The sequence below is a fragment of the Phocoena sinus genome, chromosome 8, assembly GCF_008692025.1.
Source record: "Phocoena sinus isolate mPhoSin1 chromosome 8, mPhoSin1.pri, whole genome shotgun sequence".
Lineage (NCBI taxonomy): Eukaryota > Metazoa > Chordata > Mammalia > Artiodactyla > Phocoenidae > Phocoena > Phocoena sinus.
Window position 1 is genome coordinate 11,817,515 of NC_045770.1, and position 484,067 is coordinate 12,301,581.

The window sequence follows — 484,067 nt, forward strand, 5'->3', positions numbered from 1 at the left end:
GGCTTCCCTAGTGGCGCAGTGGTTGAGAGTCCGCCTGCCGATGCAGGGGACACGGGTTCGTGCCCCGGTCCGGGAGGATCCCACATGCTGTGGAGTGGCTGGGCCCGTGGGCCATGGCCACTGAGCCTGCGCATGCGGAGCCTGTGCTCCGCAACAGGAGGGGCCACAACGGTGACAAGCCCGCGTACCACAAAAAAAAAGAAACTGCTCTGAGGATCATGGGGAGGGTGAGCCAAGCAGTGGGGCTTAGGTTGCTGAGGTGGGGGCCTCCCTCCTCCTTCTTCAGAGAACAGAGCATCTTTCTGGCACCTTAGGATGGATGGCTTTGGAAGCATCAGGATTGTTGGCATAACCAACATCTAAAATCGCCTCAGTGGCAAGGATCATGAGAAGAGCTGAGTAGACTATGCACAGAGGAAGAAGAGTGAGGCGGATGCTGCGTGGATACTTCACTGATAGACTTACTTGTGAGCTCAGGTACCCTTGGGGACACCCAGAAATACGCAGGAAGTTAGATGTCCTGTGAGCAACTAGGAAGAAAGGCAAGAACCGTGGGTCATTACTGTTAACAAATTCTGTGTACAATGTATATAACTACATATATGAGTAATGTATATGATTGGGTGTGATTAGTTACAGTCAGCCCTCCGTACCCCTGGGGTTCCACATCCACGGGTTCAACCAATCGCAGGTAGAGAATATTCAGAAAAAAGAAAATTCCAGAAAGTTCCAAAAAGCAAAACTTGCATTTGTTGTGCACAGGCAACTATTTACATGGCACTATTTACATAGCGCTTATACTATATTAGGTAATATAAGTAATCTAGAGATGATTTAAAGTATACTGGAGGATGTGTGTGGGTTATTTGCAAATACTACACCATTTTATATAAGGGACTCCAGCATCTGCGGAGTTTAGTGTCTGCAAAGGTCCTGGAACAATCCCCCACAGATATCGAGAGATGACTGTGTATGCTTCCATGTTTCTTTGAGATATCCTTGACTTAATTTTCTTTCATTCCCTTCTCTCCCCTTATAGTGAAAACTCCTAAAGACAAGATCAATGTCTCTACCTATCCCTGGTCTATCTCCACAAGATAGGCAGAATTATCTTTCTAAAACTCATGTGTGATCGTGTTCTTCCCTGTCTGCTCTTATTCTATACCGCCCTGTTCAATCTGGTAGGCACTAGCCGTATGTGGTTATTTAAATTTAAATGAATTAAAATTGCATTTCCTGAGTCACATAACACTAGCCACATTTCAGGTGCTCAGTAGCTATATGTGACTAGGACTATCATATTGGACACTGACAATATAGACTATTTTCATCATCACAGAAAGTTCTCTTGGGCAGTGCTGCTCTAGACTCTCAAGCCCTCATGTGTAAGTTCTTTGGGAATTTGCTTCGCTGAACCCTTTGCTTGAAACATTATTTTTCCACCTCCTTGAGACGGAAAATTATATATAATTGCTTATTTTCTTGTCTCCTTGACTAGCACATAAGCCTTAATGAAGGCAGGAGCTAGATCCATCTTGTTCACAGTTGATTCCCTATTATCCCTAAAGGACCGTTATAGACAAGGAGACAGTTGATAGGGAAGTAAAATGAGAGAAAGTAACAGAAAGGCAAATTTCTGGTCATTTTAATAGAAATTGTTGGTAATTTAATTGTTTTGACCTACAAACAGCAATTTCATATAGTTCAAGCTAATAATAAGGAAGGACTTCTGAAGAATTGGAGTGCTTTAGTCGGTTCTAATGAGTTCACCGTTACTGGGATAGGCTAAGCAAAGACTGGGATAGGTTAAGCAAAGGGGAAATCTGTTAGAATGTTGTATAAATAATTCCTGGATCAGTTGGACTAGTTAACTAGTCAACTAGTCCAATTCTAAGATTCTAAGTCTATGGTCCTCCATCCAGCTCTTTAATTCAGGGCTGAGTATGCTATAACAATAATCATAGCTACTTTCTGAGTTTTTATTATGTGCCAAACATGCCCCAGATATTTCACATAGATTATTTCCTTTAATCCTCACAAAGATTTTTTTTAATTAATTAATTTATTTTTGGCTGCATTGGGTCTTCGTTGCTGCGCATGGGCTTTCTCTCTAGTTGTGGCGAGCGGGGGCTACTCTTCGTTGCAGTGCACAGGCTTCTCATTGCGTTGGCTTCTCTTGTTGTGGAGCATGAGCTCTAAGCGCGCGGGCTTCAGCAGTTGTGGCACACAGGCTCAGTAGTTGTGGCTCACGGGCTCTAGAGCTCAAGCTCAGTAGTTGTGGCGCACGGGCTTAGTTGCTCCGTGGCATGTGGGATCTTCCCGGACCAGGGCTTGAACCTGTGTCCCCTGCGTTGGCAGGCAGATTCATAACCAGTGCGCCACCCGGGAAGTCCCTTACAATGATTTTTGTGAAGTACATTTGGTGCCATCAGATTTGCCAGGTAAGACTCAGGTTAAGTGATATACCCAGCAACATACAGTTAGTAAATGGCAGAGGCTGAATTCATATTTAGGTAGTCTGACACCAGAATCTGAGTTCATAATAATGGGATATAGTAATGATGGGCTATAGTTCAACAGGAAGTTTCAGTCAGATTTTTGCATGTTCTTCTAATTCAACAAATGGTTATTTTATAATGGATGTATGTCTTTCACCTAGCTAGGTGGTTTGGGGAAAACAAAGACCGATAAGGCATCGTCCCTAAAATGTAGTTGGAAAGATAATGCATATGCCCAAATAGCAGTGATACAGGACAGTTAAATGTCTATTATTTTAAAAGGGGATTTAGGGAGTCATCTTCTTAGCTGAAGACCTCTCCCAAGTAGGCAAAAGGATAAGGACAGAATTATATGAGAATTCAGTATGAACAGTATCAGTACACAAATGGGAACACAGGGGAAGAGAAAAACAACTGCTTCACTTGAAAGAATAATGGCTGGTTTCGAAATTGAGAGTCTGCAATGCTAGTCCTGGTTTTCCCACTAGCCAGCCATGTCACTTGATCTCTTTCTGCCTTAGAGCTTTATCTGTCTGATAACCTGAATTAGATAAACAACCATGGTGAATACATATAATATTTTACATGTATATATTTTCAAGAGGAAGTACCATAGTTTCCATGAGATTCCCAGAGAAATCACTACTCAAAAAACTTTTAGGCTACATTATAGCTTTAAATTCTGCAGTTCTGAGATTCTGTACTTTATTTTGGTCAACATTATTGACGTATCTGTCAGGAAATGGACTGTCATGCCAAGCTTAATGACCAAGCAAAAGGCAGAAATATTTTTAGTTTAACCTGGAGACTCATACCTAGAACTAATTAGAAAGCATCAGGATTTTCTTACTGGGCAGAATATGGTCTTAAAAAAAACAATTTGTTCTGCTATGTGCATAAATGGATCAGTCGTAAGAAGCTTAATTATCAAGGAGGCTTTACATTTATTAAGATCATTTGTAACAAATTGCTGGAAACGTCACTAAACCCTCTTAGTTTTTATATTTCTGTGTGTATAATATACACAGAGAAAACTGTACATACATGAACAGTTCAATGAATTATCACAAAGCAAAAACCCATGTAACCACCAGCCTGTCAAGTCATAGAACAAGGCCAGTTTCCCACAGTCTCCCCCCAGTAACTACACCACCGTTCTCCCCAAAGTTAACTACTATTCTTCTAATATTGTCGCGTATTTTTCCATTTTTAAACTATATAAATGAAATCAAATGAGAAGACTTCCTTCACTTAACATGGTGAATCTTCCACGTTGTTGCCTATAGCTGAAGTTTATTCATTTTTGTTGTTAAATAGTATTTCATACTATAATCCACCACAATTTATTTATCTGTTCCACTATTGAAGGATGTTTGGGTTGTTTCAGGCTTTTGACTCTTATGCATAATGCTGCTATGAACATTCTTGTACTTAATTTTCAGTGCACGTATATACACGCTTCTGTTGGGAATATACTCAGGAGTAAAATTGATGGGTCACAGCTTCAGATCAGCACTGTCTAGCAGAAATATAGTGCAAATCAAGTCACATAGGTAATTTAAAATTTTCTAGTAGCCACATTAAAAACTTAAAACATGAATAGTAGTCATGTACTTTACTACTCCAGTATATCCAAAATGTCATTTTAATGTCATCAATATGAAAATTATTAATTAGGTATTTTACATTCTTTCATATATTGAATCTTCAAAATTCAGTGTGTATTTTACCCTATTACAATTTGTACTATCCACAGCTTAAGTGTTCAGTAACCAAATGTGGTACTATTACTACTACCTCTTAAGTGTTCAATAAGCAAATGTGGTACTAACTATTACTACTACTTCTTAAGTGCTCAGTAACCAAATGTGGTACTAACTATTACTACTACCTCTTAAGTGTTCCATAACCAAATGTGGTACTAACTATTACTACTACCTCTTAAGCGTTCAGTAACCAAATGTGGTACTATTACTACTACCTCTTAAGTGCTCAGTAACCAAATGTGGTACTAACTATTACTACTACCTCTTAAGTGTTCCATAACCAAATGTGGTACTAACTATTACTACTACCTCTTAAGCGTTCAGTAACCAAATGTGGTACTATTACTACTACCTCTTAAGTGCTCAGTAACCAAATGTGGTACTAACTATTACTACTACCTCTTAAGCGTTCAGTAACCAAATGTGGTACTAACTATTACTACTACCTCTTATGCGTTCAGTAACCAAATGTGGTACTAACTATTACTACTACCTCTTAAGTGCTCAGTAACCAAATGTGGTACTAACTATTACTACTACCTCTTAAGCGTTCAGTAACCAAATGTGGTACTAACTATTACTACTACCTCTTAAGCGTTCAGTAACCAAATGTGGTACTAACTATTACTACTACCTCTTAAGTGTTCCATAACCAAATGTGGTACTAACTATTACTACTACCTCTTAAGCGTTCAGTAACCAAATGTGGTACTATTACTACTACCTCTTAAGTGCTCAGTAACCAAATGTGGTACTAACTATTACTACTACCTCTTAAGTGTTCCATAACCAAATGTGGTACTAACTATTACTACTACCTCTTAAGCGTTCAGTAACCAAATGTGGTACTAACTATTACTACTACCTCTTAAGTGCTCAGTAACCAAATGTGGTACTATTACTACTACCTCTTAAGCGTTCAGTAACCAAATGTGGTACTAACTATTACTACTACCTCTTAAGTGTTCCGTAACCAAATGTGGTACTAACTATTACTACTACCTCTTAAGCGTTCAGTAACCAAATGTGGTACTAACTATTACTACTACCTCTTAAGCGTTCAGTAACCAAATGTGGTACTATTACTACTACCTCTTAAGTGTTCCGTAACCAAATGTGGTACTAACTATTACTACTACCTCTTAAGCGTTCAGTAACCAAATGTGGTACTATTACTACTACCTCTTAAGTGCTCAGTAACCAAATGTGGTACTAACTATTACTACTACCTCTTAAGTGTTCCATAACCAAATGTGGTACTAACTATTACTACTACCTCTTAAGCGTTCAGTAACCAAATGTGGTACTATTACTACTACCTCTTAAGTGCTCAGTAACCAAATGTGGTACTAACTATTACTACTACCTCTTAAGCGTTCAGTAACCAAATGTGGTACTAACTATTACTACTACCTCTTAAGTGTTCCATAACCAAATGTGGTACTAACTATTACTACTACCTCTTAAGCGTTCAGTAACCAAATGTGGTACTATTACTACTACCTCTTAAGTGTTCCGTAACCAAATGTGGTGCTAACTATTACTACTACCTCTTAAGCGTTCAGTAACCAAATGTGGTACTATTACTACTACCTCTTAAGTGCTCAGTAACCAAATGTGGTACTAACTATTACTACTACCTCTTAAGTGTTCCATAACCAAATGTGGTACTAACTATTACTACTACCTCTTAAGCGTTCAGTAACCAAATGTGGTACTATTACTACTACTATATTGGACAGTGCAACTTTGGATTATACTGTCAAACAGTTTTCCAAAGTGCCTGTGCCAATTTACACTTCTTTTTTTTTTTTTTTTTTTTGCGGTACGGGGGCCTCTCACTGCTCTGGCCTCTCCCACTGCGGAGCACAGGCTCCGGACGCACAGGCTCAGCGGCCATGGCTCACGAGCCCAGCCACTCCGCGGCATGTGGGACCCTCCCGGACCGGGGCACGAACCCGCGTCCCCTGCATCGGCAGGCGGACTCTCAACCACTGCACCACCAGGGAAGCCCCCAATTTACACTTCTGACAGCAGTGTACGAGTTACAATTTTTCCACGTCTTCATCAATACTTGGTATGGTGCGTCTTTTTAATTTTAGTCATTTTGATGGTTGTGTAGTAGTATCTTATTCCATTTTAATTTGCATTTCCTTAATGATAAGGTGGTTGAGTATCTCTTCCTATGCTTATTGGCCAATTGATATTCTCTTTCATGAAGAGTATGTGTCCTTTTATTCTACTGAGTTTGTTTTTTTCTTATTGGTCTGATAAAATTAGTTGAAAAATATTCTCTCTTTTTCAGTGAAGTAAGTCAGAAAGAGAAAAACAAATATCGTATATTAACGCATATATGTGGAACCTAGAAAAATGGTACAGATGAACCAGTGTGCAGGGCAGAAATAGAGACACAGATGTAGAGAACAAATGTATGGACACCAAGGGGGGAAGTGCCAGGGGGGGCGGTGGTGATGGTGGGATGAATTGGGAGATTGGGATTGACATATACACACTAATATGTATAAAATAGATAACTAATAAGAACCTGCTGTATAAAAATAAAATTACATTTAAAGTTAAAAAAAAGTATTCTCTCTTTTTCTATTCCCTGCAAAAATTTGTGTATTATTGGCATCATTTGTTCCTTAGATGATTGTTTGAGTTCTCTGGTAAAGCCATTTTGACCTAGAGTTCTTTATATGAAAAGTTTTCAATTACAGATTCACTTTATTTCATAGTTAGGCATTATTCAAATTTTCCTACTCTTCCTTACACCCATTTTAGTAAGTTGTAGTTTTCCAGGAATTTGTTCACTCTGCTTAAGTTTTCAAATATATTAGCATAAAGTTGTCCATGATATCCTATTATCTTTGTCAGAGCTACAGGACCTATAGTGACATCTCATTTTTATTCTAGGTAATGGTTACTTATGCCATGTCTTTTTCCTTGATTAATCTCACCAGTTTTATTGGTCTTCTGAGAAAATCAATTACTGGTTTTGTTGAATTTCTCTGTTATATTTTTCCCTATTTTATTATTTTCTACTTATTTCTTTATTATTTTCTTCCTTCTGCTCTTATTGGGTATAATTTACTGTTCTTTTTCTAACTTTCTTCTTTTCTCTGATGCATTTAGAACTACATATTTGCCTCTACATACAGCTTTAGTTGATTGCCATAGTTTTGATATGCAGCATTATCATTCAGTTTTAAATATTTTCTAATTTCTTTAGTCCATTGATATGACAGATTACATTAATTGATTTTTTAATTGAGATATAATAACATACAACATTGTGTAAGTGTTAATTTGATACATTTATATATTGTAATATGTTTACCACCATGGCGTTAGCTAACACCGCCATCATCTCACATAATTATCACTTCTTTTTTGTGGTGAGGACAGTTAAGATTTAGTCTCTTTGCAACTTTAAAGTTTAGAATACAGTATTGTTGACTATAATCACTTTTCTGAGCACTAGATCTCCAGAACATATTCATCTTCTAGTTGCAAGTTTAAGTACCCTTAAATAACATCTCCTTAATTCCCCCACTCCCTAGCCCCTGGTAACCAACATTATACTCTGTTTCTACTACAAGTTTGGCTTTTTCAAACTCCACATATAAGTGATATCATACATTATTTGTCTTTCACTGTCTGGCTTATCTCATTTAGCATAACACCCTCAAGTTTCATCCATGCTGTTGCAAATGCAGGACTTCCTTCTTTGTCATGGCTGAATAATATTGCATTGTGTATATGTACACCACATCTTCTGTATCCATTGACAGACACTTAGGTTGTTTACATATCTTTGCTTCTGTGAATAATGCTGCAATGAACATGGGAGTGCAGGTATCTTTTGGATATCCTGTTTTCATTTCCTTTGGCTAAATACCCAGAAATGAGATTGCTGGATCATATGGTAGTTTGATTTTTAATTTTTTGAGGAATTTCCATACTGTTTTCCATAGTGGCTGAACCAATTTACATTCCCACCAACAGTACACAAGGGTTCCCTTTTCTTCACATCCTCACCAACACTTGTTATCTCTTATCTTCTTGATAATAGTCATTCTAACAAATGTTAGGTGATATCTCATTGTGACTTTGATTTGCATTTTCCTGATGATTAGTGGTGTTGAGTATCTTTCCAGGTACCCGTTGTTCATTTGGATGTCTTCTTTGGAAAAATAGATGTCCGTTGGGAAAAATGCCTATTCAAGTTTTCTGCCAATTTTTAAATAAGATTGTTTGATTTTTGTTTATTGATTTGTATGAGTTATTTTAAATTTTGAATATTAAGCCCTTATTTGATATGTGGTTTGCAAATGTCTTGTCTTAGTCTGTAGGTTGCCTTTTCATTTTGTTCATTGTTTCTTTTGCTGTATAGAAGCTTTTAGTTAATTGTAGTCCCACTTGTTGATTTTTTTATTTTGTTGCTTGTGCTATAACATATAAAAAAATCATTGCCAAGACCAATGTCAAAGACCCTCTTTCCTATGTTTTCGTCTAGGGGTTTTACAATATCAGGTCTTATGTTTAAATCTTTAATCCAGTTTGAGTTGATTTTTGTGTATGGTGTAAGATAGGGGCCCAACTTCATTTTTCTGTATATCCAGATTTCCCAACACCATTTGTTGAAGAGACTATCCTTTCCCCATTGTATATTTTTGATTATCTTGTCAAATATTAGTTGGCCGTAAGTGCAGGGGTTTATTTCTGGGCTCTTTATTCTGTCCTGTTGGTCTGTGTGTCTATTTTTATGCCAGTACCATATTGTTGTAATTATTATAGCTTTGTAATATAGTTTGAAATCAGGACCTGTGGTGCCTCCAGCTTTGTTCTTCTTTTTCAGTATTGCTTTGACTATTTGGAGTCTATAGATGGCTTGGGTAGTAGGACATTATAACAATATTGTCTCTTTTGATCCATGAACACAGGATATTTTTACATTTTTGTGTGTGTCTTCCTCAGTTTTTTTCATCAAGTCTTGTAGATTTCATTGCCTCAAAACAAGTCTTAGCAAATTTAAGATCGAAATCATACCAAGTATCTTTTCTAACCACAGTTATGTGAAACTAGAAATCAACAACAAGAGGAAAACTGAAAATTTACAAGCATGTGTAAACTAAACAACACACTCCTAAACATCTAACTAATGGGTCAAAGAAAAAATCAAAAGGAAATTTTAAAATGTCTCAAAATAAATGAAAATCAAAACACAATATACTAAAACCTATAGGATGCTGCAAAAGCAGTTCTTACAGGTAAGTTTGTAGTGACAAATTCATATATTAAGAAAATAGAAAGATCTCAAATAAGCATCCTAACCTTATACCTCAAGGAATTAGCAAAAGAATAACAACTAAGCCCAAGGTTAGCACAAGGAAGGAACTGACAAGGATCAGAGCAGAAATAAGTGAAATAGAGACCAGAAAAACAATAGAAAAGATCAAGAAAACTAAGAACTGATTTTTTTTTTTAAAGATAAACAAAATTGACAAACCTTTAGCTGGTTTGACTAAGAAAAAATGAGTGAAGACACAAACTTCTAAAATCAGAAATGAAAGTGGAGTTATTACAACTGATACCACAGAAATATATAGGATCATAAAAGACTACTATGAACAATTATGTGCCAACAAATTGGATAAATTTATCTCCCCAAGTGGATAAATTTCTGGAAATATACAACTACCAAGACCGAATTGTGAATAAACAGGAAATTTGAACAGACCAAAAAGGAAATTGAATCAGAAATCAAAAACTTCTCAAAAAAAAAAAAAAAAAAAGAAATCAAAAACTTCTCAACACAAAAAGCCCAGGACCACATGGTTTCACTGTTGAATTTTATCAAACATTTAAAGAATAATTAAGGCCAATTCTTCTCAAATGCTTCCAAAAAATTGAAGAGGAGGGAACACTCCCAAACTCATTTTACAAGAATAGAATTATCCTGATATGAAAGCCAGTTAAGGATACTACAAGAAAAGAAAACTATAGACCAATATCCATGCTGAATATAGATGCAAAAATTCTTAACAAAATATTAACAATCTGAATTCAACAACACATTAAAAGGATCATACACCATGATCAAGTGGAATTTATCACTGGGTTTCAAGGATGGTTCAACTTAGGCAAATCAATAAATGTGATACATCACATTAATAGAATGAAAGATAAAAATCACATGATCATCTCAATAGATGCAAAAAAAAGCATTTAACAAAATATGACATCCTGCATTATAAAAACCCTCAATAAGTGGGGTATAGAAGGAACATACCTCAATATAATAAATAAATGTAATAAAATAAATAATATGACATACCCACAGCTAACATCATACTCAACAGTGAAAGGCTGAAAGCTTTTCCTCTGAGATCAGGAATAAGACAAGAGTGTACATTCTCTTATTCAACATAATACTAGAAGTCCTAGCTAGAGCAATCACTCAAAATAAAGGCAACAAAATTGGAAAGGAAGAAGTTAAATTGTCATTATTTGCAGGTGACGTGATCTTATATATAGAAAGTCCTAAGACTCAACCAAAAAACTGTTAGAACTAATCAACAAATTCAGTAATGTTGCAAGATATAAAATTGTACAAAAATCAGTTGTGTTTCTATACAGTAACAATAAAATATCTGAAAAAGAAATAAAGAAAACTATCCCATTCACAATAGCACTAAAACTAATAAAATGCTTAGAAATAAATTTAACCAAGGAAGTGAAACATCCATACAATGGAAACTACATTAATTGATTTTTAAACGTTAAACCAGCCTTGCACTGCACTTGATTGTGGTGTTTAATTCTTTTTATATATTGTCAGATATGATTTGCTGATATCTTGTTGAAGGTTTTTGCATCTATGTTCATGAGAGATATTGGGATTTTTACTAATCTTTGACTTATGCAAGAAATATAGTGTCAATAGATACGGGAACGTGAGAGAATTTTAGTGAGCATTTTAAGCTTAATAACAGAGCTAAACATGCAGTGAGCTCTTGCTAGAGCCAGATATTATTCTTAGCTTTTCATGCACTTACTCATTTAGCTTCTAAAGATAAAATTTTATGCAAACTCAAGTCATTTTTCTCCAGCAAGGATTAATCATTTAAAAGGAGAATCTCTCTAAAATTGACATACTTCTACATCTATAGTTTGCTGATAACACTCAGTAACTAGCTCAAGAGTTGGCCATGGTAGTTCGTCAACAAAATTGGTGGAATAAATGAATTAATGAATAATATTAGAACATAATTCAACTACTAATTGTACTATTAAGTTACTCTCTAAAGAACCACTTGTAGACTCAAATGAGGGTGCAGAAAACATTTAATCAAGTGTTCTGAGGCATGTTTTAAATGCGGGTTCACAATAAAGAAGCTGCTTGGCTACCCTGTCGTTCTCTACTGTCTGTAAACATTTAACTCAGCAAAGTTGTATCACAGTAAGCATTGCCTCCAAGCCAGGAACTTGTCATAGGTAAACCTGGCTTTCCATTAAGATGAAATATTGCTCAAATGTATCCATCTGTTTTGGAGGGTTTAGTTGCTCACTTACCTCTGGAGGCTCCATTGAACTCTGTGAATATGTCATTTAAAAACATTATACCAAATTTGAAATAACACTGAATGCAATTAAACAGATTGTACATGATGTTTATCCAAAAGATTCAGCCAACTATTAAGGCACTAGGAAAGTAATCCTCTTCAATATAAAATTTTCTTGTTATGTTATTATTTATTTGTTAGAATTTTACAGCTAGTTGTGTCTAAAAATCTTCAAGTTTCCCCTATGTGACTCATTTAAACCTGGCTCGTCTCATGTAAAACTGTAAATGAGGGAAGTAAGGTAGACTACAGAAAAGTCAATGAGAAAAAGAAAGGTTCAGGGAGAACTTTGGAAGAGCAGGTAGCATAATTCCATACATTTTACATGTAAAATTTGTATAGCAGTAGACATCACCTCAGTGCTAGTAGACTGGCTTTCCATGAAATGAAAGGTCTCTCCTATTTAATGATCTGATTCACTGACTCTGTGGTAGTTTTAAAATAGGCCACAAATTCTTTGACCCTCCTTCCATTGACTGGCGGGGTCTTCATCCTCTCTCCTTGGACCTGGAGAGCCTTTGTGACTGCCTCAATCAGTGCAGTAAAACGCCATGTACTGCTCTCATGTTCTCCTGAGACACGTGTGCTGACAACTTAGCTACCAGGCTGTGAGGAAGCCAGTGGAGGCACATAGAGAGGTCATATGAGGGTATCCCAACAGCCCTGCTAAGGTCTCAGATAATTACATCAGCTGCCAGACATGTGAGTGAACGAGGCTTCACATGTTTCCAGCCCCCAGCATTGAGTCACCCCCAGGATTTGAGTATTTCTGGCTGTGGCCCCAGGCATTATGGAGCAGAGACAAGTCATCCCACTGTGTCTTCTCTGAATTCCTGACCTGCCAAATCTGTAAGCATGATAAAATGGTTGTTTTATGTCACTAAGTTTGGGGTAGTTTGTTGTACAGAAATAGATAACTGGAACTCACCCCTAGTTGAGGACTAGAATCTGGGCACAGCCTGGTTTTCCTGGCTCTCCTTCTGTTCCTCTACTCCCACCCCTGCCATACTCCTCTCCTCTTCCCCCACCCTTGCCCAGTCTGCTCTCTTTCACGGGCACCTGATGTACTTTCACGTTTCCTGGGCCTTAGCTAGTGCTAATCCCGCCTCACGGGCTTGAGCATCAGCGAGACCCGGACTTGAGTCCTACTTGGGCCTCTCAGTAAGCAGAGTAATCAACCTCCCTAATCCTCACCAGAAAAATAGGAATAAAAACAGACCCTATTAATAGATTAAATGGCTAAAGTGTGTAATGTGCTTAGAGCCTCGTAGATAGTAAACACTCAATAAATGTTAGTTCTTAGTATAAGTTCTTTCTATTCTCTTAAGTGAGTTTCTTTAGAACAAAGGTTAAATGAAACCTTTTGTCTCTTAATTTTGAGCTCATATGTCAATTCCTCTGTGAAGACATCCCCACCCACCAGACAGATTTAAATTGCTCCTTCCATTATGCTCCCAAGAACTTTTCATATTCTTTTATTACAGCTTTTAACAAGTAACTTATTATATATGTGACCCCCATTAGACCCCAAATTCCTCAAGGAAAACATTTAAGGCAGAGGCCTCACAGACGTAAAGAATGTCTTTGTCTCTTATATGAATATATGCATATGTATGTATGTATGTATATATATATATATGCATATATACTTAGTATATATGTACATCAAATACCATAATGGGGAAAGGGAAGTGAACAGTTGGTTAGATGGGTAGAGCAGGATAAGACTCAAGAATTTACAGAACCTCAGTTCCTGCCAAAATATTCTCTCCACTCATAAACTTAAACTTTTCAATTATGTTGAGGACGTATAAATGAATTGTGGAAGTCATGTAAGGGGAGATATATGTTTTTTATTTGTTCATTATTGTGTACCCACCACTGTGTACCAGCCATTATGGTTAGTGCTATACAATTTAGACTCCATGGTCCAATTTCAATTTTCTTAAATTTACCAAGGCTTGATTTGTGACCCAAGATATGATCTATCCTGGAGAATGTTCCATGAGCACTTGAGAAAAATGTGTATTCTGTTGTTTTTGGATGGAATGTCCTATAAATATCAATTAAGTCCATCTTGTTTAATGTGTCATTTAAAGCTTGTGTTTCCTTATTTATTTTCATTTTGGATGATGTGTCCATTGGTGAAAGTGGGGTGTTAAAGTCCCCTACTATTATTGTGTTACTGTGGATTTCCCCTTTTATGGCTGTTAGCATTTGCCTTATGTATTGACGTGCTCCTATGTTGGGTGCATAAACATTTACAATTGTTATATCTTCTTCTTGGATTGATCCCTTGATCATTATGTAGTGTCCTTCTTTGTCTCTTGTAGTAGTCTTTATTTTTAAAGTCAATTTTCTGTTATGAGAATTGCTACTCCAGCTTTCTTTTGATTTCCATTTGTATGGAATATCTTTTTCCATCCCCTCACTTTCAGTCTGTATGTGTCCCTAGGTCTGAAGTTGGTCCCTTGTGGACAACATATATACGGGTCTTGTTTTTGCATCCACTCAGCCAGTCTAGGTCTTTTCTTGGAGCACTTAATCCATTTACATTTAAGGTGATTATTGATATGTATGTTCCTATTACCATTTTCTTAATTGCTTTGGGTTTGTTTTTGTAGGGCTTTTCCTCCTCTTGTGTTTCCTGCCTAGAGAAGTTCCTTCAGCATTTTTTGTAAAGCTGGTTTGGTGGTGTTGAATTCTCTTAGTTTTTGCTTGTTTGTAAAGGTTTTAATTTTTCTGTCGAATCTGAATGAGCTCCTTGCTGGGTAGTGTAATCTTGGTTGTGGATTTTTCCCTTTCATCACTTTAAATATGTCCTGCCACTCCCTTCTGGCTTGAAGAGTTTCTGCTGAAAGATCAGCTGTTAACCTTATGGGGAATTCCCTTGTATGTTATTTGTTGCTTTTCCCTTGCTGCTTTTAATAGTTTTTCTTTGTATTTAATTTCTGATAGTTTGATTAATATGTGTCTTGGCGTATTTCTCCTTGGATTTATCCTGTATGCGACTCTCTGTGCTTTCTGGACTTAATTGACTATTTCCTTTCCCATATTAGGGAAGTTTTGAACTATAATCTCTTCAAATATTTTCTCAGACCCTTTCTTTTTCTCTTCTTCTGGGACCCCTATAATTCGAATATTGGTGCATTTAATGTTGTCCCAGAGGTCACTGAGACTGTCCTCAATTCTTATCATTCTTTTTTCTTTATTCTGCTCTGTGGTAGTTATTTCCACTATTTTATCTTCCAGGTCACTTATCCGTTCTTCTGCCTCAGTTATTCTGCTATTGATTCCTTCTAGAGAATTTTTAATTTCTTTTTTTGTTTTGTTCATCATTGTTTTTTTCCTCTTTAGTTCTTCTAGGTCCTTGTTAAACGTTTCTTGTATTTTCTCCCTTCTATTTCCAAGATTTTAGATCATCTTTACTATCAGTACTCTGAATTCTTTTTCAGGTAGACTGCCGATTTCCTCTTCGTTTGTTTGGTCTGATGGGCTTTTACCTTGCTTCTTCATCTGCTGTTTGTTTCTCTGTCTTCTCATTTTGCTTAACTTACTGTGTTTGGGGTCTCCTTTTCACAGGCTGCAGGTTCATAGTTCCTGTCGTTTTTGCTGTCTGCCCCAATTGGGTAAGGTTTTTTCAGTGCGTTGTGTAAGCTTCCTGGTGGAGGGGACTGGTGCCTGTGTTCCAGTGGATGAGGCTGGATTTTGTCTTTCTGGTGGGCAGGACTGCATCTAATGATGTGTTTTGGGGTGTCTGTGAACTTAATATGATTTTAGGCAGCCTCTCTGCGAATGGGTGGGGTTGTGTTCCTGTCTTGCTAGTTGTTTGGCATGGCGTGTCCACCCCTGGAACTAGCTGGTCGTTGAGTGGAGGTAGGTCTTAGCGTTGAGAGGGAGATCTCTGGGAGAGCTCTTGCCGATTGATATTACATGAGGCCGGGAGGTCTCTGGTGGTCCAATGTCTTGAACTTGGCTCTCCCACCTCAAAGGCTCAGGCCTGACACCTGGCCGGAGGATCAAGACCCTGACAGCCACACGGCTCCTGCCCCAGCAACCATCACCTCCTGGAAATCAGGGGCTGGGTTACTGGCCGCCATCCTTCCCTCCAGAGTCCTGCCTGGGTCTGACACAGAACAAGCACTGCATTTATAGAATTCCACTCTGCCTCTATCACTCCACAGCTGATGCTTGGCCAGGACCCGAACCATACGCCACCCAATGGCCTAGGTGCAACTGGTTGGGATGACGCCTCGTACTGCCTCTTCCACCAAGATTCTCTAACTTCCTTGAGACACCTTATAAAATCAGTTTGCTATAGCCGTGTACACACGTACGTACGCCTCTGCTTCTTTCAATATTCACTCTTTGGTTTACTCCATTCTGAATTCTTTTTCCACTGCCCTCCACTGAAACCATTCTCGTGAAGGCCACCAATGGATACTTCTGTTTTCATTTTAAATTCATAGTAGCATTTGCTTCCCTTAACCTCTCCCTCCTTTTTGGCCTCTGGGGCATCATTTAGTTTTCCTCTTTCACGCTGACTGCTCCTTCTTAGTCTCCTTGACTAGTTTATCCTCCTCTACTCTACCTCCAAATGTTAGAGTTTCTTAGGGTTTATTTCCAAGGCCTCTTCTTTCCTTTCCCCCTCTAGTCTCTCCCTAGGTCATGTCATCTATTGTCCTTATTTAAATAACATCTTCACGCTGATGAATTACCAGCCCAGACATCTCTGAGCCCCTAGACCTGCATATTCAAGTGCCTTTTTAATATTTCCATGTAAGTTGTCCTTAGATGTCTCAAATTTAACGTGCCCAAAGGAAACTCAGTCTCTGTCCTCCAACCCCTCCTAATCTAGCCTTCCCTATCTTAGTAAACAGCACCACTTTCTACACCAATTGCCAAAGCCAGTAACATGGAATTTATTCTGGACTCTACCAAATGTTATCTATCAATACCTCCAAAATACACTTATCTCTGTCTCCACAGATGCCCAGCTCAGAAAGGCACCCTATAAATATTTGTTTAACAAACAACAAATGGGGAAAAGGTTTATATTTGCTCACTTAGAAACTCTGGAACAGGTTGCTGGGAGTCTTATGGTATGAGAAATTGGTGCTCTTATAGGGTAAGAAGACGCTGGAATTAAAGCATGCCAGAAAGAAGTGGAGAAAAGATTTCCCCAGCTTCTGGGATAGGAGGCAAACTTGCCTGGAGGTGGATAAGAGTTAAGGTGCATAGATCATCTGAGTCACTATGTTGTGGTGCGGGAAAGGATGTTCACACAGGATAGGTATCAGACCCTTCTAGTTCACACCATGGGAACTTTCCCCAACTTTCTTCATAGAAGAACTTATAAACTCAGAGAGCGAGGCAGCACTTTGGGGAGCCTATTTAAGGGACTGTAGCATCTTAAGGAAAAAAGCAGTTCTGAAGCATGTAACATGGAGGTTAGTGACAGTAGGAAAGCAGCAGGGAAATTTTATAAGCCACTAAGCATATGTGAGCTGAGGACCCTGCCAGTGAAAGAAGGTCTAGTAAAGGTGAGTTTGGAAGCCCTCAAGTACCCAAATTGCTGCAGGTGCTTTTACACACACATGCACACACACAGCCTTTGTCAAAAATGTCTGGGGAAAACAGCATCCTCTATTACCCTCTTGGAGAGTCGCTGTACTATTCTCCTTATAAATGGTCCAAAACGTTGTGCAGTAGAGAAAATAGTTTAACTTTATTTCATGCAGCGTGTTCCAAACATGTTTGGCCTCAGAGACCTCTGTCATGAAATACATGTCACTGAACACTACTGTTCCCCAAAACAGACAATGACAGGGAAACAAGGTTTCCTTAGCCACAGACTGAGACTCTGTGGGTCCTGGAGAATAATTTACCAGGGGTCTGCAAATCCCTGTGTGCTCCAAACCCTGAATAAACAACACTTCTCAAATACACATGTGCTACTTTTAAAAAATGTGTCAAGATTTGCAATTTAAAAAATACTGATTCTTAATTAATACTAAATGTCTAACTGTGATCCTATTATGTGGGAGCATGAAGAATATGTTCTCATTAAAAAAGAATTTGTATAAGTAAAAGTTTGCGAGTCTACCAAACTTAAAATGATTTTAATCCTATAAATAATAACGGCTAATATCTTTTGGTGCTTCATATTCGGGTACTATACTCAGCGCTTCATAAAATTATCTCACTTAATCCGACAGCGGTCCTATGAGGTAGGTACTCTTATTATCATTTTCATTGTATAGTTGAGAAAAATGAGGCTTAGTGAAATTAAGGGCAGGGATTCGTTGAGCATCACAAAATAAAACGTGGTCGAGTTGGAATTTCAACCCAGGAGCCTGACTCCAGAGCCTATATTTTAACCATTTGGCGGTCACCCCTTATCAAGACAATGTGTCCTGAAGGGACTAAGGCCCAAGCCACGTGTCTGAGCTTCGTCAGGGAAGAATGGAGGTTTCTGTGTTTTATGGCAGCTGATTCTGTTCCCGAGAAACTTGTCTGTGGACTTTTCTTCCACCAGACCACTCTTCCCTTCTCCTCATTAATTCTGCAATTTAAAAAGAAAGAAATGCAATTCAGCATTTCGAGGAAAATGAAGGCATGAGAGAAGTGACCTTTCCTCAACTTTCTTTCAGGTAAAAAAATTAATGCTTTTCCCTCGTGAAATTACACCCATCTCCACAGCACCTCACCAGGATTTGGCCTAGAAAGAATTGAAAAAAGCACATTTTGACAGAATTACCAAGAGAGTTACGAAGCAAAAACAGTCCTGGGGGAGAGAAGCCTCAACGTGCTTTTCCTAAAAGAGGGGACTCTGCATGGTTCGATCGAGGCCTGTCGTCTCACTTTTGGTAATAATGCTGAATTATGTGCACTCTTCTCAGTCAGAGACAAGACAAGTGATTTGAGTGAGTTAAGATGTACCTTTGAACCTATGGCAAGGCTTAATATATATAATTTTTAAAAAAACTGACACACCAGAGAGCAAAAGGAAGGCAGAAAATGTACTGGTGGTCCTTCATGCATAAAGATGACAATGATTGCAAAGTAAGGGTCCTCGACTCTGTGCTGCATACATTATCTGCTGAGTGCCACTGCCTAACGGCTCCGATTGGCACTGATTTTGTCTTTCTTTCAGCATATGGAACAGATTTTTGCCTACACATAACCAGTATCACCCCACCCCAGATAGTATCCCACCAGCAAAATGGAACATCAAATTGCTTTCCTGAACTGTTTTTCTTTTAGCAAGTTATTTTCCAGAGTTTTCCCAGCATGTCTCAAGCAGCTCTTTAATACCTCAACTCCTGAGGTGCAACAGTATATTATAAATGGTGTACTGGGGAGAACACTTAGTTAGGATCTAGATGGGAGTTAATAATTTAACTGCCTTTTTAAGAGCTGCATTTCGACATTTGTCGATGAAGGCTCCATGGGAGAAACAAAACACTAGAATAGTCTCCCTTAAGCCGATCAGTACTTAGACCACTCAGGGTGACAACACTTGGCATAATTTCTTTTATAGATTAGTATGAGCACGCTGTATTGTATAGATGTAATATATATATATATATACTTATATATAATTATATATGATATATAATTCATATATACATGAATGCTCTTCCAACTAAAAGCAGGGTGAAAGAAGAAAAAACAAGGGCAAGAACAAAGAGGACTCCAAAGTGAGGCTTATAAAAGGCACACAGCGATGACATACAGTTGGGCCTCAAATCGAGCTTTCCAGATGTTCATTCAACAAAGGGAAGTAACCTTGTCAGTTCACAGCATTGAAAGGATAAAACCAAGTACCCAAGGGATTTTTTAAGCTGTTTTTGGCACCAAGATCAGATATGGCTCTATCCCTAGAGGCCTGGTAAAATGGACGCTGTGTGATGCAGTGATCATCAGACTCAAAAACATTCTGTTTTTTGCTGTTGGTTTTTTTCTTTTTTTTTGCGGTTCGCGGGCCTCTCACTGATGCGGCCTCTCCCGTTGCGGAGCGCGGGCTCCGGACGCGCAGGCTCAGCGGCCGTGGCTCACGGGCCCAGCCGCTCCGCGGCACGTGGGATCTTCCCGGACCGGGGCACGCACCCGCGTCCCCTGCATCGGCAGGCGGACTCTCAACCACTGCGCCCCCAGGGAAGCCCTCAAAAACATTCTTTACAATAGAGTTAGTGACGTTTATTGGTTGTTTCTCATAAAGCCCTTCCATCTCAGCTAATAGCATCTCACCAAAGGGTAACTGTAAGAATAATTCTTCAGGGGCCCCGTATAGTCTGTATAATCAGCTTTCTGCTGATCAACAATGTGCAGCTAGAAATTGAAACCAGAAAACCTTAATTAATCAAATATACTGGCGGGTTATCACCTAACGTGCAAGAAGTTAGACTTTGGGCTTCCCTGGTGGCGCAGCGGTTGAGAGTCCGCCTGCCGATGCAGGGGACGCGGGTTCGTGCCCCGACGCTGGAAGATCCCACGTGCCGCCGAGCGGCGGCTGGGCCCGTGAGCCAGGGAAGCTGAGCCTGCGCGTCTGGAGCCTGTGCTCTGCAACGGGAGAGGCCACGACAGTGAGAGGCCCGCGTACCGCAAAAAAACAAACAAACAAAAAAGTTAGATTTTGCCCGTAAATGCTTTACTGAATTAAATTTTGATCAGCTTGAAAAGTCCGAAAAGCCTTTCCACCAGCATAATAAATACCAGAAAAAGGATGCAGCTAATGGCAGTGCATAGTAGCAGCCTGGGAAAGGGTCGTTGTCGTCATCATTATCACCATCATCACAATCGGTTCCATTTCTTGGGCTCTTCTTCTGTACTAAGCTCTGTCTATATGCACTTTACATGTGTCATCTCTGTAATCCTCTGTAATCCAATACTGCAAGAGATTTTATTTTACCAGAAAAAGACATTGGCGATTATAATCATTAAATGAATTGCTCAAAGCACCACCAGCTCCTAAGTGGTACAGCCAGAATCTGACTCCAGTTCTGACTTTCTGTCGTCCCATACCACCTTTATATTTCTACCGTTAATTAGGACACCCCCCACCCCAACCAGCACCACCAATTTCTTGTAAACCCTTTCTATTTCGTATGACTTCTTTCCAGATGGCACATAGGACTAAAAATCATTTGAAAACAGAAATCACTCTGTTGATCTGTTGAGTAGAATTAATATTCTAGTAGAGAGAGAGAGAACAGCACTTCTCAATCCTTTTACTTTGTTGGTAGCAGTAGTGCAATCTGAGTCTTGGACGGTCTTGATTTCTACTGACTAACACACTCTCATTAAAAACCACCTACCTGCATTCCCTTAACGAGGTTACTGACCCTTTAACGCGTTTGTGGTAGGGCGTTGTTCTCTGGTTTTGTTTTCCTGCTTCTGCATCTGTTTCGTTCTGTCAGTACACACCAAGACAATGACAGTGCCGCTACAAGCAGCCCTCCATATGTTACAGATGCACTCAAACCATGAGACCTTAGGAAAAAGCATCCCTGTTGGCCTTAGATCGATAGTTCAGTGTCCCCAAATATCTAACCAAGGCTACGTCCATATAATTAAGCATATTGCTTTGAAAGAGTGACTGAGTGAGTGTTTTTGTGGTCAATGATTAAACTTGAAAGACAGCATAGTTCACCTGAGATATGGGGCTTTTCACTCAATATTATACGGTAAAGAGTTATCCATATGTAGAGTTGTTTTTTTTCACCTTTACAACTGTGGATGGTTCCATTTCCGATTAAATCATAACTTTAAAAAATCTGTCCATTTACTGGCGGACACTTAAATTTTTTCCAGGTTTTTTTTTAAACAGTCTGTTTGTTTTGCTGTTACAAGCTGCTGCAGTGTATATCCTTGTTCACGTCTACTTGTGAACACCTGCAAGAATTTTTCTAGAGTATATGCCGAGATCTGGAATTGATGATTCATAGAGTATTCCTTCTCTTCACCTTTACTAGATACTGCCAATTTTTCTTTCCAGATTACACTCTGACCAACAGTGCAGGTATGAGACTTCTTTTAAGCCAAAATCCTCACCAGCCCTTGGTATTATCAGACTTCTATTTATTTATTTAGTCTCCTTGATAGGTATGAAATAGTATTGTATTATTGTTTTGAAGATCTTCAGGTGTTTGAAAAATAGCTGACTTGGTAGCTCTGTGAAAACGTAGCCTTGTTCTAAATGTAGTGGACGATACATGAGAATCCATTCAGTGTGTTCGATGACTGTGGTCAAGGAGACCGGTTGCAGCCAGTGCTTTCAGCGGCTGTATTTAAAATAAAAATGTCACTGGCATTCATATTTTGACAAATTGTTAAAATATGTCTTCTCCTTTTCCTATGCTACTTGCCTTTTCACCTTTTTCTGTTCAGATTGGGTTATGAATTTGGTGCTGCCAATAAATAAGTCAGGATTGGTGCTTATCTGCATGGGGCAAATAGTTGCTTAGAAATTTGAAGGCTTAATTTAGACTGTGGCCTGGACTTCCTTAGACATGCTTTAAGATGTTCCAGATGGCTGAGGTGGGGCAGAGTGGGGTGGGAGGGGGTGGGGTGGGGGATTCGGCCTCTGCCACCGAGACGCAGGCTGGAAGCTGAGTAGGGAGGTGACTGCAAAGGCACCTGTGAGGATGCTTATTTCATCCTTTTAGCCTTGTTGTAGCTCTGCTACAGGGAATTAAGAAAGAGTCCTATGTCCACTTGAGTCCTTTTGTGAAAGAGCGAAAGTGGCCCCAGAGACAAAGGTAGCAGCAAGAGTGATTTGTGATGAGATTCCAAGGTGAAGGTGAATCTTGAGGGGACAGAGATCTGGTCCAGACTCTTGCGTTCTCGCAAAGAGATTCTACCTGCATTTCAATCTTGGAAGGTTTTATTAAGGGAGCCTGTGGGGTTTTTTACATTTAGAATTTCCCACAAAGGCTGCTGGGGCAGGTGACCCCTGGCTGACCCAGTTGTGAAACAAACCTCCTAGTCCTTAATTTCCATGATGATGCAGACAGAGCATGATCTTTGAAGCTGGCAAGCTCAAGTTCACATCCACGCTAGGAGAGGTTTGTGAACCTGGCAAATTATTTCAACTCCCTGAGTCTCCAACTCTTCAGTCCTAAAATCAGAGGGAAAAAGAACTACCTGAGAGGGTTGCTGCGGGGATTAAATGGAATTTATGTAAAAGCACCTAGTATCCTACCTGGGACACAATCGAAACGAGAGAAACATTAGTTTCCTTCCTTCCCTGCCCCACCCCATCCTCACCCCTCTGTCTCTGGGACCAGCTTTCCCACAGACCCAGTGCGCCCCGGAAACCCCAGGATCCTTGGAGGCAGGAACCTCTATCACCTTCATAAAAGTTGACCTCTCCCAGACCTTGCCTCTGCTATTGTGTAACTGACTTACAATGATTAGCTCAGTGTTATACCTGCTGAACCCAAAGAAACCGCTCTATCGACAATGTCAGACATCAGAGCAGGTTTATGGGGGACATGCAGTCTTTGGGAACAGTTGGAATCTCGCTCAGTGTTATACCTGCTGAACCCAAAGAAACCGCTCTATCGACAATGTCAGACATCAGAGCAGGTTTATGGGGGACATGCAGTCTTTGGGAACAGTTGGAATCTCGCTCAGTGTTATACCTGCTGAACCCAAAGAAACCGCTCTATCGACAATGTCAGACATCAGAGCAGGTTTATGGGGGACATGCAGTCTTTGGGAACAGTTGGAATCTCGCAGTAATTAACACTAATGTCCAGGTCATGCCACTTACCTTCAGGGCAAGCCTTGGTGTCCAATTTTGAAGTGAATGGATTTTTCTCCCGAAGTCCCCAGGGAACAATCATTGTCCTTGCTGCCCTTAAAGTAACTGCCTCTCCTCACTGCTGGAAGAGGTTGAGGACCAATAGATAGGATTACGATTATCCGTGACACTCTTTGGTATGAAATTAAAATGCTTTCAATAGTCGGTGGCTGGCTTAGGTGGCTGCCTATGGAACCTTTCGTCTCTCTCATCACCTTTCAAGGTTGCCCCTGCAATGGCAGTCTCCAGGAAGAAAGCAGCCTCTGATAGGGAATTCGAATGGGGTCTCAGCCCCGTGCTTACCCATGGGACACTCAGCTGGCTGGAAACACCCTTCCCTTTGGTACAACAGCTCCTTACGTCGCAGTGGAGAAACGGAAGATCAAACAAGTGTGATCTCTGACCCCCACGCTGGCCGCCTAGCAGGGTTCTGTCTTCAGGGCAAGGGGGATCTGAAATAATTCACGTTGTTCTCCTCACAGTGTTTTGCCTCCACAGGAGGCTGTCAGCTGCTTGGGGTCATCAATCTGACACACCTTTTTAGTTCTACAGGGAGACTAAAATACCACTTAAATCTTATTCCAACATTTCTCAAATCAGGTGGGTATTACCAAGCATGAAGACATCATCCAAAAACTCAATTTTAAAGGGTTAGTTCTTTGGGAAAAATAAGAAAGAACATTTCCTCCTGTTTACTCTGAGATTTGCTTTTTTCCAATAGTGTGGTCATGGTACCTTTCTTAATCTTTGGAGATTAGGCTTCAATTTTTCACCTAGACTCCAATTTGCTCATAAATCTCTTCATTTTGCTTAACTTAAATGTTTTGGCCAACTTCATGGTTTAATAATGAGAGGTAAAATTGGAGCCTTAATGACGACTAAGGAGGGAATTTTCATTTCGTCTGGAATTAAAAGAGCTGTGGAAGGGGCAGCCATCCTGTCAGACCAGCCGTCACAACCTTAGCCGAAGCATGCCAAATTACACATTTGATATTACACAGTTCTTTATACCCAGGTACGATGACGTGAAAATCCTTCAAATCCAGCCCTACTTACATCCACCTGATTGCTATGCCCCTATTGATTAGCTGCAAACTGTTCATTGAATTCAGGCCACCTGAGAAGCTGCCAGGTCCCCAGAGTGTCCCCCTCACATGCTGCACATTGAAGCCAGGCAAGTTACCCAGCTCCAATAGGCCTCAGCACAAGTTGTATAATGGGGGCCCTGAGACCACAATTATCAGATAACCAGGCAGGAGAGAGTACTGTTTCAGCACTTCCACTTGAGCAGACTTTAACTTAAAAGAAAGAAAGAACTCTAAAAAGTTTTAAAACACTTTCCTCGTAAGTTTACCACTCGAGAAAGGTATCCACCCCATGGCCATGTAGCCTAGAATTCCCTCCTTATTCCAGAGTGAGAGAAAACAGTAGCTGGGTAATTCCCCTTGTGCAGAGAGAGGGGCTCTGGTTTCTTTTGCTTGTATAGAATATACTGGGTCCTTTGAGACCGTCGGTGGAGAGGCCACTTGGCACTGAGGAGAATAAAGGGAACCGGCTGGAGATAGACCAGCCCATTTCTACTGGGGGCCTCTTGGATGGTTAGAAAAGAATAAGCTCAGATTCTTCCACCATAGTTACGGCCCTTCAGGTATGTCCCAGGCCATCTTTCGTCACCACCTATCACTTCTTTCTAAGAAGTATCCTGCAATGACTCAATGTGCATTTAACCATATATTGGCTTACGTTAGAATGCTTTGCGCAATTAGATTTCTAATACAGACTGTAAATTCCTCAAGGTTGAAGAACCTTGCTTTATATTTCTTGTTCATTCATTTATTGATTGATAAATGAGTCAGCAATTAATCTACTCATTATTCTAGCACCTACTACGCTGAGAGCACGGTGCAAGGCTGACTTCTTAGAGACTCCAGGGACTCCAGAAAAGTGTGGTACCTAATTCCTGCCTTCTACTAGTTCAGAATCTTGTTGGATAAGCTCAGTGTATATGGAGATGAAGTTAGGTAATAATGCAATGGCGTACAGTAAGATAACAATGATTCAAAAGCACAGTAAAACGACTAGAAGACAAATTTAATAATGAGTGTCTTTTGGTATTGACATTTGGGGTGGTTTATTCTTCTGCTTTTTGGATTTTCCAAATTTTCTATAACGTACGTGTATTACTTTATTAATCGTAAAACACCAAACCTTAAGGTATGAAGTAAGTAGCAAAACAATAACAGAAGTGTTGCCAAATCAAATTAAGATTCAGGGTCAAATGAGTGGCTCAGAAAGTGAGTTCCTTCTGTGTTAAATGACTTGTTTCTGTATCCTTCAGTATCTAGACAGAAATGTGCACTAAATAGATGTTGAAAGTACTTTTTTGACTATATAATAATAAATTCTTGCTGAATATAAAGTTTGTTGATTATATAATGCCTTACTATGTCTTTTGTAATCATACCTTTCATTATTAAATAAATCTCTCCTATTATTTTGAAACTATGCGTTTCCTATCTCTTCAACAAGATAATAATGTTTTGTGTTCTATATTATCCTCTGCTCCCGGATTACAGTTATGTACATTTGTCTCCTCTTTTAAATGGCACTTTGAAGTCAGACCCCCTGCTGACAATCATAGGATCTCAAGGTTGAAATGAAAAGGACTTTGCTAAAAATAGTGAGATTCTAGAGCAGGGCGCTGTGTTCAGATCCTAGTTCCACCACTGACTTCTAAATCGCTGCTGGTCAAGTAAAATAAATGGTTTCCTTTTCTGTAACAGGAGGAAAATAATATCTTCCTGTTGTGAATATAAAAATAGCATATACAAAACACAGAGCATATTATCTGGTCATTATTAAGTACTCAATAGAAGATAGATATTACTATTATTATCATCTTACTCTTCTATAAGGGATCATAGCACATCATCTAATCTGACTTACCACAAAATATAAGAATCCTCCCTGACATCCTTAACTTATTAAGGTATTTCTGATACCATCAACTTGCATGCTCACAGTGTTTTGTTTAAAAGTTCTTCTTTCATTGATCTATATCCTGTATCTCAGCAATATGCACGATTAGTTCTAGGGGCTACATAGGATAAAAAGTCCATGGCCTTTTCCACATGACATTATCCATCCTCATATCCTTCAGTGGCACCCACAAATCTCCTTCCCTCCCCACCAGTACAAACATAGCACTTAATAAAGTTTTATTGGTTTGAATGGGTAGAATTAACTCTTTGCTCACAATGGCTTGGGTATCATTGTAATGGTAGGGAATGAACTAAAATGGAGTAAACAGCTACTGGAGGATCCTTCCAGATTTACAAGTCTAGATGGTAAGCTTCTAGGTCTACGGGGCTTTATGTATAATCTTCCTCATTTACATTGTTATCTCTGATCACTGAACGGGACTCTGTCTCTCTGGAATCAAAAACAGGGCAGCTGGATGTTTACATCAACTAAATGACCATTCTGGTTCATTGAGGTGTGCTGTATTAAAACCATCAACCATCATTGCTGTTAATAATAAGAAACATCAGGGCTTCCTTGGTGGCGCAGTGGTTGAGAGTCCGCCTGCCGATGGAGGGGACTCGGGTTCGTGCCCCGGTCCGGGAAGATCCCACATGCTGCGGAGCGGTTGGGCCCGTGAGCCATGGCCGCTGAGCCTGCGCGTCCGGGGCAAAAAATAATAATAAGAAGAAGAAGAAGAAGAAGAAGAAACATCATCGGAGAACCTAATAAAAACTCTTCTTCTAGTAAAATTCCATCTCTAAAGTAATATATTTTAGCATCTCTGGTGATTTCTCAGCATTTGTGGAAGCAGGTTGTTTCAAAAAGTAATACAAAACATTAGGAGTGAACAAAGTTATAGAAATAAAGTGATTTGTTTGCTTCAACAATAAAAAAGCAAGAATCCTAGCTAATAAAAATCGAGCATATGCAGAACCCTGCCTGTGTTCTATTCTTTCTGGAGGAAAAGCCCCCAGATGGATTGGGATGCAATGGAAGATACCCTGGTAAAGGAGACAGACAGGACTGAGTTTGAATATTTGCCTTTCATTATGAGGTTTTGTCTTTTACTAGCTGTGGAAATTTGGACATGTTATTTAACTTCCAGAAGACTTCTCTCCTGAAATAGTAATATTTAATTCAGAGGGCTATCAGGAGGATTAAATAAACGAACGTTTGTAGTGTGTTCAGTATGTAGCCGATATTGGAGAAAAGCTGGTTCTTTCCCTCAACTCCTTTCCTTCTTCTTTGATCTAAATGCTAACACTTAGGAAAATAGCAGCATTTTTCTCAACTCGTCAAAACTGGCCAGATTTCCCAGAATGGTAATCAGTCTACATGCTAGAGCTATAATTTGTTAACTTTTCAACCATTACTATGTTTTCACATTTTAAAAGCAAATCACCAAGGGGAATTTCTTTCGGTTTTCCTGGTGAGTAAGGAAGAAACAGATTTTGATTATTTTGGTAAAGATGATCATATTTTTTCCGAGCAAGTACCACCTTAAAGGACTTATACTGAAATGGATAGCCCATGAACCAAGTTTGGGTAGTTTTAGTTTGGACCAGAAATCACTTTTTGAGGATAATGAGCAGAGAAGGGAGGAGGCTAATTGATTTTTTCCAAAGCTGGCATGGGAGTCAGGAGGCTGAATTCTTATAACCTTTATGACCTGTATAGAAGGCATGTAGACAGCTGGAAGAAAACGTTCCCTTGTACCTACCAATTGGAAACAACTCTCCACCAGCTTATGAATATTATCAACCTGCTGTCCCCACCAGGTTGGTGCCCAGCAAAATAAACGAAATAATATTTTTGCCTTGCATAAATTATTAAGTTGTTCTATGCACGGTTGCTTTAAATCGGAGATGTATTAGCATATTTCTGCCACTTAGTTTCAAACATGCAACATTTTTATGTATATTTGCTCTCAGTTGAATTTGCCTCATTCATTCGTGGGAACCAAATATGTACAAAGAACCCTATACGCTGTGAACAAATAAAAGATGGAAAGGGCATTTTCTCTGCACTTACAGGGCCTTACACTGGTAGGTGAGAGTAAACACATATGATTCAATGTAGGAAGTGATAAGGGACAGAGAGAAAGGTTGGGAATGTTCAGGACAGGGAGAGGCCATTACTGCCTTGGGATGGGGATCATGAAGCCATCATGGGGAGATGACATTTGAGCTGGACCTTAAATATGCGTAGGCGGGGCTTCCCTGGTGGCGCAGTGGTTGAGAGTCCGCCTGCCGATGCAGGGGACACGGGTTCGTGTCCCGGTCCGGGAAGATGCCACATGCCTCGGAGCGGCTGGACCCGTGAGCCATGGCCGCTAAGCCTGCGCGTCTGGAGCCTGTGCTCGGCAACGGGAGAGGCCACAACAGTGAGAGGCCCGCGTATAGCAAAAAAAAAAATGCGTAGGCGGCCATTTGCAGCAACATGGATGGACCAAGACATTATCATACTAAGCAAACTAGTCAGAAAGAGAAAGACAAACACCATATGATATCACTTATATGTGAAATCTAAAATACGATACAAATCAATATATCTATGAAAAAAAAAGACTCACAGATATAGAGAGCACACTTGTGGTTGCCAAGGGGTAGGGGAGATGTGGGAGGGAAGGATTGGGAGTTTGGGATTAGCAGAGGCAAACTATTACACATAGGATGGACAAACAACGATATGGAACATGGAACTATATTCAATATCCTGTGACAAACCTTAATGGAAAAGAATATGAAAAAGAATATATGTATGCATATATATATATATATATATATATATATATATATATATATATAACTGAGTCACTTTGCTGTACAGAAGAAATTAACACAATATTGTAAATCAACTATTCTTCAATAAAATTTTAAAAAATACTAGAAGGGTAGACTTTGTCAATGGAGAGTTGAATGGGAAGAGTATTCCAGGAGCTGGGAACTGCCAAAGCATAGGCAGAGGAGAAGAAAAGCATGGGATACACAGGATAAATGCAGAATAGGAAGCGGTATGGTTAGACTGCAGGGTAGGATGGAAGGTAGGTGGGAGAACTGTTAGGAGAAGGTTGAAAGATCAGCGAGGGCTGACTCAAGGAGGGTCTTACATCCTCTGGAAATAATGGCAGGCTCAGCAAATCTGTTGTTTTATTTGCAACAAAAAATAGGCTAGCTGAATAAAAATGTAGTTTCTGAATTCTGTACCTCACTGGCCAACCTAACCACTTTCGTTTTAACAATTTCATTGTCTGACCTTTCTGAAAATTATTTTCTGCCTACAATGGGCAAGGCTATTGATAAGTGTTGAGTACAGAGGAATGTCAACCTGCATTGTTCTTGTTCTCACTGACTGTGTTCTGCTACACCATCGGCAGAACATTTTACTTGGTCACTTATTCATGCTAGAGGAACTCTGTTTTGCAGCTGATGGGGGTGAAGGGGGAGAGGTTTTAAGAAGTCATCTCAGGCATCTTATCATTCAACTGGGAATGGTTGTAAGTAAAACACCTTTTAATTCATGCATCTACATATAGGTTGGCTTAGAAATAAATTGCATCCAAGACCGCTCAGTGAGAACCAATCCACTAAAAGCCAGAAGACTAAACCCAGCAATGTTATCTAGAAGCACGGACACAGGCTGAAGTGATCATGGAAAGTGTCTTCTCTCTTTTGAAATGGACATAAGGAGCCCTGATGGGAATCTGCAGGTCTGTGCTAAACTCACATACACACACATGCCAGCTTAGCTTATATAAAGGGGAGCAAAAGCAGTGCAGAGAAATAAATTTAAGTCTCTCTGTACAGAAGCAGTTTTTCATTGGATCCTCTTTAAGCTAGTTTTTAAGTCCCGTTACCACATTTGAGTGTGTGGGTATATACTGTCTCCGGTAATGCTGTCCTGTACTGTTTACCTCTCCTTTGACCATCACATGTCACCAGGTTTTGGTGATTTAGTGTGCTTTTCTATGCCCACTTGGTGCTCCAGGATTACAGATGATGTAGAAATGGAAGTTACATTCTGTTACTTTTAATGGAAAAGATACAAAAATCTAATCAGAACAATCCAAGGAGAATAATTTTCCAGGCGGACTCCATGTGCTTCAGATAACTGGATGGTTTAATGGACCGAAAAGCAAAATCATTCTGAATGTTCCTGTACATCAGAAATTTGGGGATTTTGTTCTGCATTAATTTTTCACGTTGGTTCCACACCTTCAGTTCTGTATTCACCATCCTTACCCCCAGTTTAAAAAGTATTTGATCTTTTTCTTTTTTAAAGAGCTCATAATCCACTTCAGATCATTTCATTGATTATTTCTCAGTTAGTCTTTCTGTATTCTGTAGAGCTAGGCTGTTCGTCTCTACAGCTAATCCCACTAATACAACTTAAAGAAGCCCAGGAATGAGATAGCGGTGAAAATCTCTAACCAGTATTGGCAGCAAACAGGAAGAAGCATGACAGGCGAGCTGGAATCCTGCAAAAAGGAACGTTGTGGGTGAAACAAAACAACAGCAACAACAAGCTGTCTCTTACCAGAAGGGCACTGATTTCATCTGCATGAATTAACCATATTTCATTCCCAGGGAGATGAAGGGAAATCTTATTTTTCTAGACGTCAAAAAAATTTTTTTAACAAACCCAAGACACAAACAGTCCTGCTTCTTCCCCTAAGCCAATCTCAACTACTGGGAATCTTTAGCTTCTCTGAATGTCTATATGGTTTGTATTCCAAATCACACACTCCAGCACTTGGATATTTTGTGCTTTACTTTCATTGTTTCTTACAAGTAAGTTTTGTCTTCCCAGACAGAGGACAGATAGTTTCTTCCACTTCTTCATTATATCCCACAGAATCTAATGTGGGGCTGTGTGCTAAAGAAGTACCTCTCAAGGTCACTCACCAATGTATGAAAAGGCCCCACAGGGTGAGAGGTCCCTTGGTCCCTGTTCCCCTCTGACTTCTCTGCCATAGTCAAGAGAGAACATTGGATTGCGCGCAAGGGTTACTGAGGAGTGGGCAGGATTCTTTAGCGAATTTTCCAGCAGGAGGATCATTGTACTTATGGGTCTGACCTCCATCCTCTATAATATAGACTCTGCATATTCTAACCTTTGTAAACAGGGTCAATTCCCCAGACACAGCACCGTCACAACGCACTGGTTCTCTGACATGCTTTGTTCAGTCCGACCAGTGAAATATTTAGATGCATGCTCTTACCTAATGTACGGGGAGATTGTATACTCAATTTCTTTACGCCCCTTCTTTGCCCTCAAATATTCTGCCGTTTCTGATCAGAGAGGTTGTTTTTCACTTTATTCGCTTTGTACCCTTTTTTCTTTCTTGATCTCAGTGCTATTTCTACCATTTGTTTAATGGCAATATTCATATTTTTTTCATTCATTCTTCAGATTTGGAAATTGGTATGAAATTAACAAAATTTGAATGATAACGTTCTGTTGATAGTGACAGAACTTCTCTTGCCCAGTTGCCCTTAAATTATAAATGGGGTTGTTGACCTCTTCAGTTCTAAAACTTGGCAACCTTTTTCTTTGCAAGCCACACCAGTTGTGAGAGATGATAGATAGGTAGGTAGGTAGATAGACAGATGATAGATAGCGTGAGTCTATATTTTTTCTGTGAGAAGACTTTTCTGAAGTCACATCGTCACCACTCTTTGAGTCATACTGTAGGTTTCCCAGGTTGTCAGCCATGGAGGACACTCCGTTGGGCTAATGGCGAGGGATTTGCCTGTGGGGGGCAGGGAGCCACCTTTCACAGAAAGGCACTGGAATAACTCAAGGCAACTAAAAGCTTACTTTTCTCTTTGAGAGGCCCCATAGGAAGCACCAGCTTTAAGTGAAATCTTTATGAAAGGATTCCTTCTCTGAATTTTCCCAACAGGTCTCTTTGTTATTACCCCAAGAGAGCTGCCTACCAGTCAGGGAATCAAATCTCCCTTATCGTGTCCAGACTGCTTTACTGCTGCACACACCCCCTTGGCGGGAGGGCTACAAATGGTTCTCTCAAGCTCCACTCAAACCACCAACCTGCCGTGTCTGAAATGCCCCAGCCCTTTCTGGCCTCGTGTATTTGACTCCTACACCATAGGGAAGTCCCCCTTGGATTCCAAAAGAAAATTAAACTCCTTGGAATTCCAAACTAATAAACTTTCACAGAGTGGCCCCAGGTGGATTGGTTATCATGATATTTTGGTCTCACCTAACCAATAAGAGGGCCGGTTGGCAAGTTCCCAGGATGAATATTCTCATATAAGCTTTGGATTAGAGGAAGCCAAAAGATTTTCGGCCATCTACATGCTCAACTTACACCCCACCTGGGTTCTGAGGTAGAGATCTGGTGACGATTGGGGCCCTGCAAGGCAATTAAAAGAAATAAAGCGAAGTATTATATTTTAATTGATGTAATCTTCAAGCTCCCAGTGGAATCTGGGGTGATATCTGACTAGAGTTACCCCAGGTATCAATAGATGACTATTCTGTGAAAGTGCATTTAGGAAGACAAAACCCTATGAATCCTGAACTTCATTAACATGTGTATCCGTTTGGGGAGGGGCGGGGGATTGGCTCTGCCTCCAGGACTACAAATTGAAAGAAGCCACCTAGATTTTTCTGGGGTCTGAACAAAGAGCGGAAGAGGATAGGGAATGGAGAGGGAGCGAGAAAAGGGCAGGTGGAGGGGAAGACAAAATGTGGATTTCTACTTTTATTTGCTTTCAGAGTACCTGGATTTTAGACACACCAAACCATTCTTTCCAAACCCAAACAGCTTTCATCCATCACTAACATTTCAGGGTTTGTTTCTGTTTTATTGTAAATATTGCAGTCGAAGAAAGATAAACAGACAAGAAAAACGGCTTTATACAGTATACAGAATCAGATAGAAAATACAGAATGAAAAAGAAAGCCGACAACCAACAGATAAAAAGTGGAGACAAACCAAGGAAGAGAACTAGCTGGTTGCACATTCACTCACCAGCTTGAGTGAGGTGCAGCAATGGTCCCAGCAGCTGACAGAAACTGCCTAGCGCTGTCAGTCTTATCTTTACTCCGTGAAAGAAACAGACTTTATAAATGATTCATGTGGACATTTATTTCACCAATCCATTTTATAAAAGTTTGCTATTGATCAAGATATCCTGCTCATAAAAACGAGTTTTTTTGTGTGTGTTTTTTGTTTTTGTTTTTTTTTTAAAAAAAACAACCCTTCCTGCCCCACATGACAGTAGGGACCACATTGTCAGAAGCGCAGAATGGAGCTGTGGGTTGGGGCAGCATGGCACCATTGCAGTCTGCGGTCCATCTGCCTTCAGGTGCCCTTCCCACCAAATCCACGTTTCTCCAGGAGGCTCTAAGCAAGGTTTAAAAAAAGACTCATGTCCTGCAGAGCTTGCCGACATTTGATGGTTTAAGAGGGAAAAGTAAAAAGATTCAAATTCATAAGAGAGAAGAGGTCAGCCTAGGACAAAACTGGCATCCTTTATAGGAACCATCGGGGCACCCCCAGGATGACAGTTCTCACTAATAGTCCTGGCACAAAGAAGATGTCGACCCAATGTCGACGGCAAAAGCATGGAATTAAGCTCGTTGTCTTGCAAAGGTGTCTTTATTTTAGTACGTTCAGAACAGAAACAACGTGAGGACAATTTGATTCAAGGTGGTGACAGCGGGGGAGATGGCCCTAGTGGCTGTTTAGTTCTCTCTCCTCTGAATTTTCTAAGTTGACAAACAGAAATTGCATAGAATTTGTTTTCAATCAGAAAATGAAAACTCTCTGTGTGAAACTCCCAACTGGCGAAGCCAACCAAAGGTCAAACAGCTGCTGAGAAGCTTCACCCCTCCCGCTGAGTGCTCCGGACACAGTAAACATCTCACAAGTAGAGAAGTACTTAGCAGGCATCTGACAGCCTGGAAAGCATCAGTAACTCTGATTGTGTAGATGAAAGAGAAGTGAGATGCTTCATGTAAAGTCATACAAGGGGGGGCTACTGCCCATGCTTAGGTGAGGACTCAAGAGTCCCTAGTTCCCAGGCCTGTGTATTGACTACAAGACCCTACCTCTCTCCCAGGAACCTGGCAAATTCTTGATTACTTAAGATCTTCCCATATAATAAACACACACACACACACACGCACACACACACACATTTGCACCGAGGTCTCACATCTAGTAGCAAGAAATCACCCAATCCATGATAGCCTTGGGGGGGGTCTGGCTTCATAGGCAGCTACCGAGTTTGATTAAAAAGAGGTGCAGTTGACAAAGTATGCACCAGACCAGCAGGGCAGCCCCATCCTTCCCCACCTGAAGACAGCACGTTCCTGCTGAAGCCAAGGCCACTGTTGGGGAAATTTGTATTTACCCTCTCTGCTCCTTAAACGAGGGCCTGGGATACTTTGTGCCTTCCACTCTCCTCCGTTATCTCTCTTCTTCAGAGATCACATTCACCAAAGACCAAATCAAACCCAATCATAGGGAAAGTCGAAAAGAGAGAGAAAGAAAGGACAAATTAACCTCTGAAATCCCAGGCATTTCAAGGTCTCTCAGTAAACTATGAGTTAATTGGGTTTTGGCATTTAAAAAATTACTGGACCTTTCTTTGATATTCTCCACCTGATTCACCACCTCCTACATGCCCTGCGGCCCCAGTCACCACACAGAAAGGAGAGTTCAACATCTGGAGTCTGATGCACTGGCCGCTTCATATCCTAAAATTTAGGAAAATGGTAACAGGGATTATTGTGACTTCAATTCCCTAACCCAGCCTCCCCCTCCAAGAAAACGAAACAAAGGAATAGAATTGAGACAACAAAGAAGAAAAGGAAGGAAGGAGAGAAACAGAGAAAACAAAAGAAAAGAACATTAACAAAAATATACAAATCCAGAAAAGAAAAACTTCCCTGTTGAGTTTAATTTTTTTTTTTTTTTCCTGTAAGAACTAGACCCAGGGTACAATGGCCCCTTCCTAGGGGGAAATTCCTCTGATGATGCCACCAATCCATCAGACGGTCTGGGCAGGGACCCCTCCCACCCCGACTCTTTAGTTTTGTTGAGAGGGAAAGGCCCACTGCGGGAAGAGGGGGCTTGTGGCCAGGTGGAAGAGCGTCCCCTGCCACTCGGGCTCAACGTCTCTGGGTGGCCCCAGCTCCCCGGACCAGGGCGCCGTCTCCGGCTGGGGCGTCAGGCTCTTTGATCGTTTTGTAAAGTTACTGGATCCAAAATCTGGAGAGAAGGGTGGACGCTGTACAAGTCCGAGGGCCCCGCCGGCAGTATGGCGGGCTCAGCGCAGCCCGCCTCCGCACCGGGTCGGGGAGCCGGGCATCCTCGGCGGCGGGGCTACTCGGGCTCGCTGCTGTTGGTGGTCTTCTCCCACTCCAGGCTCTCCTCGCTGCGCGCCGGCGACGGCCGCGCCCGCAGGCCCTGGAAGCGGCGGCACTCGGGGCACACGCGTATGTGCGTGCAGCCGCGGGCCACCAGGGCGGCCTCCTGGGCCAGTCTCTGCGCCAGCTGGTCAGGCTCCCCGGCCCCGCACAGCTTGCCGTTGCTGAGGGTCACGGTGCCCCGGGGCCGGCGCTGCTCCTCGGGGATGGGGGGCTGCGGCGGCGGTAGCCCGGCGCGCCGCCGGCGCGGGTGGACACTGTCCTGACACAGGATGATGCTGCGCAGCTCGCTCACCATCTCCTGGCAGACGGACACCTGGAGGACACGAGGAGGTCACAGCCCGACCTCTCGGGACCAGCCCCCGAGGGTCCCCTGCGGGCTCATTCGGGCGCGCGATTAGGGTGCAGTGTTTCACAATTATATCATCTTACATGTTTGAAGGTCTTTCAATCCACCTCCTCACTTCCACCCGCTATTTAATATTCCAACATCCTCCATACCATCCCGCCAGCTGGTCGTCTCGTCTTTGAACAGCTTCAAAGACACTGATCTCACCATGTTGGGAAGGTGCCCCTACCATTTTTGCAGATTACCCTTAAACGCTGCTTCCTTCTACTGACTTAATTCCTCTCCCTGAACTTTTCATCCATCCATCCCAGTTAAATTTGGACCTTGAAGCCGACTAAGTAAATAATCCCTTTACCGCATGTCAGTCTTTCAAGCCTGTGAAAAAACAACCATGTCTCCATGAACTTTCTGTTCTCAGGCCAAAGAGTCTCATTTCTTTTAATCAGCTGGTTATGGCTGGAAAGGCTGCGTTCTAACAATAACTATAATAACAAAAACAAGGCAATCTACTCCTGCAGCTCTGCCATCTCCTGATAAGAAACTCTTGGGTCCAGCTGTGTTTCAAAATATTTTGAATTTTGACAAGGTAATACAATGCACATAAAATATGTATCACTTCCAGTGGGCTCTGGGGAAGACCCTGTATTCAAACACATTAATGTTTCTGTAGCAAAATGAATATACGTTCACACCAAGTGAGTTAAAGACCATAAACATTAGCCTCATACAAGTCCAAGTCAAGGTTTGTCACCAAAAGCATTGGCATCAAACTTACAAAAAGCTTGGAACTTTTTGAGCTTTTGAGGTTTCAGAATTGTGGATGAAGAATCTTGAACCTGTACCACGACTACTACTGTTATACCCATTTCACAGATGTGGAAATAGAGGCTCCGAGAAGTTAGATACCTTGCCAGAAATTACTCGACTAACAAACAGCTGACCCAGAATTTGAACCTAAACCTACATACTGCAGAGCACATGCATGCTCTGCTTTCTTCTCTGCTCTGTGCTGGAAAGGACACTTTCTCCCATTAGGATGGGAGAGGCAGCTTTCTGTTCTTTCATGTTCCTTCCTCCAGTCTTCCCGTTCTATCAACAGGATAGTTGTTCTACCATAGTCAAATAGTTAACTTAGCCTTTACTGTTCTTTCTAGATGTTGGGAGAGCTTGAACTCCTCACTGAATTTTTCAAGGTACATCCAGACCACTGGCGAGCTCTTGGGAGAATAACCCAGGGCGCACAGATCCTCTACCTGAAGCAGCTACAGAGAAGTAGACTCCCCTAATGGAACACGGCCTGAGTTAGGACTTGAGACCTGGATTCTGGACCCAAGGTTGTTGGTGAATAGCAGAAACTGTAGTCAAGTCACTTAACTTCTCTGTGCTTCTAATAATAATTACAACAAAAACACCTCCACCTGCCTAATCTATTATATGTGACAAGAACATAAAGACATATATTGATATTTATTGACTGTCAACTAAGTATCAAACACTGTGCTTTGCAGTGGAAATACAGACACAAAGGACTCAGTCCTTACTTTCAGGCAGTGCAATGTCTCGTAGCCAGGCTGATACGAAAATAATTGACACACAGTTTGTAAGTGCTCTACGTGCTGGTTACAGGGGTGGTGGAAAGGAGGAGGAATGAGCAACTTTCTGGTCCAGGGAAGAAGGCAGGAGAACTCTGGAAGGTTTCACAGGGACAGGAACACCTGAAGGAGGTCTTAGGAAGAGGTAAGAGCACCGCCGTTTAAGGGGTGGACAGAAGGAGAAAGCCAGTAACGCTGGAGAGGGAAGGAGGAGGGAAACCAAGAGAGCTTGGAGCAGGCAAGGCAAGGGAGGAGAGAGTTCTGGAAGGAGCGGTCCACTTCATCGAGGGCCACACTGAGGTCCAATAAGGCCCAGTGGGTTCTCTTTTGGTTTTGTTCATTGGGAGGGGTCAGACCTCTCAGCCATGACCTTTCGGGGAGGGGGTGGGGAGAAGCCAGCTGCCGTGGAGTGAGGCCCGAGTGGGAGGCGAGCACATGGAGAGAGAGGCAGTCGGATCACCTGGGCTTGCGAGAGGAGAGGGGTAGGGCAAGAGCTACAGCATCATGGCTATTATTTGAAAATGTGGATAAACATGAGCATAGTTTTGGACTTGGGGGAGAGAGCAGGCAAAAAAAAAATAAAGGGGAGAAAAAGGATAATCCTAGAGGAGCTGAGGAAAGGTGGGAACAAGGCAGAGATGGAGGGATGACCAGAACACCTGCGGAAGCCCTGGGGGTGGCTCCAGTTGTGGGTAAATTTTCAGGTGGGTGTTTTAATTTGGGGCTGGTCACTCCCGAGTTCCAGGTGAGGCAGGAGGTAAAATTAGTCATGGAGGAGCAAAGGGATGTGAGGAGTGGGTGATGGCCTGGAAGTCCTACTGGGAAGTGGGAAGGAGGCTGAGCACAGAAAAGGAAAAGACCGGTCAGCAGTGTTGAATGGAGGCCCTACATGAGGCTGGACCGCCTCGGTTTATAGGGGTGCTGTACTCTTCTGTACTGTTATCTGCTGTTAGGAGCTGTCAATTAGGGAAGGAGATGTTAGGATGATCAGGAGTTGGGAGATTGAGATAGAGGCCAATATATTTCAAAAACCGAACAATGCAAGTAGCGTGTAATGATTTGTGCCCTGGAATGGAGATAGAATGGGGTAAAGTCATCTTCCTTCTCTCAGACTCTTCCATCTGTGTGAAGTTTATATTAACCCAGTTTCTAAGCCACAGGTTTGGGAACTAAACTTATTCAAAATGCCTGAGAAGGAAGATGTCATTAGGAGCTCTCGTGAATTGGGATACCTCTAAACAGCTTTACCTGCAAGGCCAAAACATACGTAAGATGGAAGAACCAAAGCCATCGTTTCCATTAGTAACCTGGTACTTTCGCCTGTTTTCCCTTATAACACTACATCTTAAATCATAGTTGTGTAAGTCTTTGTTGTTCATAAAACATTTTTCACAGATTTATTTACTGGGCTGTTTCAAAGAAGAATCTGAAGCCCAGAGAGGTTATGTGCCCTTTCTGTGGCTGCATAATTAGTAAGTGATGAAGCCTGAACCCTGAGCTCCTGTCCTCGGAACTGGGATTCTTTCCGCTGTGCTGCTGTTCCATGGGTGCCCCACCCTCTTGTGGGATTTCACAAGTTCTGTCTGAAATGACCTTTGTCCCTGTGTGAGCCTGTGAACTTGGCCCTGCTTGCCAATACTATAGGTCATACCCCTTAGAAGGTTTACCTCGGTCGCTTCTGAGTGTCGGAGAGTCCATAAAAACTCCAACATAGCCATAAAAATGGCCACGATTAAGCCACAAATAAGAACCACAAAGATTCCACCAATATTCTCCATTCCCAGTCCTGTAAGAAAGTGAGAACGAACAAAAAATAGTGTAAAAGAGCTGGGAGACATAATCATTCTACCAAAAATGCTGAATGACCAGAACTTGAGTCTTGTAGACATTTTACACACATGTTCCTTGAGATATAATTATTCTTTGGAACCAAAAATGCAGCATAGCTGGAGTAGAAGAGGGGAAAGGGCTCTAGATGCAAGTGGAGGAGATTGGTGAGAAGCTTTCTGGGGTGGGAGGGTCAGTCAGTTTTAGAAAAGGGCTAAGGAAAATTTTGATTTAGCATATAGAGACATGATAGCAAAATACCAGTAAATTCTAGCACTTTCATAAAAATTTCATCAATCTTCCTAATATTGTGTTTGCTTCATATAAAGCAACTGTCGTAACCAAACTATGGATAGAAAAAATTACACTGACTTAATTGTGTCAACGTGTTACTAACAGACTTACTTGGAAAGCAAAACGTTTTATCCCAGGTGGTTCCCGCACCTGGCTGCCATCAGAACCACCTGGGAAGCTCATTAAAGGTATGGATTCCTAACCCTCACCCCAGACATACTGAATCCCTATCTCTGGAGATGCGGCCCAGGAATCTATACTTTAAAATGCATTTCACAAGTGATTCTTTTCCAGCCAGGCCTAAAATTTGTTGGCAAATTGGTATTTTGGGAAGCATGTGTATGGCTAAGTTCCTTGAAGGTAGGCAGTTTCTGGTTGTAACCTCATTGCCAAGCATGACACCTGGCATATCATATATACTCAATAGATATTTCTGGAATTATATGGTTGTGTCCAACACTGAGTTAGCTATGTAATTGGATGCTTTTTTTTGTACTAGAGAAACCCAAACGTCAGGGGAGTGTCAGAAACACATGAAACCCTGATTCAAGAGGAGCCGCAATCATAAATCAAAAAGCATCTTTTATCCTGAAAAATGCCAAGAGGGTAGCTTATGTCCTGTGCTGTTGGAATGCCTGCACACTTGAGTGTTTGTTCAACCAGCAGTGGCTTCATGGGACACAGAGCTATGTCGGTGTCAGGGAAAGCCAGCTTCATACAACACTGAGATGAGCCATGGATCAGAAGCAGAAATCTGACACTGCTTCCTACACTTTGGAAAGCTGGGAAAATGGTCCTACCGAGCCATTTTACGATTCCTTGGGTTTTCTTTCACAAAGACTCAAATGGCTGTCTGTTGGTTTTTTGTTTTGTTTTGTTTTGAAAATAACACAGCTCGGCACAGTGCCTGCCTACACCAATAATCTGCTACAATGGCTCCAAGGGCTTACAGCATGAATGTACCTAGTGGATTGTATACTCTGGTCTGCAGGTCCACACAGCCAACTCTTGGGTACCTGTGTGAGTAAACATCCTCTATTGTGAATAATCAGAAAGAGGAGATGACTTAAAAACTCAGTTCTAAGGGAAGGCACACAGCGTTTGGAGTAGATTTCTACCCTCCAAGAGGAAGGTGCTTGGGCTTCATTTGTTCACCTGCCCCCCTAACCTGGGACCATTTGGGAAGAAGGCTTTTAACCATAGGAACATCCGGGGACAGAAGGGACACTTAAGGGGGAATGCACCAAGGACATAGCTGCGGTGTCCAGCCAGATTTAGGGGTGGTGAGAACCGGGTATTGGGACGTGCATCTGAGCATCATGGACAAACTAGTTTCTCCAGCCAGCCCATGTAGAGAAAGGGCTCCCCAGTGAAGGGGAAGTGATGACTGTGATACCAAAGATGCCCACCTGTTCAGGTAAACAGAGCTCCAAGTGACTGGTGAGGTACCACAAGACTTTCCTGTCACCTTGGGATAGCTCTGCCTGATGTAGAAAAAGACAAGGATCCCCTTGAAGGGCTTCAACCTCCCCTTGTGTTTCTGCAGAGGTGTTCTCCCCTCCTCGAGTCCAATTCGGCCATCTGGACTCTAGTGTTTCCCTGTCACCCTCAGTCACCATCCCAGCCCTCCCCAACCTTTTTCCCCTACTGACTCTTTCCCTCAGTGCACACACACACTCACATCTTTCCCTTCTTAAAGAAAAATACAAAATCCTTCTCCCTCCAGCTCTGTCTAGTGAATACCCTTCTCTTTCCTTCCTTCCCTAGGCAAGATTTTTGAAACTGTCTATATCAGAACTATGTTAAGACAGTCCTTAAAAGGCTTACAAAAAAAAAAAAAAAAAAAAAAAAAGGCTTACATTTGGAGACCCATCCCACATGAAAGCAAGTAGGAGAAAATGCACCCACATCTTATGTTAAATGCATTTTAAAAATTTTGCTTCTGATGTGACAGAGTGGCAAGCAACAGTTAATGTATAATTGGCTGTGATTTCTCAGCAGTCGTTGTTCATACAAGAGAATGTTTGCAAAAGGAGAAAAATCAAACCAAAAAAAATTGTTTCTAGGGCTTCCCTGGTGGCGCAGTGGTTGAGAGTCCGCCTGCCGATGCAGGGGACACGGGTTCGTGCCCCGGTCCGGGAGGATCCCACATGCCGCGGAGCATCTGGGCCCGCGAGCCATGGCCGCTGAGCCTGCGCGTCCGGAGCCCGTGCTCCGCAACGGGAGAGGCCACAACAGTGAGAGGCTCGCGTACCGCAAAAAAAAAAAAAAAAAAGTTTCTAAATGTAATAACGTTTTTATGAATATTAAATTTAAAAATTAATGAAGTCGAAACAATGTTACATTTTGGAGATAGTTAATTACATGTCTTAATTTGATTTAGCAGTTTTCTTTTTGCATTTTGAAGCTAATAATTTTTTTCAGATCTCAAACATAATTTTGAACACTTGAAAATCTTTTAGGCGCTAGGTGGTCTGTCTATGGTATCTAAAGGAGAAAATGATTGCGTCTAAATTCACTTTTATTCTCCCGATATTCACTTGTCATCCCATGAAATTTTGTCTTGTACCACTAAAACCAAGCTCACTGAGGTTACCAACGAACATTTTGTTTCTAACCTATCGGAAAATTTCCAGTCCCAATCTTAAGTGACCTCTGGTAACACCTGACATTGTCAACCACACCCCCTTCTTGGCATTTTTTTTTTTTTTTTGTCCATGCTGCGAGGCTTGTGGGATCTCAGTTCCCCCACCAGGGATTGAATCCAGGCCATGGCTGTGAAAGCACCGAATCCTAACCACTGAACCACCAGGGAACTCCCCCTTCTTGGCGTTTTATGAAGCCATTGCTCTCTGCTCTCCACCAATCTTCTCAATTGCCTTTGCCTGCTCTGAGGCATATTCTCCCATTTCCCTGCATTTGGCCTCTTATCCCTCCTCCATGCACTGTCCTGCTGATTTTACCTCCTAAATACTTTTCAATTTCTTACCCTCTCTCTCTCTCTCTCTCTCTCTCTCTCTCTCTCTCTGCTACCACTTCCCTAGCTCAAGGCCACACCATCTCTTGCTTGGACTTTGGCAGCATCTCCAAAGTGATTTCCCTGCTCGTAGCTGTGTCCTCCTCAACTTTACCGTCCACCTAGTTGCCTGAGTGATCCTTCTGATCAGAGATGCTTTCTGATACAACATATGCCACTCTAATATTGCATAAAATAATAATTAGTTTCATGTTATATACCTGGATTTCGCACTAGACTGTGATTCCCTTGAGAGGAAGAGCCATGTCTTGTTCAACTCTATAACCCCTGGCACATCATAAGAGCCCAATAAATGTTTGTTGAAAAAATGAGCTGACAGAAAGAGGATAAGGACATCCCAGGTGTAGAACCATGAATTCTCAAAAGCTTTGGATGCATACTGTGATATGTATTCATTCCTAATTAAATGTTGTTTAAAATAATCATAAAGTGGGCCAGCCCTCGTTCAGTGCTCCCAGCCTGGCGGCCTAGACTGCACTCTGTGGCTGGCCAGAGTGGGACTGAACACGATGTGGACCATCCACAGCATGGACTTGACCACACGCGGTCGCGGGCAGGCGTGGGGGGATGGGCTAGGGTTATAAATGGACAGGTGATCTGTGCTGGGATAATCTTGATCAGATCAGGGAAAGCTTCTTTGAGGAGCTCAGGTTTGAACAGGATGCTGGTAGAAACCATGAGTCACTGAAACACCCCACAGCCTCTCTTTCCCAGCTTCTCGCGTTTCAGGGCCAGCATGTTAATCACGGGTGTTGGCTCCAGCGTGCTGACTCCTCGCTGAGTGGCCCCCTCCTCTTAGGAGCGGGGCTTGTATACCATTGGTGCCTTTAGGAACTTATTGGAAAGTGAAAGCAAGAATAGATTGCTGGCAGAGTTGGAGTTGAGAAACAGATGGAGTGGGGAGCGGGAAGTGGAGTTAGGAGACAGCAGCAGTTCCGTTAACGCTGTCGTTAGTCATTCTCCTAGAAGTCAAATGCCTTCCCCAGCTCAGAGCCCTTACTCAGAGGAGCCTGTCATGTGGACTCCCTCCAGGCTGACCCCAAGGCCCTCCACACCGGCAGGGGAGTCATCTCATCACTCCCCCTTCCCTTCTTCAGACGGGACCTCACAGAAGCCATCCAGACAGATGGCGTTGAAACTGAGATTTTCTCCTGACACTTGAGTCTCTGAGCCTCAGCTAGGCCTCAGCCATAAGACTGTATTAACTGAAATGGAATCAAACTCTCCCCACAAACTCCTGGTTGATTGAAGACCAGCTGTGGTGTGTCACTCACAGATTGCCCACAAATACAAATGATAGTTGACAAATGCAAATGAAGAACATTGTCTCTAGAACTAGAATGGCCACCTGGAAGGGAGAATCTCTGAGTAGATTTGAATCTCCACCCACCCACCCACCTGCTCTGTCTTCCGTTCTGACTGGCAAATAATTGCTTCTTGGATTCAGGTGCACGTATGTCCCAGCCCTTAAAACCCATTCATATCTCCAGATGGCACTGTGGAAGTTTGTAACTGCGATGCAGGAAAGCTCATTCTGAATGGGAGCCTGGGAAGCAAAGAGGCAGGATCACAGGAGCCACAGAGCAGGTGCAGAGGGAGGAGAGACCATTATACCACAATCCCGTCAAGGGACAGTGTATTTAGTCTTTGACTTTGGTCAACGCATCTTTCTCAAGAAAGCTCCCGTGAGCTGAGCACTACGCTAGGTGCTGAAGCTAGGTGCAATCTTCCACATTGAACATATTTGACAAAAACATGGATTCTTTGACCATTTTGACTTTCCAGCACTTCCTAATTCAGAGCTACATTCACCTACATCCATGCAAATACATTAAGTGGGCCCATCTCCATGGACGTATTTGTTGTCAACAGCAACTTCACGTGCCCATACGTGAGCCGACCCGTATCACCTTCCCAGAAAATATAAAGCGAATCGTCATGTTCGCACTGCTGAGGACTGTGAAATACTAAGTTTGCCATTTCTTCTTGCATTGACCATGACATCTGTTGACTAGCCCTAGCAGATTCTGGAGACGGTGATGGCAGAAGGGTAGAGAAAGGAACGCAGACTAGAAGAGGGATGGTAGAGGCATCTGATAAATATTGCAATTTAGCAAAACACAAGTCATGGGAGAGGTACTTTACAATTTATCAAAATATAGCTCAAGCACCTCATTAAAAAAAAAAACATTATCTCATTCAATTATCATTAAAAATACTATAAAGAAAGTCCACGGTTGGCATTTTACAATTAAAGAAATGGAAATTCAGAGAACTTCAAGAATTTGCCCAAAGTCTTCAGAGCTCAGATGTGAAATCTAGATAAATCTGACTCTGCCCAGCTAATATTTATAAAAATAAAGCTGACCTTTATGACTATTTACTATGAGCCAGGTTACCAGGCTAAACATTTTAATTCAATCCTAACAGTTGCCCTGTGAAATTGGCACTACCCTTACCTCCATGTTCCTGACCAGGAAACCAAGGTACTGGAGTCAGGGAACTTGCCCAGGGCTCCACGGCTGGCGAGGGGAAGTGCCAGGTCCAGATGGAAGCCAGAGCCTGAGCCCGTATCCCTACCCCCATATCACTTCTCCCCAGAACTCAGGGCCCCCATGGTCCCTCATGCTGCAAGGGGCGTGCTAACAGACCTCCACCTGGCTCCCTGTGACTGAGTTCATTCCTAGGACCACGCCACCCTCACCCACAGTGACTGGGGAAGTGAGACCTATGTACGGGCTATTAGTTCCACTTATAAAATCCCCTTCTCTCCTTGGGAACATTACAGCAAATGTCTGAATCGATGATCCATTGACTTAATCTTGGCTCACTTTCCAGACACAGTGGGGCTGTGGTCTTTGTAACTGCTGACCTCCTTTGACGCAGACACACTGGGCCATGGTTCACCTCTGTTCCCGATCGCGCTTTCTGGCACCCCCTCCCCCGGAGTTTCCCCGTCTCTTAGCAGAGTCAAATCTGATTTGATTAGGAAGAGGCTTCCTCGGCAAGCATCACTTCGAGACACTATCTAAACTCCCATATTCAGGTTTCCAGTCTTGGCCCTCTCCAGAGAAACCAGAGAACCAGGATAATAGAGCTGAGCCCCCAGGGAAGAAAGAGAAAGGAAAACCTTCCCGCGATTCCCCCAACCCCCCTCATCACTCGCCCCCGCTCTTGCTAAGATGTCTTACACTTTCATTCCCGCCGTGCCAGACAGCAAACTTCCTGCTCTCTAAGGATTTTGTGAGTCAATGCCACCGGCCTCTTTTCCATCCTTGAAAGGGGACCCTGATTTTCACAGCCTGGTGGTGTATTTATGTTCCTTTGAAGCCTGATTGTGAGCTTGTGTTTTTCAAGATAAAAGTATTTAATTTCCTTGGAATTCACCGACTACCTTTTTGTCTGGCAATTGTTCTGCAAAGCCTTCGGTAATCCAATCCCCTTGAATTGGGATGCTGGCCTCTGTGAGTGGCTAGCGATATTTCTTTTTATAGGAGTTGAGTGAGAAAATAAATAAAATAAGTGTTTTTGAAAAGACAAGGCAGAAGAAAATGAAACAGCTTGGAATGAAGCCTGCTTCTTTTTGTAATTCTCCAGTCTTCCACATGGTCTGCCATTGCGTTTTTCAGCTGTGTATGCAGGTAGCTGGTCACTGAGCTATAGGCAGGGAAAGAAACGGGGAGATGAAGCCAAGGGGTAATGTTGAGGTTCTCACCAGAGCCAAGTAAGACCCGACCAAAAGACTCAGGTGGTGGCGTCATCCCAATGTGAGGATTCTTCTCTGGAATTTGGCAGTGATACCGGAGCTGGTTAGAAGTGGAGTAGCAGCAGATCCTTTTCTTTGAAATTTCTCACATTTTAATAGGATAATGAAGTAGAAAAGGATTATGTGAGGCACTGCACGTTGTCTGGTACATTGCAATTGATGTCACTCTCAGTTTCAGAGATCTCTTGAGAACAGGACCGCCCTCACATTTCCCTTCACCTCCATCCTTCTCTGTCTTCTCCATCTCCTCCTCCTTTCTTTAGGCACACGTGGAAGCCAACTGATCCCAACCACGAAAAGAAAGATCCCCTGGAAGCTGCGTTGGAAAGCAAATGAAAAGGACTGCCCTTTGTTCAATTTGAGACACAAGAAAAAACATGGTCCTGCGGCTCCATTCCTGGCCACCATGAAAGACTTAAAGGAAGAGATCTTTCAGGCCAGACTGGTCCCTGTTCTTCTGCCACAGGACGGGGGGTGTCTCTCGAGCAGTGAGTTTTATTCCGGAAGTTTGGTGGCTAATTTGTCACAGGGAGACCAAGCAGTGGCTCTGTTCCTTCCAGGCTAGTGCTTCTGGCCTGGCTTGGGGGAGGTCACGTGGACTTTCATTCAGCCAGGAAGCCTTTTAGTCTCTCTGAGTAATGTCTGTTTGGGTTTCAGCCATGGCAGAAATGGGGCCACTGCATTAAACTGGCACTAGCTGCTGCGGCTGGGCTGGGAGCCGAAGCCCTGGTTCTTACGGTGATTTGCACAGCATCTCCCAGACAGACCCCTCTTGGACATCACCACTTATTAATACAGCTCCCCCTCTCGTTCCCAAGGACGACCGCATGAAGGCAAGTTAACATCGGCTGGTTGGTAGAACCCTCGCATTTTCCGAAGCATGTGGGACCTGGGCAGGATGTCTTCCACTGTTTATCTTCCCTCTTCATCTGCTCAGTTCCCTTCTCCGTGCCAGGGAACATTCAGTCCCCCAGTGCAGAGTGGAACGAAGCCTCCTGATCAGTCCTTTCCATCTTCGCTGGGAGCCTGCTTTCCCTGTGTCTCCTCTCCATCCATCCTGAGCTCTGCTGTCAGACCAGGCTTCCTAAAATTCTGTAGAATGGGGAAGAATATCCCAAGCCAACCACTCTGCAAAAACAACAGCTTAATTTTTCTATAAAGGTACCTAACATCTACCTCAAACCCCCATTTCCACCTGATTGCCAAAAATGTAGCGATTTCTTTATGTTTAAATTTCAGGGGCTTCCCTGGTGGCGCAGTGGTTGAGAGTCCGCCTGCTGATGCAGGGGACGTGGGTTCGTGCCCCAGTCTGGGAAGATCCCACGTGCCGCGGAGCCGCTGGGCCTGTGAGCCATGGCCGCTGAGCCTGCGCGTCCGGAGCCTGTGCTCCGCAGCGGGAGAGGCCACAACAGTGAGAGGCCCGCGTACCGCAAAAAAAAAAAAAAAATCTTTAAATTTCAGATTTACATTCAGTTAAATATGGTGTTTTCTCTGTTCCCCCTTCACTCCTGGATGTATTTCAGGTCTGGGGCTGGGAAGGAGATTATGTGTCATGGGGGTGGGGTTAGATGTCCCATCCTAATGCCAGATTCCTCTTAGAATTCCAATATCCTTGTCTGGGGCCCCAGAAAATGTAGATCTATCCCTGGGACCTCTCTGCCCTGGGTCCCCATGTGCTATCTCTCACGCACCCACTCCACCATGGCGTGACACGTATTTATGGGGCATGCCAAACTCCAGAAGTAAGCAAAAATCTCTTTACCTCTTGGTATCCCCAACGAATCTAGGAGCTCTCTCTGGCACTCTCCCCCTCCCAGCAGGGCACAAGGCTCCTTCTCAGGGACCTGCCACATTCTAACATATCCTTTCTTGGTCTGCATCTTTTTATCTGGTTCACAGACTGGGTGGCCTGGCTCTTTGAACTTCTAGTGTTAGCTTTATGCAAAGCTTCCTTCAGGTACTGGCCTCCTGTATTCCAAAATAGTGATACTTTGTTAGCAAATCAAAAACCGTGAATTCTAAGAACATTGTCTCTGCTGAGTTGGAACAACTTCTTTTGGAACTTAAAGCCAATAACTGGACTCCGTTCTTCCCGAGGCAATGACTGTGCCCTGGGACCATGAATGCCACCGACAGCTCAGAATTCCATCCACAGCACCTGCTTTCCTGAGGCCACATCTCACTCCAGAACCTTTGAGGTCTTCCACCAATGTCTCCAACTCGGTCCACTGTGCCGTCAGTGTGCCAAGGCATATGCAAAGCTCTGGGGTGTTTATAGGGCATCTTCCTGGTACACTGATTTTACTTAGAGTCTAGGAGTGAAAAGCATTTTTCTACTACATAAACATGCCCCTATTACATTGTCAGATGCAAAATTCACATGTGTTTTTAGGACAAAACAGAAGAGGAAATTCCAAACATGCTGGGCTGCTTTAGACTCTGTCCCCAGATCCCCAAACATGCATACTCAGGGTCCTCTGCTATTAATTCTTTCCCTGGGAAAGTTTGGGACGTACTGGTTTGCTGTCCACACGCCTTGACCTTGTTTTCAATGCCCTCTTAACTCCAACCTCATCCTACTTATCCAAACCAATCTCTGAGTGTGACAACTCTGTTCCACAACCTTCCTAAAGCTGTGACTCGTAATGAAAGCATCAGGGCCCAATGTCTCTGTAAACCTTCCCCGACTATTGTGCAGAATTAATCACTTTATTCTCTGGGCTTCCTAACACTTTCCGTCCAGCTCTATGAAAGCATTCCTACATTGCGACCATTATAGTGATGCTCTGTGCCTCTCTTTAAACCTCTTGAGGGCGGGGCCATGTCTCATTGTTTTTCATATTCTCAGAGCCCAGCACAATGCCTGATACACAGTGGTCTACATGGGGTGTCAGGGCTCCTGTTTGGGGGGAAAAAGACTTAAAAAGTAGGACCAGTCTGGACGTTCTTGAGATGATTGCCCATTCATTCATTACTTGTTCATCCTTTCATCAAATACGGATGAAATGTCAGATGATATGCTGGTCAGTGGGATAGAAAAATAAATAAGACACAGACCCTGCACTTGAGATTTTCATAGTCCATGGGGGACAACTATCAACAGACAAACCAATGCCCTGAGTGTTCATCTTAGAAAAGCTACGGAGCCTTGAGGAACATCGAGTGGATGGGCGTACTCGTGGCGTTGGATACTATTCAGACCTCAATTTCTTCTTTAGGCCTAGATTTTAGAATAAAATCGGTTCTCATTTCCTTTGCGCCAGTGCTTTGCTGAGTGTTTAACATGGTTTATCTGGTTCAGTCTTCACAATAGCCCGGGGAGGTGGCATTATTATTTCTAGTTCTATTCTCCAGAGGAGGAAACAGAGGCTTAAAGATGCTTCACAGTGTATATAACAAGGCCATTTATGGAGCGGAGTCCATTTGACCCAGTGCCTGTGACCTTGAACCCTGTCTACACTGCCTCAGGGGAGAGAACCAACCTAGCGGCTGTCAGCAGAACAAATAGGTGGGCAGGAGGGAAATATGTGAGCCCCATTCTTAGAGTGGGGCGCGGGGGGAGCCCATTGGACTTCGGGTGAAATCTCTGATGGGAGAGAGAGACAATCTAAATTGAGGTGCCAGAGTGAAAACTGTAAGGTCCCAGCTCCTGTGTCGTCATCCTCATCCTTGTCAATCTGCTGCCCTCCAACTGTTTCTCTATAGATTAGCAGTGAAAATAAACACAGAGAAATAAGGGCACAAAGGGGAAGGGCCTGTGGCTGGGCTTAGGAGTCAAGGATGAAAGGGGAAACTGGAGAGCTGGGATCAACTCAGTAGTGAGTCTCGAGGGGAAACAGGCTCAAAGAGATCAAATAGGGTCAGGTTTATAAAAGAAAGGAAAGCCAGGAGATCCACAACTAGTGGTAAGGAAAAGAGGCGGGAGGCCCGGAGCAGACAGAGCTGGCAGCAGGGGGCCGGTGGGGAGCCTGTGGGTTCCCTGCACCCCTCTGAGCCCTTGCTCTTGCCCACCCCCTGTTTTGCTCCGGCCTCCCGCATCTACAGCATCCCTGCATCCCCGCATACGTTCAGTCAGCTGTTCAGAGGCAGGAACAGCTCAAAGGAGTAGAGAGCTGTGAGCGTGAAGGTTACTCGGGAAAGCATCATAGCACAGTTTCATTTGCCACCTTAGCGTGGCCCAGGAGGACAGTAATTGGTGGCTTTTGACAGCTACCAGTCAGTGGCTTTAATCACACATCCCACAGAGCCCCTACTACGTGCCAGGCTCTGTAGGGAGGCCAGGGACACAGAAGTGGGTGAGACGGGTCCACATCTAAGGTGCCATCACCCGGGCAGAGGAAACCAAGAGTTGTAACATAGTGTGTTGAGGGCTCCATCCAAAATCACGGAAGGCACCCGACCCACTGTGGGGAGGGGCAGCTGGAGGGCGACCAGGGGCTTCTAGGGCAACAGAAACCTGGACATTTCTCTTGTTTCACTCTGGGTCCCAGGTCCACCTCTCTGTTTCTATTGAGTTTGTTCAGGTTTTTCCGTAAGAGGTTATGGAACAACCCAAACGAACTTTTCGGCCAACCCTAAATTTTAAATTACTCCAGATCAAAAGCCACTACTGTTTCCCTCCATCTCCTTGGTAAGATGGCGCTCCTTCCCGCCACTCTGAAGTTCATTGTTCCCACAGAAAAACATGGACATATATTATCTTACCAATAATCTCACTTTACTTTGACTTTTCTGGGCCCAGTCAGATTTAGACTGCTTTCAATCCATGAGTCTTTTTCTGGGGAGGGGGCGGTGGAGGCACATCCTGCCATCCACACCTTCCCGGGTTCGAACCGTCTAGGCAGCCCAGATCGCCCCACGGGAATGTTTCTTCTCACACCCACACCACCTGCGGTCCCCACTCACAGCCCTGCCCGCTGCACCGATCTCTGCCTCTGCATCCTCCCTCAAGGTGCTTCTTGCCTGCAATGTCCCGCTCCCCGCTTCCTTTCCTATACTGGTCCTGGGCGTCTTCAACATCTAGTGCATTCTTTCAAATCCATGAAAGTTTTCTGATACTTTTCTCTGTACCTCCCCCATTTCTTTTTTTCTCTGAACAAACAGAGTCAGTCTCCTCCACCTTTGACCTTTGGGGAGTGGAGAGCCAAGAATGGTGTGGCCTCCCACCGTTCCTGCAAAGGAAGGGGCAGCATTTCCTCCAAACGACAAAGGGCTTGTCCCTGTAGGTCCACATTCCTGAGCCCTCTCCTCAAAGGATCAAGAGGCACAGGGAGACCCTTAGAAACACAAAGTCATTCCCTTACTGTCTCATCCCGGATAATCACTCACGCTGAGCAGAGAGGGAAGCACAGAGCATCATTCATTTTACTCCCCAGCTGCCTCCCCAGGGGCGAGTGTGCATAGGTAAATTTGCTGCATATTTTAGCAAGGCTGCAGTAGATTACTGGGGTGACCATATGATTCATTGCCCAAGCCAGGACACTTTGAAAATGAAAGGGCATTCTAAAAATAACTAACAGGCATTCATGGATCTACAACAGATGTAACCCGAGACTATCCTGGATATGTTCCCCCTATAGAAAATGCTGGGTGTTCAGGGACCCTCGACACTCTTCAACTACACGTCAGTCAGGGACTGCTTTCTATCCAGTCGTATTTATGATTCATTCAATAAAATATCCATGTGCCAGGCCCTGTGGACAGCCCTGTAAGGAAGACAAACCCTGCCCTCATGGAACTTACATTCTAGTCGAAAAGGCAGAAAGTAAACAAATGAATAGAAACTATACTATCAGGTAGTGATAAGCTCTGAAAAGCAGAGCCCGAGGGAAGGGGAGAGATGTGTGGCGTGGGGAGGGAAGGCCTCTCTGAGGGACCTTCTGAGGGAACAGTGTGCAGACCCCGAGGTGGGAGGCGGCTGGGAGGCTTGGGGAACAGGAAGAAAAGGGGGAAACAGATCAGGAAGGGTCGGGAGGCCATAGAAAGCTCGGATTTGATTCTGAGTGAGATGGGAAGCCGTTGGAAGGTTTGCGCAGGCCAAGGCTGCAACCTTACGTGCGTCTTACAAAGAATCACCCTGGCTTCTGGTGGAAAGAACAGTGCAGAGGCGCCAACACGGGAAAAGGAGCCCAGGCTGTTGTAATCGTATGACCGTGGGGTGCTGGTGGCCTGGGCCATGGCGGAAGAGGTGGTGCTGGCGCAGAAGTGGCTGGACTCAGGAAGCATGGCGGGGGTGGCATCTCTAGGACTCGGGAGCGGGCGGGAGTGGATGCCGTACAGTAAGCCCAAGACCCTGGGACAGGGGTGAGCCCAGCCAGTCCCAGCCCGGCCTTCAGCTCCTTCCGAGGCTTGCTCTCAACCTGGTGTGACTTGGAATTTGGACGCCTCACGAGCAGCAGCTCTGGTCCTCCAGGCAGGCGGGGGAGGCCCTGGCCACCCTTACCTTTGGCTCTGTGGTCTTCCTCCTTGGGGCACTTGCCCCCTTCCCACCACTTGCGCTTCAGAATTTCCAGACGGTTGTTCTCCTGCAACTGGAGAATGGCCAGGTCAAACTCGTCCCGGAAGACGGAGCCTGTGGGTCACAGGAGAGCCCGGAACACAGGACGTGAGCGCCCCCGTCTGCATCTCTCTGCTCCCTCCCAGGCAAACCTCCCTGCCACCCTGCCCACGTAACATAGGAGGGGAGGGACAGGGGTCCCCCCGCAGGAGCACGGCTCTCTACTGGCTCAGACTGAGGACTCTCCGCGCCATGCAGGGCACCAGGCGTTTCTACTTTCCTTCTCTCCACGCTGACTGGCACGCCCAGCCCACGGCCAAGACCCCAGCATGGGTCAAGTGACAGCCTTCCGGGCAGCTGTGCTGCCCACCTCCCCACCCAGGCGCCAACACTTTCTACCTGGGTGAACCCACCTCCCCACCAGCACGCGGGAAGCTGGTTGCCAAGCTCCCGGTCCGCCTGCCCCTGGGAGGCCGAGGAGGGAAATCTTCTGTGACACAAACCTCGCAATCAGTTGCCTATTTTCTACTTTATTGAAATTAGTTTCTCTGCCATTTGTAACTCTCACTACATTACACCCGACAACTGTTTACCCGGAGCGGCCACCAATAAGAAAAGGGCCACCCAGAGCGAGGTGGAAGCTTCCTCTCCTCCATCTGTGTGGAGAATCGGTCTGGGGCACCCCCTTTCCCGCACAGCTGCCTGCTGGGTGCCCCAGAACCCCTGACCCCGTCCACTACTCCGTTTACATCGCTCCTCTCTCCCTCCTCAGACAGAAGGCTCTGTTGAGTGCAATTCTTTTTAAATTTTTCGTATGGGGTATGGTCAAGGAGCTTTGGTTCTGGAATGTAGGTTTAATCACAAAAACAGGCTTAAATGAAACCGTGGAAAGCTCGATGCCCCAGCACAGGCTAAGGCCTGAAATTATTAAGAAAAATCATTAAGAAAAAGCTGCCAGGAGGCTGGAAGTGAACTAAGCTGCCCAGTTTTCTTGTCCAAGCTCTGTAAAGGCCTGATGTGGACAGACGCCCCAGGGAAAGGGGCTTTGTTGCAGGATACAGGCAAAAGCTGGAACAAATAGATTCCTGCTCTCAAACTTTCACGCACACAGGAATCCCCCGGGGATCTTGTCGACCTGCAGACTCTAATTCAGTGGGTCTGCGGGTGGGGGCTGAGATTTTGCTTTTCTCACAAGTTCCAAGGCAGTGCCCTGCCGCTGGGCCATGGGCTGCACTTTGACAGGTAAGGAACTAGATCAGCTCCCAGATCTCTTAGCACTCTAACAGCCCATGACTCCATAGATAGAACCTTCCCTGCTCCAGATGCAACTACCCTTGGGCATTCAAACCCCAGGCCTGCAGCGCTGAATGTGATCTGGGTGAATGCCAGCAGCACCTCATATATTATATAGCAGGTGCTTACCACACATTTGAAGTGAATGGCTACTGGACCTAACAGATGGTGTTAGGTGGTGAGACTAATGACTATTCCAGGTTTAGAGACAAGTATCCAGCCAACAAGGCATTTCAAGCAGTTTTCGAGGCATTTTCAACCCAATCTCAATAGCACACCAAGGGCCCCATGAAAGGATTATTCTGCTTACTCCGTGTTTGCCCACTTAGCTCCTAAGCTACCCGACTAATTTTCCATCTCATTCCTTGTCCTGTTTCTCGTCATCTTCCTGGGTCTAACCACACTGCTTATTCCATAGTTACACCCTTACTTTCCACTTAAGAAGGACACACATGCTCGTCTTTCCTGGACCTAAATTCTGTCCCATCGATCGACTATGCAATGCTCTTCCCAGGCTGATCTAAGAACCTGGGCTAACCCATAGCTCACCTTCCCCATCTATCCTGTCCTGTCGAGCTGGTGGACCCGTTTGGCAACACGGTCTGAGAGGTGAAATGCTGGATTTGGAGATAGGCCCCCTAGGCTCAAGCACAGCTTTTCTCTCCACTTATTCTGTGACCTTGGACAAGTAACTTATCAGCTCTGAACCTCAGTTCTCTCCTCTAGAATGGGAAGAACCACATCTCCCCTGCAGGTGGGAGAAGACTAAGATAACACATATGGAAACAGCATCACCTCAGACACAGAACCAATGCATTTGCCTCCCCTTTTCCTTGGTTACTGATGAGAATTAGAGTCAGTCTGCTTTACGCCAACTCTACAGGTCTGTGCCATGAAAACTTTTGAAGCACTTGACAGTTCAGTTAACTTGATTAAATTGCTAGAGTATTTCCAGGTGCACCTTAGGTTCATTTTGTGCTTCCCTCCACCATCTTGAAACACAACGTCAACCAGTAAATTTCTCAAACGGGGCCCATAATCTATATTATTAATGAAATCAATGAAATATGATGCTAAGTGGAGAGGGTATGCAGGTGCCCTGAGTGAGGCTTCCGGTTTACAGAACTACTAGGGTCAGAAATGACAGAGTTCAAGAGTGAACCATATTATTGCCTATATTCAGTGGCTTGGTTTCTGATCAGTCTTGAAGAAGTCATCTGCTTTTATCAAATAACAGAGGGAACATTGGAAAATGTGGGGAGGGCACTAATGTTGCCCCTAACAGGCTAAGTGTGAGGAAACACTGTGGTGAGGCCAGATTATTCATTTAACCTTTGTAACGACCCTCTGAGGTACATATTAGAAACCTGAATTTAAAAATGCGATAATTGAGACTCTGAGAGGTTAACTAACCTATCCAAGGCCCCACAGCCAGGAAGCAGGGTGCATTCCCAGATCTACCTGACTCCATCCCATGCCCTTCACATGACACAGGTATAAGTGAGGCCTATAATTTATAGAGCTCTGAGTTAGGTACCAATCAAGAGAAGGGGTGTGACACTACTATATATACAATAGATAACCAACAAGGACCTACTGTATAGCACAGGGGACTATACTCAATATTTTGTAATAACCTGTAAGGGAAAAGAATCTGAAAAAGAATAGATATACACCTGAAACACTTTCCTGAAACTAACTTACACCTGAAACTAACACAACATCGTAAATTAACTACACTTCCAAAAACAAAAAGGGAGAGAAGTGGTGTGTAACATACCAACAAAGATGCACATCCTGTGTATCAGTTTCCCCACATGAGATGATTTCCTCCATTCCTGCTTCTTCCCCCGCTGCTTGGTTTCAGGACAACCTTGCATGAGGACAGACTTGGACAAGGACAGCCCTATACAATGTGGCTCTCCATGGTGTGTGTGGGAAGGGTACATGTCTGAAACACTGGGGGACATTTTCAGACCTCCTCCACAGTCACAGAGTCACAAACATGCTCCCCCCCACCTTCTGATAGAGGAACCATCAGCAGGGGAAGGCCTAAAGCAGGGATATTCTTTACAAGGCACAGCTGGGATACCTTTCTGGAAGCCAAGCATCTCTACCTTCCTATAACAAACCGACGGCGCAGTCAGCAAGGTGAATGCCAGAGCTTTCCTGCCCACTCTCAGCTCCCTGCTCTGACCCAGAGCAGATGGACCAGTGAGATCCACAGATGATGTGAAAGCCACCTCCTCCGATCACATCAGTCCCCTTTCGTAGTAAACCTGTCACCAGGGACACTAATAGCAAAATTAATTCACTTGAGTCCTACCATCTCTTCCATCTCCTTTCCACTGCTAGTAGAGATGGCGGACATCAGAGAAATGGCCAAAGGGCAGGACTCGATGCTTTCACTGCCCAGGGCCTGGGTTCAATCCCTGGTTGGGGAACTCAGATCTCACAAGCTAGCTGTGTGGTGTGGTAAAAAAAAAAAAAAAGAATACACCAAGGGCATCCATGTGCCCTTTAATAATTAATCTATTAATAACTAATCAATTAGCCCTTCTATAATTAAGGGCCTGGGTTCAATCCCTGGTTGGGGAACTCAGATCTCACAAGCTAGCTGTGTGGTGTGGCAAAAAAAAAAAAAAATACACCAAGGGCATCCATGTGCCCTTTAATAATTAATCTATTAATAACTAATCAATTAGCTCTTCCATAATTAAGGGCCTGGGTTCAATCCCTGGTTGGGGAACTCAGATCTCACAAGCTAGCTGTGTGGTGTGGCAAAAAAAAAAAAAAAAAAAAATACACCAAGGGCACCCATGTGTCCTTTAATAATTCATCTATCAATAACTAATCAGTTAGCCCTTCCATAATTAAGGACTGGGTACTAATCTCTGAGGACTTGGAAGGATGTGGATTGGCTTTTTTTTAAAACCTTAAGAATGCCCATCTCAAGTCCCTGTGAACCTGGTTCTAGAAACAGGGGCTGTCGACTTCAAGGCTGCATTCGACCGCTTGCACTACCCGGAGCCTGCCTGGGCGGAGCTACCCGAAGAGGCTGTTCCTCTCCTGCATACCGACTGGCATGCCAATCCCATAGCCCTTGGTGTCCAGCAGGCCCCCAATCTGAGTGAGGTTGCAGTTGCGCTGCCGATAGTACTCGTTCATGGTGGATTCCAGAAGGAAGGCGTAGTTGGAATTCAACACCCTGGCGATCCCCTCCTCCGTGCTCTTCACGAACACACTCGGCTGCTTGGAGTACATGTAATTCCACATGCGCTGGTAGGTCTGATAGCGGGAATTCTGGGAAAAGAACGCAGGGAAGCAGGTTGAGGAAAGAGAAAGGAGATGGTGGCCTGGAGAGGGAGGGCATCCAAGCGGCCTCTAAAATTCTGGCCCTTCTGCTACCCAGTCCCCTCCTTATACTCAAGAACCCGTTCCCTTTCACCTCACAACGTCACTGCTGAAAGGCAGGTGGAGAGGGTTGTGCCTCTGATACCTTTTACAAAGACAAAGAAGGAACAGGGTCTGAAGGTGTGTAAACTCCGCCTACTGCTTCGATCATTGGTTCTGCTTCATCCACCCATCTTCCGTTGCCAACCTCCATGTCCTGACCAAAGTGAGAATGGAAATTCTGGCTGTGTCCTCTACTGTCCTTCAGTGCAGAGGCAGCAAACTCAGGTTCATTCTGGACTTTTAAGAGACGTCATCTGAAGGAGCAGTGCCGGCTCTTCTCTATCAACCCTAAACTAATCTGTCAATCACATATCCAATGTTGGCTTCTAGTTTACAAATGATAACAAGACTGAGAGAATTCTGGGGGTCTAGCCAAACCCTGTGTCTGCATGATGTCTTCACTGGTCCCTGTGCCAGTACCCCTGAGACTTGCATGGGAAACAGAAAACGGAAGGCCTTGGACTTGTTTAGTGTGATAATGAACTTCTTGGGTCACAGGTTGGATAGACACTCACTGACTCCAGGGGAATCTGCTTCCCTAGAGAGCCTGAAGCAAATGCAAACTACTCCTATGCCTGGCCCGGCTCTGCCTGCCTTGGTAGCCTGCCAGCTGACACACCATTGTGGCAGGGCCGGCTCCTGAGCCTTGCAAGGGAACCTCGGAGAAGCCAAAAGGGTCCTGATCTGAGATCTATCTAGTCTGGGATCAATGAAACCAGCTCGGCTTAATCTAAATTTCCTTACACGTTAGTCATTTGTGTATTACTCCAATCTTGCTTTGTCTAGGCACTACTTATAAAATGTAGCCTACTTAAAAAATTTAAATGCATATGTTAGCCTCATCTTGTGCAGAAATATAAATAAAAGTACAGGTTAGAGTCACTGCATATTTTTTTCTAATACTCATTACAATAAATATGAAACCACTGCAATTAAAAAATAGCTCTACCACTAAAATCATCTCAAGTAGCACTAACCATTCATGTATAACACTTTGGGACAAGGCTGATATTAACCCAAGTGCTTTGGGGACCTGGTTCCATGGGTATTTGGGGGAGCAGGGGAAAAATGAGCCCCATGAGAACCTCCAAACTAGGTGTTCAAAAGGGATGATGGGATGAGGCAAGATGTTTTTATCTCCAGTGGACAAACATCTCAACTTTATTCTGCCCGATTCCTGATGTTGGTGAGCAACCATATGGATTTACTTGGAAGAAGGTCATGCTGGAGCCTCCGTGAATCGTGCCATACTCAATGGCGGTCTGGTCAGCCAGGTCATCCACCGACTCAATGGGCACATCCATGCGCTGCACGGTCAGGAAGGCTGCCAGGTTGGCCGTGTAGGATGAGATGATGATCAGCGTGAATGCCCACCTATGTAGGAAAAGACCAAGACGTCATCATTGCCGGGGCAGCCCAGGAGTCTTAAGCCCCCTCCCCAGTCCTGCTGCGACACGGGAGAGACCAGGTGGCCCTCTTCTGAGGGGCTTAGTGGGGGAAGAGAGAGGAGGCAGGGCATTTGATGGCAACAGAAACGAACAGCTTGGGAGGGTGGCCTAGAAGAAGACAGTGGTTTTCTTTCTCTTATTTCCTAAAGGAGGTGATTACTGGGTTTCTACTCAAAAGAAGGGTGTCCATGAACATGAGACAGCTTGAGAGATGGTGAGTAATTAGCTAGTGAATGAGCTAAGGGTGCCAGCCCTGGAGGCTCTGTTCAGAGCTAGACCTGGGATGCCTCCCGCAGCCCCGTCATGACGCAGCCGACATTCAGAGCAGCATCGCCATGTACTGAGCACCTACTGTGAGCCACACCCACTATCTCCTGTACTCCCTACAACTCAGGGAGGTGAAAATCTTATCCTGATTTTACAGAAGAGAAAACCGAGGCTCAGAGAAGCAAAGTCATGTGGCCAAGTGCCTGAGAAATTTGTATTCTAGAACCAGTTCTACAAATTGTAACAGCAGAAACTCTTCAAGATGAACTGGTGAAAAGCACCTTCAGACTGCTGAGAAGTTGGAATTAGAAAATGCTTTTAGGGCTTCCCTGGTGGCGCAGTGGTTGGGAGTCCGCCTGCCGATGTGGGGGACACGGGTTCGTGCCCTGGTCCGGGAAGATCCCACATGCCGCGGAGCGGCTGGGCCCGTGAGCCATGGCCACTGGGCCTGCGCATCCGGAGCCTGTGCTCCGCGGCGGGAGGGGCCACAACAGTGAGAGGCCCACGTACCGGAAAAAAAAAAAAAAAAATGCTTTTACAATGGTCATGCTATTTCAGAATGGAAGGTTGTTTTATTGGGCAGATCGGACTTATTTAAAATTAGAGTAGTTTTGCAACTCAGGCAGCATACATGCTAAAGTCATTAAAACCAGTTTGCTCACTTAAGTAGGTTAAACAAGACTTCTACCATCTGGTCAGCAGTATGGATCTGCTTCCTAATTCATTTGTTTATAGGGGTTCAAAGATATATGTAAGCACAACTGAGGTTGGATAATCGCCAAATTCTGAATCAGTGGAGTCTGAATTAATGAGGCTTCACTCATTATGAAGACATTGCCAACCAAGGCATAGTGTTTGCCAGGGGCTGCAGCAGCCGGCAGCTTCCAGGTGGATTTCCAAGAACCTGTTCTCCTTGCTCCTGCCTGGGTTCTTACACTCTCTTGGAAGTTGTTTCTCATGAGTTTCCCCCAGAGGAGGCTGGGGTGGTGGTGGTGAGTGGTCCCCAGGTGGAGGCGTGCATTCGGAAGCTGCTCTACCACACTGTCACGGGTTAATGAGCTCTGGGTGTGGACAGGACCTCAGAGCTGGCTGGGGAGCTTCCCCCAGCCCCATGGCTACACTCCGGCCTCCGTTCATCCCTGGGCAGCCACGTGGCTGCTTTTGCCACTGGTCACAAAGGACGGGTCAGAGAGAGTAAGGAGCTCATTGCAAGCCCGTCACCTTTGCTCACAAAGCAAATCATGCCCACTCTCCCTCCAGAGGGGCCAGTGGAGGCTTGCTCCTGGGTGAAAGGGGCATTATCATTGTGAAGCTGGCATTCTCGGCAACGTGGCATTTTCCGTTGCTTGCTCTGGGTGAGGGTGCCACGGTAGGCCACGATGGCCCTGTTTTCTGACCTCCCGCCCCCCAGGGAGCCAACCTAACTGAGGCCCTGATTTTATAACCAAGAATTCCAAGAGGCAGAGGGGTGCACCAACACCCCTGGGTCGGGCTGGGAAGGGCGGAGCCTCGCTTCCACAGACGCTCTGGAGCAGCGTAACCGAGCCACCTGGGGCCAGCTATTTACAGCCTGCAGGACAGGTGGTTCCCCTCAGCACCCGGGTGGACTTTCGCTGGAGCAGGGAATTCCTGGGGGTGGGAGCTGACAGGTGGAGGCAGCAGGCAATGGAGCCCTACGTGCAGCACATGGGAACAAGCACCTCTGGAAGGAAAAGCCCAAGCAGAATGGGATCAGAATCTGCCTCTGACCTCTCATCTGTGGGTTTCTGCCCAGATTTCCTGGATTTTGAGGGAGCTCTGTGGCTGTGCCTGACAAGACCATCCTTTCTGCCAGGGAACGCGAGACCCAGCTCTCCACAGTGATCCGCTCAGTGACTCCTGGGCACAACCTGATAATGGGTGAGCACCTTGCCCCAAGGGTTTAAATCCTACTGTATCAGTCCCAGCTGTGTTCCCACCTGCCGATGAGCCCCAGTCCAGTGGCTCCTAGGTAACTGTCCAGGTCCCGCACTGTCCCCAGCACCCATGCCCCTTTCCTTTTCCTCTGGCTTACACGGGCTGAGAAGGAGAGGAGCGAATGAAGGTTGTAAGTCCTATAAGCTGTGACGCCAAACCTGACAGTGGGTTTTTAAGTGAGGATGGGAAACTTGCCTTTCAACACTACATCGGTATTTCATTTCCCCCCATAATGGCCTAATAGCAATGATTAGTCCAAACATTTATGTAGCACTTCCAAATTTTCAGAGAACTTTCCCACACATTAAATCATTCCACCATGTTCCTTTTGCCCTGCCAAGAGGAGAAGAGAGCTCCAGGAAGAGGCTGGCTGACTGTCCGTGTAGACCATGATGGCAACTTGCTCCCTGAGGTCCTGTCCAACTCCGAGCTACTAACAGCTTGCGTTTTCCCACACCTGCTAAGGTGGACAGGTCCGGCAGGCCCCCAGAGCCAGGTGCAGAGGGGCAAAGCTCCAGAAAGCTGCTGGAGGGGGCGTGGGCTTGGATTTCTCCCGCAGGGACGTCCTGCTACATGCTTACATTTGCATAAATCTGCATATGTGTTCACAGGCCCTGCCTCTCAACCTCTGGTCGTTTTCAGGTCAGGAAGTTATAACTGCTTTGCTGTGGGCCGTCAAGGCATTTTCTCACTCGGTCTCCTTTCCTGCCTTGGCTCCCCTCTGCATCTAGACCTCCAAGGCAGAGAACAGAGAAGGAGGAAAGATGGCACAAAGCGCACCCAGCCACTGCCCCCAAACCCTCTGAGCTGGCAGAGGCTGTCCTAGGGCAGAGCTGAGGTTCCTGCCTACCGGAAGCTGGATCAGGGCTCATCGGAGGACCCAGGATCTTACCAGACGCCACTGACGCAGCGGGTGGATAAGGCGCGAGGCGCGATGGTGGAGCCCTGCTGCATGAAGCCCCCGACCGGAAACCAGAGGCTGTTGCCGAGGGAGTACTGATTCACCAGGAGGTTGCACCGGCCCTGGGCACACGGGTGGGGTGTGTACCACTCGTAGGGCGTCAACCTGTGAAAGAAAGGGACACATACCAGTGCTGCGGAGGGTGGGCGTGAAGGAAGGGGTGCTGAGGGTGTGAGGGCGCTCCCCTGCCTGGCCTTGCCCCGAGACCTTGGTAGCTGGCCTGTGGCCTTGGCTAAGCCCCTCCCCTCTAAGGGACTTGGGTGTTTCCCCTGAAAAATGAGAAAGCTGGACTATGTTGGCAGTTTTGGAACTGTTTTTCTTTAATCAAAGAAACGTTTTAATTTTTTCAAAATAAATCAAGTCACAGAATAGACGGCTGGGAATTGCTTGTTCTGCCTCCTTCAGTTCCCCAAAGTGACCAAAGAGAGACCCTACAGCCCCACGGAGCCATGGCTTGAAAGCCGTCGGCCTAGAGTAGTAATTCTCAAACTTTAACTGACAACAGAAACACCAAGAGGGCTTGGGAGAGCACAGATCGCGGCAAAAGCGTCTGATTCGGTACATCGGGTTGAGGTCTAGAATCTGCAAGTGCCTAGCTGATGTGGATGCCACTAGTCCAGGGACCACACTTTGTGAACCACTGGCCCAGATGGTCCCTCAGGCACAGGCCCTGGTTCTCAACACTCTCTGTGTTTCAGACTCACCTGGGAGCTTTTTTTTTTTTTTTTTTTTTTTTTTTGCGGTACGCGGGCCTCTCACTGTTGTGGCCTCTCCCGTTGCGGAGCACAGACTCCGGACGCGCAGGCTCAGCGGCCATGGCTCACGGGCCCACATGGATCTTCCCAGACCAGGGCACGAACCTGTGTCCCCTGCAGCGGCAGGCGGACTCTCAACCACTGCGCCACCAGGGAAGCCCTGGGAACTTTTGAAATAATGCCAATACCTGGATTCCACACCCAGAGGTTCTGATTTAATTTGTTCAGGTAAGGCCTGGATATCAGCATTTTTAGGGCTCCCCAGCAGAGCATGATGGGCACACGGGGCTGAGAAGGGTGGCGCTCCCTCCCGCTGTCGCTCGCAGCCTCAGGCTGGCCTCTCTCTCCCAGCGGTACCTCTAATGCCCTTTCTTCCTGCCCACCAGACACATGCTCTCCCTCTTCCGCCCCAGCCTGTCTCCCACACAAAGCCTTCCAGCTCTGATGTGAGAGACGCGTCTGGGCGTGTGCTGAGCAGAGCAGGGCAGGTCTGCCTCTTCACAGGGTGTTACCATCATCCCCGGCCTTCCCTTCAGCCTAGAGCGCATGTGCCATGCTGCAGGGCTGGCCCACATTCCCATCGCTGCCGCCTGTTCCCGAATACGAGGCCAATGTGCCATCGCTGGCCCCTGCCCCAAGATGTGCCCCTCCTCTTCGTGGCCTGCGGGGCCGGCTTGTACCCGTGGTGCCTCACCTCGGTGGTTCCCAAGCCTACGGGCCATTGGAAGTGAGCTTCAAAAATACAGATTTCCAGGCCTCATCCCTAGAGATTTGGAGACGATCAGACATAGAAATTCAGGTTTTTTAAAGCTCCTTGTGTGACTGTGGTATCAGCTGGCTTGGGAACGGCTGCCTTAGAGCAGTGGTTTTCAAATATCTTTTCACCTCTAAAATCTTACCCGGAAGTACAATATATAAGAGAAAAGTGGAGCTGGTCTGAATGAAGAGCTGTCTGTCCAGCCTCTGGCTGTCCAGCCTCTTCACACCGCCCCTCCACGTCTCTGTAAACTTCCAGGAGCCTCCACGCTCGGGGAACCCTGTCTGAAAGCCACTACCTTGGGCCAGATTACCCTACGCTCAGATATTATGTATATAGGATATTATAGATATCTGTATATATAGGATGTATGATCAGACCTTTTGTACAGTTTCTTCTTGGTTAATCCTTTTGTTAATTCTGGATCCTAGGGGGCAGTGTGTGCATGTGTGTGTGTGTTTGTGTGTGTGTGTGTTTGTGTGTATGTGTAGGGCAGAGAAGAGGGGCTGTTTAAGCCCCCAGGGCTGATTGAAAAGCTTCAGGCTGTGGCAGGGGTGGTGAAGCAGCCGTGTGTGTGTGTGTGTGTGTGTGTGTGTGTGTGTGTGCGCGCGTGTGTGTGTGTCTGGTAAGCAAGCCCTAAGACCATTTGCAGGCCTCCGAGGTCACCTGAGAGCCATGGCTTACTACACACAGGGGCTCAATCAAAGGGAGCAAGAGCGAACTGCAGGGCAGCGGAGACAGGACTCAGGCAGACAGTTCCGTTTGAGCAGCCGCAGGCAGTGCGGCCAAGTGCAGAGGGGAAGCCTCGCCAGTCGACACGGACGACAGATACTTGACAGTGGCAATGCCTACAGGCCCGGGGTGGGGGGCGGTGGTGCCCGAGTGCCAAAGCATCAGCAGCCTTTGAAGACGACCAGGTTGTAAGCAAGGCCTTTCCCTGTTTGGTTGGATCTCATGGGCCAGGGAGGACTTCCTGAACTTGGCTTTGATCTCCACTGGAAGAGGCTCAGACTGAGTGATTCAATGCCTCTCGGGCAGGCTGGGAACTGCCCCGGGGTTTGGAACCCCGCAGTTCCTTGAGGCTCCATCTTCTAACCGGAGGGAGCACAGTCTCCCCTCAAGCACTGAATAGACATGCTCTTGGGGAAGACCCCACCCCAGAGAGGTGGAATGTTCACTACAGAATCATCGGGCCCTGCTACTGTGGCCCCGAGGCAAAGGAGACCGCTGGACCAGAGCCACTGTCAGCCCTTTAGAAGCTCCTCCAGGGTGGTGAGCTGAGCGCTGGGTGGGAATCGGGGATCTGAGTGAATGACCCTGAGCCACAAGAGCTTGTTCTGCTTCTGGAGAGTCAGCTGGCTCTCCTGAAGCCCAGGCTGGTCCAACCGAGCCTCAGAGAGAAACAACCCTCTCTGTGCCTCTTGCTGGGATGCTCCTCGGCTTCTTCCGTAGGCCCAGGGACAGTCTCTGGTTTCCAGGGGTGGGGGCAGGGGTGCTGGTTCTCTCCCCAGCCCCTGATCTGGACCATTTGTCTCAACTCAGCACTGCTTGCCAATGCTTCTGTCCTGCCCCCCTGCTGTCAGCCGCCCTCCACAGTCCCCATTCAACAAGGCAGCTGTGTTTTCACGGACAGACTCGGGCTGGGGAAGGGCCAGGCCCTCTGCAGAGGAGGCCTCCGTCGCCTGTGCCACCGAGGCCTCCAGTCCCCCACCCCAGATTCGCAGGCTCTGCTTCTTGTCATTCAGCACTTTGTAGCAGATCCTGGCAAGGACGGATGCCAGGGCTGCCAAAGGCTCGGAGCTTAATCAGAGTGATCTTCCTGCCACCTTCCTCCCCTCCTCTCTCTCCCAAAGCTCCTACACAAGCAGGCGGGCTGGAGACTGGGGAACTAGAGGGGTAAGAGGCAGGGGCGCAGAAGCAAATTCGGACAAGCTCGCCTGTCTTCTTTGCGCATAGTAGGGGATGTGGGCAAAGACGGATGGATGGGCAGTGCCAGGTCAACAGCTGGGCAGAGTGGTTCAGGTCCTGAGTCCCTCTCCCGTCCCTCTGGTTTGGCACCAAGGGCTTCTCAACCCACCGTTCTGCGGCTCCCCACCCCCTCCCATGCAGTTCCCAGAGGTGGACACGAGGTGGCGGTGTGAGGACAGGGAAGGGGAGAGGAGAGTACCGAGCCACTAGGAAGAGGACGCAGCTGACGGCCAGATAGGCTAGAAGCATGAAGAGCCAGACACCAGGAGAAAAAGGGTCCAGGAAGGAGAAATAGCCGGGTCTGCGGCCCTGGAAATGGAAATAAAAACAAGATTCACCGTCTACATTCAGTCTGCATGGCCCTTGGGAAGGGCAGCGCAGGGCAGAGGGGATGGTGACCTGGGTCTGGCCCCAGATTGCATTGCCTTGGGTTATGGGTGATTGGTTTAAATGACACAGGGCTGAAGGTGTAGAGGGGGCTGCTCTGAAACACTTACCCAGCCCTGATCTCAGAAGATGAAACAAAAGAACAGCCGGGGGCCCTCGTTACTTCCTAGGATGAAGGAGGCTCTGTGCTGGGCAAGCAGAACAGCCCTCAGTGCCCCTTATGTGCTGTCCCCACATCCTCCAGGGGCAGTGTGTTTGGGCTCTGAAGCATTTTTGAACTGTTGATGTCTGCGGTGGTGGATGGAACGCTAGCCCCCCACTCAGACACTCACCTCTTTCTCGTGAGGATGCTAATATGACAGGCATCCTTGGTTTATTTGTTTGCAGTGTGATCTCACGCGCAGTGAGACCTTCTCAAACCGGTGCTGTGAGGCCCAGATTCTTATTTTCATTGTATTAGGGAAGAAATCAAAGCCCAGGGCACTCGAGAGATGTGTCCAAGGTTATAGGGCTAATCAGTAGAAGAGCTGGGACTCAAATGCATGCTTCCTGACACAAAGCCCAGGGCTGGTACCATGATGCTGTGGGAAAAATGTTTGTCCCCAGCACAGGGATGTGCTTGACTAGAGTCATGGGAGCCAAAGGATGGAGCCAGGAACAGAGAGCTGAGGACCAAGCTCCAGGGCATTTTCTGTAGGAAAGTGAGATAGAATGAGAAGGAAGGAGCTCCAGAACCTGGTCCCAGTCTTCAGCTGTGTGGTCTCCGGCAAGTGCACACCCCCCTTCAGCCTCCGTTGGAGCTGGACTAGATCAAAGGTGACACTCTGGTGACCTGCAGCCCACAGACAACTTGTTTGTTTACCTGCAGTGCTTACCCATTTTGATTAACTGCCAACATTAAATGATTGGGAGATTTCACATAAAAATCCAGATTTCTGGCTTAAAAAATGGGCGATCTGGCAACACTGGGCCTAATTCTCAACCAGCTGGAGCTGAGTGGCGGCTGCCCAGTCAAGACAGGGCCCCTTTCTGCAGCTCCCCACGGCTGCCTTGGTCTTGCATCAGGCTTACTTCTCCCATTTACTATGAAACCGCTGGACTAGATGCTCCCTAAAGACCATTCTAAATTGAAAATGATATGATTTTATGATTCCAGGAATCTAGGAAGTCCATGGATAGGGCAGAAAATCAGTATTAAGCTCAGGGGTTCTACAAACATGTAAACTTTCAAGCTCAAGTGTATATGAGTCACAGCACAGCCTACCGTCACTAACAAGGTATATGTCACTTTTATACTGGGGTCCCCAGAAACACAAAGGGCAGCTGCCTATGCCAGTACTGATCTCAACCAGCTTTCTGGGCTTTCGTTATCCAAGGACAGCCAGACCATGGAGCCCATGCTGAGAAACTCTGGGTAACAATAGCTCTCCCAATGCAGCATCTAAGGTGCGGGGGAGACAACGCTGCATGGTCCCCTTGTATTCGAACAGCTCCAGTCGTGGGTGATTTTCCACTTCTCTTCTGGTGGGCTTTCCATCCCTTCCCAGAAAGCCAGTAGGCAAATTCCCAAAGCACTTGGGAGTACAGTTTTTACACTCCCATCTGGGGACACAGTCCGGAGGGTACAGAGTGAAGAAGTCAAAGCTTATCCTCTGCCAATGGGGCACCTGTTCTTGGGCCCTTCATCAGTGTGACAGTGACCCCTTGGGTGGTCTGTCTGAAACTGGTTTTCTCTCCCAATAAGGCTGAGACCAGGGAACTGCTCTCTGATGCCAATTGCAAGTACTCTGCCTTATGTGCATTCATGCTTGAGTTGCACAGAACACCCAGGTGATTGACTGGGAAAATAAAACAACTTGAGGGACAAAGCCCAGTAAGCAAGGGAACAGGAGAGAAATGGGGAGTGGGCCCTTTAAGTATGTCTGGTCCTATCACTATGTAAATTCTCTAACAGGAAGGACTCAAGAGCAGCAGAGTTAGTCATTCTTGTGTCCATCACGGGCTAACCATGTCTTTGTCTTCATCCTAAGAGCCAATGGCAGACAAAGGAAGACAAAGAGTGAGTCCAGAAGGGGGAAGAAGGCCCTCATGGTGCATATACACCTTCTGCGCATGGGCCACTCCTGGGGTCCTTCTATCCCCCAGAGCTTCTCTGGGCAGACGGACATGAATTCTACGCCCATCGCTCATGACTATTTCACTCTGTGTCTCCCAGTTGAGAGATATCCAAGAGAAAAAAATCTTTCATTGTAGCTTTCTGAATCTGAAACCCCATTAGATGCTCGATGTCAGAAATCTATACCTGATTATATCACAACAAGTGAAATTGAGGAAAATGACAGCACTATTTAAAGCTGCCATATTTGGTTATGGGTGATAAGAAATGATGCACAGCCATGGGAAAAATTCCTGGAGACTCAAGTTATAAAACATAGAACATCACACAAACAAGGATCAAGACATAAACAGAGCTCCATTGGAAACGTATCAGTCACGTTGGCAAGGCAACATCTGATTCCACTTGTGATTGACTGACGCCAACCAGAAGAGCAAGGAATGGGCAGTCATTTGAGATTTGGGTCTGAGCTCGCACAGCCTAGGCTTGGGCTGAGCCCAAGCTGTTTTTCTGATGCCAAAGAGAAGTATGTTACTTGTAAGGCTCTGACCGCCTATCTTTTTTTTTTTTTTTTCTATGCAGTTGCTTTTGACTGCTTCCTTCCCCAAAGACATCTGAGTACTGGTGCTTGGGGCAAATCAGGTGTCACATGCCACAGGCATTTCTTCCTAGTAATAGATTTTCCTTAACCCAAAGGATGTATGACGGTGATGCTCTTCTTCTGAAGAACTCAAAATGCTTCACTATGTTCTCTTGATTTCAGTACCCAGTTCTCCATATTGACAGATGGAAGAACTGCGACCCATGGAGATTAAGCGCCTTGCTCAAGTCACTGGTGATGGCTTCAATTTCTCTGGTGCTCATTTGTCAAGCTGTGCCATAGGGATGCCATGCTCTCCTTCTTTCAAATGGCAGCTGTACCGCGTCTCCCTGTCCTTTTTATCTTTGCAATTTGCTCCAATAAACTCCTTAATTAATCCCATGCCTTCTTCCCAATACCAACAGAATCCCAACCTACTCAATCTCACCCCCTTAAAGTACTCTAAACATCATTTATTTATACCCATCATCATTTATGATGATTCTGTTGCATTTATAGGCATTTGTATTGATTTATACATGTCTCTGTTGACTACAGGTTGGGCTGGTTCCTTCTGGCGAATACAACCACTTTGAAGGTAGATAACTTGTTATATATAGTCTCTGCCCCAAATGTCTATGACAGATCAAGTCCTGCAGATGGGGTGGAAAATTAGATGGCACCGAAATGAAAACTGGTTCCTTGACTTTTGTACTGTCCACCTCAGAGACAATGATGCTTCAGACTGACCACATCAGAGCCAGCATCATTGATGCCATCTGATGGTGAAAGAGACTGGGCTGGTCACCAAATGATCACAATCCCTGCATGGTGAGGCCCTTTGAATGTTAGCAGTGGAGCTGTCCATGGAGCTATGAAGTGGTACTAATCTCCCCTTGCCTGTTGAAAATTCCTCTTATCCATAAAGAAAATCTGTGAACTCACTGATACTTCCTTCTCTAGGTACTAGAAGAAATGACATTATAGTAAGGAAGTAATTGCTTTCCCAGAGTCTGAAGCCAAATGCATAAGGACACCAGAGCCAGGTAATGCAGGGCAGGTAGTGAATTAAAACACAGACTCTGGAGTCAGCCCGCCCAGGATTGAATCCTGGCTGTGCCACGTACAATTATGTGTTGCTGTGCAAGTTGCTTCACCTCTCTGGGTCTCCATTTCCTCTTTTGTAACATGGGGGTAGTAATAAAACCTACCTCATGGGTTGTTTTAACACACAGTAAGTGCTATAGAAGTGTTTGCTCCCCCTCTGTCTAATGGTAGCCACGAGTGAAGGGGGTGCAGGGAGATGGTATATGACAAAAGAGGGAACTTCCTTTTATATTGACTCTCCCTCAGTGGACAAGAAATACTCTTTTCTGTCCTATAGGAGCACATGCTAAAGATGCTTGGAGGGAGAATGCCGTCTGGCCACAGTTGCTTTCCATAGCTCCTAGAGTTTCCACGGGTAATAACACATAAATCATGAGGGTTCCCCCAGGGCTCTCCAGGGAAGCGATTAGGGTAATACCAGGCTCTCTTCTGGAAGGCTGGCCCTTAGAAGCTGGTGATTGCAATCTTTGGAACTCAGTTCCACCTCAGCCTTCCCCAAAAAGTCAAGACAGAGTGGCTCAGATGTGCAGCAGGTTCTGCTGTGTCTATGTAAGGGCTGTGCACCCTCATCCCCATTTCCTACACACAAACCAGTGATAACAACTCTCTTCCTTCCCTGAATCCGCTCCTTCTCCAGCACAGCCAATGACAAAGGCGCATCCTGTCGCCCATGTAGTTTTGCCAGTCTTTAGAACTAAATGGCCATTCATAGAGAGGTTTCTTTCCACTCCTACTTGTCATCAATGGCCAATAAAATACTCTTTAGGGCTAAAGAAAGTGCCAGGAGCCCATGGATAACCTCCCTCAGTGTGTCTGCAGTGGATTTTCTTGATGATACTTTGGTTTAGCACGCACTTCTCACATCCGACTCCAAGAGTAAAAAAGAAGTAAGTAATTAATTCCTTTTCACTTAAAACACCCAGATGGGTTTGTTGCCTAAATAACCCAGATGCTGGCATATCTATTTTCACTTTGCTGATTGGAAATCTGGCAGGAGAAGACCTAAGTTCTAAACCTGGCCCTACCTTGCCTTGCTGAGTGATTCTACGTGAGCCACTCAGCTTCTCTGGTGCTGTTTTCTTCTTCCAGAAAGTGGGACACCACAATCAACGTGAAGGGGGCGATGTGAGAACTACTAAAGTAATGTTGATAAAATCCTTGAACTTCTTGAGAGTGGAGAACTCAATAAATAACGAATATTAACATGATTATACATTCAGGGAACCATATTTCCATTATATGGGCTACCATGTTACTTAGCTTTAAGGAACAGAACTTTATTCATTTTCTGTTTTCTTATAACAGAGTATTAAGCAGTATTAGAAATGATTCACTGGTTTACTTAGCTTTGTTCTCCATTTTCCTAGACAGTCTTTCTGAGATGAAACAGACCTTCTTGAAAAACAACTGATACATCCAGCAAAAATGCCAGGCATTCATTTAATGTTGACATTTATTTCTTGCTCACTTTTTAATCACTGTCTGCTTTGTTTTTTTCTTTTCTTTCTGTTTTTTTTCTTTTTTTTACTTTTGTTTAGAGATAAGACTCTAGCCAAGAGTTAAGAAGAGAAAAAGAACAGAGTGTGAAACTTTCACATTTGCTATTCAAAGGTGGAGCAGGACGTCGGAGGGGAAAATAGTAAACTCACATTTTCAAGGGAGCCTTAGATGTTCTGGCTGGCTTAGGACATTATATGGGATCATAGATAGTATCTTCTGATTGGAAGGGATCTTGAAAGATCACCTAACACATGACCTTGACACAGAGAAATATACCTACTGTACCATAAAGATAGATACTTGGAAATGTATGGACTTGGAGATCGAAAACCTGGGTTCCATGCCACCCCACCATTGCACTCTCTTTCCTCTTTCCACTGCACCACTCGCCACGACTGGCCTCAGAATCCTTCTGTGCAAAATGGGAATCCTACTGCCTGCCTCGGGGGATGGCTGTACTAAACCAGAGACTATGTGAAAGTGCTTCATGAATAAAGAGGTGTTAGTCAACATACAAATATAGTGGACATACACCCAACCTCCTTGAATATATTGACACTGAATTGTTTAAACTTGATTATCCATTTGGGGGCTGTACGTGCCAATGTCAAATCCCAGGTTGGTTTCTGGCACGCTCCGATGAGGCTTTGCTTCAGTAGTCAGTGTGTGCTTGAGGCACACAAACTTTAATATTAATCTGAGCAAAACAGCATTAGGGAAATTGCTGCCGCAGAAAAAAAGACAGAGAGAAAACGACATGATATACTCTAACATCAAATGGGAATGGTTTTGTTTTTCTATGATCTTTTCTCTCCCATTCACAGATATTTGGGAGCTTACAGTATGCATCAATTCTATAGAACTCTGGACTGCAAAATGCATCAATTCGATAAAACCCTGAACTGCAAAATGCCCTTGGGATTACACTGCTATGCTAAATACTGAACTTCTCAATAAGAAGAAATGAGCTAATATGCCAAAAATCAAGAGAGTCTTGAACTTCAGATGTCCAGTCGTTTGACTCCTATCTTTGCAGTACCAGGGGACACCCCAGATTCTAAAGGCTGAATCCTCCATGTATGGCCTGGAAGCTCATCTGGCCCCAGCCGGGGGTTCCCATGCCTTCTCAGGTCGGTGCTATGCTGTCTGTGGTATGTGCAGGCATCAGGGAGGGAGGGAGCAATGGGTTCAGGTGGCCGCCACGACCAGGCCTGAGCACAGGATGGGTCTGAGCTGCCCCAACATCTGTCTCCCCACACTTTTTGTTCTCAAGGCCAATAGGGTAAAGGCCAGAAAGTAAAAAGAAATCTATTTAGGTCACTCATCCTGCTGCCTGGAATACTGGGCCTCCTGGCAGAAGCCAGGCTCCTGGGGGTCAGTGCTGCTCGACCGTGAGCCACCAAGGGAAGTGGTGGTCACTGCCTGCAGAATCAGAGGTCCCTCCCTCCCTCCCCCTTCCTTTCTTCCCTCTGTACTTATCAAGTAAATATCACATGTTTAGGATGAGACATTTTCCATACCAAAAATCATATCATAAAAATTTATGGTCTAATACCATACAATACCACTTATATGTGGAATCTAAAATGTGACACAAATGGACTTATCGACAAAACAGAAACAGACTCACAGACATAGAGAACAGACTTCTGGTTGCCAAGGGGAGGGGGGGCGGGGGAGGGTTGGATCGGGAGTTTGGGATTAGCAGATGCAAACTATTATATATAGAATCGATCAACAACAAAGTCCTATTGTATAGCACAGGGAACTATATTCAGTATCCTGTAATAAACCATAATGGGAAAGAATATGAAAAAGAATATATAGGTACATATGCATAACGGAATCACTTTGCTGTATACCAGAAACTAACACAACATTGTAAATCAACTATACTTCAGTTTTAAAAAATGTATGGTCTGGCAAAAGGGTACCTTCTCCCCAGTGTATCTCCCACTAGGATCTACTTAGGGAGAGAGAGATAAACAAAGAGTAATATAACGCAGCATATAAATGTTATAGAGGTACAGGCAGAGGGCAGCAGCTCAGAGAAAGAAGCAATCAGCTCCATCTAGGGGAGTCACATTTGACAAGCGCCATTTGAGCTGGGTATTAAAGGCTAGGGAAGACCTTGTTAGACAGTTGAGCTGGGTATTAAAGGCTAGGGAAGACCTTGTTAGACAGTTGAGGGACAGGAAGATGAGCGTGAATCCAGATAAGAAGACAGGAAGAGGCTGACATGATGGGAAAAGGAGTGAGCAGTACAGGATGAAGGTGCCTGCAGCAAAGAGATGGAAGTGGAGCAGGAGAGATCGGCTTTTATTCTCCATGCTAAGAAGGTCGGACTTTTTCTCGTAAGTGATGTGTAGCCAGTGAATGATTTTAAGTCGGAAGCTGATATGATGACATTTGTGAAAATAATATAAATAAATAAATAAAATAAAACAACTCTCAGGCTGCAGGATGGATTGAGGATAGATGGTAGTGGGGAGAAGTTCACATACATTTATGAAATGTAATAGCTGGGGGAAGGGATAAATTGGGAATTTGGGATTAATAGATACACACTACTATATAAAAAATAGATAAATAACAAGGACCTACTGTATAGCACAAGGAACTATATTCAACATCTCAACTATACTCAATTACATATATAATTGAATCACTTCGCTGTACACCTGAAACATTATAAACCGACTATACTTCAATAAAAAGTGTAATAACTCACACTTTATTGTACACATGTCAGGCGCTGTTATAAGTGCATTACATATGTATCCTCATTAAGTGTGCATGGCAACCCATTTTTACAGATGAATAAGCTGAGACACAGGTGCCCTGCGACCAGTGAGTGTCAGATCTGGGAATAAACCAGGCAGTCTGGCTCCAGAGTCCATGATTTTCACTCTACTGCTTCCTGGTGAATGCTTACAATAACAGTGGCCCTTTGATGGGGACACAGTAATGGATAAGAAACACCTGCCCTCAAGGAGGATACAGGCCACTGGAATGGCAACAGTTGAGGTTAGAGATGAGGAGAGCCTGAACCAAGGCAGATTAAGCGGAGACAGAGAGGATATCTGAGGACTATTTAGGACGTGAGCGGACCAACTGATCATGTGAGGAAAGATAAGCGATGGACAGCTCAGGTGGCTGGATAGAGATGGCGTTACCTGAGATGGGGCGGAGGAGGGGAGGGAGGAATATACCGAATGAAGTTTGTTTCACTGTTTTTGAGGTGCCTCTGAGATATCCAGGTGGGGATGCCTTAGTAATGTGTTTAAAATATGCTTCTGGAATTTAGGGGAGCAGTCAGGGTTAGATTTATAGATTTGGGAAAGGGTGAGATTATCTAGGCAGAGAATTGGGAGAGTGAGAATAGAAAAGGGCCACGGACATTTAAGAGGCAAACAGAGGGAGAGAGAGAGAGAGAGAGAGAGAGAGAGAGAGGAAGCAACAGAAATGGTGGAAGAGGCAATAATCAGAGAGGCAGGAGGAACAGCGGGAGAAAATGGTGACTTGGATGCTAGGAACAGAGAGAGTTTTAATAAGCGAGAGGGATCTACAGTAACAAATGCCAAAGCCAGGATCCTTAGTCAGCCTCTGAGTGGCAGGGAGTAGAGGTCAAAAGAGCAAAACATCTTTCTGATTTTGGTCCTGGAGATGCCTGGGCAAAAACATTATGCCCCAAGGTTGGGAGGAAGGGAAATATCCCATAATCAACTTGTGGTGATCCACATTCATGAAAGAACCTAGGTAATCTGAGATTGCTGGAAATTCACAAATTATTTCCGGTTATCTTCAGGCTTCAGAGACATACCTGCCACCACTTGTTATCTTGGAAGGTTTTGAAGAATTTCTAACTAGTCATTTATACTTTGTGTTAATTATTTTTACTTTTGCACACAGGTTTGACTATCACCAGACGCTCACTTTTCAGTAACAATCACTCCTGACTCAGGTGACCTCAGACATAGAGCTAAGAGATTCTAGGTCATTATAGATTATAAATGAAATTAAATGAACCATATTTTTGCTCACAGAGAACTATCAATCAGAAAAAATTCACAAAATAATAAACACCCAGCATTCAATTTCATCGACTTAACACTATTGTATCAGAGAGAGCTTCTCTGTGTAGTTTTAGATTTTGGCGCTCATGGTGAACTCTGCCGGGCTACCCTTCGGTATTAGCTGTTCCTGCTGATGCCTCTTTTCTTTCAGATTCTGTGAAGTTCATCTCAGACTTGTTCTCATTGGATCTCCCCTGACTTAATCGATTCAGGATCGTTCTCTCCCCAGCTCACCCTTTGGTACTTTCTAAGCATTCTGCCTCATACTCAGAATGCACTCAATAAATATTTGTTGAATAAATGCATAAACTGTCAGTTCTGCTTAGTGTGAGCTGTTCACGCCAGCACCCAATTTTTACTCAGCTTGGCCCCCTGTTAGAAATCAGATCTGAGCAGCTGTGTGGTACACTAGTGTCTCAGTAAGGAGGTGGGGAGAGGGGAGGAATGCTGACCAGAGAGGGGAGCTGTGTGGGTTAGGTTCTCCAGAGAGACAGAGAGAACCAGGAGGGGGTCTGTGTGCGTGCATGCGTGTGTGTGTGTGTAAAGAGAGGTATTTCAAGGAATTGGCTCATGTGATTGTAGGAGCTGGTAGGTCCCAAATCTGTAGGGCAGGAAACTCAGACAAGATTTCTATGTGATAGTCTTGATACAGAATCTCTTTTGTTTTGGGAAACCCATTTTTGTTCTCAAGGCCTTTTAAATGATTGGATGAGGACCACCCATATTATCAAGGGTCATCTCCTTTCCTTAACATCAGCTGATTGTAGATGCTAATTGCATCTACAGAATACCCTCACAGTATCATCTAGACTAGGGGTTGACCAAACATCTGGGCATTAGAGCCTCGCTGAGCTGGCACATAAAACTTCACATCCCAGAACTAATGCAGGGGAGCTCATACAGTTATAGGTTTGCACGTGGTAGGAAACATCTGGCCAATGATCCAATTGAGATTGTCCAGAGGATCGGAGAATTGGAGTTTGGTTCTGGCCAGAGTTGATATTCAGGACAATTGTGTCCTGGTGGTGACGGTAGCCTAGCAACAGATGTTCCCAGGCGGTGGAAACACTTGGGGTGATGCGTCTTCACCCATGTGGTTCCTCTTTGCCCATCGGGTCACGAGTGGAGCTCTAGTGCCCTTGGCCTTAATCAAGAAATCAAGGCCAGAGCCTTGTCATGTGGTCTGGCCACAGCAGAAAGGCTGTGTGTCTCCATTTCTTTTGGATCCTCTTCAAGGCTCAGTTGGGTTGGGGGTGGGGGGCACAGTGGGGCAGGCTCAAGAAACAGCACTGGCTGGAAAGCTGCCTCGGGGGTACCAATAGATGTAATGATGACAGAAACGTTGTCCCAAGAGTCAGGAGACCTGGATTCCAGGCCCAGCTCCAGAGGTGACCTTGGTCTCCTCATGTGTAAGATGGGAAATATAACATCTTCCTTCTTTCCTCAAAGAACAGCCCTGAGGACCAACTGAGAACAGGGGCACAGAGAGCCTCACTTACAAGTTACGCACAGGTCACACAAGGCAGGTGGCAGCCTGGTGTCACAGAGAGAGCACAGGCTCTCACCACACCATCCTGGGTTTGAACTCTGCTCTTACATTAAGTGGTGCATGGGCTTGGCCACGTTTTTAGAACTGATGGCCACTGTTTCCTCATTTCTAAAATAAGAACAAGTCGACTGTATTCACTCACTAGGGCTTCCATAACAAGGTACCGCCGACTGGGGGGCTTAACACAACGGAAATGTATTGTCTCACAGCTCTGGAGCCTAGAAGTTCCAAATCAAGGTGTCAAGGACCATGCTGTCTCTGAAGGCTTTACAGGAGGGTCTTCTTCGTCTTCTTCGAGCTTCTGGTGGCAGCTGGCAATCCGTGGCGTCTCTTGGCTTGTAGATGCGTCACTCCAGTCTGCCTCCAAATTCACAAGGTCTTCTCCCCTGTAGGCCTATGGCCAAATTTCCCATTTTTTATAACGACATCAGTCATTGGATTAGCCCTGCCCCATTCCAGTATGACCTCATCTTAACTTGATTCTATCTGCAAGGACGCTATTTCCAAGTAAGGTCACATTCAAAGGGCTGGGGGGTGGTTAACGCTTCAATACAGCTTTGGAGGGGACACAATTCAATCCATAACAACAGCCCACATCACAGGGCCTGAAGAGTATCTGGCACATAAGAGGCGCTCAGTGAATGGGAGTTATCCTCATGGAAAAGAGAGGAGGAGGGATCAAAATCCCCCTTCACTCACAAGACAGACACACCCGTCACAGCACTGACTGTGACCAAAACCTCCCATTTCTTTCTGTGTTAGCCTAGAGAGCTTGGGATTTTGAGGCTGTCTCTTCTTCCAGATGATTTGGCCTCTTTTTCCAAGTCAGGCAGGGGTCACGATGGACGCTGAGGTCCAGCCCAGAACCGGGCTCTTCGGAGCTGCCTGAGTGGGCTCTACAAGAAGACCTTCCTCCTACAGAAACGGGCCACAGCTCCTGATGCCATGGCAGCTGGCAGGCTGAGGCTGCACATACAGATAATCCCCTTTCTACAAGGCTGAGATCAGAAGCTGGAGGGTCACTTCCTCAGCAGGCATGTGAGGTGAGCTCTTGGGTCCCTCCCTGTTGGGCAGCCTTGTGGTGCCAGGTGCTGGAATACACCATGTTGGCATGACCTTGGACGCCTAAAGTGACTGGACCATTGGGGAAATCCATGTAGTAGCTGTGCACTTAGAGCCAGTTTGGATGAGGGTATACTCTGCTCCCACCAGCCAGTAACTTTGACATCACGTCCATCCTCTGGTGCCCATGGGGGAGCTTTCTCAAACTCATTTTTATACTGACTTTAGCCACCTAACCAGAGAAGTCTTTTTTTGTAAGGAATGCAGAAGAGGGGACAGGCCAGGTATAAGTGACATTATATTATCCGCTCTTTATTCCCCAGTACAGATAACCAAGAGAGGGAGTCTGCATTGCCTCACCAGATGCAATGCGCAAAGTGAACAGAGGTGGGCCTGAAAGTCGCTGAAGGCCTTGAGAAGCCCGGGGTGACTTATCTGGGCTGGGGACCCACCCCCTAGGAGGAAGCAGAGTGACTCATGGGGCCGATGACCAACACACTACGAACCAAGGGTTGAATGATTATTCTCGGCCTTCCCTATTCAGTGCGGCAGAAGCAGTTTTTACTGGAAAGCCCTCAAGTGTGACTCTTCCATTCCTCCTGTTTGCAAGTCCTTGCAGCTGATGGGGGAAAAAATAGCCCAGCACATTTGCATTTAAGTCTTGAAATCTAAATATTTCTGTGAGTCATTCATTATTATCATATAACTCAGTGTTTGCATGCAAATAACTTTAAGGCCATAAATGCTTATAAAATAAATCTCTTACCATATGAACTCGGTAAAGAATGCTAATTCCCAGAGTCATGAATGGCTTTGAGAAATCAATCACCTTCTCCCGTTCAGCAGTAATGGTGAGGCCCGCCACGGCCAGATCTGCTTTCTGAAAGGAACAGACAGAGATCATCAGAGGGGTGGCCATAGGAGATGGGGGCACAGGGACTTGTGATCAGAGGCCGTCACTAATGGGGAGATGTTTCTCTGGTCTGGCTTCTCTGCTTGGGGACTGACCCTGAGTAGCCAGAGGTCTGAACGATCACTCATGAAAAGACATGGATATTGAAGCTGTAACTCATGTTCATTCGAGGTTAGACCCCTTTAAATATATAAATTAGTATTAAAAGGGGGGATCACTACTGACTGTTCAGACAGACTCAAAATGCCCTAGGCGAGGGAGAACTGGCAGATACAACTTCTGGATACTCAATATTGAGTAGTTTTTTATTCAGCTGATTAACTTGTTGAACAACGAAACTTCACTGAGTCCCTCTGCTGTGTGCACTTTGGTGAGGGAGTTACAATGAAAGATAAAAATGATGGCCCCCTGGAAATTGGAGGCAATCTAATGCAACCCCAGGAAATAAAGGCCAAGAAATTGAGCAAGGGGCCCAACATCACAAACCTTGTCCTTGTCAGCGGTAGGACCTCACCTCAGGCTTCCCGGACCACTGGCCTTATGTTTCAGTCAAGGTTAAAATCCAGGTGCCACAGGGCTTCCCTGGTGGCGCAGTGGTTGAGAGTCCTCCTGCCGACGCAGGGGACACGGGTTCGTGCCCCGGTCCGGGAATATCCTACATGCCGCGGAGCGGCTGGGCCCGTGAGCCGTGACCTCTGAGCCTGTGCGTCCGGAGCCTGTGCTCCGTGATGGAAGAGGCCACAGCAGTGAGAGGCCCGCATACCGCAAAAAAAACAAAAGAACACATTGAGGTCAGGGGCTTCCCTGGTGGCGCAGTGGTTAGGAGTCCGCCTGCCGATACAAGGGACACGGGTTCGTGCCCCGGTCCGGGAAGATCCCACGTGCACTGAGCGGCTGGGCCCGTGAGCCATGGCCACTGAGCCTGAGCTCCTGGAGCCTGTGCTCCACAACGGGAGAGGCCACAGCAGTGAGAGGCCTGCGTACTGCAAAAAAAAAAAAAAAAAAAAAAAAAATCCAGGTGCCACAGCAGAACTCAGTGAAGGGTCTCTGGTCCCTTTCATGCAAAATCACCAGGTGTTTCCTTCTTTTCTCTTTGCCCCCACCGTGTACCTCAAGTGCCCACACCTGATGGAAGTCTGGCCTGAATTAAGGTCTCCTAGGAAAGGAGAGGCTGTCAGCTTCCTCAGTACACCTCTCTGTCCGGAAGTTCTTCCTTGTGTTTAATTTCAATCCACCCTGTTGCAAAGCAAGCTTACTACCTATTGGCGTGCTCCCCTATACATGGAGCGGCGGGAAAGGCCCAGAGCTGGCGTTCAGTTCTGGCCATACTCTGCCCTAACTAGCTAACTCGCGTAGGCTAGTCATTTCACATCTCTTGGCTTCCTTAATCTCATCTGTAAACCAAGGATGTGGGGTTGAGACAGTGCCAGAATCCTTCCCAGCAATTCTCTGCAAGTGATTCTCAGAATGTGGTCTAGGACCACCAGCATCAGAATCACCTTATTCTTATTAAAGAATAAGAATATTAAAGAATAAAGGGCTTATTAAAATGTGAATTCCTGAGTCTCATCCCAGACCCCCTGGATCAGACTCTGGTCGTGGGGCCTGGGAATCTGCATTTGTGACCAGTTGCCCAGATGATTCTGACTTATACTGATATTTAAGAACGATGTTTTATAACCTAGGCATGTATCTCAGACTGGTCTCCACTGAGGTTTACATTTCAGCTTCCTTAACTCCTAATTCTGGTGGATCAGTTGATATAAAAGATGGAGAAAGAAATGAGGGAAAGTGAGGTATCCAACAACCTACAAACAGGCCAATCAGTTCCGAATAAGTACACACACACACACAAACACACACACACACACACACACACAGGCACACAGGCACATACACACACGTGCACGATTCTTCCTAAATCATTGCAAAGGAAGTAAGGAGAGAGACGTGCCACCCTCATTTTTACGCACAGGGGATTTATAAGCTGTGAACAAGAAGAATACATCCATTGGCAAAGATCAGTTTCTTCTCATCTCAGCCCCAATCCTCCACCCCAATTCATGCTAAAACAGTCACACGATCCGGCATCGGTTAACAACTTAGGGCCTTACAAAGTGAGGCCAGGCTTAAAAGAGACTAGAGCGCAGATGTAAGAGATTTTTAATAAAAAATGAAAAATATGAATGACTCATTGGGTTCATTCTGTATTTCTCTGAGAGAGTGTTGATGACTGCTATCAAGTGAATCAACCCTGGAGGAGAGAGTGAAGTTTGATTAGAAGATTGTTAGTGCCTTCATTTGGGGGACCCTTCAGAGAGTTGTTTGGGCCTTTCAGAACCTCAGCCCCTCCCTCAACGATGGTGGCCCCAACCTGAGGTCCTCTCGCGAGCACACGTGTAAAGCAACGGAAATCAACCACAAAGGCGCAGCAGGTGCAGTGCTGGTCCCCTGTGTGCAGCCAAGCCCCGCAAGGACCTTGGGAGGAGGAGACAAGAGTTAAATGGGCTGGAGTGAATGAACTGAAGAAAAGGGTAGAAAAATGCAAACTGATAAGATGGTCAAGAGGTAACCACAGCATCCCGTCCTTTCTCTGGTTATTAAAAAAAAAATAGATCTATCCAAACCAAGTAACCAAAATCAACAACTCTATCCTCAAATTTCTTCCCCCGAAACCCCCCACCACAGCCTTCTTCCCAAAAGGGCAAACTTTGGATTGCAATTTGGAAATCATTTCACAAGTTTATAAAAGTTGGCCAGCGATGACATTATGGTGAAACAATTCCATATGGAGAGAAAGATGGAAATGGACAGTGTCCCGGGAGGGCGCTTTCCTGGATAGGAGCAGGACCACACACCCCGGGAGAGAGTCTGCCCCAGGCTCGGACAGGGCGCTTCTGTCGATTCACAAACGGACAGCTCCCCAAACTGGGCCAAACAGGAAAACTGTCTCCTGTGGAAACTGCTGCCTCCTTGCCCCGCAGCCCATCTCTCTCTCCTTTGTCCCCCGCTCAAGAGTAAGCTGGGGGCAGGGGAGGCAGGGAAGGAGGGATGAGAAGCTAGGAGAAACCGCAGAGGTTATGTACTGGTTGTTTTTTATTTTTCATCGACTCAGTATAGAACAGTAATCAGGTACCTTGGCTTCAACGCACCCTGGGGTACCAGCAACAACCTGGTGGGAGCAGGTTATTCCAAAAGGCGTGCATGCCTTTTCTTTCACCTTAGTTAAAAAGACATTGTGCTATAAAGCAGACTTAGATGCGGAGATCATGTGCCACAAAATCAAACTAATGATCAAAGCGGCGTGGCTGCAAAAAATGCTAGCAATTGTGGGCGTGACAGGCCAAGGGAAGAGCGGGCACCATGACAGTTCACCCCAGCCCTTCTGCATCTCTGGTCACTCGTTGGGGAGGGCTGCGCTCTCCCGTTGAAAGAGCCACAGACAGGGCGTCAGAAGACCTGGCTCTCGTCACAGCTGGGCCACAAACTCACCGTGACCTTGGGCAAGTTATTCCGCTCTCCAGGCCTTAGTTTCCTCCACTCAAATGAGAGTTCAGTCAGATGCTCTCCAAGCTCTTTTCCGGCCCTAAAATCCCAGGCTTTCATTTTGCAGGGCTCGGAGGGAAGGAGCTTGGTTTAACTGGCCCCTATTTGCTCTAGAAGATGATAGCGGTCTCCAGAATTGAATGCCTCAGACAGGTGGAGGAGGAAACTGTTTATCAGACTAGTCAGCAAAGAGTAGCACCCAAGGCAGGGAAGGCCAGAAAGGTCCGGAAGATACAACACCATCTGGAGAGAGCAGATCCGGAAGTGTAACCCCGGGGGCTGGGAATGCAGAAGAGGGTAGGACACCTGGAGCCAGAGAAGGAAGACTGGGAAAAGGGAGCATGCAAAGAGTTCTATCAGCATCACGATGCTCCTGGTTGCTGGTGTGCGTGTGTGTGCGTGTGTGTGTGCGTGTGCGCGTGTGCGTGCGTGTGTGTGTGTGCGTGCGCGCGCACACACACAGGTTTATAAATACATTCTCTCTGAGAGAAAGACCTCTCTCCTCTTCCCATTTTTGATCAAAAGTGTTCTTTGAAGAGCTTTGTGTTCTGCCTCTGAGAGACCCCCTCTTTTATCTCCTGGATGTTAGTGGCATTTCCCAGGGGAGGGCAGGCTGCAGGCAGCCTGGAGGTGACTTCCAAAACATACTACTCTTCGCCTCCTGGGTTTAAATAGGGGTCATGCGACTGCTACCCTCGCCATCAGAACCTGAAGGCTTGGGGTGGCCGCTGCTCTTCTCCTGGACGTGGGGCCTGGCTGGGAGGAAGACAGTGAATTCACAGCAGGGCTCAGGTCTGCGCCTGTCTCAGCCTGCTGCTCCCACCCTGTGCTTCCCCCGAGATGCCACCAGGGAGGCCTCTGCCCGCAGTGCCAGATCCTGAAAGACCTGAAGGAACAAAGCTTTCCTCTGTACCCCCTTCCTCCTCTTTTAGACACCTGCTGCCCCCTGTTGGGCCCAATTCTCTCCCTTCCCCTCAGCAGTGCTAAAGCACCCTGGGCAGACTTCCATAGCTTCAGCCCTGCCCCATCCTCCCAGAGCCCCTCCCTTATATGGGGCCCAGTTAATGAGAGGATGGGGCGGGTCAGAAGACCTGGCTGTGCCTTTTGCTGACCAAATGCCCATAGCAACTCACTTACCCTCTCTGGGACTCAGTTTACCCGGCTATACAATGGGGCAATGCCTGCCTATCAGTATTATGTGAGAGTCAGGAAGAGATGATGGGTATGGAAGAGCCCTATAAACTCTGCACACTGTAGAGTCCGGCCACACCTATCTGGGACCATGAAGGCAGTAGAGAGGGTGGCTGAGACCTAGACTCCAGCATGGGACAGACCTGTCTGGACTCTGTTACCTACTTACTTGTTGTGTGACCTTGGGAAAAAGTCATGTAACCTCTCTGAGCCTCAGTTTGCTCATCTGTAAAGTGGGGATAATAACAGTACCAATTTCCCAGAATGACTAAGAAAGTGAATGAGATGATGCTTGTAAACGCTGCGCATGGAGCCTGGTTCAACGTAAGTACCTGATAAATGTCTGCTGTTAAGACGATAATGATAGCGATGATGATGATGAACTTGATGACGCTGAGAATCTCAACAGGGACCTCTGGAGACGATATCTTTTTTAAAAAAATATTTATTTGGCTGCGCCGGGTCTGAGTTGCGGCATGCGTACAGGACCTAGTTCCCCAACCAGGGCTCGATCCCGGTCCCCCCGCACCGGGAGCGCAGAGTCTTACCCACTGGACCACCAGGGAAGTCCCTGGAGACAATATTTTAACGCATGATGTAGGCGTGGCTGGGGAGCAGTCAGGCCTGTTCTACCTCCATGTAGGCAGAGACCTCTGGACATTTGGCCCCTGGTAGCCTTTCCTAGGTGACCCGAGACATCCACACAGCTGTACTGACACACTGTGTTTCCCTGGTGTGACTGCCCATCACTGAAGATCCACGTAAGGACCCTTTTAGGCCTGGTACTGTCCCATCACTTAGAAAACTCAAGGAAAAACTGCCATACAGCTTGGAAACCAAATCGGGTCATTCTCCACAGCCTCTTCCTCGTTATATGATTCTCCTCTGGGGATGGCAGATTAAATGACGTCCCCAGCTCCCTTTGAATTCTTGGATCCACCATGCTATCTCTGATCAGCTTCCAGATATTTTTTCTCTGGCTTTTTTACACGGCCCTCCTGCCTCCCAGTCGCCCAGGGTCCTGCCCCCTGGGGAGGCAGCCGTCCTCTACACCAACAGCTTTCCACTCTTTTGCCGGTCACATCTGCACAGATCTTGTTTCACCTGCTGCTCAGGCCCCATAGTGCCTCACATTCTTTGCTGGTATTTATTTAACTCTGTAATTGTGTTACTTAATGCTGGAAAGCTTTGGGAGGCTACAGTTGGAATGAGAAAACACCACACAGAATAAGGCTGTACTGAGCATTGCTGGAAGCCTTCATTCCAAGGTAATTGTCTCTGGAGATCCCCTGTACATTGAAAAGGCTTACAGAATTCCAAGCAAGGCCAGGCCTGAGGCAGTGAGAGCGGCGAGGACATTATCCATAAATACCCAGAAAGGAAAGACCCCCAAGTCCACCAAACCTGGCTTCCCAGGGAGGGACAACTCACATTAGACTCTGGTGGAGGATCTGCGGGCTGAGGGTGACATGGGGCCACGGAGCTCATCCGGCCCACAGTAAACGCTGTGTCCTGGGCTCTGCCCTTGAGTGTGGAGTCTCAGGGCAGGCAGAAGCCACTGCCCCCTCCCCAGCAATCCCTTCCTCTTTAACACTCAGCATCCCCTCAACACTCTTTATTGACCGCCTGCCCTGCTCCCGGCAGTGTGCAAGGTTCTGGGATACACGGGGTGGGCAAACACAGGCATGGCCCCTGATGGCCAAGAGCTTGCAGCCCGGTGCGAGAGGCAGTTGTCAGATTGTTGAAGAAAAGATCTGTAAAACTACAGCTGTAATAAATGTTATAAAGGAGTCATTTGTGGCCCCATGAGCAGGTAGAACAGGGGTTGGCAGCGTCTTCATGGGAGCTTTCTCAAGATGAGACTCAGTTACCTGAACAGGAATTACCAGTGAGAAGGCCTGGGGTGAGCACTCCCAGTGGGAGGGTCAGCACGTGCAAAGGCCCTGGGGCAGGAGGGAGCTTGGTGCATTCCAGGGGCTAGAAGAAGGCCAGAGTGTCTGGAGTACAGAGGGCTGGGGAGTGTGCTGTAAGATGAGGCTGGAGAGGCAGGCAGAAGATGCAATGCCTTGAAGAGCAACTGAAAGGCCCTGAAGTATTTTAAGCAGGATGAGACTTGTAATCTTAACACGTCTAACGCCTATAGCCCTTCCTGTGTGTGAATTTACGAACTAAGCAATTTACATGTGTTACTTCATTCAGTGCTCACAATACCCTTATGAGGTAGGTTACTATTATTACCCTCATTTTACAGATCAGAAAACAGGCACAGAGAGGTTAAGGAACTTGCCCAAGCTTGCACAGCAAGTAAGTGGCAGAGCCAGGATTCAAACCTGGGTCATTTGGCTTCAGAAGCTGCATCCTGAACCTGCAATAGATACAATTGGCTCTAGTGAATTCAAAAGATGGAAGAGAGACAAGAAAGTACCATCCTCCTTTTTATCCTCACTTCCTTGCCATTTATACCACTACACTAAGGGCAATCTGGTGTCTATGGCATTACTTCACCAATGTCACTCCAGCCGGTCAGCAGTGACCTCCATGCTACAATGCCTACGGGGTGCTATCCAGCTCTTATCTTGCTGAATCTCCTAGGTGGTCACTCTCTCCAGCCCCTGCCTGGCCCTCCTGAATGAGCCCAACATCAAGGACATAGCTCTCCCTCCCTCCACCTGCTCTGTCTTGTGACTACATTGTCCTGCTTCTCTGCCACCAGACCAAACTGGGCTCAAATCCCAGCCCTCCAGGTACTGTGTGACCATGAGTAGGTTTCACATCCTCTCCAAGCTCACTTTTCTCATCTGTAAAATGGGGATTATAATTACCAGCTGAGGGTTGTTATGAGGATAAATGAGATAATACATATAATGCACAAAGCACAGTGCCTGGCATATTGTAGGTGCACAATAAATGGTGGTTATTAATATTCTTTTTCTAACAAAATTCACTTTTATGCCATGACAGCTATACCTGTCCTCCCTCTTGATGTGTCTGTGGGAGGAGGTGAGCTCCACATCCATCATCTTGATCTCCACCCCTACCTGTCCTCCCTCTTAAACAAGTATCTATGATCCACACTCCTTTAAAGCCCAGCCTGGGAGTCAGGTCCTCATGGCCCGCCCATCCCTCTGAGTTCAGTTTCATTTTCTGGCACTCCTCCGGAAGCCCCCCAACCCTGGGAGTCTGGTTCAGCCAACTTTCAAACACACCTTGTACTTTCTTACAGGCGGAACTCAAATGATGCCACTCCTTCTACCTGGAATGTCCAACAGTAACTCTACTCTTCAAGGTCCATTCAAAGTTTACCTCCTCTGTAAAACCTTCTCTATCATCTTCCCAGGAATAAGCCTTCCCTCCTCACAATCAATAAAGGAGCTAAGACACGGCTTATACCATTCAGGTGGCATTTGCCATAAATTGCCTTGTATTAGAACAGGGGGCCTGGGCTCATACTCCAACTCTGCACTTATTAGCTGTGTGACGTTGGGAAAGGACTTACCTTCTCTGTGTCTCAGTTTCTTCATCCATAAAGTGGGCACAACAACAGTTCCCACCCTCATGCAGCCTCTATAGGAATTAAATGAGCAACCATGCAAGGTCTCTGCCTGTTGCAGAATAATTCTCAATAAATGTTAGCTCTTACTATTATTATTATTGTCACTGTGGACATTCATGCACATAACTTAGCTCCCCATTAGATTATAAGAAGCAGGGACCATGTCTTCAAAAAACTTAACTTATATAGTATTTCAAAGTTGCCATTTAGCTCCATTTTACAGACGAAGAAACTGAGGCCCAGAGAGGTTATTAATTTGCTCAAGTACACACAGCTAGGATACGGAGACAGCTATCTTCAGACGTACAGATTCTCAGGTCTGCTTTCTTGTGACTGCACTGTTCACAGTGACGTTCCCAAAGTGGACACACAGTAAATCTCTAATTAACAACCAGTGCAGCTAACAGTACAGGGTACAGGGGGACAACACCCCGAACATGGCCTATCCTCCAGCCCCTCCTTGCTGACAGCAGAATCAGGCTGATTTCGGACATGTGCCTGTATGTAGGAGGGATTTTGTCAGGAAGCTGGGTCATTATAACCGGACTGAAGTCATGGTCTGGACACTGTGAGATACAATTCCTTATCCTCCAGCCTAAGGAAGACTTGAAGCCCTAAGTTCCCACTAGAGGGCTCCCTTCTCCCCTTGCCCCCTCCCCAGGCTCAGTTCCCTGCAACTCCTCGGGCTACACAGGGAGCCCAAGCAGAAGGGGAAGGGCCTCACACCCCGCCATTAAGGCAGCAGTCAGCGGTGCTGGAGATGGGGGCTGGTTAATTACCCGCCGGAAAGAACGGGGACGCTGAGGACAGGCCCTGGCTTTCGTGCTGCTCAGTGGAGCAGATTAACATCTGCAGTTCAGCCCATTTCAAATTAGATTATCTGCTCACTTCCTGTCTTTGATCCATTCACCTGCTGGGCGCCTTCCTCCCGTCCTCCCCTGCCCTCACCTCGTGAGATGCCCAGGGAACCTGCCGTGATTCACCGGGGTCTCCATGTTGAGCCGCAAAGGGATCTGAAGGCGCCGGGGAGCTCGCTCTCACTCCTGGCTCCCCTGGCACTGGCAGGAACCCTCAGACTCCCTAGTAACAGGCCTCAGCAACGTGCACAGCTGCTCTCCTGACGCAAGAGGAAGGCGGCCTTCCCACTCCACCTGCCGTGTGCTGGGGGGCCGAGGAGAAACTTGTAGGGTCCCATGGCACCTGCAAAATGTCTGATGCCCTGTTCACTGGGGAGGCTGGGGGTCAACCCCACCCTTCCTCCCTTCTTTCAGGCCAGGATATGGGAACAAGGAGTAGGACCAGTTAGTCACCTGTCACACACACACACACACACACACACACACACACACACAATCAAACCAGCCTGCTTGCTATTCAGAGGGAGGCCTTGATCAGAGCCTTTTCAGATCCATCTGAGCCCAAGTCTGTGGGATTTACTCGTGTTCCCTGGACTCAGCCTACAGTGCTCGGAGTCAGGCCCAGAGGGGCATCAACATTCCTGGGGAAGCAGCAAAATCATTTGCAGGCCCAAGGGCTCCCCAGTGCTACTACTCGAGCTGACAGCATACTCTCAGGGCTGGATGAATTTCTTTAGAGTTAAATTAAATTCCCCATGAAATATTTAGTTAGTTCAGCTCAGGGCTGCGTAATTGGCCTACGTGGGCAGATTTGAGGAAAGAACCAGGCTTGAGGAAAGAAGGGTTGGCAATTCATTCACGGGTGAAGTTGTGTAGCACAGGGGTCCAAGCTGGGTCAGGAGGCCAACTAGATATTGCTGACCTTTGACCTCTTATCACATGCTCCCATCTCTGGCCATAGACCCTCTCGCCCTGCGGGGTCAGAGAGATGTATGTCTGAATCCCAGCTCTGCAATTCTCAGCTGAGCAAATTACCTGAAATCTGGGCTTCGGTTTCCTTACCTCTAAAATGGGCAAAAGCAGGCCTATTTCTCGTGATTGTTCTGAGGATTAAATCCGGTAACCTGTGTAGATGGAGCTCAGGGGTAGTCCCGCCCCTTACAATCCCCTCTTCCAACTGTAGCCAGTGGGGTGTTTGAAAGCTAAAGCAGATCATGCCATTCTCTGTATTGCCTTTTTACTCTTTTTTATGCCATGGACCCTGTTAGCGGTCTGGTGAGGTCTGTTAACCCCTTCTTTAAAAATATTTTAGGGCTTCCCTGGTGGCGCAGTGGTTGAGAGTCCTCCTGCTGATGCAGGGGACGCGGGTTCGTGCCCCGGTCCGGGAAGATCCCACATGCCGTGGAGCGGCTGGGCCCGTGAGCCATGGCTGCTGAGCCTGCGCGTCCGGAGCCTGTGCTCTGCAGCGAGCGGGGCCGCAACAGTGAGAAGCCCGCGTACCACAAAAAAAAAAAAAAAAAAAAATTAAAATGTTTATTATATTTGCTGTATCAGGTGACTGTATTACACAATACAGAATTACATAATTGTGATACACTGACCACGAGAGCCAGAGGTAGCTCTCATAGCAACATTCGAATGGTACCTTTGGCAACAAAGTCACAGGTATGGCTAATACCACTATGATTTGTTGCCCACATTTGTAATCGAAGGAAATTTTACATTTCAGTTTGAATTTAGAAAAAACATAGATGTAAAATTTTCCTTTCTAAGCTTATGGTCTCTCTTGATGCTCTCCTCAGACGCTTGGGTGTGTGTGGACCCCAAGAAAGGAACCCAGAGAGACCCCCCAGTTTACTGACTGTGATTCCTTACTACAGCCCACCAGGCATTGTGTGATAGGGCCGCGCCCTGCTTCTCAAATATGACCAGTTCATTTGCGCCTTGGAATCCTGGCATTTACTCTTTCCTCTCCCTGCTCCACTCTGCCCTGGCCTTGGCGAGGCTGGCTTCTGCACACTCTGTTTGGATCTCAGAGTGGCCTTCCCAGAGTGTCCATCCAAAGACACCCTCTCCCTGACACTCTCTGTGTAATTTCCTGGGTTTCTTCCTTCACAGCAATAATCACAATCAAAAATTTTCTTGTTCATTTATTCATCTACTTGTTTATTATCTTTAAAGCAAGTTCCAGGAGGCAGGAACCTGTTGTTTGCTGGGTCCACATGTGTCTCCAGAGCCTGGAACAGTGCCTGGCACGTGATAAGCACCAAACATTTGGTAAAGGAAGGCACAACCAAATGAATGAATAGATGAATCAAAGCAAGTAGGAGCTCAGTTCATGTTATTTTCTCACCTTGAGTCTTGACTCATTGTGTCATAATGACTTGGCTAAGAGCGCCCATGCTATGGCCTCCCTTGCCACTCACCAGCCACGTAATCTTAGGCAAGTGACCTACCCTTTCTGTACCTCAGTTTCCTCATCTGGCGAATGGGACTGTAATAATACATACCTCATAGGTGTGTTGTGAAGACTAAACGAATAAATATATGAAAAGCACTTAGATCAGTGCCCGGAACAGAAAATGTTACAGAAGTGTAAGCTATTATTTTTTGCTGCAAGTTAAAGGATCAACTTCAATGTTATTTAAAACAGTAATTGTTTCAAAAAATCAATGCAGGTTTTGAAGAGAGAACAAAGAAATCCCATGATTGGAAAAGCAATATATACGATAGATGTTACACTGTGTTTAAGTAGTTGGGACATGAAAAAGAAATAGCACTGAGAGGTTGGGTCTAGGCAGCTTCCACGGATGCAGTGATGCCCAGGGAAGCTTGAACTCTGCTTCCTCGCCTGGCAGCACCATTACCATCCCCGTCATCATCCCCCTGATTTTCTGAAGGTAGACCACTGATTTACACATCAAAGAAAATGATAGAATCCTGTCTAATTTTTCAGGAGGATATGCTCATTCCTAATCCAAATGCTCCTTATTTCCCAATCAAACTCATAAAACCTCCAGCCCACATGAAACTGTGGCCATCAGTAGGCCCTGTGATAAGAGGCAGGGGATTTCCACTGACGAGTTCACACACTTCTGCCAGTTTCCCACCCCGCTGGCTGCCAGAAAAGCTGATTAATAATGGTCTGGGACACAGCGTGAGGCCCTGACATTGAGCAAGGCTAACTGGCCCACACGGGGATCAAACCTGCAGCCCTGACCTTTCAGATAGAGAGCCTGCCTGCACTGACCAAGCCAGTTCTACACCTACTAGGGGCCTCTGGTTTTCAGGCCTGTGCGTGTAAAGCAAACTCAAGGAGGCTCAGACAGCAGTGTCGGCTGCTGGAGAAATCTGACAGTAGCTCTAGCTCACAGGGCTTTCTTTTATTTCCCTTCCCACTTGTCAGCCCTGTATTTAGGAATGGCGTGATTCACAGGCCTGTTATTAGGACTGTTTTTTGTTTTTTGTTTTTTTTTTGTGGTATGTGGGCCTCTCACTGTTGTGGCCTCTCCCGTTGCGAAGCACAGGCCCCGGACGCGCAGGCCCAGCGGCCATGGCTCACGGGCCCAGCCGCTCTGCAGCATGTGGGATCTTCCCGGACCGGGGCATGAACCCGTGTCCCCTGCATCGGCGGGCGGACTCTCAACCACTGTGCCACCAGGGAAGCCCCCAGGACTGTTTTTGTTGGGTGAGATAAAGTACCACCAGTAGCTGAGAGCTCTGTTGACAGCCACAGAGAACTTATGGAGGCCTCCTCTTCACCCCCTCTCTACTCCAAGCCAATGAGCCTCCTCCACTGGTTCCCCCACCCCTTACTGTCCTGCTACACAGAAGGGAGGCCTGAGCTCGGCCTCAGGCTGGCCCCTGAGGTGCGCCAGGGCGCCAGGAAGGGTGAGCAAAGATCTTTTTCTCATTTCTTATCAGCATATGCACAAGCCAAAACCATTGCCAAGGGCAGAGGGCATTTTCTCAGGGATCCCTGCAGTTTTTCCGAAGAGGACAGCTAGAGATGCTGTCATAAACCTCTGGCCACTCCTCCTAGGTGATGAAGTGTGTCTGGTCTACTTCAAAGAGGTGCTGACAGGGCTCAGGTGTCCACCCATAATAACATCCCCAAAGTTCTTTTCCACAGACTGCATTTGAGCCCCATGGCGATCTCAAGGCCAGCAGTAGCCAATTGAGAGACAGGAGAATAAGACTCAGCAAACATGGCGTTCGGTTCGGGACGATAGTTACCTTTCGGGAGGAAGGAGGGTTTAGAGTGAAAGGAGGCATTTTGGGGGGCAGGGAAAGGAGGCATTTGGGGGGGCAGGGACAAGGGTCTACAAGGGTCTGCAGGGTGCTGGTGTATTTCTTGACCTGGATTGTGACTACGTGGGTATGTCCCCTTTGTGACAAGTCATCAAGTCGACACTTATGATTTGTGTACTTTTCTATATGTATATTTCAATTAAAAGGTTTTTTAAAAAGGTAAGTGACTTGCCCAAGTAAAAGAGAGAGTGGCTACCGTCAAGCCTGACACTCAGCGTCCTGCTGACTCTTTGGAATAAAAAAGCCTGGAACATACATAGCGGGCTGCAATGGCTGCATTATTTGTGCCAGGGGCTGGTAATTCCACATAGGAGAGAGGGAAGCTCAGGCATGGTGAATCTACTGTGTATCTCTGTTTAAACACCTGTGTGGCTTCTAATTCAAGAAGGGCTAAAAGGAACATCTGGACGTTTTAACTGGATTTGTGTTTTGCATCTGGATGAAGAAAAGTCCAGATCCCTTGTCTGGTCCAAACAACTGAACAGGTTGTGAAACTCCCAGAGAAGCCGACTCTCTCTCTGCTCTGAACACTGGGCAAAGCCCTGGGGGGGACTTGGCGGAGCTGCAAACACCCTCCAGCACTTGCCAGACCCCACTCTAGATGGGTCTTGAAACCCAGAGGAGGGGGACAGCGCTCTGCCCCACGTTGGACAGTGTTCTCGCAGTGTTTTGTGACAGCTGTCAGAGGGTCCTGGTTGAAGTCTGTGTCCTGATAGCTGTGGGCCCTTGGGCAAGTTTCTTAGCCTTTCTGAACTTGTTTTCTCAGGAGTCTAGTTTACAGAGTTGCTGTGAGGATTACATGAGTTAGCATACAAGGCCTGACACACAGAAAATGTTCACCACTCAATAAATGTTTACTGCTATTATTACTATGCTGTTGCTGGTTCTGGCATCCTGCCTCCATTCTCTGCCCATTTGTCTGAAGCTGCTGAGACCTGGCCTCTGCTTTGGGTTGCACCATCCTGCCTGGTGGGGTTTTTGAAGGCTGAGCTCTTCTACCTAATTTGCTCCTAGGGACTCCCCTTCACTTTTGATCAGACTGACACCAGCTGACACATTTGCTGTACTTACTGACCACACCTACTCTCTGTTTTGATCTCCTGCCTGTATTCCACTGTTCATCACCCCCTGGCAGCCAGCCAGGCCCCCAGTCGGCCACCATCCAGGAACCCAGCAGGTCGGCTCAGGGAGTGTCCTGGATTTGGATAAGGGATCCATTTAGCAAGAGCTGACAGTCCTTCTGAGCAGTTCAAAGTCACTGAATGGACCACCTGCTGCCAGTTTTAGAGATCTACGCCTTCATTCTGTTGCCTAAATTGCAAACGTAGACACAGCAAGAGCAGAAGTTTGTCATCAAGCAAGGGAGCACATCTGAGGGCTGCAGAAGATAAGAAATAATGCCGTAGTTTCTGCACAGGGTGGGGCAGAACGGGGCTCTCAGAGGGCTATCTCCAGAGCTGCCAACACCGCCATTGGCACGATTGAGCCAGGCCTGGTTCTCACGCTGACAAATGGTGGGATGTTAGTTGCTGCTGACAAGCTACAGCATGGCAAGAAAAATAGGCTGTGAATAAGCCCCCCGAAGCATATAAGGATTCTGGCCAGGAACCGAGATGGTGAGGCCAAGCCATGGCAACAAGCAAGTGGAAACCGCAAGACCTTCTGGTGCAAATTCATCTCCGTGAGTGAGGGATGGCCAGAGAACAGAGGGAAATGTCACATTTGGATGCTTTGAAGCAGGCGTGTTTATTCCTAAGAAGGCAAGGGATAAGCAGTGCCCGCCTGCCGGGGGTAGGGAGCTGGGGTGGGCAGGGAGCCACAGTTGCAGGATCTGATGACCAAGAGATTGCTAGGTGAGCAAAGCATGGCATGTGTTCAGGGCAGCTCCCCACAGTACTTAAGGGGACATATTACGGACGCATTTGATTTTGGAGTCTGATTCTGTCACTTCTCAGCCCCATGACCTTGGACAAGTGAACCTCAGAGCCTGTTTCCTGATCTATAAAATGGCGATAAGAATACTTTACCTTGTAAGGTTCTTTGACCATTAAATGAGGTAATATTTGTAAAGCAATCAGTAGCACTGCATCTGGCACGTAGTAAGTGCTCAATAAACAGTGCTCATGACTATCTTTAGTGCAAAATCAGTCAAGGGACAGGCACAAGGTCAGCCTAGAGAGTCACAGGGGGTTGAGCACAGCACACAAGAGTCTCAGGGGAGGTGACTCAGACGTCCAGATAGGCGATCCGGGCTCCCGCTGCATGGCGTTCATGGTGTCACCCCTCCACCAACACACATACTCGAGGAAATAAAGCTGGCAAGCACAAGGGGGAAGCTTTATTCCAAAGGCAGATGGAGGATAAACGTGTGTGTGATGCAGGCTGAGCAGACACCCAGTTAGGCCGACTAACTTAAAGAGTGAAGAAAGGGGGATGTGACTTGGGGGGCAAGATAGAAGACAGGGTCAACTTTAGAGTCAGACAGCTCACCCCGGGAATTCCCACCCCATGGGGAGAGGAACGAGGGGTGAGGTGGCTTAAGCTCTTCTTTCTCAAGGCAATGTAGGTCTGGGAAGTGGGGCAGGATTGAGCATACAGGGGTGAGCTGAGGGCCCAGCTGTGGGGACACGGGGAAGGCAGAGCCAGGAAGGGAAGCAGGGATGTCCAGGAAGCGTGTTCAGGCCCCGTGGCTGCCCTGGGAGGACAGGCCCAGGGGAAATGTCATCTCCTGCTGCCCCAGCCTGCTGAATGCACCAGCACTTGTGGGCCACTGGTGTGTTTTCCCTGTTACCAGTCAAAGGGATCATCTGAAAACCTACAACTGATTCTGGCATTGAGATGTTCTGTCCAGGCTCTGAGGTCCTTGGACTCAAGGGCTATAGTGGTTAATTCTTTTACACATGTCTTCAAAGCATCCCATCCATCTACCCATCCATCCATCCATCCAACCAACCACCAATTCATCTATCCATCCACCCATTCATCTATCCATCCATCTATCCCATAATTTCTGAGTGCTGTGTATGCTGGGGCCTGTTCCAGGTGCCACCGGCATACAGATGAACAAGACAAATGTAGTTCCTGATCTCAGAGAACTTACATTCTAGTCTCATAATAAGAAAGGTGATTTCCGTTGGTGATAGCTTCTTTGAAGGTCATACAACAAGGTAATGTGGTAGAGAGAGATTCAGAGAGAGAACGGAGGTCCCTTAGGGTGGCAGAGAAAGAATGCTTCTTGGAGGAGGTGATATCTGGATTAGACCTAGATAACAAGGTAAAAAGAGTAGACTGGAGACTTGGGGAAAGAAGTTTTTGCTAGAAGGAAGAGCAAGTGTACACACCGTATGCTGGAACTAGGCATACTATGTACAAGGAACAAAGAAAAGGCTAGAGAGTGAGGGGCCAGCGATGGGAGATGCAGGCCCTTGTGAGCTCTTAGTCATTTCTCCGGATTGTAGGGATGTTGGTGAAATAGTGGCTGGTGAAGGCAGAGCGTGTTGCTCACTGAGCAGGTGAGCAAATGGTAGCCCAGGGAGATTCAGCCACCAGCGTAAAGCCAGGGATAGACCCAGATTTCCAACTCAAGGTATTTTTTTTCTAAGATCAAGAGGACACTTGGGGCTTCCGTGGTGGCGCAGTGGTTGGGAGTCCGCCTGCCGATGCAGGGGACACGGGTTCGTGCCCCGGTCCGGGAGGATCCCACATGCTAAGGAGCGGCTGGGCCCATGAGCCATGGCCGCTGAGCCTGCGCATCCGGAGGCTGTGCTCTGCAACGTGAGAGGCCACGGCAGTGAGAGGTCTGTGTACCGCAAAAAAAAAAAAAAAAAAGGACACTTGCCATCAATGCCACCACCTTGTTACCTAACAGAGGTGACTTCTCCCCCAAGAGATGACCCAGAGACCATCCCTCTGGAGGGAATTCCTGCACCTTGTGCCCCCTTTTCCTGCAGAGTGTAAGGACAGGGGGTCAGAGAAGCCCGGCAAGCCGCCACCGCTGCAGACAACCTTTAGAAGGCAGCTGGAGCTCGCTCCGCAGGAACACAACCAGACACGTGGTGCTTCAGTTTTGTATTGATCGATTACACTTTTGTAGTGTCTAGACAGGTGTGGCAAGGAGGGATTAACCCAGGCCAGCCTGGGAGAGGAAGGACCTGGCCCTGGAAGAGTACGTCTCATGGAAGCAGGTGGACAGGCAGGCCTGTGTATGTGTGTGCCTGGGGAATGGATGGAGGGGGAGCTGAGGAACTGGGCTTTAGGCCTGGAGAGGAAGTGCAAGCAAAGCCTTAGGTGGAAAGCTGGGTAACAGATGGCAGGGAAGGAGAGGACAGGGCTGCCTCTCTCTGAGAGTCACTACATGCCAGGGACAACAAGGAGACTATAGTTCATTGATTTCTCATAATAACCCGGGGGTGGATGCTTGTGTCCATTTTGAGGATGAAGACGTGGAGTGGGGTGGGTCAGAAACACTGAGTGGCTTGTCCAAGCCCACACAGAGGGCAGGGATCTGCACGTGGGGGGCCGGCAGGGGGTATGGGGTGAAGGATAGGTGAGAACGCTCAGCGCCCCCCCCATTTCACTACCATCTGCACCCTGACGACCCCCAAACGGAACTCAGGCCCAGCTCTGCCCTCTCGCTGGCCTTCCTCACCCACCTTTCCCCACATACTGTATTCCTCTACCTCCAAGTCCCGCCGGCACTTCAGACCCACGTCATCAACTGCGTCTTTGCCGTCTAAAGCTTCTCTTTTTCCAGGGACTGTTTCTCAGTCCATGACTCTACCAGGCGCCTGTCCTCCAAAACCGAGACCAGGAGTCAGCCAGAGTCTCCCCTCTGCCCCCGCCATACCACCTCCCTGCTCTCTCTCCATTCCATAAGCAAGCCCCACCCATTTTACCTCTGAAATTCCTGTGTAATCCATCACTGCCACTCGGACCTGACTGCTGCTGGCATCACTCAAGTCTTCCCTGGAATTACTCAGTAGTTTCTGCACTGGCCTCACTGCTCCTAGCTCCTCCCCAGTGCATCCATCCAGTTTAGCGGATGCCAAGGGCACCTGTGGTCCTCGAGCTTGCTTGGACATGCAACACAGCCACCTGGAGGGCCTGTGAAAATGCACATTGCTGGGCCCCACTCCAGAGTGTCTGATTCAGTAGGTCTGGATGGGACCCCAGAATTGGGGTTTCTGACAAGTCCTAGGTGATCCCGATGCTGCTGGTTCAAGAACCACACTTTGAGAGCCACTGTTCTAGAATCGATTTCCAAACCAAAGATCTAATCATACCACTGCCCCACTGAAAGAGACTCCAGCCACTCCCTACTAGCTTTAAAATATGGTCCCATCTCCCTGCAATGATCTTCACAATCTGTCCCAGACTCTCTCTCCAGCATCACCTCAAGCAACCGGCCTCACTTCACCCTAAGATGCAGAGAGGTCGCACTATTCGTATTCCTTACACCTGTCATATATTTCAAACTCCGTGTCTTTGCCCACACAGTTCCCTCTGCCTGCAGCTCTTTCCATCTTGAGGCTTGTCAAATTCCTACTTATCCGTCAAGGTCCAACTTGACTGTAACTTCCCTTAGAGGCACCACAGTATGTTAGAATGACCGTGGACTTTGATGACAGGCTTGGCTTTGAATTCCAGTTCAGTCACTTGTTAGCTGTGTGACCCTGAGTTCGTCTCTCTGTTAACATGGAGTTAACCTCAGCATCCTCATTGTAAACGGAGAATGATGACATTTATTTGTAAGAGAGGAAATGATGCGTGAGAAATGCCTGGCAGGTAGTAGGTACTCAGTAAACAGTAGCTATCATTATTGTTAACTCTGTTCTAAAGCCTTGCCTAGCTCTGGAGCTGAATTATTTCTTTTTTCCTCTGTCCCCATAAAATTTTGTGTATGATTCCATTTTGCTTATATCACATGCTGTGGTCTCATAATTTTTATACACTAGGGCTCATTCCTAGTAGAGTAGAAGCCATTGTACAAATTATAGGAATTGATCCTCCTAGCAGACTTAGTGGGCACACAACTTGGCGAACTAAAGGTATCTTTGAAGGAAGAAAATTGACAGGTGGATAGAGCCCCAAACCAGAGCACATGCTTGGTAAGCAGCGTGAGGCAGGTTTCAGGCCCCACTCACCCCTTGTACTGTATACAACCTGCACAACCAGCCTTGGAGTCTCTATGTAGGTAGAATATGAGCCCAGTGAAAGTAAAACCTGGGTCCTGTTCAACCTGAAGTCACAACCAATGTTGAATCAATGCATGTAGGGCCAAGGAATATTGCCCGAGGATGGGAAGCACATAAGTAGTATTAATAGGGCCTGGCCCCAGGTTCGGGAACAGGATCCTTACCCCTGGGGCAGGGGACAGTGCAAGAACCAGGGTTAGCAACATTAGAGACTCAGGCTTTGGAGAATAACCAGCAGCTGAATTACTGGGTGCTTTGGGGAACAAGACAGAGGTTAAGTGTCCACGTGCTGAACTGGACCTCTTGAAACGACCCCTGACCTCAGACCACAGCCTGGTGCATGGCTGAGCTTGCAGGTGACACCTCACCTCTCCATGTGAGGTGAGCAATCAGGACCAGAGGATTCTTAGGAGATATTAAGGTACCACTTTCCATAGCTTCCTTCCCTACCCTGGCCCCAAATCAATTCCCTACTGCCTGTCTCTTCCGTGTCACAGCAAGCCAATCTCTCAGAAGGCTTTCAGATGCCTTAATTAATCCATTTTCATTTCCCTAGCAGACCCTCACTCCCCTCAACAGCTGGTACTCGGCAGGGAAGGCGGAAATAATTCCCAAGAAGCGAACCTTTTGACAAATTTCCCAGGCTGCTTCTAGACACCCATGGCGTTTGGAGGAGTTCCCAGTCTGGAGCTGCTGGGGTAGCTCTGAACATAAATGAACTCCAAAGCCCCCTGGGATTCCCATCCATATCAACTTCTTTAGCGGAAAAGAACACTCACGGGGGTCTAAGGACAGCCAGGCAAAGGCTCTGCTCTCTTTTCCTGAGTCTGTGGCTCACCTTCTCTGAGCCTCATGCGCTATGATCCTGGGGAGGGAAGCGGCTTGACACTGCTTCCTGGGAGATGAGGATTTAAGCTGTGCACCCTCACAGGCGATGTACAATGTCTTTCCTTGGTCCTGCCCTGCTTAGGGCTCCCCCGGCAACCTGCTCACCTCTCTCATGCCCACACTAGAGCACACGTTTCTTTTACGTGTCTATCCTCTGCCTACCTCCATACCACCTCATCTGTAAGCTCTCAAAGACAGCAGCAAGTCTCATCTGTCCTTTGACCCCACACCTCCAGCACAGTCGCTGGCTCACTGTGTTAAATTGCTACCTGCTGATGGATTAATCCGTTGACGGCCCTGTTTTCTACGCCTCGGGTTGACAGTTGGGTTGATGGAAACCTGCTGAGGAATGAACTCCCTAAGTGTATTCAAGGCATGCTTATCAGCTGGTGCCTTGCTCTGTACGATCCGAGGGAACTCGCTGTTAACACCTGCCCGTGTCCCAGGCACTGTGTTAGGTGCACATGGATATCAGGATGAATAAGATACTGTGCTTGCCTGCAAGGAGCTGGTGGCCTCACTGCCACTAAGAACCCGTCCCGGAGGTCCCCGTTCAGAAGTAATTTCTGCCTCCTACTCTGCTCTTTATATATGATGAAGTTTGTATTTGTAACAGAGCACTTATCCTGTACAACCCTGGGTTAAAATAATTTCCGTCCGTCTGTCTGCCCTTCTTGCTGGACAGCTCCTAGAGGAAAGGGACCTGGCTTCAAATCCTGGCACTTCCAGGTGCCGGCCTCTCTGGGGCTGTGCATTCTTGGTCTATAAAAAGGAAGTAGTGGGCTTCCCTGGTGGCGCAGTTGTTGAGAGTCCGCCTGCTGATGCAGGGGACATGGGTTTGTGCCCCGGTCCGGGAAGATCCCACATGCCACAGAGTGGCTGGGCCCGTGAGCCATGGCCACTAGGCCTGTGCACCCGGAGCCTGTGTTCCGCAACAGGAGAGGCCACAGCAGTGAGAGGCCCACGTACAGCAAAAAAAAAAAAAAAAAAAAAAAAAAAAAAAAAAAAAAAAAAGGAAGTAGTTATAACACCCACTTCCTGGATAACAGGGTTGAGGATGTAAGTGTAATCCATGTGACCCTCTCACACTGGCCACCCAGAACCTCCTCTCTTTTTGCCATTCTCCTGGTCCAGCCTATTCCTTCCTCTCTATTCTCCTAGCAAGTAGACGCAGAGGACAGGAAGGCTGAACCAAAATCACTCTCCGCTCCAGCCACCAGTTCTCACACGCCCCTGGTGATGCAGTAAGACGAGCACAAGACAGGGGTCTGAATAGGGTATGAGTCTGGGCTCTGGCCGCTTGCTGTGAGTCTGAGCTTGGGTTAATTGCTGACTCTCTGAGCCTCCATTTCATCTGGAAAATGGAGTCACAATCCCCGCCATGCACAGATAAATGAAATAGTATGTCTAGAGCTCCTGCCTAGTGCCTGGCCCTTGGTCAGTAGCCATCACCGGCCCCCTCTCCTTCCTGGGGGCTCAGCTTTGAACAAGGAAGAGGTGCCTTCAGCAGAGGACACCCCCATTCTAATTCTCTACAAAGCCATGGGAATGGAGAGGAAAAAGAAAATCTGAAGGCCCATGGCGGAGCCCTTCACTGAAAGCTGGTGATAGACAGGTAGGGAGGTTCACAATCATCGCAGGCTGAGGCTCCAGAGGCCCAGCCACAGTCTTCTGGGGGCTGTGCACCTCACCCCTGAATGCAGAGAGAGGGGAGCAGTCACAGAGGCAGACAGCAGAGCCCAGCTGCATGGGCGGCAGCAGACACAGTCATCTCAGAAGAAAGGCTGTGCGGCTGCAGTCTCCAAACTGCCTTTATTGGCTTTTGATCAGGTGGGTGAAAGGACTCAAGTGACAGAAAAGAACCTCTGAGAACTCAAAATGAGGCAAAGAGTTGTAAAGGGAGGGTCTGATGAGAGATGGACAGCAAAGGCGGTTGTGGTCCAAGATGCAGCCCAGGGCTCTGGCCCTTTTATTCTCAAGGACGACAGCCTGTGGATAATGAACCAGACAAGATGGATTTCCTCCCTTCCCAGGTCTTGGGGGGTGGTATGCAGGGACCACTGCTTGACATGCATCCCTCGAGAAGCCATTCCAGGAAGGACCTTGCTCGGAGTCAAACAGCCCTCCCTCTTCTCCCGAGAGGCAGGATGAGCTGAACCCATGCTTAAAAGTCTCCGGGAAAGGGGGGCTCCCTCACGCAGTAGGTCCTAGAATTAAACGCTGAGACCCCACACCGTCGCCATTTTCTCCCGCGCATCCTCACCGCCATTGCCTTCCTTCGGGCCCCATCCCGTCCCCCTGCATCACTGGACCATCCTCTGATGAGTATACCTGCATCTGGTGTTCCCACCTCCAATCCATCCCCCTCTCCCTGTCGGACTAACCTTCCGGAATCAACGCCAATTACGCCACTCTTCCCCTCCTGGAATAAAACAAACAGACCACCTCACTCTTCAACAGCTCCCCATTAGCTCTCTGGACATAGTTTAAGTATCCAACCATTTAAATCCTGTCACGATTGGCCCCTGCCTACAGCACTCCTCTCCTCCACTCCCTGCAGCACCTGACACCAGCTGCAGAGAACCACTCACACTGCCTGGCATGATCTCAGCCTTTGCTGCACCTAGAATATTCTTTTCTACTGAGATGATGCTTCTCCATCCTCAGTACTCTGTTCAGTGGTCCTTTCCTGGGTGAGCCCTTCCCTGTCCATATCTGTACATACCTTGACAGTGCTTCCACCAGACCTACCGCTGCCACTCACTACCCACGTGACCGTGAACGGGTTCCTTATCTGCTTTGCGACTCAGTTTCCTCACCTGCAACATTTGGTTATTGTGAGGACTAGATGAGTTAGTATAGTCAAGCACTGAAAACAGTGCCTGGCCCACAGGAAACACTTAGTAAATGTCAGCCATCGTTATTCTCATCATTATTAATATTACTAATAGAGCATGTATCACACTGTACGGGAGTTCTTGGTTTGCCTCTTTGAGTAGATCCTGAATTCCTTACCAGCAACCCCTCACATCCACATGGTGCTTGTCAGAAAGGGAGCACTTTGATGACTGAATGAAGGAATGAATGAATTGTTGAATTAAAATTGGAGTTCACCTCTTCCTATTTGAGTAAATGCAGAGACCAGGCTTTAAGGAGGAGAAGAAAGCCGTCCCTGAGTCTGGCCGTCACATGCGGAAAGAGTCGAGCTTGCAGTTTTAGTCCCTGGATCTGTACCTTGATTTTAAAGAATAGAATTCTATGACCTATTTGCAGTTAAAATAGTCTCTGGCTTCAAGGTGAAAAGGAATCCCAGGGGACTAGTTGTATTTTTATTTTTTTTTTCGTTCAGGAAGATGGCTCTGGACAACTTTCCCAGTGGATTAAGGCCACAGACAGCCCACCCTACCAAGTCTCTGGCAAACTCTCTCCACAATCCTTTCTCCCAGGGAACCAGGAGGGGAAATGGAATGAGGTATTTCAGCTTCATTTATACTTAATTCATCAAAATGTCATTGGTAAGAGCTATTCGATGTCCAAAGCTTATGAGCCTTGAATCTAAGCCTTCTAAAGCCCTTTTCTCTTTGAACCTAAACGGGCCGTTCTGCCAGCGTGGCGTTGAAAGCCAGCAGGGTACTTGGTTCTGAGCTTGGAAGCTGGAGGGGGGTCTCTCTCTTCCTGAATGTGCTTTGCTCTCTCCCAAGCTGGGCCCCAAGGATGTGAAATGTAGTCTCTCGCCTTCCAGGATACCAGTGCTCAGGGCTGAACTGACAAGGATGCCTCACACACACCGGGCGAGAGGAGAAGGGGTCAGAGAGCTCATCCGTCCAGCTCTTCCGCTTTAAAGATAACGTGCAATTCCTTTATGGGCCAGAATCAGACATGGGTACCAAATTCTGGGCATCCTCCAAATGTTCTGCCTAGAAGGACCTCTCAGGAGGGGATGCCATTTGTGACTGGAGGCAGATGAGGCTGTAATTCCAGCAGGAGAGGCCATATGCTGTGGCTGAGGACTCAGGTGCCCATTCGCTGGCTGTGGGACCTTGGGTGAATCATTTGTATTTCTAAGCCTCAGGTGCTCACCCATAGGACGGGGATAAGGATATTCACTTCGCAGAGCCATTGTGGATGATAAAGAGGCAATGCTGTGAAAGCAGTTTCAAACATGAAATCAGTGCACAAGGGCTTCCCTGGTGGCGCAGTGGTTGAGAGTCCGCCTGCCACGGCAGGGGACGCAGGTTTGTGCCCCGGTCCGGGAAGATCCCACATGCCGCGGAGCGGCTGGGCCCGTGAGCCATGGCCGCTGAGCCTGCGCGTCCGGAGCCTGTGCTCCGCAACGGGAGCGGCCACAACAGTGAGAGGCCCACGTACCGCAAAAAAAAAAAAAAAAAAAAAAAAAAAAAATCAGTGCACAAATGTGGGGGGCGACTAGGACAACACCCAGGACAGACACACCCCTGACTGCAGTGCTTCCCAGTTATCCACTGAGGGAAGAAGTGCTCGTGTCTTGGCAAGGATTCCAGATCCCTTCATGAATGTGCCATTCCCCGACCCTCTCTGTCCTGCCCACCTTGACTGTCATTACCCCCCACCCCCCGCCACGATGCTCCAGCCACGTGACCGTCCCTGCCTCTCCTCAATCCCTGAGAGATGCATTCTCAACTCCCAGCAGCCACTTCCATAAACGATTTCATTCTAAACAATAGCCAACATCCCAGCTCCACAGCTCCTTCTAGCTACAACCCTTTATCTTGCTTTCCCATAAGAGCGAAGCTTCTTTGAGGAGTATTACACAATGATTCAACCATTGCAGTCTGATTTCAATCCAGCCACCCACTGAAACCGCTCTTGCCCGTGGCTTCTGCACTGCTAAATCTGATGAAGGCTCTTCTGTACTTCCTTTCAAGAGGTGGGAAACTTCTTTACCCACTCTCTCTCAGCAGCCTTCACAGGCTCTCCTCCCTCACCTCCCTCTTGAACGTATGATTTTCCCCCTGGGGATTCCTTCTCTCCTCACAGCTTCAGTAACCATCTACATCCACTCCCGCACCTAGAGCTTCGATCCGCTGAGCCCATTCTAGCCAACTCTTGCTGAATGTCCCTACCTGCGTGTCCAAAAGGCTTTTCAAAGTTACCATTTTCAAAGCTGAAATCATCCCTCTCCTTCCTCCCAGACCTATTTTTCTCCTGAACTTTCCACCTCAATGACTGGCACCACCATCCACCCAGATGTCCACGTCAGAAACCTGGGTGTCATCCTACTCTTGTCCCTCTCCCCTTGGCCACATCCATTTGGTCCCCAAGTCCTGATGATTTATCTGTTAAATAGTTTCAACAGGTTACAAAACAGCATAAGCATTATGATCCAGTTTAAGGAAAAACTTGTGTAAAGTATATACTCATTAAGAAATCAGAAGGGCCCATATGGAAATGTTAACCATGGGTATTACTAGATGGTGGAATTACAAGTAAATTTTTGTCTTTTAAAACATACATATTTTGTAAAGACTGCATACCTCTATATAAAAGAAAAACTGTTATCTTTAAAGATAGCCTCTGAATAGGTACCTTCCTCTAACTCCTAAGTTACTTTTGGTTCTCATCAACTGTTGGAGCAACATGACCTTCTACCCGGTTCCCCTACCTCCAGGCTTGTCCCGCCCCTCCACATTCCATGCTGTAGAAGATCATATAGGACCTTCGTCAGTGAGCACTGCCCACTTCCTAGCCTCGCTTTCTACCATGCTCTGTTCCAGGTATAGTGACCTGAAAGAGAAACTACCATACGCACCTTCCTGTCTCCACGCCTTGGACCCTGGCTCCTTCCCACCTGGCATGTTCTTCTCTCTCCATGTCCCTCCTCTCCCTGGCCAACTTCTCCTGGTCCTTAAAGATTCAAGTCAAGCATCACCTCCTGCAGGCGTTTTCCCTACACATCACAAGCAGAGTCAGGAGGCTGTCCTCCAGTCCTCTCACCATCCCCTATCCCTCCCCATCCTATAGCCTTTCTTCCTCTGCTTTTACCCAACTGGTCCCCCATCAAATAGTGACCTAGGGACTACCTCATTCAACTTTGTTTCTGAATACCTTGAACAATTTCAATTAAAAGCTCACTTTAAATAAATTTAGTGGGGTGATACAGGAGGAGGCTGAGGCTGTTCTGAGGGCATCTTCTTCTTCAAGCTGCTCTAGTCCATCTCCTCCTCTCTGCCAAGTATACCTCCACCAAGACACACCATCACTTCTGTGCAGTCCTGCTGTGGGCTCAGCTGTGAAGGATGTGACTGGAGTAACATAAATGCAAACCCAAGAGGCTCCCAAACAGACATGGTTCTCATCTCCCCTGCCCAGACACAGCCCTGGGGGTGAGAGGCCAGCCACCTGGCCCATTTTATGTGAATCCACTTGTTTTCACTCCAACCACACTCCTACTTTTAATGGGATTTACACCAAAAGACAGGCTCTGATGATTTCTAAACATAAGCAGAAAATATGCTTGAATGCTCTTCCACAACCAACACGCCACATGTCCAAACCGCAACGGTCTTGGGTAAGCAGGTGACAATGGAGGGGATATGGGGATATATGTGTCCGTATAGCTCATTCACTTTGTTATACAGCAGAAACTAACACACCACTGTAAAGCAATTATACTCCAATAAAGATGTTAAAAAAAAAAAAAGCAGGTGACAATGGATGTGAAAGACTGAGGCTCTAGAATGCCCAGTGGAGATGACCCAGGCCTCTACTCCTTACTGCACATCACTCCAACATCCAGGAAGCTACTGCCTTCCTCACACTCTCTAAAGAGAAGAAATTCCTGTATGTCAAACTTTCTATGCGTGTGTACATACTCAGGTGTGTGTGATTTTAAATCCTTCCAGAGATTCTTTCTAGATAAACACTGAAGCCTTGGGGGATGGAGCGGAAAAGATAAAATAAGTTACGTAAGAACACCCAGCTAGTAAGGGCGTGAATTGATGTTAGGTCTAACCAAGATTCACGCTCTCAGACCACGAGCACTGAAGTCAGACAAGGGCTTAAATGCTGGCTCCGAACTCACCAGCTGTGCGATCTTTGGCAGGTTACTTAAGCTCTCTGAGCCTGTATTTCCTCATCTGTGTAAGTGACAGATTTAGGTGCCGTGACCTCTGTGGTCTCTTCCACTTGGGACATCAAGTAGCCCCAAGGCTCTACTGTTACAACCTCTGACTCGTTCCTGTGCAGCTTGGGGAGGGGGTCGTACAGGAAGGATGCAGGCTCTAGGACTGCTGTGATCCTCGGAGAACGCTGGGGCAGACACATCAAAGCGTTGAACCCCGGGGCAGAGCAGGGCCGGGGTCACGCACTCCTGCCCAGAATAAGCCCCCACTCTGTGGCATTCAGATGACCTTCTGGCAGACATGCTCTTCTCATTCTTCACACATCAGCTCAAATATCATTTCCCAAGGGAAGCCTTCCCTCCCCTGTCCCCTTGCCTCTCAAGGCTGGACCCCTCCCCCGCAGGTACCCTCTCATAGCTCCTTCTACTTCCCCTTTCTTTGTACTGAACACAGTGTGTTAGTGATATCCTGCTGCGATCATTCATTAATATCTGTCTCTCACTAGTAAGATTCATGAGGGTAGTGAGTATGTTTATTTTGTCCCCCATTGTATCTCCATTGTCTAGGAAAGAGGAAAGTGTTCGATGGATCTGTATTGAACGAATGGGTTAATTAGTTAAGTAATTAATACTACACAGTCAAGTCTTGATGAGACCAAAGCAGCAGTGTTTTGACTTGCAAGCCGACCTGGAGTGAATTTTAAGATCCTGTCTGATTGCCCAAGTCGTTCAGTACGAAGCTGCATGTCCTTGAGCCTTGGATTCCTCTCCTCTTCCTGCAAGTCCATGTCACAGCTCATTTGGGAGTTGATGAGGGTACGGCTGTGCACTGACTCTGACATCCCTGAAGTCACCCCACCAATCACCAGGAAGGCCAAGGGGGCTGAAGAGACAGGCTCAAGGTGACAGAGTACATCGGTAAGAAGGGAAGGAAAAGGCCTAGCATTTCAGCTTTCTGGGGTTTAACCACTGGACTGCATCTCTACCAGGGGATCCCAACAAGAGGACTGCTTCGGGAGGGGCTCTGGGACTTCGAGAAAAGCCGCACATCCTTTGCTGTGGAAGGAAGTGTGGGCATCGTCAGCTGGGGACTTGAGTCTCAAAGACAGCAGACAGCTCCCTGAAGAAGTCTTCACTCTGCCCCTGTGAGAGGCTCCCAGGGCTCCCTGGGCCTTCTGCCACCTTCTGTTGATTGTTTGCAAGCCTCTCCCTGACAGCAAAGCCTCCCTCTGGACTCTAGGAACTGGACAGTTCACCGTCTCGCTGAACAAGTCTTGCCGCTGACCCCGCTGGGTCACTGCAAATGCTGTCAGGCAAACTCCTCACCACTGTCCCACCTTGGCTCTCAATTACCTTCTCCATGCTCTTGTCTATACAGAACTTTTCATCATGCATTGCCAAGGATCACTTATTTAATACCCGGACTAACACTTTTATCCTTCAAGACTAGGATTTAAAAAATGTATATTTTACCCCAAGTTTGGTACATATAAAGGGTTAAGATCATATTAATTCAATGCATAAAGAGGAGGGAGAAAAGAAGGAAAGAAAAAAGCAAGCAAGAGTGAAAGGGAGGGAGGATAAAAAGGAAGGAGAGAAGGAAGGGCCTAGACTTATGCAGACCTTTCTTGGTGACATCCCACTCCAGCTGAGGTCATGTTCTTAGGTGGGAAGAATGTGGGTTCTGGAGTTAGACAAATCTGGGTTCAAATCCCAGCCCCGTCTCACCCTAACTGTGGCTTCAGACAAGTCATTTAAGCTCTCTGAGTTCAGCTGGCGCCTTTGTAAAATGAGGATAACAGCTAACTAAAAGGTATATTCCCAGAGGAATATACTGGCTGGGAGGCTGCAGGGGCTCCTTCTGCACTCGGAAAGCACAGAGAGGTAGGGACTGGTTCAAGAACCAACCCATAAGAACCTAGGTCTGTGCTCTCCACATTGGATGCCCATCACCTTTCCTGAGCAGAAAAACTCAGTTATGGAAATATGGACAGTGAACGAGTAACAACCAAATTAATTTTTACAGACGTTAACAGTATATACCAAGAAAACAAGAGCTCTGCCCCCGCAAGAACTTTCTATAGCCTTGCTCTAACCTAACGACGACTGGCGCTCTATGACGCTCACCTGCGTTTTAATTGAGTCTCTGCATTCACCCTGAAAATCTACAGTCTGCCCAAGTGCACCTTGGTCCTGGGTCTGTAAAAGCACATTAAGGAGAGCGGAACATAATACAAGAAGTAACGAAATAGCCATAACTGTGACCAACTCCTCTGCCAGGTGATCCCTTTTCCCCTGTTATTTAACCATGTCTCCTCGAGAGTGCTTCTCGAGTGTCAAAGTCAACGGACGTGAGTGTGTTCTACTCTCCCAGGGCCTGTCCAAGCTCTGCCAAAGGCGCTGATGACCAAAAAAATATTCAGAACAAACAAAAAGCACCTGGATTATCCAAGAACAGAGCCCCAATTCTCTAAGCCGCGTTCAGCGATCAAGGCCTCCGTTACCTGTTACAGGTGCTGGACTGGGACCAGGAGAGCCACAGGGCAGGGATCAAGGTGGTCTTATTCTTCAATGTATATTACCAGTGCCTGGCTCGTTGCCAGCTCAGGAAAGATTTGTGCAATAAATGGACAAATAAATGAAAACTGCATGACCGATTGACTAATAAATGGGGGATTCATGAGGATACAGCACAACCTCCTGTCCTTCCAGCTGCCTCCCCAGCCCACCCCCAAATCCAAATCACCTGTTCTTTCCTTACCCGAGCGATCAGCTCCCCGACCATTCCCGTCCAGGTGCCATTGGCCTCAGGCACGCCGTACACGCCGTCCCCGACCAGGCGGATCTTGTAGTTGAACCGGAGGATCTCTGCCAGCTCCTTGAGCATGTCCACGCAGAAGCCCTCGTAGCGGTCATTGCCTTCCATCTCCTGGTGGTTTCCCTTCAGCATTAAATACGGGTTTTCCTGCAGCAAAACTGGGCAGCTGTCATTCTCATCTTAGCCCTGGTGTCTCAGCCACATATGACGAGGGGGTCGGGAACACGGGAGGTTGGGACGAAGATGGGGTGGAAGGAGGGAAGTGGCTTGGGTAATGGAGTACTTCGGAGGTGGCAGTGAGCTCCCCTCCCTGACTTCAAGGCACTTCTCTTACCTGGAACGCATAAGGGTCCCACTGCACAGAGGGTCCAGTGGAAGCCCCTCCACCTTGTTTGAGGTCATCATCTGACCCCACCCTGCACTTCATTCCTTCCTTTTTTTCCCCTTCCTTTGTTTATTCCACATAGATGGATCACGGCGGATTATGAGATACAAGGATGCTGACAACAGAGCAAGCGAGATTCTTACATGCACAGAACAACCACAAACCCGAGGCAGGACGCGTCCAGCTGTGAGCGTTGGGAGGAGGGTCTTTGTGGTGAAACGTCCAGGGAAGGTTCTATGGAGAAGGTGGGATGCAAGCTGGGCTCCGGAGGAAGACAGAACACGGACAGATGGAAGTGGTGTGAATGGAGGGCTGTTCGTGGGCAGGGGAAAGGCAGGATCAAGGGCAAAATCCCGAGTGAGAAGGAGTGTAGCCCATTCGGTGGACAATGCGGCTGCCCTTGAGTGGGAGCCTGGGCTGTGTGGAGGGGAGGGGTGGTGGTAAATTTAGAAAGATGAATTAGGGTCAGCATGGGCCTTGGGTGCCAGGACGAGGTGACTGTGCATATATAGTAGGGAAGCACTAAGGGTTTTAAAGACTTAAGGATGTGAGTAAAGAATATTATATAGCAAGAGAGAGGTCTGGGAGTGAGGACGGACCCTCTCCTGATACGGGATGCTGAGTCCTGAGCCGTGCTTGGGGTCAGATTGGATTGCAAGGCTGAAGAATCACAGAGAGGGTCAGGCTTGATGCCAGGTTGGGTGTGAGGCCCAGAGGGTAGGTCCTCAGACCCTTGGAGCCTGAGCAGATGACCAAGGATGATGTCATCACGGCCATGGATGGTTTGAAAAGGAAGAGGTTTTGGAACGTGTTGAATCTGAGGTGCTGGTCATCGATCCAGGAGGGCACATCTGACTGAATGTTGGAATATGGGGTGAGGGCAGGATCGGGGGCAGAGATGGGGCAGCCTCCGGACAGAGGTGGGGCTGAAGCTGCAGCATATGAGAGACCATCGGGGGGAAGGACAGCAGAGGGACAGACGTGATCTTAGGGAGGGGGAAAGTGAAGAGCAGCCGTAGAGGAAGACAAAGCAGAAGCGGCCAGAAAAGCCGACGATCGGGAAAATGTGGTCATGAAGGTCAAGGAGGAAAGGGTTTCATGCAGGAGAAGGCAGACATTCCCACAAAGAGAGGAAGCAGGGCTGTGAAAGGGCATCTGGGTCACATGTCCCTGGAGACCTTCGAAGGCAGATTGGGGTGGGGAGGGGGGAGGGGATGGCAGAACCCCGCAAGGACGGGTGTGCACGAGAGGTGCACGGGTGAGAGCCGACCAGGATGTTGAGAAGTTCAGAGACAAATGCTGGCAGAGCTTCTCCACCCAACTACTACCGGCCATGTCTCGCTCCAAACCTCAGTTCCCCCTCTGCCTGCAACAGGCTTGGAGGATGCCCAGTATCCACCAATCCCTTGATGGATGATTCCCTAAATAGGAGGGTAGCCCAAGGACAGCAGGGTGTAGGTAAGGTGGTAGTGATGGCGTCTTAGGATGGGAGGGACCAGAGTACATGTATAGGTACGAAGGGAGGAATCCTTAGAAAAGGGCAGATTAGAAAAGGAAGAAAGAGAAGGCTAGTCAGTGCAGCAAAGTCCCGGGAGAGCCAGGGTCTAGGTGAACATGGGAAGTGGGCCTGGGGGTGAGGTGGAGAGCGTAGATGTGGGTACAGAGGGGGCGCGGAGGAGGCCCAAGGTACAGAGCCATGCCAGCCCCCAGAGCTGGGGGCAGGTGGGAGGGAAGGCTTGGTGCCTGGAAAGGTTTCCTCGGGGAACACGATGTGGGGTGAGCAGAGAGGAGCGCAGGGTTACCCAGGCCCAGCTGAGTCAGGAGGCTGAATGCAGATGGGCAGCTGGGAGCAGGGCTTGCAAGGACAGTTGGACTCGGGGACGGGCAGGAGGGGAGAATGGCTGAGCATCACGGTGGAGTCAATTCTAGAAGCCAACAGAGGGAAGTGCTGAACTGCTGGTTTGCTGAGCTCGAGCTGGAAGGGGCTTCTGGGCTGGGGAAGATGGGCAGCCAGAGAGGCCAGAGGTCGCAAAGGGAGGAAGAGGGAGAGCGGTCTTGTGGGTGTGATGAAGCGGAAGAGGGGAAGGTCGGAGGTTCCGTGCCAGGGAGAGGGAGCTCCAAGTTGAAGGTGATGTGCTTCTGGTTCATGGTCAAGTGCGCTGTCATGTCCGTGAAACGGGCCCAAGCTCCTTGACTTCCACACATGCTGTCCTCAGCTCACGGGCCTCTCTCTGTCCTGCTTTTGCTTAACCTAACTCATCTCTGTCCCTGGGGTCCCATCCCACCTCTGACCCCAACCCACTTCTCAGAACCCCTACCGCACTCACAGCCAGGCCTCCGCACACTCATTATTCGTCCTCCTACACGTGCCAGCTCGCAGGTAGAACGTACGTGGAGCCTGGGACGGACTCCTCCCTGTCTCTGGGGCCCCCACCTGGCCCCAGCATCCAGCACTTGTGGATTGTGTGGGTGAAAAGTGCTGAAATGGCCTCACCGACAGGGCCTGGCTGGGCATTTCCACGCCTGGGTTGGAAGGCAGCCTCCCAGGGTATCTTTAACGATCCCAAGGAGTGTCACAAAACTCTTCTCCCCGAGAACTCTCCGCACTTAAGTTAATTTAAAATTCACTGACATATTTAGAGTAAATAAACAGGAGGCCAGTGCTGGAGGGAGGAACCGTGTGGGAGGGCCCAGTGCTCACTGGCACTTTGGAGGGTCTGGGGGCCGTGTGCTGGCCTGGAGCCCTGTCCTGGCGGGCAGTGATGAGGGCAAAGTGCTTAACCCGGGTTCTGATGCAGGGGTGTGCTCTAGGGGCGGGAGCCGCGGCTAATTCTGTGTATTTGCCGGTGTTAACCAATAAATCACCCACAAGTCCCAGCCGCACCCTGACAGTAGCAGGATGCAACAGGCCTGTGTGCTGAGTTTTAAGGGATAAGTCATTCAGATGGCCATTTGCCAAGGAGGTCCCCCAAAGGCCAGCAGGGACTAAATTAAGGTAATCATTCCTGGTAAGAGTTACTGACTTCCACACACATGCACAAGAGAAGGTTCTCATTTGAATCGTACTGGCCATGTTTTGAAATGTTCCCTTTCACAAAAGTGTCCTTCCCCACCCTCATGAGCACACGTGTGCATATGTGAACAAACGTGTGCGTGCATGTACTCGCACACACACAGGGTCAGACTGACTTTCCCAGTCTAGAAACATGACCCTGCGGTCTCAGTGTCCCCGTGGGTCTGTGCCAGAGCTCTGAGCCCCGTCCAATTCCAGTTCCGGAAAGGCAGGAAGTAAAACCCGGCAATGTCCCCATTTCTCTCTCAAACTCTTAACTGGCTTTTGAGGGACATCTCTGACCCTGTAGGAAGGAATTCCTTCATTCAAATTCTAATCATCAGGAACTTCCCTGGTGGCGCAGTGGTTAAGAATCCGCCTGCCAATGCAGGGGACACGGGTTTGAGCCCTGGTCCGGGAAGATCCCACATGCCGTGGAGCAGCTAAGCCCGTGCGCCACAACTACTGAGCCTGTGCTCTAGAGCCCGCGAGCCACAACTACTGAGCCCATGTGCCACAACTACTGAACCCACGTGCCACAACTACTGAGCCCGTGTGCCACAACTACTGAAGCCCGCATGCCTAGAGCCCGTGCTCCGCAACAAGAGAAGCCACCGCAATGAGAAGCCCGCGCACCGCAACGAAGAGTAGCCCCCGCTCACCGCAACTAGAGAAAGCCCGCACACAACAACGAAGACCCAACACAGCCAAAAAAAAAAAAAAAGGAAAAGAAAATTGTAATTATCAGGCTCCTACTTTGTGTCAGGCCCCCCAGTCTTTCAGGAGCCCTCATTCTGGAAGGGGAGGTAGAGCTGTAAACGCCAACTCTAATAGGAGAAAGGTGTGTACAAAATGTGAGAGGCAGGGAGCAGGCAGGAGGCAGATGAGGGAAGACCTCACGGAAGAGGGGACATCAGAGCCAAGCTGTGAAGGCTGTACAAGTATTTCCAGGTGGAAACAGGAATTCACAGAGAGGGTATTCCAGGCAGAGGGAACAGCATGTACAGAGGCAGGGAACAGCATGACGCAGTGAGGAAGTGTCAGGCAGTCCAGTGCTGCCAGACCCCACGTGGCATGGAGAGGAAGCAGGTACAGCAGGCTGGGCTTCATGACGAGAGGTTTATATTCCAAGCTCAGGGCCGGTCGCTCCTGGGTAGCACTGAAGTGAGGAAATGACAGGACGGTTCTGATTTTAGAATGACCGTGCAGCCAGAAGGGCGGGGCTAGGGAGAGACAGACTGAACAAGTGAGAAGGGGGCCTTTGAGGAGGCCACACGCAGCTCCAGTGAAGAGGTGGCTACACCTATGTTAGGGCATGTGCTTGAGGATGGACAGCAGGTGACAGACTCAGGAAGTCCTTCAGAGGCAGAGCAGGTCCCAGCAATCGAGTGCATGTTGCCCCCACTCGGCCAGGACTGCCGGTCAGCGTCACTGCAGCTCAGCCAGGCGCTCCCAGGTCTCAGGGGCTTGGTGACACCACCCCCACCCCCAAGTCCTGCTGACATTTCCACGTTGGTTCAGATGAGCTCAGGTTGGGCTGAGATGGGGAGTGGCTAAAACCCTGCGAGCTGGAACTGCCTTCTCCATCCTTTGCTTTGTTCCCTCTGCCTGGAATGTTCCTTCCCGGACGGCCATGTGGTTGTCACCTCACCTCATCAGGTCTCTACTCGGATCTGCCCTTCTCAGTGAAGCCGGCAATCCCTCTCCCCTTCCTCGGCTCTGTCTACACCCGAGCACCTAGAACAGCGCCCAGCACACAGGAGTGCCCCCCAAATATTCACTGAATGAATGACTGAAAGTATTCAGTGAGCCCCTGTCTCGTACCAAATGAAGGGAAAACTCACAAGCTGGACATTCAAGTCCCTAAGCATTATGGGCCCAGCCCACTTCTCCAGCCTCAGGCCTTTCCCTCTCTACCAATGCCCATTTCCTAGAAACCTGCACTTTTTGGCATTTCCTGAGTGCCCGACAACACTCTCCTTAGTCCACTTCTCCCTCCTCATCAGCCCTGTCTTCGGGGGCCCATCCTCAATGTCCCTCTCCTCGGATGGCTTTGCTGACCTCCCCGATGGCACGGGACCTCTCTCTCGTTCACCCCCCATGGCGCTAGGCGTGCGCCTCTTTCCTGGCTTTTATCCTGCTCTGCTCACGGGGGATCAGTTATTTCAGTGCAGGGCTCCTGAGCTCCAGGAGCTCATGAATGTAGTGATGGAGGTCCCTGAGCTCTTTTTTTTTTTTTTTTGCCATACGCGGGCCTCTCACTGTTGTGGCCTCTCCCGTTGCGGAGCACAGGCTCAGTGGCCATGGCTCACAGGCCCAGCCGCTCCGCGGCATGTGGGATCTTCCCGGACCAGGGCACGAACCCATGTCCCCTGCATCGGCAGGCGGACTCTCAACCACTGCACCACCAGGGAAGCCCCCTGAGCTCTTTTTATCATCTCGAAAGCCTGAAAGAAACGGACACGTTTCCAAACCTTGCACAGTTAGCAACAGCACAATAAGCTGAACAGGCTAACAGTCGAGCCTGTTCGGGGCTGGGATTCCATCAGTGCGGCCACACTGATTATCTCCTGTGGATAAGATGCTGGGCCCGGCAGGGAAATAGGTTTTTGATTGGTTAAAAGGAGGTGGGGGAAGGGGGCAAACTCATAATTACTTAATACATGCAGTTGGTTAATGGACAAATCTTTTAAAACCTGGAGTCTTCAGGGATGGGGGGCGGGGAGAAGAAGATGACTTTGGCCGTGAACGCACTTGATTCGTGCCATCTAATAAATTACAGCCTGTTTGAGGACAGAGACTGAGTCTTACTCAGCTTCGCGTCTCCAAGAATGAGCACAGTGCCTGGCACGTGGGGGAAGGGCTTGGTAATTGTCGAAGAGAGCTGAATCAAATAAAAAAGGCAGATGGTCCCTTGCTCTATAGATTGAGAACTTTCTTCCGATCAACTGGAAGTGAAGAAATAGGCCATGAAAACCCATTGAGATTCAGGTGTCCACCGCCAGGGATGCAACTTGTACAAGTAGGCGCCAAGGAAAGCAGGCTGTCGTGAAAGAGTAGGAGCCACCCTGGGGGACTTCTCCCGCGTGTCCTAGGTGCCCTGCCCTTGGCTGTGCACAGCTGCCCTGGCTGTCAGGGTGCCCCTGGAAGAGGCGTCCACAAACTGTGCTGTCTTGCCACCCCATCCTGCTTCCCCAGCTGCTTTGGAACTCATCAGATATCATTTCCATATGAAACAACAACTTGAGTTTAATTACACTGTCATAAATTGGCCTCCGTGCTGTGATTAGAGCTCCCATCTTCTGTTCACGGGGAGGCTGGGAACGCCTGGAGATGGAGGAGGCACCCCGGAGAGTGGCAGCTGGGAGGCCCAGGGGGCACCCGCTTACCAGGATGGTGGTGACGACCAGGGTGGTATTGAAGAGACTGTCGGAGACGTTGGAGGCGTAGAGGCGGCTGTCCATGCTGAGGCCGTCTGCCACGTGCCACTGGCCAATCTGAGGAGACCAAGGAGACAGGCTGGGAAGGGGTGGGGGGAGGAGAAGGCTGGGGAGCTGGGGTGCTGAGGTCCTTCGGGCCTCCAGGGCTGGGGGAGCTGAAAGGCCGGTCCCCTGCCTCTGGTGGGGGTACATGTACATCACAGAAGGAGGGAGGGATGCAGAGTGCAGAGCAGAGGGGCGGGACCGGGGCAGAGCTACCAGGGCTGGGGGGTCAGGGGTGGGTGGGGAGACTGCGAGGGGAGGGGAAGACTTAAGAGAGAGGGGGAAGAGGAAAATGGAAAAAGAAATCAGGAATGCAACGCAGTTCAGGGATGCTGTCTCACCCAGAAGGGAAGGGAGCCCCTGGAACTGCATCATCTGGAGGCAGGACAGAGCCTTCCCTTTCGCTACAGTCTGCCTTCAATAAACCTCATTATCTAAATAAGAACCAGAATGGCTACTGGAGAGAACTGGCCTTTACGAGGCTCTTCAATAAATGTTTGCTGAATGGTTCAATGGATGGATGAACCAGAAGAGGGAAGGAAGACCAGGCTCTAGTCCTGGTGGATTCACTTTGCTGGCTGCGAGAACCTAGGCAAGTTACTTCGATCTTTGCGAGTCTCAGTTTCCCCAGCTATAGATGGAGGCAGTAACGTTTGCTCTGCCTTCTTCTCAGAGCCAGCTGAGATCGTGCATGTGCCAGTTCGAGGTTACATGGTTCAGCCAGACCCAGGAGCGTGGATCTCCACTGAGTAAACCCAGAAATGACTGCACCTCTCTGAAGGTTTTTCCTCATCTGTAAAACGGGAATAATAGAAACGTTATGTGGTCATTGTGAGAATGTATTTAAGCTGAAACTCAATAAATGCTAGTTTCCTTCCTTTTCCCCATTGTCTTGACTCCTGGGGGGGACATATCCACAACTTACTCAGTTCCCCCATTTTAGAAAGTCACCTAAATCGAAATTCATTGGGTTTTTAGGGAGTTTGTTTGTTTTCCCAGTGGAACCCTTTCTATAACTACACATACGTGTGTGTGCTACCAATACGTTTCTACTGGCTGGAGCCCCTGACAACTCATTTCTGCTGCTGGGTGCTGGAGGTGGGCCACCAGGAGAGACGGGCTGATAGCTGGCTAGAAAACCAATGAAATGCACACGTACACCTCTGCCAGGCCCCAGCGGCAGCTTCCCTGGAAAACCCTCACAAGTTCCATGGATGCCACATGGCTCTACCCACCAGAGCTGGGCTCTGGGTTCCTCTTGTGGAAGCTCCAACCACAATAAAGACACATCTCGCTCTTGGTCCCCGCCCCCCCTCCCCCGGGGCCGGAGCGTTGGGGGTCACAAGGGGCAGTAACCATCTCCCTGACGTCATGGTCTGGGCTTTGAAGAGGAGAGGGCCAGCCTGGATGCCTCCAGGTCCAGGCAGGAGCCCGATGGTCTCCCCAGGTGAGTCTTTCACCTGCCAAAGGAGAGATGACCAAAAAACCCCTCTCCAAGCCTCAGCGAGGACGCCACCGGAGGGGGCTGGGCAGCTTTCCCCACCTCCGTGTGGGCAGAAAAGTGAGGCGCGTGTCCCTGCTCATTTTTGTTTACAAGTCGTGTGCTCTGCACATCCACGCCGGAAGCCCCCTCTAGATAAAGAAACTGGTGCCAAGATAGGAGCCCACCCAACTTGCCCAAGGTCAACTCCTCATCAGCTGAGACACCTGAGCTTTACCCCCTGGGCTCTTAACCCTGGATGAGTCTCCCCAAGGAAGGCTTCGTGGCTCTTCTGCCCGGCTCTTCCAGCGTCCTACTGCACGTCTTGTTTACTCGTCCACCTGCCTGGCTAGCCTGCGAGGGGCTGGCACGCTTGCGCTCACAGCCCGGCACCCCGCCCAGGACCAGTACTCGGAGGCGGGCGAAACCATCACTTGGGCTGAGTGCTGCTGTCGGTAGGGCATGAACAGGAGGTAGGCAAGCGTCCTCTGGCCTCTGGAGGGCCCACAGGGGGGACCAGCCAGGTCAGGGTACGGCCTGGGCTTCCCCTCCTCCCCTCTCTCTGCAGGGGAGAGAGATGGGGAAGATGAGGGATAAGCAGCTAGATTTTCAAGTGAAGGGCAAAGGAGAGCAATAGTTACCGGACCCCTCTTGTGCTGGATGTGTTCTATCATCTCTTTGAATTCTCCCACCAGCCTTGTGAAGTAGTGATGATGTTTTTATGTACGAGGAAACTGGGGCTCAGAGGTTTAATGGCTTGCCTAAGGTCACCTGGCTAGCAGGTGATGCACGGGCTTGAACACAGAGCTGTCTGACTCCTAAATCCAGGACTTTTCCGTGTCCACTGCTGTCTCTTGGGCGGGGATGCCAAGGGCTCCTCCACATAAGGAGGAGGAGAAAGGCTCAAAGGAGTCTCGGCCACACAGCAAGAACCCTGGACATGGCTTTTTCCCTCCTGGGTTTTTACATCCACAAAGTCAGGTGAAATGAGGCTACTTCCCTCTCTTTAAAATGGCTAGAATTGGCTTCTGACAGTCTCCTAGGATAGGAAGGGCCAGATTTGGACAGAAGGACAGAAGGACATAGAGAACAATTAGGCCGGATGTCAGCACCTGGGTGTTTGGGACAGGACTGAGCTTCTCCGAGTCCTGTCATCTAAACATGCACGTCACACCGACAGGGCCAGCAAGACCTCACCCCCCCACTCCCCCCCAATTTCCCACCCGCATTGTTCTCAGGGGACCCAGTCCTCACTGATTGCCCGCCCCAGCTCCACACTCCCTGTCTGACCCAAGCCACGAGGTAGGTAGGTTGCAAAAGCCAGAGATAGAAATGATTTACCCAGACCCAGATCCGACAGCCCGAGCCATGTCGCCTCCCACACCCACCTCTGTGGACGTGGCAAAAAGACAAATCAGCCCCCAAGCTCCAGTCAGGAAATGAATGTCCCACCAACGCTCCCATTAGCCCCCAAGAAATTAATAAACTCATCAGATCCAACAAAACGGCTTTGGCAGCTACTACCCGGAGCAATCTAACTGAGGAAAGGCAGTGGGAAGGAGAGCAGGAGGCAGAGCCAGGCGCCCTGGGGTACAGGCTAATCGTCCCACCCACTGGGCATCTTCCATGCCACACACATGCCAGGAGATACGGCGCTCATCACCGACAATCTGCGGCTCTGTCTCCAGCCAAATTCCCTTGCTCCACCCCGCTGACACCTGCCCCCAAACCTCCTGCAGGAACAGCGGCTTTGTAAACCTCTTCCACATGCCCACAGCGTGCCAGCTTGATTATGCTTCAAATAATGTCTTTCCGTGGCCCTCTCTCTGTGCTTCTGTCTCTCCCACTTGCTCTGCCTTCCCACCAGTTTAGAGACTCCAGGGGTTTGCAGTGAAGGGAGGAGAGGGGTATGGATTTGGACACCACCACTGCAAGCCCATATAGCACCTTAAGGCAGGTAAGAAAAAGGCACCCCCTGGGCTGATGTGGCCCTGCGGGTGCGCAGCTGGGCATGCTGACTCCAGCCTCTACTCACCACTGAGCTTTTCACAGTCTGTACCACGAATGCAACGGCCCCAGAGTGGGAGGACCTGAGTTTAACTTGGCTTCTCTGCTTATGAGCTGTGTGACCCTGGGTGAGTTACTTAATCCCTCTGAACCTCAGTTTCCCCATCTATAAAATGGGGGTTAAAATAGTAATGATTACTTCCTAGGGTTCTTAAGGAGATTAAATCTGATGGTATATGTGCCAAGAACTAGGTGAGTATTCATAGAGTTTGTCATGCCATCGTCTGAGACAGAAGATGGGAATCTCTTCTGTGCCCTACACTTTGCCCTGCAGACTCCAGTCTAGTAGATTAGACCAGTGTCTCATACTTTGGTTCCCACACCGGCGACGTCAGCGTTAGAAATGCAAATTCTTGGGCTCCATTTCTGACTGACTAAAGCAGACAGTCTAGGAGCAGGACCCAGCGGTACGTGTTGTAGCCAGCTCCCCAGTGACTCTGATGCAAGCTGGATTTGAGCAAAGCTCATAGAGCAACTCAGACGACACACATGATGTCAGGGGAAGGCAAGGGTGCGGGAAATGAAGAGAGGCCGAGGGGGCAACCTGTGGCAAGCGAGGAAACGTTTAAAAACTGGCTCTCCAGGAAAAAAGGCCTTGTCTGATCTGCCCACGTCTGTGGTGTAAACACGCCCACCATGGCTGACTTCAAGCTACCCACATGCAGTCACGGGACACCGAGTTGGGAAAAGTGTGTAACGGGCTCTGGCTGGCCGGGCAAGCTGGTGCCACCACGCTCACGGGCCCTGTGCTGGGCGCTCGTTTATGCTTACGAATCTCACTGCCACCCTACTTATGAGTAAGGAAAGTGATGTCCACCTAGGTAATAATTTACCTGAATCAGAGAGCTGAGGTGTGGAAAAAATCAACGTGCTGCTTCATTGCGATCACAATATTTAAAACAAACGTGTATTGCTTCTCCCTGCTGATTCTGTGTTCTCAGAAGAAACTAGAATGCTTTGTCAAATATAAAAATCGAGGTAAATATAACTGATATGACACGTGTTTGCACGTGCACAGAAAGTATCATTTCTCCAACTTCCTCAAAGGACACAGAATCCATATAAATTAATAATCATCATCTTGCTCCCTGGCTGTATAAAAATTAAATAAAATAAAAATTCAAATTAAAAAATAATAACGTTGCTCCTTTAAGCACTAAAATTGGGGGGGGAGGGTCTTAATTATTTATTTGCAAGTATTATTTCCCAAAATTCTTTCAAAGGGAATCATACTTTCTGCCGTCCTCTTAAACAGAGGAGACATCTTTACCTTCATAGCATTGTCATCATTTTTGAAGCCAGTTATTATCCTGTCCTGTGATATAGTGCTGGTCATTGGTTACTGAAATGTGATGGCCTCTCACCCTCATTTCCGTGCTTTCCTACGTTAATTTGTCTACTTTTCATAGTGTCTCTTTTCTGATCGTGAACCGTCATTTCCTTCTGCTATTTGGATAGCTGTCTCGAATTGGTCCTTTCCCTCCAGCAGTTGTGTTTAAGATTCCTGGCTGAGCAACCAAGTGACCAAGCCTGAAAGAACTGCTGTAAGGAAAGTACAGACAAGGCCTGATGGGGCCTAGGGCTTTTAGTGAACAGACCCCTGTGTCATTGATATGGGGCAACCCACGGTCCCCTGGAGAGGTGAGCGCTGTACAGTTGAACGAGTGTGGTCTGCCGTGTGACCCTGGGTCAGCGTAAGCAAGCTGGTCACTCCCTCAGCAATGCACCATGGGAAAAACGCTTGTCCAGGGGCCCTGACCGCAGGCATCGCCTGCTGAAAGAGCTGGTTGTGTGTCACCCAGAGACCGCATTAGCATCCAGCACTGTGACCTCGGGGCTGGGTGACCCTGAGCAAGTCACTTAATTTCCCCGAGTCTCACCTTTCCCTGCCCCCCACCCTAATCCAAGCTCCCACTGAACTTGCCCTGGACTAGGGTCCCCCGGGGCCTCTCTTTGTTCTGTTCTCCACTCAGAAGCAGCCAGCCGTCTCTATCAAGTCTCAACTATGATCACACCGGCCCCTGCTGAAACCCTTCAATTCTTCTCCCACTTTCGTTTAAGGATAGAAACCAAAATCCTTAACATGGTCCACCAAGTCCCGTGAGGCCTGGCCTCTGCCCACCCTCCACGCTCATCTCACACCATCTCTCCCGGCTTTATCTGTGCTCCTGGCACACCTATGGGTTCACAGCGCACAAGCGCCTTCCTGCCAGGGTCTCTGTGCGTGCCGTTCCCCGTCTGGACTCTCCTTGCTGCCTGACCCTTGGCCCCCAGCCCCATTTCAGCTAGTTCAGGGGTTGGCAGACCACGGACTACAGGCCCAATCCAGCCCACTGCCTGTTTCAGGAAATAAAGTTTTATTGGAACATAGTCACGCCGATTCACTGATGTATTGTCTGTGACTGCACTCACCTACAGCAGTAAAGCTGCAAAGTCTAAATTTTTACTATGTGGGCCTATTTTATAAAAAGAAGTTTTCCAAACCTTGATCTAGTTTATACCTGTTAAAGCCTCAGGCCTCAGCTGAGAAATCACTACCCTCGGGAAGCCTTTCCTTCAACTCCCAAAGTCAAACTTCTCCCCGAACCACATTCTTTCCTTTAGAGCAGCTGGCCCGGGCTGTCATCATACATTTATTAATGAGACCATTGCTCACCACCTGTCTTTCTCCCTGTGCCGCAGGGGAAGAGCCCTCCGCTGTCGCCTGAGCTGGGTGGGTCCTGCCCAGAGCAGCTACACGCTTCTCGCTCCCGCCTAGAATCACTCGAGGTTGTCATTTTGCCGCTTTGTTCTCTACCAAATAGGTAAAAGGGTTCGTGTGTAAAACCCTGAGGGATTTCCTGACATCCGTACCTGCCTCTGTGAGTACGCACACGGCTCTGTAACATTTAATATTTTATGTACGTGTAGGTGATCGTTCTTTGCATCAGCGCTGCCAGGATGCAGCTTCTAGACAGGCTGACGTAACTCCGCGGCCTGGCAAGTCCTTCTGCTCCAAGAGTCAGAGTTCGCAAAACACTTACCGATCACCTTTGCATGCTGGGCCACTCAGCCACGTGATCTGCTTATGTACATTTCTCTGATTCCGCATAACAACCCGGTTATCATTCCCACCTGAGAAATGTAGGTGCTTCAGACAACGGTCATAACACTTAAAGGCTTAAAGTAGGCATTTCATACAAGTTTTTGTTGAATGAATGAATGATCGAAATTGAGACTCAGAGATGTCAAACAACTTGCTGAGGATCACAGTTCATAGAGGATGCAACTGGGATTTGAACTCAGGTCCTATTTACTGCTATACTATCTGGTCGGGGTAGGGCAAGTGCAGGCTACCCCGACCTTAAGATCTGGGCCTTCCCACACACCTCTCTGATCACCGTGAACTTGTTCTTTGGAGAATACAGACCTGAAGGTATTCAGCTACAAGAGTCCACGAGAGTGATCCTGACCAAGCCACAGGGTAGTTTCTTAGGGGCGTAGCACAGGGAGATGCAGAGGGAGGGCACCAGGAGACCTACATTTTCTTAACTCTTCTGCTATGCATAAGCTCTGTGACCTTGAGCAAGTCACTTAACCTCTCTGAATCTTCCTCATCTGCAAAGTGGAAATAAACGAATCTGCCTACCCACAGTACAGCAATGCTGTTGCTAATCAACTGAGTTAGTGTGTACCATGGCTTTCGATGAGCCCTAATAAGCCATGGGAACTTAAGATAAAAGCACTACTGTCCGTGTGGTGGAAATGCAGCTGACCAGAAGTCAAGTCCTACCCTGCCACGTGCTGTGTAGCCCTGGGAAGTCAATTTTGCTGCCTATAAGACAAGGGTAGTTAGTCTTTCTCCCCTTCTCCTCTTATTGGGATGATATGAGGTGATCACAGATGTGACAAAAGTTTAAAGCCCTATGCAAACGCAAGCTCTTTCTTCCAGATCCTTGTTCTCTAGGGCCATCCCAAAGGTGCACGAGCCATAACCAACGACTCCGTTTTTTTAACCTCCGTTTCAGGGTTCAAAGTTGAAGTCCTCACTAGGAAGAATACATAAAATAATGTATTAGTGTCTCCTTGAGTTCACGGAACTAATTTCAACATACAGGCAGGAAGAATGACAGTCAGATGTGAACTACTACGGCTAGAGGCCCCAGGAATTGAGACTGAGTTATAGTTTGGAGTGTCTATAGTATAGGTCTGTGCCTTGATATATGACCAGCCAAAAAGGTCTGTAATGTAAGCCTCCGTGGTGAACTCCTGGCATGAAGGAACAACATGTTTATTGACTTTAAATCTAATATCTCCAATCATAAAACTTTACTTCACATGGGAGACTGGATCATGAGTGAGGGCCCCGGCCTCAGGGGTTGACCTGGGGAACAAAGGGAGTTATCCATGTTGGTGGAAGAGCTCATTCTCTCAGCCAAAATATTCTTTTAGCGGAAAATATGTGCTTACATGCACAGTACTGTAAAAACCCAGGATCAAAGGACAACAGTGGCAAATGCCACAGGTAAGAGATCAAAAACAATCCCGGGGAAAGCTGGGAAGACTTCCTATCAAATGAGCCCTTCCTGGGCTGATTAAGCCTTCAGCTGAGTTGGTCTAAGGCAGTGTTTTTTTCAACTGCGCCTGCTACCCGTTAGTGGGTTAGGAAATCAATTTAGTGGGTCCAGACCTGCATTTTAAAAATGAAATATATATCCAGAATAGATCAGAGTGCAACCCACACACCAGGGGCAACTACTGTTTCATAAGCTTTGGTTTCAATTATGTGTAGGTGGGTGTCAATGTGCACCCTGGATTGGCAAGCAGAATGCAAGTCAGGTTCAAAAAGGATGAAAATGCCTGGCCCAGGGGATTCGGACACCTTACCTGTTCACTACTCTATACGCAGCCCCCTAGCCGAGTACCTGCAACACAACTGATGCTCCATAAATACATTTGGGGCATCAGTGAACTCCTTTCCTAGTCACTTATAACTAAAGGACTAACTATAAGGAAATTATACAAGCTGATACTTTTGAGCATTTATCACATGTCAAATACTGGACTAAGTGCTTTACATTTGTTATTTAATCTTCCCAACCACACTAATAAGGGAGGTACTATTGATACTATCATCCCCATTTTACAGATTAGAAAACTGAGGCTCGGAGAGGTTAGCTTTCTTGCCCAAAGTTCCATAGGTAATGCGGATTCAACCCAGGCAGGTCCACTCTGCTGCACTGGCCCCAAGATATTAATTTTCCTGGGCTGTGGATGTGTAGTTAAATGTTTGGAAAACATTTTAATTGTTATTCCTTATCCATTGGTATTTGCCATAAGCTTTCCTGCTTGAAAGTCCACATCCCTGAGGTCAGACTTTGCTTTTCCTTGCCTTTGATTCTGACTTACGTATTTATGAGAGGATATTTATTTATTTTAACATCTTTATTGGAGTATAATTGCTTTACAATGGTGTGTTAGTTTCTGCTGTATAACAAAGTGAATCAGCTATACATATACATACATCCCATATCTCCTCCCTCTTGTGTCTCCCTGCCACCCTCCCTAGCCCACCCCTCTAGGTGGTCACAAAGCACCGAGCTGATCTCCCTGTGCTATGCGGCTGCTTCCCACTAGCTATCTATTTTACATTTGGTAGTGTATATATGTCCATGCCACTCTCTCACTTCATCCCAGCTTACCTTTACCCTTCCATGTGTCCTCAAGTCCATTCTCTATGTCTGCGTCTTTATTCCTGTCCTACCCCTAGGTTCTTCAGAACCATTTTTTGTTTTTAGATTCCATATATATGTGTTAGCATATGGTATTTGTTTTTCTCTTTCTGACTTACTTCACTCTGTATGACAGTCTCTAGGTCCATCCACCTCACTACAAATAACTCAATTTTGTTTATGGCTGAGTAATATTCCATTGTATATATGTGCCATATCTTCTTTATCCATTCATCTGTCGATGGACACCTAGGTTGCTTCCATGTCCTGGCTACTGTAAATAGAGCTGCAATGAACATTGTGGTACATGACTCTTTTTGAATTATGGTTTTCTCAGGGTATATGCCCAGTAGTGGGATTGCTGGGTCGTATGGTAGTTCTATTTTTAGTTTTTTAAGGAACCTCCATACTGTTCTCCATAGTAGCTGTATCAATTTACATTCCCACCAACAGTGCAAGAGTGTTCCCTTTTCTCCACACCCTCTCCAGCATTTACGGTTTGTAGATTTTTTGATGATGGCCGTACTGACTGGTGTGAGGTGACATATGAGAGGATATTTAAATAAAGTTTGAGGAAGAGGACAGTGGGGGACAGTGGAGCAAGTGAAGCATCAGGGGTTCTGGCTTCCTGATGTGGCCCTGTCTTCAGCTGGCCCTGGTCTCTGAACTGAACACGTGACCACTAGCTCTGGCAGCCCTTGTTCGGGCTCATCACAGTCCCCTCCACCTGGGGATGCCCAGCTATCCATCACCCCTCGGCCTGAATGTCCCCGCCTTGGGGAGGCCCTTCCCAACCTCTCACTCCCCATCACAGAGACTCAGGCATAATGCCCTGAACTTCTTCTTTGTAGCACTCATCATATAATTATTTATTTCATATACTTATTTAGATAATTATTTGTTTCAAGTCCATCTCCTGCACTACAAAATACATTCCATGACTGGTGAGGCTCTGTCTTATTCCCCACATATGCCCAATGCCTAGTGAGGAATCAGTGCTTAGTAAATATCTGACAATTGCATTAATAATTTCCCCTTTGGAGCTCCAGCTCCCAGGAGAGTTGCCTGGCCTAGAATGGGTGCTCAAGAAATATCTGTTGAATTGAATTATGAAATTCCTTTGGGCAAGTCCCTTCGTTTTAGTCTTCAGTCATCTAACCTATAAAAGAAGGATCTAGCCTAGCCCCTTCCAACTCATACATGAATTCCTGAAAGTGCCAGGTAGATTTATAATGTGGTATAGCTTTTCAAAGGGCTTTGGGGCAAAGCCGGGGAGAGACAGGCCTGAGAGGGACAACACAAAGAGGCCTCGGAAGGTGACCGTAGGAGGGCACTGGAAGCTCGGCTGCCTGGACATGAAGATGAAGCAGGTTGGACTTCCCTGGTCGTGCAGTGGTTAAGAATCTGCCTGCCAGTGGAGGAGACATAGGTCCGATCCCTGGTCTGGAAAGATCGCACGTGCCACGGAGCAACTAAGCCCGTGCACCACAACTACTGAGCCTGTGCTCTAGAGCCCGCGAGCCACAACCACTGAGCCTGCGTGCCTAGCGCCCATGCTCCACAACAAGAGAAGCCACCTCAATGAGAAGCCCGTGCACCACAACGAAGAGTAGCCCCGGCTCACCGCAACTAGAGAAAGCCTGCGCGCAGCAAAGACCCAGCACGGCCAAAGATAAAATTAAAAAATTAAAAAAAAAAGTTCTACTGAAAAAGAAATAGATGAAGCAGGTGGCCACCTACGAGAAGGATGCCAGGAAGGGCACTGTCCCACCTGCCAGGAAACAGCTCTCTCTGAGCCCGGGGGCTGATTGATGCCTGGTATTCCTCCATTAGAGAGCCTGGTGTGAGAGCTGGTCAATGTGGAAATAAATATCAAAGTGTTAACACATTATTATTCAATTCACCAGATATTTATTGAGCACCCAGTCAGCGGCACACACTACTTACAAAGGGATGGCAGGTTTGATGCAAGGGAAGAGAGCGCTCTTCTACTCAGAACACACCTGAATATTGTTCCACACACCACTCTTTCAGGGAAGCATAGACTAACTGGAGTGTATTGCAAGCATATTGACCAGGAAAGAGATTGAAATCACATTCTAGAAGGAACAAGTACAGGCAGTTCTGGGAAGGATGGACTAGACGTGTGGACCCAAGAAATGGAACTAAGGACAAAAGGAAGAGGGCTTCAGAAAGAAAGAATTCCACCCAATAGATGGAGAAACTTTCTAACAATGAGAGCTTCCCAAGATGGAATTTGCTGTCCCTATAGGTATTGAGTTCCCCAACACTGGAGGCATTCAAGCACAGACTCTACTTCATGAGAACACATTTGCAAGAATTCAAGCATTTGATTTGAGTAGTGATCTAGAGGGCCTTTATTAATCCTTTCGGCCCAAGAATGTGGGATCTAGATTCTACTTCTATATCAGGGGAATCAGAAGCAAGGCCAGAGTATCAAGGGGCAGATGAGGTCCTTGGACACTGTGAGAAAACAAGAGAGCAGGAGGATGGGGTCATGAATGCAGAAGGAAAAGGCCACTGTAGGAAAAGTTCAGCCATTCTTGTTTGCTCCTTCCTGGTCTTCTCTCTTGGCTCAACCCATTACAGTTCGTTCTCTAAGGTTGCGTTCTATAAGGTTGCCACAAGCACTGAATTAGGGAGACTGAACCATTTCTCCTAAGGAAAAAGCAGGGTTAGGTTCCTGCGAACCTCTGGCCACAACATTTTCATCAACCAATTAGCACATAACCTCGACTTATCTGCGTTTCCGCTGATAGACATCTTATTTAATACGTACTGTTGATTCAATAACATTGGACAACAGCACTAGATGTCATGCCTGAACAACACCTTTCTAGCGCCTGTATTTTCTCTGTAAGGCACATTGCAGATTTCTTGCCCTTAGGAACACTAGACAGCACTTCAGCATTAAGTGCGGGGGTCATTTTAAACAGCAAAATCTCCAAGAAAAAGTACGAAAATGTGAAAGACATGACACTGCAGAGACTGTGAAAAGCACACTTGTTTACAGTACGAGCCGGAAGAAGGCAGAGCATCACCTTGCTGGACCCCAGCTGGGAACATGCCTGGCGACCCACTCAAATTTTTCACTGCTCTGTGCGTGTCTGTGAAAGCACCATGACTACTGCATTGGGGTTACAAATACATTTTAGTGAGCAGATCAATTTGCAGATACGGAATCTGCAAAGAATGGGGATCAACTGTGCTCGTCTGCGCCTGAATTTTCGACTCTTGCCAAGATGTGCCCAGACTTCTATCCCGAATCCCCAACCTCTGGGATGTGACGTGGAATTTAGTCTCGCCCTCACCACTCCTCCTGCCCGAGAGAACAAACCAACAGTGGCTCTGGTGACAGATAAATACTACGTAGGGCAGGAATGGAGCCCAGCTCACCCCACTGGACTCGCTAAATATGCCAATCCCCAGTGAGGCTCTTAGGAATCTAACAGACTCTCCAACTAGCTGAGGGTTTCAGAAGTTAAATTTCCCTGAGCAGGGCAGCGAGGACGCACACATCACCTTTCTTTTTGGACAGATGTACTGATTTTGATGACTTCTTTTGCCTACATCTCAACTCCCTCTTTTGTTCTCATATGGTCCAAAATCTCACAGACTCTCCTCTAAACATTTTGGAAGATAATCAAACTAGCACGGGGTGAGTGCACGGCGGAGTCTGTAAATATGAAGACAGCTGCACAGCCCTCTCTCACCTCCCAGAAGACGGAAGACATTTCAAATTAGCTGCCGAGGAGAGAACTTATCAGAGAGCTCAGGCATGCTCGAGATTTTTCATCTTACAAGAAAATTATTGCCCACGAACATGACACAGTCAGGGCATGGAGAGTGCCCGGCTTCATTTGTTAAGCTCGCCGGGTACAGAAGTATCTTGGAGAAGCAATTGTATTCATAACACACAACTCTGAGCTCTGAACGGCAGATGCCAATTGAACTAATGGTTCTAACGAAGCATCTGGGCTGAAGGATGAAGCTGATCACCCCCATCTGCCGTCCTCCAGGAGTCAGGAGAATGCTGGAGGGTGGGGAAAGATGCATCGCTGAGCTTTCAGGATGGACTGAGGATTGCCCATTGCTGCCCCTAGATGGATGCAGGCTGCAGGTGGGAGATGGTGTGTGGCTGGGCCTCACCGTGCTCTGGGAAGATGGGGAGCTTTTAGCTGGGGGTGGGGGTGGTGGGTGGGTGTCAGCAGCTCTTGTTTGGGCAGTGCCATGTCAGGCGGGCCCTAGATGTGCTGGGGATTCACACCCACCCAGAGCCACTGCAAAGTGGAACTGGTGATACCGCCACGTTAGGGAGTGGAGGACAGAGGTTAGGGACGGAGGAAGGAGAGGGAGGGGTGGAGGAGGGCCATGGGGAACCCTTCCTGAAGCAGGGAATTTATTTCTACCAGCCTGGTTGGCATGGGCTGGCCCTTGCAGCCTTCTTGCAGGGCTCTGGAGTTGCAGCAGGAGTGACGTGAGCATATGGCTCAGCCCTGCTCTGTCTTTCTGTCTTCCCCAAACCAGGCGAGAAGCGAGATCCCGGGAATACTGCATGCAGAGAAAGGGAGATATATTGACAGCCAACCCCCGAGAGACAGCAGGACTAAAATTTGCACAGCAGAGTGGAATCCTCAAAGCACATCTATAAAAAATATTTCATTTTGTTCTCTCAAAAAATTGATGACGCACACAAAGCAGATCCTATGATGACCGTCGTTCCTGTTTTACTGAGGATGCGATCAAGGGACGGAACGTGGGGAGCTATGAGAGCTGGCACTGGCCTGAGCCCTTCCATGTCCCCACGGCGCCCGCCCTGCATACAGCTCCCTCTCACCTCCCCGGATTTCCCCTTCCCTCCGCCCGCCTGTCTGCGCTCCCCACACCTCTGGCCTGGAGCCTGCCCCGTGTCTCATCAGAGCGAACTGATGCGGGCTGCTTCCTGAGACTAAATTAGCAGCTCTCCCAGGCATGAGCCGGCTGAAGAGACGCGGGAAGCAGTCGCTCAGAGCTGGCAAACTTCCCCAGGCTGAGCTCAGGCGGGCTGCGTAATCGGGCATATTACAAGAAATAGATTGCAAACGCAGTCCTTTAAAACCCTGCTCCTCTGTCCCAAAGCAGCTCCCCCCCCCCCCCCGTTGAAATTTTAAGTAGCTCTAATTTGTTTGCCGGCTGATGTGTGAATAAGCTTCTATAGTCAGTGACTTTTCCATCAGAGCTGATAAGCAGGAAGTCCCTGTGCTTTGGGAGAAAGAACCAGAAATCTGTGGGCCAGGGAGGCAGGAGGAGAGAAGGCCGTCAGGCAACACCCTTCGGAAGCCAGCTCTTCGGCCCCTCGGCTGTCAGTCATCCTGGGGGGTGGCCAGGAGAACCAGATGCCCTCACGGGATGAGGCACTTGATAGACTTTTAATTGACGAGAGGACTATTGCTGTTAGAGAACGGAAAGCAAATGGAAAGGGAGAAACGCATCAGTGATCGGAGGGGCCTTCCACTCCAATTTTCAAATTCCAGTTGCCAATGGGGAGGCTTGTCGTGTGGAATCTCTCTTGGACAAATGGGGAGCAGTGGCTTTGGAACATTCTCGTGACAAAATCCTCGGGCCCCACGCTCTCCGCACACTCCCCAGGTCCTAGCACCCCAGTCCCTCGTTCACTGGTGCATCTTTTCTCCCAGCCCAAGCTGAGCCCCACTCCCAGCTGGGCGGTCTGTACTCACGGGGTCCCCAAGCCTGGAGCAACAGCAGTGTAAGCATGCTACAGTAGAGGCAGGCCCAGGGGGCAGGCTCCCTGAGTTCTGGAGACATGAGCGGGTGGAGGGGGGATGGCACAGGACGAGGCTCGAAGGTGGGCAGGGACCAGCACGTGACCGCCTTGCTCTGGAGCTGCCATTTACCCTGAAAGCCAATGGGGGCCACGGTGAGGTTTTCAGCCCAGGAATGACATTCCCATCTGCGTTCTCTGCTGGAGAGAACTGGACTTGATAACCTCTCAGGTCTCCTCCAACCCTAAGAATGTAGGATATTCTGTGAGATATTGTCAACTATTTTAAACCTCACGCCAACCCCCGTTCTCCCGGTGCCTTAGTTAAAAGGAATAAGTGACTTCTCAGTAACCTTCAAAGCAGCCCCCAGACCACCGATCTCTTTCTCCCCTCCCTCTGGAGAAACTGCTGCTTCAGAATTTCCTCATCAAAGGCCAAGTCTCTGGGAATGGCCCACCAAGCAACACCCCTAGCCGGCCCTCTCTCGTCAGGTCCGTCCCCCAGCCGGGGAGCTGGCACGTTTGATTCCTGATTTCCAGCAATCAAACCTCACTCCTGTGCTCTGAGCCAGGACCCACAAAGGCAGCTTCAAAGGATCTGCATATTTATGGTAAACCCCCTCCTCGGATTGAAAATGTATTCCACGGCAGCAATCACGGGCGCCCTCCTAGCAGCTAGCCCACTGGCAACTTGTCTGAGCCTTAATGACTTCTCATGAGCGCAGGTGGGATCTGAGCTGTCCCAGAGGCTCACACTAACAGGGGTGGGGGACCGGGCACAGATGCCGGGGGTGGGTGATGTGTCCATGGAGAGGGTGTCTCCATCCTCACTGTTCCCCCAATGCCGTGTACGGGCAACGGCAACACAGACCATCACCTGACAGTGTGTTTTTAGGATTTTCTATTGTTCTTTGCTTTTCAAGTAGGAGAAGAGGTCTGGAGCGGGGAGAGACCCCAGCAGGTCTGCCACACTTCCTGGTGTTCTGGCTGAGAGGGCCATGATGAGAAGTGTAGCTGTCTTTATATTACTCAGGGGTGCCGCCGAAACACGTTCCATGGCCACAAATGCTGGAGCATCCCACCCAGACCTCCCCGGAAAGGGGGCAGACATGCCTGTGTGTGGGCTGCTGTCAGGGAAGGGGGCAGCACAGGAGATCAAAGAGAGGCATCCTGTCCTCCCAGCAATGGGTGGGACCTGCCGGAACTCCAGGAAGCTGGAGATGGATTCCCCAAACCTTCTGGAAGACACCGCATCCCTGAATTCTTGGTTTGCAAGGGTGACTCACAAAAGCCACTTGTCCACCCTCCTGCGTCTGGTTAGAGCCACACTCAAGTCATTCCAGGAAATCAGGCCCTTGGAAAGCTGAGTTTGTATCAGCTTTGGAAAACAAAATATGGCTGTCGGTTCACAACGTTTTTTATTCGCCCACTCCTGGCCAGCTCTGCCAGTCTCCATGGGAACAGAGTTAAATAGATCCATGGTCCAGGAAAAGGTGGCTCAGGGCTGGTTTCTATGAAAAGTTCACGTGACAATAACCCTGTGTATTTTGGAAGTGGGGATTAGGGGGAGGGGCAAGAGGAGTAATTAATTGACTCCAAGGCCCAGAGTTCAGAATGAATCAAACATTTGAAGACTAATTCCAGTAAGCGACTTAATGTGGTGAATAGAAACTGAGTGTTTTGAGTGAGGAAGGTGAAAGTCCCACAGGACTCTCAGCTCTGTGCCAGTTTGCCCCATCTGGAAACTGGTACCCACTTTGGGCCTTATGTTTTTTTTTTTTTTTTTTTTTTATGCGTTACGCGGGCCTCTCACTGCTGTGGCCCCTCCCGTTGCGGAGGACAGGCTCCGGACGCGCAGGCCCAGCGGCCATGGCTCACGGGCCCAGCCGCTCCGCGGCATGTGGGATCCTCCCAGACCGGGGCACGAACCCGTGTCCCCTGCATCGGCAGGCAGACTCTCAACCACTGCGCCACCAGGGAAGCCCCATGGGCCTTATGTTTTAATAGAGCCCCAGACAAACGAAAAAGCATTCGTGGTGAAAGATTTGTCACCTGTGTCGCATTGGGAACAGCTATGGGCCACTGTTTGGGGGAGGAAAAAAATCAGAAGGGCAGAAGAACTCAAGCACTAGACAGTGATCACCGACTGCAGTTTTTGCCTTTCCCAAAAGACTAGGAGCTCTGGAAGGAACCATGACTTATTTATCTCACATTTCTAGCCCTTGACACGAAGTAGGTGCTCAAAAAGTTTTTATGCTGAGTTTCAGAAGAGGATGAATAAATGTAAGGGAAGTCAAGCTATTTTTAAATATTTGAAGAGCTGGTAAAAAGAGAGAAAGCTGATTATCCTGGGTTGCTTAATGGGGCAGGACTAGGAGGCAGGTTTTGACTCAGTGCCTGGAAGATTCTGGAATGTGTCCCGGCAGGCGGTGGGGGGGTGGGGTGGGAGTGGGGGTGGTGAATCTCCCAGCCCAGGACGTGTGCAAGGAGAGGCTGTGTGGCTGTTTCCCTCAGGGATGCTGTGGAGAACATTCTTGCACTGGGTTGGAAGATTAGACCAGAGGCCTCAGAGTTTCCTCCAGCATGTTCTGGGCAATTCTGCAGAGTGGAAAGACCAGGGACTTTGAAAACAGCTAGACCGAGACTCAGTTCTCAAGCCTGGAACTAACCAGCTGAATGGATGAGGAACATGCCTTTCTCAGTTTCTTTACTTGTAAGATGGACAGAATAGCTTTTATGCATGGTTGATAAAAAGATGAGAAATTTTAAGTACGCCCAGCACAGTGTGTCTTGTAGGAGACGCCCAATAAATGAGAGCCATTCTTACTATGTCAGCAGAGCACGAAGAGAGGGCTATGCAAATCTAGTTTTCAATAATCCTTGAGCTTAGCCGGACCAAATGTTGAGGGGTTACCATCCTCATTGCACAGAGGAAGAAAGCTGAGGTGCCCTGTTGTGATATACAGTGAGCCAATGGGAAAGTTTCAATTTTCATCTTTAGCTAGAGATAACTCCCTCAACAGACACTACCCGGCCTCATCCCTCCCTCTCCCGAAGGCTTAATTAGAGCCTGTTAAGCCATTTCTGATCCTCAGATGAAAGGTGTGCTCATCTTATTACAGCCCTAACAAAGTCGCTGGGGGCCTGCTTGGAACCTCTGATCTTTAAACCAAGTTAAAATGAAGGAGATTAAGGGCCCTCTAAGACTGTGCTTTTTTTCCCTTGCCTCTTTCAAATATGATTTCTCGCAAATTAGGAAAGGAGATTATACTATTCCAATACCACCCAGGACATCCTTTGTGGGATGGGGAAGGAGAATATGGGATGGAGATGAGATAACTCACACTGGGGGCAAAAACTGGGGGCTGGAGCTAGTGAACCTGGTCCAGGTTTGGAAGTGTCACTTACAGGACACTATAGAGGACATTTTCCCCCAAACAGACTCCAGTGGAAGCTCCACAGAGTTCCAAGATGGAAAACCTCTCCAAACAGAATCAAAACAGTAATTTTTTTGAATAGTAAAAAAAAACAAAGCCCTAAGTTCTAAAAAACTATTTTTAAAATGGTAATAATCCCTTAATCAGCCACTGGCAGGGAATATGGTATTTGGTTCAGACATTTTATCATTACAACCCACTGGGTCCCTGCATGCTTTCTAAATAGTCCGACCCAGCTCTTAATAGTCACTCGCCCAGATAGGAAGAGAAAGAAAAAAACCAGATCCAAATGAGAAGATACCATGACTAAAGAAAGCCCAGCCCAGCAGGTCACCAGGAGCCAGGCTCTGTCCTGGTTTGCAGCGGGTGGCAGCAAGGTAAAGTGTTTTGATTTGGGGGCTTAGGGATTCCAGGAAAGAGAAAAGCCAGGAAGGGGAGACCCATGAGCATGGGCTTGGGAGTTGGACAAGCCTGAGTGTGAATTCCAGCTCTGCCCGGAGTCCTTGCTACTTGTGGGCTTGGGCCAAGTTATCCACCATCCTTGAGCTTCTGTTTCCTCACTTGTGAAATGGGAGTTCATCTACTTTGAAGGGCTGTCCTCCAGATCAGAAGTGACCTGTGCAAAGTACCCATGTAGCTTCTGCTACACAACAGGTCCTCGAGAGATGTTCCTTGTCACTCTCCCCTCCCCTGCCAGCATCACCTTGGATGGAATTGGGAGAATATTAGAGAGTGATACTGACATTCCTCCTACCCTGGAACAGAAGCCCAATTAATTATCAGTCCCCAAACCATTTCTTCATCCTGTGATAAGCAGGGGAAGGACAGCTGTCAAGAGGCAAAGATTGGGTCGGTGATTGGGATGGGACCTGGGGACCAGAGCTGCAAAGCTATATCTGTGCCCATGATACATCTTGCAGGGTTCTCACTGCTACTCACGGCACGTGAGCCAGACAGGAAAGCAGTGGTATGGTCACCAGATTTGTTGAAGAACAATGGGTAGTAAAGAGGATTATGGTGATTCACTTTATAAGTCCAATCAAGGAGGTGTGCCCCTTAGGGTAGTTGAAGGTCAAAAACATCATCCTCTTTAATGGTCACTTCTGTAGCAGATTCCATTCAACATTCGCTCAAAAAGATGGGGGTGGGATGCAGGAAGGTCAAGAAAAAATTCTATGCATAGAGGCTGCAGTACGTCTTTGTCAAAGGGCAGCCTGTGGACCACCGGCATGATGACCATCTATCTGAGTGCTAGTTAAGAAGACGCAGATTCCTGGAATGCACCTAGTTTTCTAACTCAATTAGGAAATAACTTAGGAAATAACTCATTTCCTAAGCTGTAGGGCTTAGGAAAGTACATTTTAAGACAAGCACCATTGGTCATTCTTGTGCACACCTGGGTCTGAGAAGCCCTACCCTCCATAGGTGCCGCGGAAGAAGGGGCAGCAGCTGTTGTGTAGGATGCCTCCGAGCAGAACCCCTTGCTGCACTGGGGTGGGGCTGAGGGATGGGTGCTGGTGGCTGGCGATGCTATTTCCTAATGACTCAGGCGGTCTTGCAGCCTGGCAGCTGGGAAAACCAGCCTGAGTGGCGGCTGGTGGAGAAGCACAGGTAAGGTGAAGAGGTACTCCGAGCTTAATGAGCTGTTCTTCAAGTAGAGGGTGGGATCGGAGCGGCCAGCCAACTCTGTCACCGCAGGTGTTGCCTGATGGAAGTGGGCTCTTTCCAGGGAGCATCTCAAAGCAGGGCTGAAGGCCAAGGGGCGTTTTTCAAAGCCTGAGCTTGGGCTTTCTATGCAGGTGGTCTGGGCTTGGCATTGCTCCCCTAACTACTGCTTCTCCCCATTATTTTCTCATTCCTTCCTTTTCCTGACCCTGTTTCACCTTTCCTGTAGCACTTACCTCTACTGATGTATTATATAGTATTTGTTTGCCTGCTGTCTGTTCCCTATTAGAATACAGGCTCCACCGAAGCAGACACTAAGCCCATTTTTCACCTCTGTCTTAGAAGACAGCCTGGCACATTACAGGCACTCAGAATATATATATTGAAAGAATGAATAAATGTTCTTTACTTCACATCCCCCACTGGGACTCAGGAAGTCTGCCTGACAATTTTCCTACAGGCAGGCAGCTTCCTTTGTTCCGAGAATTATGAGCCCGAGGGCATGATTTGAGTTTAATAACCTAAAGTGCACTTATTTTTTCCGTCAGTCTCTCTCTCCAGAGTGTGGGCTGCCTCGGTGCAGGGACTGTGCCTTTTCGGTTTTGTTTCCTGAATGCCCAGCACAGTGCCTGACTCATAGGAAGGGGTCAGTACATGATTTGTTACATAGATTAAATGACCATTTTGTGATCCTCCATCCCATAGTTTCTGGCCGCCTACCTAACTCCCACCCCATTTGGGAAGTTATGAAAAAAGGTTGCTGATGTCATTGCTTAAAGATCACGTAGCTCCGGCCCTGAGCTACGAGGAGTCGTTAACATAGCTCCTCTCTCGGTCTGGGACTCCTGTCTTTTACTTTCTCGCCTTCCAAGAAGGGTGATCTGGCCTCGTGGCCCAGCCTCACTGTCCTACTAAAACGAACTCCACTGGCCCCCGTGAGAAGGGCTGAATTGGAGCCTCTCAGGCATGAGGACGGAGGGGAAGGATGCAGATGTGACGGCCCTCCCAGCGCAGCCCAGGGTATCACCTGGATCACCTTGGGTGCCTGATGTTGCAGCCGTTCCTGGGCCCTCTGCTAGGTCTACCCAATCAGATTCTTGTGGGGTGGAGTCTAAAAAACCTGCATTTTTAACAAATTACCAAGGTTAGTCTGATGTACAATTCGTCATAGTGGTTAAGAACTTGGGCTTTAGAATCAGAGGTACTTGAGTTCAAAACCAACTGCCATTACTACATTGTTCAAGGCCAAGTCAGTCTCCTGGAGCCTCAATTTCCTCACTTGTAAAATGGGGATTAATAAAAAGTAACTACTTTGTAGGATTAAATGAGAAAATACAAATGACACACTTCTTGTGGTAAATGGCCCATGGTAAGAGCTTAATAAATGAAAGCCCCTACGATAATGATGATGGTGGTGGTGAAGACGATGGTGATGGTGGTGGTAGTGGTGGGGGTGGGGGTGGTGAAGACGATGGTGGTGGTGTTGGTGGTGGTAGCGGTGGTGGTGATGGTGATGGTGGTGGTGAAGACGATGGTGATGGTGGTGGTAGTGGTGGGGGTGGGGGTGGCGAAGACGGTGGTGGTGGTGCTGGTGGTGGTAAAGAAGATGATGATGATCCTTCATAATCTCCTGAAAAGGTGATTCTGTGACCCCTTCAGTGCTACGTTTCCTTGGTCAGCCGCTCTGCTAGGCAGGAGGCTCTTCAGTATGTCTGCTTCCTGCCCTAATTAGTGCATCCTTCCCTACTTCTAAGGCTCTTTAAGGTTGGAGAAAGGATACACTAAGAATAAAGAGTTGATTATTAGAGTGATGGGGAGGTTGGAAGACCTTCCGAGAGGCACTTGGAGTGACTGCCAGAATCCCTGTTTCCTCTGATGTAAGAGAATCAGAGGAAAGGAGAGTGAGAAGGTTAATGGAGGAGAATGAGAAAGGAAGAGGGTGTTGAAAGGAGCTCCAGGGGACAAAGCATCCTGAGCTGGTAGAGGAGACAGGGAGCAGCCAGGAGGGGGAGGTGTGGTTGGCACGGCAGAAGGGCGTGGGTGGGCTGGTCAGAAAAGAGCTGACAGAAGAGAACTGAACGCCGAAGGGATTCCTCAGCCCGATGGGATCCGATCTGTACGTGACGGGCAAGCAACCTGGAATCTAACCCTGGTTCCAGGATTAGGGCGAGATTCAGGGAGTAGAATAATCCAAAGAGTGGAACGACCTGGGAATTCCCTCCGTATACGATGCTCCCTTGTCTCGCCTCTCCCCACATAAAGCACGGCTGCCTCTCTCTTGGCATTTTGCTGGGGCTGCGGCCCCTGACCCGCACTGGCTGATCCTGGTGCAGGAAGGGGGAAGCCAGGACTTGCCAGGAGCCTTGCACTGGACACAGCCTGTTGCTCCTGGGGACAACTGAGAGCAGGAGGCCATCCTGAGTGCCAAGGAGAAATGGGCTGGGGACAGAGAAAGGAACAAGGAGGACGGATCTGCCACCACAGCGGCATGGCTAGGCTTACCTGCCGGAAACCATTCCTTGTGAACTGTAAGATTTTCAAGGCATAGTTGGACCTCTGGCCTTTGCTGTTGAATTCAATGTGGCCGGTGAGACCTTCCAATTCTACCTGTCCAAGAGAGAGTGAGTTACAGCACCAAATAGGCCCTGCCTTCCATGTGGCCCCAAGCAAGCATTCCACCATGTTGGTTAAGGATGCCCAGGAGAAGGGAAGCCATCAAGATCCATTCTCCTGTCCAGCTCTCAGCCACAGGATCTTCAGACTATGCAAGTGATGTCTCTGGAACCAATTCAGACTTGACCGGGGCTAGAGGAGGAAAGGATGCCCCACACCCAATGACCTCACAGCTGCTGCATAAACCGACTTGATGCTGAGATGCTAGCTCAAGCTCAGTTCCCCCTGAGCTCCTCCTCCAGGCCCTTGGCTGTGAATAGCATTTATCCTCCTTGGGCAGCTACTCACCCACCTCCAAGCTGCGGGATAACCTGACTCTAACTGCAAAATCCTAGCCGCTCTCCCCCAGGCTCCTCTGACAGGAGATGGCTTCTTCGTGGGCTAGAATCACGTCCATCCCACCAGAGGTGGCTTGGCTGGGAGAACCCTGGCGGAACCCAGCATCAGGCCAGAAGTGTTGAGCCTGCAACTCCCTGAGGGGCCACAGTCTATGACAGCATCATCCATCTGTCCTCACTTGTGCAGAGCTTTGCAGGGACGACCTCTGAGCCAAGGGGTCAAGTTCCAAGCCTGGAATCCAGAGACCCCCTGACAGTCTAAGGCTCAAAGCCCATTGCCCTGTAAACAAACTTGCCATGGGTTCTTGGCGGCTTTTAGGGATTAGGGAACAACTGTGATGGATGATCCCTTCAATGGGGTCACCACAGATCGCTGTTTTACCCGGGGCTGTGATGTACCGGGGAGGTCTGGAGGTGAGGGGCCCTGAACAGTGGTCCCTCCCACCCCCTGCAGGCTGGGCATGGCCCACAGGGCCCCCAACACCCCTCACCATGCGCAGGTAATTCATGAGGCTGGTGCCGTGCTGCCAGATCTGGGCTGAGCCACAGGACAGGGGCTTCACGCCGATCTCCTGGCTGCGGTTCAGCTCCTGCACCGCCATCACCACAGCGTAGACGGCGTCAAACAGCAGGGCGGAGGACAGCTGGGAGGGGGCAGAGAGACGAAGTGACAGGTGTAAAGGAAGGAAAGGGAAAGGAGGAAGAAAGGAGAAGAGGAGGAAGAAAGAAAAGCAAAACCAAGAAGTAAAGGCGTGTCCCTGATGCCCTGGGCCCACCTCCTGCCTCTGGGGTCCACTTCCCCTAAGAGTCCAGTGCTGGCCCAAGGTGACAATGGTGGCCAAGGCTTCTCTGAAATTGGACCATCAAGCCACCTCCTTGGGCCCCAAATGATTTCAAGGGTATCCTATTCTCTCTTTTCTCCAGGGAAGTAACATCTTCCACTGATCTGAGAAGCCCCAAGGAAGGGACAGGGGGCTTATCTCAGGAGGTGGAAGGAAGCCTACCCTCAGATTTGCCCATTCTGCAAGGCTCAGTTGAAGGTCACTTCCTCCTGGAAGACACCCTTGATGTTGTTTCTTCCTAAATGTACCTACTATTACGGTCTACTTTGTACTATTCAACATGATGAGCATATATGAAGTATATGGTGAGTTCAAAGCCCAGCAGTAAGCAAGACCCTATTCCTGTGACAGATTAGAGTGGAATGGGGGAGGGGAGATGGGGAGATAGGACACAAATAAAGGTAACATGAAACTGAGTGACACAGGCCAAAAGGTCTGTTGGGGGGTCCAGAGAGAAGATACCTTAACTGGTTGGGTGATCAAGAAAATGTTTCTTGGAGGATTCAGCGTTGGAACTGAGCACTGAGGGATTTGGTAGGAAAGACATTGGATCTGGGGGTGGGGAGAAGCTGGGAAGAGGAGAAAGGCATTCCAGAGGGGGAACTGCGGGGCCAAAGACAAAGTGTGGGGGAGGGTGGAGCACACATGGGGGGAGGAGGGCAGAAAGCAATAAACCAGAAGTGAGGGGGGGAGAGTGTCGTGAGGGCCTTAAATGCAGGGGAGGGCGAGTGCATCTGTTTGTCCATATTTTCACCTCCCTGTGAAACGGCCAGTGCTTAGGGCAGGAACACACAGGACCTCAATATCGCCTGCATCTCGTCTAGAGCCAGGACCCTGCGTACAGGAAGCCCCCAAGACGTATTTCTTGAACTGAATTAAATGTTGAGTGAAATCTGACCACAAGGATCAGCCTGAACACACCCCCGGTTAACCGGATGTTTGCAAGCTTTGGGGAGGCGAAGGTTGGGGTGTTTGGGAGGAGGTGGCAGGAGCAGAGGAACAGAAGATGCCTGTCCTTGGGGAATGTGCCATCTGAGGAGGGGGCCACACTCTGCTGTGTTAATGACAAGAGAACCTACCCAGTGTGAATCACTACGGGGTCTACACTGTACGGGGCCCTGAGGGGAGGCCCAGGAAGGCATGCAGAGGCCTCCTCGTGGGAGGTGTGATGTTGGGCTCTGGAATTCAACCCTCGGTCCCAGTGCAAAGCAAATTCCTCACTGAACTCTGACATCCCACCACGGGCAATCAGCACCGTCCCTTCAGAGCCTAACCCGTCAAGAACACTCTCCATGTGGCATCTTACAACCTCCCTCCTAGCTGGCCGGGCCCTGGGACACCGGTCCCTCCAAGGCTGGAGGGAGAGGCACCAGCTTGTGACCTCTTGGATCTTTTTCAAGCTCTCCAGACACAGTATAAGCAGCCTGAGTCAGGGATGTGCAGGAGAAAGGGCTCAAAACTCAGAACACCGAACCCCGAGTCTAGCGCCCAGGCCTCTCTTACGTGCTGAGTGACGGAACCTCGGGGGCAGCAAGTTTCCTGCACACAAGAGGTAGCATCCCTGCCTCACAGGTCAGTGAAAGTGCCCTCTAAACTGCCAGTCTCAGGGGTCACCATACCCGAGGGCGGGGTTATGCACCCCAGGTGCCCACGGGCATCAGCAGGGGCTCAGGAAGCCCGTCCTGGCTGAGCTAGGACCCTGGGGAGTAGCAAGAACAGGGAGCGACGGGGCAGAAAATGGGCTGGGAAGAGGGATGTATTTCCCCACAGTTTTGCTCCATGTTGGGCAAAAAGGTCTGTCATGGGAACTGGGTGGGCTGACTTTGGATAATCTTTCTAGAAGGCAATTAGAGGGAAAAAGAGCAAAATAAAGTTCTCTGCCCCAATTCCAGTTTACTTGCACGCAAAATTGCCTGGCCAGTGTGTTCTTCCTTCCTCCCTCTCACCCTCTCTCCCTCTCTTGCTCCTTCTTTCCTTCCTTCCACCCGCCTCTGTCCCTTCTTCACGCATCTATTCAGCCCCTACGATCCGGCAGGTACTGCAGACCTCAGCACCTCCTGTTCTCCGCTGAGACATCCCACCAGGCGTGAGCCATTGTGTCCCCTCTGCCTTCGCTGGGTCTTCTGCCCTCCCAGCTCTATCAATCACCCCTCCTTTCTGGCCCGGTCCTGAAGCCACCTGTGGCCACCTGTGGCCACCTGTGACCTGGAGACCAAGCAGGTAAGGGCACCTAAGTCGCATGATCAGGGTCAGTGGAAGCCTCTGTGGTCCCGCTGAGCCGTGAAAACCAGCCACGTTCCTCCAAGTTCATCCATCACCTACCGCATCCTCTTCTCCATCCCACTGCCCTACCCCTAGCAGCTGAGCTCCTCCTTCACTTGATTCGAGGCTCACCTGCGTGGCGCTGGATGCTTCTCAGCAAGCCTACAGCTGTCTTGTCCTTTGCACACAATTCGTTTCCCCCTGAGCACAAGTGGCTCCTTTATGAATGGACCTCTCACATTTCCTTGCCAAAGGACATATGGAAATTATGAATGCTACAGACTCTCCCTTTCCAGCTCAGACACACATCTACCTGAGGGAGAGGTAGCTACCCCTATTGACACTGATTCTCCATCCTTCCGTTTGGCTATTTAAATGATGCCTTAAACTAATTTCTGTCTCCCTTGCCTCCCAGTTAATCTCTCCATCCTGAGATTCTCAAAATCACTCGTGTCAGAGCTGGAAGGGATCTTAGAAATCAACTAGTCCAACCTTCTCATTTTACAAATGAAGGCAGGTCTTCAGCCAGGACAGGACTAGACTGGAAGCCCAGCACCCCTTTGTCCAGGATGGTTTCCACCCCTCTCTGCAGCACTCTTTCCCCCTCCCTTCCTGGCAAGGCTCCTCTGGAGAAGCCAGGGGATGTCATTGCTCTATCAGAATTATCCGTGCCTCGCCTCCCAGGACAGCATGGGGCAATCTTCCTGGATGCAGTTACCTTCTCAACAGCAGATGCGAGCCTGAGACTCTTGAGCCAGAGCTGGGCACAGGGAAGGGTGCTAGGCAGGCTTCTCTGCTACCCTAGGTTTAGTTATCACCCAGTTTGCCTCGTGGTCTGACTGGTTGTTTGTCCTCAAGTTAGCCCTTCAGTTAAGAGCCACTTAGGGCCTCTACTAGAACAGGACTATAAGGGCAGGACAGAAGGGCCAGTGGAAGGTTACCACCAGCTGCCCCCCAGCACCCACTCTCCCCTTCCTCCTAACAGAACCCCCGTTTCCTGCAGGTGTCCTCCCCTCCCCCAATCAGCCATGTGCTTCTGGGGTCCCAGCCCCAGCTCCCAGGTGAGCCTGAGCGCTCCAAGAGACATCCCATCTCCCCTGCCAATATGGGATTTGGGACTGGGCAGGTGATCCAATTCTGACCAATGAAACACGAACTGAGTCCTGGAGTGCGGGGCTCCAGCGAGGGGCTTCTCAGACGAGTTTCCTGTCTCTAGGAGAGGCTGTCCTTCCTCCTCCTCTGGACATTACTGGGTCTGGACATGACACCTGGACCTGCCGCAGCCATCCTGGCTCCATCCTGAGGATGAAGTTGACACCAAGGGCGCAGAGCAGAGATGCAAGGAACCTGGGTTTCCAACGACATCGCTCCAGGATCTGCCCTACCTCTGGACTTACTGTGACACATGATAACACACTTCCTTTTTGGCAAGAGTCCGTTTCATTCCGGATTTCTGTTACTTGAATCTCAGAGCATCCTAACTGGTACCGAGGCCTTGGGGACCCCCTTTGTCTCAGGGCAGGCCCCCAGAGAGGCCTGGCCTTCTCTGCTCTCTAACCCCCTTCTTCTTCTCACGAGGCTGCGTGCTGGTCCCCGGAGACTTGCAGACACAGCTCACCATGCCATTTCTCACATCCTCCCACCAGGCCCCAAGCTCCTCCTGCCACATGGTTGCCGCTATTCCCACTCCGTCTGGGACGTGGTTTTCTTCACTGATGCTCCCTTATTAGCAAATGATCCAGACGCTGGGAAATCGGCGTGTGTCTGTTTGCAGTGTTCTTTGGCATCTTGAACTCTGGGGCCTTCAAGATTCTTCGAGTGCTTCTAGTAATTACAGCCCCAGCAAAGGATGCTGGGGGTGGGAAGAAGGAAGAGGATGGAAGGAACATCATCAAGGTCCCTGTCTCCCCTCCAACTGTATCCTGCCTTCAGAGAGGTGACACAGCTGACGTGTCCCCAGTGTGCTCTGGGCTTCATGGGTCCTTTCTGCAGTTCAACTTGGGCTGATTTGAGCTCCTGAAACCTCCTAAGTCCCGAACACCTTCTTTTTTTCTCAGCTCAGCCTCCTAAGGGTCCTCCGTAGATCACCAGCCGGCTCCTCTCTCACAGGCTCCTGGCAATCAGCCTAGGTCTCTCACTGGGATCCTCCAGCTGCTTCTCTGAAACCTTGTCTCCCATCCACACTCCTCCAGCTTATTCCCCCCACCCCGTCCACCATTGCCAATGTCACCTCCGATGGTGTGAGAGCCTGTAATCTAATCTCTGCTCATAAACTTTTCCATCTCACTGAGGGTCTCCATCCCAAAGCACCTTTTTGCTCTCCGAATTGCTTTCTTCCTCTACTATTATTTACTAATTTAGCTCTGGAAAGCATTTGGGGAAGAGTTCCGGTACCCAAATGGTGCTCCATCCATGTCTCCAGGGCTGGGCCTGTAGTGCCCACCATCCCTGCCCCTTCCCGTCGTCCATCCGCTTCCCTTTCACGAGCCCTCACTGTCTTTCTGTGGTTTCTGTTTCCCATCCACATGTGTGTGCCTCTGGGTCTTGTCTCTGATTCTCCTGTCCTGTCTCTTCTGAATATTAAATCCCCCAAATGACTCAGCCCTCATTTAAAATCCTCTCCTTCCTTGGCTCCAAAATGTTGCTTGGCAAACACCCTCGATTCTCTTGTTTTTATATTTTAATTTGTTTCTTCATTGTTATCTTCTTTTGAGCTGTTTGTAAATTGTTCAGGGGAATGAAAGACTCTGTATAAATTAAGATGAATCAACCTGACTCGGAATAGCAGCTGAGTTTCTCCCCCACCCATCCAAATAAAAATAAGAATGTCTTCTAAACTCACACCTGTAACCCTAATCTTCCCCGACATCCCCCAGATCACTGGATTCCCAGAGTCCTCTTGGATGTCCGTTTGTCTCAGAACTTCTGTCGCTTAAACTCTGACCCCCAACATAATACCAGGACAGGAACCGTTAAAATCTCATGGAGTAGTTCTTACAATCTGGGTTTTATTCAATGAAATAAACACTTAATTACAAACAGCTGTTTTAGCCTAAATTCTAATTACTTAATCTAGCCATCTGTAATTTTAATGATTTTCCACTATTTCTGTTCTTTGCCACGCGATGAATGGGATCGGCACGTGAAATTAGAGGGGATGTGTCTCCCTTCACGACACTGTCTTCTGTCATTGTCATCACCTCTGGCAAGAAGCATGTCTGTCGCTCGCTGGCAGCCACCTGGCGGACACAGCCTGGTGGGCGCAGCACTGAGCTTTTTCCTTTGGTGGTCACCCTTCGGTTCAGCCACTCCCTCTCTGTGCCCTTGGAAGTGGGCCCCCGTTCCAGCGAGCTGCAACTGGAATATCACGGGCCGACTGGGAAGATGAGGAAGACAGGGAGACACACTCCAGTTGGGAGGAAAAGAAATGAGACAGAAGAAAATGCAAAGAAAACGTGGCATGTGGGAGAGAAAGAGGAACAGAAAGAGAAAGGAAGGAAGGAGGTTATGGTGACAGAGGAAAGTGGAAAGGGAAGAGTGAGGGGAGGAGATGAGAAGGAAAAGAGAATGGAACCGATGGAGAGAGGAGGGGAGAGGGGAGAGGACCTTGGAGGAAAGGGAGGGGGAGGAGAGCAGTCCCTCCGAGACAGGAGCGGTTGCAGCCTCTTTAGAAAGCTGGATGGGGCGACAAACCGGGCTGCGCTTTCCTGGAACTGATTCTTTCTCACCTCCCGGCTCCCCAGCAGATGAAAGAGCTGGGCTGTTTGTGCTGGGAATTTACGGGAAGAGGCACAGCTTTGCCAAAGGTAGATGCTGAAGCGAGAAGCCTCGAGAAAGATTTGTTGCTTCCAGGTGAGGAGTTGCTGTATCACCTTCCCTTCAGTGACCACAGAGACCATGGCTGGAAGGTTCTGTAAGCTCTAGTCCAGGCTTCCCTGTAGCACCATCCTCTGGAGGCCCTCGGCAGGCCCCGGCTCTCCTCATTTCTCCTCAGTTTCTTCATTTGTCAAAAAGGGATGCACAACCGCTCTTGTCTGTTACTAGGGTGCCATGAGGAGGAAGACGTCAGGGTGGGATAATTTCAAGCATCAGTGGTTCAGCATTCTGTCCGTTTCTTCACTCCCTGACTCTGAGTTTGTGAACGTGGCATTCTTTGGTCAACGAAATGAGGTGGAAGTCACAGTGTGCCTGTCCTGGGAGCCTAGGACTATGAGGTCTTGTGCATTTCCACTTGCTTTGTTGCTCTCCTGCCACCCCCACGAGCACATGCCAGGATAGCCTGCTGGGTCGGGAGAAGGATGAGAGGCACGTGGAGCAGAGCCATCCCAGCCTAGATCAGCCGACCCCCAGGCATTGAGTGAGCTCAGCCAGATTGGCAGAGCTGGCTGCTGAGCCAGCGTAGACTAGCTGATCCCTAGCTGACCCTCAGATGCACGAGCTACATAAACGTTCATCGCTGTAAGCTGGTGAGATTTGAGGGTAGCTTGTTACACAGCATTTCTGTTGCAAAAGCTGCCTGATGTATTTACTAATGCTTCTCCCAGTGTCTGGCAGATGGGATGTTAAATAAACTCATTTAATGAATAACTGTGAATTGAGGATGGAAGCATATCCCATTTTACCTTCACAACAATCCTCTAACATGGTCAAGCGTAATTGCCCAAAATTAGAGAAAAAAGAATCTGAGGCCCAGAAGGGTTACATAGCTACCTAAGATCACACAGCAAGAAAATAGCAAAGCCAGTGTTTGAATCCAGGTCCTGTGCCTCTAAGGCTAGTGCTCTTTTCAGCACATGTGAGCACAGCCAGAGCTGGCCCTACAGCCCTGTGAGTGGCACTGCCTGGCCTTGGTGTTGGGCCCTTATGAGGCAGGTACCAAGGGCTTCCCACCTGCCAGTTCGTGGTCAATGTGAGCACGAATGGAAGGGCTGAAACCCTCAGAGGGACATCAGCAGTGTGGCACCGGGACCCTTAATTTCACTTGGCCAAAGCCAAATGTGGAACGGTTCGGGTTGGAGAGGAGGTGGCAGGTTTTGTTTTCTCTCCTGATACTGTGCTGTGAGCCTCGGAAGTGTGTCAGCACCTCATTACAATACCGAGTCATGACTGTAAGACCCACGGACGAGACCAGGAGCACAGGGCTGCACTCCTGCCAGGAGGGGTGAGCCTGGTCCTACCCCTACCCTGTGCTTGAGGAAATACTCACTATCCCTTAAGCCCCTGGGGGTGAGGACTCCCGTCTTTCAGATGTTTCGCCCCTGCCAAATCCTTCCTATGGAATCTTCCCTCTTTCAGCTCTAAAATACCCTGTTGGGATGTGCTCTGGAACCTTAAGAGCCTTGCGACTCAAGTTCTCACGCCTCCTTCTCCCATGCGCTTCCCTGATGAAAGCTCCCCGAGCTTTGCATGAGCTCTGACCCTTTGGAAAGTTATGTGAGCATCACATGAGCTGCCTTACGGGGCTTTGGGAGGCTTCAATGTAACCTGGCTAGGACAGATCTAGAAAGCCACGCCATCTCATCTCCTGAGAACCTGTCATTTAGCAAATGGACACGAGCAGACCTTCCTGAGCTGGCCCACAGAGTAAGGACATCAGGCCCAGTGGAGAACAGCCAGGGAAACCTCTGTCTCCATCACAAATGGAGGGGAAGGAAGCGCAGGGGGGCAACACACGGGTGAAGGCACAAAGGAAGTCTCTCTGGACAAGCTCTACCGGGGACAGTGGTCCAGGGAGATGAAAGGCACTGGACCAGGAGTATCAGAATCTAGCGTCACCTGCAAGAGGCTTGGTGATTGTCCTTGAACAAGAGCCCTGCATCCTCGTCCCTCACCCCCATTCCCAGCCTGGGCTTCAGTCTGTCTGAGAAATGAGGGAACAGATCAGCTAAAGCCCTTTCCAGTGGTGAGAGTCTTGGATCCTGAACTCAGGCGGGTCTTAGCAACAGCATCATCAGGAGTCTGGCCACAGACATCACTACGTGACCCGTCGGGGCCTCTCTCCCTGCTGACTCCTCCACGCTTGCTGCTCACGGCTCCCCACCTCCCCAAACGTGTCCCTTGTGACCACTTCCCAGCATTTCTACAGCCTCTTTTTGAGCTGGGCCCGGAGAAGGCTGGAGTCCAGGGGGGTCTGGCGCACAGAGGGGGCGTGCGTGGCGGCAAAGGGGCACCAGGGAGGGGCTTGGTGGGCACTTACTGCGGGCCCCGTGAAGGGCACATGGTCACAGTTCTCCTGCCAGGACTGGTTGAGGCTCTGGGCAAACTCTTGGAAGAAAGCATGGGACTGGTTGAAAATGGAAAATCCCAGGATGTTGACGCGGTCATCCACGAGGCTGTCCATCCTCTGGAGCGAAAACTCCTGAAAGACGCAGCAGTCAGAGCAGAGCAGGGTTAGGAAGGGAAGAGTGGGGCGGGCTCTGCAGGAGTACAGCTGGGCAGTGCGTTCTAGCCACGTGGACACCATTGCCAGGCGCTCTGCTAGGTGTCAGAGTCCAGAGATAACGGAGAGTTCTTCTTCACGTAGCTCACGGTGTTGAGGTGCCAGGAGGGAGAAGAGAGAAATAAACAGAAAGATGTCTAAGAGAGGCATGTGTATGATGCTCTGGGTGGAGAGAGAAAGAAAAACACAGATGAGATTGTGGAGGCAGGACTGGGTCTGCAGAAGGTGTGACCCATGAGCTGAGCCTTGAAGGATGCCTAGGCGTTTTCTGGGTAGAAAATGTGGATGGACAAAGGCTATTCCAGACAGAAGTCACCATGGATACAAAGGCATGGAGGTGAGACAGTGCGTGGGCGCCTGCAGTGTACTTTGACAGAAGCATCGCTCCTCAAAGTGTGTCCGCAGAATACCTGCCATCAGACTCCCCCAGGTATCTGTAAAAAAAGTGATGATCCCTGCACCCCACCGAACACCAGCTGAATCTGCGTCTCGGGAGCCGAGGCCCAGGAGTCTGCTTTTACAGCTGGGCCCAAGGTTATACGCACACTTCATCCTGTAGTGATGGGACCTGAGGGCACTGTCAGCAGAGGAGTGACAAGGTCAAGTTTGCTAAGAAGGTCTGCAGGTGGGGCTGCGCCTTCATTTGTTATTACTATTGTTTACTCATTTAACACACATTTAAGTGCTTATTATGTGCCAGACACGGGCACAGAGGATGTTCTAGACACAGAAGTTGTGAACAAGAAACACATTTCCTGATGTCCAGGAACTTGCAGCTTCGGGGAAAAGACAGATTGTAAATAGACAAATAAATACATATACTGTCAGATATCTCTGGGGGGTTAGGGTGGGGCTGCTACTTGAGATGAGGCAGTCAGAGAAGCCCCATGTGGGGCAGTGACATTTAGAAGCTCAAAGGAATTCTCCCAGGAGGCGTGGCCCTCACCCGATCACCTGACCGGGGCCACGTGTTCACTCAGCTATAACCTGCAGGCGTGAGTCTCACTGAGGCCAGATAGTGTCACAGGGAGAAGAATCTCCCTCCTCAGGCAGGGCTGAGCTCAGAGCCCTGGACTCCCAAGACCCACCTTGGCCCTATATAGGGAAACCAGGCAATTCGGCTCGCCAATTCCCGCTCCCGGAATAATGCCTTCAAATGCGGGTCAGGCCATTCTTGTGCGTTGAATTCACATTCATCACACGTTCATTCCACGTGCCTCGCACACAGCTCTGCGCCCGGTGGGCACATGGTCGTTAGGCCCCAGGACTAAGCCATCTGCCACTAGCCTGACAGGACCGATGGCAGGGGTCTTGGGCTTACTTTGTGGCTGAGCAGAAACACGACTTTCCTTCAGGAGGCCTCCTTGTCTTAAGACTCAGCTGCTCTAGGCCCCTGGCACATCCCCGGCATCCTCCCTCACATCCACAGCCACGGCCAAGCCCTTGGGCCGCAGGCCTGAGCTCTGCCCGGAGTCCATCCTTATTAGCTGCAGCTTGCGGACTGAAGTTACAAAGGCCCCTTTGGAGCCACCAACCCCTGACAGTGTAGAGTGGGGTGAGGATTAAGTGTATTTTGGATCCTGCCACACTCCCGCCAGGGGAACACGGACGTGCCAGAGAACGTATTGATTCATAAGCTGATATTATCTCCTGTCTCCCTAATAGGGCAGCTACCCATGCGCCACGGGCTATCAGCAGACACGAGGGGACAGATGGCTAATGAGAAGAGACGCACCTGGCAAGGGGGAGGTGGCAGGGTGCAGAGCCAGGCTGCTGTCAGGCAACCGAGGGGCCTCCCCAGCTGTGGTTGATGTGGAGGGAGACGTCCCCACTCCCTCGGCTTCCTCGTCGATGTGGGCAGCTCATCACGCCCCGCCCTATCCTCACACGCACAGCCTGGTGGAAGGAGGCCCATTTCAGGAATCCCCGACACTGTGATGTCTACAGACGCACCGTGGCAGTAGAGGGGATACGCGGTAGGGGCTTTGGTGTTCCAATCCAGGTCCCACACTATACTGAAATGTATGACCTTCAGGAAGTATGGCCTTCAGGATCTGGGCTTCAGATCCTCATTTAGTAAAGTGGGTGCAATGACAGCAACCTCAGAGATTGTTCAAGGAACAAGTAAGATGCACGCACAAGGCGTATCACATCTGGCCCAAAGGAAGTGTTCAACACGCGACAGTTACCGAAATGCTACCATGAGATCGCGGGCAGCTTCTGGCTCCCTGCTTCTTTAGTTCCACTTGCCTTGGAAACCTGAGTTCGGAACGTGTTTCCTTGAAATGCACGTCACCGGCAGAGTAAGAATGAATGAATGGGGCTTCCCTGGTGGCGCAGTGGTTGAGAGTCCGCCTGCCGATGCAGGGGACGCGGGTTCGTGCCCCGGTCTGGGAGGATCCCACGTGCCGCGGGGCGGCTGGGCCCGTGAGCCATGGCCGCTGGGCCTGCGCGTCCGGAGCCTGTCCTCCGCAACGGGAGAGGCCACAGCAGTGAGAGGCCCGCGTAACGCATAAAAAAAAAAAAAAAAAAAAAAAAAGAATGAATGAATGAATGAATTACAGACACTTAGCGACAGCCCCTCCAGAAGTCAGCCAGCCTGTCTTCCTGCCTTTTAATTCCTACCTTCTCATCCCCTAATTATATCCTATTTTCAAAGGCCCCCTTAAGATAAAAAGATCCAGGAGCTTCCTTGCTAATCCATTGCATTTATAATGACCCATGGGAGAGCTTGTAAAAGGACAAGAAAGGGGTGGTGTGTTCTCTTACTGTAATTTCCCAGGACACTCCAGGCTCTATTCTTTAAGCATCCCCACAGTTAGGAAATGCTTCCTTATGTCTAAACACTCTCCTGCTGCTATTGAAGACTGGTATCTAAGCAAATATGGGAACCAGCTGACCACCACCAGTCTGTACGCAAAGAAAATCCAAGCTCTAGTTATTTCTCAGAGCGTGTTCCTCAGGACACTAGCTTTTCCAGGAGGCGTTAACAGGCGTTTCGTGAAAACAAGGTCCCACGTTCAAATGAGGTGAGCAAACACTGCGTGTTCTAGTCACCTTTTCAAGATTCACAATGCACGCTAGCACATTAAAGGGTTAAAGAAGGCCTACAGTAAAGCAGCTTAATTTTGCTCAACCCAAAACTTTCCAAACATACTGACCATGGAACACTTTTCCGCCCCAAATCCATGAATGTCTCGCAGGAGCCTTCTACAGAATGTCCGGTGGGAAATGTTACCCTAAGTATATCCAGGAAAACATGTATCATAACTCCCAAACTAAGTGGTGGAGGCACTAAGCTGAGAGGCATATTACGTAAAATTAACCAGTTTCAGGATGGGAGGGGAGTAAAGGCCCTCTGGCTCCTGTCGTCCACCATGAGCTCTAGCCAAGCCTCACTCAGGTGCCCTGTGCTCCCCCAGCCACGCTGCCCGGCTGGCTGTGACCTTAACCGAAATGACAAAGTGTTAGGAGCCCTGGGGTGGATCAGGTTCTCACGGGGACCTTGATTCTCTTCTTATAAATGTCCCGGGAAGGAAAATCTCAAGGTCCCCACTCCCAATGGCAGTGGATTCCATCATCACCGAGAGACCGGGGGAACCAGGGTGAAGAACAGAGCCAATGGCCGCCTGGTAAGGCCGAGTGGTGGCACAGAGACCAAAATCAAGTCTTCAATTACCCCAAGAGCGCTTGCCTTTGTGACGGTGCTTGTGGTGCCAACATATTTTATGCCTGTGTCTTCTTGCGCCCGAGGCCTGTGTTTTCCTGAGAGCAGGGATGTGTCTGCCCCATTTTCGAACCCCACACTGCACCCAGAATAGTGCCCGATGCCTAGAAGTTGTTTGGTAAATATCAGTCAAGGCTGTTGATGGAAGACGTTTCAACACCCTGGGGTCCTCCCTATGCCTGACTCCGCTCATGGTCTCACCCCTATAGAAGGTATAAGAACCTGCGCAGAACTGGTACCACCCCTTGATTGCCTTCCGGAAGTTACATTATTATGTTTTGAAAGGCAAATCCCTGACAGCTTGTTTTCTTATCACTGGGCTTCCTCATTTAAAAGGTTTTAAATGTGCACACATTTGTGTATGTGTGAGCATACGTGAGCATGTTTGTGTGTGTGTGTGTCCTTCTGTATACAGTGATCTTCAAGGGACTGAGTAACTGCAATTAAAGGTCACGTCATGGCCACAAGTGAATACAGGGGAGTGTTACCTGGAATGAAGGGTGTTCAGAACAGGCCTGGAAGGAACGCGGCACGCGTAAAGGCTTGAGAGCCACGTGGGTGCTGTATCTCAGCTGAGCGACCCTCACTTTCTCCAGCAGCTGTGACATGTCCAATGTCCTGGTTTGCCCACCGGCGTCCACTCACCGGCCCGTTGCAGGGGCCACTCCACGGCCCTACAGCCTGCGCATCCACCAGGCCAGGAGGAAGGGCAGGCTGTGAGGGGGGAGGGGAGGGGGGAGGGGGCAAGGTCAGCCGACTTTGATCCAGACTCGGCTCCTATACTTGACTTTAAGGAGAAAAGCAGGAAGCCAAAGCACAGGTCCAGACCACGTCCTGGGGTCAAGTCCATCTCCTAACCCTTTGCTGCCTAGGCCTGGGTCCAGGTGAAATGGGGAAGTGGGGGAAAGGCATTGTATTCTCTCTGCCCAGCAGCCCCTTCTCCCTTATTTCTTTTCCCTGTTTCTAACCCACCTAGGGCATGACTATCGCCTGGGACACTTAAGCTAGACACTTCAAAGGCAGCCTCAAGCCCCGCTTCCTTTAACTGGTCAATCCTTTCCAATCTGTCTCCTAAATGTCTCCTGAATCTGTCCCTTCCTTTCCAATCCCACCAGGTCAGGCCTGCATCATTTCTCCCTTGCAGTCGCCCATTAAGCGAACTGCCCCTCTGATCTCGGGAGACGTGGCCACTACATGGCACAACTCCCAGCTGCCATTCACATCGATGGTAATGTGAATGGCGCCCCCTGGAGTTGTGCCATGTGGCAATCTCATCAGGAGACAGCAGGATATGGTAGAAAGAGATTTCGAAATAAGACAGTCCTGGGTTCAAATCCTGTCTCGTCACATATTGGTTGGGTGACCTTGGGCACGCCGGTAACCTCTCTGAATTTCGATCTGCTCACCTGTAAAATGCAGATAAGGACAACCACCTTGCAGGGCTAATTCACACATAGTGCAGTCCATCCTCCATGCTGCCTCTTCTCCTTCCTTCTCCTGGTCTCCACACTCTAGCTGGGTCCTGACAAAGGGAACTATCTGGCCTGGGGGCTTCTCTTGCCTTCTCCTCTCCCCCCTCGCTCTGCAAGAAGCTATCCTTAGCTACTTGTCAAATGAGAAAAGTTTTGCTAAGCAAGTCACCATGAGGTGCTAAGCTGCTTGCTGTGGCTATTTGTGTCGAGACAGAAGCCTTGAGTTGAAGCTCCAGATCTTCCAACTATACATAACTCCAACAAAGCAAAAATTATAATAATAATAACTGAGACCATTTATTGACCACCAACTGTGTGCCTGGCAGAACTAAGCACTTCACATGCGTGATCTCAATCCACCCTTACAGCAGCCCTATGGCATGAGTTTTCAGCGCCAATTTATAGCTGAAGGAGCAGAGACCCGGAGGAGTGAAGTGGCTTTCCCATGGCCACACAGCTGTAAACAGACCCAGACCCAGTGCTCTATGTGCTTGGACCACTTGCTCACCACCGTGAGTGGGGCACCAAGGGGCAGAGGACACTGTGGGTTCGTGCTGATTGTGCCGTAAAAGAGCTGGTAAAATAGAGTTAAATTCATTTCAGAATACACACAACTCGACTTTAAGAGCAGTGGCTTCTTTTTTTTGTGGTACGCGGGCCTCTCACTGCTGTGGCCTCTCCCGCTGTGGAGCCCAGGCTCCGGACGCGCAGGCTCAGCGGCCATGGCTCACAGGCGCAGCCGCTCCGCGTCATGTGGGGTCTTCCCGGACCGGGGCACGAACCCACGTCCCCTGCATCGGCGGGCGGACTCTCAACCACTGCGCCACCAGGGAAGCCCATGATTGATAACTTTTAACTTTCTCACCCCGGGAGCACTGAGAACACCAAAAGATTCCAATTTCTTAAGCCATTATTAAGAAGCTGGAATGATGGAAGACATCCTCAAGACTACATCACTCCTAAACTTGAACTTCTTATTGTTCCACCCCAATCTAATCCCCTCCCTTGGTTGCCTACCTGTGAATGTGACCACTATTCACCCATCATTCAGGCTAGGATCTGGAATTCACCCTCCACTTCTCCCATGCTCACACACCTCATCTCATCCATGTACGCACGCATGCAGTCAGTCATTGTCACTGGAAACATTTCATCTCCTTAACGTCTCTTGAATTTGTCCCCTGCTCTCCATCCCTGTCGCCTCTACCTCAATTCATATCTTCACCAGCTTATTCTTGGACTACAAACGAATTTTGGTTTCCCCTCCTCCAGTCTTGCCTTTCTCCAGGTTCCTCCTTCATGCTATAGCTGGAGAGCTCTTTCTCAACTATCCATTTGATCACGCATCCCTCTCCACCTCCCAATGCTGCTGACTGCACACGGGACAAAACCAAACTCCTGGACATATCTGTCTTTTCACGCTATGATTCCTGTCTACCCCCTGCTCATTCTTCACCTTGACCTCCTCCATCATCCAAGAACTGGCCGCTGTCCTCACAGGTATACCTATCATCACTTAAAGATTTTTATCACATGGGTTTGTTCAAAGCAACTTCCCAAGGACTGGGTGCTATTGAAGGCAACTGTACTTACAGTACCAGCAGCTACCCAGGTGCAGAGCTTATGGAAAGAAGTCAGGGCTGGTGACTGAATGAATTGAGGAAGGGAACACCTGTCAGGCTCTTCCTCATCTTACCGCATGGGCAGCCTGGTCCTCTCTACTTTCAAGGCTCTTTCATATGGCTATAGCCATTCATTTTCCCCTGGGACCCAAGGTAGGGTGGAGGCCAGGACCCAGACCCTTGTCTTATAAGTGGCCTCGTAGTCTTTCTCAGGAAAGCCCCAAAGCCACCAGGAGTCCAGAATCTCCTGGGTACGCTCACATCCTCTCCCTCCCTCCAGGGACCTGTCTATTTATCTGCATCAAAGCCTGTGCTCTCAGCAGACTAGGTGATTGCTTTTTGTGTAATAGGTCTTTGAAGAAAGGAGCAGCTGGGAGGCTAATTCATACCTGTCAGTGAATTCCAATTAATGGGAGATCTGGCCCTAAAACTTCCGGCTCCCAGCTCTCCTGGCTTCTTCTCCCTGCGTGTCTCCTATTCATTTATCTCCATGATCTGAGCATGTTACAGCCCTCCCTCCCAGGAACCCTGTCCCTCCTCTGCTTTTCTTTCCCGACATGAGTCCACAAACAGGACTTCAAAAGCAGACCGTATTCTCTTGTTCAGCACTCTGTTGTCTGTACCTTACTCTGCGTCTGTGCTTAGCAAGTGCTCACGCATTCATTAAATGAATTCATGTTCACCAGCAAACGCCCATCAGGGTGGGACCACCTTTACCAGGAAGAAGGAAGACAGAGGCCAGTGGGGAGAACCCTCCCACCTCTCCCCCAGCAGCTCTGTCTTCATTTTGTCTTTAGAAGACTTTTGCGCCGCTGGGACGAAATAAGTGGTTACTAACTATAAAGCCGAAACCTCAGTAGATCAAACTGACACGAGAAATGGTGGAGGCTTTGTGCTCTCCCCTTGGGCTGGGGGCGCCACTGCTTTTCCGAAGGCCTGCTTCCTCTGTCAGGCATTGATTCCTCACCTCTGAGGCCCCCTGCACTCAGGATCCACTGATCAGGCCTTCTGTCTACACGTCAGGTACTAAACCTCTCTCTTTCCAGGTCCCAACTCATTGGCCGCAGGCATGTAGAGACCCAAGGCACCCCTCCCCATCTCAGCAGGGGTGCTAGGAGTTGTTGAGGAAGACGAGTGACACTGTCAGTCAGCAGCCTCGGCCACCTTCCCATTCTGCAGCAGGACCAGTGAGGGGCTCCTACAGGGGCTGGGCGTCTCGCTGCCTACGACACGCTCGAGATCACTCAGGAAGTATGTGACTAAGGCAGGACCGGGACCTGAACCACCGGGCAATCAGACGGGTTCCCACAGCAGGAGGGAAATGTACGTAACAGGAGATTTTTCAGATCTTGGCCATTTTTGCCTCATTCTGCAAAAAAACAAAAACAAACCAAAAAATCCTATCTCTGTCAAGGTACATCTCCTTAGTGGCAAGAGGAGGCAAGTCCCAAACAGTGGTGAGCACAAGTGCCAGGGGCACAGAGAGGGGTGGCCCTTCTCTCAGAATGCCTGTCTATTTTCCCAAGCTGCGAGCTAACTGCAAGCTGAGGCCTGAAAGGTGAGCGGGAGTCAGCAGGTTAGGAGGTGGAGCAGCTTCTAAGACAGAGAAAGCCCAGGATGCACGGAGCCCTGAGGAGTGAGCGAGGCAGTGGCTCCGTGCGGGGCCCTGCAAGCCACCCCGTCTGGCTGGGGTGCTGGGCTACGGGGAAGGGTGCAGGTAGAGCCCAGAGGTCTGTTCAAAAGGGGCTGCTTTGGACTTTATCCTGGGGGTGATGGGGAGTTATTGCAGGGTTTTAAGCAAAAGAGAGGTATCATTAAAAGTAGTTTTAGGGTTTCCCTGGTGGCACAGTGGTTGAGAGTCCACCTGCCGATGCAGGGGACACGGGTTCGTGCCCCGGTCCGGGAAGATCCCACATGCCGCGGAGCGGCTGGGCCCGTGAGCTATGGCCGCTGAGCCTAAGCGTCCAGAACCTGTGCTCCGCAGCGGGAGAGGCCACAACAGTGAGAGGCCTGCGTACCGCAAAAAAAAAAAAAAAAAAAGTGGTTTTAGAAAGATCTTAACTCTGGGCCAAGATAAAAATCCAGCTTTGAAACTCACAGGAGAGGCGTCCACCATGTGGGTGATGGCTGGAGGCTTCAGCTGGATGGGCAGGTGTCATGCTTACCACTGGGCTGTGAACGGGAGCTGTCAGCACCACAAACACAGGGCCGGGGGAGCCTCAGATGGTGATTCATTGAGCGGTTGGTGCCTTTGACACTGAGGGAAGCCTGATGCTGGGGAGAGAGGAGCTGGATTGCTTAATAATAACAACAGCATTTGCTATTCCTAATGGCGCTTGTAATACAATCACACTTATAATGTAATAATAATACGATTTGCCATAATGTCTTTTCTGCTCAGTTTCTTTATGCTTTCCAAACATTCATTACATCCCAAACACTCTTCTCAGCAGGGCCCAAATTCCTCAGTGCCAGGATCCCCTGAGGTAGCTGCAGCATCCCAAGGGGGCTCAGTTTCCCCTCTGCAGAGCACCAAAGGCGTCGAGGGGCATGCCCCGCCAGAGCCCCGCAGTGGGCCAGCAGAGGGAACCTGGGTCTACCATCTATACTGTCAGGGGATGTACCATTTCCTGTCCTAAGAGACTCCAGGGCCTTCCTCCTGCTTCCCTGGCTCTCCATTCACCAGGTGACTGGGGGGAGGGGGAGGGAGAAAATGAAATAAACTAATTCACATGATCAGTGCACGGAGTAGGCAGGATTCTAAGATGACTCCTGCCAGGATTCCATGCCCCCCCCACACACACAATCCCTAGGAATGTGACTGTGTGATGAATTTGACTTCTGTGATTAGGTTATGCTGTATGGCACAGCTGACTTTAAAAGAGGGAGATTATCCAGGCACACTAGCCCTTTAAAAACAGTTTTCTCTGGCTGCTTGCGGAAGAGGAAGTCAAAGAGATTCAAAGTATGAGAAGGCCTGGACTAGAGGGAGATTCTCTGTTGATGAAATGGAGACATCACAGAGGGCATCATGGCCAAGAAAGGGATGAGATGGAGGGGATGGAGGGGTCACGGGCAAGGACCGGAGAGTGACCTCCGGACGCTGAGAGTGGTCCCTAGGCAAGAGCTCGGAAGAAAACAGAGATTCCAGTCCTGCAACCGACCACAAGGATATGAATTCTGCCAACAACAGGAATGAGCCCGGATGAGGTCCCCGAGTTCCTGATGAGAACGTGGCCGGCTGACACCTACATTTCAGCCTGAGCTGAGAGCCCAGCCGTACGGTGCAGACATCTGACCTACGGAGCTGTGAGCCAGTCGCTGGTGAGGTTTAAGCTGCTAGCTTTGTAGTAGTCAGTTTCACAGTAATAGATAACTCAAACAGCACAGGAAAGCAATAAAGATCAGTTTGTTAAGGACAAGATGTGGGTAGGGAGGTGAAGGGCAAGTTCTCCGCTGGACCACTTGTTGATTGAATGACCTCGGATGAAGCTTTCAGATTTCTCTGGGCCTTAGTTCCCTGCTTGGTGGAACTGGAGCCTTGTAGTGATATTTTGAGGATTTAACATCTTGAACATAAATTTCCTGGTATGGTGTCTGGCACATCGCTGGAACTCGGGGGGGATGATGATTACAATACCAGGTTGTGGAAATGGGTAGATTTTTATGATCAGACTCTTGATTGTGGATTATTGGGAATTACTGGATCACTGGACAGAGGCAAGGCTGGGGCATCTCTCACTGAATTAATGGGACTATCCATGACAGAGGTCAAGGCAGGTCTCCCCTCTCCCAAAGCTCTATTAGGCAGAAGGCGCGAGCAGTCAGAGGGGGACGTTTCCATTACGTTTCTAGAAATACTGAGTCAGCGTAGTCCCCAGAGTCTAGTTCTTATTTCAATTTGATTTATCTCACAGGTGCAGTCTGGTGCAGCCTGTCAGCAACACACACACAGGCATGGATGTGGGGAGAAGCGAGGAGAGAGAGAGAGAGAGAGAGAGAGAGGGAGAGAGAGAGAGCGTGTGTGTGTGTGTCGGGGCAGATGCAAGGAATGAGCTTCAATTCTGTTAAATGGATGATACCCAAATATCTCCAAACGTGGTTCTGGGAGTCCCGTGGGACCTGTGTTCACTGTCACACTGTTTGTCAAATGTGAGTAAAGGGGCTGACAGATAATTGGTTCCTCCAACGCCAGGGTTTCTTCACCTCCACCAGGGTTTCCACACCCCCTATTGAACACTCCTTCAGTTTCTACTGATTTTCCTGGCAATATTCATTCTGCTCTCATACCCCTTGCCGCACGCCGTTAGGGATCAAGTGTATTTGGAAACTCCTGCCTCACCTTAAATAGCCAGGTCTCACTGTGAGGCCCAGGTGCCGGGCTCCTGTTCCCCAATCCAAGCCCTGGCTGGGATGTTCTCTTTAGGCCAGTGGTGCCCATCACCTTGAGGGGAGAATGGTTGACAGCTATCCAAGTGAGCCTGGAGTGACTCTGGCATTTACGACCAGCTACCACCACAAGAAAGGTGTCAACTTAGGTTCACTTGTGACTCCCATCTTCCTTCTTCACCTGCCTTACGCAGGACAGGGAAGTTGGCAATTGGCTGCCTGTGTGGAGTGATGTGAAGGCTCTGAAGGTTTCTCCCCGCCTCAAAATACCTTCTTCACTAAATCTACAGTCTCCCATAGGATCCACTTCCTTGGTAAAGGCTTTGGTTAAAAGGCAAAGGTCTGAGGCATTAAGCTGTGTGTTTAGAATATCCCCCTTCCCCCCACCCAACCTAGCTAACTATTAATTCTTTAAGGCCACTGGGTGTGGCCTCGTCCAGCAAGCTTTATATGAGCTGGCCAGGCTCACAGGTAATACTCTGTGCATATCTTCACCATTTTAACCCACTGCTTTACAATCATCTGTTTGGGTTTGTCTGCCCTCCTAGTCTGACCTCCTCAGAGAACGGACTTGTTCATTGTTGCCCCTGACCTGCAGCCCAGTAAGTGCTCAATTGATGTTGACCAGTGAATGCATGAAATTTGGAGAGGAGACCTCTCCCGGCCACTTCTGACCACTGTGAGAGCTAAGTCACTTTGCCGCTTCAGTTGTTTTCCCTCAACTGTAAAATGACGAGATTCAGTTAGATGCTCTCAAAGATCCCTCCAAATTCAATGCTGTCATCAGCCATTCACATATTGGCACGAACTGGATTTTCAGTTTGAGAAGGCCCGTTGTCCATCAGGGCTCCGAGGAGGTGGCCTGGATGCGGGACACAGGACAGCTCCTTCTGGGCAAGAGGGTGTGAGAGGACCAGACACTCACGAGCCAGGGGTGCTGCCCACCAGGGTGGGGTGGAGGGGGACTAGGACAGCAGAGGGCACTGGAGGGACAAGCCAACCGGAATAGGGACACTAGAACCCATGCATGTGCCAGGAGAATCCATCCAGTCATTTACTACCGATTCATCCAGTCCATAATGTTGACAGAATTGAAGAGTTGAAAGGTCTTTGGAGATCCTTTAGTTTATCCCCAGGGGAGAAAGGTCTTGTCCAAGGTCACATGTGGTCAGTTAGTGGGACAGCCAAGAATAGCCCTTGCACCTGCCAATGCCAGCTTCTAATGCTGAAAAGTCCAGCAATTTTGCAGAGTGGATGGAATGTCATCTGACAGGACCCTTCCTCTGCCGGCCCTGGCTTCCCTCTCTCCATTACACGCCCCTGCTCCAGCCATGGCAGGCACCGTGCTCTTTCTTTCTCAAGCCTACAATGCTTACCTCTGTCCACATGTCACCCTCCCACGATCCTTTCTAACCTTCCCTCAATAAACCATTCAAAGGAAGCCATATCTGCAAACCTCTCTCCCAGTTCCCAAAAAAGCACTAAATACTCCCTCCTCTGGGCTTCCACACCTTGCCTTTATAGAGCTCTTCAAGCCACATCCTACTGCTGCTTGCATTCCCAGCACACAGTAGACACGTGATAAACGTTTGCTGAATAAGTGGAGTTGACTTTAAGCATTTTCCATAGGTAAGTCGCTTAATCATGACTAGCTAATGTTTTTTATTTTGTTTTGTTTTTGTTTTTGCGGTACGCGGGCCTCTCACTGCCGTGGCCTCTCCCGTTGCAGAGCACAGGCTCCGGACGTGCAGGCTCAGTGGCCATGGTTCACGGGCCCAGCCGCTCCGCGGCACGTGGGATCTTCCCGGACCGGGGCACGAACCCGCGTCCCCTGCGTCGGCAGGCGGACTCTCAACCACTGCGCCACCAGGGAAGCCCGCTAATCATTTTTAATCCCATAACTTGGGCCAAGGGACTCCCAACTGTCAGCCAGTTTCCCCAAATGCAAATTCAGAAAATAAGTTTCAGTCAATGCTTCCTGAATCTTTTTCCAATTCTCCCTGCCATTCCCCCTGAATACATCCCCCTCTACCAAGAGCCTAGTTCAGACAACAGACACAAGAGGGTTGGCAGCCAGAGAGCACAATTCTGGAGTAATAACTTCTCCTTAAGATGCTGTTGTACCCATGTACGCCCAGGAGACATCCGTCACTGCCAGATATGCCACCTCTCCGGGTCTGCATTTGGTAGCAGGGGTGCCTGGGAAGCTCAGACAGACACATGGGGAGCTTTCACTCCATTACTCTTTTCCTAGTTGCACTAAAAACATATTCACTCACCAAAGTGTACTGTATTATGCAGAGTGGTTCTCTTAAAAGGCACACTAAAGGTGAAATATGTAGATGGTCTTAATAATTTTACAATAAACTACACTTTAGAACCAATTGCTCTGGCACTGGAAAGTTGTCCGACTGATGGATTGTAGCTGTTGGCTAGCTGTGTGTGTGCGTGTGTGTAGGGGTATGTGTGTGTGTGTGGGGGGGGGTATGCTTCCAGTAAAAGACCGCAAGATATGAAAGACGCTCACGTACCGTGGGAACTGTAGTTCTAACTACAATTAGGCGAGAGACCAATTATGAAATGTCTCTGATAACAACTTTGGCGTTTTGGAAAGCTAGAGGCAGTAAACCAGGACACCAAGGTCTAAGCGTGAACACACTCAACAGGGAAGTGGGAAAGAGGGGAGAAAAGGGAGTAATGTTTACCAGCAGCCCACTGAGGATTAGAAACCTTCCATGTTCCTCACAAAATGATGTTATAGGAATTACCATCCCCATTTTACAAAAGGGAAAACTGAGACTCCAGTAGGTTAACGTGCCATGTGTGCATCTCATGTATGGCAGGGCCCAGATTCAAGCTCAGGTCCTCTCTGATCTGAGTCCCCGGCTGCCTCCTTTAAGCCACGTTTCCATCCTCTGTGTCAACACAGCCATGAGGCTCACCAAACCTCACGTGCCAAGTCATGGGGACAGCGGAGAGGACTAGATAATTTCATAATGACCTTGAAAACCTGAAGTAGAGGTTTTGTTTCAAAGACCCTTGGGTTCTGGCTCCATGAGTCTGGTGCCAGGTGCTGGCCTGAAGAGGCCACTTGACCCAGGCTGACCCAGGCATGGTGTGGCCAGTAAAGAAAGTATGATCAGTCTTGGTGCCAACGCTGGGCCTCAGGTTTTGACACCTCCCTCACCCATCAGAACCCCCTGAAACCCTGTATCTTAGATCCTGAATGAAACCGCCCTTCCCGGTCTTGCACATACTTAACTTCAAATCTGTTCAGCCCAGAATGGAGGAAGGGCATTCCAGATCGACTAGTTACCACGTGGGCTATGAAAATGCCAAGGCATCCTCGGGAAAGGGCCCAGCTCCTCCTGCCTAAGCTGTGGAACTTTGTGCTCATGGGCTTAGCTGGGATGAGCTAATTCCTACTGGATGAAGGAGATGAGCCATCTCACCCGGCCACCCCTCCTGGTCCAAGAACTCTATCATGTCATGAACTTCTCCATTCATTGACTCAATACGTATCGATTGTGTGCCAGTAGGTGACTGGGGTACAGTGATGGACCAGTGATGGTCTTGCCTTTACGAAGTTCAAAGTCTGGTGGAGAGGTCAGATATAGAAGGAGGAATTCCCACGAGATGGATGCTACAAAGTACGGAAGACAAGGCGCTGTGAGAGCGTGTAACAGCAGACTCAACACAGCGGGTGTCAGGGGAAAGTTCTTTAGGAAGCGACATTTTAGGAAGACCTAAAAGATGAATAGGGTTGGTCCGTCAGGGGATCAGGAGAGCAGGACGGTGAGCATTCACGTTCTCTGGAATCATTTGTTTCTTCCCTCCCTGTCTGCCCCGGCTCCCCTTTCTGTAATAATTTTAGCAACTTCAGTTACTTATGGCTAATCTCTCTGATCAACCTCTAGAAAAATAAACACAGGCTCAGTCTGCTTGACAATAACATGGACCCAGAGGAGAAAAATTGGCTGCATATATCCATTCTGCCCAAACAAGATAGAGACTAGGGCATGGAGGGGTTATTTCTGCAAGACTCAGAAGGACCTGGCTACTCCTTGGGAATCCACGGAGCTGTTAGTTTCTACTGCTTCCAGGGCCCCATGGGCCCTCGATCCAATGGATCATCCTCCCCTCTCTCCAGAAAACATTCCCAACCACAGGGTGCTATGAATTGTAATGCCCTCAACTATGTGTAGGATGAAATAAGTCCAGAGCTGGAAAGACCCTCAGAGATCACCTAATACAACATCATAATTTTCAGATGAAGAAGCTGAAGCCCAGCGAGGAGAAATGGCACGTCTAGATAAACGCAGTAGAGTGAGGTGGCTAAGAGCTAACTGCCTGGGTTTGTGTTCTGGCTCTACTACCTTGTACAGAGTATCAAAACTTTACGAGCCTCAGCTTTCTCATCTCTAAAATGGGGATAAAACAGTGCTCTGCTCGAGTTGTTGTGTGAGGTTTAAACGAGAAAATAACTGAGAAGCACTTATTACAGAGCCTTGCATGTAGAAGGTAGTCAATAAATATCAACTATCACTGTTACTATGTCACCCAGCTATTTAGTAGAAGGGCCATAACTAGAAGCCACAGCTGCTTCACTGTCCATCCTCTGCATGATGAGGCCTCCTGCTGATGCAACCCTTCCTCATGCAAATGTAACCCTACAGGTGCTGGTGTAACCTTGTCCCATGCAGGTGTAACCCTACAGGTGCTGGTGTAACCTTGTCCCATGCAGGTGTAACCCTACAGGTGCTGGTGTAACCCTTCTCCATGCAGGTGTAAGCTTTCAGGTGCTGGTGTAACCCTTCTCCATGCAGGTGTAACCCTACAGGTGCTGGTGTAACCTTGTCCCATGCAGGTGTAACCCTACAGGTGCTGGTGTAACCCTTCTCCACGCACGTGTAAGCTTTCAGGTGCTGGTGTAACCCTTCTCCATGCAGGTGTAACCCTACAGGTGCTGGTGTAACCTTGTCCCATGCAGGTGTAACCCTACACGTGCTGGTGTCACCCTGCGCCATGCCTTCTGACACCCAGCCAGCACTTGGCCCCTTCTCTCTAGATTCCCCAAAGGAAAAAACTCTGAGATGCCGGTGCCTCTATACAAACAGCACTACCCTCCAGCGTGCTGGTGGTGGCATCAAGAGCATGGCGCTCTAGCCTTATCTGTGGCAGGAAAATGAAACGGTGGTCACCACATCCAGCGAGCCATGCTGCCTGCAATGTCGGTGGAAGCCCAGGTGGCCCACTGACCATACAGCTCCCTGCTTCCGGTGCCCACTTACTACCTTTCCTTGACATTTCATGATTCTGGCCCTGACCCTGAATCTCCACACTTCTCCCTGCCAAGGCAGCAGCTCCCTCCTTTGGCACAGGGCTCATCTGTGCTCGCTGACAATAGATTAGGGTGATTTTCTTTTCTTTATTAGGCAGTGCCTACAAATCTCCCTGGGTTCATTAGTAGCTGGATAATTCTCCCAGATTTATTAGCTCAAATTGCACTTCCTCCTTCACCTCTTCTCTTCAGATGACATCTCTGCTCTCTCAGCAGCCGACTGGGCTTTGCCCAAAGGCCCTTAATTCTTCACGTCCTTTATCCAAACTACCATCAGTCTTGCGGAACAATGGTTCCTGCAGCCAAACCCGGAGGCTGACTGGAGGACAGAGACTCCTTCCAGACTAAAGAGCGGAATGAGCCCAGAGAATCTATACCTGTCCAGTGCAGTCCCCAGCTGGAAGTGCCAGACAGGACCGTCAGGCCAGCGGCCCCCCTGGGCAAGACCATTCGAGGTGCAGACCCTTTTAGTTATAAGGGAGCTGACGCCTTTATAATGAAGTGCTGATCTCCACGGATACAGTCAGTTAGCCTCTAAACAGACATGCCAGGGCTTGGGATGCTAATTGCTTTTCCAGCATACGCAAAAGAGACGTATGATGGTCACTAATCATTTAATGATGTGGCAGATACGGGTAGCGGATCAGCACACTCATCTCCTCTTCTCCCTGGACACATGGTACGTGATGTTTCCCCATCGCACTCTCGGTCGGTGTGAGTACGTGACTAAATTCTCGCCAGTGGGATTGTGAGGGGAAATACTGTGTGCCACTTCCAGGCCTGGCCCCCAAAGCCCTCCTGCGTCTGATCCTTTACGTTTTTCCCCATTCCTGGCCTCTCAGAGGACACATTAGAAGCTAGAAGAAGCCTGGGCCCCCAGATGACATTCTGGAAGGCTGCCTGATGATCAGGAACACACTTGGGGGACTTCAGTTGAGTGAGAAATATACATCTACTGTGTGAAGCCATGGGATTGGGGTTTATCTGTTAAAGCAGTTGGCATTGCCTACTGGATACAAAGTGTTATCCATCGCTATTTTAAAATTTTACCGACATCTCTTGAGATGGATATTATTATTCACATTTTACATATGAGGAAACTGAGGCCCCCAAGAGCATCAGGGCGCACAGCTAGGAAGCTCCCGAACTGGGGATTTTCACCAGGTCTGATGGACTCAAGGACTGGTTTTTACACACCAGCTTCTTTCTCCCATTATAAAGCTTCTTAATCAGGACTCTCAACTTCAGCCACGTGGTCTTGCTTCTTTCAGTTGGAAAACTCCAAATAGAAATAAGAAACACATCTGAACACTTCATACCATTAAGATGGCTATTATCATAAAAACAAAAAATAACAGGTTTTGGTAGGATGTGGAGGAACTCAAACCCTCATACATGACTGGTGGGAATAAAAACGGTACGGTTAGAAAGGCGTTTGGCTGTTCCTAAAGAAGTAAACATAGAATTACCATATGATCCAGGGATTTCACTACTAGATATATACCCAAGAGGATTGAAAGCAGGACTCGATCAGGTATTTGTTCACCTATGTTCACTGCAGCACTATTCATAATAGCCAAAAGGAAGAAGCAGGGGGCTTCCCTGATGGCGCAGTGGTTGAGAGTCCGCCTGCCGATGCAGGGGACACGGGTTCGTGCCCCGGTCCGGGAAGATCCCACGTGCCGCGGAGCGGCTGGGCCCGTGAGCCATGGCCGCTGAGCCTGTGCGTCCAGAGCCTGTGCTCCGCAACGGGAGAGGCCACAACAGTGAGAGGCCCGCGTACCGCAAAAAAAAAAAAAAAAAAAAAGGAAGAAGCAACATAAGTGTCCACATGATGGATGAAGAGATAAATAAAGTGTGGTATATACATAAAATGGATTATTATTCAGCCTGAAAAAGGAAGGAAATTCTGACACACAGAGACCCCTGAAGACATTATGCTAGGTGAAGTAAGGCAGGCACCAGAGGACAAATATTATAATTTCACTTACATGAGGCACTTAGAAGAGGCAAATTCATAGAGACAGAAAGCAGAATGGTGGCTGCCAGGGACCGGGAGGAGGAGGGATAGGGAGTTAGTGTTTAACGGGTATAAAGTTTCAGTTTGGGAGGATGAAAAATGTTCTAGAGATGGATGGTGGTGACGGTTGTACAACAATGTGAGTATACTTATTGCTACTGAATGAACTTTTTAAAATGGTAAATTTTATGTATATTTACCACTATAAAAAAAAGAGTTAAAAAAAGAATGAAGTTGTGATACATGCTATAACATGGATAAACCTAGAAAACATGCTGAGTGAAATAAGCCAGACGCAAAAGGACAAATATTACGTGATTCCACTATTATGAAATATCTAGGATAGGCAAATTCATAGAGTCAGAAAACAGATTAGGAGTTATCAGGGCTGGGGGGGAAGGGGAATGGGGAATTACTGCTTAATAGTTAAAGAGCTGGGGCTTCTCTGGTGGCGCAGTGGTTGGGAGTCCGCCTGCCAGTGCAGGAGACACGGGATCGTGCCCCGGTCCGGGAAGATCCCACATGCCGCGGAGGGGCTGGGCCCGTGAGCCACAACTACTGAGCCTGCGCGTCTGGAGCCTGTGCTCCGCAACGGGAGAGGCCGCGACAGTGAGAGGCCCGTGCACCACTATGAAGGGTGGCCCCCGCTCGCCACAACTGGAGAAAGCCCTCGCACAGAAACGAAGACCCAACACAGCCAAAAACAAACAAATAAATTAATTAATTAAAAAATAAATACCCTTCCTTATTTAAAAAAAAAATATTTAAAGAGCTTCTATTTGGGGTAATGAAAAAGTTTTAGAAATAGGTAGTGATGATGGTTGCACAACATTGTAAATGTAATTAATGTCACTTAATTGTAAACTTAAAAATGGTTAAAATGGCAAATCTTATGTTCCATATATTTTACCAGAATAAAAACGTTCAAAAAACAAAGAAAGCAACAAATCTGGATAAAGGCAGGAACCAGTTTTCAAGGTCACTCATGCCTCTGTGTCCTTTGTGTCTTTGCAGAATAATTTTCTTGTTCACCTTGCTTTGTCCCTTATTTGGTCCATCTTACTCTGGCCTGGACTCTTGACCCCTTACCTTGGCCAACCACCAGGACCTGCCTCCTTCTCGTTCCTCTCCAGATCCCTGGCCAGGTGCATATCCAGGTTCTCAATTTACCATAAAAGTTCTCATGATTTGGACCCCAGGAGCTGACCCTCTGGCTGGGTTCCCGCCTTAGCCAGGTGCCTTCAGGTGACCCATTCCTACCTGTTCATCAGAGGTTTGTACCCCTGACGGGACTGACCCCTGACCCATCAGAACCAGAAGCAGGGACAAGAAGCTGTTTCACGGATCAAACCTCTGACGCCAGTACAAACTACGCCAGATTCTATTTCGAAATAGAGATATAAGTAAAAGACCTGGGTATTTGTTTGCTGTTTGCTATGACTGTCTGCCCTCAGCGGCTACCAACTTCCTGTACGTGACTTCTTCCTTTGTTCTGCGGCGAGTCTGTCCCTGTTCCTGGGTCTCTGCCCTCTTGCTGAAGTGTCTCTCACATTTGTCACACACCTCACTGAGCCTGGGCTCCCACTGGACCCCCCAGACCTGGCTCTTCCCTGGACCTGTGGAGTTCTTCCCCGGCTCTTCCCGTCATAGCTGCAGGATCCTCCCAGCCAGCCTCAGCTCTCCTGGCCCAGCCTCTCCTTGCATCAGTCACCTCCGTCACTCAAAGCTCAAGGCTGGCACCCTCACTCTCCCTGCTGGCCAGACCCCGATAGAAAGAGACTGTGCTTTCTATGAGGTCAAAATGAATTGATGGTTCAGAAGTTTGATTCATGATGGCTACTTCTGTCCCAACTCTTGTGATGGATGGTCAGCTGATGGAGTCCCGAGCAGTCAAACAAACCCATTGATTACAGACGCCCTAAACCAACTGTAACACCTGGTGGGACAGAGGCATGAAGACCTGACCAACTACTCAGGCATTACTGATACCAGCAAACCCTACAACGGTTCTGAACAATAACTGAACTTCCTCGCTCTAGTCATTCTCTGGAAATCAATAAAATGGCATTTTAGGAGTCACTTTTATAGGCCATTAGAGGCTGGGCAGCAAAATAAATATCTCCTGCTCTTTTCAGTACATGGGAAGCACAAATAGGACTTTTTAAAATAATACCTTCCCTTTACTAAACTTGTACTGTGAGTCAGTTTCTGTGTGGGTATTATCTACCGAGGCAGGTGTTATTAGCGTCCAACAGCTGGTGAGGTCACTGAGGCTCAGAGAGATTAAGTAACTTGCCCAGGATCACACAGCTGACCGCTGGTCAAACTGGAATTCTTAGTCATGTCTACGAATGCCAAAGCCCACACCTTTGTGCTAACTCTCAAAAAGCTAATCTGAGTGCCCGCTGCATCACTGTGGCAGAATTCAGAGAGGTGAGACGTGATGGGGATCCTTGAGGAATTCAGAGAAGAAATAAATAAAAATTAAAGTCTAGGTGGCATCTGTATTTGGGGAAAGGGACTGGAGAAGCACAGAGGCTCACTTATGAACCTCTACGTAAAGCCCCTAATGCTCTGGCCCAAGACTCCAACAGCAACTGGGCAGAAAGAATGGACTTAAAGATAGTTTTTTTACTCCTCATAGGGTCTGTCCCTTCCAGAGAGCCAAGGCACTAATGAGAAGCAGCCAGCATATTCTCTCACTGACTGATTTTTGCAACAGCTTTGCTTCTCTTTTCTTGGCTATTACTCAGCCATCATCATTCATGCAGTTACTTTTCTGATTTCCTCTTGCAAACTTACAAACCGTGTGAATCCTGTTAATTCCAAGTTGAAAGAACTCTCTGACTGAGGCACGCTCCCAAAGCTCATCTCGTTCTGTGCCCACCCAAGAAGGACAAAAGCTCTTGGAAAGCTGAAAGTATCGGAGTGTTACAAAAGAAATACAGTGCCTTAGCATACGGTATTTGTTCTTCTCTTTCTGGCTTACTTCACTCCGCATGACAGACTCTAGGTCCATCCACCTCACTACAAATAACTCAACTTCATTTCTTTTTATGGCTGAGTAATATTCCATTGTATATATGTGCCACATCTTCTTTATCCATTCACCTGTCGACGGACACTTAGGGTGCTTCCATGTCCTGGCTATTGTAAATAGTGCTGCAGTGAATATTGGGGTGCATGTGTCTTTTTGAATTATGGTTTTCTCAGGGTATATGCCTCTAGAGGGATTGCTGGGTCATATGGTAGTTCTATTTTTAGTTTTATAAGGAACCTCCATACTGTTCTCCACAGTGGTTGTATCAATTTACATTCCCACCAACAGTGCAGGAGGGTTCCCTTTCTACCACACCCTCTCCAGCATTTCTTGTTTCTAGATTTTTTGATGATGGCCATTCTGACCAGTGTGAGGTGATACCTCATTGTAGTTTTGATTTGCATTTCTCTAATAATTAGTGATGCTGAGCATCTTTTCATGTGCCTCTTGGCCATCTGTAATGGGATCTAAAAAAAAAAATGGTACTGATGAACCTAGTGGCAGGGCAGGACATAGACACAGAGAATGGACTTGAGGACACGGGGTGGGAGGGGGAAGCTGGGGTGAAGTGAGAGTATCATCGACATATATACACTACCAAATGTAAAATAGTTAGCTAGTGGGAAGCAGCTGCATAGCACGGGGAGATCAGCTTGGTGCTTTGCGATGACCTAGAGGGGTGGGATGGGGAGGGTGGGAGGGAGACACAAGACGGAGGGGATATGGGGATATATGTACGCATACGGCTGATTCACTTTGTTGTACAACCAAAACTAACACGGTATTGTGAAGCAATTATACTCCAATAAAGATCTATTAAAAAAATACAATGCCTTCAAAACATACAGTACTTGGCAATTTATATTGCAGTTTTCTTTATCCTCACAACAACCCCGTAAGATTTTATTATCCCCACTTTACAAAGGAGAAAGCTGGGGCTCAGAGAGTCAACGTGACTCCCCCAAAGTCACACAGTGAGTATAAGGCAGGGTGGGGACTTGACCCAGGTCTCCTGACTTCACGGGCCAGTGCTTTCTCCACAAGTCTCCTCATCACAATCATTATCACCATGTTTGAGAAGAGGCAGTGGCGGGTTGCAGCGCGGGTGACGCTTTCTTAAACATCTCCAGGCCAGGCAACCGCGCATTATTCTCATTACCGTCCTGGGAACTTATCTTCCAAAAGACTAGCCTCCTTCAATCTGCAAAGACACCCCCGCGACTCCTTGCTGCCCCGCTCCTTCCTCCTCTGCTGCCCTGGCTAACTGACATGGGGGGTGTCCCTGGCAGGTGGGCACAAGGCAGGTGGCCCCTGGCTTGCCTTTTCCCCCTCCTCCCCTCTACTTCCCAGGCTCCCCAAATGGAACACAGTTGGAGTTTCATCTCTCTCTATTCTTCTGCTAACTTGCTGGGCTCCCCCAGATGCCTCCTTACATTAGGCAAATGATTTTGCATTGCTCTGGGAATAGTCTAATCCTTTTCTACCCTTTTCCATGTTAATGCTGTGATTTACAACAGCAGTGTTAGATAGGAAAAAATAAATAAATAAGCAAACAAAGAAGTTCCTTGTGCTTTACATTTTGAGGGGTAGTGACTGGGAGGGGGCGTGAGGGGGACATCTGGGGTTCTAGCAATGGGCTATTTCTGGATCAGGGTGCTGCTGACACAGGTGTGCTCACCTGGAGAACGTTCATTCAGCTGTGTACATATGATTTGTGTGGCCTTCTATATGTATGCTAGACCTCAGTGGAAAAATTCCAACAATGGAACAGGCAGGTTTGTGGTGGGGCAAGCCTGCCGTGGAGGGAGTCCCTACACCAGAAAAGCAGCTATACTGGATTCTTCGAGGGGCCTTTCAACCCTGAGAGCAAAGGCCTGTAGGATGCTGCAGGGGGAACAATTCCACAGCAGCCCAAAGAAAGGGCTGTTCACGACACTACAGCTGGACAAGAACAGGGACCACAGAATCCCAGCTCGTCTCTTTGGGCAGGCATCTCCTCAGCCTCTCAGGACATTTCAGGAGACCTGGCCCCTAAATCCCGGAAGGGACACTGCACAATCACCTAGGTTACCCTACCACCTGTGTTGGCCAAGAAAGGCTTAACTTCTAGGTAACCTTTTCCATTTTAAGATTCAAGAGTCATAATGGTGAGGTTGAATTCTGCTCCCCAAGCACAGCAATGATCTTGCATTGATACCTGCCTTACATCTTTTAAGTAGGTTACTTTCATGAATGGCTACAAATGAATAATAATTAACTGGCACACCCATTCCTGGCGCAGTCCATACGTTTGAAGTCACTCAAATCTCCAGGTATGTGAATAAGCTGTTGCTTACCCCCGAATGTTCTTTCCTTCTTTGTTTGTCTAGGAAAAAGCCTACCTGTCTTTCAGGGTGTAACTTAAAGGCCCCTTCTTCTATGAAGCATTTCCTGCCCGCTCCAGGTAGAGCAAGTGACCCCTGCTCTAGAGTCTAAAGCATTTTGTGTACACGTCTCATAGAATTTGCCGCTATGCAATAGGACAGGTACCTTGCAATAGGTTTTTCCTGGGCCGGCTTGGTTTCTTATTCCCATTGTAATCCCGAATGCCTGGCCCGGCTCCTGTTACATCAAAGCACGTCTGGATGAAGGGGCTACTTAAATGATCTGGATATCTCGTGCATTTATAAAATAAATAAAGGCATAAAATAATTAAACCTCTTCTCTGAATGACTGTTTCTAACAGCTCTATCTGTAATAGCCAAAAACTGGAAACTATGTCTCTTCATAGGTGGATAGTTAAGGAAACTGGTACATCCACACCCAAGAAATCTGACTCGGCAATACTAAAGGGCAAACTATTGATTTATGTAACACCTTTGATGGATCTTGAGGGCAGTACTTTGAGTGAAAGAAATTAACCTCAAAGGTCATTTACTCATGCTCCATTTATAAAAAATTAGAAAATTTAGAAATAGAGAACAGGGTAGCAGTTGTTAGAGGTTAGAGATGGTGGGAAGAAGGGAAGTGGGTGTGACTATAAAGTGGTAGCTTGAGGGAGATCTTTGTGGTAATGAGATTTTGTATCCTGATTGCAGTAGGAGTTATACACATCTACACAAGTCTTAATAGCTTTGATATTTTGATATCCTGGTTTTGATATTTACTGTAATCATGTAAGATGTAACCATTAGAGACAAATGGGTTAAAGGTACATGGTACCTCTCAGTATTATCTTTGCAGCTTCCTGTGAATCTATAATAATCTCAAAACAAAAAGTTATAATTTTTTTAAACCTGTTCTCTGAGGTTCTTTCTACTCTCTAACTGAGTGTGTCTGTACTTCACACCAACCTTTCACATCTCTTAATGTTTTACAATTTCAAAATACACGCAGATTAAATTACATCATTTCGAAATGACGGCAACTCCAGAACGTAGCTGTCCTTATGCCCATTTTACAGATAAGGAAAACAAGGCTCAGTGCTTGTTGAAGGGTACACAGATGGTACATGGCAAAAATAGCGCTCCAACCTGACTCAGTAAAATATCTACAGAATTGACTTCTCAGCTGCGAAACAAGGGGATTTGGCAAAAATGGCCTCTGGACGTGTATCCAGTTATAACACCTTTGTACATAGGACTCGATACATCTTGTGCTCTAGCTTTCCTACTTCTGAGCCAGCCAGCATAAGGGTCTGGCAGTGTAGAGACTGGACTGCAGGCCAGTAACTGGACCTATAGAGGAGAGCATCCATCAGAGGGCTCAGTGCTATGTTGCTGGTGGCATCTGAATGGAGGCATTAGATTCCCCAAATTTCCATTCTCTCCAGGCTAAGAATTGTTGGGATGAGAATCCCAGTGGCTCCTGGGTTTCCATTTTTCTCAGATGCCTTGCCTCTCTGGCTGGCTTCTGCTCCTCTGTTCCATTTCCCTACTTCCCATCTCCCGGGCTTCATTCCGTCACACCCCACTGACCCTAATTAATGATACTCTCTATGCCAAGGAGGTGAGCTGTGAAAATGTCTTACCAGATTAGTGAAGATGTATGTGTAATAGGCTGACACCATCCCTAGTTCCGCTGCCTGCAAAGGGAAGAGAAGGAGATTAGAGAGGAAAGTAAAAACCCGCTCGAAGTGCGTGAGCAGGGAGGGCTCCAAGTGTCCGCCCTTGGTCTGGCCCACTACCCTTCAGCACCAGCAGAATTGAACATCTTGATGGATTGTTTCTTACATTGCCCTCGGCCTTGGAGGACGGAGCACAGAAACCCTGGCCTCTAGAGGAAGGTCCCTCCCCCTCCCCCCCCACACCCCACCCCTGCAGTGACACTCCTAGTAGCTGATATTCTCAGGTAAAACACATTCCCACGGATATAACTGGGTATTCTGGAAACCAAAGTGACTTTACGGGAAATGAAACAAATAATAAGACAGACTATAATAATCATCCCCACAACCATTAACAATACCAATGGCTAACACTCACTCAGTGTTCAGTCTGCACTAGAAAGCATTTCACTCGGGTTCACCCGATGAGGTAGGCACTATTACTCCTTCACCACCCCCACTGACAGCTGAGCGCTGACCGCTGAAGCACCAAGGGCTGTGCAACTTGTCCAGAAGATCACGCGTCTCATAAATGGAAATGTCTCGTACTCCCCTTGGAGGGCTATGATATTGATGGAACTACTGACACGCTTCTCTTAGGGGCCGAGGCGTAGACAGCAGAGAGTCCGTGGGTTGTAGGCAATTCCCAAATTAACTCCACCCCTAGCAGGATGAGAGTGAGTGAGACTCGTAAGTGTATTCTTGAATCTGCAGTAATGTTGGAAACAGGTGAGTCACCTGCAGACTCTGGTCCTTTACTAGTAGTGAGGAGCGAGTCGCCTGGGACGTGCCCTTGGTCACAGCGCATCAGCAAGTCTCAGCCCACGGTTGAGAGCTGTGACTTCGGAAGGGTCTCCTTTTGTCTGATCTTTGTAGCCATCATAAATACCCCTAAGCAAGCTTCCCTGTCGGCGTGCCTGGCTTGGAGTGTGACAGGTGCTATAGAAGTTGACAAGGAGATCACGGAAATAATGAGCCCAGCTCTCCCCAGGGCCCTCATCCCTCCTGACCGTCGGTTAGATCTGCATCATGTAGCCCACAGCCCTGGGCCCCCGGGAAACCGTTTTTGTCATGACTACTGAGGTGCATGGGAGGAAAATACAAGGCCAGGGATGATTAAATTTTCCCCTTACATCGTGTTGACCCCGCAAGGCACTCCAATAATTTTGTAAGCATTCTCACAGGAACCTTCACAGGCTCCTTGAAGGATAGGCCAGGGTAATTATATCACTGCCATTCCAATGGGAAACAAATGTCTGGGGTGAGATTACATGGGGGGTCCTGATGGAGCCCAAGGACCCTGACGGGAGGCTCTTCCTTCTTCTAGCAAAGCTACATTGCCTCCTCCACTTCCAAGAAGATGGTGGGCACGATGCTCACCTCCATCCCTTCCCTCCCCCACCGCTGTCCGTGCCTCTCACCACTGCCTAGTCCAGCGAGAGCTCCCGGGTTACAGGGATGGGCTGGGGGCAGGGGGCTGGGAGAGGGCACCGTCAGATGGTTAAAATCCACTTTGTGAAATCTGATGTCCTAAAAATAAGAGACAAGAGACCCTTGGCTTTTGAGACCTGAATCCTGGGTAAACATGGAGTTCGTTGCCAGAACAGCCGCTCAATAAGGTAGGGGATTACTCTGGAAATCTTCCTGAAATCAAGAGGCAGCGGAGCGCTGTCCAGCTCTGGGGCCAGGCTCAGGAGTGCACACCAAGACTCCCAGAAGCTCTGTACATCCTCTGATCACACTGCTTCCCACACTGAGTTCATCCTCCCTGACGCCCCTCAAGGCCGGGTTGTAGCCCCGTGAAAGAGGAGTCTGAAGCTCCAGGGAAACATGCGGACTGAGTCCAGGACGGATGCAGGGCCGGCCTGCTGGGGCTGCTAGGAATTCAAATGGGAACAGGGTTTCCTGAAACCTCGCTGGTCACTGATGGATTTGGTTCCAAGGTCACAAGGGCTGAGTCTGACAGGTGGCCTCAGGAAAGCCTGCACCCAGCAGAACCATTTGCTAATAATGATCATTACAAGGAAATTTCCTTCAAATGCACAGCCATAAAAAAAATTAAAGGCGTTTTTAATGAAAATACCCAGTATTGGCAAGGGTGCTATAAGACACCTGTATGCTGCTGGTGGGAGTGTAAATCCTTACAGCCTTTCTAAAAGGCAATGTGGCAAATCATATCAAAATCCTGAAAAGCATATGCATACCTTTAACTCAGTAATTCCACTCCTAGAAATTTATGCTCAGAAAATATTCATGAATTTGCATAAAGATTTATGTACAAAGACGTGCATCCCAGCATTATTTATTATAGCAAAGATTGAAAACAACCTGTATCTCCAACAATAAAGGATGGTTAAATAAATTATGGTACATCCATGGGACAGGAAATGATGCAGCCATTAAAATATTTGTAGAAAAATATGCAATGACATGAGAAAAATGCATGGCATGTTATTAAGTAGAACAAAAACACAGCTTTCCAAAGAGTGTGTGTCGTGTGATAATAATTTTGGAAAAGGAAAAAAATGTGTCTGTAAAGGCAGAAAAGCTAGACACCAAAATTTAATAGTGGTTCTCTCTGGGTGATGGAATTGTGAATGATGTTTATTTTTTTGTGTGTGCTTTTCTGTACTTTCCTAAATTTCAACAATGAAATACACATATTAAAGAGAGGCGGGGAGGCAACTGCATATCCTGGGAGCGATGAAATATTCCTGGGCAAGGGCTGAGCCTAAGACTTCCACCAGGGGACCATCCAGGTAGGAACCAGCTACCGTAGGTTCCAACCCGCCCCTGGCAAGGGGACTGAGGGAAATCTATCTCACTCCCTACTCCCCACCTTCCTGAGGACTCCTCAGCCTTTATCTCTCGTGCCCTGAAACTTAGAGGAGCTTTTCTGTCTTTGATGACTTCCTCGATCATAGCTCTGGACATAAGAGAAGAAAGAGAAAGACAAAAATTCTGTGTTTGAGTGTGTGAGTTGGGTATACCCACACAGGCAGACGTGGGTTTGGAGCTGTGGAAAATTACTATAGCAACAGGCTGAAGGGACAGCCCGCAGTACTCAGAGAACTCATTCTAATCTCTTATTAATTCTGAAACAAAACTAGCTGGGGTGGGGAGGTTAGGAGACAGCGAGGGAAGGAGAGGAAGAGAGAATCATCGCGTGTCTGCCGGCCTCCTCATGGCTCCACAGAAGTTAATGAGGAACCTCACTCCCCCACTGGAAGATGGCAGGTTGCAATTAAATGTGCAATTAAAATGGCATTAGAAGAGGCCAATGTGCCTGGAGAGGCTGCGGGAGCTGCCAGAGCCATGGCGGAGCCTGGAAGCACGGTCTACTCTTTCTGGGGCTGCTTGCCTAGCCCAGGAAGTGGAGCCAGTGATTCCAAGGATGCCCAGCAGTTTGCAGCTATTTGTCCAGAGTGGACCCCCAGGTATTGACTTCTCTCTCTCTCTCTCTCTCTCCATTTCCATGTGTATATGTTGATTCAGGAGCTAGCACCCTGCCCCTCTGTGTCCCGGGGGGTAGAAGAAATGGGCTGATTTGCTGTTAAGAGAACCAATGCCAACTTCGCTCTGCTCCTCACAGGGCCGAGCCTTGGACAAAGCTGCTCATCTCGCAGAGTCTCAGTTTCTTCATCTGCGGAGGGAAGATATCAGGCCCACCTTACGTGGTCATGGGGAGGATTACACTGAGAAATTACATGACATCACTTGGTGAACTGTAGTACACGTGTAAGGATTACACACAGGCCCGATATTCAGTAATACACACGGATGTGACTGCCCTGGTTGTCAAAATATGGAGATGCTTCTACTCCTTTTGGCAAATAGCCTCTGTCCCAAGTCCCCAAGTGGCCCACGCCACCACCCTAGCCCCTCCTAGGAACCCCTGGACCACAGAGCTCCTGGCAGGTCTAGGCTCGGCCAGTGTTTCAGCTGGTGGCTGCCCTGTTGCACCATGAGTTACATGTTTCTATGACATTGCCATCACCCTGCTTTCTCCTTTTAGCTCTCAGGAGCCGTCCATTGAAACTGAAGCACAAAGAGGTTTGTTAGGGTCAGAAGTCCAGCCCCGGGCTCCTTCAGCCTTGGCCCAGGAGGATGCCCAAGGCAAGAAGGGAGCAGAGTGCCAGCTCAGAAGGAGGGGAAGGGGAAGGGGAAGGGGGAGGACGCTCGGCGCCCACCAGCACCCGCCCGGCCCAGCGCCCACCTTCAGGAGGATGGTGTGGGACATGGACGCGTTGGCATGGATGATGATGGTGGCTGTCTTGTCGTCCCGGATCTCCTTGAGGAGTGGGGTGGGGTCCCTAGTGTCATCCAGCATCCGGACCGAGAGGGTGTCCTTGGAGATCAGGAATTGCCGGAGCAGCTTCTCGAGGTTTAAAAGGCCTGCAGGGGAAGAGAGGACAAAGCCCCTGAGGGTCCTCGGCGCTGCCTTGGGAGACACGGGAGCCAAAGCAGGACAAGCGAAGACTCGTGCCGGAGTCAGGGTCGCGGGTCTGCCCCCTGTTGGTTAAGCAGGCACATCCTAACCTGAGCGAGTCTCTTAAGTTCTGGGGCGTCCTGTCACCCCATCTCAAATGAAAAGAACCCTCCTCAGCGCCCAAGGCCTACCCCGACTCCCTGGGGAATGCTCTTTTAAAGCAGAGAATGAGGCTCCCTTGAGTCCGACAAGAGAATCCCCAACTCCTTCTCACGGCCCTGGGGGCAGCGCTGCCCGGAAGCCAAGACCTGTGTTCAGAGACCCACCAGGCCTGGGTTTCTTCCCCTCACTTGGTCACTTGCTCACTGGGTGACCTCACGTGGCCGGGTCTCTTGACCTCAGTTGCTCATCTGAGAAATGAGAATACAGGCAGACCTCGGAGATACTGCGCGTTTGGTTCCACGCCACCGCCATAAAGTGAGTCACAAGAATTTTTTGGTTTCCCGGTGCATATAAAAGTTATGTTTACTCTGTACTGTAGTCTGTTAAATGTGCAATAACATTACGTCTAAAAAAAGCAATGCACATACCTTAATTTAAAAATATTTTATTGCTTACAAAGGCTAACCATCATCTGAGCCCTCAGTGGGTCGTAATCTTCTTGCAGGGGTAACATCAAAGATCACCAATCACATAACAAATATAACGATAATGAAAAAGTTTGAAATATGGTGAGAATGATCAAAATGTGACACAGAGACACGTAGTGAGCAAATGTTGTTGGAAAAATGGCACCGACAGACTTGCTTGAGGCAGGGTTGCCACAGACCTTCAATTTGTAAAGAAGCAATATCTGCGAAGTGCAGTAAAACGAGGTGTGCCTGTAATATCAGCGGCCAGAGCTCAGGGCTGTGGAGAAGATTAAATGAAGTAACACGCCAAGTGCTTAGGCCAGAACCTCACGCATGGTGAGCCCTCATAAATGTTACATCCAGCCTTTTTTTCCGTGGTGGAGGTCGGGGAGCAATTCCCTCAATGTCACAAGGCCCAGAAAACAGGTCTAGCGAAACCCTTTGAACTCCTCAGAGCACCACGGCTGCACTGAGACAAGGTATTATTATGATTCTGAAAGAACAGGTGTTGAATTGCATTCCAGCAGGCAATCAAGTGGGAGCAGAACAAAACAGAAGACTGGGATTGTGCGCTAAAGACTCTCCCCCCTCCCTCGCTATCTGCCTTCTAGCACACGGGAGGAGGGATTCGGGAGGAGGGATTCCAGAAGGACGTCACCGAGACACAAAGGTCTTAATCCTGCTTTGTCTCTGAAAAGGCAGGCCAGGAGGAGGGTGTGTGGTTGGGTGGGAGGTCTCCTGAGAAGTCAGCAGGACTTCCAATGGAAAGAGACCTATAGGCATTTGCTCTCAAAAGCCAATCAATGATAAGAGTAACATTTTTCTTATTGTGTTCCAGGCAATGAGCTAAACATTTTAATGGCTCATCTCATTCAAGTCCTCCCAAGGATCCTATAAAGTATTCGAATCCCACAGCACAGAGGCGAACAGGAGGCAGGAGAGGAATAACTCTCCCAGACACAGTCTGCACACACTGAGGATGGCCCGGGAAGGGCTGCTTTCTAACCAAAGATCCCAGTGCTCTGGAGTCTGTACTGGTTAAAGGAATATTAAATGCAGAGATGTTATGAATATGACCCTCCCCGTTCAGGTCACGCCCCCTCCTGACCCTTGAGAACCAAAAGGTAAGATGGGGGGCATCTGAAGAGCATTCGTAGCACCTCCCTCATTTTGTAGAGAGACGACAAGATGTGCCCGGGAGCACAGCTGGGACCACAATCCCCATTTTCTCGTCTCCATCCAACCCTCTTCCCCTGAGACAGACTGCCTCTTAGGATAAAATGCAGCAGGAAGCATCAGGCACAGAACCCAGGGAGGCCTGGAGACACGCGTCTCTGGGCTTTGGCGGGGAAGCCTTGGTGTGCCGTGTTAACAAGGAAAAGGGAGCAGGGTAGAGCCCACGGGCCTAGCATGATGGAGACTGGAGCTCCGGAAGGTGGGGTCAACCCCTAACTCCCGTCCCCCAGGTCCTGAGAAGGTGGTCCCAGGAGCTGGAGGCTGCATCAGGGAGCAGGGAGCCCCCGGAGGGCCTGCTATTCACAAAGAGGCTTCAGAAACCCAGGCCGTGCAAGCCCAGCATCCGGTTGGCCTTTCCTTCCTTCCCAAACAGGCCTCAATAGAGGCTTGTTCAGACCCCCTGCTGCTATCGGTGCCCCTCCCAGCCCCTCACCACCGGCTTCCATCCAGAGTGGCGCTGATGCTGCCAGGGCACTTCCTGCCAACCCAGATGCAGAAGATCTGGATTCAAGCTCAGGGTCAACCCTCGCTGGCTGTGTGACCTTGAGAACCATCTAACCTCTTCAAGGCTCCACTCTTCATCTGTAAAATGGGCATAACAGGTGAGAACTCACTGAGATCCCATGTGAAAGCACACTTGGAACTGGCATGCGTAGAATCAGTGTTACTTCTTTTGTGTCTACTCATCCCCACAAGAACCCAAAGGTCAGGAATGGTGACTCAGTGAGGCAGAAGGAAGAGGGAGGAAGGTACACGTCTGTTCATCCAGCACTCACTGTCCTAAGGGCCCGGCACCCGGCCAATAGGACACCAGCAGAGAAGATGGATCAGGCACAGACCCTGCCCTCAGGAGCTTAGAGGCCAGGAACCTGTAGCTAAGTCTATAGCAAAGTTCAAATCATATCCCCACTACCATATATAAAATACAACTAATAAGGACCTGCTGTATAGCACAAGGAACTCTACTCAATACTCTGTAATGGCCTATACGGGAAAAGAATCTAAAAAAGAGTGGATATATGTAGAACTGATTCACTTTGCTGTACACCTGGAACTAACACAACATTGTAAATCAACTATACTCCAATAAAAATGAAAAAAAAAAAACCCAACCCAAATGATATCCCTATTTTGTTTGGTGGCCTGAAAATCTGGTTTCCTATGGGGTAGCTCCACTGTGTCCTGTCTGTAAAATGGAGAGAATATTCACATCTTCTCAGAGATGATGGGAAAAGCAAACTCCCACTTGGACAAAGGTCTGAGCACCCGATCAAAGGACAACGAGGTTGGGGAGGCCACAGAGCTGGAGCTGCTGAAGTCATGGCCATCTCCTTGGCTCAAGGAAAGATCTGCCAGGACACATTCTAAGGGAGCAGCTGGTGGTATAAGTAACGGAGGAATGGTGGGTGTGAACCCCCATAGGGCCTGGAATGCAGCAGGGAGAATCTTTGGAGCCTGACGGGGAGAGAGGCCAAATCCCCTGGGATCCTTCAGATGCGCAATGAGATTCAGTGGGAGAAGACAAAAGCCTGGGGAATGACAGTACAATTACACACAGCACGGAGCAGCCTGGCAAAGGCAGCCCAGGGACCCTTCATCCCGTTAAAGCTGGCAGGTGCACTGAGCTCCCGGGTAAAAGAGCCCCAACGTGTCAGGGAAACTGGGGACCCTGCTCTAATAGATGCCCACATGCTGCACCCCCCGCTCCCCCTTGGGGTGCTCTGGTGCCTTTTAAACAAGGAAGCAGCATCCCTTCCCCTTCTCATCCAACACTGTTTGCAGGGAGGCAGGGAAGGCCCAGGGGAGGGCAGGGGAGAAGGGCAGCGAGTCCCTGGGAGGTCCGCAACTGTCCCCAGGATCTCCTACCCCGTCACTCCCTTTCCCAGGCTGCACTGCACCTGAAGTGACAGAAAGAGCGCCAGGTGGGCCGTGAATCCCAGCTCCTGCACCACCCATAGGTTAGCTAGTGTGAGCCATTCTCTCTGCCCCTCTGCCCCTCCATTTCCTCATCTGTGGGATAAGCGTCAAGACTACCTTACAGCGGGAGTCAGAGGATGGCAAGTCAGCAGCACAGTGTCTGTCACCCAGAAGGCGCCCCCCCCCCCAATCTGGCTTCCATCCATCCCCCCTACTCACTCACATCCCAACGGTCCTTCGCCCCGTCTCCTCCCCCAAACCCTCTGTCCCATCTCTAGCCCCCACCCACTTCTCTCTTCTCCCAACTCACACAGGATTTATTACCCAATTCACAGAATACAGCCCTTGGTTATAGACCATATGAAACATCTGGCAGCACATGCTTAGGCATATATGCCTGCATTATGACAGACAACACGTGCTGCAATTATTTCACAGTGTCAGGCAGGGCTCCTATTTCAAACTCCTCGGCACATCCCCACCGTGAGGTGGGAGGCACGGTGCTTGCTGGTGGACTGGACACAGACCTCTGGGGGAAGAGAGAGACTCTGCATCCTAACAGATCAGGGCAGCAGCACTGCCAGGTGGGGACAGACACCACGTCACTTGAGGAGCCACTAAGGAAGTGTGTGCCTGGTCTGAGGAAGAGGGGGAGGGCTGTCATAAGACAGACCTGCTCCTGAGTTGTAGTCAAGGGCTAACCCCAGAAATAATGAATGGATGGAAGTCGCAGGGGGACACACTTAGCTATCATAAGGAAGAAGCTCTGTTGGAACCATCTAAAGAGGCAGTGGGCTGCATCAGGAGGGAGTGAGTCCCCCATTGCTGGAGGTAGTCAAGGAAAGACTGAAGCCCCAGTTGAGCACGGTTGTAGAGGGAATGAAACCAGGGGTCGGAAAGCTGAACTACAAAAATGTCGATGTCTTTCCAGCCCAGAGAGTCTTTATGAATCGGAAAAGGATCCTTTTTTTATTCTAGGTAGAGGAAAGCATCTGCAGAAGAGGAAAAGTGGTTTAGTTACATAAAGAAGATTAGAGTTTTTCAGTGCAGTTTGGTATTTTCCAATTGTCGTTCTCCTCACCTCTATCTGTTTCATGGAACTAAGGGATTTGCCAAAGGCAGCTGCCACCAGAAGGGTTAAAAGCTGCTCTCTCCCTGCTTCCCCTCCACTTCCACCCTGACCCTCCTCTCCTGAGGGACCCTTGGCCCAGCAGCGAGTCTGCCTGTCGAGGCCAAGGCTGAGCGGGACCTGGGGAACCTATTAGTCTCGCTCAGTATGCAATGGGATGGATCGATGTGAAACCCAGTAGGCTGGCTGTTCTAGGAAGAAGGAAGGAGACTGGCTTCTGGGACTGGGACCCAGGGGCCAGGTGGGGCGGGGAGGAAAAGGATGGAGAGGCTGAGAAAGGCACAGCAGGGGTTACACAGGTCTGCAGGACAAGGACACAAACGCCTAAGGGATGGGTCTGCAGGGGACACAGAGGACCTTTGCATCAAAAATTAAGAATAAATAATCATGTCAACGGGCATCCCTCCTCTCCACTGGCTGATTCCCTGGGCTGCAAGCTTTGATTCTGGAAAATGTTAATATTCCCAGCAGGGGCGACACTTTAAAATCTTGTGGGAGGCAGCTGATGGAATACCGACCAGAGGATTATGGTGAGGATTTAGGGAGACGATGTGAGTTCACCACCATGCACCGTGCCCTAAACCTGGTACATCTCCAGTCCCCTCCCCCTGCTAGGTGCAAGTGCCTCGGGTGTACGGTTTTCACGTCCTGTTTTTCCAGGGAGCAGATTCTGATGGAGAGAGAGGGAGGAGGGTCCGAGGTGTCGTCAGTGGGGCAGGGGCACGGAACAAATTCAAATGTTTGAACGACGTACGTATTTCACCTGCTTCTTGGTTTTGTCCCATCCCACACCTGGGCTTGGCCCCAAGAAAGGACAGAAAGGGCCAGACCACGGGGGCCAGAGGAGGAGACAGAGAGCGGACGGAGGAGGAGGCTGAGACTTCTCAGTCCCAGGAGGACCACCTGCTGCCTGCTCGGCCCTGGAGGCGGCCCCCTTCTCTGACGGCAAGGATGGGCGTGGGGAGAACCTGCCCTCTGCGCTCCCCTCGGCCTCTCCACTTCAGGGTGTTTGTTGGTTTATTAATTACTGGGCCCAGGAGGCATCCCTGCCCTGAGAACTGCCTTCAGTGTTTCCTAAGCTTCTTCACATACTGTTGATTTAACCCTACAAGTGCCCTGGAAGCAGGTATTATCATTATTCCTGGGTAGAGACCAAGTCACTGCAGCAGGAGAGATGCTGGGACAGATCACAGAACTAACTGGCCAAGGTCCAAACCCAGGTTTCTGATTCCAAGTTCTGGCCTCTGATTCACCACTTGAGTTGCCTGGGAAGAAGGCCTCAGTCCTCCCATAATATAGGAAAAATGGTCCCTCACTTCTGTCTCTTCCACAGTGTTCAGAGATGCAGGGAGAGAGGTAAGAAGAACCATGTGACCTTGAAAATGGACTTAATCTCTCTTTTCTTCACGCATATAATAAAAATGTCTATAGAGCCCATCTTATGTGGTTAATGTGAGGTTTAAATGAGATAATTTCAAGCTCTCAGCAGACTGTTTGTCATATGGTAAGTGTTCCGTAAGTGGTTAATTTGTATCACCGTAAGCAAAAGCTCTCTCACAGTGCCTCCTGGGGGGGTGGCACTAGAAAGGCCAACTACTGCCCCTCTCGTCCCCCAGCTACTCACACGGGACTCTGGGTATCATTCCCGGCACACCAGTCCTCCACCCGCTACTGCCACAACCAGGGTTGCAGGATAAAGTAACAGTAATTAAACGTGTATTACATTCTGGGCCCAGATACCTTCCACCCGATCACCCTGAGAGGCATTATTATCCCCACTTTACAGGGGAGGGAACTAAAGCTCAGAGAGGTAGAGTGACCTGCTTCACATCACACAGCTCATGAGTAGTGGAGCAGCTTGGTTTGCTTGCAAAGACGGTTCCCATTTTACGGAAACAGCCTGCGTTTCTTTTCAGCCGCACTTCCTCCCCAGGAGACAAGAGTCTCTCCTCTCCAACATCTGGACCGAGTTTAGCCAACACAGGTATGTTACAAGGATAGAGTGGAACTCCGGTCACGCCACTGCAGGTCCTGGCCTGGCCTTGTTCAAAAGGGATTCCAGGAAGGAAAGAGAGTTAAAACCATGTGTGCTGTGTGTTCCCTAGGTGTGGATGCTGTTATACACTGTGTGTCATCCTATTTTATCCCCTCAACCACCCTGGGAGGGAGGAAGCCTCATCCCCATTTTATAGATGAGACAACAGAGGCTAGCAAGTGCCTAAGTCACTTTGCCAAGATCACACAGGTAGCACATAAACGGCAGAGGGTGTAGGGGCTCAGGACTTGTAGCCACAAAAAAAGGACATTAAAATACTTAGAAACACCAAAGCAAGCCTGAAAAAAAAGTTGATTTGAGCTATGTACAATGATACCAGGAAAATACACGGAATATTATACTTGTGGCCACGAAGAGTGAAAGGCTCTGGGTCCAGCTTGAGTGTCTCAAAAGGTAACTCTGTGGCAGGGCTCACCAAAGGGGCCTTGGGGACAGTCGTGGGGAACCCCAACTTTCCTAGGAAGTCCCCTAACAGCAAACTACCCCCCTCCCCAGGCTCCGCAGGGTTGACGAGATGGCCGTGCCTGGATTCCTCACTTCTCCTCCCCCAGCCTCACTAGAACTAGGTACTTGCAGAGATGTTCTAATTTTTTCCCCCCATTAAAGAAAAATAATGTAATCCACAGTACAACTCTACTTGGTCCAAAACCTGCTTATTGAAAATCTACTTTGGGGAAGAAGGAGAGTACATGGCATGATTCCCCGGGGAATGATCTCTGTTATGCTTAATTTTGACAGCAGGAAAATAGAATTAGATTCCTGTTCCTAATTCGACTTGCAGCGTCTCTTGGCCCTGCATTAATAAGGAAGATGGAAGAGTGTCTCCTCCCAAGCTCTGAGCTGCATTTCCCTTCAGTCCCTCATTTCTTCAGCCTTTGATTAGATTTTGAATCCTCTTTGCCCTTGAACTTCTCCTGCTCTGCCCCACCTTCCCTCCCCCTGGTAGGTGGGGCCAGAGTCACTCAGCAGCCTAAGTGAGTCCTCCGAGCAGCACTGTGTGGTTGATGCGTCTCCCCTGGGATGTGGGCCGGCCTCTCTAGCACTTGGGCAGGCTCATCCTCTCCAGAACTTTGTGCTCAGCCATCCCGCACCCCACTCAACGGAGCAAGGGGACACACTGCTCCAGGGAGATCTCTGCCCTTCAAAGGACACTGTGCCTGCTGGGTAGAGCCCACCCCGAGCTGCTCCTCTGAGTCTGCTGGTGCAGCCCAGGAGGGTGGGAGGGGCATCGGAGGAGGAAGCCCTGGCTCACAGTCGGAGGACTGGAGTTAAGAGTCTTGGTTTTGTCATGTACCAGCTTTGTGACCTTAAGTCAAGTCACTTAGCAGCTCCAAGACTCTTTGCTCAGCTCCGAATGACTGGGAAAGAGGGAGGTAGAGTGGGAAAACATAAGTGAAAGTGCTTTGCAATCTGCAAGGAACTGTTAGAATGTCAGAGAATGTCAATTCCAGTGGAAATAGCCCTGGGCTAGGAGGCAACAGTATCTAGCATGGTACTTGGCACACAGCAGGTGTTTAACAAACATCTGAACAACTTACTTCCCAAAGCCCAGTAAGAGCTGAAGCAGAGGAAACAGGGCTCAGCTTCAAAGCAAGAGGGACTGTGGCTAGACACAAGAAAGAACTTCCTGTCAGGTTGGTGAGACGCTGTAGCCAGCACAGATGAGGACTGCAGGACAATCTTTGCCTGGGCATATTTACAGCCTGTCCTCTGTCTCTCAACATTCTCGCTGGGTGCCTGGGGTGTGCCAGTTCAGTCCTGCCTGAGTGGGCTCGTGGCAGAAATTTCCGGGGGAGAATCCTTGATTCTGTTATACCTTTCAATGCTGCGAGGATGCTACACGAGGAGGGCCACCTGGTGGAATGCAACATATCCCAGCTCTGTTCCATCAAATGCTAGCATCCTGTGAGCTTTTAGCTCAGCATCCTTTTGGGGGCATATGATCAACCCTATTTGGAATATGCTGAGGTAAATAGTTGTTTTGGCCACAGGACAACTCGGGGTGTCCATGCTAATGTGTGCTGAAAATCTCCACGAGGGAGAGAGAGAACGAAGTGTTATCTAAACATTTCTCTCTTTTTTTAGCCACAAAATGCTTTGTCCATAAAACCCTTATGGTCTAAAACAATGCTGTCCAGTAGCACTTTCTGTGAAGACAGAAATGTTCCATATCTGTACTGTCCACACGTGGCTCTTGACCAGTTGACGTGTGGCTAGAGAGACTGAGGAACTGGACTATACATTGTATTAAACTTTAACATTTCCAAACCCACAGGGTTGTTGTAATAATTAAATAAGGTATCCAAAAAGCATACATAGTTGGGACTCAGCTACTTTGTTTCTTGGGTAGCACAGAGCAAATAATCACGTTGTGTTGAATAAATGAATGCAGGTACAAGTGGAGTCAGTAAGGTGCAGAGGTCCCGTAAAGAAGATGGTTCTGACCCTTGGCAGGGAGGGGGCTTTTGTTTTCAGATGCTGTAGGGATTCCAGGATGGAGGAGGGACTTACACTGCAGAGCAGTTCTGAGGAGCCATAGAGAGGAGCCTTATGGAGATGGCGAACCTCTTCCAGTGCAGCCCACCCAGACCCGCAGGGGAAGACTTGCACAGGTGAGCCACACGACACAGACGCCTGCATCTCGGGCTCCGGGCCCCAGTGGTAGCCAGTAGCCAGCACCTGTCTGACTGTGTGTGGTGCACAGCTGTCACCGGGAGCACACAGATGCACAGATTTGCTGGAATGTGCTGGCTTAAATTAGCTAAATCTCATAAACACTAAATTTATGTCGCAAGTTGAGACTCAGAGAAAATGCATTTCTAAAACCTGCATTTGCAAAAACAAACAAAATTTATCGGGAATTGACCTTGGACCTTGTTCCATCAGAAAAATCTACGCTCTGAGGAAAGAAGCTCTTCAACCCATCAAGTACAAATGCATCTAATTTTATATTTTCCCTCTCTCTCTCTTTGTAGCTCCTTAACAATGAGGCTGAAAACGTGGGAATTGCGTTTGCAGATGCCAAAAGGCTTAGTGGTTGGCCAGTCTCCCTGTAACTGAGCTCCTCTCCGTTCTGCGCATGCACAGGGAGTTCTGGCAAAGGGTGTTCCTGGACTGCTCTCTCTCTTTCACCTACACACACGGACAAACAGCCAAGGACACTTAAGAATCCGCGAACCCTTTGGTCGTCGTTCCCACGATTGGAAAGAGCCCGCCCCTTCTTGGCCTATCATCTGCCGCCGGGGGGCAATGCAATCAGGTTGAAATCAACAAGATCTGACCATCTCGGGTGGAGCCAGCCTGGGGAAACTTACATTCTGCTTTGGCACAGATGAGGCAGGCGGTGGTGCAATTGAAGAAGTTCAGGATCCCAGCTACAGCCACGCTGATGTCAGTGCTGCTGGGGTGGAGGTTCAGGGTTGTGAATCTCTGGAACTGGAACTTGATAAACTCCTCCGGGGCCACTTTGAAATGAGGGACCTGGGCGGAGGAGCAAAAGTGGGCAGCAGGGAAGATCCGGAACCAGCGAGACAAAAAGAAAAGAGGGATGAGTGAAACAAAGCTGCAGAGGGTGGCTTCTTTTGTAAAAGACCTTTGCCTGGCAAGAGATGGAATTTGCAAGACTCGGGGCACCCACTCCACAGGAGGAAGGTGATGTGGCATCCATGACAACGCTTGAGACCCAGAATGGGAAACCCTTCAGCCGGGGACCTGGATAAATGTACTGTGGACCTTGCAGCTGGGGTCTGTGGCCCTGAGAAGACAAAACAATAGGTCTTTATTCTCAGAAGAACAGACCACTGCTGGGCAGACAGACAGATGGCTCTTGAAGGCATAATCCTTATACTATTTGATGTGTGGTTAATGAATCAGAGCAGAGATGCCCTGGGGACTAAGGGAGGGGCCCCCTCAGCCCAGCCTAGCCAACAGCTAAACCAGCTCCCATCCTGGGTAAAGGCCTGGGATGGGTTCCTCCGTAGACTCACGTGAGGAGGGGGAAGCGCTGCAGGCTGGGAAACCATCTAGAGGGCCTCCGGATGGAGCCCGGTAAATAACTACCTGCTATGGCTTCATTAGGACAGTGTCAGCTTCCCTCTGCATCCATTCCTGACATTTCAGGGAGGCACTGCCCCTGCCTTCTGCCTCTCTTCTCCAGGAAAGAGATATTAACAGGCTGGAATGGCTGCTTTACCGGAAGCTTAGGCTACTGGGTAGGTAATAGGAAAGTTAAAACGTAATAAGCTGCCATCCACCTTGATTTTATTATGTCACCCTGGTACCCAGAGCCAGAAGAGCTAAAGGCTGCTTGTGCCTCTATCAGAGATGGGGCTGAAACCTCAACCCTCATCCTCACTTAGGGTGCCCAGTGTGAGGGCCAGATTACTGTGAGCATGGGTTTGGACTGATGTGAAAGTGAGTAAGATTGAGGGTGGACAGCAAGAAGAACTTCCTGATGGTGAGTTGGTTGGTTCCTAGCATGGGTTATTCAGACATGATTGCAGAAGTTTACCCTGCCTGGGCTGGCCCAGAGTCTGGGATGACATTGACACTGTCTCTGTAGGATTCTGCTACCTTATCCTTTTAAGCTTTGGGAAGAAGTCAGCCAGAGACCAGAGCTCCTCTGAGACTGGGATGAGGGGAGGGTAAAAATTTAGCAGAACCTCGGGAGAAAATTCCTGAATTCAACTAGGATTAGCCCTTGAACCACAGAGAGAGGGCAACCAATATTTTTTAGCAGAGACTGAAAAGCATAAAACTGGGGAGAGAGACTGGTGAGGAACGACATTAAAGAGCGACGTTGACCTGGGGTGTGTCCTAAGGGGTCTTTCTTCCCACGGCAATGCTTACAATCTGTCTAAAATGAATAACAAATGCACTTTGAAAGGGAAAAAGGTCACAGAAGGGTAAGATGGAGGCCAGGCTGGGCAGGGGCAGGGTGGCCAGGCTGGCTGGCTTACATATCTGAGCATCTCTGCCCAAGACCCTCCCCGTGTGGCCATCCAGCCTACTGGGTTCCAGCAGCAGCTAACTTACCCCCCCATAGAAAGTACCCTTAGAGAGTCCCTTGGATCCACAAATCCCAGAGATGAAGCAGGCAAAAGGCTCGGGAAAGCGAAGAGTCAGGAAAATGCGTTTTAGAGTCTACAGTCCTGGGTTTGCATCTCGGTTCTGCTGTGTGATTTGGGGCAAACTGCTTAACCTGGCTAAGCTTCATTAACATGGAGAAACAACAGGTGCTTCTTGAGCTTTGGGAGAACAAAACAAGACCCTGTGTGTGAAGGATGTGCTAGTTCAGTTCCTAACATGTGGGGTAAGTGTTTAGGCAATGCCTTTTCTCATTCCCTTCCCCCTTTCTCCCCAAATCTTGAAGCTCCTGGAAAAGCTCTTAGGTCTGTATGTGCAAGGGGTGAGGGCTGAGGGGCCTCCCTAAGAAGGGGAGCTGGTGCGAAGCCTCCAGCACAGCCTGGCATCTTGAAGGCTGCTGGGAGGCAGCCAGCTGCTCTGATGGGCCCCGGAAGGGATGGCCAGGCCAATCCTGCTGAGTCTCTCTCTGGGACAGAGATGAATCCAAAACGGATCTGCAGGTGCAAATGCAACCCCGGAAGTCATCATGGAGGGGTGGGGGGATGGAGAGGTGAGCGGCACGGAGGGGAGGGCAGCAAGGCAGAAAGCAGCCAGCCACAGGGGCTGCAGACATCTTAGCAGCATTTAAAAGAATGAACTCCTCAGTGAGAACTCCATTTCTTTTCCTTGAAGCTGAAGGGAATCAGTGTGAGGCAGTTCAGCCTCATAAAATAGTAGAAGAAGTGCAAAATCTGAATGGAGAGGGAAGGTTGCTCTGGAAGGAACATGACCAGACAAAGGAGGGGTAACCATCTGGCCATTCCCTGGGCAGCACAGCCCGCCTGGCTGGTCAACGGCACAGGGTCCGGGGCGGCGGGATGGGAAGATGGGTGCAAATCAGGGTCTCCACCTCCGGCCTGAAATGCCAAGCAGGGTTAAGGGATGTGTTCGCTGAGATAAAATAGCTGCTGAACACCAAGAGGAGGCCATTCTGGAGTGGGCACTGGGGGGATGACTGTAGGGGACAGTGAGGAAAGTGTGCTGGGGAAGAGGGAGAGGGGGGAACAAAAAGGAGAGAGCAGAAAAGAGGAAATGGGCAGCCGAAGTCTTGGCAAGCTCACTTGGTGAAGATCAGAGCAACTGGGAAATAACAACCTGCCACAGATCTGAGCTGTTACGTGGAGCCTGGCAAGAAAGACTTAAATTAAGCATCAGGTCTAACTTGCAGGGGCCCAGACCTGGGAGATGCTGGAAGGGACTGCAGTGGGACAGAAGCTCTTTTTTTTTGGCCTGGGCTGGCTCGGGAGTCATCTTCCAGGACATGTGGGAGGAAGGATGGGGAGTTGTCAACACAGACCCTGCCCATGGCCTGAAGCTCAAGGATTCCGCCTACAGGGCAGTGGTAAGTAAGACCCATTGCAGGACTGGAGCTAGGACCGCAGGGCACTCTACCGTGCTGATAACAATCCCGAGAGTACGTTCCTAAAACAGAGAAGACCAGTATTCTTCCCAAAGCCGCGGGGACCAAGCCCTCTGATCATAAGAGAAGTGGGAGCATCAAGGGAGTGGCTTCCAGAGGGCCTGGGCTAAGCAGGGGCCTGTCTATTGCTCCACTGCCTCGGTGAGGGCAGCTCACTAAGGAGGTGCCCCATCCTATTGCAAGAGCTGGATCCTCCCAAAGCTAACACCTCTGGAAGGCTGAGCCTCTAGGCTCCCAGGACAGGTGCAAAATTTGCCCTTCCGTCTCCTGTCCCTCCGCCCTGCCCCTCCACAGCTCCTGGCCATCAAGCTCCATCTGTTCCCAAAAGACCTGGCTAGAAGGCCCTTGGGAGGCTATGGGGTCACCTTGCCACTGTCTCCCAGGATTGTATCTGAAAGGGGAAGGACTGATTGATTCCAAGAAGGACTAGGAAAGATTCCGGCAATACAATCTCTGAAGTTTCCAATTTGTTTCCTCTGGGGGAAAAGGAGGGATAGAGTTGCTGGAATAGGGAGCAGGCCCTCTTTATCTCCCAGGGAACGAGGGCTAGAGGGAATGGACCCAGCAGTTTGGAGAAGTAAACCCTGGAATTGGTGAATGAAGAAGAAAGCGAAATAAAATCTCTTTTCTAGAGAGCTTACAAAACAGAGCTTTTCAAACTTTATTTCAGCACTAAAATGTAGCAAGGCCTGGCCCCAAAGGCATTCTTCCCCAGAATCCCAATATCTAAACAGAGACTCCGCAGCTGTTCCTGTGGAGCTCAGACTTCTGCCCTCTTGGCCTCCCCTGGACCACCACCCTCCCCAGCCTCTCCCTCTACCCGCCGCCTTCAAGGGACACCCCCTTCCCCTGTCACAGGACCCCAAGACTCGGAGGGGCTCAGCTTGAAAATATTATGAAACTCTTCCTCTGAGTCCCCTCCATCCAAGCAACCTGAAAAAAGTAAGTGCCCAACAAAGGCCCAGTTCTTTTATTTGTATTGATGTTATTAGTGACACCAACCAGACCTTGATTCACTCTTGAGCCCTTAAGAATCCACGATATCTTTGGGCCTGGGGCACAGGCTGCCAGCCTGCAGAGAGCCCCCCAACCCTGCCCAGCACTCACCTCCTTCTCCCCACAGATGTTGCCGATGATGGAGCTGGAGGCCGGGCTGGAGGATGGTCCCAGGACAGCGACCACCCCCTTGGGAAGGATCTGACACACTGCAGCCAGCGGCAGGGGCAAAACGTGGGGAGCAGGAAAGGAAACAAGGCGCTCATCAGGTGGGGCGTGGGCTTCGGCCTCGAGTCCTCCGATCTTCCCCCCGCTGGCCCCTCACCTCCCGCCCACCCCTGTCCCCGTCCTGGTACCCCTCCTATTCTTCCAAACCCAGTGCCTCTCCTCCCCTGGACTACTGGGCTCCAGGACAGTTTTATTGGAGTTTATGGATGGTATTAAATGAGGAAATGACCCAGGTTATGACAACATACGGCCTCAGCCGACAGGGTGTATAAATTGTCTGGGCTGTCACCGAAGGATGGAGGCGCACAACGGAAACCTGCACGTCCCACCCTCTTTCTGCCTAGCCTGTAGGATGGGTGCTGGGAGCCCGGACATGGCTGCTGCAGGGACTACGGGTCTAGCTCACAGGATGGCCAGCCAGCATGCAATCTGTTAGCCACCCCGCCAAAGAGAGTCTAGAGAGGAAAAATGGTAGACAAGCAGAGAGAAAAAGGATAGTGAGGATGAGGCAGGCAGAGAGAAGAAAGCAGCCCAGCTAAAGTCAAAGGGAACAGGAGAGAGAGAGGAGAAGGAAGAGAGAGAGTGAGTGGCCGAGAGGGCCCTCATCTTTCAATGCCACCCTCCTTTCACCTGGCCTGGAGCCTGGCGCTCCTGCTTCCCTGAGCCCATCACGTGCCTTCCTGACCAACCAGCACGCTCTGTGACCTTGTACCTCCCCCCTGGGGAAGGCGCCCTTCCCTCCTCTACCCCAGATGCTCACTCACCTGTCAAGAAGCACCTCAAATGCCACCTTCTCCTTACCCCTCCCGCAACTCCTTTTAGTAGAATCCATCCTCCCTGGGGCTCCGAGGCCCATGGATTTTCCCTCTGTTCTAAGACACTTGTAAATGTGTCTGTTTCAGTTTGTTGTTTAGATGTGTTTCTCCTCTCGCTAGATTTCAAACCTCTTAAAGGCCAGAGCTGAGACGTATTTATCTCTAAATCCCCACTTCGCATTTCCCTGGTGTCCAGCACAGTGTTTTCTAAGCGCCCAGTTCATGTCTGTCCAATGAGTGAGTGGATGGGTAGGACACGCAGTCAGAAGAGGAGAGAATGTAAGATTTTAAAATGCTACATCCTTTCGAATGATGGTTTTCTCCAGATATAGGCCCAGGAGTGGGACTGCTGGGTCGTATGGTAGTTCTAGTTTTAGATTTTTAAGGAACCTCCATACTGCTCTGCACAGTGGCTGTACAAATTTACATTCCCACCAACAGTATAGGAGGGTTCCGTTTTCTCCACACCCTCTACAGCATTTATTGTTTGTAGATTTTTTTTTTTTTTTTTGCGGTACGCAGGCCTCTCACTGTTGTGGACTCTCCCGCTGCGGAGCACAGGCTCCAGACACGCAGGCTCAGTGGCCATGGCTCACGGGCCCAGCCGCTCCACGGTATGAGGGATCTTCCCGGACCAGGGCACGAACCCACGTCCCCTGCGTTGGCAGGCGGACTCTCAACCACTGCGCCACCGGGGAAGCCCTGTTTGTAGATTTTTTGATAATGGCCGTTCTGACCGGTGTGAGGTGATACCTCATTGTAGTTTTGATTTTACAATAGCCAGGACATGGCAGCAACCTAAATGTCCGTCGACAGAAGAATGGATAAAGAAGATGTGGTATGGAGATACAATGGAATATTACTCAGCCATAAAAAGGAACGAAATAATGCCATTTGCAGCAACATGGGTGGACCTAGAGATTGTCATACAGAGTGAAGTAAGCCAGAGAGAGAAAGACAAATATCGTATAATATAGCTTATAAGTGGAATCTAGAAAAATGCTACAGATGAACTTATTTGCAAAGCAGAAATAGAGTCACAGAGGTAGAAAACAAACTTACGGTTACCAAGGAGGAAAGGAGGGGGTGGGATGAATTGGGAGATTGGGATTGACACATATACACTATTGATACTATGTATAAAATAGATAACTAATGCGGACCTACTGTATAGCACAGGGAACTCTGCTCAGTGCTCTGTGGTGACCTCAATTGGAAGGAAATCTAAAGAAGAGTGGATATATGTATACATATAGATGATTCACTTTGCTGTACAGCAGAAACTAACACAACATTGTAAAGCGACTATACTCCAATAAAAATTACTTTAAAAAATATTACAGACTGAGAAAGGAAGGGGGGAAGGAAAGGAGAAAACAGACAGACAGAGAACGTAGGACAATTCTCAGCACACACATGGTGATATCAGAACCACAGAGCTGCCCCTCAGATTATACTCTGTGGTTCCCAGTCTCGCTACGAGACGTCCTTCTCTGCAAACCTCAAAGCTCATCTCTGGACACATTTTCCTCCTATTCACATCAAGTGTCAGGTCAGTACAGTGAGGTTAAGGAATCAGTCCAAGCATCCTTACTGAGCCAGCTGCAAAGCCACATCTGCAACCTGGTGCTCTTTCTCCTAAAGCAGAGTCCTAACCACTGGCCCCTACAGCCAAGTTATGGCTCTGATGGGGCACAGGCGGTGGGGTAGAGCACCAGGGTTCAAATCCCGGTGCTGTAATTTATCACACAAATGACAGATCTGTAATTTATCACACAAACGATAGACCTGTGGGGTCTTCTTTCAGCCTGAGGCTCAGGCGGGGGTCCTTTAACATCGTGGATCTCAGCTGACTGACAGGTTGCCAGCAGTGGGTGCCTGAGGGGGACTCAGTAGTACCAAGTGTCAGAACCATCCCCAGCAACAGAGTAACTGTGGACAGGCTTTACCTTTGAAGAACACTCTTCAAAGTTCAAGCTACTTCCGTGGCTTGAACAGAAGTAGCTGGGGGCTCTAAATTCATTGGCCATCAAATTCCTATTCCTACAGCAGCCTCAGGGGTGGAGCTTAGTTCCTGATTTTACCTATAAGGCAACAGCATCCTAGGGATGTTAAGTGACTCCCCGTAAAGTCACACACCTAATAAAGGTCTGAGCCAGCGCTGGAATTCAAGTCTGCGGACCCCACCCAGTGTTCGTCCCACTACCTGTTCTGTCTGCCCTACTCCTTGCAGCCACTTTGCCCATCTCTTTTCAACCCCAGACCACACCCCATCTTGTTCTGCTGCACCTGCTTCCCCAAGGTCACCAATGTCTCTTAGCAGTTCTTATCTCTCTTTTTGTAGCATTTGATGCCGCCAATTGCATTGCTCTTTTGAATTTCATGACGCTATCCGATCCTGATTCTCAGCCGCTTCTCTGATTGGTCTTTCTCACTTCCTTAGCCAACTCCTCTTCCTTCTCCTCTCCACTAAATTCAGATTTTGTCCATGCCTCACTCTCCCTGGGCAATCTCGACCTTGCCTGTGGACTCCACATCTCATCTCTGCCCGGGTGATCCTACACCCTGACCCATGTCCTGGGTTACAAAACGCGTTCCACCTACCTGCTGGGCGTTGCCACAGGGACTTCCTTCTGGTGTCTCTTCCAGAGAGAGAGGCAGAAAGGCAGAAAGCACAGTCCTTAAGAGCACGAACTCTGATGCAAGTCTATCTGAGTGTGAGTCTTGACTGGGTCACTTACTAGCTGTGAGACCTTGAGCAAGTTACCCAAACTCTCTGAGACTGCTTTCTCATCTATAGAACTGGGATGCTAACAGCACCTCTCCCGCAGGGATGTCGTGAGAATTAAAGTGAGTTAATACATACAAGGCACTTAGAGTGGTACTGACGTGCTACAGGACTCATTATTATTATTCCCAATACAGCATGTCTGTTATATACTTTTCATACATAATCTGATTTGATCTTCACACTGTCAGGAAGACTCATTATTATCCCCACTTTACAGATGGTGAAACTGAGGCTTAGAAAATTTAAGTGCCTTGTTCAAGGTCACACAGGTCATATATGGTAGAGCTGGGCTTGAATTTGGAGATCCATCTGGCATCAAAGCCCAAGCTCTTAACCACTTCACTTTACCCCCCTGAGCTCCTGAAGTTCAAACCATGGTCGCCCTTGACTCTTCCTTACCTCTCCTTACTGCATCTACTCACTCGCTATACCAATCAGGGGCCAGGTTCTGACCATTTGACCTGCTCACCCCCCACTATCCTTTCCTTCCCACTCCCACTGTCACAGATCCATCAGCCCCTTTTGCTACCTGCCTCCTAAGGGCTTTCTCCGTCTCCAGGATTCTTCATTTTCCAATCTGTTCTCCAAAGCAAGGCCAATTATAATCCTAAACGTAGGTCTGTGTGCTCCTGCAGGGCAGAAAGCTTGTCTTATTTATCTCTGTGTCCTCCATGCCTAGCACAGGGCTGGACTCAGAGTTAACGTGCTCAATAAATAGCTGTTGAACCACACTGAAGCCCACTCAGCTCTTTTCATAGAAAATTGGAAATAAGCTAAATGTCCAATCATAAGGCAATAGTTATCTAAAGTGTGGGTCATATACCCAAGTGGAATATTACTTAGGCATTTAAAATGCTTATGAACAGTTTATAATAATCTTAAAAATATTTATGTAATAATATTAAGAGCAAGAAGCAGGATATAAAATTATATGTATATCTACATGAAGGCTACAACTAAGCAAATACAGAAAATTGTTATGCACTGCGGAGTGACTGGAAGAAGAGGTTATAAAAGCCCACATTTATTAAGTGCTACTTATGGCCCATTCTAAGCACTTTATGTGAATTGACTTATTTAATTCTGGAAACAACCTGATGTGATAGATACTGTTACTGTCACCCTCATTTTACAGACAAGAAAACAGAAAAGTTAAAGGGCAGAGTCAGGGTTCAGACTCCCGACCCCTCACTCCAGGGTCAGCTCCCAACCACTGCACTCCCACTTCCCGCCAGCTCACCTGGAATACACCTGGAACCTATTCCCAAGTTGTTCTCTCTGACTAGACCAGGGGTCTTAACCTTCTGCCTGAGATCTGTGGGCAGAAGTCAGTGGTCTGTGAACATTCTGGGGGAAGAAAAATGGCATTATTTTCTCTTAACCCCTAACAGAAATTCAGCATTTCCTTCAATTTGGAATATAGGCAATAAACCACAGTATATTAACAGTTGCTGTGACTTTGTCATTGACAGACATCGTGAGTGTTTTCATATCACATTACGGTACTGCAGATGTCTTGAGATATCATTCATATTCATAATTACTTTGAAATTACACTAGTCGTAACATTTGGCTATTGAATGCATTAATAGATAGGATGTTTAAAAAAAGTTTTTAAATGAATAAAATTACATAGATAGGATGACCAGGGAAACCAATTACATGGAAATACAGTTAAAATACATTAATATATCACTACTAAAATATTTTAACTGCATTTCCATATAACTGGTTTCCCTGGTCATCCTATCTATGTAATTTTATTCATTTAAAAACTTTTTTCTGAGAAGGAGTCCATTAGCACCCACAGACTACCATGGTCTAGGCCCTCTCTTGCCCTTCCGCCTGGAAAACTCCTACTGATCCTCCAGTGCCCCACTCAGTTCTTGCCCATGGGTGAGAAGGTGCCATTCCCTCCCAATATTCACATCACACCGTGGCTCTGAGTCAACTTCATGCTCGGCAGGTCAGCATCCTTGTTCTCTGAATTCCTGGCCAGCTTCTGCCCCAAGCTAGCTCATTATGCTGGGTCTCAGTAAGGAGAAGCTTATCCTAAAAAGAAATTCTTACAGAAGGTCACAATCCCTTATTCCCAATTCCAAAATCCAAAAGGCTCTGAAACTGAATGGTTTCATCAAACTCATTTGGTGGCAAAATCTGATCTAAATAGATAGATGTGAAGCTATTTATAATATATGAATATCTGAATGTAAGCATGCATTTAATTTTGAGTGTGGGGTTCAGCCCCAAGCCCCATCTGAGATGCTACTTAATGTATGGTATAAGCACCACATGACCTTTCCAGTATCCGGCAAGTTCTGAAATCTAAACACATCTGGCCTCAAGGGTTCCTGGACTTGTGCCTGCTGTTGTGAGTGTCCATCTCCCATTTCCCACTGGATCGGAAACTCCTTGAAGGCCGGGGTCACATTTATTCAGTCCCGGCAAAAAGGAATTAGTCAATAGATGTTTGTTCAGCTGAACTGAAACGATTCAAAATGAGTGCAATGAAAGTGAATTATCATCTTCCCAGTAGCCATGGCCTGGGGATTTCCTGGGATCTGGGAATTGTTCTTTCATTCCCTATGAAGGGTGGAGGCATCGTTTCAGTAGAAATGAAAATCGGTTATAAAGGACCTCAGTTCTGAAACTTCCTGGACCCTGTTTCTGCAGGCCCCGGCTGTCTCGTGAGGATCTCTGAGCAGTTTGAGGGGTGGAGGAGAGGGAGGTGCACTCTGCTTCTGCCTCCCAGGGAGCAGGGAGAGGTGAGTGATGTTGCCACGGCAACCAAGTTTCCCAGAGGAGTTGGAAGGCAACTGACAGAGCAGCTGCAGGAATAAAGCACCATGATGGGATGTTGTAAGAAGGGGAAACTTCTTCCCCTGGAGATACCAGCTCCGGCCTGGATTTGAAGTCTCCTTGGACTCCTGGGCTGGACAGGAGGTGCTTATGGGAACGTCACCTTCTCTGAGTCTTCACAGGGAGGGGAAGGGTCTGGCTGTGCTGAAGGTGGTGCAGAGCAGTTACTCACGGGCTCACTGGTGGCAGGCCCTCCAGGGAAGGGGCAGCTTCCGGGGTGGGGACGAGGAAACTCAGCGCCACAGCGTGGCGCTCCCGGAGCCCCTGTGGTAAACAATCGGGGCCACCGGTAGCTGATATCGATGTGGAGCAGAGGCCGGGAGAGCTCAGAGTCCTTCACATAAAGATAGTTCAGGGCGGGCTTCCCTGGTGGCGCAGTGGTTGAGAGTCCGCCTGCCGATGCAGGGGACGCGGGTTCGTGCCCCGGTCCGCGAAGATCCCACATATCAGCCGCGGAATGGCTGGAGCGGCTGGGCCCGTGTACGGAGCCTGTGCTCCGCAACGTGAGAGGCCCGCGTACCGCAATTAAAAAAAAAAAAAAAAAAAGACACTTCAGGGCGCCGAAGCCCGAGTGGAGTCAGAGCGCAGGTCTCTCTGTGTGCTTGGTCATGCTATCCGGAGTGAGGCAAACAACCGTCCCCATCAGCACCAAGAACTAACCCCTCCTTGTGCCAGAGCCTCGGGAGCATGGTCCACTCTCAGTTCTGTGAATGGACCAGGGGCTGAATGGACTGGCCGTGCTGGCCTCAAGAGCCGAGAGGGGTGCTGTGAGGGTGCAGTGCCAGGTCTGTGCACTGTCACGCCCCACAATGGGAACCTCCCTGGTGAGCGTGCCCCAGCGTATCGGAGAACTCAAAACTGCCACTGGCTGTCACAGGGATGAAATGAACAGTGTGGGGAATATAGTCAATGATAATGTAATATCTTTGTATGGTGACAGATGGTAACTAGACTTATCGTGGTGATCACTTTGTAATACATAGAAATATCAAATCACTATGTTACACACCAGTAAGCAACAGCGCTGTAGGTCAATTATTCTTCAAACACAAACAAACCAACTCATAGGAAAGATCAGATTCATGGTTACCAGAGGCAGAGGGTGCGGGGAGGGGGCATTGGATGAAGCAGTCAGAAGGTACAAACTTCCATTATAAAAGAGCTAGGGATGTAACGCACAGCGTGATAAGTATAATTAACACAGCTGTATGTTCTACATGAAAGTTGCCAAGAAAGTAAATCCTAAGAGTTCTCATCACAAGGAAAACATTTTTTCTGTTTCTTTGATTTTGTATCTATAGGAGGTGATGGATGGTCACTAAGCTTACTGTGATAATAATTTCACGATATATGTAAGTCAAATATTATGCTGTACACCTTGAACTTACACAGTGCTGTATGCCAATTGCGTCTCTATAAAACTGGAAGGAAAACAAACCCACCATTGGCTCCTCTCACCAACGGCGTATCATTCAAAGCCCTCAGCCTGGTCCCAGACCACCATGGAAGCAGCAACACCGTACGGGGAGTTTACACATGCAGGCACCGGGCTGGCAGACACAACACCACCCTGAATCCCTACGATGATCCAGAGAGCGAGGAGTTACAATACTAGTTCTACTACCAAATCATACTAATAGGTGAAATTTATCAAGAGTTCACCTGACTCCTGGCACTGCTCTAAGTTTTCTAACCGCATCATCTCACTTAATCTTTCAGCAACCTCATGAAGTGAGAACTCTTATTGTTCCCATTTTACAGATGAGGAGTTTGAGGCACAGGAGATAAGCCCACAGTGCTGGCGATTAGGATCCTGACCGCTATTCTACACAGCTCTCCAGTCCTGGCCTTCACCACCGCACCCCCACCCCCCCCCCCCCCCCCCCCCCCCACGGCAGACGCTCCCTGTTTTAGCCACACCCAGCTGTCATTGTGCCCCAAGGTTTCCGGTTTTTTTCCTTCCTCAAGCATGCTATTAAGGCTTCTGCGTGGATGCCCTCACCTGTCAAACATTCCAAGTTCTGGCCCAGCGGCCTTACCTGACCGCCTAGCTACACCTATGACCTATTTCTGACCTCATTCTGCCCTTGTCTGAGCCACTCCCTGGCAAGCCCACAGCAGAGCTACTGAGATTTATGTCACTTTTCAGATGTGTGGTCTCACCGCCTCCTGGGAAAGACTGTGAGCCTCAGTTTCCCCATCTGTAAAATGAGGAGGTTGGGCCAGGCCATTTCTAACCACTGTAATTCAATGCATTTCTGCGTCCCTGTTATGCGTACGTGAGGTGGGAAAGGGAGGCGGGGAATGCGTGTTGAATGACTCATCACTATTCCGATGACTTTCTCCTCTGGCTTCTCACCATTTTCCCTCATGCTGACTTGGAGTCATTCTATTGAGCTGATGGAGGGATGTTAGCCTTTACTCACTAGAAGCAGCCCTGAATCAGCGGAGGTCGTGCCCACAGAGCCTTCGAGAAGCTCGGGATCCTGTGCAGGAGGGGCGGCTGGAACCTCACTCTCTGTGCCCATTTCCAGGCACTGGGGCCTCACGGGGCCCGAGAACCAGTGAGCCTCTGGGTTTCCAGGGGAAACAGTGTGGACAGCTGATAGCACGCTTGTCCTCATAGAGACAAACCAGGGCAGAGGTGAGGGGCTGACAGGGAGGCTCCTGCTTCTAGCTCTGCAGTAAATTAAACTTCAGACTGGCTCTGGCAGCAGCAGGGATGGTGCCTCAGGGTGTCTGGGTGATAAGGGAGGGGGTGGCACTTAGTTTAGCTCTAATACGTTCGCTGTAGGAGACACAGGGATCTATAGGAACAGAGGAGGGCGATGCTGTGGGAGCTTGCTGCACGAGAAAGGCAGAGATGGAGATAAGATACTTGAGCCAGGAGGGAAGGGATGGCCATGCGGGGAGGTGACCTGATAGGTCTTGTCCAGCCCTCTTATTTCAGACCTGTGGGCTGCGCAGAGGGAGCTGGGAAGTCAAACATCAAGAAGCCTGAGGCAATGATGGTGACCAGGCAAAGAGGTAGAGGGGATTGGACGAGGGTCTGAGGAAGCTTTACGGGTGACCCTCACTTTAAGTAAACCCACTATATGAAAATCTATGTGAACCAGATAAAAGCGGGGTGGTTTGCTACTTGTATCTTTCCAGTGTCCAGGTCGTTATTAACACCCTGTGTGATACTTTCCATCTCCCAGCCTTGCTTTCAACTATCAAATGAGATAGTTGAACTCCAGCATCTTTAGTTTTACACTTCATCCTCTTTGATTCTGAAATTGCCATTGTTTCCCTTGAATGACACGCCCGCCCCAAATGTGACTCATTATTTGTGCAGAGTTTTTGAAACTCACCTATTGCCCTATTGCCGAGAGTGGGCACAAGAGTTCCCTGTAGGATTGCTACCACCTCCATTTAGATCAGAGCCTCTGCTTTCCGCAACCAAGGATGTCATCACTAGGATCGCTTTTATCCCCTTGAAGTGGAGTCTCGGGGCACCGGGTGACAGGTGTGAGGTTGGGGGCATTCGTCAGGGCCCCAGAGCCACTCAAGTAGTTTTACATTAACAATGCAAATCAACCCCAGGCCACCAGCCCAGGGAAGACACAGCCACCATGAGCTGGAGCAGTAGCTGGCTCTGGGAGGCACACAAAGGCTCGGTGCTGTCGGATGCATCAACCCAGAAAACGGGGAAGAGAGGGGAATATCCAATTATGATCGAGGCCCCACGAGGCACCTGACATTAAGACAGGCGGTGTGAGAGGAGTCCGGGAGGTAGATGGTGCTGCCAGGTAGGGATGGCTGAACTCTGGGACAGGGAGAGAGACATGATGGTAAGAGGGGGAGGAAGCCAGCTCCAAGGTGGGGAGGCGGTGGTGGTGAGAGAATAAAGCCAACAACGAAATCCATAGCTGCCACTTACTAACTACCTGGTACGTGCGCGGTGCTGAGGAACTCACCTGCACTGTCTCGTGTCCTGCTCCGAGTGACCCTAGGAGGTGTTATCACCATCACCTCATTTTACAAATGAGGAAACGGAGGCACGAAATGGTTCAGCAGCCTGTCCACTGTCACACAGCTAGTAAACAGCAGAGCCAGGATTGAAACCTGGTCGGTCTGATCCTAAAATCCATGTTCCTACTCTTTATACCACAGTCTCCCCAACGTAGGGATCGCAGAGATGTCGCTCCTCCTTCATCTGGGGATCCTGCCTCCTTTTAACCTCCTTCCCCCATCCCGCCACTGACCCCCCCCAGTCCCGCCCCATCCCGCTTCAGCTAAACGCGGTAACCCACCACCCACTCTCCCCCTTATTGTGGGAGGGAAAGAGCAGGCGGGGCTGGAAGCTTTCTATGAACTATCTGGGTGGTGTTTAAAATCCACTGTGGGAGAGCAGCTCAGGCGTTAGATGAAAAGCCTTTGGGGTAGAAAGATCCAAAAGCCCTCTTTTCTAACAAATGCTCATCGTGCCTCAAACACAGTGACATGTAAAAGCTGAACCAAGGGCCACGTGTTAGTAAAATACTTGGTGCCTAAAAGAGGGGCCTTAGAAAGATGCTCCAAAGCTCTGTAATGTGGAATAAAGATATCAGTTTCCTTTCTTCCCCTGATTCATCCAGCTTAATATTTTAGATGTATTGACTCCACTAAGCCTGGGTCATTGGGAGAAGAAATTTACATCTGCTAATGACCCCCATCCTCAGTGGGCAATCCATGCTTTCTGTTCTGCGAAGGAAACCCTGAGGAACCAAAGAAGAAGAAGGGGAAGCTGGTTTTTCAAAGAATAGGCTACAGAACTATTTAGCCATCTGGCCCCCTGTCTGCGACCTGCCCTCATGGACAAAAAAGAAACACTACAATACAGACAGGACCAGGAGATTCATGAGAAGTCACTGCTGGTATTTCTGCTTTCATTTTGAAGATCCTGAGAAATCTGAATCTTCCTTTTGTTGGACTCGAATTTAACCTCTATGACAACTAGGATTTCTACCTGTGCCCTGCTGAATCCCCATTGCCTAGGATAGAGTACAGCAGGCACTCACTAAATATTTATTGACTGACCAAGTGAATAAATGAATGACAATTCCAGGTACCGTTTCCACCATGCCTTCTTCTGAAGGAATCTGTGTCCATAGATCCTGCTGGCCTCAACAACCCTGTTTTGTGTGATAGAAATCCACCCTCAGTCTTTCGGAGTGGACTTTCTCCCCAAGGGTAGCTCTTAGGTCATCTGGTCAATGCCTGTGGCTTGTGAGACAGGACCAACCAGATCCTCTACCTTGTCTCCAAACCAAGAGGCACTGAGGGAAGCTGCACACTGAAGAGAGACTGTAAGCCACCTGAGGGCAGGGACTGTGTCTCTCTTGTTTTCTGCATTGCTCCCAATGCATGATATCCTGAGTCAGGCCTGAAATAGAGCAAATGCTCTATAAAAGTTTCCTGAATGGATAAACAAATTGTCAGCTGGGCCTGGATGGCCATTACGGGACATGATGAATAAACCAGGGAAACCAAAGTAGCAGAGAGGGAAGAGCATGGATCCAATACAACAAGAGCACTAAAGACGCTGTGGGACAGACAGAGAGCCACTGCCTTCCTCCCGTCCTGCTCTCTTTGGATCCATACGATATCCTACCAATTGTACTTAAGCCAGTGTAAATGTGTTTCTTCTCTTGCAATATTAATAACCCAGACGAGAGCATGCAGACGACCAGATGTCTGACATGTATATTTGAGCGAGTTGTTCTTTAGTTTGGTTTGGTTTTGCCACTGAGTGTCATTAAAGGTTGAAATGGGCTAGAAAGGGAGGAGATGGGACTCCAGAGCCTTAGGGAATGGAGGCCATCATCTCTCTGGGCTGAGGGTCTCCCGCTCTTTCCCTCTGAACTGGAGTTGTTCATTTCCAGCTTAGCTACAAGCCACCACCCCACTAACCTGGAAGCTCATCCTGTAAAGTCATCAAAGTAATACCAGCCACACACCAGAGAAGTGCAGGGGAGGTGGAGTGGATGGGACACTAGACGTGCAGGGTCGTGATGCAAGTTCAGGGTCCAGGACTTGCTCAGCCATTGACTAGCTCTGGGGTTATCCAATGTCTTTGAGCCTCAGTTTCTTTGGTAAAGTGGGAATAATAACACTTAACTCTCTGGTTGTTGGGAGAATTAAAAGCAGTGCCCAGCACATGGGAGGGGCTCCGTAGGTGTGACTGGAGCGACCAACTGAGTATGAACGTAAAGCACTCCAGCTCACAGAGGATTTCCCTATATTGCAAGTCATTTAAATCTCACAATGACTTGCAAGATTTGCGAAGTAGACCTTAGGGTTCCCATTTTACAGGTGAAGAAACTGAGGTTAAACAGAATCACTGACTTGTCCAAGGTTACCCACAGAGTGAGTGGCTGACGTCCAGCCCAAGTCTCAGCTTCTTCCCACGACACTGCCCTCAGCAAAAGAAAGCAAGACAGGAAACAGATGTGCCATGGCTATGCTTCCCTGGGGCTGGCGGAATCTCTCCTTTCTTAATCCCATACAGGGTTTCGTTCAGGGATCTGTGTACAAAATGTCCAGGAGATGAATGAATCAATATATGAAGGAATGAATGAGTGGGTAAATGAAGGAACGAATGAATTCCCTGTCTTAATTCTACTCCACACGTGATTTGCAACAAAACCTGGGATCTTGTCTCGACTAAGCCCTATAGGGCTTTCTGGTGCATGTTTCTCTTCCTCTCTTGGGAATATCTACATCACAGGCCCGGCAATGGGTGCGGCTCACACCACCAGCCCCTCCTCTGCCAGCAAGGGAAGCAGAGGGCAGCCCTGCCCATGCTACGTACTGGTTTCTGCAGTCTCGTACTCGCTGTCTCTGAGAAGCTCAAAGATGTCCACTTCGACCTTGGCCTTGCCCAGCCTCTCGGGAGCACGGTTGATGCGGTTCTTGGCCAGCGTGATAGACAGCCGCTCCCCTCTGCTGCACTCCATGGGGTCATCCAGGATAGCAGCTGTGGGCAGGCAACCACATGGACACAGTTGGTACCCTCTACCGTTACGCGTCCTCCTACTCCAGTCTCCCCCCCCGTGCCGCCTTCCACCTCCGCCCTGCCATCCTCAGAACTGTCCCCAAAGCAAGTCCCCTGCATGCTAAGGGTCTAGGTCTGTAGCCAGGTGTGGCGGTGAACTCTAGTGTGGCTAGTCACCTCAGGGACACTGTAATGCCACGGCAGGCCACCAGGGGCCCTACCTGGAAGAGGTCCCCAGGCTCAGGCATAGCGATACCCTTGGATCTAGGTTTACCTGCACACATGGGCACACGTGTGCAAAGGGAGGGAGATGGCAGCAGTCCTTTGAAAATGGTATTCTGGGCATATGAGAAACTCTCCTTGAGGTGATCTAGGGTTGAAGAAGGCCAGGTTTGAGAGGGAGACCTGTGGTATCAGGACCCGCTACAGGGCCCTGCTGAATGCCTGTTGTCCACCGATGACACATGTCACCTAGTGAGCTACATAGTTTCTATGAACTTCTGTCCTCACTGAACATGGGGAAGAATAAGACAACCTCATGGGGCTGGTGTGAGAATTCAGTAAGACAATGTATATAAGTGGCACACCCTCAAAATTTAATCAGTGTGACAATCAGTGTGAATGGCTGGAGTGGTGTGGTACCAATAGCTGCCCAACTTCTGGAAGCAGTATTAAGGATACGTGTTAACCTGAGTTCAAATCCCGGCCCCGCCCCGTCTTAGCTATGGGGCCTCTGTCTCCTCACTTGTAAAATGGGGAGAGAGCCTCTCCTTTGGGCTCCAGTGAAGATGACACGGATAATGCGTGTGAAGCGCTCAGCGCAGCATCTCGTGCACAGCACACACTCAGTAAATCTAGCCATTGATACCATTCGTTCTCTTGGTAGAGGAAGTTACACAATTGAAAATCTCTGCACAAAAACTTGTACACAGCAGTGTGGGTGAAGGGATAAATTAGGAGGCTGGGATTAACATATACACACTGCTATATATAAAATAGATAACCAACAAGGAGCTCCTGTATAGCACAGAGAGCTATACTCATTAGTTTGTAATAACCTATAAGGGAAAAGAATCTGAAAAAGAATATATATATATATAACAGAAGCACTATGCTGTATGCTTGAAACTGACACTATATTGTAAATCAACTATACTTCAAATTAAAAAACTAAAAATAAAATATGCCCTAAAAATACAGTTACTCTGTCTAAATAATAATAAAAAAAACTTGTATACAAATGTTCCAAGCAGCATTATTCATAATAGCCAAAAAGTGGGAAAACCCAAATGTCCGTCTACTGATGAGTGGATGAACAAAAATGTAGTATATCTATTCAATGGAATATTACTCAAACACAAAACGGAATAAAGTACTGATGTATGCCACAACGTGGATGAACCTTGAAAACATTATGCTCAGTTGAAGAAGCCAGACACAAAAGGTCATGTGTTGAAAGATACCATTTATATGAAATGTCCGGAATAGGCAAATAGAGACAGAAAGTAGATCAGCTGTTGCCCATGTTGCCCAGTGGCAGTGGTGGTGGTGAGTGAGGAAGCTGGGGAGAAATGGAGAGTGACCACTAATGCCCATAGTGTTTCTGGGGGGATGACAAAAATGTCCTAAAATTGATCGTGGAGATGGCTGTACAACTCTGTGAGTATACTAAAAAACGCTGAATTGTATACTTTAAATGGGTGAATTGTGTGTTCTATGAATTATATCTCAATAAGGCTGCTACAAAAATAAAGATCAAGCTTATCTTGCAGAGCTTGAAGCCGCAGAAGAGCAGCACAGAGAATCAGACCAAATAGATTTCACTGGCACGTGGCCCTTGAATCTCTGTGGCTGGTGTGGACAGAGACCCAGTTTCTATGCCATCTTTTCTGTATAAGGTTCCCATATCTCCTGTGACCCATTTTCCAAACCAAAACCAGGACACAGAATATGACAAAGCACTTTTTTTCTGATTTGTGGATTTATTTATAGGCATAGCCTTACTGAACAATAGAAATTAGATTTCATTTACACGGGTTGGCCATACATGGGGCCACAGAGGTACATCCCAAGAACTAGGCGATAAAGTAGGCTTCTGTGAGTTAAGTAGCAAAGTCCATGCACACCTGATAGGATTAGCCCCCTGAGGGAATGGACAAAGGACTGGTAAATGTATGACTGAAGAGCCCAGAGACACCTAAAATTCCTACCCAGGTCACCTTAGGGAAGCAAGACCAGAATGAGATTATTACTTAGGAAGCAGAAATGTGAACAATTACACTGTGCTGTCCCAGGAAAGGAAGACTTTGGGAATAGAAGGAAAGTGGGGCAGCCCAGAGGAGCGATTCTCAAATGGTGTTCCCTGGAGGGCCCCTGGGTTCCTTCAAGAAGCAGAGGGGAAGGCTGAAGGGAGGTCTCTAGCCCCACACCAATTTCAACCAGCACAACTCCACATCCATCAGTTTTAGATATCGGAGTTCTCCAAAATACACGTCGTGGGGAAAAGAAAAGTTTCACTCTTAAAGATATAATAGAAACCATTAACCCAGCCCTGGAGCATAGAAAAGAGACATCTAAAGTGTCAGGAATTGGCAGTGCCATCCTGCATGAGTCACAGGAAAGAGGCACCGGGTCCATGGGATACTAGCCTCACATTAATAGGTACACATTTATCCAGTGACAACGTCAGGGTAAGTCCTAGTGGACTTACCTAGTCTCACTTACTGTCTGCAACAACTCTGTGAGATAAGAGTGTTATCTGTGTCATCCTCACTTGGAGATGAGAAAACAGAGGTCACAGAGGTCAAGTGGCCGGCCGTAGTTCACAGGGCTGGTGAGTGTAGAGGAGGGAGGGGATCCCAGGTCAGTTTCATATGGACCCTGCATTCTTAACCACAGGTCATATTCCTTCTAATGAAATTCATCTTCCCAGGGGTTTGCTGCTGAGAAGGGAGTAGGCTAGGTAGGTGTGTCTTAGCTCACACTGCTATAAGAAAACACCATAGGGGCTTCCCTGGTGGCGCGGTGGTTGAGAGTCTGCCTGCCAATGCAGGGGACACGGGTTCGTGCCCCGGTCCGGGAAGATCCCACATGCCGCGGAGCGGCTGGGCCCGTGAGCCATGGCCGCTGAGCCTGCGCGTCCAGAGCCTGTGCTCTGCAACGGGAGAGGCCACAACGGTGAGAGGCCCGCGTACCACAAAAAGAAAAAAAAAAAGAAACCTCCATAGAGTGGGTGGTATTTATTTCTCACGGTTCTGGAGGCTGGGGAATAGGAGATCAGGGTGCCAGCATAATTGGGTTCCAGGGAGGTCCTGCCTCCTGGTTTGCAGATGGCTGTCTTCTCCCGATGTCCTCACACGGCAGAGAGAGGGAGATCAAGCTCTCTGCTCACTTTGAAAAGGGCACTGGGGTCTCACCTTCAGGACCTCTCCTAAACTCAATCACCTCCCAAAGTGGGGAGGGATAAATTGGAAGTTTGGGATTAGCAGATACAAATGACTTTCTATAAAATAGGTAAACTACAAGGTCCTACTGTATGTATAGCACGGTGAACTATATTTACTATCTTGTAATAAACCATAATGGAAATAAATATATATAAAACTGAATCACTTCGCTGTACACCAGAAATTAACACAACATTGTAAACCAACTAGACTTCAATTAAAAAAAAAACCGGTGTGCGCTGTGGACTGAATTATGTCCCCCCAAATTCCTTTGTTAAAGCTCTAATGTGTGCATTTAGAGAGATAGGACCTTTAAGAGGTAATTAAGGTTAAATGAGGTTATAAGTGTTGGGCTCTGATCGCTTGGGATTGGCATCCTTAGAAGAGACAACAGAGAAGGTTCCCTCCCACTTTCTTCCACCCCCAAGGCAGGAAGCAGGCTGTCACCAGGAACTGACCCTACAGCACATTGACAGCAGACTTTTAGCCTCCAGAACTTGAGAAATAAATGCCCCTTGTTGAAGCCACCCAGCCTGTGGTATTTTACTATGGCAGCCCAAGCTGACAAAGACAACGTGCTAATTAATATAAACCCTCACATGCAGGACGCCAGCCAGCCATGTGACACCACACAGTGAACTCACAGAGCGTCACCAGACACACTTTGAGACAGAGGGATCATGGCTGGGGGTGGGGAGAGGGGATGGCAGGGAAGAGAGAATGTGGGAATGATACACTACGGGGCACATGAGGTCCCCTCGGTGCTCAGCACTCAGGACTCTGCCTTCAGAGGTACCTGGCAGGTGCTCACCAACTCACTAAGATCCACAGTCCCGCCCTCCCTCCCTCGCCAGCCCCCGTGCCATTCTGGGCACCACTTTTTCATTAGGTTTTAGGTTTTAGACACTAATTAATTTCTGGCTGGGAACAGCCTCAGCTGGGTGGTTGGCTGGCATCAAGCATACTGGGATCAGAATAATTAGGATGACCACAGGAGCCAGATTCCAGGGCTGGGGGCAGCAAGGATGAGGTACAGGCTCAGGCCTTCTAGGGACACCAGAGGAGCATGTCCGCAGCAGGCATTACGGAGCAGCATCCCTGCTGTCCAGCTCTCACCTGCGGGGCCCGGGGGGTGAAGGAGAGCAGCTGGCACGGGACTGAATGTGTGGCCGCTGCCCCTAACCTTCAGCCCCAGGCCTGGCTGTCGGGCTGGGCCAGGATGCTGAGTCCCCAGCCGCTGCCTAAGGAGGAGTCACGTCATCTGGCACATCCTCCACCCCTGCAGACAAGTCAACCTGCAGCCACAGTGAGGCTGATCGGGGCCGGGGGTGATCTGCCTCTACAGCAAAGGCCAGGCTGAGACGGGGAGACGTGTTTAGGGACCAGGGTCTGCCCCCTTTCCAGCCATGGGGACTCTGCAATGACTCTTCAAACCCACATGGACTCATGACTCCTTCCCGCCCAGGGAGCCACGAGCCCTCACGTTTCCCTTGGCTTTTCTCCCCATGAGCCAAGCGCTTTACCCTCTGCTGGGACGTCTCTGAGTTCTAAGGCTCGTGCCAAGGAAAGGGCGGCCTGTTGACTCTGCCCACCTCCACCCAAGCGTCCCTCCATGTTCTGGGCCCATGCCTGTGTCTACTCTGGAGAGGACGCCTCCCCCAGGGCTGGCAGGCTGGGGCTGCCCACTGGGGTGCTTTCTTACTCACCCCTAGTGGTCCTGGCCATGACCACCCAGGGGAGGATGTGTGATCACTGACCCGCTCAGACCCCTTAAGCCTCCCCGTGGTCTGAAGGGCTGGTCCCGATCGAGCCTCCAGGATGGCATCAGGCCCTCCACACCTTTCTACCTGTGGCACACCTTCCATCCCGCTAGGGACAGCTCCTCTGAGCTAGGACCTGGGCTGACAGGTTATGTTCCCTCCTCTATGCCTCTACTGACACTGGCCCTGCCTCTTATTCCCCCTCTCCCTACAAGGCCCACCTCAGACCACCTCTTCCAAGAAGTCTCCTCTGACTCCCCAGGCCAGTGCTCTCCTTGGATTTCCACGCACTGCCTTGGAGGGGTATTTACCTTTCCATTTCCAGGTGAGTTTCCTCATCTAGCTTGTACCTTAAAAGCCCAGAGCGATCCCTCCTTCCTTTGAAACTCCCCAGATTCCCTGTCCCACATCAATTATCCCTTCTCAGAACACTCACAGGAACTTCTCTGTACTTGTCCTCAGACAGTAACCACTTCTGACTTTCTATTATTTATTATGCCCATTTGTCCATCTTTTCTCCCCTAGACAGCTGCCTCCCTGAGGGTGAGGGCCATGCCTTATTCATCTCTGCAACTGTGCAATCCCAGATACATACGCATTGAGCCCTTAATGAATGGTATTGAGTGAATAAATAATGTAAGGCCACTGTATTCTCATGCCCTACAGCCAGGAGCAGACACTGTGCCTGGTGCAGTAGGCATTAGACTAGGCGTGGACTGGGGACAGTTCCTATGCCCAGGCCTACAGGGCAGAGGACCTGGGCGGACCCCTCCTTCCCAGGTTTGGGGCTTTCCTGCTCTCTGCTCACCTGTGTCCATCAGAATGGGGCTTGCCTTCCCTCCACAATTTCTCAGCAGCCCATAAGTGACCCCTCAGATGGAAAATCAGCCTCCACAATCCCTTGGTCCTTCCAGAGTCCCGCTGCTGAAGATTTCGAAGCACTTCGATAACTCTTACCTCTTTAAGGGCAGGAATAAAGAGGTTTTACTGGAGAGTCTTTATAGGCAGTATCTATGACGCGCCTACAGCTGTTAGAGCCCTGTGCTAACAAGAAGAGGAGGCGATGTGAGCCTCCAGGGAATCCGTTGGCTTTGCTCCCAAGCCAAGCCCCGGGCTGCTTGCTCCCTGGGGCCCCAGCCCCTCACCATCACTCATCGGGCATCTCACTCACCTGTGTCCTCCCAGTGTCCCTCGTTTCACCCCTGTTGGTCCCAGTCATCTTGCTGGAGGCAACCGCACCACTGGGCAGGCTGCTCCCACCGCAAACTCACACCCTCCCCCTCACCTGGGGGGCAACACACATCATATCCTTGTCCTCTGACATTACAGAGTATCTGTTTGCTGGGGCTGCCATAACAAAGCACCATGGACAGGGTGGCTTAAACAACGGAAATTGATTTCCTCCCAGTTCTGGAGGCTAAAGGTTCAAGACCAAGGTGTCGGCAGGTTTGGTTTTATTCTGAGGCCTCTCTCCTTGGCTTGCAGATGGCCGTCTTCTCCTGGTGTCTTCACAAGGTCTTTCCACTGTGCCATGTCTGTGTCCTAATCTCCTCTGCTTAGAAAGATATCGGTCATGTTCGCTTATGTCCCACTTATACGACCTCACTTTAACTTAATTACGTCTTTAGAGACCCTACTTCCAAATACAGTCACATCCTGAGGTCCTGGGTGTTGGGATGCTAACAGATGAATCTGGGTGGGGAGGAATGGTGTACAATTCAGGCCACACCATGGACCTTCACCTCTAGCCACTGCCCGCTCTCACCTCCCCACTCTCAGCCCACAGGCTGGCTAAACCGAGGCCGCTCTCGGTGAACTGCCTCAGCTTTGTGCCCCGACCTCTTTCCACTGGGCTCAGATGAGGCGGATCCTGTGAGAGGAGGTCCCCAGGCCTGGCTCTCTGCCTCACCACGCCTCCCTGCTCTCCTTTATGTTCAGTGTCTGTCCCAGACCCACTCATTCCCCTCCACTAAAACATGGCCAGAGCCCTCCCCTCCCATCAGGACCCTCCACTGACCACACGGACCAAGCATGTCCCTCCGGCCCTCCCTTTACCACACCTGCAACTCAGGTCAGGCTTCTCCAGCGATGGATCAACGTTTTCTAACGCTACCTTATCCCACCCTGGACTCTCCCTCTGTCCTCACCACCCACTCAAACTGTACTCGCAAGGCAAATAACCTTCAATAGCCCTTTTTTGCAAAACTGGTGGACATGTTTGATTCCTTGTCTTATCATGTCCCGAGCTGGCATGACTGTTTGTATCTGCCATGTGCTGTTCAAAGAACATCGTGTGTATCACCTCATTTAATCCTCACACAACCCTACAGCTTACTGTCCCATTTTATAGGTGAGAACACTGAGAAAGAGGCCGGTTAAGCAACTTGCCCAAGATCACCCAGCTCTTAACGGCAGCCTTGGTCCAGCCCATGAGCCACTAGACCACGTCATCAGGTCGCCTCCTGGATTCTCTTTGCATCTGAGGGTCCCCGGTGCTCTTTTGTGCCTGGGACCCTCAGCTTCTGTGGCTTCCATGGCACGACACCCCTGGGACCTTCCTCCCGCTTCTCTGCCCATTCTCTCAAGGTACACTTCTCCTGCCTGACCTTTAAATACCGGGGAACCCCAAGGGGCTGTGTAGAGCCCTCTTCTCACTCCCAGGGGCTTCCTAAATGACCTCGCTCACAGCCACCTCCATGGGGGTACTTGACTTATGTCCACCTGCCTGATGATCTCTCCATGCAAATGTCTGACGAGGATCCCAAATTTAGCAAAACCCAGACTAAACCCACCCTCTTCTCTCCTGTATTCTCCCTGATATATTCCTGAGCTTAGTTAACGCAGCACCAGCTACCCAGGCATCATGGCCTCACCCCAATTCCTCACCTCCTGGTTGCTTCTGATCTTCCCTCCTCAAGATTTCTCAAATCACTCCTTTCTCTCTGGTCTCAACACTGCTGCTCTAGTTCAGCCCTTTCATTTCAGCGATTTCACTGCAAACTCGTAACTCTCACTTTTTACTTTTAATTTTTAATGTTTTGATTTTTATTTATTTGTTTTTATTGAAGTACAGTTGTTTTACAGTGTTGTGTCACCAGAGTTTTAACCACCACCCAGCACTCCACAATCACTCCTACACACAGCTGCCAGAGTGATCCCATTAAGGTACAAACCCTCGCTTTTAGCTTCCAATCTCCAAATAAATGAATTACTTGATATGGCAGACAAGAGCTGGCTCTAGCTTTTGAATCTTGTATTCTGCTTCTCTGCTCATCTGTCTCCAGCTTCTAGAAATACCGAACCACCTAACTCCTATAGTACCATCTAAGGTGCGCGCGCGCACACACACACACACACACACACACTGCTGCCGTGTGCCGGATACTTCAGCTCAATCTCCTCCCCCTGCGTCCTCACCTTTGCTCACTCACCACTTCTACTCAGAATGAATCCTCAGCTCAGACCTCCCCTCCTTCCGGAAGCCTCCTCTGAACACGAAGCTTGATCAAGTGTCCCAACTATGTATATTCATAGAATCCCATGCATCTTATACTCTAATAATCGGTTTAGTCTTTAACTTTCACGCTTTCATTTTTTCCGTCCCCAGTGCCTGGCGCCTCACCTGATAACACTTTATCAGCGTTAGAGCCAAATTTGTTTTGGCTTTTGAGGAATTATATGCTGACTTCTATTCTTCCATCAAAATTACTCTTCTGATCCACACATATATGGACAACTAACTTTGACAACAAAGGTGCAGCGAGAAAAATGGGCTTTTCAACAAATGATGCTGCAACAACTAGATATCCATGTGTTTTAAAAAAACTTCAAACCCCGTCTTATGCAATATACAGAATAAACTCTGTCTCACACTATATACAAAAATTAATGCAAAATGGATCATAGACTTAGAATTATAAAACTTCTAGAAGAAAATCTTTGTGACCTTGAGTTAGAAAAAGATTTCTTAGATGTGATGATACCAGAAGCAACACACATGAAAGTAAAAATTGACAAACTGGACTTCGTCAAAATGTTAAATATCTGCTCTTCAAAGACACTGTTAGTAGAATGAAAAGATAAGCCACAGACTGAGAGAAAATATTACCTGCAAAGCATATACCTGAAAAAGACTTGTATCCAGAATATACAAAGAGCTCTCAAGACTCAACAATAAGAAATCAAACAACCCAATTTTTAAAGATGGGCAAAAGATTTGAACAGACACTTCAACAAAGAGGTTATATAGGCAGCAAGTAATCTGTGAAATATACTCAACAGCATTAATCATTGGGGAAATACAAAGTAAAACCCTAATGGGATGTTGTCAGAAACCCATTAGCATAGCTAACACTTAAAAGCTCAACCACACCAAGTCGGTGAGGAGGAACTGGACCTCTCATATGCTACTGATGGGGCTGTAAATGGGGTCTGACCACTCAGAAAACCATCTGTCAGTTTCTTGAGAAGTTCAACATACATCTACTGTATAATTCAGCCATTCCACTCCCAGGCAGGTATCCAAAAGAAAAGAAAGCATGTGTCTACACAAAAATATGTAGACAAATGTTTATAATTTCTCGATCCAGAGCAGTCAAAGACTGGAAACAACCATCAACGGGCGAATGAATAAACAAACTGTGGTCTCTCCATACAATGAAATGCTAGAATGAAAGAAGCCAGACAACAAAGACAACATACTGTATGTTTCCATTTTTATATATTTCTAGAAAATACAAACTAATCTGTAGTGCAGGAAGCAGATCAGTAGTTGCCTGGGGCTGGGGCTGGGGCAGGAAGGAGCAGGCTGAGGAATGAAAACGTGACACTCTTTTTGGGCGATGAGAAAACTCTCTATCTTGGTTGCGGTAATGGTATTTACAGGTGTACGCATGGCAAAACTTATCAAATTTTACACTTGAAAATACGTGCAGTTTATTGTCTATAAGTTATACCTCAGTTTTTTTTAACATCTTTATTGGAGTATAATTGCTTTACAGTGGTGTGTTACTTTCTGCTTTATAACTAAGTGAATCAGCTATATATATACGTATATCCCTGTATCTCCTCCCTCTTGCGTCTCCCTCCCACCCTCCCTAGCCCACCCCTCCAGGTGGTCACAAAGCACCGAGCTGATCTCCCTGTGCTATGCGGCTGCTTCCCACTAGCTATCTATTTTACGTTTGGTAGTGTATAGATGTCCATGTCACTCTCTCACTTCGTCCCAGCTTCCCCTTCCCCCTCCCTGTGTCCTCAAGTCCATTCTCTACAGTCTGCGTCTTTATTCCTGTCCTGCCCCTAGGGTCTTCATGACCATTTTTCTTTTTAATTCCATATATATGTGTTAGCATACGGTATTTGTTTTTCTCTTTCTGACTTACTTCACTCTGTATGACAGACTCTAGGTCCATCCACCTCACTACAAACAACTCAATTTTGTTCCTTTTTATGGCTGAGTAATATTCCATTGTATATATGTGCCACACCTTCTTTGTTACCTCAATTTTTAAAACATGCTTTTATGAGAAAAACATTACTATTCCTCTGGCTCCTTACTACCTTCTCCGTCCCCTCTCCCTCCCCCTCAGCAAATGAAGCATCTTAAACTCTGTGGTCTACACCTACTGCCTCCAATTTCTCTGCATCTTCTCTATCCCGAGCCTCCACCACCTCTGGACTCACCCTCAGAAATCACCAAGGCTCTCCTTCCTTGGTTTTCAGAGTTTTGAAGCTCTCTGAAGCATTTGTGACTGGAACCTTCTTCTTGGCGTCATCTTTTGCCATCCGTGATATGACACTATTTTGATTTTCATTCTGCGCACCTTCACCCCAACCCCCGTCCCCAGCTCCCTTCCCTTCTATACAACCCTAGTTGTCTGTGTTCCCCAGATCTCACACTCTGGATTTAGTCCTCAGTTCATTTTCTCTTCATGTGCATTTTCTCCCCTTGAAGAATTGATTCATTCTCAACTATCAGCTTTATGCAGATAACCCCAGAATCTCTGTCTCCAAACTCGGTTTTTCATCTACACATTAGGCTCCTGTTTCTGGCTGCTAAAGGAAAACATCCCCTTGGAGATCCTTCCAAACTCCATGTCCCAAATGTAACCCTTTATTTTTCATAGAATGGTGGGGGGTCTCTCTGACTTCCCCATTGCAATTAATAGCAGCAGTGTCCCACACATCATCCATGTCAGAGCCGTCTTGCACACCCCCATCCTTCAGCCACTCTACCTGCTCAGTCACTAAGGACCGCTAAGGGATTTGCTTCCCATCCACTGCTTTCTTTCTGTCCCCACTGCTGCCACCCCGCCTCTCTCCTGCAATTCCCCTAACCTGTTACCTGCCTCCAGTCTCTCCTGCACTCATCCAGCTACTCCACACTGCAGATTCACCTGCCTGGCCCCTAACCCCTGCACAATCTGGTCCCCACTTGCCTTTCCAGGCTCACATTCTACTAAATTCTTTGACCACCTAGTTAACACCTAGGCAGTCCTTGCTGTCACTCTGCCCTGAGTCTTTTCTCCGGATGGTCTCTTCTTCCTGGAAAGCTCTTAGCTTTTCTTTATCCACATCTAAATCCTACCTAAATGATGCCCCACTCTGCTGCCCACTCCCACCCTGCCCCTGGCAAGCGCTGGACTGCTCTAGCCCGGCTGGTTTTGCCCTCTTCAAATCCCCCAAAGCGCGTATTATCAGCATCATTCATTAAGCACGTAATCTGTGCTTTGTAACTGATATAAGTAATGCATCCATTCATTCAATCATCCCTTGATTAATTCACCAAACACCTATTAAATGCCTATCTTAAGCAAGGTACTAGGTATATAGAAAAGGATAAGATATGACCATAAACGCAAGTGGCCACAACCCAATATGGTATGTGATTGACAAAATCATACTACACTCCAGCCGTAAGTCACTCAGGTGCTCGCTGTGCCGGGGACTCACAGACAACTAAGACCAGGTCCTTGACTCTCAAACCTTTGGCCCCTCCTGGGAGTTGGCAGGGGTGCTGGGAGAGACAGACTCTTACTGTATAATGAAGTCAGTGGTTCCATAGAGAGAATCACAGATGTCTAAGGAAGTACAGATAAAGGAAAACCAACCTCTTCCAGGTGATGGAGGGAGGTTTTAGGGAAGGCCTCATACATTTCTCCAACACACACACGGTGAGACCTACTAACTACCAGGCACTGTGCCAGGTTCACAGAAGACGCAACCTTGAAGGAGGCACGTGAGTTTCCCTGGAGAGGCAGGGCAACCAAGTGTGTTCCCGTGTGGGGAGCCCCCAAAGGCATGAGGAAGCCTGGGTTGACTGGTTCAGCTGGCATGAGGGGCTCGAGCCGCTGGCAGGGGAGGCTGGACAGGAGGACAGGAGCCTGAGCATGAAGGACCTTGTGTGTCACGCCAGGGAATTGAGAGAAAACAACAGGAGGATTTTCCGCAGACAATGACGTCATCTTTGCATTTTAGGGTTATTACTCTCACATCAGTAGTAGATATATTGGCGAGAGTTCATGAAATGGGAGCTGGGAAGATCAGTTTGGGGGTGACGTTAGTAGCCCAGGAAAGAGAAATGAGGCAGGTACTGAGGGGCAGGACGATGAGGGTCAAAGACGTGGGGCACATTCAAGCGAGATTCAGGAGGTGGAATCAAGAGGGGCAGCTGGGAGGAGATAAGAAGGGCTCTGGCTTCACTTATCATTTAGATGGTGACATCACTGACTCAGATGAAGAGTAAGGGGAGAGCAAGGCTGTTCTCTTTTGATTCTGGAGAAGGGTAGGGATGATGAGTTTGGGGTAGTATTCATTAAGTTCGGGGTACGGTGTTGAGCAGCAAAGTTGCTGGCCTGGCTTTCCCGAGAACCGTCCAGGCCGGAGACACAGTCCTGGGAGACCTCGGGGTTAGGGTGGTGATGCCAATTTGGATTCGGCATAAGGTGAAGGGTAAGGAGAGGAGAGGGACAGGGCTAGGGCCAAGGGACTCAACCTCTGAGGAGAGTGTGGAGGAAGAGAAGCTGATGCAAGAGACACAGTCGTCAGAGTGGTCGGGATGGGGGAGGGAAGGAGGATGGACGTCAAGTAGAATAAACACTAAAAATTTTCTATGAGATCTGGCAATCAGGAGGTCACTGGCGATACCAGCAAGAGCTGTTCCCATGGAGAGGTGGGGGCAGTGTTTAGGTGGCCGCAGGTGAGAAGTAGCTGAGAAGTGACCGGAGTCAAGCAGCTCGTCTTCAAGAAAGGAGAGCGATCAGGGCCAGAGGTGGAGTGAATCACATTGCCCAAGGAAGGGTCTTTAATTCACATGAGAGGGGCTCAGAAGAAGGAGCTGAAGGGGAGGGAGAAGCTGATGATGTCAAGAAAGGGGCCACTTTCTGAAGCAAGTCCTGCAAAAAGGCTGGTCAACAAAGAGTCTGAGGCACAGGTTACAGGTTCACCTGGCCTGGGGGCGGGGACAGCGGGGAAGGGGGAAGGAGGCGGGGCCGACAGTGCTCACTGTGCCCCTGGTGCCCTCTCCTTTTCTCCCTTTTAACAACAGAACACCCCGGTGTTACCTGGACCCCTGGTAACTACAGATTCATTTCCCAATGTCCTCTGCAGCTGGGGGAGGCCAGAGCTGAATTCCAGCCGTCAGTATGAGTGGACGCAACCGTGGCACATCCAGGCCATCTTGCCCTGGACTCTCCTTCCCTTTCTTGCTGGCTCAAATGGTGACAACAGGAACATGAGGAAACGACATGTTCATGATGGCAATGCTGCTTCTGCCTCTACCACCCCCCGCCAGCCTTGGACTACCACCTGCCTCCGAGACCCTTCCATCTTTGAGCTACTTCATTTTCAGGTCTCCTTGTTATAACAGCTCAGCCTAAATTCTAACTCAGTGCCATCCAATAGAAATATAATGCAAGCCACACATGCAGCTTTAAATTTTCCAGTAACCATGTTGAAAAAGTAAAAAGAAACAGGTGAAATCATGGAATTAATTTTAATAATATATTTCATTTAACCAAAAATTCCAAATATTACTATTTTAAATTCTAATAAATATAAAAATCACTGAGATATTTTGTATTCTTGATTTCATACTAAAACTTCGAAATCCAGGGTGTGTTTTATACTTACAGCACATCTCAATCCAGACTAGCCGCACCGCACGGGCTCCGTGGCTAGCGGCTACCATATTGGACAGCGCAAGTCTACCTAATTCTAATAGATGGAGCTTTAGATAGATTTGGGGGGCGGGGTTGTTGAGAGAGACTGAGCTTGAGCTTCTACTTCCTCTGAAAAGAGGTAAGATAATCACTTTCTGAGCCAGAGTGACACAGAAGGGATGGGTAGTTTCAGGTGAAAGCTTAGCATAGGTGCTCTGAGATGTAAATGTATTTCTGTCTGCGCCCAGTCGAAATGAAGAAAGTCGGTGTGTTTCTGCGAGCGGCCTCGGGGCATGGACAGGAGCAGGGCAGGTAGACATCAGAAGTGTCAAGAGTAGGAGTTATTAGGTGGGTGGGCAGGACGAGGGGACAAGGGAATTGAAGGCTCTTACAGGAGCGTTAGTGGGGTGACGGGCCGTGTTCTTTCCCCTTGATGGGAAAGCCAGTGAAACCCAGAAAAAGTTGTCCAAATGGTTTGGCCCAGAGGGGCTGAGGAACACGTGGGGCACTTGGATTGTGAACATATGGAAAAGCATTGAGAGCAAGACGGTAAGAGCTAGGGGCAGAGGATGCTGTTTTCAGACTGCGGGATTTTGAAATTAAGGTTTTAGAGGCAGAAGAGGACCAAGAGTTGCCACAATCCAGAGTGTGGTTCAGACAGTGACGTGGAGAGGGAGAAGGTCACTGGAAGGGAGGACGTTGAGGATCCCCAAGGCAGTGGCACGAGAAGGAAGGATCCACAGGCACTGAAGATGAGCAGGGTGAGAGCCAAGGTAGGATGAGAGGAAGGCTGTGAGCCAGGAACCAAAGCCACAGATGAGAAAGGCAGGCACTAGGTGAGCGGAGGCTTGTCCTGGGGGACAATGGTAGCGGGGGAGCAGGTAATCACACCTGCCTCTCTTCTGAGTGAGCAGTTGCCTCTGGAGATGGCTGGAAGGGAAGCACTGCGCCTGACAGGTTTGGGTTCTAGCAAGTGGAGGGGGGCTGTGTGATGGGCTCGACATCTCAGCAGAACTGGGGCTCCGTGTCAAGCTGACACGGATGTGGAGGGAGGTCAGGAGGGGGTGTCCGAGTGGAGGAGGCAGCACAGAGCGTCAAGGGGGAAGCATCCGAGGGATGATGGGCACTGGGGTGTGCACACAGTGGTGCAGAGGGCTGCGTCCTGCTACCGCGCGACTGCTCTCTGGGCTGGGAATCCTGTCTCCGCTTTGCCGGTGTCCTCCATCTCACTCAGCACAGATCCGGTCAAACTCGTTAAAAGACTCGATCCTCATGTGTGTTAGTCGTCACACGTTCCAAACACGATTTGCCTTCCGGTCCATTCCTTAATCCTTCATACTCCCATAGTTAATGAAAGGAGATGACCTCCCGGAAAAAAATGTACGAATAAAGGCCTCTGTAAGGTCTCTGCACACCCCACTGATATTCCCAGTTAACCCCAAGCTCTTCCTTTCTCTCCCTGCATCTTGCCACTTCCCTCTGGGTTGTCTTTGGGGAAGGAGAGTCCCCTTGCGTTCACATGGTCACAGGTCTGCGGCAGTTCCCCTGGCCAGTTCCGGCTGGACCAGTTGCACGACTGTGGCAGGGCAGTGCCCCGCACTGCCACACTCAAGGCTCTCTCTCTGCACACAGCCAGGCGGGGGGACAAAAGAGCGGGCCGGAGTTGCCCGTTCGTCTTCTGTAATAGCTGCTGGTGACAGCTTTCCGGCCAAGTTATGGGATGGAGCGGACTGAAGCCAGAGGGCTGGGGAGCGATGGGGGATGCTGAGAAACTTAGCGGGTCTAGCTTGTACAAGGACGACAGGCAAGGTCTGCTTTTACTTCAGAGGAGACCGAGCCCAGGTCAACTTCACAGTGGCGGGGCGGGGGGGATTCAATTTGATGAGCCCTTACTGAACGCCTATCTGACTCCAGGCACTAGTGGGGTAGATGCATTTGAGAACCCAAGACATAGAGGCATGAAGCAGCCCTGGCTCCTGTTCTAAAGACTCTGACTAGCTGGGGAGATGGTGATGGGGGCAGGGAAGGAGAGCAGAGAGCACAAGCGACGTGCTGGGCAGACTCTGAAAGGTGAGCTCAGCTGGGCAGCTGCCAGGTGCCACCCACAGAGTCCATGCTCCTCTGTCACCACTGCTCCATGCTGTCTGTGACTCACCTGTCAATTTCCATCACATGATGTCACCATTGTTCCATGCTCCTTCCCTGACTCTAGGGAGGGAGATCTTAAGCCGTAATCCCACTGAGGGGTTCTCATCTCTACATTTTACCCAAAGCTGTGATAAATGAGAGTGGTGCCCACCTGAATCCACAATGCAGAAGCTTGTCACCTCCAATCACAAATGGCAATTACGATGGGAGCTAGAAGTCTGACACATTGGTTGATGCTAATCTCTCTTCCACCCAAGCAAGTGAGAGATAAGGACAGATAAGAACTGCTTTGAGTTCTTTGCAAGAATATGGCTAGAAAAATCTGAAGGGCCATTACTTTGATTGTTTCCACCTTGGAGTTATCTGTCTCTTTTCCCAGGAGATCAAAGCACAAGTAACGGATCTTCTCATCATCATCCCCCTGGGAAACAGTCAGAACAGGATAGAGCAATTTATCCAGGAGGACCTGGTGTTAGAGCATCTAAGCTAGGGCCCCACATGGGAGAAGTGCTCTGCTTAATACTCATTCACCAATTTATTTGAAAAATATTCAGATAATGTCATCTTCTCTTTTGTGTTGTTTTCCTAAGGTGGAAGGGAGGAGATTCATACCAAGAACATGTGTCAAAATTCTAGGTCACATTGTAATGACTGTTTCTGATTGGGGAGGACAGTCATTGTTCTATGTGCGGGGAGACAAAGTCCTCATGGAGTCTACATCTAGAATGTAGGTAGGAACTCTGCCTCACTGCCTCTTCAGCCTCCCTGAGGCTGGCACCTCCCTATCACCCTGCCTCCCTCATAATCTGCACATGTCTAAACATCCTTTGTGACACTTCACCAAAACCAACACCTCTTGGGTCTCTCTTCCCTCAAAAACCCATATCATGCACCATATTTCACTTGGAGACTAACTCACTTGTTAGCTGGTATCCATGGGCACCTCAGGGTGTCCCTAGGGAATCATGTGTGCTGGGCTTTGTGGAGGGACAGTGGGGGGTTGGGGTGGTCCCTTCAGGGAAGAACAATGGTACTGGCCACCTGGAGCCCAGAGGAGCAGCCAGGGTGGGGAGGGGAGCCCTCCAAGGTGAGGGGAATCTGCTCAAGTTCTACACCAGAACCCAGCAGACCACGTCTTGTTTTTCTGGGCAACTTGACACTGACTGGCTGAGTTCCCTAATGAGCTGTTTTGGGCTGAAAGAGATGCTCAGCGGCTGCTGTCAGCATATTTAAAATGCGTAGAAGGACAAAGGAAAAGAAGTAGCACCAACCTGCAAGAGATAAAAAGCAGTCCCATTCTGATGCCATATGCCCCAGAAGCAAAAAGCTAGTAAATTTAATTTAGCGTAGACCAAGCAATTACCCACTTTAAAAATTAAGGACTGAGACCATAAACCCAGTAAACTTCAAATCTTTATAATGAGCAGTTTAATGAGAGAGAAAGGAGAGAAAGCAGGACAAAGGAAGAAGAAAAAGGCAAGAGGAAAGAGGAACGAGAGAAGAAAGAGGAGGAGGGGAAGAAAAGGGGAGGAAAAAGAGACACAGGATTAGCAGGACAGAGCGGGAGACAGTGAAAAACAGGAGGGAGGAGAAACGGAGCATGTGCACGTCCCCAGAGGGATTTCCCGTTCTTGGGGTCTTCTGAGTCTGTTGCTAAAAAGATTTAAAGTCACAACGGTAGGCACAGATGGCGACAAAATCTTACCCTGCGGAATAGAAAATATTCACTCCTGTTTTTTTCTCTCCATCCCCACAACTGCCACCTTAGTTTAGAGCAGGGTTTCTCAACCTCGGCACTACTGACATTTCAGCGTGGTAGTTCTTCGTTAGAGGGGGCTAGCCTGGGCATTGTACAAAGTTTGGCAGCATCCATGGCCTCTACCCACTAAATGCCAGGAGCACCCTCCCCAGTTTTGACAACCCGACATGCCTCCAGATACTGCCAGGTGTCCCGGGGCGGGGGAGAGGAAAACTGCCCCCAGGTGAGAACCACTGGTTTAGACCATCATCATTTCACAAGTCCACTCTGGTCCCTGAGAGCTGTCCTTCCTTTCAGAGTCTTGCTGCTCCGCCAACCCTCTACATAAATCCAGAAGAGATTCCCCCAGGGCCCCACGTTGAGGGGGTCGCTTCACTATTCAGAACCACTTAAGAGTATCCCAGTATCTACTGAATACAAAAATAATACTGGATACTCACTATGTGTCAGGTTTTGTTCTAAGCACTGGAAATAGACTGGTGAACGGGGCCAAGACCCAAACTCGAGGATCTTATGCTCTAGTCGGGGAAGGCAGACAGTGAACATGTTAAGGAAGAAATGTAGGATAATTTCCGAGAGCGAGAAGTGCTTTAAAAAAAAAAAAAAGGGTCTCAGGAGAGGATGATGGGGGTGGTCAGGGAAGGTGTATCTGCAAAGAGGCATCATCTGAGCCGAGACCGAAATAATGAGGAGGAAGAAGCCATCGGGGAGAGGAAAGAACATTCCAAGTTGAAGGAACAAGAAAGAGCTTGGGGCTTCCCTGGTGGCGCAGTGGTTGAGAGTCCGCCTGCCGATGCAGGGGACACGGGTTCGTGCCCCGGTCCGGGAAGATCCCACATGCAGCGGAGTGGCTGGGCCCGTGAGCCATGGCCGCTGAGCCTGCACGTCCGGAGCCTGCGCTCCGCAACAGGAGAGACCACAGCAGTGAGAGGCCCGCGTACCGCAAAAAAAAAAAGAGCTTGGCAGGCATTGGAGTGCAGTGGCTGGAGTGTAGTGAATGCGGGGAAGAAGGAAGGAGGAAGAGGGGGACAGAGGCGTCGTATGCCTCCTGGGTCATGATGAGAAGTTTAATTTTATTCCAGTTGCAATGGGCAGTCACCAGATGGTTGTAAACAGAGCCCAACTCCCTAACCTAACTCTAGGCTTCATAATCTAACCCCTAACCCCCCACCCCCCCAATCTGCTTCTACTCCTGTACAAAGCTGAGCGTGCATCCGTCTCCCCCAAGGGATATTACAACACAGACTGCCTGGTCCCATTCCCAGAGTTTCTGACTCAGTACAGGTCTGGGGAGGTGCCCAAGAATTTTCAGTTCTAACAAATTACCAGGATCTGCTGACACTGCTAATCCAGGGACCACTCTGAGTAGCATTCTCTGAACAAACTCGACTGCTTCTGAGATGTGCCTTCAACCATGTTATTTTCCTGAGCAGACGACCCACAAGTCTATCCCTCCTCTGCAATTTCTGTGTATCAAAATCTCAGCCATTCTTCAAGGTCTGGTTCAAAAACTAAGTCTCACACATCCCTTCAGTTATCACCCCAGGCAAATGGACCACTCCCCCTGTCCAATCATCATTCGGACACCATCTGTAAGTGACCTGCAGTACACATATTGGTGTGAGAGCCTCAGTTTCCTTCTAAACCACGACTTCTTCCAGGGCAGCGCCCTCATCTTAATAAATTGGTTTAGAATCCCTCTCTCTTTTCTGTTTTGAATGAGGTGAGCTATAATTAAATCAATTACTTATATAAATCACTAACACTGTGTCTTCTTTTTTACCTCACATTCATTTGGATGGCCATTACCAAAAACAAAAACAAACCCCCCCCCAAAACAAAAAATAACAGGTGTTGGCAAGGATGCAGAGAAGCTGGAACACTTGTGTACTGCTGGAGGGAATGTAAAATGGTGAAGCTGCCATGGAAAATAGTACGGTGGCTCCTCAAAAAGTTAAAAATAGAGTTACCACACCATACCCAGCAATTCCACGCCTGGGTATATATTCAAGAGAATTGAAAGCAGGGTCTCAAAGAGATATTTGTATACCCACGTTCATAGCAGTGCTATTCACAATAGCTAAAACATGGCAGCAACTCAAGTGTCCATCAACAGATGAATGGATAAACAGAATGTGGTGTAGACATATGGTGGAATATTGGTCAGCCTTAAAAAGGAATGAAATTCTAAGACATGCCACAACATGGATGAACTGTGAGGACATTATGCTAAGTGAAAGAAGCCAGACACAAAAAGACAAGTACTATATGATTCCACTTACATGAGGTATCTAGAGTGTCCAAATTCATAAAGACAGAAAGTGGTCGCCAGAGGCTAGGGGAGGAGGGAAGTGGGGAGTTATTATTTAATGGGTACAGAGTTTCAGTTTTGCAATACGAAAAGAGCTCTGGAGATGGATGGTGGTAATGGTCGCAAAACACTGTGAATGTACTTAATACTGCCAAGCTCTACACTTAAAGATGATTGATATGGTAAATTTCACGTTATGTGTACCTTACCACAATTAAAAATAATTTTTAATGGAAAAATGGGTCTTCTTTTATAGTTTACAAAGCACTTTCACACATCTTATCTCATTTGCACCTTTTAATAATCTAGAGGATGATAGTAAAATATTAGCATTCCCATTTTACAGATGAGTAGTAACAAGTCCAGAAATATCAAGACAACTCAAGGACACGCCGCTGATGCGTTGAGGGGTTAAAACTAAAGAACAGATCCTTTACTACCAATACGCTGTGCAGTATATCCCAGTGCTTTTCCTGGAATGTTCTGTGTAATAAACACATCACTTCTTAGGTGCTAAGTGATGTATGAACACTAGCTGGCGAGTTGGGAGGAAGCAAAGAAGGCAAGGAGGGAGGAAGGGAGAGAAGGAATTATTTCATGTGCGGAAGATGCCTCTCTCATGATTTAGGGAAAGAGGGAAAACCAGTATTTGCTGGATGTTTCTATGCCCCTGGCAGTCTGTATACGTTTTTTCTCTTAACTTTTACACACCACAACCCTATAATGGTGGGTGATAGTTTTATTCTTTTTAAACATTTTTATTATTATTATTTTAATTTGTAGATGATGATAATGAAAACCAAGTGCTTAAACCACCTGACCATTTTCACCTCTACTTTGAATCCAGGCCTGTGTGACTCTGGGCCCAGGCTCCCACTACTGGGCAACACGGCCACCTCCATGTTCTAGAATGATCTGGTTAACACACATTCCTGTCCTCGATTAGCAGTCAACTGATTATGTACCCAAGTCACTGTCTTCCTCCACCAGCACCCCAACCAGGGCACTTAGAATTCAAAGAGACGCTTTCCTGAAATGTTCTTCCCTCTCGGCAGGCCCTCTGACCAGCCCATTCTGCTTGGGCTCTCAGGGTGAGCAGAGGTCAGGCCTGTGGGAGTTTCTCCTTCACTCTCCTTTCCTCCTGGCTCACACAGGCCTGTGCACCATCTCCTGCAAGACTGGTTGGTCCCTCCTCTTTGTCACAGGGCTCACACCCCCCAGGGTCTTCACAGCGGGCAGGGAAGCATCGTACCCAGGCAAACACTCCTTTGTCCCAGCCCTTCCCCTCCCTCATGAAGGAACACACCACGGGGGCCAGCACTCCCCGCTCCTGGGCCTGATGGACAAGCAACAGAGGTACGTCCCGCCAGGGGCCGGACTGCTGGGCAAGGCTCCCGGGAAGCCCACTCTCTCAACTCACCAAGGCATCTCACACCACCCCTTGCACGCCAGCTCATTCCCCCAGCCCTGCCTCCAAATAGTCTGGTACTTTGGAGCTGCCCGAGCCAAAGGCATCCCCACGTTGCCCTGTTGTAAGAATGTGTGTGGAAGGATCTGAGTCCCCAGCGATTTGAAGCAAGGGCTCATCGACCCCTGCGTGATGGACTTGGCTGCAAATGTGGCTCCAGCCCCTGATTCTCCATCACACCCTGTCATCTAGTAGCTTTCATTCCTCAGCATCCGGAACTGGTTAGCCTGGCACATGTTAACCCGCTCCACGAATCTGATGGTAATGAGCTGGACTTTCACTTTACTTATCATTAGAGCTGGCAGACCCGAAGGGTAAGTTAGTGTTTGAAAAGGCCGCTTTTAAAACTTTATGTCAGGGGACGCATTGCCAAATGCAGCTTAATAACTGCATCATTATATACAGACTCAAGTCTTTATTTAAATTCACGTTCATCTCATCCCTGTCTATAAAACATAGGGACATGTACGGAGTCAGTCTTTAATCTTCAAAATACATTTATCCTTCTTGTTTTTCTCCCCCAGCCAGTCTTCCTGGCGTCTGCAGAAGCTTGCTGGAGGTCTGATCCTGTCTCTCTCAGGCACTTTTCAGCTCCTGTCCATCAAAAGGACATTAATTATTCAGCAAGCCTCTACCACTTGCCCACGGTGCAAGCGGTGGAGATGCAAGATCGACATATTCATGGTCCCTGCCCTCAAGGAGCTTACAGACTTGTATGGAAATGGACGCAAACGATTGCAAGATGAATGGCCGTGAACACTCTGTCCCACTTTGTTTTTGTCCATAGCACTTGTCAACTTCCAACGCTCCACACTTCCTTGCTTATTTGCTGTCCCTTGGTCTCTGCTGCAATGTAAATCTCCGTGGGGCAGGAATTGTGTCTGTTTTGCTTTCTGCTATACTCCAGCCCCAGCACAGCACAGGGAAGGCACTCAAGCAATACTTGCCGAAAGTGGGCTGTATCGGTGCCGTGTAGAGGGGCACGCAGAGTGATTCTGGGGTGCTAGGAGGGACCTCCTTTCTCTGGGGAGTTGCCTAGGAAGATTTCACAAAGGATGGCACATTTAAACTGGGTCGTGAGATACAAATTTGCTTGTTGGAGAAAAATTCCTAGTCCATGGGCACAGAGAAATGAAAACAAATCGTTCCTATAGCTGGGATTTGGGGTCACTGGAGAGAAGGGCAGAAAATGAGACTGGAGGTACTGGTGATGGGGACGGGGTAGACTGTTAAGGGCCTTTTGTAAGCCATTTAGAGAGACGTGAACCTTATATCAAAGGTACTAGTTGAGAAACCTGTAACAGCATCTTTAGAGCTGGAGAGCAGACCCCCCCCCCCCAGGTGAAGTTTCTAGTTCCCTGACGACTCTACCAGCACAGGAGTCTGCTAGGCCTATGTAGTAGTCAGGCCACAGACGGCCCCAATGATCTCTGCATCCTGGTGTTCACACCCATCTTCTAACTCCCTCCCACACTGTACTGGGGTTGATCTGACCGATAAATAGCATACCGCAGAAGTGATGGGATGTCACTTCTGAAACTACCTTCTTAGGTGGGTCTCTCTCTCTCTCTGTGTCTCTCTGTCGGTCTCTCTCTCTCTCTCTCTCACACGCCCTTCCTGCTCTGGGAAAGTGTGCTGCGTTGTGAGCAGCCCTATGGAGAGAATCACATGGCCAGATGCTGAAGCCTCCAGCCAATAGCCGGCAGGGAACCGAGGTCTGCCCAGGTCCACATGAGTGAGCTTACAGATGACTGCAGCCATGGTCAATATCTTGACTGCAGCCTGGTGAGAGACCCTGAGTCAGATCCACCCAGCTAAGCAGCTCCTGGATTCCTGACTCTCAGAAGCCATGTAAGACGATAAACATTGCTTTAAGCCACTGAGTTGGGGGTGATCTGTTATGTAGCGGTAGATCATTAATACAGCCTAATTCCCCTCCAAGAGCATCCAGCAACCTCCCACCTTTGGGACAAGACTGGAGTAGAGATGGAGGCTGTCACTTCTATAAAGAGATTCCTAATGAGGTCAGGCAACGAGGAAGGGGAGCTCCAGCCTCCCAGGAAGTCAGCTTCCTGATGAGCTGGGACAGACATGGGACAGCACTCTCTCCAGCTCTGGGGCTTGCAGCTCCCGCAACCTGGTGCTCTGACCCACATGAGTCCCAAAGATGCAGCAGAGAGGTAAGCATGTAGCCTGTTTCCTGCTTTACTGCTTCCCCAGCCACTTAATTCATGAGCTCAGAGGGTACTGTGGCAGCACCTGCCTAGCAACAACAGAACACACGACACGGGACAGGCGCAGCTCCTGTTGAAACGATACTCAGAAGCTAGCCTTTCTCTGTCATGTTTAGTAAGTGTTATTAGCTCTCGTAAGAAGGCCTCAACGTGCAGGTTCACAGTCAAACCAAGGTGCCTTCTCAGGGAAGTCTCCCCAGCCTGACATCACACCACACAGCCTGCCCAGGGGGCCCAAGCGACAGCCTGTGGTGAAAGAAGCTGGGCCTGACGCCAACAACATTATTTAATTAATTATTGGGATAGAACTGACACGCAACACGGTGTAAGTTTAAGGTGCACAAGGTGTTGGTTTCATGCATTTACATACTGCGGCGTGATCACCACTGTTGCGTTAGCTAATACCTCGAGCATGTCACGAAATCATTTCTTCTCCGAGGTGGGAAAATTGAGATCTAGTCTCTCGGCAACTTTGAAGTTTATAGGGTATATTGTTGACTACGATCACTATGCTGTGCGTTAGATCCCCAGGCCCCAAGGACAATAATAAAATCATCTCCCAAACACACCAAGAGGGTGTATCGTAGGGCGGGGAGCCCCCCAGTCCTGGGAGTCAAGCACTCCCGAATTCCAATTTCAGCTCTACAATTGATCTTTTGCCCTCCTGCAAGTACTTGATTTGTCTGACCCAAGTGTTCTCATGGGGTCGTCATGGGTTTTAAAAAGCAGCCGCATAGCAAGTGCCCACCGGGAGGGTCTGGAACACAGCAGGTACTTGGTAAAGGTCTTCCTCAGCCCAGGATGATGTGTAAAAACCTCCTACCCCATCCCACTCCAACCAGTACACTGGAACTTCCCTTTTCTGTGCTTCATGCATATATTGAGTGTCCTTAAATAGTATCTGTTGTGGTTGTTATGTCTTCTAATGTTCAAAGCACTTCTGCATTCATGAACTTGTTAGACCCTTAGATAACCTGGTGAGGTCTGCGGGGCAGGTACTGTTAGCCCCAGTTTTTGCCCAAGTCACACAGGTGGTAAAGGGCAGAGCTGGGACCAGAAGCCCGGCTCCAATTCCCGTCCTCCTGCCGCCTAACCCCAGCTGCCTCTCTAGGCACTTTTCCCTCCTTCCTCTCATCACATGATTCTCCCCTTAGGGGCCCTTCTGTATAGCTAGTGTACAGTTTCACACGTGAGACTCCAGATCATTCAGTCGACAGCAGATTCTAGGAAGCTGGGGCCCTGAGCATGATCAGGTGTAGAAGAAAGAGAGGCCCAGGGACGTTCCAAGACATCAGATAAGGAGGGACCATGTGACAAGGTCCTCATCCAATACCAGTGAAATGAAGTTAGAGGTACTGAAACCATGAACTGCCCCTGGGGTGCTCAGGGCAGAGAAGCGGAAGAGGGGGGAGGGCTGCTGGGTTCCCTCATCCTCCTGCCCCATCCACACACCCACCTGCACCTACTCCCGTGTTTATGTCCTCTCCCAGTTCTGTGACAGAGGTGTCACACATCCTAGCATCAGCTAGTCCCTCTGCTGTCACTGAGATATTCACTCATTCATACATTCATGCGCTCACCAGGCTCAGCGTGCCCCACGTGGCTCAGGAACTCCCTGCCAGGGTCCTACCACTACCTCTCTGCCTCCCACTCCTCAGCCTCCCGGGCATCCTAATCACCTCACTCTCAGCAGATCACCTTGCCTCCCAGCTCACAGAGAGGACACAGACTCTCAGGTCCCACTGTGTGATGGTCAGTTCTGTGCGTCAGCTTGGTCACGGTGCCCAGATGTTTGGTAGAATTCCAGTCTAGAGGTTGCTATGAAAGTTTTTTTAGGTGTGATTAACATTTAAATCAGTAGACTTTGGGTAAAGCAGATTACTCTCCATAACGTGGGTGCGCCTCATCCAAACACTCGGAGGCGTTAAGAGAGAAAGACTGAGGTCCCCAAAAAGAAGAAATCCTGCCCTCAGACCGGCCTTCAGACTCAAGCTGCAACATCAGGCTTCCCTGGTCACCAGCCTGCTGGTCCGTCCTGCAGCCCCACAATCATGCGAGTCAGTTCCTTAAAAAATTCTGTCTCCATACAAATGCACCTGTACACACACACACACATACACCCTATAGGTTCTGTTTGTCTGAAGAACCCTAATGCCACACCCCAGCAATCCCTTTAGCAAACGCCTACCCATCTATGCTCAAATGTGACCAGGGTGAGGCCTGCCCTGACTCCCCCCGGGCTCTGTATCTTAGACCCTGAGCACCTTGCAGTATGAACATGACTGTCTGGTGCTGGAACTGAGTCCATCTGTGGGTTCTTTAGCACCACTTCCTTTCTCCCCCCAAACATTTTAATTAATTATTTTTTTTTCTGTGTAGGTGCTACTAGGGATGTTTTTTCAGCTTTATTGGTATATGATTGAAAAATAAAATTGTGAGATATTTAATATGTACATCATGATTATTTGATGTATTTATTGTGAAAGGATTCCTCCAATCTAGTTAACATATCCACCACCTCATATATAACATATATATATGTATATATAAAATATATCATATAATATGTGATATATAAATATAATATAAATTTATATGTATATACTATATATAATTTTACATACATATAACTGTAACTAGGTAGATAGATAGATAGGTAGATAGATAGTGTGAAAACATTTAAGTTCTACTCTCTTAGAAGATTTTAATTATACAATACAGTGTTAGCTACTATAGTCACTATGTTACACATTAGATCTTCAGACCTTATTCAACTTATAGCTGAAAGTTCTCCCTATTTCTCCCACCTCTGGCTCCTGGTAAACACTTTTATACTCTCTGTTTCTATGAGTTTCACTCTTTTCTTTTTAATTCCACATGTAAGTGTTTGTCTTATGTGCAGTATTTGTCTTTTTCTGACTGGCTTATTTCGCTTAGCATAACGCCCTCAAGGTTCATCCACATCGTTGGAAATGGAAGGATATTCTTTGTTCCGATGGCTGAATAACGTTCCATTGCGTATGTGTGTGTGTGTGTGTGTGTGTGTGTGTGTGTTTGTCTGTGTGTGTGTGTGTGTTTGTATGTTTTTTTTTTTAACAGCTTGTTTATCCATTCATTCACTGACAAACACTTAGGTTGTTGCCATATTTTGGCTATTGCGAACAATGCTGCAATAAACACAGGAGTGCAGATCTCTCTCTCTTTTTTTTCAACATCTTTATTGGGGTATAATTGCTTTACAATGGTGTGTTAGTTTCTGCTTTATAACAAAGTGAATCAGTTATACATATACATATGTTCCCATATCTCTTCCCTCTTGCGTCTCCCTCCCTCCCATCCTCCCTATCCCACCCCTCCAGGCGGTATCTCTTAAAGATCCTGTTTTCACTTCCTTTGAAATGAACTGCTGGATCATATGGTAGTTCTATTTTTAATTTTTTGAGAAAACCTCCATACTGCTTTCCAAAGTGGCTGCACCAATTTCCATTCCCATCAACACTGCATAAGGTTCCCTTTTCTCCACATCCTTACCAACACTTATTATCTCTTGTCTTTTTGATGATAGCCATTCTAACAGGTGGGAGGTGATGTTTTTGGTTTTGATGATGTTGTAGCTTTGATTTGCATTTCCCTGATGATTAGTGATTAGAACCATTTAATGCAGCTGTTGGTCATTTATGTGTCTTCGTTGGAAAGGTATGTAATCAGCTCCTCTGCTTATTTCTTAATCAGGCTGTTCAGGTTATTTTGCTATTGAATTGTGTGAGCTCGATGTATATTTTGGATATTAACCTCTTATCAGATATATGATTTGCAGATTTTTTTCCCACTCCACAGGTTGCCTTTTCATTTTGTTGATGATTTCCTTTGCTGTACAGAAGCTCTTTAGTTTGATGTAGTCCCACTTGTTTATTTTTGCTTTTGTTGCCTTTGTTTTTGGTGGTAAAGCCAAAAATTACTGCCAAGATTCACATCAAGGTGATTACTCCCTATGTTTTCTTCTAGGAGTTTTGTAGTTTCACGTCTTAAATTTAAGTCTTTAATCCATTTTGAGTTGATTTTTGTGGAGGTGTTAAGATAGGAGTCCAGTTTCATTACGTGACATGTGGCTGTAGTTTTCTCAAAACAATTTACTGAAGAAACTGCCTTTTCCCCATCATATATTCTTGGCTCCTTTGTCATAAATTAATTGACCATATAAGTGTGGGATTATTTATGGGCTCTCTGTTATGTTCCATTGATCTATGTGTCTTTTTTTTTTTTTTTTGCGGTACGTGGGCCTCTCACTGTTGTGGCCTCTCCCGTTTCGGAGCACAGGCTCTGGATGCGCAGGCTCAGCGGCCATGGCTCACAGGCCCAGCCACTCCGCGGCATGTGGGATCTTCCCGGACCGGGGCACGAACCCGTGTCCCCCGCATCGGCCGGTGGACTCTCAACCACTGCGCCACCAGGGAAGCCCAATGTGTCTATTTTTATGCCAGGGTTATACCGTTTTGATTACTATCGCCTTGTAATAGTTGAAATCAGGAACCGTTATACCTCCAGATTTGTTCTTCTTTCTCGAGATTGATTTGGTTATTAGGGGTCTTTCATGGTTTCATATGAATTTTAGGGTTGTTTTTTCTACTTATGTAAAAAAAAAAGTCATAAAATTTTGATTATGTTTACACTGAATTTGTAGATTGCTTTGAGTAGTATGGATGTTTTAACAAGATTAATTCTTCTAATCCATGAGCACTGAATATCTTATTTATTTACATTATTCAATTTCTTTCATCAACGTTTTATAGTTTTCAGTATATAGATCTTTCACCTCCTTTGTTAAATTTATTCCTAAGTATTTTATTCTTTTTGATGCTATTGTAAATGAGATCGTTGTCTTAATTACTTTTCTGGTATCTCATTGTTAACATATAGAAATGCAACAGATTTCTGTATATTAATTTTATATCCTGAAACTTTACTGAATTCATTTATTAGTTCTAATAGTTTTTTGGTGGCATCTTTAGAACTTTCTATATGTAATACCATGTCATTGGCAAACAGTGTCAGTTTTACTTCTTACTTTCCAATTTGGATGCCTTTTTTTTTTCTTGTCTGATTGCTGTGGCTAGGACTTCCAATATTATATTGAATAAAAGTAGCACGAGTTGGTGTGGACACCTTTGGCTTCAGTTGTTTGGGATTCTCTTTGCTTCCTGGAACTGCATGTCAGCTTTCTTTCCCAGGTTATGTAAGTTTTCAGCTATTACTTCTTTAGATAAGTTATCTGCCCCTTTCTCTCTCTCTCTTCTCCTTCTTGGACCCCCTATGATGCCAATGTTAGTACACCTGATGTTGTTCTAAGGGTCTCTTAAACTAGCCTCATTTTTAAAAATTCTTTTTTCTTTTTTCTGTTCAGTTTGGCTGATTTCCACTACTCTGTCTTCCAGTTCATTGATCCATTCCTCTGTATCATCTAATCTACTATTGATTCTTCTAGTGTATGTTTTATTTCAGTCATTGTATTCTTCAGCTTGGTTTGGTTCCTTATATTTTCTTACTCTTTGTTAAAATTATCACTGTGTTCATTAATTCTCCCAAGTTCAGTGAGCATCTTTTTAAAAAAATTCTCTGTATTCCCCATGTTGTACAATATATCCTTGAGCCTATCTTACACCCAAAGGTTTACACCTCTCACTCCCTCACCCCTATATTGCCCCTACCCCCACTGGTAACCACTAGTCTGTTCTCTATATCTACGATTCTGCTTCTTTTTTGTTATATTCACTAGTTTGTTGTATTTTTTAGAGTCCACATACAAGTGGTATCATACAGTATTTGTCTTTCTCTGTCTGACTTATTTCACTTAGCATAATGCCCTCCAAGTCCATCCATCTTGCTGCAAATGGCAAAATTTTGTCTTTTTTATGGCTGAGTAGTATTCCATTGTGTATGTATGTGCTTGTGTGTGTGTGTGTGTGTGTATCTTTATCCATTCATCTGTTGATGGACACTTAGGTTGCTTCCATGTCTTGGCAACTGTACATAATGCACTATGAACATTGGGATGCATGTATCTTTTTGAATTAATGTTTTTGGGTTTTTTTGGATATATACCCAGGAGTGGAATTGCTAGGTCATATGGTAATTCTATTTTTAGTTTTTCATTGAGCATCTTTATTATCATTACCTTGAGCTCTTTTTTAGGTAGATCATTTACGTCCATTTCATTTGGTTCTTTTTCTGAGGTTTTGCCCTATTCCTTTGTTTGCAACATATTACTCTGTCTCCTCATTTTGCCCAATTTTCTCTGTTTATTTCTATGTATTAGGTAGGTTGGTTACATTTCCCAATCTTGGAGAAGTGGCCTTATGTAGGAGACATCCTATGGGGTGCAGTAACACACTACTTTCTTGTCACCAGAGCTATATGCTCTAGGGGGTGCCCCCTTATGTGGGCTGTGTGGGCTCCTCTGTTATGGCAGGGCCAAATACTGTGGGCATGCTGGCAGGTGGGGCTGGCCCCCAGCCTGGTTGGATGCCAGGTCCTACCTTGTGTGGAGGCTGCTGGCCCACTGGTGGGCAGGGCCGGGTTCTGGCATAGCTGGCTGCATGTCCTGAGGGGGCCTGGGGCTGATGCCTGCCCACTGGTGGGAGGGACCAGGTCCCAGGGCAGCTGGCTGCAGGGCCCAAGGGGGTCTGGGGCTTATTTTGGCCCACCAATGGGTGGTAAGCCCCCAGCACTAATAGGCTAGAGCGAGGATTCCAAAATGGTGCCTGTCAGCACCAGTGAGGTAGAACAAGTTCCTAAAAATGGCTGCCGCTTGCACCTGTGTCTCCAGGGGGAGTCTCAGTTGCCTCCTGCCTCTCCAGGAGGATTTCCAATATCAGCAAGTGGTTCTGATCCAGGCTCCTTTCAAATTATTGCCTCTGTGATGGTACTTAGAGCACGTGAGATTTTGCATGTATCCTTTAAAAGCAGAGTCTCTTTCCTACAGCCCTTCAGACCTCCCATCACAAGCCCTGCCGGTCTTCAAAGCCAGACATTCTGAGAGCTTGTCTTCCCGATGTAGAACCTCCAGGTTTGGGAGCCTGGTACAAGGCTTTGGCCCCTAGCTCCTTGGGGAGAACCTCTGCAATTGTGATTATCTTTCCATTTGTGGGTAACCTACCCGGTGGTGTGGATCTTGACTATACTGTGTCTCCACCCCACCGCTCAACTCATCTTGTGTGGTTCCTTCTTTATAACTTTATTTGTGGAAAATCTGTTCGGCTAGTCTTCAGGTCATTCTCATAGACAGTTGCTCTGTAAATAGTTGCAATTTTGGTGTGCCTGTGGGAAGAGGTGAGTTTAGGGTCTTCCTACTGCATCATCTTGGCCTCACCTCATTGATCTGTTCGATTGTCTTTTTAGTCTCTATTTCATGTATTTCTGCTCTAATCTTTATTATTTCCTTCCTTTAACGCTGGGTTTAGTTTGTTCTTCTTTCTCCATTTCCATGAGGTGTAAAGTTAGGTGTTTATTCGAGATCTTTCTTTTTTCTCAATGTAGGTGTTTAATACTATAGACTTTCCTCTTAGAACTGCTTTTGCTGCATCCCATAGGTTTTGGTATGTTGTATTTCCATTTTCATTGGTCTCAAGATATTTTTAATTTCTCTTTTGATTTCTTCTTTGACCCATTGGCTGTTCAGTAGTATGTTGTTTAATCTCCATGTATTTGTGAATTTTCCAGTTGTTTCTTAATAGCTTATTTCTAGTTCATACCATCGTGGTGAAAAAGATGCTTGATATGATTTTAATCTTTTAAAATTTATTGACTTGTTTTGTGTCCTAACACACGATCTACCCTGGAGAATGTTCCAGGTGCATTTGTGAAGACTATGTTTCTGCTGCTGTTAAGTGGAAAGTTCTCTGATACATCTTTTAAGCCCATCTAGTCTAATGCGTAGTTTAAGTCCAATGTTTCTCAGCTGCACTTCTTGAGGGTCTAATCCTGATGTCAGCTGCATCTGCTTACTCTCATTCATGAGGCTTTATCTATGGGAATCCTTTGCAGCCATGGTTGAGGATTCATCCATTTGAGAGGTTTAATTTTGCTTCTGTCAGAAGTTCCAGGAGCATAACCAGCCTGTAACTACTTTTTATACAGATGCTTCCACTTGGTAATTCTTGGACCAGCATGGAGTATAAACTCAAACCTCAGACCCATTAAGGGTACCCCGTGGTTATAAAGTCTCAGAGAGACTATTTTTTCTTACTTAGAGCCCAAGTTATCACCCTGTGCCTATGAGTGGGCTATTTTATAGGTCCCCATTTCACTGAGGGCATCATCTTTATGTGGGGTTCTCAATTCTAACACTCCACCTTACAGGTCTTGCCTCCTATCTCATCACAGTCAATGAAATCCAAACTCTCTGAATCCCAACACTAGCACTTCTCCACTTCCCCACTCCAGGCTGCCACAGCATCATTTCACATGCTCACCACTTTGGTTTTTAGCTTTCTCTTCATTTTGGGTTCCTGGTTGTTTTCCTTCCTTTCATTCCTGCTCAGCTAGTGTTGGAAAGGTTTGCTATTATAGTTTATCCAGCATTTCTTGGTATTTTCGTGGAGAGGAGTTTTCAATTTATTAGTCAACCATACTGTCAAAAATAGAAACCTGCTGCATTTTGATTGTCTTCACATAAGCATGGGCTTCAGAGCACAGGCTGACTGAGTTCAAAGCTTGTCTCTGCCACTTATCAGCTATGGACCATAGGTTACCTAATCTCTATGTCTCAGTTTACCCATCTAGAAATAATGATAACATTGGCATCGCTGTTATGATGATTAATTGAAATAATACATGCAAAAATCTTCAAACAAAACAAGCACATGATAAACACTCAATACATATTGCTATTTGTGTTAGGAAAGCACACAGCAGATAGGTGCTCAGCAAATATGTATTGAATTCATTATTTTCAACTTTATACCCTCATCACCTTACATAGTAATGCTGGTACATCACAGCACTCAATATATATTTAATGAGTTAATATGACTAAATGAGTGAATGAATGCATCAGTACTTATACCCATTTTCCCTCCTGTCCCAGGGGAAGAGACCCCTCACCTGATCAAGGCCAATCCTTCTAGCAATATTTTAGATCCCACCCTTTCCTGCTCTTCCCATGCCTTCTCTCTACCTTCCCCTCCCTCCTCCCCAGCATATAACATGTTCTCATTTTTCCCATGTAAAGCACTCTCTCTCTCTCTCTCTCTCTCTCTCTCTCACACACACACACACACCACACACACACACACACACACACACACACACACACACACACATTCCTTCTTTGACTATATATCTCCTAATTGCATATCTTGGTCTATGGACCAAGTCCAGCATCTGGACCAACTCCTTTCTTGACCTCCTGAGCTTGGGTTGGATGCCCTTTCCCATGAGCCACTGTTTTCTGCCCTAATGTCCATCCTGACCCTTAAGCATTGCATGGTAATTGTCCACTTACTAGAGGATAGGGACTATCGCTCTCCTCTTGGGATCCCCCAGTACTTAGCACAGAGCCTAGCATGTGGCAGATACTCAACAAATGCTGTTAAATGAATGAACAGAAGCCAGTGATAGCACAATATTAACAATATTCATCATCCCTACCCCCAGGAGCTAAAATAAAGGAAGAAAGAAGCTTCAATCAGCCTTGGCATCGCCAAAGTGAGCCAGTTAGTTGTCAAGGTTCCTAATTAGATTTGTCTTCTTGCTGCCCTGATGAATAGGCCTAGAGAGAAGTGAGGATGGCCAGGGGCTGGTGGGGCAGGGGGGAAGCATAGCTCGATGAAAAGAACATACATTTTGACACAGTCTGAACTTCTAGGTTCAACTCTCTGCCCCACCAATACTAGCTATGGAGTAACTCTGGGTCAGCTAGTCTCTCTGAGCCTCAGTTTCTTTACCTATAAAATGGGCATAATGGTAATGGCACGATCTTTTTTTTTTTCACACACACACACTGTATTTTATTTTTACAAGAGATAAATAAACTGACACCAAGCATTGTAAATGGATGACCACAACAAAAGCAACAATGACTGCAATTACCAAACACGAAACACTCATACCATGTCATAATATTGACATTCAGTCCAGTAAATGGCGCGATCTTTGCCTTACTATCTCACAGGGTTTGTGAGAAACAGTGTGTGTGTGTGTGTGTGTGTGTGTGTGTGTGTGCGCGCGCTCTATGAACGGTAAAGTGAAACCCAAACATTGTTTAATATTGCTGTGATTTCTGCTCTCTTTCACTTCCAGCTCCAAACCAGTCCCCACCACATGCTTGCTTTGGCCTGAAATTACCTGCTCCAGAGACAAACTCTCATTGCATACCAAAATGCATACACAGGATGAGGAAAAAAGCCCTGAAATTCATTTGAAAGAAAGTACACCCTGTAAGCCAGTCTCCAGTGGGACTGGCCAAAGGAAGATCCTTGTTAATGATAAAGGATGGAGCAAGGTCAGAGAGGAAACACACCCTGGTACAGTGACAGGACTGGAAAAGAGTTTGCCACTCAAAGAGGGAACACATCTTCAGAAAGGATGGCTGGAGCCAGAAGCTGAACTTTGGTTGACTTCCCAGTTTAGTTGAGGGTTAGCCCTCATTAACTTTCACTGTGTGGCATAAACAGATGCTGGGAGTTGAGGTCGTTTCATCATGCCACTGTCACCGGGCGGCTCTGTACCACAGAACATGGAAAGATTTGTGTCTCTTTGTCTTGGATGCCATGCCTTTGCCATAAAGGAGAATCATTCAACGCCTCTAGCTTCCCCTATTGTACCCATGGGGGCTGCAAACCTGGTAAGCATTTCAATGACTACTTCCTGACTGACTGCAGGTATGCCACAGGGTCTAGCAACAAAAGTGAGGGCCCTGTCTTCAGGAAGACCCCGCTAACATGCACGGGTTTTGGTGTTACCTGGAAGTGAGTGGGAGATTCCTCAGCCCATTGCCACAATTTTCCAGGGTTAATTCTTTAACTGGTGTATTGGTGAAGCTGGTAGGGCATCAGGGCAGTACCCAGGCGGGAAGAAGGGAAGAGCATCCCAGGAGTGGCTGATGGAGGCTTTGTGTGCCATGAAGCATTGCAAAGATATTGTGATGCTCACTGTCTATAATCCAGCCACTGGACTTCCTGCAGACCCTCAAAAGGACCAAGTTCTCAGTGCAGGACACTGAGGTTGACTCCCATCCACTCCACCCCTCCCTCACTGTGTGACAGTGACATGGCTTAGGGCTGAACTCAGTCAGCCTGTGCTCTGAAGCCCATGCTTATGTGAGTTCTGATCAATCTAAGGGGGGGTCACCACACTACGGCCTGTGGGCCAAATCTAACCTGCCACCTAGTTCTTTTGTAGGGGTGAGGGTGTGGCAGGGGGTTGGTATGTTCCACAAGCTAAGAATGGTTTTGACATTTTTAAATGGTTGGGGAAAAAATCGAAAGAAGAATATTTCATGATGTGAAAGTTACATGAAATTAAAATATTAACATCCATAAATACAGTTTTCTTGGAACACAGCCACGCTCATTTACTTACGTCTTTTCTGTGGTTGCTTTTGTGCTACAAACGAAGTTGTAACAGAGACCGTAGGGCCCACATCTTACCAGTGTCTTCTACTTTTCTTGCAAGAACCCAGACTAAGCTAGTCAGAGAAAGGCATTCCCCTGTGATGCTAATTAGTTCAGGGTGGTTATGTGCTCCAAACTGGCCCAGTAAGGCTTGCAGAGTCTGCCTGGTTCTGCAGACAGACAGTGAGAAGTCTGTCTGGTTCTCACTCTCCTACAAGACTTGAAAAAAATTGCTACTAATAGCCCACAATGTAAGGGGGAACTGATCTCAGGATAAAGCTGATGCTGTGGACTCTGGAGTGGACAATGGGAAAAACCCACGTTCCCGCTGCCACCACTGAGACACTACAAACAACCAGCGATGCTGCCCACTCTACATCCAGAGAAGGCAACTGTGGAAGCCAGTTCATTTTCTTATCCATTAAGTTGCTTCGGTTTGGTTTTCTGTTACACGCAGCCAAAAGCATCTCTCAACTCTGGCCGTTAGAACATACTGTTCCCTCTGCCCAGAAAGCTCTCCTTGTCCCATCCCTTGCCCAGCTAACTTCTACTAATCTTTCAAGATTCACAATAGTTAGCAATGTCCTAGGAAGGCCATCTGTGACCTCGTAGACTAGGTGACGCCCCTGTGCTGCACACCATCCCCATCCACAGTGCTCTGGACTTGTCCTTTGTAACACACATCACATATCTATTATGAAGTGTTTACCTCACCCTCCTGGCTAGTCTTCCTGCTCCATTATGGCCACGACCAACCATGTTAATTTTGCTCTCCACTATATCCCAAGGGCCGAATACAGTGCCTGGCAACTAGGTGCTAACTAAACTGCATAAAGGACGGTAGCTGGGGAGCTCGAGGTGCCTGTGGCTGCGGCGCTGAGGTCGGAGCGACTGCGTGTGTGCTGGCTGCTTTTGTGGCAGCTGCGGCTGGAACTGGAACATTTCCCGAACAAAAGATTAAACTTACAGAAGAATGCAGTCAAGTGATGGCTTTTTCTTTAGAATTTGAATATGGAGGCCACGGGGACAGATGAAGTTGCCAAGCTAAAAACTAAATTTATATCTGCCTGGAACAACATGAAGTATACCATGGGGCTGACAGGGTCTTGGTGATCCAGCCTGTTGTCAGGCCTGAGCCTCTGAGGTGGGAGAGGTGAGTTCAGGATATTGGACCACCAGAGACCTCCCAGCCCCACATAATATCAATCGGCGAGAGCTCCCCCAGAGACGTCTGTCTCAACACTAAGACCCAGCTCCACCCAATGGCCAGCAGATTCCAGCAATGGATGCCCCATGCCAAACAGCTAGCTAGACAGGAACACAACCCCACACATTAGCAGAGAGGCTGCCTAAAATCATATTCAGTTCACAGACACCCCAAAACACACCACCGGACACGGTCCTGCCCACTAGAAAGACAAGATCCAGCCTCATCCACTAGAACACAGGCAACAGTCTCCTCCACCAGGAAGCCTACACAACCCACTGAACCAACCTTACCCACTGGGGGCAGACACCAAAAACAACAGGAACTACAAACCTGCAGCCTGTGAAAAGAGACCCCAAACACAATAAGTTAAGCAAAATGAGAAGACAGAGAAATATGCAGGAGATGAAAGAGCAAGGTAAAAAGCCACCAGACCAAACAAATGAAGAGGAAATAGGCAGTCTACCTGAAAAAGAATTCAGAGTAATGATAGTAAAGATGATCCAAAATCCTGGAAATAGAATGGAGAAAAAGCGAGAAATGTTTAACAAGGACCTAGAAGAACTAAAGAGCAAACAAACAATGATGAACAACACAATAAATGAAATTTAAAATTATCTAGAAGGAATCAGTGGCAGAATAACTGAAGCAGAAGAATGGATAAGTGACCTGGAAGATAAAATAGTGGAAATAACTACCACAGAGGAGAATAAAAAAAAAAAGAATGAAAAGAATTGAAGACAGTGTCAGAGACCTCTGGGACAACATTAAACACAACAACATTTGAACTATAGGGGTCCCAGAAGAAGCAGAGAAAAAGAAGGGGTCTGAGAAAATACTTGGAGAGATTATAGTTGAAAACTTCCCTAACATGGGAAAGGAAATAGTCAATCAAATCCAGGAAGCTCAGAGAGTCCCATACAGGATAAATCCAAGGAGAAATACACCAAGACACATATTACTCAAATTATCAAAAATTAAATTCAAAGAAAACATATTAAAAGCAGCAAGGGAAAAGCAGCAAATAACATACAAGGGAATCCCCCATAAAGTTAACAGCTGATCTTTCAGCAGAAACTCTGCAAGCCAGAAGGGAGTGGCAGGACATATTTAAAGTGATGAAAGGGAAAAACCTACAACCAAGATTACTCTACCCAGCAAGATCTCATTCAGATTCAAGGGAGAAATTTAAAACTTTACAGACAAGCAAAAGGTAAGAGAATTCAGCACTACCAAACCACCTTTACAACAAATGCTAAAGGAACTTCTCTAGGCAGGAAACACAAGAGAAGGAAAAGACCTACAAAAACAAACCCAAAACAATTAAGAAAATGGTAATAGGAACACACATATTGATAATTACCTTAAATGTAAATGGATTAAATGCTCCCACCAAAAGACACAGATTGGCTGAATGGATACAAAAACAAGACCCATATATATGCTGCCTACAAGAGACCCACTTGAGACCTAGGGGCACATACAGACTGAAAGTGAGGGGATGGAAAAAGATATTCCATGCAAATGGAAATCAAAAGAAAGCTTGAGTAGCAATTTTCATATCAGATAAAAATAGACTTTAAAATAAAGACTATTACAAGAGGTAAAGAAGGACACTACATAATGAACAAGGGATCAATCCAAGAAGAAGATAGAACAATTGTAAGTATTTATGCACCCAACAGAGGAGCACCTCAATACATAAGGCAAATGCTAACAGCCATAAAAGGGAAAATCGACAGTAATAGTAGGGGACTCTAACACCCCACATTCACCAATGGACAGATCAACCAAAATGAAAATTAATAAGGAAACACAAGTTTTACATGACACATTAGATGAAATGAACTTAAATGATATTTATAGGGCATTCCATCCAAAAACAACAAAATACACTTTCTTCTCAAGTGCTCATGGAACATTCTCCAGGATAGATCATATCTTGGGTCACACATCAAGCCTTGGTAAACTTAAGAAATTTGAAATTGTATCAAGTATCTTTTCCAACCACAACACTATGAGACTAGATATCAATTACAGGAAAAAAACTATAAAAAATACAAACACATGGAGGCTAAATAATACACTACTAAATAACCAAGAGATCACTGAAGAAATCAAAGAGGAAATCAAAAAATACCTAGAAACAAATGACAATGAAAACACGACCACCCAAAACCTATGTGATGCAGCAAAAGCAGTTCTAAGAGGGAAGTTTATAGCAATACAATCCAACCACAAGAAACAAGAAAAATCTCAAATAAACAACCTAACTTTACACCTAAAGCAATTAGAGAAAGAAGAACAAAAAACCCCAAGGTTAGCAGAAAAAAAATCATAAAGATCAGATAAGAAATAAATGAAAAAGAAATGAAGGAAACAATCACCAAGATCAACAAAACTAAAAGCTGGTTCTTTGAGAAGATAAACAAAATTGATAAACCATTAGCCAGACTCATCAAGGAAAAAAGGGAGAAGACTCAAATCAATAGAATTAAAAATGAAAAAGAAGTAACAACTGACACTGCCGAAATACAAAGGATTACAAGAGATTACTACAAGCAACTATATGCCAATAAAATGGACAACCTGGAAGAAATGGACAAATTCTTAGAAAAGCACAACCTTCTGAGACTGAACCAGGAAGAAATAGAAAACATAAACAGAGCAATCACAAGCATTGAATTTGAAACTGTGATTAAAAATCTCCCAACATGGGCTTCCCTGGTGGTGCAGTGATTGAGAGTCCGCCTGCCGATGCAGGGGACACGGGTTTGTGCTCCAGTCCGGGAAGATCCCACATGCCGCGGAGTGGCTGGGCCTGTGAGCCATGGCCGCTCAGCCTGTGCGTCCAGAGCCTGTGCTCCACAACGGGAGAGGCCACAGCAGTGAGAGGCCTGTGTACAGAAAAAAAAAAAACATCTCCCAACAAACAAAAGCCTAGGACCAGATGGCTTCACAGGCGAATTCTATCAAACATTTAGAGAAGAGCTAACACGTATCCTTCTCAAACTCTTCCAAAATATAGCAGAGAGAGGAACACTCCCAAACTCATTCTACGAGGCCACCATCACCCTGATACCAAAACCAGACAAAGATGTCACAAAGAAAGAAAACTACAGGCCAATATCACTAATGCAAAAATCCTCAACAGAATACTAGCAAAAGAACCCACAGCACATTAAAAGGATCATACACCATGATCAAGTGGGGTTTACCGCAAGAATGCAAGGATTTTTCAATATATGCAAATCAATCAATGTGATAAATCATATTAACAAACTGAAGGAGAAAAACCATATGATCATCTCAATAGATGTAGAAAAAGCTTTCGACAAAATTCAACACTCATTTATGATAAAAACCCTCCAGAAACTAGGCATAGAGGCAACTTACCTCAACATAATAAAGGCCATACATGACAAACAGACAGCCAACATCGTTCTCAATGGTGAAAAACTGAAACCATTTCCACTAAGATCAGGAACAAGACCAGGTTGCCCACTCTCACCACTATTATTCAACATAATTTTGAAAGTTTTAGCCACAGCAATCAGAGAAGAAAAAGAAATAAAAGGAATCCAAATCAGAAAAGAAGTAAAGTTGTCACTGTTTGCAGATGACATGGTACTATACATAGGGAATCTTAAAGATGCTACCAGAAAACTACTAGAACTAATCAATGAATATGGTAAAGTAGTAGGGTACAAAATTAATGCACAGAAATCTCTTGCATTCCTATACACTAATGATGAAGAATCTGGATGAGAAATTAAGGAAACACTCCCATTTACCACTGCAAGAAAAAGAATAAAATAAGTAGGAATAAACCTACCAAAGGAGACAAAAGACCTGTATGCAGAAAACTATAAGACCCTGATGAAAGAAATTAAAGACGATACAAACAGATGGAGAGATATACCATGTTCTTGGATTGGAAGAATCAACATTGTGAAAATGACTCTACTACCCAAAGCAATCTACAGATTCAATGCAATACCTGTCAAACTACCAATGGCATTTTTCACAGAACTAGAACAAAATATTTCACAATTTGTATGGATACACAAAAGACCTCGAATAGCCAAAGCAATCTTGAGAAAGAAAAACAGAGCTGGAGGAATCAGACTCCCTGACTTCAGACTACATTACAAAGCTACAGTAATCAAGACAGTACGGTACAGGCACAAAAATAGAAATATAGATCAATGGAACAAGACAGAAAGCCCAGAGAGAAACCTAGGCACATATGGTCACCTTATCTTTGAAAAAGGAGGCAAGAATATACAATGGAGAAAAGACAGCCTCTTTAATAAGTGGTGCTGGGAAAACTGGACAGGTACATGTAAAAGAATGAAATTAGAACACTCCCTAACACCATATACAAAAATAAACTCAAAATGGATTAAAGACCTAAATGTAAGGGCAGATACTATAAAACCCTTAGAGGAAAACATAGGCAGAACACTCTGACATAAATCACAGGAAGATCCTTTCTGACCCACCTCCTAGAGAAATGGAAATTAAAAAAAATAAACAAATGGAATCTAATGAAACTTCAAAGCTTTTGCGCAGCAAAGGAAACCATAAACAAGACGAAAAGACAACCCTCAGAATGGGAGAAAATATCTTCAAATGAAGCAACTGACAAAGGATTAATCTCCAAAATATACAAGCAGCTCACACAGCACAATATCAAAAAAACAAACAACCCAATCCAAAAATGGGCAGAAGACCTCAATAGACATTCCTCCAAAGAAGATATACAGATTACAGCAAACACATGAAAGGATGCTCAACCTCACTAATCATCAGAGAAATGCAAATCAAACTACAATGAGGTATCACCTCACACTGGTCAAAATGGCCATCATCAAAAAATACACAAATACTAAATGCTGGAGAGGGTTTGGAGAAAAGGGAACCCTGTTGCACTGTTGGTGGGAATGTAAATTGATACAGCCACTGTGGAAAACAGTATGGAGGTTCCTTAAAAAACTAAAAATAGAACTACCATACAACCCAGCAATCCCACTACTGGGCATATGCCCTGAGAAAACCATAATTCAAAAAGTCATGTACCACAATGTTCACTGCAGCTCTATTTACAATAGTCAGGACATGGAAGCAACCTAAGTGTCCATTGACAGATGAATGGATAAAGAAGATGTAGCACATATATACAATGGAATATTACTCAGCCATAAAAAGAAACGAAATTGAGTTATTTGTAGTGAGGTGGATGGCCCTAGAGTCTGTCATACATAGTGAAGTAAGTCAGAAAGAGAAAAACAAATACCGTATGCTAACACATATATATGGAATCTGAAAAGAAAAAAAAAAGGTTCTGATCAACCTAAGGGCAGGACAGGAGTAAAGACACAGACGTAGAGAATGGACTTGAGGACGTGGGGAAGGAGAAGGGTAAGCTGGGATGAAGTGAGAGAGTAGCATTGACATATATACACTATCTAATGTAAAGTAGATAGCTAGTGGGAAGCAGCTGCATCGCACAGGGAGATCAGCTCGTTGCTTTGTGACCACCTAGAGGGATGGGATAGGGAGGCTGGGAGGGAGATGCAAGAGGGAGGGGATATGGGGATATATGTATACGTAACAGCTGATTCACTTGTTATACAGGAGAAACTAACAAAACATTGTGAAGCAATTATACTCCAACAAAGATGTTAAAAAAATAAATAAATTCCATAAAGACCAGCATTTCCCAGCTTCTGTTTAATGGAATACCAGTGTCCCACTCGTTATTAGGGAAGACACCAAGGCATTCCGATTTATTTACATCCATTGTAGACCAAGTAATATCTGATGATTATTTTTAGCTGTCCCCCTTTTCTCTGCAATGGTTCACTCAAAGGGTCCTGTATGGGTTATATTTTTAGATATAAACCCGACTATTAAGTTTCCAGATCTGATATTTAAATAATTCTGAGAAACAAAGCTAAGCCGTTGTGTTTCCTACACGATTTCTCAGAGATCTGACTGCAGTGCTGGGCAATGCTGAGGCCCTGACTGTGTAGTGCTAAGAGGGTAATGTAACATGTAGTATTTTCCAAACTTATTTGATGACGGTCCCCTTTTCTCTAAACCAGTAATGCCTTACTGAGCGCTCGACATTTTGTGGGATTTTTTTGTTTGTTTGTTTCGTGTTTTTTTTTATTTGAAATGCTGGCTGACAACCTTTGGGAAAAGACAAATGCAGAGGCAAAGCATTAAGAGATCCTCAGAAATCTCTAGCGCAAAGCAACTAGTTTGCTAAAGTGCTCCAGAAACACAGATATTAGGCGCAGGGGCCCCGTAGGTCCTCAGGATGGGATGCGAGGCAGTAGCCAAAGGTGGGTGTGGGGTGAAGGGGAAGTCCACTGCCTGTTCTATGGCATGATGTGCCGCCCCTGCTCCCGGTGTGGTGTGAGGGGCACAGACCACATTGCTTGAGCCTTAAGGGATGCAGGGGTGAATGCATCTAGATGGGTCCCCTGGAAGCCAAGTACAGTCCCCGCCTGGCATCTCGGCCCAACCTTTACTCCTGGGCTGGGAGCTAAAACTATTCCCGAAGCTTGAATTGCAGGCTATGGAGATAATTCTTCTGGTGAGGTGGGGCCGCAATTCTGCATGATTCCCCTTTGCTGGCTGTGATATCAGTCTCCATACTGTCAATTTCATAAACTGCAAGGAATTTACAAAGTCACTCATTAAGGTCCTGCCAAGGAGAGCTCCTGAGGCACCTGAGGCTGAGGTTCCCTTCATGTTTTCTGAATGCATCAAGTAGGGGGTGGGAGTGGAGGAACCCTTCCCCCAGAAGTCCAGAGGGAAGGAATCCCATGGATTCCACATTTCCCCCAGCCAAACTCTCCTCCACAGACAAGTGGGGCTTGGTAACAGCCCTCTGATGACTGAAGAGGGAGGAAGACTGGAAGCTTCCTGCCCCAGAGGGAAAACCAGTGTTTAAATGTATCTTTCTTCCTTTCTGGAGCCCAAGCCTTATTTTGGAACCCCCAAAATAAAACAGAGAGGTCTGGGAGACTGAGGTTTCACTGCTTCCCCCTGACCCCAGGAGCTCTTCTCCCTTTTATAGCTCTAGAGGTGGACAGATTCTCCAGAAAGAGAGATTAATAGTTACTGAGGCCTCCCTGGGCCTCACACCATCCTTGGTATTTTCCGCATGTTAAGTAGTTTTTCCTCCCAAATAGTGACACAGGTTCCCACATTTTACAGGTAAGGTACCTGAGGCTCAGGGAAGCCAGAGGACTTGTCCAAAGACAGAGCCAGAGTGAAATAAAGGTGAGATTTGGCTAAAAGCCCATGCTCCTTCCAGTAGGCCACAGCACCTTCTGGAAAGCCCCAAAGCAGAGATCAGACCCAGCAGACAAAACCCGCTCTGACCTGCCTGGTGGCCCTCTCCATTCTGTCCACCAGAGGCTGCTTTCAGGGGTCTGTTGGTATCTCTGCAGGGCTGGTGGCCCCTGATGGCCAAGGATGTGCCTCCCATGGCCTCAGCGGTCCCCCTGGGAGCCTCTCCCCTGCTGGGAGAGGAGCCAGGCCCCCCTGAGGCTACTGCTGTGCCACTGATGAGACCAGACTCTCACGGGCCATTGAGCTGACGGGCATACATTCGGTTCACTCAAGGGTGAATCCTGTACCTCCTTCAAAGAGCAGAAAAAACAGCTCCACTGAACTGTGTCCTCAGGCAAGAAATGAGCCGAGCTCTGGCTGGGATGTCTGGCTGCAGGTGTTTGATGCAGTGGGAGACAAAGGTGGGAAAGGAGCTGAGTTATCCCGGCTGCATAAAGCCTGTGGGAAAGCTGCCTTCGGCCTGGGTCCCAGCCTCCGGCGGTGGGAGGGCTGGACACTCCACGGAACTTGCTTCCTGCCTGTGGGGGAGGAGTCTTGGGGTCAGAATCTGAGCTGTGTGCCCTCTGCAGACCAGTGGTAGATCCATGGGGTGGAAGCACAGGGGTCCATCTGCATGAGGGACTGAGGAGCCACAAGAGAGGATATTTGCCCTGAGAGAAAAGGGAGTAATGGTAAATTTGGTTTAAGAATTTAAGAAAAACTGACAGGAAGAGAAACGACTTTGGGTCCAGTGTGGCTCATGGGCCTAGCCCTGCCTTTTGGGCCAAATACTCGAGAGCGTGAAACAAAGAACAAGCCAAAACAGGAGAGAGGTTTTCTTTAGGATACGGAGCATATAAGGCAGCCCTGTTCCCTTCCCCGGGCAGCTGACGGTACACAGAGAGGATGGGGAACATTATATCCACATCAGGACACCAAAAAGGACTTGAGGGTCAGGAGTTAGAGATGGGCCTGGAGCCACTGGGACTCACGGAGGGCCTGAGGTCAGGCTGGGGGGTCCCAGCCATTATGCTGGAGATGGGGGCGTAATATATAGAGTAGGCATACACAACAAATGTTTGATGAATGAAAATATACCTTCAAATATACCGTTCCTCAGGCTGGTGTGGCCTGGAGAGCCCAGAGTTGCAAAAGCAATGCCACATATTGGTCTTGGGTAGAGCAGGTGACAAGCGGTTTATCATCTGGGGCCATGAGCATCACCCCTGTCTTAGGGAGGGCGCCAAGTTTACACAGCTGGGGTCAGTCGGGTCTGGAATCCAGTACATAGAACAGAGCTCTGTGATGCTGGAGGGAACTCACCCCTGTCCTAACCCCAATCCCAACAATTAACGATTGTCACCTTGGGCAAGTCACTTAACCTCCCCAAGTGACAGTGACGATGACAGTTCACCCATCAGTTTATCATGAGGATTAAATATGATGAAATTGTCTTGGGCCCCACAGGGAGCAACAGAAGAATCCAAGCCGAGAGCCCTCCCAGGGTGAGGGGCTAAGCCTCCCACATCTCTGTTAGCATAGAAATGAAAGCCACTGGGGCTTGAGGGGCCTTCAAAGCACTTTATTTTCCTAAATAGTTTTCACTGCTCATTTGCATAGTAAACCCTTTTTTAATAGCAGAGTTAGCTCCTCCTTCCCCAGGGCTCTGCCATCAGGACTCATCCCCTTGGCTAGATGATACGTTTGTTTTCTCCTCACTGCAGACTGTGGGCTGCAAAGGCAGGCTTTGCCCTACTCACCCTTCTATTTCCAGGGCCTGGTACAGTTCCTGCCACAGACAGTCTCAGTAACTGTGTGTTGAATGGATGGACTTTGAACCTCTACCCTGACCAATTCCAATTCCAATTCCAAACTATCAGAGTCCAAATTAATGAGGTTTCAGTGTAATTAACATTGACATTTTTTTCGCAATTCAGATTCAGATATCTTGCTTCAAAGGACATCATCAAGAAAGTGAAAAGACAGCCCACAAAATAAGAGAAAATATTTGCAAATCATAAGGGACTATATAGACTATATAGAGAATTCTTACAACTTAATAATAAAGACAACCCAATCAAAAATGAGCCAAAGGGGCTTCCCTGGTGGCATAGTGGTTGAGAGTCCGCCTGCCAATGCAGGGGACAGGGGTTCACGTCCCAGTCCGGGAAGATCCCACATACCGCGGAGTGGCTGGGCCCGTGAGCCACGGCCGCTGAGCCTGCGCGTCCGGGGCCTGTGCTCCGCAGCAAGAGAGGCTGCAGCAGTGAGAGGCCCGTGTACCGCAAAAAAAAAAAAAAAAAAAAAAAAAAAATGAGCCAAAGAACGGAATAGATATTTCCCGAAAGATCTACAAATGGCCAATCAGCACATGAAAAGATGCCCAACATCATTAGCCATTAATGTTGAAATACAAATTTGAAATACAAATCAAAACCACATGAGATAGGATGTGCAGAAATACATGGCCAGTGGGAATGTAAAATGGTATATAGTCCGTTTGAAAAACAGTTTAGCAATTCCTCAAAAAGTTAAACATAGAATTACCATACAACCTAGAAATTCTACTCCTCGTTATATGCCCAAGAGAAATGAAAACATATGTCCACACAAAAACTTGTACACTAATGTTCAGAGCAGCATTATTCATAATAGTCAGAAAGTGGAAAAAACTCAAATGTCCATTAACTGATGAATGGATGAATAAAATGTGGCCTATCCATCCAGTGGAATATTATTCAGTCATGAAAGGGAATGAAGTACTGATACGGGCTACGACATGGATGAACCTTGAAAACATTATGCTACGCGAAAAAGGCCAGGCACACAAGGCCACATATTATATAATACTATTTGCATGAAATATCCAGGGTAGATAAATCCATAGAAACAGAAAGTAGATCAGTGGTTGCCAGGGGCCGGGAGGGATGAGGAGATTAGGAATGAGGGCTAAGAGATACAGGCTTCCTATTTTGAGGTGATGAAAAATATTCTAAAAGTGATGGTGGTAATAGTTTACAACTCCAGATATACTAAAAACCACTGAATTGTATACTTTAAATGGGTGAATTGTCTGGTATGTGAATTATATCTCAACAGAGCTGTTTAAGATAACAACACAAAACAACAGACCAAAAAAACCAGATGACTTCCTTTTCCCGACATCTAACTCTCAAGCCTCTAACTTTGGAAAACAAGGATATGAGCGGGATCTTACCTATCGAATCCTCCACAGCACCTAAAACAGGGCTGGAGGTAGAATACCTACTCAAAAAATATTTCTGGAATTGAAATGATGACCAATTAGTCAAAAATGAAAATAAGGTATGTAGCCTCTCATTCAAATTCAAAATCATCAGGGTAACCATCTCCTGACGTCTGGAGGGGACTCGCTGACCTATTTTAGCTTTGTCTAACCACAACTGGTTAGGATGGGTATGGTCCCCATTTTACAGAAGAGGAAATCGAGTGTCAATGAAATTCAAGGATTGGTCTGAGGTTGCAGCTAGTGGGTAACAATGGTGCAAATGGTTGGACTCCAGTATTCACGACCTGTGTTACTTCTCCCTTCCCTAAGCAAAGCTACCCTAGCTTACCTCCCCTCCCCGCCCTACACCCCATGTTGTGTCTGATCACTCACCTGCTCACCAGGGCTTGGCATCTGGCTCTGCTCCCCAGCCTCAAGCCAGAAGCCCCTCAGATTCACCTCAACTGGCTGAACGCAGAGCAGGGCTCAGGTGAAGCCCTTCTGCTCTGGGGAAAGCTGGGCAAAGCTCCAGAGCTCTCCTGTCTTCTCCAAATCACCAACCCTGCTCTCAGCCTCTTCCCTGCCAAGGACGTGGTGGGATGTGCAGGGCCACCTTGAGTACAAGTGCCCCCCTGCCCCCAGCTGAGTACCCCTGGTACTCTCAGGCCAACTTCCCTGGAGGCTGCAAGATGCAGAGAGTGAGGAGGGGGCAGGACCGAGGAGGCGGCGGCCCCTCGAGGGCATCTTCTAGCCCAGGCCCGCAGTTCTTCTGCCTCCGCCCCAGGATTAGGCGGGACGTCCTCTGACCTCACCCTGGAGAAGAGGCTCAGAAGCCTGCTGTGTGTCACCAGTCTCTGCCATGTTTTGTGCCTTGGCTGTGCAAACAGTGACAACAGGTGGCCCTTTCTCCCCTCTTTAAAGGACCAGAGAGCAGAACAAAGGAGAAGCAAGACAGGTAGAGTGAGCTCTGGACAGGGCACAGGTGTGGAGGGGGGAGGGGGGTAGTGCAGGAGGTTGCATCCCAGTCCTGGCCCCTCAGCAAGGCTGTGTGCTCCCTGCTCCCCCATTGCACAGAGAAGGTTAGAAGGCATCATCGATGAATGAAAGTGGGAGAACTTTAAAAGTAAATTTAAACTGATGACCTTTTTAAGGGTCACTCAAAGGCCAACTTTGCTGAGCTACCCATGATTATGAGAAGACCCGCCGGGCCCAGGAAAAGAGCAGATCTCCCCACTTCCTGCCCAAACTCAGATTACTTCTGCCTTTGCAACAACTCTCAGACTGTGGACCGGCCCCACCCTGGCAGGCTGTGTGACTCTGGACCGAGTATCAGATAATGTGGCAAGGGGGCTCTGTTGAGGATGACTCCCCATGCAAAGTTACACCCCACTAATTACCACAAAACTCCACCAGGAGAGCTGTTGCTTCATTTTCAAGGACCTCACTCACTAAAACGCAGCGGATTTTAAATCAAACTCTCCTGCTTCTTGACTGAGTGACCTTGGGCTTTTCTTGGCCCATCTGAGGGAGGATCTTTTCCTCCTTTGTCATAGGAAGTTGGTTATCTCCTCTTCACAGGTTGTGGGGAGACTTCAGGGTGAGGGCCAGGCCTTTGTGGGGCATGCGGCGTCCCTGGGGAAAGGACCCTGTCACCCTGCAGGGAACACTTGGCATCTCATCAGCCCCCACCCCATTACCCTCAAGTAGGGGTGCTCAAAGTGTGACTTCCCACCCCCCCAGCTGCGTGCTGGAAGTCAGATTCCTGCGCCCCAACCCTGACAAACCACATCAGTCTCTGAGATGGACCTGGGGACCTCCACTGTGACAAAGCTTCCCAAGGATTATCCTGCTTACTCGACATGGAGAATTGCTGTTCAGAAAGCACAGAGCCTAGCCCCGAAGTCTGGCAGGGCTGGGGAAGGCGGGGGAGAGACCCTTCCAGAAAACATGGGAGAAACCTGCAGAACTGCATGCTGGTGGAACACAAGGGCTGCTTTTATTGAGTCCAGGCAGCTGCCCTGCTGTGTCTCTGACCTGCCTGCTTCCTCTGGAGCTGTAGCCTGAAACCTGCCCCTCCCCCACTCCACCCTGCCCCACCCAGAGCCTTGCAGGGAGGGCTCCTGGGGACTCTAAGAAGAACTCAACAAAGCAATAATAACTTGCTCTTCGGAACACAGGCTTTGGGAGTCCGCTTGGCAGCTTCACCAGCCCATTCATTTTATTTTATTTCATAAAGCTATGGATAGGGCTTCCTATGCAAATGACTCCCAGATGAGATGCAAATTGGGATTCAGAGCCAAGAACCACTGTGGGTTTTGTTTTACCTTTCTTTCTTTCTTCTTCTTCTTTTTTTTTTTTTTTAATTGCAATAGCACTGAGGCATCTCCTACCTGGTCCTCTGCCCTCTGCTCAGCAGTCTCTTGGCATGTGCTTCCCACAGGCAGCCACTGGGCAGGGCGCTGCGCCCTCCCGCCAGGCACCAGCTCTGAGCTTGCCACGCACGGGAGAGCTGGTTAACTGCGCTCAAGTAGGGGACCTGGGTGGTGAGCAAGCCTGCGGGCCCTGCCAAGGTGAAAAGGCACCATCCCCTCTCCACCGAGATTCTCATCCTGGAGTCTTCCCACCCTTCCTCCTCTGCACACAAGGTAAATCCAACGCAGGTATGTTGCGAGGACACCTCTCTGCTAGACTTGTACACTGCAAAAGCCTTGACTGCCCATGTATTTATTTGAGCCCTAAAGATCTAGGTTCAAATCCTGACACAACCACTAACCAGCTGTGTGACTCTGAGCAAACCACTTAATTTGTCTGAACTTCCATTTCGTCATCTGTGATGAGGGTAACAATGCCTGCTTCCTGCCTTGGTAAAGATTACATGGAATCATTTATCTAAAGTACTCAGTACAGAATAGCTGATCAATAGGTTATGATAGTATTTTAATAAAATGGAACATGGAGTACCCCACTTTGAGGAGCTTGTGCTCTAGAAGACAGAATAACAATTGCACCAAAAAGAATAAAATACCTAGGAATAAACTGAACCAAGGAGGTGAAAGACCTGTACACTGAAAACTATAATATGTCGAAAGAAATTGAAGACATGAAGAAATGGAAAGATATTCCATGCTAATGTCCATAGTACCTGAAGCGATCCACAGATTCAGTGCAATCCTTATCAAAATCCCAATGACATTTTCCACAGAAATAGACCCCAAAAATCCTAAAATTTGTATGGAAACACAAAAGAACTCAAATAGCCAAATCAATTTCAAGGAAAAAGAACAAAACTGGAGGTATCACACCCCCTGGTTTCAAATTATACTACAAAGCTATAATAGCCAAGACTGCATGGTACTGGCAGAAACACAGGCACATAGATCAACGGAACAGAATAGAGAATTCAGAAATATACCCATGCATATATGATCGATTAACTTACAACAAAGGAGCCAAGAACATACAATAGAGAAAGTAAAGTCTCTTCAATAAATGGTATTAGGAAAACTGGACAGCCACATGCAAAAGAATGAAACTAGACCACTATCTCGTACCATACACATAAATTAACTCAAAATGGATTAAAGAATTGAATGTAAGACCCGAAACCATAGAACCCCTAGAAGAAAACATAGACAATATGCTCTTCAACACTGGTGTTAGCCGTATCTTTTTGGATCTGTTTTCTCAGGAAGGGAAACACAAAAGCAAAAATAAACAAACGGCATTACGTCAAACTAAAAAGCTCTTACACAACAAAGTAAACCAGCAACAACAACAGAAATAACCTACCAAACAAGAGAAGATCTTTGCAAATCATATATCCATAGGTGGTTAATAACCAAAATATATAAATAACTCATACAACTCAACAACAAAACAACAAACAACCCGATTAGAAAATGGGCAGAGAGTCTGAATAGACATTTTTTCAAAGAAGACATACAGATGGCCAACAGGCACATGAAAAGATGTTCAACATCACTACTTATTAGGGAAATGCAAATCAAAACCACAGTGAGATATCACCTCAAACCTACGGGAATGGCTATTATCCAAAAGGCAAGAAGTGGGAATTCCCTGGCGGTCCAGTGGTTAGGACTCCATGCTTTCACTGCCTACCTGCCGAGGGCCTGGGGTGTTCAATCCCTGATCCCCCAGGCCACAAAGCGTGGCCAAAAAAAACGACAAGAAGTAACAAATGTTGAGAGGATGTAGAGAAAAGGGCATGTACAGTGTACACTGTTGGTGGGCAGCCACTATGGAAAAGCATATGAGGATTCCTCAAAAATTAAGAGTAGAACTACCATATGACCCAGCTATTCCATTTCTAGGTATTAGTCCAAAGAATGCTCCTTTGTCCATAGCAGCATTATTCACAACAGCCAAGATCTGAAAACAACCTAAATGTCCATTGACAGATGAATGGATAAAGAAGATGTGGTGTATATCTATGTGGACTAAGCCATTAAAAGAAGATGAAATCCTGCCATTTGTGACAACATAGATGGACCTTGAGGGTATTATGCTAAGTGAAATAAGTCAGAGGGAGGAAAACATCTTATGATTTCACTCATATGTGGAATACAAAAAAATAAATAAACAAATGAACAAACAAAACAAAAACACATAGATACAGAGAACAGACTGGTGGTTAACAGAGGGGAAGAGGGGTAGGGGAAGGGCAAATGGGTAAAGGGGGTCAAGTGTATGGTAATGGATGGAAATTTGACTTCTGGGGGTGAGCACACGGTAGTGTATACAGAAGTCAAATTAGAATGTTGTACATGTGAAATTTATATAATGTTATAAACCGATGTTACCTCAATAAAAAAATTTCCTTTAAAAATGAAAGGGAGGGCTTCCTTGGTGGCGCAGTGGTTGAGAGTCCGCCTGCCGATGCAGGGAACACGTGTTCGTGCCCCGGTCCGGGAAGACCCCACATGCCGCGGAGCGGCTGGGCCCGTGGGCCATGGCCGCTGAGCCTGCGCGTCCGGAGCCTGTTCTCCGCAACGGGAGAGGCCACAACAGTGAGAGGCCCGCGTACCGCAAAAAAAAAAAAAAAAAAGAAAGGGAGAGGTTTCTAATCTGAAGATCCGTTTTCACGACTACAGAAGGGTCAGCATGTACTAAGCCCACGTCTCAATAATTTTTTTTCAAATCAATGAACATCTTTTTAATGCCTACTGTGCCCAAAGCACCAGGAGAAACAAAGAGCCGCCACCCTCGTGTTCCGGAGCTTACCCCGCCCCTTTGCACAGAGCCGTACCAGCCTGGGGGTCAAGAGCATCGCATCCTGGTCTCAACTCTGCCGCAAAGCAGCTGCATGAACTCCAGCAATTCACTGCCCCTCTCTGCCCCAGTTTCCCTGCTCGTAGAATGAGGCGGCCACACCAGGACTCGGGGGCTCTGTCCAGTGCTAACACCAGATGCTCTATCCAACCTTCGTCCTCCCTTCTCTCCCCCAGCACAACCGAGAAAGCATGTTAACAAATAGCTCTCGCACACGCAGTACACCAACCGTAACCTTGGGACCCACTGCCAGATTGATTTCCCTTTTCCATCTGTCAGTAAAAAATTAATACACGTAAATTTAAAAATGATTCTGAACCTTTTCGCCACCCCATCAGCCCTCCCGTGGAATCACGGCAAGGATGCCTTAGTGAGGACACCCTATTTCAGATCTGCAGAAGACTGTGTAGTGGTGGAGAGGGTGGGGACGTGTGGGAGGGGGCAAAAAAAGTACCAGGGGCCAAGCACAGATATGAGTCTGCCTACAGAAATCTCAAACCCATGCAGCTCTCTCATCCCTGCTTAAATAACCCACCTCAGTCGAAAATCAATTTCCATTCCTTAGAGGTCCATAGACAAAGGAGGAGCTGGAAGCCTAAAAACTTGAAAACAGCCATAGAGCCAAGGCAAGTGAACTAAAAATAGGAATCCACTAAATTTTCAATCCGGGTGATGGGTGGTCAACTCCACCTATGAGGTTGTTTGATTAAGAAGTTCTCAAGCTCTTTTGGTCTCCATTTCCCACTCAAATCCCAGGACACACACCAATGGTATGGACTGCTCAGAATTTGGTTAAAGGGCATTCACATTTTCCTGAGGAAAATAGGGATGCTTTGTCAGAGGTACTGGGGAAGAAAGGCACACTTCTATAACAACTCCAGCAGGTGGAAGGCTGCAGCTTGCCCAGCCTCTCCAGCTCCCAAAGGACCCTGGAGGACTCTCTGTCTGGTGGTTTCAACAGGAACCTTACCTTTTTCATGTGAAGAGCTAGAAGATATCTATGAGATATTGAAATTCCAAGATGTGACATATTACTGCCATCATCATAAGCGCTGACAAATATTAACAGAGGGGTCTACAGTGGGTAGCGGACACTGTGCCATCCATTGTGGGGCATCTCAAAGAACAATAACCCATGATACCAATCCCCCAGCAGTTCATGACATAGGAGGGGGGACATAACAATTAATACAAAATACAAATAAGTGACAAAGTGCCCAGGAGAGAGAAGCAGGGCGCTCCAAGAGAGTCCCGAGACTTGAGCTCTTGCCCTGGTCTGCTGCTGGGCAAACCTGGAAAGGTGATTCTCGGGGGTCAGTTTCCATTTGACGAATGAGAGTGTGGGACCACATGATTTCTCATGGTAACCAGGGAGGGCTTGACAGAGGAAACAGGTTTGGGGGTCCTACTGAGAATGATGAATAGGAGTCAGGGGGAGGGGAGGGCATTCACCAGCGGGAGAGACCCAGATGCAAACGCAGAGCCCGGAAAAAACAAGGCACATTTCATTCATTCATCTGTCATTCTCTTCACCAACTATTCATCACTCTCCTGTGTGCAGGTGCCTTCTAGACACAGGGGTCCCAGCCATACGGTCCCAGTGCCTGGGGGAAAAGAGGGGACATGGAATCTGTGGATTCCGGTGCCACCACGCATCTTCTTACCCAAGACACGTACCCAATTCCCTCTTCTCTCTGCAGACGCTGGGGCCTGCTTCTATCAAGGACAGGTTTAAAGGTGATAAATAAAAGCAAGGAGAAAATGAGGTGCAAGAAGAAGACAGAATCAATTATTCCAAGCAAATTAAAAGTGCTCGGCAGGGGGTGGCAGGAGATGGAAGGAGGAAGGCGACCCTTGAGTAGGCTGAGGAGGGAGGAGGGATGATCTGTCAGCGTTTCCTGAGACCACCTTGGAGACACACAAACACCCCAACCAGGCTTTGGAGGTGAATGGAGAGGCCGAAGCCTGGCCCTCGGAGCAGAATCACATTCCCCGATGGTGCTTCTTAGAGAGGATATTGAATTAGCTACAATAATCCACACAGGTGCCTGGCACGGGGTAGCAGTGATAAGCTTAATTAAACCATTTAGTTACTGGATCATGGGCTTGGGTTATAGTCAAGTTCAAGCATCTTGTTAAGGATTCAAACCCACATGGCCCTCACCCTGGGTCTTATGTGAAAAGCGTAGTTGGAGAGGGTGAGGCTTGAGAACTAGGTTGTGTGTGTGTGTGTGCGTGTGTGTGTATGTTTGTGCACACAAAGATTTTGTACCAGGCCCTGTGCCCACTTCTGGAAACTGTGCTAAAATTCTGATTAAATTATCTACAATAATGTTCTCAATATTAACCACAATACTAAAAATATTACCAGCAATGCTTGGCTGTGCTCAAAATAAATCACTAAACCGAAGTATCACAGACAGGAATGGTGTACAGCACCAGGAATCCTGGCAGCCTACTTCTCGCCCCCTCACACAGCCCACCCCATATTGTTCTGAATACTGCCACAGCAATTTCTAAAGCTCAGCTATTTGTCTGAGTTTCTCAAGAACCTCAAACTACCTTATCACTCCTGACTCTACATCTAGGTAATCCATTTACGGGGTTTGGGACTTTTTCCATCTCTTCCTGGCCTCCTTCCAGACATCTTCACTTCCTCTAACACTGACTCGGTTTGTCACAAACCCTCGGAGGGGAGGAACCCGTGGCGAGTCAAGGCAGGCGGGGGATGCGTGGGGCTCGCTCAGAATGGAGGCTGCCCAGGGCCTGTCAGAACCCACAGTTAATCAGCTTCCAGCTAATGCCAACTGACGACCAGCAGATTAATAGGACATGCTGAGGAAGAGCCTTCTGCTTGCCCACTAATTGCTTGTTTACGTAACTGACGGAGCATGGCGCTCATTAGGGGTTGTTAGCACATCAAGGCAGCAGTACTAACTGGGAAAGCCCTGAGTTTGTGGACCTTAGTTTGTTGTCAGAGTCGGGCAACAGCATACACAGCAGCTACTTCAGGGGTTCTCTACCCCACAGAGCTGCCATGTATTGAGAGCTTACTCTGTTCCAGATATGTTACCCCAATTAATTCCATAGCAAGCCTGTGAGGAAGCGATTATTTATTATCCCTTTTTCAGCACTAAGGAAACCCTGGCTCAGAGAGGGTTTACGTGATTTACATAAGGTCACACAGCTTACCCGTGGTGGAGCAGGGATTTCAACTCCACAGCATTAACCACTCGGTTGAACTGTCCCCCTCTGTCAACACCTGCCTTCATACATAGTGACATCATCGACGCGAGAGTTATCCAGATTGGAAATTCCAGAGTGATGTGGTAAGAGAAGATGAGAAAATCCATGCTCTGCCCACCTCTTTTCTGAGGAATCTGGGATACCTGATGATGGCAGAGACCTTTTCGTCTGATGCTTGCAACTCCTGAATATTTCTTGATTTCTCCAGAGTGAGACTGAATAAAAATGGGAACTTTATTTCACCTGTCAGGTAAGTGCAAGCTCCTCCCGGTCTGGTATCTAGGACAGTCCCTTGGCTCCCAAGGTATTTTTTATGCCAGCACCCCGTGTTCTGTGTCCTTGATTTCTGAGAGCACAGAGCCTTCCCCTCCTGGCCAGGACACAGGTTTGGAAGAAGGATCAGTTTGCTCTTCTCGTATTGCTCCCACGACTTATGTATCTACTTACCTACCTGTCCTACCTACCTATCTACCTACCGGTCCTACTTACCTATCTACCTACCAGTCCTTACTTACCTATCTACCTGTCCTACCTACCTATCTACCTACCGGTCCTACTTACCTATCTACCTACCAGTCCTTACTTACCTATCTACCTGTCCTACCTACTTACCTGTCTTACCTATCGGTTCCACTTACCTATCTACCTACCTGTCCTGCCTAACTACCTGTCCTGCTTACTTACCTATCTGTCTCATACTCTATCTAAAAAGCAGCAGAGCACCTCTGCTTAGGTGTACCAAATCAGACGGATGTTCTCTGGTGAAAGATGCTACTGATCACAGGTTTGAGCCTCTTACACAACTGTGTCACCTTCAAATCTTCAGAAGGGGAAATTCTGGCTTAGAGAGGTTTCATAACTTTCTCAAGGTCAAAAAGCAAAGCGAAAAAAAAAAATACACATCTGGGGCTTCCCTGGTGGCGCAGTGGTTAAGAATCCACCTGCCAATGCAGGGGACATGGGTTCGAGCCCTGGTCCGGGAAGATCCCACATGCCACGGAGCAACTAAGCCCGTGCGCCACAATTACTGAAGCCCGCGCGCCTAGAGCCCGTGCTCCGCAACAAGAGAAGCCACCGTGATGAGAAGCTCGTACACCACAACGAAGAGTAGACCCCGCTCACCACAACTAGAGAAAGCCCACATGCAGCAACGAAGACCCAATGCAGCCAAAAATAAATAACTTAATTAATTTTTAAAAAAATACACGTCTCTCCTTTAGGCCCTGGGACGCAGCACTGTGGTGGAGGCTTGGGGAGGCGGGGGAATATTTCGGTCAGTTTTAAATAAACCTCAGATTCATTATTAATAAAGACACTGACATTTAAGTAGCGCCTTCTACTTTACAGAGCAATATTACAAGAATTATAATATTTAATCCTTATGAAAACTCTGTGAGGTGTGTGTGATGGTCCCCATCTCACCCAGCAAGAGGTTAAAAATTGCACCTGAGTCCTGAGTTCATCAGTGGCAGAGCTGGAATCCCAGTGCTGGTCTTGGACAGCAAGTCCCAAGTGCCTCATGCATCCTCAGTGCTCAATGGTAGCTGTTATCTCCCATTTACGTCCCTACTCAATTCCCTTTAGTCACCAAGTCCCATCAACAGCCGAGGTAGCAAAGGGGGTTATCACTAACCTGGAAACCCTCCCAGGTCATACCTCTGACATTGTCAGTGGGGATGGGGCTTAACGTCCCATATTCCAAAACTAGCTCCATCTCCTTCTCAACCTTTGTCCTGGCCCCAAATAAGCAAAAGCACCGATTTCCAGAAAGATCTTTCACAATTTTGCCTACCTGTCTGACATCATGAGAATCCATTTGATCTATGGGGCAGAGGTTGTCAGATCTCATTTTTCAAGGTCAATAATGTTCGGTTGATTCTAATTCAAAATGTTCATACCCTCTGACCCAAATCTTTCACTTCGAGGTATTAATCTCCAGAGACACTCCTGCAAGTGTGCAAAGACTCTGGCACAAGGATGGAAACAACCCACATGTCCTTCAAAAGGGGAACATTTACTTAAATGATGGATATTCATATAAAGGAGAAGCATTCCACTTTTAAAAAGAAGTATGCAGATTTATATAAAGTGACATGGAAAGCTGTTCATAATATAGTGAAAAAGGCCGATTCTAATACACCATGTATAGAATGATCCCCTGTTTTTTTTTGTTTTCTGTTTTTTGCGGTACGCAGGCCTCTCACTGTTGTGGCCTCTCCCGTTGAGGAGCACAGGCTCCGGACGCACAGGCTCAGCGGCCATGGCTCACAGGCCCAGCCGCTCCGCGGCACGTGGGATCTTCCCGGACCGGGGCACGAACCCGTGTTCCCTGTGTCGGCAGGCGGACTCTCAACCACTGCACCACCAGGGAAGCCTTCCCCTGTTTTTTTAAAGAAAAAAAGGTATGGATTTTTATAGAAAAAAAATCCAGAGGCATGTTCATCCATGGTGTTTAACTTGGCAGGTGGGAGAGACGGAAATTACAGGACTGGGGAGTAAACTTTCTGGAAGATGCCAGTGGATTCTGGCAGGAATTGCTCCTCTGTCTCCACTGTTTTCCCTCCAGCTGTGACGAGGACAGAAGCTTGAGGCTTCTCTCCCACAGTCATATCTGGACATCAATAAAGATGCTGTGGGGAAAGTCACTCCCATTTACATCCCTACTCAATTCCCTTTAGTCACCAAGTCCCATCAGATTCAGAATGAAATCAAATAATAAAACTGAAACACAAAGTTATTTACCACTGTGGTAGGATTGGCCCATTCTTTCCTATCAATTTCCTAGCCCAGAAATTGCCTTTTAAATGGATAATGATGATTCTGAGGGTCCAATTATTACCTTGAAACCTCACATTTTGATATATCCAAGGCTGTTCTCTTATATAAATAACAGTTATTATTGCAAAGTGATATTTTCCCCTGCACTTCCAAAGTGTGCCTGCAGGAGACGGCAAGAAAATGGATTCCATTAATATTCCACTTAGAATGGTTGCCTTTTCCAGCACTAATGTCCACATAAATCTCCTCTGAGTATTTTATACAAACGCCATCCCTTCTACCCTGCACCGCCCCACTCCCTCTACCCATTTCTCTTCCTCCTCTCTCATCTCCTCTTCCCCAGAAAAAGACTCTCCATCCTCTGGTTGGTTAGTCAGTGGCTCCGATGATGCTGCCACCTGCGTTGCCCAGGTCCTGGCACAGAGTTCCCGTGGATGATATTATTCTCGTCACCGTTTACACCCCCGCTCTCCCTCCACCAGCCAGGGAACGAGCCTTTCAGCATTACTTTCCTGACTATTTAGTCCTAATTAGAACCCCCAAGTAAAATGCATCAGCAACAAAAAGCCCAACTGACTGACATGAGCCCGGCGGTGTCACGGGTACGGCTGAGGCCAGCATCCAGGCTGGGGTGGGCTGGGGGGAGGGAGAGGAGGAGGCCTGAGCCCCACAGTTTCCTGCACGTTCCCAGCCTCCGTGGAGCCGGATGGAGCTGGGCTGCAGCAGGCACCTAACAGCCTCATTAACGCTCCCGCCAGCCCCGCTCCCGCTGGAAACTGTGTAGGTTGTTGTTATTAGGAAGTATTTATAAAAGACTCTATCACGGCAAAGTGCTTTACAGTCATTTCACGGGAGAGACCAGGGTGCCGGGAGAATCAGACTCCATGCTATCGCTGTCACCGTCTCCCCAGTTTTGCTGAGCCCCTTCAAGGACCAGTCCTGTCTTTCTGTGCTGTAACCCGAGATCCCGGCTGCCCTCCGCACACCCCCTATGCCGGCCTCGCTGGACCAAATCATTACAGCGAAGAGACAAGTTCACATCTAAAGAACTTTCATCCTCAGTAAACCGTTTCATCTCTGCCACAAGCTTGAAAGGTAGGGCAGATCTGACTGCTCCCGCTTCATAAATGGGACAATTGAGGCTCAAGGAGGTTAGCTAACTCGTTCAAGGTCACAGAGCTAGTGAATCAGATAAATATTTACTGGTGCTGCACCTCATGCTGGGTCCTTTGACACATCATCTTTGCAACAGGAAATGGCAGCGCTAGGAGGAGAGCCCAGGCCTTCCTCATGAGAATTCCAAGATTCTATGAGACCCAACATTTCCTCAGTTCCTGAGAGGAAATCCCGTCTACAGGTTCCCAAATCAGGCTTGCTCCTCTGTGTGCCCAGGTAGTTCACACACGCTTCTACTGCTGCACCTGCACTTCTACCACTGCACATTTACCCATCTAATCTCCTCGGAGCCCGAGAACTCCCCTAGGGCAGGGGCTGCCTCTTACTCCGCTTTCAAGCCCCAGCATCCACTACGATGCTCAGTGGGGCTCAATGGGTTCTGGTTGTTTGAGTGAACGAATGCATGAAGAGCAAGGCAATGACTACCTGTTAACGTGAAGTGTGTGTGTGTGTGTGTGTGTGCGCGTGGAGTGCATGCGTCAGCACACATGCGTATATAATGATACCCGTGGGAACAGAAGGAGGATTCTGTCTGACCTGAAAGGTTAAGCTCCCCTCTGTGGCATTCACATGAACAGAAATTCCCCCTAGGAGGGAAATCTACATGTTTGTTCTTTGCAGAAAGGCAGGAGGGCACCAAGGTTAAGAGTACACAGCTGGTTCTACCACCTTTTAGCCATGAAACCTGGGGCCAGTTTCCCAACTTCTCTAAATCTCCCAATTCCTCAACTGTAAATGGGGGCGCTATGATTGGTAGGTAAATTAATGCAGGCACACATTCTGAATGGCCTCCAGCATCTGGTAAAGGCTCAATGCTGGCAACTGTACCAGGGAGGGGAGCGCAGCAGTGAGCTCTGGAGCACTTCCCAGAGCCCTGCCCCAGGGGATGTGTCTAGGCACGTGCCCTGCACACCACCTGTGGCCTCTGAGGCCACACCTCCCTCAGATGGTTAGGTCCCTGGCCCAACTGGCAGACCCAGAAATATGGGGTGGGACAGGGTTGGGCATCTCAGGGCAGTCCTAGCCCTTGAGTTCACAGAAAACCAAAGGAAGATGCCATCTCCATGGAAAGGTGAGGGTGACATGAGACAGTCCATAATCAAAGCATTTTGCAGAGCACATGACCAGGAGAAGGGTGAGGGGTCCACTGCACTTTACAGATGCACTGAAGTTCTCACAGGGAAGGGGACTGACTGATGGGCAGGAGGGAAACTCACAGCGCTCCCACCCCTCACCAGTCGCTCAGCTCCTGACACAGTGGCTGAGATGATCTCCTCTGGACCCACCCAGGGAGGCCTTTTGGGCCAGGCAGATCCCAAAGATAACTACAGTGATCCCAGGTCACCAGGCAATGTTGGATCCCTTCCCTGCAAGGGCACTTGCCCTCTCTCTGTGGGGGCTCTGTGGAGGTGCAGTGCATGGTAGGCTGAGTCCCAGCTGAGACAGGGCCACGGGGCAGCTGTAGACAATGGGGGGTCAGCACGTTCCTGTGGGGATGGCCCAGTCCCTGCCCTTACTCTAGCTGGAGGCTCAGCCACTCCTGTGTGTTGGGGCAAGGCAGGGGCTCAGAGCTACTGCCATGGTGAGAGGCCAGCTGTGATTGTCCCGGATGCCCTTGGTCTTCAAATCAAAAGCAGCTGCATGGACGGCATATGACTTTCCCAGTGGCCTAACTACAACCCACTCCTACGCTCAGGTATAAGAGGTTTAGATTCTAGAGTCGAGCCAGGCTCAGGTATTTTATTAAAATTCCCTGAGGCTAAGAGTGGGCTCAGAAAGGGGAGGAAAGGGCAAGCTACACCTACCGACCTGTGATGCCAGATAACAGGTTGAATCTGCACAAGTTCGGCCAATCATCCTTGTGGTCCAGATCCCAAGCTGTTCAGTGTCATGCAAACCAGCCATCTGCGTTTACCAACTGCAGACTTTAACCACCAGATGGGCTGTCCCGGTGGACAAGGCTGGAGCTCACGTGAGGTAAGCTGGCTGGAGCACAGTCCTACGACACGGGTCCTGGATCCAATCCATGTGCCATCCTGTGAGTGTGATTCTGTTTATAGCCACGAAAGTCACCTTTGGTTTAGGCCTGCCCCCTAGATATGAGACAGGCATGTGATTGGGCCAGCTCAGTGCCAATGCATCACAGATGCTAGAAAACGACCGCATATGCGTAACTGATGCTCAGCATTGTTACCTGAGCACAGAGGGATATTAACAGAAAGAGAGACAGAGATGGATCCACTATCCTTTTCATCCTCCAAAATGCCCCACAAAGCAATGTAGAATTTTGGTTCCAACATATACTGAACACTTGGTTTCAGAGCAAAACACAATGGAAGAGAAAACTCTAGAAGCAGTAGAATTTCTCCCTATGGGCTTCAGTTTTCTCATCTACAAGATCATCTCTGGGGTCCCTGGCATCTCACAACTCCCTGGGCAGCAACGGTCCTGCAGGATATGGAGCAAGGCTGGGAGGAGGCCCAGGCTCAGTCTCACAAAAATGTCTTAAACTCCTGACAGAGAAAGTAAAGCAGCAGACCTACAGGAAGCTTAAGGGACCAGATCAGCTAAGACTGGCCCCACCTGTGTGGCAAGCCCAGCTATAAGCACTTTGAGGGCACTAATCCATTGCATTCTTTTTTTTATTTTTTAATTTTTATTGGCGTATAGTTGCTTTACAATGTTGTGTTAGTTTCTCCTGGACAGCAAAGTAAATCAGCTATACGTATAGATATATCCCCTCTTTTTTGGATTTCCTGCCCATTTACGTCACCCCAGAGCACTGAGTAGAGTTCCCTGTGCTATACAGTAGGTTCTCATTAGTTATCTATTTTATACATAGTAGTGTATATATGTCAATCCCAATCTCCCAATTCATCCCACCCCCCTTTTCCCCCCTTGGTGTCCATACATTTCTTCTCTATGTCTGTGTCTCTATTTCTGCTTTGCAAATAGGTTCATCTGTATCATTTTTCTAGATTCCACAGCCAGGACATGGGAGCAACCTAAATGTCCATCAACAGAGGAATGGATAAAGAAGATGTGGTATGTATATACAATAGACTATTACTCAGCCATAAAAAGGAAAGAAATTGTGCCATTTGCAGACGTGGATGGACCTAGAGACTGTCATACAGAGTGAAGTAAGTCAGAAAAAGAAAAACAAATATCGTATATTAACACATATATGTGGAATCCAACCCATTGCATTCCTGCAGAAACTATGAGGTGGGCGCTATTACTATGTCCACATAGGTGAGGAAACCCAAGTCTGGCTCTGCATCACTCTGCCGTCCTGCTAGGATGCCTCTGCTCCTGGGCAAGGTGGGTGGCTACACAGTGGGGTCTCTAGCCTCAGTAAACAAACAAGGGTGAGGTTGGGGGACTGGCAGGTATAGATCAAAGGCTCCAAAGCTCCTTTCAAATTGCCAGGCTGCTCTGAAGAGGGCATCCAGCCTGCTCTAAAGCTTCTCTGCTCCAACTTTTTGGCTCTGATCTTTGAATGAACAAAAGGGTCTCCTGTTTCTCTATGTCAGCAAGTCTGAGCCGGCTCCCCACTGGCTGTGTCTCCAACGCCCTGGCCTGTGCAGCGTCCGGGCCCTCCTGTCTCACCCAGATGAGAAAGGGCCAGCCGTGGCCGAGCTCTGGAGGGAAGAATGGGGAGAATTAGTTCTCTCAGCTTTGCCAAAGCAGAGGGTGATGGAGATCAGCAGTCTTGGCTGAAGGTGCTTTGATCTGACTGGCGTCCACTCAACAGTTGTCTGTTGTTGCCCACAAGCCTGGTGCCCCCCCTGCCCTTCAGGCCCTGCTCACCCTGCATGCGAAACACCAAGCTGGCCACCGGCAGCCTGGTCTCCTCAGCATCCTGCACTGGCCGGAGCAGGATGGGGGTTGAGGCTGGGGGTAGGGTGACGGATTTCAGCAGAAGCACGGGCCATGCAGCTCATCTTCAGGACTGGGTGCCCGTGCCACGGGGCTGGGGAGAGTTGCCTTCCTGCCTGGCACTAAGATGGCTCAAGGGCTTTCCTGACCCATCCCTCAGCCCTGCCCCCTTTACACCACTCCAGATTCCCCTGAAACAGTTGTTTTTACTCCATCTCCATCGCACTTTCCATTCTCACCTTCACCCAGCCCACTGGGCTGGGTTTCGTCCTCACCACTCCAAGACAGCTTCCACTAAAGTCCCCAGTCACCTACATCTCATTGAAGCCCATGGATAATCTTCTATCTTCACTGTATTTAATCTCTCAGAAGCATTGACCAGTGAACTCATTTACTCCACCTTCAAATACTTTCTTCTCTAAGCTCCCGTCACATCTCACACACCTGTTTATTTATAGCTGTCGTTTTGTCTTCCTGCCTCAATGGCTCCTTCTCAAATGTCAGGTACCCCCAGGATTCAGTCCTGAGCCATCTTCCCATCTATACTCTCTCTCAAGTGACTTCCATCCTTCCCATGGCTTTAAATTCCACTTATATATTCATGACTTAAAAAAATTCTTTACCTATTTATTGTAAAATAAACCATAGATGCAGAAAACCACACAGAATAAATATAAAGCTTAGTGGGTGAACAACCTCATAATAACTACACAGGTTAAAATATACAACTTTGCCAGCCACCCAGAAGGCCTGCTGGTCCCCATCCTAACCACAGCCCCTCCTCCCCTCCAAAAGTAACCACTTTCCTGACTTTTATAGGAATCCCTTCTTGTGTGTTTTTTTCCCCCTTTTGTGGTTTTATCACCCAAGTGCATTCCTAGACACTGTAGTTTAAGTCCTGCCCAGTTTGGGAAATTTTATCTTTTAATTCTCTTTTAATTTACAAATTTCTCTTTCATCTCTTTCTTTTCCTTAAAATGCATCTGTTCCTTTGCCCTGTAGGGTTCCCCACTGTCTGGATTCTGTTGCCTGCACACTCCTGGTGCAGTTCAACACGCTCCTCTATCTCTTCATTCTTAAAACTCAGCCACTGGGGGCTTCCCTGGTGGCGCAGTGGTTGAGAGTCCACCTGCCGATGCAGGGGGCACGGGTTCGCGCCCCGGTCCGGGAAGATCCCACATGCCGCGGAGCAGCTGGGCCCGTGAGCCATGGCCGCTGAGCCTGCGCGTCCGGAGCCTGTGCTCCGCAACGGGAGAGGCCACAACAGTGAGAGGCCCGCGTACCGCAAAAAAAAAAAACAAACAAAAAACAAAAAGATCAGCCACTGGATCCAGAGGCTTGGTCAAGCTCAGGTTCAGACCTTCAGCTGAGACTATAAGTGATGCTATGTTCTTTCATCAGAAGGCACATAATGTCTGCCTTTTACTCTTTTTTCAGTATTAGCAACTATAGGTGCTCAGTGTCTAACATCTAAACCTTAGATCCATTCATTCATTTAAGTTTTCATATATCAACCTGAATAATTTTATACAGAGACGCTGCCCGCCATGTATTATTTAGTTACCCAGGGGCACAGTTCATATAGGAATGACAGGATAAATGCTAATTTCCTTTCATTTACATGGTTTTCAAGATAATTAGTTAGCCCCCCGTCATCCTCAGATGATGACCAGTCAGGCAATTTTTTACATGTCATTTTGAACTCATGCATACAAAATTATTAAACCCATGTTTAAACATGGGTTTCAATCCATTGCAATTATTATCCTTATTAAAGCTCAACTTGTCATCTTTGACCAGTGGGAGTCCCTTCAAGTTGGCTCCTAAGTCCTTCTGACATGACTGGTCCAAGCGGTCATTTTGTACAGTTCCTGCCTACACCTGGGATCAGCCATGTCTCCAAGAAGCCCTGGTTTCTTTCAGTGGGAAATGGTATATAGCACGACCATAATCTGGTTGCACCTCTTGGTCATAGTTTCTAGGCCTTTTTCAGTGGACAGAGCTAAGGGGCAAAAACAAACAAAAAAATCTATCTATGGATAGGTAGAGATATAGATAAAAAATATTATATATATATTAAACAAAATATATAACATATAGATAGATGGATATAAAATATTTATACAAAATTTATAAAATAAAAATTCAAGTCTACAGGGTTTTTACTCTGCCTCTTCTATAACTACATCTATATTTCCATTCTTTTGCACTGAGAATCCTGGTTCTCAAGGACACCAAAAAGACAGAAATAGGGTGACCCATAATTATTTATTTGCTTTATCCCACATCACACATACAACAGTCTCAGAATAACCATACTTATTGGTAGCAATACTAACACCACTCCCAGCCATCATGATTACGTATTAAAAAGGTTTAAAATATCTTTGCATATGCCACCTCTGTTCCCCAGTTCTTAACACTATACCTACATTGTCAGATGACATTGCCATTGCATCATGCAATGTAGCCCTGGGAACACTCACTTAGTTTTGTTGCTATAAGTAACCATACGTTTAATGCTCAACACTGGTCTTACACCCATGTCTCTCTGACCATTGGGTTTTCTGAACTCATTTTCTAGTAGATTCCTGAGGAAGGACTCATAGGGACAATATTCTCTGAGTTCTTACATGCTATTTTAATGATAGTGTGTTCTTTATACTTGAAGGTCAATTTGGCTGAATGTACAATCTTTGGCTCATGTTCACATTTCCTGTTTTGAGTACCTTTAATACGTTACTCCATTTTCTTCTGTCATAACATGTGGCTGTAGAAAAGTCTGATGATAGTATCATTTTCTTTCTCATATAAATCACTTACTCTTTTGCTTAGATGTCCAAAAGATATTTTTCTTTTTCTTTAAAGCCCGGTAATTTTACTAGAACAAGCCTCCATCCTTTTGGGTCAATATTCTCAGGTACAAAGAGTGTTCTTTCAATATTCAGCTTTAAATTTTCTTTTAATTTCAGGAGGTTTTTTTGAATTATATTTTTTATGATTTGTTACCTTGCTTTAGTTTTCTTTTTGCCTTTCAAGGATGCCTATTATCCATATGTTGAACCTTCTTTGCCTTTCTTAAATATTTGTCACTTTCTCTCAAACCATATTTATCTCTTTCTTAATTTCTTCTTGGTTTAAAATTTTTCCCTCCTTTATGCCTTTTATTTCTCATAAGGTATTATTTATAGTGTTTATTTGCTCTTGTGTTCCTTCTAGTTCATGCCTCACTTATAAATTTTCTTTTCTTTTCTTTCTAATTCTTGAATTCTATCACTACATTTCTGTTTTTCTAAATCTGATTTATATTACATTTCATGTCTTGTACCATTTAAAAAAATTTTAGCTCATTGTGAAATACTGTGTTATAGGTTTTTTTTTTTTCTGGTTGTTGATTTTTGGGGGGGGTGGTTATTTATTTATTTACTTTTTGGTGTGATTTCACTGTCTGCAGGGATGTTATTCTCATTTTGTCTTCCTTACAGTAACTTCTATGGGGTTTGGACGCAATCATTTCATTTTTAAGTGAAATGAGTTTTCCTGAACTTTTAGAAAAAGACTTTGTTCAGGTGTCTTTTGTAACTCCACAGAGCTCCCTCTTCCACTGTTTTATAGAGTGTTAAAAAATAAGCAGCTTGGGCTTCCCTGGTGGCGCAGTGGTTGAGTCTGCCTGCCGATGCAGGGGACATGGGTTTGTGCCCCAGTCCGGGAAGATCCCACATGCCGCGGAGCGTCTGCGCCCGTGAGCCATGGCCGCTGAGCCTGCGCGTCCGGAGCCTGTGCTCCGCAACGGGAGAGGCCACAACAGTGAGGGGCCCACGTACGGCAAAAAAACAAAAAAAAAAACTACCTAAAAACTGTGCTGCCACTATCTTTCCAAAATCTCTCCTGCTGATAACTTTCAATGTTATCTCCAGACTGCATCTCTCACTTGACCTTATATACCTAAGTATTAATTGATATCTCCACGTGGATGTCCTTTTTTTTTTTTTTTTTTTTTTTTTTTGGCTGCACCACACAGCTTATGGGATCTTAGTTCCACAACCAGGGATCGAACCTGGACCCACAGCAGTGAAAGCATGGAGTCCTAACCATTGGACCACTGGGGAATTCCCTCCACGTGGATGTCTAATAGGTGTCTCACACTTAAGTTGGCTGAAAGAAGTCAACTTTCCCCCTCAATTCTATCATCTCTCTTAATCTTCCCCATCTCAATAAATGGTACCTCTTCCCTCCCAATTGCTCAGGCCGAAAACCTAGGAGTCAGTCTCTTTCCCTCATACTCCAAAATTAACCATATCCATAGGCTCTGGCCGTTCTTCCTCCAAAACACATTTCTAATTCAATTACTACCTACCATCTCCATGCTTTTCCCCGATCTAGGCCTCTACTACCTGTCTTCTGGACTTCTGCACTAGTCTCCTGGTCTCTCTGCCTCCACTTTCCCTTCAGGGCAGCCAGAGTGGTCTTTCTAAAGCATAAGTCAGATCACATCATTCCCATGTTTAACACAACCCCTAGGCTTCCCACTGCAAACAATGAAATTCCACACATAACCATGACCTACAAGACCTGCATCATTTGGAGAACTTTGGCTTCTTTGTCGCCCTCTCCCTCCACTTCCCCTATATTCTCTATGTTCCAGACACCTGGTCGTCTTTTTGCTCCCAAAGCATCCCATATGCTTCCCATCTCAGGGCCTTTACCCCCGCCATTCCCTGTGGTTGGAATGCTTTCCTGCTAGATCTTTGCAACGCTGCCTCTTCTCATTTTCAGGTCCAAACTCAGAGAGGCCTTACTTAATTCCCCAAGTAAAGCGCTTATCTATTTTACCTTCTTCTTAGCACTTACCAGTGCCAGCAATTATCTTTTTCATTCACTTGTATATATAAATATACTCTGTAAATATACCCTCCCACCCCTACCACTATTAGAATTCTCCTTGCGGATAGTGATACCACCTGGCACATAATAGCTGCTCAATAAATATTTATCAGCTAATTATTTTTCCAAATCCCTCTGAATATAGCCAAGGGAACCAAGCCCTGCTACAGCAAGCTCTGGAACATGAATATTTTCCTAAAATTGCCAGCTGCCAATGTAAACTGTTCTCTCAGGACACAGCCTTGTCTATACTGATGGATAAAGTGTCCTGACCGCACAACTCTTGTGAGGAGGAGTAGTCCTCAACCCTATTACAATCAACACTCCCTTTCCTGAACCAGTATTTTATAATATGCCTTTTCTATCCCCAAATAAAAATTCATATATAACTACATACCTAACGTTTTTTTTTTAAATCCACCTCATTCCCCTAATTATAATACAAAGGAGTAATAAAAAGAAAGTAATTTATACTAAAATGATAAGTATTTCATTATGCAAATGCTTGAGTATGATTAAACTAGAAGACAGAAGGAAGGAGTCAGATGTTTGCAGCTTTATGTAGCATCGCCATGAATACAGCAACTATAAATTCAAACTAATACAAAAAGTGTTGTGCTGGCAACTCAAATACCACAGCTAAGTTGGCAAGAGTGATGAAGGGTGATGTGATTTTCAAATGTTGACCAACTTTTGGTAAATGCTGACCAACTTTTGGTAAAATTCAGAACAAAACAAGGTATGGTCTTCCCAATTTTCTTAGTGAATTTTCATGGAAAATTCGACGCATACTAAATCTTGACAAAAATATCCTGTGTTTACAAATACATAAGATGTATTTACAAAATGCCCCCTTGGTTTATATTATTGCAAAATAGCAGCCTTGTCCATGGTCTTCCAAAACTGGAAACAACCCAAAAGTCCTTCAACTGGTGAAGGAATAGATACACTGTGGCCCATCCATACAGTGGAATACTGCTTAATAATACAAAGGAATAAACTTCTGATATTGGCAACAACCTGGATGACTCTCAGATGCACAATGCCAAGTGGAAAAAGCCAGACTGAAATGGCTACATACTGCTATGTCTTAGAATACTACAGAAATTTATTTCTTATAGTTCTGAAAGCTGAGAAATCCAAGATCAAGGAACTGGTAGATTCAGTGCCTGGTGAGGGCCTGCTTCCCAGTTCATAGACAGCCGTCTTCTCACTGTGTCCTCACATGGTGGAAGGGGCAAGAGAGCTCTCTGGGGCCTCTCTTTATAAGGGCACTAATCCCATTCATGAGGGCTCCACTCTTATGACCTAATTACCTCCCAAAGGTCCCACCTCCAGATACCATCACATTGAAGATTAGATTTCAACAAAGAATTTTGGAGGGAACACATTCAGTCTATAGCACTGTATCATTCCACTTATATGATCTTCTGAAAAAGGCAAAAGTAGGGCCAGAAAACAGATCAGTGTTTGCCAGGAGTTGGGGAGGGGAGAGGCGCTGACAACAAAATGACACAAGAGAATTTTCAGGGGGGTGATGCAACTGTTTTTATATCTTGGTTGAGGTGGTAGTTACATGATTGTACGTGTTTGTCAAAACTCATAGAAGTGTACACTATAAAAAATGAATTTTACTGTATATTATTATACCTCAAATTTTTTAAGTCTTTAAAAAAATAGGTAACTCCCCACTGAGAACCACTGGTATAGAGCTTCACTGAGTATAAAGCACTTTCAGATGTCCTGTGCACCGTGAAGAAGGCTGGGCAAGGCTTACTGACCCAGTTCTGGGAACGAGTAGCGTGGTATGTGGGAAGCTTTATATGGGACTTTCTGTGGGAAAACCAACACTTAGATTGAAGGTCTAGTTCTAGAGCCTGAAATTTACCAGTTGGGTACGTTATGGTACCCAAGTAACTGCTCTGTTCTGAACCCTAGTTTCCTAGCTGTTGGTCCTAACCCTCTTTGAGTCAGCGATTTGCCTGGGGCCGGGGAGCAGGGGAATAGCTCGTTTATGGCAGCCTTCTGGGTCCTGGTCATTACTCCTTATCCTCGCTGTGCTGATAACCGGAATACTTCTCAGAGGGAGACCCACCCATCAGCTGTCCCCTCCTGCTCAGGGTCAGTGCAAAGGACAGGGGCTGGGAACCAGGCCCAGCAGAGCGGGAGGCGGGAATCACTGAGAATGGGCACTGGAGGGAAGTGCCCACGGCAGGTGGGTCAGGAATTCAGAAGGGGGAGAGTCTGGGCAAGACAACTCTGTGACAAATAGGAAATCAAGGCCATCTGGCTGCAAACTGTCGTGACCTTGACAAGATCGTCTTTCTAATGACCAGCAGCACAGGGGTTCCCAAGGCCTAACTTTTATTCTGCTGCCCCATTTACAGTACACCTAAGGCTCAGTCATTCCTGAAGGCTCCCTGTCTGATCACCTATAAGGGGTAAAGGAAGATACTTTGCCCCACAGACTTCCAGAGGGTCTTCCCAGGCTGGGAGCTGAGCCCCAGCCTCCCGAGGAAACCCTTGTGGTACCTTTAAGAAGAGTTAATACTAACTGAAGCCTGTTATACACTTGAGCCTAAGCCACCCAAACAGAGCAAGGAAGGGCCAGTTAATCAGAAGTCGAAACACAAACCCCAAACTCAATATTTCACATCTTCCTCTCCAGCTCATGCAGCCTTTGGAACTTGAACCCTTCAAAATCTTTTGTTTATGATTCTGCTGTTGAAGCACCATTTACTGATGAGAAATGGCTGCTGTCTGAATAAAGCCCTGTTAGTTACCGCTTCCTTTAAACTTCGTTAAGGAAAACATAATTACGGAGCAAATCTCATTTGGATTCACTCAGTGCTCCAAAGGCTTCGGCACAGACTGTTCTTTGCCCCTTCTTTATAGAAAGAACAGTACATGGGCTTGCAAGAGATTCTTTGAAACCTAGAGACAATTAGTGCGCATGCAAATGAAGGAAGCAATGTTTTGGGGAAGCCTGCTCAGCTGCCCAGAGAGGGAAATGCTGGTTCCGTTCAGAACAGCCCCAACTGGGAGCCTGACGCCCCGCTGGAATCAAGATGTCTCTTTGGGAAAGCCTCAAAATCTTTCCGATCCTCAGTTAATCCTCCTGCAAAATGCCATTACCTCCGTCATGGTGGAAGCAGTAGGATCTAATGGAGAATTTTGAAAAGAAAAATGCCACATAGAGCTACATGAACTTCTCAACTGTAATTAAAATGATCACTGCTGAATGAGCATTCTATAGCCTGTGCTGAGACTCGCTTGGCATCCACTAAAGAGGCAGCACAGCACACTGAGGGGGACCACCAGCCCAGGAGCCAGCCTCCAAGCCCAGTACTAGCTGTGTGATCTAGCTCAAGTTCCTTAACTTCTCTGAACTTGACTTTCCTCATCTGTAAACTAGTAGTACTTAACTCCTAAAGATGCTGTGAGAGTTGAGCTAAAACATGTACATTACTGAGAAGAGTACCAAACATACAGGTACTGTCCAATAAATGTCATGTATGATCCCTTAACTGCCTGTATTAACCATATCTTTGATTTTTCAGTATGCTGATGCTTTCACATCTGGAGCCTTGCTGACCCGGGATGGACCGCCCCTCTCAGGGTTACCCAATTCCTAGAAATACTAAACTAGCCCATAAGGGCACTTTTCAAATACAAACCACCCATTCCACACCTCAGCCTCCTCCTTTATTGGGTACTCACAGGGCACTTACACTCCAGGCTACTAGCTATCTGCGCTCATCACTCCCAGGACTAGGTACCAGGCAACTCGGGAGAGGCCCTGTGCCCCAGAACTCACTGAGATTATTCAAACTAGCCAATCCTAAGCCTATGCACGCTGCCTCACCTGGTCCTCCATGAAGAAACCACAACAAAGACTCTTGCCCACATTGCCCCAAGCTCCCACTGCCTCCTGACAAACCCTGATGCTTCCCATGTGGGAAAATTAATGCACAGAAATCTCTTGCATTCCTATACACAAATGATGAAAAATATGAAAGAAAAATTAAGGAAACACTCCCATTAACCATTGCAACAAAAAGAATAAAATACCTAGGAACAAACCTACCTAAGGAGAAAAAAGACCTGTATGCAGAAAACTATAAGACATTGATGAAAGAAATTAAAGATGATAAAAACAGATGGAGAGACATACCATATTCTTGGATTGGAAGAATCAACATTGTGAAAATGATTATACTACCCAAAGCAATCTACAGATTCAATGCAATCCCTATCAAACTACCAAGGGCATTTTCCACAGAACTAGAACAAAAGGTTTCACAATTTGTATGGAAACACAAAAGACCTCGAATAGCCAAAGCAATCTTGAGAAAGAAATATGGAGCTGGAGGAATCAGACTCCCTGACTTCAGACTATACTACAAGTAATCAAGACAGTATGGTACTGGCACAAAAACAGAAACATAGATCAACAGAACAGGATAGAAAGCCCAGAGATAAACCCAGGCACATATGGCCACCTTATCTTTGATAAAGGAGGCAAGGATATACAATGGAGAAAAGACAGCCTCTTCAATAAGTGGTGCTGGGAAAACTGGACAGCTACATGTAAAAGAATGAAATTAGAACACTCCCTAACAACATACACAAAAATAAACTCAAAATGGATTAAAGACCTAAATGTAAGGCCAGACACTATCAAACTCTTAGAGGAAAACATAGGCAGAACACTCTATGACATAAATCACAGCAAGATCCTTTCTGACCCACCTCCTAGTGAAACGGAAATAAAAACAAAAATAAACAAATGGGACCTAATGAAACTTCAAAGCTTTTGTACAGCAAAGGAAACCATAAACAAGACAAAAAGACAACCCTTAGAATGGGAGAAAATATTTGCAAATGAAGCAATTGACAAAGGATTAATCTCCAAAATTTATAAGCAGCTCATGCAGCTCAATAACAAAAAAACAAACAACCCAATCCAAAAATGGGCAGAAGAGCTAAACAGACATTTCTCCAAAGAATACATACAGACGGCCAACAACACATGAAAGAATGCTCAACATCATTAATCATTAGAGAAATGCAAATCAAAACTACAATGAGCTATCACCTCACACCAGTCAGAATGGCCATCATCAAAAAATCTAGAAACAATAAATGCTGGAGACAGTGTGGAGAAAAGGGAACCCTCTTGCACTATTGGTGGGAATGTAAAATTGATACAGCCACTATGGAGAACAGTATGGAGGTTCCTTAGAAAACTAAAAATAGAACTACCATACGACCCAGCAATCCCACTACTGGGCATATACCCTGAGAAAACCATAATTCAAAAAGAGTCATGTACCACAATGTTCATTGCAGCTCTATTTACAGTAGTCAGGACATGGAAGCAACCTAAGTGTCCATCGACAGATAAATGGATAAGGAAGATGTGGTACATATATACAATGGAATATTACTCAGTCATAAAAAGAAACGAAATTGAGTTATTTGTGGTGAGGTGGATGGACCTAGAGTCTGTCATACAGAGTGAAGTAATTCAGAAAGAGAAAAACAAATACCATATGCTAACACATATATATGCAATCTAAAAAAAAAAAAAAAAGGTTCTGAAGAACCTAGGGGCAGGACAGGAATAAAGCCGCAGACGTAGAGAATGGAATTGAGGACATGGGGAGAGGGAAGAGTAAGCTGGGACGAAGTGAGAGAGTGGCATGGACATATATACACTACCAAACGTAAAATAGATAGCTAGTGGGAAGCAGCCGCATAGCACAGGGAGACCAGCTCGGTGCTTTGTGACCACCTAGAGGGGTGGGACAGGGAGGGTGGGAGGGAGACGCAAGAGGGAGGAGATATGGGGATCTATTATATGCATAGCTGATTCACTTTGTTATAAAGCAGAAATAGCACGCCATTATAAAGCAATTATACTCCAATAAAAATGTTAAAGAAAAAAGAAATAACATCCTTTAAAAATTAGTGTTTATGTATACTGTGGGCTTATGCTTATGACAAAGCACGAATCTATTTAAACCACAAGAATAAAAGAGGCATTTTCCTCAGAAATAAAAACGAAAGAATGGGAGAATAACTGCATGAACAAGTAAACTCATCCAGCGTTTACAACCGGTAGATGTCCTTAACTATGCGCACCTTTCTCTCTGTTCCCCCCATTCTTCCCTCTTCCTTTCCATCACCACCCAACTCCTGCATCCTTTCTATCACACGCTGAAACAGAGCAACAGACTCTTCATTCACCTTCCCAATTCCAATATCTCCCCCTCCAACCCAGACTGCATGCCACCACAGCAAACTCCTTAAAACGTGAACCATAAATCTTCCATCGACCTCCTTCCCTGCCCCTCCCCAGCCTGCACCCTCATAGACTTAACGTAACGCCCCAATTGCTTCTCCTCGTGTCAGCAGCTCCTCCCTCTCTGCAATCTCCTCGGCCTCTTCTCCATCTGCCCGTGGCTGTGCATCACCATCGCCCACCTGAAAGCTTATTTCCTTCCCAGTCTCGAGCTGTCCCGACCAAAACAGGACACGTGTCAACACCCTCAGCTCCCAACTCCCACACTGTCCAGGCCTGGGATCTGGGGGCCCAGCACCATCCCAAACAGCCTCTTACCCCCCATAGGCGTAGGACTGCCAGGGATGCAGCCTTGAGACCTGGAATGTGGTGGGAAAATCTATATTCATTTGCTCTCAGCCACAGACATGTCAGAGGATGTCTGGAGAAAACAGTCTACAACAAACCAGAGTCAAACACAAAATGGAGTGTTGATCAATTTCATGACCAATCCTGCCTCGGTGGACCTTAATGTGCTGTGACCGGCAGAAGTAGTTTTAACGGCCATGCCGATAGGAGCCCTCGCCTTTCAATTTCATCCTCTCCTTTCCTCCCCCTCTCTCTTCCTTTTACACACACACACTCTCGACGAGCTCTGCATTCTAGGTACAAGGTAGTGCAGTGCTCCACAATTCAGGTGTACTTTTGCTTTATGCAAAAGTTGTTTCCTGAAACCATTTGAATTTTTATAAGTCAAATCCCAGTTTCCCCAAATCTTACTTTTCTGATGTCCCTTCCCCTTTTCTCTACTTATTCTTTAGGAAACAAAGGTTCCCGATAACTCCTAATATTTATTCCTGTAGCTTTCAGCCTCTCTTGACAGCTTCTCTGTCAAATGATAGCATCTAACACAGACAAAAATGCTCTGTTAGCAGAAGAACCCTAGAAAATATCATTATGCAAAAGAAGGATGCTTCCATAAGAAGTCTAGCCATTGTCCCTTAATTTTCTGTTTTGTAAATTCCAATTTTGAATATTAGGTGGGAGAGAAGCTTATCTAACTCATTTCAGATAAATCTGAATCTGAAATGAAATACATTTTTAGTATGAAATGGAGTGTCTTCAATAACTCGGGACTCCTGAAGCCTAAAGGAAAAGAAGAGCTTCCCCAGGCCTCTAGAAGACTGACAGCACATACTGTATCTCAAGGTCATCTTCACAATTAAAAGGTAGGTATTATCGTCAGTCTGACTTTACCAAGAGAGAGACAGCACTTAAGATGCAAGGCGTCAGGTAGCTGGCCCAAGACCACACAGGCAATGAGGGGCAGAGCTAGGGTCTGAATCTAGATCTGACTCTAAAACCTTCACCTTCTTCTAGGTTGTCTTTGGAGGAGGCCATCTGGTTGACCTCCACCCCACCTCTAGTTAAGCCGGACAGATTATCGGAAATACTGCTTTATGTGTACGCACAGAACTTGCTCTAGTCTTCCTATATTGCAAAAACCTATTGTTTTACTTCTGTAAGTACCACATTCTTCTATAAAGGATTGGAGGAGGCCACCTGCTTTCTTAGCAAATCATCGCCATGACTAACAACTCGTATCAAAACTGGGGCTCAGCCAGTCGTGAAACTGTTCAGATCAGAGTCAGTGTGGAACCCAAACCAGGCAGGATGATGGGGAAGGAGTTGGGGAAAAGGTCCATGCAGCTTGGGAAGCAGGCAGAAAACAGGGCGAGGAGGGTCCTGCAGCTGCCTGAGGTAGGGAGTCAGGAACCAGAGGCAAAGTCACAGCAGGACCAAGGTGGACGCTGCCAGCACCTGGGCTGGGAGAGACGCAACAGCAGCTGGGCTGATCCTCCCCAGGCAGCAGCCCGGGATATCCATGGGTCCAGCAAGGTGAGGATGAAAGCTCCCCACTTAGCTGAAGCTTCATCATAAAGACAGTGCTCAGTATGTGAGCCTCTCCCTCCTTCCTTCCATCTCGGGGACAAGACTAATCCCCTGCTGGGGCAAGGTTGTACTTACAGCTGGAGCTTAAGTGTCCCCTGGCTTAGAACACCGGAGAGGAACAGGAGAAAGGGGCCCAGCAAATCACTCGATTCAACGGCATCACATGCTTTCTTAGCCCAAACCTAAATCCGGCTTGCTGCTGCCTACATCTATTTCTCCTCAGTCTATCCTCAGGGAAAACGGAAACTGGCAAGCATCCTCCCCTGAATGTGGATGCTTTAGCATCTTAGAGACTTGGTCACATCACTCCTCAGTCTGCTGGGAGTCCGAGGTTTTTCTGCTGTTTCTGGAATGGCTGGGTAAAGACTGGGAGAGGAGAAGGTGGCTGGGAGGTCTCCGACTGACTTACAGATGCGGCAGTGCAGAGCATATGCACATCTGGTGTGTGCTGGCTTCCTTGGGAACTCCAGTGACAGTCACACGACTGCCCAGTCTTTATTCTTGGTGAGGAGATGGAGGAAGGAAGGAGTCAGAAAAGAGGGGAGATGGCAGGAGAAAGACGCCAGGCTTCTCAGCACCCAAAGCAGCAAGCAGGTGACATCTGACCTTCCTTCCCAGGAATCAGGTGTGTGTCTAGACAGACACTTAAGTGGGGGAAAAAAAGCCGAACTGACTTAATTCTATTCGGAATTTCCTCAAACCCTCTTGCAAAGGCAACCGCCTTGGTTCAGAGGGCAGAGCTGGGGCTGGGGAGGCCACCTTGGTGATTTTCTGCCCCAAATCTATGTGGGGCACAAGGCTGCTGGGCCCCCAGGAAGGATGGAGCCTGAGCGTTCCTGCCCACAAACCCATCTGGAACGTTGCACCTGGACTGGGCTTCCCTGGTTAGATCCCCACACACCCAGAGGGTGCTCCCCACTGATGCACTCTCTCTTTTACTACCTCACTCAGCCTCCCTGCCTCATCTTGGTGAGACAGGATGCGGGAGGATCCTTAGTTCCCTTCTTACAAGCAAGAACACGGGGACCAAAGAGGTCTGCCGATACAGCCATGGTCACAAATCAAACTCTGGGACCCAGTTTTGTGGCTTTTGGGGTTCAGATTTCCTGGTCCTGTATGGTCCTTCTAAACAGGTTAGGAGGTTAGGAGGATGGTGGCAAAAGAGAGGAGTGGGCCCTGTCTCTCTCCACCATCTCAGCATTGCCAGATCCTTGGTGCGTTCGCTGTCCCTGTGAACAGGCTCAGCAAACGGAAAGAAGGAAGAAACCCCACGGGCAGCCTGGTCTCTGCCCGGTAACAAGGCAAACATTTCCAGCGGGGGGCCTTTCTGGAAGCATCTGTTCCTGCAGCGTTGCCCACCACCCGTGTGTTTGCAGTCGCTTCCTATTTCCTATTTCTTCAGTTACATTTGAATTAGTCCAGCCAGGCGACCCTAGCCCCTGGCTCGCATTAAGGCGACCAGGTATGCAACAGACGCATGGCATTCGGCCTCCATTTAAAGGTCATTCGGTCATCAGGGAGAAATCTCCTGGCTGGACCCGAAACTGCCCCTCCGAGCACTGAAGAGATGCTTCCTCGGCCTTTTCTCTCCTCTTGGGGATGAAGAGTTCCCCACAGCAAATATTTAGAGGGTTTGGATCCTAAGCCCTGCCCATGCCCCCTCTAACCCTCCAAGCTAAAAGCTCAGCCCAGGGCTGCACAAATAGGGTTTTGTCTAGGACGCTGAGCCGCTAAATGGAGCTCAGGGGACTACCACACCCTAGAGCCACCCCCCCCCCCCCCCCAAACGCCTTGTGAGTCCGTCATTAACTCTGGTCAGAGTGGCGGCTGCTTGGGAAGGCTTTCTCTCCCGGCAGCCTCTGGGAGAGAATTCCTTTTCTTCCTCCCAGCGCTGGAAGGGTTCCTGCACAGGGCAGGAGAGTGGCTGTGGGGGAGGTGCCGAGGTATCTGCTTCCTCGCATCTACTCATCACACTACGTTTCTGTTTCCCCGGCCAGGCTGCCGACCCTTTGAAGGCAGGGACAGCACCTTGTCTTTGCATCTCTTGGTGCAAGTTCTGAGCCTGCGAATACCAGGCACTCGATTCATGTTGGGTAAATTAATGAGTTCTATAACTGCACAAATCCACATTTGGGCTTCTGCAAGTCAGGCTCCGGTTCCTTCACTTCAGATCTCCATTGCCATCTCAGAAACCACTGCCAGCTCCCCACTGCCTACAGAATAGTCCGGACTCCTCACCCCCCTTGCATTTCGGACCACCATGGGGCTCCAATCTGCCCTGGAGCCTCATCCCCCACATGGTGACATCCCATGTGCCCAGTCCTTGAGCAACCCTGAAGCCCTTTCCCTGCTCAGGATAACCCTGCCTCTGCGCCTTTGCTCGGGTTATTTCCCTCACCTACGATCCACACGAAGAACGGACTCAGGAAGAATATGTTTAATTCATTTGAATTAAATGCAAGTGGGAACCCAGAGGAGGCTGCGTCCTATTTTCTGCTTCAGTCTCCCCAGCTCTGTCTCAAGGTGCGACTATCTGCCCGAGTCCATCGGCCCCACCAAAGGGAGCCAGTGAGGTGCCCATGGAGCCTGGTGTGAGATGATGCTGTAAAAGCGTGATGCTTCCTTTCGGTGGTTTGGGGACACCGGGACTTGAGAACCCCTGAGCCCTTGGCAAATGTCATTCTCCATACCTGACTGGGAAGTCACTGGTGGGGAAAACGAATGTCTAGAAAAGGAAACAGGAAGGGGGAGAAGGGGAGAGAGGGACAGCAGGATGAGACGATTAGGGAAAGGAAGGGGTGGAGACCCGTCCTCCCTCCAGGGAGGTGCATGAGAGCACGGGTTCTTCATCTGAGTTCACTGATCAGCCTCCAGGGCTGCATAAGCTTCCAGTCTCTTTATCTGAAAGACGACTCACAGCTTTCATTGGATTCCACTGGGACTCCTAAAAGGGCTTCTGTTTCTGGAGTATTTGCTTACCTGCAGAGGCTGGTGCTCAGGATTCTGTCCTAGATGCCCCCTCCCTCTTGGTGGTAGCATCCATAACCATGGCTTCGATTATGGTTTGATAACTTGACTCCCGTCACCCGGCCAGGACTAGCATTAGCGCCCCAGTGCTAGCAGAGACATAGTGAATTCCTGTTCCCAGACTACACCTCTCTTCTGAGCTCCAGAGCCACACATCGAGTTACCTACAGGTTACACAGCTCCACCGGGAAGCCCATTAGCAGGACCTAAACCGAGCACCTTCAGTTCGTTCTCACTGCAGCTGGAGGAGTCTCTTGAAAACAGAAACCTGACGATGTTCCTCCCTGCTTACAACTCTTCGGTAGCTTCCCCCTGTACTAGGCGGAAGTCCAACCCTCCTCAACAGGACTGCTAAGACCCTTTATGATCTGGCCCCTGTCTACCTCTCCAGGCTCATGTCTTCCCACTTCCCTCTCTCTCTCTCTGCATTTCATAAAAGCGTCATGTTGCCTCTTGCCCCCAGCCTTTGCACATACCTCTCCTTCTCAGTACACCACCCTTCCACATGCTCTTTACCAGGGCTAACTCCCAGCTTTTGCTGAAACTTCAGGTCTCAGTTTAAGTCATGATTTGCACTAGGAGAGTTTCCCTAACACCCAGATCAGGTCACAGGTCCTTGCTAAGTGACCCACATAACCTCACACTTCCCCTATGAGGACATATTTGACCCTTTTAAATAAGTGCTTAGTCCTCTGTATCCGCCACTAGATTCCACGTTCCTAGAGGCCAGAAACTGTACCTGCCTGTTCACCACTGTATCATAGCACCCGGAGCAGTGCCTGGCACACAAAAGAGCCTCAATAAATAATTGCTGATAGACAAAAATAAATGGGAGGATGAATGAATAGAAGGAGGGAGGCGGAGGGGAGAGATGGAAGGCAGGGAAGGATTGGTCTTTTCTAAGAGCCCCTTGCTTTTACTCCAGGGTTACTTCCTGACATTATTAAACATCGAAAAGCCAGGACGGCGGATCCCACGCTTTGCATCCGCGTGGTGCCCAGCACGGTGTCTTGCATACACCGAGCCCTGTCGTAACAACAGAACCTGTTGGTAGCCCTGCTAGGCTCCCCTTCACGACACGCTGCCGTGCATATCATCTCACAAATAGTGCTGGAGGAGGCATGAGTGCTGAGCAGACACGAAGTCCCGTGAATGACGCCGGAGGAGCAGTGTGTGAGTGGCGGGAACATCAGAGCCCGAGACCTGGATTCCAGCCCCGTTCTCATCCTGACTATTGGCGGGACCTTGAATCAGCCGCGAATCCACTCTTGACTCAATTTCCCCCTCTGTAAAACGGAGAATTGAGCCCCCCTTTCCCTATCTGCCAAGGTTGCTGTGAAGAAATAAGGCCAGAAAGGCACTGCTACTGCAGGGAACTGTGAACGTTCGTGCCCTACATCTCTTAGGGCGACCTTCGCAGCTGTCACTCATCCAGTCACTGGTCACCACCCCTCCACCTTGCAGAGTTCCCAGCTCCAGTCCCACTCGTCTTTCTTCCTCCCTTAGACATCCTCAGTAGCCAGAGAGGATGAAAGAGACACATCTATCACCTCCTACAGCGACGGTTATAAATCCCATTGCAATTAAACCCAGCCTGGGAAAGGGCTCGAAACACAGAACACCCTGTTATTTCGCTTTTGCCAATTACAACACGACAGTGATTGAATAGCCCGGTGGCAGTGATGCAAGGGGACTCACTTGGCCTTCCTCCTGCTCCCATATGGAGTTACCAGCCAGGGTCTGGGGGTTGCAGGTGTCAGGGGTGACAACACACGGAGCATGCTGATCAAATCTGCAGGGGCCGTAAGACTGGGAGGGCGAGCTCTTATCATGTCGGGCGATCGAATCCAAACTCAAAATGACTGGCAGGATAGAAGACTGAGGGAAACAAATAAAAGGAAATCTTGGATGGAAAATACAAAGCCTTACATTTGGATTCCAGAAATCAGTAGCAGACCTATAAACAGGGGGACACCTGGCTTAGCACATTTATTAAAAGAAAAAGATATGGCTTTGCTTGTTCATTTATTTTTTGTTTGTTTGTTTGTTTTTGCGGTACGCGGGCCTCTCACTGTTGCGGCTTCTCCCGTTGCGGAGCACAGGCTCCAGACGCGCAGGCTCAGTGGCCATGGCTCACGGGCCCAGCCGCTCCGCGGCATGTGGGATCTTCCCAGACCGGGGCACGAACCCGCGTCTCCTGCATCGGCAGGTGGACTCTCAACCACTGCGCCACCAGGGAAGCCCCTGTTCATTTGTTTTTGCACCCCAAGCTTACATGAGCCAACTGTGATAAACTGCCCCTTGTAAAAATAAAAAAGTGCAACCCTGGGTTGTGTTAATGATAGCAGAGTGTCTGGGACAAAGAAGGAGAATTCCTCCCTCTGATCCCTGCTCTAAGCCAGACTAATGCCAAGCAATGGGACCATTTTGGTCACCACTTTCACAAGGACAATGACAAACCAGGAAAGGAGAGGGTCCGGGCTAGTGACACAAAGAGAAATCAAATCATATGAGAAGTGGCTGAAGGGGCAGGAGGTATTCGTCCCAGGGGAGACATCTAAAAGGGACACGATTGCTGATTTCAAGTGCGTGAAGGGCCATGAAGAAGAATTAGGGATACACTTCCCTAGGCCCATGAGAGTCCAACCAGGGCCAGTAGAAAGAAGTGACGAGGCTTAGATTTGGACTCGGCCTCAGGAAAAGCTAGCCACCAACCAGGGCTGCCGCCCCAGAGGCAGAGCACAACCTGTCCCTGGCAGGATCTAGCAAGAGGCTGAATTTAGGAGAAAACAAAAACAGCAGAGTCTGTGGCCTCGGCTGACACTGCCTCCGCAAAACACAGAAATGACTGAATAGGAGGAAATTTTCCTGACTGAGCAGAAAATGGTCACAGACTGATTTGGCTGAGCTGCTTCAGGAGACCAGCAGGGCTGCTTCCGTGTCTTCTCTTACATCCTGCCACTCTGGGCTCATTTTCTGCCACTTTTGCCCCTCTGTGCCCAACCCCCAGCCCAGCCCAGCGCATGGCTGGACACCAGGACACAGCTTCTCCATCATGTCTGCTGAGAAGCCTTCCATCAGCCCCAGGAGCAGGCTGGGTGCCCCTATACCCCGGCTCCCTTAGCACCCCCATGCTCGTGGCATCAGAATACTTTCCCCCTTTGCAGTGATTGCTTATTTACCTGTCAAATTTCCCTGCTGCGTGTAGGCAGGGTGAAGGCAGAGAGCGTGGCCAGTTTGCTCGTTACTGTACCCAGAGCACCTGGCACAGGGCATGGCACACTGTGGGCACGAAATTAACAACTCTGAGTACATGAATGTATGAATGAACTGGATTCTAAATGGAGAATCCCAGACTAAAGGATGGGGAGATTCCGCTGCTAGGTCCTCCAGGCTTCCCATCCTCACAGAACCCACCTTCTATCTCCTCTGGGCTGCATGGCAGCTTTAAGGCTTTTCTGCCCTGCGGCCTCAGATGCAGGGGAGGAAGCCCCTTCCCCCTTAACCCCGATAGGCCTCCCGCAGCTTCTGGGTGCTTGAGCTACATCTCCTCATTCTGGAAATGGACGTTTTGGAAAGTTCTTTCCTGAAAAACAGTAAGGATCGATCTGTTTGATATGGTTTTGCCAGATGGTTAGAGATTGCAGAAGATGGTCTCTGAGACCCCTTTCTGCCCTGGGAATCTCTGCTCTAGGATTCTGGAAGGGTCTGTCCTCGTGCACTTGGGTTATCCTGACAGAGGCCCCTTGAATAGAAATAGGCCCCTTCCAGGGTGTGTCTCCCAGCGTTTTGAGATGGATCCACGGCATCCCAGGCCCAGAGGTAGGAGTCACCCCAGGAGGAGCTTGCTTTTTCTCCCTGACATGGTGGGCTGTGTGAGAGGCAGGGGAGGGGCCCCAGGACGGCTCTGACTTGGGACAGTAGATGAAGCTGGACTATTCACACCAACTCGGTCAGCCCGTTGAGAAAGTTAAGACCCAGGGAATTCAATGCCTTGGCTCCGCTCTGGAAATGCTAATCCTACTCTCAGGAGTTAACACAGTTGCGCTTAAAATGAACATTTTCTAACTACTGTTTACCCTCTGCCTCCATGGCCTCTCTTGCTGCCGTTAATATTTAATGTCTCTCGAGGAAGGCACGCTTCCCTGACGTGACAGCCCTGGTGCAATATGCATCAGAGAGGCCGACTGGGCTCTCACGGCCCCCTGCAGCTCAGCGGGGCCCACCCTGGGCCAGAATCGGGGAGCAGGGCCCTGCCGTGGCTGGCTTGTCCTCCCCACCTCCTGCAGGCATCCTGGCTATGGCTGGGAGGCTGGAGGCTCAGGTTCTGTGCTGTCCTCCAGGTAATGGCAGTCCTGGAATCTGCTGAAGGCTCCCCGTTTATTTACCGGCTTCCTTACTCACTGGCCTCTGGCAAAGAGGTTTCCAGGCACGCGGATTTTAAAATAATACAAATCATTAACACTGAAAATGGGAAAGTGGCAACGGTTCATTCTGCTCCGTGAGGGGGCAAAGCAGCTCAGAGAGAGGACCCAGGAGTGGGCTGTGCAGGGCTCCGTCCTTACACATAAGCCCCACTGGGGACAGTCTGGAAGTGGGCTCACTTCCTTGGAGAAAGGCCAGCTGCTCCTGGCTCCCCTTTGACCTCTGTACAGGGAAACCGCCCATATATTCCAATCTGGGAAGAAAGACTATTGTGAGTCACAGCGCTCAGGAGAAAGGGGCCCAAACAGCTGGAACTGGGCATCCAATGCCCAACTGAGACAATGCCATCTATCAGAAGGAGGTAGGGTGGGGGGCAGAAGGCCCAGTTACAGCTTGACTTTTGTCATTGATAAGCCCATGGTCTTAGCCAGGCCTCTTAAACTCCCCTCAGCTCAGTTCAACTCAGTTTTCGCATCTGACTAATAGCAGAATTATTTCATTTTAGATCTGGAAGAGGCCCCAGGAAATATCGAGTCCAATCTCCGCTCTGTACAGATAACGACTGTCCTCCCTACCTCTCAGCGTTGCTGTAAGGGTTAATTAGAATAGAAGGCACCTTCTGTATCTGTGAATTTGGGATTTAAGACTTGACATGGAGTCAGTCCTTTCATTTTGTTCCTGCCTTGCCTCTTGCTGACCATTATTCAGCCGGGACCTGTAGGCAACTTAGAAAGCAAGGCACAGAGTTCTCATTACTCATCATAATGCTTTGCATGTGTCTGGTTCCTGCTCAGTTTTCAAAGCACCACACGTGCTTTATCTGTTTGATCCCGATGAGGTGGGCTGGGAGGTATCAACATGGCAGATGGGAAAATGCAGACAGAAAGGCACACTCCACGTCTCATGGGTCGTAAGTGGTCAAGGGGGACTTGAATCCTGGTCATCTCACTCTCTGGCCAGGACTCTCTCTTCTACACCCCTCTGTTTTTTTGTTACACAAAACAGACTCTCTTTGGTATCATCAGAAAAGCTTAAAGAGCCTCGGGAAAGAAGGGGCTTTGGGAAATGGGTGAACAGCTGCCCAAAGCATTCTGTGTGTGGAACAAATGCTTCTAGATTTGTCTCTTTGCAGGGATAGTCAAAGGTGCCATATACAAGTAAAGTATGGTTATTATTAAAATCCATATTGCCAAACCAGATGGCATCAATTCCCCAGAACTATCAAACTGACCTTTTATTTCCTATAAGCTAGTCAGCATTTGTAGATAATCCCTTAGGAAGTAATTCTGAAACCCTGCCAGAAGGTAAGGAGAGGGGTCAGGGAAGTGAGTCCTCATTTTCAGATGATAACACTTAGTCCAAGAGTTTTTGGAAACAATTATCCCCTCCCCATCAGATACCATGTCTTATTTATCCTCATATCTCCAGCCCCTAACGACCCACGGCAGGGACAGAGGTGAGTGAACTGCTGTATCTGGCTGTCTAGATTGGGGGAAGGGATTACAACTGGGTCTCAAACTTGAGAATTCCTGTGAATCACTGCATGCTTGTTAAAATGCAGATGCCAGATTCAGAAACTCTAGATTTCAGTAGGTCTGAAATCTACAGGCTGTTTTTTGGGTTTCTTTTTTCTTTCTTTTTTTTTTTTTTAAATTTACATTCTTAATAAGCTTTCCCCGGTAAGATTCTAAATAGGTGATCCTTGGCCCTCCCTTTGAAAATTATGGCTCAGAAAGGATTCTGAATTCCCAAGCTGGCAGGTTCTCCTGAGGATATTTATATGTATCACATCCACACAGTCTGCCCCCAAGCTCTTGGGTTTTATAAATAACCCCAGGCCAGGCAGGTAAAGGTTACTGCCCTGACTTTGCTCGGCTCAGGGCCATTAGCAGAGCCAGCTGGCTCCTTGGAATCCTACAAACGCACAAACCAACCTCCCAGGGTGTGGGAGTGGGTGGGAGGTAAGAGACGGCAGAGGACTCCTTAGGCAGCAGTGCTGAGCCTCAGGACAGCAGAGCTTTGGGCTGGCTCAACGGAAAGACTTAAGCCTGTGCAGCAGAAGGACAGGCCTCAGACACTGCTTTCTGGCCTAACACTGCTGAGGGCAATTACCCTTTAGAGGGGCAGCTTCATTTTGGAATCAAGCAGCTGCCTCCATCTTCTGGAGCCTGTGTTCCCACAAGGAGCACCGGGCCGGGGCATCTCCCTGGATGTGGCTCTGTTCCAGAACCCAGAGATTCAAAAGGAAAAAAAAAACCCACACCGGCCAGTCTGTCAGCTGCTGGGGCTGCAATTCTGAGCCCCGAGCTCGTGCCCGCCTCTGCCTGGCTATCAAGCAGGAAGATATTCCTGGTCTCTCCATCAGGGATTTCTGTCGAGCTGAGCTACAGGTGGGAGGGAATGGGGAGACTCAACACACGCAAATCCCATTCGCGTTTTTCCCACAAAGGGTCTCTCACATACACCAGAGAAGCAGGTCAAAAGCTTCGTGCTTCCCCACCTCCCCACTCCCCAATCTCCCAGAGCAGAAACAAGTTTCCTTGTGCCAGTGGCAGGACTCAAGCCCTCAGCACCTTGCCTTTCACCTGTTCCCATTTCATCAAGTCCCTTAGGGTCCTAAGGATGTGGTAATGTCCAAATATGGCTATCCCTTCCCTCTCCACGGCTCATATGGAGACGGTACTTTCCAGAAATGGTCAACAATATCTCCCATCCCACATGCTCTTCTAGTGATGTGACCCTGGAACCCCGCCCCTTGAAGGCGGGGCCTATGGCCCCTCTTCTGGCCTCCGGGTGGGCTTGTGACTACAGTGGATGCGACACTACGTGACTTCTGCTGGGTCAGAAAAGGCAATATAGCTTCTTCACAGTTCTTTGGGGTTGCTCGGTCTTAGCACCTGGCCACCATGCTGTGAGGAACTCAAGCAGCCTGCACAGGAGCCCGCGTGGAGAGGTCCACATAGAGAGCAAGAGAGGCCCCCTCCAGTCACTGCCAACCTGCCAGCCACGTAAGGGAGGCATCTTGAAGTAGATCCTCCAGTTTTACGCACGCCCTCCCAGCTGCCCCAGTGGATGCTACGTGGAGCAGAGATGAGCCTTCTGAACCTTCCCCACTGAGCCTTGCCCCAGGTGAAGACTTATGAGCTAAATAAACGACCGTTGTTGTGTTCAAGCACTCTGGTTGCCAAGCCACTCAATCACTCCCCTTCACCTTTGTCAATCTGTCACCAAAACGGGCTCTGCGATCACAGAGAGCCACACGCGTTTATGCGCTAAGACAAATGTGTGGGATCTGCAGGGGGCAGGGCTCAGAGTGGATTCAGTCCACACTGACAGGTCGCTCCTTGGGCTTCGACTCGATGGCTCGCCCCGAGCAGAGTGGCTGTGCCTGGTAGGCTGGCCGCCAAGGCGTGGGTCTCAGCCAGTGAAATGATACACGGCAGTATCAGGCTGTGGCAGTGTGCGGTAGCTTTTGGCGTCTGGTATGATGATGTGCTGACTGTAACAAAGAGGAACGGTGCTTGTAGGAGACAAGGCTGCCGAGCAGGGGGGCACCTGCAGACCAGGGGCCTGAAATCGGGAGGCAGCCACAGAGGGGGTGGGCCTAGTTGCCATCAATCCAGTCACAGGTTCCTAGGGTCTTGGTCATAAGCCCCCCTTTCTTAACCTCCCATGTTGCTTTGACACTGCATGGAACAGACTCCCTGTACGTCTTATGCGATAAAGATCCCTGCAGGTTGAGTACTTCCTGGGCCAGAAATCGACCCCAGACCTTGAAGGGGTCCCCTGTACTCCTAAAACCTTAGAGCCACACACACAGCCTATGGGCCTTGCAGTCCAGCCGTCCAGCGCATTCCCTGTTGTGGCGTATCGGTGGCCTCCACGCTCTGGTGTGCGGAAGCCAGGTGGCGGGCAAGGCGGACTTGAGGAGAGGTTCACACACAGACACGTGAGCACACCCACTCCTTCGGAACCCCAGCAAGCTGTCACAGTCATGATGAGAGGTGCGGGAGCTGAGAAAGGAGAGCTGTGAACAAAACACTGGGGCTGGATCGGTGAGGAGACCAGGCAAAATTGGATCTGAACGATGACAAGAAATCTACTCTACACAGAGCAGCTAAAGGAGTGGGGCTGGCAGCAAAAACACGTGAAAAGAATTACAGGCAGGGATCAGGGCCAGCTCTAGGGTCCTCAGTCCCTTCCCAGGACTTCCAGGCTGGATCAGCAACCTCTTGCAAATAAGCAGGAAGAGGTTCCTGTGTCTCCCCTAAGTGGATATCAAATGGACTTGGTCATGATGTCTGCCCAGTTCCACAGATCTCCGGAAAGCTCGGACCTGGCTGGACGCTGGGAAGCAGTTCTCTGGTGTTTAGGGTCCAGTGCTGGGAGTGGGATATCTTGGAGGCCTCACTGTGGCTAAAGGAGGATGTCGGACAGTAGCCCGAGACATTGGGACCCCGGCGAAAATGAGCAGAAAATGTGGATTGGCTTTGGACTTTGGCACCGGAAATGACCGAAGAAAGAGGCCACAGAACTATGTAAAAAGTGGCTTTGAAGCTTCATTAACTGTGGTATTGTGATTTATATATTTGGTCTTCATCCCTGCTTCTGGCACAGAGCTCTTAAAACCCTAGGAATTTCCTAAGTGATAAGAGCATAGGACCATCTTTTGTTCTGTTACTTAGTCTTTGAGGTCACAGGGTTCCTGAAACCCTTGTGGTTGCCTGGGCGATAGGAGTGTCTTTTGTTCTAATGAGGCATCTCTGGGTGGGATTCTGAATGGGGGCTGGTCACCGGAAAGACCAAGCCAGGATTAGAAGCTTGGAATTTTCAGCTCTGTCCCCCATTCACTTGAGAAGGGACAAGGGCTGGAAATGGAATTAATAATTGATCATGCCGATGTGGGGAAGCCCCCATAAAACCCCCCAAAATACAGGATTCAGAGAGCTTCCAGGGTGGCAAAAACATTCACACCTGGAGGATGATGCACCCCAACTCCGCGGGGACAGAAGCTTCTGTGCTCAGGACCCTCCCACACCTCACCCTGTGTAACTCTTCATCGGGCTGTTCATCTGTATCCTTTATCACATCCTTTGATAAACTGGTAAATGTAAGTATTTCCCTGAGTTCTGTGAGCCGCTCTAACAAATTAATTGAACCTGAGGAGGGGGTCGTGGGACCCTCCGATTTGCAATTAAATCAGACAGAAGCTGTGGGTAACCCGGGGACCTACTACCTGCGATTGGCATCTGAAGTGGGGGCAGTCTTGTGGGACTGAGCCCTTAAGCTGTGGGAGCTGACACCATCTCCAGGTATTTTGCAGAACTGAGTTGTAAAATTAAATTGTAAGACACCCAGTTGGTCGCAGAGAATTCCTTGGTGTGGGAAAAACCTCCACACATTTGGTGACCAGGGGTGACGTGCTGTATGCGAGCAGTAAAGGAGACACACAGGAGGAAAGACTGCTGGGTTTTTCTCATACATTAACCATGGCCAATAAAAAGAAATATATATCACATCATTAACCAGGACCTACACGTATATATAAAACTGAAACAAACATCTCATGAAACAATAACTTTTTACTGTCTGTGACAACCTGATATGCTCTTTTCCATTCTTTTTCATTTTTCTGAAATTGCTGGTTGTGACCCATTAAATTGAGTTTCCAACTTACTAATGGGTCTTGACCTGCAGTTTGAAAAACAGTGCTCTAGAACAAAGGCTGGCAAACTACGGCCCACAGGCCAAATCCTGCCACCTGTTTGTTTTTGAATTAAGGTGACATTCATACAGTTCATGTAATTTCATACATACATTTTATAGCATGCGATTCGATGGTATTTAGTGCATGCCTTCACAACACTGTACAACAATCACCTCCCTCTAGTTTCAGAAATGTTTCCTCACCCCAGAAGAACACCCGATACCCTTTAAGTGATAACCGCCCCCATTCTCTCCTTCCCCCATCCCCTGGCAACCACTGATCTTCTTTCTGTCTCTATGGATTTGCCTGTTCTGGACGTTTCACTTAAAGGAATCATAAACTGTTTTCCTTTTGTGTCTGGCTTCTTTCATTTAGCATAATGTTTCAAGGTTCAAGTTGGAGCTTGTATCAGTACTTCATTCCTTCTTATGGCTGAATAATATTCCATTGTATGTATATAACAATTTGTTTATGCATGCATCTGTTGATGGACATTTGGGTTGTCTCCATCCTTTAATGATGCTATAAACATTCATGTGCAAGTTTTTATGTGGATATACATTTTATTTCTTTGGGGTACACACCTATGAGAGGAATTGGTGGGCCATATCGTAATTCTATGTTCAACATTTTGAAGAACTCCCAAACTGTTTTCCACAGTGGCTGCACCATCTTACATTCCCACCAGCAATATACAAAGGTTCCTATTTCTCCGTATCCTTGCCAATACTAGTTATTTTCTGGGCATTTTTTGTTTTTATTTTTTATATAAAAAGCCATCCTAGCAGATGTAAAGTAGTATTTCATTGTGGTTTTGATTTGCATTTCCTTAAAAACCAAAGAAGTTTTACATCTTTTTCACACATTTGTTGAACATTTGGACTTTGGAGAAATGACTATTCAAGTCGATTGCCAATTTTTTTTTAAATTGGGTTGTTTGTCTTTTTGCTCTTGAGTTATAAGGGTTCTTATTATTTACTAACCCTTATCAAATTTATGATTTGCAAATCTTTTCTCCCATTCTGTAGGTTGTCTTTTCATTTTTTGATAATGTCCTTTGATTCACAAAAGTGAAGATTTACTGCTGTTTTCTTCTAATAGTTTTATAGTTTTAATTATTATATTTAGGCTCTTGATCCATTTTGGATTAATTTTTACACAGGGATTGAGGTAGGGGCCCAACTTCATTCTTCTGCAGATGACATTTATCTACATATAGAAAATCTCCAACAATCCACCAAAAAACTAATAGAGCTAACACACAAACTCAGCAAAATTACCAGGTACACGGTCAACATACAAAAACTAGTTGTGTTTCAAGATACTAGCAATGAACAATTCAAAATGAAAATTAAGAAAACATTTCCATTTATAACAGCATTAAAAAGATAAAGTACTTAGGAATAAATTAAACTCAGGGGATGAAAGACTTAAGCACTGAGAACTACAAAACAGTGCTGGAAGAAATGAAAGAAGACACAATTGAGTGGAAAGACAGCCCAGGTTCATGGGTTAGAAGACTTAATATTGTTAAGACGGCAATACTCCCCAAAGTGGTTTACAGATTCAATGCAATCCCTATCAAAATTCCAATGGTGTTTTTACAGAAATGGAGAAGCTGATCTTCAAATTCATACAGAATTCCAAGGGACTCTGAATAGCCAAGACAATACTAAAAAAGAAAAACAAAGTTGGAAGACTCACACTTCCTGATTTCAAAGCTACTGTAAGCACAACAGGGTGGTAGTGGCATCAACACAGACTTATAGACCAGTGGAATAGAATGGAGAGTTCAGAATAAACCCAAACATTTATGGCCAGTTGATTTTTGACAGGGGTGCAAAGACTATTCCATGAGGAAACAACAGTCTCTTCAAGAAAGAGTGTTGGGGGCTTCCCTGGTGGCGCAGCGGTCGAGAGTCCGCCTGCCGATGCAGGGGACACGGGTTCGTGCCCCGGTCCGGGAAGATCCCACATGCCGCGGAGCGGCTGGGCCCGTGAGCCATGGCCGCTGAGCCTGAGCGTCCGGAGCCTGTGCTCCACTACGGGAGAGGCCACAACAGTGAGAGGCCCGCGTACCACAAAAAAAAAAAAAAAAAAAAAAAAAGAAAAGAGTGTTGGGACAGCCCGTAAACCACATGCTACCTGCTTATATAAATCAGTTTTATCGGAACATATCCTGCTCATTTGTCTGTGGCTGCTTTTGTGCAGAGGTGAGTAATCACAACAGAGACAGTATAGTCCCAAAGTCTAAAATATCTACTATTAGGTCCTTTACCAAAAAAAAAAAGTGAAGACCCTGTGTAACATATTACTTCTCATGCCCACCTGTGGACTTTCCTTCATTTAACAAACATTTATTGAGCACGTACCAGGCATTGCTCTAGACAGTGAACAAAACAGACAAAAATATCTGTCCTCATGGAGATTACACTCTAGCAGGGGAACTATCCAGGACAGCTCTGCAATCTAAAGAAATCCAGTGATCCCTTGGGGAGGAGAAGCAGTGTGACTGTCTGTAAATTACAAGCAGACTTCTAAGCTGAGATAGAGGCTATGAGCACTCTAGACTTGGGCTCGTCCAGGTGCTGTCTGTTGGCCCCGGTCATGTCTCATTCAGCTGCATGTCCTGAGTTGGGGCCAGAGGTATCCAGCAAGCACTAAACACTGTGGCTCTTCCAGAGGACCTAATATGTTTAGCGGATTGTGTAAGTGCTACAGAGGACAATGGTCCCTACATTGCAGAAGATCACAGTCTAGTGAAGAATAAACTAAATACACATCATCATAAGAAAAATCAAGAAACAATAGCACTTAGGGGAGAGGGTTAAATTAGGAGTATGGGATTAACAGATACATACCACTATACATAAAATAGATAAAAAACAAGGATTTACTGTATAGCACAGGGACCTGTATTCAATATCTTGTAATAACCTATAATGGAAAAGAATCTGAAAAAAGAATATATACACACATATAAAACACTGAATCACTTTGCTGTACACCTGAAACTAACACAATATTGTAACTCAACTATAGTTCAATTTAAAAAAAGAAACACTATCCCTTAATGAGCATTGTGCAAAAACTTCTATCTGTAGCATCTCATTTGATCCTCAAGAGAATGCCTGGAAGACTTGTATCACATTTCATAGACAAGGAAACAGTTTCAAAGAGCTGAGTATTTCCCCTTTGACCACAAAGCTAGTGGATGGACACACAGGAATCTGAACCGACACTATAATGAACCTAAGTTTAGCCATTAAATTATTAAACAGACATTTATGGAACTCCCACAAATTTCTAAGCATGACTCCGGGCTCTAGTGATACAAAGATAATCAAGACTAATGTTCTTTACACCATACCACCCTATACCCACCATGAACAGGAGACAGGACATGGATAATTCACCTATCTGCAGGGATTTATAGGTAATTCAGGAGTCAGGACATAAACATAAGTGAGATAGTGACAATAACAGCAGGTACATCCCAAGCTTCCAAAAAGACGCTTAAATAACAATATTTCAAAGCAATCTTAGGGATGGGATGGACAGGGGAAGCTTCACAGAGGAGAGGGAATGGACAGGTGCTAGGATTTATATAAATAGTCACATGTACTAGGTACACCCTGCCCTCAGGTACACCCAGCCCACAGAGCTGGGGCTGGGCTGAGCAGCAGAAGATAAGGGCTTCAGGACACCTCGGAGAACCTGTCAACTGGCTAATAAACCTGAGAACTTTGGAGGAGCCCCTAGGTCTTCTTCTCCAACTCTGCTCTCCCCAGAATGCACCAGCTCAGGCCAGCCTAGTCCTCTTTGGAACATCCTACCACCTCCTTGGGGAGCAGAGGATAGTTTGGGAAGATCCACGGCTTTGGGTCAGAAGGCCAGGGTTTACATCTAGGTTTGTCCACTTAGAACTGCACTGTCCATGAAGGTAGCCACTAGCCACAGGTGGCTCTTTAAATTTAAATTAATTTAAGTTAAATACAATTAAAAAGTCAGCTCAGTTGTACTAGCCACATTTCAAATGCTTCAACAGCCAGATGTAGCCCAGAGATCCAATACTGGGCAAAGCAGGTAGAGAACATTCCCATCACTGCAGAAAGTTCTATAAGCCAACACTGATTTCAAAGCCCATGACCTAAAGTTAGCTATGTTTTCTCTTTGCGCCTCACTTTCTCCATCTAAAAATGGGAATAACCCTACAAATACACCCCTACCAGGACTTCTTGTGGGTAAAATGAGATAATGAACTTGAAAGTGTGCTGATATCTTCCTCTTTCCCTTTTTTTTTTTTTGCGGTACACAGGCCTCTCACTGTTGTGGCCTCTCCCGTTGCGGAGCACAGGCTCCGGACGTGCAGGCTCAGTGGCCATGGCTCACGGGCCCAGCCGCTCTGCGGCATGTGGGATCTTCCCAGACAGGGGCACGAACCCGTGTCCCCTGTGTCGGCAGGTGGACTCTCAACCACTGCGCCACCAGGGAAGCCCCCTCTTTCCCTTTTGATCCAATAAATCTTCCCTCCTGCTTTCTGCAGGACTGGTGCCTCCAGTTCCACCCAGACAGAAATGCCCCCACCATGGGCTCAGCTACTCTTCCCCAGACCATGACCCATGGAACAACAACAAAAAATGTGGAGCATTAAAAAGAAAAGTGAAAAAAAAAAAAAAAAAAAAAGAAAAGTGAGACAAAAGTCCCCCCAGAAGTGGGCCCACCTCTCAGTCCTCACGCTACTGGGTCTCTCAGGAGCACTTGTCAAAGCAGATCGCTCTTTCCTTGGCTTCCAGAAGACCATGCTCACCTGGCTTTCCTCCAGTGCTTGGTGGCATCTCCTCATCTCTTTGATCTGTTAATTTGAAAGTGCCCCAGAGCTTTGTCCTTGGTCCTCTTCTCTATCTACACAAATCCAATCTCATGGCTTTAAGTATCATCTATATGCTGATAACTTTCAAGTCTGTATCTCCAGCAGAATCCAGTCACTTGAACTCCAGACTCACATTCCAAATGTCACTGGCATCTCAGAATTATACCAAGACTGGACTCGGGTAGCTTCTAGTCCCAAGCCAGCCCACTCTCCTTTCCTATCACTGCAAATGCCAACTCCATCCTTCCAGAGGCGAGACAAAAACCTTGGAGTCACTCAATTCCTCTCTTGCTCTCACATCTCATATCTAAACCAACAGGAAATTCTGTTGGCTTTACCTTCAAAATCTATCCAGACTCCACCACTTCTTACTACCTCTGCAGCTACACCTGGTGCAAGTCAGCATCATCTCTTGCCTGGATTCCTGCAAGTCTCCTAAATTGGTCTCCCTGCATCTTCCCATGCAACCAGAGTGATCTCTTGAAAACTGAAATCTTCCCCTGCAACCAGAGTGATCTCTTGAAAACTGCAAAGCCTTCTGTTTCCCACAGCTCAATTTAAAAAAAAAAAAGCAATCAAGAAATGGGCAGGGGGCTTCCCTGGTGGCGCAGTGGTTGAGAGTCCGCCTGCCGATGCAGGGGACATGGGTTCGTGCCCCGTTCTGGGAGGATCCCACATGCCGCAGAGCGGCTGGGACCGTGAGCCATGGCCACTGGGCCTGCGCGTCCGGAGCCTGTGCTCCGCAACGGGAGAGGCCACAACAGTGAGAGGCCCGCATACCGCAAAAAAAAAAAAAAAAAAAAAAAAAGAAATGGTTAGAAGATCTAAGTAGACATTTCTCCAAGGAAGACATCCAGATGGCCAATGGGCACATGAAAAGATGCTCAACATCACTAATTATTAGCGAAATGCAAATTAAAATGAGGTACCACCTCACACCAGTCTGAATGGCCATCATCAAAAAGTCTACAAAAAATAAATGCTGGAGACGATGTGGCGAAAAGGGAACCCTCCTACACTGTTGGTGGGAATATAAATTGGCGCAGCCACTACAGGAAAGCAGTATGGAGATTCCTTAAAAACCTAAAAATAGAGTTGCCGTATGATCCTGCAATTCCACTCCTGGGCATATATCTGGAAAAGATGAAAGCTCTAATTCAAAAAGATACATGCATCCCAATGTTCACAGCAGCACTATTTACCATAGCCAAGACATGGAAAAACCTAAGTGTCCATCGACAGATGAATGGATACAGAAGATGTGGCACATATATACAATGGAATCTTACTCAGCCACAAAGAAGAATGAAATAATGCCATCTGCAGCAACATGGATGGACCTAGAAATTATCATACTAAGTGAAGTAAGTGAGTCAGACAGAGACACATATCACGATATCACTTACATGTGGAATCTAAAAAATAATACAAATGAACTTCTTTACAAAACAGACTCACAGACAAAGAAAACAAAGTCATGGTTACCAAAGGGGAGGGATAAAGTAGGAGCTTGGGGTTAACAGATACACAGTACTATATATAAAATAGATAACCAACAAGGACCTACTGTATAGCACAGGAATTCATATTCAGTATTTTGTAATAACCTATAATAGAAAAGAATCTGAAAAAGAATATATATATGTATAACTGAGTCACTTTGCTGTACACCTGAACCTAACACAACATTGTAAATCAACTATACTTCCATTAAAAATCAAAACACAACGCCTTCTGTTTCCCATTTTACTCTAAAGAACCCACGTGGTCTGAGCCTCACACCCACCTCTCTGACCTTGTCTCCTATTGCTCTGCCAGGTCAGCCCGTGGTTGTGTCCTGGACATGCCAGGCCCACTCCTGCCTCTGGTCTCTGCGCGTTTTGCACGTGCTGTTCCCTCTGTGACTTGCTCTTCCCCTGACACCTGCCTGGCTCCTCTCTCACTTCCTTTACGTCTTTACTCAAGCATCACTCTCTCAGTGAGGCTTTCCCCGGTCACCCCATCTAAGAATCTAACACCCCTTCCCTTGGACCTTCCCTTGAGCTGGAGGCGCAGGGAGCCACAGAGGTGGGGACACGGGAGCAGCAGCAAGCGGCCACAGCACGATGGAGGCAAAACTGCCTTCAAAGGTGAAGCACAGAACAAGGTGAGCTGGAAGGATATTATGAGTATCACCAGGGGATGGTATCCAGAGCAAAAGATGCGGGAGGGGAAAAGTCAGCTCTGGGCAAAAAGCTTTAAAATACTGCATCTCATTAATATCTCTCATCCACACAGGGGGCAGCCATGGTTCTGTGGAATTTATAGATGGGGAGCCAGGAGCTCAAAGAGGCTAACTCACTTGCCCAAGGTCACACAGCTATTGGTGGCTGGATACAGAATTTTTTTTTTTTTTTTTTTTTTTTTTTTTTTTTTTGTGGTATGCGGGTCTCTCACTGTTGTGGCCTCTCCCACTGCGGAGCACAGGTTCCAGACGCGCAGGCTCAGTGGCCATGGCTCACGGGCCCAGCCACTCCGCGGCATGTGGGATCCCCCCGGACCGGGGCACGAACCCGTGTCCCCTGCATCGGCAGGCGGACTCTCAACCACTGCGTCACCAGGGAAACCCTGGATACAGAATTTGATCCAAGTTTCTCTAACTCCAAAGCCAGTGCTTCTTAACAAGAGCCCTATGAGGCTTTCTGGAAATTTGGGGGATATTTTTGCCCTCTAAGTGTAGCAATTTATATACAGGTGCACCTTGGAGATATTGCAGGTTCCGTTCCAGACCACCACAATAAATCGAGTCACACGAATTTTTTGGTTTCCCAGTGCGTGTAAAAGTTATGTGTACACTATACTGTAGTCTATTAGCTGTGTGATAGCAGTATGTCTAAAAAACACAGTGTACATACCTTAATTAAAAAATACTCTATTGCTACAAAATGCAGACCATCATCTGAGCCTTCAGCGCGTCATAATCTTTTAGCTGGTGGAGGGCCTTGCCTCGATGTTGATGGCTGTTGGTCGGTCACAGTGGTCACTGCTGAAGGTTGGGCCAGCTGTGGCAATTTCTTAAAATAAAACAAGAATGAAATCTGCAACATCAACTGATTCTTCTTTACGAATGATTTCTCTGTAGCAGGCAATGCTGTTTGATAGCATTTTACCCCCAGCAGCAGAACTTCTTTCAAAGTTGGAGTTAATCCTCTCAAACCCTGCTGCTGCTTTATCAACTAAGTTTAGGGGATATTCTTAAGTCCTTTGCTGTCATTTCAACAATCTTTACAGCATCTTCACCAGGAGTAGATTCCATCTCAGAAAACCACTTTCCTTGCTCATCCGTAAGAAGCAACTCCCCATTTGTGCAAGTTCTATCATGAGATGGCAGCATTCAGTCACATCTTCAGGCACCACCCCTCATTCTAGTTCTCTTGCTATTTCTACCACATCTGCTGGTATTTCCTCCACTGGAGTCTTGAACCTCTCAAAGTCATCCATGAGGGTTGGAATCCACTTCTTCCAAACTCCTGTTAATGTACATATTTTGACCTCTTCCCGTGAATCACAAATGTTCTTCATGGCATCTAGAATGGTGAATTTTTTCCTTTTCAGAAGGTTTTCAATTGACTTTTCCCAGATCCATCAGAGGAATCACTGTCTATGGCAGCTATAGTCTTATGAAATGTATTTCTTAAATAATAAGACTTGAAAGTTGAAATTGCTCCTTGATTCATGGGCTGCAGAATGGATGTTGTGTCACCAGCATGAAAACAACATTAATCTCATTGTACATCTCCATCAGAGCTTTGGGTAACCAGGTGCATTGTCAATGAGCAGTAATATTTTGAAAGGAATCTTTTTTTCTGAGCAGTAGGTCTCAAGAGGGGACTTAAAATATTCAGTTAACCATGTTGTACACAGATGTGGTGTCATCCAGGCTTTGTTCCATTTAGAGAGCACAGGCAGAGTAGATTTAGCATAGTTCTTAAAGACCCTAGGGTTTTCAGAATGATAAATGAGCACTGGCTTCAGCTTAAAGTCACCAGCTGCATTAGCCCCTAACAAGAGAGTCAGCCTGTCCTTTGAAGCTTTGAAGCCAGGCATTGACTTCTCCTCTTTAGCTATGAAAGTCCTAGATGGCGCCTTCTTCCAAGAGTAGGCTGTTTTGTCTACATTGAAAATCTTTTGTGTAGTGTAGCCACCTTCTTTAATTATCTGAGCTAGATCTTCTGGATAACTTGCTGCAGCTTCTATATTAGCACTTGGTGCTTCACTTTGCACTTTGATGTTATGAAGACGGCTTCTTTCCTTAAACGTCATGAACTAACCTCTGCTAGCTTCAGATTCTTCTTCTGCAGCTTCTTCACCTCTCTCAGCCTTCACAGAATTGAAAAGAGTTAGGACCTTGCTCTGGATTAGGCTCTGGCTTAAGGGAATGTGGCTGGTTTGATCGTCTATCCAGAACACTGAAACTTTCTCCATTTAGGAAATAAGGCTGTTTCACTTTCTTATCATCCATGTGTTCACTGGAGTAGCACTTTTAATTTCCTTTAGGAACTTTTCCTTTGCATTCACAGCTTAGCTCACCGTTCGGTGCAAAGGCCTAGCTTTTGGCCCACCTCAGCTTTTGACATGCTTCTCTCACCAAACTTAATCATTTCTAGATTTTTTGATTTAAAGTGAGAGAAGTGTGACTCTTCCTTTCACTTCAACACTTAGGGGGCATTGCAGGATTATTAACTGGCTTAATTTCAATATTGTTGTGTCTCAGGGAAGAGGGAGGCCCGAGGAGAGGGAGAGAGATGGGTGAACAGCCAGTTGGTGGAGCAGACAGAACACATACATGTATTAAGTTTGCCGTCTTATTACACGTGTTTCATGGTGCCTCAAGACAACTATAACAGTAACATCAACGATCCCTGATGACAAATCACCATAACAATTATGACAATAATGAAAAAGTCTGAAATATTGTGAGAATTACCAAATGCGACACACAGACACGAAGTGAGCAAATGTTGTGGGGAAAATGGCTCCAACAGACTTGCTCCATGCAGGGCTGCCACAAACCTTCAATTGGTAAAAAAACAAAAAACAAAAAACAACAACCCACTATCTGTGAAGTGCAACAAAGCAAAGCACAATAAAATGAGGTGTGCCTGTACTGAAACACCTTTTATTATGTTGTTGTCTTTTAACTTATCCCTTATGTTATATTTTGGATATTATACGTTTTTACATCATGTGTGCAGAAAGGTTATAGTATCGGTGAGTTTCACTTTAGGATAGTAAAGCGGGCTTTTTCAAATACTTGTAAAATACACTGGATCCAGTTGAGAAACATCACACTACACAAGGCCAGAAAGGGCGAGTGATGTCACCTTAGCTCTGGCCAAACCGTCCCACCCCTAACCCCAGGACCTAGAAGGGGAGAGGGCGGCCCAAGCAGGAGAAGGCCAGGGGAGGGGTGTAGACTGATGCGGGAAGGTGGAAGGGCAGGTGCGTGAGTGAGACCCTCTGTTGAGAGCACCGGGCTCGCATGCACTACTGCACTGCCAGCCCTTCCCAGAGGAACTGGGCCCAACCTGACGGCCCAGCCCCGCACGCCTCCCCAATATATTACACTAGGAGGGTTGGTGGTGGCCAGCACACCTGATGGTGCCACTGACACCTCCACAAAAGCCTTTCTGCTGAAGTAAATGTGCCCTTGTGTGCTTTGCGGCTCATTCCTAGCTCATCTGTAACCCTTCCCTTTGGCAGTCAGTGTCACACTCTTAAAGGTCAGACTTAGCGAGGCCAATTTGAGAACAGCGTGCTGTCAGGCATTTAGGTTCTGGGTTAGCTGATGCTTTGGACTGTTCGTCACTGTTCCCCTAGACCAGCACAACCAACCAGGGCTCTAACTGTCACACCTTCAAGAACAGAACTGGCTGCTTAACCCAGGTTGAACCACCCTGGCCCTGGGGCGGGTCTGGAGGGATGTGGTCAGGGAAGGAAACAAGTGTTGGGAAGAGGATGGGACTAAGGATGGGTGGAAGAGGCAGAAGGCAGATTCTTTCATAAGGGGAAACACAGACACCAGTGAAGGGCAGAGGTAGGAATGCTGCACCAGGCGCTGGACACCAAGGTTCCCAAGGTGGGGCTGCCCCACCATGATCACATCTTCCCCCTGGGTCTCGGTCTTCTCTTTTGTAAATGACAGAGCTGGACCAGGAGATTTCCAAAGGCCTCTTCCAGCTCTGACAGCCTATGAGCTGGGGAGTTCGTTGGAAGGAGGGTGCAGAGAGCACAGCTTTGGCCCTGCAGCTGGCTCTGTCCAGCAGGCTCTCTGTGGTCGCTCAAGGCACCCAGGTGTGGGAGTCGCCCGGGGCTCCTCCCTCCCTCCTGTCCATCCTGCTGCTGCTGCCTTGGCCAAACCCTCATCATGTCTCCCACCACCCGCTTCTCCCCACCCCAAGCCCATCTGGCTGCCTCCAGTTCTCTTCCAAAAGAGAAATACGAGGAAGCCACCACCTATGCTAACACGGCACCGCTCCCGGGATGACGCCTCGACTCCATGCTGGATGCAGGGCTCCGACCCCCCTTTCCGACCTCGGCTCTCTCACCTCAGGACTCGGCCATCGCTGCTTCCTGGGCTCTTCGGCCCCATTTCCTCCCCTCACGTCTATCTAGAAACATTTCGGATTTCGCCTCCCCGGGAAGCCTTCCCTGAGTCCCTGGGGAAAGCTTAACAGCCACTACTCAGCTCAGCCTGTCCCTCTAGGCCTCTGCGCACTGGGTTATAACTACCTGCAGAGATCATCTCCCTTTCGGGACCCAGACCCCTCAGGACAGAGGGGGACCCTCACACCATACCAGCCACAAGCCGGAAAGACTGGCCTTCCCGAACGCCAAGTTCGCTCTTATCTCCACACCAACCAGCTCTGTGGTCTTAGGGAAGTGCCACATCTTCCCTGGGCCTCAGTTTCCTCATCGGTAAATGAGTGCGTAGGATCTTAGTCTGAGGCTTCTTTCCAGCTCTGAGCTGAGGTGGGCCCTGCCCGTCCTGGCCCACCAAGAAGGATTCCGGGACTCCGTGTGGGTGGTATGAGCTGGCGGCGCAGGCACGTCTCCTTTCCCGGTCACCACTGGGGCCGACAGATGCGCTCACACGCAGCCCCTGCAGAGATCCATCCTCCCACTCTGCACTCCCAGGGTTAATTAGCCTGCAGCATCTATAGGGCTGCTTTCTGCTTTAATAGCCAATTAGATCTTGTTAGCTCTATTATCATTTATAGGACAAGTTACAGAGGCGCTCCCGAGGCTGCTGTCCCATCTTGCAGAAGCGGGCAGCCCAGATCCCTCTGCTGGCGAGGGAGAGCTGGAGGCCTGCCGCTGGAGTGAAGGCTCAGGGAAGAGCACCAAGGCAAGTCAGCTCAGGGAGCCGGAGTCTCCAGGCCCCTGGGGGGAGGTACGTGACAGCCTGGTGCTTTGCTCCTCCGAGGCCACATAGCGGGACTCTGTGTGCATGGTGGGAGGTCCCTCAGGCCTCTTCTGGTGTTGTCACCTCAAAATGCTCCCTCTGAGGGCTGCACACGGCTGGGCGGGGTGGTCTGCGTGGTGGCTCCAGCTGCCAACCCCCAGGCCTCTATAGGGCGGATCGATATCCAGCCAGGCTGCCCTGCTAATGACACTGCATCCCAGCCTGGTCACAGGGCTCAAGACGAGGCGCGGGTTGTGCTAAAGAGGCAGGGGCAGCTCTGCCCGGCCCTGCCTTCCGCCCGTGGCCGCCTTCCAGGCCAGGGAGGCGGTGGGCTGGCCAGACCCCGTAGGCTGGTCTCTCTTCCTCTTCTGCATAGATGACATTTCTCACAAGCGTGGCCTCAAGCGCCCTTGGCGCTGAACAGCTGACGTCTTGACGTGGCCAAAGCAACCTCTCTCGCGCTTTGCAGTAAGTACAGAGTGAGTCTTTGTCACAGGGGCCTGGGTGAAATATGTTTCTTGGAAACAATCCCTTGGCGAGTCACAGAAGGCCCTTCATGGCAGGACAGAGCAGCCATGCTGGCCAGAGGGAGAGCCAGGGCCTGGTTGGGGGAGCAGCCCGGCACCCGGGAGGCTGGAAGGGAGGGGACAGGATGGCCCCAGGCATAAGCCCAGGGCCAGGGGAGCGGAAGATCCCTGGTCTATTTATAGCCCCTCGGGGAGCTGTACCACAGCTGGCAAACTCACAGCTTGGAACACAGCTCAGCACAGCCTCCATCTGCAGGCGCAGGCCAGCTTGCGTGAGGGTTAGCCACCCATACTCCTGGGCTGGAGGAGCAGGGCTGGGGCGAGCGCTCTTAGCCAGGGGTCTCTGAGTCTCCTCTTTGGGGACTGTGAATCATAAATAGCACAGGCCTTTGAAAGGGGTGAGAAGCAGAGCTGGCTTCAGCTGAGGCTCAAGATCTTCTTTTTTTAACCTTCCTACATGTGCTGGAGGGGAAAAGGAAATAATAAAGTTCCTGTGATCAAGCCTGAGGATGATAGACTAGGAAGAATGGAAATGCAGGAGGGGATGGGGAAGCATTACAGGAGGCTGCAGTGTTTTATGGCCTGTGCTGCTTTTCTTTCTCTCTCTCTTTTTTTTTTTTTTTTTTTTTTTTTTTTTTTTTTTTTTTTATGCGTTACGCGGGCCTCTCACTGTTGTGGCCTCTCCCGTTGCGGAGGACAGGCTCCGGACGCGCAGGCTCAGCGGCCATGGCTCACGGGCCCAGCCGCTCCGCGGCATGTGGGATCCTCCCAGACCGGGGCACGAACCCGTGTCCCCTGCATCGGCAGGCGGACTCTCAACCACTGCGCCACCAGGGAAGCCCTCTCTCTTTTTTTTAAAGGAAAACAAATTAAAGGGCTTGGATTTTAATTAGGCTACTGAAAGACAAAAATTATCCTGGGCCTGTGCAGGTGGGGATGGGCTCCAGGCTGCCTTTTCCTCCCCCATCTCCCACTGGCCCTACTGCAACCTCCCAAAGGCCTAAGGCACAGTCTCTCCCTCTTGCACCCAAGCAGGCTATGAATCAGTTTCCAGAAAGCTGGCGTTGGAGGGAGGGGATCTCAGAAATCACACAGATTTCTGATTCTCAAACTGTGCTCCCCAGAACGCCCTCAGAGGCCACGGCTGGGAGTTGGGAGGTGGGGTGAGAAGGGAAGCCAATCTCCAAGACCCCGACCTCCTGCTTTGACCCCGGCAACTCAGTTTTTTTTACCTACTGTGATTCTGTGTGTGAACAACAGATGTACTGTAACCACTAAAAATAAGTTTGAAGACCACTGATCTGGTCTGATCATCTCATTTTACAGATCAGGGCCTCCGAGGCAGTCCAAGAGGGAAGAGCTGGCCTTAGGATACACTGCAAATGAATGGCAAATCTGAGCCCCAAGCCAAAGCATCTTGATGTTTAGTCCACTGTTCTTTTCATAGCACCATTCTTCCGGCAATCATTTTGTCTGCTCTCACAGTTTCCTTTGCTGACAACGCCAAAGCTACGCTTCCAGTCCAGACCCCACCTCTCATACTTCAGACCTTTGTATCCAGCTGTTTACTGAAGGTCCTGGGCACCTGCAGCCCCCCGACATCTCCCTCTCACCCTCTGCCCCTGGGGGATGTCAGTCTCCCAGTCTCCCAGTGGCAGTTCCAGGATTTTTACGGGAGAGAATGAAAGGCAGTCAGGCTGAAAGGGGAAACGGTGCTAGTGAACTTGTCTTAGAGCTGAGTCTGCATGGCAAGAGCACTGCTTTTCTTAGGTTATATGCATAATTGGGGTGCTAAGGATGCTAATGGAAGACCTCCTCCTGACTCAGCCGCTGCAGTCATCCCGAGCGGAAATCAGGGGACATCCTTGCCTCCGTCTTCATGTTCCCTGCCCACCCCATTTGATCAATAACCCAATCCTGCTAAATTGACCTCTGAAATAATTTTTTACTTCATCTTCTGTCTTCTATCTGCTCTACAAGAGAGGTCCGGGCCTCCTCGCCTCTCCTATGTCAGCTTTAGAGGCCAGGGCTCTGTCTTTCTTATCCACCTCTATATACACACACTCCCCAAGTACCAGATACATACTAGGTACTCAGTAAATATTTACGAAAAGGATGGACAGATAGACTGATGGACGGATGGATAAACAGATGGACAGACTACTGCAACAGTCTCTTAATTGATCTCTCCTTTTAAAGTTTTACACCCCCCCCCCCCCAATATGCCCTCCGTCTTACTGCTGGGAGGATTCATCTAAGATGTAAGTTGCCAAGGCACTCTCCTTACTTAAAACCCTTCTTAATAGTTCGCTGTTCCTCCCAAAGTTGAAGTTTCCTTCTCTGGCACACAGGGTCTCCACGATTTGTCCCAGGATTCCTCTCCAGGCTCATCTCCCCCGCTCCCTATCTGCCCTCCTTACAATTTCCCTTTGGCATATCCTTCTTCATCTGGCCCACTTTCACTCTTCTTTTAAACCCGGTTCAGGGGACGTCGCCCTTAAAAGCCATTCCTGGGGGCTTCCCTGGTGGCGCCGCAGCGGTGAGAGGCCCGCGTACCAAAAAAAAAAAAAAAAAAAAAAAAAAAAAGCCATTCCTGCCGCTGCCACCCCTGTGCTAGGCTGGTGGGTGCCTTGCTTCCAGTGCCATAGTACAAATCTCCATCCCTGCAATCGCCACCCTCAGTCGAATGATGTTATGTGTCGTCTTCCCCATTATATTGCTCACTCCTTGAAAACAAGTCCCCTGTCTTATTCATCTGTCTTCCCAGTACCCAGCACAAAGACCAGCACAGCAACCACAGTTGGGTTCTGAAATGAGTAAATGTGCCTCCGTGGGGCTGATTCAGAGAAGCAGAGCCTCAGAAGTCTTCCCTAGAACTCAGTGTGCTCCAAAGGAAGGGGCTGAACCAGCTTTTTTCTGGCCTCCCCCCAGGTCGTCACAGGCATTGGTTACCTCCAGTATGGGAGAGCCAAGCCTTTCCCTTTATATTTTCTGATGGGACATTGCTCTTGTTTACTCTTACACAGTGGGCAGGAGAGGGGGTGGAAAGGGTGTCAACAGCACAGCGGTAGACCCTTTCCTGGCTCTCCACTGAGTGGCAGGGAAAGCAACCATCATCCCCGGTACCACTGAAACTTGGTTAGTTTGCCATGTGGGGCTATCATGTCCTCCCCCTGCTGCTTGGCTGGGTTCGGAGAGGAATGGGATGAGAGCCACCCACAGCGGGGCCATGCTCAGCCCAATCCAATGCATAGGCATCACAGGAGGGCACCCTCACGGCAGCCCAATGGGATCGGAAAAGGGCTGGGTACAGCATCAACCAGTGGGGAAAATTCCCAAGCTCTAGGCTACGGAATGCTCTCCATCCAGCTCAGGAGTGAGGAGTAACGGTAACCCCAATATGCCCCTCCAGGCCAGTGGCAGGGTATCTGGGGACATATGGGTCCCACTGCACAAGAGGCAGGAAATAACCTGCATTCAGGATAAAGGGAGAGGCATTTGGACCAAAGCAGGTGAGGTGTTTTCTTTTTGTTTTTCTCTTTCAGGACATGCCAGAAGAAAGCCACTGGTCCCCAGGATCTGGGCTCACTAAGGACAAAGGAAACAGAGTCCTCACCTTAATGCTGCTCTGGGTTCCAAAGCTCCCTCTGCAAGACCCTCTCTTCCTACTTTCTTTAAAGGAGGCTGCAGAGAGTGGAAAGAAAAGACTTCTGGGGGTCATCTCACAGCCTGTGTTCAAATCCTAGATGCGCCATTTATTAGCCATGCGCTCATGGGAAAGTTATTGCACAAGTTTGAGCCTCAGTCCTTAACTGGGAAAAGGGGGCAATAATATATATCTCAGATGATTATGTGAGACTTCATGGAGATAATTTATGGGTGAAGAGTCTTGCAAGGTGCCTGTACATCATAGGCTCTTGGGACCTGCTGGTTCCCTCCTTCTACCCTAAACCTTCCTAGATGCCTCACCCCCACCTCAGGCCTGAGGACTGGACCATGGTAAGGATACGCCCATTCCAGGGGAAGGCGAAGTTCAGGGTGGATGATTTGGGAGCAGTGAGGCCCCAAAAGGTAAAATAAGGCACACACAAGAGCTTCATGGCAGGCAGGGGCCAAGAGTCCCCAAAACGGGGTCCCTGACTGTTGAGGCCATTCTTGGAACACATTCTGAAGTTCGGGCCTTCTTGCTCTTAAAAGAAGCCAAGAAGGGAGACTGAATACAAAGAAAGGTAATAAAAATGATTAAAGGAATGAGAAGGCTTGACCTATAAAGGGAGGTTAAAGGAACATAATATGTGGGACCCAGAGAACCAGGGCCTAGGAGGACATGATAACTTCCCATAAATATGTGAGACAGAGCCATATAAAAGAAGGGCAAGAATTATTTCAGGCAGCTTGGGACACCATTAAAAGAAAAAATGGCCTGAAACTAAAATAAGAGAAAGTTAAATCTGGGCCTTGGTTGGTGGGGAGGGTGGGGGCCAAGACACCTGGCTTGTTGGTGCAGAGTCATCAGGAAATGAAAGCCAGAGGTCCCAGGGCTGTTGTCCCCGTTTGGGAGAAATGGCCTGTTTGGGACCCATCTGGGCCGCTCGGGAGGTGTTCTGACTTTCCACACTGAACTGCTGTTTCCAGGCGTCCAGTTCCTGACAGGTAGGGCGCTGGCGCTGGCTGCCTGGCCGCCCCCTGCTCGTGCTCAACTTCATTTCCGAAATAAAGAGACAGGTGCATGAGCTTCCCTGGTGGCGCAGTGGATAAGACTCCGTCTGCCAATGCAGGGGACACGGGTTCGAGCCCTGGTTTGGGAAGATCCCACATGCCGCGGAGCAACTAAGCCCGTGCGCCACAACTACTGAGCCTGCGCTCTAGAGCCCGCGAGCCACAACTACTGAAGCCCGCGAGCCACAACTACTGAAGCCCGCGCGCCTAGGGCCTGTGCTCCGCAACAAAGAGAAGCCACCGCAATGAGAAGCTCATGCACCGTAACGAAGAGTAGCCCCCGCTCGCCACAACTAGAGAAAACCTGTGCACAGCAATGAAGACTCAACAAAACCTCACATAAAATTTATCTTGCTTTTTGCCTGAAATTGACTATAAAAAGAACTTAATTACAATAAGAGGCAACTAGAACAAAACACATGGAAAGCCCATTCAATACTCATGTATTCATTCAATCAATAAATATTTATAGAGCAGTGGGAACACACCGTGAGGTGTGATGGAGACCACAAGATGAATAAGGCCTTCTTCTCTGCCTTCAAGGAGATTGCCCTGGGTGGGAGGCAGCCACCAACAGACAGAGACACAAAAGCTCTAAGATAGGCAGAACGTGATTTATTTTAACAGAGGGGTAAACTATTAGGTAACTCAGAGGAGAAATGAATCATTCTGACAGAGAGGATCAGGAAAGCTTTCAGAGAGGAGGTGACATGTGACAAGGGCCTTGAGTAAAGGGTAGAATTTCATCAGGCATAGATGGCAGGGAAGGGCATTTCAGGCATAAGGAACACCATGGACAAAGCCATGGGGGCAGGAAAACGCTGGTTGTCTACAGGAATCGTAGTCCAGGAAAACTAGAGAACAGGGCCCCAGGATAGGGTTGGGGAAGGTGCTGAAGATGGTGAAAGGGCAGTAGGTTACAGTCAGATCACAGGAGGGCCGAAGGCATCCCAAGGATTTTGTACTTTATTTTATAAATAAGAGAAACCCTAAGAAGTTTTTGAGTGGTGAACAACAATGGCCAGGTCCGAATATTAGGGGAAAAACATGGGTTCAACGTGTAGGATAGACTCAGGAAGTGAGAGTCAGGAGGTAGGCGGAAGGCTCTCACCAGGCAAGAGGTCATTGAAGACCTGGCCAGGGCAGTGGCAGAGGCAACGGAAACTCCCAGTTTCTGTAGGATCACGTGCGTGTTATCGCAATATTGTAGCAGCACATTTCCTCAACCTATTGCTTCTGCCTAGAATGTCCTCCACCGCACCCAACGGGCTCACCTGAGAGATCAGCTCAAGCATAGCTGGCCCCCCATCCCCAAGCCCTGTCCCTATTCTGTGCTCCAATGCAGCAGGGACATTCCTACATCGAGTGCCTAGTACCACGGTTATTCATCATCTGGCCACTTGTCAACCTTCACCACCAGACTGTGAGGTCCTGAAGGGTAGGACTTTGGTCTTCTTTATCTCTGTATTCGCAGGACCTGGTCCAGACTGGGTACTCAGAAAGGGTTCTGTGATGGAAAGGATTACCCCTGAAGCACTGTGCATACAATGTCTCTCTTCCTTTCATACCCACACACATAAGCACACTCCAGTTTGGAACACGTGCAGACCAGTCCCGTGTCCAATGCTTCTCCATCCCACTCTCACTCTGAGCCCCGTCTCCCTATTTTCAGCGTTCGTTATCCTGACTAGCCTCTGTCAACCCCATTAAAATATGATGACTTTTTTGCAGCTTTCATGCAGGACTCCATATTAGGTGATTCGGGCTGAAACACAAGCTGTTTGCTGATATCAAAATGCTGCTGCTCACCTGGGGGATTAACACTGACAAAATCATTAGAAACCTGATGGAGTATCGAGGCCTCCTGAGCTTGCCGAACGCTCATTCCTCAGCCTAATGAATAACTTCCTCCTGGGCCACGGAGTTACAACCCATCCATTTCCCTGTCTTCTTCCTGGCTGGGCAGCCCAGAAACTCTAGTAAATGCCTTGGGGAAGGTTCACCCCCAGTTAGCTAGGCCACCTCCCAAGACCCCCCCAGCTAAGAACTGCCCACATGAGCTGTGGCATTTTTGTGTTGATAATAAACATCGGATTTCCACTTCCAGTTAGGAGGGGATAGTTTGAGGCAGATCAATAAACACTTCCACTGAGAACAACTAGAAATGCCAGATAAAATACAATGTTCATCAGTTTTAAGGCCTCATAGACCTGCTGGAGCAAGAGGGTTAGAGAGGATAAAATTACAGAGAGGGGAAAGTGAGGAGATGCGAACTCATGTTGCACAGTTGCTTCTAACCTGGAAGAATCTGCCATTTCTGGGCGCAGGACAAGAGGCTGAGGATGTAGGCTTTACACAGGCACAGGGCTGCTGCTGGGGTACAAAGAAGTCAGCAGAGCTTCTGGCAGTATTAGGACTGGGAAGAGAAAATTAGGGGCAGGAGGGGCCTCAAACGCATGGCCAGTTTTCCCCTGAGGTCATTTACAAAATTCTGAAGCTGAATGTAACAGAAGGCCAAACAAACATAAATTAAGCAGAAAGCCTCCATGAAACAGAGTTTTTCTGCAGTATTAAGGTACTGAAAAGACAAGACTAGAATCCAGGACCTAGCAAGGAAGGGACCCGGTGAACACAGCAGGCTCTCAATTAATGCTGGCTATGCCCTGGAAGAGGGGCAAATCAGACTGAACGTTATCAAAACACCACCTCACATGGACTCAATTGAGTCTTTAGTTGGATTAAGATCACTGGTTGCACTCTGTCTAGCAAAGAGTAAACCCTCTCTTGAAGATCAGAGCATCTTACAGCCTATACAACGTCCAGCATTCAATAAAAAAAAAGTATTAGGTATACCCAGAGTTAGAACCATATGACCAAAATCCGAGAGGGGCAAAAAAAAAAAAAAAAAAAAAAAACAGAAACAGACCCACAGGTGATCTAGATATCAGAGTTCAAAGACAAGGACTCTAAATGTGATATGTTTGTTCAAAAAACAGAAAGAAAATTTACAGAATAGATTAAAATAAAGAATTTAACCAGAAAATTGGAAACTATAAAAAGAATCACCTGGAAATCTTCCAAGTGAGTCATAATAAACATCTTAAAGAACTGGAGGTTCCTTAAAGGAGCATGATAAAGTGGGAAAAGCACTGGGACCCAAGAGTAAAAAGACAAAGGCTGTGGTTCCTGGCTCTGCCTATATCTAACTAAGAGAGCCTGGGGAAGTCATTTAATTTTTCTGAGCCTTGGTTTCCACATCGGGCAAATAGGAAAATGAGACCTACTCTATGTACTTCAGGGCATCAAGAAGATAAAATTAAATAACATACATGAAAGCTCTTTATAAATCATTACACAAATGTAAGGCATCATTATTATAATAGGCTGGCATCAATTCAAAACACAGAGCTTCTGCTCCATCACCAGAAGTATTTTATGTCAATAAGCGTTTAGCGTGCCCTTGACTGATGCCCATATTGTTATAAAGGGGTTTGACCAGAGGAAGCTGAGAGAAATAATAATAGAACAGCCATCTCTCAGTTACGTTGGGGTTGATTATTCACTTTGCGGATTATCCCTGGATAACTGAAATCCTAAATGAGCTTCTCCCACCGCTCAGTGCACTTTTGGATCATCCCCTTCAGTTTCCCGGATGGTGTATGCACATGGAATGCAGAGTCATTTTGATGTGTGCCTGATGGAACATAATCAACAAGGTAGATCGGAAGCAGAAACATCACAATGCCTTCCAAAGCCAACAGCACTCATGCTGGGACAGTTGGTTATTTTGATTCTCCACATCGCTGCTCTCTTCTATTAGCATATGTAATGGAGAGTAATGTGTTGGCTTTCACAGGTAAAGGTGATGCAGCCTATCCACTACCAGTAGGACATCTGAGCTTCCCTGGCATGAAAAGGACAGGCACTGTGCAGGTCTTCTGGGAAATAAAACTACTATAAGGTCAGAAGCCCAGCCCGAACAGAGCGTTTAGTCTTGCTAGGAAGATGTCATACGCCTAAATAATTATAGTACCAGGTATAAGTGATTTAAGTACCATAAGAGTAACAGAAATACAGAAATTTGTGCAAAAGCTCATTTGGTATTGAGTTGATCATAGACTTCAGGACCAAGGTGGCAACAGAGTTTAACCTTGAAAGACAGCAAAACTGGAAATGATCCAAGGGGAGGGGAGATTATGAGCAAAGACACAGAGCTGAAAAAAATGCAGCATAGGTACAAGGAATTCAGTTCGATGGAGGTCCCTATCAAGAAGAATTTTTTAAAAAGTAACAACATTTATGAAGCATTTCTTATGTGTCATGTATTTTTTTTTTTTTTTTTTTTTTTTTTTTGCGGTACGCAGGCCTCTGACTGCTGCGGCCTCTCCTGTTGCAGAGCACAGGCTCCGGACGCGCAGGCTCAGCGGCCATGGCTCATGGGCCCAGCCGCTCCGTGGCATGCGGGATCCTCCCGGACCGGGGCACGAACCCGCGTCCCCCGCATCGGCAGGCAGACTCTCAACCACTGCGCCACCAGGGAAGCCCTGTGTCATGTATTTTATATACATTGTCTCAACTGGTCTCGAAAACGCTCCTCTGATGTAGATATTATTCATCTCACTTTAGAGGTAAACAGACTCGTAAGCAAATTAATTTACTCAAGACCCATCAGCTGACAAGTGCACGGTAGGATTCAAGTCCAAGACTGTTTGGCTCTAAAGCCCACACACTTGCTGCCTCTGAGGGTAGCATAACTGACCCTCAGCCTGAATGGTTCTATCACACATGGGGGACCTCCCACATACAGCTGACATGGAAGTTGTTCACATCGAGATGGTAGTCACAGCCACAGAGTGGACAAGACAGCCCAGAAAGGGTGAGGGAAGAGGAAAGGGCTCAGGGAAGAAGAGTCAGAAAAAGAGATGAAGAAGTAGTTAGGAGTAGAAGAATGGAGAAGACTAATGGAAACGAAGGTCAAGAGAAAGTTTCAAACAGGAAGTGGTCATCAAAACTATAACTGCTGCACAGAGGTAAAGGAGGTTGAGAGGATGAAGACCAAGAAAACGCCATTTGGTTGGTGGTCTTGAAAAGAATGATTTTAATGGCAAGAAGAGTGCCTACATCCAGGTGTATGCATGGTGAATAGCTGGCCTGACCCAGGGACACGGGCCACAGCTGGAGTTGAGCTTTCAAAACTGCCCTGATGGCAGGAAAGTCATCATCTGAGGGTACCTGTTAAAAATATGAATTTCCAGGTCTCAACCCAGCCCCACCAGTTGGAATCTCCAGGGAGGAGGGCCCGGGAAGTGGCCCAGAAGCTTCTTTTATTTTTAAAAAAATTTTTTGATTTATTATTTATTTATAAATTTATTTATTTTATTTATTTATTTTTGGCTGAGTTGGGTCTTTGTTGCTGGGCGCGGGCTTTCTCTAGTTGTGGCGAGCAGGGGCTTATCTCTAGTTGTGGCGAGCAGGGGCTACTCTCCGTTGCAGTGCGCGGGCTTCTCGTAGCGGTGGCTTCTCTTGTTGTGGAGCACGGGCTCTAGAGCGCAGGCTCAGTAGTTGTGGCGCACGGGCTTAGCTGCTCCGCGGCATGTGGGAATCTTCCCCGGGCCAGGGCTCGAACCCATGTCCCCTGCATTGGCAGGCGGATTCTTAACCACTGTGCCACCAAGGAAGCCCCCGGAAGGTTCTTAAATCACCAGCGCTAGATTAGTGTTTCTCAAACTTTAATGAACCGGAGAATCACCTGGGTGGTTGGCTAAATTGTAGATACTGATTTTATAGGTCTGGGATAGGGCTTGAGATGCGGCATTTTAACATACTCCCAGGTGATTTCAATGCTGCTGGTCTGAGGACCATAATTTTAATGACAAAGGACTAAACCAAAACTTACTCGTCTCAGAGAGGTGGGTGCCAACACCTGTTCTTCTTGGCACCTTCTGTTTTTACCACCTGCGGACCGTGCTCCTGGCTCCTTTCCACACTCACCGATAGATGGCAGCAGATCTAAATGTCATCGTCCACAGAAGTACAGGCTCAGAGATTCCATTTCACTCCATCTGACCTCCTGTATACCCTAAAAAGCACCCTTCATTCACTTCCCCAAGACAGGCAATTGGATCAGATGAGCACAGAAAAGCTTCCCTTGATGACTTTGGTACAGAGAAAGTGAGATCTCCCTTTACTAGGCTCCTATACCATATATTATCTGCACCTTTCATTGGGCACTTAAATATGTTTTGCCTTACTACAGTTATTAAGTTGTCTTACACTGTCATTCAATTTTTCATATGTGTTAGTATTGTCTCCACAAGCCCTTGGAGGTCAGGAATCAAATTCTATCCTTTTTCTTCTTAAGATTGACTATGAATGAGAGAATGAATCCATCAATCATCAATTAAATCAAATGTATATTCTATTTGTTGCATTCTGCTTTCTCCCAGAAAAAAAAAGAAAAAAGAAAAAAAAGGCTTACCAGAAAGTGTTAACGGTCTGGAAAAGTTTTGCGCTTATTTGCAAGCCTGTGTTCATGATTTATCCCTTGAGAATCTTCTAACACATCACTAGGAAAAACTTTTCCTAGCCTGGCAACTGGACACTCCAGGGCTAGTGTTTGCTTTATCTAGGATGGAGTGTGAGGTCACATTGGACTGACATGGTGTCAGCCAGTCTACCAAGAGACATGCTGATCTTTCAAAAACATTCCCTATTTTTCTATAGCTAGTCTACCATCATTGGCCAATATGCCCCCCAGACATAAAATTCAGTTTTCCATTCTTACTTGCCAATTAAAATATTTTGCCTGGTTAAGTCTTTAGATACTTCAATCTTGCCGCTTACTGTGGATTCACTAAGACTATGTCTACTTTGCCAAATGGTGTCTTTCTTGAGTAATGTTTTTGAGTAAACATTTTAGGTTGCTCAGTCCTAGATTCTCCATACCGTTCTCTCCCTAGAAGGCTGCCTGATCCCGTGGCTCAGGATCCCACTTACATGCCAGTGACTCCCCTCTTTATCTAACCGTCCAAGACCTCTCTTCTGAGGTCTACTGTCTTATAACCATTTGACTGCCTGACATCTCGACTTGGATATCTCACAGTTCCTAACCTCCCCTTCCCCCAACCCCAAACCCAAGGCTGCTCCTCTTCCATTCTTCCCCTTTTTAATAAATGACACCTCTATGGGCTTCCCTGGTGGCGCAGTGGTTGAGAGTCCGCCTGCCGATGCAGGGGACACAGGTTCGTGCCCCGGTCCGGGAAGATCCCACATGCCGCGGAGCGGCTGGGCCCGTGAGCCATGCATGGCCACTGAGCCTGCGCGTCCGGAGCCTGTGCTCCGTAACAGGAGAGGCCACAACAGTGAGAGGCCCACGTACTGCAAAAAAAATAAATAAATAATAAAATAAAATAAAATAAATGACACCTCTGGCCACCTAGCTGGTCAAGCCAGAAACCTGGTCATTCTAACCTTCCTTCATCCTCCACATCCAATTTATTACCAAGACTGATCAATTCAACTTCAAAAAGATCCGTTTACTTCTCACCATCCCATTTTTTGAGTTTTCAAAAAACTTTTTGAGCACTCATTTGTACCCTCAACAATTTAGAGTGCCCACTCTATAGTGATCAAAGCTCTCAGAAGAGCACAGCAAGTTCAGGAAAGACCCATAAGCAAACCTGCTAGGATAAAGGTGTTCCTAAGACATAATGACCCAAGAGAGTGTGAACAGTAAGAGGGAGGGGAAAACGGTGCCCGGCAACACTTCATGGGGAACAGGACATTTAAACTGGGTTTTAGAGAATGAGTAGGGATTCATCAGGCAGTTGCATGGACAAAGTCCTTCTGGGTATGGTGACAGGTAAAGTATGACATGTTCAGGGAATCCAGCAGAGCAGAGTCGGGAGGGTAGGTGGAGATGTGACTGGTGAGACGGGCAGGGGCTAGATCACATGGGGTGCTGTTATGGACCGAACTAGGTTTCCCTAAAATTCATATGTTGAAACCTAAGCCCCCTGTACCTCAGATTGTGACTATATTTGGAGATAATATCCTTTAAAGAGGTGACTGAGTTACAATGAAGTCATTAGGGCGGGTCTTAATCCAATCTGACCAGTGTCCTTACAAGAAAAGGAAATGTGGACACACAGAGAGAACACCAGAAGGGCATGTGCACAGAGAAAAGACCACATGAGGAAATGGTGAGAAGGCAGCCGTCTGCAAGCCAAGGAGAGAGGGCTCAGGAGAAACCAAACCCACCAGCAGCTTGATGTTGGACTTCCAGCCTCCGGAACTGTGAGAAAATTAAGTTCTGTTGTTTAAGCCACACAGTATGTTGGCATGGAAGCCCTAGCAAATGAATACAGGCGCTATATGCAACTGAGTTTGAACCTGGAGGTTATAGGTGACTGGGGAAGGGTTTAAGCAGGGAAAAGACTCTTTATCCATCCATCCCTCACTCCACATATGCAATGTGGAAGCTGCCTCAGGCACTAGAAGTACAGGTCAAAGAAGCCCTATCTGCAGAAATGATACTTTAGCCTGGGATGAGAAAAAGGGGGCGGGGATGTCAAATTATGGTCTAGACAAAGTATGTGTGAGGCCCTAAGACAGGAAGGCTCTGGGCACATTCAGGAACCTAACATTAGACCAGTGTGGGCAGAGCTGGGTGAGAGAGACGAACTCTAAGAGATGCAGACGGAGGGGTCAAGGCCAGATCATGCTGGGCTTCAAAGGCCTCATAAGCAAGTGTGTCCCTTCTCTGGAGAATTCCCCTCTGGGCCCAGGCCAACTCCCCGATGGGGGCAGAAGCTGAGGCCACTTCCCTTCCACTGAGCAGCTGGGGAGGCTCTCCCCGCTTGCCCGTCTGGCTGCCCATCAGCCGCCAAGGTGACACCACCAAATGCATTTCTTCCCAGCCAGGGCGCTGAGAGACACAGGATTTGCATTTCAATTTGACTTTATTCAGATGATTCCAGCCAAAGCTTGGAAATCACTCCCCTTGTCATTCTCTCACCAGTTCTGTTTTCCTTTTTTTCCTCCCTCCACCCCACGGAGGGCTCCTTTTTCCTTGACATCCTGCTCCTGGATGCTGAGAAAAGTCATCCTTAACAGCAGTTTTATTGCCAGGTCATACGAACACAATGAAGGAAATCACTGTTAATTTTTATGAATTATCTCATCATCTGCAACTGATTAACAGCTGCAGAAAGAGCAGGAATTCTGTCTCCCCTCGGACAGCCTTTACCTGGAGCACGCTTCCCAGCCGCCCTACTCTTGCTGTCAGGAGGGTCCTCTGCTGGAGAAGGGCACTTCCTCTCCAGCAGCCTGCCACCTCCACAGCCCCCAGCCCCAATTCTGCGCTTTCTGGCCCGCCCCAGCCTGGGCAGGCAGCGGGGGGCGGGGGCTGACCCTTTCCACTCAGCAGTCGCTGGGCCACCTGTGATGCAGATGATTTAGGTTAGCTGGAAACTTTATTAAAATCCAATCTAAGTGGGCCGCCGCTGCCCTGTTCTCATTACCCTCTCTCTGCAAAATCAGGCCTTGGCCCCTGTGCCTCTCCGAATGTGTCTACAAAACTGAGTGAACAGGCAGCCAACAGCTAAATGGCACTTAATCAGGGTATAATCTAAACCCAGGTGGACAGTAAATACTTAGGGGGGCAGAGGGAAGAGAGCAAGGGAAGAGAAAACAACGGAGGAGAAGGACAGGAGGACGCGCAAATGCATCTGTTGCAGCCTCCAGAGAGAGGAACTGCTGGGAAACACAGAATCCCGGGCTAGACAGGGTCCGGAGGACCACAGCTGGAGAAACGGGGGCCCAGAGGGGTGACGTGACCCCTTAACATTCAACAGCTCGCGAAGCCTGGGGCTCATTCTCCTCCTGGGCTTCCCTCCCGAGCCCTGAGCTTCTCCGGTCCCGGTTCCTGCCCGCGCCGGCTTCTGCCCCCAGTCCCTCTCTATCTTCCACCACCTAACCGCGTCCCTTCTTGCGGCTGTCTGAGGAGCCTCTCCTCAGACACCCTGGCATGTGGCCAAACCCCAGGCGGCTGCTGGTTGCGTCTGCAGAGATGAAGGGAAGGGCACGGAGGGATGGGGGTGAAAGGGTGCGAGGCCGGCCCGCCCCAGCGTGGGGCAGTGCCTCCCCGGGGGGGAGTTGGGCATCAGATCCACTTCGGGCAGGGGGTCCCTGTGATGCTGGCCCGAGCACGCAATCCTCCTTCTAAAGGTAAGATGCTCCAACAGTGTGTCTGCTAGAACTGAAAAGGCCAGAGGCTGTACGTCATGTTACAGGGAGGAGAGGGGCGCTGGGAGGATGTTCTGGAAGTTTACTTTTTGCACCCAGCCTGCGTCTCTTTCTCCTCCTTTCTAAACTCTGAGACACACAGCCAGCTAACATCTTCCCTCCTTCCCCCGCCAGAATGTTCCAGGCCCCTTGCCGTTCTATTTCAGTATGTGTAACCTAGCTCCTGTAGTCCCTGCTTCCTGCCCCAGGGGCCCCATTTTCAAAGCCATTGGGTATATAGTCCTGAGGGGAACAAACACCTTCTCCATGGTAGCCCAAGGTAAGAACTGAGTCATTCATTCATTCATTCATTCATTCATCCCACCAATGTTTACTGAAAACCTGCTATGAGCAAGGCTGGGGGAGTGACAGGTAGTAAGACGTGGTCTTGGCCCCCAGAGAAACCAGCGCCTGAACAAACACTCGTCACTATGTCACGTGGGCTGAGGGCTGAGGTGGAGCCGGCTGCCCACACCGTGCTGTGGGAGCGGGAAAGGGCAGAGAGCCCTGTGAGTGGGGAAGGAAGGGACAGTCAGGGAAGTTTTCTTAGAGGAACAGCGAGGCCTTGAATGATGAAGAAAATTCTGCAGGGCACGCAAGGTGAGCAGTATTCCAGGCGGATGGAGCAAAGGTCCAGAGATTGGAGAGGCAGGGGCGTTCCGGGGACGCCAGTGTGTCTGGAGGGCAGGATGCCCACTGGTGAGCGTTTACAGGGCAGGGATGGGAATGGGGACGTGATGATGATGGGGCTGTCTAGATGGTCTGCAGCCTGCCTGCAAAGGCTTCAGATGCCCTGGAAAGGAGCTTGAGGTTCCTTCTAGAAAGACGAGCTGGGCAACAGGGAGGAAGTGAGAGGTGAAAGGGAGAGCACCCAGGGGCTCCGAGGGGCTGTGGTGGGACAGGTTCTCCTGTGGTGGGATACGGCTTCCCATCCTTGGGCACCAGGGCCCAGAAGTGCCCAGGCCTCTACCGCCTCCACCTTCAGACGCCCTGGCTGCCCCACTCTGGGGCTTGGGAAGGGAGGTCCCATCGTCTGAGAAACCTTTACTCAACATCCTGAAACCCTCATTCCCCGCCCCACCCAGTGGCCTGCTCCAGGTGTGTCCCAGGTGGCTCTGGGTGGAGCATGCCCTGGGGACTGCTGGCAGCTCATCCCCGAGCAGGTTGTAAAGCACTCAGAAAGCACAAAGGAAGCCAAGAACTCCAGTCTCCACATGCTTTTCAGGCCTCAGGGACAAGTTTTCCATTCTTTTCCTGGGCTCTTTACTCAAAAAGTTAAGCTTATGCAAGAGGAGAGGATACTGGTTTTGAAGTAGGCAGGACGGTATCATGGGCATACAGCTGCCAGAGGTTTTGATGCCAGCTCCGGACACACCAGCTGTGTGACCCTGGGTAACTTATTTAACTCTCTGAGCCTCAGTTTTCTCATCTGTAAAACAGACACGATGGCAGCATTCAACGACTTTGAACAGCGTGGTCCCTGGCACATAACAAATATTACTTGATAAATGTTGCTGTTATTATAAGTCTAGATATTTCTGACCCCCAAAGCCCCAACTCTTACTTTATACTCTTCTTTCCCTTTTTTTTAGGGTGTTCTCTCCAACTCCCATCCCCACTCCCTCTATACCAAAGGACTGCTCCTTTTTTAAAAAAAAATACTCCTGGGGCTTCCCTGGTGGTCCAGTGGTTAACACTCCGCGCTTCCACTGCGTGGGGTGTGGGTTTGATCCTTGGTTGGGGAACTAAGAGCCCGCATGCTGCGGGGCACGGCCAAAAAATAATAATAATAAAAATTAAAAGTACTCCCAGCAGAGCCTGTCACCTGGTCTTCAGGACCACCTGCCAAGCCCCCTTCTCTCTCAGTCCCCTGGGGCTTTGTGCTGATCTTACAACGCAGGGACTCTCCGGGTCCCTCTCCTAGGCACCTTCCTGGGAGAGAAGCACCCAGTACGTTTAACAGGGCAGAATAAACAGCAATAATAATATATGTTGAGGCATTAGCCACATAAGTAATCAAAGATCACCGCCATATGATTCCTGGTTAAACACCATTTGGAACCTAATAAACAAGTGGCTGTAAATACAGGCAGCGAGCAGATTCGTCCCCCCTGAGCGGCGCAGCCTCTGCTCTTATTTTTAGCCCAAAGGTGCCTTCAGCGCTACTCTTGTGGTTCAATTTTAAGTTAATTTCTCTGTCAAATGTCTGCAAAGGAAACCGGCAAGGGCAGGGGGCAATGAGCGGGGCTCAGGTGCGGCGTCTGCCTTCTGCTCTCTAAAGAAATCAAGGCGTCCCAGGGGTCTTGGGTAGAACTCGTTCATACCCACCTTCTCCCCACTCCTCCCAGGGGCTCCGCGGAGGGGAGCACAGTAGGGGTTAAGGATGGGGAGTGCCTAGTGTGGCGGACAGAGCACGGGCTTGGGGCCAAAGAAATCTGGGTTCAAATCCAGGGTCTTGGGGCTTCCCTGGTGGTGCAGTGGTTAAGAATCCACCTGCCAACGCAGGGGACCTGGGTTCAAGCCCTGGTCCGGGAAGATCCCACATGCCACGAAGCAACTAAGGCCATGCTCCACGACTACTGAGACTGCGCTCTAGAGCCATGAGCCACAACAACTGAGCCCACATGCCACAACTACTGAAGCCCGCACGCCTAGAGCCTGTGCTCCACAACAAGAGAAGCCATCACAATGAGAAGCCTGCCCACTGCAACAAAGACCCAATGCAGCCAAAAATAAGTAAATAAAATAAATTTATAAAAAAAAAAATCCAGGGTCTTCCATGTTCTGCATGGGTGACCTCAGTCTCTCCAGGCCTCGGTTTCTGTACCTACAGACCAGACATTATCAAACCTACCTCTGAAGATCGTTGTAAAAATTAAATGATGTAATTTATAGACAGTGATGGGCACATATTAGGTGCTCAGTACACATGAATGCCATTCCATCCCCTGTGATACGGTCCTTGAAAGTGATGGTCCCCCACCCTCTCATTAGATGGAAACAGGCAACATATCAAGAAGGTAAAAGAAGCCCAAAGTGCCAACGTGCCCATGGTGCCCGGACCACAGTCATCATTGCTTAACTCTGGAGCTGGCCGGTTGGCATTCAATGCTTCCCTGCTTTGTGCTCTCCTGGAGCTCCTTCATGTCTGAGTTTTGCCTTTTCTCATTAGAACATTAACAACAAAATATCCTGTTTCCAGTATTTCCCACAGACCCCGGCCCGCTGCAGGGCGCTGTCAGCGTTAAATAAGGACCAATGGACAGAGGAACAAAGTTGGACCAGCCCTAAAGCCCAGGTCTCCTAATTCCTTACTCATAGCAATACCTTCCTATATCACATGCCTTCCTAAAACACAAGAGGATCTGTTCCTTTCTGGAAGGATGACAAGCAGAGTAACAGACAGTTTGCTGTGACTCTGGGGGGACATTATTCTTTCTAGGCGCCACGGCAGGAAATAAACACATCACTCCAAGCCAAACCCAGCAGAGCCCACATGACATGGCTTCAGATAACATTCTGCTTGTAGGTTACTCCTTTAGAGGCCTGACATGTTAAATCAACGTGATGAAGTGCTTCCCGTTACACAGTCCCTTCCCAGCTCTCTCTCTCCTGTGGCACAGTCTCAGTCACAGTCATGTGGCCGTCCTGTCGGGGTCCCTCTACCCATCGAGGGAACGCATTGGCTTCAGGGCTCTGGGCTTGTCTGCTTCTCATGCAAAAGATTGACCTTAACAGGAGTCAGGCAATCAGATCAAGGGTTGGGCTGGGGCCAGTTTCCAAGTGCACGCACAGTCCCCTGCACACAGCACTGCTCCAGAGAATGAGTTCAAGAGGCTCAGGCTCCTATTTTGGGAGCCATCCAAACAGAGGAACAGAATAATGGTCCCCAAAGATGTCCACGTCTTAATCCCCGGAATCTGCCACGATTCTTCCATGGCAAAACGGACTTTGCAGAGGTCATTAAGGTTACAGACCTTGAGATGGGGGGATTATCCCGGATTATCCCAGCAGGCTCAATACAATCTCATGAGTTCTCAAAATCAGAGAACCTTTTGTGGCTGAGGTCAGGGAGCTGTGACCTGAGTATGACATGATCCTGAGCTTTGAGGATGGAAGAAGGGGGCCGTGAGCAAAGGGATGCTGCAGACTCTAGAAGCTGGGAACAGCCTCAGCTGACAGCCAGTAATAAAGTAAGAACCTCGATTTTATAACTGCAAGGAATTGAATCCTGCCAGCAACCAAAATGAGCAGGAAATGGATTCTCCCCTAGAGCCTCCAGAAAGGATCACAGCCCTGCTGACATCTTAGTTTTAGCCCATCAAGACCCATGCTGGACTTCTGACCGTAAATTAATAAATTTATCTGGATTAAAACACGAAGCCTGTGGTAAGTTGTTATGGCAGCAGTAGAAAATTGTAGTAATAGTAATTATAATAGAACTACTGATAATAACTATTATTTATTGGCCTCCTACTAATTATCAGGTACTGTGCTAGCTGTTTTGCATACATTATCGTACCTAAACCTCAACAGACAGGGTGAGTATTATTACCCCCATTTTATAGTAGCAAACAGAGGCCAAATAATTTGCCCAGGGTCACATGCTGAAACTATAATTCATTTCCAAGTCTGTGTGTCAATAAAGTCCAATCCCACCCTACTACCCTGTGGTGCCACCCGGAATTATGCTTTGCCATAATGTTGGGCAAACTACTATTTTTGCAAGAAACAAAAGAAAGGGAACTGATATTTATTAAATATTACTAGAGGCTACACACCATGTATGGTACTTTACATATCTCCTTTCAATTAACACGATAAACTCCTGCATGCTAAAGTGTTATCTCCAGCTTACAGACGGGAAACTGAGCATGAGAAAGGTTGAATAATTTGCCTGAAGGAACGTGGCTAAGAAGGGAGAGTCATACCCGTGGATTTTGAATCCGAGGCTGCCTTGTCCATAATGCCTAAGATATGAAGACTTGAATGTGAAGTCCAAGCTCCCCCAGGTGGCCATCCTCATGGCTTCATGGTAAGATAGGCACTGGATGGAGACCCAAGAGGGAGCCCCGCCCAGGCTCTAACCACAAGCCAAAGGCAACAGGTCCCGCACATCCCACAAGAGGGTGGCCCTGTCCAGCGGCCAGTACTGCTCTCTGCGAGATCATTCCTGGGCAGATGAGGAAGAAGTTGATTAAATAAAGGGAGAGCTCCAATGGGGGCAATCCATAGATACTCACACGCTATTTCAACTCCACCGAGTCCGCTCATTTGCACTTCACAACTAAATTCCTTTAGCTCTCAAGGTTTTCCCAACTGGCTCTAAAGGGGAAATTGGCATTCAACCATCATTAGAGGTAAAGATCCCTTTAGGTTCAGGAACTCCAAGGGCTCTGGGGAGAGTAGGGAAAATTCCCTACAGATGGCCATCGGAAAGCGCTCCCCTTCCCTGTCCACTGGCCCGAGGCTGCCCAGTGGCCAGCTACTGCTACTCTGTTCCCACCCAGGCCTCTTTGGAACGAGTCCTTAGCAGAGCTTCCTGCTGAGGCCCCCAGGCCTCAGAAAATGCTAAAGACAAAAATGCTAAAGTGTTGTCTTTGCCTCAGAAAATCCCTCTTCTTTCATCTGTGAGCTGAAAGCTCAGTCTCACGTGGTTAGATCCCTGCCACTGGGGGAAATTTATGAGTGTTGCCAGCAAAGTGGCATTCCCTCCCCTGCCAGTGTCACCCCCTGCTTGAAAGACCATGTACTATAAAGGGTGAGAAAGCACATCTCGGAAGAAGCCACAGGGGTGACACAACCTAGGGAACCTCCCAGCACCCGACTCCTTAACACAGGTACCTTCAGACATGGGGGCAACCTGCTGCCTGCTTTCAAAGAGTGGCATCAGGTCTGGGGTTGAGAGCAAAGTCAGCCTGAGAAGAGCCGGAGCAGGAGGTGTGAGGGCGCATCTCACAGGATGTAGATGGAGACCTAGATGGGCTTTCTTTAGCCAAAAGACGGGTCAGCCGGGGCTTGGCGGGCATGGGTCCGACCGGGGGTTCTGAACCTGGAGGCCAGATCCCATCAGGCTGGAGCAGGTGCCTGTGCTGGACTGGAAGCAGATGAGGGGAGTGCCTACCTCTGATTTGGGGACACATCCTACCTGGGAAGGAGAAAAGAGAAAACCCATTCAGAGGAGGGTGACCAGGATGACAAGTGGAATCCAAATGCTGAGAGGGAAGGAACAGTCAGATGAATCTGTGAAACGAAGAAGATGCTGGGGGCTGTGAAATGACAGCGCTTCGGACCTCGGACACGCCGTCTGAGGGAAGAGCGCAAGGCCTGTTCTGTAGGCTCCCGAGGGACAGGCGGAGCTAGGACAGTAGGTGGAAGGCACAGAGAGACAGGTTTGGCTCAACAGAGAGGAAAACCGATGGTCGGAGCTATTCAAAAGTGGACTGCGTTGGGCTACCCTGGTGGTGCAGTGGTTGGGAGTCTGCCTGCCGATGCATGGGACACGGGTTCGTGCCCGGGTCCGGGAAGATTCCACATGCCGCGGAGCGGCTGGGCCCGTGAGCCATGGCCGCTGAGCCTGTGCGTCCGGAGCCTGTGCTCCGCAACGGGAGAGGCCACAGCAGTGAGAGGCCCGCGTACTGGAAAAAAAAAAAAAAAAAAAAGTGGACTGGGTTATACTGGGGATCCTTGCCACCATCGAGATTTTGTGAATCTAAGTACAAGCAGACAGGCCAGGTGAAGCACTTGGAGAGTCTGTGGCAGACAAGAAGCAGGTACCCTGGTGAACATGGGCGGTTTCAGGAAAGAGCTGGAAGCAGGTGGCAGGGTCCCAGCTGGGAGGCTGGGTCCAGATTCAGGTCCCCAAGCTCTACGAAGACTAAGACAAGCAAGGTCTGATCAGAGTCCCACGGGAGCTCAGAAACAGTTGGAATAGGAAAGTGAGGTTTCAGACTTGATGACGAGACAGAAACTTGAGCACTGCAATGGCCGTACAGCTGGGGGAGGTGACTCTAAATCAACAGCTCGGCGTTTGGATCTGAGGGACAAAGTAAGACCAGCAGACAAGACTCATGTTGATGCTGAGTCATTAACCTGCTGGCTTGGACTTCCTCAGAATGGGATGGAGATTAGCCTGTGGACCCCGGGCTTGCCGCAGGGATCAGAGAACCTGGGGACAGGAAGCCAGCAGGGCCAGTGCACTGTCCTTGGCAAGGAACACTTGTTTAGAACTTCCTTTGTGTTGAGTGAGGCCATCATCATCTCTGCCTTCCAACAGCTTTCAAGTCTGAAGCTCCTCTGGACCTCCCTTGGGTCTGCGTCATTCGCTCATTCAGTAGACATTTAGTGAGTACCTTCTGTATACCAAGCACTGTCTTACATGCTGGGGAAACAGCAGAGAACAAAACAAAGGGCTTTTTGCCTGATGGGAGCACTCAGATAATAAGCGAATAGGACCCAGTCTGTCAGATGGTGACAAGTGCTATAGAAAAATCAAAGCAAGGAAGAGAGAGACAGAGAGATGGCGAGCAGGGCATGACCTACAGTAAGTGAGAGAGTGAACCATGCAGACATCTAGGTGAAGACTGTTCTAGGCAGAGAGAACACCAAGGAAGCCAGGGGGAGGGGCTGGTGTGGAGTGAACAAGAGGCAGAGGAGTAAGAGATGAGAACAAATAGTCATAGAACAGTGGGGCAGATCGTGGAGGGCCCTGTGGGAGGGACCCCGTAAGGACTCTTTCTTTTCCTCTGACTTGAGATGAGATGAGATGAGAAGGCACTGGAAGAGTTGAGCAGAGGACTGATGTGATTCAACTTACATTTTAAAAGAATCATCCTTGCTGCCATTTTGAGAAACAAAAGTGACAGTAAGAGAGAAGCACAGAAACTAGTAGGAAAGCTTTACAGTGATCCAAGGGAGAGAGAATATTGTCTCGGAACGGGAAAGCCACAGCGGAGGTGGCCAGGAGTGGTTGGGTTCTGGATATACTTGGAAGGTACAGCAAACAGGATTTGCTGATGGGAAGGGTATGGGATATCAGAGAAAGGTGGGGTCAAGCGTGACTTCAAGGATTGGAACCTAAGTCCAAATAGAAAGAACGGCGTGACCATGTATGCAACAGGGGAGACGGTAGGAGAAGCAGGCTTAGAGGGGCACAACGGGGGAGACGGTAGGAGAAGCAGGCTTAGAGGGGCACATCAACAGTTTGGACAAGTCAAATTTGAGTTTCTCTTAGACATCCAAAAGGGAATGAGGAGTAGGTGTGTACGTTTGGAGTTATGGGGAGAAGTCAGAGTTGGAGATGAGACCAGAGAGTCACCGCATCGAAAGCCATGAAACTGAATGAGATCACTAGGGAGTGGGTGGAGAGAGAAGAGGTCTAAGGACAGAACCCTGGGGCACATCCGTATTCAGAAGTCGGACATACGAGAAGGAATCACCAAAGGAGCCTGAGAGCCCAATGAGGGAGGGCAAGAACCAAGATGGAGTGCGACCCAGAAGCCGAGAGAGAGAAGCGTCGCAAGGAAGAGCGATAGAAAGACTATGCCAAATGCTGCCTGTGAAATGAGACCTGGGGACAGATGACTGGATGAGGCCGTGGGGGCACCATGGATGGGGGTGAAAATCTGATGGGAGGGAGGCCTATCGATTGGGTAAGAGAGGAGAGGAAATGGAGATAGCTTTGCATAAGAATTCTTTTGCAGAGTGTCTCTGCAATGGGAAGGAGAGAAACAGGGGGTTAGCTGAAGAAGGATGTGGGGTTAAGGGAGGTTTTTAAGATGGGAGATCATTCAGATCCACTAGCCAGTAGCGGGGACCACTACCTCAGTGTGAAAAGCCCGCGACACCGGAAAGGTAGAGAGAATAGAGCCCAGTCTCTCAGGATGCTGTTAGGCTGGTGGGACGGATGAAATTCAAATAAGGTTTTTTAAATGTTTGCAAAAATAGGCGGGTGTGCATCAGTGAAGACACTGCAACCCGTGCGTGACTGAGTCAGCATGTGTACCTCTCGCGCTCTGAGAATTCTGGAAGTAAGAGCTTTCCAAACCGGGTGTGGATTCTCGGCTCTTAGAAAGAGGTGAATTTAAAGCAGGATTTAGAAAAAGGGGAGAGACAGCATTTGGTGGAGGAGTGGAGAAGTGTGCTCCAGGCAGGGGAAGGCTAAGAGATGCCAACGGTGCCATTCCCAATAACAGGTGTCACTTTCCTAGCACTTACTACACGCCTGACACTACTCTAAGTGCTTTCTAGATAATAACTCATTGAATTCTCATAAAAACATGAGGTAGCAACTACTGTCATCCATGTTACAGAGGAAAAAATTGAAGTACCAAGAAATGAAGTTCTTGCTCAAGGTCATATAACTAGTAAAGCGTGGTGCTTGGATTCAAACCCAGGCAGTCTGGTTAGAGCACAGGCTCTGGCGTCCACCTCTACACCATGATGGAGCCTTCCTGAGCCAACCCCAGTGCTACCCGGAACACATCAGGCTCTGTGGTGTCCCCCTTGCTCTCCAGACTCCTATCAGCTTGGAATAGCCATAGAAGGCAACTGGGTGAGTCAGGACAGAAGGGGCTAAGGGAAGAGGGAAACACATGGGGGACCCTCTGACGGGCTGTCCCAGGTGGTCACCCACCCCCAGTTACGTTGGTTTTCCTCCTGAGTCCAGCACGGTGGCACTACCTCCCGGTCAGGGGCTGGGCACGGCCCCGGCATGGCCCCACCAGGCACCGGCTGAGCCCAGACTGGATGAGTCGGCCCCGCCCTCTGCATCACGCCCCTCGTCGGTGTGGGCTTCAGCGGCAGCGGACCCCCCACAAGCTGATCGGCTCCGAACTCAGCTCGACGGGAAGAAACACACACCAACAAGACACAGAGGGGCTGCTGGCCAGCCCGACAGCTATCGGCAGCCCCCGCCCAGCTATCTGCCCCCGCATCCAGACTAATGAGACCTAAGTGTGACCGCTGTCTTGCCTGCAGCTGAGCTGCGAGGCTGTGGGCGGGATGCGCGGGCCCCGCCGAGGCACACACGTGTCTCCCGCCCACTTGGGCTCACACACACTCAGGCGCTCAGCTGAGAGCAGGCGGCAGCCTCTGTGCTTCTCCGACACCTCGGCGGTGGCCGCAGGGAGAAAAGAAACACCCAGACAGGTCTATACCAACAGAGTAAGGAGACTCAGTAGGGCTTCATGTCTTATCTGGCTCAAGCAACTGTGGCCGAATGGGGTCATGGCTTAAATGAGGCAGACGGCTGCCTCCACTCTAAGCTCCCATGAATGGCTGTTAATGAGAACACGAGGATAAGAGGATGCCTCCCAAAGAGTATGAGAACAGACCAAAGGCTAAAGTGTTGTAGCACAGGAGCCCAGCTTGGAAGGGGTCCTGGAGGTACCAGGTCCAACCTCCCACTGACGCTGAACTCTGTCCAGCCCAGCTGTGGGGACCGCGGTATCAGAACAGCCCATTTCACCTGTCGGGTAAACATTTTTTTACATCAAACCCAAATCTCCCTCCATAATTATCATCTCTCCCTACAACAAACCACCCTCCCAAAACTAGAGCTTGCTAATGACTCACTCCCCATCCCAAGACTCTTGTAAACCACTTCACAGAGCTGGAGACAGGCTTTTGAAATTCTGACAAAATATTACCATGCCAGTTCTCTCAAAGCATGTGTGTCTCTGCTAGGCAGGGCTTCATCCAGCAGGACGGAAGATACTGTGGGTCAGCACATGTGTGGAGGGGGCAGAATGAGAGTCCGGGAAAACCAGGCCATTCTAGCACCAATGGACACAGGCAGCCATGTACCAAAATTATTTGGAGATCAGCTCTATGATCTAGGGCTTTTAGCTAGGGAACAAGAGCCACCTCCCTTCTCTCCAATACCCCTGCTTCTGGGACTTTTCCCAGTTTCCTCCTGCAGACTCACCATGACACGTTTAAGAAAACATAATGTTTCCTACTGTCACCTGCCTGTTCTCTTTAGCTCAGCCTGATTTCGTGAGGTCCTGGGTGTCGGCACTCTGGCCCACGGTGGCTTTCCCATCAAGAATGTACTGCTGGGGAACTTCCCTGGTGGCGCAGTGGTTAAGAATCGCCTGCCAGTGCAGGGGACACGGGTTCGATTCCTGGTCCGGGAAGATCCCACATGCCGCGGAGCAACTATACCCGTGTGCCACAGCTACTGAGCCTGCGCTCTAGAGCCCGTGAGCCACAACTACTGAGCCCGCATGCCACAACTACTGAAGCCTGCGCACCTAGAGTCCATGCTCCACAACAAAGAGAAGCCACCGCAGTGAGAAGCCCGCGCACCGCGACGAAGAGCAGCCCCCGCTCGCCGCAACTGTAGAAAGCCCACGCGCAGCGACGAAGACCCAGTACAGCCAGGAAGGAAGGAAGGAAGAAAAAGAAAGAATGAATGTACTGCTGGGACTTCCCTGGCGTCCAGTGGTTAGGACTCCATGCTCCCACTGCAGGGGACATGGGTTCGATCCCTGGTCAAGCAACTAAGATCCCACAAGCTGCGCAGCCAAAAAAAAAAAAAGAACGTACTACCAACAGCCTAGGCTATTCAGGACTCCGCCACCTCGGCTGTCCTCTGGTCCTCTGACTGGACGCAATAGGCCAGGCCCCCTTTGTTGCTGCCTGGGACATGTCCTATCCTCTTACTGCCCTCCATGCGAGCTTGTGCAAGCCCCAAACTCTGTGAAGCTCAGCCTCCTCTACCATAAGATGTGTTTACTTCTACCGACCTTGCAGCTTGTTGGGGAAACTGAATTAACACGTGTGTAAGAACATGTTATACACTGTAAACCGTGGCACCAATGTCACCAGGCAGTTGGGAGTCAGGAATCCTGGCACTGCCACAGTGGCCTTTGCCAACTCACTTTGCCTACTGGGACCCCAGTTTTTCACATCTGTGACATGGAGCACCTAGGCCTAATTCATCCCTCACTTCTCAGCAGAAGAGACTATGGCCGGAGCCTGTAGTTCACAAGTGGGTTCTGGAAAGGTTGAGAGAAGATAAACGTCTTCCAAGTATCCGGTGTGGTGCTCCTGGCAGCAGACCAAGCAGCAGGCGAAGACAGATGACTCCACACGGTACACTGGCCTGGATGCCTTGCTAACGGCAGCCAAGTCTCCCTCATCCCTCTGAAGATGTGGTGGCAGCAGGGGTGGGGCAGGAAGGAGAGGAGAGACAGCCTCGTGCAAGCACACCTGCGGGCAGACACCCTCATGGACTGTCTTTGACAAAATATTTACTCTTGCAAATACGTATTTTGTACACTTATTGTTAAATAAAACCAGTTGGCATTTTTGAGCACTGACCAATATCTGGGAGAAGAGAAATTTGAAAACTGACAGGTCAATTCAAGATTCAAAACTTGCCATTAGATAGCTCATCCTGCAAACATTTCCAAAGAAGTACCCCTATGGGCCAGGCACTGTGCTAGACCCAGGAATACAGACATAATAAGAAAGACACAGATCTCCTAAGGTGATCGTCAGGGGAGGGATCTGTGTCCCAGAAAGCTTTGTGCGTGGATTCCGTCTCTAGATGACAGATGAAGGAGAAAGTCATCTATTTGTCACTAATGTGAAAGACCGACTGATTGCTTATATGGGTGACTCAGTGTAGCAGAGAGATCAAGAGTTACACACTGCTCGAGATCTCATAAATCACATCACGTGGTCACAGTATGAAGGGGAGCCCACTACTCAAAAAAAACCCACAGCGAGTCCTCGGCAAGGCACAGAATTCTGTTGGTATATTTGGATCTTGGTGTGTCCGATATATTTAATACATAGCAGAACAGGATAAGAAAACCAGTGCTTTTTATTCCTCCCCCTTGCCTCCCCCAATTCTTTTATTATCTTCATCTTCATAACATTTGAATGTTCTATGTTTAACATTCTCTCTGCAGGACTTGGAGCTCATTGAGGGAAACCACCTCAGTAAGAAAATGGGAGTTATAAAGTGCTTGGGGTCCTAGTAAGACGGAGTGTCAAATAAATCCAAGCTCTCGCTGCTTCACCTCACAGGGGAAACTTCAACAAGAAAGAGGTTCAATCGCTACAATAACCTGCTGATGTCTAGTGCCACCCACGCTGAGCAGGACTCTGTACCACCCTGAGCGAGCCTTTCAAATCCCCAGGCCTCAGTCTCCTCATCTGTCTGATGGACTTTGTCTGGGTCCTTAGGAAATTATTTGGGAGTAAAAGAATCAAAAAAGAGCAACAGACTACAAAAGCAATAATGATTCCATCTTTCAATTCCTTTGCCAGATAGAACACAATATATTTAATGTGACTGCTGTGATAATGGGATAATCCCAAATGTCTCCAGGGGTGTAAAGCTGCAGTACAGCAAAGAAGAAAGAGAAGCTTTGGAGACAGGTTCGAACTGCAGCCTCTGTGTGACCTTAGATGAGTTATTTAAACTCTCCAAGCCTCTGTTTCTTCATCTATAACACCTGGTCGTTAATTCTGATGTGAAGATTGCCTGAAATATGTGAAACACCTAGCACAGTGCCTGGCAGAGTGGTAATTATTAGGGGGATCATTATTATTTAGCGCTGTGTCCTCAGTGTTGGCACATAGCACTCAATAAATACTTGTTGAGTGGATTCATACATGAATAGTTGAATCCCTCTTTTTACCATCATAGCCAAAACTTGCCTTAGAACCCAATCAGGATCTCCAGCCCGTTCCTCTTTTCCCTTTTAAGTAAGACAGATAGATGGACATTTTCCCTTTCTCCTCCTTCTCCTTTTTCTTCTACTTCTTCCAATAAGTCTACCTCTCGAAGCACAGGGAAGACCAGAAGAAACCTTAGAACAATGACGCTGCACGTGCTCTTGGCGAACCACATCTCGCAAGGGCCGTGGACTCATCCACCCACCCATTCACTGAGTTTGTGTGATATCCTCGCATACGTCAAGTGTCGGGACCTGTGTTACGTGGTCGATCTCCCTTGGAATTCAGAATCTGGTGGGAAAATGCCATAACACTCAGAGCACAACCCAGTAAGTGTGCTGGAACAGGGGAATGGGAGAATGGTTGGAAAGAGATGATCTGACTGCCACCAGCCCTGCCCCCTACTTGCTGTGTGACCTTGGCCAAATCACCACCCCCTCTGGGCCTCCCTCCTCATCTGCGAAATGAGCAGGTTGGAAAATGGAATCCATAGAATCCTTTACGGTTCTAAGATATGATGATGATCCCTTTAAGTCATGGAGGGCTGAAGAGATGGTGAGGGTGGTCTTCTCGGGGCATTTATTAACTGGCGGCTCTCACAGTCATCACTCAGAGGACCCAGAGGGACAGAAGCAAAATCAAAAGACATTTTCAGAAGACAGATGACTGAAACAGGTTGACATATGTGTGAGAGTTTGGGGAATTTATGCGGGCAGCCTCGCCATCATAAATAAAATCCCTTTCCCCCTCCCAAAGCCTCATTCGTTGAGTAAACACCGGACACTGTAATAGACAATTTGGCTGTATCTCCCGCCCCGTGCCTCACTTGAATGAAAACCAGCAGTCCCACGGCAGGGTGGTGGGCTCGCCACCTCTTTCCAAACGTCCACGTTGTCACCAGCTGACAAGCGGGGCGGGGGTTGGAGCAGGCGGGGCAATTTATCTCCGAGATTCCCGGTCCCTCCGTGCAGCCTCACTCTCACAGCCATCTACTCTGAGGCTGGAGGTTTGGGAGGAACCCCAGAAGGATCAAATGTGGGGAGAAGTGACCCGTAGGAAGTGGGGGAAGGAGCAGCAGCCCCTCCCTTTCCTGCGAGCCTCTGGAGGACCTGGGGGACCCGTCGCCGTCAACGCTGGTCCAGCCCATCTGTGTGCAAGGCTGCCTGCCACTAAGCACAGCTACTTGTGTCTTCTTGACCTACTTCTCCTCCCATCTCTGCCCTACTCCACATCCCCTCTGGAGTCCGTGTAATTAGCACCTTTCCATCCATAAAGCTCCCGGCTCCCAGGATAACCAAGGAGACAGCAAAACAAGCCCTGGCATTGCTGTTGTGGCTTTTCTTTACTTTCCTCTGTCTTTGCTGGCTTCACTCTGCTTCCTGGCCTCTGGAGACTAGGCCCAGTCTGACCTTGCCAGCCAGCAGGGCCCCTGGCTGGAGATCAGCTGGACGTAGCCTGGCATGAACCAGAACGAGTGCCAGCAGAGAGGACAGAACTGGACAAGCATTGTTCCAAGTGTGGGGATGGGAGCCTGAGGGGCCCTTTGAAGCCCTCCACTGTCGCACAGCAGGCCGGACAGGGATCTGTCAGCTCCACTTTCTGCTTCTCTCCCGGGGGACAAGTGTCAGGAGAGCCGAGGCCGCGAGGAGCTGCCAATTCTGGCTCAATCCCTTTCCGCTTCCCATTAGCCACAAATGGAAATTGATGGGTTACCGCTTTAGCCACTTATTTAGAGGAGGAGAAAACCTCACAGCAAATGCTGAATAACTGGAGGCATCTTATAAATTACGCATCTTAAGGATATGAACTGTTTTACATTGCTGCTAAACAGAATTAAATGAGGTTTTGAAGTTTCAGTAGAAGTGAATGGGGAAGAGGGAGGGAAGATTTTGTTTTTAATTCCTTTTTTCGAGTATGCAGAGTGGTGACCGAAGGCAGGGTGAGGGGAAGAACTGAGTCACTGGTCTTTGTTTCTGATTCCAATCAGCTGCCACTGTATACGCACGGAGAGACGTGCCCATGTACCCACGACGGAACACGGAGTAACTCGGGGACCTGCAGCTCAGCCTCTGGCCCACGATGCCTGGCCTTGCCAGGGCCTCCTGACCACCCACACCACCATCATGCCCATCTCTGGGACCTTAGAACCAGTCCTAATTGCAAGTAGAGGAATTCGGGAGCTTGAGGCCAAGTCCTTGGGATCCTGCATCATAATCTTCATTCTAAATCATCCTCTAACCCTTTCAGGTTCAAGTTTAGAATCCTGCCTCACTCACAGGTCCACTTTCCCCCCTTCCCACCCCAGTCTGGGCAGAGGGGCTTCACGTGGGCCCCCGTCTGGATAATTTGCCTGGTGTTTGGGTCCCTCTAGGGCTGTTGCTTGGCCTTGCCCGGGGTTCCTGCCATTGGACTGATCTTCTTGTGACCAACACACCTGCCTGGATTTCTCAATGCTGTGCCCCACCTGTCTGTCCACAATGACTCCCTTCCCTATACACATGTACACACCCCAATCCCTGATACCCCACATCTATCCCAGGCCATCAGATGACCACACATTGTCTGCTGGACTGGACTGTGTCTCCTTGTCTCTACAGCTGGGGCCGTGTCCCCAGGACCCGGATCAGCAGGCAGTGGCCCAGCCTGAAGTTAAGGAGCTTTGCTCAGTCTTGGAGGTGTTGGGGGACAGGGGAGGCAGTCGATTTCTCAGGCACTCCTGGACCCCGGAAAGAGCCAAGTCTTCCGCCAGGCACGGGGACGCTGATGGGGCCAGTGGCGGCAGTGCCTGCCCACACCCAGAACGGGCACCCCCATGACAGCAATGACAAGGGAGGGAGCTGGTGGACACACGACACTGAACTGCCCTGTCCTTCCTCTCCAGAACCAGGGTAGGGTGAGCAGACACCAAGGCAAAGGCCCTGCCAAGCAGCTGGGTCAGGGGCACCAAGAACACTTCATCTGAACACACCCTCCAGGAAGCCTTCTTGGATTGATCAGAGGAGAGAAGAGATGATCTCTGCTCTGCTCTCTAGCCCCTGGATTTGGAAGCCCCATGGCCATTCCCATCCTCCTTCACCTACAGCTGTGACCAGCTGAGTCCATCACAGACTGCAAAAGGCACTCAACATCGTTTTTCTCATCACAAGAGGAGCTGGGCAGCTTGAGCAGATTGTAGCTGTCAGCCTGTCGGCTGCCTCACCACCACCACCCTTGTCCCAGCCAAACTCAGGGAGGGCAGAGTGCAGGGTCAGATGTCCCCTGCGGACACCTGGGGTGTGGAAGGGGCATCACCCAGGGCCGGGCTGCCTCCAGGGTGCCGTAGGGGCAGCACTTACCAATCCTCAGGGAGTGCGGACTGCAGGCAACCATCACGAGCCACGTGGGAAGCAGCACCAAAGGCGCCGAGACGCGGGGCATCTTCTATAAATCCTCATGGAGCCCTCTGCTGGTCTGGGCATGACATAACTCTGCGGGAGAGTGAGGGAGCACGTGAGTAAGAGTCCTATTGGCCCAGGGGCCCAAGCTACCACCCACACAGCCTCTGTGGAGAGGACCAACACTCCCTCCACGAATCGCTGTGCCTGTAGGGGAGCTCCAGGCCGGCTCCAGGCCTCTGTCCTTCCTGCCTCTGCCCAGACTCACAGAAGCCTCAGGTTCTAAAGCCATCCTCCACCCTGACCGCCATCAAATCAGGGGTTAGGAGGGTGTGACTGTGGTTGAATGATTCATAGGGCTCCACTTTTTAAAAAATTTCTAATTGGGGATGAAAACTTTCATCTGCTCTTAAGAACAGGAGCCATGGGTGAGCAGAAAAGGAGTGGGTGGGAAGGTTAGGCCATCGTCCCGGGCACATCACATGCCCTGCTCTCTGGGGAGTGATGTTGGGGGAGTGATGGGTTCCAGTCCAGCTCCGCCACTTGCCAGCTGGGTGGCTTTTCTCGGTCACTCAACTCCATTTCCCCTCAGGTAGACTTGGCATAACAACATGTGCCTGGATGGGTTGAACTGAGGCCGAGGAGAACACAGGAGAGGCCTGGCCTAGAGCAGGGGCTACATAAATGTCAGCTCCTCCCTGGCCCAGATGGGAGAGGTCGCTTCTCAGCAAATACTGAGGGCAGAAGCGCACATCCCAGGTCATCAGCTGGTTTCCACATCTGCTGAAAACTAACCCCTCTCCATCCTTCCTCCACCAGCCCCTCTCCCTCCTAAGGCTGGGGTCAAAGCCAGAACCTTGAAGGAGCTGCTCCCTGCAAGGCAGTATGGGTATCGTCCCTCCCTGAGACCTCCTGGCACCCAGAGATCAGAGTCTGCAGGCCACCAGCCCTGCCCCATCACTGGGGTGAGGGAGGGCTGGTGAATATGCAAATATGCTAAACCAAGGTCACCTTTGGTTAGGAGACTAGTATTAAAGTGATTCATCCCCCCACCTCCAGACAGACAATCCGATAGAAAAATAGGCAAATGACTAGAACAGACACTTTGATAACGGTATATCAAAAGCTCTTGGAGCACACTTGGAAAGGTATTCAGGAAAATGCAATTTTTAACTGCAAGGAGATATCATTATACACCCACCAGAATGACTTAAAAAAAAAAAAAAGATACTATCAAATGTTAGCAAAGATGTGGAGCAACTGGAACTCTTCTACTGTGTCAGTGGGAATGTAAGTCAACGTAACTGTTGTGGAAAACTGGTCTATTAGAGCTTTACACATACCCTAATGTCCAGCAACTCTACAATAGGCATTTCCAGTAGAAATGCATGTATACACTCACCAAAGACATACTAGAACGTTCACAGCAGCACTCTTTGGGTTTGCCCAAACTGGAACCTAGCCAGATGTCCAGCAGCAGAATGGAGAGAGACATTGTCCATTCATACAATGGAATCTTACATGGAAATGAAAATGAACAATCAACAACTCCATGCACCTGTGTGGATGAATCTCACAAACATAATGTTGAGTGGAAGAAACCAGGTACAAAAGAGTATTTACAGTATGATTCTATCTATAAAAAGTACAAATGCAGACAAAACCATTGTGTGCTGTAAGAAGTCCAGCTAGTGATGACCCTTGCAGGCGGGTGGTGACTAGAAGGGGACACAGGGGGTCTTCTAGAGGTGCTGATGACATCCTGTTTCTTATTCCAGGTGCTGAGCAAAGTGTGCTCAGTTTGTGAAATCTCGTCGAGCTGTACATATCTGATGATAATGTTCACTTTTCCGTATGTGTGTTTCACTTAGTAAAGGTTTTGTTTTATGACAATCCCCCCTCCCCACAGAAGCTCGGTGTTGCAGCCTGACCCAGTACCTCGCAGCTTCCTGCACACAACTAGGCCCCTCTACCTGCAGTGTGCTCCTCTCCCCCCAACTCCTGCCATGTGCCAGGAGCGGGTGCCTCTCTATGCCATCCCAGCAGTGCCAGCTTCTCAAGGGCCAGGACTGTTTCCAGTTTACTGCTGTATCCCCAGAGGTTACTTATACAGAACAGGTGCACAGGAGATATTTGTTCAATGGATGGAGAGTCTCAAGCCACTGCCTGCTATAAGGAGACAGAGGAGAATAAAGGATAAAGGATTGGACTGCTGCAAACCTGAAACTAAAAGGACATTGTAAATCAACTACACTCCAATAAAAATTTTTTTTAAAAAAAGGATAAAGGATTGGAGCAAAAGCAACTCTGCTGTTGGCAAATCAGGCCCAGAATCTGTCCCTTAATCCATGGGTGCTGATGCAGGAAGAGATGAAAGCAAACACAGTCTCCAGGGAAGCTTGGCATTCTTACTTGTTATGGGTAAAGTCGACTGCTCAGTGACTGTCTCCCCACTAGAATTCAAGCTCGACGGATGTGGGACAGGAACAGAAATCCTGTTTGTGTCTTCTCAGGGCCCAGAACGGTGCCTGGCATATATTACAGCCTCAATAACTACTTGTTGAGTGGCGAAATGAATGGACTGTCAAAGAGGAAAGAACTGTAAAAATCTGGCTAGGCTATATAAAAATAATACTAAATATAATCATTTCTGTCAAATGCCTTCCATTTATGCCCAGTCAGCCCGCCACACAATAATTATTATGCAGACCGCTAAATCCGTGTCAGACTAGCCCGCGTAAATTGTATTTGATGACAGAACTACACTTAATCCATGCAGGCCTGACAGTCATTGTTCATGGCCTTAAAGGCTGGCTGATCCTGGAGACCACATGTAAGGACAATGGCTGAGGTTTTGGGCTGCTCTTGGATACAAAGATGAGAAATAATCTCCTCCCAAACCTACAGGGATAAAAAGAACGATCATGCCACATGTTTGTAAGGCACAAGGGTTTGCAAAATTCTTTCCGTAGTCTTTATCTTATTTAATCCACAGAACAAGCTCTATTATTGACAAGGAAGCTGAGCTCAAGAAAGGTGCCTAGCTCAAGGTCAACACAGCCCTTACGAGGCAAAGCCAGGGCTAGCCAGGTCTCTGACTTCGCTGGGTATTCTTCTGTCACTTACCTATCTGCATATGAGAGCAGATCATGAAGCTTCCAGATTCTTTAACAAAAAACACAAAGAAATTTGAGGCCTTATTTTCAGTTTAATGTTTAGACGAATCTGGTCTTAGAACCTAACTGTGCAGCCTTTATTAACTGAAAATAATTTAATAATTTAGGAATAAAAAAAGAAATTTTCTAGAGGTAGAGCACCTACACCCTCTTCCCACTAACATCACTCCTGGGGAATTTCACCTCCACCCACGAGTTATTTCCACCTGCACGGTGTAGCTTCTAAATCAGCATCTCAAGCCCAGAATCAAGCCCAGAACACCTGCACTGAGACGGCTTCCTCCTGAAACCTCCAGCTGGATTCCCCACAGCATTTCAGACACGCCTCATCCTAAGGAGGAGGTCTCCTCTCCCCCGCTCCCGCCATCTGCTTCTCCTCCTACGTCCTCCTTCTTAGTGGGTGGCACCATGATCCACTAGTCGCCCAAGCCAGAAAGCTGAAAGGCACCCTAGAGCTCTGCTCCCCACATCTACTCAGTCAGCAAGTCCCAACAGCCCTGCCTCCATCACCACCGACCCGCCGCAGTCCAGACGTCCGCCAGCAGCAACCGGGACTCTGCAACAGCAGCCATCTTGGTCACCCTCCCTCTGGCCTTTCCCTCTCCATTGGTCCTCTGCTGAGTGGTCAAGGGTTCTTACCCAAATGTGAACTTGATAATGACATACCCCCGCCCCAAAGTCTTCCATAGCTCTCCACTGCACTGGGGATCAAAAGCAAATTCTTAACTCCAACAGATAAACCCTTCATGATCTGCCTCCTGCCTTCCTGTCTCTACCACCCACCCCACTGCACCGGACCTTCCACGGAGCTCCCTCAGCACCCACCCTTTGCCTGTGCCCAGACTGCAGTCTCACCCCGTAATGGCCCGAAACTGTGACTTCCAGGCTCACCGCATTACCTCCTCTCTGAGGCTTTTTGTGATCCCTTTCCCGTCTGCTGCCACCACATCTTGAACATTCGTCATTAGGGCACACACCCTGCTTATGACGATGCTGCCTGTCTCCCCACAGAACGGTCAGCTGTGATGCAGGGGCCGTGGCAAGCACCAAAACACTATCCGGCACACGGTACGTGCTCTACTGATATTGGCTGAATGAAATCAATGAACAGATGGTGTCAAAAAGGCATTTTCTGAGTTTACACCAAGATGAAGTAAATTCCCAGTCTGGGTTGTACATTTTGTATATTCGCTGTGGCTAATACAAACAATCTAAGCAGACAGAATGTTCTAGATAAAGGCAAAGGGTCATCACATCAATATATGTTGAAAAGGGGAGGGAAGCATTTACTGCCCTTTTCTTCTGTGCCTGGGGCTTGGACTGACCGTCACAGTTAAGGACATGGGTTTGAGTCCTGCACTGCCATGTAGTAGCTATACACCATGGGCAAGAGAGTTAACTTCTCTAAACCTTGATTTCCTCATTTGTAACATGGGAGTGATAAAAGTACCCTCGCAGAATCATTATGAGGAATGAGGATAAAATGTGTATCCTGAGCTGCTCGAAGTAATTAACTGTTCATGACTATTATTCTAACCCTATAAAATAGCATTGCACGCCCACTTCACAGATGTGGAGGGTGAGGCTCAGGGAGGCTCGGTCATTTATCCAAGGTCATGCAACTAAAGCAGTAGCGCTGAAGTTCAAATTCAAGAGTCTAACCATGTGCAATCACAAATCCCAGTCTCCTTCTTCAGCTAGAGTTGAATATGGAGGCACTGGCAGAATTGAAGTCCAAAGTGGGCATAAAAATATGGCTTCTGATTTCTGAGGGTCTCTGACAGTCCCCACCTAAACGGAGCCAGTCTTCAATCCTGTGCTTTAGGCAACTCAAAAGGCAGAGAGAGTCTAAAAACAGAACTTTGCCATGCAACTGAGGACGCTGTTCTTGACATCCTAGGGCAGCCATGACAGTCCTAACAAGTGCAGATTAAGGCCCAACGTGGAGGGAGGCCAGGTCGGATCTGCTGTGGTCCTTATGGAGGAAACCTCCAGAGCAGCTCCACCTCTCAGAGCCCATTTCCTCATTGGTAACAAGGGAATATCGATGCCTATCTCACAAAGTGATGAGCACCAGAAGAGCAGGGAACACATTAGAATTTTCCACCTGCATCACCGGTGCCTGGCACAGGCTGGCCCACAGTATGCACTCAAAAAATATCTGTTGAAATAACGAAAGAATCCAATCAGGTAATATATGTGGAAAAGGCTCTGTGGGCATGAACTATTTCCTTGCGAGTTACTTTCAGAGTCCTTGCCCATAAGGAACGTACAGTCCAGGTGCAATTCCTCCAGCGAACAAGCTCAGCTCTCCTGCTCTGAACCTCTAGCCAGCACAGGCAGCATCTCACCGCTCGCTGATCACACGCTGATCGCATGCTGCCCCGTGAGCGCTTGAAAGACGTGCTGCGGAATCAGACTGGGGGTCGAGGCTTCTTGGGTCTCATCCCTGCTTTAGCATTTACCTGCCTGGGATGTTTCTGGACCCAAACACCAGAAATGAGAGGTCCCCACTTTCTCCAGAGGGGGAACCTAATCTCCATTTTTGCAGTATCTCAAGACTCCTCAACTTCCTCAAGCTAGAAGATCCGCCCACGTCTCTTTCAGACCTCAATGTCTGTGACTCTCTCTCTGGTACTTGTAGTTTGAATGAAGCCCCATGAGGACAGGGCCTTCTCCCTCTTATTCACTGCTACACCCCCAGCACCTAGAACAGTGCCCGGTGCAATGCAGCTACGAACAAACATCGACAAATGCGTGAACGAATGAATGAACGGCTATTTAACTTTGCACGTATTTATGCCTTCTCTCTGTTCCAGATCATACGCTCCTGTAAGGCAGGGGAGCACCTCTCTCAGGCACGTATCTTCCTGACACATTTGCTATGATGCTTATCCCGAGGAGAAGCTCCACGAGTGTGTGCTGACTCCCGACCAGCACTGGTTAACACGCACAGACAGGCACCTCCCGCAATAGGCCCTGTGTTCCGCGGTGAACGGTGTCTGGACTCCCCGGCCCCAGTTGTGCTAGATGGCCTCTCCTCTCCTGACTTGTCAACAGTCCCTCCGCTGGTCTCTCTCGCCCCCATAGGGCTATTACACCATTAATCGTGATTTTCCAGGGTGGGTCCGAGAGGAGGCTGACAGCAACCAGACAGTGCTTGGTGGCGAGAGGACAGAGGAAATCAGAGGGGCAGCCAGATTGATTACAGGTTTCCTCTCAGCTCTAGGCAACAAGATTTTGATTACTCCTCATGACGCTCCAGGCTCCTCAAGACAAATGCACGTGGGCTTCTCTGCCCTTCTGACTACTCTGACAGAGAGAAACTCCCAGCAGCAGCCAGCAGCCTCAATGGCATATGCAGGCAGTGAGGAGCGGCACCCCAGGCCCTGTGGCTTCCTTGGGGACAGTCATCCTCTGTGACCTGATACAGCTGGGCAGTATGCGTAAGCATCCTGTCTCCCTGGCAACAAGCATGCGATGATGCCCAGACTCAGATCCTGTCCTGGGAGTCAGGGGCCTAGGTGTTCACTAGCTCTGAGCTGCTCTGAGCCTCTCTGAGCCTCAGTTTCTCATTCTGTAAAATGAGGGAATCAGACCAATGATCTCCAAGGTTCTTTTAAGCTCTGAGAGTCTGCATTTCTAGGAATTGTACTTTATGATAACAGATAACATTTACTAAATATTTACTTTCTATATGCAAAGTACTATTTTAGACTCACTGCTCCTCAGAACGCTGCGAGGCAGACCCTCATTCGCCCCCTCAACCCCGGCAGACAAGGAACCCAAAGGTGGAGAGGTCGAGTGGGACTTGCCAAGGTCACATCGACAAATGTGACCTTGAAGCGCAGGGGCTGGTCCTGCCCAGGCCTGACTTTAGGGGAGGACATTCAGGGAGCAGGGCCACTGCACGTATCTGCTAGCACTCAGGACATGCGACTAGGGAAGCTGTTCCCAATTCTCCGGCACTAATGAGTGAGCTATGGGGGATCCCAGTCTGTCTTCCTCTCCAAACCACCTCCCGTGTATATTTCAGACCAAAGCCCTCAGTCCATCTCTAAACAATGTTCCCCTTCCAGGGGCCAGAGCAGACGTCTCTGGTTTCCAATCCCGGCTGTCACTCTGCATCCTTAAGCTGATTACTTAACCTCTGAGGGCTTCACTTCCACAACTATAAACCATGGGTGATGAGGTCTCCCTTGAAAAGCTGTTGCAAGAGATCTCAGGTGTAATGCAATCAGTGACTGCAACTTCCTGTCACTCTCTCATCCCATCCTAGGTACCCCTGACCGCATCCACATCTTCTCCGAATGAGACCACCTGCCACGCCTCTTGCTAATATTAATCCACAGCCCTCTCACCTCCAAAATGTTGCTCCAAGTCAGCCCCATCCAGAAGCTTTCCCCAAAGAGCCAGCCCTCCTTCCTCACTTAGACTCAGCCTGGCACAGGAGCAAAGGCAGGGGCCGGATATGGAGAGCCGTGTGACCTTGGGCCCATCTCTTAACCTCTTGGGGCTTCCATTTCTTCTTCTGTGAAATGGGGAAATTACACTCCCACCATCTACCTTACAGGGTTGCTAAGAGGCTCAAAGGAGACAATGGCTGGAGAATTACTTTGCAGGTGAGTGAAGTGCTTTCTAAGAAAAATGGTGTTTGTTGTTCCTTTACGCCAGACTGGCCAAAACATATAAAAAGACTTAATACTGCTACATGATTTACACTTCATTCATTCAACAAATATTTCTGTTGTGGCAGGGTCCAGGCCCTAGGATACAGTCCCTGCCCTGGTGGAGCTTATAGTCTAGGGAGGAGACATTAATCCATATCCAGGGAGCTAGATGCCATAATGACAAATGATAGAGGAAAAGTACAGGCTGCTACAGTGTGTGTGGCGGGGTCCACATGGGGCCAGAGGGGAGGGCTTTGTTGAGGACGAAATGTTTGACTTGAGTCAGCCAGGTCCTTTGAAGGGGGCAGTGGGGAGCAGAGCCAGACAGAGGAAATAACACAGCACAGGAGACGAGAGGCTCTGGTGGGATGCAGCGCCATTAGCGTCGGAAATGGGAGGAAGCCCACGAGGATGGAAAGCCGAGAGCATCTTCTCTACGTGACTGTTGCGCTTATGTGTCTCTCTCATTAGGCGTCCCCAATCTCTCTCTGTCCCCAAGTCCAGGATAAGGCTCTGCATCCAAAGCCGATTACCATCCTGAACCTCGTGCTGGACCCAGCATCCTTCACAGAAAAGGTGAGGAGGCCACAGCATCCAAATCTCCTCTCTGCCACAAAGGAGGTAGTTAGAGGTGAGAAGATAGAGAATTAATCACCAGTCGAGGTGAGCCAGGAGAGGTGGGAAGAGGACCACTGGGTCGGATGTGGAGGGCAAGACTGGCTCTGGACGATGAAAAATGTCCCTGGCATTTACCTGAGGCCACCGGGCTGGGCCCTGGGGAGCCAAACTACTAGCAAAGACCATGTGAGCTGAGGCTTTGAAAGAAAATAGCTCAGTGCTGGAGCCATTTGTAACACATTTAGAGCAGAGAGACCTTGCAGGAGCGTCCACAGAGGAAGAGAGAGTGAGTGGGGAGAAAGATGCAGAGAGAAACTGCTTTTAAGGACAGCATTCTAGTTACCTCCAGATAAATAACAGCCCTCCCTCCCCTGCTTGGGATCTGTGTGGGTGTTTGGGAGGAAAGGGGCTGCCCTGCAGAAGCCTTGGAGTGAGGCTATGTACACTGCAACCTTCCATAAAGAGATGTGGGAAGAGCTGGGTTATGCAGCCTGGAGAAGACAAGGATGGGGGTGGGAGATGTATCTGAATTTAGCCATCTATAGTCAGAGATGGGTTATTGTAGACTCACAGATGATGGGATGCAGACAATCTCCAGCCTCACTGAGGTCAGAGCCAGAGGAAAGTGCTCTGTTATTGATAAGGAAGGAAGTCCTGGCCTGAGAGCATCTGGGTCACAGCCATGAGCTCCCTTCCCTTGGCCTGGCTCCATCTCGTCCACACGGTCACCTCATGTACACACTGGCCTTTTTGGTGTCTCAGACGTCATTGGCAGAAAGTAAGGCCCTGTCTTTTTTTTTTTTTTTACTTGATTTTGGTTGCACCGGGTCTTACGCATGCCGCAACTAAGAGTCTGCATGCCGCAACTAAGAGGCCTTTAAAGCCCCAGCCAGAGCAGGTGAGAAGGCAGCTATCCCAAGGTTCACACATTCCTCAGGGAGGCCCAGGACTAGCCCCTCTCCCCCAGCACTCCCAGGGGTGGGAGAAGGGAGGGGGTAAAGAAGATAGGAAAGCTAGATATTGCACAATAAAGATCCATAGCAAAATAAGTGGTGTCCCCCTCAGATTGCAAAGTGATAGACTTATTCCACTGGTGTCACCCAAGCGCAACACAACCTCTGGGAACTGCCTAAGAGCCCACACAGAGTCCCCTTCAGCCCTTGCCCGCACCCAGCTCCATCAGCACTGACAGGCATCTGCCTGGCACCAGGCTCTGCGTGGGGCGGAGGACAGAAACTGCAGCTGGCCAGCTGCCCCCTGCAGAGAAGGTTCTAGAACTGCAGTTGGGGTAGGAGGCAGACTTGCTTTTCATTCTGAAGTGTTCTCTACTGTTTGCATTTTAAGCTAAGAGGTTGGATGGCTTTTTCAATTAAGAAATCTAGTTAATAATTTAAAAAACAATATAGAATCCCAGCTTTCTCAATGACTGGCTCCAAGACCTGGACCTGTTACTTAACCCCTGAGTCTGGGCCCCTTCCTCCATAGAGGGAGGCTAATCACACCTCAGGTTCAAGTGCTCAGTGACTGCTGGGCCTGCTCAGGTCCCTCACAGCCTCTCTGGACCACCTGTCACTGGTCCAGGTGCTCTGGCTGCCAGGACAGTAAGAGCCGAGCCGTTGCTCAGAGGTGATCCTGGAGAGTGTTCTCGAGCCACAGTTCCCTCCCAGCTACAGTCTAACCCCAGCACCTCCTCTCCCCTTGCCTCCACGGCTACTGCCCCCAAGTCTACCTGCAGTTTCCATGCTTACCCACCCCGCCCCCTGACACATTCAAACACATTCACAGCTCTGGTTCTTAGCAGGATCCCAGGTCCTGGGTGAGAGGAGGGTCCTCCCTTGGAAGGAGAGATGGGGAGGAGGATGGGTGGGGCCCTCTATGTTGATCCGATCTCTGAGGGGGGCAGGGATACAGACAGCACCCTCTCCAGGAGCCACCCTGGGCTTCTGCATTAGTCACAGGCCACAGAAGCTCTCACCCAGCCTGTCAAAGCCCCATCACCTTTCCTCTGTCGTGGCCTGGGGATGTCACAGAAACCGGAGGCAGAGCCAGCAGAGTCTTTGGGTTGAAGTCCGGAGGCTGAAGGCTTTTCACCTCCCTTTGCACATTCTCAGGGTGACTTTCAGGAAATCCTTGACTTCCTTAGCTTAGCAAAGGGGCTGTCCCTGCACTCAACACTTCCCCCGCCACAGGGCCCTTGGTGAAGGGGCACGTAAGCACAAAAGCCCAGCTCCAGCTGCCAGGAGAGAGACAGGCTGTGAGTACCACTTGGGTGAGGCACACTTCCCAGATCCTGGCAACCCTGCTGCACTGCACCAGCATCTCTGCACACTCTGGGCCCACCCGGCTCTGTGCTGGGTACTAATGGGCTGTGAAAGTTCTCAGATATGCTGACTGCCCTCAAGGAACTTACTGGAAAAGTCAGATGTCCTTGTCGGAAAAGTAAGTTAAGCAGCACACCTGTAAACTCCTGATGCAAGAAAGCAGTGGAGCATGGTTCTGTTACTCAGATTGTTGAGAGCTCTTATCGTGATGATCGCTATTATTGTCCACAGCCACATCACCAGGATTTGGGGGGACTGGTATCTGGGTACAGATTTCCCATTAGTGTGGATGACTGTGAGTACTCTGTGACTGCCAATAGATTAAGCCTCTTATCACTTTCAACTGGAGAAAGCTTTGAAGTGCCTCACCCCACAAGCCAACCTAACATCCTGCTATCAACTGGCATCTGGGGCTGGGGGCACCGAGTTGATCACTCGTCCTTATGGCGCTAACCCAGCGTTAATGGTGCAAGTGAATTACAAACAAGGCCCACCTGCCATGCTCAGCAACGAAACATGGCAGGGGGGTAATTGTCCAGAACTTGAGCACAGGGGGACACAGCAGGCGTGGAACACATGAAAATGTGGAAGGGCAACCACCTAACACTCCTTCTCCCGCTCAGACCCAAGGAGAAGCCAGCAGGCCAGGGGAAAGGAACGCGGGTGCCAGATGGGGAAGGCTCCAGAAGAACAGATCTTCCAGACGACCACAGCTGGCCGCCCAGCGCAGCTGAGGGGAAGGGGAGAGCATCCGAGTCAGCTCCACGCAGCCTGGTGTGCCCATGGGAGCTTGGAGGCCGAGGAGGTCCAGCATCGCTCTGGGCCGTGGCTGGGCGTCCCACCCCACAGGAAGGCAGCCTCTTTGTTTTTAACCTCCCCACCCAGGAGTGACTGGGGTAGATGATGGCCTCACCCAGGCTGCTGGCATGAAGACCAGTCGCTTGTTCATTCATTTGTTCATCTCCATGCTGAGTATGCATTCACTAGTCATCAGCTGCAAGCGGAAAGAAAGCTACCATGACACAAGACGTTCTTTCAAGGGGAAACAGGCACAGACATCAGTCGCCAGGCGCAGGCTGGGAAGTGCGGTCACAGAGCCAAGGTATAAGGCAGGGCTGGCATGAGGCAGAGGGCGCTCAGTGCTGCCCAGGCATGGTCGGAAACAGACCCTTACACTGGTCTTGAAGGATGGAGATACACAGCCCATACATGCATATACTATATACCACACGTGCAGGTACATACACGTACACACATATCCTCAGGTTTTAGGCATCTAAATGGGAAACATGCGGCCCAGGGCTCACACAGCTCCACTAAGTTCTCAACACGCTCTGAGACCAAAAGGAAAAGGACAAACTCAGCTACGCAGCAGACGGCAGTCCTTGTCTTTGACCATCTTCACTGTCTACTGCAGGCAAGAAAAAGGCTAGCCCCTTCACCTTCTCCCTCACAGCTGGGGAGGTTTGCCGATGGCCCGGGAAGTGACTTTGTAGTCGGACTTTCCGCCTGGCCTGCTTGAAAGAACAGCCTTCTTCCTCCTGCTTCCCGCCTCACGAAAGGTCAGACCGTGGAGAGGCGCAGTGACACTTCAGGAAGCCATGAGAGTAGCGGGCAAGTGCATTACCTCCGGAAGGCTGGGTTCCAATCCCACCTCCTTCATTTACTAGCCATGATCGAGACAGTGACCTCTGAGTCTTAGGTGCCTCATCTATAAAATCCTGATAATAACTGTACCTACCTCACAGGGCTGCTGGCAGTTTTAAGTGAGAAATGCATGTCAAGTGCTTAGCAACAGTGCCCGGTACATAGTTAAGCCCTCAATAAATATATTCTAAATATTCTTCATGACGGCATCCCATCCCTGCTACCCGGAAGCAAACAGCTCTGCTGAGTTCGACCCACACATCTCATCCAGCAGAGAGCATTTCACCAGCACTATTTCATTCGTTCAACAAGGATCAACTGAGCACCTCGTGTGTGGGAGGCATGAGGTCTTGTGTAAAAATACAGGGTCCTTGTCCTTGAAGCATCTATGAAGGATAAGAAACCCACCTGTGTCCTGCCGAACTGTATACACGAGCAGTCGCGCCCACGTATATTCACACGCTTCTGTGCACACACAACCCCTGCCCCTGGAAGCCCGACATCTATCGATACGTTTAAAGCACTATTATCCCCACTGTAGGACGTGATGGTTAGTAAAGTCTAGGCAGCAGACAGCACAGGAATAACTATCCTCTGTGTTCTGGAAGCGGAAACTGAGGCTCAGAGAAGATAAATGCCTTGTCCAAAGACCAGGGGAAGGGTGTGCCGGGAGCCAACGTTACCGGGCTTGCACACGCCGTGCGTGTGCGGTGAGCTGGCCCCTCCACGTGGTTACTTCATCAAGCCCCACGACAAGCCCATGAGGCCTGGGTCTGGGCCCTCCTGCAAAGATGAAGAAAACAGAAACACAGCAACGTAATTTGCCAAGGATCACAAAGCCAACATGCGATGGGCCAGGAGGCAAACAGTTTTGTCTGCCACAGGCCAGCAGCCCGTGCTCCGATCGCCAGCAAACACTGGTGGCGGGCCTGCGTGCACCAGGCATGGCGCCCGGCCAGGCAACGCCGGGTCCTCTAGGTGCCCCACGCATCCCCTGCACGGTCCCACTTTGGGACCTAGAACGTTCTTCCCCCAGAAAAATTGACACACGCCCTCTCCTTCTTCACGTCTTGACTCAAATCTCAGAGTCTCAGGAGGCTTTAACCTCCCTGCTCTACTTTCCCTTTCTTTACGCAGCACTCACTGCCCCCTAACGTACATAATTTCTTATCCGTGACGTTTCTTAGTTGTATGGGTTGCTCCTGTACATGCTTGCGAAAATGTAAGCTCCCGAGAGCAGGGATTTTTGTCTACTTTGTATTTATGTATGTATATATGTATGTATGTATTGGCTTCATTGGGTCTTCATTGCTGCCCGCGGGCTTCCTCTAGTTGCGGAGAGCGGAGGCTACCCTTTGTTGCGGTGCGCGAGTTTCTCAGAGCACAGGCTGAGTAGCTGTGGCACACGGACTTAGTTGCTCCGCGGCACGTGGGATCTTTCCGGACCAGGGATCGAACCTGTGTCCCCTGCATCGGCAGGCGGATTCTTAACCACTGCGCCACCAGGGAAGCCCCGTCTACTTTGCTCTTTATGTGTCCAAGCACCTAGAACGATGCCTGCCATGTAGTATGTGCTCGACGCATGTGCTGAAGAACTATGAGAAATGCTGTGAACAGTAAGTGGGTACTGGGATTAAACACTCACAGTGCTGACTAAGGCTGCGGCCACCAGGAGCCTCCCGGGTCTGCTGGGGGGAGGGTGGCGTCAGGAACTTGTAGATTCGACACCTTCCTGTTGATCAGAGACAGAGGCCTTAGAAGCACCCTACTTACAAGGTTCTCGCAGCAAGCGAGGTGAGAAGGACGTCAGAGAATTTCAAGGCATTCTTGCCCTGGATTCAAGGAGAACCCAAGGCCGCCACTGGCTGCGCCTGAGCCCAGCTGAAGGCTAGGAACCAAGCTCCGCTTATCAGCACATCCTGAAGGAGGGGCCTGGAAAGTCGAGGGAGACTAAGAAAGCAAAGGCATGATGCAGAAGACGCATCCAGAATCTCGGAGCCGCAAGGGACCTGGGAGATCACCCAGCACAGAATCCTCACCTCACAGACACCAAAATGAGGCTCAGAGACGGAAAATGACTTCCTCGAGGTCAAAAATCTGTGCCAGAGCAGGTTCTAAAACCCGAGTCTCCTGGCTGCTGGATCAACGCCCTTTTCATGGTAGGTAGCACTTACTCATTAAAATGTTTTTGTTTGTTTTGTTCTGTTTAACTGTCTTCCACAAATCAGCTCTCTCCTTGGTAGTAGGGACACAAGACAGTGTGCAAAACAGATAAACACACAGGTAGCCATCAAATTCAAACACCAAGTGCATGGTGTTATCATGGAGGAAGTGTTGCCTGGTTGCCACGGGAATGTTGGGAAGGGGTCCCCAAGCCAGGCTTGGGGAGGGGGTCAGAGAGGACTCCTCTGAAGAAAGGACATCTAAGTGGGGACCTGAACAATCAGTTGGGATCAGCCAGAGGGAAAGGGAGGGGTGGGAGAGGAAACAGCACATACATGGCCTAAAGGGAGAGGAAATAGGGACCTTTAGGGATCGGAAAGCAGTGAGAGCTGACGCCCAGATGGACGCAGGACCTGGTCATCCAAGGCTTTGGCAGCCATGCTAAGAAGTGTGAATTTTATTCTAAGAGCCATTGAACGAACGGTTTTAGGTAAAGGGGTGACGTAATCAGAATTGTAAAAAGAAAATAGAAAGATCGCTCTGACTACAATTCAAAAATAGTTTTAGAGGGGTTGCCTCTGGAGTCTGGGAGATCAGTTGGATGGCTGATGTAGAAGTCCTGACAAGAGATAAGGTGACTTGAAGGAAGACACAGCCCGTGGGGGGAGAGGGGTGTTTGCATGTGAGACCTTTTCAGGAGGTAGAGCTCACAGGACCTGGTGATCTGATGTGGAACATGAAAAAAATGGGAAAACAGGATGACTTCCAAGGCTTCTAGACTGGGCAACTGTGCGGCTGTTGGTGCCTCCAAGAGCAGAGACTGGGGTGGAGGACAGAGAAGGAAAAACTAGAAGAAAGGGACAGTAAGCCCAGAGATGCCAGGAGCGTCTGTGGTGTGGATGTCTAGCAAGACGAAGAGAATGAACACCAAGCCCTTGGAATCCTTCCATCCAGAGCTGACCTTGCTGACCTGAACTCCAAGTTCCCCCTTTGCGCCTCTGTCCACGGTGCTGCGTATTCAGCCGGGCCGTACTTCACAGACTGTGACTTCTCCCCAGGGGCTGACCCTCTGCTCTTCAAGGTCAAGGGGTCACCTCTGACAGGGAGGATGTTAAGAAAGGCACCGAGAGTTGTTTCTAGTTCCTGAGAAAGGCAGGCCTCTGCTTTTCATGCCGCTTCAGAAGACACAGTTGAGAGGCAACACAGCATGTTACTTAACTTCTCTGTGCCTTGGTTCCCTTATCTGGCAAACGGGGTTAAACATAAGCACCTCTTCATAGAGCTGTGAAGCTAAATGATTTAATATTTCTTAAAGAGCTTAGAAAAGTGCCTGGAACATAGTAAGTGCTACCTAATTGGTAAATTAGTAAAAATGAATGCATAAGATGAAGATTTAGATGCCATCACGGGATGCAAGATAGACCGAGTTGGGGGAGGTGCACTTCTGTAGGCAAAGGGGACCCAGGAGAAAGAAGGAGCATTTTGCAGTTTAGGATTTAAGCACGCGGGCACGCTTCGCTAGGAGAAAACCTGGGCTGAGTCAAACGGATAGATTCAACCAGCTTTCGCCTCAGATCGCGCCCAAACATAACTATTCCGGGTGTGGGTCTTCTTCGAGAAGTAATGTTTACTTCAAAACCCAGCAATTGCACCCCAAATGGCTTTGATGTATGTGGAATTTGACCAGCCTCCATTACATTAGGGGAGGTAGTCCTGTTTTATGCATCAGGCTCTCTCCAAAGCACCGAAATTTACAGCACATTTGCTATGTGGCTCAGCAAAAGGTGTACAAATAAAGAATAACCTGCTCAATCAACACCGCTCAGCCAGAAGCTGCTCACTCTGCCTGTGATTTGCCAAGCACCAATGGGGGAAAAAAAAAAAAAAAAGCCCATCCCATCAGGGCACCCTGACATTGCATTTAGACAGGCTCATGTTCCTGCTTCCACTTTGTTACTTGCTGGTGAAAACAGTACAGCCCAAACATGAAGTCACTCATTTGCCCAAAGAGCATGGGCTCCATGCCTATCTGGCTCTCCACTGTGCCTTGTTTCTGAAAGGAGAGGAAAAAGATTTGTTCGTGTGTCTGGTCCCTCTCTTGCCTCCTCTCTTTCACTTCCCTCCCTTCCTGCATCTTCTCTTTCATTTTCTAGTTTTCATGACTCTTTCCTCCCAGCTGACCACCGAACACCTATGTCCAGGGAGGCCCGTGGCACCAGGGTCCTCAGATACAAAGGGGGCAGAAGCTCATTTTGCCTCAGCTTGGTGTCTGGTCTCTGTGAAATGCCAGGAAAAGTCTGATCCTGCCCAGCCAGACACCTCTGACCATGGTCCTGGACTCCAGTCCCATTCTCAGGGAGCCCATTCTCCGGGCTTAAGGTGGAGCCCAGAGTCCAGAGAGCAATACTCTCTCTAGGGAGGAATCCTAGTTGGTCCCCAAGGTCCCCCAACACAGCTTTCCTAAGCTGCTTTTCTTAGATGTCAAGACCAGCCCCAGGCAAAACTGTGATGTAGGCAAGATTTGTTCATTTACTCATTCAACCAATGCTTTTTGAGAATCTACTCAGTGTCAGACACTGGCCTAGGGCTGAAAATATCATGGTTCGACCTTCCTGCCCTCACAAAACAATACAGAGTGCCACGGGGGGCAAACAGAGGGGCACCTAAGCTCCCCTGGGGATCAGAGGTCAGAGGAGGGTTCCCAGGAGAATACCATCGAACATAAAAGACAAAAAAAGAGAAATAAAGACATGTCCGAGAATATTTAAGGCATCACTGTTCATGAGCGTCAAAAACTAAACATCCAAACATCCATCAACCATAGAATCAGTAAGTGATGGCACATTCAGACACTGGAACACAGCAACGAAAACGGACGTTCAGTGGATGAATCCCACAAAGAGAATGCGGAACAAAAGAGAGCCAGACACAAAGACTCATGCTGTACGGTTCCATGTTCATCCAGCTCCAAAACAGGCCCTGGGAGTCAGGACCATGGTCAGAGCGACTAGTTGGGGGCCTGAGAAGGACAGTGGGGTGCCGCTTCTCAACCCAGGTGCTGCATAGAAGGGTATGTCTACTTTGTAAAAAGTCAAAGCTGTATACTTATGATTTCTTCATTTGGGGGGTATATCTGATAGACTTCCGTGAAAAAGTTTACATTAAAACATTTTTAAGACAAACAAGAGATAACCTGGCACAGCAGGGTGGCCTGCCTGTCCTCAGTGCCTTGTCTCCCCTCCTCTGCTCTCTCCCCATTATCACCCGACCTTACGCCCCTCCCACCCTGCAGTCCCGTGGGACACCATCGGATTAGTTAATTCACACTAAATTGTCCATGACTGACAGCCGTTCAACAGTATTACCCCTCCCTGGGGATTTCTTTTTTAATAAAGCAGAACCACCTTCACTCTAAATAGTAACTACAACCAGGCAGCAGAAGCTGGCGAGGTTAAGTGATGGGGTGTGGGCACGGCCCTAATTCACTTCAAACGCACCCTATGCCACTACTTAACCTGAAGCCCTAGGCACGCTGAGCCTCTTGCCTCTTCCTGGAGAGTAAACAAAGGGGGCAAGGCAGCTGGCCTCCTGGGTCACAGCGGGGAGGCAGCGTTTGGGCATCTAGACCGTGAACTAGGACTCTCAGGGCAGGTCAGTCCCAAGGTAAGCCTAGGTGGAGCAAAAGAAATGTGAAAATGCTCCGGGCAGAGGGGAGCTGGCGGAAGACATGGGTGTGACCGTGGAAGGCTTGCCAGGGCATCTGCAGTTTTACAAACTGCCAAAGGACCAACGGGACTGTGACCTATGCCTCCCAATTTACAAAGCTGATTTACTGTGCTTCGGGCAGTTCTGTCCTGTTTCCAAGAACTATGCCAATAGTTCTCCCATTCTGAGCAGGTGGGGAATTGCCAGGTTTGTAACTTCACAGGCAGATTACCTCTGAGAAAAATTCACAGCAGGCAGAGCAGGAACCAGACACGTCGTAGGGACCATGACCTGAGGCTTTCGCAGGGATTCTTGGCCACATTGGCGGCCCCCTGCTGCCCTCCCATCTTCTTGGTCCCAGAGGGGAGAAGGGGGGTAGGAAACGAATTCCTTGGCTACTCAAGGTCCCTTGGTCTCACTGGTCCGTTTTCCCCTGGGCTTTGCTCCCGGCTGCTAAGGCTGAGCTCAACGAGGCACGAGGGGCGGGGGTGGGGTGGGGTCCCCATTTCCCTTTCCCAGGCAGCCAGAGATAAGAGGTGATGCAGTCTGGCCACCTGCTCCACCCGCCTGGTGGCTCCATGAGCTGGGCAGGGAGCCTGGCAGGGAGGAGGGAGAGAGAAACCCCTGGCAGTCGGTCTCATGAGAGCTCCGGAAATAAACCTCTTTCACTGTCCTGACTCTGCCCCCTCTCTCTCTTCAGTTCCCAACCCGCTGTCTCCAGATCAGTGGGTTTTCCAGATATAGCAACAGGTCCTCCATCTGACAGACTCAACCCTGAATGGTCCCCGGGGGGACGAGGTGCCTCTGGGGAAAGGCAGGCTGGCAGGTTGGGAGAGTCTTGTGTCTGGAAAGGCTCTTTCCAGAAAAGCCAGGGCACGGCCCTGCAGACAGGCTATGCAGAAGGCTAACCAGGGCGAGACCCTTTGGGAATAGGAGGCTCTGTGTTAGAGGCAAGCCCTTTCCAGGCTGCCTCTGCTGCAAATGGCCAGAAGGAGGGGCTCTGGTTTGAATCCCAGCTCCACCCTCTATGAGCTGGCGGACCTCCGTATGGCCCCGGAACATAGTAGGGGCTCAGGAAATGTTAATGGTCAAGTTCGATGACTAATATTCTAACCACCTTAGAGTGACAAAGAGAGAGAGAGTGCCACCAAACACGGGGCACCAGGGTCCACTTCCTGCCATTTATCAGGTGGCTCACAATGTCTCAGGCACCATGCCGGGCACTTTACATACATCCGCACTCTTAATCCTCACACTAACTGAAAGGTGGGTCTCAAGAGCCCCCTTTTGGAGACAGGGTTCAGAAAGTTGCCGCTGCTGCTCTGACATCACACAGCCCGCGAGGGGAAGCAGCAGGATTTGAACCTACGTTTGGCCGCCTCCGAGGTCTGCACTGCAAACCACTGCACCATCCCACCCCGACCCGCACTTGCTCAGAGACCCTCGGCTGCAAAGCAAAGGGGTTTGCAGTGATCTTTTTGCATCTCCCATGAGTAGATGTTCTGTAACTGAGGCCCTTCGCTCCAAAAAATCTCCAAGCCCAGCCGTGCTTTCTCTGTGCCTCTGCCGGGCTCCCCCAGCAAACACCGCGGTGCCAGCAGAGAGAAGACAGAGGCTCACATAGCGGCTCTCAAGCCCCACTCCCAGGGGGCGTCTATTACTGACCCAGCCCACCCTCTCTCACCTAGGGAATGTAACATTTTCATTTCCCTCTTGAAAAAGAGCAAATCAGTACAGTTTTAAAGCTGAGAATTTAACTTTATTAATAAACACTAAAAGGTAAAAGCTTCTCAGGTCCCTGATTGAACACCATCAGTGACAGGTGCACCAACCTAACTCCAGACCAAGGGTGATGTGCTGAGACCTTCCAAGCCAAAGGATTTTAACACAGATACATGCGAGCACACACATATGCTCACGTGTACAGAGGTCACTCCGGAGACAGGGGCCCCTGTCTGCAGGGAGCCCCCTTTGTCCCAGGAAACAGTTCTCTCTGCTCCTTATACAGAAGGGCTGAGAGTCCTATGAGGCCTGGCCCCGGAGTAACTGCCTCCCTGATTTAGAGAGCTGTAAAAGCTTGACTTGGACTCAAATATTTAAGCACTTTAAATACGCCGATAATGATAATTACCCTGCTCATGGCATTTCCTCTTAAATGAACCTCCGCGCCAAGAAGACTCTGAAATCACTGTCACCCAACAGACACTGCTCTTGGTCGACTCTAATCGTCACCATTGTGCTGGTGGCCCTGTGGGCAGCTGTCACCCAAGGAAAAAGGCCCTGAACTTAGAGCCGGATGACAGGGGTGCCGTCATCTGATTGTGTCCCTGGGTGAACCGGGTGACTTCTAAGTCTCCTCATCTGTAAAATGAGGATGGTATAGCCGGCCTGCCTCACAGGTTTTGTGTGAGGGTGAAGGAAACCATGTGTGACCTCCAAGGGGGTGACAGACAGGAACAATTAACAAGGCATCAGCATCAACTCCCCAGTAAACCCAGCAGATAAGCGCACTCCAGTGGCCCCATTCTCAGCACACAGAATGAATGTGCCCAGGTCCCTGGGAGAAAGGCTTGTTCACCAAGAACACGGAGGCCTCTGGGGGCAGCTGGTGGTAGTGCAAGGGGCTTCAGGGGACGCTCGGGATCCATCAGTTCAGTCTGTGCGTTCCCCCCAACCCCCAGGGCGACTTAAGTGCTATCCCAGAAAGAGTAAAGTTTTCAACAAGATAAACAGGCGGCAGGCAGCAGGGGGAGGCGAGGACTAGAAAAAGAGGGATGAGTTTTAGACCTTTATTTTTACGGCCCGGCGCTAACTTGGAGGTAGAACTGGCCAGCTAGTGAAGCCTTTGGGGATGAGCCCATAGTTCTAAGTGGACTCAGGATTCGAGGGGCGTGCTGTAGCTTGAGAATATGGGTGAAGAAAGGAGAGAAAGGGAGCAATTGGGTATTGAAGGCCCACTCTGAGCTGGGCCCTTGACATAGTTTATCTCAATTAGTCCTGATAAATCTCTGAGGTGTGTCCTGCCGTTCCTATTTTTCCAGATGAGGCCTGAGGAGCTCAGGAGCTGTCCCGCCTGCTGTACAATATATGATTGTGCTGGACTGGAGCAGGGCCACCTGATTCCGTCCTCATCCCATTCCTCCCCCAAGCCCCACGCTCAGGGCTCCGGGCAGACGTGTCCTGAGTGCCTCCTACAAGCCCAGCTCGATCCTAGGAGCTCGGGGGTAAAGAGGACTGAGACCAGACCCTTGTCTTCCAAGAGCTTTCAGCATAATTGGAGAGACAGGCCCGAGACTCGGGCAGTAATCAGAACAATCAGCCCTAAGTTAGGAGAAAATGAGGAGTCTGAGGAAAGAACCATCTTCAAATTTTCTATCATGACGTCAGCCAGGAAGGACTCTGCTGACTTCACGGTCCTCAGAGGCCTCTGCTCTCTCTCTCTCTCCTCTGATGATGCGGGGGCTGAACCTACCAGGCTTCTCACACCCTCCTGGATCCCTAAGAGGCGCCCACCCGACCCGGAGGCCCGGCCCTGGATGCCACATCCACCCACGCTGTGCACTGACGTCCTAGGGGTGGCGGCCATCTGCAGCCTGGCCACCCAGAGCGCGGCCCACAGACAGCGGCAGCGGCATCACCAGGGAGCTTGTGAGAGACGGGGAAGCTCAGGCCCCACCTCAGACACCTCCCGAGTCAGACTCCGCCTTATGACAAGGTCTCCAAGTGACTCCTGTATAGTTTAAAGTCTGAGAGGCACTCCGGAACCCCCATGCAGCCACACGGCCCACGCGATCAGAGCTGGCAGGAATGATGATAATAATGGCCATGACAATGGAAGTAAACGTGACCGTTGTTGGGGTCTGAGGGCTGTCTGAGCTGGACACTGCGCTAAGGGCTCTATGTGCGTCTCTATCAATTCCCACAGAAGCCCTCGGAAGCCAATGCTGTGACCATTCCTGTCCTACACACAAGAGAGCTGAGGCTGAGAGGGGTCACCCAGCCTGTAAAGGGGACAAAGCTGGGACCCAGACCAGGACCATCCAACACTCTAGCCCACGCATGTCTTATTTAGTTGGCCAGAGTTCTTCTCCAGGAACCCACAGGTCACCTAGGCACACCTTCTCATTCTACAGAGGAAGCAACAACAGGTCCAGAGAGAAAAGGGGTGCTGCCAAGACCCCACAGCCAGGACTGCAGCCCCGCCCCCCTCAGCCCCCAGAGCTGCTGCACAGAAGTAGCTGGAGTCATTTTAAAGTCGGCAAAGCTAGTCAAATCATTAGCTCATTTTTGCTCAAAACGATATGGACTCATGGTCCCTAATAAAACCTCTCTCCCCAGAGGGTTTTTTCCTTACCTGAAGTTCCTGAGACAGGGTCCTGGCTACCCAGAGCCCAGCCCAACGCCCTTGGAAGAGGAGTCAGGAGCCAGCTCCTCTCCGGGGGCCACTTTTTCCTGGTGGCACAGGGAAGGCTGGCGATGGCTACTGGCTCAGAACCACGGGCAGGAGCGTGGCTTCCAAGCCAGGACCGTATCCTCTTCCCAGCGGGCTCCCAGGAGCACAGGCAACCTTAAGAGATTCTGGTTCACCGGTCTTCCTCAAGCATGTTTCGATTTGTTTCAGGAACACTCAACGACACCACAGAGTGGTCAGGCAGTCTTCTGTCTGAGCTAAAGAGCAGGCCACCGGAGCCCTGGCTGGTCCGCTCCGGAGGGGCTGAGCTCCGGCACCCGGGCCACCTCTGCTGACCCCAGAGGCCGAGAGGTGCGAGATGCCCAGGGCTCGAGGGCCCGTAAAGGGCAGTGACGAGGAATGGCCGCAGCCTGCAGCGGGGCGGGGAGAGAGGCAACCCTTCCCAGCCGCGTCACTCACAGGCTGAGCTCTGGGGCTCCTAGGCCGCGGCTGGGAAGGGACGCTTCCTGCTCTGGGCCCACGGTGGCCCTGCCACCAGTACAACTGCCAGGCGCCTTTCATCTCTGCGCTGGGCACTCGGCACCGAAGTTTTGCCGGTCCAACTGCAAGTTCAGTGATATTGGATTCACACTAGGACAGCCGGGACAGGCCCAATTAGCACAGAGGCCTCTAGCCTGGTGCAGAAAAAAGGTCAGGCCCCAGAGGGGCGTGGGCAGATTGCCTCTGAGGGCACGGCATCCCCCCTCTCCTAGCAAAAGGCCAGCTCCCCAGCCGCGCAGCATGGGAGACGCCGGGAGGAAAAGGTGGCTGGAGCTGTTAATACAAACAGCGGTGGCCCGGCAGGGAAACTTTCTGCCTCGGAGGACATTGGAGGGGGCAGGAAGGACACTGGGCTTAATTCACACCTGCTTGAGGCGCTCTGGCCTTCTCTGCTTGGGGAGAGTCGATGGGCCAGAGGCCTGAGTACATAACCAGGTGCACATGTGGCCCAGAAGGAAGATTCAGGGAAGCTGAGAGGGCATGAGGAGGGCAGCTGAGGAGCAGCTGCAAAGCAAAAAACGTAACACCGGCAACAGTAGGAATAACAAGGGCTACCATGTTTGGAAGGTGCATGTATTCTGGAGCGACCGGGCCCTATATAGTTTTTCTTTTATTTCATTTAATCCTCAAACAACCCTATAGAGGTAGATACTGCTACTGTCCCCACTTTTCATATGAAGAAACAGAAGCTCAGATAGGAAGGTGACTTGTCCAAGGCCACACAGATATTCAGTGGTATAGACAGGATTCAAACTCAGATCATCAACCACCGCCCTGCACCAGTTTTGTTCTCACCACGTGTTTCCCTTCACCTTCCCCACCTCTCCAAAGCTTCCCGATCCTGCAAGGCCCAGCTCTAGGCCACCTCCTCCATGTCGCCCTCCTCGACTGCACCAGGCTTTCCCAAGCTCACTCAAATGGCTATGCTACTCCCATCGGTGCCTGCATGCCTGCTTTTACCGCCCAGTTCAATGGCTATTTCATCTTCCTGACTAGTTTGTGAGTTCTAAGAGGGCAGGAGACATGTTATTCATCCTCAGCGTTCTAGCATATCGTACGGCTTACACAGCTTGCTTAATAAATATTTAAGAAGGAAGGAAGGGATGGAGGGAAGAATATATCTTTCCCTGAAACGCTCTTTACTTCACATTTACTTTTCATGGTCTGGAGAAGACAGAGAGGACTGAGCATGGGGTTCTCACCCTCTCTGGAGAAGTCTTCCACCCCAGGAGCCGGTAAGACGGCCAAGGCCTCAGGACCCAACCGGGTGCCATGCGGTGGCCTTCCTCAGGCCTCCTTGAAGCTGATCACCTCTCTCCTCCTCTTCCATCCATTGGTGAAACGGACCAGAACCCCTAGGAAGCAGCTGATGACCTTTATGTCATCCTGGGCTTCCGCCTTCACGAGCCCCTCTCTACACGGCCACGTGCTGTCAGGACGAGCCCTGGGAACACAGCTCCTGGCTTCAGAGAATCCACAATCCCCAAAGGGTGCTCTTACTCAAAGGGGCATATGTGGCTCAGAGAGGCCCCAGTGAACACCAAAGAAACGGACTTTCAAGAGTCAGATTCCTTATTTCTACCAGGAAAAGGCAGCTAAGGAGCAGTGGGTGGTTTGGGGGGTGGCCTGGTGCCATGAGCTGAAGATACATTTCTGGGGCAAAAATCAGAGCCTCCTCCACGCAGGGAAGAGGTCAGCACCCAGAGATGTCAGATGAAGGGCTGGGTGATGAGGACAGAGCCTGTTCAGCCTCCCTCCACCCACCAGCCGGCCAAGCCTCTCCCCACGCTTGAGCCATCTTTGCAGCACCCCTCCATGGAGCATGCCCTCATTCCTAGCGCTCCTTTAGCACCCCTACCACAGGCCCCCAAGGCTACATGCTGATAATAGCCCTTTGCACTTTCCAAAGGACCCTCACCGCACTTTGCCTCTGACCATCTCCATCGGGAGCACCCTCAGGCCCATTTTACAGATAAGGAGACTGAGGCCCAGGGGAATTAAGGGGAACCGCAAATTGTTGGCAGTGCACAGGCTCAGGAGTTGTCTTCGGCGTGTGCCTCGGTCATAACATGTGTTATGACCTGAAGAACGATTCCACGCTGGAACTGGGCAGTGTGCGGCCAGATGGCGACGGCTCTCCAGGGACCCTCTCTGCTCGGCCAGGCCCTCGTGCGCAGCTCCAGCAGATGCCTCCAAGCTACAAGCTCATGCTGCCCGTGGCCCGGCGACCAAGGCCGCAGCAGCCGTGCTGACAGCTTTGCTTCAGCAGCGCCCACCCTTGGGGACAGGTGGTCTTCCTCCCCAGGAGGTGACTCAGCCTTCGGGAGCTGCCAGGCAGCCCCGGGCTGCATGTGGTGAATCATTAAAGGACGAACAAGGCCTCATTACACAAGGGAAGCAGGAGGTAGAGACAGGAGGGAGGAGGCTCACACTGCTGGTCCTGCAGGCCCCATTCCGTCTCCCAGGCTGGCTCAGGAGGCTCTGGGACGCACAGGATGGAGTAGGGAAGGGGAGGGGAGAAGAGGGAAGTCCAGGACCGGAAGGGACTAGCGGAGCCGCATCCGCCCCATTGCAGAGAGGCCCACGGAGATGCAGGGACAGCGACTGAGTGCATGGAGCCAGCGTCAGGCAGAGGCAGGATGAGAACCCAGGGTTAGGACTCCCCGCCTGGGCTCTCCCTGCACCATACTGTACGGCTTCTCCTTCGGGGAACACCAGGCGAGTGAAGGCTCCCCTCAAAATCCCGTTTGGGGACTCATGGTGTTGTATTTTCTTACAAATAAAAGACTGGATCAACTTGGGTTCCATGATATTCGTTCACCAACCAACTTCAGTGAATATTAGTGAAATACCTACTACGTGCTATCCCTGGGGATTCCACAGTAAAGTGAACACTGAACCACCCCAGCCCAGATGCACCCCCGGTACCGACCCAGGGATTCCCAAGGCAACTTCAGCACAGACAGGGCCAGGCTTCACCTCCACCTGGCCCGTTTCTCCCAGGTGCCACCGACCAGTGTGCCCTGGGCCTTGGGCAGTGGAGGAGACCCTTGAACCTCCAGGTGTCAGCTAGCACATCAGGAACTGTCATGGTCTCCCCTGCTGGGGCTGGCTCTCTGTCAATCATGTCAGGCAGATGCCTCTTCAGAGCAGACCACAAGGCAAACGTTCTAGTTTCTTCGGTCCTACGAAGTTCTGGCTATGTGACCCTACCATCCTTCTGATGAGCCCTGGACAAGTAGGAACAGGCGGGAAGTGCAGCAAGAGGGTTTCCAGACCATGTGGGTCCAAAGCAGTGAATGGGCAGCAGCTTTGGAGTCCTTGAGATTTGATCCAAATGGGGGTTCAGACAGAGGGTTGGACTTAGTGAGCTCTGGGGATCTCTAGGGGCCCAGTGTTCCCTGGGGAAAGCCTGGATCAAGGTGAGCTTGAGAAGTGAGCGCACCTAGAAGTAGTGTTAGTCTGGCCATGGGAAGATGGTAAGGCCAGAGGATACAGGGTCCTAGAAGCACCATCCTGTGTGGCCTTGAAACAGCACAGCTTCCCCACTCCCACCCCAACTCACAAAAGAGATGTCACTCTCTCTTCCAAGGGCAAGGGAAACTCATTAGCTTCCTTCCAAGAAAGTGTCTACGTCAAGTCAATGAAAGCAAGTAAAATGACTTCAATTTCTTCCCGGCGTCTAATCGGAGTACCTTAAACCGATTCTTCATTCCCTGGTCTCTGTTCCCCTGGTGGCAGTCTTGCTTCATTTGTCACCAGCACACAGGGGAAGGAACTAAAGTCCTCCTTTCGTGGGCTACCAGTAGCCCTCTAGATCAGTAACAGCTGTAACGACTCAAAGAGAAACACATCATGTTTTTATGTGATTCCCCAAATGAATTCTCTTTTTTAAAAATTAATTAATTTGTTTATTTTTGGCTGCTTTGGGTCTTCGTTGCTGCGCACGGGCTTTCTCTAGTTGTGGCGAGCGGGGGCTACTTTTCCTTGCGGTGCGCAGGCTTCTCATTGCAGTGGCTTCTCTTGTTGCGGAGCACGGGCTTTAGGCGCGCGGGCTTCAGTAGTTGTGGTTCATGGGCTTCAGTAACTGTGGCTCGCGGGCTCTAGAGCGCAGGCTCAGTAGTTGTGGCGCACGGGCTTAGTTGCACCACAGCATGTGGGATCTTCCCGGACCAGGGCTCGAACCTGTGTTCCCTGCACTGGCAGGCGGATTCTTAACCACTGCACCACCAGGGAAGCCCAATGAGTCCTTTTTGAAAGCATCTTTGTTGGGGAGCACTTTGAAATAATTAAAGTCGTCCATCAAATGATCCTGGAGATCCCTTGCTATGAAAAGCCTTTAATTTCATCCTCCTTAATGTAATTCTATCCCAGCAGATGAACTCGGCTTTTTATATTTCTTCAAATACCGTGTCAGGGCCTTTAATCAGAGGTAGGATCTGAACGGAAGAGGGCTCGGGCAGTCCCTGTGCACTGGAGCCTGCGGCAGGGCAGCGGCGGCCACCATCCATACCTCCCCACACCCCCACAGGCCGCTGTCTCCTCCGCCGACGAATCGGTTCCACCTGGAGGTGCTGATTCACCCATCCATCCACCCACCCTCCCACCAAACACACCGTTTCTTCCATAACCCTGGCTCTCTGTTTGGAACAGAAGGATGAGAAGATAAAGAAACACAAGCCAGATAGCACTTCTGTCCACTGAAACTCAGGCCAAAATGTGGCCTCTACCAGACAGATGGAGCTGTGTCTGTTAAAGGGGGAGATAGAAGGACCTAGAGAGAAAGCGCAGCTGAAGAGCTGACCAGTCAGCATCGCCAATGTTAGTGATAAGAGGCAATGATACTGGAACTTCCCTGGTGGTCCAGTGGTTAAGAATCTACCTTCCAATGCAGGGGATGCAGGTTCGATCTGTGGTCGGGGAACTAAGATCCCACATGCCTCGGGGCAACTAAGCGCGCACACCCCAACGAAAGACCCCACGTGCCGCAACTAAGACCCGACGCGGCCAAAATAAATAAATACGTAATACATACGTACAAATTTTTAAAAAAGAATACACCATTCACATGTAATCTATTAAAAAAAATAGGCAATGATACTGAATCCCTAACCTAAAATGAGGTTCCGTACTGCTTCTGCAGATCAGGCCCCTTTCTCGCTCAGCCTCCCCTGGCCCTTCTTCCCTCCCTGCCTTGGCTGACCACACTATGAAATTAAAATCTATTTTTAAATATTTGTTTACAGGGCAGCTTCATGACTGCTAGTCTTTAATTTTAATATGAGCGCATCTCATCTTTTCCAGGTCTCTCTTCAATCCCCACCACTGCCCTTCCCCCTGGATAACCAGATACACGAAGTGGTCTTCATTTAGGTGTGGCTTCCTGAGCTTTCTCTCTGGGGCAGCAGGTGGGGAGAGGGGCTGGACGGGGGCAGGGAGGTGGGAGCTGGTTCACAGTCCTGGAAGGAAGAAACAAGGGTCTGCACTGATGGATAAGGAGGAAGGATTGAGCTGTGAGCAATTCCCAAGGCACCCCCAAAATGCAAACACTCTGGGGAGGGTAAGAGATCAAGGGTCCGTCAGTCTTAAATGATGTCCTGTGAAGGACTTCACCCAGGTTGCTTTCTCCCTCTGTGCCACCTGGCTCCAGAGAGGGCTCAAAGAAGCTGGGGCGGCCAGCACTGTGAGATGGGCAGGACAAGCCCTCCAGAAGCACCTGTGGGCTATTTAGCAGAGCCTTATAGGGTCTGTATCCTGGGTGTGAGGATGGGGATGGGGCAGCCGCCAAAGGCAAAGTCCGCTAGAGCCTGGCCTGGAGCCCAGCTTGGCACGTGGTTATAGGTGAGGGGCTGCAGCGGAGGCAACCACGCTGCCCAAAGATTTCTGTCCCGTAGGGTCCCAGGTTGATGTCCACAGAAAGGACTGAGCAGCCAGTTCTTGGGCTCTCTGTTGGCGATGCCCCCTGAGAACCACCAAGGGGGCCTCAGGAGCCACTGATGAAAGGCTGAAGCGGCACACTGAGATGTTTGGATTTCAGCATAATTACTGCGATAACAATTTAATCATTTAAAAACACTATCTTGTGCTGCTCTAATGAAGAGAGAGGCTCTTTTCCATATTGTTTGTGCCATCTGTGAACAATTTTCACATTAGCCTCTTAGAATGGCAAAGCAGAAGACTGACAGTGATGTAGAGGGGCAGAGCAGGGGCGGGGAGGGGAGAGAACATGGGATGGGGTAAGAGAGCGATCAAGCCCAGCAGGGAATCAGGGCCCCAGGGAAGGGTGGGGGCTGAAGTGTGAAGTGCGACCCTCTGTAAGCAGACCCAGTCCTGGGGCCACGGGAGAGAGAGCGGATGGAGATGTGGCCCTGCTTTGAGGGTACTTCACATTCAGATGGGAAGAAAGTTCCTAAATTTGTGGGGACGGTAAGGAAAAGCAGAAGAACCCAGCACAGTGGTTTTCAAACTGTCGGTGGCAATCCGTAAGTAGGTCCCTGGTATTAATTAAGTAGATTGCAATCAGTAAACTTTTTAATGAAATAGAATAGAATGGACAATATCAAAGAAATATCATTCCCTCCTGAAAGAAACCAGGGGCGACCTAAAGAAATTCCAGGTAAGGAGCAAGGAATACACAAGGTAAGCCTGCAACGTCTTGTGCTAAAGAGCAAGGAACTGCCCCTAGACTAGTGGGGCCTAATGAACAAGGGGCTGCCTTAAAGGGGCTCCCACTTGGCCAACGATGGGACAATCTGAGCTTCAAAAGGAATAATGATGGTAACTGATGGAAATTCATTGAGAGTGTAAAAATTCACCAGTCCGTAATTGTAGTAGATTATGGTGGCTCCCCTCAAACATAGGTTCCTGTCCTAATCCTTGGAACCTACGAATACTACCTTATATGGCAACCTTATATGGCAAATGGTGTGATTCAGTTAAAGATCTTGAGAGGAGGGCTTGTCCTGGACTATCAGGTGGGTCCTGAAGGTAACCATATGTATCTCTATAAGATAGACACAGAGAGCAGAAGGGACACAGAGGGGCAATGTGAAGATGGAGGCAGAGACTGGACTTATGCAGCCAAAAGCCAAGGATGGCCTGAAGCCACTGGAAGAGGCACAGAACAGATTCTCCCCTAGAGCCTTCAAGGTAACTCTGCTCTGTCAGCAGAGATACCTTGATTTCAAACTTCTAGCCTCCATTCAGACAATACTACAAAGCTACAGTAATCATAACAGTGTGGTAATGGCACAAAAACAGATATATGGATCAATGGAACAGAATAGACAGCCCAGAAATAAACCCATACACCTAGAGTCAATTAATCTTCGACAAAGGAGGCAAGAATATACAATGGAGAAAAGACAGTCTCTTCAGCAAGTGGTGCTGGGAAAGCTGGACAGCTGCATGTAAATCAGTCAAGTTAGAACACACCTTCACACTATACACAAAAATAAACTCAAAATGGCTTAAAGACTTAAATATAAGACATGACTCCATAAAACTCCTGGAAGAGAACATAGGCAAAACATTCTCTGATGTAAATCCTACCAATGTTTTCTGAGGTCAGTCTCTCAAGGCAATAGAAGTAAAAGCAAAAATAAACAAATGGGACCTAATCAAACTTACAAGCTTTTGTACAGCAAAGGAAACCATAAACAAAACGAAAAGACAACCTAGGAACTGGGTTAAAATATTTGTAAATGATCCAACCGACAAGGGATTAATTTCCAAAATAAACAAACAGCTCATACACCTCAACAACAAAAAAACAAACAACCCGATCTAAAAATGGGCAGAAGACCTAAATGGACATTTCTCCAAAGAAGACATCCAGATGGCCAACAGGCACACAAAAAGGTGCTTAACATCACTAATTATTAGAGAAATGCAAATCAAAACTACAATGAGGTATCACCTCACACCAGTCAGAATGGCCATCATTAAAAAATCTACATATAACCAATGCTGGAGAGGGTGTGGAGAAAAGGGAACCCTCCTACACTGTTGGTGGGAATGTAAGTTGGTGCAGCCACTGTGGAAAACAGTATGGAGGTTCCTCAAAAAACTAAAAATGGAGTTGCCATATGATCCAGCAATCCCACTCCTGGGCATATAGCCAGAATAGTAATTCAAAAAGATACATGCACCCCTGTGTTCATGGCAGCACTATTCACAATAGCCAAGCTGTGGAAACAACCTAAATGTCCATCAAATGGATGAATGGATAAAGAAGATACAGTACATACATACAGTGGAATACTACTCAGCCATAAAAAGGTGAAATAATGCCATTTGCAGCAACATTGATGGACCTAGAGATGATCATACTAAGTGAAGTAAGTCAGACAGAGAAAGACAAATAGCATACCATATCACTTATACGTGGAATCTAAAATATGACACAAATGAACTTATCTACGAAACAGAAACAGACTCACAGACGTAGAGAACAGACCTGTGGTTGCCGAGGAGGAGGGGGTTGAGGGAGGGATAGATTGGGAGTTTGGGATTAGCAGATGCAAACTAATATATATAGAACAGATAAACAACAAGGTCCTATCCTACTGTATAGCACAGGGAACCATATTCAATATCCTGTAATAAACCATAATGGAAAAGAATATGAAAAAGAAAGCATATATATGTATAACTGAATCACTTTGCTGTACACCAGAAATTAACACAACATTGTAAATCAACTATACTTCAATAAAACAAATTTCAAAAGAAAGAAACAAACAAACAAACTGGCCTCCAGAACTGTGACAGAACAAGCTTCTGCTGTGTTAAGCCCCCCAGTTTGTGGTCCTTTCTAACAGAAGCCAGAGGAAACTGATACAATAATGATACCCAAGAAAGAGAAAGCCAAAAGCAATGAAAATAGGAACTGTCAGAGCACAGAGCACACAGCATTTCGGTTTGTATACACATATCTCTGGGTAATCTGGGTTGGGCTCTGAAGTGTATTTCTTGCTGTGCATTGTGGTCAAAAGATTGAAAAACTCTGGCCCAGTGCTTGAGCACATGGGCTCTGGAATCAAGCAGCCCAGGTAAGCAACTCACTTCTGCCCTCTTCAGACCATGTGGCCTGGGGCAGGTCACTCACCCTCTTGGAGCCTCCGGTCCTCATCTGTACAATGGGATTGCTGTGGGGATACATGAAATAGCGCACCTGCCGTAGAACCTAAGGTGCCCTGCGTCCTCAAGAAATGCTAGCTGCTGCGGATTTGTTGTTATGGTTACTACTACTACTAAAAATAATAATAAAAGATATACATGAAGACAAGCACAAGCTCTACCCCATGCCCATGTAGACTGTTACAAAGGCTCTTCGTCCTGACGCTCCAGCTGAGAAGCCTCGAGGGATGGCAGAATCAGGGTGTGTCAGAACTGACCAAAATCATGCAATCAAGTCCCTCCACTTCAGAGAGGAGGAAACTGAGGCCCAAGAAGAACACTGACTTTGCCCAGGTTACGTAGTTAGTAAATGACAAAGATGGGGCTAGAACTCAGTCTCTGAATTCCCGACCAGAGGCAGAGGCACGCTATCCCCGACTCCCCTTAACCTTCCATTTGCCCCTCAGCCACTCCTGCTGGCCTCCTTCCAGCTCAAGCCTTCATGCCACCACCAGGGTCCCAGGGGAGGCTCCTCATGTCCACCCCCCAGGAAATCCCTTAGATGCAACGTCCATTGATCATCCAGGAGAGGGTTTCTGTGCCATTTGAGCTTTCTTTGCACCGAACAAGCTCACAATATCCTATGATTACCTGTTGAAATGATTCCCATATTTCTCCCTGACAGCTCCAAGTGCCTGACGCCCTGATCCTGTTCTAGCAGGAGGGCCTACAGGCCTCCAAGCAGCCAGCTGATCAGAGACAAGAAAACGGGACAGTGAGAAAGGCTTCACTGGGGAGAGGGTTCCCAGGATCTCCTGCCAGCCCTCCAGACTCCCCGTACCCTGAAGCTTTCCTGCCCTCACCCAGGACTCAGAGCAATCAAGTTCCTTTCCCAGTGGACAGGGGCTTTGGGCTGGGCAGCGTATAGACTACTCCATGGCATCTCTCAGCCAAAGAGAATTCAGCTGATCTGGAGAAACAGGGAAAAGGTTAGAGCACTCCTTGTTCTCAGCACTGAGCCACCCAGCCCGGAAATAAGGGCTGAGGATATACAGGGTTTAGAGTCAGGTAGACTTGGATGGGAACGAGGGCTTTTCCACTGACTGGCTGTGTGATCCTGGGCAAGTGGCTAAGCTGTTCTCTCAGCCTCATCTGTAAAAAAGCGGTAATGATGTCGACCTCTTTGGACTGTTTTAAGGATTAAAAGAGATCATGTTTGTCAAGGGCTTAGCACAATGCATGGCACATCATGTATGTCCCATAAATGGGGGCTGGGAGGAGAAGAAGACATAGTAGTGGTGGTGGCGGCAGTAAGCAGTAATAGTACTACTATAATATCTGGCACATGACTGGAGCTAAATAGATGTTTACTAAAAACACTAAACAAGAAATTTTCCACCGGGCCTGTGAACATCTGCATTAAAAGCTTTCCCCATCTATGAACGTTTATTCCTTTTAATCACCTAGTCATCTAGCAATTATTTATCAAGCACTGCTATAAACTGAATGTTGGGGTATGTTGGAATCCTAACCCCCAATGTGATGGTATTAGGAGGTGGGGGGCCTTTGGGAAGATGACTGGATCATGAGGGTGGAGCCCTCATGATGGATGAGTTCCATAATAAAAGAAGCCCAGAGAGCTCCCTTGCCCCTTCCACCCTGTGAGGTTATACCGAAAGCATTACACCAAATCTGCTGGTACCTGATCTTTGACGTCCTTGCCTCCAGAACTGAGAGAAATAAATTCCTGTTGTTATAAGCCAGCCAATCTAGGTATTTTGTTAGAGTAGCCCCAAAACGGGCTAAGATAGCCCTAGCACTGGGAATGCAATGGAGGGCAAGGCAGACAGAGCCCCGCTCTCACAGAGCTTATCGTGGTTCTAAACCTTAACCGTCTGGGGGAAAAAGAGTATTTGAGAACCTGATTGAAAGTTTCAAACTCTCTCCCAGAAAGACACACATGACTACATATACATAACATTTTGCCCGACATTCAGGGGGCTCAGAGAAGGTTCTCACTGAGAATCTTGGTCCTAAATGAACTTACTGCTCTAGCCACACTTGCTACCGTTCCTGGACCCTCTTGGACCAATCCAGCAGAGGACGAGGAACCCAGAGCAAAAGCGCGGTATAAAACTGTCTGCTGCAGAGAGGGTCCTGGAATCGCTTGCACAGGTAATCATAGTGTGTCACAGGCTCGCTCAATGCAAGGAAAACGCAGTGGTTCACGGCCTGAGATGCAGAAGGGCATCTGATAAAATCTGAGCGGACCCCATCCCATGTCTGGAAACTGCTTCCTTGAGGTCCTGACTTGGTTCCACATGCTGGCCTTAGGTTTTCTGAGCACCTGGGAGAGGTCTGGTGCCTCTTGCGTGCCTGTCTCTAATCCTTCTACCGCCCACTCGAGGTTCTGCCTCTTCCTGCACAGGGGCCAGAGCTGCCCACTGTTCCTGGGTGCTTGTTACAGACCCAGCCTGACTCCCCCCAGCTCTTCCATGCTGGGCAGGGACGTGATCCTGCCATCACACCTTTCCTGTACAGTTTCCCTAGAGAGGAATCCACTTTCACCCTCACTCTCACTCTTACCCAGTAAATCCTCTGGGGAATTTTCAACCATATCCCAGTCTGTGGTACTCCCTCCTCTTCTGCATTCATCTTCCACAGATGCTGGGAACATCTGACCATGGCCGTCTCTGCCCCTAGGATCTAAGCCCCTTGAGGGAAGGGTCTCTGTCTGATACATCTGTAAATCCCCTGGAGCTGAGCACAGGGCCTGGCACATAGTAGGTGCTTGGGCGATGCTGTTTTCTTCTTTGGGAAAACAGAGACTATGGCCAGAGAGGGCTGGGGCAAGGGTAGCCTGGGAGGCTGGTGAAGAGGGGGGCGCACACCAGCTGAGCCCAGCGCCCTCAGGCTGAGGCAATGTAGGGCCGTTCTCCTAATCCATCCACCCTGGTGGAACAGCTTAGGGCCAAATCCTCTGGACCTAAGTAGCCAGCTTCCATCTGGTGAGAGAGAGGCCTAAGCACGTCTCCTTGGGGGACATCTCTGTCCCAGCCAATGTGAAAGAACAATCCAACAGGCTCTTCCTCAAGACCCCCTTACGAAAGCCCTGTTCTCCATCGCCGTCTTTATGACTGAGCTCCAGCTAAGCAGCTCCTAGGGATCCCTTAGTGACGGGGTTATTGGCCCAGAAGCCCAGCAGGCACAATCCATCACGGCATGGTCCATTCCACCGGACCTCTGCTCCTGGGGGCTGGGCCAGACGCCAGCGGCTCAACTCTGGCTGTGTTCCCAGCCCCTGTCCCACCCACCACACACAGATCTCCCCGTCCTTCCCTCTGCCCCTTATTCCCACAGAGATCCAAGGCCAGCCATGTTTTCAAGTTCCTAGGACAGGCAGGGTCCAAGGTCTCTGGGACTGTTCTAAGGATCCTGGGTGCTTGAACTGTCAGCTGGCAGACAGCTGGGACCCAAGGGAGACCGGCATCTGAAATCAGCCGTTAAGCCTCTGCCGTCTCTGTAACCCAATTCCATCCTGCCTCTCCCTGACTCCTGGGATTTGGGGATTGGAAGGGATACTAGGTTCCGTCCTCAGCACACGAGGAAACTAAGGCCCAGAAAAAAGACGTACAAGGACACACAGCAATTAGCGGAACTCAAATCAAGATCTCCTATTCCTACCCTGGGCTCTTCGGCCATGCAATTAAAATGAAAGTGAGCACCCAGCTAAACAGGGCCCTGGGGTCCCCTGCCCACAAGCTGTGATCATGAAGCCAGACGGCAAAGTCACTGTTCCAGGCCCTGTGGGCAGGGAGAGTGCCAGCCAGGCCCAACAGGTGGAACGTGTTCCTGAAGGTCTCCGGGAGCTCTGTGGGACAAAGAGAATGACAAGCAGGTGCTGGCACGACTGGGCTTTCTGGAATCGAGGGGGGAGCTGGGCCCGGCAGTTGTCAGGCCCTGCCAGGCAGAGACAAATTCATCAAAGGGCCAGAGGCTGGGATGTTCTTCAGAACTTGATTTAAAGGCAATTCCCATCCACCCAGGCCCAGGTCCCCCTCAATCCGTAATCCAGTTATGGAGTTATTGACGGACATTTAGAGAGAGTTGACCTCATTCGGGTATCTTTACACAGAGGAGGCCCACAGGACTAGCTCACCCAACGTGTCAGCATTTTGGGAAATGCCAGTTTCCCAATAAGCAAGCGCCCAGATCTTGAGATGAGGCAGAAGAGCTGGTACAGGGCAGAGTGAAGGCCCCGGTCAGAGTTCCAAACCTGCCTCCTACCAGCTGTGTGAACTGCGGTGAATCACTTAGCCGCTCTTTGCCTCTGTTGCCTCAACGGAAAAATAATTTACATTTTTACCCTATTTTTTAAAAAAATTATCCTATTTCATGGGATACAGAGAGAAGCAAGATGAGGCGTGCAGGAAAAGCACTGAGTACGGTGTCTGGCATCCCGGAAACCCTCCATAAATGACGATTTGTTTGTAGTTTTCATAAATCAGATCACTGCCCGGCTCTTCAGGAAATAAAAATTGTAGAAATGCTTCTAACCCTGGAGGGCAGCTGGCATCTCCGTGTGAGACGGTTATGGCCCCAGGAGCTGCCCGTACCCAGTGGGCCAAGCACGGGTCTGGTCTGCAGGGAGATTCAGGGCGGCCAGGAGAAGCCATGGGGCCCTGCCCACCTCCCCTCACACTCTCCGACTTGAGAGCTTCCAGCCTCGGGCACATGCAGCTCACCTGAGAACTTTCTGGTCCCTGGAGCCCACGCAGCCCACGCACACAGGCAGGCCCCAAGTGTCACATACTTCGGTCAGCGGCCAACAGGATACCTTGCCCTTGGATGCTGTGCACTCTCTCCATGGTCCCCAGTGGGGCTGGGCGCCGGTTGCCCATAGTTACAACCTACTTTATTGTCTTCCTTCCCTTTGCTGTCTCGCTTCTCAGGCAAATGAGTATTTCCTGAGATCCCCTTCCAAGTAACTTGCACTTACATCTTCATCCCAGGTTGGCTTCTGGGGAGCGAGGCTGGCCAAACCAAGGGTGCGGGCCAGCCACTGCACCAGGCGCCTGCGCTCACCACCAGCAGAGGGAAGGAGGAAGGAAGGAAGAAGGAAGCTAGCAAGGATGTGGGCGGAGCCTACTTATAAGGAGGAGGAGGGAACAGACGGGAGGGCGCACTAACTTAAGACCAAAACCCAACTCCTAGGAGAAAACAGACTGTCAGCCACTGAGTCAAAGCAAAACAGAGTGTCTCTAAGTTCACAGATTCCCCAATTCCGGGCTACAGTAGGGCTGGCAAGTTTGCCAGAAGGATTCATCGGGCCAATTTTTAAATGTTACAAGCATCCTGAGACATTGAGGAGGGCAGCATGCAGAAAGCTCACCCTGTGCCAGGCTCTTATTCAAAGCTTCCCTTGGACCACACAGACGTACATTCAGAACTTAGGTACTTCTCAGCCCCAGAGCCCGGGGTCAGACCTTCTAACCAAGAAGAGAGCCACAGAATCTCTGGGATAGACAGACGTGGAGGGCATCTCCTCCAAGTCCCGTCTGATACATTAATCCCTACCCATCACTTCTACGGCACCCTCAAGGGAAGCATAAACAGTGCGTGTACGCGCACAGACACACATACAAACCAGTGTGCACACACATGTACATACACACATTCATTCATTCTCTCTCTCGGTTGCCCTGCCCTCCTGGTCAGTTCGCCCAATGCGAATCAGCCCTACACAGATTAAGAGAATTATTGCTTATCGAGAGCTTTGTATCTCCAAAGCTCTTACCAACACCAGCTAATTAAACAGACACAGCCCCCTTTCCCTCCGCTGTAGTGTATACAAAGTGTAAGCCGTGAACTGACAAGACCTGGGATCTAGTCCCAGGTGGGGAACATGTCACCTTGCACAAAAGACAGAGGAGTCATTATTACGGTATCCCACGCAAGAGGGTATAAGTAGCTTGCCGGAGGTCAGTCAGTTAAGAAGTGGCTGAGCTCGGCTATAAACTTAGGTCTCTGCAACTCCAGAACCCGAGTTCCCTTAGTCACTCCTATGTATGTACAGGTGTTAGTCATTACCCTCATCATTTTCAGTCTCCAAGATGACATGCAGAGACCAACCCTTCCAGCCTCGAAGGACTGTTTATCCCACACCCCCAGCGCTCACAAATAGCGCTCTACTGACTGGGCGGGTAGCTGGTCTGAAATGGTCTTCTTCTCACGCAAACACTCAAGTTAACATCATGGGCTCAGAACCCCTCTCCCCTCCCTGGACTCCAAGTTGTGGGCAGTCACTTCTCTTTCCCCCGGGTTCCCTGCCCCTGCCCTCCAGAGCCTTGAGCTCAGGACTCCACGTGTGGGGAAAGCTCAGAGCTGCCGGGGCCTCTGCCTGGCCCAGAACCCGAGCAGAGACCCTCTCCCTTGTGATATCTCCCAGATATCACAGGGAAAGCCCCAAAGCCAGGGACCATCCACCACAAGGCAACCCAATTAACCAAGCTGTTCATGAGGGCTACATTTACAACTTCTGTTGTTCAAATCGAATAATCCTCTTTAACTGAGATCTTTGCCTTCATTAAGGTAATCAGTGCCTGTGAGGAAATGATCAGAAAACCTCTCAGGATTTCCACCCATCACATGGAATCCCACATGCCATATGTTTCATCACTGGGATGCAGGTTTAGTCAATCCTTTCAAACACTGTCACTCTTTAACAAGGCTAATACACCTTTTTTTTCTTTTCTTGGCTTCGAAAGTCTTAATAGGATAGAAAATTTGAGGAAATCAATCAGTAATTAATTACCCATTAAATGTGATTTACCCGGTACTGTGAGGACACAGAAGTATTTAATAAGATCCTTGCTTTCTGGGAGCTTAGAACTCTGGATAAGCAGAGAAACTAGCATACCAAGTAATGAGGTAACAGCTGACTAGGCTCCTGGACTAGAAACAGAGTTAGAAATCATTCATGCCTTCATTCACTAATATACCATGTAGACCCCACTAGTAGCAGAATCTATACAGGTGGACACTGTGGTAGTTCCTAGGGGCAAGAGGTGTCCAGTAAGGAGAGCCATGGGGTATACCCCAAAGAACTCGGAGGACACAGGAAGCAAGCGACTACAGGACAAGGTAAAATGACAAATATGTCCTAAGAAGAATGAACTAAGTATTCAGAAAAGACGGAATCAGCAGGACACGAGCTGCAATTGGCCCTGTAAGGAGGGAAGCTGGGTCACAGGCTCCCCGTCACTAGGACGGGATGCTCTAAACACCAAAGCACAGCGTTCCCTGCACAGCATGAGAGAACTTACGATTAATCTTGGAAAATGAGAAGCTACGTTCATACCCACTGGGTTCATTCTACGCGGTGCTCACCAGGCCTGGGGTTAGGTCATTCATTCATTCAGTGACCATTTACCAAAGGCTGATGCTAAGGATACCAGGGAGAATGAGGCACAGTCCCTGCTCACTGAGCTTACAGTCAGATATGGAGAAAGACAAATTCTAGAGACAATACAGATGGATAAGTGCTTGTACTGCATGCAGGGGGTTGCGGGATCCAGACTGGGGTGGCGGGTGACAAGGCAATATGCCCAGAGGAGGTGATGACTAAGCAGAATCCCGAAGGACAGGTAGGAGGTAGGAGCGCAGGCTGCAGCCCACGACGATGGTAACAGTGACGGGAATTCTCATACACCATCATTGCCATCATTTTCTGAGTGCTTACCTTGTTTTGGGACAGAAACTGTACTTGGTATTTCTCTCTCATACACACACACACACGCACACATCAACTCAAATCATTTTTGAGTACGTGTGTTTAGGATGTGAGTGATCCTAACAGCTGCACTACATGTTCAATGTTATCATTCCTGTTTGATAAACGGGTTGACTGAGACCCAGAGAGGTGAAATGACTTTCTCATGGCCACAGAGCAAGTGCCGGAGCTGGGACTTGAATCTGTCTGCATTCTACCCACTACTCCAGACTTCAGAACTGTGGGGTGGAGTGTGTAACTGAATTCCTCCTTGGCCTCTTGGACCACTGAACCATCCACAGGTCCACGCAGTCAGAGGAGTGACCCCATCCCCGGGCCTTGGGCCCCCAGTCTCACACTCCAGTCCCTAGTCCCTGAGGAGGGAGCTGACCCCTCTGATTCTGCCTCAAGCTGTGAGCCCAAAACAAAGTCTCTCCCCCTCACTTCCAATTGGAAACTGTTAAGACGTGGCCTAAAGTTTCCTTCAAGACTGCCTGCTCTGACAGTCTCAGACTCTGGCTCTAAAAGGACTGACGGAGCAAACAAGGTAGAACAAGAGACAGGTCGGAGTTTCCCACCCACACGCTTCACCTGGGCCCGGCCAGGTGACTTAGCAAGGATGCCAGTCCAGCAGAGCAGACCTCCCCAGAGCAGGGGTGCTAATCCCGGAGCTCCTGAAGCCCAGGACGCTGCAGGGGGCTCCTCTCTTCCGTGGTCTTCCCGCATTTCACCGCCTCTGAAGTGGGTGCCATCTAGAGATAGCCACCTTATCCTGAAGCTCCCTCGAAAACTTAAGAGTCAGCTCCTTGGGCCATGACGGACACGCCACCTTGTCTTCTGGGCGCGCTGCTCCTGAGGGATGGTGACCTCCATCCCGTGCCCCCGCTGACCCCAAGTGCCCTGACTGCCGTGCTCCTGCCTTCCACTCAGGTGAGAAAGCTCACTGGCAGGAACCGTGATGCCAGAAAGCTGTCCCTCCACCAACCCCACCGGCCACACACACAGCAACCCCAGGTTTCCTGAGGCTTCAGGGATGGGAACCAGGAGTCTGCACACAAGAATAAACAATCTCATCTCCGAGTGTATATTCTGTCTTCGTTACGCCACCACGAAGGTGTTAATATACAACTTACAACATATTAATCAGCCCTCTAACTTCCAAATGCTAAATGCATCATTAACATTCATGTTTTCTTCAATTACTTGGCTGCTCTGAGGGAGGAGAATGAGTCAGATCTTCAATAAGTCCATCTCCCGTGGACGGCTCAGGGATCATAAAAGGCAGCCCGGGCCTCCACCCTTACTGTGGAGAGGGGAAATTCCTGCTCCCAGACTTTATCACTGCTGCCTGGCCCAAATGCAGGCTGGCCATAAAAAAGCAATTGAAGCTGAGGAGTGAAGGGGAGAAAACAAAAGAGGGAGGAGAAGGCAGGTGGGAGGGAAGAGGGCAGGACACAGGGAGGAATCATATCAGCACCCAAGGATCATGGAGACCAATTAGTCTAACCACCACATTTTATAAATGAGAGGACTGTGGCTCAGAGAGGGTGAGTGACTTGCCCAAGATCACACAGTGCATTAGTGGAGAGAACAGAGGAAAAAGGAGAGAGGAAAACAGTGCAGAAGAGGAAAGAGTGATAGCAGGAAAAGCTGGCAGAAAACTGGTCAGTAAAGATAGAAAGAGGGCGAGAAAGAAGCAGCAGAGAGGAGGGGACAAAAGATGTGTTACAAAGAGGAAAATCTGAAACAGATGCAAGCGCAGAGTGGCCCTCAACTTCAACCCCAGCTGCTCAGCTCCCAGGTCCCTGAGGCAGGAGAGGGTTGAGCTATGGGTGTAACATTTTGGATAGGGGACGGACAGACCGGAGGTAAGGGGGAGGGAGGAACCGGGAAGCACTGGGGTTGGGACTCTGCCCCAGGCCTCCAAAATTTAGCCAAACTAAATACACGCCTAATTAAAATGCCTTTATCCCATAGTGGCGCTATCCAAACTTCACTTGGAATTTGTTACAGACACTGGTGGCTATAAAATCGATTTGCAAAGCAGATTCAATCACCTCCCTGCAGCCAGTGGACTGCAGACCAGTCCTGAATTGAAGAGGAAAGAGAAAAAAAGGCTCCTGCTGGCCGGTCACTTTTTTGTCCACAGGCTGCCACCCAGACAGGGCTGTCCACCTTGAGGTAGAAGCATCCAAGGTCAGCACACACTGGCGCTTCCAGAAGGCTGAGCTGGGGGGCTCAAAGTCCAGCGAGCGGAGAAGCAGGGCCAGCTCTGGGGCCACCGTCCGGGGTCCTCCAAAGACACAGGCCCTGATGGTTGTTCTGACCATAGTTGAAAACCCACACAGGTCAGCACCACCTATACAGTGCTCTGAAACGACCAGCTGTTTGAGTCTCATGACTCAGGAGGTGGGCATGGTGGGCTGCCTCCACACTGAGGGAAAAGCCTCAGAAGGATTAGGAGCGTGGCGAAGGTCACCCTCTCAGTAGGGGGCTCAGCAGAGACCATGTATGTTAATGACAACAGCATTCAGCCCTGGAACACACAGACACACTCACGATACGGCCGAGTCTACAGACTCCCAGCAGAATGTGACTGGCGGGGCTGGCCCTGAGAGCCACTGCAGATGTGCCCCCGAGCCGGGCAATTTTGAGTTTTACCAAGTCTCCCCTGCAAGCTGCCGCCCATCTGTCTCTTCCTTTCTATGCCCACTGCTATATTCCAGGCCGGGACCTGGGATGCCTGCAGCAGCCCCCTTGCTGCCTCTGCTCTCTAGCTTCTGCTCCCACTACTCAACTGAAAATGCTCCCCAAACACCCATGACCTCCTCATTGCCCAATGGACACTGTTTCGTCCTCACCTTCCTGGACCACTCTCTCAGTGCACCTGTCTTCTCCAACCCCTTCCTTCCTGGAAACTGCTCCGGGTTTCTGTGGTCTCAATTGCTTTTGTCTGTTCTTCTACCTCTGGTACTCCTGAGTTGACTCTGAGCTTCCTTCCTCAGCTTGCTCCATAAATTCTCGTGTTTCCCAGCTCTTTCTTCTCTCATCTGTTCTTCTAACCCCTTATGTGACTACAAGTAACTTAATCTGAGCCCATGGCTTAGGCTCCACCTCTACCCAAATGAAGCTAGATTCTGTGTCTGGAGCCCACACCCCTCTCCTGAATTCCAGATCCCATCAATCAGCTACTTGCTGGATGTTTCCATGTGGCACCCCAAACTCAACATGTCCAAACTCAACACATCGTCCCCCTTTCTGCCTCAGATGACTACTCCTCCCAAATTCTCTCTTTCTGAACGGCATCACCACCTAACCAGTTGTCATCCTTGACTTCCACCTCTCTCTTACCAACCGTACAGATGCCAACAGTGCCCCTGCACGTATCCCCGTGGCAAGCGCCATTCCTGTACGGCAAGCACCTGTGACTCCCGGGCTGAGGACTTTCTCCTGCAGACCACAGTGCTGGGTAATTAAGCATGGATGCAACCCTTAGCCAATGACATACGGGACCCAGATGATGATATCCCAGCTCCCTGGCCCTTCAGGTGGGACACCCTGAAGCCGTGTTCCCCACTGTCTCTGCAAGCCCCCAGCACAACGGAGCCCCGTGTGCCCACAGCACTAACCTGTCCTTTAAGATCCTTGCATTGAATTCCTTTCCTTCCCTGTCCTATTTTGCCATTGGTGTTTCCTGTGATCACCCCTCAAATAAACCTCTTACAACCTAAATCCTGTTCTCGGGGTCTGCTTTTGGGGGAATCCAGCCTAAGTGCCCACCAATCCTGAATCAGTTACACTGCTGAGTTCACATCCTAAATGTATCCTGAAGTGGCGTCTTCCTCCTCCACCGGGATCCAGCCCTCATCACTCTCCCCTGGGTTACAGAACCAGCCAGTTGATTGGCTTCCTTGACCCTCCTCCTGTTCTGCTTCAAACCATCCCCAATTACACATTTGATCACGGCATTCCCTGCATTAAAACCCTTCAGTGGACCCCCCACTGTCTATAAGACACAGCCAAATCCTTTTATCCTCATGCCTTCAAAGGCCCTCCGTGATCTGCCCTCACCTTCTGTCCACACTCAAGCCCATGAGGCTCCTCCCTCAGCCCTACAATCCCAGCCATACTGAGTAGCTCCCAGATCCTCCAAGGCACACTCCACAGTGTCCTTGCCCTGCCTCTGCCCTCTGCACACTTACTCTTAGCCAAAAACTAAATGCAAGGATCCCTCATTCTATGAAGTCTTTCTCTCTGCCCCATCCCCTCGCCATCCCCCCAAGGGAGAACCCCATGCTTTCCTCTCCATACTCACAGTTCCTCTGACATGCTTCTCCTTGGACACCTATGGCACTCTGGTGCCCTGAGTGCCACATACACCTTCCTCTTTGAAGGTGAGGCAATAGTTTATCATCTTAAAATCTCCGGGGTTTAGCTCAGTGTCTGCCACTTAGTAGGGGCTCATGAAATGTCAGTTGAAAGCATGAGAGCTAGAACGGAGGGAAAGAATGAACATACTCACAGCCTCTTCCCCTCAGGCGCTGCCACTGGCTTGACCACTGTCTGACATGGGATCTGGAGACATCTGGCCGAGACCTTCCACAAATGTTTATGATGCTATGCAAATAACTCTCCCCGGGGATGATACGTGCGGCCTTTCTGCCCCTGGTATACAATGTTCTGTGCCAAGTGGGCTGTCAGTGGGGACACTCAAGCGAGACACTGAGGAATGTAGGTCTGCAGTGGAGGGGTGGGGTGAGGGACTATAATAAAACACTACGCGAACCAATCTGGGCCCCATGCCATGGAAAATGTGCGTCTGTCCTTGACTTCGGTGGCAAATGAGGCGTGAAAACATATCAAAATGTGATATTCAATATATGGATGTATTTAATATTTCAAGAGACTGGAAATCGGTTACCAGAGGTTTAAATGATAAATCAAGCCTATGAACTTTCTCGTGTCTGCACCTGGTACGTACCATTCCCAGGAAGAAAGGAGGGGAGAAAGAGAGAAACAGAGGACAAGAACAAAGGGCCTAGAGACTCTGAAAGGCAAGATCCAGAGACATCCCCCCCCCCCCCGGCCCCCTGCCACCAACACACCTCTTTCAAACCTCCCCCAAGTTTGCACATTGAGTCCCGGCTGCCTGCAAGCACCTTGCCCACCTAGAGAACTTCATTCATCCTGCAAAATCCAGTGCTTCCTTTGGAATTCTGTCTAAGCAGCTTCCCTGGCCCTTGTAGCCTCTGGCCCCAGACCCACAGAAAGCAGGACACGCGTTGCCTATGCTCAGCCTGGCCTGGCGTTCTAGATGCTGAAGTGTTGGTGGTTTAACACAGCTGCCTCCCAACCACACTGTAAGTTCTCTGAGGACCGAGACGAGGTCCCCCTCACTTCAATATCCTGCAGAGCCTGGACCATCCCTGACACAGAGTAGACACTCAATTCACATGGCACTTGAACCGAAAGAGAGGAAGGTCCAGCAGCGAGCACTGTGGCCAGCAGACAGCTCTGGGGAACCTGCTGTGGCCCAGATGCTAAGCTAAGGAACTTGGTTCTCACGTTGCTCTTTCACATAAACTTCACCAAGACCCTGTGCTCGAAGTAGTATTTGTCCCATTTAACTGACGAGGAAAGTGAGGCTCAGAGAGGTTTTGTCACCCGTGCTGAACGCTATTCTGTGCGCTCCCAGAGGACAGGAGACCCATCCGCCTCCTGACGCAAGCCCACAGCAATGCCCCGCGGGCGGTAAGTCTTAGAACCTTGGTTGCATGAGTGTTGATTCCTAGCCTCCCTTGAATATTCATTTTGATGTTGAATAACATGCTCAGGTATCCCAGGTCCCCCCACTTGGCTGGTTATCAGTATCACCTGGGAGTTTTAAAACTTTCAGAGCTCTGGGCCCCTCTCCTGGCCATTCCAATTAAGTCCAGGGTAGGGACTGACCATAAATATTTTTTCTTATTAAAGCCCCCTGGCTGATTCTGACAATGAGGCAGATTTGGGGACCACCAATGTGGTCCTCATCTCAGAACCTCTCATCTGCATCTTACCCATGCTCTCTCCAGCTCGGACGTTAGGGCTCACGGGGTCCAGCTCCCCCTTCCTGGGACAGGAGCTCTTTTTGTTTAGTACCACCCCTCCCCACTCCCCGGTTCTTTTCCTTGTGAAAACCTCCCGTGTCCTCATTTGTCTTCAGGTCACAGCTCCCTATGCTTGGGGATGACCGTGAGCCTTTCCTGCCCCAGGTCTGTGCATAAACTTGTCCGAGCTTAACCCAGCCCCACTCTGAAACCCACCTCAGCAGGACAGTCGGCTCTCCCCATATGGTAACACCCTTCCCTGACCAAGGTCAAAGTTACCCTTATCTAGTCCATCTTTTCCTGAGACATGAAAAGAAGGGAAATATTCAAGGGGCACCACCGGCTCAGCCAGGGGCCCTCGACCTCAGCACTGCCGGCATTGGGGCTGGAAAATTCCCTGTTGCTGCCCTGTGTACTGCAGGATGTGTAGCATCACCCCTGACCTCTGCCCACTCCATGCCAGCAGCACCTCCTCCACTTGTGACAACGAAAAACGTCTCCAGACATGACCAAATGTCCCCTGGGAAGCAAACTGCCCCCGGCTGAGAACCAAGGAGTTAAGCCATGAAGGAACATTGAACTTGAAGGCAAAGGACTGAATCCCAGCTTCTGGCCCTTCCCTCCCTGCGTGCATGTCTTTATCTTTGAGATGGGTCAACGACATCTCCGTGCTGGGTTGTTGCAGGAGGTAAGTGAGATTGAATTGAATAAACTGAGTTGGGAGAATATGCCTAAAACAAACCAGAGAGACTTTTCGAGAAAGGGTTGAAAGCAAATACCACGATCAGCAGTGCGCAGGTAAACTGGCTCTCAAGAAACATCTATCTAGATGAAAAGCTCTGATTTGTAGTGTTTGCTGAGTTCTACGGTGTGACTATGCCCAATATAGCCAATTTCAAGCCACCAACCTGATGTTACTGAACGTGGAGTTGGGGACAAATGTGCAGACTCCCTCTCTCTATTGGCCAGCCAAGCCTATGAAATAAGTGTGACCCAGGCAGGCAGGAGGCTGTTGGGAAAGGTGGGCCTGTAGCCTCACCAGTAAATGCCCACCCAGCCCAAAGACGTGCAAAGTCATTTCAGAGCGACAACTTCTTTGGACAAACAAAGCCTGTCTGCCCACAGGATGCAGCCCGCCCATCTATGACCTCAGCTCTAGCGATTCCCCATTGGAAAGCACTCCTCAGCCCTCTTCCTCCTTCTCTCTGCCTTCCAGCCTCTGCTGTCAGAGCTGGCACTGAACACAATGAACGCTGAACAGGATACTAATATTGTTAGTATTAACAAGATACTAGTGAAAATGTAGTCAGGAAAGTCAGGTAAGACAGAGCCCCTCACACCCAGTCAGGCCTTCAACAGGGACAATGGCATTGGGTTCAGACAGTTCTGTGTTCAAGCCTCCTTCTGCCAAGGTAGAAGCATACTCCTTCAAGTCTCTGGGCCTTTATTTTCTCATCTGCAAAATGGGCTACCAATGCCTGCCCCACCCCACCCCACCCCCACCCCAAGGGCTGTGATGATGCCAGCCTGAGAGAAAGTCTACAAGATGCCAAGCTAGCTCCTCGCTCCCTCTTCAGGCAGGTGCCAGGAGGACCGTCCACCCACTCCTCGAAAGGACCTAGCAGTCCCTAAATGGGGCTGCCGGGCCTGCGAGGAGCCTGTAGGGTGGTAATCAGTTCCTATCAGGTTCTATTTTACCTATTAAATGGAGACTGGCCCCAGGAAGCAAAAATTCCCATCAGCTGAGAATAGCAAAAGGATGTCATCAGCTTCCTCATCATGTCAGAGAAAACAGACATGGGGCATCCAGGGCTTGTCAAAGGCAACAAAGAAAGAGGAGGGGCCCATCTGAGTGGAGCTGGTGCCCAGGGGCTCCTGATCAATACTGAAAGTGAAGCAGTCTAGAAATTTAAGGAGCCATGGATTGAAAGGGAAGGATGAGAGCAGACAGCGGACAGCTCCAGGGTACCTGGCTGGTGCCTGATCTGGTGTCAGGAACCCTGGCAAAATCAAGGGCCAGGATCAAGGGCCTAGAAGATGAGAGTTCCCTTTCAGTCCTCCAGGCCTGCCAAAGTCGGGGGACACACCAAGCCCAGCCCGGGGTCCTCACTTGAGATTGGCAAGTCCTGAGCTCCATTGTTCCAGAAAAAACAAAATACAGAAACTCGCTCCGGCTGTTTATCATGTTTGCTGCTCCTTTTCCTTCTCATTAACTCTGGCTTCAGATTTGCTCCCATTCAGCTCTGAGTTAGTTTCACTCCAAACTCACAGTTGCTTTTTACTTTCACATCCCCCACACATTGAGCCTGTTTATTCCTTATTTATTTTGCTCATCTCAGCCCCTTTACTTCTGGGAGTGATTCCAGCTACAAAAAAAAAAAAAAAAGAAAAGAAAACAAAAACAAAACAAAACCAAAAAAAAAAAAAAAAAAGAAAACCCCAAAACGAAAAAGACCCACCACAAACAATCAATTAAGAGACAAGCTGCTTGCAAATCGCCAGGAAGTGAGAAAAGGCCTCCCCTCCTCGCTACCAGCCCCCTCCCCTTAAACGTGGGGATTTGATCTTTAAACCAAAAGCCACTAATGTGCTGTGTGATTTGAATCAAGTCACTTGCCCAGTCTGGGCCCAAGGTTCCTCTTGTCCGCGATGAAGGAGCTACACTAGTTCTCCGGAGTCCTTAATCTTCTTTAGGATCACCGACCTCTTTAAGAGTGTGAAGAAAGCTGCAGGTTTAGCTCTCCAGTTCACTTTCTATACATACACGAATGTGGCCTGTAATGGCGGGGGCTCCTGGAACCCCTGACCACCCTCGTGAGAGGGGTTCCTGGGTCCCCGAACGGGATCTCCTGCAGCCCAGACAGGAGGAGCGAAATGGAGACCGACATCTCTCCCCTGCCCTCTGTTCAAGGAACAGACGAGGGCCAGGCGGGCCTTCCTGGGAGCCCCTGAGAGTGGAAAACCAGTTTCCCTGGCTTAGCCTGAGGCGCTACTTCTGGAAGGCTGCCATTCAGGCAACCAAAGCTGATGTGACATTTGTTTAATTTTCAGGAAAACTCTTTACTCTTTTTTTTAAAGACACAGAGGGGAAAAAGCCACCCTCACAAAACCTTTCACTCTCTTGCTCTAATAGGACACGTAAAGGCTGACAATGCACAAGAACTCAGTCACGCTGAGAAGCCCACAGGCCGTGTGGAGAGGGTGCCGGGGCACTCCCAGGGTGAGAAGGGCAGCCTCCGGAGCCTCTTCTTCCAGGGGCAGAGGATGCAGCCTTCGGTGTGGAGCTTTCAGGCTCCCACACTGGGGTCTCACCTCCCCCTTCTCCCCCTCCCACCTTGGCAACTGGAGCAAGCAGTTCACTACCACCTGAACCAGAGCTGCCAGAACCACCCCCCGGAACCTTCCGCCGGGGGCTTCAGCCGCCTGCACCATGGTCGAGGGGCGAGCTCCCTTCCGGAGCGTTTCTCCTGTGCCAGGCCCTACGCTAGGTATTCAAGCCAATGCAGGAAGGAATACGACCAAAACCAGCCGATAATTTGAACCAGTCTTAGCTGCAAGAGACACCAAAGGCCTTTCACGTTTGGGTCCCAGGACTTGGGGCCTGGCTGTGTTTGACTCACTCCCAGAGTGATTCACCCTGACAAGGCCGAGCTGGGGAAAGGCCCACGGTGTTTACACCTCCTACGCCCCTGTTCTCTCCCTGTTGGAAGGTTTCAGGGAAACGTTGAACTGAGACCTGAGGGCCTAATAGTACCCAAGGCAGGCTGCCTTGAAACCGGTTCCCCTAAACATCTGATTATAGCAGTTTCTACTCAGAAAAACAGGTCACCGGGCTTCCCTGGTGGCGCAGTGGTTGAGAGTCCGCCTGCCGATGCAGGGGACATGGGTTCGTGCCCCGGTCCGGGAGGATCCCACATGCCGCGGAGCGGCTGGGCCCGTGCACCATGGCCGCTGGGCCTGCGCGTCCAGAGCCTGTGCTCCGCAACGGGAGAGGCCACAACAGGGAGAGGCCCGCGTACCGCCAAAAAAAAAAAACCAAAACAAAAAAAACAGGTCACCATGGCCTTGGAAGCACAGGAGAGAGGCTGGGGGTGCTGGGAAAATAGAATGTGAGATAAAGCTGTCAAGGTATACAGTGACTCTGTCACTGCTCGGGTTCTTCTGAACCTGTCCCTCCTTCAAAGAGCCTGAAATTCTCTGGTCTGCATTTCCCAGACCATGGAGGGAAAACCACGTAAAGTTCAGATGGAGAAACTATGGAGCATGCTGTGAGCCCTAGAGAAGGGTGAGGCAGGGAACACAGAGCTGCCCCCTCCTCCATCCTGTAGCTACAAGCCATGGAGCCAGGACGGTCCCTACCACCACTCCAAGGCAATCTGAAGCAGCTGGTCCAAAGAAATAAAAATAATGAAAGATAATGGCCAGTTATGAGAACGTGGATAAATTACCAAAGGGAGGTTTTGTTTTCTCATCCTCTGCATGTTAAAAACAAAACAACAACAAAATGAAACATCTGTCTGGAAACAGCCTTGGTGATAGCCTGTCCAGATGTAGAGGATCAATAAGTCCCCTCTCCAACCCTCAGCTGACAGGACCAGGATTGTGAAATGGCCCTCTGAAGAACACTACCCTTTGTGGTAGAACAAAATGACCACAAAAGCTTCCCATCTCTGATTGCGGCCCGTTGTACTGCCGCTTCCCAGCCGCTCCCATCAAGAGCTGGAGTCTATTCTCCACCCCTTGCATCTGGGCTTGAACACGTGGCTTCCGTGGCCAATTGGACGTTAGCAGGCATAAAGTAACAGAGGCTCTAAAAGCGCTTGTATGTTGGGGCTTCCTCCTCTGCTGCCAAGAACCTTCCACCACCACGTGAATGAGTAAAGACAGACAGGATTTAAACCAGCAGAGTTATTTTCAAAGATGAAGGATGGATATCCATGGCTACATCTATGTCTACAGCTACATCTAGATATGAAACACATAGAAGACGGGCCAGGCCGGGGCTAGCCTCCTGGAGGATGAGACCGTCTGGCCCTGGCCCCAGCTGATATTGACGCAGGCCATCCCAGACCTTCCAGTCCTAGTCAAGCCAGCCCAGACCGTAGGAGACATTTAGCTAACACAGAGCGGCAGAAAAACAACAAAGTTTGTTGTTTTAAGCCACTAAGTTGTATGGGGGAGGTTTGTTACACAGCAGAAGCTACGCACTGCACTCTCCCTGCCATTCACTCTCAAGGAAAAGAACTGGCCGGCTCCTCAGGGGTTGGGCTGACTGGACACAGCAGGCCAGGAAAGCGTCCTGGGCCAACGGGGAAAAGACCACCCAGCGCCAGAAGCCTGAATTCAAACCACTGTTCTGCTACCTGCTAGCTGTGCGTGAGCTTGACAAGATGTTGCAGGAGTCTGTGAGCCTCAGCTTCCCCATCTGCACAATGGGGACAGCAAGCCACTGCGTGAGGTCCTTGTGGGAAGGAAATGAGAGAACGTCTGGGAAAACCGCTACTCAAAAAGGGTTTGTCTCGCTTTGACTCAGCCAGACTAGATGGTCATGGTGTCTTCCGCCTTAAGTGCACAAGAGCGGACAGTACAGGAAGGGTGCCCAGAGGGACCCACTCTCCCTGACTCCAGACCTGCTCAAACGGGAGTACCTCGCAAGGGCAGGAGGGAAAGTCTGTCGCTAAAACAGCCACTCGGATCTGTCGCTGAGGCCCTTGGTTTTTAATCTCTGAGAAAGAGACTCTTCATCCCACATTCACCGCATCAGCAAATCCATAAGCAAAATGTAGAAAACACAATGTCTTTATTCATTTCATCAAGCGGTAATTAGGGCCTGGAACAGGAATCTTCCATCAGCAGGCACTCTGGCTCCTAAAAGCCAGGTAGGTTTCTAATTGGGCTGGAGGATGACTTTAGGGGGATCTCAGAGTCTGCTGAAGAAGGCCTCATCCACAGCCGCAATTTCTCTTTTCCATTCACAGCCTTAGAGAAAAAATTAGAATGCTGAGCTGTATTAGGAAATTAGACAAAGTGGGAGCCGCTGGGCAAAACACACACAGCCCACAACCTGGAGGACCCCTGCAGGTCCCTTAATGTAAACATGCTGGCAAAGCGCTTGGCTCAGGTAGCCAAGTAAGATGGAGAGGCAATTTTATTCTTGTTGTTTTAAAAGAAGCAGCTAAAGAAACTGCCTTTATGTTACACTGAGACTCTGCTGCCTGCCGCTGGGCTCAGCTGAAGAGCCAGGGCTCGGGCAGGGAGAAGGGGCAGGTCAACACCTGCTGGGTAGAGCAGCCAAGAAGGGGAAGAGAAAGGACAGGGAATGGGCAGTTCTTGGGCTCCCGTGGTGGCAGGTCCTGGGAGAGGTGCTGTGCCTACATGATCCCACTGCATCCTCCTGAGAGTCCAGCAAGGGAAGCATCATCGTCCCAGTGGGAAGGGATGTGACGCCGGTCTCCCAGCAGGTAGGGAGCAGAGCCAGATTGGAGCCCAGGAGGAGAGGGGTCAACCATCAAGGTGAGCGGAGACACTTCTGACAACCAGGGCTCCCCGGGAGCGAGGCCTTCTGAGGCCGGCCTGGCAAGAGGCTGCGGTGCTCCCAGTTCAGTGAGCAGCCGCGGACTAAGCCAGGGGTCCTGAGGGCCCCGGGTATTTACACACACAGAAGCACCAGGTAAGGCGAGAACTGGGTGGGATACAAGGTTAGCTGCTGAAGCCCCTTCTCAGACCATAGCTCACCTTCCCTGCATGTATACACCCTCCCTTACCTCGCCGGTCTGGCCGCTTCTTCCATATATGTTATAGATACAGATATATAGTTATAGACACAACATCGATCTCCATCCTTCCTCTTTGGAAATAAATTTGCTGGTGTGAACCCCACTCTGCTCTCCTCCAACTTCCTCCCTGAAGCTCTCCCCTATACCCTATATCCTACTTCCCAGGCAGAATTTTGGTTCCTTCACGTGTGTTCACATAGCCTCTCTTCCCACACTCATCACATTGTATTATATTTACTGGTTAATAGGCCTCTCTCCCTTCCTAGAGTATGAGAATAGAGGCAATTTCTTATTCATCTCTGTATCCCCAACAGTTAGCACAGTGGTTGACACACAGTGGGCATTTAAAAATATCACTCAAAGGAATCAATTAAACAACTAATCTTTGATCACCTGCTATGAGCTGGATGTTCAGGATCCAATGATTTTAAAAGGTGATAAAGAAGGCATTCCCTCAAGGAACTCAGAGTCCAGGGGAGTCAGACAAGTGGGGACCCACAGTACAGGCTGGTAAGTGCTTCGGTGGGTAACTGGGGTCCTAAGGGTACATGGTCTGGGGAGGGAAGCTTCAGGAGGAGGAAGCATCTCAGCCAAGACCTGTGGAAGCATGGGAGGTGCTGGGTGAAGGAGAAAGAGCTGTTCCAGGCAGATTAAGCTGCGTATGCAAAGGTCCAGAGGTGAGAGAGACTAAGGAACATTCTAGAAACTCTAATACCATAGGTCAGAACAGCTGGAGTACAAAGCGTAGATGTCACCGAGTAGCAGAGGAGATGAGAAGGAGGAAGAGCATGGATCAGATGGCTCCTCCATTCATGCAATCAGTCGGGCCAAGGTGATGAACAAGATATACCGTCTCTGCCTTACGGAGCTTACAGGAGGGGAGGAAAAAGTGAAAATAAGAAATCATTTCAAAAGGTGCAAAGGGCTATGAATGAAACTACTAGGAAGTACACAGGGGCAGGAAAACCTCTGTGTGAGAGCAATCTGAGCCTGAAGGATGGAAAAGCACTGACCACATGAAAAGCAGGTGGAGATGCTCCAACCAGAGGGAACAGAATGTGCAAACCTTCTGTGGCAGGGAAGAGCTTGGCATGTCCACAGGCTGAAAGGCCAGTGAGGATGGGACACAGCGGGTGAGAGAAAGGTTATCAGTTAGGATGGGTTCGGTTGCAAGCAACAGAAAACCTTCTTAATGGTGACTGGAACCGTAAAGACATGTATTATCCCACTGAAGACGAGGCTGTCAATTACAGGGTGGATTCTGCCACTCAACCGCATCTACAAGGACCTGACCCTCCTATCTGCCATCCTCAGGGAGTGGCAGCATCCTCTCCCATCACGGTGCCCAAGCACCAAACACATCCTCACCAACCAACATCAGAAAAGCAGGAAGGGTGCCTTATCTCCCCCTCCTGCCTAATTCTCTCATGAGGGCAGTGCATCTTTCCTAGAAGTCGCCAGGAGACATTCTTATCTTTTTGTCTTTTAATAAATTTATTTATTTATTTTTGGCTGCATCGGGTGTTCGTTGCTGCATGTGGGCTTTCTCTAGTTGCGGCGAGCAGGGGCTACTCCTCGGTGCAGTGCACTGGCTTCTCATTGCGGTGGCTTCTCTTATTGCGGAGCACGGGCTCTGGGCATGTGGGCTTCAGTAGTTGTGGCACGCGGGCTCAGTAGTTGTGGAGCATGGGCTTAGTTGCTCTGAAGCATGTGGGATCTTTCCGAACCAGGGCTCGAACCCATGTCCCCTGCGTTGGCAGGCGGATTCTTAACCACTGTGCCACCAGGGAAGTCCACAGTCTTTGAGTCCCATGGTACAGAACCAATCACGTACCCACCCTTAAACCAACTGCTATCAATGGAGTCATGGCATTACCACGATTAGCTTAGATTAACCATGGTCACATCCTGTGCAAGGGAGAAGGCCTCAGCTTCCCTGAAAAAGTCACCACCTTTTTCGTGGAAAATCCCCCTTTCTGAACAAAATTGGGGTTCTGTTACAATGGAAGATGGGAGGAAATGGCTGTTAGGAGGGCAACCGCTCAAGAAGAGGGGGCACAATGAGGATGGGGAATTAGATAGGTGGGCCAGATCACAGAGAGCCTTATAAGGCGCAGCAAGGAGTCAGGATTTTATTCTAAGGATAACGAATAACCACTGCAGGGTTTAAGCAGAGGAATAACATGCAACAATTTATGTTTTTGAAATGCTGTGCTGGGTGAAGAACTGGGAGCAAGAGCGGCAGTAAAGAGACCAATTAGGAGGCTATGGTCCTAGGTCAGGAAAGAGATGACGGTGGCCTGGACTGGAGGGTGGCAGGGCAGATGGAGAGGTGTACATCTGAGACACATGTTGGATGTAAACCGGCAAAACTTGGTGGGATATGGGATGTAGAAGGTGAGAGAAAGGAGAAATCAGGGAGGACTCCCACATTTCTGACCTTGCAAATTGGAGGACATGGGTGCCATTTACTGAGATGGGGGAAGATGTAGGGAGAAACAGATTTGAGAAAAGAAATCAAGAGTTTGGTTTCTTTTTACATGTTTGGGATATCTGTAGAACATTCAAATGAAAAATTCAAGTAGATAGATAGAATGGCAGGACCTGAGCTCAAGAGAGGAATTTGGAAGTTATCACTATATAGATGGTATTTAAGTTTGGCAACAGGTGAGTTCACCTAGCGAGGGTGTACAGATGGAGAAACAGGCCAAGGATCAAGACGTGGACATCCAATATTTAGACAAGAGAAAAGGAGGAATAAACGGAAAGGGGGGTGTGGGGATCCAGAGAAGCACAGCCTTTGGAGCCTAGAGAAAGGGTTTCCGAGAAGGAGAGGGTGTGGAACGCTGCTGAGAAGCCAAGATGAGGACAGCAAAGTGTACGTGGGAGTGGGCGACACGGAAGCTACCGGCGACCTCCAGGAGCTGTGAAGTGGGGTGGTGGGGAAGGACGCCAGATTGAAGTGGGCGGGAGGGTGACTGGGGTGGACAGTGGAGGCGGTGTGTGCCGACAGGACTTCTGAGTTGTCTGGCTGTGAAAGGGAGCAGAGATGGCGCAGGAGCTGAAAGACAAGGTACGATCGCAGGCAGCTTGTAGTTTTTTCAAAGATGACAGATAAGAGAGTAGGTCCGGACACTGCTGGAAAGATCCTAGGTGAGGTCTCTGAGAAGGTGAGAGGCTGGGAGCCAGAGCACAGGTGGAAGGACCGGGCCTTGGAGTTTCAGGAGGGATGAACCCGAGCACAGCTGCAGTGGGCTCGCAGCCTTAGGGGCTGGACGGATGAGGGGGCTCCAGTCTGATGCCTCCGTCTCCTCCAATACCCCGGTGAAGTCTGAAGTGAGATGCTGAGCTCAGGCTGAGGTGTGGGAGGGGAGGTGGGAGATCTAAAGGAAGAGAGGGGAAGAAATAGGCACCCTGCAGAGTGAAAAGTGAGTCTACCAGAGAAACAGACAAAAAATCTTAAAAGGCCATTGTCTTGAACTCCCATTTTGAGTTAGGCAATCTCCACCCAGCCTAAGGGAACACAGGGCTGAGCAGGAACAGGGATCAATTGGGAAAACGGTGCAGAAAGCTTAGTTCCTGTTGTCAGGGCTCATCATTAAAGAGAAACTGGTACATTTCTATGGGGGTCTCTGGCGAGCATCTCTGAAAGGGTGAGTGCGGTCCCGTTTTGGTGAGTCAGCCCGCATTTCCCTACCAGCTTATATACAATTTCCCGGATGCTTCATCTTCTTTTCTGAAGGATCTGTAATTGGCACTGGTTCTTAAGCTTGAACATAAAGTTTTCCTGTCCCTAAAGTCCCTCTGTCTAGTACTTAATGGCCTGTAAACTGCTTAAATAAACCAAAGGAGCTCCAATTTTAAGGGACCCAGCAGCAAATCCTTCTGTCAAGTGACTTTTAGTAACGCAAATAGCCTGGGCCTAGAGGTTTTCCTAAAGAGAGGGCCACTTGCATTCTGAGCTTTGTGGCCAAGAGCAAGCACAGGTGCTTTGTACTGACATCTTTTATTTCCTAGGACACTGACACACATCTGCTCAAATTAATTACTCTTCCAAGATCTCTCCCCTGACTCACTGGATGAGAACGAGAGCTCCTGGGCGGATGCGAATACAGAAGGGAGGGGGGATGCTAGCAGGGCAGGCCTAGAACAGACAGTCTGCGACGTCTCACGATGGAAGCAACAGCACGCCACCACTTACAACCGAAATGTTTGTCTGTGAGCATCAATCCAGAGCCACCTGGGACAAAGACAGAGAGAGAAGAAAGCTGTTGTGACAGTCCCGATCAGCGGAACTCCAGTAAGAAGGAGCGGGGAGAGGCAGGGAGAGGGGAAGGAGGCAGAAGGAAGCTGGGGTGCACACTGAGTGCATCCACGGGGAACCCCGCCAACACGCTTTTCAGTTAAGCTCCTGCCATGATGTGCACTACGGCTATGATGAGCAGATATCAAGAGGTAGGGCATGGAAAGGTAATCAAGTTACTCAGAGAGAAGGTGGCCACGGATGGATGATGCCCCCCAAGGCACCAGCTCCCCTGCTGACCAGTGGCACAGCCAGGCCCAGGCCCACCTGCCAGACTTTGGGAGGACGGGAGAAGGGGAGACAGATGTGGCCGATCTCCCAGTATGGTGACTGGCCTCAGTTTACCCCTCCAGTCGAGAAGGAAGCAGGTTAAGAAGCCAGATCCCCTGTGACTTAACCACTCAACAATAACCATCACAACTGTGTCTCTTGGCCTTAGGTTAGGGTCAGCCTAGAGGGACTCAGGGAAGGGAGGGAGCTGAGGATTAGTTAAGTCACATCGTCGCTAACCTCTCGACATCTTCATTTAACCCACCTTTAAAAGAGAGATAGTGATACCCAACCCAGGGGTTGCTGGGAGAATCCACAACGTGGGTAAATCACTTAGCGCGGTACCTGGCATCAGTAAGTACTCCCCAAATGAAAGGCTACGTGGGGCCTGGGGGAAGGGACCCCGTGGCAGAGGCTGCCTCCAAAGTGCCATCAGATCCCACTGACATGGGTCACTGAGTCGTGCCTGTATCACCATATGGTCAGCCTTGGGGTTCCCAAGACGTGGCCTGAGTCCAGATCAGGAGGTGAGTAAAGTATATTCACGCATCCCCTGACTCAACTGAATCGAGTGCCAATTACATGTGAGGCATTGTGCACAGCCTAGAAATACAGCACGAGGGAGGCGGCAGGCCAGCAGAAGGGAGCACCTGGACATCAGCGAGCGGGGACCCATCACTGAAGTTTCACCTGGAGCCGCCGACCCCAGGCCACCAGGCTGATCTGCATGGCCAAGGGTTCCTTCTGGGTAGGAAAGCAGAGCCTGCCCGATTTCATTCTATTTCTCTGGGGAAGACAAAGCCGGAGGCTATGAGGAAATGTGCCGCCCAAGCAGGATGAACTGAGAAACCAGGGTGTGGGGAGGGGCCTCCTAATGCCCGCTGAAAGGAAGCAGAGGCAGGGGTAAGTGACAGCTGCTGGGGAGGGGCTGAAACACTCGGGAGAAAGAAGAAAAAGCCAATGGGAATTCATCCTTCACGGATAAAAAAGGCATTGAGACCTCCCAGGCCCAGACCTGGACCTTTGAGATAGGTTATTTCCTTGAATCAGCAGGATACATCAGTCAGAAAGAGCAGAGTCCACAGCTGTCTCCGCCCCTCCTTTGCCATGTGACCCTGCAACCCTTACCTCCCTCTCTGGCCTCAGGGGTTTGGGTAGAATAACCTTTGAGGCCCCTTCCTGCTCTGGTCTCCAGAAGTGATGGAGAGAGAAGCCTTTACATGTGAAAATGCCAACAGACCGAGCAGGGTTGTGTGTGCCTCCCTCCGGCCTTTTTGGCCATCAATACCTTTTAAATATATATTAAAAGAAACAAAAGCACTCTGCCCTGCTAAGGATGGTTGTTATTGCTAATGAGGGGCAGAGCGGGCAGGGGGGTGGGAGGCTAGTGAGACCCCTGGAGGACCCTCTGTGGGGAAGGTCATGTTTTGTTTTCCGAGGTCCCCCTGTGAGCCAGGGAGTGCAAACAGGGAGTGCCCCCAAAGCAAACTGTATTAGGCTCAAAGTCTTTGTGCATTTTTCAAACCTTCTGAGCCCCGTCCTTCTGCAGCAGCTGCATCTAATTCTAAAGCTTGACTGGCAGCATGAGACACGGATAGCCAGCAGTGAGGAAGCTCCTAGGGCTGAGCCAGGAGGAGTTCCTGAGACTTTACCTTGGACCCAAAGCTTGCTCTCCAACCTGCCGAGCCCTCCTAGAAAGGTCTTTACAATTTAGATGGTGCCCAAGGTAGGACTTTGACCTCTGCTAGGAAGAGGCCGGGCACTGCATACCTACAGCCTGTAGACTGTTTCAATAAGCCTGGGCAATGAGTTAAATTTAGATCAGTGTTTCTCAAAGTGTGGTCTCCAGACCAGCAATATTGGCAACACCCAGGAACTTGCTAGAAATGCAAATTCTTGGGCCCCTACTGAATCGGAAATGCTGGGGAGCAATGCTGGGGACCCAGCAATCTGTGTTTCAAGCCCTCCAGGTGATACGGGTACGTGGTAAAGTTTGAGAACCACTGAGATAGTATAATAGGTAGGGGTCATTCTTGGGCCCAACACAAGCTGTTTTAACAACTAGTGTCTTCAGGGACTTCCCTGGTGGTCCAGTGGCTAAGACTCCATGCTCCCAATTCAGGGGGCTTGGGTTCAATACCTGGTCAGGGAATTAGATCCCACATGCCACAACTAAGAGTTCGCATTCCGCAACTAAAGATCCCGCATGCCGCAACGAAGATACCACACGCAGTGGTGAAGATCCTGTGTGCTGCAACTAAGACCCGGAGCAGCCAAATAAATAAATAATTTTTTTAAAAAAAAACAACAACAACAACTGCCTTCAGCTTGGCCTACTTGGTGCCTTTATGTTACCAGCCAGCTGGGCCCCACACTGCATCTGACTTTTTTGACCCTTGGCAGAGAAGGTAGTTCCATTCCAAGCAAAAGTTCCTGATGACCAAGTGACATCGATAGGTGAATGGATAAACAAAATGTGGTATATACATATATACATACATCCACATACAATGGAATATTATTCAGCCTTAAGAAGGAAGGAGCAACAAATAATCCTAAAATTGATATGGAACCACAAAATACCCAGAATTGCTAAAGCAATCCTGAGGGGAAAAAAAAGCTGGAGGCACAACCCCCCCAGACTTCAGACAATACTACAAAGCTATAGTAATCAAAACAGCATGATACTGGCACAAAAACAGACAAATCAATCAATGGACCAGAATCGACAGCCCAGAAATAAACCCACACACCTATGGTCAATTAATCATCAAGAAAAGAGGCAAGAATATACAATGGAGCAAAGACAGTCTCTTCAGCAAGTGGTATTGGGAAAGCTGGACAGCTGCATGTAAATCAATGAGTTCAGAACACACCCCCACACCATACACAAAAATAAACTCAAAATGGCTTAAAGACTTAAATATAAGACATGACTCCATAAAACTCCTGGAAGAGAACATCAGCAAAACATTCCCTGACATAAATCCTACCAATGTTTTCTTAGGTCAGTCTCCCAAGACAATAGAACTAAAAGCAAAAATAAATAAATGGGACCTAATTAACCTTATAAGTTTTTGCACAGCAAAAGAAACCATAAACAAAACAAAAAGACAACCAGGGGACTGGGAGAAAATATTTGTAAATGATGCAACCAACAGGGGATTAATTTACAAAATACACAAACAGCTGATACAGCTCAATAACAACAACAAAAACACAAACAACCCAATCAAAAAATGGACAGAAGACCTAAGTAGAAATTTCTCCAAAGAAGACATCCAGATGGCCAATAGGCACATGAAAAGATGTTCAACATCGTTAATTATTAGAGAAATGTAAAACAAAACTACAATGAGGTATCACCTCACACCAGTCAGAATGGCCATCATCAAAAAGTCTACAAATAATAAATGCTGGAGAGGGTGTGGAGAAAAGGGAACCCTCCTACACTGTTGGTGGGAATGTAAATTGATACAGCCACTATGGAGAACAGTATGGAGGTTCCTCAAAAAACTAAAAATGGAGTTGCCGTATGATCCAGCAATCCCACGCCTGGGCATACAACCACAGAAAACTATAATTCGAAAAAATACATGCACCCCAATGTTCACAGCAGCACTATTTACAATAGCCAAGGCATGAAAGGAAACTAAATGTCCACTGACAGATGAATGGATAAAGCATATGTGCCCGCCCCCACAACACACACACAATGGAATACTACTCAGCCATAAAACAGAATGAAATAATGCCATTTGCAGCAACATGGATGGACCTAGAGAACATCATACTAAGTGAAGTAAGTCAGACAAAGACAAATATCTTATGATATCACTTATATGTGGAATCTAAAAAATGATACAAATGAACTTATTTATGAAACAGAAACAGACTCTCAGACATAGAGAACAGACTTACGGTTACCAAACGGGAAAGTGCGGGAGGATAAATTAGGAGTTTGGGATTAGCAGATACTAACTACTATACATAAAATAGATAAACAACAAGGTCCTACTCTATAGCACAGTGAACTATATTCAATATCTTATAATAAACTATAATGGAAAAGAATCTGAAAAAGAATATATTTATATACATAGATACAAATACGTATATATTGTATTTATATATAAATGAATCACTTTGCTGTACACCAGAAACTATCACACTTTGTAAATTAACTATGCTTCAATAAAAAACAAAAATTAAACTATATGGGGAGGCTAAAAAATAAATCAATAAAATTTTAAAATAAAGTTAAAAAAGAAGATGGAAGGAGCTTAAGACATTATGCTAAGTGAAATAAGCCAGACACAAAAGGACAAATATAGTATGATTACACTTACATGAGGCAGTTAGAGTAGTCACATTCATAGAGACAGAAAGCAGAAATAGTCCCCAAGGGGCTGGGGGTGGGGGGTATGGGGAGTTAGTATTTAATGGATACAGAGTTTCCATTTGGGAAGTCGAAAACGTTCCAGAGATGGATGGTGGTGATCACACCACAGCATGTGGACACACTTAACGCTATTGAACAGCACGCTTAAAAATGGTTAAAATGGAAAATGCTAAATTTTATGATGTGCATAGTTCACTGCAATTTAAAAAACAAAAAACAAAGCTCCTTGTGAGAGTTCGTCGATGCCACAGCTTCTCTGAATCATCTGCTCATAAAAGGCTCCCCCTTATTTCCAGAATGAAGTCCTAACTTTCTTTTTCATCTTGCAAGACTGAAACTCTATACTCATTAAACAATTCCCTTTTGCCCCCTCTCCCCAGGCCCTGGCAACCAACATTCTACTTTCTGTATCTATGAACTTGACCGTAAACCTCATATAAGTGGAATCATACAATATTTATCCTTTGGTGACTGGCTTATTTCACTTAGCATAATGTCCTCAAGGTTCACTCATGCTGTAGCATATGACAGGATTTCCTTCTTTGCTAAGGTTGAAGAGTATTCCATTGTATGTGTATATATACATAAACCACATTTTGTTCATCCATTCATCCATCAATAGACATTTGGGTTGCTTCCATCTCTTGGCTATTATGAACGGTGCTGCTGTGAACATGGGTGTGCAAATATCTCTTCAGACCCTGCTTTCAATTCTTTTTTCGATATATACATAGAAGTGGGATTTCTGGATCATATGGTAGTTCTATTTTTAATTTTTGAAGAACTGCCATACAGTTTTCCACAGTGGCTGTACCATTTTACATTCCCACCACCAGTGAACAAGGGTTCCAAATTCACATCCCTGCCAACACTTGTTGTTTCTATTTTTTGACAGTAGCCATCCTAATGGGTGTGAGGTGGTATCTCACTGTGGCTTTGATTTGCATTTCTCTGACGATTAGATATCAAGCATCTTTTCAAACACTTACTGGCCCTTTGCACATCTTTGGAGGAATGTCTATTGCCCATTTCTTAATCAGGTTATTTGATTTTTTGTTGTTGAGTTGTATAGTCCCAATTTTCTTAACGTGAAACCCACCGCCCTTCCAGACTCGGCCCAGCCAACCTTTCCACTCTAATCTCTGACCACCCACTATGCCGGCCAGCGATTCTCAGTGGGAGTGACTTTGCACCCAGATGTTTGACAAGTCTAGAGACCTGTTTGGCTGTCACAACCTGGGGACTGGAAGGGATGCTACCGGCATCTAGTGGGTAGAGACCAGGGATGCTGCTAAATACCCTACAATGCCAGGACAGTCCCTACAGGAAAGAATTACCTGGCCCGAAATGTTAAGAACCCTACACTGCTCCCTGACACCACACTCTTCCACTCGTTATTCCAAAAACCTTACCCTTGGCTTACACCCTTGACCTCCTGGAATGCCTCCCGGGCCCTGACGCCTGACTGAATCCTCCTGAAAACCCCACTGCTGCTGTAAGGCTTTCCCAACCAGTCTCGTTCACAGTAACTCCCTGACTCCGAGAACCTAAAGTTTAGCCAGTAAATACCTTGTATTATGCCTACTGCCTCCACCTCCCAGAATCCCTATCCGCCTCTGCTTACACACAGTAGGTACCAGATACACGCTCGCTCATTAGTCGCCAGGCAGTAAGAAAGGGAGTCGACTGGCAGGGTACTCACCTTACTGTAATACTCCAACACCAAGAACACTCTACTCCAAGAAGCTTCTGCCGCAGCTGACCCCAAACCCAGGCGCAGAGAAACCCGAGGGCGGGAGGCGTCCACCTAAGCTCTTTCCTCCCTCTGGATTCCGTGTCCTCCAGAGCAGGCCACACATGAGCAGAGACAGGCGCTCTGGACATCTGTGTCTTGTTAACCTCCGGCCACCCGCCCTCCTGAGTCCTCCAGAGCTCACAATGCAGACCCATACACAGAATCCAGGAATACGGTTTGGCAAATCCTGGCAGCCAAGCGACTGACAGCGGTTTTCACCCTGAGCCCTGCAGGGCTGGAACAATGAACACGTATCAGTTTGGAACGAGAAAGGTCTCTTAATAATGCAGCCAGTGGCTCCGCAGTGGCAACCTTGTCCAACAAGGCCCCGCTCCTCTCACTCAATTCGAAAGGCAGCTCAGCAGCCTCCCTCCCTATGAAGACGTTCCCAGTACCTGGACAGGTAATCCAGCAGACCCAAGACACCACAACGTTAGGCGTATCTGCCCATCCGAGCCTTGGCCCGGCCAGCCTCAGGAAAAGACATTTTCCCCTACCCTTCTCGTTTCCTCTGGTTGGTCTAAGAATCAAATTGACATGAGACATTAATAGGAGAAAAATCAAATCAAAGTTTAATAACATGTATACATGGGAGAGACCCAGAAAAACTGAGTGACTCACCAAAATGGCTGAAACCCTCACCTTAAATACCGTCTTCAGATAAAGACAAAAGAGGATGTTGGGGGTAGTGGTTTGGGACCTCAAAGGGGAGGAAGGGAATTCACATCGACAGGGAAAAGCAAATGTTTGGTAAATGTCTGGCAGAGACAGTAGGACACAGAGAGGAATTTTAAGAAACAGACTTTGCTGGGTTCCCCTCCACCCCACCCCCGCCTACACTATACTTCATACTATAGTGATCTATGCTGATAGCTCCTGTCCCGGAACAGGTCCTCTATCTACATTCTGTTAGGCAGTTGGGGGAAGGTCCGAGATTCTTCCTGAGTCTCTTGGGCCTTAAAAATATTCAAGCCTAAATGAATCCTTGTGCCAAAGAGACACTTTGGGGTGGCAAATTTGCTCCCTGACACTTGCAAACAGGGTCTAGGATGAATGGGCTGGGCCTGAAGAGCTCTTGACTTGCTTGCTACACAAACTCCCAGCCCAAGCGCCTTAGCACACCCAGCCCTGCCTAGAACCCCCTTCTGGAGCGATCAAGATAATAATAACTACATATGTCTGATACTGCGCTAGGCAATTCACATCTGCCATCTCATTAGGTATCATTATCCCTATTTTGGGTGTCAGAGACTTGAAGTAATTTCTCCCAGGTGACACAGGCAATAAATGGCAGAGAGCTAGAATTCAAACCTTGAGCCGTCTGATCCAAAGCCCAGGTTCTTCTCCCCTTATAGTCTTATAATACAAATTACAAGCGACATTCTAAGAACCTTTTTTCCATGTCAAAACGGCTGCATGGTTGTTCCCCTCCAACCACCCCTGCCTGGCCCGCGCTGCCTTCCCCGGGGCGCCTCTCACCCCTGATTGCCAGTGTTGTTACATTAGGCTTCTTTTCAGTCTAATTCCCATTATATCATCTCAGCCTGGCATTATAAAGCAGCCCCACCATAAACATCAGCTTGATTACAAGCAGAGACTGTTGCCTCCAATAAATAAGCATGCATAATGTATACAGAGGCAGAAAGAGACACCTCTATATTTTCAGCTTTGTAAAGACAAATCACCTCAATTGTTTAATCAATAATAATGCCTCTCTAATTCCTACTGTTATTATGAAGCAATTTCAGACAGAGTGAGAAAGGAGCATCACATCTGTATTCCTGTCAGGACAGATGGGGTCTGATTAGGCCGACGGATGAAAGCTCAGACCTGATGCCAGTCCACTGAAGGCCTGTGTCTGGACCCCCATCACCCCCATGCCTGGGCAGAAGAGAAGCTGCAGGTATCTCAGGAGCACCTGCACATCAGGTCTGGGGGAGGCCGAAGCACAGAGATATTCACCTAAATTGTGGGGTTTGATCTAATCAGGGGATCCCTGGGGACAAGCACACTCTACAGGTCACAGGAAGGGCAGCCTTGCTGGTGGTGCTGAGGGAGGGGAGACTAGGAGTAGAGGGTACTCATCCTGAATGTCTCACCCTCACCTCTAACTCTCCATCCCTCCAGCCACTGCCAAGTTCAGACACTCTGCATCTCGCAATGTACACATGTGCCTCCTCACTGACCTTCTTGATTCCTGTTTCATGGCCTCTAATTCACACTGTGGCCCTGGTCATTTACCTCAAATAAACATCTGAAGGAACAAGGGATGGCCCCTCCCTCACAGAAAGTTTGCCATTGATTCCCCTGATATATACACGAGAAAGTCCAAGCTGCTCTCTCTATGTAAAGGCCCTTCCTGAACTGGCCTTGTCTTCTTCCAGACTCCCATCAATCCTCCTAGCCATGCACCTTTTCTCCAGCTGCTCCAAACTCTGAAGTTTTCTGAACACCCTACACTTCATGCCCTAAAGCCTGTGCACATTCTGATCCTTCCCCTGAAATTTCACTCCCCAGATCCTCTCTTGGCAAACTCCTGCTCACCTTTAAGACCCACTGACTTGATGTCCTCCAAGGCCTTTCCCTGCTCCACCCTATACTCCTGCCCCAGGGCTCTGTTGCACCTTACACACACCTCTACCTCTGAATTCAGCACATAGCACTCTTAAGTGTCAGCTTACCTGTCTGTTTCTACGTGCCAATGACTTGTAAAATGTTTGTCTCCAGCCCTTACCTCTGCCCTGAACTTCAGACTTATATGTCCAGCTGTCTCCTTGCCTAATGCTCTCAGGCCTATGGGCACCTCCAAAATATAACTCTAAACTTCCAATTCCCAAACTTGTTCTCTCCAAGGGTACCCCATCTTAGAAAGTGGCACCCTGATCCAACCAGTTAATTGAGTCAAAACTCACAGTCACACTTAATTCCTCCTTCTCCCTCATGTTCCACATCCAAAGACAAGTCCTGTCAATCCTATCTCAAAAACATTTCTAATGCAATGAACTATCAGAAAGAGAAATTAAGGAAACAATCCCATTTACAATCGCACCAAGAAGAATAAAATACCTAGGAATAAACCTACCTAAGGAGGTAAAAGACCTGTACTCAGAAAACTATGAGACACTGATGTAAGAAACTGAAGATGACACAAACCAATGGAAAGATATAATGTGTTCATGGATTGGAAGAATTAATATCATTAAAATGACCATACTACCCAAGGCAATCTACAGATTCAATGCCATCCCTATCAAAATACCAATGACATTTTTCAAAGAACTAGAAGAAATAATTTTAAAATTTGTACGGAAACACACAAAGAAAACTGAATAGCCAAAACAATCTTGAGAAAGAAAAACAGAGCTAAAGGTATCATGCTCCCTAACTTCAGACTATAATACAAAGCTACAGTAATCAAAACAGTATACGGTACTGGCACAAAAACAGACACATAGATCAATGGAAGAGAATAGAGAGCTCAGAAATAAACCCATGCACTTATGGTCAATTAATCTATGGCAAAGGAGGTAAGAATATACAACGGAGAAAAGACACTCTCTCCAATAAGTGGTGCTGGGAAAACTGGACAGCTACATATAAAAGAATAAAATTAGAACATTTTCTCACACCATATACAAAAGTAAACTCAAAATGGATAAAGGCCTAAATGTAAGACTAGAAACTGTAAAACTCATAGAAGAAAACATAGGCAGAACATTCTGATATAAATCGTAGCAATATTTTTTTGGATCTGTCTCCTAAGGCAAAGGAAACAAAACCAAAAGTAAACAAATGGACCTAATTAAACTTAAAAGCTTTTGCACAGCAAAGGAAACCATCAACAAAATGAAAAGACAACCTACTGAATGGGAGAAAATTTTTGCAAATGATATGACTGATAAGGAGTTAATATCCAAAATATACAAACAGCTCTTACTACTCAACATCAAAAAATTAAACAACCTGATTAAAAAATGGGTAGAAGACCTGAATAGCCATTTTTCCAAAGAAGACACACAGATGGAAAAGATGTTCAACATTGTTAATCATCGGAAAAATGCAAATCAAAATCACAATGAGATATCACCTCACACCTGTCAAAATGGCTATCATCAAAAAGACCACAAAAAACAAGTGATGGTGAGGATGTGGTGAAAAAAGAACCCTGATACACTGTTGGTGGGAATGTAAATTCATGCAGTCACTGTGGAGAACAGTATGGAGGTTCCTCAAAAGACTAAAAATAGAACTACCATATGTTTTTGTTTTTTTTTTGCGGTATTTGGGCCTTTCATTGTTGTGGCCTCTCCCATTGCGGAGCACAGGCTCTGGACGCGCAGGCTCAGCGGCCATGGCTCACGGGCCCAGCCGCTCCGCGGCATGTGGGATCTTCCCGGACCGGGGCACGAACCCGTGTCCCCTGCACTGGCAGGCGGACTCTCAACCACTGCGCCACCAGGGAAGCCCTAGAACTACCATATGATCCAGCAATTCCACCCCTGGGTATATACCCAAAGAAAATGAAAACATTTATTTAAAAAGATATACACACCCCAATGTTCACAGCAGCATTATTTACAATAGCCAAGATATGGAAGCAACCTAAGTGTCCATCAACAGATGAATGGATAAAGAAGATGTGATACACATATGCTATGGAATATTACTCAGCCACAAAAAAAAAGGAAATTTTGCCATCTGCAACAACATGGATGGATCTGGAGGGTATTATGCTTAGTAAAATAAGTCAGACAGAGAAAGACAAATACTGTATGATATCACTTATACGTGGACTTTAAAAAATAAAACAAACTAATGAATATAACAAAAAAGAAACAGACTCACAGATATAGAGAACAAACTATGGTTACCAGTGGGGAGAGGACAGTGGAAGGGGCAAGATAGGGGTAAGGGATTAAGAGGTATAAACTACTACATATAAAATAAGCTACAAGCATACTTTGTATAGCACAGGGAATATAGCCAATGCATCATAATAACTATAAATGGAGTATGACCTTTAAAAACTGTGAACCACTGTGTTGTACACCTGAAGCATATACTGTAAATAAACTATACCTCATCATCATCATCATCAACAACAAAAGAATGATAGATAACAAAAAAGAAAGAAAGAAAACAGTCTCTGCCACATAATAAAAATGCAACAAATCTAGGACTAAACAAATTTTTAATTAAAAAAAAAACACATCTAATGCAAAAGTAATTCAATGGAAGACGGATATCTTTTCAATAAGTGGTGCTGAAACAACTGTATATGCATTTGTAAAAAAACAAAAAAACAAAAAAAACCAGAACCTTAACTCAAACCTCTCACTATATTAAAAAATACCTCAAAATGGATCATAAACTGAACTTTGAGAGGAAAACATAGGAGAAACTATTTGTGACCTTGGATTAGGTGAGGAGTACATAGATACGATACCAAGAGCACAAACCATAAAAGAAAAAATTGAGAAATTTTTAAATCAAAATTAAGAACTTCTGCTCTTCAAAAAGCACTGTCAACAGAATAAAAAGAATCCAAAAGGAGTAAAAGCAGGGTCCCAAAGAGATATTTGGGATATCAGTTTTACAGCAGCATTATTCACAATGGCCAAAAGGTGGAAGCAATCCACGTATCCATGAACGGATGAATGGATAAACAAAATGTGGTCCACACACACAATGGAATATTATTCAGCCTTGAAAAGGAAGGAAATTCTGATACATACCACAAGATGGATGAACCTTGAGGGCACTATGCTAAGTGAAATAAGCCAGTTACAAAAGGATAAATACCGTACGATTCTACTTAATGAGTAGTCAGATTCATAAAGAGAGAAAGTAGAAAGGTGGTTGCCAGGGGATGGGGAGCTGTTATTTAATTGGTACAGAATTTCAGTTTTCAAAGATGGAAAGGGTTCTAGAGATTGGTTGCGCAAAAAAGTGAATGTACTTAATGCTACTGTACTGTACACTTTAAAAAGTTTAAGATGGTAAAAATTATGTCACATGTATTTCACTACAATTTTAAAAAATAGAAACAACAAAATTTAGACTGTCAAGATAGGATTCTCAAAGAAGCTCAAGAAGAAGAAGTGGTCTTCTGGAACTATTCCCTGAATGACAACAGAGACGTGGTCTCTAATTTTTAAAATTATATACTTAGTCTTCAGTCTTGGTTCTGTTTTCATAAATATACATGGTTTTGTGATTTAATTAATTAATTTATTTTTGGCTGCACTGGGTCTTCTTTGCTGCGCGTGGGCTTTCTCTAGTTGCAGCGAGCCGGGGCTACTCTTTGTTGCGGTACACGGGCTTCTCACTGCGGTGGCTTCTCTTGTTGCGGAGCACGGACTCTAGGTGCGTGGGCTTCAGTAGTTGTGGCATGCGGGCTTCAGTAGTTGTGGCTCGCGGGCTCTAGGGTGCAGGCTCAGTAGTTGTGGCACACGGGCTTAGTTGCTCCGCGGCATGTGGGATCTTCCCGGACCAGGGCTTGAACCCCTGTCCCCTGCATTGGCAGGCGGATTCTTAACCAGTGTGCCACCAGGGAAGCCCCTGGTTTTGTGATTTAAAAGGGAGAGAAAGTGAGAAAGACACAGAGACAGAGAGAGAGAGAGGGAAAGAGAAATCACAGACTGGGAGAAAATTCTTGCAAATCACATATCTGAAAAAGGACTTGTATCCAGAATATATAAGGAACTCTCAAAATTCAAAAAAACCCAAAAAAACAAGAATACAGGAATGTATGAAAGACTTAAACAGATATTTGACCCAAGAAGATATAGTGATTGAAAATAAACCGATGAAAAGATACTTACATCTTTTATCATCAGGGAAATGCAAATTAAAACCACAATGAGATACCGCTATATATCTATCAGAGTGGAAAAAAATTTAAGGACGATATCAAATGCTGGTGAGAATTCAGAGAAACTGGAACTCACATACATTGCCAGTGAGAATGCAAAATGGTACAGCCACTCTGAAAAACAGGTTGGCAGTTCCTTATAAAGTCAAACATACACTAAGCAGATGACCCAGCAATCCCACTCCTTGTATTTACCCAAGTGAAATGAAAACAGGTTCACGTAAACACGTGTACGCCAATGTTCACATTCGGCTGAGCTTTACTTGAAATTGCCCCAAACTGAAAACAACCCAAATGTCCTTCAAGTGGTAAATGAATATAGAAACTGATATTTCCGTAGAATGGAACACTATCCAGCTGTAAAACGGACAGTGAACTCTTCAGATATACGGCAACATGGATGATTCTCGAACGCGCGATGCTAAGTGAAAGAATGCATTATGCTAAGACTCCATCCGCTATATACCATATGATTTCATTTATGTGACTCTGTAGAAAAGGCAAACCTATGGGACAAAAAGAAGATCAGTGATTGCCAGGGATGGAAGACAGGGGAACGGATGACCCCAGGGGCACAGGGGAGTTTGGCAGGTGATGCAATGTTCCATATCTTGACTGTGGTGGCGGCCACACAATGACATTCGGTTGTCCAAACTCCCAGAACTTTACACTAAACAGGGAAAATTTTATTGTATGTAAAGTGTACCTTCATAAAAAAAAGGCAGCACACGTATCTGGAATGTGCCCGACAGGCATCTGCTCTTGCCAGGGCCACTCTGTTCAAGCCTCCATCAGCTCTCACCCAGCCTACTGCTACCCATCGCCTCTTAACTTTTCCTCCCCTCTAATTTATTCTTAAAGGGCAGTCAGAATTACTTTTCGCAAATATAAATCAGATTATGTCTCTTCCCTGCTTAAAACTCCTCCAGTGCCTTCCCATCTCTGTTTAGAATGCAATCCAAATTCTTCCCAGGCCGAAAGAGCCTGCTGGCACTCTGGCCTCCCCACACACCCTCCCCTTTGTCGGCCACGAGCCAGCCACTCTGCCATCCTCTGTCTCTCGAGGACACCAAGCATGACCCACCTAGGGGACTCTGCTCCCACCTAGTTCCCCTGCCCTGGAGGCTCTACCCTGACCTCTGTCTTAGCTTTCAGGTCTGAGTAAATGTCAGTAAATGTCACTCGCTTAGTTCGTCGCACCTCATCATCCCGCACCCTAACCCCTCATCCATCCCAGGGCTGTCTTTTTTTTTTTATTGAACTATAGTTGATTTACAATGTTGTGTTAGATTCAGGTGTGCAGCAAAGTGATTCCGTTTCATATATATATGTATTTTTTTCAGATTCTTTTCCCTTATAGAGTATTACAAGATATTGGGTAGAGTTCTCTGTGCTATATGGTACATCCTTGTTGATTATCTATTTTATATATAGTAGTCTGTATCTGTTAGTCCCAAACTCCTAATTTATCCCTCCCCCCTTTCCCCTTTGGTAACCAGAAGTTTGTTCTCTATGTCTGTGAGTCTGTTTCTGTTTTGTAAATAAGTTCATTTGTACCATTTGTTTAGATTCCACATATAAGCGATACCACATGACATTTATCTGTCTCTGTCTGGCTTACTTCACTTAGTATGATAATCTCCAGGTCCATCCATGTTGCTGCAAATGGCATTCTTTCGTGCTTTTTAATGACTGAGTAGTATTCCATTGTGTATATGCACCACATCTTCTTTCTCCATTCATCTGTGGATGGGCCTTTAGGCTGCTTCCATGTCTTGACTATTGTAAACAGTGTTGCATTGCGTTCTGATAATATTTATTTACGACTGGTCACCCCCCCGCCACGAGAGTACCATCATGCTGACCTTATCCACTTCTAAATCCTCAGTGCCAGGACAGGTCGTGGCACACAGTGGGTGTTCAATTAACGCTGCTTGGGCTGTTATCTTCAGGGAGGAGTCTGTATCTGAGCCCTCCTAGGCACTCACGGTGGGGCTGGGGTAGAGAGGGTCACTCAGACGTGAGGAAAGAACAGCGCTGCCCGCAGGATCCCCTACCCGGCTCTGGGTGGAGTACATAACCTGGAACTTCCACTAGCCGGTTAGTGACACAGCTCAAACCCAGCCCGTGGAAGTGGTGGCATTAACAACCCTCTCCACCTCCCGCTCTGAGGCTCTACAGAGATGGGTCAAGCTGGAGCCATGCAAGAAAGGAAGGAATACACAGCAGGGCAGTACCAGGATCCTCTGGCCTCCTTGGCCCAGCCCACCCCTTAGCCCTGCCCACTCCCAGTAAGACAGGCTGGGACCTGGAACCCTTTGCTGCAATGCTTGCACCTGGACAAATGTCTCCTCAAGCAACAAAATACAAAGAAACTCTAAGGGACTAAAAATAACTGCACGCATGCACAGTTGGGGCAAATTATGGACAAGATACAAAAAGACCACAAAGCCAACTGCCACTTTTGAAGAGCCAGGAGCAAAAGCAGGGTACTGCGCATGTCCCTGCACACAGCATCACCTAAGGGGTGGGCAGACCACCTAACCCACCCCTGGACACACCCCTACGCTCACCCCATATAAGGAACCAGCTCATCCCACCGTCCCCACCGTGGAAGCAAGCGAGTGAGCAAGGGAACCTGTTACTTGTTCTCGCACGCTCTTGTTGCAGCAGGAGCCCCAGAAAAGCCTTGCCTGAATTTCTTGTCTAGCCGCCTATCAGTTTCTATTGATTAAGGAGGCCAAGAGCCCTGATGGTAACATTAGGTTCCAGGGCTGAGGGACAGCTGCTGAGCGCTTCTCGCATTAAGAATCTGATGAAAATAGCTGTACTGAGAGCCAGGCATGTGTCTGACACTGCGTTAGGCATCTTTCAGAGAAGGGAAGGTGGCTGGCGTGGCTTACTAGGTGTCTGTATGTCCTAGAAGCTCTAGCCACGTTGTCTCATTAACACCCACGACAACGCTGTGAGGCTGGCAAAAGCATCCTCATTTTCATGTGACCTCAGAGAGGTCATGCATTTTGTAAGTGGCAGAGCCTTTTGGACCTGTGAAAATTAATAAATGGAAACCTCATTTAAAACGGAGTCAGGAGGCCAGAAGGGGGCGCTCTCAAACCCTGCTACTCAGGTCAACTGCATGCTCCACAGGTACCATGCACTCCCAAACAGGAGATGCAACTACTTTACCCTCCAAAGGAAAGGTTTCTCCTTGCTCAGCAACAGCCCAGCCAATGAGAAGCCATCACTGCCCTGAACTCCTACTTCCATCCAATGAACTTTCATTTAGAACAGCCCCTCCCACCTCCCCCCTTCCCCTATAAAAGTAGGCTCCCTTCCTTTATTCTCTGGACATGCCTGTGGTTCCCCATAGGCTGCACATTCTGAGTTGCAATTCTTTGCGGTTGCCAAATAAACCCATTTTGCTGGTAAAGTAACTTGCTGTTTCAATAATTTAATTTTTGGGTTTTTTTTTTTTTTTTTTGCTACCCAGCATGTGGGATCTTAGTTCCCCAGTCAGGGATCAAACCCATGCCCCCTGCAGTGGAAGTGTGGACTGTTAACCACTGGACTGCCAGGGAAGTCTCTGTTTTAATAATTTTAGATGAATAGAGTCCTTGTCTAGAGCTGGTTCCATCACATGCCTAAGGGCAACTCTACACACATCCTCTCTCCAGCTTCTTGGGGAGTATTAATTCAGCACGTCCTCAATCTAAGAGTGGGGGAGCAGAGCAGAGAGCCCAGAGAATCCTGCTGCTGTTGTAACATCAGGCCTCCCCTTTGTTGCCCCTGGGCTGTGCCCACTTCTGTCCCTTCATGTTCTCATTTCCTGTCTCCCGTGAGAGCAGACTCACAGCTAATGAACCAAATGTCCCTGCCCTGGGGAAGACAACTGGTGCCCTTCTGTCTCCCTACCCCCGGCCCTGTGGCTCCCCTTCTCCTGCCCCCATCTCCCTATCTGCCCCGTGTCTCTCCCTTTGTCTCTGTCTGTTTCTTTGCCCTGTGCGCGCGCACGCGCACACACACACACACACACACACACACACACACACACACACACTCGCATACTGCCACCACCCCTTTTCCACCTCACTTCCTTCAACTGTTGAATTCACTCTGCCCACAGGACAGGACCATGACAGATTAAGCCCCTGGATAACCTGAGATCCAGGTTATCTAAGCCTCCAAGAGATCGAAAGAATGTCTGGGCCGCGGCTGTGGTCCCCTGGGCTGGAGCCGAGAAGCCTGTGCACCGCGCAGGGGCTCGTGGCCACCTGGACCCTGCTCCAGCATCACGCCTCCTCATGAAGCTCTCAGCCTTGCTAAGTACATACCAGTCCACCAGTTGGCCACGGCTGCACACCTGGTCACCAGCGGGGACGGGCTCTGTCCAGCAGGTGCTCTGGGCCAGATCGGCTGCAGCCCAGTAGTGCGGTTGGGAAGGGCTAGAGAGGGGAAGGCAGGGACTGACATAATTTCACGTCTGGCCTTTCCTAGCCGACAGGCAAAATGACTCTGTGATCCCCTAGCTCTCTAAATTAGTTGTATTTTACAATCCCCCTGTCTGGCAGGAAATGTCCCATTAAATCTTAATGATCTGCCTTCCGACAAACTCCCCAGGCCCTCTGTCCCCTGGACGACACCGAGCCCTGGAAAAACAGGGTGGGGTGCTGGTTGGGGAAAGGGGGAGATGAACACCCAAGAGATGGTGTCCGGAAGGGGCTCCCAACACCCTTCATTGGGCAGCTGTCTTCAGAACAGGAAGTAAGAAGGTCCTTCTGAACCAAGAGCTCTCCATCATTCCACTTTGTGCTTCACAGGACCCAACCCTCCCTCTCTCCTCTCAGGCCACAGCCTACCCACCTATCTGAAGCCCGCCTGGCCCCCTCCATCCCAGGCGCCTGCTGCTGTCTCTAGGCTACAGAAACCAACAGACTCCGACTCCACAAGGCAGAGAATTCGGGACAGAGCTGCACCCTGCCCCACTTTCCATGCACACAGCCCCGGCCAGGGGAGAAATCTCTCTTTGAAAGAAAGACGCCGCATGACCTCCAGGATTATTCAAATATTAACTACCTGGATAAACAGTTTCTCCTATATTCTCATTACCACCTCTCTGGCTGAAGCTAAAGTGCAATATTTCTCTTTTATATCCAGAGTGAAGATGCTTCTGGTGGCTCCTGGGGAGAGGGGAAGGACGACGAGAAAGAGAAGGAGAGGTCAAGCTTAGGGGAGAGCGAGCAGGATCCTTCCAGGTCCCTCCTCGCCCAACACAGGCAATCTGGACGCCCAGCAGGAGTTAAGGGGAGACCTTTAGCGGGAGGCTAAAGGCCACCCAGGCCAAACAACAGCCAGCACTGTCACTGGCCCAGCACAGACTGGTGGTCACAGAGGGGTCTTGGGAACACAGGCTCATGAGGCTCCATCCATCCACCTCCAAGAGCGCCTTGCATGACCTTGGCCTTGTCATCACTTGGGCCTGCTTCTCAGGAGGCACCACCACTTGTCCCTGGCCAGAGGGGCTGTCCATGACCATCAGAGCTGTAAGCAGTGTTCCTCCTCAATGACCTTCAAGTAAACGCTGCACGTTCTTGCCTAGACCCTTTCTTTTCTCTCTTTATTCTCTTGTCTCATGTAACCTTTGGTCTCCACCAGGCCAGGATATGAGAAAGCTAAGCACAGGTGTGTGATCCCACCCTGCTTCCTCCACCACCCCTGGCCACTCAACACTCTCCCCAGGTCAGTAGCACCTGCTTCTCCACACTCCCAGCGCGCCCTACAAGGGGAAGAGAAAAGGGAGGCCTCCGTCCTCCTGAAGTCCAGCCTCGCCCAGGAGAGAAGACAAATCCATCACCAACCTGCATTGTCACAGCCCATTTTAAAGTTATCACTGTGGGTTCTTAAGACGTCGACAATGAGGAAGCCTATCATCCCACTAATTAATTCAGCAATCTCCCTGAAATAACAGGAGTTGTAATTGCAGTTCCAAACTCACCCCTCGACCACTGGTATCAACTCATTAAACAACAATCAGCCAGTACCAGGCTTTCATGAGGAAGAGAGTCTACACCTTTTTATAGCTGCAATTAGGAGACACATTCAATAATCAGAATGGAATACAAATTTACCCAGGAGCCCAGTAAATTATGGCCATTCATACTCTGTTTTCCTACGGTTGCCTCCCAGAAGATGAAAAGGGGGCTGCATCTTCCAGCTGCAGCAGGACACCACCTGGACCACCTCTGAGCTGCCCCTCAGGGTCCTCCTCAACAGCTCTCTGCGGCTCAGTTCAGAAGCGCCAGGCAAAGTGTGGAATGTGCTAGATGCCCACGCCTAGTTCTGCCAGCATCCCAGGGGTACGCCGCAGGAGGTCAGAGTGGCTGGAGGCGAGAATCGGAGTTGTACACACTGTCGTGCCTGGGTGGGTGTGTGACGCACACGCCCCAAACACACACTCTTGCTCTCAAGAGCACAAGCCCTTCAGAACACCCTTTGCATTGTCTGCAAAAATGCCCCAGGGCGGGAGAAAGGCTCGGAACGTGGGGGGAAGACCCACAGGCCAGAGGGAAGAGATGCAGGTGAGTTTCATGAGGAGCCACTGAATAAGGTGTGAAAATTAAATCAGGTAAAAGGCAGTGGCTGGGCAGGGAGAGGGGAGGAGAGTTGTGAGAAGATACACGGAGAGATACCAGCACCACCAAGGCGTCCTCGGCCCACCACAGGCTGAGCGGAAAACCTGCAGTCTTCAGAATTTGCAAAAACGCTCATGTCCTCAAATGGAGGGAGCAAAAGATCCCAGCATTAAAGCACATAATCGAATCATCTCAGTTGGTCTACCTGAGCGATCCTGGGCATGGCAGGGCTCTCTGAAGTCGAGAAGGTTCCAGAGCACGGCACCTGTTCGCCCCTTCCAAGAACTCCCAGATGGCAAAGCAAGAGTGATTGACCAAAAGCACAGGAGAGCTTTAGGAGAAATTCAAATGAAGGGATTTCTTGGCAGAAGAAACTGGAAACTCCTTGCGGTCGCAGGCTCCTTCCCTGTCGCTTAGTAGAGACCTGGGCACATAGTAGGTGCTCAATAAATATACGTTAAGTAGAGGGGCTGGTTTCCGGGACACCTCTCTACTCAGTGGGCACTGCGGGGAGACGCAGAGGAAAGAGCCCCCCTCCCTGAATACTGATTGACAGAGCGCTTCATGGACCACAAGTGATGCTCTCAGAATGTGTTCGTTCATTCAACCAAAAACATTCATTGAGCGTCTACTCCATACCACCTGCGTGCCAGGCACCAGGGGCTCCATATGAGCAAGACAGGCAGAGCCCTGCCCTGACAGAGCCCACAGAGCCAGGGAACAGACGGCCAGGAAGAGCGAGAAATGCAGCAATAAGGAGGTAGAGGGTTACAGCCTCCCCCAGAGGAAGAGAATTCAAACTGAGACCTGAGGAATACACAGCAGGAAGCCAGGCGTCTCCGTGCCCTCATCTGTAAAATGGAAGTAATAGGAACGCCTGCCTCATAGGGTTGTTGTGAGAATCAAGTAGACGATGTACGAAGGTGTTCTACTAGGTCTGGTGCCCGGCACACATGGCTTAAGCGTTTGCTATTTCTACTACTACTACTTCTACTACTACTCGTATTATTATTACTATCATCCCCTGTTTGGGAGAAGACCTCTAACTACAGAGGTCCATCCTTCCCAGAGGCTTAGTCTCAGATGCTCTTCCCAGCACCGTCCCCTGCCCATGTAGGCATAATCACACGGTGTGGCCCACTGTTCAGTTCGAGCAGCATTTACAGAGCCCCTACTGCACACCTGGCACAGGCTGGGGTGTGTTTTGGACTCGCTCATGAGAAGCTTGTGATAAGGGTGGAGAGAAGACACACAAATGACTAAATCTCATATTTCCCAGACTATCCCGGACGCACTGGTATTGGCCCTGGAGGTGGGAGGATTTGTCAGGCGATGTTCTCAGGACTGGAAGGCCCTCCTAGGGCAGCAGCTCCCAGCCCGTGAGCCAGCGGGGATGAGTCAGCAGGAGCCCCAAGGCCTGGTCATCAGCTGCCTTCTGTCTGGGCCCCTAGGATGTAGAGGAGCCAAAGTGAGAGGCACCTCCAGATATAAGGGGCTGGGAGAGGGTCCTGAGCCCCAAGCCCTGGGCCTCAGTGGCTCCCTGGCTCCCAGTTCAGGCCGGTCCACAAACGGTGCATGGCGGCCAGGACCAGGGCCTGCTGAGTCCCAGTGCAGCGTCCCCCCACTCCTCCTTCCTTTCCTGGTCTGCCCTCTTATGTACTCGCTCATGACCATTCTGAGTCCCACATGCTCCAATTCAGACTTCCCATCCCCACGTGCAGCTCCTCCTCCACCCAGGGAGACAAGATTTGAGCTGGACACTAAAGGCCCGCCAGCGAGAGCTGAGGGATGCTGAGCTGGGGTCCAGGGTCCCCAGCAGCTGTGGGGTGGCATGGGTGGGGTAGCGAGGCCTGGACTATTTCAGTGACTTCTTGTTTTCTGCTCAACTTCTCAGCAATAAATAGCCAAGGCCTTTTCCGTGTGCCCCAGCTCTTGGAAACCATGAAGAATCGGATTGAGCACGCTTAGGGGTACATGCAAGGGGAAATTCTCACACACATGAGTACAGCTTTATCCCCTGATGACAATGGCAGCATCAGCTTTATTGATCAAGAACCAGCGTTCTCAACAACAAACATTTATGGGGCTCTCGCTCTGAGCAACTGCCTGTCCTTCAGCCCAAACCGTGGACCCTGAGGACCCCATACTGAATGGGCAAAACCAACCGGAGAGTCACATCCTCGGGGTGATTACAAGCCACAAGGGGCCAGTTTGCTTTAAATACAGTTTAAATACCTCAAATTGAAAGACACTGGGCTTTTATCACGCCTAGAACTCTACTAGATCAATAATAGACTACTAAGTAAATGAACGAATGAATGAGTAAATAGTCACCTTCAGTGGCTTTGAGCCTCAGTATCAGATTTATGGATGACTGAAGCCTCTTGCTTTTCCATCTTTTTGTAGCAGAATATTAAATGGCCTTACTTGGGTCACTTCATTGCTCATTTGTACCTCAATCAGAAGCAGAAGGAGGGAGCAGAGGGGATGAAATGGGGAAACACACAAATCATTCAGTCTTGTTCTATTTAGCAGCTCTGGAAAGGTTCTGTGGGTAGGAAAGATTGAAACGAATGGCTAAAGCCGGGCCTGGGAGTTATCTGTGGATTTTTATTTATGCAAGACTCCTGGCATGCATTGCCATCTTGCTTGTACTCGGCCTGGGAAACATCCCAAGAAAAGCAATGCTCTAGGCGGGGCTTGAAAGAGGGACAGAAGGAAGCCGGTAAGGAGGAGGCAGCGTCCTTAAAGCAGGCCGGGCAAGTCCTCCCAGAGACAGCCCGCAGGAAGACAGGCCCTACCGCTCTGTTCAACATCTCAACACGCTCTTACCCACTGAGTTACAAGGGACTTCAGAGGAGCCTCACTCTCTCTCCCACGCTCTTTACTCCTTTACCTGCGGGATTCAGGCCTGAATTCTTTCAGGCAAAGGCTAGTAGGCCTGTTGTAGAGGGGATCCCCCCACTGACTTCCTGCCAATTCAAAGGGGCATGAGCCAGGGGGAGGGATAAATTAGGAGTATGGGATTAACAGATACATCACTATATATATCAAATAGGTAAACAACAAGGATTTACTGCATAGCTCAGGGAACTATATATTCAATATCTCGTCATAACATATAGTGAAAAAGAATCTGTGCCTGAAAATAACACAGTTTGGTAAATCGACTATAGTTAACTTAAAAGGGGAGAGGGACGTGCGCAGAGCTGTAGGACAGGCAAAGCAAGCTGTAGGACAGTGATGGTCTTGATCCTTACGAGGATCCTGGATCCTTGAGCCAGTGGATCTGGGTCCAAGTCACAGTTCTGCCACCTACTAGTGTGACATGTGCAAGGGCCCCACCACCAACCGGCCTCCCTAAAACTCAAAATCCTCCAGCAAGATGAAGGAATAAGAAAAAGGACAATGTGAGCTACAGAAAACAGGAGGGAGAGGGGACTGCTGAGCACCAGGTGCAGAGGGCACTGGTCCAGAGTGTACAGTGCCATTCCACAGACTGTGGTCACCACGCCCTCGGCCACTGCACATCTTTCGAACCCGAGAAAACTCCTGGAGAATGTGCTCCAACAAAACGATGGAGCAAACCAAAAAAGAAGATGCAAGATCCTAGCGATAGGGAATGTAAATCACAGAAGGGCAAAGGGAATTCCCAGGCTCAGAGCAGAGGGAGGTCCCAGGATAACACAGCCGCAGGCCTGGGAACAAGCTACCCCAGACAAGACAGAACAGAGGTGTCCGGGAGCAAAGTTTCCGAGAAATCTACTGGAACTGATTGATTGCCTGATGAGAGTGACCTTGAGGAAAATTATTCTGAGAGGCTATCGGTAGACACAAAGGAAATTAAAGCAAAAAAAATTCAGCAAAACAAGGCAGTTATTAACAAAATCAGGAAAAAAACAAAAGAAACATAACCACAGTATAACAGTCAGGTGTGAATAATACTCAAATAGGCGTAACATTGTAAATCCTGAATATTGATTTAAGTAAAATTTGAATACACTATATAAGGGGTAAGCATCAGAGGGGAAGGCAGTGTGAGAGAACTAAATCCTCATTACCATAAATAGTCAATAGGTAATATAACCAATGCATTAAACTATAACAATACATACATATAATTTAGAACTATGGAGATACCTAAATGTCAGAAGAAACAGGCGAAAAGTCAAAAGCCGTTGTTTCTAGGAAGGGAGGCTGTGGGACAAGGGGGTTTAGAGCAGAGAAATACTGTCTATTGTCATAAGCCTTTGAATACAGCTTGACCCTTTTTTTTTGTATAACAGAGTGAATCAGCTATACATATACATACATCCCCATAACCCCTCCCTCTTGCGTCTCCCTCCCACCCTCCCTATCCCACCCCTCTGGGTGGTCACAAAGCACCGAGCTGATCTCCCTGTGCTATGCGGCTGCTTCCCACTAGCTGTCTGTTTTACATTTGGTAGTATTTATAAATCCATGCCAGTCTCTCACTTCGTCCCAGCTTACCCTTCCCCCTCCCCGTGTCCTCAAGTCCATTCTCTACATCTGCGTCTTTATTCCTGTCCTGCCCCTAGGTTCTTCAGAACCAGTTTTTGTTTTTTTTTTTTTTTAGATTCCATATCTATGTGTTAGCATACGGTATTTGTTTTTCTCTTTCTTACTTCACTCTGTATGTTGTTTGACTTCTGAACTACGAGCAATTATTACAATTAGTTATTTTTCATTTTTTTATTGTGGTAAAATACACAAAACATAAAATTTACCATCTTAACCACTTTTAAGTGTACAGCTCAGTAGTGTTAAGTATACTCACATGGTTGTGAACAATTTAGCTTTAAAAGTCCTCAAACCCTGACCCTCTGGTGAGGGCCGTGGAGGGAGGCTCTCCAGTGCGGCAAGGCAGCAGCCTCCTTCTCCCCTGACCTTTGTCACCTAAGCTTCATCTTGTCCTGGGGGGGTCTCACTGTCTCACTCATTATGCTGACACCAGCAGGGTGGTCTCAGAGGCAGTCACCACCCTTTCAAATAATGCTTCGCTGTGGACGTGGGTCCGCTGCCTTCATGCCAAGAAACACAACTAATGAGACTGGAATGATTAAATAAGACTTTTCTAAGAGCCTGGAAATACAAAGGGGAAAGGAACGAGGAACCTGGCTTTTTGTGGGTAGTCAGACCCTCTTCGGGGTTCCCAGTTCACGCTTACGACCTAGACCCTGCCTGCCCATGCAGAGACAGCAACTTTCCCTATGCCCAGCCTCCTCCAAGTCTGTATTCACAGGAGTGGGGCCCAGAGCTTCTCCCCTGCCACCCTGGGGTCCTCCTGGCCACCCCTGTTTCCTGGCTAACAACGCTCCTCTTCTCTCAGGGACTGACCCTCGGCAACACTGCCCTTTAGGGACGCCCACACCTCCTCCCCCAAATCAGAAAGCAACACAAAATCTCTGACACTCACAAGGGGACACCCACATACAGAAATGGGAGGATGAGAGACGGGGAGCCTCTTAATCTTGGACAAAGTAGTAAACACCTGAGAGCCTCAGTTTTTTCATCTGTAAAATGGGGACTATAGTACCTGTTCCAATATTAGAGTGCTAATTAGGATCAAGATAGGGATGGCTAGAAGGCAGCATTGTAAACCCTTACAAATGTGAATTATTATTGTTAATACTAATTTTTTAAATTAGCAGGCTATGAAGAGATCTTTGAGTGGCAGGAGAACTGCCACTGAAGTTAAAAGTCTCCACAGCGGGCAGCCCTGTCCTTCGGTAACCACAGGGTGCTTCTTGGTCGGTCTATTCTTCTACCTGCAGTGGTGCCGGCTGCCGCGCCTGGAGCTGCAGACGCCCTGGGCACAGACCTTGATGCCTCCGGTCTCTAAACACCTGTGCCATTTCCCCTTAATAAAATAAAATCGCTCACGAATGCGCCTCTGCTCCTTTCATACAAATGGCAACAGCCGTTGTTCTTATTGGATTGTAGATGAATCACTTGGAAAATATTTTGGGACACATTATAGAGGGAATAACGTAAAAGAATCTGGAAAATGTCTCTGTGTTGTTTTCCATTTTGCAAACCCAAACTGGAGCCTGGGGTTGAATTACATATTTTTGTCTCCTGTTTTTGAACAGAAGTGCTTTGCTCATTTCCTCTCCACAATGGGGAAAGGGATGCGTTAATCGCTCCTGAGTGGGGTGTGAAACCCTCCGAAGGCCGAGCTCCGTCTTTGGCAGCAAGAACTTGAGTGAGAGGAGAGATGGGACTTACATATCAGCCTTCAAATCTAGGAAGAGTGACTGGGAAGATGGCAGTGTACACCTGTCTCCTCTGAGGACAGAAGAGAAGGGGCAGCAGCAGTGAGAAATCAGGCTGGACCCCAGGAGGACCAGCCTCACTGCAGGGAAGTGAGCAACATTTGATCGCACCCCCTGAAGAGGTTGCAAAGTCTTCGTTGGAGATTTTATGGGGCTAGACAACCATCTGTATGGGATGTTTTGGGTTTATACCTGCCTTGTGGCAGGTGAAGGGACAGATGACTTGTGAAAAGCCCAACAGTGTGACATGCTAGTTACACAGGAAACTCCTCCTGTTGACATCAGGTGACACTCGGTACCTAGGGCCGGGCATGAGGGTATCGGAAGGGAATATGGGCTTCTCTCTCTGTCCTGGAGACCATCACTTCATCAGCCTCTTCCTCTGTTCAGGAAGGGCCAGCTGGCCACTCTGTGGCCTCTCTTGGAGCCCTGGCACCCAAGGCTTTCAATCATGTGTCCACGAGTCCATTCTACACCCATAGTTCTGCTAACCTCCACAGAAATCCCCTCTCCAGCCCCTCTCCCATCCTGCTGAGAGCTTTTTAAGTATTAATTCCAACATCAACACACCAAAAACATAGAAGTGGGTAAGAACAAGGACGAAGTCCTGCTAACATGCTCCTCGAAACTCCCTCCTAGCTGACAGACATCAACCCAGTGACTACTCAACAAATTATGAATCCACTTAACTCTACCATCTCCCGTTGAGAAAACTGAACCTAAAAAAGCAAAACTATGGAGATGATAAAAAGATCAGTGGTTTCCAGGTGTGGAGAGGAGGAAGAGATGAATAGGCAGAGCCCAGAGGATTTTTAGGGCAAAGTACTCTGTATGATACTACAGTGATGGATTTACGTCATTATACCTTTGTCCAAACCTATTAAGGTACGGCACCAAGCGTGAACCCTTAGGTAAACCATGGATCTATGGGTAATTATGACGTGTCAGTGTAGGTGCATCTTTGGTAACAAGTACCATTCTGTGATGCTGATGGTAGTGGTGCTGATAACGGAGGAGACTATACATGTGTGGGAGCAGGGGGTATGTGGGAAATCTCCGTACCTTCTCCTCAATTTTATTGTAAACCTAAAACTGCTCTTAAAAAATAAAGTCTTTTTAAAAAACTGAACGTAAAGTCAAAAACAAGTTTGCATGCTGTTAGAACAGTTTGTGATGTACATGCCAAGCACCTTCCTTATTCCAACTCTGGTAGGTCTAAAACCACATCATATGTTGGCCCAACTAGCCCACAGATTAGTTTGCAATTACCTCAAGTAGACCGTATTTTAATACAGCATGGATTTATCTGACGTCCGAGGCCTTATTCAGAAGGGATGTGAGGTCTGGTCTCCTTTCTCAGTCACTTCCTGGCTGGATCACCCTGGACAAGTTGCTTAACATTGCTGGGCCCCCGTCACTTCCCTCTGAAAAGCAGAGGAAATAATATCTCACCTTGATCAGAAGATCTCTCGAAATCCCTTAGATTGTTGCTCAAGGGCTATAATTCCTCACTAAATGGCCTCTACAAATGAAAAATTTTTTCCCATTTCATCTGTCAACTAAAATCTGAGGCCTAATAAAAAGGAACGAAATTGAGTTATTTGTAGTGAGGTGAATGGACCTAGAGTCTGTCATACAGAGTGAAGTAAGTCAGAAAGGGAAAAACAAATACCGTATGCTAACACATATATATGGAATCCAAAAAAAAAAAAAATGGTCATGAAGAACATAGGGGCAAGACGGGAATAAAGACACAGACCTACCAGAAAATGGACTTGAGGACACGGGGAGGGGGAAGTGTAAGCTGGGACGAAGTGAGAGAGTGGCATGGACATATATACACTACCAAATGTAAAACCGACAGCTAGTGGGAAGCAGCTGCATAGCACAGGGAGATCAGCTCGGTGCTTTGTGACCAGCCAGAAGGGTGGGATAGGGAGGGTGGGAGGGAGGGAGATGCAAGAGGGAAGAGATATGGGGATATATGTACATGTATAACTGATTCACTTTGTTATAAAGCAGAAACTAACACACCACTGTAAAGCAATTATACTCCAATAAAAACCTTAAAAAAAAAAAACACAAAAAACCCCCCTGAGGCCTAGGGTAACAGGCAAAGTATAGGCTTTGGAGTCTGAAAGACCAAAGTACAGATCCAGGCTGCCATTTACTAGACCCTGGGATATATGACTTAACCTCTCCAGGCCTCGCTCAGATCTCTTATCATCAAGATAATGACAGCTACTGGCACCACAGTTAATGCATAGTAAACACACCGATCACCCCCCTTCCGGCTTGAGTACCAAAGAGCTGCCCAAGCCCAGAACAGCTACGCAGCTCAGCTCTTTCTCCTGGATTTCCTGTCTCACCTTTTCCTCCCTTTAGGAAAAGGTGGCTTTGTCCATTCCCTACCAACTAATGTGCTATTAGTTTTCTCTTGTGGACAGATATTACCTCTGAATTATAAGTGGAAAGACTGAGACGTAGGGAAAAGCGGGGGGTGGGGGGGGGGGAGGTAGTAATTAAGGAGACAAAGCCTTAGGCCAGACCCTGTATTTCTGCTCATTAACCAGTGAGCGCTGCCCTGGGTTGGAGACCCTCTTCCCCTACCTGTCTCTCTGCATTCGGCTGTTCTGTTGTATCTCTTACAATACTGGATCTGTTAAATGCTGTATATTCCATTTGTCAACGCAGGGATGATTCACAGCAAGATTGGGTTATTACAAATTCAGGAGGCACTACATACACGGCTGTCATGTTTCAGTTACCCTTTCTCTCGATTTAATAAAATTTGCCACACTAATACAAAGCCATCTTTTATCGTTTTCCCTTCAGTTGTAACAACTTGTCCAGCTCCCTCCTGTTAATTGAAGGAGGAGAGGATGCAGCAGCTCGCTGGAAAGCGAGTTTCCAGGGAGGCTGTCATCTTTGCAGCCACTTAGCTCAGGTTCTTATGGACCTTTAACGGCCCTCTCCTCCATGATAGGAGCCCTAATGAGGTCAGCAGCTGATGGCGACGCAGCAGGCAAAGCCCTGCTTGGCGCAGCCCAGGTACCTCCACCCGCTGGCAGGAGAGCAGCACAGCACTCCCCCTGGGCTGGATGACGTGGGCTCCGCAGTCTGTCCTCCCACGCCTGCCCCAGCATCACTGCCTAGGCCCTGATTTGTGTGACAGCCTCCCTGGCAAAAGGGTCCCCAACAGAATAACGGGGATTGGGAGGTGGGCGGTTATAGAGGACCTCCTCGCCCCATCCCCGCCGCCCCCCGCCCCGGGTGAAGCAGATAACCGGAAAGGGGGAGGAGGTGGGAGAAAAGGAAATGGAAAGGGAAAGAGGAACTGTGAACAAAGAGCCGCCCTTGTGCGAAGTCCTGAGATGGGTCCAAAGCAGCCCGCTTCCGGAAGGCCCACGCCTCGTTCGTCATCCCACTCGGGAGCCTTTAGGGAGCGAGGCAAGGAGAAGGGCGCCTGTCTTCACTGAGAACATCTACCTCCGCGCCGGTCCCCATCTGTCCAGCTAATTACCTGCTACGGCAGCCGGGGCCACTGCCCTTTAACAAAATAAAGGAGGCGCGGGCGAGCGGGCGCATTATTATTCCGGGCGCGGGCGGCCTCCCCTGGCGGGGTGGGCAGGCACCGGCAGACTGTGGCTGCAGGAAGCCCAGGGACGGGGGCTACAGCGCCCTCAGGGCAGCGTGGGGAGCCGGCCCCGTCCTTCCCCAGGAGACACCTCCTCTCTGGGTCCTAAGACCCTTTCCGTCGTGCGCTTCGACCCACTCCTAGCGCAAAGTCTGGGAATCAAAGCAGGTCAGGCCGAGGTCAACTCTAGGGCGGGGGCGCTTGGGGCCGGGCGGCCCCTTCCCGCCCCTCGGCTCTGCTCGCCCCGCTGATTAGCATTCGGCGGCCGTCGCCTCTGCCTTCCCCCGGCGGCGCCCCGGATTCCCGGCCCTCTCGCCGCGAGCGCACACTAATAAGTTTCCAAATGGAAGCCGGTGGGGCCGGTTGCAATAAAAGGCAGAAGCTCCGCTCGGGCGCTTCAATGAGAGCATTTTCCCCCGTAACAAGGGGCTGGATTCAGCTGCCTGCTGCCGTCTGAGCGGGGCCAGTTGCCAGAGTAACGAAAGCCTAGCGCACAACTTGGGGAGAGGGAGCAGGCGGGGGCTCCCAGCGCGCGCTGCCGCCATCCGTGCCCAGGCCCTGGAGCCCTTCCTCAAGCCCACAGTCCGTTCTTCCTGAGCAGCGGCTGGCCCTTCCCCAACTTTCCACTCTGCACGGGCTCTTACGATCCTGCCCACACCGCACATCCCCCGCCCCCCAGCCTCTGAAAGGTTCTCTGGGAGCTTGTATTACACCCGAGACACACCTGGAGCACCTAGTCCGCGATGGATAATGTGCCAGGACCCCGGGGAGTCAGCCGGGAGTCAAAATGGACCGTAGCTGTGCTCATGGCAGGCCTGGGCAGCAAAACTGACCCCTGGTATGGTAGGTGCCAGAACTGGCACAAAAGCCGATGGGGATTCACGTCTGTCTGAACACCAGGTGGGCTTTTCTGAAGCGCAGGGAGGAATTCAGAGCTAAATAATCCGGAGCGCCCCGTCTGATTTCCTTGGATGGAGGAGGACCAGAGGACAGAGTTCCAGAAATGCTGGGGTCTGCTAAACTGAGGGAGGAGGCCAGCTGCGTGATGAACAAAGCCCACATGCCCCTCATAACCACAAGAGGGCTGCTGCTCTCCCCCAGCCCCAGCCCCCAGCCTCCAGCCTAAGCGAGGCCAAGACTGAACCTAGCTTTTGGTCCTCAGTTTTCAGAAGTTCCCATTTTACTCTAGAAAGGCATGGTTGTCATCCACCCTGCTTTCCTCCCAGGATCCTAAAAATATAAGGAGTCCCTTATCTCCGTTTTACAAGCTTCTCCTTGGGCACCAGGTTCACCCAGGCCCCAGAAGTTGTCCCCTAGAGCCCAGAGAAACTGGAGTATGGGGGAACCTGGAAGCAACCCCCAGGATCTAACAGCTCCTGTCCCAAAGCTAGGCTGAGGGCTTCAGGGCAGCTGCCTTCAAACGGCCATGTGCTGGTATCCTAGGAGAAACTAGGTCCAAAAGCAGTGCTTACTGGCCAAGCAATCCTTAAGCCACACGGGAAAAGAGGACAATAATAGACACTGTCCATATGTTCAATACACGGAAAGTCAACTTCCTTTGTAACCGACAAAGAAAAGAGGTTGTGCCTTCGGGGAGGGCGAGGCGGGGAGGCCCACTTCCCTAGCCCAGCTCCCGGGAGCTGGGCCAGCTGGGTCCCTGCCTGCATGACTGACATCTCAATAGGCACATGCATCCCACAGCCCAGTGGTCATAATGCATCTACTGCACCCACATGAAGTCAGAACAGGGCCTGTGTCCACGGTGAGGATCGCCACTGCCACAAAGCAGGCAGGCCACACATATCTGGGGACTGGCTGCCCATCCTGCTGCCCCAGACCTGGCTCCTCCCTTCTCCACAAATGACACTCCCCATGTCCAATCAGCACAGAGTCCTATCAATTCTCCCTTCTAGAAAATCTTTCAGATTTGTCCACTTCCAGACCTTAGTTTAAGCCACACACGTTTCACACTAATGTCTGCAGTGGCCTCGTGGTTTTTCTGCCTTCTGTTCAGCTACCGAGAGCAGCGGTCCCCAACGTTTTTGGCACCGGGACTGGTTTCGTGGAAGACAATTTTTCCACGGACCGACCGGGGGTGGAGTGGTGGGGAGGGGGTGTTTTCAGGCAGTAATGCGAGTGATGGGGAGTGATGGGGGGCGGCAGATGGAGCTTCGCTCGCTCGCCCACCGCCCACCGCTCACCTCCTGCTGTGCGGCCCGGTTCCTAACAGCCCGTGGGCCAGTGGGTTGGGGACCAGAGGCTCTCAACCTGGTCCCTTTTGTATAAATCCCCGCAGTGGCTTCCTGGTGCCTTTAGTCTGACGCACAAGGCCCTTCACGATTTAATTCCTGCCAACTTCCTAGCTTCTCCCCTTGCACCCTGGTTCCAGCTGCTTGCTGTGACCCAAACACAAGTCCTCACTCGCTTCTGTGTGTTTGTTGAAGCTCCTCCCCCAGCCTCATGATACCCTACCTCCCATTCTTCCCCCAGCTGGCTCCTATACGTTCTGCTAGATTCAGCTTGGACATCACCTCCTCCAGGAAACCCTCCCTGGTTCCTTGTCATCCATCCTAGGCTGAGCTCCCCACTCAAATATATTCATCTGCTCTCTAACTAGACTGCGAGCTTCTCGGGGGCAAGGCCTGGCTCCCTCAAGTTTTCAGCAAGGCCTTATTGGCAAGTGATTCAAAGTGACTGAAAGCCAGATTTCTTAGCTCCTCCATCTGGGAAGGTCACTTAATTTCTCTGAATCACAGTTCCCTTATTTAAGTGGATAACAGTAATATCTTAAGGATCTTAGGGTTAAATGAATTAATGTGTTGAAAGGATTTAGCACAAGGTTTGACAAAAGGTGAGACAGACTCTTCTCTTTACTGTTTGTATCTCCTTGGCATTCAGCACATCCGGCACGTTCTAGCCACCAACTCACAATGGCTGAGTGAATGAATGCCTGAAAGGAAGAACATGACATGGTTCTGAGTTCCCTCACCACCTGGCCAATCTCCCCTAGATAGGCTTTGGTTTGTTTGTAGCCCTTTCAGAGTGGGTCACAAAGAGCTGGTGACCAGCTGACATGCCCATCATCAGTTGTCAAGAGTCAAACCCGGATACCTGCATGGGTGAGAAGGCAGGAGAAAGCAGCACAGACGGGGCTGCAGGTGGGTGCCTGTCTCTGGGTCATCTCAGGGCTTGAGGGAGGAGAAAGGGAGCCATGGGGATGGTCAAGGTCTATAGAAAGAGACTTCACCCAGATCTCCTCGTCTGCTGTTTCCTGACCCCTGGAGATACATGTGCTGCCCGCTCTGTGTGGTCCGAGAGACCATTTCTATGCGTGAGACCCTCTCACAGCGTTTGCCATTGCTGGGACAGGGGATGCCCAGGACAGGCTCCCCAGCTTCCCAAGTGGCTCTCCAGCAATGCCAGGAGCTATCAGAACTGATGCTTCCTCTGAGGTGGGGAGGGGGGGGTTGCCTAGCCGGTGGGTGGGTGAGTAGGCAAGAAAGCCAGGTAGGAAGCCTAAAACAGGAGGCAAAGAAGAGACAGAGGGGCTTGAAGCCCGGGCGGGGCAGCCTGGATGCAGATCTAGAACAAAGAGCGGGAAGCCGCCATCAAAACTTCTGAACTTCGGGCTTCCCTGGTGGCGCAGTGGTTGAGAGTCCACCTGCCGATGCAGCGGACGTGGGTTCGTGCCCCAGTCCGGGAAGATCCCGCATGCCGCGGAGCGGCTGGGCCCGTGAGCCATGGCCGCTGGGCCTGCGCGTCCGGAGCCTGTGTTCCGCGACGGGAGAGGCCATGGCAGTGAAAGGCCCACGTACCGCAAAAAAAAAAAAAACTTCTGAACTTCAAAGTGGGCCGAGCTGATGACCTGCAGTAACCAGCCCTCTCCTGACTGCCCTCAGCCCAGGGTCTGCTCCTGTTTCTGCTCCAAAGCTACTGCTAAACTAACACACCATTGTAAAGCAATTATACTCCAGTAATGGTGTTTAAAAAAGGTGCTTCTGCCTGGAGCCCCTGCTCCGCCCACCCTCACCCTGAGACCACACACCAGGGAGCTGGACAGGCTGACTCCCTCCCTCGCTGGTTTGCAATTTTAATTCCTCACCTTCCTAAACAGCCAAGATTTATGGCACACTTGACAGAAATATTTAATTTTCCAAATGTCTATTATTCAAAGGCTGTGGAAATCTCCAGACCTAACATTTCTGCATTAATATCCATCTAACACTGAGGCCAAATAAAGATCTTCCCAGAGACATGGAAGGCGGAAAGGAGGAGTGTAATCCCGGGCAGAAAGGAAGGGCCCCTACACAAACCCCCACGAAGCTCACACCATCCCTACCAGATGCACCAAATCAAACATCGAAGCTTTTTTTTTTATCATCATTTTTAACATGAGCAAATGCTTATTATGTGCCAGGTATTGCGCCAAACAATTTTAACAGACAGGACCTCATTTAATCCTTACAACCCTACGAGGTCGCCACTATAATTATAATTATCCCATTTTTCAGATGAGGAAACTGAGCCATGCAGGAATTAAGATCACCCAACCAGACCCCCAATTTCACTAACTCTCACCCACAGTCAGACTGTCTCTTTTGTATACGTAATGGAAATGCTCTCTTTCTGTCCAGTGGTGTAACTATTTCTATTTCCAGTGGAACTAACTATTCAATTTAATTCTCTATCTCAGTAAGTAGATTCATTGATAAAGTCAATGTGTACATGTGTGTAAGGACCTGCTATACATGGAGCACTGCTGTGGGCAAAACGAATGTAAAGTCAGGTCGCCTGTGGACCATGATCTGAAAATCTGGAAAACTGGGCACATGGGCAAACAACGCAGCATCGACACAGGTAGTACCGTAATACCACCCAGCTAGGGGCCTCAACTCTACAGAGATAAAGAAGGAAATGGAAAGGACTCAGAACAAACAAGGGAGACCCTCGTGGCCGCCACTCTAAGCCTAAATCCAGGAGAGTTTATTCCCACCAAGTGCAGAACAGGGAAGAGGAAAAGGGAGGCCGACAAGCTGGCAAAAGTAAGAAGAGACAACCGACGAAGGAGGAGAAAAGAGAAAAAGCGCAGAAAGTGGATAAGGAAGCTAAGGAGTTCAGCTGTGGGGGGGAAACAAACTATCCCACCAGGCTCTGGAGTACTGGCTCCTTAGCACACAGGGTAGCAGCTAACATTTACGATAACAGCCCTGAGTAATGAAAAAATGAACCAATTTTGTTCTGAGTACACTGGTTAAGAAAGCATGCATACTTTTTTTTTTTTTTTTTGCGGTACACGGGCCTCTCACCGCTGTGGCCTCTCCCGTTGCGGAGCACAGGCTCCGGACGCACAGGCTCAGCGGCCATGGCTCACGGGCCCAGCCGCTCTGCGGCATGTGGGATCTTCCCGGACCGGGGCACGAACCCGCCTCCCCTGCATCGGCAGGCAGACTCTCAACCACTGCGTCACCAGGGAAGCCCAGCATGCATACTTTTAGTCACACTTTGTTTATGTCCATTTGGATGGAAAGAGTTCATTAAAGTGGCCAAAATGTTTTTTTTTTTTTAAGTTTTGGTCCTTAAAGAAGTGAGTTACATTCTGTAACTGGTTCCGTAATTAAGTACCACAGCCAGTCAGGACCGGGAGCGCCTGGCGGACGAGAAGATTGTCTGGCCCTCTCTGCTCAGGGCCCAGCACAGGTAAGGACCCAACGCGGGATGACAGTCCTATGGCTGCCCGTGCCCACATGCCTCATTCACACTGAGAAGGTAGGGGAAGCCAGGGAGTCCGTGCCCCTCTCCCCCAAAGCCAGTCCTGGGAAGACGGAGACCTCATTTCCCAGTTCCCAGGAGGCCAAGCTTAGAGCAGAATTGCCACCACCTAGCCCGCGGGGGCCTTTGCGAACCCCTCCGCGTCACCACTCCCAGACTTCTCTAGAAGGAGTCCTAATCAAAACTGTCAGCAGATAATAGGGGAGGTTTCTCTATTTCCCTTTGCCTAGTCCTAAATGGGTCTAGTCACTTGCTGCCTGGAAAAGTGACAGAAAAATTAAACGAAGCCAAAAGATGAGGCCCCATCACCATCACCATGGTGAGGCTTTACTGATGATGTCAGAAATCTCTGTAAAACCAAACGCTCACAGTTAGTGAACCAGAGCAAGACAAAAAGTACAACACAAAAGAGAGACCAATCTATGAAACCCATACCACGTCTGGAAGGTGAAAACTTCTGCCCATTTTCTTTCTATGGTGAACCTAAAATATCCCCTGAATCTGTCTACCTCAATCAACTGAATTCATCCAACTGTTCCTTCTATATAATCTAATTGCCTGTTAAGTTTCTATCATTTATGTTGTGTGTCAATGCCACTACATCAGTACGGCTGAACCAAAAACACCCATGGGGTTTTTAACTTACTTCGTATGGGGGAAAAGGCACTAACATTTACAGAACATTTACTATAATACAGACACTTCACACAGGTCTCTCTCATTTCACCTCATAACAGCCCTCCAAGAGGGATATCATTCCCATTTTACACATAAGAAAACTGAGGCTCAGAGAGGTTAAGTAAGTTGCTCAGAGTTGCACAGCTGGTAAAAGCAGAGACTGTTTCAGGAGCATCTGACCCTGCCTCCGATACCACCAACGATGGCTTCTTGATGTTATCACGAGCGGAAGGGCAGAGAGAGGCCTCTCGGGTGGCAAATCCGGGAACAAGGAAGATTGCTTCTGACTTCAGACAAAAATGCTCTTCCTTTTTGCCCTAAGCCTGGCTGGCATTTCGGGGACTGACTCACATGATGAATGGGCTCAGGGCACACACGAGATGTAATATGTCTTGATTTAGTGAAGCGCTTGATAGGTCGTCTGATTAAATTTTACTTGCAAAATTAATTCAGATTGTCTTGGCTGGGTGCTCCCGTCACCCAGACAGCTGAGAGGCTGGGAAGCCGTAAACAAGTGGTCAAGAGAAGAGGCTGGTGATGGCAGAGCACGGCGCCAGAGGCAGGGAACTGCGTCAGCAGGAGGTACTGTTTTCTCTACCCCAAGGCAGCAGAACTAGAGCCTGCGGCAAGAAGGGGGCAGGTAGATGGAAGGGCACCGTGCGGAACAGAGAGTTCCAACGGGAAGAGGGCGCTTTCTCTGGTGGTGACGGTTGGAAGGTGCTAGCTGATGGCAGAGGCCAGGGAGGGGAAATGACCTCGTAGGCCTCCTTCCAGTCCCTGAATTCTCTGTGGTCATAACACACGGCCCTGAAACACACTGCTAGAGCCACAAGAGAAAAAGAGTCAGCCCTGGTCCCTGAATGCTGTGAGCAGGCAGTTCTGGACGGAGGGGGTGCTCCAGTGAGGATGTCAGCTCACAATGGGAAGGGGCGGTCCACCAGGAGGCCAGGGACCCAGGATAGGGTCCTTTGTGCCACTGGCGGGGAGGGAGTGTGACGACTGAGGAGGAATCATACGCCCGGTGCAGACTGGAGGGAAACTAGCACGGGGGGTGGGAATGTGTGACTGCAGGTCACCATTAATGGAGCAGCGGAGAGAAGATGAATTACCGTAATTATGAACCTATGGAGCACAGCTTTTTTTAAAGTGTCCTCTTATGTGTGTACGCAGTAGGTGATGGGGGGGCGGGGTTTGTCCTCCTAAATCAAAGGGTAGGGGTTAAGCCCCAGATATTGAGGACTTATGCAGAAACCTAGGGACTTTTAGAGAGAGTGGGTGGGCAGAAAGAAAACCAGGCAGATCCCCAAAGAAAGCAGGCGCCCAAGGAATCTTTTTTTTGCGTTACACGGGCCTCTCACTGTTGTGGCCTCTCCCATTGCGGAGCACAGGCTCCGGACGCACAGGCTCAGCAGCCATGGCTCACGGCCCCAGCCGCTCCGCGGCACGTGGGATCTTCCCGGACCGGGGCACGAACCCATGTCCCCTGCATCGGCAGGCGGACTGTCAACCACTGCGCCACCAGGGAAGCCCCCAAGGAATCTTGATCCCCACCTCTTTGTGGACTTGGCAGGAGAGAAGTGGAGTTGACTGGGGTCGGGGGTGGAGGGGAGGTAGATGCTGCCTCCTGGATGTACTCTGCCTTAACCTTGTGAAATGACTTGATCTGACTGGCATTTTAAAGGTTTACTCTGGTGGTGATGTGAAGAACAGACTGTGGGGTTGGGGAGAGGGGTGAACAGGAACAGAGAGTTGAAGAGGGTGGTAGTTCCATCACCAAGTCTTGGGTGATGGTAACTAGCAGAAGGTGAAAAGGGATTAGATTTGGGGTCTATTTTTCAGGTAGAACAAACAGGATTGTTGAAGAATTGAATCTGGGGTGGGAGATAAAGAAAGGAATCGTGACTGAATGAATATATGCATGCCCCAGCCTGGCCGCGTTGTTCTGCGGACCCAGTGGAATGACCTTTCCTTCTCCCAGGCTGAGCCCCGCTCCCCATCAATCTCCCCTTCAATTTAAACCTTGACCTAGTCTCACCCCTTCCAACTAGCTGATAATTTACTTTAATCCAAGTTAAACAGCCCTTTGTGTGCTGGCAGAGGAACCTAACCATCACCTGAAAATGTATTTCTATGAGAAAAACTGTTTTCAAGTAGCCAACAGCCAAGTTATAAACAAACTGCTAGGAATACAACCTGTACATAAGTGGGAAGTGCCTATATAAACACTGTCATTGCCTAAACCGTCAAATCCAAGGCAAAGCAATTTCTGTGGCCTCCGAGACTACTGGGCACAGCCGGGCCGTGATTCTCGGTGGGCAGAGCCAGCGACAGTGATGACGGTGGGAAGAAGCCCCAAGGCCTCTCACAATAACAGAACAGCTGGGGATGGAGGTAAAAGGGACTTGCGGACTTGATGCCACTCATAGATTTCCCAGAGGTGCAAAGGGCCAGGGGTAAAGGGCAGATCTTCTGTCTGCCCACCCCCCCACCAATGCCCACCTCACCACCTAGACGCTGGGTGCTTCTCAACTCTATTTGTCAAATAAGAAACTGCCCGGAAGGGAAAGGCAGGTGGACCGTGAGAGAGAAGGATGCCTGCTGTGTGCATCTGGCAGCAGCCTCAGCCCCAGCGTGAATTCTACTGAGGGCAGATGAGAAGATCTGGGAACGCTGGCTGGGCGAATGGAGTAGGTAAACAGACCCAGGTGGAAAGCTTTCTTAGCGACCTCGATGCAAATCAGAACTGGAGAAACACAAGCCAGCCCCGTGACTGCTGTGTCAGCTCCAGAGAAGCTCTTCTACCCTCATCTGGCCCCATGCCTCGCTGTGGCTTCTGGTTCACCACCCGGTAATGAGAGTGCCCAGACCTAATGAATCAGCAGGAAGCTGCTGACTGGGCTCTACATTCAAAATCCCCGCCAGCGAAAACCACCAGAAACGTGGGCTTTCTGGGGCTGGAAATGTCTCCAAGTGCAGGAGGTAAGCGTGGAGTCATGGTAGAGACTGGTAGATAGCACAGCAACACCTGCGCTCTGACCCGTGTGTGCATAACCTGCCCCGTCCAGCAGACCTCTGTGGACCACCCTTCCGGGACACCCGGTTGCAATGTGGCCGCAGTCTGCTCGCCACACCCTCAGGCCGAGCCGACATCCGTCACTTGAAAGGAAGGGGAAAGGGGCATGGAGGCATCTGAGCCCACTCACAGGAGACTGGAAAGGAAGAGGAAGCCAGGCCTCCCCTGTGACTATGCTACACACCAGTTTGGGGAGTGGGAGAAAAACAAAACCAAGGTGAAGGCAGGAGTCCACGCAGTGGCTGCAAGGTTGGGAGATACTGTCGTCCCACGCTGACACCTGACAGCAACCCTGACACTAAAAGAGACGGCAGGACATGCTGTGAGCCCGCCGTAAAGGCTTTCACCGTGCAGAATAATGAGTCGCCCCTCCGACGATCCAGGGCTGTTTTAGAGCATAAACTATCTCTGCCAAGACATCCTGGGCTCAAAACTCACACAATCAACAGACCTTTCTCCCAGTCCCCTGGGGGCCCGACCCTAGGTGTTTTAATGTCAGATATTCATTCACTTTTCTTTTGTTCGTGGAGACTTACGGGTGCCTGTAGCTCAGAACTATTCCAGGAACTGTGGCGGGTGTGAAACCCTTAACAATCTCCCCGATGTAAGTGTCCCTCATGCATGCACCCCCTCCAAAGTGGTTTCTCTGTGTGAAAGCTTGGCCTTGTCACCGAGGCCTGGACCTTCCTCAGCCCCCACCCCCCGAGCCCCACTCTGCCAGTATCGGGAGAGCACTGTCTGCTTTACTACGGAGTGAGAAATCTCCAGGCACAAGTGACCCGTGGGCAGGAAATTTACACTCACTCGCTTGTTCAGATTCCACAGGACACAGCCCTCACCCCGGCCTGGTCCCTGACCCCTTTTCACGCCTGCTTCCACGTCTCCAGGCCCAGAGCGTCCTCTCACCCACAGCTCAGGGCCCAGAGGAAGCCAAGTGCTGTTTTCTGGTTCCAGATATAACCCCCAAGTTCAGGTCCTAACTTCCTTTCCCTGTAGCCTCTTGGAAAATTAATTAAACCCACTTCTCATTTCTCCACACCCAGGTCAAGTTCCCGCGTTTCTAACACTGTCAATCCCTCTGAACCCACTCACGGTCTTCCCTCCCTCCCCCTCCCCTCTTCACCACTAGGTCACCGGTGCCATCTAAAGGAATAATTCCCGCCTCCCAGGATGGCTGGCCTGTCCTGCTCCTCCTCCCTTTGGTTACCGTGACACCACCTCTCCTGCATTCCTCCGTCCCATTCACCCCCAAGGCTCCTCCACTCACCCCTTAAATGTTGAGTCCCAAGGGTCTGATCACTGGCCCTCTTCCTTCTCATGCCGCACCCTCCCTGGGCAATCTTGTCTAAACCCCTCACCAATTCCCCGCTGGCTGATGACCCCAAATCTTTATTTCCACCGTCTTTTCTATCTCAGAAGTTCTTGGATACGCATAAGTATTACTCCTAATAACCTCTCCCTTGCAAATGACCTCAATCCCTTTGCCCCTTCCTCCCTCCTTCCACTCCCCAGGCTGAGCCCCAAGTCCACCTGAATCCAACTCTCCATCTTCTCCACACCTGCACCTCAGTCCCCGAACATTTCTGGAGGAGACCGCAGAGCCAGGCTGACTTCTCGCACTTTAATTTTATAGCCACAAGCCTCAAACAGGCACTCAGCATCGCCCCGTAATATCCTCCTACAGATCCCTGGTGAAGTTACCCTCCAGTGCACTCAGACTGCTGCTTTATGCCTTTCCTCCTTCCTCAACTGCCCCCCGCACTCTTAGCTCTTTGCCTTACCTTGTAGTCCACTGAGAAAACAAGGTAACAGAAACCCCCTTAATTTCCTACCACCAAATCGACAGCCTTACCCCCGCCTGATCTCATCTTCTCTGTCATCCCTCCACTTATGCTCCCAGCAGAGGCCAAAGCAGTTGTTTTCCAACCCCTCACTTTCATTCAGGAAGGGATCCCCCGCTTTCCTGTATTATCAATGTATTCCCCCTCCACTAGATCATTCCCATCACCATTCACATGCTCTGCCATCTCCTGTCTTTAAAAATAAAATGCCCTCCTCAGAACCCACATTCCCCTCCAGCCACAGCTGGAGGTCTGTCACCAATGACCGCCATGTTGGACACTTCTCTGTTCTTCTTTGTGTGACCCCCTCAGCACCCCTGGACACAGCTGACCTCTCTCTGCCGGGTGCTGTGGGCCCACAATGCCCTGGCTGGGCTCCTCCATCTCTAGCCCCTCTCTCTCCATTTCCATCGCTGGCCTCTCCACTTCTACCTGATTCTAAGATTGGCAAACTTCAGGGCTCTGCCCTCAGCCCTATATTCTCCTCAGCCTCTGTATTTCCTCCCTATGTTACTTTGACTTTCTTCCTGATCACTGATGATGCCCAAATTAATCCTGACTTTTCGTCTGGGCAAGAGACTGATACCCAACTGCTGACTTGTTATCTCTGCTTAGTTGTCTGATCAGCATCTCCGATGGAACCTGCTCAAAAGAGAAATTCCAACCCATCCCACCCACCGACCCAACACTCCTCAAGCCCTGTTCCCAGTCAGTGTCACTAACGGCCCCATCCTCCTCCCAACCATTCCCATCCTTCCAGGCCACACACAGCAGTCTCGTTGACGCTACACCAGCTACCCCAGGACTTGGCTGACATCTGCCCCCTCTACTATGACCACCCGAGTTTAAGCCACTCCTCCTCCCATCTAAAGGGCTGCGACGGCCTCTCGAGAGGTCCCCCGCTTCCACTCGTGCCCCTCTACTGCCCATTCTCACCCCGCAGCCAGAGTGATTTTTTTCCACATGTAAATTAGATCATGCGTTCCTCAGCTCAAAACCCTTTAATAGTTTTTCATTGCACTTGGAACCAAATCCATTGCGAGTAACAGAAAACCCAACTCAAACTGGCTTAAATGATAAAAACTAATTTATTGATAGCAAAATGTCTGAAGCTGTTGCAGACTGCATATCTTCGCACCTCAACATCCAGGGGAGCCTTTTCTAAATGCCACGAAGGGCCCCGGAGGCCAGGAGCGGCCCTGGCGTAGGGCTGGAGTCCTCAGCGCCCAGGCGCTCTGGACGCTCGCGGATTTCCCTGGTCTCCCCTCATGCGTAGTGGCTGCCTCTCCCAGCTCCTCCTCGACACCTGGGCTCCAGCCGCTGCCCAAGCCACCCTCCTCAGCCTCTGCCCGTTCCGGTCCCAGGCTTCTGCTCTGCGCCCAGCAGCGTTCTGTGGCCCGTAACCTTTCTGGGCTTGGGATGGGGGTGTTTTGGCTGTGCCTCTCCCATTTCCTCTCCCTCCCCATGTCCTTTTAAAGGATGGAGACCTTTAACCATGGGCTGCTGCAGTCCCCGTGAAGGGTTCCCTCTTTCTTGCTAACACTCTGTGTTGGTCCTCAACTACTGTCGAACAATATCCCACAGGGTGTGTGTGCGGGGGGCGGGGGCCGCAGCGTATTTCTTTGATAAGGAACAGTCAAGAAACAGAGTATCCTTCAGACCCCCCGGGGTCCCACGGCTGCCTGGGATGACAGACGGTGGCCAGGCCTGCCGGGGCTGTGTGCCCACCCCAGCGTGTCCGACGGGCATCGTATGGTTCCAGGTTCCCGTGGGGCACACGTGCCCCAATTACAGAGGTGCTCTCCCCTGCACAAGGCCCTTTCTCCCATGCAAATCTGCCGCCCCCGGCCCGCTGAGGGACTTCCCATGAATCACTGAGCCTCTCAGGGTTCGGTGTACTGTCCATGAAACGTAGGGGCTGGGAGGGTGATCTCTGGGCCTCCTGTGGCTCTAATATGCGATGCTTCTCTGGCCTAGAATGTTGGTTTAGAGCTGTTTCCACACAAAAGGCCTGGCCCCAAAGAAAAAAGTTTGCTGATGCAACACAAAGGGTCTTGGGGCTGGGGCAGGTGCCCAGGGCCGTGCCTCTGCTCCGCGGCGTCTGTGCCCGGAGCCACACACAGGTGGTAAGACTCCTCCCACCCACACCTGTCCATCCTCCACGCTGCCATCAGAGAGCTCGTCCCCAAACGTCAGCGGGATCACGTCGTTCTCTCTGGTCTGAATCCTGCAGCAAGGCAGTCAGCAGCCAGCTCACGCCCAGCCTCTTCTCCTGCAAGTCAAGCGAGGCCGCCTCCTCTGACCACCCCCTCCCTTCTCCACGCGGCCCCACCTTCGCTCAGCGCTCCCTCTGCCTGCAGTGCCCTCGACTTTGCGCCCCATGTCTCCACCTCGTGCAATTCTCGGCTCCCGTGTCCTTCACGCATCCTTGCCCACTCCCACGCCCATCAGAATTCAGGTCACCTGGACATCCACGTACCGAGGCCTCTTCTACACGCCTGCCACAGCCAGCGCTCACAACACGGCGCGATGCGTATTTCACGCATCAGGGAGCTCCTGGGTGCCGGGCAGGGTAAGGGAGAGAGCGTGGGCCTGGAAGTCTGGCAGCCTGAGCTAGCATCACGCTTCCAGCACCAGGTAACAGGTGATGACTCACACAGAGGCTTTCATCAGGACGCCTGTGCCTGCATTTCCCCAGTGTCTGTCCGTCACGTGCGCCCTTCCATGGAGACCCTCGGGACTCACCCTGACAAAAGGCCAAGGAGCCCCTCTCACCCTGGCAGGCGCCCAGTAGCGGTAGGTTACAGATTCCCTGCACACCCAGAGCATCTATCCCCCTAATGAGAAGTTTCTTAAAGCTCTAACCAGGCTCTCTCCATCGAGCAGGTTCAGGAACAGATTCTTATAAAAAATAAATTCGGCACATTAAACCCCGATTTCAGCACATCAGTGGACTCAGGGAGAGGGGACTGAACTTACCAAATATCAGGCCGTTGCTGTCTTTTAATTAAAAAATAATAATGATGAGCTGTTGTAATTTCTGGTCTCTCCCTAAGAAAGATTTTCTGGTTTTCCCACACAAGACATTTTGGTAGAAAAACTGCATGTTTATGTTGGGACAAAAACCACGTCTGAGTGGCTGGAATCAGGGCTAAGTCTTCCCCGCTTGGTCTCACCAGCTCCAACCTTCTTTCTCCACTTATCTGATCACTGCCTTGAAAGTGTGTGTGAGGCTGCATGCCTGTGTGGGCATCTGGCCACCTCGGACGCTGCTGCTGCCTGAGCCCCGCCCCATGTCATTGTAGTATTCATCCCTCTGTGTCCCTCCAGCCATCAAGCCACCTGCTGTGGTCACTGCTGCTGGGAGCTAGACATGCCCAAGGCAAGGTCTCTGATCTCGGGAGCTCACAGTCTAGCTTCAAAGAGAGAAGTCAAAACAAACGAGCACAGATGCTAAAGGAGGCCGCAGTGGACACAAGCCCAGGGTGTTCCTGGGGCAAGAGGAGGGGACTGTTTCTAGGAAAGGCTTCCAGGCGAGGCTTCACAGAGGAGAGGGCCACTGAGCTGGCTCCTGAGGATGAGTGGGGAGGCGAGGGGGGCAGGCACTTCGAGTAGATGGGACGGCCGTGCAAAGGGACTGGGGCACACCAGGCAAGAGCTCACAGAGGGAAAGAGCCAGAGCCCAAGGGGCAGGCTGCCAGGGGAGGCACCCCGGGCTCTGTAGGCAAGAGGCTTAAGCTGGACGGTCAGGCAATGCCAAGGCCCCCTCGCTGTTCTGAAGCTGGGCTCGGTCCCAGAATCTGGCGGGATTAGAGATCAAGGTCATATTTGGTTCCTCTAGCAAGATTTTGAATTGTCTTCTTTATATTTCTGTTCCATACCCAGTTCATGGAGGCCTGAAACTCCCCACAAATTCCATCCTTACACCTAATAGCCACATAGTGGGGAGGTGACTCTGGGAGGGGGTGGTATCTGTGACTCAGAAAAGGGAGTGACACAGTAGGTACTCAAGGTTAATGGTTGAGCTGAGGCAGGCGACAGGTCCCAGGTCCCGCCCCGTGCACTGCCACAGACTACACCCTTCACCTTCTACACGCTCTGAGTGACAGGACACCCCGGGGGACATGCTGACCAGCCCCCCTCAAGGTGCTGGACTCTTGTCCAGATGCAGTCCCCTTCCTCTGAGTGATCTCTAGAGAGAAGGAATCAGGCGATTGGAACGGCAGGTGCAGAAGCCACACACCCTCAGCCTAGCGGGAAACAGGCAGGCACAGCCCCCTAACGAAGTCCTCTGCCATTCCTGAAAGAACAACTGCAAACCGCTCGGTCTGTTCTCACATGGCTCCCCCTCTCCCCACCTCCTTGCCTTCCTTGGAAAATACCCCTGACCACTTCTCTGGACCAGCTCTAGTGCTGAGAAATGCACAAGCAAACCCACGTCTGCTGGGGATGCACCAACTGAACAGGAATGGCCATGCCGATAACGTAAGGGGTGGTTTTCAGTGAGAGATGCTGTCTGCAAACACCTCCCTTCTCCTCTGCGCACTGGCTCCTTAGAAGCTCAGGACTGCCGTGCCCCGGGGTCAACACCTTGACCGACCCATGAGGACCGAGGAAAGACTCTGGGCCATCGGCCACAGGGGCACCAAGGGGAGAAGCCGAGGGCACCCGGGCCACACTGTGGGTACCAGACCACAAAGCAAAGCCCAAGGAAGATCAGCCCAGAGCCACTCCCCTTGCCAAGGACGAGGGAGACTCTGTCCCTGGCTCATCCCTGTATGCACGCAGCCTCACCCAAGTGAAGGGCTCAGGATGGAGTTCACCTCAGTGTCTCTCAGTACCTCCTCTGTCTTCACAAAGCCTAAGTTAAAGAACCGCTAGATGTTGTTATCTAAAGATTCCTGAAACTCATGGTCCCCACCTGACCACTATAGTCGTGATTTCTCAGGTCTCGAGTAGGCAAAACCCAGTCAACAGCTTCAACTCCTCCCTTTCCAAATCCGTGGCTATTTGCTATTTCACACAAGAAAGAGGGAATTAAGAGCCTGGGCCCTGGAGTCACATGTGTATAGTAAGATCTCATCATTTCCTGGCTGTGTAACCTTTGCAAAGTTACTTAACCTCCCTGAGTCTGTTTTCCTCACACATAAAAAAGGGTTAATAATGGGGCTTCCCCGGTGGCGCAGTGGTTGGGAGTCCGCCTGCCAATGCAGGGGACGCGGGTTCGTGCCCAGGTCCGGGAGGATCCCACGTGCCGCACAGCGGCTGGGCCCGTGAGCCATGGCCGCTGAGCCTGCGCGTCCGGAGCCTGTGCTCCGCGACGGGAGAGGCCACAACAGTGAGAGGCCCACACCGCAAAATAAAATAAAATACGCCATTGTTTCTCACCATCAAAAAAAAAAAAAGGGTTAATAATAAAAGTGCTTACTACACAGCATTCAACACGTGTCAGTTATGATTATTAACATTATACACGGTAGGATTATGGGCCATTCCCACTCTCTACTGTGTTTTTAAACTCTCTTCAATGAGCATATACCATTTTATAATAAGAAAAAATTGTCTTAGGGAAAAAACCTTCAATTAAATTAATTCAATATCGTTTCAGCCAAAAGAATATTCTAAAGCCTAGAGATTAGGTGGTCTGGAGTGAGCAGAGCTCCCTTTCTGGTGTGACTACATAACGCACAGAAGTGCTCTCGGCCCCGTTTTCAAAATGACTCCCATGTCTCCTCACAACCGTGGCTGAAGAACTATACCCCAAGGTGAAGCAGGGGCCACTGGTCCGGCCACCCCCAGGCCAGGCCCAGACCCTCTCTGGTTCGCTCAAGCCTCTCTGACTCTGAGATGCGTCCCCCAGCGCAGCCATGCCTCGCAGCTGGACCTCTGCAGCCGAGTTCTGACCCCACTACAGACAAGCTGTGTGGCCTCAGGCCAACAGTGCAACCTCTCTGCCCCAGTTTCCCCATCTACAAACTAGAGAAAACAGGAATCTCCAGCACAGGGCTGTTGTGAAGATCCAGTGAGGCACCTCGGGCACCCCACCTGGCACTGGAAGGGAGCCTGGGTTGTGCTCAACACCTCAGGTCCCGCACGGTGTCCTCTCCTCAGTCCACGTGTGAAACAGGCCACACGTGGTTCCTTGATGACACCTCTGGTGACTCTCTCCAACCCTCCATGTCCGGCCCTGACCCCTCTCCTACTTTAGGCCCAGAGCTCTGATGACCCACAGGACATCCCCCTTCCTTACTTGCCCTGGTGACCAAACTCAGCCCGCTCCAAACCCAAGGAAATATCACTGGGGAGGAACACAGCTTTGCCATAACAGCAGTGCTGCAACTGTTCCAATTGCCAAGCTTAAAACAAAGGGTATTTTTCTTGATACCTACCTGGTGTGGCCATTTTGGTTGAAGGGGCTTATTCAAGTCAGTATAACACATTTTATTGAAGGTGGACCACCCCTGCCCTCGAGAAATACTTAGTCTTCTGGTGAAATAAACACAGGAATAAATGATTTGAACACACTGAGTGGTAGGTGCTCTGGTAAACCTGTTTAAGCTTTGATGCTGGCTCAAAGAGGGGGCAGTTGGCGCTGCCCAAAGGGGAGGGGTTAGCAAGCCTTGAAATGGGTCTTGAAGGATGAGTAGGAGTTTGGTAGGTGGGCAAGGAGGCAAAGACAGAGAGAGCAGCATTGGCAAAGCCCCTGAACTGTGAACTAGCATGTTCAGGGAAGCTGCGCCTAAATCCCGTGCCTGGTCCCCAGGCTTGTGCGGAGGTGATATAATATGCTGGCCAGGGCCTTATGTAGCACACGAACAGGTGGTGCTTTGTATTTCTGAGGCCATAGCCCTCTGTGAGAACCTGATGGACACTATCGACCTCATACCTCAAAGGCACAGATTCACAACTTTGCATCCAACTCTGGAGGCTTCCCAGCCCTGAACCCTATCAATGTCCCCTGCATATTTACGACACCCAGGTTATGAACCCTGGGCGAGCATCCTCAGGAAGAAACCTGGTAACAGGTGCTCAGACCCTGCAGCCTGTGGTGTGGGTTATCCTTCCCTAAAAGCATCCTGACACACTTGCTCGCGTTAAAGCCACCCTGCTCTTTGCCGGCCACCTGCCTAGGCCGGCAAGACCTTTAGTGATCTCTGCCCAGAGGCCAGGAAGCACCTCCGACAAACCCAGGGTTACCATCATTCCCACAGGTGCCACCCGGCCAGGAAACACCCCATTCTCTGCTCGTCCATCCCACCCTTCTCTTTCTGCTGCCAGCTTCTCCACCGGTGATCGAGTCATAGCCACAGCCCCAACGTAACGCAATTCTTTAAAAATTGCCTTTGGGACTTCCCTGGCGGTCCAGTGGTTAAGACTCTGAGCTTCCACTGCAGGGGGTGCAGGTCTGATCCCTAGTTGGGGAACTAAGATCCCACAGGCCACGTGGCCAGAAAAAAATAAATAAATAAAAATTGCCTTTGGCAGGCAACCTTGAGGAGGCCTTTGGAAGCCAAGCAGGTTGGAGCTGTTGGTTCCCCTTTACCTGGCTGCCTCTTCCCCCGTCAGGGTCCCCACTCACACTCCCTGTGCAGAGACCCACCATTGGGCTGCCAGTGGAGGTGTCTGGATGATATGTTTGGTGACCCTGTTCAGCTGGGAAAAGCTGACATGGCTTTAAATATTTAACCACTTTAAACACAGAGGTAATGATAATAACTTTGCTGATGGCATCTCGAATTAAGCTCCAGATTAAGTAAGATTTGTTGAAGCCAAAATAGTTCCAGTTAAGTCCCTGGCCAGCTTCCCTCACAGCAGACGGCCACAAGGGACAGCTGTGTATCCCAGACAGACCGCTGGCCTTGGAGTCCACTTGCGAAGAGGGATAGATAGTACTCTCTCTCACTGCGTTGCTGTGAAAAGCATGAGATCGTGAGATCGTGTTTGCAAAACTGCTTCTTTTGGTGACCTGTTATTAAGTGGATACAAATGTAAGGGATTATTATCACGGAGAGTTTAAGATGCTCCCTACTCACGCGACGGTTCCACGCTATGATCTGCCACACCTCTTAGGCTCAGGACTGTCCCACAGGCCCCCAGAAGCCACCCCAACTCTGGCAAAGGGGCTATACTCTCCTCCCACAGAGTGATTCTTCCTCTGAGGGTGCGGTCCCCTAGGTGCTACTTCCGACCTTAGGGAGCCCTCCCCCAGCTAGAACCTGGGCTGAACGCCTTTCACCTGCTCTGGACGTGGCTCTGCTCTTGATGTTACCAGCGCTGCTTTCCTGCCCTTGCACAGAGTTCCCCAGCCTGGGGAGTAAGGAGAGAAGAAACCTCTCATCTGACCTCTGGACCAGTGAGGACACTGGCCTCTCTGATGCCTCCGTTGGGAGGACCCCAGCCCATCCTGGGATGCAGTCAGAGCCCTGAGCCCCGGCTGGCACCAGAAGAATCATCCTGCAGACTTACTTAGATTGCTTTGACTTGCCAGTGGAGAAACTCAGCCCTTTTTTCTTTCTGACTTTCACCTTCTCTGGGGCGAGCCAGGTGCTTGAGCAGAAGAGCTGCCGGTTTACGGGTCTCAGACAAACAGCAACTCTAGCACCTGGCCCAGCTCTGCACTTGAGGAGAAGGGCAGACCCGAGGCAGTCTGCCCACCCAGCCCTAAGAAGCAAGGAAGCCAACGATGATGGCTAATGCAATACACACAATTTCATTACTATGTGAAAACTGATTCTAACTCACGGAGAAAGAAAAAGGAAATCTGCTTGGAACGTTAAGTCCCAAGGATTCGGAATGGTTGGATGGGCCTGTCCTGAGAGAGTAGGCCTTTTACAACGTAGACCTCATGGGGAGGTAATCAGATAGACGCTTGTGTGGTGGACTGGGGTGGGGACAGCGTCAGAGGTTGGAGGTGTCACCTGGACACTTTCTATTTCCCAGAATAAGTACCCACCTGTAAGTAACTCCTATGCTCCACTGTTTCTTCCCTGGAGGAACAGCATCTCCAGAAACACGCCTCCTCCCCAGTAGCCTGGTATCAAACCTGGCTGGGAAAACAGAGCCACCAGGAGACAGGCACATGTCTGGAGGGCTGTGAGGGGCTTCTGAGACTGTGAGTGGTGTCGGATACCCAGGCTTCTTCCTATCGTGAGAGGATAGGAAGACTTCTGCCCACGTTAGATCTATGTGATACACGGCTATGACATCAAAACACACTTTTGTTTATTAGGGCTAAATAATTAAGACCAGGTTTTTATTTAAACATTGGCCTTGGCAATAAATCATGAACTTGCTCTGTGGTTTTCCTTGCTGTATGATATACAGCTATAGATCCCCGCCCTCCACCCTGGGTCCATCCCCTTAACAAAGAAACCTCATTCAAAGGTTTGTTTTCGTAAAGAACAAGCAAGTATATGTTCCAACCTGTACAGAGAAGAATACATATTTATTCTACAGCAGATTCACTCATTCATTATTGAGCAGCTACTTTGTGCGTGGCACGGGGCCAGGGCTGAGGCTATGAAGGGGAGCAGGCAGCTCCACAGTGTCGGGGGAGGAGCTGCAAACGCCCATCCACAATGCAGCCCATCCACAATGCACTCCGAGCTGCCTGCTGATAGTGGCGGGTACAGCGGGCTTGGAGACCAGAGAAGCAATGATTAATTCTGCCTCGGGGTTTGGGGAGAACTTCCAGGAGGCATCTGCATTAGCTCCCTTTACTGTGGGTTTCCAGGTGGGACTCCCCCGGGCAGTACACAAGCTGCTCTGCTGAGATCTCGGACATTTCATTTGTACACACCACACATCTGCCTTCTTTTCATGCCCAATAAAAAGCGATGCAGCAGCCTTACTCAGGCCAGTGGCAGTTTATTTGGAAGCTGGCTGTACGGTTGGGACCTGTGACGCATTTGGCCATCCCCACCTAGAAGCTCCCCGCCTGACACCAACCCACACTTCCTCCTGCTTTCCATTCTCTCATTTCTAAAGAAACTGCTAGCCAGGTAAGGAGGGAATGCTGGAACTGTGGAAAAGAAAAGGAGGTGTCCCCTGTGTCTGCAGATGGGGCAAAGAATAAGGGACAGTGACACAGATGAGTAAGGTTCTCTCTCCTTGAACCACACGGCGGACCTCCCAATGTTTGAAGCAGTCACCCGGAGTCTTCTTTCCCACCTTCCTGCAGCCCCCTGGCCATCTTGCTGGCTAGCTCCCAGATGCACTGAGGTTTTGTTTTGTTTTGTTTTTATTGGGGTATAGTTGCTTTACAATGTGGTGTTAGTTTCTGCTGTACGGCGAAGTGAATCAGCTATATGTATACATATAATCCCCTCTTTTTTGGATTTCCTTCCCATTTAGGTCACCACAGAGCATTGAGTAGAGTGCCCTGTCATTGGTAGAGCAGTGGATCGACCTACAGACTGTCATACAGAGTGAAGTAAGTCAGAAAGAGAAAAACAAATAATATCGTATATTAACACATATATGTGGAATCTAGAAAAATGGTACAGATGAACCTATTTGCAAAGCAGAAACAGAGACACAGACGTAGAGAACAAACATATGGACACCAAGGGGGGAAAAGGGAGTGGGGTGAATTGGGAGATTGGGATTGACATATATACACCTGCTGCACTGCGGTTTTAATCAACCTGTCTCAGAGTGAGGCACTGGGTCCTGGGCCCAGGGCGCCCCCCACCATGATCTAATCAGGGTGTGGAGTGGGGAACACGCCCTTCACCTCAACACACCATCCTTTCCTCAGATTGCATTGGGGCCACATGGAGCTTGTGTCAGCCCCACCTCCAAGTCCTCTGCCCTGAACGAGGCCAAGTCAGGCCTTCCCGTTCTGTGTTCATGTAATCGAGTTTTTCAAAAATCTGGATGCGAGACTTCTCATCTGCACGTGGTTAATTCCATCGGGATGGTTTTGGCCCGTTGTTCATCATCGATCATCCTACATACGGATTATGTCACCCAATGGAGTAGCTCCTCTCCCTCCCAGCCTGGTAGCACGCATGCACCTAATAATCTGCCTTCTTTCTCTTCATCTAGGACATCCAAAGATACGTCACCCAGGACGAGCCCAAGGATGACACCCTTGGCCCTAGAGACCTACAGGAGGGGCTCAGTTAATATTTGTCACACAAATAAGTGAGCAACTGAATGGAAGCTCAGACAAAGGTGAGTTCTCTTTGCGTCCACCTTGATTCTTAATGAAGCCTCTGGATCCAACTATTCAACCAGCTTTGAATCCACCTGTCTGTACATCAGGGCCATTTACAGATTTTCTTCTTATTCCTAAAACGCAGTCAAGACTTGGCTTAAAGCTCTCTGAAATTAAGACCCCCGTGTCTAAGATATTTAGACTCAGTAAGTTTTTGGAAAAAAAAACAGAAGGTGAGGCTGACCTGGCATGTTCTTTGTGAGCACTGCTGGCCCTGGTGAGCACCTCTGTTTTCCCAGAGCTCCAAAACTACCTGCTCCACTCACTCTTCCAAAATGTTGGAGGAAAATGGCCTAACACTTATTGCTTCATAATATTTTTTAATCTACCTTTTTCTTCTTTGTGAAAACATCTGCCTGTCTCCAGACTTCTGACACCTCTCATCCTCCCGGCAATTTCTCGGCACAGGGTCTCTAGAATCACGTTGATAATCTTCCACAGCTCCCCTAAGAATGACTTTATGGTTACCTTTGTTGGTCCTCATCTCAGATTGACCCCTAGCTTTGGCCCACGGAGGGATAACTGCAACCCTGTGGTCAGGAGCTGCCTGTCAGGCTCACTAATACTGTATGCATGTGCACTCACGCCTACCACCGAGAAATAAAAATTATGCCTGCTGATTGGAGGCGGCTTGTAGCATCACTTTCATATCTTGAGGACTGCTCATTATGTGTGGCGATGCAAATGTGCGTGGGTATGCGTACCAAAAACATTCAACATTCATTGGGTTCCTGCCTTAATAAGAATAGTTCATGTTCACGTCACTTACTATGCTCAGGTACTAAGTGCTTCGTATGTTTTACTCGTTTAATCCTCACTTCAGCCCTATGTGGTGAGTGCTCTCATTATCCCCACTTTACAGCAAACAGAAGCACACAGCTGGAAGCAGTACAGCTGGAATTGGAAGCCAAGCAGGCTGGCACCCGAGTTTGGGGTCTCAACGACTGTTGTCTTAGGCATATTTGTTTACATCAGCAAGACCCCATCCCAAGATTTCCACTTTGTTTCCTTCAATCCACCAGCACATCTCACATTCTTTACATCTGGGCACTCCTCATTATTCCCTGAACATTCCATGTACTTTCACACCACTGTGCTTCTGTTCATGCTATTGGCTCTGTCCGGAACCCCCTTCCTCCTCTTCCCCACTCAGAAAACTCCTATTCGTCCTTCAAAACCCAGTTCAATGTCATCTTTTCAGTGAAGCATGTCCCACTCCCATTCTGGATAGAATGATTTATTCCCTCCCTTCTGGTCCTATAGTAAGCTGTTTGCACTACACAATATCATAACTGGCTAGATCAGGCTTTATAAATAGTGCAAGATTCTGGAACAGGGGTGTAGGAGCCAGGCAGCTGACAAAAAATAGCAAGGAAAACGTTTGCAGATTATTTGGGGCTTTCACTTATTCATTCATTCCATACATACTTATTTAATGCTAACTGTATACCAGGCACTATTCCAGATACTGGGGATTGAGCAGTTAACAGAACACAGAAACCCCTACCCTCATGGAGCTTATATTCTAGTGAGGGGAGACAGACAATCAACAAAACAAATAAGTAAACATACCAGAAGGTAGCAAGGGGAAAAGAGGGGAAGGGGCAGAGAGCACAGGGGAAGGACAGGGATGTTCTGCCACAGGATCCTGATCTCTGAGACTTATGCTCAGTTGCCACTAGAAGGTGCCAACCAGAATGGCAGAGGGTGTTCCTTTAACTTCTCACGGAACTTGGCCAGGGTCTCAGAGAAAATGCGGGCCCCTCGGCTGTCTCACTCCTACCTCTAGCAGTGGTGATGGTGCGCCAAGACTATTCCATCCATTGGAGGAGGCAGATGCAGATTAGAAGGACCGGCCGACGGCACAGCTGGAACTGACCCACAACCGCAGTGATGATAGCTATAACATTAACTACCCACACAGGTACGCTGCCCAACACTTTACGTGGATTATCCCTTTGAATCTTCTCAGGTTTATAAGGTGAGTGCTATTATTATCCCCCTTGTAGAGATGAGAAAACTGAGGCTTGGAGAGGTTAAGCATCCTGGCCAAGGGCCCGTGGCGTCTAAGTGATGAGACTGGGACTCAAACACGGGTCTGTCTGACTCCGGGGCCACTAAACCCCTCAAGGCATTAGTCTAGAGCTGCCGAGAGTCTTTTTCTCTGGGTCCCCAAAACATGCCCAGGAGCAGAGACAAAGTACACCAGGAGGGAGCAGAGGGGGACTCTCAAAGCCCAGCCCTGTTCCAAGGAGGGAGCCTGGATGGTCCTGGGGTGGCAGCGGGGCTCCTGGACTAGGCATTCAGTTCTGCAGCCAGGATGAGGGGCTTGGCTGAGGGGAGGGGCTCCCAAGCCAGGCCTGACCAGGTGCTTCCCTCCTGGGCTCCCACACGCCTCTCCTGCCTCCCCAGACTCAGCCCAGTGTTCCCGAAACCACGCCCCATCCTTCCCTGCTCTGGAAGAGGGTTTCTCCACGTCCCTCGCAGTACAGCCAAGTTACAGCACAGATACATCTACCCAAATGTAGGTCACACGACTCCTGACCATTATTTCATCTTTCCCCAAGCCAGCACAACTTGTACCCCTTCTCTCCTCAGCTGCCTACTGAGCCCCGTCACTCCCTAAATTTCTGTGCCTCGGAACACAGTGGGTCACTCACTCTTTCATTCTCCAGGCCCAGGCCCGCTCCACACCCTCCAGCAGAGTCTTCCCTGCCCTGATTGGCCTGAAATTCATGGCCGATTGCCTCGCTAACCGTAACCCTGAGCCCTCCTACCCCCCCCTTGACCTTCGATCACCCCTGTCCTACCAAACCCCAACTGGCCAGCTTCTTCCCTCCCGTCTCCTCAGCAGCTTCTCAAGGCTGTCGGAACAGTGTGGTGACCGTACGTGCCACCACCCACCCCGACCATCAGTGCTGCTCCATGACCCTTGGGACCCCGGTCTGCTCCCTCCCCCTTCTTCCACAGGCTTTCCCAAACTCCTCCAGCCTCTCCCCTACCACCTACCCCCTTCACACTCCAAAAGCGAGTTTGCCTGTCCTTCCTTGAGACCATCAAGGCCGTGGCAAGGCCCCGATGCCCCCGCCCCCTGCATTTGGTCCACCCTTGCCTCCTTATTCTGGTTCCCACTGAGGGGAAGCCTCTCCTGCCCCCGGGGGCCCTTCCTGGGCTCTCTCTCTCCCTATCCCCTACCCCCTGTGTGCTGGAGCTGGTCCAGACCACCCACCTCTTCCCAACTCTGGATTCAGTGACATCATGTTGGTAGCTTCCATGGAGCACAGCAGAGACCCCTTGTCCAGCACCGAGCAGCTCACCGCGGGACTTAAGCTCTCCCAGGGTGACCAATCGTCCCAGTTTGCCTGGGACCATCCTGGGTTTTAGTCTCGAGTCCCAGGCATCCAGGACATTTGGTCACCCGCCCCTCTTCACAGTAAACTGTGCTCAGGTCTCCCTCAGGTTGGAGGGGCTTCCCAGGAAGCTCCGTCCCTGCCCAGGGCTCCTCTTGGTCTCTCCTCCCCTCTCCTGCCAGGATACTGAGACCACCTATTACAAGTCCTCCCCTGTCCTGCCCGACACTCCTCCACTACTGCAATCACCTCCTTCCCGTGCCCTGCCTAGTCTTCTCCCTGCAAGGTCCCCAGGGATCCCCGAGTTGTCAAATCCCTAAGCATGATTTGCCCTTGCCTTACTTACTGTACCTTTCTGTAGCGTTCCACACTGTGGACCATCCCCCCACTTCTACCTGGGCTTCTGTGATACCTTTCTCTCCAGGCTGTCCTACCCCTGGCTCTTTCTTCCAGTCCCTTTCGTGGACAGGCTCCACCACCCCATCATCAGCCTTCCTCTCTTCTCACACTAAACATTCTTTCAAGGGGAGCTCATCCAAATCCGTGCGCCCCCCAATTTGCCCCAGTTCCAAAATCTGCATCCCCAGCCGTTGCCTCTCTCCTGGGCTCTCGGTGTGTATATTCAGCTGCTTGCTGGACATCTCCACGTGGATGTCCCTCAGTCATTTCAAATCAGCTAGTCTACAAGGGAACTGAATCCATCACCTCCTCCTGCAATCTAGTCCTCCCCTGTACACCCTGTCTAGTGAATGACTCCCAGCTGCCCCAAATGAAGACACTGGGATTACAAATGCTGGAGAGGGTGTGGAGAAAAGGGAACCTTGAGCGCTGCTGGTGGCATTGTAAATTGGTGCAGCCACTATGGAAAACAGTATGGAGGTTCCTCCAAAAATTAAATATAGAACTACCACATGATCCAGCAATTTCACTTCTGGGAATACATCCAAAGGAAATGAAAACACTATGTCAAAGAGATACCTGCACCCCCATGTCCATAACAGCATTATTTACAATAACCAAGACATGGAAACAACCTAAGTGTCCATCGATGGATAAATGGATAAAGAAGGTGTAGCATATATAATGTATAACTGAATCACTTTGCTGTACACCTGAAACTAACACAACATTGTAAATCAACTATAGTTCAATAAAAAAAAAAAGATGTGGCATAAATAAATAATGGAATATTATTCAGCCATTAAAAGAAAAATAAAACAGAGGGGAATCCTGCCATCTGTGACAACATCGATGGACCCTGAGGGCATTTTACTAAGTGAAGTAAGTCAAACAGAGACAAGCAAAAATGATATGATCTCACTTATATGTGGAATCTAAAAAACAAACAAACAAATCAAAATTATAGAAAAGATCAGACTTGTGGTTACCAGAGGTGGGGAAGAGGGAGGGGGTATTGGAAGAAAATGGTCAAAAGGTACAAACTTCCAGTTATAAGATAAATAAGTACTGGGAATGGAACATACAGCATGCTGACTATAGCTAACACTGCTGTATGATATATAGGTAAGCTGTCAAGAGACTAAATCCTAAGAGCTCTGGATTTAAGGAAAGAAAAACAAATTTTTTTACTTTCTCTTTTTATTGTATCTATATGAGATTATGGATGCTAATTAAACTTACTGCAGTAATCATCTCATAATATATGTAAGCTAAACCATTAGGCCATACCCCTTAAACTGATACAGTGATGCATGTCAATTATATCTCAATAAAACTGGAAAAAACAGAAAAACAAAAAAACTCTGTCCTATTAGAGTAACTCCTATTAAGAATTCTGTTAGCCAATAAGCCTTACGGTTACATTTAGAGGGCATGAAGTACCAGAATGCTTTTTTTTTTATTAAATCATGTTTAGTTCGTTTCTTGCCAGGCCTCGTATCTTGTCTGTGTTTTGAAAACATGCTATCAACGAATTAATGCTAGTGAGTCAATGGTGTATCAACTTAACGGTCTTCAAGATTCGCGCCGCAGCTGAGTCTACTGGTCAGCAGAATCAGCATGTTGCAGCTAGAAGGGGTTCCTTTCTCAGTTTAGGGAACGCCAGTGTGAGGTCTTTATATGATAAAGATATTTGTATTGATTGGGGAACTGTGATATTGGGATTTATAATAAGAAATATATATGTCTCCATTTCTGGCACAGAGCTCCTAAAACCCCTGGAATTTCCTAAGTGATGACAGTGAAAAAGTATCTTTTGTTATGTTAATGAGGTGATGTTTGGACCCCACCTGAGGATGGGGGCTGGTTGCCAGGAGATCTGACCAATAATTAGAGGGTTCCGGGAGAGGGGAGGGACTGGAGGTTGAATCAATTGTCAATGGCCAAGGATGTAATCGATCATGACTATGTAATGTAACTGCCATAAAAAGCCAAAAGGACAGGATTCGGAGAGCTGCCAGGTTGGTGAACATGTGGAGACTTGGGGAGAGTGGCACCTCTGGAGAGGGCATGGAAGACCCTTGCCCTTTCCCGGTACCTCGTCCTCTGCACCTCTTCCATCTGGCTGTTCCTGAGTTACATTCTTTAACGGGTAATCTGGGAAGAAAAATGTTTCCTCAGTTCTGGGAGCTGCTCGAGCAAATTAATCAACCCCGAGGAGAAGGTGGTGGGGAAACTGATTTATAGCCAGTCAGTCGTCCTGCGTTAGAGGGGGTCGTGGGAACCTCCATCCTTAGCCAGTGGGTCAGAAGCACAGGTAGCAGCCTGGGCTTGCCGCTGGCATCTGAAGTGGAAGATGGTCTTGTGGGACTGAGCCCTTCACCTGGGGAATCTGATTCTGTCTCCCGGTAGATGGTATCAGGATTGAGCTGAATTCTTCAACACCCTTTTGGTGTCTGAGAATTGCTTGGTGCTGTGAGGGAAAACCCCTCTTGCACACATTGGAAATTACTCTCAGAAGACCAAAAGAGGAACGGTAACAGGTAATAATTTGACTTTTGATGAGACTTTATCCATGCACTTGAACAAAATAAATTTTTGTAAACTTTTGGTTAAAAAAAAAATCTAAGAGTCATCTAAACACCTGCCTTCACCCACCGTCCCTCCGCCTCATCCAATCAACCCCTAGGTGTCCTGCAGATTCTGCCTGCCCCGTGTCTCTCGAGCCCGTGCCCGCCTCTGCGCCCGAATTCCCCCGCCTTAGCCAGCCCCCAGCCCTTCTCGCAGGGTCACTGCCCCGCTCAGGAGCTGCTCTCTGTGCCTCCGGTCTGGATCAAGTTCCACCCACCCTCCACACTGCAGCTAGAGGGATTATTTCTAAAAACAAACCTGATCAAGCTATTCCTCTGTTTAAAATTTCTCAGTGGCTCTCTGTTGCTTTCAGGATAAAGTTAAAACGTTTCAATGTACACATATAAGACCCTCCATAATCTGGTTCAGAAAGGACACCCCAAGGTCACTGACCCGTCCCTCGGGACAGTCACAGCCACGAGGCAGCAAGATGCTGAAGGAGGCGGCACTCCTGAATCAGACACCTGAGGTCCCCGTCTCTGGTCCCTCCACCAGGACAGGTGGGATACAGGCTCTGCCACCTCAGCCATTAAAGGAGGTGCCAATGGCACCTGCATGTGGGGTTTGTTATAAGGACTGAACTAGATAATCCAAGGAAAGCCCTTAGACACTGCCCGACTCTCGGTGAGTCTCAATACAGTATCATCGTTGTAACTATTATCAGTACCTGGCCTGCCTCTCGGCCACCTCTCCCTCCAGGAGCCCAGCCATCACTCGCTGCTCGCTCTGCCTGGGATGCCCTCTGCCAGGCTAACCCCTCCTTGTCCTTTGAAATGCAGCTCAAGCTGTTTTGCAGGCACTGCTCCTCCTCCAGGAAGCCTTTCCTGCTGCCCACATCTGATTTCAGGGTCCTCTCAATGTCCCCATGGTCCCCTGCCTTGACCATCATGCAGCAATGTCAGTTGTTCACTTCTCCATCTCTACTACAGAATGCTGAACTCAGGAATTTGTCCCCTGTGTGCTGATCACAGGGCCTGGCGTAGAGCTAGTGCCTCGTTGAATGGATGAATGAATGAAGCAGCAAAACCAGGGTTCATCCCCTAGGTCTCCAGGTCACTTCCCTTTCCACTCCTTTCCAGAGAACATCTCAAAGCATTTAAATCCCCAAAAGAAACGCACCAAGCAGACTCCGTCCTGGGTCTCCAGTCGAGGAATGAGTCTTGGGAATCCACTTGGGAGGGACTAAGGGCCACAGGGAGGCCAAGGTTGGTGCCAGAAAACAGAAGATGCTTATTACGAAGCCAGTGAAATGAAACTCAGGTTGGGGTGCAGGGAAGCAGCCCACATTAGAGAAAGAAAATCGAGGACAAAGCAAGCAAGCTATTTCAGCAGTCAGCGGAGACTCAGGGGGGAAGGACAGAATAAATCAAACCCCTGACAGGTGATCAATGGATATTCAATTAACAGGTAAAATATTACTAATTTACACAAAATGTCTAAGCAATACCCATTCTCCCCACCGCCAAGACCTTGCATTCAGTGCCTCCCAGCTGTTGGGACTTCCCCTGCCAACACTGCAGGGCCGCCAGGCCCCGGTGCCCACACCTGCGGCAGACCCCATGGCAGTGCGTCAGCCAGATCAAAAGACACTGGAGTGAAGGGTGGGCCTCCGCGAACACTCGGAGTTTGGCCTCAGGGCTGGGGAAAGCGGCAGGGCCACTGGGGAGGCGCAATCGAGGATTCACAGAGGCCAAAATCAGAATCAGGCAACCACCTCTGCATCTACAGCCCAGGAGTCCGAGCAGCCACAGGCGCCAGCTTGGCCTTTGGATGTCTGGCTCCCCGCAGTCCGTGGTGCTTGGAAGGTAAAATACTGGCCGGGTGCATTGAAGTCTTTCTTCCTGCTCAGAGCATCCGGAGATGGGGCAGGAGGAGGGTCTCCATTTGGGGGTAAAAGAGAGGAAGGGGGATGGTAGCCACTCCACAGGGACACCCCGAGGTCACTGACCCAACCCTTGGCATGGCAGCCGTGGGCCAGAACCTTGAGGCAGCAGGATGCTAGAGGAGCCAGGCAGAGCTCGGATCTAACCATGACCTTGGGCAGGCCCCTCACTGCTCTGAGCCTCAGTTTCCTGCTCCAGAAAAATGGGATAATACTGGTGCCCACCTCAAGGCTGGCTGAGAACTGGAGAACATGTGTGCGGAGTGCTGAGTCCACGGTGCTGGCGACTCTTGCACCAAAGCACTGATTTGGGCGGCGCTGCAGAGCTGGTGTCCATGGTGGGGGTGGGGAGGGCAAAGGGAGGGGGGAGGGGAGGCAATGCCACTCCTCGTCCATCACTGCTGATGGATGCAATCTGAAAGATGTTGCAGGTACTACCTAGACACGCAAATCCAAAACCCCCTCACATTTTCTAAGCCCTGCAAACGCCCAGGTTTAAGCAAAGGCATTTCTTGAGGAAAGCATGAGCGCTGTCCCCAAATATCTGAAAGGCTGTCATATCCCTTCGACTTACACAGCCCTGTTTTCCCCCTTGATCCTATGAAGTGAGCCCAGTGGGTCTCATCACCCCCATTTTATAGATGAGGAAACTCAGTCACAAAAAGGCTGAATGAGTTGCTCAAAGTCACACAGTAGCAGGTCTTATCTTTCTTAAGTTATATTTTTTCCAGCCCGTGATGCTGCTGAGACACAGCAGGACAGATGAATTACAGGGAGAGAGGTGCTGTCTATCGTAGGGGAGAGGGGTGGTCTGAGTCCCCTCCACTCCCCAGGGCCTGCTGTCTCTCTTCCTAATTCCCAGGCATCATGGAGCCTATATGTCCCTTCATTTTTCTTACAACCTTCTTAGGTCTCTGCCCTGCCTGGCAGGGCCCATCCTGCTCTATAACTCAGGTGTCAGAAATGGAGGCACGCATTGGATGGCAGGCATGGGACCTTGCAGGAAGCGGCTTTCCAAATTACAGATTTTAAGCACAGAAAACTGAAATACACACTTGAGAGCTATTCCCCCAGCCAACAGCTACCTCCTCAGACTGGAGCTGCTGCCACCGTTGGCAAATGTGCTTTCGACAAATTTTAACATGCGGATTAATGACTTCTCGAACTGGACCAGGAAAACGACCAGGTGTGGAGAGCTGCCCCCCAAAATAAGCCCTCCCATCCCCCAGCCCAGTAAGGAACCTGCAATGGCTTAGCCCCCATGTCACTCGTCTCCATCCCGGCATCCTCTCCCCACAGGCCACTGACCAATTCATTTGCTCACCATTATTTTTAAAACTCAAATTTCATTAGCAGTGCAGCACGAGTGCTAAATAATAATGCACTGTTTGCACCTGAGTTGGCCCTGCCCGTCCTGAGACCACAGGGCTATTTGTCAAAGCCAGACTTCCTCCCCACCCGCACTCTGTGGTCGGGACACAGGCCTTCCAAGGTCACGGACTCTCAGGGGCCAAGCAAAGACAGGGGTGTGCTCTGAGGACTCACACTTTGGGGTTCCCTGACTCCTAAGCAGGGCATTGAGCTGCCTGGAAGGAAGAGCAGCTACAGTGGGGCTGTAATGCTAGAAAAAGAACTGGATCCTAGCCCTGCTGCTTACCAGCTGTGTGACCTGGGGCATGTCGACTTAACCAGTCTGAACTTCGTTTCCTCATCTGTAAAATGGGCCAATAACACCCACTTCTCAGGGCTGCTGGGGGATTAACTGAGAAACTGGATCTGAGAGCAATTTGCACACAGTGGGGACAGTAGCTGCGGGGGAGACTTCTCTCCACCAGGCGTCTAGGCCACCTGAAACCACCTCCATCCAGTTCCATGGAAGGACAAAGGATGGGCAGCACCTTTCCTGGTTGCCCCCAACTCCCCACAGGGGGCTGACACATTTGAACTTCCAGGCACATTTGTGGGACACTCTGATGCAGCATCTGTGTGCAGATGTCAGGAACTCAGCACTGAGCAAAACAGATGTGGCCACTGGTGCCCACACTGGGCTCTAGACTCCTGCCTCTACAGCTGTTTGGGGGTTCAGACTCAGCTGGAGGGAGTCATGGCTAAGGGCATTCTTTCCAGGGCAGGTGGACACAGCAGCTGGGCTCCCAAACTGAAGCGCTGGAACCTCACCCCTCACTTTGGTGCTCAACGGCCTCACTTCTTTCAATAAACATTCAGTAAGATCCTCTGTGTTAGAGGCTGTGGCACAAAAGTGGATGTGACGGCCCGATCCAATCCCTGGCTTCTCAGAGCTTGGTGCCCAGCGGGGGAGACTGAACAATGAACAGGCCGTTACAGTGCAGTCTGGGGAGTGCTCCGAAGGAAAGGAGAGCAGGAGTGGGCGGAGCTGCAAGAGGGGCCCCCTTAGGCTGCGGGAAGCAGCAGGAAAGGGCTTCCTGGAAGAGGAATGGAGAAGCAAAAGTAGGAGAGGAGGTGGAGGAAGGGGTTCCAAGCAGGTGAACAGCACGTGCAAAGGTCCTGAGGCAGAGAGTCAACTCTACACTGGGAAACTAGAGCCAGAACTGCAGACTGGTACTTGCTACATGGAAGGAATCCCTAAGGGAGGTCCAGAGGAAGGGTCCTCATAGTCCCTGCCTTCAGCCAGCCTCCAGGCAAATAGGGGTGACAGGACCAACGTACTAGAGATAGACTTAAGATAAAAACAATCATAAACAACCAGAACTTGCTAGTGTGTTTACTCTGTTCACAGTGTTTATGTACCTCCTTGCTGAGGGCTGGGATGTAACCATCAAGAGCTGAAGGGGTGGGCTTCCCTGGTGGCGCAGTGGTTAAGAATCCACCTGCCAATGCAGGGGACACGGGTTTGAGCCCTGGTCCGGGAAGATCCTATATACCACGGAGCAACAAAGCCCATGCACCACAACTACTGAGCCTGTGCTCTAGAGCCCACGAGCCACAGCTACTGAGCCCGCGTGTCACAACTACTGAAGCCCGCACGCCTACAGCCCGTGCTCCACAACAAGAGAAGCCACCGCGATGAGAAGCCCATGCACCACAACGAAGAGTAGCCCCCGCTCGCCGCAACTAGAGAAAGCCCGCACGCAGCCATGAAGATGAAAAAAAAAAAAAGTATGTGAATTATATCCCAATGAAGGTGTTAAAAAAAAAAAAGAGCTGAAGGGGTTTATCAGGGCAGGCCTCCCAGAGAAAGTGAGCGGCTCTGCTGGCACAGAAGCTGTCTGCCCTCCAGCACCCTGAATGATGCTACCAGGCCCTCGTTTTCCCATGTGATTGGAAACATTAGACAACAATAAGGCTTTATCTGCTTTGCCAGTTGCATTTAAACGCAAACACAGTGGCATCTCTCTCCCACTAGACAAGGGCACAGGGCAGGGCTGCTTAGTCTGAGTTCCGCTGACTTGCTTAGCCAAAGAATAAAGGCAACGAAAGTGCCTGACTTCCCATCTTCCTCCCAACCCCCAGCCCACCCCGGGAAGAGGCAAGTGTGCCCCCCGCTCTTCCTGGCAGCAAGGCCTCTGTGAAGGTGCAGATCCCCTGGCACAGCCTCTGGTGAAGGAATTCGCATTATGCAGAACAGCTCCCTCTTGCCCTGGCTGCTGGGAGGAGAAATACTGCCATTGTCCCTCTTACCTGGCAGGGATCTGCCCTGGAAGGTTTCAGTTGAGCAAGGCATCATTTGCTCTGGACCCCCCACATAGTCCCCTCCCCTCCCCACCCCGCCTGCACGATCTAGAGGCTCTGCAGACAAATGCGTTCATCGGGTTCCTGCTTCCCACTTACTCCCATTCTGGAGGCATCTCCAGATTGGGACCAGCTCGGGACAGCGCTGTTCCGCATCTTCCACCACAAGCTGCGGGCCAACGGGGCTCTGGTACCTTCAAGTTAAGAGACAGCACAGACCCAGGAACCACCGCCCCCCCCCCCGCAACCCCAGTTAGCCGAGGAAGGGGTCAGGGCAACATCTATGTCCTTCATGCTCTACCGAGGGGGCCGCTCTGGAGTCAGACCCGGCCTGTGCCCACCTCTGCCCCAGGCTGGCTGACTTTGGACGACTTATATAACCTCTCTGAGTCTCAGTTTCCCCCCTTGTAAAATGGGCCGTGGAAGGATTAACCCGCTACCATCTCTACTAACGTCACTCCAGGTCTCCTCGTGGGCATTCCGTCAAGCGTCTGGCTGTTAAAACCCGGCCATTCTAAGTATTACATGCACTCTTTTAAGAAAAAGTTTTTAAATTGAAGTATAACGTACGTACAGAAAAGTGCACTAAGTGTAGAGCTCAGCGAATTTCCCACAGAAACAGCTCTCAGATAAAGAAAGAGCATTATGAGCATTCTAGAACCCTCTGCATCCCCCTTGTCCTCTTCCAAAGGCAACCGCTAGCCTGACTTTTATTACCATAGATTGCTCTCCCTGTCCTTGAATCTTATGTAAAGTCGTACAATATGTACTGAAAGCACCTGACTTAAGAAGCCCTTCCATAGATGTTAACCTATTTGCTCTTCCCCAAGCCCTAGATCATGTGTTTTATTATCCCCCTTTTATTGCCGAGCAAACAGAGGCTTCAGACATAGTAACAGACTTGTCCAAGGCTGCAGAGTAAGTAAAGAGGTGGGGACTCTAAGCCCAGGCTGGCCAAGGCGCTCTGCTGTCATCTTTCTACCACACCAGGCTACTTCCCATACATCACACCAGCCCACCCTCCACCCCAAGCTCCAGGGAAGTCCCCTCCTCCAGGAAGCTTCCTGGGATTGCTCAGAGGAGAGCAATCAGCCTGTCCCACTCTGCCCATTTCAGCCTGGACACTGGGTCTTAACACACGGCTAACTGGGCATGTCCCTGTCCCTGACAGGTGTGTGTTTACTGCCTCCTGCGGGTTTGCAAGACGTCTCTGCCCGTCTCTTCTCCACATGGCTCTTGGGATCACAACTCCCAGAGGGCAGGGCCTGCTCCCAGGCTCATTCCCTGCTCTGCCCGGGACCGATGGGGCTGGCTAGCAGCTAGGGAGCATGGGGGCACCAGTGAACAGGGAGCAGTGGAGCAGGGCACTTGCTCCCCTGGTTTGATAAGAGACTCCTGGAGAGCCAATCTCGTGAGAGGCGTGAGACGAGGAAGAACCAGGGGCCAGGGCACCCCATTTCGAATCCTGATGTTGCAAGTGATGTGGCCTCGGGCAAGTTACTGCCTCTCTCTGAGTCTCAGTTTCCCCACTTGTAGAATGAGCTGATAGGACTAAATCCGACTTGACAAATTTATTGCTCCCTGTGCCCCTGGAAGACATCCCAAGTCAAACCCAGGCCCCATCCCAGGGAGCCAACGCTCAGACCCAGACCCTTTTCAACCCAGCACTGCAGGCACCGCCACCAATCAGCAGAAGCGGGCCAAGGAGGAAACCCAGCAGACACCGCTGACCACAGCCAGCACCAGGCAGCAGGCGTCACTGGCACCTTGCATCCACGTGCGGCACCTGACTGTGCCCCAAGATCCAGGGGCTGAAAGGTCAGACAGGGCCTCGGCTCACGCCCCAAATCCTGGGGCCCTCCATCCCCACGAAAGGCAGTTACCTTTTCCTAGGTCCTCTGCCCCACAGTCCTTACGCCCACCCTGCCCGCGGCCCTTCCACGTTAACTCTACCAGGAAGAAATGAGTTCTGGAGGCATGCCGTCCCTGGCTCACACTGCGTGTGTAGGGGAGCACCCCCGGCGCTCAGGCCTCTGCTCCCAGAGCCTCGTCCTGACTCACAGGAGCGGCAGTGTCCCCACGCTGATCTACAAGTCAGAGCTCTCCCCGCACATGCCACCCCCGCTCCCACTAGACACCCCCGTCCAGTCCCCCTCAGCCCCTGATGCCAGGCTCGGCTGGGTTTGAGGAGGGGTTGGAGTGCTTGGGGCCACGGTCCAGGAGGACCAGGGCTGCCCTTTGTACTGGTTCGGGCTCCATCACGGGTTGTGTTAATCCCACTATCCACCGGGCAAATGTGCTTTGAGATCTACACAACTGACTCTTTGGTCCCACACGTTTTTGAGCTGAAGCAGCCCATCCAAGCTTTCCAGAGCCGAGGCTCACTGCTAGCCCTGGGCTCTACCATCCCGGGCCTCTGCACACAAGGGGCTCCCCAAAGAGGCCATTCATTCAACAAATATGTATTGAGCACCTACTATATGCTGGTACCATCCTAGCTGTTGGGGATGCAATGCTGAGAAACAGACACAGGCCCTGTGCCAGCGGAGCTCATGTCCTGGGGAGACAGACAATGACCTCTGCTGACCTCCTTGAAGCATATGACTGTGGCCTGGCTGGCTTCATGGTCACCTGCCCTTGACCCTCCCCGAGGTGAGCCGTTTAAGTTCCTCCCCTACGGGGACTGGAGGCTCAGGCAGAGACACCTACTGGCTCCTTGGAGAGGCACTGACCACCAGGAGAAGCCACAGGTATAGGAAAATGGGGCAATGCTATGGTCCAGCTGTGTGACCTCTGATTACCCGGCTCTCAGAGCATCCGTTATCCCCTGGGTCAAATGGAACCAATAATCCCTACAGTGTAAGTTGCTGTGAGGATTTGCCAGGACATATGAGGACGGACACTTGAGACATGACAAGAGGGACATGGGACAAAGGTCCACCCCAGTTCCTGAGGCCCAAGGTCAAGCCCTGAGCCACCCCCTCTGCTAAGCCCTCCCCAAAGAGGAGCTGAGGGGAAGAGCTAGCCCACGAGCCGCCAGCCTGGCTGGCCTCATGCTGAGGGAAGAGCACTTCCTCAGCTGACTTCCCACTACTCGCCTCATGCAATTGCCTTGTTTGCTTCCGATCTGCACCCTACCTGGCAGATCTCATGCTCCAGCCTATTTACTCTGGACTCTGGCAAGACTCTTGCTTTTCAAAGGAGAATGGTACAATGCTACTTTCCATACTCACCCAAACTGGGTGCGCTTTCTCCACCTAGTTGCCTACCCTTAGATTTGGGTCATCTGAACTTTTCAGCCCTCTGGTGGGGGGTCTGCAGCATCACCTGGCCTCACAGGAGCTCAAAGGAGCAGGTGGTCACCTTGGTCCTCAGTCCCCTGCCCCCAGGATCTGAGGCCCAATCCATCATCTGACAGATTCAGAAGACACTTCTGCACACTTTTAGTAAAGGCCCAACCCTGGGGGGAGCCCACCCGGGGCCACTTTGTGTCCGTGCCTGCCACCTAAGAGGCACTCGGGCAATGTATGCTATAAATGGACATGACCAAGGATCGGGCATCATGGGTGAGTCTTGAACAGAAACGCAGGAAGAAGAAGGCTTTGCTTCTCGTTCACGAGGTATCTTCACATCCCCAGGACTGGAAGGAGAAGAAGGGTAGAAGTGCCTCATGGGGCTCCAAGGAAGGGTGTAGAACAAGGACCCGTGGGAAGTAGATTTGGCTCCTATGAGGCAAAACCTTCTGATACTTTTGGAAGAGAATCATTAGCATTTCCTGAATACCTTCTACATGCCAGGCAATGTGCTGGGTGCTCCCACGTGCTCCCTCATTAACAGCTTCCCTGGGGAGGGATGGCCTGCCTCACGAATGGTCAAAAGCACGGCCCAGACTGCTGAGTTTATACCCAGGCTCCACCGCTTACTGGTGTGTCACCTTGGGCAAGCTATGCAACTCTCTGAGCCTCAGCTTACTCGTCTGTAAAATGAGATGATAGTCCCTACTTCATAGGGCTGTTGGAAGATCAACTTAATACATCTCAAGCAACTAGAACACAGTAAGTGCTCAATAACGCTAGCTTTCAGAGGATGAGGAGGGACTTCCCTGGTGGCGCAGTGGTTAAGAATCCGCCTGCCAGTGCAGGGGACACGGGTTCGAGCCCTGGTCTGGGAAGATCCCACATGTCGCGGAGCCACTAAGCCCACGCACCACAACTACTGAGCCTGCGCTCTAGAGCTGCGAGCCACAGCTACTGAGCCCACGTGCCACAACTACTGAAGCCTGCGTACCTAGAGCCCGTGCTCTGCAACAAGAGAAACCACCGCAATGAGAAGCCCGCGCACCGCAACGAAGAGTAGCCCCACTCGCCACAACTAGAGAAAGCCCTTGCGCAGCAAAGACCCAACGCAGCCAAAAATTAATTAATTTTTAAAGCAAAGTATTATTAACAATGTTTTTTTAAAAAAGAAGATGGGGAGGAGGGGGAGGAAGAGGCAGCTGAGGCTAGATAACTAGCCAGGGGAGATTCTGTCTGTGGACACGAGGAAGGCATAGGTAGGATGCTGACTGAATGACCTCAAGTTCCTTCCAGGAATAAGATTCTGTGATTCATTTAATCTCCCTGGGTTTCAGTTTTCCCAGCAATAAAATGGCACTATCATTCTTGGACAAATGTTGCTTTATTCTGTGCAACGTTCTCAACCTGAGGAAGAGCAGGTGTGCCCTAGGATCACTGCTTCTACCATCCGCACAGGCAGCGGTGGCCTTCCCAAGGCCTCAGGAGCCCTGGATCCTGATCCAACCTCTCAATCCCTAACTCTTGTTTTCGGCTAGTTACTGAAATTCTGAGAGTCTGGAATGATAATTCCTACCTGCCCCATCTACGTCACAGGTCTGTGGCCCTGTGCCATCCTTGGGGGAGAAGAAATCACCAAGACATCACAAGTCTCTGCATATGTGATACCCACCAGGAAGTGGTACTGGCAGCCTCAGCTCAAGGGCCAGTTGTGCTGATGGAGGAGTGAGGTGGGGTGTGGGCCCGGTGACAAGCTCCACCCACAACCTCCGTCAGGAAATGACGCCATGGGGGCCTTCTGCCCCCGCAAACCTACTCTAGCTCACTCTACTCCCGAAAAAGTCTTTGCTGCCTCTAGAAAGAGAGATGCCCAAACTCCCCCCGTCACCACCCTTGCTGGGGATGGTCTTCTGCTGTGATCTTATGAACCACACTAGGCCAGGGAGATGCTGTAAAGATCAGTAATAACCACACCGTAACAGCAGGGTGCCTTCAGATTTTTTCCAGGCTCCACGATGCTTCTGAGAGTCCAAGACCCCAGGGAGATCCCCCCGATACTCTGGGCAGCCACGCAGAGCAGCTTGGACCAGGGCCCTGGGGGTACAGTGAGCACACTGACCCTGGCTGGTCTGGGCAGGGTGAGGCCGAGGACCTCGCGGGGTCCCGCGTCACCTGAGCTCCATCATGCTCAAACTTTTCGGCTCACGAGAGTCTTGTGAAGGCTTCACGTGGCTGCCTCCTCTGGCCTCCACCCCAGGCCCTCGCCTGGATGGCCTCCGTGTTGGAAAAGACTGACACACGATCGGGTACTACTGCAGAAGCTCTGTTGGGGGTGATCTTTAATCGTTCCCCCAGTGTTGTCAGTGTGCTCTTACTCAGGGGTCAAAGGAATCAGGCCAAGGGAAGACAATCACCGGAGCGTCAAGAGTCCACTGCTCCCTTCCATGCCTGGCCTCCTTGCTACAGGATGCGGAAGAGAAGTAGTGAGGGAGCCAGAGGGGAGTCTAGGAGATTAGGGGAGAATCAGTACATATTTCACATACACGTGCATGTGTGCACACACGTGTATGCACCCACACACACACACAGAAATTTTACCACCAGAGTGTGAAATCAGACCGCCTGGGTATAAATTCCAACTCTGCTTCTTACTAACTATGAGACTTTGGGCCAATTAATCACCTGCTCTGAATCTCAGCCTCCTCATCTGTAAAATGGGTGTAATAATAGTACCTTAAAGTTACCGAGAGGATGAACTAAGATCCTATACGGAAAGCACTGTGCATCATACTTGGTACGTAACAAGCAGTCGATAATTATTAGCTGTTATTATTGTCATTGGTGGTGGTGCTGTGAACTAATCTGTCCACTTACCAAGTATATACTGAGTACCTACTCTGTGTCAGCCAAGTGCTAGAGACAAAAACCCAAGGCTGTATCCCTGCCCCCAAGGAGTGCACAGCCTGCTGCCTTAAAGAATCAAGATCTTTCTCCTTCTTAGTTCTAATCGGATCTTGTTTGGATGCCGGCATGGGACCAAATGATTTGTAGAAGTCTCTCTTTTCCAGCCTCTCACTCCTGTGTGGAGGGCCACGAAGCCCAGTGAAAAGGATGCCCCAGCTCTGCCACTCCCCGCCTTATAACCTGGACAAGTGACTTAAGCTCCCTGAACCTCAGGGCCCTCCTCTGTCTGGGGTTTGGACTGAACTCACTCTATAGACTTCTCTGATGATTTCAAAATATGCCCCTGCTGCCTCCCAATAAGGCCTTCCCACCCTCTCACCGACCTTGCTAGGGATGGTATTCTGTAACATCTTAGGAACTGAACAGGGCTGGGAGAGACTCTGTAAAGATGAAAACGTAATCGTACTTCTAACAATAGCAACCGCAACCATTTAACAAGCACTTAGAGCGCCTGCTGAGACTCACAGAGGTGGGCATGTCGCTCCTCAGCCCCTGGCCAACACCACATGATGGGACTGGAAGACCTGGGATTGGATTCCCCTTGCGGTCTGATCCAGGAGTGGCCACCACCGCCCCACACAGCCTCTGGGGGAAGAACAGGCCCTGCTCAGGCCACCCGACAGGCAGAGAGAAGCAGAGAGCTGTTCCCGAAAGATGACAGCGGCACTTCATCCCTAAACCCAGCCTCCCCACTCAGGGGCCCTGCCAGGCTGGACAGCAGAAACGGCCTCAGCTGCCCCGGCGCCTGGGATGTGTCCATCCCCCTCGGCTTCTTAAACTTTTCCTTCTTATTAAGTGTGCTTTGTAGCCGGCCTCTCACTTACACACTGTAACCTCCTCTGGGCTATTGACTTCTCATCTTATTAAATCCTCAGCTTTAACTCCGGCCCTTAAACTCCAATTCTAGGTATGTGTTTTCTCCACAGCCACTCTCCCTGTCGTGGGGGGTCGCACCCCTCCCTGCTCCCTCCTCCGGGGAACCTCTACTCCACGTGATTAACTCACTGAATCAGGAACCCATGATGTCGAGTCTATCGTAGGCCCCAGATTGTAGAGAGAGGAACCTGAGGCAGCGAAAAGTAGCCTGGATTTCCCGTTTCCAAGCCAGTCCTCCCCCACGGGTCCACAGCATACCTCCTCGCCACCCAAAATGCCCCCCGAGACTGTGCACACCCAGCTTCCCTTTCAGCCTCTCCATGGCCAAAACATCCCCCCAGCACCCCAAAAAGAGATAACCACTGACACCTGGTTTTCTCTGCTTCCTCTGAGCAAACTGTTCCCTGAGAAAAGCAGAAGAAGGAATGAGGAGGCAAGAGGGGGACTTCAGGTGAGGGGCGGGGCTAACCCCAGGTGAGGGGCGGGGCTAACCCCCAGGTTGGGGGCAGAGCTAACACCAGGTGAGGGGCAGGGCTCACCCCCAGGTGGGGGGCAGGGCTAACCCTCAGGTGAGGGGCAGGCCAGTCTCAAACCCAGGACTCAGTAACAAAGGGAGGCCTACCAGCCTCTGTACCCTCGCTCCTTCCCCCACCACACGGCCCCGGCATCCTGGGGAACAGGCAGGTCCAGCACTGAGTGGGGGGCCATGGAGGGGAGGAGAGAGTCACAGAGATCAATGCCCAGTGTGACGGAGGAGCCCGGGAACCCTCACTCCCAGCGGCTGAAGGCCCACCCAGCCTTCCTCTCCCCTCCTCACCCACCGTGTTCTACAAACTTATCTCTGCAACAAACACTTACTAAACACGAGTTGAGGCCACTTAAATAAGACAAATATTTATTCAGCAGCTGCTCTGTGCAAGGCAGGTCCCCTGGAGGTGACAGGCACAGTAAGTGCTGGGCACAAGGGTCCCAGCGCCAGGAGGAGAGGACGGAGCGGGCTCCCAGGAGGCTGGGGAGTGAGATCCAGGCATCAGAACCACCTGGTACCAGCCCTGTGGGCGGCCCATGCCCCTAGGCACGCGCCCTCGCACAGACTGGTGGGCTGCTGTCCAGGACCCCACGGCCACCCAGGACGACGCCCCATCGCCCTGCTCACAGCACGTCTGGGAACACACTTCCCAGCCTCCCTCAGACCCCCAACCCCACCCTGGCCCCCGTGTTCCCGAAAGCGTTGTTACCATCCTCCAGACGGAGACTGGAAATCTCTGGAAATCTCGAAGTTCCCTCCGACACTTCCTGCTCCCTCCTCTGCGAGCCCGATGTGTCAGCGCATTCCATTCCGCTGCTCCGTGGAAGTGTCGCTCAAGTACGCCCCGTGCCGCCACCACCCTTCAGGCCCGCACCCCTTCGGGCACCGCTCTCCTCTGCCCAAGGATCCCAAACCCCTTTTGCTTGGCTCTCAAGGTCCTGCAGCCTCGAGTTAGTTCTGCCCCAGCCCTGCCCCGCTTCCTCCCCAAAGACAGGACCCTGCCTCACCTGCCCCGTCCCTCTGCCCATCACCCAATCCCTGGGACACCCCCTGTCCCCACTTGACCTGTGCAGCCCCTCCTCGCTGGGAAGTCCTTCCTCCCATCCCCGAGCTCCAGCCCTGTCTGAACACCTGCTCAGCTGGAGGCCACTGCGCGTCCACACCCATGCCGCACGTTCCAACCGTGCCCTCCTGTGCTCTCCACTGCTCATAACCCTGCTGAAGGAGGCCCTGCCTTCCCGAGGTGCTGGTAACCATGCCCCCATCCCTGCTGGGCTGCATGGAGATGACAGAGGTGCTCAGCTGTTTAAAGAAAGCCTGGGACGTATCTTTTTATAAAGAGCCTCTCCTTCCCTTTTTCAGGCCCAAGTCTAGGGGAAGGAAGTGGGGTTGTGGAGCCCTCCCTGGTCTGTGACATGGCACGGAGTGGGCTACATCTACACCACAGGGCCCCCTGTGAACCCCCTTCCTCACCTGTAAAAATGGAGATGATCACGTCTAACTCACAGGGTCTCGGGGGTGACTGAGTGAAATGAGTAGACTTTGCAGGCGGTATAACATTAAATTGATTCTCTCCTTCCTTCCCATCATTTACCTTGGCTGGTACTGTGGTTTAAAATGTTTTTTTCATATTGGAGTTGCTACCTGTAAGGCATACCCTATTTTATGTAACCAAATATTTTTATCAAGTACCAACTATTTCTTAGTTCCTACTATGAGCAGGGGCCGATTTATGGGATGCTCAAGGACAGGGCTTGCTCCATTGGAGCCAAGGATGTGAAAAGGCACCAAGCAAAGGCCTTGCTCCTCAGGGGACCTGCCATCTAGGTGGGGAGACAAACAGGGACAGGTAATTCTCCAGAGCAGGTAGGAGCTGGGAGCTAAACCACAGAGGCAGTGTGGGAGGAGCCACCGGGGATGCTCCCCGGACACCTCCACATTCCCATTCTGCTCCCATTCATGCCCACAACAACCCTTTCAGGCAGGTGAGATTAGCCCCATTTTACAGGTGAGGCAAGTGAGAGGTTAGGCAATTTGTTCAAAGTCACTCAGGGAGTGACACCAGGATAGGAACCCCAGGTCTACCCAGCACTTAGCAGCTGAAGCTGCCTCCACTTCCTGCTGGGACGGAAGGCCAACATGGGGGCGGGGGGGGGTCCTTCCCAGCCTGCACCTTGTGTGGCTCCAGCTGCACCTTGAAGGCTGGGAAAGGTGTAGTCGGGCAGAAAAGAGGAGGAAAGGAAAAGGCGAGGCATAGAGTGTCTGGGGTGAGGGGGGCAGAGGGTCACGTCCAGAGGCATAGTCAGGGCCAGCATGTGGACGTCATAAACTCCAGGCCACAGTTTGGGAACTCTCTCCAGAAACCCGGGGCCGCCAACGCTCTGGAGACCTGGTCACATGTTACAAATACCATCCTTTGCAGGAAGGCAGGTGTGGTGGCCGGGTGCCTGCAGGCTGCCCAGGGAGAATGGTGTGTTACCATAACCCAGGGGTGAGCCACTGGAGCCCCAAATGGGACAGTGGCCGGGGAGAAAGGTCAGGCTGGGCACCAGTGGGATGGGGGGAGCCGTGGGTTCCAAGGTGACCAGGCCACGTGCCTGGGAGAACCTGGAACTCTCTGCAGGAGGGGGTCAAGAGGAAGCGATTTGCTGGGGTGAGGGGGGCAGGACAGCCAGGGCACCGGAGCAGCCAGTCTACGGGCAGGGAGAATGCAGAACCAAGGACCAGCCAGCCCCCAGAGCGGGGAGAGGTGCTGAGCTGACACTGGAGAACATGAGGGCTCAAGCACGGGATATGGAGAGGAAGGGCTGAACAGCTGAGACTTGAAAAAGCAACAAGTAGTAGCACAAGAGGCCTGGGCTGGGAGCCCAGAGGCCTCAGGTGTGGCTGCAGAGCCTTGGACAAGTCACTTAACCTCTGTGAGCGTCAGTTTCCGGGGGATCAATAACAGCTCCCCACAGGGCAGTGGTACAGACAAAATGCTTGTCTGGTTCAGATCAAGTGAAGTAAATTTTTCTAAAAAGCATTTGGAAAACTGCAGAACTCAATCCCCACATAAGGGATCCGTACTATGCAGAAGCAACAAGAGATGTTTTCTTCCCACACATATTCCCTGCCACTACCCACTCGCACCAGCCACATGGCCAACGGCTTCCTACTTGCTGTTCCTCCTGTTTTCCGCACAGTCTTTCCCCGTCACCCAGGACAGGTCATCCTGCCCTTCTTCCTTCCTTCCTTCCTTCCATCTCGGTCGGGCTGAGACCCACACCGGGGGCAGCTGAGGCCCACTGTCCAGGAGGCCTTGCACCCCAGCAGCTGGGACCTTCTCCCTGGAGCTTCCACGTCTCTCTCACCATGCAAAGTTCCCTTTCCATCCTCAGGGAAAACCACACTGGACAGCCAGACCAAGCAGCAGACCCAGTCTCTAGGAAGAACTCTAAGCGCTGGGGAAAATGCTAGCCAACGATCAAGATGCCTAGGGAGGTGGGGTGACAGGGAAAACAGAAAACCAGAACCTCCTTTCAACCCCCCTCCACAAACAAACCCAGACACTGTAATGTGTGCATATGAGATTAACTCTCCAAAGGGTCGTGACCTTGAGGAACACATCCAGCCAGTGAGGAACATAATAAACCTGATTAATGAAGAGGCATGAGCTGCATGCAGCTTCAGCAAATACGAGCCTGTTGATGGCCAGCGGAGTTCCCGGGGCTTCCTTTCCGGGTGGGACCGGAGCACAGCTGACCTCTCCCCGGCCCTCGCCCCATCCCATGAGCACAGACACTCAGGGAGCAAACAGGTCCAGATTTCTCTCTCAGGTGCCCACTGCCAACCCAGGCATCCTCTACCCCAGGAGATACCATGCCTGCCGTTGGCAGGTGCTCCTGGAAGCATCCCTGTCACCCAGGGAGCTTAGGTGAAGGTAGTTCTCTTCGTTCCTGGCAGGGCTCCGGGCTCTTGGCCAGTCCTGGGACCTCTCGGTCTGGTCTTGACTAGCACCCACTGCCTGGCACAGGGGCCCAGCCAAGCCCAGAGGGCCCCTCCTCTTTCCAGACAACCCAGGCCCTTGGGAGACATGCCCAGGAGAGCCACTGGAGGGAGGCAGGGAGGTGGCACCTTGTGGCATCACCAGACAACAGCACCAGGAGGAAGATGGCAGCATAAAGCAGAGATGCCAAGAGCTGTGCAGCCAGAGGTCCAGCGGGAGGGAAGCTCGGCCGCATTGCCCCGCCACTGCCAGGCCGGCGGCCCAGAGGGCTCAGGTCCTCCCCTGCCGCGACCTCCCCAGCCCAAAGGCCAACTCTCCCCGGGCTCCAACTCCTCCCCTCTCACTTTCCTCAGCTCAAGGGAGCCAGAGACAGAGACACAGGTGCTCTCGCAGCCCCAAAACCCCTGTCCCAGCTGTCCCAAGCTGGCCACCAACCCTGGCCAGGTCTGAGCCTCTCACCACTCTGCCAGTCCTCACTGGGGAGGATCTCAGGCAGCTCCCCTCCCCCTCTCCTCGCCAGCCCCCTCCTGCATCATACGCCCAAATGCAGGTCTCTAGAGTTTCTCCCTCACTTCCCACTCGGGTGAACTAGGGTGGGATGGGTAGGAGCCTCATTAGTCCAGGGAAAGAGGGTCATTTCTCATAGAACGCTATTCCCCCGAAGCAAGACGGCGTGTAGGGTGGGGAGGTGGTGACAGGAGTCCACGGAAGGGGCCGGGGACAGTCGAGGCAGATGGCAGTGAGGAAAGGGGGAGGGGGCTTCGTGGGCTCCGGGCTGGGATGGGGCACTGGAGCCGGGGACCGAGGCGACCGAAGAAGCGGAGGGTGACGAGGTGTGGGGAGAAGCGCGGGGTGGGGAAGGGGTCGTCATCCCTGCAGGGGGCAGAGGCAGAGCTGGGAGTTGTACAGGGGCAGGGGGAGGACCAGAGAGGGAGGACGGCGAGCCCGAAGAAGGGATGCGGAGGGAGGGAGATGGGGATGGAGACTGGAGGAACTACGGGCGCAGAGCCATGGGGGTTCGGAGCCTGATAGGGAGACGCAGGGACCAGAGTGCAGGGGACAGGCTGGCTGAAGGCGGGAGAGGGAGGGAAGGGCGCAGGGAAGGGGGGTGGGGGTGGGGGCAGGGGAAGGTGCGGGGCCGCGGCCCCGGAGGGCAGGAGAGGCAGAGACGTCAGAAGTAGGGGATTCGGGCGCGCGCGGAGCTCCGCGCGGATGGGACGCGGGGGGCGCAGGGGCAGCGCAGGTGCGGGCCTGGGGCGCCGCGGCGGGCCCTGCCCTTACCTGGGCGGCTCCGCACTCCGAGGGCTGAGCTGGGGCTGGGCGCTGCTCCGCTGACGGCCGGGCTGTTGTTTCCCTTTTTTTCTTCTTCCGCAGCAGCCGTGGCGGCTCCAGCGCGATCCGCTGGCAGCTGAAGGCAGAGTCTGTGTCCGGCTGCGAGCGAGCGTGGAGCCGGCAGCGCGGGAGGAGCGCGGTCGAGGCGCGGGGCGCCGCCCGGCGGGCAGCGCGGGAACTGCGACGGCCCGCGCACGCCAGCCGCGGGGGCGCCCCTTCGGGGCCCGAGCGCCGGGCCGCCGGGCCGGCCGCCCGCCCGCCCGCCGCCTCTCCCGGCGCGCCCGGGGCCCGGGTGCTGGAGGAGCGCAGCGGTGGCGGGGCCGAGCGGCCAGAGGCAAACTTGCCGCCGCCCCGGGGGTGGACCGAGGCCGAGCGGGAGGCGCGGGGCCGGGGACGCGGCTCCGGGCAGGGGCGCGAGGGGCGCGCGCGACAGAACGGCCGCGGGACGAGGTGTGGGGGCTGTGTTTGATCGATCTCTGGGGGACCTGGGCGCAGCCCGCACCCTGCACCGCCCTGCGCAAAGGGGCGCCCACCCCGGCACCGAGGAGTTCGAGCCCGGCCCGCTTCGGCGGGCAAAGGACGCCTCCTGGTGGGGCTTTCGGGAACAGCTCGAGGGACGAGCGAGCTGGTTACTGGAGACTGTGGCCTCAGTGGTGGCGAGAATGGAGAGCGCGAGGTCTCAGGGAGAGAAAAGACTAAATTGTTCCAGGAGTTTGGAGAGAGACGGCTTGTATTTAGTAGTTCCAGGGCACTATTTTATGAATACAAACATCTTTGGAGGAGCCGTCATCCTCATGTCACGGATGAGAACCCCGAGGCTCGGAGAGACCAAGGGACCAGCCCAGGAGCCCAGGGCTCCACGTGAACAACGCAGCGAATGGCAGCACCAGGAGGGCAACCAAGCTTTCTGACACGCGGTCGTGGCTCATTTCACTCTATCACAGCTGTCCTCAGGAGGAGCTGGGGAATCGGGGATCTTGAGGAGGGCGGTCCAAGGATACGTGACCTCCTCAGACGTGAGTTCCTCCTTTCCCACCCGCACGGTCTCTGTCTGGGGCAAACAACGAACTGATCACAGAGCCCTCCCATCGTCAACGTCTTGGGCCGCCTCACGCAACTCTCTGCCTACCCACAACCTAGTCAAATTCTCAGTGAAGTGTTTGTTCCCAGACGCCCTTGGTTTGGTCTTGGGCGTGAAAGGCTAACATCTGGACTAGAGAATATTCGATGACGCTGCATTCCCCAGGGAGAGCTAACCACCCTGTTCTTCCCACTTCTCTGCCACCCAGGCTGCACGGAGGAACGTGGGTCACAAGAGTGCTGGCTTTCCATGCCCACCTCCACGCAATGGGCTTGGCGAAAGCTCACTAGGGAAAACACCGCGTACCCCTGCTGGGTGCCAGGACTACAGCACTCACACAAGTGTGGTTTCCAGTAACCTTCACATCAACTCTGCAAGGGAGGTGTGAAGGTGACACTAACCTCATTTCACAGATAAGGGAGCCCACTAAAGCGTAAGATCCCCCTTAAGGCAGCCACACTCTGGGGTGAACAGGCTGCACAGAACTATCTAATTCCAGCTCTGTTTCCTCACACGGGGCCTCATTTGCAAAGAGGCCAGACAGCAACATGGACCAAGCAGACTGGAGGAGTGAGGGGCATCCCTGGGACCCCGGGCAAGCTACTTCACATCTCTCCCCTTCAGTGTTCGCATCCCTAGATGTGAGGGAAGCAGACTGAATAACCTCTGAAGTTACCTCAAACTCTGAAATGCCAAGCCTGCGTCCTGGGCCCTTTTTCCCAGAAAGATGCAAGATCAGCGAGACCACAGAAGCTTAAGTGTTTGGAAAGAAAAATACCATCTATGTGAAACGCTTCATCTTATTCCTTTGCCTCCTGATAACCTGGGGGGGGGGGGGGCGGGGTGGGAAGGAGCTGTCGGCGAGATCAGAGGGATTGCAGACAGGTCTGGAGGTAGACTCTGCTGTGGCCTAACGAGGACCCCAGTTTCTCTCCTTGCTGCCAGGATGATTCTTTCATTCCCTTCCTTAAGGCCTCTGACCCTAGAAGCAAGGGGCCCACTAGCAGTCAGATGGTGGGCAGCAGTGGCAGAGATGCCTGCCTCCAGCCCCACCCTGGTTGTCCCCCATCCACCTTGCTGTCTCTTCCTTCTGCTACTATAACCCCGGAGTTCTTCTGAGTGATCACTGCTTGCTGTCTGCTTTCTTTACTCCTGAAAGGCAGTGCCATTTGTCAACCAAAACTTAATTCCAGGCAAGCTTAGTTCCCAACTCGACTAGGGGTGGGGTTGGGGTCGGGGAGGTTGGTCCAGATAAATTTTGGATCCCACAGCAGGGCTGGGTCGGAGGGGACTGAGGCCGGCCCAGCTGAACTGCCTCGGAGGCTGCAGCCTTGAATGAAATAGCATAAGGGTTGGAAATGGGGTCCCTCCCCGAGAACCTCTCATCTGAAGCAGCCACCACAGCCAGCTGCTGGGCTGGGCTAGACAGACAGGGTCCCGGGTGCTAGGGCATCATGGTTAAATCTAGTGGGTTCGAGCTCTTTGGTGGCTGCAGCCCACAGGAAGGAGTTTGTTCTCCTGGATTTATGTTAGCGTCTTCCTTCTTTGTATTTGCTTCAGGTGTATCCTTGAAGAATGCTTGATCTTAAATTAACCAAAGGTCCCTTTGAAGGTTCATCGCCAGTTCATAATGAACCCATTGCATAAGCAGGGCCAACTCAGGCACACAGTGACTGGGTGATTTGTCCTCACTTGCTTAGGGGCACATGCCATCCTCATGTCACTGTCTCTTAGAAACTATTGCAACAGTCTCCTAACTGACCTCTCTGCCTTTAGACTGGCTCCCTGCCGTTTAAGCTACTTCACACTCTGGCTTAAAACCCTTTCACAACCCCAGATGGCCCCTAAGGTAAAACCGAGTTCCAAACTGCCTAGCACAGTCTGAAGGCTCTGCTCACTTCTCCTGTCTCACCCGTCTTCCACCACTGCCCCTCTCACGCTCCATCAATACCAAACGCTTATAGTCCTCCTGTCCTCCTAGTTTATGCCTCTTTGCCTTTAACACGTTGACTTCTGCCTGGAGTCCATCCCCCCACTCCCACCCCGCAACCCTCACACACAGATAGACAAGGTAATATTTACCTTTCCCAACTCGGTTTAGGAATCTCTTCCTCCTGGAAGTTTCTCCTGACCTGCCATCTGGTCCCTTCCCTACAGAATTAATCACTCTCTTCTCTAGACTTTGCTTGCACTTATTAGAGCTTATGGCTACTCACTTGTTTCATGTCTGCTTTCACTAAGAGACTATGAATTTGGTCTCCTGGATTTATTTTTCTCTTCTTCTTCTTTGTATTTGCCTCAGGTATATCCACAAAGAATGCTTGATCTTAAGTTTACCTACCATCTCTTTTCCAAAGATCCCTTTGAAGGCTCATCACAAGTTCATGGTGACATGTTGCTGTATTAACAGCACAATGCCTGGGATGGTAGAGGCGAGTAAATGTGTTCAGTGAATGAACGGCCATGCAGTAAGAGTTAGTGGTGTTAGTGGAGTAAGAGTTAGTGATTTGCCAGTACAAGTCTGGCAAATCAAGTTGGCTTCTGTGGTTGGACCAAACGAGTCAGATGAAATGACCTAACTGGCAATATGAAGCGTTGGTCCCCGCTACATTGAAGCCTTTACAAACCTAAGCTAAAGTTGGGGTTCACGTTTGAGGGAATGAGGTTGAAAGAAGCAAGAGCCTGATTGAATAACCTTCTTGCCACACAGTATTAAAATGCAGCAATCCTGCCAGAGTACTACTGCACTCAAACTCCAGATTAAATGAAAATGATTCTCTGTGTTCTTCTTGCCACCTGTTTGGGGATGAATGGTTCCTTCGTAAAGGATGATGTCTAACAGAACCAGTTTAGGAGCAGAATTGAAATTAGAAAGAGAACTGTTCTTTGACTTTGATTTTTACTCATGCCTTGAAGGATGAGACAAGCCGTGGTTTTGCCTAATGACATTGTGGCCAAGTGTTGGCAAAGAGCAAATATACACGCATGTGAGTTTAGACTTCTGTAGCCTCCGAGCCTCCTAGCAGCAGGTCACTCAGCCTAGCTGGCTGCAAAGACTCCGTCTGATGCTAAAAAGCCCCACCTCCACTTGACAACTACATTATCACGCACTTCCCTTCCCCCAATGCCTCTTGTCTCCATTTTATGAGTCTAGGCATAAAGAATACTGCTCACATTGAAATTAAAATGAAAACTTGGATCATCCCTGATCAGAATACAACCTGCAGCCCTGTCTCTCACCCCTAATGAGAGAACCTAACTCATCCCACCATGTACCTTGGTTTCCGTTTACCACCGAGCAGAAGAGATAAGCCGCCATGGTAATTACTACTTCTTCAAGAAATTGTTGGTGCCTATTACGTGCAGGCACTGGAGACAAAATAGAAGACAAGAAAATAGACAAATCCAGGGTTTCCCTGGTGGCACAGCGGTTAAGAAGCCGCCTGCCAGTGCAGGGGACATGGGTTCCCCTGGACATGGGTTCCCCTGGATAAGGAATTCCCGGATCCCTGTTCCAGGAAGATCCCACATGCCCGGAGCAACTAAGCCCAGATGCCACAAGTACTGAGCCTGCGCTCTAGAGCCCACACGCCACAACTACTGAAGCCTGCGCGCCTGGAGCCTGTGCTCCGCAACAAGAGAAGTCACCACAGTGAGAAGCCCGTGCACCGCAATGAACAGTAGCCCCCGCTCGCCACAACTAGAGAAAGCCGCGCGCAGCAACGAAGACCCAACGCAGCCCAAAATAAATAAAAATAAAAGAAATACATTTACTTAAAAAAAGAAAGAGAGACAAATCCAGGGCTTGGCCTCTAGGAGTTCACAGTCAAGTGAAAGATTTGGGAGAGGTAGACATTCTCCTTCTAACAGCTGTGGTCCATTCTGACATCAGGTATCTTCTGTATGGTATTTCACATACAGTTAATTCAGTTACATATTCATAGTCTAGGCTGGCTGACTGGGTGTAGGTGGGGAGCAGACTGCAGGGGCGTGTGATTCATGGCAATTCCGGAGTTGGGACTGAGGGCCTTCAGCACACACTGGCTCGGGTCCACACCCAGCATTCTCAGCCTGGATCTTCTAAGGACCTGTGCTGTGGCTGGAGGCTGCACCTTGGTGGGAAAGAGGGACTGGATTCACCTGCACTAGTATGGGCTCTGCCCAAGTTTGAAATACTAGAAGAGATGCCTACCTGCTAGCTGCAATTGCAACAAAAGTATTGTATTGGGTATTGCATGGTATAACAATCATTTCCATTCTTGTTCTTCCAGATTCCAGGCAAAAGTCTTAATTTAAAAGGCTCTATTTATCTTAATTTGGAAAAGAGTAAAGGAAGATGTTGCAGCTGTCTTCAAATACTTAAGAGCTTTCCTACATTGCTCCATAACCAGGACCAATGGACAGAAGTTACAGGCTGATTTTAGCTCAAATAAGAAAGAATTTATGAGTTGCCTCAGGCGATAATGAGCTCCCCAGCATTGGAAGTATACAAGCAGATGGATGGCCATCTGCTAGGATTGCCGTAGAAGGTATTCCAACATTGGATTAGGAGGTTGAATGAGCTACCTTCCGTCTCTAAATTCTTGGATTCTTAGCCTGTCTCCTTGGCCCAAGGCTAAAAGGAAATTTCAATCTCTGAAGACACGTAATACTTATTGTTGAAAGTAAAAACATGCCGTATGTATTTGGGCCTTCTTAGATGCATGGGCACTTTTCTTTAAATGCAGTGAAGACACTGAATACTAGAAAATACAGTAATTACTTAAATGCTCTCTTGACAAAAGTGATATTGTTGACACACTCAAGTGTTACTAGGTAAACAGCATTAACTACCTTGTTCGAAAAAGGGAATCTATTTACATGAAAGGAAGATAATTCCAAAATAAGGCCAATCTGAACAGATGAACGTCGTGCTTG

General features: G+C 48.8%; 1 protein-coding gene across 1 annotated transcript; it reads right to left on the reverse strand.

The window, feature by feature from the left end:
* Nucleotides 1-35,740: 35,740 nt before the first annotated feature.
* GRIK4 (glutamate ionotropic receptor kainate type subunit 4) lies at nucleotides 35,741-343,365 on the reverse strand. The gene is made up of 19 exons (XM_032640427.1): nucleotides 343,284-343,365; nucleotides 207,874-208,038; nucleotides 194,457-194,554; nucleotides 190,120-190,285; nucleotides 179,623-179,801; nucleotides 175,332-175,385; nucleotides 149,469-149,630; nucleotides 140,660-140,812; nucleotides 139,660-139,764; nucleotides 116,923-117,030; nucleotides 110,040-110,243; nucleotides 79,493-79,606; nucleotides 66,549-66,658; nucleotides 62,801-62,974; nucleotides 59,446-59,611; nucleotides 57,859-58,084; nucleotides 53,435-53,563; nucleotides 39,736-39,854; nucleotides 35,741-36,443 (listed from the first exon to the last, which is right to left on the reverse strand). Exons 1-19 carry the CDS (start codon nucleotides 343,363-343,365, stop codon nucleotides 36,084-36,086), a joined length of 2,874 nt encoding a protein of 957 aa, XP_032496318.1. The 3' UTR covers nucleotides 35,741-36,083.
* Nucleotides 343,366-484,067: the final 140,702 nt, after the last annotated feature.

What these genes read in the sequence shown, in the direction of transcription:
- GRIK4 (XM_032640427.1), bottom strand. Translation starts at nt 343,365, where the DNA reads ATGCCCCGCGTCTCGGCGCCTTTGGTGCTGCTTCCCACGTGGCTCGTG. An exon ending in GTACGAGACTGCAGAAACCA is followed by an intron (nt 194,555 to 207,873) that starts GTACGTAGCATG and finishes CGCTGGCTGCAG; the next exon opens with TGTGTCAGATCCTTCCCAAG. An exon ending in CAAGGAATGGTTTCCGGCAG is followed by an intron (nt 117,031 to 139,659) that starts GTAAGCCTAGCC and finishes TGGTCTCCTCAG; the next exon opens with ATTGGCCAGTGGCACGTGGC.